Here is a 568,406-nt window from a genome sequence, read left to right on the forward strand (position 1 = left end):
TCACAGCGTCACAAAGGCAGATGCAGGCATATAATAAAAAACATGGGGGGGCTGCATCGCCAGGTGGAGTGTCTCAATGCGAACATGGAACAGCTGCATGAGGGACAGGTCCAAGCATCGCAGGATACGAGGGAGCTGACTACTGCTGTGAGGGAACTGTGTCAGGAGCTGCGCCTTGACAGGCTAAGCCATCGCAGGCAGGAGCGACGCTTCATGGGTATGTTTGGCGGTTTCTGTCGCTCTGTCACTAAGCTGGCAAATTCTACAGCCCTAATATCGCATCGTGCTGTGGCCGCACAGGTTGAGGCAGCGCACAGCAGCAGGGATGTGGCCCAAGGACTGGTACAGATCACGAATGTGATAGACAGTATTATGGGTAACCGGTCAGCCACACCAATTGAACTGGGACTGGGGGACACATCGAGCTTCAGCAGCTTAGCTGTGCCCACAACGGACACCAGACGTCACAGTGCCGGGCACAGCACTGTCACAGAGGCAGACACTCGAGGTGCCAGTGAGGCAACTGCGCACTCAAGTGGTTTGCGTGGCTGGAGGAAGTGAGTGTAGTGGCCACAGGGGACTGTATATATTTCTGGCATGATGACACTGTGAGGAAATAGTGTTTTTCTGTTAACTGCTTTTGTTTATTGTCACAATTACTTTTGTTGGTACTAGTGGAACTTATATTACCTGACATTAAGGTAATACATTTACTTACTACAGGTACATTTGTCAGTGGATTTGTGTTGTTCATACTTACATCTGAAATGGTTGTGTGTGATGTCAGCACGCCTTTGCCTGCCCTCTGCTGCACTGATCCTGTCTGCTGGCTGTAGGGGTGGTATGGGATCATCATCCTCATCTGATTCAGAATCAGATATTTTCACAGGTATGCCCCTGGTGGTAGCTATATTGTGCAAGATTGCACAAGTAGCCACTATTCTACATGTTGTCTCCGGACTGTAATGTAGTGCGCCTCCACTTTTGTGGAGGCACCGGAAGGGACTCTTCAGCAGCCCAAAGGTGCGATCCACCACGTTGGGCACCCTATGTGCTGCATTGTATCTCCGTTCAGCAGGTGTAGTTGGATTTAGGTAGGGCGTCATCATGTAGGTGCACACTGCGTAGGCGCTGTCTCCTGCAATGAACAGAGGGTATAATGAGGAAATGAGCCATCTTACTTCACACTGCCATCAATGCACCAGTGTACAGAGGGACAATACTTAGTAGATATCCTTCACCAAACTCCCCAGCTAGCAGTCTTGTGTGAATGCCGCTGTGGCGAAAGATGTATGAATCAGGTGTGCTCCCTGGGTACCTGGCCACAAGATCAGTTATGATATAGGAGGCATTGCATATCACTTGTATATTCATGGAATGTTGGTATTTACGGTTGCAGTACACATACTCTGTGGCTGATGGTGGACAGATTGCTACATGTGTCCCTTCTATGGCACCTAGGACATGGGGGAACTGTGCTATCTGGTAGAAATCTATTTTTGTCTGCTGTATTTCCTGTGGGGTGTCGGGGAATCTGATGTACTGGTGTATGCTGCTCAGCATGGCGTTGATAAATGCATTGAAAAATCTAGAGAGGGTACTCTGTGAGACCCCTCCAGCTGCTGCTATGACCCCTTGATAGCTCCCTGAGGCGAGTAGGTGGAGGGAGCATAATACCTGCACATGGGTGGGGTTGCTATGAGTCCCATGTGTTGTGCGCTGCAGTATGGGTTGTAGCTCAGCTATCAGGTCGAGTATCATGGCAGAGCTCAACCTGTACCTCTCAAATATTTCCTCCTATGTCTGGTCAAAAAGTGTAATGCGCACTTTGAAAATGCACTCCTGTCTCCTCCTCCCTTTCCTCAAACCTGCCAAGATCCTCATCCTCCTCGCCATGACGTAGAGTGCAGCCATTGTGGAAAAGAGTCTGAGGCATTCTGGGCCTCTTTATATAGGTTGCACCTGGTTACCACCTGCTTTCACTTAGTGGTATTTTGCATGTGCAAAATGCCATTCTGTGAAAAATCGCAATTTGCGATTTTTTGATGCATCGAATTGTGACTTGGTTTTGCGAGTCGCATTTTGCGCCTCGCAATTTCCTACTCGGAATACCGAATCGCAAAATGCGACTCGCAAAGCCAGGTCGCAACGTAAAAAATCGAAATTTTTGAGATTTCTTATTTTTGGTCTGCGAATGCCTTTCTTGCATCGCAGACCACGTTTTTGCATTCGCAAACGGCCAAATTTTGCGATTCGCACCGTTTGCGAATGCAAAAACTTTTGATACATCTGGCCCATTGATCCATACACTGAAACACACGCAAGCACACACTGATGCACACACTGACATATCCAGGCAAACACTGATTCCAACACTGATAAAGCAAGGCACACACACACTGATGCAGCATACATGGACAAACCTAGGCACACACTGAATTACACACTGACACACCCAGGCATGCACTGATGTATAGACTGCCATACCCAGGTACACACTGATGCATACAGTTACATATGCAAGCACACACTGATACATACACAGACCTACCTAGGCACACATTTATGCAGAGATTGACACACCCAAGTACAGTGATGTATACACTGATACACACATGAACACACTCATGCATACACAGACATCCCCAGGGACATGCTGATGCATACACTTACACACCCAGGCACACACTCATGCATATACTGGCACACCCAGGTACACGATGAAGCATACACAGCAACACCTAGAAACATACTGATGCATACACTGACACACCCAGGCACACATTGATACATACACTGAAAAAAAAACACACACTGATGCATTCACAGACACAGCCACACACACCAAAATACATGCTGACACACCCAGTCACATACTGACGTATATCATGACACACCCAGGTACACACTGAATAGACTGACATACCCAGTCACACACTGATGCGTACACTGGTACATTGGGCAACACACCCAGACACACACTCATGGTTACACTGACATACCCAGGCACACACTGACGATTACACTGAAACACCCAGACACACACTGATGAATACAATGACACATGCAGGCACACAATGATGCATACACTGACACCCAGGTACACACTGATACATACAGTAATACACTCAGGCATACACTAACACACCCAGGCACACACTCATGCATAGACTGACACTCCTAAGCATGCACCGATGTATACACTGACACACCCAGGCACACACTCATGCATACACTGGCACACCTAGGGAAACACTGATGCATATACTGACCAACCCAGGCACACACTTATGCACATACTGACACACCAAGGCACAGTGATGCATACGCTGATACACTCATGCATACACCGACATACCCAGGGACTCGCTGATGCATACACTGAAACATCCAGGCACATACTGATGCATACACTGATATAACCAGGCACACACTGATGCATGCGCTAACACACCCACAGACACTGACACACCCAAGCCCACACTGATGTATATGCTGACACACCCAGGCACACACTGATGCATAGACTGACATACCCAGGCCCACACGGATTCATTCACTGATATACCCAAGCACATACTGATACATACAGTGATACACACAGGCACTCACTGATGCATAATGTGATGATCTAGGCACACACCTCTGTGCATGCTGACACACCCAGGCACACACTGATGCATACACTGACATACCCAGCCACACACTGAATCATACGCTGATACCCAGGCACACACAGACATATACATTTACACTCCCAGGCACACACTCATTTACATACAGACACACCCAGGCACCCACTCATGCATAGACTGATGCACCCAGACACACACTCGTGCATAGACTGACATACCCGGGCACACTCTGGTACATTTACTGACACACCTAGGCACACAATGATGCATACACTAACTCCCAGGTACACACTGATCCCTATGCTGAAACACCCAGGCACACACTCATGCATACATTGACACACCCAGGCACATACTGATGCATACACTGACACGCAGATCTGCACACTGATTCATACACTGATATACACAGGCACACACTGATGCATGCACTACCACACACACACACTGACATACCCAGGCACACACTGATGCATACACTGACATACCCAGCCACACATTGAATAATACGCTGATACGCAGGCACATACAGACATATACGCTGACAGTCCCAGGCACACACTGATTCATATACAGACATCCCCAGGCACACACTGAGGCATACACTGAGATACCCAGGCACACACTGAAGCATACACTGGCACGCCCAGTCACACACTTATACAAACACTGATATCCCCGGTACACACTGATGTATACACTGACACACCAACGAACACACATGCAGCATACACGGACACACCCAGGCACACACTGAAGTACACACTGACACACCCAGACATACACTGATTCATAGACTTGCATACCCAGGCACAAACTGATGCATACAGTGACATACTCAAGCACACACTGATACATACACTGACCTACCCAGGCACACACTTATGCACAAGCTGACACACCCAGGCACAGTGATGTATACGCTGATACACTCATGCACACACTCATGCATACATGGACATCCCCAGGGACACGCTGATGCATACACTGACACACCCATGCACATACACATGCATATACTGACACACCGAGGTACAGGCTAATGCATACACGCCAACACCCAGATACACACTGATGCATACACTGACAGACCCAGGCACACACTGATGCAAACACTGACATACACAGACACACACTTATACATACACTGACACACTCAGGAACACACTCATGCACAGACTACACACAGGCAAACACTGATGCATACACGGAAACAACCAGACACACACTGCTGCATACGCTGATACACCCAGGCACACACTGATGCATACACTGACATTCCCATGTTCACACTGATGCATACACTGACCTACCCAAACACACACTTATGCTCAGACTGACACACCCAGGAACAGTGCTGCATACACCGATACACCCAGGCACACGCTCATGTATATACTGACACAACCAGGTAGACGCTGATGCCTACACGCAACACCCAGACACACATTGATGCATACACTGGCACACCCAGTCACACTCTGTTGCACACACTGACACATCCCAGGACACACTGATGCATACACTGACATGCCCAGGCACACATTGATGCATACACTGACACAACCAAGCAGACACTGATGCATAAACTGACACACCCAGGCATACACTGATACATACACTGAAAAACCCAAGCACACACTGACGCATACACTGACACAGCCACACACACCAACATATATGCTGAAACACCCAAGCACATACTGACGTGTATCATGACACACCCAGGTACACACTGATGCACAGACTGACATACCCAGTCATACACTGATGTGTACCCTGATACATACAGCAACACACCCAGGCACATCAATGCTTACAATGAAATACCCAGGCACACACTGCCGATTACACTGAAACACCCAGGCACACACTGATGGATACACTGACACACCCAGGCACACAATGATGCATACACTGACACCAAGGTACACACTGATACATACAGTGATACACCCAGGCACAATTGATACATACATTGACACACCCAGGCACACACTCATGCATACACCTACACACCTAAGCACACTCTCATGCATATACTGACACACCCAGGTACACAATGATGCAAACACTGACACACCCAAGCATACACTGATGCACACACTGACATACCCAAGCACACACTGATGCCCACACTGACACTCCCAGGTAAACACTGATGCAAACACTGACATACCAAGGCACACACTGATACATACACTGACTTACCTAGGCACACACGTATGCACAGACTGACACACCCAGGCACAGTGATGTAAATGCTAATACACTCATGCACACACTCATGCATACACTGACATACCCAGGGAAACGCTGATGCATACACTGAAACACCCAGACACATACTGATGCATACACTGACACACCCATCCGTACACTGATTCATACACTGATATACCCAGCACACACTTATGCATGCACTAACACACCCACACACACTGACATACCCAGGCCGACATTGATGTATATGCTGACACACCCAGGAACACACAGATGCATAGAATGACATACCCAGGCCCACGCAGAGTCATTCACTGAGATACCCAAGCACATACTGATTTTTACAGTGATACACACAGGTGTGCACTGATGCATGCACTGACATACCCAGGTACACACTGATGCATAATGTGAAGATCTAGACAGACACCTGCATATATGCTGACACACCCAGGCACACACTGATGAATAGACTGACGTACCCAGGTACACACTGATGCATACACTGAGACACCCAGGCACACACTGATGCATACACTGACACACCCAGGTACGCACTGATGCAGCATAAACTGACACACCCAGGAAGACACTGAAGTATACACGGACACACCCAGACACACAATGATACATACACTTACACACCTAGGAACACACTGATGCATAAACTGACACACCCAGGCACACATTGATGCATACACTGACAAACCCAAGCACACACTGACGAATACACTGACACACCCAGGCACACACTGATGCATACACTGACACACCCAGGTACGCACTGATGCAGCATAAACTGACACACCCAGGAAGACACTGAAGTATACACGGACACAACCAGACACACAATGATACATACACTTACACACCTAGGAACATACTGATGCATACACTGACACACCCAGGCACACACTGATGCATACACTAAGAAACCCAGGCACACACTGACTACACGCAACACCCAGACACACATTGATGCATACACTGGCACACCCAGTCACACTCTGTTGCACACACTGACACATCCAAGGACACACTAATGCATACACTGATATGCCCAGGCACACATTGATGCATACACTGACACAACCAAGCACACACTGATGCATAAACTGACACACCCAGGCATACACTGATACATACACTGAAAAACCCAAGTACACTCTGACGCATACACTGACACAGCCACACACACCAACATATATGCTGAAACACCCAAGCACATACTGACGTGTATCATGACACACCCAGGTACACACTGATGCACAGACTGACATACCCAGTCATACACTGATGTGTACCCTGATACATACAGCAACACACCCAGGCACATCAATGCTTACAATGAAATACCCAGGCACACACTGCCGATTACACTGAAACACCCAGGCACACACTGATGGATACACTGACACACCCAGGCACACAATGATGCATACACTGACACCAAGGTACACACTGATACATACAGTGATACACCCAGGCACAATTGATACATACATTGACACACCCAGGCACACACTCATGCATACACCTACACACCTAAGCACACACTCATGCATATACTGACACACCCAGGTACACAATGATGCAACACTGACACACCCAAGCATACACTGATGCACACACTGACATACCCAAGCACACACTGATGCCCACACTGACACTCCTAGGTAAACACTGATGCAAACACTGACATACCAAGGCACACACTGATACATACACTGACTTACCTAGGCACACACGTATGCACAGACTGACACACCCAGGCACAGTGATGCATACGCTAATACACTCATGCACACACTCATGCATACACTGACATACCCAGGGAAACGCTGATGCATACACTGAAATTACCAGACACATACTGATGCATACACTGACACACCCATCCGTACACTGATTCATACACTGATATACCCAGCACACACTGATGCACGCACTAACACACACACACACACTGACATACCCAGGCCGACATTGATGTATATGCTGACACACCCAGGAACACACAGATGCATAGAATGACATACCCAGGCCCACGCAGAGTCATTCACTGAGATACCCAAGCACATACTGATTTTTACAGTGATACACACAGGTGTGCACTGATGCATGCACTGACATACCCAGGTACACACTGATGCATAATGTGAAGATCTAGACAGACACCTGCATATATGCTGACACACCCAGGCACACACTGATGAATAGACTGACGTACCCAGGTACACACTGATGCATACACTGAGACACCCAGGCACACACTGATGCATACACTGACACACCCAGGTACGCACTGATGCAGCATAAACTGACACACCCAGGAAGACACTGAAGTATACACGGACACACCCAGACACAATGATACATACACTTACACACCTAGGAACACACTGATGCATAAACTGACACACCCAGGCACACATTGATGCATACACTGACAAACCCAAGCACACACTGACGAATACACTGACACACCCAGGTACGCACTGATGCAGCATAAACTGACACACCCAGGAAGACACTGAAGTATACACGGACACACCCAGACACACAATGATACATACACTTACACACCTAGGAACATACTGATGCATACACTGACACACCCAGGCACACACTGATGCATACACTAAGAAACCCAGGCACACACTGACGTATATGCTGACACACAATGGCACCCACTGACGTATAGGCTGACACACCCAGGCACACATTGATGCATAGCGTAAAACACCCAGGCACACACTGATACATACACTGATACATATACTGACACACCCAGGCACACACTGATGCATACTCTGACAAACTCTTCCACGCACTGATGCATACACTGACATACCAAGAAACCCACCCAAGCACACACTGATGAATACATTGACACACCCAGGCACACTCTGATGCATACACTGAGAAACCCAGGCACACACTGACGTATATGCTGACACACACTGGCACCCACTGACGTATAGGCTGACACACCCAGGCACACATTGATGCATAGAGTAAAACACCCAGGCACACACTGATACATACTCTGACAAACTCTTCCACGCACCGATGCATACACTGGCATATCAAGACACCCACCAATGTAACATTAACACATCTACACATACTGATGTATACTCTGACACACCCAGGCACACACTGATGCAAAGACTGACATACCCATGCACCCACTGATGCATAGCATACACTGACACACCCAGGCACACATTGATACATACGCTGACACACACAGGCACACATTCATGCCTAAACTGACACCCAAGGCACACACCGATGCATATGCTGACACACCCAGGCACACCCTGATGCATACATAGACATACCCAGGCACACACTGAGGCATACACTGAAAGGCACACACTGATGCATACAATGACACACCCAGGCACAAATTGATGCAAACACTGAACTAACTAGGCACACACTAATACATAGACTGATACACCCAGGCACACACTGATGCAGTATACACTGACACACCCAGGGACACACTGATGAATATGCTGACACACCCAGGCACACACTGATGCATACGATAACCTACCCAGCACACACTGATGTGTTCACCATCAGACCTAGGCACACACTGATGCAAACACTGATATGCCCAGGCACACACTAATACATACACTGACACACTGAGGTACACAATGATGCAGCACACACTGACACTCACAGGCACACATTGATACATACACTGACACACCAAGACAAACACTAATGCAGAAACTGACACACCCAATCCAGGCACACACTGATGTATACACTGACACACCCAGGCACATACTGATACACACACTGACACACTCAGGATCACACTCATGCACAGACTACACACAGGCACACACTGATGCATACACTGAAACAACCAGACACACACTGATGCATACGCTGATACACCCAGGCACACACTGATGTATACACTGACACTCCCATGTTCACACTGATGCATACACTGCCACACCCAGACACAAATTGAGTCATATTCTGATACACCTAGGCATACATTGATGCATACACTAAGATACCCAGGCACACACTCATGCATGCATTGACACAACCACAGACACCAATATATATGATGACACACCCAGGCACACATTTGTTTATATGCTGACACATCCAGGCACACACTGATGCACAGATTGACATACCCAGGCACACACTGATGCATACACTGATATACTCAGGCACACACTGATACATTTGCTGACACACCCAAGCACACACTGACGACTCAGATACACAATGATGCATACATGGACTCACTCAGGCACACATTGATGCATACACTGACACACCCAGGCACACAATCATGCATAGACTGACACACCCAGACAGAGACTGATGTATACACTGGCACTCCGAGGCACACAATGATACCTACACTGACACACACTGAACCATACACTGACACACCCAGGCACACATTGATGTATACACTGACAAACCCAGGCACACACTGATGCATAAACTGACACATCCTTCCATACACTGATATGTACACTGACACTCCCAGGCATACACTTAGGTATACGCTAACACACCCAGGCACACACTGATGCATACACTGATATACCCAGGGACACACTGATACGTACACTTACACACGCAGACACACACTGATGTCTAGACAGACATACCCATGCACATACTGAGGCATACATTGACACTCCCAGGCACCCACTGATGCATATACTGATTAGTCCAGGCACACACTGATGCATAGACTGACATACCCAGGCACACACTGATGCATACACAGACACACCCAGACACACACTGATGTAAACACTGACATACCCAGGAACACATTGATGCATACACTGAAACACAAAGGCACACACTGATACATCCAAGCACACATTGATGCATATATTGACACACCCACACACACTGATTTATATGTTGGCACAGCCAGGCACCACTGAACTATAGGCTGACACCCCCAGGCACACACTGTTGCATAGACTGACATTCCCAGGCACACACTGATGCATACATTCATGCACCTAGGAACACACTGATACATACAGTGACACACCCAGGCACACACTCATGCATAGACTGACATACAGAGGCACACACTAATGCATACACTGACACCCCCAGGCACACACTGATCCATACCTGACAGACCCAGGCACACACTGATGCATATGCTGACACACCTAGGAACACACTGATGCATACACTGACATATCCAGGCACACACTGATGCATACACTGACAAACCCAAGTACACACTGATCAATATGCTGACATACCTTGGAACACACTGATGCATACACTGACACACCCAGGCACACACTGATGCATACATTCACAAACCCAAGCACACACTGATGAATACACTGTCACACCCAGGAACACACTGGTGCATACACTGTAAAACTCAGACACACACTGATGCATACACTGGCATAACCACACACACCAAAGTATATGATGACACACCCAGGCACACACTGACACATAGACTGAATCACCCAGGCACACACTGATGCATACACTGACACAGCCAGGGACACTCATATCCGTACACTAACACACCCAGGTACACACTGATACATACAATGATATACACAGGTGCACACTTATACATACACTGACACACCCAGAAACACACTGATGCATAGACTGACACACTCTGAGACACACTGATGCATACACTGACACACCCAGGCACACACTGATCCATACACTGACACACTCAGGCACACACTGATACCTAGGCTGACCCACCCAGCCACACACTGATGCATACTCTGACAAACCCATCCACACACTGATGCATACACTGACATACCAAGACACACACCGATGCATACCTTAACACACCTGAAAACACTTGTGCATACACTGACATACCAAGACTCACACTGATGCATACATTAACACGCCTACACACACTGATGCATACACTGACACACTCGGGCACACACTGATATATACTCTGACATACCCAGGCACACACTGATGCAAAGACTGACATATCCAGGCACAATAATGCATACACTGATACACCCAGGCACACATCAATACATACACTGACACACACAGGCACACATTCTTGCCTAAATTGACACACCAAGGCACACACTGATGCATACACTGACACACCCAGGCACACACTGATGCATACAGTGAAATACCCAGGCATACACTGAGGCACACAATGACAGGCATACACTCATGCATACAGTGACATACCCATGCACAAATTGATGCACATACTGAAATACCTATGCACACACTGATGTACATTCTGACACACCCAGGCACACAGTGATGCATACACTAACCTACTCAGCACACACCGATGTGTACACCGTCAGACCCAGGAACACACTAATGCATACGCTGAGACACCGAGGCATACAATGATGCAGGATACACTGACAGTCACAGACACACACTGATACATACACTGACACACCTAGGCACACAGTAAAGCAGACACTGACACGCCCAATCCAGGCACACACCGATGCACACACTGACACACCCAGGCACACACTCAAACACTAATGCAAACACTGACATACCCAGGCACACCCTCATGCATAGACTTACACACTCAGATACCCACTGATACATACACTGACACACCAAGTCACACACTGATGCATACACTGCCACACCCAGACACAAATTGATGCATACACTGACACACCCAAGCATACACTGATTCACACACTGACATACCCAGGCGCACACTGATTCACACAATGACACTCCCAGGCAAACACTGATGCAAACACTGACATACCAAGGCACACACTGATACATACACTGACCTACCCAGGCACACACTTATGCACAGACTGACACACCCAGGCACAGTGATGCATACGCTAATACACTCATGCATACACCAACATACCCAGGGACACGCTGATGCATTCACTGAAACACCCGGGCACATACTGATGCATACAGTGACACACCAATCCGCACAGTGATTCATACACTGATATACCCAGGCACCACTGAAGCATGCGCTAACACACCCACACACACTGATACACCCAGGCCGACATTGATACATACACTGACACACACAGGCCCACATTCATGCCTAAACTGACACCCCAAGGCACACACTGATGCATGTGCTGACACACCCAGGCACACACTGATGTATACATAGACATACCCAAGTACACACTGATGCATACAATGACACACCCAGGCACACATTGATGCAAACACTGAAATATCTAGGCACACACTAATACATAGACTGATACACCCAGGCACACACTGATGCAGTGTACACTGACACACCCAGGGACACACTGATGTATATGCCGATACACCCAGGCACACACCGATGCATACGCTAACCTACCCAGCACACACTGATGTGTTCACCATCAGACCTAGGCACACACTGATGCAAACACTGATATACCCAGGCACACACTAATACATACTCTGACACACTGAGGTACACAATGATGCAGCACACACTGACACTCACGGGCACACACTGATACATACACTGAAACACCCAGAAACACACTAATGCAGACACTGACAAACCCAACCCTGGTAACACACTGATGCATACACTGACACACCCAGGCACACACTGATGCAAACACTCACATACCCAGGCAAACCCTGATACATACACTGACACTCCCATGTTCACACTGATCCATACACTGCCAAACCTAGACACAAATTGATGCATACTCTGACACACCCAGCCATACACTGATGCATACACTAAGATACCAGGCACACACTGATGCATACATTGACTCAACCACAGACACCAATGTATATGATGACACACCCAGGCACACACTCGTGTATATGCTGACACATTCAGACACACACGGATGCACAGATTGACATACCAGGCACACAATGATGCATACACTGATATACCCAGGCATATGCTGACACACCCGAGCACACACTGACCACCCAGGTACACACTGATGCATACACGGACTCACTCAAGCACACAGTGATGCATACACTGACACACCCAGGCACACACTCATGCATAGACTGACACACCCAGACAGAGACTGATGTTTCCCCTGCACTTCCAGGCACACACTAAACCATACTCTGACACACCCAGGCACACATCAATGCATACGTTGAGACAACCAGGCACACACTGATGCATAAACTGACACATCGATCCACACACTGATGCATACACTGACATACCAAGCCAAACACTGATGCATACATTAACACACCTACACACATAGATGCATACACTGACACTCCCAGGCACACACTTAGGTATACGCTAACACACCCAGGCACCCACTGATGCATATACTGATTCGTCCAGGCACACACTGATGCATAGTCTGACATACCCAGGCACACACTGATGCATATACAGACACACACAGGCACACACTGATACACCTAAGCACACATTGATACATATATTGACCCACCCACACACACAGATTTATATGTTGGCACACCCAGGCACCACTAAACTATAGGCTGACACACCCAGACACACACTGTTGCATACACTGAGAAATCCAGGCACAACTGACGTATATGCTGGCACTCACAGACACACAATGATGCATAGAGTGAAACACCAAGGCACACACTGATCCATACACTGATACATTTACTGACACACCCAGGCACACAATGACGCATCTTCTACGCACTGATGCGTACACTGACATACCAAGACACCCACCAATGCATACATTAACACATCTACACACACCGATGTATACTCCGACACACCCAGGCACACACTGATGCAAAGACTGACATATTCAGGCACCCACTGATGCATACACTGATACACATAGGCACACATTGATACATACACTGACACACACAGGCACACATTCATGCCTAAACTGACACCCCAAGGCACACACTGATGCATATGCTGACACACCTAGGCACACACTGATGCATCCATAGACATACCCAGGCACACACTGAGGCATACACTAACAGGCACACACTGATGCATACAATGACACACCCAGGCACAAATTGATGCAAACACTGAAATACCTAGGCACACACTATTACATAGACTCATACACCCAGGCACACACTGATGCAGTATACACTGACACACCCAGGAACACACTGATGTATATGCTGACACACCCAGGCACACACCGATGCATACGCTAACCTACCCAGCACGTACAGATGTGTTCACCATCAGACCTAGGCACACACTGATGCAAACACTGATATACCCAGGCACACACTAATACATACACTGACACACTGAGGTACACAATGATGCAGCACACACTGACACTCACGGGCACACACTGATACATACACTGACACACCCAGACACACACTAATGCAGACACTGACACACCCAATCCTGGGCACACACTGATGCATTAACTGACACACCCAGGCACACACTGATGCATACAATGACACACCCAGGCACAAATTGATGCAAACACTGAAATACCTAGGCACACACTATTACATAGACTCATACACCCAGGCACACACTGATGCAGTATACACTGACACACCCAGGAACACACTGATGTATATGCTGACACACCCAGGCACACACCGATGCATACGCTAACCTACCCAGCACGTACAGATGTGTTCACCATCAGACCTAGGCACACACTGATGCAAACACTGATATACCCAGGCACACACTAATACATACACTGACACACTGAGGTACACAATGATGCAGCACACACTGACACTCACGGGCACACACTGATACATACACTGACACACCCAGACACACACTAATGCAGACACTGACACACCCAATCCTGGGCACACACTGATGCATTAACTGACACACCCAGGCACACACTGATCCATACACTGATACATTTACTGACACACCCAGGCACACAATGACGCATCTTCTACGCACTGATGCGTACACTGACATACCAAGACACCCACCAATGCATACATTAACACATCTACACACACCGATGTATACTCCGACACACCCAGGCACACACTGATGCAAAGACTGACATATTCAGGCACCCACTGATGCATACACTGATACACATAGGCACACATTGATACATACACTGACACACACAGGCACACATTCATGCCTAAACTGACACCCCAAGGCACACACTGATGCATATGCTGACACACCTAGGCACACACTGATGCATCCATAGACATACCCAGGCACACACTGAGGCATACACTAACAGGCACACACTGATGCATACAATGACACACCCAGGCACAAATTGATGCAAACACTGAAATACCTAGGCACACACTATTACATAGACTCATACACCCAGGCACACACTGATGCAGTATACACTGACACACCCAGGAACACACTGATGTATATGCTGACACACCCAGGCACACACCGATGCATACGCTAACCTACCCAGCACGTACAGATGTGTTCACCATCAGACCTAGGCACACACTGATGCAAACACTGATATACCCAGGCACACACTAATACATACACTGACACACTGAGGTACACAATGATGCAGCACACACTGACACTCACGGGCACACACTGATACATACACTGACACACCCAGACACACACTAATGCAGACACTGACACACCCAATCCTGGGCACACACTGATGCATTAACTGACACACCCAGGCACACACTGATGCAAACACTGACATACCCAGGCACACACTGATGCATACACTGACACACTCAGGCGCACACTCATGCACAGACTACACACAGGTACACACTGAAACAACCAGACACACACTGATGCATACACTGACACTCCCATGCTCACACTGATCCATACACTGCCACACCCAGACACAAACTGATGCATACTCTGACACACCCAGCCATACACTGATGCCTACACTAAGATACCCAGGCACACACTGATGCATACATTCACACAACCACAGACACCAATGTATATGATGACACACCCAGGCACACATTTGTGTATATGCTGACACATCCAGGCACACACTGATGCACAGATTGACATACCCGGCACACAATGATTTATACACTGATATACTCAGGCACACACTGATACATATGCTGACACACCTGAGCACACACTGATCACCCAGTTATACACTGGTGCATACACCGACTCACCCAGGCACATAGTGATGCATACACTGACACACCCAGGCATACACTCATGCATAGACTGACACACCTAGACAGAGCCTGATGTATACACTGATACTCTCAGGAACACAATGATGCCCACACTGACACACCCAGGCACACACTCACACACTAATGCAAACACTGACATACCCAGGCACACCCTCATGCATAGACTTACACACTCAGATACCCACTGATACATACACTGACACACCAAGTCACACACTGATGCAGACAGTGATACACCCAGACACACACTGATGCACATACTGACACACCTTTGTTCACACTGATGCATACACTGCCACACCCAGACACAAATTGATGCATACACTGACACACCCAAGCATACACTGATTCACACACTGACATACCCAGGCGCACACTGATGCACACAATGACACTCCCAGGCAAACACCGATGCAAACACTGACATAGCAAGGCACACACTGATACATACACTGACCTACCCAGGCACACACTTATGCACAGACTGACACACCCAGGCACAGTGATGCATACGCTAATACACTCATGCATACACCAACATACCCAGGGACACGCTGATGCATACACTGAAACACCCGGGCACATACTGATGCATACAGTGACACACCAATCCGCACAGTGATTCATACACTGATATACCCAGGCACCACTGAAGCATGCGCTAACACACCCACACACACTGATACACCCAGGCCGACATTGATACATACACTGACACACACAGGCACACATTCATGCCTAAACTGACACCCCAAGGCACACACTGATGCATGTGCTGACACACCCAGGCACACACTGATGTATAGATAGACATACCCAAGTACACACTGATGCATACAATGACACACCCAGGCACACATTGATGCAAACACTGAAATACCTAGGCACACACTAATACATACACTGATACACCCAGGCACACACTGATGCAGTGTACACTGACACACCCAGGGACACACTGATGTATATGCCGACACACCCAGGCACACACCGATGCATACGCTAACCTACCCAGCACACACTGATGTGTTCACCATCAGACCTAGGCACACACTGATGCAAACACTGATATACCCAGGCACACACTAATACATACTCTGACACACTGAGGTACACAATGATGCAGCACACACTGACACTCACGGGCACACACTGATACATACACTGAAACACCCAGAAACACACTAATGCAGACACTGACAAACCCAACCCTGGTCACACACTGATGCATACACTGACACACCCAGGCACACACTGATGCAAACACTGACATACCCAGGCACACCCTGATACATACACTGACACACTCAGGCACACACTCATGCACAGACTACACACAGGCACACACTGATGCATACACTGAAACATCCAGACACACACTGATGCATACGCTGATACACCCAGGCACACACTGATGCATACACTGACACTCCCATGTTCACACTGATCCATACACTGCCACACCTAGACATAAATTGATGCATACTCTGACACACCCAGCCATACACTGATGCATACACTAAGATACCAGGCACACACTGATGCATACATTGACTCAACCACAGACACCAATGTATATGATGGCACACCCAGGCACACACTCGTGTATATGCTGACACATTCAGACACACACGGATGCACAGATTGACATACCAGGCACACAATGATGCATACACTGATATACCCAGGCATATGCTGACACACCCGAGCACACACTGACCACCCAGGTACACACTGATGAAGACACGGACTCACTCAAGCACACAGTGATGCATACACTGACACACCCAGGCACACACTCATGCATAGACTGACACACCCAGACAGAGACTGATGTTTCCCCTGCACTTCCAGGCACACACTAAACCATACTCTGACACACCCAGACACACATCAATGCATACGCTGAGACAACCAGGCACACACTGATGCATAAACTGACACATCGATCCACACACTGATGCATACACTGACATACCAAGCCAAACACTGATGCATACATTAACACACCTACACACATAGATGCATACACTGACACTCCCAGGCACACACTTAGGTATACGCTAACACACCCAGGCACCCACTGATGCATATACTGATTCGTCCAGGCACACACTGATGCATAGTCTGACATACCCAGGCACACACTGATGCATATACAGACACACACAGGCACACACTGATACACCTAAGCACACATTGATACATATATTGACCCACCCACACACACAGATTTATATGTTGGCACACCCAGGCACCACTGAACTATAGGCTGACACACCCAGGCACACACTGTTGCATACACTGAGAAATCCAGGCACAACTGACGTATATGCTGGCACTCACAGACACACAATGATGCATAGAGTGAAACACCAAGGCACACACTGATCCATACACTGATACATTTACTGACACACCCAGGCACACAATGACGCATCTTCTACGCACTGATGCGTACACTGACATACCAAGACACCCACCAATGCATACATTAACACATCTACACACACCGATGTATACTCCGACACACCCAGGCACACACTGATGCAAAGACTGACATATTCAGGCACCCACTGATGCATACACTGATACACATAGGCACACATTGATACATACACTGACACACAAATGCACACATTCATGCCTAAACTGACACCCCAAGGCACACACTGATGCATATGCTGACACACCTAGGCACACACTGATGCATCCATAGACATACCCAGGCACACACTGAGGCATACACTGACAGGCACACACTGATGCATACAATGACACACCCTGATGCATACAATGACACACCCAGGCACAAATTGATGCAAACACTGAAATACCTAGGCACACACTATTACATAGACTCATACACCCAGGCACAAACTGATGCAGTATACACTGACACACCCAGGAACACACTGATGTATATGCTGACACACCCAGGCACACACCGATGCATACGCTAACCTACCCAGCACGTACAGATGTGTTCACTATCAGACCTAGGCAAACACTGATGCAAACACTGATATACCCAGGCACACACTAATACATACACTGACACACTGAGTTACACAATGATGCAGCACACACTGACACTCACGGGCACACACTGATACATACACTGACACACCCAGACACACACTAATGCAGACACTGACTCACCCAATCCTGGTCACACACTGATGCATACACTGACACACCCAGGCACACACTGATGCAAACACTGACATACCCAGGCACACACTGATGCATACACTGACACACTCAGGCGCACACTCATGCACAGACTACACACAGGTACACACTGAAACAACCAGACACACACTGATGCATACACTGACACTCCCATGCTCACACTGATCCACACTGCCACACCCAGACACAAACTGATGCATACTCTGACACACCCAGCCATACACTGATGCCTACACTAAGATACCCAGGCACACACTGATGCATACATTCACACAACCACAGACACCAATGTATATGATGACACACCCAGGCACACACTTGTGTATATGCTGACACATCCAGGCACACACTGATGCACAGATTGACATACCCGGCACACAATGATTCATACACTGATATACTCAGGCACACACTGATACATATGCTGACACACCTGAGCACACACTGATCACCCAGTTATACACTGGTGCATACACCGACTCACCCAGGCACATAGTGATGCATACACTGACACACCCAGGCATACACTCATGCATAGACTGACACACCTAGACAGAGCCTGATGTATACACTGATACTCCCAGGAACACAATGATGCCTACACTGGCACACCCAGGCACACACTAAACTATACTCTGACACAGCCAGGCACACATTGATGCATACACTGACACACCCAGGCACACACTGATGCATAAACTGACACATCCATCCACACACTGATGCATACACTGACATACCAAGCCAAACACTGATGCATATATTGACACACCTACACACACAGATGCATACTCTAACACTCCCAGGGACACACTTAGGTATACCCTAACACACCCAGGCACCCACTGATGCATATACTGATTCGTCCATGCACACACTGATGCATAGACTGACATACCCAGGCACACACTGATGCATATACAGACACACATAGGCACACACTGATACACCCAAGCACACAATGATACATATATTGACACACCCACACACACCGATTTATATGTTGGCACACCCAGGCACCACTGAGCTATAGACTGACATTCCCAGGCACACACTGATGCATACATTCATGCACCTAGGCACACACTGATACATAGAGTGACACACCCAGGCACACACTAATGCATAGACTGACGTACAGAGACACACACTGATGCATACACTGGCACGCCGAGGAACACACTGATCCATACCTGACAGACCCAGGCACACACTGATGTGTATGCTGACACACCTAGGAACACACTGATGCATACACTGCCAAATCCAGGCATACAGTGATGCATACACTGACAAACCCAAGTACACACTGATCCATATGCTGACACACCTTGGAACACACTGATGCATACACTGACACATCCAGGCACACACTGATGCATACATTGTCAAACCCAAGCACACACTGATGAATACACTGTCACACCCAGGCACACACTGGTGCATACACTGGGAAGCTCAGACATACTGATGCATACACTGACACAACCACACACACCGAAGTATATGCTGACACACCCAGGCACACACTGACGCATAGACTGAATCACCCAGGCACACACTGATGCATACACTGACACAGTCAGGCACACTCATATCAGTGCACTGACACACCCAGGTACACACTGATACATACAATGATATACGCAGGCACACATTTATACAAACACTAACACACCCAGAAACACACTGATGCATAGACTGACACACCCATGCACACAATTGTGCATATACTGACATACCCTGAGACACACTGATGCATACACTGATACACCCAGGCACACATCGATACATACACTGGCAGACCCAGGCACACAGTGATGCATACGCTGAAACACCCAGGCACACACTGATGCATAGACATACCCAGGCACATATTGAGGCACACACTGATGCATACACTGACACACCCAGGCACAAATTGATGCAAACACTGAAATACCTAGGCACACACTAATACATACACTGATACACCCAGGCACACGCTGATGCAGCAAACACAGACACACCCAGGGACACACTGATGTATATGCTGACACACCCAGGCATACACTGATGCATACACAAACCTACCCAGCACACACTGGTGTGTACATCATCAGACCCAGGCACAAACTGATGCATATACGGATACACTGAGGTACACAATGATGCAGCATACACTGACACTCACAGACACATCCCGATACATACACTGACACACCCAGGCACACACTGATGCATACACTGACACATCTAGGTGCACACTGATGCACAGACTGACATACCCAGGCACACACTGATACATACACTGATATACAGAGGCACACTGACACATACACTGACACACCCAAGCACACAGTGATGCTTACACTGACCATCCAGGTACACACTGATGCATACATGGACTCACTCAGAAACACACCAATGCATACACTGACACACCCAGGCACACTCTCATGCATAGACTAACATTCTCAGGAACACACTGATGCATACGCTGACACACCCAGGCACACACTGATGCATAGACATACCCAGGCACATATTGAGGCACACACTGATGCATACACTGACACACCCAGGCACAAATTGATGCATATACTGACACAACCAAGCACACACTGATGTACAGACTGACATACCCAGGCACACATTGATGCATACACTGACGATCTAGGCACACACCAACATATATGCTGACACACCCGAGCACACACTGACCACCCAGGTACACACTGATGAAGACACGGACTCACTCAAGCACACAGTGATGCATACACTGACACACCCAGGCATATGCTGACACACCCGAGCACACACTGACCACCCAGGTACACACTGATGAAGACACGGACTCACTCAAGCACACAGTGATGCATACACTGACACACCCAGGCACACACTCATGCATAGACTGACACACCCAGACAGAGACTGATGTTTCCCCTGCACTTCCAGGCACACACTAAACCATACTCTGACACACCCAGACACACATCAATGCATACGCTGAGACAACCAGGCACACACTGATGCATAAACTGACACATCGATCCACACACTGATGCATACACTGACATACCAAGCCAAACACTGATGCATACATTAACACACCTACACACATAGATGCATACACTGACACTCCCAGGCACACACTTAGGTATACGCTAACACACCCAGGCACCCACTGATGCATATACTGATTCGTCCAGGCACACACTGATGCATAGTCTGACATACCCAGGCACACACTGATGCATATACAGACACACACAGGCACACACTGATACACCTAAGCACACATTGATACATATATTGACCCACCCACACACACAGATTTATATGTTGGCACACCCAGGCACCACTGAACTATAGGCTGACACACCCAGGCACACACTGTTGCATACACTGAGAAATCCAGGCACAACTGACGTATATGCTGGCACTCACAGACACACAATGATGCATAGAGTGAAACACCAAGGCACACACTGATCCATACACTGATACATTTACTGACACACCCAGGCACACAATGACGCATCTTCTACGCACTGATGCGTACACTGACATACCAAGACACCCACCAATGCATACATTAACACATCTACACACACCGATGTATACTCCGACACACCCAGGCACACACTGATGCAAAGACTGACATATTCAGGCACCCACTGATGCATACACTGATACACATAGGCACACATTGATACATACACTGACACACAAAGGCACACATTCATGCCTAAACTGACACCCCAAGGCACACACTGATGCATATGCTGACACACCTAGGCACACACTGATGCATCCATAGACATACCCAGGCACACACTGAGGCATACACTGACAGGCACACACTGATGCATACAATGACACACCCTGATGCATACAATGACACACCCAGGCACAAATTGATGCAAACACTGAAATACCTAGGCACACACTATTACATAGACTCATACACCCAGGCACAAACTGATGCAGTATACACTGACACACCCAGGAACACACTGATGTATATGCTGACACACCCAGGCACACACCGATGCATACGCTAACCTACCCAGCACGTACAGATGTGTTCACTATCAGACCTAGGCACACACTGATGCAAACACTGATATACCCAGGCACACACTAATACATACACTGACACACTGAGTTACACAATGATGCAGCACACACTGACACTCACGGGCACACACTGATACATACACTGACACACCCAGACACACACTAATGCAGACACTGACTCACCCAATCCTGGTCACACACTGATGCATACACTGACACACCCAGGCACACACTGATGCAAACACTGACATACCCAGGCACACACTGATGCATACACTGACACACTCAGGCGCACACTCATGCACAGACTACACACAGGTACACACTGAAACAACCAGACACACACTGATGCATACACTGACACTCCCATGCTCACACTGATCCACACTGCCACACCCAGACACAAACTGATGCATACTCTGACACACCCAGCCATACACTGATGCCTACACTAAGATACCCAGGCACACACTGATGCATACATTCACACAACCACAGACACCAATGTATATGATGACACACCCAGGCACACACTTGTGTATATGCTGACACATCCAGGCACACACTGATGCACAGATTGACATACCCGGCACACAATGATTCATACACTGATATACTCAGGCACACACTGATACATATGCTGACACACCTGAGCACACACTGATCACCCAGTTATACACTGGTGCATACACCGACTCACCCAGGCACATAGTGATGCATACACTGACACACCCAGGCATACACTCATGCATAGACTGACACACCTAGACAGAGCCTGATGTATACACTGATACTCCCAGGAACACAATGATGCCTACACTGGCACACCCAGGCACACACTAAACTATACTCTGACACAGCCAGGCACACATTGATGCATACACTGACACACCCAGGCACACACTGATGCATAAACTGACACATCCATCCACACACTGATGCATACACTGACATACCAAGCCAAACACTGATGCATATATTGACACACCTACACACACAGATGCATACTCTAACACTCCCAGGGACACACTTAGGTATACCCTAACACACCCAGGCACCCACTGATGCATATACTGATTCGTCCATGCACACACTGATGCATAGACTGACATACCCAGGCACACACTGATGCATATACAGACACACATAGGCACACACTGATACACCCAAGCACACAATGATACATATATTGACACACCCACACACACCGATTTATATGTTGGCACACCCAGGCACCACTGAACTATAGACTGACATTCCCAGGCACACACTGATGCATACATTCATGCACCTAGGCACACACTGATACATAGAGTGACACACCCAGGCACACACTAATGCATAGACTGACGTACAGAGACACACACTGATGCATACACTGGCACGCCGAGGAACACACTGATCCATACCTGACAGACCCAGGCACACACTGATGTGTATGCTGACACACCTAGGAACACACTGATGCATACACTGCCAAATCCAGGCATACAGTGATGCATACACTGACAAACCCAAGTACACACTGATCCATATGCTGACACACCTTGGAACACACTGATGCATACACTGACACATCCAGGCACACACTGATGCATACATTGTCAAACCCAAGCACACACTGATGAATACACTGTCACACCCAGGCACACACTGGTGCATACACTGGGAAGCTCAGACATACTGATGCATACACTGACACAACCACACACACCGAAGTATATGCTGACACACCCAGGCACACACTGACGCATAGACTGAATCACCCAGGCACACACTGATGCATACACTGACACAGTCAGGCACACTCATATCAGTGCACTGACACACCCAGGTACACACTGATACATACAATGATATACGCAGGCACACATTTATACAAACACTAACACACCCAGAAACACACTGATGCATAGACTGACACACCCATGCACACAATTGTGCATATACTGACATACCCTGAGACACACTGATGCATACACTGATACACCCCGGCACACATCGATACATACACTGGCAGACCCAGGCACACAGTGATGCATACGCTGAAACACCCAGGCACACACTGATGCATAGACATACCCAGGCACATATTGAGGCACACACTGATGCATACACTGACACACCCAGGCACAAATTGATGCAAACACTGAAATACCTAGGCACACACTAATACATACACTGATACACCCAGGCACACGCTGATGCAGCAAACACAGACACACCCAGGGACACACTGATGTATATGCTGACACACCCAGGCATACACTGATGCATACACAAACCTACCCAGCACACACTGGTGTGTACATCATCAGACCCAGGCACAAACTGATGCATATACTGATACACTGAGGTACACAATGATGCAGCATACACTGACACTCACAGACACATCCCGATACATACACTGACACACCCAGGCACACACTGATGCATACACTGACACATCTAGGTGCACACTGATGCACAGACTGACATACCCAGGCACACACTGATACATACACTGATATACAGAGGCACACTGACACATACACTGACACACCCAAGCACACAGTGATGCTTACACTGACCATCCAGGTACACACTGATGCATACATGGACTCACTCAGAAACACACCAATGCATACACTGACACACCCAGGCACACTCTCATGCATAGACTAACATTCTCAGGAACACACTGATGCATACGCTGACACACCCAGGCACACACTGATGCATAGACATACCCAGGCACATATTGAGGCACACACTGATGCATACACTGACACACCCAGGCACAAATTGATGCATATACTGACACAACCAAGCACACACTGATGTACAGACTGACATACCCAGGCACACATTGATGCATACACTGACGATCTAGGCACACACCAACATATATGCTGACACACCCAGGCACACACTGATGCATACACTGACACACCCTGAAAAACACTGATGCTTAGACTGACATACCCAGGCATACACTGATGCATACACTGACACACCCAGGCAAACACTGATACAAACACTAACATACCAAGGCACATACTGATACATACACTGACACACCCAGGCACACACCCATGCATAAACTGACACACCCAGGCACACACTGATACATACACTGACACACCTATGAACAAACTGATGCATACACTGACACATCCAGGCACACACTGATAAATACACTGACACACCCAGGCACACACTTATGCATACACTGAGAAACCCAGGCACACACTGATGCATACACTGACACAACCACACACACACCAACGTATATGCTGACCCTACCAGGCACACACTGATGCAGAGACTGAAACACCCAGGCACACACTAATGCATACACTGACTCACCCAGGCAGACACTGATGCATAGACTGACACACTCATGCACACAATCATGCATAGATTGACACACCCTGAGACACACTGATGTATACATTGGCACACCCAGGCACACACTCATGCATATGCTGACTCACCCATCCACACACTGATGCTTACACTGATACCAAGACACACACTGATGCATACTTTAACACACCTACACACACTGAAGCATACACTGACACACTCATGCACACACTGACGTATACTCTGACAGATCAAGGCACACACTGATGCATACGCCGACACACCCAGGCACACACTGATGCATGCACAGACATACCCAGGCACAGACTGAGGCTTATACTGACAGGCACATACTTATTAATACAATGACACACCCATGCACAAATTGATGCAAACACTGAAATACCTAGGCACAAACTAATACATAGACTGATACACCCAGGTACACATTGATGCGGCATACACTGGCACTCCCAGGGACACACTGATGTATATGCTGATACACCTAGGCACACACTGATGTGAACACTGACAGACGTACGCACACACTGATGCAAACACTAATATACCCAGGCACACACTAATACATACACTGACACACTGAGGAACACAGTGATGCAGCATACACTGACACTCACAGGCACACACCAATGCATACACTGACACACCAAGACACAAATTGATGCATACACTGACACACCCAGGCATACACTGATGCATACACTGAGATACCCAGGCACACACTGATGCATACATTGACACAACCACAGACACCTATGTATATTATGACAGATCCAGGCACACACTAATGCCAAGACTGACATGCCCAGGCACACACTGATGCATACACTGATATACCCAGGCACAGAATTATACATACACTGACACACCCAAGCAAACCCTGATGCATACACTGACCACCCATGTACACACTGATGCATACACGGGCTCACTAAGGCACACACTGATGCATACATTGACACGCCCAGACACACACTCATGCGTAGATTGACACACCCAGGCACACACTGAACCATACAATGACACACCCCGGCACACATTGATGCATACGCTGACACACCCAGGCACACGCTGATGCATAAAGTGACACACCCATCCACACACTGATGCATACACTGATATACTGAGTCAAACACTGACGCATATATGAACACACCTACACACACAGTTGCATACACTGACACACCCAGGCACACACTTACGAATACGCTAACACACCCAGGCACACACTGATGCAAAGACGGACATACCCAGGCACACAGTGATGCATACACTGATATACCCAGGGACGCACAGATACATACGCTGATATACACAGACACACATTGACTCATAGACTGACGTACCCATGCACACACTGAGGCATACACTGACACTCCAGGCACCCAGTGATGCATATGCTGATGCGTCCAGGCACACACTGATGCATTGCCTGACATACCAAAGCACACACACCGATGCATACAGTGACACACCCAGGCACACACTGATACATACACTGACACACCCAGGCACACAGTCATGCATAGACTGTCACACCCAGGCACACACTGATGCATACACTGACACACCCAAGCACACATTGATGCATACACTGGTACACCCAAGCACACATTGATGCATACATTGACACACTTACACATACTGGCTTATATGCTAGGACACCCAGGCACCACTGACCTATATACTGAGACACCCAGGCACATTCATAGACTGATATACCCAGGCACACACTGATGCATACACTCATGTAACCAGGCACACACTGATACATACAATGACACACCCAGGCACACACTGACGCATACACCAACACACCCAGGCAAACATTGATGCACACATTGACACACTGAGGGACACACTGATGCATTCACTGACACACCCAGACACACACTGATGCAGACACTGACACACACAACCCAGGCACACACTGATACATACACTGAGATATTAAACACACACTTATATAGTTATGTGTGCATATATACATATATATGTGTGTACTCAAGCAAACATTCAGACATTAACATACAAGCATGTAATATATGGTCCCTCACTGCGAGGCTGGCGTTCATGAGAGTGCCAGCCTCGCCGTGGCAGTGGCAGTAAAGACCGCCACATAACAAGTTGTGGGGGTTTGGCAGAAGCCAAACCTCCACAGCGGCGCCTGGCCCCCCAGTGCGGTCGCACCGATGCAGCCGGTGGTGAGCACCTCTAACCCGGCAGCAGGCCTCAGCCTGCTGGCCAGATTACGAGGCTGCAGACCGCCAGCCTTTACCATTCGCACACATACACGCACACACCACACACATTCACCCAACACTCCCCATCACCCTACCCCCTTCGGACGATCACCTTACCTTTTCCTCTGAGCTGGTCGTCCGCGAGGGGATGGGTCCAGGCAGTTTCGCACCGCCAGCACCACCACACCTGCAAGACTCCGCCAAGCCGTATTATGGCTTGTAAGACGGTGGGCGGAGTCTTGCTTTCGTGGCGATGCTGGTAATGCAATCTTCTCTTCAGAGTTGGGCTTCCTGCCATAAATGGGCAGAAGTCCTCCAATGACTCCTAATATGGAGGTCAGCAGACCGCCAGCACTGGCAGTCTGCTGGCCGCAGCAGCTTCAGCGGTCTTTGAAAAAGACCTACAAAGTCATAATGAGGGCCTTAGTCTGTTTTTCTTTAAACCGTAAAAGTTTGTTCTAAGAAGAACTTCTGGGTTTGTTTTGGAGTTCTGAATGTATTCGTTTTTTTGGGGGAGTTTTGAAAAATATATTTTTGGGTGTTTTTTTTTTAATGAAAAACTGGCAACTATAAAAATTATTTTAAAACAGAATGCACCGAATTTAGTGCTACACGTTTTCAAAACAAAAAAAAAATTACATTTGTGCTTTTTTGCTGTATCCAAAATTGCTGGTATGGACTGTCCTTCAACTGTTGGTACTTTACAGCAGTTCGAGCAAATCGTAGGAACTTTTGCCAACTCAGGAGCCACTGGAGGAATCATACCAGGAGTTGGAGACTGAAAAGTGTCTCCTTGTGCTAGTGCAGCTGAAGTAGATGTAGAAGCCTGCACTTCATTTTTGCGTCTGCGCTCTAACCAAATGCCGGGGATGGATTGTCTTTAAACGTTTGAGCACGGAGGAGGCGCTGTGTAAGTACTTTTTGCTACTACCCCTCGATAAGTTTTTCTTGCAGAGTGTGCCATCTACCTTCCTCGCTACTACCTTCTTCTCCCCTGAGGAGAAGGTGAAAAACTCCCAAGCTATAGATTCCTTCCTGGCTAGTAGTTGCTTCTCTTCAGATGACGACTCCAAATGCTGCACCTCTGCTGGATTTTGGGAAGAAGCTGACATTTTCCAAAATGAAAAAAACACCAAACTGGAAAACGCTGCGGCTAGGGTAAATGGGAAAGATGTGAGAGCAAGCATCACTCCCAAAGGGGAAAAATGGGAGGTACTTCCTTCACACAGGGTGGAAGCTTTTTCAACAAATCAAAATCCTTTTTCATGATGTCACACAGGATTTGTGGTGACATCACAACGTCATCGTGAACTCGAAATTTTCTAGAAAACGACTTGAAATGCAAAATTACTCACAGTTATATATGTTTTTAAGACATAACATCAAATCCCTGACCTCAAATATAAAATGTGTACAGTATATATATCATTTTACATATTGCAAAAAATCATGCTGACTCCGCAGATAATCAGCAGAACCGGAAGGTTCTAACGGGATGGTCCACGCGGGATTCGCAAATTCTGAAAACTATAAAAATATATAAATACTATATTACTACAAAATAGTAATTAATTTACACAAAAACATATTTATTGAAAGTATTGTAATACAGGACGTATGTTTCATCTCCACTATTCAAACAAATAAAACGTTACACACACAACAGCCTAAAGGTACAATTTCTAGCATAACTCAATACATAAACACCAGCAAATAATAATACCCTAACCTGCCCGACACAACAGGACAGAAAATTGTATTTGTACTACTGACTAGTTTATTACTAAGAAACAAGTAGTGCATAGGAGTTACAGTACACCATGCATTGCGATACATATTAATTAACATTCAAAGAAGCTAAAAATTCACAGAAAAAAATTAAGGTTACAGGGAGTTTATAGTTAGGAAAATACATTTTTTTAAAACCTTGGACATTCACTGAAAATACCAAAGGTTACATGAACATTACATTAACGAAAACAGAATTTTTTTAAAACCTTACAAATTCCCTGCAAAAACCAAAGGTTACAGGGACATTATAGTTAATAATATAACATTTAAAACGCACAAAACCATAGAAATTCAGAAGTTATAGTTACCTTGCCTAACTATAACGTACTCTCCCCGCAATGCATTGCTTATGACATCACTCATGACATGGTCAGCGACATCACTGATGACATCTCACCACTGACACACCCACTCAAGCAACCACTGACACACCGATTCACACTCCCATATTATGCCCCAGGCCTTTCTGTCTCTATACCAAAGTCTAAGTGCAGCCTTCAAAATTTTTTAAAGGACTTTAAAAAATATATTTTGGGCCCCCAGCCTATATAGAAATGAAGTGGTTCCCAGCTCCTTGGTCATTTCTGTTAGAATCCTGCCTCAGGTTGAGCAGTCCGGGGTCCCTAGCAACATTCTGCAATTCTTAAATTGTTAAGCATTGCAATAAAGCCTCAGATCAGGCAATGAAAAGCCCTCTTTTTCCAATCTTTTTCTAGGAAAGACTAACTGCACCAGAAGCCCAGATAAAGGTTGTTATCGTCCCCTGTGTTTTAGCAATGACAATTTTAGGGAAAGAAAGTGGGATACAGTTAAAAAGAGATCTCAATTTAGAGAGTATCAACATTTTAATTAAGTTAAGCACGTCATCAATTGTAAACGGGAGAGACCTCCACTTGGCAAGCGGCAGATCAATATCAATAGCCACCTTCGATTATGTGGTGCAATTGCCACCAGGGGATGCACTACAGAGATGCCCAGATATTTAGTCTCAGTCTTTACCTCCCTATCCCAAACAATTATAATCCAGCACATGATCTCCGATTTTGGTCTATTGATAGAATATCCTGATAAAGACCCAAACTCCTCGGTTAGCTCTTCTAATCTTGGGATGGTTTTAGCCGGGTCCAATGTGTAGATTATAAAATCGTGGGCATACAGCGATCTCTTATTCCTAAAACCCTGCAAGATAAAGGGGATCACCTGTTGATCCCTCCTAAGTAGCTGTGCGAACGGTTTGATATAAATGACAAACAAAAGAGGAGAAAGAGGGCAGCTTTCTCTTGTACTTCTACAGATACTAAATTGCTTAGATAAGGACCCATTAAATATAATTCAGTCAACCAAAGTTCCGTATAATCTCTAGATGGTCGCGATAAAAGTTGGTGAACACTGTTCGAAATGTTGTTACTTTTGGACTGCTGTGTCTGGTGTGAGTCCTTGATCAATGCAGGGGACTGAGTGGGGTGGTGGGAAGATTTGAGAAAACAAGAAATCACTGTAAGCCGTACGGCAGACGTCGGGAGCTATTCAGGATTTATTTTGTTGTTGGTATTTATTTGTATTTTAAAATGCAATAAAAAGAATTTGAATAAAAAATAGCTGGGCTGAAATCTAATGCTCATAAAACCTAATGTTGAACAGACTTTGTTGAAGGTCTTGACAGCGTCTACTGTTTCAGCCGCCAACGGGTCCAAGTGGGTAGAGGCAAAATCAGTTAAGCCAATTAGTTGTTGAGTAAGCTTGTGAATCTGCCATTTAGGAACAAAGCCCTTTTAATAAGGGTGAATTAATTGAGGAGCTAGATTGGCCAATCTACTGGCAAACATATTAGAGAATACCTTAAAATTGGCATTTAATAATGGAATTGGCCAATAAGAATCCACCTTCTTACGTTCCTTGGCAGGTTTTAAAATTAGCACCAAGGCAGCTTCTCTCCATGAATCTGGAATCTGGGCATTCTCCAAATGGATAGGGTTGAACAATGTTTCCCAAACTGGTATTATTACCTCCTTCCATAGTGTAGGAAAGTACCATCTTGCCTGGCATGTTACCCCCATATTTCACTGCATATATGTTGTTTTAGTGTATGTGTCACTGGGACCCTGCCAGCCAGGGCCCCAGTGCTCATAAGTGTGCCCTGTATGTGTTCCCTGTGTGATGACTAACTGTCTCACTGAGGCTCTGAAAACCAGAACCTCAGTGGTTATGCTCTCTCTGCTTTCCAAATGGTCACTAACAGGCTAGTGACCAATTTCACCAATTCACATTGGCATACTGGAACACCCTTAAAATTCCCTAGTATATGGTACTGAGGTACCCAGGGTATTGGGGTTCCAGGAGATCCCTATGGACTGCAGCATTTCTTTTGCCACCCATAGGGACTTTGTGAGTGTGGGGACACCATTACACATGTGCACTATACATAGGTCACTACCTATGTATAGCGTCACAATGGTAACTCCGAACATGGCCATGTAACATGTCTAAGATCATGGAATTGTCACCCCAATGCCAGAGGCATTGGGGAGACAATTCCATGACCCCCCTAGTCTCTAGCACAGACCCGGGTACTGCCAAACTACCTTTCCCGGGGTTTCACTGCAGCTGCTGCTGCTGCCAACCCCTCAGACAGGTTTCTGCCCTCCTGGGGTCCAGCCAGGCTTGGCCCAGGAAGGCAGAACAAAGGGCTTCCTCAGAGAGAGGGTGTTACACCCTCTCCCTTTGGAAAAAGGTGTCAGGGCTGGGGAGGAGTAGCCTCCCCCAGCCTCTGGAAATGCTTTGATGGGCACAGATGGTGCCCATCTCTGCATAAGCCAGTCTACACCGGTTCAGGGATCCCCCAGCCCTGCTCTGGCGCAAAACTGGACAAAGGAAAGGGGAGTGACCACTCCCCTGACCTGCATCTCCCAGAGGAGGTGCCCAGAGCTCCTCCAGTGTGCTCCAGACCTCTGCCATCTTGGAAACCGAGGTGCTGCTGGCACACTGGACTGCTCTGAGTGGCCAGTGCCAGCAGGTGATGTCAGAGACTCCTTCTGATAGGCTCTTACCTGTGTTGCTAGCCTATCCTCCTTCCTAGGTAGCCAAACCTCCTTTTCTGCCTATTTAGGGTCTCTGCTTTGGGGAATTCTTTGGATAACGAATGCGAGAGCTCATCAGAGTTCCTCTGCATCTCTCTCTTCACCTTCTGCCAAAGGATCGACCGCTGACTGCTCAGGAAGCCTGCAAAACCGCAACAAAGTAGCAAAGACGACTACTGCAACCTTGTATCGCTGATCCTGCCGCTTTCTCGCCTGTTTCCTGGTGGTGCATGCTCTGGGGGTAGCCTGCCTCCTTTCTGCACCAGGAGCTCTGAAGAAATCTCCCGTGGGTCGACGGAATCTTCCCCCTGCAACCGCAGGCAACAAAAGACTGCATCACCGGTCCTCTGGGTCCCCTCTCAGCACGACGAGCGTGGTCCCTGGAACTCAGCAACTCTGTCCAAGTGACTCCCACAGTCCAGTGACTCTTCAGTCCAAGGTTGGAGGTAAGTCCTTGCCTCCCCATGCTAGACTGCATTGCTGGGTACCGCGTGATTTGCAGCTGCTCCGGCTCCTGTGCACTCTTCCAGGATTTCCTTTGTGCACAGCCAAGCCTGGGTCCCCGACACTCTAATCTGCAGTGCACAACCTCCTGAGTTGTCCTGCAGTGTCGTGGAACTCCCTTTTGTGTCTTCGGGTGAGCTCCGGTTCACTCCTCTTCCAAGTGCCTGTTCCGGTACTTCTGTGGGTGTTGCCTGCTTCTGTGAGGGCTCCCTGACTTGCTGGGTGCCCTTTTTGTCTCCTCATCCAAGTGGCGACATCCTGGTCCCTCCTGGGCCACAGCAGCATCCAAAAACCCTAACTGCGACCCTTGCAGGTAGCAAGGCTTGTTTGCGGTCTTTCTGCGTGGGACCACCTCTGCAAGCTTTTTCACGACGTGGGACATCCATCCTTCAAAGGGGAAGTTTCTAGCCCTCTTCGTTCTTGCAGAATCCACAACTTCTACCATCCGGTGGCAGCTTCTTTGCACCCTCAGCTGGCATTTCCTGGGCATCTGCCCAATCTCGACTTTGTCGCGACTCTTGGACTTGGTCCCCTTGTTCCACAGGTACTCTTGTCCGGAAATCCACTTTGGTTGCATTACTGGTGTTGGTCTTCCTTGCAGAATTCCCCTATCACGACTTCTGTGCTCTCTGGGGGATATAGGTGCTCTTTACACCTACTTTTCAGGGTCTGGGGGTGGGCTATTTTTCTAACCCTCACTGTTTTCTTACAGCCCCAGCGACCCTCTACAAGCTCACATAGGTTTGGGGTCCATTCGTGGTTCGCATTCCACTTTTGGAGTATATGGTCTGTGTTGCCCCTATACCCATGTGCTCCTATTACAATCTACTGTAACTTTACATTGCTTGCATTACTTCCTTTTGCTATTACTGCATATTTTTGGTATTGTGTACATATATCTTGTGTATATTTGGCATCCTCATACTGAGGGTACTCACTGAGATACTTTTGGCATGTTGTCATAAAAATAAAGTACCTTTATTTTTACTATATCTGTGTATTGTGTTTTCTTATGATATTGTGCATATGACACCAGTGGTATAGTAGGAGCTTTGCATGTCTCCTAGTTCAGCCTAAGCTGCTCTGCTGTAGCTACCTTCTATCAGCCTAAGCTGCTAGAAACACCTCTTCTACACTAAAAAGGGATAACTGGACCTGGTACAGAGTGTAAGTACCCCTTGGTACCCACTACAAGCCAGGCAGGCCTCCTTCACTGGTTGTGCAGCGGTGGGATAAGTACTTGTAACTACTTACCATTTTGTCATATTGTACTTTTCATAAGAGAAAAATATACAAAACAAGTTCAGTGTATGTACACCTAACCAAAAAGTTTTGCTTTTCTTCTCTTACACTATCTGCTAAGTGCTGAAAAGTACTCTTAAACTTTCAAAAAGTTTCTAAAAAGTTGAAAACGTTTTTTTTCTGTTTTCTTAAAAAGTCCTGAAACTTTTTCTCTCTTTTATCTGTCCCTAAACCTTTTTCTATCATGTCTGATGTAGGAACTTCTCTTGATCTGGTCAGCTCAGCTTATGACCACCTTAACTGGAAGGGTTTAAGGAGTCTCTGCATTGATAGAGGTTTAGGGGTGGGAAAGAATCCCTTTAGAGAATTGTTATCTAACATGCTTATTGAGAATGATAAGGCCTTAGCTGGCACATCCATTGAGAAGTTAGGAGATGGTTCACACTCTGACTCAGGGGCACGCCCAGTAAGAGTGTTAGATGGTGATCTTCCCAACCTGCCCCTTAGCAGACCACCTAGCATAGCTGGTACTAATGTGAGCTCACATCACAGTAGGGATGTTATTCCTGCAGGCCAGGTTGTTAGGGTGCCAACTGTTAGGGACAGGTCTCCCTCTGTTCATTCACATCATTCTTCTGTGTCAATGCATGCCCAACCCACCCACCCTGATGACAGATTGTTAGAAAGGGAACTCAATAGATTGAGAGTGGAAGAGTCCAGGCTGAAGCTTAAACAGCAACAGTTGGCTCTAGACAGGGAATCTTTAGACTTAGAAAAAGAAAGACAGAGCCTGGGTTAGGACCCCATGGTGGCAGCAGCAGTATTCCAGATAGTAATCCTGTGAAAGAGCATGATTCTAGGAATCTCCATAAGATAGTTCCCCATTACAAGGAGGAGGATGACATTAACAAGTGGTTTGCTGCACTTGAGAGGGCCTGTGTTGTACAGGGGGATCCCTCAAAGGCAGTGGGCTGCTATCCTATGGCTATCTTTCAGTAGAAAGGGTACGGGTAGGCTCCTTACTGTGAAGGAAAGTGATGCCAATAATTTTACAGTTTTGAAGAATGCACTCTTGGATGGATTTGGCTTAACCACTGAACAATACAGGATTAATTTCAGAGAAACCAGAAAAGAGTCCTCACAAGACTGGGTAGACTTTGTTGACTATTCAGTGAAGGCCTTGGAGGGGTGGTTACATGGCAGTAACGTTTCTGACTATGAAAACCTGTATAATCTGATCCTGAGAGAGCATATTCTGAATAACTGTGTGTCTGATTTGTTACACCAATATCTAGTGGACTCAGATCTGACCTCTCCCCAAGAATTGGGAAAGAAGGCAGACAAATGGGTCAGAACAAGAGTGAACAGAAAAGTTCATACAGGGGGTAACAAGGATGGCAAGAAGAAGGATGGTAAGTCTTCAGACAAGGATGGGGACAAATCTAAAAATGAGTCTTCATCAGGCCCACAAAAACACTCTGGTGGGGGTGGTGGGTCCAAATCCTCTTCTAATCAAGTAAAGAAACCATGGTGCTATGTATGTAAAGTAAAAGGCCATTGGACAACTGATTCCAGTTGTCCAAAGAAAAGCACCAAGCCTCCCACTACCACAACCCCTACTGCTACACCTAGTGCATAGCAATAGTAATAGCAGTGGTGGTGGGAGCAAACCTACTAATAGCCAATCCAAGGGAGTAGCTGGGCTCACTTTTGGTAATTTAGTTGGGGTTGGTCTTGTTAGGGAGACCACAGAGGCTGTGTTAGTCTCTGAAGGTGCCATTGATTTGTCCACCTTGGTTGCTTGTCCCCTTAATATGGATAAGTACAAGCAACTTCCCCTAATCAATGGTGTTGAGGTTCAGGCCTACAGGGACACAGGTGCCAGTGTTACCATGGTAATAGAGAAACTGGTACACCCTGAACAACACCTACTTGGTCACCAGTACCAAGTGACAGACGCTCATAACAACACTCTTAGCCACCCCATGGCTGTTGTGAATCTCAACTGAGGGGGGTTACTGGTCCAAAGAAAGTTGTGGTTGCCTCAGATTTACCTGTAGACTGTCTACTAGGGAATGATTTAGAGACATCAGCTTGGGCAGAAGTGGAGTTGGAGGCTCATGCAGCAATGCTGGGCATTCCTGGGCATATTTTTGCTTTGACAAGGGCTCAGGCCAAAAAGCAAAAAGGACAGGGTGACTTGGATCCTGGAACAATGGACCAAGTGCTCCTAAAGCTAGGGTTAGTAAGGGTAAATCCCTACCCACTATCCCTCCCTCTACAGATGATTCTACTTTTGAGGAAGAAGAATTTCCCCCCTGTGCAGAACCTTCACCAGAGGAGCTGGAAGCAGACACTGCTGAGCTTTTGGGTGGAGGGGGGCCTGCCAGGGAGGAGCTGAGTGTGGCACAGCAAACCTGTCCCACATTAGAGGGTCTAAGACAGCAAGCTGTCAAACAGCAAAATGGGGATGTCAGTGACTCACATAGAGTTTACTGGGAGGACAACCTCTTGTATACAGAGGCAAGGGACCCAAAACCTGGAGCAGCCAGGAGATTGGTCATTCCCCTGCAATACAGAGAGTTCCTCCTAACTCTATCCCACGACATTCCCTTGCCTGGACATTTGGGTCAAATTAAAACATGGGAAAGGCTTGTCCCCCTGTTTCATTGGCCTAGGATGTCAGAGGACACAAAATACTTTTTGTAAGTCCTGTGTGACCTGCCAAGCCAGTGGCAAGACTGGTGGCACACCAAAGACTCCCCTTATCCCACTGCCTGTGGTTGGGGTTCCCTTTGATAGGGTAGTGGTTGACATAGTTGGCCCCCTTGACCCTCCTACTGCTTCAGGCAATAGGTTTATCTTGGTGGTAGTGGACCATACCACAAGATACCCTGAAGCAATTCCTCTAAGGACCACTACAGCTCCTGCAGTGGCAAAAGCCCTCCTGGGAATCTTTTCCAGGGTGGGTTTCCCAAAAGAGGTGGTATCAGACAGGGGTAGCAACTGTATGTCTGCATACTTAAAGGACATGTGGAAGGAATGTGGTGTAACATACACATTCACCACACCTTATCATCCACAAACAAATAGACTGGTTGAGAGGTTTAATAAAACTCTCAAAGGAATGATAATGGGACTCCCTGAAAAACTCAGGAGGAGATGGGATGTCCTGTTACCTTGCCTCCTTTTTGCTTACAGGGAGGTACCCCAAAAAGGAGTGGGCTTCAGCCCCTTTGAACTCCTATTTGGACACCCTGTGAGAGGTCCTCAAACACTTGTAAAGGAGGGTTGAGAACAACCTTTAAAAGCTCCTAAGCAAGACATAGTGGACTATGCACTCGGCCTAAGTTCCAGAATGGCTGAGTATATGAAAAAGGTCAGTAAAAACCTTCAGGCCAGCCAAGAGCTCCAAAAGCAATGGCATGACCAGAAGGCTGTTCTGATTCAGTACCAACCAGGACAGAAGGTGTGGATCTTGGAGCCTGTGGCCCCAAGAGCACTCTAAGACAAATGGAGTGGACCCCACATCATTGTTGAAAAGAAGGGAAACGTCACCTACTTGGTTGACTTGGGCACTGCCAGGAGTCCCCTTATGGTGCTCCATGTCAATCGCCTAAAACCCTACTATGACAGGGCTGATCTCACTCTGCTCATGGCAACAAATGAAGGACAGGAAGAAGAGAGTGACCCTCCCCCCGATCTCTTCTCTTCCACAGAACAAGATGCTCTAGTGGAAGGTGTAGTTTTGGCAGACTGTCTTACTGCTGAGCAGAAAGACAACTGCATAAATCTCCTGGGTCAGTTTTCTGAACTCTTTTCTACTGTGCCAGGCACCACTTCTTGGTGTGAGCACACTATAGATACTGGAGACAGCATGCCTGTCAAAAGTAAGATCTATAGGCAGCCTGACCATGTCAGAGACTGCATAAAACAAAAGGTTCAGAAAATGCTTGAACTGGGAGTGGTTGAACACTCTGAAAGCCCATGGGCCTCTCCTGTGGTGCTTGTACCAAAACCTCACTCCAAAGATGGAAAAAGGGAAATGAGGTTTTGTGTGGATTACAGAGGTCTCAACCAGGTAACTAAAACTGATGCTCACCCTATACCCAGGGCAGATGAGCCAATAGATACACTGGCATCTGCCAAGTATCTAAGCACCTTTGATTTGACTGCAGGGTATTGGCAGATCAAGTTATCAGAGGATGCTAAAGCAAAAACTGCATTTTCGACTATTGGAGGGCACTACCAATTCACAGTAATGCCCTTTGGTTTGAAAAATGCACCTGCCACTTTTCAGAGGTTGGTGAATACAGTCCTGCAGGGGTTGGAGGCTTTTAGTGCAGCATATCTAGATGATATAGCTGTCTTTAGCTCCACCTGGTATGATCACCTGGTCCACCTATGGAAAGTTTTGGAGGCCCTGCAAAAGGCAGGCCTCACTATCAAGGCTTCAAAGTGCCAGATAGGGCAGGGGAAAGTGGTTTATCTGGGACACCTTGTAGGTGGCGAACAGATTGCACCACTTCAGGGGAAAATCCAAACTATCATGGATTGGGTTCCCCCTACAACTCAGACCCAGTTGAGAGCCTTCTTAGGCCTCACTGGGTATTACAGGAGGTTCATTAAGAACTATGGCTCCATTGCAGCCCCTCTTAATGACCTCACCTCCAAGAAAATGCATAAAAAGGTATTGTGGACAGCTAGCTGTCAGAAAGCTTTTGAGGAGCTGAAACAGACCATGTGCACTGCACCTGTCCTAAAAAGCCCATGTTACTCCAAGAAATTCATTGTTCAAACTGATGCATCTGAATTAGGGGTAGGGGCAGTCCTATCACAACTCAGTTCTGAGAGCCAGGATCAGCCTGTTGCTTTTATCAGCAGGAGGTTGACCCCTAGAGAAAAGCGTTGGTCTGCCATAGAGAGGGATGCCTTTGCTGTGGTCTGGGTACTGAAGAAGTTGAGTCCATACCTGTTTGGTACTCACTTCATAGTTCAGACAGACCACAAACCTCTACTTTGGCTAAAACAAATGAAAGGTGAAAACCCTAAATTGTTGAGGTGGTCCATATCTCTACAGGGGATGGACTATACAGTGGAACAAAGACCTGGGAGTACCCACTCCAATGCAGATGGACTCTCCAGATATTTCCACTTAGACAATGAAGACTCATCAGGTCATGGCTAGTCTTATTGTCCTTCGTTTGGGGGGGCGGGGGGTTGTGTAGGAAAGTACAATCTTGCCTGGCATGTTACCCCCATATTTCACTGTATATATGTTGTTTTAGTGTATGTGTCACTGGGACCCTGCCAGCCAGGGCCCCAGTGCTCATAAGTGTGCCCTGTATGTGTTACCTGTGTGAAGACTAACTGTCTTACTGAGGCTCTGCTAACCAGAACCTCAGTGGTTATGCTCTCTCTGCTTTCCAAATTGTCACTAACAGGCTAGTGACCAATTTCACCAATTCACATTGGCATACTGGAACACCCTTAAAATTCCCTAGTATATGGTACTGAGGTACCCAGGGTATTGGGGTTCCAGGAAATCCCTATGGACTGCAGCATTTCTTTTGCCACCCATAGGGAGCTCTGACAATTCTTACACAGGCCTGCCACTGCAGCCTGAGTGAAATAACATCCACGTTATTTCACAGCCATTTACCACTGCACTTAAGTAACTTATAAGTCACCTATATGTCTAACCTTTACCTGGTAAAGGTTGGGTGCTAAGTTACTTAGTGTGTGGGCACCCTGGCACTAGCCAAGGTGCCCCCACATCGTTCAGGGCAAATTCCTCAGACTTTGTGAGTGCGGGGACACCATTACACGCGTGCACTATACATAGGTCACGACATATGTATAGCGTCACAATGGTAACTCCGAACATGGCCATGTAACATGTCTAAGATCATGGAATTGTCACCCCAATGCCATTCTGGCATTGGGGAGACAATTCCATGATCCCCGAGTCTCTAGCACAGACCCGGGTATTGCCAAACTACCTTTCCCGGGGTTTCACTGCAGCTGCTGCTGCTGCCAACCCCTCAGACAGGTTTCTGCCCTCCTGGGTTCCAGCCAGGCTTGGCCCAGGAAGGCAGAACAAAGGACTTCCTCAGAGAGAGGGTGTTACACCCTCTCCCTTTGGAAAAAGATGTCAGGGCTAGGGAGGAGTAGCCTCCTCCAGCCTCTGGAAATGCATTGATGGGCACAGATGGTGCCCATCTCTGCATAAGCCAGTCTACACCGGTTCAGGGATCCCCCAGCCCTGCTCTGGCGTGAAACTGGACAAAGGAAAGGGGAGTGACCACTCCCCTGACCTGCACCTCCCAGGGGAGGTGCCCAGAGCTCCTCCAGTGTGCTCCAGACCTCTGCCATCTTGGAAACAGAGGTGCTGCTGGCACACTGGACTGCTCTGAGTGGCCAGTGCCAGCAGGTGACGTCAGAGACTCCTTCTGATAGGCTCTTACCTGTGTTGCTAGCCTATCCTCCTTCCTAGGTAGCCAAACCTCCTTTTCTGGCCATTTAGGGTCTCTGCTTTGGGGAATTCTTTAGATAACGAATGCAAGAGCTCATCAGAGTTCCTCTGCATCTCTCTCTTCACCTTCTGCCAAAGGATCGACCGCTGACTGCTCAGGAAGCCTGCAAAGCCGCAACAAAGTAGCAAAGACGACTACTGCAACCTTGTATCGCTGATTCTGCCGCTTTCTCGCCTGTTTCCTGGTGGTGCATGCTCTGTGGGTAGCCTGCCTCCTTTCTGCACCAGGAGCTCTGAAGAAATCTCCCGTGGGTCGACGGAATATTCCCCCAGCAACCGCAGGCAACAAAAGACTGCATCACCGGTCCTCTGGGTCCCCTCTCAGCATGACGAGTGTGGTCCCTGGAACTCAGCAACTCTGTCCAAGTGACTCCCACAGTCCAGTGACTCTTCAGTCCAAGTTTGGTGGAGGTAAGTCCTTGCCTCACCACGCTAGACTGCATTGCTGGGTACCGCGTGATTTGAAGCTGCTCCGGCTCCTGTGCACTCTTCCAGGATTTCCTTTGTGCACAGCCAAGCCTGGGTCCCCGACACTCTAATCTGCAGTGCACAACCTCCTGAATTGTCCTCCGGCGTCGTGGGACTCACTTTTGTGTCTTTGGATGAGCTCTGGTTCACTCCTCTTCCAAGTGCCTGTTCCGGTACTTCTGCGGGTGCTGCCTGCTTCTGTGAGGGCTCCCTGACTTGCTGGGCGCCCCCTCTGTCTCCTCATCCAAGTGGGGACATCCTGGTCCCTCCTGGGCCACAGCAGCATCCAAAAACCCTAACTGCGACCCTTGCAGGTAGCAAGGCTTGTTTGCGGTCTTTCTGCATGGGAATACCTCTGCAAGCTTCTTCACGACGTGGGACATCCATCCTCCAAAGGGGAAGTTTCTAGCCCTCTTCGTTCTTGCAGAATCCACAGCTTCTACCATCCGGTGGCAGCTTCTTTGCACCCTCAGCTGGCATTTCCTGGGCATCTGCCCAATCTCGACTTTGTCGCGACTCTTGGACTTGGTCCCCTTGTTCCACAGATGCTCTCGTACGGAAATCCACTTTGGTTGCATTACTGGTGTTGGTCTTCCTTGCAGAATTCCCCTATCACGACTTCTGTGCTCTCAGGGGGATATAGGTGCTCTTTACACCTACTTTTCAGGGTCTTGGGGTGGGCTATTTTTCTAACCCTCACTGTTTTCTTACAGCCCCAGCGACCCTCTACAAGCTTACATAGGTTTGGGGTGCATTCGTGGTTCGCATTCCACTTTTGGAGTATATGGTTTGTGTTGCCCCTATACCTATGTGCTCCTATTGCAATCTACTGTAACTTTACATTGCTTGCATTACTTCCTTTTGCTATTACTGCATATTTTTGGTATTGTGTACATATATTGTGTGTATATTTGGCATCCTCATACTGAGGGTACTCACTGAGATACTTTTGGCATATTGTCATAAAAATAAAGTACCTTTATTTTTAGTATATCTGTGTATTGTGTTTTCTTATGATATTGTGCATATGACACCAGTGGTATAGTAGGAGCTTTGCATGTCTCCTAGTTCAGCCTAAGCTGCTCTGCTATAGCTACCTTCTATCAGCCTAAGCTGCTAGAAACACCTCTTCTACACTAATAAGGGATAACTGGACCTGGTACAGAGTGTAAGTACCCCTTGGTACCCACTGCAAGCCAGGCCAGCCTCCTACACATAGCTTATCAAGTTAATACAATTTATGCACCGTAATATGTTTGTTTTTGAGAAAACATGGTGACCATGGGGACTAAAGAATGTTTAGGGGGTTTCTTTCCTGATGCTCCTCACCTGGTGCCTTATCCCAATCCCAACCCTGGGAACTTCTCCCACTACTAATTGCCATTTTGAATGCCATATGAACACGAGACAGAAGGAAGAGATGTGAAAAAAAGACTATAGAACTAAAAAGTGTGCCCCCTCTGGTCCGACGACCGCGCACCTACACTATGCCACCCTACACAAAACTCGCCATTGTGGAATATAATAGGAATATCTCAGGAGTTTGTGTCCCTTTTAATACAATCAATCAATGCATCAACGTCCTCCAGAGTGCTGTAGGTATACTTTTGATTGTTCCACGTGATGCGGAGCACTGCAGGGAATTTTAATTGCGCCTTGGCACCAGTTGATGAAGTTCCCCCATTTTCCTGCCCCACTCCCACTGGTGCTGGTCAGTAGCTTTACAAATGTCAGACCTTATATTCAAGGTATTTGATTTTCAGTGCCATAATGTAACTATAACTCGTGCCCTTGCCATGCATTGCTAATTACCCTAGATATTACATCACTCATGACATCTTCTATGACATAATTTATAATATCACTGTAACATTTGCTATTATTGATGAGAAACCTGTACATGGCGAGGGCGCGAGTTACAGTTACTTGAAATAACTAACTGTAACAGCTGAATTTCTATGGTTTTATGTGAGTAAAGTCTGAACCTAACTATAACGCCCCTGTAACCTTTGTTGTTTTAGTGATATATATAGATATATATATATATGATATAAAATTGAGTGAATTACCCTGTTGCCCTGACGGAATCCCTGTCAGCCAAATTTAGGAATAACCATCAAGCTGGTGGTCATTTCTAAAGCATTGTCTGTAACTACTGTCACAGCGGTTTCTGTTAATCATTTTTTAAATTTATTTTCAAAAAGAAAAGAAATGAGATTTTCTTTTTGAAAATAAAAAATATGGCTTTCTCACCATGACGAGGGGGCCATTTTTCATTCTTTACTGCCCTGTACCACCAGCATTTTCCTGGTGGTGATGGGCAGTAAAAAACAACTATCTGTCCGCCCATCTCTTTGTGATTGGGATGGCACAGAAGGTGAATTCAAAGAATGTTTTCAAATACTAAATAACAACAGTGCACTTCTCAAATTCACTTATGACATGAACAGTACCAGGGTGACATTTTTGGATAAAGAAATTTACATCAGTGACAATCAAGTTCACATTACTCTTCATAGAAAAAGCACTGCCACTAACTCAGTATTGCATGTGGAGAGCTTTCATCCAAGATGTACCGAATGGAGCATCCCAGATGGGGAGTTTCTTAGAATTAAAATAATTTGTTTGGATCGATAGAATTGGAAAATAATTTACAGGATTCATCAAGGAGATTTGAAACATGCAAATGCCCTCCTTGTTGTATGAAGAAGGCAATTGCTAAAGTACAAGAGATTAATAGGACAACATTGAGGCATAAGCAAAGGGAGGTTGCTCAAGGGGATTCAAAAATCTGATTCATCACGACATACTCGAGGGAATCCACACATGTCCAGAAAACTATGTCTAAACACTGGTCAGTATTAAAAATGTATCCCACAATTGGGAATTTGATTGGGGACCAGCCACAAGTCACCTTTAGAAGAGCACCCAGTTTGAGGGACAAATTGCTGAGAAGTCACTATGGTAACCAGAAGCACACATGGTTGCAGAAACTAAGCTTTTGGAAGTGAACGAGCTGAAAAGCGTGTAAAGTTGGCACAAATAAAACGTATGTAATTAAGTTTATGCTAATGGCCAGTGCAGTAGGATTAATCAACACATCACATGTAGGAGCCAGTTCACAATCTACATCATAGAATGCCCGTGCAGTCTAAAATATGTTGGAAGCACAGTGTGAGAAGCAAAAAAAGGATATTGGAATACATTTGTGCGACGATCAACTGCAACAGGAGTTATGCAGTGGCAACCATATGGGAGGGACACATAATAGTGACTGGCAGCAAATTAAATATTATGGCATTGATCATGTGACCATATTAGAGCTGGTGGAGACAGGGAAAAAAACTTACGTCATAAAGAGTCCAGATATATTATGGCGATACCTTCCTTGGCCCCCCATGGTTTGAACCTGGACGAAGAACTGCACATACATCTATAATGAGAGGGTAAACACCCTTGAGTGTTTGTTAGACCCCCAGGGGACATAGTAACAAAGTGTAAGGTTCTCATTGGCTGGGGAAAAGAAGTTCATGTAAGTGCAGCACAGTTATAGTCAATCATTGAACTGGATAGATGTGTGGAGCAATGATACAGAACAAGTGGGGGCTGCCGGGGTTATTATTTGGAGGTTGGGTTCAGGATGAAGTGCTAATTTAGAACTGGTATTTGATGTCACTCATCTGTTTGTCATTTGTTGTCTCCTGAATTACACATGGGGATATTCACATATTTGAGTGATATTGCTATTTTTAAATGTTAAAAATTAGTATTTTGAGTGGGCTTGCCTGGTGGTGGGTGGTCCAATCTAGGAATTAGCTGGTGAAATCTGGAGGGTTAGTTTATTTTGGTAGACACTGCATTTGCCTGACATTTCAAGCATATGAATCACAAATAAGGGGAATTAGGATATCCTGTGGGATAGAAGAACCAGCCAAGGGTCATGAGAGACAGGCTCAAGAGATTAGGGCACTAGAGCCCGGCACTGTCTGATGAGTGCGTGAATGCATGATTATTTGAAGTTGTGAATTAAACATAATGGAGGGTTGTGACCAGATGCACAACTGAGGTTCTGAATTATGCGTTTCGGTATGTAACGGATAAGTGTGTCTGGGGGATGGAAGACAGTAGAGGCCCAGGGCCATGAGGAAGATACTTAGGTCGCCTGTTTGTATTGAATCCGAAAGGGCACTGGAGCCCGGAATTGTTTTGAGTTGTGCGTGATCATGAGCTGAAGTTTACTAATTTGCATACTAAGACGCAAGGTATGAGTGAGCCTGTTGAAACAGGGTACGTGAGAAACAATAGTGATAATTTCAAAACGAACCTGAATAAGAGTGAAAAGGGAATGTAAAAGTTAAAGACTCACACATTTATTTTAGTTATCAAGTTAGCATCAGGTTTCTGATCATGCAGGTGCGAATAAGAGTGATTTTGAACCAGTCGGCCCCGGGCAAACTTGCTTGCTAAATAGCGCTTCAGAGCTGGAACACTTTTGACTAAGACAGAGTTAGAGTGAAATCCTTAAGACTCGGGCTAATAGTGGGGCTCACCCAGGATGTTGCCTATACTTAATGGAAAATAATCACTACTGCTTTAGTGAGGAGGGAGTGGGACACAAGGAAATGCCTAAAAAAACACCGGAGCCTTCATCTTAGGTACACTATGTAGTTGTTTGTGAATGTCGTGTTTCCCTTTGTGTTGAAAGCGGACAAATAAAAAACTTCTTTTGTCCTAAAAAAGTGAGTATTTAGCAGGAGATTCACGATTTTTTAAAGCTAAAAATGACATTATTTGGCCGTCTGCTGTCTGACATTACCTCTCCTTCAATAGAAGTCAATGGGAAAAATACATTTTTCAGATTTTTTTTTAACATCTCCTACTTTTCCCTTCTAAAATATTGGCATGGATGCTATATTCACTTCCCCCTCAAGGGAGACTTAGACAGTCTGGACCACGCTAGTTCTGAGAATCAAGTGAGGCGTGGTACTTAGAGCAGTTGCTCAGGATCCATGTTAGGCCGGGGCCCCAAGGCTTCGGGAGGAAAAGGCCCCCACCGCTCCACTAAGGTTGGGCCCAGTCACACCCTTTTGCCGCATGGCCGTTTGAACGGGGTTCTGACTCCCACCTAAACAGAGCTATCAGGGCTGCATAGATGCAGCAGTATTGCCCCTAAGAAACTAGCCTATTTTGGGTGCTACTCAGTTGTCTGCAATCCCAAACATATAAGACAAGCATAAACTGCCACCTACATCAAAAAATAGCTCAGCTACTAAGGATTTCACCATTTGACTTAGTTTGCAGTTAGTAGTACTCGTTCATTGCAGATCTCAAACTGGAAAACATTATTAAAAAGCAGGACTGAAAGCTGCAGTCCTGGAAACATTCCACATGAGATGCTCCGGTTACCGGTAACCTTTGAGAGAGCGCAGTCTTAAATAATATATACTAAAAGGAAATGTTTATATCAATGTGTGATGATGCTGCATAGAATAATAATAATAATGATAACAATTTGCTTAAACGTGCACCTGAATTGTGACCTCGGTAAAGGGCCACCAATGTATGCGCAACCTAATAATGATGAGCAAAATGTTTATGTTACGATTAATTAAGTTTATATTAACATGTAGTTTACTACATTTATATTGAAAATCTTTAAAGGCCTTAAGTTAGCGTGAGCTGTGGGCTTTAGCTGCCCAGCTCTCATATTAAATGCATTTTCTCTGTTTTTCCAGTGTGCTGACTCGCAAAGGGCCATGATCATGCAAATGTTATTTTTCTTCAACTTGGAAGACGAATGTATCTATGTTAATTCCGTTCCCAAGCGCATAATCGGTGCCTTGGTTTAAGAGTTATGTACAAACTGAAACAAATGTAGATTAATGTAATGTACAAGGTCACTTAGACCGACGGGCAATGGATCTGCTGACTTATTAAAACCATCCTCACCCATAGACTGCCCATTTTACACTTCTCCTCCTTACGAGGGAAGTGTCCCCTATGCCCTTTAGATGAGTTTAGACTGATGGAGTTTTGACTGATGTCCTGAAGACTAAGACTGATCCTGTGTGCTGACCAAATCTCTGGAGGGTAATTATGACAATGCATTTGTAATTTGTCTGTTTGCTTTTCCTTTCTAGGTACCAACTGCTCATTTTGACAGAGACCATAGCTAGATGTTTTTTCCAAATTGGTGTTCTAAATCTTTTGCATGAAGCCCAACATGCGGATGCTAATCAGTGGTTAGGACAGGGGTTCATCAAATCTGACGTAAATAGACAAACAACTGACTTTATGCTATGTTTAACTAATGTGTGTTTAGCACTCTGTTATCTTGATCTATGTTTACCCTGTGTTATGTTCTAATATTTCTGATTCTCGTGTTAATGAAATCTTATCACAGTTGCCACATTGTGACTTTGCTATTATGCTTATTGGTATTGAGATTAACTCTTTTGCTCGTAGATTGTAACTAATAGGGAATAAAATTCATAAAATTCCATTAAAGGTGTGGTTATTCATGGCTGAAAGGTCATGGTTGCGTCGTCAATTTTGATTAATGTCTTTGATCAAAGTGAAATGCATTGTTGTGATAAATATTGATGACATTATTGATATATTGCTTGACATATTGATTAGCTATCTCGTCCTACGGTGTCTCTCAACTGGGTCACAAGATTCATTGGCCTAAAACGAGTCCTAATGTGTAATAAATTAACATAAAAGGACGCGTTACCAGTTCTGGTAGCAGAGCGACGGTTTTGGCCCTTTGGGGCCCTAGGACGGAGAATCATTGTTTAGATTGTTTTTCTGTGATAATACAAATTGGAGGTATGATGGGTTTCTAAATTCACCATGACTTTCACGGGATCTCGGAGCCTGCCTAAGTGAGTTGGGGATGTTCTCGGCGTTATAATGTATGTGATATAGGGTTTTTGCGCTTGCTCAGCTTATGCCTTTTTGCAGGTGATTGTGAAATCTGCGTGTATTTAGGTCAGATAAATGTTGTCTTAGTAGGAGTGGATGTACTCCGCAATATGAGAGTAGGGAAGTCGGCGTACTTCATGTGAGTGTGGCGCTTTGTGCTCAAAATTATCCACGTGGTTGGTTGTTTATGTACGGACCCCTCGTGGTCTAAGACTCCGGAGTATATTGACAAGTGTAGGAAACACTTGGGTTTATGTTGTAATCTGTGTGGTTTAGTAGGTCAATCGGGCGTGGTTGACAAGTCAAGTTTAAGTTGAAATGTATGTATGAAACCTTCGATGGAGATTTGGCCAGTTCTTAAGTGCACTAGGACGAACCATTGACAAGTCGAGAGTAGAATTTGCGGGTCAAATTCTGCTTGCGTATGCGGGAGCTGAGAAGGAGAGAGCAGCGGCTGAGGCTTCAAGTGAAACCTCTGTAAAGTTCATAAGCAAAGGTGTAACCCTTCCTGTAGTAAACCGGCAGATTTGTGTTGTCATTAAAGGTGCTCACAATAATTTGCATTAGTCTGTGTGAGTTCAGTGAGGGGCGGACGAGCCGCAAGACTTTGTCAGCTGCAGTGTGTGAGTGTGACGTCAGTGGTGCCGCGCTGAGATAGGTCAGTTGTCGAGAGGGGTCACGCACGGATTGGCTGCCGTCCGTCTAGAGGCAATAGGTTGAGAAAGGTGGGTGAAGAGTGTCCTGGGAACTAAGTCACTTTCTGATTAAAATACAAATAAGAGAAAACCGTAAAAATGAATTTTGTCAAAGCATTCAAAAGCGCTCTGAAAGGAGACGCATATATTATGGCAACTGATGGGGAGCCTACACCGCCTGAGGGTACTCCAGCCTACGTGGTTATGGAGGAGAAAGGTGTTGCGCCTTGTTTATGGATGAAACAGTGGCGCAAATTAACAGAAAGAGGGATGTTTGGCGTTCCCAGAACACGGGACGTTTAATCCGAAGATATTAGAGAATTTAAGGTGGATGTTAAGTACACAAAAACCACCTCCGAGACCAGCTCAATATGAGGCTTTAGCAATTTGGGACTTGATGGCTCTTAAACATAGACAAGAAAGGTTTCAGAGAAGACTGAAAAGGGCAGAAAAATCTTATGCAGAGACTAGGTGGGATAACGAGAACAAAATGTGGAGACGGGGAATTGTTGACGGATTAAAATTGTTCCCAGCGATAGCACAGGGAGAAGAGACACAGGGAAAGAAAGCCTCCTGTAAAACAGATAAAGATTCTAATAAATCCAAAGAGAATAAAAGACCTTGGGAAGAAGAAGATGATTCAGACGATGAAGAATTCATGGACTGACTATTACATGATCGCCTGCCACCTTATGCAGTGAGTGACAGTGCTCCGAGCACTAGTATGGGTCCTGGGAACCAGACACAGGAGAAGGGAGTTGCTGATACGGTACAGACTAGCGATACGACTTCGATACAGAATGGTGTCAGTGTGCCCACTGCACCAGACATGCAGATACAGTTGCAATCTCCACCGCAGATACAGAGAATCTACCCAGACGTTCCAGTACTTGAGACTACTACAAATCTGATAGTGCCGCCAGACCCGATATATACAAAATCAAGGTTAGTGCAGATTGAGTCAACTCCGAAATTGTTGTCCCAGCCGCAACCACAATTGATACCAGGGTATAACCCAGTGGCTAGTCCTCCATTAGTGCCTGTCCCGGGTACTTCGGAACAGACCTATGGAGTTACTGCTCCATGGAGTTTGGGACCAGGTCAGACACCTGCTGCCATATCATTACCAATTACTGTCGGTCCACCAGTGCCATTGTATGCACAAGGCAAATCTGGCATATGTGATCAGGGAGTAATGACCCAAGATGCGATAAGAGGAGGGTCTATAGGAACTCCCCAGATAATGGCCCCAGGAGAACAAGCAGTTGAAAAGCCGAGGTCCTTAATAGACCTTAGCCCAGTAGAAGCACCCTTGGAAGCAATACGTCAGGCAGGGTTAGGGGTTTTAACTCCACAGACGATGAGTACGAACACCTCACAGTCACCAATGATACATGCAGGGAATATTTCACTGCAGGGTTTTACAGTGCAACAGCTGAACGAATGGCTAGAAAAAACTTCACAAAAGACTACAGTGTCTGCAGTGGAACCGGAAAAGGCAGGGCAAGATGACTACCTAAATTTTGTAACACTGGGAGTGGAAGCTGCTGAATTAGTGGAAGGTCTGATGGGGGTAAACAGATTGGAGTCATACACAAGCAGAATTGAGATTCCTATGCCCCAAGATTACTAAAGAAGTGGGCAAGGTGCCCCAGAGATTAGCAAACCTGGCAGACAAATACAATATTGACATTGAGAACACTAAACATTTGAAAAGAAGCTACGATTAGACTTTGATTCAAAAGATTTTGAGCACATGAGATCTGCGGGAATGAAGGCACATTTGAAAGAATTATTGCAAAGTGCGCAAATTTGGGGTGCATTGGAAAAATGGGAAGGCAGATGGGCAAAGAAAAAAGATAAGGAAAAAGGTGACAGTCCAGGGTCAAGTCAAGCCAAAGTCTCACCCGATACAGAATCAGTAAAAATACTACCCATGAGAGAAACAGCTGGTGGTATTTTAGTTCATGTGCCATGGTCCAGAGGAGACATCCTATCCTTTACTAATGATTATCCCAGATTGAGGGAGAAACCGATCGAGTGGTATCAGCAAACAGATAGGTTTGTGGAACTTGCGAAATGTCTCTGGGAAGACTTGAATACCTTGTTTGAGATCATTGTTCCGCCTGATTTGTGGCTCGAGTGTAAGAGAGGGGTAGATTGGCCGACGAAGGAACCGGCAAGGGATAAGGTGACCGGAGCACCCTCTGAAGAGGTGATGAAATATTATCACAAGGTGTAAGGAAATGCCTCCTTGGCATGGTTGCCCCCTGACTTTTTGCCTTTGCTGATGCTATGTTTACAATTGAAAGTGTGCTGAGGCCTGCTAACCAGGCCCCAGCACCAGTGTTCTTTCCCTAACCTGTACTTTTGTATCCACAATTGGCAGACCCTGGCATCCAGATAAGTCCCTTGTAACTGGTACTTCTAGTACCAAGGGCCCTGATGCCAAGGAAGGTCTCTAAGGGCTGCAGCATGTCTTATGCCACCCTGGAGACCTCTCACTCAGCACAGACACACTGCTTGCCAGCTTGTGTGTGCTAGTGAGGACAAAACGAGTAAGTCGACATGGCACTCCCCTCAGGGTGCCATGCCAGCCTCTCACTGCCTATGCAGTATAGGTAAGACACCCCTCTAGCAGGCCTTACAGCCCTAAGGCAGGGTGCACTATACCATAGGTGAGGGTGCCAGTGCATGAGCACTGTACCCCTACAGTGTCTAAGCAAAACCTTAGACATTGTAAGTGCAGGGTAGCCATAAGAGTATATGGTCTGGGAGTCTGTTTTACACGAACTCCAAAGCACCATAATGGCTACACTGAAAACTGGGAAGTTTGGTATCAAACTTCTCAGCACAATAAATGCACACTGATGCCAGTGTACATTTTATAGCAAAATACACCCCAGAGGGCACCTTAGAGGTGCCCCCTGAAACTTAACCGACTGTCTGTGTAGGCTGACTAGTTCCAGCAGCCTGCCACACTAGAGACATGTTGCTGGCCCCATGGGGAGAGTGCCTTTGTCACTCTGAGGCCAGTAACAAAGCCTGCACTGGGTGGAGATGCTAACACCTCCCCCAGGCAGGAGCTGTAACACCTGGCGGTGAGCCTCAAAGGCTCACCCCTTTGTCACAGCACCGCAGGACACTCCAGCTAGTGGAGTTGCCCGCCCCCTCCGGCCCCGGCCCCCACTTTTGGCAGCAAGGCCGGAGAAAATAATGAGAATAACAAGGAGGAGTCACTGGCCAGTCAGGACAGCCCCTAAGGTGTCCTGAGCTGAGGTGACTCTAACTTTTAGAAATCCTCCATCTTGCAGATGGAGGATTCCCCCAATAGGGTTAGGATTGTGACCCCCTCCCCTTGGGAGGAGGCACAAAGAGGGTGTACCCACCCTCAGGGCTAGTAGCCATTGGCTACTAACCCCCCAGACCTAAACACGCCCTTAAATTTAGTATTTAAGGGCTACCCTGAACCCTAGAAAATTAGATTCCTGCAAACTACAAGAAGAAGGACTGCCTAGCTGAAAACCCCTGCAGAGGAAGACCAGAAGACGACAACTGCCTTGGCTCCAGAAACTCACCGGCCTGTCTCCTGCCTTCCAAAGAACTCTGCTCCAGCGACGCCTTCCAAGGGACCAGCGACCTCTGACTCCTCTGAGGACTGCCCTGCTTCGAAAAAGACAAGAAACTCCCGAGGACAGCGGACCTGCTCCAAAAAGACTGCAACTTTGTTTCAAGGAGCAGCTTTAAAGACCCTGCAATCTCCCCGCAAGAAGCGTGAGACTTGCAACACTGCACCCGGCGACCCCGACTCGGCTGGTGGAGAACCAACACCTCAGGGAGGACCCCCGGACTACTCTACGACTGTGAGTACCAAAACCTGTCCCCCCTGACCCCCCACAGCGCCGCCTGCAGAGGGAATCCCGAGGCTTCCCCTGACCGCGACTCTCTGAAACCTAAGTCCCGACGCCTGGAAAAGACCCTGCACCCGCAGCCCCCAGGACCTGAAGGACCGGACTTTCACTGCAGAAGTGACCCCCAGGAGTCCCTCTCCCTTGCCCAAGTGGAGGTTTCCCCGAGAAAGCCCCCCCTTGCCTGCCTGCAGCGCTGAAGAGATCCCTTGATCTCTCATTGACTAACATTGCGAACCCGACGCTTGTTTCTACACTGCACCCGGCCGCCCCCGCGCCGCTGAGGGTGAAATTTCTGTGTGGGCTTGTGTCCCCCCCGGTGCCCTACAAAACCCCCCTGGTCTGCCCTCCGAAGACGCGGGTACTTACCTGCAAGCAGACCGGAACCGGGGCACCCCCTTCTCTCCATTCTAGCCTATGCGTTTTGGGCACCACTTTGAACTCTGCACCTGACCGGCCCTGAGCTGCTGGTGTGGTGACTTTGGGGTTGCTCTGAACCCCCAACGGTGGGCTACCTTGGACCAAGAACTGAACTCTGTAAGTGTCTTACTTACCTGGTAAAACTAACAAAAACTTACCTCCCCCAGGAACTGTGAAAATTGCACTAAGTGTCCACTTTTAAAGTAGCTATTTGTCAATAACTTGAAAAGTATACATGCAATTGAAATGATTCAAAGTTCCTAGTGTACTTACCTGCAATACCTTTCAAACAAGATATTACATGTTAAATTTGAACCTGTGGTTCTTAAAATAAACTAAGAAAAGATATTTTTCTATAACAAAACCTATTGGCTGGATTTGTCTCTGAGTGTGTGTACCTCATTTATTGTCTATGTGTATGTACAACAAATGCTTAACACTACTCCTTGGATAAGCCTACTGCTCGACCACACTACCACAAAATAGAGCATTAGTATTATCTCTTTTTACCACTATTTTACCTCTAAGGGGAACCCTTGGACTCTGTGCATGCTATTCCTTACTTTGAAATAGCACATACAGAGCCAACTTCCTACATTGGTGGATCAGCGGTGGGGTACAAGACTTTGCATTTGCTGGACTACTCAGCCAATACCTGATCACACGACAAATTCCAAAATTCTCATTAGAAATTGATTTTTGCAATTTGAAAAGTTTTCTAAATTCTTAAAAGACCTGCTAGGGCCTTGTGTTAGATCCTGTTTAGCATTTCTTTTAGAGTTTAAAAGTTTGTAAAAGTTTGAAATTAGATTCTAGAACCAGTTTTAGATTCTTAAAAAGTATTCCAACTTTTAGAAGCAAAATGTCTAGCACAGATGTGACTGTGGTGGAACTCGACACCACACCTTACCTCCATCTTAAGATGAGGGAGCTAAGGTCACTCTGTAAACTAAAGAAAATAACCATAGGCCCCAAACCTACCAAAATACAGCTCCAGGAGCTTTTGGCAGAGTTTGAAAAGGCCAACCCCTCTGAGGGTGGCAACTCAGAGGAAGAGGATAGTGACTTGGAGGAAAATTCCCCCCTACCAGTCCTATTTAGGGAGAACAGGGTCTCTCAAACCCTGACTCCAAAAATAATAGTCAGAGATGCTGGTTCCCTCACAGGAGAGACCAACACCTCTGAAATCACTGAGGATAACTCCAGTGAAGAGGACATCCAGTTAGCCAGGATGGCCAAAAGATTGGCTTTGGAAAGACAGATCCTAGCCATAGAGAGGGAAAGACAAGAGATGGGCCTAGGACCCATCAATGGTGGCAGCAACATAAATAGGGTCAGAGATTCTCCTGACATGTTGAAAATCCCTAAAGGGATTGTAACTAAATATGAAGATGGTGATGACATCACCAAATGGTTCACAGCTTTTGAGAGGGCTTGTGTAACCAGAAAAGTGAACAGATCTCACTGGGGTGCTCTCCTTTGGGAAATGTTCACAGGAAAGTGTAGGGATAGACTCCTCACACTCTCTGGACAAGATGCAGAATCTTATGACCTCATGAAGGGTACCCTGATTGAGGGCTTTGGATTCTCCACTGAGGAGTATAGGATTAGATTCAGGGGGGCTCAAAAATCCTCGAGCCAGACCTGGGTTGACTTTGTAGACTACTCAGTAAAAACACTAGATGGTTGGATTCAAGGCAGTGGTGTAAGTAATTATGATGGGCTGTACAATTTATTTGTGAAAGAACACCTGTTAAGTAATTGTTTCAATGATAAACTGCATCAGCATCTGGTAGACCTAGGACCAATTTCTCCCCAAGAATTGGGAAAGAAGGCGGACCATTGGGTCAAGACAAGGGTGTCCAAAACTTCCACAGGGGGTGACCAAAAGAAAGGGGTCACAAAACCTCCCCAGGGGAAAGGTGGTGAGACAACCAAAAATAAAAATAGTCAAGAGTCTTCTAAAGGCCCCCAAAAACCTGCACAGGAGGGTGGGCCCAGAGCCTCTTCACAAAACAATCCTGGGTACAAGGGTAAAAACTTTGATCCCAAAAAGGCCTGGTGTCGAAACTGTAGTCAGTCTGGACACCAAACTGGAGACAAGGCCTGTCCCAAGAAAAGTTCCACTCCAAACTCCAATCCAGGTAACACTGGAATGGCTAGTCTCCAAGTGGGATCAACAGTGTGCCCAGAGCAAATCAGGGTCCACACTGAAGCTACTCTAGTCTCTGAGGGTGGGGTGGATTTAGCCACACTAGCTGCCTGGCCCCCTAACATGCAAAAATACAGGCAGCAGCTCTTTATTAATGGGACAAGTGTAGAGGGCCTGAGGGATACAGGTGCCAGTGTCACCATGGTGACAGAGAAACTGGTTTCCCCTGGCCAATACCTGACTGGAAAAACTTATACAGTCACCAATGCTGACAATCAAACTAAAGCACATCCCATGGCAATGGTAACTTTAGAATGGGGAGGGGTCAATGGCCTGAAACAGGTGGTGGTCTCCTCAAACATCCCAGTAGACTGTCTGCTTGGAAATGACCTGGAGTCCTCAGCATGGGCTGAGGTAGAACTAAAAACCCATGCAGCCATGCTGGGTATCCCTGAACTGGTGTGTGTAAAAACAAGAGCACAATGCAAGGCACAGGGTGAAAAAGTAGAGCTGGAGTCTGGAAAAATGGCCCAGCCTACCAAGAGAAAAGGAAAGTCAGTTGGGAAACCAACTGCAACACAGTCAGAAAAAGGGAACCTCTCTTCTCAGGAAGAAGTTCTGCCCTCTGAGGGAACTGAGCCTTTGGAGCTTGAACCTTATCAGGTTGAGCTCTTAGGCCCAGGGGGACCCTCAAGGGAAGAGCTGTGTAAGGGACAAGAAACCTGTCCCTCTCTTGAAGGCCTTAGGCAGCAAGCTGCTGAAGAGTCCAAGGGCAAGAAAAATGGAACACATAGGGTCTATTGGGAAGATGGACTCCTGTACACTGAGGCCAGAGACCCCAAACCTGGTGCCACTAGGAGAGTGGTAGTGCCTCAGTCGTTCAGAGAGTTTATTCTGACCTTAGCCCATGATATTCCCCTTGCTGGGCATTTGGGACAAACCAAGACGTGGGAGAGGTTAGTCAACCACTTCTACTGGCCCAATATGTCCCAGAAGGTTAAGGAGTTTTGCCTCTCCTGCCCCACCTGTCAATCCAGTGGTAAGACAGGTGGGCACCCAAAGGCCCCCCTCATTCCACTTCCAGTGGTGGGGGTCCCCTTTGAAAGAGTGGGTGTGGACATAGTTGGTCCACTGGAACCTCCCACAGCCTCAGGAAATATGTACATCCTAGTAGTAGTGGATCATGCTACTAGGTATCCTGAAGCTATTCCCCTTAGGTCGACTACTGCCCCTGCAGTAGCCAAAGCCCTCATTGGTATCTTTACCAGAGTGGGTTTCCCTAAGGAGGTGGTGTCTGACAGAGGTACCAACTTCATGTCAGCATACCTAAAACACATGTGGAATGAGTGTGGAGTGACTTACAAATTCACTACACCATACCATCCACAAACTAATGGCTTAGTTGAGAGATTCAACAAGACATTAAAAGGCATGATCATGGGGCTCCCAGAAAAACTCAAAAGGAGATGGGATGTCCTCTTGCCATGTCTGCTTTTTGCTTACAGAGAGGTGCCACAGAAGGGAGTAGGATTCTCACCCTTTGAACTTCTGTTTGGTCACCCTGTAAGGGGACCACTTGCTCTTGTTAAAGAAGGCTGGGAGAGACCTCTTCATGAGCCTAAACAAGACATAGTGGACTATGTACTTGGCCTTCGCTCTAGAATGGCAGAGTACATGGAAAAGGCAACCAAAAACCTTGAGGCCAGCCAACAGCTCCAGAAGTTTTGGTATGACCAAAAGGCTGCACTGGTTGAGTTCCAACCAGGGCAGAAAGTCTGGGTTCTGGAGCCTGTGGCTCCCAGGGCACTCCAGGACAAATGGAGTGGCCCTTACCCAGTACTAGAAAGGAAGAGTCAGGTCACCTACCTGGTGGACCTGGGCACAAGCAGGAGCCCCAAGAGGGTGATCCATGTGAACCGCCTTAAGCTCTTCCATGACAGGGCTGATGTGAATCTGTTGATGGTAACAGATGAGGATCAGGAGGCAGAGAGTGAACCTCTCCCTGATCTTCTGTCATCAGACCCAAAAGATGGCTCAGTAGATGGAGTGATCTACTCAGACACCCTCTCTGGCCAACAGCAAGCTGATTGTAGGAGAGTCCTACAACAGTTTCCTGAACTCTTCTCCTTAACCCCTGGTCAGACACACCTGTGTACCCATGATGTGGACACAGGAGACAGCATGCCTGTCAAAAACAAAATCTTTAGACAGTCTGACCATGTTAAGGAAAGCATTAAGGTGGAAGTCCACAAGATGCTGGAATTGGGAGTAATTGAGCGCTCTGACAGCCCCTGGGCTAGCCCAGTGGTCTTAGTCCCCAAACCTCACACCAAAGATGGAAAGAAAGAGATGAGGTTTTGTGTGGACTACAGAGGGCTCAACTCTGTCACCAAGACAGATGCTCATCCAATTCCTAGAGCTGATGAGCTCATAGATAAATTAGGTGCTGCCAAATTCTTAAGTACCTTTGACTTGACAGCAGGGTACTGGCAAATAAAAATGGCACCTGGAGCAAAAGAGAAAACAGCATTCTCCACACCTGATGGGCATTATCAGTTTACTGTTATGCCCTTTGGTTTAAAGAATGCCCCTGCCACCTTCCAAAGGTTGGTGAATCAAGTCCTTGCTGGCTTGGAGTCCTTTAGCACAGCTTATCTTGATGATATTGCTGTCTTTAGCTCCACCTGGCAGGATCACCTGGTCCACCTGAAGAAGGTTTTGAAGGCTCTGCAATCTGCAGGCCTCTCTATCAAGGCATCCAAATGCCAGATAGGGCAGGGAACTGTGGTTTACTTGGGCCACCTTGTAGGTGGAGGCCAAGTTCAGCCACTCCAACCCAAGATCCAGACTATTCTGGACTGGGTAGCTCCAAAAACCCAGACTCAAGTCAGGGCATTCCTTGGCTTGACTGGGTATTACAGGAGGTTTGTGAAGGGATATGGATCCATTGTGACAGCCCTCACTGAACTCACCTCCAAGAAAATGCCCAAGAAAGTGAACTGGACTGTGGAATGCCAACAGGCCTTTGACACCCTGAAACAAGCAATGTGCTCAGCACCAGTTCTAAAAGCTCCAGATTATTCTAAGCAGTTCATTGTGCAGACAGATGCCTCTGAACATGGGATAGGGGCAGTTTTGTCCCAAACAAATGATGATGGCCTTGACCAGCCTGTTGCTTTCATTAGCAGGAGGTTACTCCCCAGGGAGCAGCGTTGGAGTGCCATTGAGAGGGAGGCCTTTGCTGTGGTTTGGTCCCTGAAGAAGCTGAGACCGTACCTCTTTGGGACTCACTTCCTAGTTCAAACTGACCACAGACCTCTCAAATGGCTGATGCAAATGAAAGGTGAAAATCCTAAACTGTTGAGGTGGTCCATCTCCCTACAGGGAATGGACTTTATAGTGGAACACAGACCTGGGACTGCCCATGCCAATGCAGATGGCCTTTCCAGGTTCTTCCACTTAGAAAATGAAGACTCTCTTGGGAAAGGTTAGTCTCATCCTCTTTCGTTTGGGGGGGGGTTGTGTAAGGAAATGCCTCCTTGGCATGGTTGCCCCCTGACTTTTTGCCTTTGCTGATGCTATGTTTACAATTGAAAGTGTGCTGAGGCCTGCTAACCAGGCCCCAGCACCAGTGTTCTTTCCCTAACCTGTACTTTTGTATCCACAATTGGCAGACCCTGGCATCCAGATAAGTCCCTTGTAACTGGTACTTCTAGTACCAAGGGCCCTGATGCCAAGGAAGGTCTCTAAGGGCTGCAGCATGTCTTATGCCACCCTGGAGACCTCTCACTCAGCACAGACACACTGCTTGCCAGCTTGTGTGTGCTAGTGAGGACAAAACGAGTAAGTCGACATGGCACTCCCCTCAGGGTGCCATGCCAGCCTCTCACTGCCTATGCAGTATAGGTAAGACACCCCTCTAGCAGGCCTTACAGCCCTAAGGCAGGGTGCACTATACCATAGGTGAGGGTGCCAGTGCATGAGCACTGTACCCCTACAGTGTCTAAGCAAAACCTTAGACATTGTAAGTGCAGGGTAGCCATAAGAGTATATGGTCTGGGAGTCTGTTTTACACGAACTCCACAGCACCATAATGGCTACACTGAAAACTGGGAAGTTTGGTATCAAACTTCTCAGCACAATAAATGCACACTGATGCCAGTGTACATTTTATTGCAAAATACACCCCAGAGGGCACCTTAGAGGTGCCCCCTGAAACTTAACCGACTGTCTGTGTAGGCTGACTAGTTCCAGCAGCCTGCCACACTAGAGACATGTTGCTGGCCCCATGGGGAGAGTGCCTTTGTCACTCTGAGGCCAGTAACAAAGCCTGCACTGGGTGGAGATGCTAACACCTCCCCCAGGCAGGAGCTGTAACACCTGGCGGTGAGCCTCAAAGGCTCACCCCTTTGTCACAGCACCGCAGGACACTCCAGCTAGTGGAGTTGCCCGCCCCCTCCGGCCCCGGCCCCCACTTTTGGCGGCAAGGCCGGAGAAAATAATGAGAATAACAAGGAGGAGTCACTGGCCAGTCAGGACAGCCCCTAAGGTGTCCTGAGCTGAGGTGACTCTAACTTTTAGAAATCCTCCATCTTGCAGATGGAGGATTCCCCCAATAGGGTTAGGATTGTGACCCCCTCCCCTTGGGAGGAGGCACAAAGAGGGTGTACCCACCCTCAGGGCTAGTAGCCATTGGCTACTAACTCCCCAGACCTAAACACGCCCTTAAATTTAGTATTTAAGGGCTACCCTGAACCCTAGAAAATTAGATTCCTGCAAACTACAAGAAGAAGGACTGCCTAGCTGAAAACCCCTGCAGAGGAAGACCAGAAGACGACAACTGCCTTGGCTCCAGAAACTCACCGGCCTGTCTCCTGCCTTCCAAAGAACTCTGCTCCAGCGACGCCTTCCAAGGGACCAGCGACCTCTGACTCCTCTGAGGACTGCCCTGCTTCGAAAAAGACAAGAAACTCCCGAGGACAGCGGACCTGCTCCAAAAAGACTGCAACTTTGTTTCAAGGAGCAGCTTTAAAGACCCTGCAATCTCCCCGCAAGAAGCGTGAGACTTGCAACACTGCACCCGGCGACCCCGACTCGGCTGGTGGAGAACCAACACCTCAGGGAGGACCCCCGGACTACTCTACGACTGTGAGTACCAAAACCTGTCCCCCCTGAGCCCCCACAGCGCCGCCTGCAGAGGGAATCCCGAGGCTTCCCCTGACCGCGACTCTCTGAAACCTAAGTCCCGACGCCTGGAAAAGACCCTGCACCCGCAGCCCCCAGGACCTGAAGGACCGGACTTTCACTGCAGAAGTGACCCCCAGGAGTCCCTCTCCCTTGCCCAAGTGGAGGTTTCCCCGAGGAAGCCCCCCCTTGCCTGCCTGCAGCGCTGAAGAGATCCCTTGATCTCTCATTGACTAACATTGCGAACCCGACGCTTGTTTCTACACTGCACCCGGCCGCCCCCGCGCCGCTGAGGGTGAAATTTCTGTGTGGGCTTGTGTCCCCCCCGATGCCCTACAAAACCCCCCTGGTCTGCCCTCCGAAGACACGGGTACTTACCTGCAAGCAGACCGGAACCGGGGCACCCCCTTCTCTCCATTCTAGCCTATGCGTTTTGGGCACCACTTTGAACTCTGCACCTGACCGGCCCTGAGCTGCTGGTGTGGTGACTTTGGGGTTGCTCTGAACCCCCAACGGTGGGCTACCTTGGACCAAGAACTGAACTCTGTAAGTGTCTTACTTACCTGGTAAAACTAACAAAAACTTACCTCCCCCAGGAACTGTGAAAATTGCACTAAGTGTCCACTTTTAAAGTAGCTATTTGTCAATAACTTGAAAAGTATACATGCAATTGAAATGATTCAAGGTTCCTAATGTACTTACCTGCAATACCTTTCAAACAAGATATTACATGTTAAATTTGAACCTGTGGTTCTTAAAATAAACTAAGAAAATATATTTTTCTATAACAAAACCTATTGGCTGGATTTGTCTCTGAGTGTGTGTACCTCATTTATTGTCTATGTGTATGTACAACAAATGCTTAACACTACTCCTTGGATAAGCCTACTGCTCGACCACACTACCACAAAATAGAGCATTAGTATTATCTCTTTTTACCACTATTTTACCTCTAAGGGGAACCCTTGGACTCTGTGCATGCTATTCCTTACTTTGAAATAGCACATACAGAGCCAACTTCCTACACAAGGTGATTGAGTTTTTGAAACAAAAGGTGTCGCCGAAGGTGACTGATTGGCAGAAGATTGACCGGACCTCACAAGAGGTTAAGGAATCAATACATGCTTACTATGAGAGGTTGTTAAAGGCATTCAAACACTACAGTGGTACTGAGACTATTGAGCCGAAGGACATGAACCACCTTGTGTTCAGTTTGTTGAAGGGCTGAGACCAGAAGTTAGCCAGATGATTAAGAATCACTTGATTTGTTGGCAAGCGAAGCCGATTGATGAGGTATTGCAGTATGTGAAATACTGTAGTGATGAGATTGAGCTGAAGCAGAAAAAGCTGAAAGAGAAGGTGATGGTGATGCAGATAAGGGCTGCACAGGCAGGAATACAGGGAAATGGAGTCCAACAGATGATACAGCAGCATCCGCAAATGAATGGTGTGTTTCAGGCGGAGCCGAGAGGTCGAGGCCGAGGGTTTGTGAATCGCGGTCCAGACTTGAATACCATTGTGGTTCAAAATGACGTTCAAGGGATGAAAAAGATGTCACCATGTCACGCGTGCGGGGGTGTGGGGCACTGGAAACGGGAGTGCCCGAATGTGGTGCATGATGGTGTTGTTCAGCAAAGCACTAATGTCGGTACATTGCAAAATGTAAGAGGTCCAAAAACGAGACATCAAAACCCGAATTTTCTAAATAACCTGGTACAGATGCAAGGGGTACAGCCCATGCAGCAGATGCAAATGCCGTGGACTCAGCCAGTACAAATGCAACAAGTACAACAGCAGGTTCCCATGGCACCTAGACAGCAAATGCAATTACCAATGGCTCCGATGGGACAACAGCAGGTGATGCTTCCTCAACAGGTCACAGGTCAGGTAATGAGTCAAAATAACACAGTACAGCAATTCCCATTACGAGGTGAAAATTGCATGAATGGAGAGTGGTCAGATGACAGCTCAAATAGCGAAGAATGTAGACTTGCAGCATCCCTAGAGGTAGATCAGAGGGGTCCCTATGTAGAAGGGAAGGTAATGGGTTACAGAGTTTCATTCCTGGTCGATACCGGAGCTACACACACTACAGTCAGAAGTGCGGAGGTTCTAAAACTACCACTTTCAGGACGTACCATAAGGGTGGTCGGAGTAGCAAACCAGTATCTGACAAACTCATTTACAGATCCAGTACAGGTTGAGATCGGCAACTTCCAGGGGCTACATAGGTTTGTAGTCTGTGATTCAAGTCCAGTATCCTTACTGGGAAGGGACTTACTGTGCAAGACAAAATGTTCGATTACCTGTTCCAATGATGGAATTGAAGTACAGACAAATAGTGACGATGAAGGAGACGAAGGTCAGTTCTCAGAAGAAGAGACAGGGACGGCAAATGAGGATTATCCTTTAATTACCTTGTTTCCGATGCTTACGATGATTGATCTACCTGTTGAGTTACAGGGAACCGTGACAGGGAGAGTGTGGGATCTGACAGGAAAGGAAGTGGGACTAATAAAAGGCGTGGAACCAGTTAAAGTACAAGTGAAGCCAAATGCAGTGTTTCCCCAGTGTGCCACAATATCATATGGCACAAGATGTTCTTATTGAAGTGTCACAAATAATTGCAGATTTTCTGAGACAGGGAGTCCTGAAGGAAGTTTTGAGCAGTCCATGTAATTCTCCAATAATGGGTTTGAAATAGCCCTGTGCGAAAGACCGAATTGTGCAGGATTTGAGAAAAATAAATGAGATTGTGGTAAAATGTTGCCCCATAGTGCCCAATCCAGCAGTGATCATGTTTCAGGTTCCATGTGATGCTGAGTGGTTCACCGTTATAGACCTGTCACAAGCTTTATTTTCGATACCTCTTCACGAGGACAGCCAATTTTTGTTCAGTTTTAAATTCCTGGATAAAGTGTACAGTTGGTGCAGAATTCCTCAAGGGTTTTATGAATCACCGTCCATTTTCAATCAGATATTGAAAAAGGATTTGGAATCCTTAGTACTGCCTTTTAACTCGACTCTAGTGCAGTACATCGATGATTTGCTGATTGCATCCAAAACAAGGGATAACTGTAAATATGATACCATTGCCTTACTGAATCATTTGGGAAAGAACGGACACAAGGTGTCACCCAAGAAGCTGCAATACTGTCAGAAAGAGATGAAATGCCTAGGGCATCTAATTGAAAGAGGGTCCAGGAGAATATCGAAAGAAAGAATAACAGCCATTCTGCAAATGAACCCTCCAACAACAAAAAGGGATGTCAGAATGTTTCTGGGTATGGTGGGCTACTGTCGCCAATGGATACCTAACTTCTCAATCATCTCAAAACCCTTGATAAAATTGACAGACAAAGAGATCAAGGATGAGCCATATACCATAGCTTTGTCCAAAGAAGAGCTTGAGTCGTTTATGGAATTGAGAGAGTGCATGTGCAGGGCACCAGCACTAGGTATGCCTGATTATACAAAGCCTTTTCTACTGTTTTGTCATGAACATGATGCTTGTTCTTTGTCTGTCTTGACACAGGTCCATGGAAGTGCAAATCGTCCTGTTGCATATTTTTCAGCTACCTTGGACCCCGTCGCAGCTGCCTTACCAGGTTGTTCGCGCGCAGTTGCAGCAGTAGGTTAGAGCCTTACGCAGTGTGAAGGCATAGTCATGGGATACCCCCTAACAGTAATGGTTCCGCATTCAGTTGAAATTTTGTTGACTCGAACCAAAACTCAGCACATGACAAATGCTTGTCTTACTAAATATGAGACAATCATACTGGGGTCACCAAATGTTTCGCTAAAACGATGTACTGTATTGAACCCGGAAACTTTACTTCCTGCTGAGAATACTGAAATTAACAATGAGGAAGAATTTGAGCATGATTGTCTTGAGGTAACGGAATTATGTTCCAAGCCACGACCAGATATTCAAGACACACAGCTGAAAGAAAATGATTGTGTCATGTTTGTCAATGGGTCCTGTTTAAGAGATTCCGTCTGAACACTGAGGGCTGGTTACGCTATATGTACCATAGCTGGTATCATTGAAGCTTCCTGGCTCGAGAAAGTGTTTTCCGCACAAGTGGCAGAATTAATTGCCCTTATGTAAAGAAATGGCTCCCTGTTGCAGTTACCCCCCACTTTTTGCCTGATACTGATGCTGACTTGACTGAGAAGAGTGCTGGGACCCTGCTAACCAGGCCCCAGCACCAGTGTTCCTTCACCTAAAATGTACCATTGTATCCACAATTGGCACACCCTGGCATTCAGATAAGTCCCTTGTAACTGGTACTTCTAGTACCAAGGGCCCTGATGCCAAGGAAGGTCTCTAAGGGCTGCAGCATGTCTTATGCCACCCTAGAGACCCCTCACTCAGCACAGACACACTGCTTACAAGCCTGTGTGTGCTAGTGAGAACAAAATGAGTAAGTCGACATGGCACTCCCCTCAGGGTGCCATGCCAGCCTCTCACTGCCTATGCAGTATAGGTAAGACACCCCTCTAGCAGGCCTTACAGCCCTAAGGCAGGGTGCACTATACCATAGGTGAGGGTACCAGTGCATGAGCATGGTACCCCTACAGTGTCTAAACAAAACCTTAGACATTGTAAGTGCAGGGTAGCCATAAGAGTATATGGTCTGGGAGTCTGTCAAACACGAACTCCACAGCACCATAATGGCTACACTGAAAACTGGGAAGTTTGGTATCAAACTTCTCAGCACAATAAATGCACACTGATGCCAGTGTACATTTTATTGTAAAATACACCACAGAGGGCACCTTAGAGGTGCCCCCTGAAACTTAACCGACTATCTGTGTAGGCTGACTAGTTTTAGCAGCCTGCCACAAACCGAGACATGTTGCTGGCCCCATGGGGAGAGTGCCTTTGTCACTCTGAGGCCAGTAACAAAGCCTGCACTGGGTGGAGATGCTAACACCTCCCCCAGGCAGGAATTGTCACACCTGGCGGTGAGCCTCAAAGGCTCACCTCCTTTGTGCCAACCCAGCAGGACACTCCAGCTAGTGGAGTTGCCCGCCCCCTCCGGCCAGGCCCCACTTTTGGCGGCAAGGCCGGAGAAAATAATGAGAAAAACAAGGAGGAGTCACTGGCCAGTCAGGACAGCCCCTAAGGTGTCCTGAGCTGAAGTGACTCTAACTTTTAGAAATCCTCCATCTTGCAGATGGAGGATTCCCCCAATAGGGTTAGGATTGTGACCCCCTCCCCTTGGGAGGAGGCACAAAGAGGGTGTACCCACCCTCAGGGCTAGTAGCCATTGGCTACTAACCCCCCAGACCTAAACCCGCCCTTAAATTTAGTATTTAAGGGCTACCCTGAACCCTAGAAAATTAGATTCCTGCAACTACAAGAAGAAGGACTGCCCAGCTGAAAACCCCTGCAGCGGAAGACCAGAAGACGACAACTGCCTTGGCTCCAGAAACTCACCGGCCTGTCTCCTGCCTTCCAAAGATCCTGCTCCAGCGACGCCTTCCAAAGGGACCAGCGACCTCGACATCCTCTGAGGACTGCCCCTGCTTCGAAAAGACAAGAAACTCCCGAGGACAGCGGACCTGCTCCAAGAAAAGCTGCAACTTTGTTTCCAGCAGCTTTAAAGAACCCTGCAAGCTCCCCGCAAGAAGCGTGAGACTTGCAACACTGCACCCGGCGACCCCGACTCGGCTGGTGGAGATCCGACACCTCAGGAGGGACCCCAGGACTACTCTGATACTGTGAGTACCAAAACCTGTCCCCCCTGAGCCCCCACAGCGCCGCCTGCAGAGGGAATCCCGAGGCTTCCCCTGACCGCGACTCTTTGAATCCAAAGTCCCGACGCCTGGGAGAGACCCTGCACCCGCAGCCCCCAGGACCTGAAGGACCGGACTTTCACTGGAGAAGTGACCCCCAGGAGTCCCTCTCCCTTGCCCAAGTGGAGGTTTCCCCGAGGAATCCCCCCCTTGCCTGCCTGCAGCGCTGAAGAGATCCCGAGATCTCTCATAGACTAACATTGCGAACCCGACGCCTGTTCCTACACTGCACCCGGCCGCCCCCGCGCTGCTGAGGGTGAAATTTCTGTGTGGACTTGTGTCCCCCCCGGTGCCCTACAAAACCCCCCTGGTCTGCCCTCCGAAGACGCGGGTACTTACCTGCAAGCAGACCGGAACCGGGGCACCCCCTTCTCTCCATTCTAGCCTATGAGTTTTGGGCACCACTTTGAACTCTGCACCTGACCGGCCCTGAGCTGCTGGTGTGGTGACTTTGGGGTTGCTCTGAACCCCCAACGGTGGGCTACCTTGGACCAAGAACTGAACCCTGTAAGTGTCTTACTTACCTGGTAAAACTAACAAAAACTTACCTCCCCTAGGAACTGTGAAAATTGCACTAAGTGTCCACTTTTAAAACAGCTATTTGTCAATAACTTGAAAAGTATACATGCAATTTTGATGATTTGAAGTTCCTAAAGTACTTACCTGCAATACCTTTCGAATGAGATATTACATGTAGAATTTGAACCTGTGGTTCTTAAAATAAACTAAGAAAAGATATTTTTCTACATAAAAACCTATTGGCTGGATTTGTCTCTGAGTGTGTGTACCTCATTTATTGTCTATGTGTATGTACAACAAATGCTTAACACTACTCCTTGGATAAGCCTACTGCTCGACCACACTACCACAAAATAGAGCATTAGTATTATCTATTTTTACCACTATTTTACCTCTAAGGGGAACCCTTGGACTCTGTGCATGCTATTCCTTACTTTGAAATAGCACATACAGAGCCAACTTCCTACATTGGTGGATCAGCGGTGGGGTACAAGACTTTGCATTTGCTGGACTACTCAGCCAATACCTGATCACACGACAAATTCCAAAATTGTCATTAGAAATTGATTTTTGCAATTTGAAAAGTTTTCTAAATTCTTTAAAGTCCTGCTAGGGCCTTGTGTTAGTCCCTGTTAGCATTTCTTTTAGAGTTTAAAAGTTTGTTAAAAGTTTGAATTAGAACCTAGAACTAGTTGTAGATTCTTAAAAAGTATTCCAACTTTTAGAAGCAAAATGTCTAGCACAGATGTGACTGTGGTGGAACTCAACACCACACCTTACCTCCATCTTAAGATGAGGGAGCTAAGGTCACTCTGTAAAATAAAGAAAATAACAATGGGCCCCAAACCTACCAAAATACAGCTCCAGGAGCTTTTGGCAGAGTTTGAAAAGGCCAACCCCTCTGAGGGTGGCAACTCAGAGGAAGAGGATAGTGACTTGGAGGAAAATTCCCCCCTACCAGTCCTATCTAGGGAGAACAGGGTCCCTCAAACCCTGACTCCAAAAATAATAGTCAGAGATGCTGGTTCCCTCACAGGAGAGACCAACACCTCTGAAATCACTGAGGATAACTCCAGTGAAGATGACCCCCTGTTAGCCAGGATGGTCAAAAGATTGGCTTTGGAAAAGCAGCTCCTAGCCATAGAAAGGGAAAGAAAAGAGATGGGCCTAGGTCCCATCGATGGTGGCAGCAACTTAAATAGGGTCAGAGATTCTCCTGACATCCTAAAAATCCCCAAAGGGATTGTAACAAAATATGAAGATGGTGATGACATCACCAAATGGTTCACAGCTTTTGAGAGGGCTTGTGTAACCAGAAAAGTAAACAGATCTCACTGGGGTGCTCTCCTTTGGGAAATGTTCACTGGAAAGTGTAGGGATAGACTCCTCACACTCTCTGGAAAAGATGCAGAATCTTATGACCTCATGAAGGGTACCCTGATTGAGGGCTTTGGATTCTCCACTGAGGAGTATAGAATTAGATTCAGGGGGGCTCAAAAATCCTCGAGCCAGACCTGGGTTGATTTTGTAGACTACTCAGTAAAAACACTAGATGGTTGGTTAACTGGAAATGAAGTGTGTGACTATGTTGGGCTTTATAATTTGTTTATGAAAGAACACATTTTAAGTAACTGCTTCAATGAAAAGTTGCATCAGTATCTGGTAGACCTAGGTCCAATTTCTCCCCAAGAATTGGGAAAGAAGGCAGACCACTGGGTCAAGACTAGGGTAACCAAAACTTCCACTGGGGGTGACCAAAAGAAAGGGGTTACAAAAACTCCCCAGGAGAAAGTGGGTGACACTAGAAACAAAGAAAAAGAGTCCTCTGTAGGCCCCCAAAAACCAGAACAGGTGGGTGGGCCCCAAGACACAACCCAAAACAAAGGTGGGTACCAGGGTAAGAACTGGGATGCCACTAAGGCATGGTGCCACAACTGTAAACAGTCTGGGCACCACACCAAGGACACTTCTTGTCCCAAAAACAAACCCCAGAACAAAATTCCAGGGGTAACCAGTGTAGCCATGGGAGATGACTCCTCAGATGAGGAGGTCTTCATAGCCTTCAACTGGAAACAGGGCCCAACAGGTGAGTTGGAGATTCCAGAGGGAAGCAGACACTTCCACCACCTACTGGTGAATGGAATCCCAACCACTGCCCTGAGAGACACTTGTGCCAGTCACACTATTGTGCATGACAGGCTGGTGCTCTCAAACCAGTACATCCCAGGTGAGACTGCCAGGGTAAGAGTTAGCCTAGACAGGGTCACTAAGAGGCCTGTGGCTTTAGTGCCCATAGAAGTGGGTGGCACTCTTAGCTGGAGAAGGGTAGTAGTCAGTACAGACCTCCCCCTTGATTGTCTCCTTGGAAATGACTACCCAGAGGTTAGTCAGAGCCCAAGAGAGAAACTGGTCCAGTGCCAGTCCTCTCCCAAGGATTCTGGAAGTCCTGCCTCTGCAGTAAATACAAGCAGGCCCCAGAAGAAGAAGAAAAGAAAACAGAGTAGGAAGGGTGGACAACCTTTAGCCAAGGTTACAGCAAGCCAAGGAGATTTTGCTCCAGTAGGGGAGAACTCCAAAAATGGCCCTGATAAAGTCCAACCTGACCCACAAGAAGTCCTGGCTAGTCAGGCAACTGTTAAACCTGAGTGGGTGGCTCCTCAGCTAACAGAAGAAAGAGTGGAAGAAGGGTGTTTACTACAAGATGTGGTAACCCCCCACTCTAATACAGCAGACAGGCAACCTGAACCCAAAGAAGCCTGTAACTTAGCCCCTTCCCTTTTAGGTGAAGAGCTAAAGGTGTGGTTCTGGGCACTGACAGCTGTCAGTGGCCTCTGCTGGGTGTTAGCCTTTATGGCTGCACTATCCTTAGCATGGTGGTCTGACCCCATGCCAAATAGCAAGTTAGGCCCCCTGACCCTATTGGTCATGGTGGGGTTACTCCAGCTCTGGGTAACCTCTCTGGGTAAGCTAGGGGTAACCCTGGCCAAGATAAGGTTAGCAGAGGTGGATACCTCTAAGACCAAAATAGAAAGAATGGGTGGAGACATTGAAGAGGCAGACAAGAGGCAATTCAGACTAGGTCCTATCACTGTGGAAGTAGGTCAGTTCCCCAAAGGGAATGACCTGAACAGAAGGATGTAAGGCAGAGTAGGCCCTGCAACTAACCAGCCTATTTCTCCTACTCTTCCTCGCCTGACAGACTAGGAAGACTCTCCCAGCTTGGGCTGAGTCTCCTGGCCTGTGGGCTGGGGGGGGCTTGTGTAAAGAAATGGCTCCCTGTTGCAGTTACCCCCCACTTTTTGCCTGATACTGATGCTGACTTGACTGAGAAGAGTGCTGGGACCCTGCTAACCAGGCCCCAGCACCAGTGTTCCTTCACCTAAAATGTACCATTGTATCCACAATTGGCACACCCTGGCATTCAGATAAGTCCCTTGTAACTGGTACTTCTAGTACCAAGGGCCCTGATGCCAAGGAAGGTCTCTAAGGGCTGCAGCATGTCTTATGCCACCCTAGAGACCCCTCACTCAGCACAGACACACTGCTTACAAGCCTGTGTGTGCTAGTGAGAACAAAATGAGTAAGTCGACATGGCACTCCCCTCAGGGTGCCATGCCAGCCTCTCACTGCCTATGCAGTATAGGTAAGACACCCCTCTAGCAGGCCTTACAGCCCTAAGGCAGGGTGCACTATACCATAGGTGAGGGTACCAGTGCATGAGCATGGTACCCCTACAGTGTCTAAACAAAACCTTAGACATTGTAAGTGCAGGGTAGCCATAAGAGTATATGGTCTGGGAGTCTGTCAAACACGAACTCCACAGCACCATAATGGCTACACTGAAAACTGGGAAGTTTGGTATCAAACTTCTCAGCACAATAAATGCACACTGATGCCAGTGTACATTTTATTGTAAAATACACCACAGAGGGCACCTTAGAGGTGCCCCCTGAAACTTAACCGACTATCTGTGTAGGCTGACTAGTTTTAGCAGCCTGCCACAAACCGAGACATGTTGCTGGCCCCATGGGGAGAGTGCCTTTGTCACTCTGAGGCCAGTAACAAAGCCTGCACTGGGTGGAGATGCTAACACCTCCCCCAGGCAGGAATTGTCACACCTGGCGGTGAGCCTCAAAGGCTCACCTCCTTTGTGCCAACCCAGCAGGACACTCCAGCTAGTGGAGTTGCCCGCCCCCTCCGGCCAGGCCCCACTTTTGGCGGCAAGGCCGGAGAAAATAATGAGAAAAACAAGGAGGAGTCACTGGCCAGTCAGGACAGCCCCTAAGGTGTCCTGAGCTGAAGTGACTCTAACTTTTAGAAATCCTCCATCTTGCAGATGGAGGATTCCCCCAATAGGGTTAGGATTGTGACCCCCTCCCCTTGGGAGGAGGCACAAAGAGGGTGTACCCACCCTCAGGGCTAGTAGCCATTGGCTACTAACCCCCCAGACCTAAACCCGCCCTTAAATTTAGTATTTAAGGGCTACCCTGAACCCTAGAAAATTAGATTCCTGCAACTACAAGAAGAAGGACTGCCCAGCTGAAAACCCCTGCAGCGGAAGACCAGAAGACGACAACTGCCTTGGCTCCAGAAACTCACCGGCCTGTCTCCTGCCTTCCAAAGATCCTGCTCCAGCGACGCCTTCCAAAGGGACCAGCGACCTCGACATCCTCTGAGGACTGCCCCTGCTTCGAAAAGACAAGAAACTCCCGAGGACAGCGGACCTGCTCCAAGAAAAGCTGCAACTTTGTTTCCAGCAGCTTTAAAGAACCCTGCAAGCTCCCCGCAAGAAGCGTGAGACTTGCAACACTGCACCCGGCGACCCCGACTCGGCTGGTGGAGATCCGACACCTCAGGAGGGACCCCAGGACTACTCTGATACTGTGAGTACCAAAACCTGTCCCCCCTGAGCCCCCACAGCGCCGCCTGCAGAGGGAATCCCGAGGCTTCCCCTGACCGCGACTCTTTGAATCCAAAGTCCCGACGCCTGGGAGAGACCCTGCACCCGCAGCCCCCAGGACCTGAAGGACCGGACTTTCACTGGAGAAGTGACCCCCAGGAGTCCCTCTCCCTTGCCCAAGTGGAGGTTTCCCCGAGGAATCCCCCCCTTGCCTGCCTGCAGCGCTGAAGAGATCCCGAGATCTCTCATAGACTAACATTGCGAACCCGACGCCTGTTCCTACACTGCACCCGGCCGCCCCCGCGCTGCTGAGGGTGAAATTTCTGTGTGGACTTGTGTCCCCCCCGGTGCCCTACAAAACCCCCCTGGTCTGCCCTCCGAAGACGCGGGTACTTACCTGCAAGCAGACCGGAACCGGGGCACCCCCTTCTCTCCATTCTAGCCTATGTGTTTTGGGCACCACTTTGAACTCTGCACCTGACCGGCCCTGAGCTGCTGGTGTGGTGACTTTGGGGTTGCTCTGAACCCCCAACGGTGGGCTACCTTGGACCAAGAACTGAACCCTGTAAGTGTCTTACTTACCTGGTAAAACTAACAAAAACTTACCTCCCCTAGGAACTGTGAAAATTGCACTAAGTGTCCACTTTTAAAACAGCTATTTGTCAATAACTTGAAAAGTATACATGCAATTTTGATGATTTGAAGTTCCTAAAGTACTTACCTGCAATACCTTTCGAATGAGATATTACATGTAGAATTTGAACCTGTGGTTCTTAAAATAAACTAAGAAAATATATTTTTCTACATAAAAACCTATTGGCTGGATTTGTCTCTGAGTGTGTGTACCTCATTTATTGTCTATGTGTATGTACAACAAATGCTTAACACTACTCCTTGGATAAGCCTACTGCTCGACCACACTACCACAAAATAGAGCATTAGTATTATCTATTTTTACCACTATTTTACCTCTAAGGGGAACCCTTGGACTCTGTGCATGCTATTCCTTACTTTGAAATAGCACATACAGAGCCAACTTCCTACACCTTACTAAGGCATGCCACGCAGCTGTGAATCTGAGAGTCACTATCTATACTGATAGCAGATATGGATTCGGAATTGTACATGATTTCGGCCAACTATGGTCGCAGAGAGGTTTCATGACCTCTTCTGGTTCTCCTGTGAAAAATGGTGAACAAATAAAGGATTTGTTACATGCAATTCAGTTACCTCTTGAGATTGCCGCGGTGAAATGCAATGCTCACGTTAAGTCACAAGATTTTGTGTCCATGGGAAACGGTTATGCAGATCAAGTCGCAAGGTTTTGCGCACTGAACTGTATATCGTTCAAGGAACAGTGGGAATTGTTACCGCAAACTGAAAATGACACATGCCTGAACCTTGCATTAAGGGTGGTTGATACCCTAGATGAGTTAAAAACATTATAGAGTTGTGCTAGCAAAGAGGAAAAACGTTCCTGGCAAAGAATGCAATGTGTACAGAGGGCTGATGATTTGTGGGTTTTAGAAGAGAGGAAATTAGTCTTGCCAAACAGCCTTTTGTCCCAGTTTGCCAGGCTACATCATGGATAGGCCCACCTTGGGAGAGATGCAATGATCAGGTCATTTAAAATTGATTGGTTCAACTCGAAGTTCAGACATGCCGCAGAGTTTACCTGTCACAGGTGCATCATCTGTCAACAGATGAATGCTGGAAAAGGGACTGTGGTAACTTTGAGCCACATTGGGAGAGCTGGTGATCCTTTCAGCAAAATGCAAATGGACTTCATTGAGATGCCTGTTTGTGGAGGATTGCAATACGTGTTGGTAATTGTGTGTGTTTTCAGTCACTGGATTGAAGCCTACCCCACACGTAGAAATGACAGTCTCACAGTTGCAAAGATGCTGCTTAGGGAACTAATACCAAGGTTTGGGTTTCCGGTCTCTATAGAATCAGATAGGGGCAGACACTTCGACAATGAGGTAATTAAACTCCTGTGTGCGCACTAGACTTCGAAAAAAAGCTGCATTGTAGCTACCGCCCTGAAGCATCAGGACTAGTAGAGCAAAGGAATGGTACTCTGAAATCAAGAATGGCAAAGATGTGCGCAGCTACAAATATGAAATGGCCAGATGCATTACCCTCAGTGCTGATGTCAATGAGGAACACCCCTGGTAAGAAAACAGGACTGTCCCCCCATGAGATTCTCATGGGCAGAGCTATGAGGTTGCCAGCAGTGCCTGCAAATGTTCTAGTGAATATCACAGATGATATGGTGTTGGACTACTGCAAAGGTTTAGCTGATGTGGTTCGCTCTTTCTCTCACCAGGTAGAGGCTAACACATTGCCACCGATTGGGGATCCAGGTCACACCCTAAAAGCCGGTGACTGGGTGGTTGTCAAGAAGCATGTAAGAAAGTCGTGTTTGGAGCCACGGTGGAAAGGGCCGTATCAAGTAATCTTGACAACAACCACTGCCGTGAAATGTGCAGGTGTTCCAAATTGGATACATGCCAGTCACACAAAGAAGGTAACGTGTCCAACTGACGAGGAACTTGAAGTTTCCGGCACAACAGTTCCAGGAACAGAAGTCTCAGGGCCAGAAAACAGCCAAGAAAGAACTGAGACTGCAGGAGAGTCCACTGAGAACAGCCTCGTCCCTCAAACAGTGAATGAGTCCGAGAGAGTTGACAGAGTGCCTATCTCAGTAGAGACGGCAGGAGAACTAAGTCAAGGAGAGGTTCTCCCAGAAGTAGACGGATACAGGTTAGAACTTGAACCCATTACAGATCAAGAAGAAGAAGAAGGAGAAATAATAGAAAGAGATCAGAGTGTACTAGCATCCCCTGAGCCAGTCTCAGGTCCATCAAGTGAAAACACCATATCACAAGAGGAGGGTGCTGTCCAACGTCCTGAAAAGACATATCGGAAGAAGACACATAAAGGTGATAACTGGCTAGAGAAATCACTTTTAAGGATAAGAAGCATACCAGATGAAACAATAATAGAGGAAACGGATACATCCCGAGTGGAAGACCTAAATGAAGGAGAACAGCAATGTGAACGAAGGTTAAAAAGAAAGAGAGTCGCAAACAGAAGATATACAGGTCCTCAATGGGCATATGCTACAACATCTGAATGGCAACAAGAATTCCTAGCATTCTGTTTTGATCGAGAAGTGCCAGGCCAATACTACGGTACCTGAACTAATTCAAAGGAAAGACTTTGTGAAAAAATCGAAATTGAAAACTGAGGAAAGAGACTTATAAATTACAGGATGTGACTTTAGAACCGGATTCGACTTTGAGAAACCCGATTACGACAAGCTGCTAACCTGATTTGACAAAAGGGGTCCTGGAGCGAGTGAAAACGCTGTAAATACATGCAGAGAGCAAGAGAAAAAAAGTTCTAAATCATCCTCAAGTTGATTGTTATTCCGCTATCTGATTTTATACAGACATGACTTATAATAGAAGTAGTAACAAGGGAAGTAAGGTGTGTGGTTGGTTAAGCCTTATAATAGGTATTGTGTGTGCAATAATAATTGTGGGAGTGATTGTGGGAATGCCGTGGTTGGAGAAACAGACTATTAACGCTACTTCAAAACCTGAAACTACAACACTAACACCGTGGGAAAGGTTTGAGCAGGATGCAAGACACTTGCATGAGGGAACTAATTCGAAGGGGGAACTTTCTACTAATGTATTCTATCGCTTACTGAATGAGTATGTAGAGACCATGGATGCGAAAGACTGTTATGTGTGTACCAAGATTCCTTCATCTGTGCAAGAAGGGGTCACCTATCATAGCCTCCCCCTAACGTATGGGATTAGTTGTAGTTTGCTACTAACAAGATTCTATAATCAAGAGCATGTGCAATACTTTTATTCAAATCTGGATGTTGTGTTTTCCTTTGTACCTGTGATTGAATTCCTGAACAAGCTAGCTTAGGAACATGATATAAAAATAGTTAGAGGATTCTTTAAGCCGATACTTACATTTGGAACTGCTTATGCACATCGCAATAATCTGACCTGCTTACTGTCACCTATAGAGAAAAGCTTTTTAGATCACACTGATAATAGACGCAAAGCATTGAAAGAAAGATTAGAAAGAGGGTTAGAGAAACGCACATATGCAAATGATTATGCTTACACTGCAATCAAAACACAAGGCAAACTAGCTATAGATGCATTACATGTAGGTAGGCTTTGTATATATAGGCCAAAATCTGAGCAGGACAATTTGTTTGTGGGAACGAGTGAATGTAGACATGTGTTTTTGTTTCAGAGTAAGTGGACATTTATGTTGAATGGACAGGATCCAGCGATCCCTGGGATCTATTACATCTGTGGACTTAATGCTTATTACCGTCTCCCTAGGGAATGGTATGGGACATGTTATTTGGGAATCGTTTTCCCAAAGATTTACCAGATTGATGACTTAAAGCAAATACCTAAAACGTCTGAATTACAACATGCTAGACAAAAATGAGAATCAGTGGCTGCTGTCATTGGTGATATATTTGGAGCTATAATCCCTTCAGTAGGGGTTATCTTGAATTCTGTGAAGATTCAAAAGTTGTCTACTATTGTGGATAACATGCTGACAAATTTTACAGGGGCTAAGCTCCTGATGGATACTGAACTTGCTGCAGAAAGAGCTAGGACTCTTCAAAATAGGCTTGCTTTAGACATTCTTTTAGCAAAGAGTTGAGGGGTCTGCAAGATGTTGAACGAGCGCCATTGTTGCTTGTTCATTCCAGACAATAGTAAAAAGATTAGAGGTATGCTTACTAACGTAACTAGAGATAGTGCAGATTTGAAGATTTTGAAAGAACCTGGAGTTTGGGAGAAATTTGAAAAAGGAATTGCCAGAGTAGGGAGCTGGTTTACCAACATTTGGAATGGGGTACCTGCAAAAATACTAGTGGGTCTATTAATTGTTCTGGCTTGTCTATTAGGATTATGGGGAGCATGTAAGATTAATGATAAAATTAAGAGAAATTGGACCAAAAAAAACAGAAGAAATGAAGAAAGTGAAAGAGAGAAAATGTTCAATAAAATTTGGGAGAGTTCGCATAAGGGACAAGATGTTGAAATGCGCTTTATGCGTAAAGTGAAAAATTAAAATGAAAGGTTAAAAAGGGAAAGGTTTGTGTGATGACGAGCGTCATCAGAGGAGGGACTGAGAAAGCGCAGTCTAAAATAATATATACTAAAATGAAATGTTTATATCAATGTGTGATGATGCTGCATAGAATAATAATAATAATGATAACAATTTGCTTAAACGTGCACCTGAATTGTGACCACGGTAAATGGCCACCAATGTATACGCAAACTAATAATGATGAGCAAAATGTTTATGTTACGATCAATTAAGTTTATATTAACATGTAGTTTACTACATTTATATTGAAAATCTTTAAAGGCCTTAAGCTAGCGTGAGCTGTGTTTTAGCTGCCCAGCTCTCATATTAAATGCATTTTCTCAGTTTTTCCAGTGTGCTGACTCGCAAAGGGCCATGACCCTGCAAATGTTCTTTTTCTTCAACTTGGAAGACGAATGTATCTATGTTAATTCCGTTCCCAAGCGCATAATCGGTGCCTTGGTTTAAGAGTTATGTACAAACTGAAACAAATGTAGATTAATGCAATGTACAAGGTCACTTAGACCGATGGGCAATGGATCTGCTGACCCAAAAGACGTGCCAAAGAGTGAAGTAACACCGGACGTGCCATCTCCGAAGACGTCAATTATGAAGACCAATCAAAGTGCTATGAATTAATGTGGGGTGACAATTGGGATTACATAATGCTAAATTTGATAGGTTAAAGATAGTGGGGTATAGTAAATGTCCAATAGATTTTTGGGGTAATGTACTACTAAAAAGGGATAAAAACCCATGTCACAGAGGGGTCATTAGAACTAGGTAGGGAATGCTATTGATTTTATCCAGAAACTCTGTCACTCTGTTTGGTGACTTTGAGACTTATTAAAACCATCCTCACCCATAGACTGACCATTTTACACTTCTCCTCCTTACGAGGGAAGTGTCCCCTATGCCCTTTAGATGAGTTTAGACTGATGGCGTTTTGACTGATGTCCTGAAGACGAAGACTGATCCTGTGTGCTGACCAAATCTCCGGAGGGTAATTATGAGAATGCATTTGTAATTTGTCTGCTTTTCCTTTCTAGGTACCAACTGCTCATTTTGACAGAGACCATAGCTAGATGTTTTTTCCAAATGGGTGTTCTAAATCTTTTGCATGAAGCCCAACATGCGGATGCTAATCAGTGCTTAGGACAGGGGTTCATCAAATCTGACGCAAATAGACAAACGACTGACATTATGCTATGTTGAACTAACGTGTGTTTAGCACTCTGTTATCTTGATCTATGTTTACCCCGTGTTATGTTCTAATATTTGTGATTTTCGCGTTAATTAAATCTTATCACAGTTGCCACATTGTGACTTTGCTATTATGCTTCTTGGTATTGAGATTAACTCTTTTGCTCGTATATTGTAACTAATAGGGAATAAAATTCATAAAATTCTATTAAAGGTGTGGTTATTCATGGCTAAAAGGTCATGGTTGGGTCGTCAATTTTGATTAATGTCTTTGACCAAAGTGAAGTGCATTGTTTTGATAAATATTGATGACATTATTGATATATTGCTTGACATATTGATTAGCTATCTGGTCCTACAGTGTCTCAACTGGGGCACAAGATTCATTGGCCTAAAACGAGTCCTAATGTGTAATAAATTAACATAAAAGGACGCGTTACCACCTTCATTACCCTCAGTCCATCTCGTCAAAGTCATTACATGAGGTGACGCCGTATCACGTCGTAAGGACGAGGAACTTAGAGGTAATGAATACTTAAATAGGCGTCAGGTAAAAGTAATGAATATAGCGGACACTATTATTTGACGCTCCAATCACAGCTTCAAGAAAACCAGCAAATATTTCTGCATACACCACAGTTGCAAAGTTCGGCGAACGTCACAACTACAGTTTGTTTCGTACAACCCGTTTCTCTATTTTGTGTTGGTCAACGCTTGGAAACCAGATTTCCTCACAGACAGCGCGGCGCTCTGATCTGACGACAACGCACCAGAACGTAACCACGTTCTCCAGTCTCAACTAGAGAAGATTGGCGTAGCTTTGGCGTCGTCGTGCTTCAATTCTGAGGCCTGGAGCCTGTTGCTCCTGGTGGGCTCGGCAGGGGGCGCTGTAGTTCTTGCTGGAGGCGCTGATGGTGAAGCTACTCTATGGTTCCAGTTTCTGACGGCGGTCTTCCGGTGGGCTCGGACTTGGTGGTTGTACCGGAGCTGCTGCAGTGGTCTAGTTCGTGCGTTGGTCCTGGTTGCTGGCTGCTGGACGTTTTTCGAATCGCCATGTTTCGCAAGGTCCGTCGAGCGAATCTACGCAAGAGGAACGATTCTGAGTCAGAGGAGAAGGAGAGAGAAGAGGAGGATGAACCGATCCCCGAGTCCCCCGTGGTATACCAGTCCTACGGCTTGGCCCAGGAACCTGCGCTCGGCGCCTGGATGGTCATCTCCGGCTCGGAGCCTGGATACACCGCCTTCGAAGCCTCTTCACTTATGCATTCACAGGCCAACAACGGCCTGCCTCAGGCACCGTCCCGGCCCAAGGTGCGCAAGAAAGCCCGCGAGGAGAGCGCGCAGGCCAAGAGTGCCCCTCTCAGCTTCCAGGACGAGGTGGAAGGTAAGGCGGAGGTTATGTCTCTGTGGGAAAGGCTAGATCAGGAAGGCGAGGCAGAGTGATCATTTAGGGGAGGCTGAGGTAAGTTTGGGAAGGAGAGTTGGGGGCCCGAAATTGAGGTTGTTTCGTGGGGAGTCGTTGAGGTTAGTCGGATGGACGCATTTACAATGATAGGGGTACATGTTAGTTGAGTGGCGAGGTCGTAAACGTGGGGTGCGTTGAAAGGACGCCCTTTGTCCCTATTGAAGACGAAACGAGCCGAAGGGGTAGTAGTGTAAAGCGTGTGTTTAAATGTATTCCTCGAGTGTTAGTTGGTCACCTTAGGTGAACTACTGTTAACCCGTCCCTCTATGGCAGTGGTCTTCAAACTTTTTAATGCCGCGCCCCCCCAGTTGAAAAGTAAACATCATTGGGCCCCCCCTCAGAATTTTTTAAAATTATTTTAGAAAGATGGCAATGTAAAAATAGGTTTAAACCTATTTAAACATTGCAGTTAAGTACTGTTACCTTTTTAATACTGCAATAACATGCTTCTGCTTAAAACAAAGGCATGTTTTCTGTATAATATTTCTTTTGGCCAGAGTTTGGCGCCCCCCCCCCTGGGATCACTTGAGGTCCCCAAAGTGGGGCCCGCCCCCCAGTTTGAAGACCTCTGCTCTATGGTAACTTATTAGGGCTCGTTTTAGGCCAATGAATCTTTTGACCCAGTTGAGAGACACCTTAGGACGAGATAGCTAATCAATATGTCAATCAATACGTCAATAATGTAATCAATATTTATTACCACAATGCATTTGACTTTAGTCAGTCATTAATCAACTCAAGACGCTACCATGACCTTGCAGTCATAAATAACCATACCAGTTTAGTAAAATTTTATGTTTATTCCCTATTGATTACAATACTAAAAGCATGTGTTAATCTCAAAACAAAAACACTCAATAACATTGTCATAATTTGGTAACTTGAATAAGACTTCAACCACGCACGGAACGCAATTATTAGAACATAACACAGCGTCAACATAGATCAACTTTAGCAGAGTGTCATCAACGCATCAGTCCAACAAAGCATAGATTTTGTCATTTGTCTATTTGCGTCGGTATAATAAACCCCCTATCCTAACCTCTGATTAGCATGTTGGGCTTCATGCAAAACAATTTAGGACCCAGATTTGGAAAACATCCAACTATGGTCCCTGTCAAAAGTAAGCAGTTGGTATCTAGAAAGGAAAAGAAAACAGACAAATCACAATTTAATTGTCATTGTTACCCTCCAAGATTTAGGTCCGCACTCAGGTTCAGTCTTCGTCTTCAGGACATCAGTCAAAACTCAGCTCTGGGGCAAAAAGGGGCACTTGCCTCATAAGGAGGCAAAGTGTAAAGGGTAGACTAAGGACAAGGATGGTTCTAAGTAAAATCAACAAAGTCACTAAACAGAGTGACAAAGTTTCTGGATAAAATCAATAGCATTCCCTAACTCTTCTCCTGATTCCCTGTGTCAGGGTTTTTTTTATCCCTTTTTTCGTTGTACATTCCCCTAAAACTTAATTAGTCCAATGTTATATCCCACTATCTTTAGCCAATTAGAAAACAGGTTATGTCATTAATCTTTCACCCCACATTAATTCACAGATATTTTATTGGTCCATATGATTGACGTCTTCAGAGGTAGCACGTCCGGTATGATTTCATCCTTCTGTAATTCTTTGCACATCTTTTGGTCAGTAGCTCCATTGTCTTCACCGGTTTGAACGACCTTGTACATTATACTAATCTACACTGTTGCATTTTGGCTAAACATTTCTACAAGCAATATGAATTTCATGAGAACTGATCTACTATGGTTACATTCCGCTTCTAGTTTGAAGAAAACAAGAAGTCATGTCCTTTTGCGAGTCAGCACACTGCAAGTTAGGAAAAATACATTTAATATGAGAGCCAGGCAGCTAAGCTTTGGCTCATACTAACTTAAGGCCTACAAGGTTTAATAACAGACTTTAATAACATAATCATTAATAATTAGAATAAAACTTATTAAACTACAATAATTCATAAACATTAGTAATTTTATTAGTCCACGTATACATTGGTGGCCACTCCCCGTGGTCACATTTCAAGTGCACGTTTAAAAAAAAATACATTACTACAGTTTCTCTGCGGCATTATCACACATTAAGATTCATAAACGTTTCATGTTAATATAGAATATATAAACTACACTCTCTCACTACCATCGGAGAGCTATGTGGGAGTGTAACCTAGAAGGAAAATACTTATAACCAGATTTTTGGTACCTGGTTTTAAAACGAGCAGTTGCTGTAACCTGGTTGTGTATTGCTTGGTGTAGCTGAGGGATTAAGGCAATTTATTGCTCAGCTGTGTTTTACCTGTAGTTTTTCGTTGATGAGTTATTTATGTAGTGCGGCATTAGTCCGAGCGAACTTATTTGGCAGATCTGCATTGACATACGTAATTGTGCAAGTGGCTTAACATAATGTTTGTACAGTAATGTAAGAATACAGGTTGCGTTGTGTGTACTCGTTACCCCTGCATAAAATCGCTGTTGTTCTCACTGGTTAGGCAGATGGTATCAAGACCTGAATCCCCACTCAGAAATAACTCACTACACTCTAGACATTCATGCAGCTTAGAGTAGAATGTTGCTAGCCATTTCCCACATTACAGGATGTGAGGATAGGCATGTGATGGTAACACAGTAACCCACGCCTTCCCAACTACACAATGTGATTTGTAATCCGAATCGCCACAGAGCCAATGACAGCTACCAGCTAAGTAATTGAGTGCTGCATTAGGCAAGTACTGTCCGAAATTGGAGGGTGTGTGTTAGAAATGGGGTCTCTAGTTGGCAGGGGTATGCACCCAGTCCAAGTAGTGACCACCACTCTACTCTGTGCTCACCTTCTGATGGCTTGGCACAGATAAGTCAGACTTATCTATAAAGGCAATGTGTAAAGTATGTGCGCACACACCCAGTACCACAATGAAAACACTACAAAAAGACTATGTGGGTTTAGAAAAATATACAATTATTTAATAACCTAAGAGCAAAATGACAAAAATCTCATAAATAGAAATTGAGTTATGAATTTCAGAAGAATAAAAGAGTTCTAGCAGTTAGAAGCACATGGTGCTTTAGAGTTTACTTTAGGTTGTGCTGAACAGGGGCAAAGTCAAAATTTTGGCCGACCTAGATGAAGCGCAGGCCAGCTACAGGGCCCACATAGGCCCCGGTAAACTAAGTACCTTTCCTGGTCGCAGCAGCGAGATGCATGGTGCGATGCGCCAATACAGGTCCTCACGGGGATGGCGATGTGTCAATCTGTCCCACACAATGATGCACCAGTTCTGAAGACCAGCTCTGTGGCCGCAATGCGTTAGTTCCAAAGTGCGGTGCACTGGGTTTCTACACTGGGTAGAGGGGTGTGTCGGTCTCTGTAGGCTGCTACGGCAAATCATAGTTCCAATGCGTTGAGCTCTCAAGGAAGAGCAATGTGCCAATTCTACTCCTGCAATTGGGTTGATTCGGCAGTTCTGCTTTTCGGTCCGATGCCGCAATTATGCTAAACGGATACAGGAGATGTGTTGGTTTCCGTGATTCAAGTATCTGGGTCTACTTCCAGTGAACCTTGCACATGAGTAGAGGTAGAAATTTAAATATCTTTGAGTCTCTGCCGGCGCATAAACATGAACACTGTAGTCAGGTGTTCTGTAATACGCTGGCCAAATTCTTCCAACCAAAAGTAGAGGAAGTATTTGACACTTTTGATTCTAATTGTCAGCCAGCATCAGAATCGTTGTTGAATAGCAACCTGCAATTTCCAGTGGCTATATTTAACAAGTTCACACCGCTTATACCGGGCAGGTCTGTAGCCTGTTAAAATTGACAAAACCGGGATGGCAGCTAGACCCCTGTCCCCCTCCCAATTGCACACGTACTGCCAGATTACGACCTTGGCGGAGGGGATTACTCCATTACAAATGGACCTTGTAATACGGTGGGCGCGATATCTATCACTTTTGTGACAGAGTAATCCCCTCTGCTGCGGTTGTAATTAGGACCTTAGTCCCAGATATCTTGACAAAACAACTGACTTTGATTTTTAATGATCTAATCAATTTTGGTTACTTTCCTCATGACTAGAAGAAGGCTTCAATTTTGTCTTTATTAAAAAAAAAAATTTGATCCACCATCAGAGTATCCATTGCTTTTATTCCACTGGTTCTTTAGAAAACTGTGATTACCACTCTTACACTATTCATGTTGGATTACTGTAATGCCCTTTATCTCAGCATGCAAAAACACTCCTAAATAGACTCCAGAATGTGGGGGTATGGCTTTTGTTGCGCATACCTAAATATGAATTTGTGTCGCTTGCACTGTCTAAACTGCACTGGCTCTCAGTGGCCAAGAAATTACAGTTTAAGTCTCTTTGTATTGCGTTCAAGTCTCTCCATAACATTGGTACAGGCTATTTCCAGGATAGATTTGTGTGGTATGCTCCATCCCAGACACTCAGATCATTGTCAGCTAAGCACATAATCCTTGCAATCAGTAGCAGTGCCATGAGGCCCCAGGGCATTCAAACATTATATAAAACTGGGAATCAAATCTCTAGCAACAGTTGTAAGTCCAGAACTGTCTGATTTGATGGAATTAGAACCCCAGTACTTCTACCCAAATGTGCCTTTGAAATGGGGGTGGCTTCCATAAGTATCTTTTCTTATTCAGCCCTGGCTCCAGACTATCTGTAGGGAGTAATCCGTCCTTTGTGTGGGGACAGGCACTGCATATTAGGTGTCATCTCCTCCCACCCGCAAGAACCATCAGAATGCAGATGAGCACTCACACACCTAACCATCCTGTGTTTGTGGCTGTCTCGAGAGAATGCACAAAGTGTAGCTGTCATCTACCCCAGATGTGTTTTGTAGACAGGCTGCATGCACATAGAGCTGTAAGAGCAGAGAAATGTCCACTTTCTAAAAGTGGCATTTCTAAAATAGTATTGTTAAATCCAACTTTACCAGTAAAGAGGCTTTATCATTACCATTCCAGATATATGAAACATGATGCTGCTACCCCTTTCTAATCTGGAATTACAGCTTAAAAGTGTATTAAGGAATTCCCAATGCTAGCCTACGAGAGGAGTTGGCCTCACAGTAGTGAAAAACGGATTTGGGAGTTTTTCACTACCAGGACACGCAAAACTTAAAAAATGCATGTCCTACCTTTTTAATTACACAGCGCCATGTCCTATGGCCTTCCTTTAGGGTGACTTATAAGTAATAAAAGGGGACTTTCGAACTCGCAAGGGGTTTTAAATGCCAAGTCAAAGTGGCAGTCACGCTGCGCACACAGGCTATATACAATGGCAGGCCTGAGACATGTTTAAAGGGCTAGTTAAGTGGGTGAAACAATCAGTGCTACAGACCCATTAGTAGCATTTAAGTTACAGGCCCTGGGTATATGGTATACCACTTTGCAGTAAACTTAAAAGTAAATTTAAGTATGGCAGTTGTGTCTGCACCAATGGTACTGTGTTTAGGACAGAAGCACATGCACTTTAGCATGGTCAGATGTAAAGTGCTCAGACCTACGGCCAACAAAAAGAATCAAGACAAATATGAGGCAATCAGGCAAAAAGTGTGACGGAAGACAGCCTTAAGACTGTCAGGTTTAACAGTGTGCTACCCCTCCTGATAGCTTTGGCACAAACAGATAGGCTTAACCTAGGGCAATGTGTGAAATACTTGTGCAGTACCATAACAGTAAAAAAGTAAATATATGAAGCAATAAAAATCCCAACCTGAATTAGAAAAATAAAGTACAGTTTAATAAACAACGTGACAAAAATCCAATAAGGGGAACTGGAGATATGAACTTTAAAAGTATTGTAAGTAGGAATGACGCCAAGAAGCAGAAAGTGCCAGTGATAGTCAGTGGTAATGCAAATGATGAGTCAGGGTAGACTGACGGGGGCAATTTGATGCTCACCGTTACAGAGAGCAGGTTGGTTAAACCAGCCAGGTTCGTCTTGGTCCAAGATTTTATCTTCTGACATTAATCCTTTTAAGTTCCAGTCCACCACAGGAGTACTCTTCTAAAGCCTCCCCAGGGAAGACACTGAAAAGCATGTGGCATGCCATACAGAGGCCAACCGCAGAGTCCAGTAGTGACTGGGCAGTTGCTAGAAAGGCCTTGTAGCTTGTAGTATCCCAGTAGCTTGATCAAGAGGTTAGTTTATGACCCTGGGATTGCCTTGGATTAATCCCAGTTACAAGAGGGAGCAGGTTCAGTGCATGGGGGGGGTCCTCACAGCAGGTCCACTTATCTTACATTCTTCCTCAGTTCCAGAAGTGTTCTGAAGGAGGTTGCTGGAGATGCCACATTTAATTTAAGATTGGGACAAGCTAGTGGGTGGAAATGGCTTCTGTGCACGTCCTAACCAATGAACTAAAAGTTCCGGTGTCCACCCCACCCACTTTGGGCATTTTTAGGATGCTGAATGTCTTTGGTTGCACTCAACTTCGGGGGGGGGGGGTATTGCACTATGATAATTCTATCTCTAAAACTCCAGTTTGAAGCAGCAACCAGACACAAAAGTGTGGTAGAACTTCAGTATTGAATTGCATTTTTGATAACTATTAATGAACTGCCTTAAACACATCATCCATTCTCAATGCAGCAAGATACACCCACACCTGACTGGAGTTTCTTGATTGTTGTGGTAAATGATTTGTGCTTTTATAACAGTACATCTAGAAGTGTTTCTGTAGATCTGTTGAATTGATTGATATTGAGCATGTATCAATTGTTTAGGGCCACTAAGAAGAGTTTTGCTGATGGAATTTTGCTTACATCATTATCCTGTTATTGTTTGATATTGGCTTGTGTTTAGAAGAGGTCAAAGCTTCTGTAACCATCCTAAATCCTTAAACCACACATTTTATTCATGTAGCATAGGGTGTTGAATGTATCCATGTGTACTATCAGTAGGCATTGAAGAGCCAATGAGGAGAGTTATGTGTTCTCTTCATTTTATAGTGCTGCCTGGTTTTGAGATTATAGATTGTTGCAGGGAGGTCATAAAAAAACCTGTACTCTGTAATAACTATTGCTTGGCAAATAGATTGTTTGGCTCCTTCTGATACAGTAGCACAGGCACTTTGGCTGAAATTCCAAATCCAAAATGTGTGAACATAATTGTGAAATTTAACCATGGGAGGCTATAGCTCCCACAGTGCTTTTTGGTTTTGAACTGTGTGTGGAGTTGCAAAAGTTATCTCCGGCGTCCTATGCAGTCCTAAAATATCTCATAGTCTCTGCTGACTTGAAAAACTGAAGCTAGCCAGAGCCACAACAGAAATCAATGCAGATTACAAACGGACAAGGCTGCCATCAGGTTTACTAACTTGTCTAGCAGTTAGTGACACAGCGTTTAGTTAATGCTCAGAATTTTGTTGAGTGGAGTACTACAAAATTTATATAACCTGTTTAAGTGGAGACACACATACAGTGTGGGCATTTTGAATACTGTTATTCTGGTTTTACTAACAGTAACATTTGATAAAATTAACTGAAAATGTTCTTACTGCCCGCCACATGACCCATGCTTTGATAATAATGGAAGACAGAGAGCTTTTACATTATTGGAACTCTGGTTTATCCAGTTTCATAGCCACATCTGTACCATAATTAGAACTCTCTGTATTTGGCGCCCTGCAATGAGTAGAAGACTAGCATAAACAGAGCATGTGCACACATGCCATGGTATAGTCTGTCTGGTATTATCAGAAAGCTAATCAGAGTAGCGCTACAATCGGAGCCCTGGCCTAATGTAGCCTGGCATAATCAGATCCTGATCTTGTTAGTGATCTGGTATGATGGTGGTGACTTAATTGGTGAGCTCACTGCAGTGGGATAGAGGTCTGTGTAATCTTGTCACATGAACAAGTATTTTTTAATTTTTTAAATACAGTTAGTTCGACACCACTAGGTTCGCATTCATCACAACCATAAGTAAAACTGGAAAAGTCAAACAGCACAAGAAACAACATGAAACATTGCAGTAACTTGAAGTATAACTACTAAAAGTATGCATAGTCTCTAGTCTTCATAAGATAATGGAGAAAAAGAAGCATTGGAAAAGCCATTATGTATCACCTTTCAATCACAATAACCAACTAGTTGGTTTTGCCAGTGCTTCTTTGACGACACCGGGTGAGAGACTAACAGGAGGAATTTAGAGAGATGGCCAATGGGAGTTGGCAGGAACTAGGGAGAAAAGGAGGAGCACAAAATCGCCTTTTGCGTTGTGGAGTGGTAAGGCAGCTTCTGGTCCCTCACAAAAACATTTCCTTTCACTGAAAGGGATAAGGGAGCTACTGACTAGTGTGTGGGGCGCCAAAAGGGGAAGCAACAAGGTAGATATTTGGGGGTGGGGAAGCAGCATGTGAAAGGGGAAAAGAAAACACATGCAGTGTCATGGAGTTTTTGTGCTTTTTGTTAAATATTTTTTTGACGATACGTAGTTTCCACAGTGGAAGCCTACAAGTCAGTAAGTCAAAAGGAGGCGAATGGATAAGAGCCTATTCTCCACAGTAGAATCAAACACAAGAAGAAAAATGCAAGCCATTAAGAAGCAAGCGATTTGACAACTAAGCCAACCAGTAATAAGTAATATGCAGAATATAAGTCCTCTTTAGTATGGTACATGAGAGGTCTTTAACAAATAGGCAACAGGGAGCTGGCTGTAGGTAAGAGTTAAAAATGTACTAAAGTGCATCAGAGACAAAGAAGCCACTCTGTGGCAAATTGCAGCTGGCAGGCCCTGTGTAATCACAGGGCAGTAGAGCAAATGAAGGAACAGATGGAGAATAAGTAAAAACCCGAACCACCAGGACAGAGGTGAGTTTGGATGCTTGGGGGCAATTTAGGTCTTAGGCGGATGAGGTTTGAAAATTAACTTTAAAAAGCCAGTGAGATGGCCAAAACAGAAGAATCCTGAGTGGCAGAGGACAGCACTGAAAAGCAGAGGAGACGGGAGCACCACATAAGGGAGTGCGCAAGAAAGCACATGCTTTCTAATGGATTTCTATAAAGGCAGTTCTCTGAAAGTATGCAGATGCAAGTCATCCAGTCAGAAGTACAGTAAAAAAATGTATGCTCCAGTAGAGAAACACACGTGAAGAGAAAGGAAAACTATGAACTAAGAAGTAAGCTAATGAGATTGACGAGAGAGTCTTCCCATGACAAGCAATTGTTTTACCCAGAGACCACTGTAAGTACTGATATAGTGCACAATAGGCCTTAACAGAAAGCTACAAGCTCTCTGTGGGCGAGACCCAAAAAGGAACAAACGAGAGCAAGCGTAAATCTGACCAACAAAGAAGACATTAACAGCACACGTTAAAAAAAAAAATACTTATCAGCTCCTACTGTCCACGATAGGGGTCACCTTGACAGCCTACATCAGTTCCATTGGGGCTCAAACTTCTGGCTTTTCTGCTGCATAGCCTATGTTCAAGTAGGTCCTAGACGCTTCCTTCCGTCTGCGTGAAGATGTAAAACTTACCATTATTAGACACATAAGTTGCACAGGGAATGATAGCGATGCACAACCGTTCATAGTCTGCAACTCCTTTAACATTTTGTAACTCTTTCCTCCCGTTTCGAGTCGTGACTCGCATCAGAGAAACAGTAAAATTCTGCTTCCTTTGAACAGTAAGCTATTTCTTCTTTGCAGCATCTCTCGTGATTGCTTGTCTTTGGGCTTGATTGCCATTTCTCATAAAATTGTGTCTCCGCTTGGTGGGCTGCCTGATAGCGCTGCAGATGTCCAATGTCCAGTCCAACAGCGTTCTCAGACCCCAATAATCAGCCATCGGGAACTCAAGCAGCAAATTCCCAGCATCTTACATAATGGGAACAGAAGGGACCTATAAGAATCTTGGTCTGGCCGCCATCATTGTTTTCTCTAGTTCAACTTGTTGTTGCAGCGACTCTTGCACCATTTTTAACCTTCATCTAGCCTGCCATTGTCGACTTTTGTTCCTATGCTATCAACTCCAGCTCACCCAGGCGTTTATTCAGGCACGAGAATGTTCTCTTAGTTCAATATCCCCTCTCCTTGATCTCACCCAGGCATCTTTCCATGGGGACACCTTACAGTATATGCTCTCCATATTGGTCCTCAGTGTATTCATTTATAAGTCCTGGTAGCAGGATTTCCCCCCCCTCTCCCCCCCCCCCCCCCCCCCACTCGAGCTACTCCCAATTAATGTAACCAAGCTTCATTCCTCTGCGTCATGCGGTTTCTCACCTTGTCACATGCATGCCGATGAACTAGTCTGGGAAAACATTTGTTAATCCCACTTACACCTTATATTTTTCTTAAGATGGCACGTTGCCAGGAAGGCATGTTGCTCTCTGATAATCCCCACAGAGAGCACTCACATAAGTACGGCACAGGTTCTGATCGATCATGTTTGGCAAAGGTCACATAACTATGCTGCTAATATCAGATAAGCGAAACTCGACCTCGTGCAAGCCCCCCACCTTTCTGAAATTCTCCTGTCCTTTCAGGCACCACACTAGTACAGCCGTCCCAGATTTGCTCCTGCAGCCTGGTCCACTACAGTAGTCACAACACTGATAAGGGACCATCACCAGTCCTTGCCCTCTTGGTAAGAAGCGTTCCTCTCACAGAGCACAGTGCTTTGGTGGCGCAGGGTCCTGCTGTAACCCACCCAAACCTCTGCATCTCCAGTCCTTCACACCCCTTTTAATGAAAAGCGGGCCCTAGGTGGATGCACTGGTGCACAGTACTTTTAAAGCCCTCCCCCCTCTTGTATTATAATTGGCACTCCATTCTCACACTTTAAGCCTCGCTGTTTTGACTGATCATTTAAGTAAAGCTAAAAAGCATTAACGATTTTCTGTTAGAATGATATGCAAATTTAATTATCTAATGATCTATGCTGCAGTTTTGCCTTAAAGACCATTTCTTTAAATGCTTAATTTACAGCAGAGGAAGTGGAAGTCTTCCAAGTAAAGAAATCGAACTACAGCAAAAAGATTGTCAAGCTCCTGAAGAAAGAATACAAAGACGATCTTGAAAAATCAAAAGGTAAATCCACCAATTTCACATTTGATAGTAAGCCTGTTTGTTAGCTGCAGCATAATATCATGAAATGGGTAAAGAGAACTTAGAATTGATATATTTTTTTATTTTCATTATAAAGGGAAGTCTTCAGTATAAGAATTACATTTACACTTATGCTGTTAAAATGTTAATGGGGTTTTATGATTGTACAATGATGCAATGATAAAATTGCTAAGCTTTCTTTTTTTTTTTTTTTTGCTTTGAGAATAAAAGTTTTTAGGGTTGAGCCTGCGTTGCATGCGTATCGCAGCGAGACTCTTTAGTGTTCAGAAAAGGGCTCGGAGCCCTGTCAACTTCACGTCAGTGTTTTTAATTGGTTCGTGGGCTTGCCTAATAAAATCTGCTTGCTTTCATTAGTCGAAGGCATGCATAAGTCATTCCTTTTCCGGTGGCTAGCCCTCCTCGAGCGCAGTGACCAAGTACAGAAAACATGTGAGGCTCGCTGTTTTCCATCAGGCTCGTGGACTTCTTTTTCTCTAATTTACGAGCGCGATCTTGCGTGGCAGAAGTAGAGCGCTTTACATAGTTAATTGCACTTTTTCGGATTACTTATATAAATTCACTTTTGCCCGATAGGTGAAAAGTCGGGTTAGGAGTTTACAATGCTATCAGCTCTAACATGAGCAAACGCGAGACCCGTTGCATTGCAAATGCTTGTTGTTTTTGTTTTCAGTAAATAGCCAACCTAACAGAGAAAGTATCAAGCAGAGTTTTCTTTTTCAGGACCTGGAGAAGAGGGAAATTTAACTTGGTTAAGCAAGGGCACATCTTGTAAGGCGGCAGTTGACTGTTTGGTGCTATTCATACAAACTAATTTCTTACGAGATAACTTTGTTCCACAGCTGTCTGACCAATTGAGTTCAGACTCCCTTGTTGTGAATTATTGAGAGCAGAACATAACTATTCGTAATTTTCCAAAACTTGATGCATGCAGTGAAAAGCTGGGGTTGCGAGATCATACTATTGGTATTGATGACCACGGAGGTACGTGCTCAGCTTGAGAGCTGAATCTAAACTGTATGTCATAGGTTTAAAATCCAGCAAGACTAACTCTGTTAGCCATCCTATGTCAACAAATGCATTGCAGTTTAGTTCTTGTTTCTAATGCACAATACTACAGTGTTTTCATTTGAGCTGTTGATTATATTGCGTGAGAGTGGGTGTTAAAAAATGTATGCTTTGTGGTCCTTTTCGTACTGTTACTGGACGCACTTTATAAAACTAAGGTACAAGATCACTAGTTGTGCTGAGGAATTGTTTCTTCAGTAGCGTTCCTTGAAAAGCAGTTTCTGTTGGCCATATTACCGCTGCATGCTGGTTGGTTAATCCTTTAACTCATTCAAAAATGTTTAAAGTTAACTTTTTTTAAAGTTTCATTTAACTGTAATATAACTGTGTCATGATGGGAAGATGATGAAGCCCTCACGTATTAGAAGTAGACACATCATATAAATATTTTGTTATTTGACTGATTTTTAAAGACTGGCAAGGTTAAAACTAGTGTGTTCACTTTGCTGTGGGCTTTTCTTGTGATACATTCCAGTGTGTCCTCTTTTGGAAGCGGCATACAATATGTAATATTTAAAAGCATTGACTGGGCTATGCTTTATGAGGGGTTTTGCATTAAGTATTCTGGCGTATCCTAATTGGGGTACGTGAAAGTGTAGGTAGTAACATGCCATTAAATTTACTGTTCTGGTCTCTGTAGGTCACATGCTGGAGCGAAACTTTGAATCTTGTTTTTTTGTGTACATCAAGCATACTGGATGAAGTTGTTTTCCTATTGGCACGTCATTGGTGTTGTGCGTTTTGGAGCAGTTGTTTTTTTTAAGCTGTATGTTCACTCAAGTTGGATGTATTTGCTAGCAGTCTGTTTTGTTGTGGTTCTGGTTTTACTCGTCTTTTGAAAGTTTTTGTATTAAAATTCTATTCTAACTAACTTATTGTATCAGATATGTTTTGCCATCATGGCCACCCCCTTCACAAGCCACATTTTAAATTCTATGTCTGTTTTTAACTTACCAAAAAGTTTTCAAAGGAACCTTTGGTGTACTCCATTCTCCAATGATTTGAACAAAGAAGCATTGGCAAAGCCATCAGATCTTATCGTTTTCACATATCGCTTAGTCGGTGTGTTGAATAGGAGACCATGAGCTTATCTTCTTTGAGAGTGGAGGAGCTGTCCCTGATAATTGGAGGACCTGCAAAAGGCCCTGCTGACAATATATGTGTAACTGCAATGACTGAAGCAACCAAGTTTGCCCTATAGCAGCAAGTTATTGCAGCTTAGCTGACAGCAAATGTAATAGCTAAGCAAAATACAATGCATGCAGTGTCAGGGGAGTTAGCAGGGGGTGTTCCGCATTGTGATTTGTAGATTGCACACAAGTTGATGGGGAGGATACTTGTCATATGTCTCTCCACTGTCAATCACTCAGGGTAGCATTCCAGCCCATCGTTCTTTTGCTCACCCTACCACTGCAAGTTAGACAACCATATGCAAATCATTCTTGACCTTACTCCAGTATGAGCAGTCCAGACTTAACTTGGGGGCGAAACCAGTCTTGGGTTGCTTGTCTTCTTGCTCAGAGAGGAACTGGTTTGGCAGTTCGGACCTATTGTGCCACCACTGTAGTGACCAGGTGAAAGCATGACTCTATACCTGCCATTGCTGCCTAGTCTGGCAGTCATAAAAGTGCTAACTTAACATAGCCAAGTAAACCCATTAGCCAGGGCAAATGCTTTTTCAAATGTTTTATTATTATTATTATGCCACCCCTCCTAGGGGAAGGCCTTGGTATTTCACCGGGCACTGCATTTTCTTGTTTAACTTTCCCTGTCAGTGAAAACACCAAATTGTTATTTTGAGAGGAGGGCCAGTAGTCCCATTGGCAAACATGGAGTTCTACTAGCCACCGTGCTGAGCACTAACTTCCATTTGAGACCACCAAAGTTATTACTCCAGGATATCAAATTAATAATGACCGTAAACCTGATTCATTACCTAATTGAATTTTAGGTTACTGTTAATAGAAAGGTGACTTTAGAAAGTCACTACTTTGTTGCTCAAACCTCTGGTAGTTTTTCCTGTCTATCTACAGCATTTGTCACCTGAGAGAACATGCTGCCTTTCCCTCGTAGGAAGTGTGAAACGCTCCTAGGAATAGGAAACAAAGATAATTTGTGAAGGGAGGACGTGTGGCATCCTCCAGTAGGATGAATGTCAGCTGGTGGCTAGAGATGGCTCAGCTTCAAAGAGGCTTCCGCCTCAGTGAAGCAAATGGCATCTCCTCCAGAGGGGGAAAACCCGCTGCAGAACCGGTTTTCCGGGAGGAGTGGCTAATTGTGCTAGGTACACACCAGAGGGGTGTCCTACAATGTACAAACCACATAACTGCCTGAATAGATGGAAAAGGGTCTATTTTAAACTAATGAATGTAGTAGCCAGTACTTAGGATTGTTTTATATAGGTATTTGACCTGTTTGTCAGCACACTTTGTTTTTATAAGCACTTTATCTGCTTGAGTAGGCAGTTACATTTCATCTTGAGACCTTGCACATACCCTTTTTGTATATCCTTGCGTTTGGGCATATTTCGGCATACAAATCCACTTAGTTCTTGTAGGGGGCATGTAAGCACTGAAGATCTGTCTTAGTACGCACTTTATTTGTTTTACTGGCACTTTACCTGCTTGTTTAGGCAGCAACATTTTAACTTGAGGCCTTGTACATTTGCCTACCTGATTTTCCTTGAGACATTGTACACTCTGACGACGCATGAACCCAACTATGTCAGGGCTCTGTCTTAGCTTGTACTTCACTTGTACACCTCCGTAGCTGTTCTCTAACCTCTAAGTTGCACACCCCCTACCTAAGTGTTTTTGCGCATCCTGCCCTAAGCAAGGGTCAGGAGCAAATAAAATAGCTCTGAAATATGGATTGTTCCCTGGCTGGGGCCACAATCATAAACTGCGGTTAATTAACTGTTAGGAATCTTCTTCTGGTGCATGTTTTTTACTCTGCTTGTTTATTTGTGCATCTGTTCCGCACACAATGTTTTCTGTTACATCTATTGCTGTAAATTTGTGTGCTAGGGTTACTTGATGCAGAATTTTTGGTCCTGCTGTTAAAATCGTTTAATTGTTTTTAATGGTTTTAAATAACTGAGCAATAATAAACTTGACTACTTACCTGTTGTTTTGGTGGTACTTCTAAATGCTTTACACTCGTTCTTTTGATTAAGCCTGGCTGCTCTGTGCCTAGGCTACCCAGGACTGAGTGAGTTAAGGGCTTTGTAAAAGAAAGCATGACCTGATAAGACTGTAATTCTTATATGGTAAGGTCTCACAACCACACCGCATAACCCACTTTCCTACAGTTATTCAGTGGTGAGATTGGATTTTTAATAACATTTATGGAAAATACATTTTCCTTGCTTGAGCTGTCAGAAGGCTAATTAGCAAGTCTGTGCTCAGCCTTGAATAGGTGTGAAATGCCTCCCAGGAGCAAACAGTAGGCTGACCAGAATTGACAGAGATGACTCCTCTGAACTCCACAGAATATGCAGAGTGAAGATTGTGGGCATTCTTTCTGATACTACAGTGTCCAATCCTATTTGACAGGTCTGTTGAGCCTCATGTAACACTTGGAACACTCTTGAAAGGGCGACAACAGGATGCCAAGAAAATTATTGTATGTATCTCTTTGCTGAAGGACTCAGCTTTTGTCCTGGCAGTCTTCTGTCACTGGCTTTGTTAAGTACAGTGCTTGCCCAAAAGTGGATTTTCAGTGATTGATGTGGATGGACACTAGGATTACCATAGTACAATTCCCGAACACATCCCCATCCTTCAAAGCCCAGGATGAGTGTTGCAGAAGATTTTACCCATCTTGAAAATGCCCTAAAACATTGCTTTTTTTGGCGTTTTTGCAGTATTGCAAATAGCACTACTAAAGAAATGGGTGGGATTACCCCAGGCAGCGTTTAACCCATTGGTTGAGGCATGCCCAGGAGTCATTCCTATCCACTAGCAAGTGTTGGATATAAAAGTGTCATCCCCCAGGCGCCATCTTGGGAACAATTTCAGGACCTGCTGAAGATAGAAGAGTACTGAACACGTCTGTTCTCTGAAACGATCCGAGAAATACTGGACCTGCTCCCTTTTGTTCCCAGGGCAAAGAAATGGACCCCCTAGGGTCCGTTGGCTGACCTCCTATGTAGCTATAGGAAGAGAACAAGCTACAAGAGGCCTTTTCCAAGAAGTAAGCCGCTGGCTAGCAGTAACTGGACCCGACTGATGGCCTCTGCCTTGCACCATGTAAATCTCCAAGTGCCTCACCTTGGGAACTTTTTGGGAATTGTACTCTTGTGGTAGGTTGGTACTTAAGACTAAATTAGAAAGTAAACGCTTTGACCAGGACCAATCTGTTGGTTTATCCCACCCATGCGCCATTGCAGTCGGCCTGAAATTGCATCTCTGGTCCCGTTTACAGCGACTGTTGACTATCATTGTCACTTTGTGTTTTTTCACTCCTGTTTTTCCTCAAATAGTTAACTTGTGTTTCTAGTTACCATACGTGGATTTTTGTTATGTTGGTGTCATTTTATTAAATCTTTCTGTAGTTTTCTAATTCGGGTGGGATTTTATCATTTTGCATCTTAACTTTCACTGTTTTGGTGCTGCATAAATAATTTCAACATTGCCCTAAGTTAAGCCTGCCTGACCCGTGTCATAGCTTCCACAGGGTAGAACTCAAGTTGATTCAGTGACTTTGAGGGTTTACCCTGACAAATGTTGTGGTTATTTCTTCAGGTTGTTTGTCGCCCACCCTAAATAATAATCCCATTTCTTACATATGGTCACTGCTTTAAGAACTGTAGTGCTGGATTAGTGCGAAAATGTTAGAAACTTAGATTGTCCTAGTGCCAACAATGACTGGTGCCGATTGCTGTCCATCTGTTTCCTAGCTGACGCTTTAGGTTACTAATCTTAGTAAGATCTGCCAACGATGACTCAGCCTAGGTTTTGTTTACTTTCTGTGTCCTCTAAAGAATGGAGCAAAGCCTTGTAAGGCCCCATGTTTTTATTTTGTAAATTGATCAAGTTAACTGAACCAAGAGTATGCTAATCTAATTTATTACAATGCCTGTGCCCCATCTCTAACCTAGGGGGTTCACCTGAAATTTCCCCTGGTGATAGATCCCCTCGCCCCTGTATTAAACAACACCGAGAACAGACTGTTGAAAAAGTGGATGATGTACGTAGGTAGGCCTCAATCTCTCATGAATTATTTTCATGCCTTTAAACTTTTTTGCTATGACCTCAGCAACATTCCCTGATCTAACAACAGACGAGGGTCCTGCGGAATCGCCAGGGGGGAGCACATGACATCAACATCGCCAATGGGAACCAAGGTTGAGCTTTCCATCTGGGCGTCACTAAAATTAATTCCGCCTTCTGTCTCCTCACCTGAGAGAGTACTCTCTGAACCATGATGAAAGGGGGGAAACGCATAAAGCATTCCCGACTCCCAAGACTGAAGAAACGCATCCGTCCCGGACGCCAAAGGGTCCGGTCTCCAGCTGAAGAAACGTGTCAGTTGAGTGTTGAGCCTCGAGGCAAACAGATCTACCCCACAAGGACCCCATAGAGTATTCAACTTGCTGAATATCAGAGGACTCAGCTTCCAGTCGCTGCCATCCCTGAGGAATTGTGAGTTCCAGTCTGCAATCAGATTGGCTCGGCCCGGAATATATTCCGCTGTCACCAATATGTGATGGAGAAGACAAAACTGCCAAAACTCCTTTGCAATCTCTACTAACACACGGGACCTGGTCCCCCCCTAGTCGGTTGATATACTGAACTGCTGAAATGTTGTCCATGCGCAGGAGAAAACAAAATTTCGCTTGTCGAGGAGACCAGGATCGAATAGCAAATTCCCCTGCTAATAGTTCTAGGCAATTGATGTGAAGAGACAGTTCGTCATGGGAACACCCTAGTCTGTTGATATACTGAACTGCTGAAATGTTGTCCATGCGAAGGAGAAAAAAACATTTCGCTTGTCGAGGAGACCAGGATCGATTAGCAAATTCCCCTGCTAATAGTTCCAGGCAATTGATGTGAAGAGACAGTTCGTCATGGGAACACCGACCGACCCCCACCCCCTCCCCCCCCCCCTGTCCAAGACAGGTGAAGGAGGACTGACTCTTCTGATTGAGCCATAATCAGGATGCTGTCTAAAAAATGACACAAACGCCCCTTTCTCTGAGAAGTTGGGCTACTGGCCTTAAAAGTTTGGTAAAACACCAAGGAGCGGACGACGGACCAAAAGGAAGGACGGAGAATTCGTACCAAGTCTCCCTCCAACAGAATTGGAGGAACCATTGATGAGGCTCGAAGATGGGCACCGTGAGATAAGCATCCTTTAGGTCTAACCGCACTAAAAAATCTCCTTCTAACAGAAGGTCCCTTAATAGATGGATGCCTTCCAGCTTGAAATGACGGTGAACCACCCAGGAGTGGAATTCCTTCAGATTGAGAACTATCCGATACCCGCCTCCTTTATTCTGCACCAGAAAGATCGAACTTACAAACCCATTTTGGTGCGGTTCGGAACGGCAAATGGCACGTTTCTGAAGTAGGCAAGCTACTTCATCGTCTATGAAAGAACCTTCTGTCTGGAGGAAAAAAGGTGAGGACGAGGAAAGTTTGTTTGACGAGGAGGGGTATAAAACTCTATCCTGTACCCTCGAACTGTCTGGAGGATCCACGGGTCTTGAGACACCCGCTCCCATGCTACTACATGATCTTTCAATCTCCCCCCTAGAACAACTTCTGAAAACTGAATAATTCTCACCTGTGGAGGGCCCTTCGGTGGAGTTGGAGCCGCCTCTTTTACGGTAGCCGCGGCCTCTACCTCTGCGGGCTCAGGAGGTATAGAATCCAGATCTGGAGTAATATCCTTGTCCTTGTTGATTGTAGTTACCAGAGGCCTGATTGAAACCACGGCCCGGCGCTCGGCCTCTAAAGCGTCGGGCCCTGGCAAAAAGGCCTCTATTAAACCTCTTTCTCATAGAGGACTGAGCCTTATCCAAGGCAGAAAAGGTGGCAACATACTTTCCCAAATCCTTAACGAATTTGTCACTAAAAAGTAAACCATTAGCTACAGGACCAGCGTCATTGGGAGCCAGTTCAGCTAACTTAGGGTCAATTCTCATGAGGAAGGAACGTCTACGTTCAGTAGACATGGCGCAGTTTGCATCGCCCAGCAGACATATTGCTTGTTGTGCCCACTCTAGAACTGTCTGAGTATCCAAAGAAGACTCAGACTCTTAAGCTTGGATGGCTAATTCCAGAATCTTCGTGATAGGACCAGAAATATCAAGCAGTCTGTCTTGACAGTTCTTCCAAGCGCGATCCAGTCCTTTTTTTAAGGATCCTTGGAAAACCTTTGCATGAAAGTTGCTATAAGTTGCCTAGCAGGGAGGGACGGGGACATTCTGAATGCAGGGTGTTCCGAACCTCGCGGTCAAACCCTTTGCGAATGTGATCTTGAACATACTGAGCAACCTCCTCACAAGGGAACCACTCTGAGGACCTGGGGTGAATTATACTTTCAGGGTCAAAGGAAAGGTTACGGTAAGAAGAGCTGCGTTCCTGCATATTATGGGATTTGCGTTTACGCTCCCACTGATTTGGGATCCTCGTGATCCTGGTCCGAGCCGGAGGAATGAGAAGAGAATGAAAGACCCTCCGGTCTGGAAGAGGCCTTTCCTTACGTCAGACGTGTCCAACGATGAATAAACATCATAGCCATGATCTTGCATCACCGATGCGGCCATATTTGCTAATACATCAGCGGAGGACAAAGGTCTTTTTAAGGCTCCCTGGGTCATCAGGCAGCTGGTCGGGCTGCGACCCAGCATCAAGTAAGGGGCGACCCCTCAATTCACGCTGCCCAAAACGTCTCAAGGGCTGAGCAAAAGGTTTTAATGCATTAATAAGAGCCCGATTCACGGAATCCTGGACATGGTAGCCCAGAGCTTCCACTAGTCTTTCCTCCATATGGTCATCCGGAGTGTCAGGGTGGTCCTGATAAAAATAATCCTCTCCAGCGTAGTACGCCATAGGAGCAGAGGATCTATGGAGGAGATCACGGGGGAATAAAACTTCCCAGTAGGGAATATCCAAATCGATATATTTATTACACAGTCCAACTATTTAAATGTGGAGGGAGCCCCTGCACAATCCCCCTCAGCAAAGCCTTTAATCGTAAAATCGCCCCAACGGGCGTTCTAGGGCTCAGATTATCAAAGCGGAGGAGAGACGAGCTAAAAATAGCTTTCTCTCTGAGCTCCGCTCGCGCTGTGAACACCTCGTTCTCTAGAGAAAAGAGAAATACGAGGTGGCTGCATGCGCAATGCTAATAATAGAAAGAGGACTTGTCCTCTAACGCGGTCTAGGAGTCGGAACGACTCCCAAGCTGGAATGCGGCAAAACAGGCACCGTGACGCGTGTAGAGCCCGCTCCCGCTCCACGCTGTGTGATTTACATAACCACCATGCATTTGCAATAAAAGACAGTGAATCCAGAAAAAAGGACTTATCTCTGGATGCAGCAGCAAAGAAAGAGGAAGGACTATGCTGAGATGGTCATATATATGGACGGGTTCCCTATGATTGGTGGACATAACCTACTGTGTTTCATGGGAAATGTAGTTCTTTTGTTTTGTCAAAGTTCATTGGCTGCTGAGTTTTTGCAGTAAAGAGAGAGAAAGCATAATCCGAAGCCTCCGTTCCATACATAGATTTGTAATATCATTCTTCTGGAGAGAAGTTTGCCATTGAAAGGCAAATGTAAACAATAGGAATTAGCATTTTCATTCATAAGGCGTTCTTTAAAAGTATTTTACTGGCATGCACCAAGCAAAGCATGGCGTAGACACTGTTTTCCATCACAACATGATATTGGTTTCATTATCTGTTTCTGAAAGTTAAACAAAGGCAGTCGTCCATAAATTTGTGCCAGCTTTTTCAAAAGGAGTCTCACCACAGCGGATTTATGCCTGTTTGAGATATTCTGTGAGTTCATAATGCATGTTTTTTTGCTTCTGATTGAAAATCGAATAAGGGGAATTAGTTTATTCCCATCACAGAGCTTTTCTGCACTTTTTGACTGATGTTGGAACGGCGTCTACCTCTTTTGTATACTTTACACAAAAGGCATGAGGCTGCAAATCTTAGGCAATTATTACATTGTTGGTTCTACCACAAACTTTTTATAATATAATTCAATGGTAAAATATATTTTGAATGATGTATGACCAAGGGCCATGTGTATCATGCATTTTTGTGGTCGCAGGCAGCCCAATCAGGCCTTTGCGACCACAGAAATGCATTTTGGTGTGTCTGAATTCCAGTTTACCATTCAGTAACAGAATCACAATTTGGAATTGCACATACATACCGATTTGGTATTAAGAAGGGACATGTCAACAGCGTCCTTCCTAATACCTAATCAAAGCGGTATGTAGGAATGTTTTGTGACCTAAATGTGGTTGCAAAACATTCACATTTTACAGCCTACTTAAAGTACATACGAGAAGGGGTCCCTAAGGGGAATGCATGCAAAAACGTTTTTAATAGCAGGCAGTGGTCCAGTGGACTACTTACTGCCTACTCTTTAAAAAAAGAAAAAGAAAATTTTATTTTTTAAACGCATCACATTTTACTTTAAGGAAAACAGGCTGCATTTAAAAAAAAAATGCTTTATTTAAAAGCAATCACAGACATGGTGGCCACTATCCCTGTAACTTTAGCATTTCCTAATGGGGCGCATATTGCGCCCTACCTCATGAATATTAATGTGGTAGGTGGATTTGCGACTCATTGGAAAACGCTAAATGAAACTCCTGGAGTTTCATACATATAAATAACGATTATCTAATTACGATTCACAGAAAATCACAATTAGGCAATAGCTATTCAAAATAAAGATACATCTGGCCCCAAGTTCACTATTTTTTAACGTAATTTTGAAAGCATTATTTTTAGAAGACCTATGGAGTTTTACAAAGCCCTACACCAATACTAAGGAAGTTTTGGTATGTGAGCTAGGCACTAGCAATTTTTGATTCAACGGACTGGGGGTGTTTTGTGTGAATAGTGCCAGCCGTTTGGAGAGTCAGCCAGCTGCACTGAAGTTGGCTCCTCACATTGTTACTACAAAATATTCACTAAGGTGTCCTGAGTGTGGGACCAAGATTAAATGGGGGGGGGGAGGAAGAGATGTAGGGTGCAAGGCCCACCACCCTAAAAGTAACAGTTGCAAAAGATGCTAATATATAATTCATCACCCCACTCAGTGCCCAATATTGCCCCACAACACTCCTGTTTCCTAAGTTTATCGCTTCTGTGGTGCCTCCAAAGATGACCGTGGCACCACCAACGCGACAAAAGGCTTTGGGGCTGCAGGAGAGCTGCAGACCCACTTTGTTAACTTTCCCAAAAAAGCAACCCCCTGCAGCACAAACCCGTTGTCTGCCATTTTACAGTACCACATTATAGATCGGAGAATGACATTGTCTGCAGTTAAAGTAATACTTGTGTCCATATGTTAATGCTGTTTGAACTTGTATTTATGTTTCATGTTATTAGGGTGAGCACACTAAGGAAATGTTGTAAGCTCGGACTGCACTACTGATAGAGGTTCGGGCATAAAAATGTGTATGCACTTTTGCAAAGTTTACCACTACGAGGCTCCATATAAAGCTCACAGAGTGCTCTCTGATAAGACGCAGATATTTGCAGAAGCTTGAAAGCAAGATTGATGACTCTTTGGTTTCGAAATAAGATGTTAACTCAGAAAGCAACTAGAAAAAAAAACGTTTTCCTAAACAAACTCCTGTTAAACTTTAGATACCATTTCTAGTAAAATGTGTTGATGCACGTTAGTATTTCCAGAAAATATTCATAATGGAAAATCTGTGTAACCTGTTTCAACAAGATTACGGGAAACATGAAAATAATCGAGCATTGGTATAGCCAATAGGTATAATATTGGTGGTCAAACGTTTTGTCAATGCACGTCTTGTTTTGACATGGTTTTTGTTAAACTTTATTGTTGTAGGAGTTGTTAGCCTTTACCATTATAACAAACATTGGCAAAAATATTTTTTGGCCTCAAAAAGCACACATTCCCACAGTAGTCCCTGGCACTTAACAAAACTACTTTGAGTGTGTGTGTCGTGATCTGCTCCTTGTGAAAGAGCAGAATGCTGCCACTCACAATAAAGCCAGCCGACAGGTGGAGAGAGGCAGAATGTAGTAAAAACAAAAGATCCTGCTAAACGCCAGACCTAATTAGGGGCCCACATCTTTTTTTAAAAAGTCACAAAAGTGCACCTATAGTATATGTCCCTGCATTAGTCAAGTTTTACGGCTTTTATGGATTTACAAGAATTTACAGAAGTAGGCCAAAAAATTGTACTCCTAGAAAATATTTGTGAACTACATTTTAGCAAAAGCAAATATATATATAAGTTCACTTTCCCTCCAACCACTTTTTCCTCTCAATCCTGAAAGAAGTTTTACTTCTGCCCTTTTCAGGAATACATTTTCCATAGTTTCTAAGTTTGGGAAAACATTCGCGTTAGTAGGTTTTCACAGACTCAAAAGGGCATTCCAACCCTGGAATCATTGGTTACCACTACTTCCAGCCCCAGTATGTAGATCTGCAGAAAGGTGGCAAAATAAGGGCTGTATTTATGAAAGAGCTGTGTCGCCGTTGCACCACGCAGTGGAGAGCAAGAGAGACGTAGCTCTTAAGTTAGATTTATCAAGCCACCTTGAGTGGCCTTGCCTTGCTTAATAAATCTGCAGCAATGCAATGCAGCACAAATCGATGCTTGCGTTACTCTGCCCTGGGAAGGCATTCCATGGGTGAAGCATGAATGTCCCCATGCATCCACCCATTGATTTTGGTTCATTCACAGATATACCACCTAACCTGGGAATGCCTCAATCCTACCCCTCTCCAGGTAAGGCGTAACGAGGAGAAATATATTTATTTCTCCTTGTTACTTACTCTTTCTAAGTGTTTCCTATGCAGATGATACCTGTAGGAGGTTGGCTCTGTATGTGCTATTTCAAAGTAAGGAATAGCATGCACAGAGTCCAAGGGTTCCCCTTAGAGGTAAAATAGTGGTAAAAATAGATAATACTAATGCTCTATTTTGTGGTAGTGTGGTCGAGCAGTAGGCTTATCCAAGGAGTAGTGTTAAGCATTTGTTGTACATACACATAGACAATAAATGAGGTACACACACTCAGAGACAAATCCAGCCAATAGGTTTTTGTGTAGAAAAATATCTTTTCTTAGTTTATTTTAAGAACCACAGGTTCAAATTCTACATGTAATATCTCATTTGAAAGGTATTGCAGGTAAGTACTTTAGGAACTTTAAATCATAAAAATTGCATGTATACTTTACAAGTTATTGACAAATAGCTATTTTAAAAGTGGACACAGTGCAATTTTCACAGTTCCTGGGGGAGGTAAGTTTTTTGTTAGTTTTACCAGGTAAGTAAGACACTTACAGGGTTCAGTTCTTGGTCCAAGGTAGCCCACCGTTGGGGGTTCAGAGCAACCCCAAAGTCACCACACCAGCAGCTCCGGGCCGGTCAGGTGCAGAGTTCAAAGTGGTGCCCAAAACGCATAGGCTAGAATGGAGAGAAGGGGGTGCCCTGGTTCCGGTCTGCTTGCAGGTAAGTACCCGCGTCTTCGGAGGGCAGACCAGGGGGGTTTTGTAGGGCACCGGGGGGGACACAAGCCCACACAGGAATTTCACCCTCAGCAGCGCGGGGGCGGCCGGGTGCAGTGTAGAAACAAGCGTCGGGTTTGTAGTGTTAGTCTATGGGAGATCTCGGGATCTCTTCAGCGCTGCAGGCAGGCAAGGGGGGGGGTTCCTCCGGGAAACCTCCACTTGGGCAAGGGAGACGGACTCCTGGGGGTCACTTCTCCAACGAAAGTCCGGTCCTTCAGGTCCTGGGGGCTGCGGGTGCAGGGTCTCTCCCAGGCGTCGGGACTTTGGATTCAAAGAGTCGCGGTCAGGGGAAGCCTCGGGATTCCCTCTGCAGGCGGCGCTGTGGGGGCTCAGGGGGGACAGGTTTTTGTACTCACAGTATCAGAGTAGTCCTGGGGTCCCTCCTGAGGTGTTGGATCTCCACCAGCCGAGTCGGGGTCGCCGGGTGCAGTGTTGCAAGTCTCACGCTTCTTGCGGGGAGCTTGCAGGGTTCTTTCAAGGCTGCTGGAAACAAAGTTGCAGCCTTTCTTGGAGCAGGTCCGCTGTCCTCGGGAGTTTCTTGTCTTTTCGAAGCAGGGACAGTCCTCAGAGGATGTCGAGGTCGCTGGTCCCTTTGGAAGGCGTCGCTGGAGCAGGATCTTTGGAAGGCAGGAGACAGGCCGGTGAGTTTCTGGAGCCAAGGCAGTAGTCGTCTTCTGGTCTTCCTCTGCAGGGGTTTTCAGCTAGGCAGTCCTTCTTCTTGTAGTTGCAGGAATCTAATTTTCTAGGGTTCAGGGTAGCCCTTAAATACTAAATTTAAGGGCGTGTTTAGGTCTGGGGGGTTAGTAGCCAATGGCTACTAGCCCTGAGGGTGGGTACACCCTCTTTGTGTCTCCTCCCAAGGGGAGGGGGTCACAATCCTAACCCTATTGGGGGAATCCTCCATCTGCAAGATGGAGGATTTCTAAAAGTTAGAGTCACCTCAGCTCAGGACACCTTAGGGGCTGTCCTGACTGGCCAGTGACTCCTCCTTGTTATTCTCATTATTTTCTCCGGCCTTGCCGCCAAAAGTGGGGGCCGGGCCGGAGGGGGCGGGCAACTCCACTAGCTGGAGTGTCCTGCGGTGCTGTGACAAAGGGGTGAGCCTTTGAGGCTCACCGCCAGGCGTTACAGCTCCTGCCTGGGGGAGGTGTTAGCATCTCCACCCAGTGCAGGCTTTGTTACTGGCCTCAGAGTGACAAAGGCACTCTCCCCATGGGGCCAGCAACATGTCTCTAGTGTGGCAGGCTGCTGGAACTAGTCAGCCTACACAGATAGTCGGTTAAGTTTCAGGGGGCACCTCTAAGGTGCCCTCTGGGGTGTATTTTGCAATAAAATGTACACTGGCATCAGTGTGCATTTATTGTGCTGAGAAGTTTGATACCAAACTTCCCAGTTTTCAGTGTAGCCATTATGGTGCTGTGGAGTTCGTGTTTGACAGACTCCCAGACCATATACTCTTATGGCTACCCTGCACTTACAATGTCTAAGGTTTTGTGTAGACACTGTAGGGGCACAGTGCTCATGCACTGGTACCCTCACCTATGGTATAGTGCACCCTGCCTTAGGGCTGTAAGGCCTGCTAGAGGGGTGTCTTACCTATACTGCATAGGCAGTGAGAGGCTGGCATGGCACCCTGAGGGGAGTGCCATGTCGACTTACTCGTTTTGTCCTCACTAGCACACACAAGCTGGCAAGCAGTGTGTCTGTGCTGAGTGAGAGGTCCCCAGGGTGGCATAAGACATGCTGCAGCCCTTAGAGACCTTCCTTGGCATCAGGGCCCTTGGTACCAGAAGTACCAGTTACAAGGGACTTATCTGGATGCCAGGGTCTGCCAATTGTGGATACAAAAGTACAGGTTAGGGAAAGAACACTGGTGCTGGGGCCTGGTTAGCAGGCCTCAGCACACTTTCAATTGTAAACATAGCATCAGCAAAGGCAAAAAGTCAGGGGGCAACCATGCCAAGGAGGCATTTCCTTACACAACCCCCCCCCCCCCCCCCCCCCCCAAACGAAAGAGGATGAGACTAACCTTTCCCAAGAGAGTCTTCATTTTCTAAGTGGAAGAACCTGGAAAGGCCATCTGCATTGGCATGGGCAGTCCCAGGTCTGTGTTCCACTATAAAGTCCATTCCCTGTAGGGAGATGGACCACCTCAACAGTTTAGGATTTTCACCTTTCATTTGCATCAGCCATTTGAGAGGTCTGTGGTCAGTTTGAACTAGGAAGTGAGTCCCAAAGAGGTATGGTCTCAGCTTCTTCAGGGACCAAACCACAGCAAAGGCCTCCCTCTCAATGGCACTCCAAAGCTGCTCCCTGGGGAGTAACCTCCTGCTAATGAAAGCAACAGGCTGGTCAAGGCCATCATCATTTGTTTGGGACAAAACTGCCCCTATCCCATGTTCAGAGGCATCAGTCTGCACAATGAACTGCTTAGAATAATCTGGAGCTTTTAGAACTGGTGCTGAGCACATTGCTTGTTTCAGGGTGTCAAAGGCCTGTTGGCATTCCACAGTCCAGTTCACTTTCTTGGGCATTTTCTTGGAGGTGAGTTCAGTGAGGGCTGTCACAATGGATCCATATCCCTTCACAAACCTCCTGTAATACCCAGTCAAGCCAAGGAATGCCCTGACTTGAGTCTGGGTTTTTGGAGCTACCCAGTCCAGAATAGTCTGGATCTTGGGTTGGAGTGGCTGAACTTGGCCTCCACCTACAAGGTGGCCCAAGTAAACCACAGTTCCCTGCCCTATCTGGCATTTGGATGCCTTGATAGAGAGGCCTGCAGATTGCAAAGCCTTCAAAACCTTCTTCAGGTGGACCAGGTGATCCTGCCAGGTGGAGCTAAAGACAGCAATATCATCAAGATAAGCTGTGCTAAAGGACTCCAAGCCAGCAAGGACTTGATTCACCAACCTTTGGAAGGTGGCAGGGGCATTCTTTAAACCAAAGGGCATAACAGTAAACTGATAATGCCCATCAGGTGTGGAGAATGCTGTTTTCTCTTTTGCTCCAGGTGCCATTTTTATATGCCAGTACCCTGCTGTCAAGTCAAAGGTACTTAAGAATTTGGCAGCACCTAATTTATCTATGAGCTCATCAGCTCTTGGAATTGGATGAGCATCTGTCTTGGTGACAGAATTGAGCCCTCTGTAGTCCACACAAAACCTCATCTCTTTCTTTCCATCTTTGGTGTGAGGTTTGGGGACTAAGACCACTGGGCTAGCCCAGGGGCTGTCAGAGCGCTCAATTACTCCCAATTCCAGCATCTTGTGGACTTCCACCTTGATGCTTTCCTTAACATGGTCAGATTGTCTAAAGATTTTGTTCTTGACAGGCATGCTGTCTCCTGTGTCCACATCATGGGTACACAGGTGTGTCTGACCAGGGGTTAAGGAGAAGAGTTCAGGAAACTGTTGTAGGACTCTCCTACAATCAGCTTGCTGTTGGCCAGAGAGGGTGTCTGAGTAGATCACTCCATCTACTGTGCCATCTTTTGGGTCTGATGACAGAAGATCAGGGAGAGGTTCACTCTCTGCCTCCTGATCCTCATCTGTTACCATCAACAGATTCACATCAGCCCTGTCATGGAAGAGCTTAAGGCGGTTCACATGGATCACCCTCTTGGGGCTCCTGCTTGTGCCCAGGTCCACCAGGTAGGTGACCTGACTCTTCCTTTCTAGTACTGGGTAAGGGCCACTCCATTTGTCCTGGAGTGCCCTGGGAGCCACAGGCTCCAGAACCCAGACTTTCTGCCCTGGTTGGAACTCAACCAGTGCAGCCTTTTGGTCATACCAAAACTTCTGGAGCTGTTGGCTGGCCTCAAGGTTTTTGGTTGCCTTTTCCATGTACTCTGCCATTCTAGAGCGAAGGCCAAGTACATAGTCCACTATGTCTTGTTTAGGCTCATGGAGAGGTCTCTCCCAGCCTTCTTTAACAAGAGCAAGTGGTCCTCTTACAGGATGACCAAACAGAAGTTCAATGGGTGAGAATCCTACTCCCTTCTGTGGCACCTCTCTGTAAGCGAAAAGCAGACATGGCAAGAGGACATCCCATCTCCTTTTGAGTTTTTCTGGGAGCCCCATGATCATGCCCTTTAATGTCTTGTTGAATCTCTCAACTAAGCCATTAGTTTGTGGATGGTAAGGTGTAGTGAATTTATAAGTCACTCCACACTCATTCCACATATGTTTCAGGTATGCTGACATGAAGTTGGTACCTCTGTCAGACACCACCTCCTTAGGGAAACCCACTCTGGTAAAGATACCAATGAGGGCCTTGGCTACTGCAGGGGCAGTAGTCGACCTAAGGGGAATAGCTTCAGGATACCTGGTAGCATGATCTACTACTACCAGGATATACATATTTCCTGAGGCTGTGGGAGGTTCCAGTGGACCAACTATGTCCACACCCACTCTTTCAAAGGGGACCCCCACCACTGGAAGTGGAATGAGGGGGGCCTTTGGGTGCCCACCTGTCTTACCACTGGCTTGACAGGTGGGGCAGGAGAGGCAAAACTCCTTAACCATGTTGGACATATTGGGCCAGTAGAAGTGGTTGACTAACCTCTCCCACGTCTTGGTTTGTCCCAAATGTCCAGCAAGGGGAATGTCATGGGCCAATGTTAGGATGAACTCTCTGAACAGCTGAGGCACTACCACTCTCCTAGTGGCACCAGGTTTGGGGTCTCTGGCCTCAGTGTACAGGAGTCCTTCTTCCCAATAGACCCTATGTGTTCCATTTTTCTTGCCTTTGGACTCTTCAGCAGCTTGCTGCCTAAGGCCTTCAAGAGAGGGACAGGTTTCTTGTCCCTTACACAGCTCCTCCCTTGAGGGTCCCCCTGGGCCTAAGAGCTCAACCTGATAAGGTTCAAGCTCCAAAGGCTCAGTTCCCTCAGAGGGCAGAACTTCTTCCTGAGAAGAGAGGTTCCCTTTCTTTTGCTGTGTTGCAGTTGGTTTCCCAACTGACTTTCCTGTTCTCTTGGTAGGCTGGGCCATTTTTCCAGACTCCAGCTCTACTTTTTCACCCTGTGCCTTGCATTGTGCTCTTGTTTTCACACACACCAGTTCAGGGATACCCAGCATTGCTGCATGGGTTTTTAGTTCTACCTCAGCCCATGCTGAGGACTCCAGGTCATTTCCAAGCAGACAGTCCACTGGGATATTTGAGGAGACCACCACCTGTTTCAGGCCATTGACCCCTCCCCATTCTAAAGTAACCATTGCCATGGGATGTACTTTTCTCTGATTGTCAGCGTTGGTGACTGTGTAAGTTTTTCCAGTCAGGTATTGGCCAGGGAAAACCAGTTTCTCTGTCACCATGGTGACACTGGCACCTGTATCCCTCAGGCCCTCTATTCTAGTCCCATTAATTAAGAGTTGCTGTCTGTATTTTTGCATGTTAGGCGGCCAGACAGCTAGTGTGGCTAAATCCACCCCACCCTCAGAAACTAGAGTAGCTTCAGTGTGGACCCTGATTTGCTCTGGGCACACTGTTGATCCCACTTGGAGACTAGCCATACCAGTGTTACCTGGATGGGAGTTTGGAGTGGAACCTTTCTTGGGACAGGCCTTGTCTCCAGTTTGGTGTCCATGCTGTTTACAGCTATGACACCAGGCCTTTTTGGGATCAAAGTTTTTACCCTTGTACCCATTGTTTTGTGAAGAGGCTCTGGGCCCACCCTCCTGTGCAGGTTTTTGGGGGCCTGTAGAAGACTCTTTACTATTTTTAGTTTTGGTTGTCTCATCACTCTTCCCCTGGGGAGTCTTTGTGACCCCTTTCTTTTGGTCACCCCCTGTTGAAGTCTTGGACACCCTTGTCTTGACCCAATGGTCCGCCTTCTTTCCCAATTCTTGGGGAGAAATTGGTCCTAGGTCTACCAGATGCTGATGCAGTTTATCATTGAAACAATTACTTAACAGGTGTTCTTTCACAAATAAATTGTACAGCCCATCATAATTACTTACACCACTGCCTTGAATCCAACCATCTAGTGTTTTCACTGAGTAGTCTACAAAGTCAACCCAGGTCTGGCTCGAGGATTTTTGAGCCCCCCTGAATCTAATCCTATACTCCTCAGTGGAGAATCCAAAGCCCTCAATCAGGGTACCCTTCATGAGGTCATAAGATTCTGCATCTTGTCCAGAGAGTGTGAGGAGTCTATCCCTACACTTTCCTGTGAACATTTCCCAAAGGAGAGCACCCCAGTGAGATCTGTTCACTTTTCTGGTTACACAAGCCCTCTCAAAAGCTGTGAACCATTTGGTGATGTCATCACCATCTTCATATTTAGTTACAATCCCTTTAGGGATTTTCAACATGTCAGGAGAATCTCTGACCCTATTTATGTTGCTGCCACCATTGATGGGTCCTAGGCCCATCTCTTGTCTTTCCCTCTCTATGGCTAGGATCTGTCTTTCCAAAGCCAATCTTTTGGCCATCCTGGCTAACTGGATGTCCTCTTCACTGGAGTTATCCTCAGTGATTTCAGAGGTGTTGGTCTCTCCTGTGAGGGAACCAGCATCTCTGACTATTATTTTTGGAGTCAGGGTTTGAGGGACCCTGTTCTCCCTAGATAGGACTGGTAGGGGGGAATTGTCCTCCAAGTCACTATCCTCTTCCTCTGAGTTGCCACCCTCAGAGGGGTTGGCCTTTTCAAACTCTGCCAAAAGCTCCTGGAGCTGTATTTTGGTAGGTTTGGGGCCCATTGTTATTTTCTTTATTTTACAGAGTGACCTTAGCTCCCTCATCTTAAGATGGAGGTAAGGTGTGGTGTCGAGTTCCACCACAGTCACATCTGTGCTAGACATTTTGCTTCTAAAAGTTGGAATACTTTTTAAGAATCTACAACTGGTTCTAGAATCTAATTCAAACTTTTACAAACTTTTAAACTCTAAAAGAAATGCTAAACAGGATCTAACACAAGGCCCTAGCAGGTCTTTTAAGAATTTAGAAAACTTTTCAAATTGCAAAAATCAATTTCTAATGACAATTTTGGAATTTGTCGTGTGATCAGGTATTGGCTGAGTAGTCCAGCAAATGCAAAGTCTTGTACCCCACCGCTGATCCACCAATGTAGGAAGTTGGCTCTGTATGTGCTATTTCAAAGTAAGGAATAGCATGCACAGAGTCCAAGGGTTCCCCTTAGAGGTAAAATAGTGGTAAAAATAGATAATACTAATGCTCTATTTTGTGGTAGTGTGGTCGCGCAGTAGGCTTATCCAAGGAGTAGTGTTAAGCATTTGTTGTACATACACATAGACAATAAATGAGGTACACACACTCAGAGACAAATCCAGCCAATAGGTTTTTGTGTAGAAAAATATCTTTTCTTAGTTTATTTTAAGAACCACAGGTTCAAATTCTACATGTAATATCTCATTTGAAAGGTATTGCAGGTAAGTACTTTAGGAACTTTAAATCATAAAAATTGCATGTATACTTTACAAGTTATTGACAAATAGCTATTTTAAAAGTGGACACAGTGCAATTTTCACAGTTCCTGGGGGAGGTAAGTTTTTGTTAGTTTTACCAGGTAAGTAAGACACTTACAGGGTTCAGTTCTTGGTCCAAGGTAGCCCACCGTTGGGGGTTCAGAGCAACCCCAAAGTCACCACACCAGCAGCTCAGGGCCGGTCAGGTGCAGAGTTCAAAGTGGTGCCCAAAACGCATAGGCTAGAATGGAGAGAAGGGGGTGCCCCGGTTCCGGTCTGCTTGCAGGTAAGTACCCGCGTCTTCGGAGGGCAGACCAGGGGGGTTTTGTAGGGCACCGGGGGGGACACAAGCCCACACAGGAATTTCACCCTCAGCAGCGCGGGGGCGGCCGGGTGCAGTGTAGAAACAAGCGTCGGGTTTGTAGTGTTAGTCTATGGGAGATCTCGGGATCTCTTCAGCGCTGCAGGCAGGCAAGGGGGGGGTTCCTCGGGGAAACCTCCACTTGGGCAAGGGAGAGGGACTCCTGGGGGTCACTTCTCCAACGAAAGTCCGGTCCTTCAGGTCCTGGGGGCTGCGGGTGCAGGGTCTCTCCCAGGCGTCGGGACTTTGGATTCAAAGAGTCGCGGTCAGGGGAAGCCTCGGGATTCCCTCTGCAGGCGGCGCTGTGGGGGCTCAGGGGGGGACAGGTTTTTGTACTCACAGTATCAGAGTAGTCCTGGGGTCCCTCCTGAGGTGTTGGATCGCCACCAGCCGAGTCGGGGTCGCCGGGTGCAGTGTTGCAAGTCTCACGCTTCTTGCGGGGAGCTTGCAGGGTTCTTTCAAGGCTGCTGGAAACAAAGTTGCAGCCTTTCTTGGAGCAGGTCCGCTGTCCTCGGGAGTTTCTTGTCTTTTCGAAGCAGGGACAGTCCTCAGAGGATGTCGAGGTCGCTGGTCCCTTTGGAAGGCGTCGCTGGAGCAGGATCTTTGGAAGGCAGGAGACAGGCCGGTGAGTTTCTGGAGCCAAGGCAGTAGTCGTCTTCTGGTCTTCCTCTGCAGGGGTTTTCAGCTAGGCAGTCCTTCTTCTTGTAGTTGCAGGAATCTAATTTTCTAGGGTTCAGGGTAGCCCTTAAATACTAAATTTAAGGGCGTGTTTAGGTCTGGGGGGTTAGTAGCCAATGGCTACTAGCCCTGAGGGTGGGTACACCCTCTTTGTGTCTCCTCCCAAGGGGAGGGGGTCACAATCCTAACCCTATTGGGGGAATCCTCCATCTGCAAGATGGAGGATTTCTAAAAGTTAGAGTCACCTCAGCTCAGGACACCTTAGGGGCTGTCCTGACTGGCCTGTGACTCCTCCTTGTTATTCTCATTATTTTCTCCGGCCTTGCCGCCAAAAGTGGGGGCCGGGCCGGAGGGGGCGGGCAACTCCACTAGCTGGAGTGTCCTGCGGTGCTGTGACAAAGGGGTGAGCCTTTGAGGCTCACCGCCAGGCGTTACAGCTCCTGCCTGGGGGAGGTGTTAGCATCTCCACCCAGTGCAGGCTTTGTTACTGGCCTCAGAGTGACAAAGGCACTCTCCCCATGGGGCCAGCAACATGTCTCTAGTGTGGCAGGCTGCTGGAACTAGTCAGCCTACACAGATAGTCGGTTAAGTTTCAGGGGGCACCTCTAAGGTGCCCTCTGGGGTGTATTTTGCAATAAAATGTACACTGGCATCAGTGTGCATTTATTGTGCTGAGAAGTTTGATACCAAACTTCCCAGTTTTCAGTGTAGCCATTATGGTGCTGTGGAGTTCGTGTTTGACAGACTCCCAGACCATATACTCTTATGGCTACCCTGCACTTACAATGTCTAAGGTTTTGTTGAGACACTGTAGGGGTACCATGCTCATGCACTGGTACCCTCACCTATGGTATAGTGCACCCTGCCTTAGGGCTGTAAGGCCTGCTAGAGGGGTGTCTTACCTATACTGCATAGGCAGTGAGAGGCTGGCATGGCACCCTGAGGGGAGTGCCATGTCGACTTACTCGTTTTGTCCTCACTAGCACACACAAGCTGGCAAGCAGTGTGTCTGTGCTGAGTGAGAGGTCCCCAGGGTGGCATAAGACATGCTGCAGCCCTTAGAGACCTTCCTTGGCATCAGGGCCCTTGGTACCAGAAGTACCAGTTACAAGGGACTTATCTGGATGCCAGGGTCTGCCAATTGTGGATACAAAAGTACAGGTTAGGGAAAGAACACTGGTGCTGGGGCCTGGTTAGCAGGCCTCAGCACACTTTCAATTGTAAACATAGCATCAGCAAAGGCAAAAAGTCAGGGGGCAACCATGCCAAGGAGGCATTTCCTTACAATACCCAATTGGTGGTCTCATTTCCCACGAACTCAGCTTCGGAGGGACCTTCACTGTCCTCCTGCCTACAGGCAGTATCAGGATGGATGAAGGATACTATGCTCCAACTAAATAGTGACAAAACAGAGATAATGATTTTGGGCCAACACCCTGGCCCGGGTAAGAATCCTCTACTGCCAAGCTCCTTGGGGGAATTGCCTCCCCCTAAGAAGTAGATTAAAAGCCTAGGAATTAGGCTAGACCCTTTACTCGCGTTGGAACAGCATGCTAAGATAATCTCTGCCATTTGCTTTGGACTAATGAGACTCTTAAGGAAGGTCCTCGCAATACTCCCATCACTTGCGAAAAGGCTTATTATCCAAGCGATCATTTTGTCCCGACTTGACTATGGTAATGGACTGTTTCTCTGCTCCCCCAAATATGTGAAAAGGAAATTTCAGGTGGTACAAAATTCTGCGGCTTGCCTCCTATCAGAAATTCCCAGGCATACTTCTGTAAAACCGACCCTTGCATCTCTTCATTGGCTCCCAGTGGAACAGCGCATAAAATTCAAGACTATGCTGTATTCATAAGTCATTGTATAATGCAGGCCCTCCTCAGTTAAAGACCCTGGCATCCTTCTTTAAGCCTACCAGAGAACTTATGTCGGAGTCTGCAGCATTGGCCACTTTATCTAGAGTCAAAAAAAGCCAGATAGGGCGGTGCCACAATGGCCTTTCTGGGAGCTAAACTGTGCAACTCCCTTCCCCATAGGCTCTGACTAACTAGTCACAAATGTAATTTTCGAAAAGCACTTAAAACCTGGTTATTCTAGACCTAGCCATCTCTCCTTCTTAGTCAGGGGATCGTCCTTTAGCGCTGGGAGGCCTTCGGGTAGCCATGCGCTTTATAAGTCAAGTAACATAACAGGGATGTGGAATTCCTATCGCTCGACGCCCGGGACATATTGTTTGGGGTCAAGGACAACAAGTTCTCATGTTTATTTTGTCCTTGGGACAAGTAGGCCCAACCCCCTGCAGCACAAACCCTTTTGCTGCCAGTTTACAGAGAAGGGAACTGTCTGCAGTTGAGGTGATATGAGTATTGTAAGGAAATGCCTCCTTGGCATGGTTGCCCCCTGACTTTCTGCCTTTGCTGATGCTATGTTTACAATTGAAAGTGTGCTGAGGCCTGCTAACCAGGCCCCAGCACCAGTGTTCTTTCCCTAACCTGTACTTTTGTATCCACAATTGTCAGACCCTGGCATCCAGATAAGTCCCTTGTAACTGGTACTTCTAGTACCAAGGGCCCTGATGCCAAGGAAGGTCTCTAAGGGCTGCAGCATGTCTTATGCCACCCTGGAGACCTCTCACTCAGCACAGACACACTGCTTGCCAGCTTGTGTGTGCTAGTGAAGACAAACCGAGTAAGTCGACATGGCACTCCCCTCAGGGTGCCATGCCAGCCTCTCACTGCCTATGCAGTATAGGTAAGACACCCCTCTAGCAGGCCTTACAGCCCTAAGGCAGGGTGCACTATACCATAGGTGAGGGTACCAGTGCATGAGCATGGTACCCCTACAGTGTCTAAACAAAACCTTAGACATTGTAAGTGCAGGGTAGCCATAAGAGTATATGGTCTGGGAGTCTGTCAAACACGAACTCCACAGCACCATAATGGCTACACTGAAAACTGGGAAGTTTGGTATCAAACTTCTCAGCACAATAAATGCACACTGATGCCAGTGTACATTTTATTGCAAAATACACCCCAGAGGGCACCTTAGAGGTGCCCCCTGAAACTTAACCGACTGTCTGTGTAGGCTGACTAGTTCCAGCAGCCTGCCACACCAGAGACATGTTGCTGGCCCCATGGGGAGAGTGCCTTTGTCACTCTGAGGCCAGTAACAAAGCCTGCACTGGGTGGAGATGCTAACACCTCCCCCAGGCAGGAGCTGTGACACCTGGCGGTGAGCCTCAAAGGCTCACCCCTTTGTCACAGCCCAGCAGGGCACTCCAGCTTAGTGGAGTTGCCCGCCCCCTCCGGCCACGGCCCCCACTTTTGGCGGCAAGGCTGGAGGGAACAAAGAAAGCAACAAGGAGGAGTCACTGGCCAGTCAGGACAGCCCCTAAGGTGTCCTGAGCTGAGGTGACTCTAACTTTTAGAAATCCTCCATCTTGCAGATGGAGGATTCCCCCAATAGGGTTAGGATTGTGACACCCTCCCCTTGGGAGGAGGCACAAAGAGGGTGTACCCACCCTCAGGGCTAGTAGCCATTGGCTACTAACCCCCCAGACCTAAACACGCCCTTAAATTTAGTATTTAAGGGCTACCCTGAACCCTAGAAAATTAGATTCCTGCAACAACAAGAAGAAGGACTGCCTAGCTGAAAACCCCTGCAGAGGAAGACCAGAAGACGACAACTGCCTTGGCTCCAGAAACTCACCGGCCTGTCTCCTGCCTTCCAAAGAACTCTGCTCCAGCGACGCCTTCCAAAGGGACCAGCGACCTCTGAATCCTCTGAGGACTGCCCTGCTTCGACGACGACAAGAAACTCCCGAGGACAGCGGACCTGCTCCAAAAAGACTGCAACTTTATCCAAAGGAGCAGCTTTAAAGAACCCTGCAACTCCCCGCAAGAAGCGTGAGACTTGCAACACTGCACCCGGCGACCCCGACTCGGCTGGTGGAGAACCAACACCTCAGGGAGGACCCCCGGACTACTCTACGACTGTGAGTACCAAAACCTGTCCCCCCTGAGCCCCCACAGCGCCGCCTGCAGAGGGAATCCCGAGGCTTCCCCTGACCGCGACTCTCTGAAACCTAAGTCCCGACGCCTGGAAAAGACCCTGCACCCGCAGCCCCCAGGACCTGAAGGACCGGACTTTCACTGGAGAAGTGACCCCCAGGAGTCCCTCTCCCTTGCCCAAGTGGAAGTTTCCCCGAGGAAGCCCCCCCTTGCCTGCCTGCAGCGCTGAAGAGATCCGTTGATCTCTCATAGACTAACATTGCGAACCCGACGCTTGTTTCTACACTGCACCCGGCCGCCCCCGCTCTGCTGAGGGTGAAATTTCTGTGTGGGCTTGTGTCCCCCCCGGTGCCCTACAAAACCCCCCTGGTCTGCCCTCCGAAGACGCGGGTACTTACCTGCAAGCAGACCGGAACCGGGGCACCCCCTTCTCTCCATTCTAGCCTATGCGTTTTGGGCACCACTTTGAACTCTGCACCTGACCGGCCCTGAGCTGCTGGTGTGGTAACTTTGGGGTTGCTCTGAACCCCCAACGGTGGGCTACCTTGGACCAAGAACTGAACCCTGTAAGTGTCTTACTTACCTGGTAAAACTAACAAAAACTTACCTCCCCCAGGAACTGTGAAAATTGCACTAAGTGTCCACTTTTAAAGTAGCTATTTGTCAATAACTTGAAAAGTATACATGCAATTGAAATGATTCAAAGTTCCTAATGTACTTACCTGCAATACCTTTCAAACAAGATATTACATGTTAAATTTGAACCTGTGGTTCTTAAAATAAACTAAGAAAAGATATTTTTCTATAACAAAACCTATTGGCTGGATTTGTCTCTGAGTGTGTGTACCTCATTTATTGTCTATGTGTATGTACAACAAATGCTTAACACTACTCCTTGGATAAGCCTACTGCTCGACCACACTACCACAAAATAGAGCATTAGTATTATCTATTTTTACCACTATTTTACCTCTAAGGGGAACCCTTGGACTCTGTGCATGCTATTCCTTACTTTGAAATAGCACATACAGAGCCAACTTCCTACATTGGTGGATCAGCGGTGGGGTACAAGACTTTGCATTTGCTGGACTACTCAGCCAATACCTGATCACACGACAAATTCCAAAATTGTCATTAGAAATTGATTTTTGCAATTTGAAAAGTTTTCTAAATTCTTAAAAGACCTGCTAGGGCCTTGTGTTAGATCCTGTTTAGCATTTCTTTTAGAGTTTAAAAGTTTGTAAAAGTTTGAATTAGATTCTAGAACCAGTTGTAGATTCTTAAAAAGTATTCCAACTTTTAGAAGCAAAATGTCTAGCACAGATGTGACTGTGGTGGAACTCGACACCACACCTTACCTCCATCTTAAGATGAGGGAGCTAAGGTCACTCTGTAAAATAAAGAAAATAACAATGGGCCCCAAACCTACCAAAATACAGCTCCAGGAGCTTTTGGCAGAGTTTGAAAAGGCCAACCCCTCTGAGGGTGGCAACTCAGAGGAAGAGGATAGTGACTTGGAGGAAAATTCCCCCCTACCAGTCCTATCTAGGGAGAACAGGGTCCCTCAAACCCTGACTCCAAAAATAATAGTCAGAGATGCTGGTTCCCTCACAGGAGAGACCAACACCTCTGAAATCACTGAGGATAACTCCAGTGAAGAGGACATCCAGTTAGCCAGGATGGCCAAAAGATTGGCTTTGGAAAGACAGAACCTAGCCATAGAGAGGGAAAGACAAGAGATGGGCCTAGGACCCATCAATGGTGGCAGCAACATAAATAGGGTCAGAGATTCTCCTGACATGTTGAAAATCCCTAAAGGGATTGTAACTAAATATGAAGATGGTGATGACATCACCAAATGGTTCACAGCTTTTGAGAGGGCTTGTGTAACCAGAAAAGTGAACAGATCTCACTGGGGTGCTCTCCTTTGGGAAATGTTCACAGGAAAGTGTAGGGATAGACTCCTCACACTCTCTGGACAAGATGCAGAATCTTATGACCTCATGAAGGGTACCCTGATTGAGGGCTTTGGATTCTCCACTGAGGAGTATAGGATTAGATTCAGGGGGGCTCAAAAATCCTCGAGCCAGACCTGGGTTGACTTTGTAGACTACTCAGTAAAAACACTAGATGGTTGGATTCAAGGCAGTGGTGTAAGTAATTATGATGGGCTGTACAATTTATTTGTGAAAGAACACCTGTTAAGTAATTGTTTCAATGATAAACTGCATCAGCATCTGGTAGACCTAGGACCAATTTCTCCCCAAGAATTGGGAAAGAAGGCGGACCATTGGGTCAAGACTAGGGTGTCCAAAACTTCCACAGGGGGTGACCAAAAGAAAGGGGTCACAAAACCTCCCCAGGGGAAAGGTGGTGAGACAGCCAAAAATAAAAATAGTCAAGAGTCTTCTAAAGGCCCCCAAAAACCTGCACAGGAGGGTGGGCCCAGAGCCTCTTCACAAAACAATCCTGGGTACAAGGGTAAAAACTTTGATCCCAAAAAGGCCTGGTGTCGAAACTGTAGTCAGTCTGGACACCAAACTGGAGACAAGGCCTGTCCCAAGAAAAGTTCCACTCAAAACTCCAATCCAGGTAACACTGGAATGGCTAGTCTCCAAGTGGGATCAACAGTGTGCCCAGAGCAAATCAGGGTCCACACTGAAGCTACTCTAGTCTCTGAGGGTGGGGTGGATTTAGCCACACTAGCTGCCTGGCCCCCTAACATGCAAAAATACAGGCAGCAGCTCTTTATTAATGGGACAAGCGTAGAGGGCCTGAGGGATACAGGTGCCAGTGTCACCATGGTGACAGAAAAACTGGTTTCCCCTGGCCAATACCTGACTGGAAAAACGTATACAGTCACCAATGCTGACAATCAAACTAAAGCACATCCCATGGCAATGGTAACTTTAGAATGGGGAGGGGTCAATGGCCTGAAACAGGTGGTGGTCTCCTCAGTACCATCCCAGTAGACTGTCTGCTTGGAAATGACCTGGAGTCCTCAGCATGGGCTGAGGTAGAGCTAAAAACCCATGCAGCCATGCTGGGTATCCCTGAACTGGTGTGTGTAAAAACAAGAGCACAATGCAAGGCACAGGGTGAAAAAGTAGAGCTGGAGTCTGGAAAAATGGCCCAGCCTACCAAGAGAAAAGGAAAGTCAGTTGGGAAACCAACTGCAACACAGTCAGAAAAAGAGAACCTCTCTTCTCAGGAAGAAGTTCTGCCCTCTGAGGGAACTGAGCCTTTGGAGCTTGAACCTTATCAGGTTGAGCTCTTAGGCCCAGGGGGACCCTCAAGGGAGGAGCTGTGTAAGGGACAAGAAACCTGTCCCTCTCTTGAAGGCCTTAGGCAGCAAGCTGCTGAAGAGTCCAAGGGCAAGAAAAATGGAACACGTAGGGTCTATTGGGAAGATGGACTCCTGTACACTGAGGCCAGAGACCCCAAACCTGGTGCCACTAGGAGAGTGGTAGTGCCTCAGTCGTTCAGAGAGTTTATTCTGACCTTAGCCCATGATATTCCCCTTGCTGGGCATTTGGGACAAACCAAGACGTGGGAGAGGTTAGTCAACCACTTCTACTGGCCCAATATGTCCCAGAAGGTTAAGGAGTTTTGCCTCTCCTGCCCCACCTGTCAATCCAGTGGTAAGACAGGTGGGCACCCAAAGGCCCCCCTCATTCCACTTCCAGTGGTGGGGGTCCCCTTTGAAAGAGTGGGTGTGGACATAGTTGGTCCACTGGAACCTCCCACAGCCTCAGGAAATATGTACATCCTAGTAGTAGTGGATCATGCTACTAGGTATCCTGAAGCTATTCCCCTTAGGTCGACTACTGCCCCTGCAGTAGCCAAGGCCCTCATTGGTATCTTTACCAGAGTGGGTTTCCCTAAGGAGGTGGGGTCTGACAGGGGTACCAACTTCATGTCAGCATACCTAAAACACATGTGGAATGAGTGTGGAGTGACTTACAAATTCACTACACCATACCATCCACAAACTAATGCTTAGTTGAGAGATTCAACAAGACATTAAAAGGCATGATCATGGGGCTCCCAGAAAAACTCAAAAGGAGATGGGATGTCCTCTTGCCATGTCTGCTTTTTGCTTACAGAGAGGTGCCACAGAAGGGAGTAGGATTCTCACCCTTTGAACTTCTGTTTGGTCACCCTGTAAGGGGACCACTTGCTCTTGTTAAAGAAGGCTGGGAGAGACCTCTTCATGAGCCTAAACAAGACATAGTGGACTATGTACTTGGCCTTCGCTCTAGAATGGCAGAGTACATGGAAAAGGCAACCAAAAACCTTGAGGCCAGCCAACAGCTCCAGAAGTTTTGGTATGACCAAAAGGCTGCACTGGTTGAGTTCCAACCAGGGCAGAAAGTCTGGGTTCTGGAGCCTGTGGCTCCCAGGGCACTCCAGGACAAATGGAGTGGCCCTTACCCAGTGCTAGAAAGGAAGAGTCAGGTCACCTACCTGGTGGACCTGGGCACAAGCAGGAGCCCCAAGAGGGTGATCCATGTGAACCGCCTTAAGCTCTTCCATGACAGGGCTGATGTGAATCTGTTGATGGTAACAGATGAGGATCAGGAGGCAGAGAGTGAACCTCTCCCTGATCTTCTGTCATCAGACCCAAAAGATGGCTCAGTGGATGGAGTGATCTACTCAGACACCCTCTCTGGCCAACAGCAAGCTGATTGTAGGAGAGTCCTACAACAGTTTCCCGAACTCTTCTCCTTAACCCCTGGTCAGACACACCTGTGTACCCATGATGTGGACACAGGAGACAGCATGCCTGTCAAGAATAAAATCTTTAGACAGTCTGACCATGTTAAGGAAAGCATCAAGGTGGAAGTCCACAAGATGCTGGAATTGGGAGTAATTGAGCGCTCTGACAGCCCCTGGGCTAGCCCAGTGGTCTTAGTCCCCAAACCTCACACCAAAGATGGAAAGAAAGAGATGAGGTTTTGTGTGGACTACAGAGGGCTCAATTCTGTCACCAAGACAGATGCTCATCCAATTCCAAGAGCTGATGAGCTCATAGATAAATTAGGTGCTGCCAAATTCTTAAGTACCTTTGACTTGACAGCAGGGTACTGGCAAATAAAAATGGCACCTGGAGCAAAAGAGAAAACAGCATTCTCCACCCCTGATGGGCATTATCAGTTTACTGTTATGCCCTTTGGTTTAAAGAATGCCCCTGCCACCTTCCAAAGGTTGGTGAATCAAGTCCTTGCTGGCTTGGAGTCCTTTAGCACAGCTTATCTTGATGATATTGCTGTCTTTAGCTCCACCTGGCAGGATCACCTGGTCCACCTGAAGAAGGTTTTGAAGGCTCTGCAATCTGCAGGCCTCTCTATCAAGGCATCCAAATGCCAGATAGGGCAGGGAACTGTGGTTTACTTGGGCCACCTTGTAGGTGGAGGCCAAGTTCAGCCACTCCAACCCAAGATCCAGACTATTCTGGACTGGGTAGCTCCAAAAACCCAGACTCAAGTCAGGGCATTCCTTGGCTTGACTGGGTATTACAGGAGGTTTGTGAAGGGATATGGATCCATTGTGACAGCCCTCACTGAACTCACCTCCAAGAAAATGCCCAAGAAAGTGAACTGGACTGTGGAATGCCAACAGGCCTTTGACACCCTGAAACAAGCAATGTGCTCAGCACCAGTTCTAAAAGCTCCAGATTATTCTAAGCAGTTCATTGTGCAGACTGATGCCTCTGAACATGGGATAGGGGCCGTTTTGTCCCAAACAAATGATGATGGCCTTGACCAGCCTGTTGCTTTCATTAGCAGGAGGTTACTCCCCAGGGAGCAGCGTTGGAGTGCCATTGAGAGGGAGGCCTTTGCTGTGGTTTGGTCCCTGAAGAAGCTGAGACCATACCTCTTTGGGACTCACTTCCTAGTTCAAACTGACCACAGACCTCTCAAATGGCTGATGCAAATGAAAGGTGAAAATCCTAAACTGTTGAGGTGGTCCATCTCCCTACAGGGAATGGACTTTATAGTGGAACACAGACCTGGGACTGCCCATGCCAATGCAGATGGCCTTTCCAGGTTCTTCCACTTAGAAAATGAAGACTCTCTTGGGAAAGGTTAGTCTCATCCTCTTTCGTTTGGGGGGGGGTTGTGTAAGGAAATGCCTCCTTGGCATGGTTGCCCCCTGACTTTTTGCCTTTGCTGATGCTATGTTTACAATTGAAAGTGTGCTGAGGCCTGCTAACCAGGCCCCAGCACCAGTGTTCTTTCCCTAACCTGTACTTTTGTATCCACAATTGGCAGACCCTGGCATCCAGATAAGTCCCTTGTAACTGGTACTTCTAGTACCAAGGGCCCTGATGCCAAGGAAGGTCTCTAAGGGCTGCAGCATGTCTTATGCCACCCTGGAGACCTCTCACTCAGCACAGACACACTGCTTGCCAGCTTGTGTGTGCTAGTGAAGACAAACCGAGTAAGTCGACATGGCACTCCCCTCAGGGTGCCATGCCAGCCTCTCACTGCCTATGCAGTATAGGTAAGACACCCCTCTAGCAGGCCTTACAGCCCTAAGGCAGGGTGCACTATACCATAGGTGAGGGTACCAGTGCATGAGCATGGTACCCCTACAGTGTCTAAACAAAACCTTAGACATTGTAAGTGCAGGGTAGCCATAAGAGTATATGGTCTGGGAGTCTGTCAAACACGAACTCCACAGCACCATAATGGCTACACTGAAAACTGGGAAGTTTGGTATCAAACTTCTCAGCACAATAAATGCACACTGATGCCCGTGTACATTTTATTGCAAAATACACCCCAGAGGGCACCTTAGAGGTGCCCCCTGAAACTTAACCGACTGTCTGTGTAGGCTGACTAGTTCCAGCAGCCTGCCACACCAGAGACATGTTGCTGGCCCCATGGGGAGAGTGCCTTTGTCACTCTGAGGCCAGTAACAAAGCCTGCACTGGGTGGAGATGCTAACACCTCCCCCAGGCAGGAGCTGTGACACCTGGCAGTGAGCCTCAAAGGCTCACCCCTTTGTCACAGCCCAGCAGGGCACTCCAGCTTAGTGGAGTTGCCCGCCCCCTCCGGCCACGGCCCCCACTTTTGGCGGCAAGGCTGGAGGGAACAAAGAAAGCAACAAGGAGGAGTCACTGGCCAGTCAGGACAGCCCCTAAGGTGTCCTGAGCTGAGGTGACTCTAACTTTTAGAAATCCTCCATCTTGCAGATGGAGGATTCCCCCAATAGGGTTAGGATTGTGACCCCCTCCCCTTGGGAGGAGGCACAAAGAGGGTGTACCCACCCTCAGGGCTAGTAGCCATTGGCTACTAACCCCCCAGACCTAAACACGCCCTTAAATTTAGTATTTAAGGGCTACCCTGAACCCTAGAAAATTAGATTCCTGCAACAAGAAGAAGGACTGCCTAGCTGAAAACCCCTGCAGAGGAAGACCAGAAGACGACAACTGCCTTGGCTCCAGAAACTCACCGGCCTGTCTCCTGCCTTCCAAAGAACTCTGCTCCAGCGACGCCTTCCAAAGGGACCAGCGACCTCTGAATCCTCTGAGGACTGCCCTGCTTCGAAAAAGACAAGAAACTCCCGAGGACAGCGGACCTGCTCCAAAAAGACTGCAACTTTGTTTCAAGAAGCAGCTTTAAAGAACCCTGCAACTCCCCGCAAGAAGCGTGAGACTTGCAACACTGCACCCGGCGACCCCGACTCGGCTGGTGGAGAACCAACACCTCAGGGAGGACCCCCGGACTACTCTACGACTGTGAGTACCAAAACCTGTCCCCCCTGAGCCCCCACAGCGCCGCCTGCAGAGGGAATCCCGAGGCTTCCCCTGACCGCGACTCTCTGAAACCTAAGTCCCGACGCCTGGAAAAGACCCTGCACCCGCAGCCCCCAGGACCTGAAGGACCGGACTTTCACTGGAGAAGTGACCCCCAGGAGTCCCTCTCCCTTGCCCAAGTGGAAGTTTCTCCGAGGAAGCCCCCTTGCCTGCCTGCAGCGCTGAAGAGATCCGTTGATCTCTCATAGACTAACATTGCGAACCCGACGCTTGTTTCTACACTGCACCCGGCCGCCCCCGCGCTGCTGAGGGTGAAATTTCTGTGTGGGCTTGTGTCCCCCCCGGTGCCCTACAAAACCCCCCTGGTCTGCCCTCCGAAGACGCGGGTACTTACCTGCAAGCAGACAGGAACCGGGGCACCCCCTTCTCTCCATTCTAGCCTATGCGTTTTGGGCACCACTTTGAACTCTGCACCTGACCGGCCCTGAGCTGCTGGTGTGGTAACTTTGGGGTTGCTCTGAACCCCCAACGGTGGGCTACCTTGGACCAAGAACTGAACCCTGTAAGTGTCTTACTTACCTGGTAAAACTAACAAAAACTTACCTCCCCCAGGAACAGTGAAAATTGCACTAAGTGTCCACTTTTAAAGTAGCTATTTGTCAATAACTTGAAAAGTATACATGCAATTGAAATGATTCAAAGTTCCTAATGTACTTACCTGCAATACCTTTCAAACAAGATATTACATGTTAAATTTGAACCTGTGGTTCTTAAAATAAACTAAGAAAAGATATTTTTCTATAACAAAACCTATTGGCTGGATTTGTCTCTGAGTGTGTGTACCTCATTTATTGTCTATGTGTATGTACAACAAATGCTTAACACTACTCCTTGGATAAGCCTACTGCTCGACCACACTACCACAAAATAGAGCATTAGTAAATCTATTTTTACCACTATTTTACCTCTAAGGGGAACCCTTGGACTCTGTGCATGCTATTCCTTACTTTGAAATAGCACATACAGAGCCAACTTCCTACAAGTATACATATCTTAATGCTGTTCGAACTTGTATTTATAGTTCAGTAATGAAAAGCCTTCATTTTCAGGGTGAGCATTGAAATAAATGTTTTAAGGTACACTGCACTACTGACAGTGGTGCCAGTAAAGAAAAAAGTGTAGACACGTTTTGAAAAGTTTAACAATATGAGGCTAAGTGTAGTGCTCCCAGAATGCTCTCTGATTAGATGCAAATGTTTACAGAAGCTTGTAAGCAAGAGTGATGATTCTTTGCTTCCAAAATAAAATGTTTAAAAAAATGCATGTAGGAAAAAAACATTTCACTACTATGAAAGTTTAGGTGCTATTTCTTTGAAGCGTCATTTAGTAAAATGTATTGATGCATGTTAATATTTCAAAAAAATATTCCTAAAGGAAAATCTGTCTAGCCATTTTCAACAAGATCATGGGATGCATGAAAATAAACAAGCACTGGCACAGCCAACTGATCTGACATTTTTTGCAAGTCTTTTAGTTTTGTCAATGAGTGTCTTGTTTTGACATGGTTTTTGTACCACTTTATTGTTGTGGGAGCGGCCAGACCCACACCATTGTAAAACAATGGCAAAAAGAAAAAACAAATGTGGTCTCAGAAAGCACACACTACCACCACTGGTGTAAGAAAAGGCCCCACAGCCCCCTTCAGCACTGTACCTGCCCTGAGTGAGTCTGGAGGAGAGGCCTCCATGTTCTTTGCAGGGGAGCTTCATCCAGTTCTGCTACGCATTTGATTGCCACAGTAGTTCCTTGCACTGAACAAAACTACTTTGTGTGTCAGTAAGCTCTTTGCGGAAGAGCAGAATGCGATCACTCACACTAAAGCCAGATGATAGATAGAGAAATAGAAGTTTAATAAAAACAAAATCTCTTTTTAACGCCAGACCTAATTAGGGACCCAATTCTTAAAGAAAGTCACAAAAGTGCACCTATGCTATATGTCTTTGAATTAGTAGCTTTCGTGAATTCACAAGAACTTACAGAAGTAGACCAGGAAATTGTACTCCCAGGAAATATTTGTGAACTGTATTTTTGCACGAGCAAATATGCATGTGTAGATTTGCTCATGTGAAAATAAATTTAGCATTTACAAGTTCACTTTCCCTCATACCACTTTTTTTCCAACCGTGGAAGAACTTCTGCTTCTGCCATTGTCAGGAGTACATTTCCAAACTTTCCCGGTGTGGGAAAAGATTAGAGAAGAGCTGGCGCAAATCCTTAAAACATGCATGGAACGTACCCTTCCGCCTGTAGGTTGATCCACCTCTTCCTGATGTCATCCCTTGTTCTGGGGTGCTGTCCCACACCGTTGACCCTGTCCACAATTCTCCGCCATAGCTCCATCTTCCTAGCAATGGATGTCTGCTGCACCTGTGATCCAAATAGTTGTGGCTCTACCCCAATGATTTCCTCCACCATGACCCTTACCTCCTCCTCTGAGAACCTGGGGTGTCTTTGTGGTGCCATGGGTGTAGTGTATGTGGGGTGATGTGGTGAGGTGTGTGGATGGTGTATGGGTGATGGTGTTGTGTGTCTCTCTCTGTCAATTTTTTTGAGTCATAAAGGGTTGTGGGTAATGTGTGGTTTTTTTTTATAGTGGTGTGGGTGTGGTGTGTGTATGTGTGTCAGGTGTGTGTTATTCAAATTTTCCAATGTGGTGGTGTTTTGTATGTGTGTGTGTATTTTGAGCGTTCCAATGGTTTACCACGTTTGAATGTCCGCCGCGGTGATTCGTGGGTCATAATGCTGTGGGCGTAGTTCTGTTGGCGTAACGGTGTAGGTTTTGGTACCACCAGTTTATCACTGACCTTTTTCTGACGGACTTGTGTGTGTGTGTTAGTGACGGATTGCTATGTGTGGGTCATAATATGGGTAGCGGTAAACCGCCATGGTGGTGGTATGTTAGGGGCAGTCGGCATGGAGGTATGCGGTACTTACCGCCAGTGTCCTATTTAGGGCCTAAATGTCTTTGTTAGTACCAGACCTAATTAGGGGGTCTATTGTTAAAGAAAATCACAAAAGTTAACCCTTGGTATGTCTTTGAATTAGCGGCTTTCATGAATTCACAAGAACTTACAGAAGTAGACCAGGAAATCGTACTCCTAGAAACTATTTGTGAACTGTATTGTAGCTCAAGCAAATATGCATGTGTAGATTTGCTCATGTGCAAATCTATTGAGTTTACAAGTTCAAATTTCCTCCAACCACTTTTTTTCCAACTCTGGATAAACTTCTACTTCTGCCATTGTCAGGAGTAAGTCTCCAACCTCTCTCATTATGGCAAAGATTAGAGAAGAGTTGGTGAAAATCCTTAAAACATGCAAGTTAGTAGGTTTGCAGACTCAAAGGCATTCCAGCCCTGGAACTATTGCTTACTACTTCCTCCAGCCCCAGTATGTAGACCTGTGGAAGGTGGCAAAATAAGGAAATTGCTATAGTAGGTATTGAAATTGAAATTGCAATTGCAAGTATTCAAGCCCTATTATATTAGTAGCCCTGGCATAATCAAAGAGTCTATTATCGGAGGTCTTACATAATGAGACTGCTGCCATAATTTGTCGCTGCACTACGTGGCACCGAAGAGACAAGTAGATTTTTTACAGGACAAGTAGATTTCAGAAGCAACCTGTCCCATGGACAAGTAGATATTTTAATAAATTCCACACACCTGCATAAGTGTGCTCTGTTTTGCAGCACACATAGAGGAAAATGCCTCTCAGGATTGTTTTCGTGTAGGAAGGTGCTCTGTCAGGAAAATGCCATTAAATCAAACTTCCACAGGAGCCGATGCCTTTTACCCAACTCCCTCCTGCAGATACGTGCTCAGACTTCACTGATTATATGACCCCTGTAGGAAGTTGGCTCTGTATGTACTATTTCAAAGTAAGAAATAGCATGCACAGGGTTCCCCTTAGAGGTAAGATAGTGGCAAAAAGAGATAATTGTAATGCTCTATTTTGTGGTAGTGTGGTTGAGCAGTAGGCTTATCAGAGGGTAGTGCTAAGCATTTGTTGTACACACACAGGCAATAAATGGGGAACACACACTCAAAGACAATTCCAGGCCAATAGGTTTTTGTATAGAAAAATATCTTTTCTTAGTTTATTTTAAGAACCACAGGTTCAAGATTTACAAACAGTACTTTAAATGAAAGGCATTTCACTTAGTAACTTTAGGAACTTTGAATTAGCAAAATAGCGTATACAGTTTTCACACAAATGGCAATAAGCTATTTTAAAACTGGACACTTAGTGCAATTTTCAACAGTTCCCGGGGGAGGTAAGTGTTTGTTAGTTTTGCAGTTAAGTAAACCACCTACAGGGTTCAAAGTTGGGTTCAAGGTAGCCCACCGTTGGGGGTTCAGGGCAACCCCAAAGTTACCACACCAGCAGCTCAGGGCCAGTCAGGTGCAGAGGTCAAAGTGGTGCCCAAAACGCATAGGCTTCAATGGAGAAGGGGGTGCCCCGGTTCCAGTCAGCCAGCAGGTAAGTAAGCGCGTCTTCGGAGGGCAGACCGGGTTTTTTTTTTTGAAGGGCACCGGGGGGGGGGGGGGGGGACACAAGTCAGCAAAAAAAAGTACACCCTCAGTGGCTTGGGGGCGGCCGGGTGCAGTGTGCTTCTGCACTGGAGTTCGGATCCTTCAGGTCCTGGGGGCTGCGGGTGCAGTGTCTTTACCAGGCGTTGGGTCCTTTTGAAGCAGGCAATCACGGTCATGGGGAGCCTCTGGATTCCCTCTGCAGGCATCGCTGGGGGGGTTCAGGGAGGTGAACTCTGGCTACTCACAGGGTCGCAGTCGCCGGGGAGTCCTCCCTGTAGAGTTGTTTCTCTGCAGGTCGAGCCGGGGGTGTCGGGTGCAGAGTGCAAAGTCTCACGCTTCCGGCGGGAAACGTGGAGTCCTTTTAAAGTTGTTTCTTTGTTGCAAAGTTGTTTCTTCTTTGGAGCATAGCCGCTGTCCTCGGGAGTTCTTGGTCCTTCTAGATGCAGGGTGGTCCTCTGAGGCTTCAGAGGTCACTGGACCCTGGGGGACGCGTCGCTGGTGCAGTTTTTCTTGAAGTGGGGAGACAGGCCGGTAGGGCTGGGGCCAAAGCAGTTGGTATCTCTGTCTTCTCTGCAGGGCTTTCAGGTCAGCAGTCCTTATTCGTCTTCAGGTTGCAGGAATCTAGTTTCCTAGGTTCTGGGGAGCCCCTAAATACTGAATATAGGGGTGTGTTTAGGTCTGGGAGGGCAGTAGCCAATGGCTACTGTCCTTGAGGGTGGATACACCCTCTTTGTGCCTCCTCCCTGAGGGGAGGGGGGCACATCCCTATTCCTATTGGGGGAATCCTCCAAAATCAAGATGGAGGATTTCTAAAGGCAGGGGTCACCTCCGCTCAGGACACCTTAGGGGCTGTCCTGACTGGTGGGTGACTCCTCCTTGTTTTTCTCATTATCTCTCCTGGACTTGCCGCCAAAAGTGGGGGCTGTGTCCCGGGGGCGGGCATCTCCACTAGCTGGAGTGCCCTGGGGCATTGTAACACGAAGCCTGAGCCTTTGAGGCTCACTGCTAGGTGTTACAGTTCCTGCAGGGGGAGAGGTGTGAAGCACCTCCACCCAGAGCAGGCTTTTGTTTCTGTCCTCAGAGAGCAGAAAGGCCCTCACCACATGGGGTCAGAAACTCGTCTCTCAGCAGCAGGCTGGCACAGACCAGTCAGTCCTGCACTGAACAATTGGGTAAAATACAGGGGGTATCTCTAAGATGCCCTCTGTGTGCATTTTGTAATAAATCCAACACTGGCATCAGTGTGGGTTTATTATTCTGAGAAGTTTGATACCAAACTTCCCAGTATTCAGTGTAGCCATTATGGAGCTGTGGAGTTCGTTTTTGACAGACTCCCAGACCATATACTCTTATGGCTACCCTGCACTTACAATGTCTAAGGTTTTGCTTAGACACTGTAGGGGCATAGTGCTCATGCACCTATACCCTCACCTGTGGTATAGTGCACCCTGCCTTAGGGCTGTAAGGCCTGTTAGAGGGGTGACTTACCTATGCCATAGGCAGTGTGAGGTTGGCATGGCACCCTGAGGGGAGTGCCTTGTCGACTTAGTCATTTTCTCCCCACCAGCACACACAAGCTGGCAAGCAGTGTGTCTGTGCTGAGTGAGGGGTCCCTAGGGTGGCATAAGCCATGCTGCAGCCCTTAGAGACCTTCCCTGGCATCAGGGCCCTTGGTACCAGGGGTACTAGTTACGAGCGACTTACCTGGGTGCCAGGGTTGTGCCAATTGTGGAGACAATGGTACATTTTAGGTGAAAGAACACTGGTGCTGGGGCCTGGTTAGCAGGGTCCCAGCACACTTCTCAGTCAAGTCAGCATCAGTATCAGGCAAAAAGTGGGGGGTAATTGCAACAGGGAGCCATTTCCTTACAACCCCTGCATCCGCTAGGGGGAAAGGGGAATGAGAATAGAAAAAGAGATACCGCCTCCAGATCCAGTTTCCAGCCTGTGTTTCCCACTTGAAGATAAGATATTCAGTGTGTGCTTCTGTAACCTGCACCTTTTTTTCTTTTTGGGATTTCTTTAAAGGAAGGACCTACAGTCGGGTGATAAGAGCATAGCTAAGTACATTCCTACTGTGCATTCAACTATTCACATTCACCCAATTCAATCGTTCTCCTAACCTGGATCTTACAAGAGACTAGCCTCTAAGAGAACAATGTTAACTTAATATCTTCTTTTCTCCAGGGATCAGAGGTTTCCAAGGTTCTCTGGAGAACAGTTCAAAGCTTCACAAATATACAATCTATTAATGTCTTTTACAGGAAACGAAAACTCCTTCTCAAGGTTCAGTTTTCTCAATCGCAGGCTCTAGGAATTAGTCTGAGCACTGAGGTTTGTCTCCAAGACTGGCAAGTCTGCAAGGTGAAGAGTTTTTGAATATATATGTACATATATATATATATATATATATTGACAAGTCTGGAAATCATAGAAAAGGATTCCTTACTGCAGTTGCTTGAAGTTCTGTTAAGCCAAAACAAATTCTCCTCAGAAAGCCGGTAGCCAGTTGTTGGAAGAAGGAAGAAATTCAGTTTCTCCAGAAGGGACACCATAACAAGAAAAAATTAATTACTCAAAACTGGAAGAATTCTCTATGAAGCCAAGCGCCTCAGGAACACTGCTCATTCTCCTCAGGATGACAGTTGAAGAGCACAGCTCCCAGAGAGAAACAGCTGGAGGGAAGCTTCAGCACGAGACTAAGGTAGAAACACTAGAGCGCTGACAATACAAAAATTTGCGGCCACCAACTTGAGTGGCAGTTAAACCTGAAGAAGCTCGTTCTAAAAACAGCCTCCGCAAGAGCCACCAGGAGTGAGGATGCCGCTGCAACCAACGTGGGTACAAGGAAAAGGGGTAATTGTTTTTGCTGAGGGACGAACTTAACAGTGGCAATAGTTTTCCTGACATGCTCCTTCTTTCACAAAAGCAATCCTACTTACAACACAGACACCCCTTCACCATGGTGCAAGGGTATCTGCATTGGCGCTAGGCAGCACATTGAACGCCAATGCAGGAAAAAGACAGGAATGCGCCATACATATTTTAAATCTGTCTCTTTCCTGCTCTTTCCCTATCACGCAGCTTAGCAAGGTAAACATTTTTTGTTTTTAACAGGACAAGCAAGTTTGTCCTACAGGCAAGTAGGCATTGTAATAAATTACACATCCCTGGGCTTTTAGCCACGCTCATCACTTTCACTTGTTTCTGGGCTTGTCTTTCAAAAATTATTTGATGTCATTGGTAAATGCTTTGTTTGTCCTGCCTTGGAGTGATATTGTTACCGCCTTGCAGACAGACCCTGTTACATGAATTATTGCACGATTGCCGATCTACTTCAGCATAGGCAAACTATTTTTTTCCTTTTGTCTCTCCCCTTGTGCTCCATGGTGCTCGCAACTCCATATGCCGTATTGAAGCGCTGTTAATATTGTTCACATTATTACCGAACGAGTCATTTCTTTTGGTTCTCCCCTTCTCATTCCATAGCTTTCACAAAAAACATTTGTAATTAATAAATGCTTTACGTAAAAAACACAGAAATCCTCAAAGCAGCAATATCATTGCAGTAGGCCTGTTAGCTCAGAAAATGTGTAAGGCACTACGCCCTCTAGGGGCTAAATATGTGGTTACAGTGCTTTACTTTCTGACATTTTCTTGTCATGTGGTTGTACCCTCTAGGGACTAACTATATGGTTACATGACCATGTTAGTCACAAATGCTATTTCCATTGTGGTGTCCTCTAGGGGCTGTTCTGAGATTTACAGTCTCATGCTAAAGTTTGTTTCTGATAAAGGTTTTTACTTTCTGCCATTTATGGTCATGCCCTGTAGATGCTACCTATATGGTTACATGACCATGTTTCTTACAAATGTTATCTTCATTGTAGTGTCCTCGAGTTGTTAAAAGCATTAGTTGACATCTCAAACTTGCCGCATAATTCTTTGCAGGGCATTACTTTTACAAAACATTTTTGCTCATAACTCAGGCTATGGTGGTCTTAGGACAATGATACCACCTTCAAAACGTTCACCACAATATGCACATCTGGGTCCTCGCACTAGGTTAGTGGGTAATCCAAAATAATAACCCCCTCCCACCATTCAGTGTCTTTAAGCACTCTCATGGTTGTAACATTTGTTTTGCAGCTTGGAGTAGTTTGTGTTTAAAGGCCTTTGTTTGTAATTTCATTGCAGTAGGCTTGCTAGACCTACAAATGTGTAGTGCGCTATACTACTAGGGGCTAAACATATTGTTACAGTGCATTACTTTGACATTTTATTGTCATGGTGTTATTCTGTCTAGGGGCTAACTATGTGGTTACATGACCATGTTTGTTACAAATGCTATTTTCGTTGTGGTGTCCGCTAGGGGCTGTTCTGAGCATTACAGTCTAATGCCAAAAGTTTTTATTTCTGATAATGGTTTTTATTTGGCTTGCATAGTAATTGTTTTAGTAACCTCTCCTCATCGCAGTTACGCCCTTGATTCAGGCCAACATAACATCCTTAATACACTGACTGTTTTAACACTGTTGATGGGTTTGGATGACCCTTCTGGTGTATTTTTCCTGTTACTCCTTTGTGCGTATCCTCCTTCTTTTTTTTGTTTTTTTTTTGGGAGGGGAGGGGGAGAGCGGGGCGATATTGTGTTAGCTAGCCAGCAACTCGTATGGTGGGTTGGTGAAAGTAGTATTCTATTGATTTGAATTGGCATGGCAGATCTAAATTAGGATGCTGCACAGCAAAAATTTCATTTTTGGCTGCAGATAGAGGAAGAAGGTAAGTAGAAGTGCTTTAGTTATATGCGGGGCCGCTGCAGTTATGTGACTGGAAAAATAAAATTATGAGACCGGGTTGACCAATTTATAACAAGAAAAGTCCATTTATGAATTTACGCCAGTAGCTCTAACTCGAGCAAATGCAAGAAAGATTACATTGCAAATGCTTGTTGGGAGGTTGTAACCCACTAGGGATTGTAGGAAAGTGCTGCTTTTTGACATGGTCACCCCCACTTTTTGCCTTGGTAATTGATGCAGTTTTGACTGAAAGTGCACTGGGTTACTGCAGTCCAAGTCCCCAGTGCCAGATCTTTGTCTAAGACTGTACAGTTGTTTCTCAATTGACAATACCTTTGCCACCCCTTTAATTCATTAGTAAATGGTACCTCTGGTACCTAGGGCATGGGTCCCCAAGGGTTGCAGAAATGTATTGTGCCACCCTCGGGGACTCCTCACCGAGCACATGCAGACTGCCATTGCAGACTGTGTGTTTTGGTGCAGCTAAAAGTGAAAACGCAACATCAGCCTGTGTGCCATGTCCCCTAACACTGCCTGCAGTGTGTGTCACACCTGCAGCAAGCCTTACAACCCCAAGGCAGGGTGCATTATGTTACATGTGTGGACATATCTGCAAGACCAGATATCCTCCTGCTATGTCTTAGTCGATTCTCATACATAATGAGTGTTCAGGGAAGACATTCTAAGTGCATGTGCTGGACACTGGTCCGTAGGCCTTCCCCAGCTACATGATGGCTTCACTGAAGATAGGGATGTTTGGTGTCAAACATCTGGTGTAAAGAAATGGCTCCCTGTTGCAGTTACCCCCCACTTTTTGCCTGATACTGATGCTGACTTGACTGAGAAGTGTGCTGGGACCCTGCTAACCAGGCCCCAGCACCAGTGTTCCTTCACCTAAAATGTACCATTGTATCCACAATTGGCACACCCTGGCATTCAGATAAGTCCCTTGTAACTGGTACTTCTAGTACCAAGGGCCCTGATGCCAAGAAAGGTCTCTAAGGGCTGCAGCATGTCTTATGCCACCCTAGAGACCCCTCACTCAGCACAGACACACTGCTTACAAGCCTGTGTGTGCTAGTGAGAACAAAATGAGTAAGTCGACATGGCACTCCCCTCAGGGTGCCATGCCAGCCTCTCACTGCCTATGCAGTATAGGTAAGACACCCCTCTAGCAGGCCTTACAGCCCTAAGGCAGGGTGCACTATACCATAGGTGAGGGTACCAGTGCATGAGCACTGTGCCCATACAGTGTCTACACAAAACCTTAGACATTGTAAGTGCAGGGTAGCCATAAGAGTATATGGTCTGGGAGTCTGTTTTACACGAACTCCACAGCACCATAATGGCTACACTGAAAACTGGGAAGTTTGGTATCAAACTTCTCAGCACAATAAATGCACACTGATGCCAGTGTACATTTTATTGTAAAATACACCACAGAGGGCACCTTAGAGGTGCCCCCTGAAACTTAACCAACTATCTGTGTAGGCTGACTGGTTCCAGCAGCCTGCCACACTAGAGACATGTTGCTGGCCCCATGGGGAGAGTGCCTTTGTCACTCTGAGGCCAGTAACAAAGCCTGCACTGGGTGGAGATGCTAACACCTCCCCCAGGCAGGAGCTGTGACACCTGGCGGTGAGCCTCAAAGGCTCACCCCTTTGTCACAGCCCAGCAGGGCACTCCAGCTTAGTGGAGTTGCCCGCCCCCTCCGGCCACGGCCCCCACTTTTGGCGGCAAGGCTGGAGGGAACAAAGAAAGCAACAAGGAGGAGTCACTGGCCAGTCAGGACAGCCCCTAGGGTGTCCTGAGCTGAAGTGACTCCAACTTTTAGAAATCCTCCATCTTGCAGATGGAGGATTCCCCCAATAGGGTTAGGATTGTGACCCCCTCCCCTTGGGAGGAGGCACAAAGAGGGTGTACCCACCCTCAGGGCTAGTAGCCATTGGCTACTAACCCCCCAGACCTAAACACGCCCTTAAATTTAGTATTTAAGGGCTACCCTGAACCCTAGAAAATTAGATTCCTGCAACTACAAGAAGAAGGACTGCCTAGCTGAAAACCCCTGCAGCGGAAGACCAGAAGACGACAACTGCCTTGGCTCCAGAAACTCACCGGCCTGTCTCCTGCCTTCCAAAGATCCTGCTCCAGCGACGCCTTCCAAAGGGACCAGCGACCTCGACATCCTCTGAGGACTGCCCCTGCTTCGAAAAGACAAGAAACTCCCGAGGACAGCGGACCTGCTCCAAGAAAAGCTGCAACTTTGTTTCCAGCAGCTCCAAAGAACCCTGCAAGCTCCCCGCAAGAAGCGTGAGACTTGCAACACTGCACCCGGCGACCCCGACTCGGCTGGTGGCGATCCAACACCTCAGGAGGGACCCCAGGACTACTCTAAGACTGTGAGTACAAAAACCTGTCCCCCCTGAGCCCCCACAGCGCCGCCTGCAGAGGGAATCCCGAGGCTTCCCCTGACCGCGACTCTTTGAACCTAAAGTCCCGACACCTGGGAGAGACCCTGCACCCGCAGCCCCCAGGACCTGAAGGACCGGACTTTCACTGGAGGAGTGACCCCCAGGAGTCCCTCTCCCTTGACCAAGTGGAGGTTTCCCCGAGGAACCCCCCCCTTGCCTGCCTGCAGCGCTAAAGAGATCCCTAGATCTCCCATTGACTTCCGTTACAAACCCGACGCTTGTTTCTACACTGCACCCGGCCGCCCCCGCGCTGCTGAGGGTGAAATTTCTGTGTGGGCTTGTGTCCCCCCCGGTGCCCTACAAAACCCCCCTGGTCTGCCCTCCGAAGACGCGGGTACTTACCTGCAAGCAGACCGGAACCGGGGCACCCCCTTCTCTCCATTCTAGCCTATGTGTTTTGGGCACCACTTTGAACTCTGCACCTGACCGGCCCTGAGCTGCTGGTGTGGTGACTTTGGGGTTGCTCTGAACCCCCAACGGTGGGCTACCTTGGACCAAGAACTGAACCCTGTAAGTGTCCTACTTACCTGGTAAAACTAACAAATACTTACCTCCCCTAGGAACTGTGAAAATTGCACTAAGTGTCCACTTTTAAAACAGCTATTTGTGAATAACTTGAAAAGTATACATGCAATTTTTATGATTTTAAGTTCCTAAAGTACTTACCTGCAATACCTTTCAAATGAGCTATTACATGTAGAATTTGAACCTGTGGTTCTTAAAATAAACTAAGGAAAGATATTTTTCTATATAAAAACCTATTGGCTGGATTTGTCTCTGAGTGTGTGTACCTCATTTATTGTCTATGTGTATGTACAACAAATGCTTAACACTACTCCTTGGATAAGCCTACTGCTCGACCACACTACCACAAAATAGAGCATTAGTATTATCTATTTTTACCACTATTTTACCTCTAAGGGGAACCCTTGGACTCTGTGCATGCTATTCCTTACTTTGAAATAGCACATACAGAGCCAACTTCCTACATTGGTGGATCAGCGGTGGGGTACAAGACTTTGCATTTGCTGGACTACTCAGCCAATACCTGATCACACGACAAATTCCAAAATTGTCATTAGAAATTGATTTTTGCAATTTGAAAAGTTTTCTAAATTCTTAAAAGACCTGCTAGGGCCTTGTGTTAGATCCTGTTTAGCATTTCTTTTAGAGTTTAAAAGTTTGTAAAAGTTTGAATTAGATTCTAGAACCAGTTGTAGATTCTTAAAAAGTATTCCAACTTTTAGAAGCAAAATGTCTAGCACAGATGTGACTGTGGTGGAACTCGACACCACACCTTACCTCCATCTTAAGATGAGAGAGCTAAGGTCACTCTGTAAAATAAAGAAAATAACAATGGGCCCCAAACCTACCAAAATACAGCTCCAGGAGCTTTTGGCAGAGTTTGAAAAGGCCAACCCCTCTGAGGGTGGCAACTCAGAGGAAGAGGATAGTGACTTGGAGGAAAATTCCCCCCTACCAGTCCTATCTAGGGAGGACAGGGTCCCTCAAACCCTGACTCCTAAAATAATAGTCAGAGATGCTGGTTCCCTCACAGGAGAGACCAACACCTCTGAAATCACTGAGGATAGCCCCAGTGAAGAGGACATCCAGTTAGCCAGGATGGCCAAAAGATTGGCTTTGGAAAAGCAGCTCCTAGCCATAGAAAGGGAAAGAAAAGAGATGGGCCTAGGTCCCATCGATGGTGGCAGCAACTTAAATAGGGTCAGAGATTCTCCTGACATCCTAAAAATCCCCAAAGGGATTGTAACAAAATATGAAGATGGTGATGACATCACCAAATGGTTCACAGCTTTTGAGAGGGCTTGTGTAACCAGAAAAGTGAACAGATCTCACTGGGGTGCTCTCCTTTGGGAAATGTTCACTGGAAAGTGTAGGGATAGACTCCTCACACTCTCTGGAAAAGATGCAGAATCTTATGACCTCATGAAGGGTACCCTGATTGAGGGCTTTGGATTCTCCACTGAGGAGTATAGAATTAGATTCAGGGGGGCTCAAAAATCCTCGAGCCAGACCTGGGTTGATTTTGTAGACTACTCAGTAAAAACACTGGATGGTTGGTTAACTGGAAATGAAGTGTGTGACTATGTTGGGCTTTATAATTTGTTTATGAAAGAACACATTTTAAGTAACTGCTTCAATGAAAAGTTGCATCAGTATCTGGTAGACCTAGGTCCAATTTCTCCCCAAGAATTGGGAAAGAAGGCAGACCACTGGGTCAAGACTAGGGTAACCAAAACTTCCACTGGGGGTGACCAAAAGAAAGGGGTTACAAAAACTCCCCAGGAGAAAGTGGGTGACACTAGAAACAAAGAAAAAGAGTCCTCTGTAGGCCCCCAAAAACCAGAACAGGTGGGTGGGCCCCAAGACACAACCCAAAACAAAGGTGGGTACCAGGGTAAGAACTGGGATGCCACTAAGGCATGGTGCCACAACTGTAAACAGTCTGGGCACCACACCAAGGACACTTCTTGTCCCAAAAACAAACCCCAGAACAAAATTCCAGGGGTAACCAGTGTAGCCATGGGAGATGACTCCTCAGATGAGGAGGTCTTCCTAGCCTTCAACTGGAAACAGGGCCCAACAGGTGAGTTGGAGATTCCAGAGGGAAGTAGACACTTCCACCACCTACTGGTGAATGGAATCCCAACCACTGCCCTGAGAGACACTTGTGCCAGTCACACTATTGTGCATGACAGGCTGGTGCTCTCAAACCAGTACATCCCAGGTGAGACTGCCAGGGTAAGAGTTAGCCTAGACAGGGTCACTAAGAGGCCTGTGGCTTTAGTGCCCATAGAAGTGGGTGGCACTCTTAGCTGGAGAAGGGTAGTAGTCAGTACAGACCTCCCCTTTGATTGTCTCCTTGGAAATGACTACCCAGAGGTTAGTCAGAGCCCAAGAGAGAACCTGGTCCAGTGCCAGTCCTCTCCCAAGGATTCTGGAAGTCCTGCCTCTGCAGTAAATGCAAGCAGGCCCCAGAAGAAGAAGAAAAGAAAACAGAGTAGGAAGGGTGGACAACCTTTAGCCAAGGTTACAGCAAGCCAAGGAGATTCTGCTCCAGTAGGGGAGAACTCCAAAAATGGCCCTGATAAAGTCCAACCTGACCCACAAGAAGTCCTGGCTAGTCAGGCAACTGTTAAACCTGAGTGGGTGGCTCCTCAGCTAACAGAAGAAAGAGTGGAAGAAGGGTGTTTACTACAAGATGTGGTAACCCCCCACTCCAATACAGCAGACAGGCAACCTGAACCCAAAGAAGCCTGTAACTTAGCCCCTTCCCTTTTAGGTGAAGAGCTAAAGGTGTGGTTCTGGGCACTGACAGCTGTCAGTGGCCTCTGCTGGGTGTTAGCCTTTATGGCTGCACTATCCTTAGCATGCTGGTCTGACCCCATGCCAAATGGCAAGTTAGGCCCCCTGACCCTATTGGTCATGGTGGGGTTACTCCAGCTCTGGGTAACCTCTCTGGGTAAGCTAGGGGTGACCCTGGCCAAGATAAGGTTAGCAGAGGTGGACACCTCTAAGACCAAAATAGAAAGAATGGGTGGAGACATTGAAGAGGCAGACAAGAGGCAATTCAGACTAGGTCCTATCACAGTGGAAGTGGGTCAGTTCCCCAAAGGGAATGACCTGAACAGAAGGATGTAAGGCAGAGTAGGCCCTGCAACTAACCAGCCTATTTCTCCTACTCTTCCTCGCCTGACAGACTAGGAAGACTCTCCCAGCTTGGGCTGAGTCTCCTGGCCTGTAGGCTGGGGGGGGCTTGTGTAAAGAAATGGCTCCCTGTTGCAGTTACCCCCCACTTTTTGCCTGATACTGATGCTGACTTGACTGAGAAGTGTGCTGGGACCCTGCTAACCAGGCCCCAGCACCAGTGTTCCTTCACCTAAAATGTACCATTGTATCCACAATTGGCACACCCTGGCATTCAGATAAGTCCCTTGTAACTGGTACTTCTAGTACCAAGGGCCCTGATGCCAAGAAAGGTCTCTAAGGGCTGCAGCATGTCTTATGCCACCCTAGAGACCCCTCACTCAGCACAGACACACTGCTTACAAGCCTGTGTGTGCTAGTGAGAACAAAATGAGTAAGTCGACATGGCACTCCCCTCAGGGTGCCATGCCAGCCTCTCACTGCCTATGCAGTATAGGTAAGACACCCCTCTAGCAGGCCTTACAGCCCTAAGGCAGGGTGCACTATACCATAGGTGAGGGTACCAGTGCATGAGCACTGTGCCCCTACAGTGTCTACACAAAACCTTAGACATTGTAAGTGCAGGGTAGCCATAAGAGTATATGGTCTGGGAGTCTGTTTTACACGAACTCCACAGCACCATAATGGCTACACTGAAAACTGGGAAGTTTGGTATCAAACTTCTCAGCACAATAAATGCACACTGATGCCAGTGTACATTTTATTGTAAAATACACCACAGAGGGCACCTTAGAGGTGCCCCCTGAAACTTAACCAACTATCTGTGTAGGCTGACTGGTTCCAGCAGCCTGCCACACTAGAGACATGTTGCTGGCCCCATGGGGAGAGTGCCTTTGTCACTCTGAGGCCAGTAACAAAGCCTGCACTGGGTGGAGATGCTAACACCTCCCCCAGGCAGGAGCTGTGACACCTGGCGGTGAGCCTCAAAGGCTCACCCCTTTGTCACAGCCCAGCAGGGCACTCCAGCTTAGTGGAGTTGCCCGCCCCCTCCGGCCACGGCCCCCACTTTTGGCGGCAAGGCTGGAGGGAACAAAGAAAGCAACAAGGAGGAGTCACTGGCCAGTCAGGACAGCCCCTAGGGTGTCCTGAGCTGAAGTGACTCCAACTTTTAGAAATCCTCCATCTTGCAGATGGAGGATTCCCCCAATAGGGTTAGGATTGTGACCCCCTCCCCTTGGGAGGAGGCACAAAGAGGGTGTACCCACCCTCAGGGCTAGTAGCCATTGGCTACTAACCCCCCAGACCTAAACACGCCCTTAAATTTAGTATTTAAGGGCTACCCTGAACCCTAGAAAATTAGATTCCTGCAACTACAAGAAGAAGGACTGCCTAGCTGAAAACCCCTGCAGCGGAAGACCAGAAGATGACAACTGCCTTGGCTCCAGAAACTCACCGGCCTGTCTCCTGCCTTCCAAAGATCCTGCTCCAGCGACGCCTTCCAAAGGGACCAGCGACCTCGACATCCTCTGAGGACTGCCCCTGCTTCGAAAAGACAAGAAACTCCCGAGGACAGCGGACCTGCTCCAAGAAAAGCTGCAACTTTGTTTCCAGCAGCTCCAAAGAACCCTGCAAGCTCCCCGCAAGAAGCGTGAGACTTGCAACACTGCACCCGGCGACCCCGACTCGGCTGGTGGCGATCCAACACCTCAGGAGGGACCCCAGGACTACTCTAAGACTGTGAGTACAAAAACCTGTCCCCCCTGAGCCCCCACAGCGCCGCCTGCAGAGGGAATCCCGAGGCTTCCCCTGACCGCGACTCTTTGAACCTAAAGTCCCGACACCTGGGAGAGACCCTGCACCCGCAGCCCCCAGGACCTGAAGGACCGGACTTTCACTGGAGGAGTGACCCCCAGGAGTCCCTCTCCCTTGACCAAGTGGAGGTTTCCCCGAGGAACCCCCCCCTTGCCTGCCTGCAGCGCTAAAGAGATCCCTAGATCTCCCATTGACTTCCGTTACAAACCCGACGCTTGTTTCTACACTGCACCCGGCCGCCCCCGCGCTGCTGAGGGTGAAATTTCTGTGTGGGCTTGTGTCCCCCCCGGTGCCCTACAAAACCCCCCTGGTCTGCCCTCCGAAGACGCGGGTACTTACCTGCAAGCAGACCGGAACCGGGGCACCCCCTTCTCTCCATTCTAGCCTATGTGTTTTGGGCACCACTTTGAACTCTGCACCTGACCGGCCCTGAGCTGCTGGTGTGGTGACTTTGGGGTTGCTCTGAACCCCCAACGGTGGGCTACCTTGGACCAAGAACTGAACCCTGTAAGTGTCCTACTTACCTGGTAAAACTAACAAATACTTACCTCCCCTAGGAACTGTGAAAATTGCACTAAGTGTCCACTTTTAAAACAGCTATTTGTGAATAACTTGAAAAGTATACATGCAATTTTTATGATTTAAAGTTCCTAAAGTACTTACCTGCAATACCTTTCAAATGAGCTATTACATGTAGAATTTGAACCTGTGGTTCTTAAAATAAACTAAGGAAAGATATTTTTCTATATAAAAACCTATTGGCTGGATTTGTCTCTGAGTGTGTGTACCTCATTTATTGTCTATGTGTATGTACAACAAATGCTTAACACTACTCCTTGGATAAGCCTACTGCTCGACCACACTACCACAAAATAGAGCATTAGTATTATCTATTTTTACCACTATTTTACCTCTAAGGGGAACCCTTGGACTCTGTGCATGCTATTCCTTACTTTGAAATAGCACATACAGAGCCAACTTCCTACATCTGGTATTAATAAACCCTCACTGATTCCAGTGATGGCTTTATTAATACATGCTCCCAGAAGGCACCTTAGAGGTGCCACCCCACCCCCAAAACCCTAGCAGCTCCCAGTGTGCTGACTGACTAGTATTAGCCAGCCTGCCTCCAACAGACAGGTTTCTTACCCCCGAGGGCTGAGAGCCTTTGCTCTTGGGCAGTCAGGAGTCAGGAATAAAGCCTGCTTTGGGAGAGGTGTTTACACACCTTACCCAACAGGATGACCTGCAAATCTGAGTTCCAAGGCAGCTGGCTTCAAATTACCCCACAAGCCTTTGTATACAGATCTGGCTTCCTGCACGAGGGAGGTGCTTCCCTCTCTGCCTCAAGGCCCATTTGGCACCTGGACAGGCATGACAATTAGTAGTCAGAGTGGTGTGCCCACTCTCGCCTAAGGTGGGATACAAGATGTGTATACGAATTTTAGAAATCTGCCATTTTGGTGATGACCTTATTAGGAACTCTGGGGCAGGATTATCCCTACTTCCACAGGAAGTGGTCATTTAGGAGGGCATAGTGACCTCGGGGGGAGGGCGGGGTAAGTAGCCTATTGGCTACTACCCCCTTCTCCCCTAAATTAAGCGCTTAGGTGAGCCTCTGATGCCAGAAAATCTAGTCCTGCTGACCTGAAGAAGATGGACACTCCAGAGATGCAAAAGTCAAGAACTGAAGACCAGTGATGGACTTGGTGCCAGCCCTGCCAGCCTGCCTGCTTACTTCGACAATAGAGAGAAAGACGCCTTGTCCTCCAGCTTCCGAAACTTCCAAAAGCCCAGGAAGACTAGAAGCCTTTACCTCCGCACAAGGAGCTCACAGAGTGTAACAGACCTCCTTCCCTTTTGTTTTGCAGGCACCCCTAGAGACACTGTGAGGACTCCAGACTGACAAAACCCGGTGTCGGACAGCACCACTGAACCTGGACACCCTTCTACTGCTACTACCTCTGGTGACGGACACCCGAAGGTCCACTGCAACTGGTCGCCTTGGACCGAGGAGAAGAGAATCATTGGTGTCCCTACTTCCCTGTGCCTCATGAGACCTGAGCCCACCTGTTGGTTCAGACGGATTGGATCTCCAGTCTTTGTCTGCAGTCCCCTTCTGCAGGTCCCCTCTACGGCGACCGCTACCGGTGATGGAAACCCAGCGGTTCCTTATACTTCTGCACCCGGATGATTCGGACAGAGGAGAACAGAACTACTGGTGTCACTATGTCCTTGAGCATCGCATGGACCGATTGCACCCGGTTGGTTCACCCAGACTGGGTCCTCCGGCTTCACCTGCAGCATCTTTTTGCCCAGACTGATCCACGTTGACTTCCACGGTGCACCTGACACTGAACTGCACCCGGCCACCCCAGTGCCACCGAGGTGACCTGTTGGTTGGCCTAGGATGTTTTGCAGGGATTCCTTCATTCTTTGTCATGCTGCTTATTCCACACTTTACTCTTGTAAAGGTTCTGACCCTGATGCAAGCCACATACTCATCTCGCTTATTCAGTGAGAATACTCTGCAGAAATTCCCTTGGGGGCAATCTTCGAGAACATTTTTCCCTTTTTGCCACCTGAAATGACGTAGCCTGCCCCTCCCAGGGCCAAATCATGCTAACAGAGTAGAAATGCTGCAAGCAAGGCCTTCACTTGACACATTGCTTTCCCACCAGTTGTCCAAAACTCCACTGCCTAATAGTAAGCATATGTAAGGCATTGTATTTTGTGCAAAATGTTGCTGGTTTAGATCCTTTTAAGAACTAGACTACAGTAAAATGTTTACTTTTTTGTTTGTTTCAGTTACTGAACTGCCATCTGACAAGTTGGGGCAGACAAGGGAACTGAATCTTGAAGATGGTACTGAAAATATTGAGCTGGGAGAAGAGGAGATGGAGGTGGAGAGTGACAAAGAAGAAGAGAAGCCTAAGTCGGGGGCCTTTTCTACTGCAGTGTCAGAATTAAATGTTCTGCGCCCAGGTAATAAACCCTAGTATACACACTCAGATTATTTCCATTTTTATTATCGGCAGATTTATGCTTCTAATTATTGTCTTAAAATTGAATGGTGTTAAGCTATTGGATTTCAGATTGTTCTGTTGTGTTTTGCTTACAATTTGCCAACACTTCATTAAACCCAATGCCAATCTTCTATTTCATCAAGTTTAAATAGCTTGAAACGAACTATGGTAAATGGTTGCATGTATTTTTCCTGTGTCTCTTTCGAATGGTGTTGCACAGCTTCTGCGGGAAGTGGATACTGAGTATGCATGGAGGGAATCCTTCATGTGTGGCCAGGTGTCATACTCCATATATACTACCCTCAGACACTGAGCAGCACCATTGGGGCTGGCTCTTTCCTGTGTGAGCAGTATAGCTGCCACTTGGCTGGTGCAGTGTGGCCTATCCGTTGACTCCTTTTCGACCGTGCATGCGACGTACCCTTCTCCTTACTACCTTAGCCTCCTGGCCCCTGCATTCAGGGCACTATAGCTGCGGTGGAATTCTTACCTATCTCCTCTCATGCTTACCTTTGCAATACGTAAGAGTGGGTATCCTCAATTATTATATTGCAGAGGTGAGCATGCACACCGGCTGCACGTTTGTGATTACTCTTGTGACCAGGAAGTGGATCTACATAGGAGTCTTGGAGTCTTAGATTGCCTTGTGGCGTGACAAAAGCTCTGTATACATTGATTATTGTATCTTAATTGTTTTGTTTTGTTTTGTTTCTTTTTCACTGGGGGCATATTGCACTTAGTCTTTCATTGGGCTGCTACTGGTGTATGTTTATTGATTATAATAATATATGACAAGCCTTTTTATTTTTTTAACTGATTGTTTGTGGTGGTGTTTTTTCAGACATTCTCATCACTTCTGACAAGTGGTGTTGGTTGTACTTGACATGTCTAATCACTTAAGACTTTTATGTCCATTTTCGATATTAATGTTTGTATGATACCTGTGTGAACCCTTGTTGCATATTTTAATTCACAGAGATTTTGAAGCCAGGTCCTTCACCATTTGCACCGTTGCTCTCCTTCATTGAGGCTCTAGTGAAACTTGGATGGCATCATGGCTGAAGCCTTTCTCAGTGGTGCCAATTAACTGCCTTATTGCTAGGTGCCATAGGCCTGCACAAGGGAACCTGGCCTATCCAACGCAGCTTGCGTTGCCGGAAAGCTTAGTTGTTCAGACTTTAGCAAGTAAAGTAAATCAAGTACTTTCCTCATGATTCCAATATCTAGGGCAATGGTTCCTAACCTTTTGACTCATGAGGACCTCCACTGAATCACTACTGGGATTCCGGGAGCACCAGTCAATTTGTGTGATTTTCAATTTCAATCATTAAAACAGTAATTAAAAAAAAAAAAAAAAAAAATACACAAACAAGTACACACCAAACAAATACTCGAGTTACTAAAGATGGAATTATTGTATATCGAAAAAAATATGCAAATTAAAAAAATTCAATGGGAAGGTCGATGCTGCATCCTGACAACCAACTTTTTAATGTTTGCTTTTACGTACAGAAAACTGAATTCTGAGGTCTGATTCTATCTTTCCCAAGCGAGTTCTGTTGACATTTTTTAGGTATAGAGGATCTTAGAAAGTGTTTTCACATAGATATGTTGCAGGGAAAGGAAGTAAAACCATAAGGTTCTCATCTCTACATAGCCTCTTTGTCACGTGTAAGTCATTTGGTTTATAGCACCTCTCATTTACTGTAGGGTGTCGGAGCACTTTACAAGGGACTACATAATGTAGGATTCGCAAGTCATCCACATTGGTAGGCATTTTCTAAGAGTGCCAGCTCCGAGGAGCACAAACCTAGTATTCAGAACATAACACAGTGGTTAACGTTGACTTTAATATTAAGAATGTATTTCTATGCAAGCAAGCCCCCCCCCCCCCCCCTTTTTTATTTTTTATTTTTTTTAAGCAGCATGATGAAAACAAGACAGAAAAAAACATAACTTTCTTATTTGTGCCATGCAGTTTGCATGCAGCTCTTTGATGGTAGTTCATCGCTGACTGTGCTAGACTATGTTTGTTACTTATGAACTGCACAGTAACAAAAGAATCTCTGTGACAAAAGCATTAACCCACTCACTGGTCTATGCATATAAAATCTTTGCATGATACACATTCCTTGCAGGCATATTAAGCATCTGCGCTGCCTTAGATGAGTCAAAACTCCCATATCTCTGCAGCTAGTGCATTAGTCACCCGAGTTATCATGACACTTTTTTATTTTTGCCCAAAAGTAGCTGGGATGTACAAGGAACTTTGTAATGCTTTTAAAACTGCTTCACAAAGGAAGTAATAAATATGAAAACAGGAGTGTGTTTGGAGAGTACCAAACAGTAGATGTGCCTTCCTGCCAGCCCAGATCTGCTGGCCCCTTGGGAATGTGTCAACGACACCTGGGGGGCCGTGGACCACAGGTTGGGAACTGCTGGTCTAGGGCATCGAAACTTATTGATGCACTGGGTAGAAAAGTCTTCTCTTCAGTCAGTTTGGCTTGGTCCTGTAATGTTTTTTGCCTTTTAGGACGGTACACGCATAGGCTCTGGGGTATGGCAAGTGAGGTCTTGCCTCCTCTGCTTGAGGAACTTTGGAACTTTTTCGCTTGACCTTGGAGCAGTTCATAGATATCCTGGATGTTGCTCGCCCCTAGACTTATTGTCAGTGGCCTGCCTTTTCCACCAGCAGTCCTGGAAATTCTGAAGCTACTCCTGGGCCATTGCTTCTCTCCAGAGGTAACATCCCTTCTTTCTCAACACTAAGCACAGACTTTTTGTGGGCTCTAGGGGACAGTGAGGTGACAGAGTGTAAGGCCAACAGTGAGAGTAGCCTCCCTCCATTTCATCAACTACTGTGACCACCACCAAGCCCCTCACGATTTCCCTTGCATTGGTCATCTGTGACTGGTAAAGGGTAGGATTCAGTTTTGTCCAACTGACTGGCATGCAATTATTTCAGACTGATCCTATAATTAATTACCTCTGCTGAGTATTCATGCGAGCATATCATGTTACTGCCATTGCCAAGAAAGAAAGGTCTCTGCTGTCAAAGGGCAATAGAAAGATTCCGAGTGGTGGAGAAGGGAAAAAGGTGCTGCTTCCGGTGGTACTTGGTGCTGAAGACAAAGGGCAGGCCAAGAACGATCCTATCACTTTTTGCTTTATATCCTTGCTATTTTTTGCTTCCTTGGGCATGATGCATATTTTCACATGCCTGTCCTGCACTTCCGCAGGTGATTTCTTTGCTTCATAGTGGGGTTGGAACACTTTGGGTTCACTGTCCTGCTCTTTGGCCTCTCCATGGATTCCTGGGAGTTCATGAAGATGAGATCAGTGGTTGCAACTTATATCTGGCGGTTGATAGTACATTTATTACTGTAACTCAACACCTGGCTGTTGAACACTGGCTTGCTACAGTCCGTTGCGGGCCATCTACAAGCAACGGTTTAAATCGCCCTTTCTACCATCCTTGTTTAATTCACTAATTGAGATGAGTTATTTGAAAGTGCTTATAGATTTCTTTCTGTGTCTTTTCTCATGGCCTAGCTGGACCTTTACTTTGGTCCTTACATTCTTGATGTATGCACCTTTTGAACCCATGCACAGTTTTGTTGGGGGTGGCTGTAACTTTTTTCTCATAGCGATCCCTTCAGCATCACACATCAGTGTGCTGCTGGCACTGTCAGTAGAGCCACATTTGCCACCCTCTTCCCTGACAAGTTGGTGAATTCCTAAAGTGGTGTTTCCTTTCTATGTAGGGGGAGTCTATTTCCTCCTCGCCACATCCCTCTAATGAGGAAGAGGGGCATCATTGGATAGAACCCAATCCCAAGAAAACCCTTTGTTTTGATATATCGGATTAAAGAGCACAGAGTAGGTAAGCACATATGTTGAATTCCCTGGCTAAAGGAAGAGGAGAACAGTTCAGAAACTGGCTTTATCAAGATAGTCTTCTATCTCGAGATGTGCTGTACCTTGGCCAGTATGGAGCATCCTGATGACTCTGGTGGAATGGTCTTGAAGTCGTAGGCTACCCTTATGGCTTTGGCTAGTGGTGTTTTAGTGCTGGACCTCTACCAAGCTGCAGCATGGGTATCCATCCACACATTCAATGTATCAGTCTTCAGGTAGGGCCCTGTTACCTGTTTGTTCCTAAAGAAGATTCATGTGTAAAGTCCACTTTTCAGACCATGAACTCTCAGGGTTCTTGCTTTACTATCTATTGAAAAAGGGAGGAATCTGTGATTAGAATTATCCATCAGAAGAACATGTTACTACCTTCTGTTAAATCATTTCTGGTGGATTTTCTAAATAACTACAGTTTCTTCGTCGAATAACCCTCCTCTCCATTCTGTGGAGTGGACTTCTGATATGTCATTAGGTCCCTTTTTTGATTTTGAACTGTCATATTAGCTATTTGTCTGAGGCGGTGGGACTTAATAAGCAGGCATTCACACACAAGGCCTGTGATGGCTCCATGTCTTTCTTGCTGGAGGTGTAGCAGAGCCTGTGGGCGCCACTTACTAGTAGACAGGAACTGTTGCAGAAAAGAAAAAAAAAATCTAATCTGGATCAGTCCTGGGGTGGGGGAATTCAAAAGGTGTGAAATCAAAAGTGTGGACGCTACGGTTACGTAAAGTAGCAACCAGATCGTTAATGAAGATTAGTAACTTATACTTTGATTCTCAAATGGAGGTCTCGGAACATCAATACTTGTGCAATTAAATGGGTTTACTCTGTTTAGAAGCTTAAGAGTGGTGAGAAGACCAATTTCAGCATGATTCTCTTTAAATTGTGGTTACGCAGTGAAGCATGTTTGTGCTGGTACATGCATTGTTGGGCCTCCATTGGTGAAGAACTAGTTTCACTGCTTGTATAGGTAGAAAAGTTATAATTGCTTATCTTCTCTGCAGCTTATTTAAACTGTATGTTATATATTTCTCCTGCTCTACTGAGGCTGGTATCTTGTCAGTACTGCAAACTTTCCCACATAGAAAGTAAAGAACACTATTATGTACAAGACTGGTGGGAAGTTTTTAAAATGTTGTAAAATGCCCTATTTCTACTAGAATGACTGAAAACCTGATTCAGAATACACTGTGGAAATGTATAATGTTGGTTTCTGTTTGTTTTTGTTAGGAGAAATTCCAGATGCAGCATTTATACATGCTGCCAGGAAAAAAAGACAACTAGCCCGTGAACTTGGTGATTTTCCAGTCCTTGAGAATGACAGTGGTAAAAATCGCCTTATTCGTGAAGATGAAAATGATGCTAGCGATGATGAAGATGACGATGAGAAGAGAAGAATAGTCTTTTCCGTCAAAGAAAAATCACAGAGACAGAAAATAGCAGAAGAGATAGGTCTGCTTTCTTTTTCACCTTTTCTGGTGGTATTGTTGAATTGTGCTCTCCATTCTGATAAGATTGTAGATGCAACTTGTCTCTTGCTTTTGAGTGGAAAGGGGGTATAGTTGTTGAAGCATTCTTTTGCTGAAATGGCCAGTACCATCCCTGTCTACAGTTGAGGCCATGCGTTCCAAAAAAAAAAATATATATATACTTTTTTTTGTTTTGTTTTTTGAACGCACATTCCACCAAGGATTAGATTGCATCACGGGTTGTTCCTAGGGACAAGGACTCCACAGCATAAGAAAGGCACGTACCTCCAGCATGGGGAGCTTGCTGGCTAGGTGGCCATCCAATTCCCTTCTAATTTCTAAGTAAAGGACGATCCTGTAGTTACCTGAAATACCACTCCCTCATGATCTTTTCAATTGTAAATGCTGTTCCATCACTGTGCCATTAGCTTTACCCTCCTCCTTCAACTGAAAAGCCCATTAATCAGAAGATTATTTTTGGCATTACTGTCATAAAGCGAGATTTTGGTGTTGAGGTTAAGGCCTCTTGTAATCTGCAAAGAATTATAGCTGTTCATAATCTGCTACCCCTGCATTGCTTGGATAATATATTGCTTTTTATTACTTCTAGGCTTCCATTCTCATTTGGATTGCATTCAGGGGGCAAGTTAATGTTGCATTGATGTGGTTTTGTTGGAACTGTATCCTATTAAATATCCTACCCTTTTTTGAATGCATCTGTTTGTTTTCCACGTGGTGCACAGGTATTGAGGGGAGTGATGATGAAGCTTTGGCTTCAGGGGAACCCGATGAAGAGCTCAGCCGATGGGAGCAGGAACAGATAAGAAAAGGAATTAGCATCCCTCAGGCATGTACCAACCTTTTTACAGTGAAGTTTGTCAATGTATCCATTGTATTGCTGCTGCATTCTAAAAGTGTTACGGTTTCAAGAAAAAAACTAAGCTACAACTTACTTAAATTCGTAGTATTTCAAGTTCCACAACAGACTAGTTGGTTAGTCAGAAAATAATTCTCGTAATACACATTCTATTTTTCTTACTACTGTTTCATATATGAACATTGCTCGTTACCACCAGTATTTTTTGCTTTCCACTGGTCAGTATTGCCAATTTCTACAGAGCAGTCTTAACTATAGTCTGCAGTACTTCTACTACAAATGTTTGCTAGAGATTTGTAAGCACCTGACTCTTCTGCTCGCCTTAGTTGAAAACATTTTTTTGTGTAAAATTTACTGTTTTTTTTGCTCTCCCCCTCCCAACACCTTTATTTGATTTTTGTATGACAATAACACATGTCAGCGAAACGGATCACAATTGGGGTGCAATGTGGGCAGGAAAACAGATGCTCCCCACCAGTACAGCGGTGTAAAGCACTTATTTTACTCAACAGAATATTGGAAGTTAGTGGGTAAGGCCATGCGTAAATACATACCTTTCTGTCGCTCTGCCACAATGCAGTCCCTGTTCCTCCAATCTTGCGTTCGTTTGAGGTGTAGCATCAGTGCCGTTGTTGGGTCATGGTCAAGATACAGGAGTTAATTGGACAGATGCTGCCATGTCTTATTGTCCTTTACCGTCATGTCTGGCTAGTTTAATATATGCCTCTTTTGCTGCCGACAACTCCACCACGTCCCTACTCCAGGGGGCCAGCTCGGGAGCGTGCAGTCCATCCACTTGATTGCCACTCTGCATATGGTGACAACCAGTGTCAAATGCAGGAATTTGTAGGCCATCTTTCGTCCTTTTGGCTGTCTGAGATTAGTTAACAAGCAGTTGGTAGGGTTAGTGCCTCTGGAAGCGAGGGGGCCCACATTAACTCGCATACCACCTTGTTCCAAAAGGCCTGTACAGCTTCACATTCCCATGCTAGATGAAATCTGGTCCTGGTCTACTGCAGCGCAGGCAAGCATCAGGATGGAGTTGGCAAATGCGATGAAGGATCAAATGTGTGACATATAAGAAGTTATAATGTATCAGTCTTGAATGGGTATTGGTGGAAACAGTTAGTGTGAGCTCACATACTCTCACCCAGTCCACGTCCCTCAGTGGGTTCGCCACGATGCATGGCCCCGTGGCTGCGGCCTCGCTGCATCCACTCTCAGTGCTTTATACAACAGGGATTGTCTAGGTCCTGCCCGAGCCGCACACCAATAGGGTCTCTAGAGTACTGGAGGAGACCGAGAAAGCCGGATAAGCTGGCCAGATCAACTTCAGTTTACCAAAAATGAACCTATAATATTTTGTTTGGCTTAGTCAGTAATATTTAGACGTTGGTTGTATTTATATAGATACTGCAGCAGTTCATTTCTATCTTACCTTAGCTTGCTGTTTGTAAATTTCTCCAACAGTTAGCAGTGTTAGACATTCAATTTTAAGGCATAATGTATAGGGGACTAGCTACCACTATTTAGTGTAGTGTGACAGTCTTCTTATTCATTGGAGTGGTTTACATTTTCAAAAACGTGGTTGTCCAGTTACTTTGAACAACTAGATCCACTGGCACAGGGTATACACAACCCCCACAAGAAGTCGTCCTATAGGGGGTGTAGTCACCTCAGGGGCAAGTAACCCATTGACTACTACCCTGTAAAGCCCCCTAAATTGAGTATTTAGGGGACCCCCCTGGTACCAGGACTTCAGATCTTCACTCGACACAAAAGGAGTGGACAAGTAGCCTGTTGAACCAGAGAACCGTGGAGCACGACTGACTTGGAGCCAACCCTGCCAGCCTGCCTGCTGCACCCAACCCGCAAGGAGCAACTGACCTGTCCTGCCACTGTAGCCTCCAAGAAACTGGGAGAGCTACCACTGCTCGCAAATCACAAAGAACTCCCTTGTAGTAGAGGAGCTGCTCCCTTGCATCTGCAGGCACCCAAGAAAGAACTGTGAGGACCGAGACTGCCCAAAAAAAAAAAAAGAGGCGCCGGATAGCATCACTGCACGTGAGCCGCCTAGCATGAGCTGAAGTAGGCCAATGGTGTCTGCGTTGCCCCCAGTCCCTCCAGAGATGAAGCTCACCCTGAGCTTGCCCTCTGTGGACTTCCGAACAGCATACGCAGCCTGATTCTGCAGACAAACCCCTCGCCGCCTCCAGTGACTGAGACCCAACGGTCTATCACACACCTGCCTCCGGACCAAGAAGAAGAGGGCCGCTGGTGACCGCACAACCCCCAGGCTCGTGAGACCAATGCCCACCTGTTGGTTTGGCTGGACTGGCCCCCCAGTCCACGCCTGGTGCCTGTTTCTGTGGGGCCCCCTGCACGGCGACTGCTTCCGGTGATGGTAAACCCGATGGTCCAAACCACCTTGCACCCAGACTCCCTGGACTGAGGAGAACAGGACCTCGAGTCCCTACGTCCCTGAGCATCGCAAGAACTGAATCCCCTCGGGGGTTCACCTGAACTGGACTCTCAATCCACCTCTGCAGCGGCTTTCTGACCAGATTAATCCCCATAGACGTACACGGGGCACCCGATTTGGAACTGCACCACTGCACCCGGCCGCCCCTGTGCTGCCTGAGGGGACCTTGCCCCCACATTTACCCTAAGTCCAGGAGATTGGGCCCATAAGTTTCTGTACCTGTACGTATTGCTTGTTCTTCCTCCATAGGATAACATTACTGATACACATCTGAAAAATGCAGTGTTGACTTTTGAAAACTCAAAAAAAAAAAAAAATCATAACTCGAAAAGTACTCACCTGACTCCGGTGATCAAAGTTTATATAAAAGTATGTTACTTTTATAAATTGGTGTTGGATTTCTTTAAGTGTGTGTCTTACTTATTGCACGAGTGTGTGCCTTACATGCTTGGCAGTACCCTCTGATATGCCTAACTGCTCTACAACATTATCCAAAAATAGAGCATTTGGGATGCCATTTGTGTCTCTGTGATACCTCAGGGGATTGAATTGTACTCTTTGCACTGTGCACCTCATTTTGGTCCGCTGTATAAAGAGCCAGCTTCTTACAGTGCCTCACATTTATTGACTTCGTGTGTCCAATAAATTCTCAGCAGTAACCTCCGATATGCCTAAACTGCTTGCCGACGATACCACAAAAGCAAACATTTGGGATCATTACTTTAAACCTTGTAATACAATAGGGTTGCCTGGACTATCTACCAAATGTAAGGGAACGCTATGCGCACTACACAGAGAGAGCCAGTTTCCTACATATGCTTATTGTGCTGGCAAAGAAAAAGCCTGCAGTATAAAAAGTTAATTTAGTTGAGCTGATGCAATTTAAATATTGTTTATTTTTACTTAACAGTACTTCAGCTTTTCTATCTGACAGTTCTGTAAAAATAGACTGTTGTGAAGGTAAAGTAAATCTGGAAGCAAAGTAAAAGCACAGAAAATAATTTCAAATAGTCCTTTAAATTATTGAAACTGGAGAGGGTAGGAGAAGGACTGTTTCAGTATTAGAGCTGAATCAAGTACACAATTTCTTCCACTTTAAGTAGTGAATGGATTTTAATCTTACAAATCTGTACTAGATAATTAACCTGAGTCTTGCAGCTGGGAGATAATTGAACTTAATTGTTGCGTTTACTATATTGTGGAAATGTCTATGTTTGTAAATGATGCTTTCAATTTACATAAAAATCAAGGTGTTCTGTTTCTGTATTTCCAGGTTCAGCCAAGTAACCCTCTCGACATCAACAATTTGTATTACCAGAATGCTTACCAGGCTATGCCTTACGGTTCTACGTACGACATGCCATACACTTACGCTGCATATGGATCTTCTGAGATGAAAGCTCAAACAGATAAACCTGCCCCTTTCAAAACTCCCAGTAATGAGATGACTCCTGTTTCTATTGATTTGGTAAAGAAACAACTGAAAGACAGGTAGGGCAGACCCTCTGTTTACTTCGGCTTACAACACCTGTCCTCTAGCTTTCTGTTCCCTCAGGCTTCATTTAGTCTGGGGGGATGAGAGACAACTGAATTACACCTTTGGAAAACTGTTGACCTGCTCCTTTTGGGATAATGGGAAGAACATGGCGCCATCAAGACGGTGTTGAAGTCAATTCGTGGATTGCTGTGGAAACTGCTTGAAATGTCCAAGCTTTGGGCATATCATCTTGTTCTTCAAGGATGGTTAGAGCACCTTCTGGATTGTCAACAAGTTTAGTCTTTAGGAATTGAGAGGACATTGATATGATTGGCTAGTCTGCCTTGTATTTTTCAAATGTATCTTCAGTCACAAATTTAAACAGGTTAAACGAAAACACTTTTAATAATGGGGTTCTCCTTTCTTCCATAAGGCAATTTGCAATCTTTTTTTTGTTCCCCTAGTGATTTTAATTTGATCATTGGCTAGTTTCAATTGGTTTATTTTGGGGCATTTTCATAGCACTCAGTACTCTTAGACATCCCATCTAATCTATATTTTATGAAGTAGTCAACAAAGTATGTATTGTTTGTGCCAGAACACTTATGCTGTTGGGGTTGCTGGTATGTAGCATATCTTAGCATTATTGTCAAGATTAGTTGCATTGTTGGCATCACATGGTTATTTTGCACCAGTTCACTACATTTTAGTTTGTTCGCTGGAACAGATTGCTCTCTGACCAAGGTAGAGCTGGCAATTTAAGCATGATTCGTAGTTCTGCACACTTTTCTTTTTACATTATTCAAGCACCTCACTCGCTACCAGTAGTATTTGTATTGAAAAATAGTTCAGTTTACTATTTAGCAAATATGCCTTCTCTCTGCTATATTAAGTTGTGGCGGGCAATTTTATCTTGAGGAGTGGAACAAATGTTTTGAGAGAGTATTTCCTTAGGGTATTTCGTAAGGGGTCCTACAGACAAATACAGTATCATAATGAATGCAAAATAATGAAATTTGCAGGAATCCATGACATTTTCCATCTGGCTACATACTTAACAATGAAGAAACACATGTGTCATACACCAAATCCCCTGTTTTGGTGCACCCACCTTTGTCTTCAGTGGCATTATGATCGTCATTGTGAAAGGTGACAAGTTTTGCATTCATCATCTCTCTTGCTGTTTATGTAAGTTTAGTGAAGCAATGGAGAAGTAAATGATGTATGTGTTATAAAGCAGAACCCTGAGAAATATATACATAATTTTAAGTAATGTTTCATTACATCGTTTTTTTCCCTCCAGGTTAAACTCAATGGAAGGCATTCATAAATCAAATCTGCAGCAGCATGAGAAACATGTTCAGAGCCGAGAGAATTCTACCAAAGCCATTGAGAAATTGGATGGTTCTTCCGGGGGTATTGCGGAGCGGTATAAATTTTTGCAAGAAATGCGAGGGTATGTCCAAGACTTGCTTGAGTGTTTCAATGAAAAGGTAAGAACGCTGTAATATAAATATTTTGCATTCCATCAAATTAGCTTTGTGATATGTATATTTGATGACAATTTGGGCATTTTGTCTTTGTCCTAATAGTTACGATTAGTGGAGCAATTACTTTTCTTGAGAAGATGCATCTCTTTCCCCTCTCCAACTTTGTTGTATGTGCTTCTGTAGTTTGTTTTAGAGGGACTGGCAACCCTGTCCCAAGGTCAAGTGACTGTCTGGATTGCTTGTGTGCAATTTCAAGACATTGTCTCATTGAAACTGCACTTTTTTTTTTCTCCACCACTTCAAAAACAGCTCTATGTAGTAATATGTATATGTGGTGACAGTGGACTGAGAAATAATTGGATGTTTTCCTCACTGTGATAGTGAACATCACTTTTGTTCTTTTTCCTTGAGCCTGCAATATTGCATGTTTTGCCTTTCCTTCATGGCCATAGAGGAAATGTGTTAGTGGTTTGTGAGTAGATCAAATATCAGAAGACTGACTGAACAAGTTATCTGCAGTCTCTCCACTAACTCTGTAAATAGGAACAGGTGAAGAAAGTCCACTTGTAATTTGTCCTGGCCTAAATCGTGTGGATTTGACCTGAAAAACAATTATTAAAACCAGGCTAACTAAACATTCCACATTATCTGTACCAGCATACAAGAATGAAATATGTGCAATCATCTTTTCTTTGTGCCAAAAAGAGAGCTTTCCACAGGATGGGGCAAGGGCTAATAGGGCTCTTCTTCTCTTTTCTTTCTTAGTGTTTATCCTTCTCATTTAATTAGAGCCAGTGTATTGTGTGGGAATATCTTTTGAAGAAGAGCTTATACGCTTTTTATTTGAGCTTGTTGAAGTCTAGACCCTATTATTTGATTAATAGGACTTTGAATTCAATTTGAATGCGGTGTAGCTGGAAAGCTGTGAGTCTCAGGGTGATACATTTGCATTAACCTGACACATACCATGTAGGAATTTTGAATGTGAGGGAAAGATGTTTAAAAAAAATAAAATGCTAGTGTTTAGGTGGTGAGGTCTACTTTTCTCCCAAAAGGATTCTGGAAAGAGCTTCGGCAGTAGTTCCGGATTGTTTACTCTGAAGAAAACATAGGGCCAGATGTGCAAAGCCCTTGTTCATTTCTTAACGCTCTGAATCGGTATTTCGGGCCGTTAAGAAATGCAAAGTGGCCTTTTTTATGTACAAAGGCCTTTAAGAAATCGCAAATTCCAATTTCTACCTTGTAGAAAACACATTTTGCGATTCTCAGAAAGGGAAATGTTAAATATCGCAAATAGGGATTTCCTATTTGCGATTCCTTTGCTGATGTACAAAGCATTTCCTAAATGCAGACTTGAAGTCGGTGGTAAGCAGGTGCAATGTTTTTTTTTTTTTTTTTTTAAAGCACCCCAAGGTGCTTTTTTTTAATTTATTGCAAAAGAGCATACACATGCCCCTTAGGCATGTGTGCGCTCTACAGGTGCACCCCTATTTTTGGGGTGCACCAAAGGGGGCCTTTTGTCCTTTGCCATCCCTGGTTTTGCATTTCATAAATAGTGATTCCCAGTAAGCAATTGCTATTTAGGAAATGCAAAAATGGACCATTGCTTAAAATGCAATTGAATTTCTTAATACCGATTTCCTAATAGAGATTCCTATGTTTTCTCTGTACATAGCATTTTGCATTTCTTAAATAGCGATTTCTATGAAGTTGCTATTTAAGAAATGCAAAATTGCATTTTTGTACATCTGGCCCATAGAGCTCTGTGACTATTGCACAGGCTATAGGAGGCTAAGCTTGGCCATGCTAGGTATTTCAGTATCCATGCTCTAGTTTTTCTCTAACAAGGTGGCCCTTCCCAATACTAAGTTAAAGCAATTTTCAAGATAACCTGACTTTTGGACAGTTGCCACATAGGATTGCAAGGGATTTACAGGTTAAAAAAAATTGCAGGGAAATGCAGTTAGAAAACGCGCATTACTTGACAAAGTTTTGGGCTTAGTTTAAAAAAAAAAAAAAACTTGATGCCCAGAAGCTGAGAGATGTGTATTAATTTTTCAACATGATTTTAGGGTTATTCAAAGTTTTTATAGTCCGCAGAAAGTTTTCAGCTTATCCTTAGCGTTTAAACTATATATCTGCCTTCATTTGAACTCCCACTTTATCTGATAGGGATTTTCTTTAATATCTAAATTTCCCAGCATTAAATCTTTCAGGCATGTGCATGCTTTGAAATCGTTTCCAATATGTGATCTGTGATTCCTCAGTACATTGATGCATAGTGGTATTAAAGACTTTAATTTACTACTTTAGCTTGTGGCTTTCAACTTCTTATGTGGTCCACAAGACTGCCATTGGTGTTAAAAAGGCCTGAAGTCTTCCACCATGAGAAAGACCATCTCCTTATTGTGTGGCTAAGTTTGTGTTTTAAGGCAATCTCAACTTAAGCTATGAACTTAAGATTTTTCTGGGGTAAAGGGTTCCCTTCCTGGCTCACTCCTCTTGCAGCCTTTGAGTCTTTCCCAGGTTGTTTTGACAACTTGGCTTCTGACTTTTTTAAATATGTTCGTACTGCTTTATGTTATGGCTAAACAATTCTCTATAAAAGCCATCACATCCATTTTGGGCCTGCAAGACAATCTATACAATGTATTTTCAGAAGACCCGCTTATCCTTTTTTGTCTAAAAAATATCTTTGACAAAATAAGCATGTAGAGCCTTCTGCATCTGTTGATTACTGGGTAAAATGTAGTGACCCAGGATTTCCTTGGGCCTCTACCTCACCTCTTGAAAAGGTCACTGCTCTGCGATGTGAAGAAATGGTAGGCAAGTTTACTTTTCTAGGAATTACTGACCACTACTGCTTCAAACGTGAATCTTTTAGCTCCAGTCTTCTTCTGCACAAACAACCTTACTGTCTACCACTGCCTTGGTAATGTCTGCCAGTAAGCACAAGGTAAGATTTGGGGTATTTATAGTGCCCCAATACGCACCATTTTGTGTGTGTCAGGATTCACTTCTAAAAAAAGGCAGGCCGAGGCAGTACTATTAGAACTTTGGGATGATCTGCCCATTGCCACATTGAAAACCAGTTATGAGGAGCTCCAACTCTTAAGGACTGACACACTGTCAACTTTTGTTTTGTTTTCGTGATTCTAAGTAACTTCCTTCTGAGGGGTCTACAGGTAACTGAATGGTTTTGCAACCATTTGTCTTAACAGCTTGGTCCCACCTGTTCGGTTTCACCATCACCTCTGGCAATTACAATATAACTTCAGTAAATGCACATTCCATTTAGAAATGTACTACATGGACATTGCTTGTTTCAGTACAATTTTTCTACAGTAATAATTCCAACATAAACTAGACAGCTACAGTCTATCCTCTCTCTTCCATTCTCACCTCGCATTATATCCCTTTTGACCTTGGTTTCCATGGGATGATTTGTGAGTCATTGAATTATGAGTAAAGATAGTCTGTTTCAAAGCCAAGTTGTATCCAGAAGTACCAAATGCCAGCAATGTTGTTAGTACATCGAGAACCCCTTAGAAATTCAAGTTCTTCAGACTGATATATAATGTATAGTTAATGGTGTACAAAGACTGGAAAGTGCTTTCCTATTTCTCTTCCCATTTCTACCCCTTTACAACTCACCCTTTTCACCTGTTACCCTTACATATCCAAATAATTTTCCTGACTATTCCCCATTTTTCCTTTTATTCTGTTTTTTTCTTCTTATTTGGCTGCTTGAACCTTTGGGAATATTAAGTGTGTTTCTATTGAACTTCAAACTTGTTTCCACTGCCTGCAGTAGAATCACTGATTTATTTATCACCAGGGACAACACACCCAGTAATGCATCCCCTCCAGTGCAAGCCTGACTGAATACAGCCCTGGTCTAATATATAAATATATATATATATAGACAGTTTTTCTTTTTTGTCTTTTGCTAAAAAGGAAACCCACACATACCAAAGTAAACCCTTAATAGCATTATTGGTTTACAAGGTTATTATGCAGCATTGCTGCGTTTGAGTCTATTCTGTTTGTCCCATCTAATGTCATTTTATTATACAAGGCTTTTCTTTCTGTTGGGTGGATGTTAGATTTTGATCTGTTTCCTCTTATATGTTCTGTACTAGTGAAAGTTGTGGTGTTTATATGTATCTGGCAAGGTGGGGTTTCATGTGTTTCTTTTTTATTTGCCTTGGCCATTTGCTGTGCGTGAAATACATGTTTTTGTTTCCTTAAAATACATGTTTTTGTTTCCTCATTAATATAAAGACAAATATGCTTGACTCCTTGAAACATAAAGTGATCCTTATGATGTTGGGCATACAGTCAATGATAAATACAGATACTTTAGCAGGCCAAGAGAGGCAGTTGTTGCCAAACTCGCCATATCATAAGGCGGTTAATCACAAGCATGGCCCCACAGGAGCTGGTGTGTTTCAAGCTGTGATGTGTATGACACCGCATGGCTAGAACACTTGAGCATACCGCCTCCATGTGGCTTTGCTATTTAAGTTCTTTGCCACTGGAGCATCCCATTACTTCTGGACACCAGCCCAGAGCACTGTGTCTGAAGATGAGCCATCACCAAAAGCTTCTGCCTCCAGGCAGGTTCCAGAATACAACATTGGTTTAATGCCACGCTGTAAGAGAGCAACTCATTTAAAAGACTGAGCTGCCTGATGTTGCACAGCAGTATGCCGCAGAAGACAAAGATGCTATTTGATTTTTCCAAGAACCTGCAAGGTTGTGGTAGACCGTGAACTCAGAATGAAAGCATGAAGCAGAGCCTCAAACAAATCCCAAAAAAGGCCATGATTGCAAGCTTCTTAATAAATAAGCAATGTCAGCGTTTGATGTGACATGCAAATATATAGTAAGTGTCTTCTTGGTATCACCGCAATATTTACAGTACCATTTGTGTATGGACTGCCATACATGACTACAAGATGCATCTCCATGCTGGTTAGCACTTCCAGACGTGCATTAATGTTCAATAAAAACTTGTTGCTCCCTGGAATGAAAGTAGGAAATTGAATACTAACTTGACTTTTTGCATCTTTCCAATGCCACATGTTTCTCAAACCATATTCATGTGATGTTCTGTGAAAGGAGGAGGCAAGGTGTCACACTTTGAGACCATGGTTGTGTAGTTCCACTATTATTTAGCCCTGCAAATTCTAATACCTTTCTTATAGCGTCAGTCATCCTAACCATCGTAAGATTCCTAAATCTTCATTACAAGCATCTCTGTCCATGTTGAACAGACATTGTGGCTGTGCTCTAATTATTCTATATTTTCAATTGGATTGTTGATCTGGTATGGCTTGCTTAGCAGTTGTGGCCACATGGACAACACCTGACTGCTGGGTAAATACTGTAATCGGGAGGCGTTATTTTATTTTTTATTTTTTTCGGGTTTTTTTGGGCCGTCACTGCTAAGTTAGTGCTGCTGACTTCAACTCAAAGGGTTTCCTAATTCATGTCAAGTTGATGTCTTCCCTTAAGAGTAAGATTGAGCGAAACACCTGGGGGACTGGTCGCAATATGTGCGAGATTATCCTGCAGGATGTTTTGAAGATGTTCTCTAAATTAACACACTTCACGGTCAGCAGAGGCAAAACTGTTTTCCTCTGCGTGTTTTTATATTTCATGTGTCTTTAATTATCTCCTAATCCAAGGGGGTTCCAACTGCTCTCCTGCTCCTCCTCCCCCCTTTCCTCCTAAGGGCAATCCCTTAGGAGTAGGCTCTGGTCAAGATAAGTTATGCTGATAACAGCGCTTTGTTTTAAGCTGAAAAAAATGAGCAGCAGTAATGGCCTATCACTAACATGTTTGTCATTTATTGCTAAGTTGGGAGTGTGTGTCAGAAGGGAAGGGACTCCGGATACTCTTCAAAACCCCCACTTCTAATAATTGCCCTGGAGATACTTTCACACATTAGTAAGGCCTGCCTGACCAGAATAGTATGTTTGACATTATGTATTTTATTGCTTTTTTAAAACAGTAACAGAACTTGACTGCAATGTTTAAATAAATCTAGACATATTTGAACAATGCCAATTAAAAGGAATAATTGTAAAAAAAAAATAAAAAAAACATCGGAGGTAGGGGGGCCTATGGAGTTTTTCCTACTACTAGAGGGGGAGTTGCATTAAAAAGTTTGAAGGCAGCTGGCTTAAGCGGTTCGTCATTTACATCTAACTTCTTATGCAGAAGCACTGTTCCTAAAATAAGGGCAAGGTCTACTGCATCAACCGTAACTGAGTAATCCCACTTCTGAAGAGGATGTTCTTAAACTCCTTAATGAATCAATTTTCAGTGTTTTATGGAGTATGTGCCCCATTAGAGTGACCTCCTCTGCAGGAAATATAATTATTGAGAGTCATTATCATATGGCCACAACTTCAGACAAGATCAAACGATCGCTAAACCCTCTCCTTATAATCTTGGCTCTAAATCTAAATTCTGTCTCCGTTTTACCTAAGAATAGGCAACCTCATACAAACAAAGAATATACTTCAATATAAAACATTAATAAAAATGTGCTTCAGTTTAAAGTAATATTGATAATTCATTAGGGGAAAGTGTCATTTGGACTGGAATGGTTAGACACATATTTAAATCCTAAATCAAGAAGTATTTCCCCAGTTAATTAAGGCATAATTACAGACAACAAAAGGGGGCATTCACTTGTTTTGATATCATGGTTTTTGTACACTCCTTTTTATGAGTTGAGCAGTGCTTTGCTAAATTCTAAACAATGACATACAGATATGAGGAGGGCATGGTTCTGATATGAGAAAGAGAAGGTTAGTTAGGACCACGTTTCCATAGGAAATTATTTTTTTGGGGTTTCCTGATAACTTTGGTGCTGTCAGACGAATCTTCACAAACTTTCCAAAAAAAGGCCCATTCACCTCAGCTGTTTCCTAGAAAGTTTCAAGGTGATCCGCCAAGTGGAGCAGAGAAGGGTCGTGGGGGGACTCCAAACACATTTTCACCATGCAAGTTTCCATAGAAAAATTGAAGAGCAATATTGTAAAAACAGCTGAACGGAATTACATTAGGCTTGGCACAAAGCTAGATCTTGATCCAGAAAGTGTGTTTTTTGTTTACTTGGTGTTAATCTGGTCAGATTGTTTTGAAAAATTAAGTTTAAAAGGTTTTCAATTTTACACCATGGAGAATCTGCAGGCCGGACATATCTCAAGATCTGCCAGGCTTTCAAAACATCAACTAAGATGTTGCAGCAGCTATTTAAGGATTCGAGGGATTTGGTCCCGTGTCCTGAAAAAAGGTTAAACAACTATAGGGGGGCAGGGTAATGATACCTTGGCAACGTATGGTGTGAACAGGTGCTTATTCTACTAGTTCTAGAACGTTTTGTTGAGAACCTTGATTTTTCCATTCAAGAATTGTCACTTCATCTAGCTCCACTACCTCAGTGCTGTCACTACAACAAGATTAATAACTTTGTAGATATCTTTTATATATTCCCACTAAGCGCTGCACCCACAGCCCTGTGTCTGTGTGTATGTACGTACATATAAAGCCGAAAAACGAAAATGCCCATGCTTTGCCTCCAGGTACCCACAGACTATGGGCAGTACACTATGGAAGAACTGACCCCTGTTTTTTAGAGTCGAGCCTAAACGCATGCGTTTCACTAGCGAGACACTTTAGGAATTATTAAGGGCTCGGAGCCCCGTCCACGCCACGTCCGTGTCTTTCATTGGTTCGTGGGCTTGCCTGTTAGAATCTGCTTGATTTCATTAGTGGAAGGCACGCATACGTCATGCCTTTTCCAGTGGTTAGCCCTCCTCGAGCACATCTACCAAGTACAGAAAACAAACGAGGCTCGCTGTTTTCCGTCCGGTTCATGGACTACTTTTTTTCTATTTCTGCAGCGCGATCTTGCTTGGCAGAAGTCAAGCGCTTTACATAATATCGACCCTGTTACACAGTTAATTGCACTTTTTCCTGTTACGTACATGGTTTATGTGGCAAGATAAGTCCGGTTAGGAGTTTACAACGCTATTAGCTCTAACACGAGCAAACGCGAGACCTGTTGCATTGCAAATGCTTGTTTTTATTTTTTATCATTATTTATTTATTCATTTTTTTTTTTTGCCCAAGCTTTACCTCCACCTCCTAAGATTCCATAAATAGTGAAGAAAATGTGTCAGACAGCCGTTACCCTCATAGCTCCAACGTGGTCGAGATTGCCATGGTTTTCAGGGTTTCTAGAAAGATCTGTCCATCTCCAGCAAATGTTACCCATCTAACAAGACCTGACTGCTGTCAGGATCAGCTCAGGCATCCAAACATTAAGGAAAGTACACTAGTGATTTGGAATCTTAATTTTCATATCTGCTCGCTTAGATAGGCCTGTGGAGTGTATTCAAATCCTATGAGAGGCACACACACTAACCACATGGGTGTGCTATGCCATTCTGTCTCAGTCTTTACAGTATTCCTAAAAATCTTGCAGGAAAATCCACCTTGACTTAAAATTTCCACCAGCTCATATTTTTCCTTGCAATGGCCCTCCTTCGTTTGCATCCTCTGCATTCCTTCGCTCTTTGAACCCAGCTCACTCTGTCACATGTTTGCTCTGATCACTATTATTGTACATCTGCAAATTGCCCACAACCTATTTCAAAGATCACAACCTCTCCTTTAGAAGTTATACCCATTCACCTTAACAATAACTAATCTCATGTGGCTGGTCTATTAACACCTCCAACCAATGCAGAAAATTCCCATACCCCCCTCTCCCTCTAAATATCACACCTAATTTCTTCTAATGCCATTTGCCACTTAGAAACAGGAGTAACGAAATGGGCTGTCACTTGAAGTGTGCAAGATTAATCCCAATAACCAACAATAGCTACAAAAACACTAACCCTGGGACCTGGAGCAGCGTGCTAGCCAGCATAAAAGCACAGCAATGCCTTGTCAAGGATAGTAAGTGCTATATAATGCAACAGCAAAACAATATATAGAACACTTTAAAACGAATATAACACTCAACAGTCTGTTGATTGTAGTTAATACAGGCTGCCTAATAATTCCCTTTACTGCTTGACTCTTTTACACACTCCTAAGCCAAAACTGATAAAGGCCATATCCATCACCCAGTAGAGTACTAGTCCACAGCAATAAACTACCCATTTCCCTCTGAACAGGCATGGAATAGCTAAATATTCTATTCCTCATCCAGTAATTACAGTTCAAACTATTTAGAATAGATGAGAAACCACTGCATGCATGAACGCCAAATGTGGCATGAACAGGTCACTGCAGAAATTGGTATTCCCATTTAACTGGCCAAACTGAGGTAATATTTTTGATCTGGCAGAATTAGTGGTCAGTGTTGAAAAAAGAAAAACCTCTGTAATGATCATATTGTATGTACAATGGCCACATTCAAGCTTCTACTTACTTGGGCACAAAACAATGAAAAGCAAAATTGTCTTCCGCATCACAAATGTCCGATATTACAGGGCTTGTACACCTTGTGTGGAGCAATTGTGTACTTTTTTGCAATTTGTCCCATACTTGGAAGCCCATTAGGCAAAAGTAACCCCTTTGTGACCCTTGGTGTCAAAGGGCAGTGTTATGGTTCTCTATCAGTATTGCATGCTTTTCCTAAATTAGTTATCAACCTTACAAAGTCCTTACAAGTACTCTACCACGCACTGATCTTGGCAGCACAGCCTATTTTAGTAATGGCATGGATGCTAAAAGCTGTGTCTTAGTCCCATCTTTTGCCGTATATTTTGGGCAGTGTGTACTCTAAACCCTGGTACATAATATGCACAGTTTGTGGATGATGGCAAGTCTCCTGTGTATGCACCGCATACAAGACTTGACTGCTTGTCCTGTGCTGTATGTATGCTTTCTTTGGGGAAAGACACAATAGTTGCATAGCTAGCCATTCCTGGATAAATGTAATCTTTTTTTTGGGTTGAATTGGATTGGGACTGTTTGTTTTGTTCTGGGAATATGTAATGTTTTGTTTAGCAGGATTAGTGTGTAATCTTACTTGCAGACACCTCTTTATTTTTCACGGAAGGCTTATATTTGCGTACATTTGTTGTGTATCTTTTGCAGGTAATACTCAGTTTATTGCACATCCTTTCATCATGGCGCTTGTCATTTTTAAATACATGTTGAGTTGATAAAAATATTTGTCATTCTCCATAACGCTTAGGAACAGCGCTATTCAAGCCGAGCTGGTTATGTTTGTATTCTGGAACGTGAAAGCCTTTAGAGGGGTTGCATATGCAGATTGGAGGAATTACCTGAATAATACTTGTGGCTCCTACCAAATCTAATTCAATCAAGCTTGATACTGTATTTTTTGCTGTTAGATATAATTTTGTTTAGCCTCTGCTAGGAAGCATGTTCAGTTTATCTTGGCTTAGCATGGACCCCAAGCAGTCATTCACATAAAGGCCTTGATGTTACGTAGTTTGTTGTATTTTTGCAGGTTCCTCTGATTAATGAACTTGAATCGGCAATGAACCAGCTGTACAAACAGCGAGCTTCCCGCCTTGTCCAAAGACGACAAGATGATATCAAAGATGAATCTGCGGAGTTTTCAAGCCATTCAAGTCAGTCCATCTTGAAGGTTTTTATTATTCATTAAACACCCTTGTTTAACTAGTGATGTTAAATGAAAACCATGCATGTTCAGTTACATTGATAATTTGCTCTCTGTTGCTCAGGCGACTGATTTAGATCATTTCATTCACCATGTCCTTTTAGTATCACTCAATGTGTTTGTACCAAATACTTGCACACCCTCTAGCTTTATTTATCTGTGAGTGATCACATATCTTGGTTTACAATATTGAATGCCATCAGTTAAAAGCATAGCACTGACATCATATCCTACAGCTGTTTTTCAGTTAAAGTTAACTTTTCTATCTACTGGTGTTGTAAAATTATTTTTTGCTAATCTTTGAAGCAGATTCTTTCTTTTCTGAGAGCCTATAAAACAGAGAACTAGCTGCTTGGTTCAATAACTTGGAAACTGGATTGCATAGACAACAACACTGCTTTGCTAAAAACAACAAATTATTTGTGCTTTAACCAATGCCGTTCCTTCATTTTGCTTGGGAGGTGTGGTCCTTGAAACTATTTTGTGGTCCCTTTGTTCCAAGAAATGTGACCCTGTTGCTACTTTCCAGACTCTTTTGGTGTCTGTCATTGTTTTTTCTTTGGTCAGGTTGTTGGGTTAACATCTTGATCGGTGACTCCTAATGAGTAGGCATTGTACTCGGCAATAGTAAACTGACTGTTCACCTTCAAGAGACACCCAAACGTGTAAATCTTTTGAGAGACACCAGGAGTGTGCAAAAAATGCATTCTGGCAGGACAAACCCATCATTGCTCAAGGATGCTTTACTTGTTGGAATGTGCTGTAGACGTGTTGTAGACTTTCTGCACATATCCCTTGTTCTAAAATTTATCAACAAACTTAGTAATACTTCTCTAGATTGTATTTTGCTGGTGGGCTGTACGTGGCCCAAATGATTATGGGTTTAAAAATCTGTAGATTGCTATTTAAAAAAAATTACTTCACTAGAAGTGATGGTTTTATATACACATTTGGTTAATGCCTGCATTTTATCTGTCTTGTCATGCTGCCAGAGATGTATTTCTAAAGTGCTTATTTCTAACAAGTGTTGCTATTGCCTTTTTAAAAAGTGTTTCAGGAGAAACGCAATTTTGTATTTAAAAAAAAAAAAAAATCTAGTTGACTGAATTAGTGAGAATGCAGAACTTTGCTGCTTACTAACCTGCTATTTCAAATCTTTTTCATTTAGTCTTGCGCAGTAGATAAGTAGATAGGTCTGGTGACTCAGTGGTGTAATGCATCCACTGCAAAAAACTGTGTTCAACCTCATAGTTACAGTTTCGAATCCTGGCTGGTACACTCAGCCTTTCACCCTTCAGAGGTCAATAAAATGACTGTCATTTAGTTGGGTAACAAAACATATTTTAATTCAGCGTCAGGAGGCCTTTTTGGGTGATTGTGTGCTTTAAAAATACATGGTCTAAGGTTCTTTTGTTTACCCTGCAAATTATACTTAGCAACAAATAGTGTATATTCAAATTATAGATGTTTCTCCCTATAAGACAGAATAGTTGGGAGTTTGAGATGGCAGTCTGCATGTACCCCATAGTTGCCCTAACTATTCTATTTAGGATATATAGGAATATTGTCTGTTTTTGCGCCAAAGTCTTTTAAACTCATGATCTACAGCATTATTAACTTATTGAAATGTTGTCAGAAGCTTGCCAAGTCAATTTACTTGTACAGTTAGCACCTGTGTTGGCTCAATATTGAAAGGACGGCATATAAGGTATTTTTAAAGTGTTAGGTGGTGTCGTGTACTGGACTGTATCTCTCTCTCCAAGCTTTGGACATCTAAATGTTTTCAAGATTTTGCACTTATGACTAATACCAGGTCAGTGGATTCTCTAAGACACTTTCTACCCTCCAATCTGATGATTACTACCATCCTTCATATTTTCCCAGATGTAGGGAAAGAGTTTAAGACTGACTTAGTTACTGAAGTACCAGTAATGCGTTTCATTTTAGCCTTTCCTCATATGGCCTGACTGCCATTTCATCAACCCCATATTTCGCAAGAAAAGGAAATTATGTTCCATGAGGATGGGTCTTTCCATTTCAAAGCAAATATTTATGATCTGAGGGCTTTGCCTTCTGTGTGAGGCCTTTGATACATATCTAGGTTATTGACACCTGTTGAGGAAATCCATTGAGATTTTAGGACAAGTGGAAACCAGTAGAAGCAACAGAAAGATGACTAAATCCTTAAGCTCTAGAAGTAGCCCCTGTGGGGGAATCCTTTCTGAACTTTGTACCATTGACCACTGTAGCAGTTCTTCAGTGAGCTAGGCCTGCCCTTCAGGTCTAATTCTGGGAGCCTGTTTTATGAAGTTCTTGCTGCAAGGCTTACCCAGTGTGTCCATGGGGCCTGATTTCAGTGTTGGAGCTGAAATGTTTCTTAAAGTGTGAAACACTGCTGTAGTAACCCTTTAGCCATGCATACTGAAATCACATGTATTGCACGGAAAGCCCCCTATTACTAATTAACAGCCAAACGTTGCTACTTGCCAATGGCTCTTTTGAAGCCACTGCATCGGCCATTAGTGAAGTTGGCATTGACCTTGTCAGCACTGCATCCCCAGATAATTTCTAAAGACTTGATTTCTGATAGATACTTCTACCTGTAGTTTTCTCACCTGTTAAATATCACAGTGTGCCCCACTGCATGTGGAAACGTTTTATAGCTCTCACATGCCATAGGGAGAACTGCCTCCACCCAGGCACTGGAAACAATGCCATTGTCATGCCACTGGAGCCATATAGCTCCCGTTCCGGTACATCAATGTCATCTGGAACTCACCTACTTAGCATTCAATCAGTGTTTCTCTTGAATTTCTCCAAATTCAGTCCAAGTGCACTGTACAGAAATGGCTCCCTGTTGCAGTTACCCCCCACTTTTTGCCTGATACTGATGCTTACTTGACTGAGAAGTGTGCTGGGACCCTGCTAACCAGGCCTCAGCACCAGTGTTCTTTCACCTAAAATGTACCATTGTCTCCACAAGGGCCCTGATGCCAGTGAAGGTCTCTAAGGGCTGCAGCATGTCTTATGCCACCCTAGGGACCCCTCACTCAGCACAGACACACTGCTTGCCAGCTTGTGTGTGCTGGTGGGGAGAAAATGACTAAGTCGACATGGCACTCCCCTCAGGGTGCCATGCCAACCTCACACTGCCTGTGGCATAGGTAAGTCACCCCTCTAGCAGGCCTTACAGCCCTAAGGCAGGGTGCACTATACCACAGGTGAGGGCATAGGTGAATGAGCACTATGCCCCTACAGTGTCTAAGCAAAACCTTAGACATTGTAAGTGCAGGGTAGCCATAAGAGTATATGGTCTGCAAGTCTGTCAAAAACGAACTCCACAGCTCCATAATGGCTACATTGAATACTGGGAAGTTTGGTATCAAACTTCTCAGAGTAATAAACCCACACTGATGCCAGTGTTGGATTTATTAAAAAATGCACACAGAGGTCATCTTAGAGATGCCCCTTGTATTTTACCCGATTGTTCAGTGCGAGTATTTAGGGGCTCCCCAGAACCTAGGAAACTAGATTCCTGCAACCTAAGAAGAGGACTGCTGAACTGAAAAACCTGCAGAGAAGACGGAGACATCAACTGCTTTGGCCCCAGCTCTACCGGCCTGTCTCCCCACTTCTAAAGATACTGCTCCAGCGACGCGTTCCCAGGGTCCAGCAACCTCTGAAGCCTCAGAGGACTACCCTGCATCTAGAAGGACCAAGAACTCCCGAGGACAGCTGCTCTGTTCCCCAAAGACTGCAACTTTGCAACAAAGAAGCAACTTTGAAACAACACATGTTTCCCGCCAGAAGCGTGAGACTTTGCACTCTTCACCCGACGCCCCTGGCTCAACTTGTGGAGAACAAACACCACAGGGAGGACTCCCCGGCGACTGCGAGACCGTGAGTAGCCAGAGTTGACCCCCCTGAGCCCCCACAGTGACGCCTGCAGAGGGAATCCCGAGGCTCCCCCTGACCGCGACTGCCTGCTTCGAAGACCCGACACCTGGTAAAGACACTGCACCCGCAGCCCCCAGGACCTGAAGGATCCGACCTCCAGTGCAGGAGCGACCTCCAGGTGGCCCTCTCCCTTGGCCAGGTGGTGGCTACCCCGAGGAGCCCCCCCTTGCCTGCCTGCATCGCTGAAGAGACCCCTTGGTCTCCCATTGAATCCTATTGCGAACCCGACGCTTGTTTTCACACTGCACCCGGCCGCCCCCATGCTGCTGAGGGTGTACTTTCTGTGCTGACTCCCCCCCCCCCCCCCCCCCCCCCCAGTGCCCTGCAAAAACCCCCGGGTCTGCCCTCTGAAGACGCGGGTACTTACCTGCTGGCAGACTGGAACCGGGGCACCCCCTTCTCCATTGAAGCCTATGCGTTTTGGGCACCACTTTGACCTCAGCACCTGACCGGCCCTGAGCTGCTGGTGTGGTAACTTTGGGGTTGCTCTGCAGCCCCCAACAGTGGGTTACCTTGGACCCAAATTTGAACCCCATAGGTGGTTTACTTACCTGCAAAAACTAACAAACACTTACCTCCCCCAGGAACTGTTGAAAATTGCACTGTCTAGTTTTAAAATAGCTATTTGCCATTTGTGTGAAAACTGTATATGCTATTTTGCTAATTCAAAGTTCCTAAAGTTTCTAAGTGAAGTACCTTTCGTTTAAAGTATTGTTTGTAAATCTTGAACCTGTGGTTCTTAAAATAAACTAAGAAAATATATTTTTCTATATAAAAACCTATTGGCCTGGAATTGTCTCTGCGTTTGTGTTCCTCATTTATTGCCTGTGTGTGTACAACAAATGCTTAACACTACTCTCTGATAAGCCTACTGCTCGACCACACTACAACAAAATGGAGCATTAGAATGATCTCTTTTTGCCACTATCTTACCTCTAAGGGGAACCCTTGGACTCTGTGCATGCTATTTCTTACTTTGAAATAGTACATACAGAGCCAACTTCCTACATTCTTTGTAAAAAAAAAAAAAAAACAAGCTGTGCATGGAAAAATACCTGCGCCACCGATGTGACGGCATCTGAAGCTAAGCTAAGCACAAAATGGGGTCAGTTGTCAAAATGTAGTCGTGGTTAAATATAGATAGCGTTACAGCTGGCCCCTTGAAATCCAGCTGCCTTCCCCAGCGATCCTTCCCAGGAGAGTTCAGTGGTGCAGGCCCCCTCGTGCTCCACACAGAACCTGGGAATATTCCTCAAGGTGGCAGCTGATGGGTAATACAAACTTGAGGCACTAGTATAGAAAGTGGTTTCTGCTGGCCCTTTTGACTTTAATGCAGCTTTACTCCTGCGTAGATATACACGTGCCCTTTGGGACAGGCACAGATGATGTTACCTAGTCTCCCAGAGCATTTTCAAGATAACGTCACAGAAGTAGTGCAAGATGGACAAGATGCATCCAGGAAGGTAACCTGGAACTGAATTGGATACAGCAGACTCTGCAGCCAACCAGTACTATGGGCACCTTGGTGGCTCTCTGATGACATGCATGGCTCATCTCAACAGGTTTCTCAAGTGTTAGTCTAATCCTCACTGAAGGATATGCCATTCAGTGGAGTATAGCTGTTCAGAGACAAGGTTAATCCAGTTCTAACTCTGTTTAAGATGAGAAGGGCTACAGTCCGATTATTGGGTCTGTAGTTCTCAGCAATTGACTGTCGATAGTGAAGAAAATGTAAGGGTTTTTCCATTGCGACCTGCGCAGCCTCCGATAGCAAAAGCAGCTCTTGTGGCAGTATATAGTCCGAAAGCTCAGGGGAAGTCGGGCCCAGCAGTTTTCCTCCTCCTCCCCTGCACCACCAAGAAAGTCTTTTTAGCTCACTCTAGCAAAAGCATGTTAATCTCATGGGAGTGTGGGTATCCACCTCTGTAAAGGCCTGTTAGGACATAAACTCTGATCAATGGATCATCGGAGTGTAAAAAGGAAGAATGCACCACCCTTCCAGCAGTCCTCTTCCCATACCACTCCCCTGTATTTCTTAATTCAGAAGACCATCTCAGGATACTGCAGTAAGAGGAGGCTGCCCTGCTGCAGAAAGGAGCAGTGGGATAGTTGCCAGTGCAGGGGATGAGACAAAGGTGCTACTCACAGCACATCCTTGTTCCGAAGAAGGACAGAAATCTTCGTTCAGTCCTAGACCTCAGGGTTATGAACCTTTTTCTCTGCAAGGAAATGTTCAATATGCTGTCCCTAGCTTGAGGTCTTCCAGCGTTGAAGGCAGAACACTGATAAGTGTTACTCGGTCTGCACGATATTGATTTTCTGGAGGTGATACCATGTCATCTTAGGTTCAGCTCATAACCAGTTTGTGGTCCTTGCAATTGGACTGACATCAATATCCAGAGTCTTCATGAAGGAGATGGTGGCGGAAGCGGCCCATCTCTGAAGAGTAGGCCTCTCAGTACACCCATACCTGGTCGGCTGGCTCTTAAAGACCAATCACCGCAGTTGGTGCGCATCACTTACAGGCAAGTGCCTCACTGCTGTTCCAGCATAAGATTTTTCATCTGTGTACCCCAAGTGTCACCTAGAGCCCTCTTAGCACCCTTTATTTAGAGGGGCATACAGGACGTGACATAGCTTCAAGCTTTCCCTCCACCCCTAAAGGATCCAAGAAATTTGGCATATAATTCTGATGTTTCAGGAGGGAGCTTGGATTTCAGTCTTGATTGTTCTCTGCCTACTAACTCTGCTGCTTCCTGCATTCTCCTGGTCAAATATACACACTGACAAATTAGGGCTGTCCAGCGGTGCATCCACCGCAAGGGTTCCAGGCCAATAGGTTTTCGTATAGAAAAATATATTTTCTTAGTTTATTTTAAGAACCACAGGTTCAAGATTTACATGTAATACTTCAAATGAAAGGTATTGCAGGTAGGTACTTTAGGAACTTTGAATTAGCAAAATAGCATATACACTTTTCACATAAATCACATATAGCTATTTTAAAACTAGACCCTTTGTGTAATTTTCAACAGTTCCTGGGGGAGGTAAGTAATTGTTAGTTCTTGCAGGTAAGTAAACCACCTACGGGGTTCAAGTTTGGGTCCAAGGTAGCCCACCGTTGGGGGTTCAGAGCAACCCCAAAGTTACCACACCAGCAGCTCAGGGCCGGTCAGGTGCAGAGTTCAAAGTGGTGCCCAAAACGCATAGGCTTCAATGGAGAAGGGGGTGCCCCGGTTCCAGTCTGCCAGCAGTTAAGTACCCGCGTCTTCGGAGGGCAGACCAGGGGGGGTTTGTAGGGCCCGGGGGGGGACACAAGTCCACACAGAAAGTACACCCTCAGCGGCACGGGGGCGGCCGGGTGCAGTGTGCAAACAAGCGTCGGGTTTTCAATTGAGATCAATGGGAGACCAAGGGGTCTCTTCAGCGATGCAGGCAAGGGGGGGGGGGGGGCTCCTCGGGGTAGCCACCACCTAGGCAAGGGAGAGGGCCTCCTGGGTGTCACTCCTGCACTGGAGTTTGGATCCTTCAGGTCCTGGGTGCTGCGGGTGCAGAGTCTTTACCAGGCGTCGGATTTTAGAAGCAGGCAGTCGCGGTCAGGGGGAGCCTCGGGATTCCCTCTGCAGGCGTTGCTGTGGGGGCTCAGGGGGGGAACTCTGGCTACTCACGGTCTCGCAGTCGCCGGGGAGTCCTCCCTGAAGTGATTGTTCTCCACAAGTCGAGCCGGGGGTGTCGGGTGCAGAGTTTCAAGTCTCACGCTTCCGGCGGGAAACGCAAGTTGTTTCAAAGTTGCTTCTTTGTTTCAAAGTTGCAGTCTTGGGTGAACAGGGCCGCTGTCCTCAGGAGTTCTTGGTCCTTCTAGATGCAGGGCACTCCTCTGAGGATTCAGAGGTCGCTGGTCTCTGGGGAGAGCGTCGCTGGAGCAGTGTCTTTAGAAGGGGGGAGACAGGCCGTTAGAGCTGGGGCCAAAGCAGTTGGTGTCTCTGTCTTCTCTGCAGGGTTTTTCAGCTTAGCAGTCCTCTTCTTCTTAGGTTGCAGGAATCTGAGTTCCTAGGTTCTGCGGTGCCCTTAAATCCTAAATTTAAGGGCGTGTTTAGGTCTGGGGGGTTAGTAGCCAATGGCTACTAGCCCTGAGGGTGGGTACACCCTCTTTTTTCCTCCTCCCTGAGGGGAGGGGGGCACATCCCTAATCCTATTGGGGGAATCCTCCATCTTCAAGATGGAGGATTTTTAAAAGTTAGTCACCTCAGCTCAGGACACCTTAGGGGCTGTCCTGACTGGCCAGTGACTCCTCCTTGTTTTTCTCATTATTTCCTCTGGCCTTGCCGCCAAAAGTGGGGCCGTGGCCGGAGGGGGCGGGCAACTCCACTAGCTGGAGTGCCCTGGGGTGCTGTAACAAAGGGGGTGAGCCTTTGAGGCTCACCGCCAGGTGTTACAGTTCCTGCAGGGGGAGGTGTGAAGCACCTCCACCCAGTACAGGCTTTGTTCCTAGCCAGAGTGACAAAGGCACTCTCCCCATGTGGCTAGCAACATGTCTGGTGTGTGGCAGGCTGCTAGAACTAGTCAGCCTACACGGATAGTCGGTTAAGGTTTCAGGGGGCACCTCTAAGGTGCCCTCTGGGGTGTATGTTACAATAAAATGTACACTGGCATCAGTGTGCATTTATTGTGCTGAGAAGTTTGATACCAAACTTCACAGTTTTCAGTGTAGCCATTATGGTGCTGTGGAGTTCGTGCATGACAGACTCCCAGACCATATACTCTTATGTCTACCCTGCACTTACAATGTCTAAGGTTTTGCTTAGACACTGTAGGAGCACAGTGCTCATGCACTTGTGCCCTCACCTATGGTATAGTGCACCCTGCCTTAGGGCTGTAAGGCCTGCTAGAGGGGTGACTTATCTATACTACATAGGCAGTGTGAGGTTGGCATGGCACCCTGAGGGGAGTGCCATGTCGACTTAGTCTTTTTATCCCCACTAGCACACACAAGCTGTCAAGCAGTGTGTCTGTGCTGAGTGAGGGGTCCCCAGGGTGGCAGAAGACATGCTGCAGCCCTTAGAGACCTTCCCTGGCATCAGGGCCCTTGGTACCAGGGGTACCAGTTACAAGGGACTTACCTGGATGCCAGGGTGTGCCAATTGTGGAAACAAAAGTACTGGTTAGGGAAAGAACACTGGTGCTGGGGCCTGGTTAGCAGGCCTCAGCACACTTTCAAATTAATACTTAGCATCAGCAAAGGCAAAATGTCAGGGGGTAACCATGCAAGGATGCATTTCCTTAAACAGCCTCTCTAGGGGTAGCTGTGGATGAGCAGCCAAGGCTTATCTAGGAGACCTTCAAAGCTCATGCAGTACCATTGTAGTCACACAGCACTCGCACACATGAAAGAAAACACTCAGTGTTACAAGAAGGGTACTTTACTTTAGTGACATAGTTACTAAAAGGTACTAGAGGCAACCCTCCAATAGGACATAAGTAACACATTAGATATGTACACTAGTAATCAGAAATAGGCATAAATAGCAATAGAAAACAGTGCACTAGCAAATAAGCAATAATGACCTTAGGGGGAGCCCAAACCAATACTTTAAAAAATGGCATACAAATGCAAGACCCCCACCAAGGTAAGTGTGATGTGTAGAGGGGAACTGGGAGTACTGGGAAACCCCAACGGTAAGTACCAGAGTGCCCCACAGCGACCAGGAAGAAAGGAGTAAGATACTGGATTTTCCCCCAAACCACCCAAAAGGAAGGAAAAGACATGCTGGAAGAAGGGGACCAAGTCCAGAAGTCAGAAGAGTCCACTGGGGCAGGAGCCACTACCACCCAACTGGTTGCAGGAGTTGGTCGACGGTAGGATGAAGATGGTTAGGAATGCAGCCCTGAAGCAGGTGAAGAGTTCCTGGAGGATGCAGTCGATGTCCCACTCCGGATGGATGATTGTAGTCGTTCAGTGGTGTCGAATAGCCACCATCAAACCTTGATAAAGGCAGAAGTCTCAGTGAAGCAAATGTGGAGCTGCCGGGGACCAGCAAGGTCTGGGAGGACTCAACCCACATGGGGAGTCCTAGGCAGACCCTCAGCAAGACAGAGTCAACAGAAGAAGAGGCAGCCTCCATAGGAGACGCACTGGAAGAGTAACCAGGAGTCGCAGAGAAGCACACACGGCACAACTGGAGAAGGGTTTCAGACCGCAGGAGAAGCGCACAGGGAGCTGTGCGTTGCAGGAAGTAGGGCTTGGGGCCTGAAGATCCCTTGTAGGAGATGCCAACAAGCCTTGGTAGCTGCAAGACACGTAGTGCACGGCGGTACTGCCCTGCGTGGGAAGGTAATGGCTTACCTCCACCAAAGTTGGACAGCTGGCAGAGAAGACTAAGAGGACTACTCTGGACCACCACCTGTGATGCAGGATCCAGGTAGCTCAGGATGAGAGGTGATCCACGCAGCCAGTCGTCATTGCAGTTGATGCCTGCTGATGCAGGGGAGTGACTCCTTCACTCCAAGGGAGATGCCTTATTCCTTCTCATGCAAACTGAAGACTTGCCGCCGCAGAGGACGCACAGCCGGGGAATGTTGCAGAAGCTGGAAGACGCTGTGGAAACAATGTTGCAAGCAGTCTTCGTCGTGGATGCAGATTGTCGGTTCCTGGAGGGTCCAGTAGCGGTTCCAGTGGCTAGAAGTTGAAGTAGAGGTTGCAGAGGAGTCTTGCTGGGTTCTCCCATTGCCAGGTGACCACCTATAAGGAGGGGGCTCTGACGTCACCTGCCTGACCTGGCCACTAAAATGCTCCCAGATGTGCCTGCCAACCTTGAATTCAAGATGGCAGAACCCAAGGACGCTCTGGAGGAGCTCTGGGCACCACCCCTGGGGTGGGGATGGACAGAGGAGTGGTCACTCCCCTTTCCATTGTCCAGTTTTGTGCCAGAGCAGGGACTGGGGTCCCTGAACCGGTGTAGACTGGTTTATGCACGTAAAGCACCAAGTGTGCCTTTCAAAGCATCCCAGTGGCTTGTGGAGGCTTCCCCTCCCAAGCCATGTAACACATATTTCCAAAGGGAGAGGGGTGGTGGCAGCAGCTTGGGCTGCCCAGAAAACCCCAGAAGGTTGGTAGGAGAATGCGAGGGGGAGGAGGGTTCTCGGAGGAGCCCCTAGAGTGCATGGAATCATACTTTAAATACTGGCAACAGTACTGGGGTATGAGTCCGACATGTTTGACATCTAGGTTCGGAGTTGCCATTATGTAGCTGGACTTGGGTAACAACCTATGTCCAGTACACGCATAAAATGGCGTCCCCGCCAGGAAGTCCAGGAAAATGGAACTGGTGTTCGTGGGGGCACCTCTGCTAATGCAGGGGTGTCCTCACACACAGGTACATGCACCCTGCCCTTTGGGCTAGCAGGGCCTGCCATAGGGGTGACTTACAGTGACCTGTAGCAATGGCAGGCCTACAGATACACTTTGCATGGGCTCCCCATGGGTGGCATAATACATGCCCTGAGTACCATATAGTAGGGGCTTACATGGGGGCACCAGTATGCCAAATGTAGGGTGTAAGTAACCGAGTTACCAAGTGAGAAGGGAGAGAACATTATCAATGGGGTCCTGGCTAGCAGGATCCCAGTGAACAAAGTCAAACACACTGACAACAGGCAGAAAATGGGGGTAACCATGCCAAGAATGAGGGTACTTTCATACAACCTGCAAAAAGGGGGCAAAAACAGGGTAGCTTATCCACTCTGTGATAGCCTTTGTGATGCCGACGTCCCTCATCGGCTGTTCTGGTTGTGGCATTGGAGTCCGGACTGGACTTACACAAGCGTTGGTTGCTGCAAGGGGTCTGGTACCTCAGGTGGCTCCAGTGGAGTCTCTTCACTTGGTTTGGAGACGGGTTGGTCCTGCTGTAGCTTAGTGACCTCCTCTTGGGCGACTGCTGCATCAGTGGACCTGTACATCAGCATAACGGTGAACGGACTTTGCGGTTGGTGCCTGCAGGGAAGTGACTCCTCCTCTTCAAGGGAGATGCTGATGGCTTGTGAAGTGCTGAAGGCTTTATAAAGCTTTTTGAGGATGCATAGCTTCAGGACGAGTCAGATTGTTGTATTTTAGTATATGGTTTGGGCTCCCCGTAGGGTCAATAAGATCACTTTTTATGCATATTAATGATAACTAGTGTTAGGAAATGCCTCCTTGGCATGGTTACCCCCTGACTTTTTGCCTTTGCTGATGCTATGTTTTGAATTGAAAGTGTGCTGAGGCCTGCTAACCAGGTCCCAGCACCAGTGTTCTTTCCCTAACCTGTACTTTTGTTCCCACATTTGGCACACCCTGGCATCCAGGTAAGTCCCTTGTAACTGGTACCCCTGGTACCAAGGGCCCTGATGCCAAGGAAGGTCTATAAGGGCTGCAGCATATCTTATGCCACCCTGGGGACCCCTCACCCAGCACAGACACACTGCTTGACAGCTTTGTGTGCTGGTGAGGACAAAACGAGTAAGTCGACATGGCACTCCCCTCAGGGTGCCATGCCAACCTCACACTGCCTATGCAGTATAGATAAGTCACCCCTCTAGCAGGCCTTACAGCCCTAAGGCAGGGTGCACTATACCATAGGTGAGGGCACCAGTGCATGAGCACTGTGCCCCTACAGTGTCTAAGCCAAACCTTAGACATTGTAAGTGCAGGGTAGCCATAAGAGTATATGGTCTGGGAGTTTGTCAAACACGAACTCCACAGCACCATAATGGCTACACTGAAAACTGGGAAGTTTGGTATCAAACTTCTCAGCACAATAAATGCACACTGATGCCAGTGTACATTTTATTGTAAAATACACCCCAGAGGGCACCTTAGAGGTGCCCCCTGAAACCTTAACCAACTACCTGTGTAGGCTGACTGGTTCTAGCAGCCTGCCACACTCGAGACATGTTGCTGGCCCCATGGGGAGAGTGCCTTTGTCACTCTGAGGCCAGTAACAAAACCTGCACTGGGTGGAGATGCTATCACCTCCCCCAGGCAGGAGCTGTAACACCTGGCGGTGAGCCTCAAAGGCTCACCCCCTTTGTTCCAGCACCACAGGGCACTCCAGCTAGTGGAGTTGCCCGCCCCCTCCGGCCACGGCCCCACTTTTGGCGGCAAGGCCAGAGGAAATAATGAGAATAACAAGGAGGAGTCACTAGCCAGTCAGGACAGCCCATAAGGTGTCCTGAGCTGAAGTGACTCTAACTTTTAGAAATCCTCCATCTTGCAGATGGAGGATTCCCCCAATAGGGATAGGAATGTGACCCCCTCTCCTTGGGAGGAGGCACAAAGAGGGTGTACCCACCCTCAGGGCTAGTAGCCATTGGCTACTAACCCCCCAGACCTAAACACGCCCTTAAATTTAGTATTTAAGGGCTTCCCTGAACCTAAGAATTTAGATTCCTGCAATTTACAGAAGAAGAGGACTGCTGAGCTGAAAAACCCCTGCAGAAGAAGAAAGAAGACACCAACTGCTTTGGCCCCAGCCCTACCGGCCTGTCTCCTGCCTTCAGAAGAAAAACTGCTCCAGCGACGCTTTCACCAGGACCAGCGACCCCTGAATCTTCAGAGGACTGCCCTGCTTCCAAGAGACCAAGAAACTCCCGAGAACAGCGGCCCTGTTCAACAAAGACTGCAACTTTGTTTCCAGAGGAGCAGATTTAAAGACCCCTGCAATCCCCTCAAGAAGCGTGAGACTTGCAACACTGCACCCGGCGACCCTGACTCGACTGGTGAAGAAACAACGCTACAGGGAGGACCCCCAAGCGACTCCAAGACTGTGAATAACCAAAGTTGTCCCCCCTGAGCCCCCACAGCGACGCCTGCAGAGGGAATCCCGAGGCTCCCCCTGACTGCGACTGCCTGACTCTGAAATCCCGACGCCTGGAAAAGACCCTGCACCCGCAGCCCCCAGGACCTGAAGGATCGGAACTCCAGTGCAGGAGTGACCCCCAGGAGGCCCTCTCCCTTGCCCAGGTGGTGGCTACCCCGAGGAGCCCCCCCCTTCCCCCCCCTTGCCTGCCTGCACCGCTGAAGAGACCCCTTGGTCTCTCATTGAAAACAATTGGAAACCTGACGCGTGTTTGCACACTGCACCCGGCCGCCCCGCGCTGCTGAGGGTGTACTTTTTGTGCTGACTTGTGTCCCCCCCGGTGCCCTACAAAACCCCCCTGGTCTGCCCTCCGAAGACGCGGTGTAGGAAGTTGGCTCTGTATGTGCTATTTCAAAGTAAGGAATAGCATGCACAGAGTCCAAGGGTTCCCCTTAGAGGTAAAATAGTGGTAAAAAGAGATAATACTAATGCTCTATTTTGTGGTAGTGTGGTCGAGCAGTAGGCTTATCCAAGGAGTAGTGTTAAGCATTTGTTGTACATACACATAGACAATAAATGAGGTACACACACTCAGAGACAAATCCAGCCAATAGGTTTTGTTATAGAAAAATATCTTTTCTTAGTTTATTTTAAGAACCACAGGTTCAAATTTAACATGTAATATCTTGTTTGAAAGGTATTGCAGGTAAGTACATTAGGAACTTTGAATCATTTCAATTGCATGTATACTTTTCAAGTTATTGACAAATAGTTACTTTAAAAGTGGACACTTAGTGCAATTTTCACAGTCCCTGGGGAGGTAAGTTTTTGTTAGTTTTACCAGGTAAGTAAGACACTTACAGGGTTCAGTTCTTGGTCCAAGGTAGCCCACCGTTGGGGGTTCAGAGCAACCCCAAAGTCACCACACCAGCAGCTCAGGGCCGGTCAGGTGCAGAGTTCAAAGTGGTGCCCAAAACGCATAGGCTAGAATGGAGAGAAGGGGGTGCCCCGGTTCCGGTCTGCTTGCAGGTAAGTACCCGCGTCTTCGGAGGGCAGACCAGGGGGGTTTTGTAGGGCACCGGGGGGGACACAAGCCCACACAGAAATTTCACCCTCAGCAGCGCGGGGGCGGCCGGGTGCAGTGTAGAAACAAGCGTCGGGTTTTCAATGTTAGTCTATGAGAGATCAACGGATCTCTTCAGCGCTGCAGGCAGGCAAGGGGGGGCTTCCTCGGGGAAACCTCCACTTGGGCAAGGGAGAGGGACTCCTGGGGGTCACTTCTGCAGTGAAAGTCCGGTCCTTCAGGTCCTGGGGGCTGCGGGTGCAGGGTCTTTTCCAGGCGTCGGGACTTAGGTTTCAGAGAGTCGCGGTCAGGGGAAGCCTCGGGATTCCCTCTGCAGGCGGCGCTGTGGGGGCTCAGGGGGGACAGGTTTTGGTACTCACAGTCGTAGAGTAGTCCGGGGGTCCTCCCTGAGGTGTTGGTTCTCCACCAGCCGAGTCGGGGTCGCCGGGTGCAGTGTTGCAAGTCTCACGCTTCTTGCGGGGAGTTGCAGGGTTCTTTAAAGCTGCTTCTGGAAACAAAGTTGCAGTCTTTTTGGAGCAGGTCCGCTGTCCTCGGGAGTTTCTGGTCGTCGTCGAAGCAGGGCAGTCCTCAGAGGATTCAGAGGTCGCTGGTCCCTTTGGAAGGCGTCGCTGGAGCAGAGTTCTTTGGAAGGCAGGAGACAGGCCGGTGAGTTTCTGGAGCCAAGGCAGTTGTTGTCTTCTAGTCTTCCTCTGCAGGGGTTTTCAGCTGGGCAGTCCTTCTTCTTCTTGTTGCAGGAATCCAATTTTCTAGGGTTCAGGGTAGCCCTTAAATACTAAATTTAAGGGCGTGTTTAGGTCTGGGGGGTTAGTAGCCAATGGCTACTAGCCCTGAGGGTGGGTACACCCTCTTTGTGCCTCCTCCCAAGGGGAGGGGGTCACAATCCTAACCCTATTGGGGGAATCCTCCATCTGCAAGATGGAGGATTTCTAAAAGTTAGTGTCACCTCAGCTCAGGACACCTTAGGGGCTGTCCTGACTGGCCAGTGACTCCTCCTTGTTGCTTTCTTTGTTCCCTCCAGCCTTGCCGCCAAAAGTGGGGGCCGTGGCCGGAGGGGGCGGGCAACTCCACTAAGCTGGAGTGCCCTGCTGGGCTGTGACAAAGGGGTGAGCCTTTGAGGCTCACCGCCAGGTGTTACAGCTCCTGCCTGGGGGAGGTGTTAGCATCTCCACCCAGTGCAGGCTTTGTTACTGGCCTCAGAGTGACAAAGGCACTCTCCCCATGGGGCCAGCAACATGTCTAGTGTGGCAGGCTGCTGGAACTAGTCAGCCTACACAGACAGTCGGTTAAGTTTCAGGGGGCACCTCTAAGGTGCCCTCTGGGGTGTATTTTGCAATAAAATGTACACTGGCATCAGTGTGCATTTATTGTGCTGAGAAGTTTGATACCAAACTTCCCAGTTTTCAGTGTAGCCATTATGGTGCTGTGGAGTTCGTGTAAAACAGACTCCCAGACCATATACTCTTATGGCTACCCTGCACTTACAATGTCTAAGGTATTGCTTAGACACTGTAGGGGTACCATGCTCATGCACTGGTACCCTCACCTATGGTATAGTGCACCCTGCCTTAGGGCTGTAAGGCCTGCTAGAGGGGTGACTGACCTATACTGCATAGGCAGTGAGAGGCTGGCATGGCACCCTGAGGGGAGTGCCATGTCGACTTACTCGTTTTGTTCTCACTAGCACACACAAGCTGGCAAGCAGTGTGTCTGTGCTGGGTGAGAGGTCTCCAGGGTGGCATAAGACATGCTGCAGCCCTTAGAGACCTTCCTTGGCATCAGGGCCCTTGGTACTAGAAGTACCAGTTACAAGGGACTTATCTGGATGCCAGGGTCTGCCAATTGTGGATACAAAAGTACAGGTTAGGGAAAGAACACTGGTGCTGGGGCCTGGTTAGCAGGCCTCAGCACACTTTCAATTGTAAACATAGCATCAGCAAAGGCAAAAAGTCAGGGGGCAACCATGCCAAGGAGGCATTTCCTTACACGCGGGTACTTAACTGCTGGCAGACTGGAACCGGGGCACCCCCTCCTCCATTGAAGCCTATGTGTTTTGGGCACCTCTTTGACCTCTGCACCTGACCGGCCCTGAGCTGCTGGTGTGGTGACTCTGGGGTTGCTCTGAACCCCCAACGGTGGGCTACCTTGGACCCCAATTTGAACCCCGTAGGTGGTTTACTTTCCTGCAAGAACTAACATTACTTTACCTCCCCCAGGAACAGTGAAAATTGCACTGTGTCCACTTTTAAAACAGCTAAATGTGTTTTATGTAAAAAGTATATATGCTATTGTGATTATTCAAAGTTCCTAGAGTACTTACCTGCAATACCTTTCAAATGAGATATTACATGTAGAATTTGAACCTGTGGTTCTTAAAACAAACTAAGAAAAGATGTTTTGCTATACAAAAACCTATTGGCCTGGAATTGTCTCTGAGTGTGTTCTCCTCATTTATTGCCTGTGTGTATGTACAACAAATGCTTAACACTACTCCTTTGATAAGCCTACTGCTTGACCACACTACCACAAAATAGAGCATTAGTATTATCTCTTTTTGCCACTATCTTACCTCTAAGGGGAACCCTTGGACTCTGCATGTTATTTCTTACTTTGAAATAACACATACAGAGCCAACATCCTACATCTAGTGTACATATTTAGTGTGTTTACTTACCTCCTATTGGAGGGTTGCCTATTTAATGTTTTGGTACTGTGTTAATGTAATAAAGACCCTTTATTTTCGTAACACTGAGTGTTTTCTTTCATGTGTGTAAGTGCTGTGCGACTACAGTGCTATTGCATGAGCTTTGCATGTCTCCTAGATAAGTCTTGGCTGCTCATCCACAGCTACCTCTATAGAGAGCCTGGCATCTAGACACTGCCTACACTAATACGGGATACCTGGTATAAGGTGTAAGTACCTCAGGCACCCACCACACACCAGGCCAGCTTCTCCACAGGCCCACCCAAGAATTGTGGGCGTTTTGACTCAAGAGCACCCTGTGAACAAAACCTGCTGCACCTGAACTCTTAAGTCCCGGGTCCTCAACAACCAGCTGTGTTACCTTGAAACCAGGACCCCTACTGACAGAGTTCACACAACCCCTCCCCTGTTGAGCTCCCAAACTTGTCTCCCTCCCTACCATATTAGCTTGTGGCCCCTCTTAGCCAACCATGCAGTGCGCAAGGGACCTGACCTATCCAATACCTCTACACCAGAACAACTCAGGGAAGATAAAAACTGAACTGCTGGTGTTACTTATGACCTTGTCTCCAACATCCTGCGACCTAAAGGGGACCCCCCCAGAAGTGACTGCAAAGACCCCTATGCAGTAAATTTACTTTATCCAAAGGAAGTCCTTTACTGCCTAAAAGCGCTTTGAGTGAACTGGTTTCTTATACTAATTAATATACTGCAACTGTACTTACCTTCTTTGAAGGTGTTTTGGTGTTGAAACATTTTATAAAATAACTATTTTTTCTAATCTTTGCTCTTGAGTTTCTTGATTAGAGACTGAGTTCAACAAATGCTTAGCACTACCCTACCCTCTAAGTCTAAACTGCTTGCCCACACTACCACAGAAGAGAGCATTTGGAATTACATTAACCCCTCTAAACCAATAAGCGTTGTCTGGACTATTTGCATAGTCACCCCTTACATTCTGTACACTACCTAGATAGCCAGCTTTTTACTACCTTGGTCCACCAAAAAGAAAGATTTACTTAACTCTAACGAACGGCTAAGACCTTTGTAATCAGGAGACCTGTTGACCAGTGGTGACAAGAACTGCACTGTCCTCCTCTGGTGCACCCTGGGTGGTTGAGAGACGACCCACTATGTTTGTAGATACTTGGGTTGCCCTAGAAACACTCACTGCATCGCGTATCCCCAGCATCAGGACCGCGGTGAAGGATAAAAATACAAAGAGGACCCTGAGACTGCCGTCCCCAGAAGTGGTCCTTTTGACTAGCTCCCAGCCCGATGTGGCCTGTCGATGCGAAGAGAAATAGCCATTTCAGCCAATTGGTTTAAAACCTCTAAACCGCTTACGTCTTACTACATTTCTCCTGTACTACAGTGATTTACTTACCTTTTGGGTGTCTATTTAAAAATCAAAATAACGCTATTTTTATAAATTGGTGTCGGATTTTTAGTTCCTTTTTTTCTTATCTACTTTTTTGATACTTCTAAATGCTTTACACTTCATTTGATTAAGTCTGATTGCTGTGTGCAGCTACCTAGGACTAAGCTAAGGGTTCTATTAAAGAACTTAACTGGGCCGGATGAGATTGACATTAATACATGGTGAGGTCTCACAACCATACCACATAATAATCCACTTTCGTGAATACAGACATCAGCCGTCCCTATCCACAGAAGCATCTTTATCATTTGGAAGAAGAATTGCACTTTTGGCCCTGGCAACCGTAAAACCCCCCATAGTTCCCTAGACCAGTGGTTCTTAACCTGCTGACTCCTTTACCCCAACTTTATCATTACTGGAATCCCGGGACCCCACTGAGCCATTTCGGAAAACCATGGACCCCAGCCTAAGCATTTTCAATGATTTAAACCAAAAAACAATACACAAAAATACAGCAACAAGCATTCATCAAATATATATACAAAGGATTAAATATTGTATCTAATTCAGAAACATACATAAAAATCAAAATGTTAATTTGAATGGGAATCTTGGAGTTTTTCTAAATTCAATTGAGCCCACTTAATGTCCTTACTATGTTCTGTTTGCACTTGCACTGCTCCCACGAACCAATCTGAAGAGACTAATTTAATTTTTAGTTGTCAATCTCGAGTTCCTTCATAGTTACAGAACGTTCTAAAAGGTTCAGTTTTACTCTTTACTGGTTTATGTATATACACTTTATTAATCTGTTAATATTATTTATTTTCTAACCAACCATGGACCCCCTGAGTAGGCTTTGCATACCCCACGGGTGTCCTGAGACCACAGGCTAAAAACCACTGCCTAAGACAAATTTGTTCTATCGTCCACTAGTCCATTTTTGTCTAGTGTCAGTTTTCACAAAAGAACCTGTGGCCTATAATAACGGCCACTGAAATAACACAATTCTGCTGCCCTGCTGTTTTCTGCATCATAATAGATTTGCCACATAATCCTACATCTGTGGAATAATCAGCCGATCTTAACAAAAAAGAAACATTGGCCCTAAATCGGGCAGGTCAAAAGAAACTAATGTCCAAAAGATTTCAGGGTTAGTTCGGTCATTGGAACTGGTTTAGGATACATCAAGCTTGACTCTGTTAATCATCTGGATACTGTACATTCAACTTTAGTCCCACCAACGGAATCAGACGGTGGGTGTCCTGCAGTTCTTTAACCCTGGGACTAAGGGTTAGGAAGTTATTTAAGTGGCCTGAGATATGCGTGCTTTCTTATCAAATAGCGGGGCAGATCTGACCCATGTCTCAATATGGACAGAGTTTGAATCTCCGAAAGATACATTGACTTACACCGTTGAATGTGGCATCTTTGTATGATTTATCCTCTCAGAAATTTGGCTGCAGAGAAGTAGTAGCATCCATGTTTTCCCAAGGGGCCTGTTCTGGAAACTAGGAGGGTAAGAGAATGCTCAAGCTATTAAGCATAATACTCACTTTGTCCTTTTCACTGCACCTTCTTAATTACACTGCACTTTCCAATCACTGTGTTGTCGAGAGGTGCTTTGGTCTCACCCCTTCACCAATGATAGTGCATGTAGACCCCATTTGTCAAACGAGGTATGTCCACAGTTTTCTAAAAATGTTTGTTTTATCTTTTTTAGGTCATCACCATCAGGAGTAATTTCTTTTCAATTTGCTAGTTAGGTATAGCCTATTTACTTGAGTATTTTCACCTTCTTAGTGAGGACTAGGTTTCTTAATCACCACCAGATCTGTAGGAACTAATAGGATGAGAAACATGTTGATCGTGATCTCTGTAGTGTATATTGTGGGTTTCGTACAGGTTTGGGTTTTCCTTCGCTGAGTTATTAGATGGGGAGCCCTTAGGTTTCTCCTTTTCTTCCTTTTCCATTTCATCTAGGAAAATTTGGACACTACTCCATACATTTTTCCCTCCCATGGTTTTAATTTTGACATAGGTTCCCATCTGTTTGTCCTTAGTAAAATAGTCTATAGTCAATTTTAATTCCACTTCTTCTAGTCCTCTTCACTTTGCACTCATCTCTGCTATCTTGAACAAAGGATCTCCAGCAAAGAGTCGCACCCTCTGCCCCCAGGGCCCGTCCGGTATTGCAGTGCCTGCTTGATGAGGAGCATTGCCTAATGATGAAGCATGTCACCAATTGGTGAGTGAGGGCTCTTGCTTCTGACTCTGTGATGTTCGATGACCTGTGGACACTCCTCTTTTATTGGGTGTGGTGTGTCTTTTCTCTGAACTGTGTACCTTGAGTAGTTATAGATCAAAAGTTACTCCAGACATGATGGCATCTGTTGCTGCGCAGTTGAAGGCTCTTATCAATGGGTGACTGATCATCTTTTGTTGATTTTTGATGTACTTCCTTGTTAAACTGCCACTAATGAGGTGAAGTCTTTGCTCAGACAGTGTTCAGAACTAAAAGCTGTAGTGGATGGGCCCGGTCAAACAACAAAAGCTTGCTGCGCATGGCTAAAAGCAATGCACTGCCTGCACAGTGACTTTGGGCTGATGTAGGACCCCCACCTTCTGTTGACCACTGAAGTGACTGCATACGCCAAATGACCAAGCACAGCACAACTGATGGTGTGCTTCCTGGTACAGGCTTGCACCTACTGTCTCTTGAGTAAAGCCCATGTATTTCTTCCACTGACATGGTGGTGCGGGTCGAGCCCTGCAGCCAGACCAAGCTCCTAGAATCTGCTGAACATAACTAAATGCTGCATTGTGGGCAAGTTGTTTTTTTGGGGGGGGGGGGTCACTATGGCCTGTCCAGAGGTCAGGCAGGCCATGTGCTCACACCCTGCTGCAAACTGTTGAAGGTTCTGTACGGTATATCAAATCAGTATGGTTGTCGCCTATCATTAAATATCATCAAAAACTTGCTGAAAAAATCTTTGTGAAAAGTAAGTCGTGGTTATTGTGTCAAATGCACATATTTGCAGATACTTACAAATGCATTTACAAAGGAGTTTTTGACACGGAGAGCCGGAGTGAAAAATCAATGACCAAAGGTCTGTTTATTTTTGCTGCAGCAAAGAGGACAGGTTTACCACTGGCATCCCAGGCCCGAAGTAAAGTGTGCTAACATGAAGCGTTTAACAGTGATATTTATACTCCTACATCAAAGGATACATAAAGTGTGTAAATAATGATATACGTCATACAGATATTTTAGGGAGTTAATCAGTTTTCCACACACCGGTTCCATTCCCAGCTTTGTCCTTGCCTCCCCTCTGCAGCTGCCTGACTCCCCACATTCTTGAGACCCTTCAAAGGATTGCGTGGTTCAAAGGTATAGATATCAGCCTTTCCCTCCCCAAAATACAACAGCCGAGGTCAGTTAGTTATTTTGAACACATAATTATAATGAGTACCGTGCCCCAGTTAGGGAAAGAAACCAGCTGCAAGCCTATGGTGTGGAACCATGCTTATTTTACTTAAACAAATATACATAAGATAACATATGTGATAGACAGTGCGTTCAGAGACAAAAAAGCTCAAACTTACACGTGTAAAAGAAACGAATCAATTCAAAATGGATTCTAACAATTGTTGCTCATAATATATTACAATATGTTTTTTTTTTTTTTTGTTTTTTTTTGTTTTTTTTTAATACAGTGAAGGTGCCCTTATGGTCCCATAGCAAATAATAGGATCATTGAAATTGTGCAGTTATTGTATGCTAGTGAAACCGTAAATATCACCTACACTTCTCACATGATCACAAATGACATCAATGCTTTTACTGTTGTGGACACTGTTGTAATAGTACTAACTGGCTTCATAGTGATATCAACACATACAGGTTACCCACTCCTGCCTTCCCCATGGCTGCCATGCAGCATCAACGTTGTGAATTAACGACGTGCAGGACATCTAGGAACTGGACTGGATGGATTATGAGCACACGTTCCGCCTCTGTTGCAGTCATGGTGTTGATTGCTGATGTGATTAGCCTTATTTGCAACATTTGTCCAGGGTTGTCTTCCAACGTGGGGGAACAGGAGATAAGCCATGTGAGCGGCTTTGATGTGATATGGTCATAAACCTTTGGCATCTTGGTTAGGCTCCTTTGCTGTGATCTACTTCACAGCTCATCTGGTACCTGGCAAGCACATTATGTGCCTTTGGCACCCCCAACTAAAAGACTGCTTCAATTCTGCATAGAGCCTCACAATGGTTCCTAGCATCCTCTCCAGGGCTGTTTGTAAGCTGGAGGTTGCAGGCATTGCTAGGTGTTCTTGCCATGTTCATATATTTCATTTCCTTGTGACTTAGTGAAGAGCCTTTGATAAGGAAGAAAACATTACTTACCAATAGCACAAGTTTTCTACCAAGTTTATCTTCGTTAAATTCATAAACTATTCTCACTCTTTATCGTTGCAACCACAGCAGTGGAGGCAGAGGTACTGTGTCTTTCAGGTGGTGGTGTAAATGAACGTAGGCAAGCTTTTATTATGTATGCTGGGATTATGGTGTAACATGGTCAACCTTACAGCAGACAGACCGTTTTTTCTCTGTCAGGCTGCATTCTACTGGGACCCTTTCCATCTATTTTTTTCCCATTAACATGTGAGAGAGGACAATTTTTGGTCAGCATTTTTAATGTTTTGATTGCTTCGCTTACACAGATGTTTTAAACAGTAAAAAAATGGAAAGAAATTGTTGCCTTCAGAGTTGTTTTTTGCTTGTATTTGGAGCATTTGTTCCCTCTCCTCTTATGGGTGTTTATGTTCTCATCCATTTGTGCAGATAGTCAGTGTTTCAGAATTTAATGGATACCTCTGATCATATAGGTCTGTGTTACAGGTAAGTAGCGCTTTAGTTTTAACATCTCACTTCTGATCTTTCTAAGCACTTTAAAAGACCAGTGTTACAGTTACTAATTTATGGTGCTCTGGGTACCTGTCTCAGAAGGATGACTGTCTTGCCAGGGGTTCTAACTAATAACTTCCATAGCACCTCATTTGCCAGAGGCATACGGTTAGCTCACTGGTCCTTTCTCCCAGCTGACGTTTCTTATCTAATTTCACCAGATACAGTTAGCTGATAAATTGTCCAGTAGGATCATGAAACTTGAAAGTAGTCCATTTAAATAATGGGTGAGCCTTCATGAACTACTTGCTGGGCTACCAGCTTTGCTACAGTAAATCATCTTGTTAGTATCCTCAGAACAGTTGTTCAACTGGATGAACTGCTGAGGGAGAGGCTGGGGCCACAAGGTCTGAAATTGGAATGCAGTCTGTTAATCACTGACATCCAAGCCAATTGCTTACACGTCAGAAAACGCCTGAAAGCTTATCTGTTAAAGCCGCGTTTCTAAACAAAATCTCCTGACTTTGCTAGTGAAATCTCAGGCTTTACGCTATTGCTTATCATTTGTACCTAATAGGGTGTGCAGTTCTAATCCCTTTTTTAATCAGCTTGGATATTGGACCTGTCCCTCTTGCTTTTTGTAGGAACCGAAAGGTTACTCTCCTAGAATTACACCACTCCCAAAATAAATTCTATACTATTATAGATGAATGTAATTGTGCATTGATCAGAAAATTAAAAACTAGAGGCTGAGAGGTTGAATAGAATTGCCCTCCTAAAGATGTAAATATACTGCTGGAAAATTATACAAAATAGTCTTTCATGGCACTATGAGTTAACGACCATTTCTTTATTTTTGTTGAAGCTAAGAAAGTGATGGGTAAGATGTCTTCTCTATCCCTTTCTCTCTTAATCACGCTCACACACATGCTCTAATAAGAACAAATTATCTCAGATGCAAGCAGAAATACTAAATTGTTTTAGTTGGGGCTTAATATTCAGCACTATAAAATGTTCAATCCTTCTGGTTCGCATCAGAAATGACCTGGAATATAGGCCTTAAAAATTGTTCTAGTCCTAGTTTGTTGAAGTCTGACTTTCTGTGCTCTGCGTTCTCTATTTGTTAAAATTCCTGCTTGATGATAACATCAAATCGTTGGGAGAGTTCAATCCCAGATAATTATATGTAAACCAACAATTTAATTTAACATGATATGGATTTCAGTGCTATCTATTAACAGTTTGGCAAACAAAAATAATATTGAATATACAACAACACTCTTTTACCCATGGTTTATAAGAGGTGATCCTGTTTGGCTCCAAGTTTTAGAAATCTATAGAATGTCACAGGATTGAGAAAAGATAAACCTTTATACGTAATCTTGATCAGAAGTATCATTTTTATGTTGCTTCTCCAGTGTGTTAATTTCTGTTTTCATTTAATATCCTCTTGCAGATAAAGCTGTGATGGCACCAAATTTAGATTCTTTTGGACGGGATCGTACACTTTTTCAAGAGCACGCCAAACAACGTAGGGTGGCCGAGAGAGAAGCTAGAAGGTACACACTATACTTTTCAACAATAAGTAAAAGTAATAATAAGAGTCTTACTTCTTTTCTCTAAAGGCACTCACTAGCTGTTGTCTTCCGAGTTGCTGCTGTTAAAATAAATTTACATTTGTCACTTATTTAGGACACGTCGCAGACAAGCCAGGGAAATCGCTGGGAAGATTGCAGATCATCTTGAAGGCTTTTCCACTGATGATGAAGAGACATCAACAGATTCTACTCACTTTAATTTGGAACACGGTTGGAAACTGTTTTTAAAATTTGTTTAGTTGTTTTATCAGTTTCTACTGCCTATGTTCGGTGCCCTAAATTTCCACCTAACTGGATTGTATCAGAAACATGTACTGAAGTAACATTAACTCACATCAATGCACATACTTTGCTCCCCTGGTCACTAATATTTACTTCTGTGCGTTTTCCATTTTTCGTATGCCATTTGAAACTGCATCCTTCCTGTCATGTTAATTAAATGGGGATTCAGTGAATTTTTTGTAGGCTCTTTTTTATTTGTTTTAATTAAGGTGCATTCTTTTTTGTCTTAAACCCCTTTGTAAGGAAATGCCTCCTTGGCATGGTTGCCCCCTGACTTTTTGCCTTTGCTGATGCTATGTTTACAATTGAAAGTGTGCTGAGGCCTGCTAACCAGGCCCCAGCACCAGTGTTCTTTCCCTAACCTGTACTTTTGTACCCACAATTGGCAGACCCTGGCATCCAGATAAGTCCCTTGTAACTGGTACTTCTAGTACCAAGGGCCCTGATGCCCAGGAAGGTCTCTAAGGGCTGCAGCATGTCTTATGCCACCCTGGAGACCTCTCACTCAGCACAGACACACTGCTTACCAGCTTGTGTGTGCTAGTGAGGACAAAACGAGTAAGTCGACATGGCACTCCCCTCAGGGTGCCATGCCAGCCTCTCACTGCCTATGCAGTATAGGTAAGACACCCCTCTAGCAGGCCTTACAGCCCTAAGGCAGGGTGCACTATACCATAGGTGAGGGTACCAGTGCATGAGCATGGTACCCCTACAGTGTCTAAACAAAACCTTAGACATTGTAAGTGCAGGGTAGCCATAAGAGTATATGGTCTGGGAGTCTGTCAAACACGAACTCCACAGCACCATAATGGCTACACTGAAAACTGGGAAGTTTGGTATCAAACTTCTCAGCACAATAAATGCACACTGATGCCAGTGTACATTTTATTGTAAAATACACCACAGAGGGCACCTTAGAGGTGCCCCCTGAAACTTAACCGACTATCTGTGTAGGCTGACTAGTTTTAGCAGCCTGCCACAAACCGAGACATGTTGCTGGCCCCATGGGGAGAGTGCCTTTGTCACTCTGAGGCCAGTAACAAAGCCTGCACTGGGTGGAGATGCTAACACCTCTCCCAGGCAGGAATTGTCACACCTGGCGGTGAGCCTCAAAGGCTCACCTCCTTTGTGCCAACCCAGCAGGACACTCCAGCTAGTGGAGTTGCCCGCCCCCTCCGGCCAGGTCCCACTTTTGGCGGCAAGGCCGGAGAAAATAATGAGAATAACAAGGAGGAGTCACTGGCCAGTCAGGACAGCCCCTAAGGTGTCCTGAGCTGAGGTGATTCTAACTTTTAGAAATCCTCCATCTTGCAGATGGAGGATTCCCCCAATAGGGTTAGGATTGTGACCCCCTCCCCTTGGGAGGAGGCACAAAGAGGGTGTACCCACCCTCAGGGCTAGTAGCCATTGGCTACTAACCCCCCAGACCTAAACACGCCCTTAAATTTAGTATTTAAGGGCTACCCTGAACCCTAGAAAATTAGATTCCTGCAACAAGAAGAAGGACTGCCCAGCTGAAAACCCCTGCAGCGGAAGACCAGAAGACGACAACTGCCTTGGCTCCAGAAACTCACCGGCCTGTCTCCTGCCTTCCAAAGATCCTGCTCCAGCGACGCCTTCCGAAGGGACCAGCGACCTCGACACCCTCTGAGGACTGCCCCTGCTTCGAAAAGACAAGAAACTCCCGAGGACAGCGGACCTGCTCCAAGAAAAGCTGCAACTTTGTTTCCAGCAGCTTTAAAGAACCCTGCAAGCTCCCCGCAAGAAGCGTGAGACTTGCAACACTGCACCCGGCGACCCCGACTCGACTGGTGGAGATCCGACGCCTCAGGAGGGACCCCAGGACTACTCTGATACTGTGAGTACCAAAACCTGTCCCCCCTGAGCCCCCACAGCGCCGCCTGCAGAGGGAATCCCGAGGCTTCCCCTGACCGCGACTCTTTGAACCTAAAGTCCCGACGCCTGGGAGAGACCCTGCACCCGCAGCCCCCAGGACCTGAAGGACCGGACTTTCACTGGAGAAGTGACCCCCAGGAGTCCCTCTCCCTTGCCCAAGTGGAGGTTTCCCCGAGGAATCCCCCCCTTGCCTGCCTGCAGCGCTGAAGAGATCCCGAGATCTCTCATAGACTAACATTGCGAACCCGACGCTTGTTCCTACACTGCACCCGGCCGCCCCCGCGCCGCTGAGGGTGAAATTTCTGTGTGGACTTGTGTCCCCCCCGGTGCCCTACAAAACCCCCCTGGTCTGCCCTCCGAAGACGCGGGTACTTACCTGCAAGCAGACCGGAACCGGGGCACCCCCTTCTCTCCATTCTAGCCTATGCGTTTTGGGCACCACTTTGAACTCTGCACCTGACCGGCCCTGCGCTGCTGGTGTGGTGACTTTGGGGTTGCTCTGAACCCCCAACGGTGGGCTACCTTGGACCAAGAACTAAGCCCTGTAAGTGTCTTACTTACCTGGTTAACCTAACCAATACTTACCTCCCCTAGGAACTGTGAAAATTGCACTAAGTGTCCACTTTTAAAACAGCTATTTGTCAATAACTTGAAAAGTATACATGCAATTTTGATGATTTGAAGTTCCTAAAGTACTTACCTGCAATACCTTTCGAATGAGATATTACATGTAGAATTTGAACCTGTGGTTCTTAAAATAAACTAAGAAAAGATATTTTTCTATACAAAAACCTATTGGCTTGATTTGTCTCTGAGTGTGTGTACCTCATTTATTGTCTATGTGTATGTACAACAAATGCTTAACACTACTCCTTGGATAAGCCTACTGCTCGACCACACTACCACAAAATAGAGCATTAGTATTATCTATTTTTACCACTATTTTACCTCTAAGGGGAACCCTTGGACTCTGTGCATGCTATTCCTTACTTTGAAATAGCACATACAGAGCCAACTTCCTACATTGGTGGATCAGCGGTGGGGTACAAGACTTTGCATTTGCTGGACTACTCAGCCAATACCTGATCACACGACAAATTCCAAAATTGTCATTAGAAATTGATTTTTGCAATTTGAAAAGTTTTCTAAATTCTTAAAAGACCTGCTAGGGCCTTGTGTTAGATACTGTTTAGCATTTCTTTTAGAGTTTAAAAGTTTGTAAAAGTTTGAATTAGATTCTAGAACCAGTTTTAGTTTCTTAAAAAGTATTCCAACTTTTAGAAGCATAATGTCTAGCACAGATGTGAATGTGGTGGAACTCGACACCACACCTTACCTCCATCTACAGATGAGAGAGCTAAGGTCACTCTGTAAACTAAAGAAAATAGCAATGGGCCCCAAACCTACCAAAGTACAGCTCCAGGAGCTTTTGGCAGAGTTTGAAAAGGCCAACCCCTCTGAGGATGGCAACTCAGAGGATGAAGATAGTGACTTGGAGGGAAATTCCCCCCCTCCAGTCCTACTTAGGGAGAGCAGGGCTTCTCAAGCCCTGACTCCACAAATAATAGTCAGGGATGCTGGTTCCCTCACAGGAGGGACCAACAACTTTGAAATCACTGAGGATAACTCCAGTGAAGAGGACATCCAGTTAGCCAGGATGGCCAAAAGATTGGCTTTGGAAAGACAGATCCTAGCCATAGAGAGGGAAAGACAAGAGATGGGCCTAGGACCCATCAATGGTGGCAGCAACATAAATAGGGTCAGAGATTCTCCTGACATGTTGAAAATCCCCAAAGGGATTGTAACTAAATATGAAGATGGTGATGACATCACCAAATGGTTCACAGCTTTTGAGAGGGCTTGTGTAACCAGAAAAGTGAACAGATCTCACTGGGGTGCTCTCCTTTGGGAAATGTTCACAGGAAAGTGTAGGGATAGACTCCTCACACTCTCTGGACAAGATGCAGAATCTTATGACCTCATGAAGGGTACCCTGATTGAGGGCTTTGGATTCTCCACTGAGGAGTACAGGATTAGGTTCAGGGGGGCTCAAAAATCCTCGAGCCAGACCTGGGTTGACTTTGTTGACTACTCAGTGAAAACACTAGATGGTTGGATTCAAGGCAGTGGTGTAAGTAATTATGATGGGCTGTACAATTTATTTGTGAAAGAACACCTGTTAAGTAATTGTTTCAATGATAAACTGCATCAGCATCTGGTAGACCTAGGACCAATTTCTCCCCAAGAATTGGGAAAGAAGGCGGACCATTGGGTCAAGACAAGGGTGTCCAAGACTTCAACAGGGGGTGACCAAAAGAAAGGGGTCACAAAGACTCCCCAGCAGAAGGGTGATGAGACAACCAAAACTAAAAATAGTAAAGAGTCTTCTACAGGCCCCCAAAAACCTGCACAGGAGGGTGGGCCCAGAGCCTCTTCACAAAACAATGGGTACAAGGGTAAAAACTTTGATCCCAAAAAGGCCTGGTGTCATAGCTGTAAACAGCATGGACACCAAACTGGAGACAAGGCCTGTCCCAAGAAAGGTTCCACTCCAAACTCCCATCCAGGTAACACTGGTATGGCTAGTCTCCAAGTGGGATCAACAGTGTGCCCAGAGCAAATCAGGGTCCACACTGAAGCTACTCTAGTTTCTGAGGGTGGGGTGGATTTAGCCACACTAGCTGTCTGGCCGCCTAACATGCAAAAATACAGACAGCAACTCTTAGTTAATGGGACTAGAATAGAGGGCCTGAGGGATACAGGTGCCAGTGTCACCATGGTGACAGAAAAACTGGTTTCCCCTGGCCAATACCTGACTGGAAAAACTTACACAGTCACCAACGCTGACAATCAGAGAAAAGTACATCCCATGGCAATGGTTACTTTAGAATGGGGAGGGGTCAATGGCCTGAAACAGGTGGTGGTCTCCTCAAATATCCCGGTGGACTGTCTGCTTGGAAATGACCTGGAGTCCTCAGCATGGGCTGAGGTAGAGCTAAAAACCCATGCAGCAATGCTGGGTATCCCTGAACTGGTGTGTGTGAAAACGAGAGCACAATGCAAGGCACAGGGTGAAAAAGTAGAGCTGGAGTTTGGAAAAATGGCCCAGCCTACCAAGAGAACAGGAAAGTCAGTTGGGAAACCAACTGCAACACAGCAAAAGAAAGGGAACCTCTCTTCTCAGGAAGAAGTTCTGCCCTCTGAGGGAACTGAGCCTTTGGAACTTGAACCTTATCAGGTTGAGCTCTTAGGCCCAGGGGGACCCTCAAGGGAAGAGCTGTGTAAGGGACAAGAAACCTGTCCCTCTCTTGAAGGCCTTAGGCAGCAAGCTGCTGAAGAGTCCAAAGGCAAGAAAAATGGAACACATAGGGTCTATTGGGAAGATGGGCTCCTGTACACTGAGGCCAGAGACCCCAAACCTGGTGCCACTAGGAGAGTGGTAGTGCCTCAGCTGTTCAGAGAGTTCATCCTAACATTGGCCCATGACATTCCCCTTGCTGGACATTTGGGACAAACCAAGACGTGGGAGAGGTTAGTCAACCACTTCTACTGGCCCAATATGTCCAACATGGTTAAGGAGTTTTGCCTCTCCTGCCCCACCTGTCAAGCCAGTGGTAAGACAGGTGGGCACCCAAAGGCCCCCCTCATTCCACTTCCAGTGGTGGGGGTGCCCTTTGAAAGAGTGGGTGTGGACATAGTTGGTCCACTGGAACCTCCCACAGCCTCAGGAAATATGTATATCCTGGTAGTAGTGGATCATGCTACCAGGTATCCTGAAGCTATTCCCCTTAGGTCGACTACTGCCCCTGCAGTAGCCAAGGCCCTCATTGGTATCTTTACCAGAGTGGGTTTCCCTAAGGAGGTGGTGTCTGACAGAGGTACCAACTTCATGTCAGCATACCTAAAGCACATGTGGAATGAGTGTGGAGTGACTTATAAATTCACTACACCTTACCATCCACAAACTAATGGCTTAGTTGAGAGATTCAACAAGACATTAAAAGGCATGATCATGGGGCTCCCAGAAAAACTCAAAAGGAGATGGGATGTCCTCCTGCCATGTCTGCTTTTCGCTTACAGGGAGGTACCACAGAAGGGAGTAGGGTTCTCACCCTTTGAACTTCTGTTTGGTCATCCTGTAAGGGGACCACTTGCCCTTGTTAAAGAAGGCTGGGAGAGACCTCTCCATGAGCCTAAACAGGACATAGTGGACTATGTACTTGGCCTTCGCTCTAGAATGGCAGAGTACATGGAAAAGGCAACCAAAAACCTTGAGGCCAGCCAACAGCTCCAGAAGTTTTGGTATGACCAAAAGGCTGCACTGGTTGAGTTCCAACCAGGGCAGAAAGTCTGGGTTCTGGAGCCTGTGGCTCCCAGGGCACTCCAGGACAAATGGAGTGGCCCTTACCCAGTACTAGAGAGGAAGAGTCAGGTCACCTACTTGGTGGACCTGGGCACAAGCAGGAGCCCCAAAAGGGTGATCCATGTAAACCGCCTTAAGCTCTTCCACGACAGGGCTGATGTCAATCTGTTGATGGTAACAGATGAGGATCAGGAGGCAGAGAGTGAACCTCTCCCTGATCTTCTGTCATCAGACCCAAAAGATGGTACAGTAGATGGAGTGATCTACTCAGACACCCTCTCTGGCCAACAGCAAGCTGATTGTAGGAGAGTCCTACAACAGTTTCCTGAACTCTTCTCCTTAACCCCTGGTCAGACACACCTGTGTACCCATGATGTGGACACAGGAGACAGCATGCCTGTCAAGAACAAAATCTTTAGACAGTCTGACCATGTTAAGGAAAGCATCAAGGTGGAAGTCCACAAGATGCTGGAATTGGGAGTCATTGAGCGCTCTGACAGCCCCTGGGCTAGCCCAGTGGTCTTAGTCCCCAAACCTCACACCACAGATGGAAAGAAAGAGATGAGGTTTTGTGTGGACTACAGAGGGCTCAATTCTGTCACCAAGACAGATGCTCATCCAATTCCAAGAGCTGATGAGCTCATTGATAAATTAGGTGCTGCCAAATTCCTAAGTACCTTTGACTTGACAGCAGGGTACTGGCAAATAAAAATGGCACCTGGAGCAAAAGAAAAGACAGCATTCTCCACACCTGATGGGCATTATCAGTTTACTGTTATGCCCTTTGGTTTAAAGAATGCCCCTGCCACCTTCCAAAGGTTGGTGAATCAAGTCCTTGCTGGCTTGGAGTCCTTTAGCACAGCTTATCTTGATGATATTGCTGTCTTTAGCTCCACCTGGCAGGATCACCTGGTCCACCTGAGGAAGGTTTTGAAGGCTCTGCAATCTGCAGGCCTCTCTATCAAGGCATCCAAATGCCAGATAGGGCAGGGAACTGTGGTTTACTTGGGACACCTTGTAGGTGGAGGCCAAGTTCAGCCACTCCAACCCAAGATCCAGACTATTCTGGACTGGGTAGCTCCAAAAACCCAGACTCAAGTCAGGGCATTCCTTGGCTTGACTGGGTACTACCGGAGGTTTGTGAAGGGATATGGATCCATTGTGACAGCCCTCACTGAGCTCACCTCCAAGAAAATGCCCAAGAAAGTGAACTGGACTGTGGACTGCCAACAGGCCTTTGACACCCTGAAACAGGCAATGTGCTCAGCACCAGTTCTCAAAGCTCCAGATTATTCTAAGCAGTTCATTGTGCAGACTGATGCCTCTGAACATGGGATAGGGGCAGTTTTGTCCCAAACAAATGATGATGGCCTTGACCAGCCTGTTGCTTTCATTAGCAGGAGGTTACTCCCCAGGGAGCAGCGTTGGAGTGCCATTGAGAGGGAGGCCTTTGCTGTGGTCTGGTCCCTGAAGAAGCTGAGACCATACCTCTTTGGGACTCACTTCCTAGTTCAAACTGACCACAGACCTCTCAAATGGCTGATGCAAATGAAAGGTGAAAATCCTAAACTGTTGAGGTGGTCCATCTCCCTACAGGGAATGGACTTTATAGTGGAACACAGACCTGGGACTGCCCATGCCAATGCAGATGGCCTTTCCAGGTTCTTCCACTTAGAAAATGAAGACTCTCTTGGGAAAGGTTAGTCTCATCCTCTTTCGTTTGGGGGGGGGTTGTGTAAGGAAATGCCTCCTTGGCATGGTTGCCCCCTGACTTTTTGCCTTTGCTGATGCTATGTTTACAATTGAAAGTGTGCTGAGGCCTGCTAACCAGGCCCCAGCACCAGTGTTCTTTCCCTAACCTGTACTTTTGTACCCACAATTGGCAGACCCTGGCATCCAGATAAGTCCCTTGTAACTGGTACTTCTAGTACCAAGGGCCCTGATGCCCAGGAAGGTCTCTAAGGGCTGCAGCATGTCTTATGCCACCCTGGAGACCTCTCACTCAGCACAGACACACTGCTTACCAGCTTGTGTGTGCTAGTGAGGACAAAACGAGTAAGTCGACATGGCACTCCCCTCAGGGTGCCATGCCAGCCTCTCACTGCCTATGCAGTATAGGTAAGACACCCCTCTAGCAGGCCTTACAGCCCTAAGGCAGGGTGCACTATACCATAGGTGAGGGTACCAGTGCATGAGCATGGTACCCCTACAGTGTCTAAACAAAACCTTAGACATTGTAAGTGCAGGGTAGCCATAAGAGTATATGGTCTGGGAGTCTGTCAAACACGAACTCCACAGCACCATAATGGCTACACTGAAAACTGGGAAGTTTGGTATCAAACTTCTCAGCACAATAAATGCACACTGATGCCAGTGTACATTTTATTGTAAAATACACCACAGAGGGCACCTTAGAGGTGCCCCCTGAAACTTAACCGACTATCTGTGTAGGCTGACTAGTTTTAGCAGCCTGCCACAAACCGAGACATGTTGCTGGCCCCATGGGGAGAGTGCCTTTGTCACTCTGAGGCCAGTAACAAAGCCTGCACTGGGTGGAGATGCTAACACCTCTCCCAGGCAGGAATTGTCACACCTGGCGGTGAGCCTCAAAGGCTCACCTCCTTTGTGCCAACCCAGCAGGACACTCCAGCTAGTGGAGTTGCCCGCCCCCTCCGGCCAGGCCCCACTTTTGGCGGCAAGGCCGGAGAAAATAATGAGAATAACAAGGAGGAGTCACTGGCCAGTCAGGACAGCCCCTAAGGTGTCCTGAGCTGAGGTGATTCTAACTTTTAGAAATCCTCCATCTTGCAGATGGAGGATTCCCCCAATAGGGTTAGGATTGTGACCCCCTCCCCTTGGGAGGAGGCACAAAGAGGGTGTACCCACCCTCAGGGCTAGTAGCCATTGGCTACTAACCCCCCAGACCTAAACACGCCCTTAAATTTAGTATTTAAGGGCTACCCTGAACCCTAGAAAATTAGATTCCTGCAACAAGAAGAAGGACTGCCCAGCTGAAAACCCCTGCAGCGGAAGACCAGAAGACGACAACTGCCTTGGCTCCAGAAACTCACCGGCCTGTCTCCTGCCTTCCAAAGATCCTGCTCCAGCGACGCCTTCCGAAGGGACCAGCGACCTCGACACCCTCTGAGGACTGCCCCTGCTTCGAAAAGACAAGAAACTCCCGAGGACAGCGGACCTGCTCCAAGAAAAGCTGCAACTTTGTTTCCAGCAGCTTTAAAGAACCCTGCAAGCTCCCCGCAAGAAGCGTGAGACTTGCAACACTGCACCCGGCGACCCCGACTCGACTGGTGGAGATCCGACGCCTCAGGAGGGACCCCAGGACTACTCTGATACTGTGAGTACCAAAACCTGTCCCCCCTGAGCCCCCACAGCGCCGCCTGCAGAGGGAATCCCGAGGCTTCCCCTGACCGCGACTCTTTGAACCTAAAGTCCCGACGCCTGGGAGAGACCCTGCACCCGCAGCCCCCAGGACCTGAAGGACCGGACTTTCACTGGAGAAGTGACCCCCAGGAGTCCCTCTCCCTTGCCCAAGTGGAGGTTTCCCCGAGGAATCCCCCCCTTGCCTGCCTGCAGCGCTGAAGAGATCCCGAGATCTCTCATAGACTAACATTGCGAACCCGACGCTTGTTCCTACACTGCACCCGGCCGCCCCCGCGCCGCTGAGGGTGAAATTTCTGTGTGGACTTGTCCCCCCCCCGGTGCCCTACAAAACCCCCCTGGTCTGCCCTCCGAAGACGCGGGTACTTACCTGCAAGCAGACCGGAACCGGGGCACCCCCTTCTCTCCATTCTAGCCTATGCGTTTTGGGCACCACTTTGAACTCTGCACCTGACCGGCCCTGCGCTGCTGGTGTGGTGACTTTGGGGTTGCTCTGAACCCCCAACGGTGGGCTACCTTGGACCAAGAACTAAGCCCTGTAAGTGTCTTACTTACCTGGTTAACCTAACCAATACTTACCTCCCCTAGGAACTGTGAAAATTGCACTAAGTGTCCACTTTTAAAACAGCTATTTGTCAATAACTTGAAAAGTATACATGCAATTTTGATGATTTGAAGTTCCTAAAGTACTTACCTGCAATACCTTTCGAATGAGATATTACATGTAGAATTTGAACCTGTGGTTCTTAAAATAAACTAAGAAAAGATATTTTTCTATACAAAAACCTATTGGCTGGATTTGTCTCTGAGTGTGTGTACCTCATTTATTGTCTATGTGTATGTACAACAAATGCTTAACACTACTCCTTGGATAAGCCTACTGCTCGACCACACTACCACAAAATAGAGCATTAGTATTATCTATTTTTACCACTATTTTACCTCTAAGGGGAACCCTTGGACTCTGTGCATGCTATTCCTTACTTTGAAATAGCACATACAGAGCCAACTTCCTACACCCTTTGTACTATAAACCTTCAGTGTGTGCGTGCTAAGTAGGTGCTGGTTGAAGCAACAAGCCTCTTATTCTAGGAATTGCACCTGTATTACACTTTCCAGTTGGCAAGTGACTCTTTTCCCCTAGAGCTAGCAACCTTTTTTTCTTTGCGATGGACTTCTTTCAGAAATTGGACTATTACGTGGAGACTCCCTTAGTGTCATAAAAAGCTTAGTGAAAACTGATAAGAACAGCAGTCTCCAAATAAGCAAAGGCCATAGAAGTAAGATGGGCTCAGGCACTTTTCACAAGTGAGTGGAAAAATATCCTTTTTTCTTAAGCACTCAAAAATAGCCTCTCCTTTCCCTGAGTCCAATGATTTAGCTATAGTAAAGCAAACTGCAGCATAAAGAGATCTATACTTCAGTGTTATTGCTAACCTGTAACCTCTGATATTGGTTCATCTCCAAAGCTTGCCAGGCTACTATAATAATATATCTTCTGTTACCAAAATGGGAATCCTTTACAGTTGTTAAAAAATACTTTGTTTGCACTCAGTCTCATAGAGCACCCACATAGGTACCTGCTACTCCCTCAGACTTTGTTTCTTATGTGCACCCAGTTTATTGGAGATCATCCTTTGCAATTTCTGCTGCTTGTGATACATCCACTGCATATGAACAAATGAACTGTACACAGATTAGCAAACTGTGAAACTGTAAGGGCACATCTTATCTCATTCTACCAGGCTGTTTGGCTTCCTTGCTCCAAGCTACCTAGAATGTAAAGTCGCCAAGACACCCGCAAGCTAGAGGTTTTAGAAGCCAGGCTAAAGTGCTGACATTGTCCCATATATTGAACATAGACGCAGGGGAGGAAGAGCCTCATTCTTTAGATTGCCCCCTGCTTTGGCAAGCTCTATTGTGTGACTTTTGATAGCCCTGATTTCTTAAAAAAAAAAAAAAAAATCCTTGTATCACAGTGTTCGATGGCATCTGTCGCTGTAGATACACATGTTGTGCATAGCCCGCCATCTGGTGTTGGGTCGGAGTGTTACAAGTTGTTTTTCTTCGAAGAAGTCTTTCGAGTCACGGGACCGAGGGACTCCTCTTTGTCTCCATTGCGCATGGGCGTCGACTCCATCTTCGATTGTTTTCTTTCCGCCATCGGGTTCGGACGTGTTCCTTTCGCTCCGGGTTTCGGAACGGAAAGTTAGCTAAATATCGGAAAATTACATCGGTATTGTTGCGTTCGGGATCGGCTTAGTTAGAATCAACATCGAATCGAAGAGTGAAGAGCTCCGGTACCCTTCGGGGTAGTTTTCGATCCCCGTCGGGGCCTGGTCGGCCCGACCGCGTGTGAAACAACGCTGATGGAACGGACCCCGTTCCGTTTCTGTCCTAAATGCCACAACAAATACCCGTATACAGACCAACATTTGGTCTGTAACCTGTGCCTGTCGCCTGAGCACAGTGAAGAGACTTGCGAGGCCTGTCGTGCGTTCCGGTCCCGAAAAACACTCCGTGACCGTCGAGCCAGAAGACTGCAGATGGCGTCCACGCCGACAGCTCACCGAGAGTTCGAGGAACAAGAGGAAGAAGGAACCTTCTCGATCCATGACTCTGACTCCGAGGAATTCGACGAACAAAAAACTGTGAGTAAGACGTCGAAGCCAGCACACAAGAAAAGTGACAAGGCCCAGGGGACGCCACTGCCACCAGGCCATGGCTCGACCCATAAATTCGGTGACCGACCATCGGCACCGAAAAAGGCCGAAATGGTGCCGAGATCGTCCGACTCCGGTCGAGACACCGGCACGCAGCCTTCTCGGGACCGAGAAAGTGCTGCTGAAAAACGTCGACGCCGAGATAGCGGAGCCGAAACTGCTTGACGCAGAGACAGCGGCACAGAGGAAGATCGACGCCGAGAGGGTTCGACTCCAAAAAAGAAGGTCACCTCGGAGCCGAAAAAGAGTACAGACAGGGTTTCGGTGCCAAAACGACCCGCAACCGACCCAACTACCGGTTCCTATTCAGAGGAGCAATCACTGTCCTCTCAGCTGCGAAAGCATAGATTTGAGGAAGAGTTGCAATCCACCGAAGTGGACCACACTCAGAAATGTATCTTTATACAGGAAGGAACAGGGAAAATAAGCACCCTTCCCCCTATTAGGAGAAAAAGGAGATTGGAGTTTCAGTCAGACCAAGCACCACAAACGAAAATGGTGAAAAAGGTAACTCCGCCACCCTCTCCTCCACCTGTAACTAACGTTTCACCGGCACAAACTCCATCACATTCCCCGGCTCACACCACCATGAGCCAAGGTGACCAGGACCAAGACGCTTGGGACTTATACGACGCCCCAGTGTCGGACAACAGTCCAGAGGCGTATCCTACAAAGCCCTCACCACCGGAAGATAGCACAGCATACTCACAAGTGGTGGCTAGAGCAGCAGAGTTCCACAACGTGTCCCTACACTCGGAACCAGTCGAGGATGATTTCTTATTCAACACCCTCTCCTCCACCCATAGCTCCTACCAAAGCCTGCCTATGCTCCCAGGAATGCTTCGGCACGCAAAGGAAATCTTCAAGGAGCCGGTCAAGAGTAGAGCAATAACACCAAGAGTGGATAAGAAATATAAAGCACCTCCCACAGACCCTGTTTTCATCACCTCACAGCTGCCACCAGATTCCGTCGTAGTAGGAGCAGCTCGCAAGAGAGCCAACTCCCACACATCTGGGGATGCACCACCCCCAGATAAAGAGAGCCGCAAGTTCGATGCAGCCGGAAAGAGAGTCGCAGTACAAGCTGCAAACCAGTGGCGCATCGCTAACTCTCAAGCACTACTTGCGCGCTATGACAGAGCCCATTGGGACGAGATGCAACACCTCATTGAGCATCTACCCAAAGAGCTACAAAAAAGGGCGTAACAAGTGGTTGAGGAAGGACAGAACATATCTAATAATCAGATACGCTCCTCTGTGGATGCAGCGGACACAGCTGCAAGAACAATTAACACATCTGTGACTATAAGAAGGCACTCATGGCTACGAACGTCTGGTTTTAAACCAGAGATACAGCAGGTAGTGCTCAATATGCCATTCAATGAGAAACAACTGTTCGGACCAGAAGTGGACACGGCAATTGAGAAACTCAAAAAGGACACTGACACTGCTAAAGCCATGGGTGCACTCTACTCCCCGCAGAGCACAGGCACTTACAGCACCTTCCGCAAAACAACCTTTAGAGGAGGGTTTTGGGGTCAGGCCACACCAAGCCAGCACCTCATAGGCAACACCGTCCAGCTACCAGGGACAATACCAAAGGGGAGGCTTTCGGGGCCAATACAGAGGACAATTCCCTAGGAATAGGGGAAAATTTCAAAGCCCCAAAACCCCTACAACCAAACAGTGACTCACATGTCACTCATCCCCTCCACACAACACCAGTGGGGGGAAGAATAGGTCAGTATTACCAAGCATGGGAGGAAATAACTACAGACGCTTGGGTCTTAGCAATAATACAACATGGTTATTGCATAGAATTTCTACAAATCCCTCCAAACATACCACCAAAAGCACAGAATTGATCAAAACAACATTCAGACCTTCTGGAAATAGAAGTTCAAGCATTATTGCAATAGAACGCAATAGAACTAGTACCAAAAACACAAATAAACACAGGAGTTTATTCACTGTACTTCCTAATACCAAAAAAGGACAAAACACTGAGACCAATCCTAGACCTCAGAACACTAAACACCTACATCAAATCAGAACACTTTCACATGCTCACGCTACAAGAAGTGTTACCATTGCTAAAGCAACAGGACTACATGACCACCTTAGATCTCAAAGACGCGTATTTCCACATACCAATACATCCGTCGCACAGGAAATACCTAAGGTTCGTATTCAAAGGAATACATTACCAATTCAAAGTATTGCCTTTCGGTTTAACAACTGCACCAAGAGTCTTCACAAAGTGCCTAGCAGTAGTGGCTGCACACATCAGAAGGCAGCAAATACACGTATTCCCGTATCTAGACGACTGGCTAATCAAGACCGACTCACTGACAAGGTGCTCACACCACACAGATCAGGTCATACAAACCCTCTACAAACTAGGTTTCACCATCAACTATGCAAAATCACACATTCTGCTGTGCAAGGTACAACAATACCTAGGAGCCACAATAGATACAACAAAGGGAATAGCCACTCCAAGTCCACAAAGGGTTCAAAATTTCCAAAAGATTATACAACGCATGTATCCAACACAAAAAATACAGGCGAAGATGATATTACAACTACTAGGCATGATGTCCTCATGCATAGCCATTGTCCCACACGCACGGTTGCACATGCGGCCCTTACAACAGTGCCTAGCATCACAATGGTCTCAAGCACAGGGTCAGCTTCTAGATCTGGTGTTGATAGACCGCCTAACATACCTCTCGCTTCTATGGTGGAACAACATAAATTTAAACAAAGGGCGGCCTTTCCAAGACCCAGTGCCACAATACGTGATAACAACAGATGCTTCCATGACAGGGTGGGGAGCACACCTCAATCAACACAGCATCCAAGGACAATGGGACGTACATCAAACAAAGCTGCATATAAATCACCTCGAATTGTTAGCAGTATTCCTAGCGTTGAAAGCATTTCAACCCATCATAACCCACAAATACATTCTTGTCAAAACAGACAACATGACAACAATGTATTATCTGAACAAACAGGGGGGAACACACTCGACACAGCTGTGCCTCCTGGCACAAAAGATATGGCAATGGGCAATTCACAACCACATTCGCCTAATAGCACAATTTATTCCAGGGATCCAAAATCAACTAGCAGACAATCTCTCTCGAGATCACCAACAGGTCCACGAATGGGAGATTCACCCCCAAATTCTAAACACTTACTTCAAAATTTGGGGGATACCTCAAATAGACCTATTTGCAACAAAGGAGAACGCAAAATGCCAAAACTTCGCATCCAGGTACCCACACAGGCAGTCTCAAGGCAATGCTCTATGGATGAACTGGTCAGGGATATTTGCGTACGCTTTTCCTCCTCTCCCTCTCCCTCCATATCTAGTAAAAAAATTGAGTCAAAACAAACTCAAACTCATACTGATAGCACCAACGTGGGCAAGGCAACCATGGTACACAACACTGCTAGACCTATCAGTAGTACCCCACGTCAAGTTGCCCAACAGGCCAGATCTGTTAACGCAACACAAACAACAGATCAGGCATCCAAACCCAGCATCGCTAAATCTAGCAATCTAGCTCCTGAAATCCTAGAATTCGAACACTTAAACCTCACACAAGAATGTATGGAAGTCATAAAGCAAGCCAGAAGACCATCCACTAGACACTGCTATGCAAGCAAATGGAAAAGATTTGTTTGCTACTGCCATCATAATCAAATTCAACCGTTGCACGCATCTCCAAAAGATGTGGTGGGTTACTTACTACACTTACAAAAATCGAACCTGGCCTTCTCTTCCATTAAAATACACCTAGCAGCGATATCTGCATTACCCATTCAACTTCACTATTTAGGATACCTGTCATTAAAGCGTTTATGGAAGGCCTCAAAAGAATTATACCACCAAGGACACCACCCGTTCCTTCATGGAACCTCAACATCGTCTTAACAAGACTCATGGGTCCACCCTTTGAACCTATGCACTCTTGCGAAATACAATTCCTAACATGGAAAGTTGCATTTCTCATCGCCATCACATCTCTAAGAAGAGTAAGTGAAATTCAGGCGTTTACAATACAAGAACCTTTTATCCAACTACACAAAGATAAAGTAGTCCTAAGGACCAATCCTAAGTTTTTGCCAAAGGTTATTTCACCGTTCCACCTAAATCAAACGGTAGAGCTACCAGTGTTCTTCCCACAGCCAGATTCCATATCTGAAAGGGCACTACATACATTAGACGTCAAAAGAGCACTAATGTACTACATCAACAGAACTAAAAACATCAGGAAAACTAAACAACTGTTTATTGCATTTCAAAAACCTCACGCAGGAAACCCAATATTGAAACAGGGTATAGCCAGATGGATAGTTAAGTGCATCCAAATCTGCTACCTTAAAGCAAAAAGACAACTGCCCATTACACCAAGGGCACACTCAACCAGAAAGAAAGGCGCTACCATGGCCTTCCTAGGGAATATTCCAATGCACGAAATATGTAAGGCAGCCACATGGTCTACGCCTCACACATTTACCAAGCACTACTGTGTAGACGTGCTATCAGCACAACAAGCCACAGTAGGTCAAGCCGTACTAAGAACCTTCCACTCCTACAGGCTGAGCCACCGCTTTTGGGGAGATAACTGCTTACTAGTCTATGCACAACATGTGTATCTACAGCGACAGATGCCATCGAACTGAAAATGTCACTTACCCAGTGTACATCTGTTCGTGGCATCAGTCGCTGAAGATTCACTTGTGCCCACCCACCTCCCCGGGAGCCTGTAGCCGTTTGGAAGTTAGCTTCAACTTTGTACATTTGTAAATATATTAAATCTTAGATAAGTACATACTTATTCACTCCATTGCATGGGCACTATTACTAACAAACAACTCCTACCTCACCCTCTGCGGGGAAAACAATCGAAGATGGAGTCGACGCCCATGCGCAATGGAGACAAAGAGGAGGAGTCCCTCAGTCCCGTGACTCGAAAGACTTCTTCGAAGAAAAACAACTTGTAACACTCCGACCCAACACCAGATGGCGGGCTATGCACAACATGTGAATCTTCAGCGACTGATGCCACGAACAGATGTACACTGGGTAAGTGACATTTTCATACTGTAGGTTACCAACTCCAGGTGATAGTTTGCTATGGGTGCAATAAAAGTATCTTGGTTCATTTCCTAACCAGCTGCCCTTTTCTCTGAATTGTCCCCATTGCTTTCAGTGATGTTGCAGTGGTAAATTATACCAAAGATTCCGCATTTACAAATGTAGTGACATCTTGGCAAAACCAGTAGACCTTTGTTATTGATACTTTACACCCCGTGATATTGTGATACTGGATCTAGTGTAGGTGGAGGATATTGTCATTTTAGGGTTCAGGACCCACTATGGGTTTAAAGTGTGAAGGTATCACCAAAGGTATTTCTATTTACCTGTTTGTACACATTTGTAATTTCACGCACAGTATTTATTTGTTTCTGTAATGAAAGTACTTCTCCTGTTTAAAAAAAAAAAAAAAAAAGCACTGACAGTACAATAATTTTGAGTAGTATTGTTGCTGCATATCTGCGAGCTCGGATTACTGGCTGATGCCATGTGCCCTGAGTAGGAATTTGGCTGCACTGATTCACAACACATTGCTGCAATGGGGTACTTGGTTCCCTGTAAGGAGACAGTTGTGGACTTATTACTACTGAAGGACAAAAAAAACAGTGTCATACAATGCCAACTATGAATATTTTACTAATAAATACTACCTTTTCAATCCTCACAAAAGTTACTTGAAGTGCTTGATCTTATCAATAAACGTGCTATGCCTGCCACATTAACCTGAAGATCAATATCTATATTGTCTTCTGTGGTCCTTTTAGGCACAAGCTCCATAGGCGTTTTGTTCAAGAAGTAAGCAGTTTTATTTCAAGCGAACAAGACATTGTCAGTTCCTATGGGGGCTCTTACAGGAGAATTTGCCTTGTAAGCATGCTTACAAGGCATCTCCTGACCTTTGATTATTTTCTTGCTTTTTCATTTAAGTGAAGCACACTTCGCAATAGATGCATACCCACTCTGTTTCTCCCAAGGCAGCCTTAGTTGCTTTGCATACCTCTGTTCATATAAGCTGCCATCTTTGGACTTCTGATAGCAAATTGAAGAGGCTGGCAGAAAGTAAGACTTTTATGGAAGGCACCTAAGACAAACTGAAGTGCCCCTCATGCTGATTTGACCTCGCTGGTAGTCTTGGTGTTCTTCAGTACCACAAATATTTCTTAATTTACTTTTATTGCTTAGAACACCTTATAACTGTATGTAAATGCAAGCACAAAACAGTACCTAAAAGCCATGAAGAGCAAAGTTACACCCCCTTGCAGTTTGTAGTGCCTTTTATATGACCAGTAAATTCATACAAAATGTAGAGATCACTGTGGTCCCATATTATGATAAAGGTGAAATGTAATTCGGTACACAATACATGGCACCGTTGTGGGCACATCATTTGCTTACATTCATATGTCGGTGTTTGTTCTGTTTTCTAATTTTATTCATGCACATATTTTCTGGTTTGTTTTAGAGCGTATCTTAAAGGAGTCGAGTAAAGTATTTGAAGATGTCTTGGACAATTTCTACTCCATCGACTACATCAAGTCTCAGTTTGAAACATGGCGCTCCCTTTACTATGTGTCCTACAAAGAAGCCTATATAGGTCTTTGTTTACCTAAGCTTTTAAATCCCTTAATAAGACTGCAGCTTCTAACATGGATGCCATTGGAGGTGAGAAACTGATGTTATCCTGTGACAGCCATTTTACCCTTGTCTGATCTAGATTATTCATGTGAGCCTAGCTGAATCCTTTAGCTTGTACTAATAACTGAAACTTAAAAAGAACAAGCTTTTTTTTAACAGAAACCAGTTTAGAATTGAGTACAACCATGCAAAGACACCAGCCCCCACACTCCACTGTTTCGGTTTAGTACCTCACTTATATTTGTTGATGGACCACAGTTAATCCACCACACTAAGACAATGAAGAACACCTTTGAGAACCTGCTTCTTCAGAGACTGCTGCATGGTTTTTTTTTAAATAAAAAATATCACCGCTCATCCTAGTTCATGAATTGTTTGAGCTTGAGGTGGAAGGTAAGCCAGGGAGAATGGGCCGCCCCTGTTTAAAAAAAAAAAAAAAAAAACTCCCACTGCTAAGATATACAATAAAAATATGAGACCCAAGAATGTTGAAAGCAGATCTAAGAATGATATATTACTGTTAAAAACAACCAAGCCAATAATACAGATTTTTTTTTTTTATATTGTGGACCCTGACAAAACTGCTATAATAACTTTAGTCCTCATACTTGGAGCTGGTGCTTAATAGTAGCATTAGGTGTAGGTTGACTGTAAGGAAATGCCTCCTTGGCATGGTTGCCCCCTGACTTTTTGCCTTTGCTGATGCTATGTTTACAATTGAAAGTGTGCTGAGGCCTGCTAACCAGGCCCCAGCACCAGTGTTCTTTCCCTAACCTGTACTTTTGTATCCACAATTGGCAGACCCTGGCATCCAGATAAGTCCCTTGTAACTGGTACTTCTAGTACCAAGGGCCCTGATGCCAAGGAAGGTCTCTAAGGGCTGCAGCATGTCTTATGCCACCCTGGAGACCTCTCACTCAGCACAGACACACTGCTTGCCAGCTTGTGTGTGCTAGTGAGAACAAAACGAGTAAGTCGACATGGCACTCCCCTCAGGGTGCCATGCCAGCCTCTCACTGCCTATGCAAGTATAGGTCAGTCACCCCTCTAGCAGGCCTTACAGCCCTAAGGCAGGGTGCACTATACCATAGGTGAGGGTACCAGTGCATGAGCATGGTACCCCTACAGTGTCTAAACAAAACCTTAGACATTGTAAGTGCAGGGTAGCCATAAGAGTATATGGTCTGGGAGTTTGTCAAACACGAACTCCACAGCACCATAATGGCTACACTGAAAACTGGGAAGTTTGGTATCAAACTTCTCAGCACAATAAATGCACACTGATGCCAGTGTACATTTTATTGCAAAATACACCCCAGAGGGCACCTTAGAGGTGCCCCCTGAAACTTAACCGACTGTCTGTGTAGGCTGACTAGTTCCAGCAGCCTGCCACACTAGAGACATGTTGCTGGCCCCATGGGGAGAGTGCCTTTGTCACTCTGAGGCCAGTAACAAAGCCTGCACTGGGTGGAGATGCTAACACCTCCCCCAGGCAGGAGCTGTAACACCTGGCGGTGAGCCTCAAAGGCTCACCCCTTTGTCACAGCCCAGCAGGGCACTCCAGCTTAGTGGAGTTGCCCGCACCCTCCGGCCACGGCCCCCACTTTTGGCGGCAAGGCTGGAGGGAACAAAGAAAGCAACAAGGAGGAGTCACTGGCCAGTCAGGACAGCCCCTAAGGTGTCCTGAGCTGAGGTGACTCTAACTTTTAGAAATCCTCCATCTTGCAGATGGAGGATTCCCCCAATAGGGTTAGGATTGTGACCCCCTCCCCTTGGGAGGAGGCACAAAGAGGGTGTACCCACCCTCAGGGCTAGTAGCCATTGGCTACTAACCCCCCAGACCTAAACACGCCCTTAAATTTAGTATTTAAGGGCTACCCTGAACCCTAGAAAATTAGATTCCTGCGACAACAAGAAGAAGGACTGCCCAGCTGAAAACCCCTGCAGAGGAAGACCAGAAGACAACAACTGCCTTGGCTCCAGAAACTCACCGGCCTGTCTCCTGCCTTCCAAAGAACTCTGCTCCAGCGACGCCTTCCAAAGGGACCAGCGACCTCTGAATCCTCTGAGGACTGCCCTGCTTCGACGACGACCAGAAACTCCCGAGGACAGCGGACCTGCTCCAAAAAGACTGCAACTTTGTTTCAAGGAGCAGCTTTAAAGACCCCTGCAACTCCCCGCAAGAAGCGTGAGACTTGCAACACTGCACCCGGCGACCCCGACTCGGCTGGTGGAGAACCAACACCTCAGGGAGGACCCCCGGACTACTCTCCGACTGTGAGTACCAAAACCTGTCCCCCCTGAGCCCCCACAGCGCCGCCTGCAGAGGGAATCCCGAGGCTTCCCCTGACCGCGACTCTCTGAAACCTAAGTCCCGACGCCTGGAAAAGACCCTGCACCCGCAGCCCCCAGGACCTGAAGGACCGGACTTTCATTGGAGAAGTGACCCCCAGGAGTCCCTCTCCCTTGCCCAAGTGGTTTCCCCGAGGCAGCCCCCCCTTGCCTGCCTGTAGCGCTGAAGAGATCCGTTGATCTCTCATAGACTAACATTGCAAACCCGACGCTTGTTTCTACACTACACCCGGCCGCCCCCGCGCTGCTGAGGGTGAAATTTCTGTGTGGGCTTGTGTCCCCTCCGGTGCCCTACAAAACCCCCCTGGTCTGCCCTCCGAAGACGCGGGTACTTACCTGCAAGCAGACCGGAACCGGGGCACCCCCTTCCCTCCATTCTAGCCTATGCGTTTTGGGCACCACTTTGAACTCTGCACCTGACCGGCCCTGAGCTGCTGGTGTGGTGACTTTGGGGTTGCTCTGAACCCCCAACGGTGGGCTACCTTGGACCAAGAACTGAACCCTGGAAGTGTCTTACTTACCTGGTAAAACTAACAAAAACTTACCTCCCCCAGGAACTGTGAAAATTGCACTAAGTGTCCACTTTTAAAGTAGCTATTTGTCAATAACTTGAAAAGTATACATGCAATTGAAATGATTCAAAGTTCCTAATGTACTTACCTGCAATACCTTTTCAACAAGATATTACATGTTAAATTTGAACCTGTGGTTCTTAAAATAAACTAAGAAAAGATATTTTTCTATAACAAAACCTATTGGCTGGATTTGTCTCCGAGTGTGTGTACCTCATTTATTGTCTATGTGTATGTACAACAAATGCTTAACACTACTCCTTGGATAAGCCTACTGCTCGACCACACTACCACAAAATAGAGCATTAGTATTATCTCTTTTTACCACTATTTTACCTCTAAGGGGAACCCTTGGACTCTGTGCATGCTATTCCTTACTTTGAAATAGCACATACAGAGCCAACTTCCTACATTGACACATTGGTAGGATAGTGTTTTCTATTGTCTTTATTTTTGCAGTCAACTTCTGTGAGTCTGCAACAGTATAGCTTGTACTCCTCCTAAGATTCTTTATTGGACATCATTTACTTCCTGTCTTGAAAAATCCCAATGGAAAAATGAAAATAAGTTGAAAAAAATCACAGGAAGAAACGTTGCTGCTCAAACCCTCTTTAATTATAGGGAAAGAATGAACCATTATATTCGTAGCCATAGAATCTCAGAATGAAAATTAAGCTTTCACTTTAAGGCCCACAAAGGAGCTCCATCGCCCTACAGAATCCAGAAGAGGATCAGGTGACTTTATTTAGATATTACACAGTATAAGGGAATATCAAACCCTCTAGTTGGGGTGATTGGTCAGGCCCATCATATGTATGTGAAAATTTTGCTGAACCACCTTAAAAACAAGGGTAGTGCCAATTCGGATTTTGTTTTCCTACGATTTTAACTTCAGTTTTTATTTACTGGAAGTTTGCTAAACTTAAAACAATCAACAAATTTCATAGTTTGTGCACAGAAACTTGTTTAATGGGTGAATGTAGTTGTAAAGTTTTTGTACAATTATTTGCTAACTTTGTTTTATGTAGCACTATGCAAGAAAAGATGGGCAACTCGACATGCTGTGGCTTTTGCACACTTCGAGGGTGAAGTTTGGAACTTTGTCCGCTCCTAGTCAAAACTTGACAGAGAAATTGTTTGCTTTAATTTGTTACTCCAGCCTACGTTCTGGGAGTTTGTGGGTACAGTTATGCTAGTTTATCATGTTGTATTGTATACTACATTTTTCTGCTGGTTTTGCTCCGACATAATTTTGTTTGTATTTGTGCAGGCGAGGTGCTGTGACTTTGAGAAGATGCTGTGGTTTGAATCATTGCTGTTCTATGGATGTGAAGAATCTGAGCAAGACAAAGAAGATGTAGATATTGCTCTCTTACCAACTCTGGTGGAAAAGCTGATACTTCCTAAATTGGCAGGTACAGAATGTTTTAATAGTGCTGTCGTGTCAGTACTTGTCTATCATGCAATGGAATAGTCACCCTCTCTACCTTTTAACAATCTGTCCCTAAAATAAGATTGGTTGGTGCACTCTTTCAGTACTTGTACTGATTATTAGTGCTGGCTGTGGCAAGTGAGGTGTTATCTCTAAACAGATTTGTAGGAAATAATCAGCTCAGAAGAATGAGGAAAACAATCAAAATTGCATGCATACACAGCCTGCACATTGCATGAGGGCACAGCCTGGATACATTGCAGAATTAATGACGTACTCAAAATAATGAGGTTGTGATGTCAATTCACAACAAGTCTGTTGTGACGTGTGATACTGAGATTGACATACTGATGTTGTGTTTTGTGCCTTTTGGGTTTGTGGTGTTAGTCTCATTCACTTCCTTCACCCTTTTTATGTGCACTTCCACACATGCCTCTTTTTGTGTTCAGCTGCCTTGTGCTTAAAATGTGAAGGAGCACAAATAGAATGGTGACTAGAATTGCTTAGCTGGGTTACCAGTTGTATACCGCGGTAAACTGGGCAGGAATTAAGTATAATTTGATTTGGTCTTCTTACAGTGTTTACAAGGAAGAAGTGAAGCAGCATCAGCATGCAGTCCTTGTTCTGTTATCCTTTGCAATACAATTCAGGAGAGCCTTCCGAATATACAGACCCAAATGATGTGTTCTAATTAATTGACAATGACTTTATGAATTAATCATTTATAATTTTTTAATAGTGATGTGACCCCAGCATTGGGTCCTTTTAATAGATGCATATGTTTGCACTATTTCCCTTGTCGAAGCAGGAGTCACTTTGTAACTTTTGCCTGGCAGTATAGCAGTACATGGCGCTGTCAAATTAAAAAGGCCAAAACGGTACCCACTTTGTTAGCAAATGCGCCTCATTCTGAAAGAACCAAATTTCGGCCACTGAGGTGAGAACGCTCTCTGCCTCTTCCTTCTGTGGTTGCCACACCTCAGACCTCTACTGTACACCATGTGGAAGGAAGTTTCAGAACTTTGCTCTCGCTTAAAAACGGATAAGCCTGCTTTTTCAAGCCTTTCGTTGTTGTAGATCTCTGGTCCTACTGTCCTTGAGAAAAAGCAACATCATACAGTAACCTGAGAAACCCTTTTAAAGCCTGTGATTCCTGTGGTAAATTAGTTTGTTTTTTCCCATATGATCTTCACCAGAGGTGTATTTTACTACCTTTTTCCAAATCACAAAGCTAAGATTTAAAATCTACAGAGCATTCTCTGCCAAGATTCTCAGTGATTATGAAGGGAGACATTTAAGATTGATCCAGAAAAGCTGCTTTAACCCATCTTCAGGTGATGCATCTGAAGCCAGCATTCATAACTTGAGAGCTGCCTTCAGATCCATCCCCTGAAGGTGGATCTCAGTAGCCTTATTCTTCTGGACCCTTCTTAAAAGCCTCCTTTTTTAACAAGGAGAGCGAAATGCAGAAAAAAGAAAGCTTGATACAGCTGATGACTACAAGGAAAAATCTAGACGAAAGAAATCTTCTTCAGGTGGTTCTGAGGGAAAAAAGAGCATTTAAAGGCTATGAAAAAAATCTGCAGGCTCAGTCTCCTTACAAGGAGCATAAAAAGAGGCATTCTCCAGTTACCTTGCTTCTGCCATCATCCTCTCTGACTAAAGTCAGACATCTCTACTGGTGACAATAAGGCTGTCATCCAATTTTCATTGACACTGCTGAAGGTCCGAAAACAGTTAAGCCCACATAAATTGCAGTCTAACAACGTTTTGCTCTGTCGGCGACAGAATTGTCAGCAAGAGCTGTATAGATGGACCTGCCAGTTTAAAGGGCAGTGGAAAACTGCTGACTTGAACCACTGATGAGTGGTCCAGTCTATACCTAAATTATAGAGGAAACTTAATCTGAACGAGCCTGTATTCCTCAAGATATTATTTTATAACTCTGCAAATGCAGTAGAAAGGTCTTGGCATTTGCTAGGCATCAAAAGATGTCTCAGATACTATCTTGATAGAACTAAACAATTGAAGTCTAATCAGCTTCTAATATTCCTCTGTGACCCATGTAAAGGATTTCTGGTCATAAAGTAGGAAATCTAAAGATGGGTAGCTGCAATTACAGCACTTTGCCACATGAAAGCAGGAAGAGGTCTCAGCTCATTCTAGTATTGGCATGGTGATTTCTCAACACACTATGCAAGAGTTCCATTTATGGACAGCCTCAACGTAGAGGAACAGATACACCTTCACCAAACTGTTCAGCTTGAAAGCAATTGCAGACAGCTACTGCTCTGGGATGGGCAGTTCTGCGTCATCTGATTGAGACATCTAGATGCAAATTCCTTACCTTAAAATTTCCCCTAGGCGTCAGTCTAGATCCGGAGATTTTTCACGAGCAGTACCCCTGTGCACCATTAGGTGGCATCGATCAGCTCTACATCAACTCTACATCAGTCGTTGTGTCATCCGCACTTCACATAAAGTCGCGGGTCCTATATAGCCGCCACCCCGGCCACTAATATTAGTTCTTTTCTTTCTGTGCCAGCCTTGCATTGATCTGAAGAAGTGCTGCCCCTCAGTCTCTTTTTGACTGATCTTTTTTGACTTTTTGTCAAAGATTTTTGAGTGTTGACACTCCTTGTGTGTTAAGCTTGTCCTTGCATAAGACCGTGTTTAAGTCCTGCGGATACTGCTATCAGGCGATGTCCATGATGGATCCGCACCTCATGTGCTTGTAAGGGTCTGGAACGTGACCACAACCCTTGAGTCATGCTCTGAGTGCTGGCCCATGAATCCGAAAGCTTTGAGGGAGAGGTCTCATATGTTCCTTGTGGCCCGGACCTCTGCTTTGCATTGCTGCCTATCTTGGTTGAGCTAATAGTGCCAAGAACGGTTGCAGAGTCCCACTTCATCTTTGTCCCACTCCAAGTCCTCGGGAGGTCAGGTAAGTCATGGCACAAGAAGAAGTCCGAGAACAACAAGCATTCTTCGACTCCACCCAACCTCCACCACGTCCATTGGCCGGCAAGACGAGGGAAATGGAGTGTTGTTGATCTAGATCTCCGTCCTGGGACCCTGGTCAGCTCTGTGCCTCCGGGAACCGGAGCAAGCCCTGCCAATGTCAGTTTTATGAGGCCATGCTCCTCATCTTTGGGCAGTCCAACTCTGTTGGAATGCCCTCTGCGGAGTCGGAAGAGGTCCCCTCTGGTTCCACATCAACGGCCTCACCTTCGGCTCCAGAGGGCACCCATCCATCCGGTTCTGGGTCCAAACAGGCGTCTGTCGTACCACCTCGACCTTCCCTGATGCCGGTCCATCATCGATCAGCATCATGTGATGCAGACTTCGACTCCACCAGCGACCTTGCCCCTTATGTCGGATCCTGACACTTATTCTCTTGGGTTGTGGTACAGTGAGGATTGGAAGGGGTCACTGGACCCTTTAGTATACCAGCTCCAAAATCCTATGGACTGGCAGATTCACCTGGAAGAAGTCAGTGGTCTGGATACTTCCCAGACACTAGCAAGCTTACTCCCCCCCCCCCTACTGTGGCTATGGAGGAGAGAGCGTCCCATTCCATGGTGGTGCGAAGCGCGACCAAGGTCCTGGGCCTCGAGCTGCCTTAGGTGGCACTCTGACTAACCTCCTGACAGAGGTGCTTCAGACAGAGGCTTCATCTGCTGAACCGCCTTTGCCCTTCAATGAAGCCCTTATCAATGTCCTTCTAGGTACCTGGTGCAAACCCAGCACATGGGGTGCCCTTGAACATGACTATTGTACGCCGCCATCGCCCTGTACCGAGTGACCCGGGGTTCCTGACGCAACACCCCACTCTTGAGAGCTTGGTTATCCAAGCCTCTACATCCCAGGGCACGTTCCCTTCCGCTCTCTTCCGCATCCTTGGATAGGGAATCCAAGAGGCTAGACCAGCTTGGAAAGAAGATGTTTTCTTCGTCCAGCCTGTCGTCGTGGTCCGGGAACACTGCATACCTTTTGGGCCGTTACTCTATGGGATACGGTTGCACAAGTGAAAGCTGTTGCTGATGGTAGGGGACACAGCAAAGTTCACGATCCGATGTGGACTGGACACGACCAACTCACTGGGCAGAGCGGTTGCATCGATGTCCTTGAGGCGCCATGCCTGTTTTGAGGATGTCTGACTTTTCGGGAGATGTCCAGTCTACCCTTTGATAGCACCCATCTCTTCGGAGACAAAGCAGACTTTGAGCTAGAGTGCTTCAAGGACTCTTGCCCTATAGCAATTTCTTTGGGCCTCACAGTTGCATCTTCTCTCTCACCCCTCCCTCAAAATGCTCTTTGGCTCAGGTTTTATGTGCTCTAGACCCAGGGGACTGGATGGTAATGGTTTACTTGCAGGATGCTTATTTCAATATCCCCATCCTGCCCGTCCATAGACTCTACTTGCGGTTCACGGTAGGCCACAGGCTCTTTGTTCACCCTACTCCCTTTAGGCCTTACCAGCACCCCTCGGTGTTCACCAAGGTGATGGCGGTGGTCGCAGCTCATCTGTGCAGGTCAGAGGTTTCAGTCTTTCTCTGCCTCGACTGCTGGCTGTTGAAGGTGGTCTCACCCTATGCTGTAATCTCCCACCTTCTGACAATAGCGGATCCCCTGCATTCGCTGGGGTTCACTAAAAACGTGCCAGAGTCACACCTGACTCCCTCTCAGATGCTTCCTTTCATCTGAGCTGTTCTGGACACACTGCACTTTAAGGCTTATCCTCCCGAGTGGCGAGTACAGGATATTAAGGCTATGATATCAATGTTTCAGCCTCTATCCTGGAATTCGGTTAGAATGACTGAGGCTGCTGGGCCTCATGGCCTCCTGCATCCTGCTAGTGATGCATGCCAGAGGCATATGCAGGCTCTGCAGTGGGACCTGAAATACCAGTTGGTTCAGCATCAGGGTAATCTCTCAGACTTGGTCCAGATCTCAGAGGGAACGGCGTGAGATCTGCAGTCATGGTTAATGAACTGCGATTGGGTCAGAGGCAGATCCCTCTCACTCTCAGATCTGACTGTAGTGACTCGTCACTCCTGGGTTGAGGCGGCTATCTGGGAAAGACAGACATCAGAGGAATCTGGTCTCCAGTGGAGTCCGGACTCCACATCAACCTGTTGGAGCTCTGAGCAATCAGACTGGTTCTGAAAACATTTCGTTCGATGGCATCTGTCGCTGTAGATACGCATGTTTTGCATAGCTCGCCATCTGGTGTTGGGCCGGAGTGTTACAAGTTGTTTTTCTTCGAAGAAGTCTTTCGAGTCACGGGACCGAGTGACTCCTCCTTTTGTCTCCATTGCGCATGGGCGTCGACTCCATCTTCGATTGTTGTTTTTTTTCCGTTTTTTTCGGACGTGTTCCTGTCGCTCCGAGTTTCGGAACGGAAAGATAGCTAATTTCGGAAGATTTTCGTCGGTATTGTTGCGTTCGGGATCGGCGTAGTTAGATTCAACACCGCGTCTAAGATCGAAGAGCTCCGGTGCCCTTCGGGGTAAATTTTTCGATCCCCCGTCGGGGCCTGGTCGGCCCGACCGCGTGCAGAAGAACGCCGATGGAACAGACCCCGTTCCGTTTCTGTCCCAAATGCCACAATAAATACCCCTACACAGACCAACACTTGGTCTGCAATCTGTGCCTGTCACCTGAGCACAGTGAAGACACCTGCGAGGCCTGTCGTGCGTTCCGGTCCCGAAAAACTCTCCGAGACCGTCGAGCCAGAAGACTTCAGATGGCATCCGCGCCGACAGCCCACCGGGAGTTCGAGGAACAAGAAGAGGAGGGAACCTTTTCGATCCAAGAATCGGACTCCGAAGGATTCGACGATACACAAACCGTGAGTAAGACGTTGAAAACCACTCAGAAGAAGATTTACAAGGCCCAGGGGACGCCACTGCCACCAGGCCATGGCTCGACCCATAAATTCGGTGACCGACCGTCGGCACCGAAAAAGGCCCAAACAGTGCCGAGATCGTCCGACTCCGGTCGAGACACCGGCACGCAGCCTTCTCGGGACCGAGAAAGTGCTGGAGACAAGCATCGACACCGAGATACCGGTGTAGCACGGCTCGACGCCGAGACAGCGGCACCGAAGAAGATAGACGCCGAGAGGTTTCGGCCCCGAAAAAGAAAAAAAGTCACCTCGGAGCCGAAAAAAGATGCAGACAGGGTTTCGGTGCCAAAACAAACTGCAACCGACCCAGTTTCAGGCTCTTATACAGAAGAGCACTCGCTAACCTCCCAAATGCAAAAGCATAGGTTTGAGGAAGAGCTACACTCAACTGATGTAGACCATACGCAAAAGCGTATTTTCATACAGCAGGGGACAGGAAAAATAAGCACCCTTCCCCCTATTAGAAGAAAGAGAAGATTGGAGTTCCAAACTGAACAAACACCACAAACAAAAGTGGTGAAAAAAGTTACCCCACCACCCTCTCCTCCACCTGTGATTAACGTCTCACCAGCACAAACTCCATCACATTCCCCAGCTCACACCACCATGAGCCAGGGTGACCAAGATCGAGACGCATGGGACTTATACGACGCCCCAGTGTCAGATAACAGTCCGGAGGCATACCCTATGAAGCCATCTCCACCAGAGGACAGCACTGCGTATTCTCAAGTGGTGGCTAGAGCAGCACAATTTCAGAATGTAAGCCTCCACTCAGAACAGGTCGAGGATGACTTTTTATTCAACACACTCTCCTCCACCCACAGCTCCTACCAAAGCCTGCCTATGCTCCCTGGTATGCTCCGGCACGCAAAAGAAATCTTTAAGGAGCCGGTCAAAAGTAGGGCAATCACACCAAGAGTTGAAAAAAAGTATAAGGCGCCTCCTACAGACCCGGCTTTCATCACTACACAGCTGCCACCAGACTCTGTCGTTGTAGGAGCAGCTAGGAAAAGGGCCAACTCCCACACATCTGGAGATGAACCACCCCCAGATAAAGAAAGCCGCAAGTTCGATGCAGCTGGTAAGAGAGTCGCAGCACAAGCTGCAAACCAGTGGCGCATCGCTAACTCCCAGGCACTACTTGCGCGCTATGACAGAGCCCATTGGGATGAGATGCAACATCTCATTGACCATCTGCCCAAGGACCTACAAAATAGGGCAAAACAAGTGGTTGAGGAGGGACAGACCATTTCCAACAACCAAATCCGCTCCTCCATGGACGCTGCAGATACAGCTGCACGGACAATTAATACATCTGTAACTATCAGAAGGCATGCATGGCTCCGAACGTCTGGATTTAAACCAGAGATTCAGCAAGCAGTTCTCAATATGCCTTTTAACGAAAAAGAACTGTTCGGTCCAGAAGTGGACTCGGCGATTGAGAAACTCAAAAAAGACACGGACACTGCTAAAGCCATGGGCGCACACTTCTCCCCGCAGAGCAGAGGGAATTACAGCACATTCCGTAAAACACCCTTTAGAGGGGGGTTTCGGGGTCAAAGCACACAAGCCAGCACCTCACAGGCAACACCGTCCAGTTACCAGGGACAGTACAGAGGAGGTTTTCGGGGACAATATAGAGGAGGGCAATTCCCTAGGAATAGAGGAAAATTTCAAAGCCCCAAAACCCCTACTACTAAGCAGTGACTCACATGTCACTCACCCCCTCCACACAACACCAGTGGGGGGAAGAATAAGTCATTATTACAAAGCATGGGAGGAAATCACTACAGACACTTGGGTTCTAGCAATTATCCAACATGGTTATTGCATAGAATTTCTACAATTCCTTCCAAACATACCACCAAAAGCACAAAATTTGACAAAACATCATTCCAATCTCCTGGAGATAGAAGTGCAGGCACTATTGCAAAAGAATGCAATCGAATTAGTGCCAAACACACAAATAAACACAGGAGTTTACTCACTGTACTTCCTGATACCAAAGAAGGACAAAACGCTGAGACCAATCCTAGACCTCAGAATAGTGAACACATTCATCAAATCAGACCACTTTCACATGGTCACACTACAAGAAGTATTACCATTGCTAAAACTACATGACAACTTTAGACCTCAAGGACGCGTATTTCCATATACCAATACACCCATCGCACAGGAAATACCTAAGGTTTGTATTCAAAGGAATACATTACCAATTCAAGGTACTGCCTTTCGGATTAACAACCGCACCAAGAGTCTTTACCAAATGTCTAGCGGTAGTCGCTGCACACATCAGAAGGCAGCAAATACATGTGTTCCCATATCTAGACGACTGGCTAATCAAGGCCCATTCATTAATAGAGTGCTCAAATCACACAAATCAGATCATACAAACCCTCTTCAAACTGAGGTTCACCGTCAACTTCACGAAATCCAACATTCTGCCGTGCAAGGTACAACAATACCTAGGAGCCATAATAGACACAACAAAAGGAGTAGCCACTCCAAGTCCCCAAAGAATTCAAAATTTCAACACCATCATACAACGCATGTATCCAACACAAAAGATACAAGCAAAGATGATATTACAACTCCTAGGCATGATGTCTTCATGCATAGCCATTGTCCCAAACGCAAGACTGCACATGCGGCCCTTACAACAATGCCTAGCATCACAGTGGTCTCAAGCACAGGGTCATCTTCTAGATCTGGTGTTAATAGACCGCCAAACTTACCTCTCGCTTCTGTGGTGGAACAACATAAATTTAAACAAAGGGCGGCCTTTCCAAGACCCAGTGCCACAATACGTAATAACAGATGCTTCCCTGACAGGGTGGGGAGCACACCTCGATCAACACAGCATACAAGGACAATGGAACGTACATCAAACAAAACTGCATATAAATCACCTAGAACTTCTAGCAGTTTTTCAAGCACTAAAAGCTTTCCAACCAATAATAGTTCACAAATACATTCTCGTCAAGACAGACAACATGACAACAATGTATTATCTAAACAAGCAAGGGGGGACGCACTCCACGCAGTTAAGCCTGCTAGCACAAAAAATTTGGCGTTGGGCAATTCACAACCAAATTCGCCTAATAGCACAATTTATACCAGGGATCCAAAATCAACTCGCAGACAATCTCTCTCGAGATCACCAACAGGTCCACGAATGGGAAATTCACCCCCAAATTCTGAACACCTATTTCAAACTCTGGGGAACACCTCAAATAGACTTGTTTGCGACGAAGGAGAACGCAAAATGCCAAAACTTCGCATCCAGATACCCACACAAACAGTCCCAAGGCAATGCCCTATGGATGAACTGGTCAGGGATATTTGCTTACGCTTTTCCTCCTCTCCCTCTCCTTCCTTACCTGGTAAGCAAACTCAGTCAAAACAAACTCAAACTCATATTAATAGCACCAACTTGGGCAAGGCAACCCTGGTACACAACGCTGCTAGACCTATCAGTAGTACCCTACATCAAATTGCCCAACAGGCCAGATCTGTTGACACAACACAACCAAAAGATCAGACACCCAGATCCAGCATCGCTGAATCTAGCAATCTGGCTCCTAAAATCCTAGAATTCGGGCACTTACAACTTACCCAAGAATGTATGGAAGTCATAAAGCAAGCCAGAAGGCCATCCACCAGGCACTGCTATGCAAGTAAAGGGAAGAGGTTTGTTTGCTACTGCCATATTAATCAAATACAACCATTACACACAACTCCAGAACATGTAGTGGGTTACTTGCTTCACTTACAAAAATCTAACCTGGCTTTCTCTTCCATTAAAATACACCTTGCAGCAATATCTGCATACCTGCAGACTACCTATTCAACTTCCCTATATAAGATACCAGTCATTAAAGCATTCATGGAGGGCCTTAGGAGAATTATACCACCAAGAACACCACCTGTTCCTTCATGGAACCTAAATGTTGTCCTAACTAGACTTATGGGTCTACCTTTTGAACCCATGCACTCCTGCGAAATACAGTTCCTAACCTGGAAGGTTGCATTTCTCATCGCCATTACTTCCCTAAGAAGAGTAAGCGAGATTCAGGCGTTTACAATACAACAACCTTTTATACAACTACACAAGAATAAGGTCGTCCTAAGGACTAATCCTAAATTTTTGCCAAAGGTTATTTCACCGTTCCATCTAAATCAAACAGTGGAACTTCCAGTGTTCTTTCCACAACCAGATACCGTAGCTGAAAGGGCACTACATACATTAGATGTCAAAAGAGCATTAATGTATTACATTGACAGAACAAAGAACATCAGAAAGACTAAACAACTATTTATTGCATTTCAAAAACCTCATGCAGGAAACCCAATATCAAAACAAGGTATAGCCAGATGGATAGTTAAATGCATCCAAATCTGCTACCTTAAAGCTAAACGACAGCTGTCCATTACACCAAGGGCACACTCAACCAGAAAGAAAGGTGCTACCATGGCCTTTCTAGGAAACATCCCAATGCAAGAAATATGTAAGGCAGCCACATGGTCTACGCCTCACACATTCACCAAGCACTACTGTGTAGACGTGTTATCCGCACAACAAGCCACAGTAGGTCAAGCCGTATTAAGAACATTATTTCAAACTACTTCCACTCCTACAGGCTGAGCCACCGCTTTTGGGGAGATACCTGCTTACTAGTCTATGCAAAACATGCGTGTCTACAGCGACAGATGCCATCGAACTGAAAATGTCACTTACCCAGTGTACATCTGTTCGTGGCATCAGTCGCTGAAGATTCGCATGTGCCCACCCGCCTCCCCGGGAGCCTGTAGCAGTTTGGAAGTTGCCTTCAACTATTTGTATATGTATCATCTCAACCTTAAATAGGTACATACTTAGTCACTCCATTGCATGGGCACTATTACTACAATTCAACTCCTACCTCACCCTCTGCGGGGAAAAACAATCGAAGATGGAGTCGACGCCCATGCGCAATGGAGACAAAAGGAGGAGTCACTCGGTCCCGTGACTCGAAAGACTTCTTCGAAGAAAAACAACTTGTAACACTCCGGCCCAACACCAGATGGCGAGCTATGCAAAACATGCGAATCAACAGCGACTGATGCCACGAACAGATGTACACTGGGTAAGTGACATTTTCATTCCCTCACTCCAGGGAAAAGTGTTGTTGGTGTTTACGGACAACACCACTGCCATGTGGTACTGCAACAAGCAGGGCAGGATGGAGTTGTGGACCCTTTGTCAAGAGGCTCTGCGCCTCTGGACATGGCTGAAACATCAGGGCATTTCCCTGGTGGTTCATCATCTGGCAGGCTTTCTGAACACCAGAGCAGACAAACTCAGCCGACAGTATTTAGTCAGTAACGAATGGTGTCTCCATCCGGAGCTGGTGAAAGGTCTCTTTCAGCAGTGCGGAGAGAAGAACACTTCATGTCGGCAGTATTACACATTGGAGTTGTGTGTGGGGGGTGTTAGCCTCCCCATGCCACCGGACTGCTGTGAAGGGCACATTTGGTGCCTTCCTTGCATAATCTGGTTTGCACCAGTCCAGGCATCACTGGTACCTGCTCAGGCACGAAACACACAAAGGCAAGGGGATTGTCCATTCCCCTGTCCAGCTCCACCCCTAGGGTGGTGCCAAGAGCTCCTCCAGGTGGCCACTTGGTTCTGCCATCTTAAAACCAAGATGGGCAGAGGCCGCTGGTAGCATCGAAGTGGACAGGTCAGGCAGGTAACGTCATAGACCCCCTCCTGATGGCGTGGTCACTCCAGAGATTGACCAAACCCCTTTTTGAGTTGTTTTGGGACTCTCTTGAGGGTGGGTACCCAGGTTTGTTGTGCCAGACTCCACCAGGACCTCTCTGCAAAGACATCTTCTGCTCTTGGCCTCCAGAATTGCTGCTGGGCAACACATTAACCAAACAAGACTGCAGCACCTGAAGACTTCTTGCTACATTGTTTCAGTGGCTCCTGCCAGAAATCTGCAACATTTCCACAGTTGTGCATCCTCTGAGGTCAGCAAGTGGTGTAGTCACTCCCCCCGCATCCACAGGCACCTAAATCAACACCGTTCAGCTGGTGGGATCTTCTGTCCTCCGGATCTGTGAAGATTCACCAACACTTGGTGTGGTTCTGAGGGATCCCATGGTCCTCTCTGGCTTCTGTCCAACGTGGGAGAGGTTAAGCCCTTGCCTGTGCCATTGGGACAGAAACCCTGTGCCCAGTGACTGTTGCACCAACCAAGGTTTGTTGACTCCTGCACCAAGTAGCCCCAGCCCCCAGCACTCTACCTCTGCAAGGACAGTCTACTCTCTGCTGCTCCAGCAACGTGGGACTCCTTCAGGTGTGCTGACTGGACCTCACTGCGACTTACTCTAACTCCCAAACAGACAGGACCTATTAACTCAAAACAAGGGTCAAATCAGGCATCCCAATGCCGATCCCAGATCTTTGCTCTGTTTGAGTCTGGGTTGGACTCAAATAAACTTTGTTTGTCGAAAGGGATCTGGTACCCCGGGGATTAGTGCAGGACGGCTCCAGTTGGTCCTAATGTCTTTTCACTTGGTGGGGAGAAGGACCGGTTCTCCTGTAGCACAGTGATCTCCTCCTGGGTGGCTGCAGAGTCTATGAACCAGGTGGTCAGCAGAACAGTAAGCCTAACGTTGCGACTGTTGCCCGCAAGCTGCAGGGAAGTGACTCCACTCCAAGCGAGATGCTGAAGGCTTGTTAAAGTGCTATAGGCCTTCCAAGACTTTTGGAGCATCCACAGGTGCAGGACGAGGCGGGTTGTCACGATAGTATGGAGTTCTTACTACTTCGGCTCTTCTTTGTCCTTTTTCTTCAGTCAGACAAATATGTTCTGATGTTGGCCACCTAAGTGCTGATTTTAGGGGTGTTAATGGGAGTGTATAGTAGTGGCCAATGGGCTACTTATCCATGGAGTCACTACATCCCCTATATGTCCTCTTCCTGTGCGGAGTGGGCATAACCCTGTCCCAGAGTTCCTAATTCCACTAAAATCAGGATGGTGGAATCCTTTTGTCAGTCACATCAGGCAACCCACCTTAGGGTTGTGACGTGCCTCATAGTGCACCACACCTACCTGCATATCTCATTTCCCGCCTGTCCTGGTGCCAAATGGGCCTCAAGCCAGGGGGTGGCATCTCGCAGGTCGAGAGAAGCCAGGGTTGCATATCAAAAACGGCAGCCTTGCCTTGATATGCTGATTTACTAGCCATCCTGCCGGAGAAGGTGATGACACCTCCTGTCAGAGCAGGCATTGTTCCTGACCTCCAAAGAGTGTGGGCTCCCACCTGCAGGGGGTCAGAAATGTGTATTTGGTGGTAGGCTGGATGAGACCAGTCAGCCAGCACAAGGTTCTCAGGGGGCTAATGTGCCCTGTGCATGCATGTCATAAAAAATCTAGTACTGCCATCAGCACATATTTATTAAGACAAGGCATTTGATACCAAACACCTTAGGTTTCAGTGAAGCCATTATTTAGCTGGATAACTAATTATGAACTGTGCCCACGACATACCATAAGATGGCTTCCCTGCTCACCTGTAATATCTAGCAATGGTCCTAGACATTACAGGGGCATATCTGCTCATGCAGATATTTCCTCACATGTGCTACAATGCACCCTGCCTTAGAGCCCCAAGGCCTGCTGTCGGAGTGACTTTACCAATAGCTCATGCAGTGTCTTTGACATGGCACACAGGACTGTGCACCATGTCACGCAGGCTGCAGTGGCAGTCTGTGTTTAATTTGTGTGTGGGTCCCTTCAGGTGGCATAAGATATACTGCAGCCCTTAGGGCAGGGGTCTTCAAACTGAGGGGCGGGCCCCCCTAAAGGGGCCTCAAGTGATCCCGGGAGGGTGCCAGGCTCTGGCCAAAACGGGCATTACACAGATAAGTGTTTTGTTTTAAGCAGAAACATGTTATTGCATTTTTAAAAAGGTAAAAGACTTAACTGGAATGTTTAAATACATCTAGACATATTTAAACACTGCCATCTTTATAAAATATTTGTGAAAATTCTGAGGGGGAGCCCAATGATTTTTATTTTTCAACTGGGGGGGCGCGGCCTTAAAAGGTTTGGAGACCACTGCCTTAGGGACTCTTTAGCACCCACGCGCCAGGTTCCAGGAGTACCGTTTACAGGGTGCTAAAGTTCATGCCAGTGGGTTTCAAATAGACTTTACTTGTTTTAGGGGGAAGAGCACTGTCCCGGAGGTCTGATTAGCAGGACACAGTACCGCACCAGAGTCAAAAACCAACCTGTAGTAGTTCTAAAAGAGGCAACAAGTGGGTGTGGGATGGGGGGCAACTGCAGCAAAAGTCCAGTTTCCTACACAGTTTCTGCTGCCTTCTATTTATTTTATTTTATTTTTTGAATCACACCAGAAACTTACTCTGCAAAAGCCAGACCTTCCCCAGTGGGTAATTTAATCTCCAATGCTTTTGCCTGAGGTGCTGAAAGTCCATGATAAACTCTCAGCTGCCTTGTACACAAGGACCGAGTCTCAATTGAACTAGGTCTTCCATGCATGATAAAGATAAATGGCATATGTGGCACCACATTCTCCTGTAGGTAAGAGACTCATTTTGTTGGTCTCTCCATCATGCGCGGAGTTGTTTTCAGAATCATTTTTCATAGCTGGTGCCACCCATATGACACAGGGGCTGGCTTTGAAGGCTGTGCAGTCAGTGGATCTGGAAATCTGGGATAGAAGGCCACTGACCTCATATTGGAGTCAACTAAAGGTGCCATCATGACCTGGGTTGAAGCTTCAGAACAAGCCTGGAAATGAATGCCATTATTGCATCCTTGAAGGCGTGAATTTCTGCTACAGTAAAGCTTACTGTCAGTAACATGCCTGAAGACAACTGCTCCAAGTGTAAGAGATTCAAAAGAAGTTATGTACCTTGGAGCTTTTTCTCTCCATCCAGTTGCAGGACAGCAATCTCTTGCTTATTTGTTGATATCCATTTCTGACGCCTGGAGACTGAACTACTCTGGTAGCAAGACCCCATACTTCTAGAAGGTGATCAGGATCGTTACTTCATGAATGCCACCAAGAGGTAGGCTTCCTTGTCTCAGATGGTCCTTGACTGATGAGCATGCAGACGATTCATGTCTTTGGTCATTAAAGGACTCCAGGAACCAGAAGCACTGTCGGTGATATAGGAGTCTGGCTGGTGGCACTGGGCTTAAGTCTTGAAGAGACATGCTCTCGAATTCGGAATGGTGGGGGTGGTTGTAACGTTGCTGAGATACTTGTGAGTTTCTGGAGGCATGAAGAAAAAAGAACTATCACAACGGACACTTTTGCACTCTACAGATAGTATTTGTTTTCAAGTGTAGTTGCATAATGTCTGACCTTGTAAAGCAATGCCTAGCACTGGTGAATTTTGTCATCTCTAAAATGTTCACAAAATGTTCTGTATCCATTATCGGGCCTGAAAAGGAGTTTATCTAAGGAATCTATGTGAGCAGTTATCCATTAGAAATGTATTAATTCGTAGCATGTCTTGTGGTTCGAAGCAGCTGCTTCTTACCTTTGTATGGTGGTGGACAAAATGGACAATGCAGAAGAAATTGATGCTGGTGGAAATATGAAGGATTAACAAAATAGCTTGGTAAAGCTTTTTCTGAATCTGAGAATGCTGTTCGTTTGGATGTGCTGCAGTTGCAGAAGAATGAAATTTCTTTACCACCATAACCCATAAATAGTAGTACATGGTCAGATTATGCTTTACTCAATGAGATTTTGGCACTAGTAGCTCCACTAGCACACTGAAGGTCATGTGACATGCATAATCCTACAGCATACCTACAAAACCTATGTTTATGTAAGTTGTCTTTATGACTCAAACTAGTACACTTAACATATAATGTAGTGCTCATTAATATGTGAAAGCTCCCATTGTCACTCCGGTGCCCTGAATCTTCAATAACAAGTTCTGCCCTAAGCAAGGGCTCAATATTTTTACAGAGCTCTTGTCTGAGGTCTGCAGCCCAGACGTAAGCCGCCAGCAGATCTCGAAATTCCAGAGATCCAAAATGTTAAAGGTGGTGGGTGGGTGCCTCAGCCCTGTTTTCTGCAGAACGGTGCAATTTTTGGTTTACAGGTTAAAGTAGTATTACAGGGGTCGCTATTAAGATAGGCTTATCTTCCGCCATAGATAACATAAAAAAACAGAAGCCTTAATCATATATTTGGGTTGAAGCGTTTGTCAGTTTCCTAAAGTGTAGAAATATCCAAAGTTGATGTACATATTGGTAATGTGACAGTTATCCATTCTAGTTTGTGTGTTGTCACAAGAAAGTATTTGCTGTTTTTTGTAAGGTTTTTCCAGAACACGCTTTTAGTAAGGTGAGAGACAGATTCTTACCTTTTTTTCCATCTGCAACAAAAGGTCTTTAAATGTGCGTTTGCAACATTACTAAAAGTATTTTCTTATTATACTTGCAAATGCAAATGTGTTGATACATTGTATTTTGATAGGTTTAGCTGAGAATGTGTGGGACCCTTTTTCATCAAAGCAGACTTCGAGATTAGTAGCCATTATTCAGCGGCTAGTAAATGGATATCCTTCAGTTGTAAACGCCGAAAACAAGAATACACAGGTAACACTTGTTTCTTACAAATTATTCCATTCTAAATTATTTTAGTTTACTTGTCTGTACCAGTCCTTTAGGATAGTTGACTCCAATTTTGTAGGGACACATGAGCTGTTGAGATAGCATGAATTAAGCTGGTGTTCCCTTTCATTCAAGTGATAGTCTGGCTTTGAAACATGCTTTAAGGCTTTGTACGTTTTCCCTTTACAGCAGTGGAACAGAGGTTGGAGTGTTCACTATGACATTTTTTTTATATGAACCTTGTGCAGAATTATTTTTTCTAAAACACATTTAAGTTCCAGCTTTAAAAATAAAAACTAACTTTGAAGGATAACTTACTAATACAATGTTCACTCTTCGGGCTGGGTTTATTTTTTATTTAAGCCCTGCCTTCATGAGGCCTTCCATACAGATTTTCTGTTCCTTTCCTACTTTTTTCAGACTTCAGCAGTACTCTACTTTAAAGATTTCAGGGTTTTGCTAAGATTGGAAGCTATCGACTAACACTGGCAGCACTGATAATTGTTAAAGAAGGATTCCAGTCAGAAACATGAGCCAGGCAGAATCATTTCCCACTACTCTCTCGTCTTTTCTCCAAAGTTAGGTAGGGCCATTTCCACACCATCTGAAGAGATTTGAGCTTCAAACAGTGCAGAAAGGCATGAATTGTAGCCCTATGGTTACACATGCTTTGCTATGGCAGCCTGAAAAACTACAGAAGACACCAGCCACATGCCCACAAAAACAGTATCCTAAGGCCTCCTCCACCTAAGTCCCTAAGTGCTGCCTTGCACATTGTGACCCGCAACATCAGTTTAATGTTCCCCAGCTACACAGGAACCTCTGCCTCATAGCCATCATGGCTCAAAATACAAATACTTGTCTGACACGAAATAAGGAATGTTAAAACTTTCATGAGGCAATCTAGTTTGATGAATACCCTCCATAGATAGCAGTATTACCAAGCAAAGCAATTATATGAACATCAGAAACAGATGCCCACTCCTTCCCCACAACCTCCCTGTACCTCCTCCAGTCACTGACTGAATCCCCAACCAGCTTTAACATGAGCTATTCCCCTTCCCTACAGTTCCCCCATTATGTTCCAATAGTACCACCATGAAATGTATATATATGGCTGTTGTACTCACTCTTTACTAATGTTCCCGCTGCACCCAAGCAAATAAGTATATTGCATTGCAAAGTGGTCTAATACTGCCCTCCGGTTCTGTTCCTATGTATAGAATGTGTTTTGAGAAGGTGTCCATGTATGTGGTGTTGAGATGCTGGTGATTGACAAGGTGGTCAGTAAGGTGTTCTCTGGGATCTTTGCCAGGTAAAGTAGGAGGGAGATACATCGGTGGTTTCTGAGCTTGGATAGGTATGCTGAGGACTTCTTCAGTAGGGTGATGACTTGTGGCATTGTAGGAAGTTGGCTCTGTATGCACTATTTCAAAGTAAGGAATAGTATGCACAGATTCCAAGGGTTCCCCTTAGAGGTAAGATAGTGGCAAAAAGAGATAATACTAATGCTCTCTTTTGTGGTAGTGTGGTCGAGCAGTAGGCTTATCAAAGGAGTAGTGTTAAGCATTTGTTGTACATACACACAGGCAATAAATGAGGAACACACACTCAGAGACAATTCCAGGCCAATAGATTTTTGTATAGAAAAATATATTTTCTTAGTTTATTTTAAGAACCACAGGTTCAAATTCTACATGTAATACTTTGCATGAAAGGTATTGCAGGTAAGTACTTTAGGAACTTTGAATAATCACAATAGCATATATACTTATCAAATAAACCACATATAGCTATTTTAAAACTAGACACTTAGTGCAATTTTCACAGTTCCTAGGGGAGGTAAGTAATTGTTAGTTCTTGCAGGTAAGTATACCACCTACGGGGTTCAAGTTTGGGTCCAAGGTAGCCCACCGTTGGGGGTTCAGAGCAACCCCAAAGTTACCACACCAGCAGCTCCGGGCCGGTCAGGTGCAGAGTTCAAAGTGGTGCCCAAAATTTACCAGGCGTCGGGATCTGGGAATCAGGCAGTCGCGGTCAGGGGGAGCCTCGGGATTCCCTCTGCAGGCGTCGCTGTGGGGGCTCAGGGGGGACAACTTTGGTTACTCACAGTCTCGGAGTCGCCGGGGAGTCCTCCCTGAAGTGTTGTTTCCCCATAAGTCGAGCCGGGGGCGTCGGGTGCAGAGTTGCAAGTCTCACGCTTCTGGCGGGAAATGCAGTTGTCTTTAAGTTGCTTCTTTGGAAACAAAGTTGCAGTCTTGGGTGAACAGGGCCGCTGTTCTCGGGAGTTTCTTGGTCCTTTTAGAGCAGGGCAGTCCTCTGAGGATTCAGAGGTCGCTGGTCCTGGGGAAAGCGTCGCTGGAGCAGTTTTATTCTGAAGGGGAGACAGGCCAGTAGAGCTGGGGCCAAAGCAGTTGGTGTCTCCGTCTTCTCTGCAGGGTTTTTCAGCTCAGCAGTCCTCTTCTTCTTAGGTTGCAGGAATCTGAGTTCCTAGGTTCAGGGGAGCCCCTAAATACAGAATTTAGGGGTGTGTTTAGGTCTGGGAGGGCAGTAGCCAATGGCTACTAGCCCTGAGGGTGGCTACACCCTCTTTGTGCCTCCTCCCAAGGGGGGGGGGTGGGGTCACATTCCTATCCCTATTGGGGGGGATCCTCCATCTGCAAGATGGAGGATTCCTAAAAGTCAGAGTCACTTCAGCTCAGGTTGCCTTAGGGGCTGTCCTGACTGGTCAGTGACTCCTCCTTGTTTTTCTCATTATCTCCTCCGGCCTTGCTGCCAAAAGTGGGGCCGGAGGGGGCGGGCAACTCCACTAGCTGGAATGCCCTGTGGTGCTGGAACAAAGGGGGTGAGCCTTTGAGGCTCACTGCCAGGTGTTACAGCTCCTGCCTGGGGGAGGTGATAGCATCTCCACCCAGTGCAGGCTTTGTTACTAGCCACAGAGTGACAAAGGCACTCTTCCCCATGTGGCCAGCAACATGTCTCCAGTGTGGCAGCCTGCTAAAACCAGTCAGCCTACACGGGTAGTTGGTTAAGGTTTCAGGGGGCACCTCTAAGTTGCCCTCTGGGGTGTATTTTACAATAAAATGTACACTGGCATCAGTGTGCATTTATTGTGCTGAGAAGTTTGATACCAAACTTCCCAGTTTTCAGTGTAGCCATTATGGTGCTGTGGAGTTCGTGTTTGACAGACTCCCAGACCATATACTCTTATGGCTACCCTGCACTTACAATGTCTAAGGTTTTGCTTAGACACTGTAGGGGCACAGTGCTCATGCACTGGTGCCCTCACCTATGGTATAGTGCACCCTGCCTTAGGGCTGTAAGGCCTGCTAGAGGGGTGACTTATCTATACTTCATAGGCAGTGTGAGGCTGGCATGGCACCCTGAGGGGAGTGCCATGTCGACTTACTCGTTTTGTCCTCACCAGCACACACAAGCTGGCAAGCAGTGTGTCTGTGCTGAGTGAGGGGTCCCCAGGGTGGCATAAGATATGCTGCAGCCCTTAGAGACCTTCCCTGGCATCAGGGCCCTTGGTACTAGGGGTACCAGTTACAAGGGACTTACCTGGATGCCAGGGTGTGCCAATTGTATAAACAAAAGTACAGGTTAGGGAAAGAACACTGGTGCTGGGGCCTGGTTAGCAGGCCTCAGCACACTTTCAATTCAAAACATAGCATCAGCAAAGGCAAAAAGTCAGGGGGAACAATGCCAAGGAGGCATTTCCTTACAGGCATGGTGTAGGAAGTTGGCTCTGTATGTGCTATTTCAAAGTAAGGAATAGCATGCACAGAGTCCAAGGGTTCCCCTTAGAGGTAAAATAGTGGTAAAAATAGATAATACTAATGCTCTATTTTGTGGTAGTGTGGTCGAGCAGTAGGCTTATCCAAGGAGTAGTGTTAAGCATTTGTTGTACATACACATAGACAATAAATGAGGTACACACACTCAGAGACAAATCCAGCCAATAGGTTTTGTTATAGAAAAATATCTTTTCTTAGTTTATTTTAAGAACCACAGGTTCAAATTCTACATGTAATATCTCATTCGAAAGGTATTGCAGGTAAGTACTTTAGGAACTTCAAATCATCAAAATTGCATGTATACTTTTCAAGTTATTCACAAATAGCTGTTTTAAAAGTAGACACTTAGTGCAATTTTCACAGTTCCTAGGGGAGGTAAGTATTTGTTAGGTTAACCAGGTAAGTAAGACACTTACAGGGCTTAGTTCTTGGTCCAAGGTAGCCCACCGTTGGGGGTTCAGAGCAACCCCAAAGTCACCACACCAGCAGCTCAGGGCCGGTCAGGTGCAGAGTTCAAAGTGGTGCCCAAAACACATAGGCTAGAATGGAGAGAAGGGGGTGCCCCGGTTCCGGTCTGCTTGCAGGTAAGTACCCGCGTCTTCGGAGGGCAGACCAGGGGGGTTTTGTAGGGCACCGGGGGGGACACAAGTCCACACAGAAATTTCACCCTCAGCAGCGCGGGGGCGGCCGGGTGCAGTGTCGAAACAGGCGTCGGGTTCGCAATGTTAGTCTATGAGAGATCTCGGGATCTCTTCAGCGCTGCAGGCAGGCAAGGGGGGGGTTCCTCGGGGAAACCTCCACTTGGGCAAGGGAGAGGGACTCCTGGGGGTCACTTCTCCAGTGAAAGTCCGGTCCTTCAGGTCCTGGGGGCTGCGGGTGCAGGATCTCTCCCAGGCGTCGGGACTTTAGGTTCAAAGAGTCGCGGTCAGGGGAAGCCTCGGGATTCCCTCTGCAGGCGGCGCTGTGGGGGCTCAGGGGGGACAGGTTTTGGTACTCACAGTATCAGAGTAGTCCTGGGGTCCCTCCTGAGGTGTCGGATCTCCACCAGCCGAGTCGGGGTCGCCGGGTGCAGTGTTGCAAGTCTCACGCTTCTTGCGGGGAGCTTGCAGGGTTCTTTAAAGCTGCTGGAAACAAAGTTGCAGCTTTTCTTGGAGCAGGTCCGCTGTCCTCGGGAGTTTCTTGTCTTTTCGAAGCAGGGGCAGTCCTCAGAGGATGTCGAGGTCGCTGGTCCCTTTGGAAGGCGTCGCTGGAGCAGGATCTTTGGAAGGCAGGAGACAGGCCGGTGAGTTTCTGGAGCCAAGGCAGTTGTCGTCTTCTGGTCTTCCGCTGCAGGGGTTTTCAGCTAGGCAATCCTTCTTCTTGTAGTTGCAGGAATCTAATTTTCTAGGGTTCAGGGTAGCCCTTAAATACTAAATTTAAGGGCGTGTTTAGGTCTGGGGGGTTAGTAGCCAATGGCCACTAGCCCTGAGGGTGGGTACACCCTCTTTGTGCCTCCTCCCAAGGGGAGGGGGTCACATCCCTAATCCTATTGGGGGAATCCTCCATCTGCAAGATGGAGGATTTCTAAAAGTTAGAGTTACCTCAGCTCAGGACACCTTAGGGGCTGTCCTGACTGGCCAGTGACTCCTCCTTGTTATTCTCATTATTTTCTCCGGCCTTGCCGCCAAAAGTGGGGCCTGGCCGGAGGGGGCGGGCAACTCCACTAGCTGGAGTGTCCTGCTGGGTTGGCACAAAGGAGGTGAGCCTTTGAGGCTCACCGCCAGGTGTGACAATTCCTGCCTGGGAGAGGTGTTAGCATCTCCACCCAGTGCAGGCTTTGTTACTGGCCTCAGAGTGACAAAGGCACTCTCCCCATGGGGCCAGCAACATGTCTCGGTTTGTGGCAGGCTGCTAAAACTAGTCAGCCTACACAGATAGTCGGTTAAGTTTCAGGGGGCACCTCTAAGGTGCCCTCTGTGGTGTATTTTACAATAAAATGTACACTGGCATCAGTGTGCATTTATTGTGCTGAGAAGTTTGATACCAAACTTCCCAGTTTTCAGTGTAGCCATTATGGTGCTGTGGAGTTCGTGTTTGACAGACTCCCAGACCATATACTCTTATGGCTACCCTGCACTTACAATGTCTAAGGTTTTGTTTAGACACTGTAGGGGTACCATGCTCATGCACTGGTACCCTCACCTATGGTATAGTGCACCCTGCCTTAGGGCTGTAAGGCCTGCTAGAGGGGTGTCTTACCTATACTGCATAGGCAGTGAGAGGCTGGCATGGCACCCTGAGGGGAGTGCCATGTCGACTTACTCGTTTTGTCCTCACTAGCACACACAAGCTGGCAAGCAGTGTGTCTGTGCTGAGTGAGGGGTCTCCAGGGTGGCATAAGACATGCTGCAGCCCTTAGAGACCTTCCTTGGCATCAGGGCCCTTGGTACTAGAAGTACCAGTTACAAGGGACTTATCTGGATGCCAGGGTCTGCCAATTGTGGATACAAAAGTACAGGTTAGGGAAAGAACACTGGTGCTGGGGCCTGGTTAGCAGGCCTCAGCACACTTTCAATTGTAAACATAGCATCAGCCAAGGCAAAAAGTCAGGGGGCAACCATGCCAAGGAGGCATTTCCTTACACATGGATCCAGGCTTCTGGAAATATAGTTGCATTGATGGAGGTGTTGAGGATGTGAGTGAGGACTTTGTTGATGGGGTGAGACCTTTGATGAAGGCATGGTGGGGGGCATGGTTTTGAAGGGGTCCCAGAATGTATGAACTTTCTGGAGGCAGCAGTTTTGTCTATGGTGATGGCGGACCACTTGATAAGTTTGTTTTTGTTGTTCTTTGGATACTAGAGGGTGTTCTGTGATGTTGATGGAGTTTGTGGAGCAAAGAACATAGATGGATGTGAGTTTGTTATAGAGTACCTGCTAAGGGGTGGTTTTACTGGCTGTGGCTGCTGTGAAATCTGATGATGGATAAGATTTTTTTGCTGCTATTTATAGTATGCTTCTATGATGTCTGCTAGAGTCCGTTCACTCTGTGTTGCTGGTGGTAGCGCCTCATGAATGATTATCAAATGTACTTTGTCCGTGGTGGTTTGGCTCTTTTTGCTTTCCTGTTGCTTGCAGTGTCTCTTCATCATCCTGAGCCCCTCTGTGTACCATGTAACTTGTGTTCGAGTTCCTGTTGTTTTGCCACACTTCAGGGTTACCAGGGTGTTGGCACAGGTGGTGATCCAGGTAATTAGGTTTTTAATGTCTTGGGTTAGGTTACCAGTTTGCTGAGAGATGGCGGGAGCCCAGTTTTCTTCAGGCAAGTTCAGAAGTGGTTGGCTGGCTTTCTGTGGTATGGGATGGTAATGCTGAAGCTGATCAGGACCTGGTCTGTCTAAGTGACCGGTGATGGTTTGTTAACCTTTGCATGGCTGAGAGGAGAAATTTAGATCCAAAAGGTGTCCTGCGGCATGGGTGGGTTCTGTGACCTGCTGGGTGAGCCAGAGGTTCATGAGGCTTTAGGGTAGGGCTTCTTGCAGTCTCCTTCAAAGTTCCAGGTTTTTTTCTTTTTTTTAATACAAAACATTTACCCTAGGATCTTTTCATGGTCCTTTTCTTGGGTTGCTCCAAGTGTTCACTATTTACTGGTTTGCTTTGAGTTCCTGACATTATTTCTGAGTGCTTGTTGGTAAATATATTGGATGTAGTGTGGCCTAAATGAGGTGTTAGGTTTAAACACCTGCTTTAAACATGTGACATGCTGTGTTATGTACAAGCATGAGGTATTGCAGAGTCTTAGAATAGATGAAGATGACAATATCTACAGGAATTGCCAGTTTCCTAAGATTTATGCCTTCATAAATTGCAGAGCATGCAGTAGAGATCACCAGGAATTGTATTATATGAAGCACTGTTTGAGCTTACACTGAAAGTAAGGTAATCAAAGAAAGCCACATGTGCAAGGCAGCAATGCTTCCAAATGAGTCAAATAACAGGAGCAGCAAACAAAGTGTCATGGGCAGGAGCAATGCCACTTTCGAAATGCAGAGATAATACCAGTTCATATAACCATCATGAGTGAGGTGAGAAGTGGAAGAGCAAGCAAAATTACCAAATCTGAGTTTAGAAGCCTAGTTTTCACCTACTCCTGGAAGGCTGCAAGAGGTTGAACAGGTTGGTGTCCTTAGCCTCTTTCGTAGTTTTAGATGACCAGGATCCTTGATATTTGTTTTAGATAGTGTCTTTATGGATCTGTCTTCATAATTCATGGGAACTGACATATCCGGTGTAGGAAGTTGGCTCTGTATGTGCTATTTCAAAGTAAGGAATAGCATGCACAGAGTCCAAGGGTTCCCCTTAGAGGTAAAATAGTGGTAAAAATAGATAATACTAATGCTCTATTTTGTGGTAGTGTGGTCGAGCAGTAGGCTTATCCAAGGAGTAGTGTTAAGCATTTGTTGTACATACACATAGACAATAAATGAGGTACACACACTCAGAGACAAATCCAGCCAATAGGTTTTTGTATAGAAAAATATCTTTTCTTAGTTTATTTTAAGAACCACAGGTTCAAATTCTACATGTAATATCTCATTCGAAAGGTATTGCAGGTAAGTACTTTAGGAACTTCAAATCATCAAAATTGCATGTATACTTTTCAGGTTATTGACAAATAGCTGTTTTAAAAGTGGACACAGTGCAATTTTCACAGTTCCTGGGGGAGGTAAGTTTTTGTTAGTTTTACCAGGTAAGTAAGTCACTTACAGGGTTCAGTTCTTGGTCCAAGGTAGCCCACCGTTGGGGGTTCAGAGCAACCCCAAAGTCACCACACCAGCAGCTCAGGGCCGGTCAGGTGCAGAGTTCAAAGTGGTGCCCAAAACGCATAGGCTTCAATGGAGAGAAGGGGGTGCCCCGGTTCCAGTCTGCCAGCAGGTAAGTACCCGCGTCTTCGGAGGGCAGACCAGGGGGGTTTTGTAGGGCACCGGGGGGGACACCAGCCCACACAGAAATTTCACCCTCAGCGGCGCGGGGGCGGCCGGGTGCAGTGTTAGAACAAGCGTCGGGTTCGCAATGGAAGTCAATGAGAGATCAAGGGATCTCTTCAGCGCTGCAGGCAGGCAAGGGGGGGCTTCCTCGGGGAAACCTCCACTTGGGCAAGGGAGAGGGACTCCTGGGGGTCACTTCTGCAGTGAAAGTCCGGTCCTTCAGGTCCTGGGGGCTGCGGGTGCAGGGTCTTTTCCAGGCGTCGGGACTTAAGTTTCAGAGAGTCGCGGTCAGGGGAAGCCTCGGGATTCCCTCTGCAGGCGGCGCTGTGGGGGCTCAGGGGGGACAGGTTTTGGTACTCACAGTATCAGAGTAGTCCTGGGGTCCCTCCTGAGGTGTTGGATCGCCACCAGCCGAGTCGGGGTCGCCGGGTGCAGTGTTGCAAGTCTCACGCTTCTTGCGGGGAGCTTGCAGGGTTCTTTAAAGTTGCTGGAAACAAAGTTGCAGCTTTTCTTGGAGCAGGTCCGCTGTCCTCGGGAGTTTCTTGTCTTTTCGAAGCAGGGGCAGTCCTCAGAGGATGTCGAGGTCGCTGGTCCCTTTGGAAGGCGTCGCTGAAGCAGGATCTTTGGAAGGCAGGAGACAGGCCGGTGAGTTTCTGGAGCCAAGGCAGTTGTCGTCTTCTGGTCTTCCGCTGCAGGGGTTTTCAGCTGGGCAGTCCTTCTTCTTGTAGTTGCAGGAATCTAATTTTCTAGGGTTCAGGGTAGCCCTTAAATACTAAATTTAAGGGCGTGTTTAGGTCTGGGGGGTTAGTAGCCAATGGCTACTAGCCCTGAGGGTGGGTACACCCTCTTTGTGCCTCCTCCCAAGGGGAGGGGGTCACAATCCTAACCCTATTGGGGGAATCCTCCATCTGCAAGATGGAGGATTTCTAAAAGTTAGAGTCACTTCAGCTCAGGACACCTTAGGGGCTGTCCTGACTGGCCAGTGACTCCTCCTTGTTTTTCTCATTATTTTCTCCGGCCTTGCCGCCAAAAGTGGGGCCTGGCCGGAGGGGGCGGGCAACTCCACTAGCTGGAGTGTCCTGCTGGGTTGGCACAAAGGAGGTGAGCCTTTGAGGCTCACCGCCAGGTGTGACAATTCCTGCCTGGGGGAGGTGTTAGCATCTCCACCCAGTGCAGGCTTTGTTACTGGCCTCAGAGTGACAAAGGCACTCTCCCCATGGGGCCAGCAACATGTCTCGGTTTGTGGCAGGCTGCTAAAACTAGTCAGCCTACACAGATAGTCGGTTAAGTTTCAGGGGGCACCTCTAAGGTGCCCTCTGTGGTGTATTTTACAATAAAATGTACACTGGCATCAGTGTGCATTTATTGTGCTGAGAAGTTTGATACCAAACTTCCCAGTTTTCAGTGTAGCCATTATGGTGCTGTGGAGTTCGTGGTTGACAGACTCCCAGACCATATACTCTTATGGCTACCCTGCACTTACAATGTCTAAGGTTTTGTTTAGACACTGTAGGGGTACCATGCTCATGCACTGGTACCCTCACCTATGGTATAGTGCACCCTGCCTTAGGGCTGTAAGGCCTGCTAGAGGGGTGTCTTACCTATACTGCATAGGCAGTGAGAGGCTGGCATGGCACCCTGAGGGGAGTGCCATGTCGACTTACTCGTTTTGTCCTCACTAGCACACACAAGCTGGCAAGCAGTGTGTCTGTGCTGAGTGAGAGGTCTCCAGGGTGGCATAAGACATGCTGCAGCCCTTAGAGACCTTCCTTGGCATCAGGGCCCTTGGTACTAGAAGTACCAGTTACAAGGGACTTATCTGGATGCCAGGGTCTGCCAATTGTGGATACAAAAGTACAGGTTAGGGAAAGAACACTGGTGCTGGGGCCTGGTTAGCAGGCCTCAGCACACTTTCAATTGTAAACATAGCATCAGCAAAGGCAAAAAGTCAGGGGGCAACCATGCCAAGGAGGCATTTCCTTACACAACCCCCCCCCCAAACGAAAGAGGATGAGACTAACCTTTCCCAAGAGAGTCTTCATTTTCTAAGTGGAAGAACCTGGAAAGGCCATCTGCATTGGCATGGGCAGTCCCAGGTCTGTGTTCCACTATAAAGTCCATTCCCTGTAGGGAGATGGACCACCTCAACAGTTTAGGATTTTCACCTTTCATTTGCATCAGCCATTTGAGAGGTCTGTGGTCAGTTTGAACTAGGAAGTGAGTCCCAAAGAGGTATGGTCTCAGCTTCTTCAGGGACCAAACCACAGCAAAGGCCTCCCTCTCAATGGCACTCCAACGCTGCTCCCTGGGGAGTAACCTCCTGCTAATGAAAGCAACAGGCTGGTCAAGGCCATCATCATTTGTTTGGGACAAAACTGCCCCTATCCCATGTTCAGAGGCATCAGTCTGCACAATGAACTGCTTAGAATAATCTGGAGCTTTTAGAACTGGTGCTGAGCACATTGCTTGTTTCAGGGTGTCAAAGGCCTGTTGGCATTCCACAGTCCAGTTCACTTTCTTGGGCATTTTCTTGGAGGTGAGTTCAGTGAGGGCTGTCACAATGGATCCATATCCCTTCACAAACCTCCTGTAATACCCAGTCAAGCCAAGGAATGCCCTGACTTGAGTCTGGGTTTTTGGAGCTACCCAGTCCAGAATAGTCTGGATCTTGGGTTGGAGTGGCTGAACTTGGCCTCCACCTACAAGGTGGCCCAAGTAAACAACAGTTCCCTGCCCTATCTGGCATTTGGATGCCTTGATAGAGAGGCCTGCAGATTGCAGAGCCTTCAAAACCTTCCTCAGGTGGACCAGGTGATCCTGCCAGGTGGAGCTAAAGACAGCAATATCATCAAGATAAGCTGTGCTAAAGGACTCCAAGCCAGCAAGGACTTGATTCACCAACCTTTGGAAGGTGGCAGGGGCATTCTTTAAACCAAAGGGCATAACAGTAAACTGATAATGCCCATCAGGTGTGGAGAATGCTGTCTTTTCTTTTGCTCCAGGTGCCATTTTTATTTGCCAGTACCCTGCTGTCAAGTCAAAGGTACTTAGAAATTTGGCAGCACCTAATTTATCAATGAGCTCATCAGCTCTTGGAATTGGATGGGTGGGCATCTGTCTTGGTGACAGAATTGAGCCCTCTGTAGTCCACACAAAACTCATCTCTTTCTTTCCATCTTGGTGTGAGGTTTGGGACTAAGACCACTGGGCTAGCCGGGGGCTGTCAGAGCGCTCAATTACTCCCAATTCCAGCATCTTGTGGACTTCCACCTTGATGCTTTCCTTAACATGGTCAGACTGTCTAAAGATTTTGTTCTTGACAGGCATGCTGTCTCCTGTGTCCACATCATGGGTACACAGGTGTGTCTGACCAGGGGTTAAGGAGAAGAGTTCAGGAAACTGTTGTAGGACTCTCCTACAATCAGCTTGCTGTTGGCCAGAGAGGGTGTCTGAGTAGATCACTCCATCTACTGTGCCATCTTTGGGTCTGATGACAGAAGATCAGGGAGAGGTTCACTCTCTGCCTCCTGATCCTCATCTGTTACCATCAACAGATTGACATCAGCCCTGTCATGGAAGAGCTTAAGGCGGTTCACATGGATCACCCTCTGGGCTCCTGCTTGTGCCCAGGTCCACCAGGTAGGTGACCTGACTCTTCCTTCTAGTACCGGGTAAGGGCCACTCCATTTGTCCTGGAGTGCCCTGGGAGCCACAGGCTCCAGAACCCAGACTTTCTGCCCTGGTTGGAACTCAACCAGTGCAGCCTTTTGGTCATACCAAAACTCTGGAGCTGTTGGCTGGCCTCAAGGTTTTTGGTTGCCTTTTCCATGTACTCTGCCATTCTAGAGCGAAGGCCAAGTACATAGTCCACTATGTCCTGTTTAGCGTCATGGAGAGGTCTCTCCCAGCCTTCTTTAACAAGGGCAAGTGGTCCCCTTACAGGATGACCAAACAGAAGTTCAAAGGGTGAGAATCCTACTCCCTTCTGTGGCACCTCTCTGTAAGCGAAAAGCAGACATGGCAAGAGGGACATCCCATCTCCTTTTGAGCTTTTCTGGGAGCCCCATGATCATGCCTTTTAATGTCTTGTTGAATCTCTCAACCAAGCCATTAGTTTGTGGATGGTATGGTGTAGTGAATTTATAAGTCACTCCACACTCATTCCACATGTGCTTTAGGTGTGCTGACATGAAGTTGGTACCTCTGTCAGACACCACCTCCTTAGGGAAACCCACTCTGGTAAAGATACCAATGAGGGCCTTGGCTACAGCAGGGGCAGTAGTCGACCCTAGGGGAATAGCTTCAGGATACCTGGTAGCATGATCCACTACTACCAGGATATTACATATTTCCTGAGGCTGTGGGAGGTTCCAGTGGACCAACTATGTCCACACCCACTCTTTCAAAGGGAACCCCCACCACTGGAAGTGGAATGAGGGGGGCCTTTGGGTTGCCCACCTGTCTTACCACTGGCTTGACAGGTGGGGGCAGGAGAGGCAAAACTCCTTAACCATGTTGGACATATTGGGCCAGTAGAAGTGGTTGACTAACCTCTCCCACGTCTTGGTTTGTCCCAAATGTCCAGCAAGGGGAATGTCATGGGCCAAATGGTTAGGATGAACTTCCTGAACAGCTGAGGCACTACCACTCTCCAAGTGCACCAGGTTTGGGGTCTCTGGCCTCAGTGTACAGGAGTCCATCTTCACAATAGACCCTATGTGTTCCATTTTTCTTGCCTTTGGACTCTTCAGCAGCTTGCTGCCTAAGGCCTTCAAGAGAGGGACAGGTTTCTTGTCCCTTACACAGCTCCTCCCTTGAGGGTCCCCCTGGGCCTAAGAGCTCAACCTGATAAGGTTCAAGCTCCAAAGGCTCAGTTCCCTCAGAGGGCAGAACTTCTTCCTGAGAAGAGAGGTTCCCTTTCTTTTGCTGTGTTGCAGTTGGTTTCCCAACTGACTTTCCTGTTCTCTTGGTAGGCTGGGCCATTCTTCCAGACTCCAGCTCTACTTGTTCACCCTGTGCCTTGCACTGTGCTCTTGTTTTCACACACACCAGTTCAGGGATACCCAGCATTGCTGCATGGGTTTTTAGTTCTACCTCAGCCCATGCTGAGGACTCCAGGTCAGTTCCAAGCAGACAGTCCACTGGGATATTTGAGGAGACCACCACCTGTTTCAGGCCATTGACCCCTCCCCATTCTAAAGTAACCATTGCATGGGATGTACTTTTTCTCTGATTGTCAGCGTTGGTGACTGTGTAAGTTTTTCCAGTCAGGTATTGGCCAGGGGAAACCAGTTTCTCTGTCACCATGGTGACACTGGCACCTGTATCCCTCAGGCCCTCTATTCTAGTCCATTAATTAAGAGTTGCTGTCTGTATTTTTGCATGTTAGGCGGCCAGACAGCTAGTGTGGCTAAATCCACCCCACCCTCAGAAACTAGAGTAGCTTCAGTGTGGACCCTGATTTGCTCTGGGCACACTGTTGATCCCACTTGGAGACTAGCCATACCAGTGTTACCTGGATGGGAGTTTGGAGTGGAACCTTTCTTGGGACAGGCCTTGTCTCCAGTTTGGTGTCCATGCTGTTTACAGCTATGACACCAGGCCTTTTTGGGATCAAAGTTTTTACCCTTGTACCCATTGTTTTGTGAAGAGGCTCTGGGGCCCCCCCTCCTGTGCAGGTTTTTGGGGGCCTGTCGAAGACTCTTTACTATTTTTAGTTTTGGTTGTCTCATCACCCTTCCCCGGGGGAGTCTTTGTGACCCCTTTCTTTTGGTCACCCCCTGTTGAAGTCTTGGACACCCTTGTCTTGACCCAATGGTCCCGCCTTCTTTCCCAAGTCATTGGGGAGAAATTGGTCCTAGGTCTACCAGATGCTGATGCAGTTTACATTGAAACAATTACTTAACAGGTGTTCTTTCACAAATAAATTGTACAGCCCATCATAATTACTTACACCACTGCCTTGAATCCAACCATCTAGTGTTTTCACTGAGTAGGTCTACAAAGTCAACCCAGGTCTGGCTCCGAGGATTTTTGAGCCCCCCTGAATCTAATCCTATACTCCTCAGTGGAGAATCCAAAGCCCTCAATCAGGGTACCCTTCATGAGGTCATAAGATTCTGCATCTTGTCCAGAGAGTGTGAGGAGTCTATCCCTACACTTTCCTGTGAACATTCCCAAAGGAGAGCACCCCAGTGAGATCTGTTCACTTTTCTGGTTACACAAGCCCTCCTCAAAAGCTGTGAACCATTTGGTGATGTCATCACCATCTTCAATTTAGTTACAATCCCTTTAGGGATTTTCAACATGTCAGGAGAATCTCTGACCCTATTTATGTTGCTGCCACCATTGATGGGTCCTAGGCCCATCTCTCGTCTTTCCCTCTCTATGGCTAGGATCTGTCTTTCCAAAGCCAATCTTTTGGCCATCCTGGCTAACTGGATGTCCTCTTCACTGGGGCTATCCTCAGTGATTTTCAGAGGTGTTGGTCTCTCCTGTGAGGGGAACCAGCATCTCTGACTATTATTTTAGGAGTCAGGGTTTGAGGGACCCTGTCCTCCCTAGATAGGACTGGTAGGGGGGAATTTTCCTCCAAGTCACTATCCTCTTCTCTGAGTTGCCACCCTCAGAGGGGTTGGCCTTTTCAAACTCTGCCAAAAGCTCCTGAGCTGTATTTTGGGTAGGTTTGGGGCCCATTGTTATTTTCTTTATTTTACAGAGTGACCTTAGCTCCCTCATCTTAAGATGGAGGTAAGGTGTGGTGTCGAGTTCCACCACAGTCACATCTGTGCTAGACATTTTGCTTCTAAAGTTGGAATACTTTTTAAGAATCTACAACTGTTCTAGAATCTAATTCAAACTTTTACAAACTTTTAAACTCTAAAAGAATGCTAAACAGGATCTAACACAAGGCCCTAGCAGGTCTTTTAAGAATTTAGAAAACTTTTCAAATTGCAAAAATCAATTTCTAATGACAATTTTGGAATTTGTCGTGTGATCAGGTATTGGCTGAGTAGTCCAGCAAATGCAAAGTCTTGTATCCCACCGCTGCCACCAATGTAGGAAGTTGGCTCTGTATGTGCTATTTCAAAGTAAGGAATAGCATGCACAGAGTCCAAGGGTTCCCCTTAGAGGTAAAATAGTGGTAAAAAATAGATAATACTAATGCTCTATTTTGTGGTAGTGTGGTCGAGCAGTAGGCTTATCCAAGGAGTAGTGTTAAGCATTTGTTGTACATACACATAGACAATAAATGAGGTACACACACTCAGAGACAAATCCAGCCAATAGGTTTTTGTATAGAAAAAGTATCTTTTCTTAGTTTATTTTAAGACCACAGGTTCAAATTCTACATGTAATATCTCATTCGAAAGGTATTGCAGGTAAGTACTTTAGGAACTTCAAATCATCAAAATTGCATGTATACTTTTCAGGTTATTGACAAATAGCTGTTTTAAAAGTGGACACAGTGCAATTTTCACAGTTCCTGGGGAGGTAAGTTTTTGTAGTTTTACCAGGTAAGTAAGTCACTACAGGGTTCAGTTCTTGGTCCAAGGTAGCCCACCGTTGGGGGTTCAGAGCAACCCCAAAGTCACCACACCAGCAGCTCAGGGCCGGTCAGGTGCAGAGTTCAAAGTGGTGCCCAAAACGCATAGGCTCAATGGAGAGAAGGGGGTGCCCCGGTTCCAGTCTGCCAGCAGGTAAGTACCCGCGTCTTCGGAGGGCAGACCAGGGGGGTTTTGTAGGGCACCGGGGGGGGACACCAGCCCACACAGAAATTTCACCCTCAGCGGCGCGGGGGCGGCCGGGTGCAGTGTTAGAACAAGCGTCGGGTTCGCAATGGAAGTCAATGAGAGATCAAGGATCTCTTCAGCGCTGCAGGCAGGCAAGGGGGGGCTTCTCGGGGAAACCTCCACTTGGGCAAGGGAGAGGGACTCCTGGGGGTCACTTCTGCAGTGAAAGTCCGGTCCTTCAGGTCCTGGGGGCTGCGGGTGCAGGGTCTTTTCCAGGCGTCGGGACTTAGGTTTCAGAGGTCGCGGTCAGGGGAAGCCTCGGGATTCCCTCTGCAGGCGGCGCTGTGGGGGCTCAGGGGGGACAGGTTTTGGTACTCACAGTATCAGAGTAGTCCTGGGGTCCCTCCTGAGGTGTTGGATCGCCACCAGCCGAGTCGGGGTCGCCGGGTGCAGTGTTGCAAGTCTCACGCTTCTTGCGGGGAGCTTGCAGGGTTCTTAAAGTTGCTGGAAACAAAGTTGCAGCTTTTCTTGGAGCAGGTCCGCTGTCCTCGGGAGTTTCTTGTCTTTTCGAAGCAGGGGCAGTCCTCAGAGGATGTCGAGGTCGCTGGTCCCTTTGGAAGGCGTCGCTGAAGCAGGATCTTTGGAAGGGCAGGAGACAGGCGGTGAGTTTCTGGAGCCAAGGCAGTTGTCGTCTTCTGGTCTTCCGCTGCAGGGGTTTTCAGCTGGGCAGTCCTTCTTGTAGTTGCAGGAATCGAATTTTCTAGGGTTCAGGCGTAGCCCCTTAAATACTAAATTAAGGGCGTGTTTAGGTCTGGGGGGTTAGTAGCCAATGGCTACTAGCCCTGAGGGTGGGTACACCCTCTTTGTGCCTCCTCCAAGGGGAGGGGGGTCACAATCCTAACCCTATTGGGGGAATCCTCCATCTGCAAGATGGAGGATTTCTAAAAGTTAGAGTCACTTCAGCTCAGGACACCTTAGGGGGCTGTCCTGACTGGCCAGTGACTCCTCCTTGTTTTTCTCATTATTTTCTCCGGCCTTGCCGCCAAAAGTGGGGCCTGGCCGGAGGGGGCGGGCAACTCCACTAGCTGGAGTGTCCTGCTGTGGGTTGGCACAAAGGAGGTGAGCCTTTGAGGCTCACCGCCAGGTGTGACAATTCCTGCCTGGGGGAGGTGTTAGCATCTCCACCCAGTGCAGGCTTTGTTACTGGCCTCAGAGTGACAAAGGCACTCTCCCCATGGGGCCAGCAACATGTCTCGGTTTGTGGCAGGCTGCTAAAACTAGTCAGCCTACACAGATAGTCGGTTAAGTTTCAGGGGGCACCTCTAAGGTGCCCTCTGTGGTGTATTTTACAATAAAATGTACACTGGCATCAGTGTGCATTTATTGTGCTGAGAAGTTTGATACTAAACTTCCCAGTTTTCAGTGTAGCCATTATGGTGCTGTGGAGTTCGTGGTTGACAGACTCCCAGACCATATACTCTTATGGCTACCCTGCACTTACAATGTCTAAGGTTTTGTTTAGACACTGTAGGGGTACCATGCTCATGCACTGGTACCCTCACCTATGGTATAGTGCACCCTGCCTTAGGGCTGTAAGGCCTGCTAGAGGGGTGTCTTACCTATACTGCATAGGCAGTGAGAGGCTGGCATGGCACCCTGAGGGGAGTGCCATGTCGACTTACTCGTTTTGTCCTCACTAGCACACACAAGCTGGCAAGCAGTGTGTCTGTGCTGAGTGAGAGGTCTCCAGGGTGGCATAAGACATGCTGCAGCCCTTAGAGACCTTCCTTGGCATCAGGGCCCTTGGTACTAGAAGTACCAGTTACAAGGGACTTATCTGGATGCCAGGGTCTGCCAATTGTGGATACAAAAGTACAGGTTAGGGAAAGAACACTGGTGCTGGGGCCTGGTTAGCAGGCCTCAGCACACTTTCAATTGTAAACATAGCATCAGCAAAGGCAAAAAGTCAGGGGGCAACCATGCCAAGGAGGCATTTCCTTACATCCGGGTACAAAAAGAAATTAAATGGTGAAAAAAACTCTAACCATGCTTCCATTATTTGTCATCGGATGCCAGCATGCCATAGATTTGGTGAGTTCCATTTTCTTTTCATCTCTACCTCGCACTTCTCTGATCTGCAAGTGCAAAAACATATTTTATGTATGCATCCACTAGTTGAATTCCTATATCCTCTCATATAGACACTTTGATCCAGGCGAGAGTTCTGCTGCTGCCTTCTGGCTGCACTTCCTGTCGTAGAAAACACATGAATACTGTTAAGGGTATACCTTATTGTATAATAATAAAGCCTTGATGAAGTTATTTTGAGAAGTTATTTTGAGATTAACTTTTTAATATATTTTCTTACTTGAGCTAAACTGTCAATTTACTTGCAGGCATTGCTAAAGGGCCTTTTGATGAGAATGCGAAGAACGTTGGATGACGATGTGTTTATGCCGCTGTATCCCAAAAAGTAAGTCTTGCAGGAATCTCTATAATGTAATTTAGAGTCATAACATTAGCACAATATAATCAACAAGCCCCTTTTGTTTTGACCGTCTATCACATTGGGATATTGAATTTTGGAAAGTGCTTTCTTGATGGCTCTCCTTGCATAGCATTTTACTGTTTTTTAGCCTGCCTAAATATGAAGAGAAATCCACAGATTTTCAATCTTTGGGATAGTAAAATTCTGGGAGATAAAGTCTTTGATGTTGTCTGAGGAGAGATCATTTGTCTGTTATACCAGTGAATCAGTATGCTTTAAAACCCTGCTTAAAAATGCAGTGAAGCCTAGCTTTCTGTTACAGCTTGGAAATTGCAAAAGGCAGAAAGTTATTGACTGGCTTTAAGAGAATGGTTGTCACTATATCTGTACCATGTTTTCTATGGATTTCTATCATGCATCACCTGTTAATAATTCAGCTATATAATCCAGTTAAGTGATTACTCATAGCAAAGTATTTAGTGTAGCTGTAGTAATTTTCTCGCAATGTCGCTGTCCTTTGTGAATATACTTGCATTGAACTGCTTTATTACAAGTTATTTCCAGTTACATAGTAAACCTGTATCTTCTATTTGGATTTTTGGAAACTTTTTTCTTCTAACATGTTTCTTTAAGCTCCATTCCTTAAAGGAATATATTCTAATGACATTTTTGACACATGAGAGGGTGCGTGGGTGTGTAGCGCTAGGTTTAAAATCCAAAATTGAATTGACCAAACATTTGGTTATTTCTAGCTCTAAAATGTGTTATCTGCAGTTAAGAACCAAGTCATACTCTCAGATCAAGGATTGAAAACAGGAAATCTGAACAAATGAGGACCTTATTTTGAAATACTGCTAATATGAATGTTTACATGTGTAATAAACCAAATAACTGGTTTCTGATTTTTACCTATTTTGTGTTACATTATAGTGTGCTTGAAAATAAGAATTCTGCACCATGTTTGTTTTTCCAACGCCAGTTTTGGTCTTCTGTTAAGGTAAAATAAAGCTACATTTTAAAGTGAAGTACAGTTGATTTTGAAATGTGTTGCGGAAAAGCAACATATAATGTATCCAAACATTTATAAACAAATATCCAGTATGCATACATTAATCTGAATTCACTTGAAGGAGGACAGCCACGTTTTCATTTGGCTTGTGTGGTACTTTCTTTTTAAGGCGTGCCTATATGTGACCTTTTCATACCTTATCTGTGACACTTTGAGTAACACAATCACTGTACACTTCTCTCATTGTTCTTAAACATATCCCGTTGGTGTCACAGTACAGTAATCCACCACATACTCTTCGTTCCTCTTCAGTATCTCTCCTAGAAACCTCTCCAGTAGTCCTATACCTTGCAACTGAATTCTTTAAAGTCCTCAGGACTTCATTGAAAACAGAGTATGGAATTTACGTCACCTCTCTAAAGGCTCACCTAGATCTAGTAAATGGTATATTCTGTTACCACAGTGCAGTTTGTGGGAGTTTAGCTTTTTAGCTAGTGTCACTTTTTTCCTATGACTTCTGATTGCATTTCTATATACCTGTAATTGAAAGTCTGAAATTGCGAGTCCCACGCTGCAAAGTGTTTGTGGCAAGTAGGGAGTTGCTTAATGTGGTGTTCGGTGGCATGTGTAGCTGCAGATACACATGCTGTGCATAGTCCGCCGTCTGGTGTTGGGTCGGAGTGTTACAAGTTGTTTTTCTTCGAAGAAGTCTTTTCGAGTCACGAGACCGAGGGACTCCTCCCACTTTGGTTCCATTGCGCATGGGCGTCGACTCCATCTTAGATTGTTTTTTTTCCGCCATCGGGTTCGGACGTGTTCCTTTTCGCTCCCTGTTTCGGGTCGAAAAGTTAGTCAGAATCAACGGAAAATTCGTCGGTATTGTTTCGTTCGGTATCGGGATAGTTAGGGCAAATTGACACCGAGCCTTAAAGAGCTCCGGTAACCCTTCGGGGTATTTTCGATCCCCCGTCGGGGCCTGGTCGGCCCGACCGCGTGCAGCATCGAGGCTGATGGAACGGACCCCGTTCCGATTCTGTCCTAAATGTGACAGTAAATATCCTTATACAGACCAACATTTGGTCTGTAACTTGTGCCTGTCCCCCGAGCACAAGGAAGAGTCGTGTGAGGCCTGTCGCGCGTTTCGGTCGAGAAAAACGCTCAGGGACCGAAGAGCCAGGAGGTTACAGATGGCTTCCACGCCGACAGGACAACAAGGGTTCGAGGAGGAAGGAGAAGAAGAAACTTTCTCCATCCGTGATTCGGATTCCGAAGAATTCGACGTCGACGAGCAACCAACCGTGAGTAAGACGTCGAAAGAAAGAACACACGAAAGACCAGACAAAGCCCAAGGGACGCCACTGCCAACAGGCCATGGCTCAACCCATAAAGTAGGTGACCGTCTGTAAAGAAATGGCTCCCTGTTGCAGTTACCCCCCACTTTTTGCCTGATACTGATGCTGACTTGACTGAGAAGTGTGCTGGGACCCTGCTAACCAGGCCCCAGCACCAGTGTTCCTTCACCTAAAATGTACCATTGTATCCACAATTGGCACACCCTGGCATTCAGATAAGTCCCTTGTAACTGGTACTTCTAGTACCAAGGGCCCTGATGCCAAGGAAGGTCTCTAAGGGCTGCAGCATGTCTTATGCCACCCTGGAGACCTCTCACTCAGCACAGACACACTGCTTGCCAGCCTGTGTGTGCTAGTGAGAACAAAATGAGTAAGTCGACATGGCACTCCCCTCAGGGTGCCATGCCAGCCTCTCACTGCCTATGCAGTATAGGTAAGACACCCCTCTAGCAGGCCTTACAGCCCTAAGGCAGGGTGCACTATACCATAGGTGAGAGTACCAGTGCATGAGCACTGTGCCCCTACTGTGTCTAAACAAAACCTTAGACATTGTAAGTGCAGGGTAGCCATAAGAGTATATGGTCTGGGAGTCTGTTTTACACGAACTCCACAGCACCATAATGGCTACACTGAAAACTGGGAAGTTTGGTATCAAACTTCTCAGCACAATAAATGCACACTGATGCCAGTGTACATTTTATTGTAAAATACACCACAGAGGGCACCTTAGAGGTGCCCCCTGAAACTTAACCGACTATCTGTGTAGGCTGACTAGTTTTAGCAGCCTGCCACAAACCGAGACATGTTGCTGGCCCCATGGGGAGAGTGCCTTTGTCACTCTGAGGCCAGTAACAAAGCCTGCACTGGGTGGAGATGCTAACACCTCCCCCAGGCAGGAATTGTCACACCTGGCGGTGAGCCTCAAAGGCTCACCTCCTTTGTGCCAACCCAGCAGGACACTCCAGCTAGTGGAGTTGCCCGCCCCCTCCGGCCAGGCCCCACTTTTGGCGGCAAGGCCGGAGAAAATAATGAGAATAACAAGGAGGAGTCACTGGCCAGTCAGGACAGCCCCTAAGGTGTCCTGAGCTGAGGTGACTCTAACTTTTAGAAATCCTCCATCTTGCAGATGGAGGATTCCCCCAATAGGGTTAGGATTGTGACCCCCTCCCCTTGGGAGGAGGCACAAAGAGGGTGTACCCACCCTCAGGGCTAGTAGCCATTGGCTACTAACCCCCCAGACCTAAACACGCCCTTAAATTTAGTATTTAAGGGCTACCCTGAACCCTAGAAAATTAGATTCCTGCAACTACAAGAAGAAGGACTGCCCAGCTGAAAACCCCTGCAGCGGAAGACCAGAAGACGACAACTGCCTTGGCTCCAGAAACTCACCGGCCTGTCTCCTGCCTTCCAAAGATCCTGCTCCAGCGACGCCTTCCAAAGGGACCAGCGACCTCGACATCCTCTGAGGACTGCCCCTGCTTCGAAAAGACAAGAAACTCCCGAGGACAGCGGACCTGCTCCAAGAAAAGCTGCAACTTTGTTTCCAGCAGCTTTAAAGAACCCTGCAAGCTCCCCGCAAGAAGCGTGAGACTTGCAACACTGCACCCGGCGACCCCGACTCGGCTGGTGTCGATCCAACACCTCAGGAGGGACCCCAGGACTACTCTGATACTGTGAGTACCAAAACCTGTCCCCCCTGAGCCCCCACAGCGCCGCCTGTAGAGGGAATCCCGAGGCTTCCACTGACCGCGACTCTTTGAACCTAAAGTCCCGACGCCTGGGAGAGACCCTGCACCCGCAGCCCCCAGGACCTGAAGGACCGGACTTTCACTGGAGAAGTGACCCCCAGGAGTCCCTCTCCCTTGCCCAAGTGGAGGTTTCCCCGAGGAATCCCCCCCTTGCCTGCCTGCAGCGCTGAAGAGATCCCGAGATCTCTCATAGACTAACATTGCGAACCCGACGCTTGTTTCTACACTGCACCCGGCCGCCCCCGCGCCGCTGAGGGTGAAATTTCTGTGTGGACTTGTGTCCCCCCCGGTGCCCTACAAAACCCCCCTGGTCTGCCCTCCGAAGACGCGGGTACTTACCTGCAAGCAGACCGGAACCGGGGCACCCCCTTCTCTCCATTCTAGCCTATGCGTTTTGGGCACCACTTTGAACTCTGCACCTGACCGGCCCTGAGCTGCTGGTGTGGTGACTTTGGGGTTGCTCTGAACCCCCAACGGTGGGCTACCTTGGACCAAGAACTAAGCCCTGTAAGTGTCTTACTTACCTGGTTAACCTAACAAATACTTACCTCCCCTAGGAACTGTGAAAATTGCACTGTGTCCACTTTTAAAACAGCTATTTGTGAATAACTTGAAAAGTATACATGCAATTTTGATGATTTGAAGTTCCTAAAGTACTTACCTGCAATACCTTTCGAATGAGATATTACATGTAAAATTTGAACCTGTGGTTCTTAAAATAAACTAAGAAAAGATATTTTTCTATACAAAAACCTATTGGCTGGATTTGTCTCTGAGTGTGTGTACCTCATTTATTGTCTGTGTATGTACAACAAATGCTTAACACTACTCCTTGGATAAGCCTACTGCTCGACCACACTACCACAAAATAGAGCATTAGTATTATCTCTTTTTGCCACTATCTTACCTCTAAGGGGAACCCTTGGACTCTGTGCATGCTATTCCTTACTTTGAAATAGCACATACAGAGCCAACTTCCTACATTGGTGGCAGCGGTGGGATACAAGACTTTGCATTTGCTGGACTACTCAGCCAATACCTGATCACACGACAAATTCCAAAATTGTCATTAGAAATTGATTTTTGCAATTTGAAAAGTTTTCTAAATTCTTAAAAGACCTGCTAGGGCCTTGTGTTAGATCCTGTTTAGCATTTCTTTTAGAGTTTAAAAGTTTGTAAAAGTTTGAATTAGATTCTAGAACCAGTTGTAGATTCTTAAAAAGTATTCCAACTTTTAGAAGCAAAATGTCTAGCACAGATGTGACTGTGGTGGAACTCGACACCACACCTTACCTCCATCTTAAGATGAGGGAGCTAAGGTCACTCTGTAAAATAAAGAAAATAACAATGGGCCCCAAACCTACCAAAATACAGCTCCAGGAGCTTTTGGCAGAGTTTGAAAAGGCCAACCCCTCTGAGGGTAGCAACTCAGAGGAAGAGGATAGTGACTTGGAGGAAAATTCCCCCCTACCAGTCCTATCTAGGGAGAACAGGGTCCCTCAAACCCTGACTCCAAAAATAATAGTCAGAGATGCTGGTTCCCTCACAGGAGAGACCAACACCTCTGAAATCACTGAGGATAACTCCAGTGAAGATGACCCCCTGTTAGCCAGGATGGTCAAAAGATTGGCTTTGGAAAAGCAGCTCCTAGCCATAGAAAGGGAAAGAAAAGAGATGGGCCTAGGTCCCATCGATGGTGGCAGCAACTTAAATAGGGTCAGAGATTCTCCTGACATCCTAAAAATCCCCAAAGGGATTGTAACAAAATATGAAGATGGTGATGACATCACCAAATGGTTCACAGCTTTTGAGAGGGCTTGTGTAACCAGAAAAGTAAACAGATCTCACTGGGGTGCTCTCCTTTGGGAAATGTTCACTGGAAAGTGTAGGGATAGACTCCTCACACTCTCTGGAAAAGATGCAGAATCTTATGACCTCATGAAGGGTACCCTGATTGAGGGCTTTAGCACATACAGAGCCAACTTCCTACACCGTCCATCGGCACCGAAAAAGGGCGAGCTGGTGCCGAGATCGTCCGACTCAGGTCGAGACACAGGCACGCAGCAATCTCGGGACCGAGAAAGTGCCGCACAAAAGGGTCGACACCGAGACAGCGGCACCGAAGCTGCTCGCCACAGAGACAGCGGCACCGAAGCTGCTCGGGACAGAGATAGCGGCACCGAAGATGGTCGACACCGAGAGGGTACGACACCGAAAAAGAGAAAGATCTCGTTGGAGCCGAAAACAACAAAAGACACGGTTTCGGTGCCAAAACGCCCAGCAACCGAACCTAAAGCCAGTTCCTACTCAGAGGAACAATCACTGTCCTCCCAACTACAAAGACACAGATTTGAGGAGGAATTTCAAACAACGGATGTAGATCACACACAAAAGCGGATCTTTATACAAAGTGGTACAGGGAAGGTCAGCTCTATTCCCCCAATCAGAAGAAAAAGGAAACTAGATTTCCAACAACAAGAAAAGACACCACAAGCAAGAGTGGTAAAGAAGGTAACTCCACCACCCTCTCCACCACCGGCAACTCATATATCGCCGGCACAGACTCCGCCACAATCACCAGCACATACCACCATGAGCCAAGATGATCAGGACGTGTAAGGAAATGCCTCCTTGGCATGGTTACCCCCTGACTTTTTGCCTTTGCTGATGCTATGTTTTGAATTGAAAGTGTGCTGAGGCCTGCTGTAAGGAAATGCCTCCTTGGCATGGTTGCCCCCTGACTTTTTGCCTTTGCTGATGCTATGTTTACAATTGAAAGTGTGCTGAGGCCTGCTAACCAGGCCCCAGCACCAGTGTTCTTTCCCTAACCTGTACTTTTGTATCCACAATTGGCAGACCCTGGCATCCAGATAAGTCCCTTGTAACTGGTACTTCTAGTACCAAGGGCCCTGATGCCAAGGAAGGTCTCTAAGGGCTGCAGCATGTCTTATGCCACCCTGGAGACCTCTCACTCAGCACAGACACACTGCTTGCCAGCTTGTGTGTGCTAGTGAGGACAAAACGAGTAAGTCGACATGGCACTCCCCTCAGGGTGCCATGCCAGCCTCTCACTGCCTATGCAGTATAGGTAAGACACCCCTCTAGCAGGCCTTACAGCCCTAAGGCAGGGTGCACTATACCATAGGTGAGGGTACCAGTGCATGAGCATGGTACCCCTACAGTGTCTAAACAAAACCTTAGACATTGTAAGTACAGGGTAGCCATAAGAGTATATGGTCTGGGAGTTTGTCAAACACGAACTCCACAGCACCATAATGGCTACACTGAAAACTGGGAAGTTTGGTATCAAACTTCTCAGCACAATAAATGCACACTGATGCCAGTGTACATTTTATTGTAAAATACACCACAGAGGGCACCTTAGAGGTGCCCCCTGAAACTTAACCGACTATCTGTGTAGGCTGACTAGTTTTAGCAGCCTGCCACAAACCGAGACATGTTGCTGGCCCCATGGGGAGAGTGCCTTTGTCACTCTGAGGCCAGTAACAAAGCCTGCACTGGGTGGAGATGCTAACACCTCTCCCAGGCAGGAATTGTCACACCTGGCGGTGAGCCTCAAAGGCTCACCTCCTTTGTGCCAACCCAGCAGGACACTCCAGCTAGTGGAGTTGCCCGCCCCCTCCGGCCAGGCCCCACTTTTGGCGGCAAGGCCGGAGAAAATAATGAGAAAAACAAGGAGGAGTCACTGGCCAGTCAGGACAGCCCCTAAGGTGTCCTGAGCTGAGGTGACTCTAACTTTTAGAAATCCTCCATCTTGCAGATGGAGGATTCCCCCAATAGGATTAGGGATGTGACCCCCTCCCCTTGGGAGGAGGCACAAAGAGGGTGTACCCACCCTCAGGGCTAGTAGCCATTGGCTACTAACCCCCCAGACCTAAACACGCCCTTAAATTTAGTATTTAAGGGCTACCCTGAACCCTAGAAAATTAGATTCCTGCAACTACAAGAAGAAGGACTGCCTAGCTGAAAAACCCCTGCAGAGGAAGACCAGAAGACGACAACTGCCTTGGCTCCAGAAACTCACCGGCCTGTCTCCTGCCTTCCAAAGATCCTGCTCCAGCGACGCCTTCCAAAGGGACCAGCGACCTCGACATCCTCTGAGGACTGCCCCTGCTTCGAAAAGACAAGAAACTCCCGAGGACAGCGGACCTGCTCCAAGAAAAGCTGCAACTTTGTTTCCAGCAGCTTTAAAGATCCCTGCAAGCTCCCCGCAAGAAGCGTGAGACTTGCAACACTGCACCCGGCGACCCCGACTCGGCTGGTGGCGATCCAACACCTCAGGAGGGACCCCAGGACTACTCTAAGACTGTGAGTACAAAAACCTGTCCCCCCTGAGCCCCCACAGCGCCGCCTGCAGAGGGAATCCCGAGGCTTCCCCTGACCGCGACTCTTTGAATCCAAAGTCCCGACACCTGGGAGAGACCCTGCACCCGCAGCCCCCAGGACCTGAAGGACCGGACTTTCACTGGAGAAGTGACCCCCAGGAGTCCCTCTCCCTTACCCAAGTGGAGGTTTCCCCGAGGAATCCCCCCCTTGCCTGCCTGCAGCGCTGAAGAGATCCCGAGATCTCTCATAGACTAACATTGCGAACCCGACGCCTGTTTCTACACTGCACCCGGCCGCCCCCGCGCTGCTGAGGGTGAAATTTCTGTGTGGACTTGTGTCCCCCCCGGTGCCCTACAAAACCCCCCTGGTCTGCCCTCCGAAGACGCGGGTACTTACCTGCAAGCAGACCGGAAACGGGGCACCCCCTTCTCTCCATTCTAGCCTATGTGTTTTGGGCACCACTTTGAACTCTGCACCTGACCGGCCCTGAGCTGCTGGTGTGGTGACTTTGGGGTCGCTCTGAACCCCCAACGGTGGGCTACCTTGGACCAAGAACTAAGCCCTGTAAGTGTCTTACTTACCTGGTTAACCTAACAAATACTTACCTCCCCTAGGAACTGTGACAATTGCACTAAGTGTCCACTTTTAAAACAGCTATTTGTGAATAACTTGAAAAGTATACATGCAATTTTGATGATTTGAAGTTCCTAAAGTACTTACCTGCAATACCTTTCGAATGAGATATTACATGTAGAATTTGAACCTGTGGTTCTTAAAATAAACTAAGAAAATATATTTTTCTATACAAAAACCTATTGGCTGGATTTGTCTCTGAGTGTGTGTACCTCATTTATTGTCTATGTGTATGTACAACAAATGCTTAACACTACTCCTTGGATAAGCCTACTGCTCGACCACACTACCACAAAATAGAGCATTAGTATTATCTCTTTTTGCCACTATCTTACCTCTAAGGGGAACCCTTGGACTCTGTGCATACTATTCCTTACTTTGAAATAGTGCATACAGAGCCAACTTCCTACATTGGTGGATCAGCGGTGGGGTACAAGACTTTGCATTTGCTGGACTACTCAGCCAATACCTGATCACACGACAAATTCCAAAATTGTCATTAGAAATTCATTTTTGCAATTTGAAAATTTTCTAAATTCTTAAAAGTCCTGCTAGGGCCTTGTGTGTTAAGTCCCTGTTTAGCATTGTCTTTTTAGAGTTTAAAAGTTTGTTAAAAGTTTGAAATTAGATTCTAGAAACAGTTTTAGATTCTTTAAAAAGTATTCCAACTCTTAGCAGAATAATGTCTGATACAGAGATGCAGGTGGTGGAACTCGACACCACCCCTTACCTCCATCTTAAGATGAGGGAGCTAAGGTCTCTCTGTAATATCAAAAAAATAACCATTGGCTCCAGACCTACCAAAATTCAGCTCCAGGAGCTGTTGGCAGAGTTTGAAAAAGCCAACCCCTCTGATGATGACCTCACAGAGGAAGAAATTAGTGACTTGGAGGCCAATGTCCCTCCTCCAGTCCTAAATAGGGAGAACAGGACCCCTCAAGTCCTGTCTCCAACTGTGTTAGTCAGAAATAGTGAGTCCCTCACAGGAGGGTCCCACATTTCTGAAATCACTGAGGATGCTCTCAGTGAAGATGACCTCCTGTTAGCCAGGATGGCCAAAAGATTGGCTTTAGAGAGACAGCTCCTAGCCATAGAAAGGGAAAGACAAGAGATGGGCCTAGGACCCATCAATGGTGGCAGCAATATAAATAGGGTCAGAGATTCTCCTGACATGTTAAAAATCCCCAAAGGGATTGTGACAAAATTTGAAGATGGTGATGACATCACCAAGTGGTTCACAGCTTTTGAGAGGGCTTGTGTAACCAGAAAAGTGAACAGATCTCACTGGGGTGCTCTCCTTTGGGAAATGTTCACTGGAAAGTGTAGGGATAGACTCCTCACACTCTCTGGAAAAGATGCAGAATCTTATGACCTCATGAAGGGTACCCTGATTGAGGGCTTTGGATTCTCCACTGAGGAGTACAGGATTAGGTTCAGGGGGGCTCAAAAATCCTCGAGCCAGACCTGGGTTGACTTTGTTGACTACTCAGTGAAAACACTAGATGGTTGGATTCAAGGCAGTGGTGTAAGTAATTATGATGGGCTGTACAATTTATTTGTGAAAGAACACCTGTTAAGTAATTGTTTCAATGATAAACTGCATCAGCATCTAGTAGACCTAGGACCAATTTCTCCCCAAGAATTGGGAAAGAAGGCGGACCATTGGGTCAAGACAAGGGTGTCCAAGACTTCAACAGGGGGTGACCAAAAGAAAGGGGTCACAAAGACTCCCCAGGGGAAGGGTGATGAGACAACCAAAACTAAAAATAGTAAAGAGTCTTCTACAGGCCCCCAAAAACCTGCACAGGAGGGTGGGCCCAGAGCCTCTTCACAAAACAATGGGTACAAGGGTAAAAACTTTGATCCCAAAAAGGCCTGGTGTCATAGCTGTAAACAGCATGGACACCAAACTGGAGACAAGGCCTGTCCCAAGAAAGATTCCACTCCAAACTCCCATCCAGGTAACACTGGTATGGCTAGTCTCCAAGTGGGATCAACAGTGTGCCCAGAGCAAATCAGGGTCCACACTGAAGCTACCCTAGTTTCTGAGGGTGGGGTGGATTTAGCCACACTAGCTGTCTGGCCGCCTAACATGCAAAAATACAGACAGCAACTCTTAATTAATGGGACTAGAATAGAGGGCCTGAGGGATACAGGTGCCAGTGTCACCATGGTGACAGAGAAACTGGTTTCCCCTGGCCAATACCTGACTGGAAAAACTTACACAGTCACCAACGCTGACAATCAGAGAAAAGTACATCCCATGGCAATGGTTACTTTAGAATGGGGAGGGGTCAATGGCCTGAAACAGGTGGTGGTCTCCTCAAATATCCCAGTGGACTGTCTGCTTGGAAATGACCTGGAGTCCTCAGCATGGGCTGAGGTAGAACTAAAAACCCATGCAGCAATGCTGGGTATCCCTGAACTGGTGTGTGTGAAAACAAGAGCACAATGCAAGGCACAGGGTGAACAAGTAGAGCTGGAGTCTGGAAGAATGGCCCAGCCTACCAAGAGAACAGGAAAGTCAGTTGGGAAACCAACTACAACACAGCAAAAGAAAGGGAACCTCTCTTCTCAGGAAGAAGTTCTGCCCTCTGAGGGAACAGAGCCTTTGGAGCTTGAACCTTATCAGGTTGAGCTCTTAGGCCCAGGGGGACCCTCAAGGGAAGAGCTGTGTAAGGGACAAGAAACCTGTCCCTCTCTTGAAGGCCTTAGGCAGCAAGCTGCTGAAGAGTCCAAGGGCAAGAAAACTGGAACCCATAGGGTCTATTGGGAAGATGGACTCCTGTACACTGAGGCCAGAGACCCCAAACCTGGTGCCACTAGGAGAGTGGTAGTGCCTCAGCTGTTCAGAGAGTTCATCCTAACATTGGCCCATGACATTCCCCTTGCTGGACATTTGGGACAAACCAAGACGTGGGAGAGGTTAGTCAACCACTTCTACTGGCCCAATATGTCCAACATGGTTAAGGAGTTTTGCCTCTCCTGCCCCACCTGCCAAGCCAGTGGTAAGACAGGTGGGCACCCAAAGGCCCCCCTCATTCCACTTCCAGTGGTGGGGGTCCCCTTTGAAAGAGTGGGTGTGGACATAGTTGGTCCACTGGAACCTCCCACAGCCTCAGGAAATATGTATATCCTGGTAGTAGTGGATCATGCTACCAGGTATCCTGAAGCTATTCCCCTTAGGTCAACTACTGCCCCTGCAGTAGCCAAGGCCCTCATTGGTATCTTTACCAGAGTGGGTTTCCCTAAGGAGGTGGTGTCTGACAGAGGTACCAACTTCATGTCAGCACACCTAAAGCACATGTGGAATGAGTGTGGAGTGACTTATAAATTCACTACACCATACCATCCACAAACTAATGGCTTAGTTGAGAGATTCAACAAGACATTAAAAGGCATGATCATGGGGCTCCCAGAAAAACTCAAAAGGAGATGGGATGTCCTCTTGCCATGTCTGCTTTTCGCTTACAGAGAGGTGCCACAGAAGGGAGTAGGATTCTCACCCTTTGAACTTCTGTTTGGTCATCCTGTAAGGGGACCACTTGCCCTTGTTAAAGAAGGCTGGGAGAGACCTCTCCATGAGCCTAAACAGGACATAGTGGACTATGTACTTGGCCTTCGCTCTAGAATGGCAGAGTACATGGAAAAGGCAACCAAAAACCTTGAGGCCAGCCAACAGCTCCAGAAGTTTTGGTATGACCAAAAGGCTGCACTGGTGGAGTTCCAACCAGGGCAGAAAGTCTGGGTTCTGGAGCCTGTGGCTCCCAGGGCACTCCAGGACAAATGGAGTGGCCCTTACCCAGTACTAGAAAGGAAGAGTCAGGTCACCTACCTGGTGGACCTGGGCACAAGCAGGAGCCCCAAGAGGGTGATCCATGTGAACCGCCTTAAGCTCTTCCATGACAGGGCTGATGTGAATCTGTTGATGGTAACAGATGAGGATCAGGAGGCAGAGAGTGAACCTCTCCCTGATCTTCTGTCATCAGACCCAAAAGATGGCACAGTAGATGGAGTGATCTACTCAGACACCCTCTCTGGCCAACAGCAAGCTGATTGTAGGAGAGTCCTACAACAGTTTCCTGAACTCTTCTCCTTAACCCCTGGTCAGACACACCTGTGTACCCATGATGTGGACACAGGAGACAGCATGCCTGTCAAGAACAAAATCTTTAGACAATCTGACCATGTTAAAGAAAGCATCAAGGTGGAAGTCCACAAGATGCTGGAATTGGGAGTAATTGAGCGCTCTGACAGCCCCTGGGCTAGCCCAGTGGTCTTAGTCCCCAAACCTCACACCAAAGATGGAAAGAAAGAGATGAGGTTTTGTGTGGACTACAGAGGGCTCAATTCTGTCACCAAGACAGATGCTCATCCAATTCCAAGAGCTGATGAGCTCATAGACAAATTAGGTGCTGCCAAATTCTTAAGTACCTTTGACTTGACAGCAGGGTACTGGCAAATAAAAATGGCACCTGGAGCAAAAGAAAAGACAGCATTCTCCACACCTGATGGGCATTATCAGTTTACTGTTATGCCCTTTGGTTTAAAGAATGCCCCTGCCACCTTCCAAAGGTTGGTGAATCAAGTCCTTGCTGGCTTGGAGTCCTTTAGCACAGCTTATCTTGATGATATTGCTGTCTTTAGCTCCACCTGGCAGGATCACCTGGTCCACCTGAGGAAGGTTTTGAAGGCTCTGCAATCTGCAGGCCTCTCTATCAAGGCATCCAAATGCCAGATAGGGCAGGGAACTGTGGTTTACTTGGGACACCTTGTAGGTGGAGGCCAAGTTCAGCCACTCCAACCCAAGATCCAGACTATTCTGGACTGGGTAGCTCCAAAAACCCAGACTCAAGTCAGGGCATTCCTTGGCTTGACTGGGTATTACAGGAGGTTTGTGAAGGGATATGGATCCATTGTGACAGCCCTCACTGAACTCACCTCCAAGAAAATGCCCAAGAAAGTAAACTGGACTGTGGACTGCCAACAGGCCTTTGACACCCTGAAACAGGCAATGTGCTCAGCACCAGTTCTCAAAGCTCCAGATTATTCTAAGCAGTTCATTGTGCAGACTGATGCCTCTGAACATGGGATAGGGGCAGTTTTGTCCCAAACAAATGATGATGGCCTTGACCAGCCTGTTGCTTTCATTAGCAGGAGGTTACTCCCCAGGGAGCAGCGTTGGAGTGCCATTGAGAGGGAGGCCTTTGCTGTGGTTTGGTCCCTGAAGAAGCTGAGACCATACCTCTTTGGGACTCACTTCCTAGTTCAAACTGACCACAGACCTCTCAAATGGCTGATGCAAATGAAAGGTGAAAATCCTAAACTGTTGAGGTGGTCCATCTCCCTACAGGGAATGGACTTTATAGTGGAACACAGACCTGGGACTGCCCATGCCAATGCAGATGGCCTTTCCAGGTTCTTCCACTTAGAAAATGAAGACTCTCTTGGGAAAGGTTAGTCTCATCCTCTTTCGTTTGGGGGGGGGTTGTGTAAGGAAATGCCTCCTTGGCATGGTTGCCCCCTGACTTTTTGCCTTTGCTGATGCTATGTTTACAATTGAAAGTGTGCTGAGGCCTGCTAACCAGGCCCCAGCACCAGTGTTCTTTCCCTAAACCTGTACTTTTGATTCCCCAATTGGCAGACCCTGGCATCCAGATAAGTCCCTTGTAACTGGTACTTCTAGTACCAAGGGCCCTGATGCCAGGGAAGGTCTCTAAGGGCTGCAGCATGTCTTATGCCACCCTGGAGACCTCTCACTCAGCACAGACACACTGCTTGCCAGCTTGTGTGTGCTAGTGAGGACAAAACGAGTAAGTCGACATGGCACTCCCCTCAGGGTGCCATGCCAGCCTCTCACTGCCTATGCAGTATAGGTAAGACACCCCTCTAGCAGGCCTTACAGCCCTAAGGCAGGGTGCACTATACCATAGGTGAGGGTACCAGTGCATGAGCATGGTACCCCTACAGTGTCTAAACAAAACCTTAGACATTGTAAGTACAGGGTAGCCATAAGAGTATATGGTCTGGGAGTTTGTCAAACACGAACTCCACAGCACCATAATGGCTACACTGAAAACTGGGAAGTTTGGTATCAAACTTCTCAGCACAATAAATGCACACTGATGCCAGTGTACATTTTATTGTAAAATACACCACAGAGGGCACCTTAGAGGTGCCCCCTGAAACTTAACCGACTATCTGTGTAGGCTGACTAGTTTTAGCAGCCTGCCACAAACCGAGACATGTTGCTGGCCCCATGGGGAGAGTGCCTTTGTCACTCTGAGGCCAGTAACAAAGCCTGCACTGGGTGGAGATGCTAACACCTCTCCCAGGCAGGAATTGTCACACCTGGCGGTGAGCCTCAAACCCTCGAACCTGTCCCTCTCTTGAAGGCCTTAGGCAGCAAGCTGCTGAAGAGTCCAAAGGCAAGAAAAATGGAACACATAGGGTCTATTGGGAAGATGGACTCCTGTACACTGAGGCAAGAGATCCCAAACCTGGTGCCACTAGGAGAGTGGTAGTGCCTCAGGGTTTCAGAGAGTTTATTCTGACCTTAGCCCATGATATTCCCCTTGCTGGGCATTTGGGACAAACCAAGACGTGGGAGAGGTTAGTCAACCACTTCTACTGGCCCAATATGTCCCAGAAGGTTAAGGAGTTTTGCCTCTCCTGCCCCACCTGTCAAGCCAGTGGTAAGACAGGTGGGCATCCAAAGGCCCCCCTCATTCCACTTCCAGTGGTGGGGGTCCCCTTTGAAAGAGTGGGTGTGGACATAGTTGGTCCACTAGAACCTCCCACAGCCTCAGGAAATATGTACATCCTAGTAGTAGTGGATCATGCTACTAGGTATCCTGAAGCTATTCCCCTTAGGTCGACTACTGCCCCTGCAGTAGCCAAGGCCCTCATTGGTATCTTTACCAGAGTGGGTTTCCCTAAGGAGGTGGTTTCTGACAGAGGTACCAACTTCATGTCAGCTTACCTAAAACACATGTGGAATGAGTGTGGAGTGACTTATAAATTCACTACACCATATCATCCACAAACTAATGGCCTTGTTGAGAGATTCAACAAGACATTAAAGGGCATGATCATGGGGATCCCAGAAAAACTCAAAAGGAGATGGGATGTCCTCCTGCCATGTCTGCTTTTCGCTTAGAGAGGTGCCTCAGAAGGGAGTAGGATTCTCACCCTTTGAACTTCTGTTTGGCCACCCTGTAAGGGGACCACTTGCTCTTGTTAAAGAAGGCTGGGAGAGACCTCTTCATGAGCCTAAACAAGACATAGTGGACTATGTACTTGGCCTTCGCTCAAGGATGCAGAGTACATGGAAAAGGCAAGTAAAAACCTTGAGGCCAGCCAACAACTCCAGAAGTTGTGGTATGACCAAAAGGCTGCACTGGTTGAATTTCAACCAGGGCAGAAAGTCTGGGTTCTGGAGCCTGTGGCTCCCAGGGCACTCCAGGACAAATGGAGTGGCCCTTACCCAGTACTAGAAAGGAAGAGTCAGGTCACCTACCTGGTGGACCTGGGCACAAGCAGGAGCCCCAAGAGGGTGATCCATGTGAACCGCCTTAAGCTCTTCCATGACAGGGCTGATGTAAATCTGTTGATGGTAACAGATGAGGACCAGGAAGCTGAGAGTGAACCTCTCCCTGATCTCCTCTCATCAGACCCTAAAGATGGCTCAGTAGATGGAGTGATCTACTCAGACACCCTCTCTAGCCAACAGCAGTCTGACTGCAGGAAGGTCCTGCAGCAGTTTGCTGAACTCTTTTCCCTAACCCCTGGTCAGACACACCTGTGTACCCATGATGTGGACACAGGAGACAGCATGCCTGTCAAAAACAAAATATTTAGACAGTCTGACCAAGTTAAGGAAAGCATCAAGGTGGAAGTCCACAAGATGCTGGAATTGGGAGTAATTGAGTACTCTGACAGCCCCTGGGCTAGCCCAGTGGTCTTAGTCCCCAAACCTCACACCAAAGAAGGAAAGAGAGAGATGAGGTTTTGTGTGGACTACAGAGGTCTCAACTCTGTCACCAAGACAGGTGCTCATCCCATTCCTAGAGCTGATGAGCTAATAGACAAATTAGGGGCTGCCAAATTCTTAAGTACCTTTGACTTAACAGCAGGGTACTGGCAAATCAAAATGGCCCCTGGAGCAAAAGAAAAGACAGCATTCTCCACACCTGATGGGCATTATCAGTTCACTGTTATGCCCTTTGGTTTAAAGAATGCCCCTGCCACCTTCCAAAGGTTGGTGAATCAAGTCCTTGCTGGGCTGGAATCCTTTAGTGCAGCTTATCTTGATGATAATGCTGTCTTCCGCTCCACCTGGCAGGATCACCTGGTCCACCTGAAGAAGGTTTTGAAGGCTCTGCAATCTGCAGGCCTCTCTATCAAGGCATCCAAATGCCAGATAGGGCAGGGAACTGTGGTTTACTTGGGACACCTTGTAGGTGGAGGCCAAGTTCAGCCACTCCAGCCTAAGATCCAGACTATTCTGGACTGGGCAGCTCCAAAAACCCAGACTCAAGTCAGGGCATTCCTTGGCTTGACTGGGTACTACAGGAGGTTTGTGAAGGGATATGGATCCATAGTGACAGCCCTCACAGAACTTACCTCCAAGAAAATGCCCAAGAAAGTAAACTGGACTGTAGAATGCAAACAGGCCTTTGACACCCTGAAACAAGCAATGTGCACAGCACCACTTCTAAAAGCTCCAGATTACTCCAAGCAGTTCATTGTGCAGACAGATGCCTCTGAACATGGGATAGGGGCAGTTTTGTCCCAAACAAATGATGATGGCCTTGACCAGCCTGTTGCTTTCATTAGCAGGAGGTTACTCCCCAGGGAGCAGCGTTGGAGTGCCATTGAGAGGGAGGCCTTTGCTGTGGTTTGGTCCCTGAAGAAGCTGAGACCATACCTCTTTGGTACCCACTTCCTAGTTCAGACTGACCACAGACCTCTCAGATGGCTGATGCAAATGAAAGGTGAAAATCCAAAACTGTTGAGGTGGTCCATCTCCCTACAGGGAATGGACTTTATAGTGGAACACAGACCTGGGACTGCCCATGCCAATGCAGATGGCCTTTCCAGGTTCTTCCACTTAGAAAATGAAGACTCTCTTGGGAAAGGTTAGTCTCATCCTCTTTCGTTTGGGGGGGGGGGGGGTTGTGTAAGGAAATGCCTCCTTGGCATGGTTACCCCCTGACTTTTTGCCTTTGCTGATGCTATGTTTTGAATTGAAAGTGTGCTGAGGCCTGCTAACCAGGCCCCAGCACCAGTGTTCTTTCCCTAAACCTGTACTTTTGATTCCCCAATTGGCACACCCTGGCATCCAGATAAGTCCCTTGTAACTGGTACCTCTGGTACCAAGGGCCCTGATGCCAGGGAAGGTCTCTAAGGGCTGCAGCATGTATTATGCCACCCTAGAGACCCCTCACCCAGCACAGACACACTGCTTACCAGCTTGTGTGTGCTAGTGAGAACAAAATGAGTAAGTCGACATGGCACTCCCCTCAGGGTGCCATGCCAGCCTCTCACTGCCTATGCAGTATAGGTAAGACACCCCTCTAGCAGGCCTTACAGCCCTAAGGCAGGGTGCACTATACCATAGGTGAGGGTACCAGTGCATGAGCACTGTGCCCCTACAGTGTCTAAGCAAAACCTTAGACATTGTAAGTGCAGGGTAGCCATAAGAGTATATGGTCTGGGAGTCTGTTTTACACAAACTCCACAGCACCAGAATGGCTACACTGAAAACTGGGAAGTTTGGTATCAAACTTCTCAGCACAGTAAATGCACACTGATGCCAGTGTACATTTTATTGTAAAATACACCACAGAGGGCACCTTGGAGGTGCCCCCTGAAACTTAACCGACTATCTGTGTAGGCTGACTGGTTCCAGCAGCCTGCCACACTAGAGACATGTTGCTGGCCCCATGGGGAGAGTGCCTTTGTCACTCTGAGGCCAGTAACAAAGCCTGCACTGGGTGGAGATGCTAACACCTCCCCCAGGCAGGAGCTGTAACACCTGGCGGTGAGCCTCAAAGGCTCACCCCTTTGTCACAGCACCGCAGGACACTCCAGCTAGTGGAGTTGCCCGCCCCCTCCGGCCCCGGCCCCCACTTTTGGCGGCAAGGCCGGAGAAAATAATGAGAATAACAAGGAGGAGTCATTGGCCAGTCAGGACAGCCCCTAAGGTGTCCTGAGCTGAGGTGACTCTAACTTTTAGAAATCCTCCATCTTGCAGATGGAGGATTCCCCCAATAGGATTAGGGATGTGACCCTCTCCCCTTGGGAGGAGGCACAAAGAGGGTGTACTCACCCTCAGGGCTAGTAGCCATTGGCTACTAACCCCCCAGACCTAAACACGCCCTTAAATTTAGTATTTAAGGGCTCTCCCTGAACCTAGAAACTAGATTCCTGCAACAACAAGAAGGACTGCCTAGCTGAAAACCCCTGCAGAGGAAGACCAGAAGACAACAATTGCCTTGGCTCCAGAAACTCACCGGCCTGTCTCCTGCCTTCCAAAGAACTCTGCTCCAGCGACGCCTTCCAAAGGGACCAGCGACCTCTGAATCCTCTGAGGACGGCCCTGCTTCGACGACGACAAGAAACTCCCGAGGACAGCGGACCTGCTCCAAAAAGACTGCAACTTTATCCAAAGGAGCAGCTTTAAAGAACCCTGCAATCTCCCCGCAAGAAGCGTGAGACTTGCAACACTGCACCCGGCGACCCCGGCTCGGCTGGTGGAGAACCAACACCTCAGGGAGGACCCCCGGACTACTCTACGACTGTGAGTACCAAAACCTGTCCCCCCTGAGCCCCCACAGCGCCGCCTGCAGAGGGAATCCCGAGGCTTCCCCTGACCGCGACTCTCTGAAACCTAAGTCCCGACGCCTGGAAAAGACCCTGCACCCGCATCCCCCAGGACCTGAAGGACCGGACTTTCACTGCAGAAGTGACCCCCAGGAGTCCCTCTCCCTTGCCCAAGTGGAGGTTTCCCCGAGGAAGCCCCCCCCTTGCCTGCCTGCAGCGCTGAAGAGATTCCTTGATCTCATTGACTTCCATTGCGAACCCGACGCTTGTTCTAACACTGCACCCGGCCGCCCCCGCGCCGCTGAGGGTGAAATTTCTGTGTGGGCTTGTGTCCCCCCCCGGTGCCCTACAAAACCCCCCTGGTCTGCCCTCCGAAGACGCGGGTACTTACCTGCTGGCAGACTGGAACCGGGGCACCCCCTTCTCTCCATTGAAGCCTATGCGTTTTGGGCACCACTTTGAACTCTGCACCTGACCGGCCCTGAGCTGCTGGTGTGGTAACTTTGGGGTTGCTCTGAACCCCCAACGGTGGGCTACCTTGGACCAAGAACTGAACCCTGTAAGTGTCTTACTTACCTGGTAAAACTAACAAAAACTTACCTCCCCCAGGAACTGTGAAAATTGCACTAAGTGTCCACTTTTAAAATAGCTATTTGTGAATAACTTGAAAAGTATACATGCAATTGAAATGATTCAAAATTCCTAATGTACTTACCTGCAATACCTTTCAAACAAGATATTACATGTTAAATTTGAACCTGTGGTTCTTAAAATAAACTAAGAAAAGATATTTTTCTATACAAAACCTATTGGCTGGATTTGTCTCTGAGTGTGTGTATCTCATTTATTGTCTATGTGTATGTACAACAAATGCTTAACACTACTCCTTGGGTAAGCCTACTGCTCGACCACACTACCACAAAATAGAGCATTAGTATTATCTCTTTTTACCATTATTTTACCTCTAAGGGGAACCCTTGGACTCTGTGCATGCTATTCCTTACTTTGAAATAGCACATACAGAGCCAACTTCCTACAGGACGCATGGGATCTCTATGACGCTCCAGTGTCGGACAATAGCCCTGAGTCGTACCCCACTAAGCCCTCACCACCTGAGGACAGTACAGCATATGCACAGGTGATAGCTAGGGCAGCAGAGTTTCATAATGTATCGCTACATTCAGAGCCTATCGAGGATGACTTCCTTTTTAACACCCTGTCCTCCACCCATAGCAATTATCAAAGCCTTCCTATGCTCCCAGGAATGCTAAGGCACGCTAAACAAATTTTTAAGGAGCCAGTTAAAAGCAGAGCAATAACTCCAAAGGTGGAGAAGAAATACAAGGCACCGCCCACAGACCCTGCTTTTATTACATCACAACTGACACCAGATTCAGTTGTCGTAGGAGCAGCTCGTAAAAGAGCCAACTCGCACACATCAGGCGACGCACCACCTCCTGACAAGGAGAGCCGCTAGTTTGATGCAGCGGGGAAAAGGGTTGCAGCACAAGCTGCAAATCAATGGCGCATCGCCAACTCGCAGGCACTCCTAGCGCGATATGACAGAGCCCATTGGGAAGAGATGCAGCATCTCATCGAGCACCTCCCCAAAGAATTCCAGCAACGGGCAAAACAAGTGGTTGAAGAAGGACAGAATATATCTAACAACCAAATCCGTTCTTCTATGGATGCAGCAGATACAGCTGCAAGAACAATAAATACTGCTGTAACAATAAGGAGGCACGCATGGTTGCGCACATCCGGCTTCAAACCTGAGATACAACAGGCAGTGCTCAATATGCCGTTCAATGAACAGCAATTGTTTGGCCCAGAAGTGGACACTGCAATTGAAAAATAAAAAAAGGACACTGACACAGCAAAAGCCATGGGCGCACTCTATTCCCCGCAGGGCAGAGGCACATTTGGCACATTTCGCAAAACTACTTTCAGAGGAGGGTTTCGAGGTCAAGCCACAGAAGCCAGCACCTCACAATCAAGACCACCTCCCTACCAGGGACAATATCAAAGGGGTGGCTTTCGGGGCCAATACAGAGGGGGCCAATTCCCAAGAAACCGGGGAAAGTTTCAAGGTCCAAAAAACCCTCCAAATAAACAGTGACTCACAGGTCACACAACCCCTTCACACAACACCAGTGGGGGGAAGACTAAGCAAGTTCCACAAATCAAGGGAAGGAATAACAGACACTTGGGTCTTAGCAATTATCCAACATGGTTATTGCATAGAATTTCTCCAACTCCCTCCAAATGTCCCACCGAAATCACACAATATGTCAAAACAGCATATAGACCTTCTAGGACTAGAAGTTCAAGCATTACTGCAAAAAGACGCAATAGAATTAGTCCCCAAAAACACAAAAGGACACAGGAGTTTACTCACTGTACTTTCTAATACCAAAAAAGGACAAAACTCTGAGACCAATATTAGATCTCAGAACACTAAACACCTACATCAAATCAGACCACTTTCACATGGTCACGTTACAAGACGTAATACCACTACTGAAACAGCAAGACTACATGACAACGTTAGATCTAAAAGACGCGTATTTCCATATATCGATACATCCCTCGCACAGGAAATACCTGAGGTTCGTATTCAAAGGAATACATTACCAATTCAAAGTGTTGCCATTCGGAATAACAACAGCACCAAGAGTCTTTACAAAATGTCTAGCAGTAGTAGCTGCACATATCAGGAGGCAGCAAATACACGTGTTTCTATACCTAGACGATTGGTTAATCAAAACCAACTCGCTAACAAAGTGTTCACACCACACAGATTATGTTATCCAAACCCTTTACAAACTAGGTTTCTCCATCAACTATGCAAAGTCACACCTTTTGCCTCGTCAAACACAGCAATACTTAGGAGCGACAATCAACACAATAAAAGGGATAGCCACTCCAAGTCCACAAAGGGTTCAAAATTTTCACAAGGTGATACAAGCTATGTATCCAACACAAAAGATACACGCAAAGATGGTATTAAAACTCCTAGGCATGATGTCCTCATGCATAGCCATTGTCCCAAACGCAAGATTGCACATGCGGCCCTTACAACCGTGCCTAGCATCACAATGGTCACATGCACAGGGTCAACTTCTAGATCTGGTGTTGATAGACCGCCAAACATACATCTCGCTTCTATGGTGGAACAGTACAAATTTAAACAAAGGGCGGCCTTTCCAAGACCCAGTGTCACAACACGTAATAACAGATGCTTCCATGACAGGGTGGGGAGCACACCTCAATCAACACAGCATCCAAGGACAATGGGACGTACATCAAAGAAAGTTTCATATAAATCACCTAGAATTGTTAGCAGTATTTCTAGCGTTGAAAGCATTCCAACCAATGATAACCCACAAATACATTCTTGTCAAAACAGACAACATGACGACAATGTTTAAATAATACAAACGGGGGAACACACTCGACACAGTTGTGTCTCCTAACACAAAAAATATGGCATTGGGCAATTCACAACCACATTCGCCTAATAGCACAGTTTATTCCAGGGATCCAGAACCAGCTAGCAGACAATCTCTCTCGGGATCACCAACAGGTCCACGAATGGGAAATTCACCCCCAAATCCTGAACGCTCACTTCCAAATTTGGGGAACACCTCAAATAGATCTATTTGCAACAAAAGAAAAGCAAAATGCCAAAACTTCGCATCCAGGTACCCACACCGCGAATCTCAAAGCAATGCTCTATGGATGAATTGGTCAGGGATATTTGCGTACGCTTTTCCCCCTCTCCCTCTCCTTCCATATCTAGTAAACAGATTGAGTCAAAACAAACTCAAACTCATACTAATAGCACCAACATGGGCAAGACAACCTTGGTATACCACACTACTAGACCTGTCAGTAGTACCTCATGTCAAACTACCCAACAGGCCAGATCTGTTAACACAACACAAACAACAGATCAGGCATCCAAACCCAGCATCGCTGAATCTAGCAATTTGGCTCCTGAAATCCTAGAATTTGGACACTTAAACCTCACACAGGAGTGTATGGAGGTCATAAAACAAGCTAGAAGACCATCCACTAGACATTGCTATGCAAGTAAATGGAAAAGATTTGTTTGTTACTGCCATAATAATCAAGTCCAACCATTGCATGCATCTCCAAAAGATGTAGTAGGATATTTACTACATTTACAAAAATCAAATCTAACTTTCTCTTCCATAAAAATACATCTTGCAGCAATATCTGCTTACCTGCAGATTACTCATTCAACTTCCCTATTTAGAATACCTGTCATTAAAGCGTTTATGGAGGGCCTAAAGAGAATTATACCACCAAGGACACCACCTGTTCCTTCATGGAACCTCAACATTGTCTTGACAAGGCTCATGGGTCCACCTTTCGAACCCATGCATTCTTGTGAAATGCAATACTTAACGTGGAAAGTTGCATTTCTCATTGCCATCACATCTCTAAGAAGAGTAAGTGAAATACAGGCGTTTACCATACAAGAACCATTTATTCAAATACACAAACATAAGGTCGTTCTAAGAACGAATCCAAAATTCTTACCAAAGGTTATCTCACCATTCCACTTAAACCAAACAGTGGAATTACCAGTGTTCTTCCCACAGCCAGATTCAATAGCTGAAAGAGCACTACATACATTAGACATCAAAAGAGCACTAATGTACTACATTGACAGGACAAAGGAAATTAGGAAGACAAAACAACTGTTATTGCCTTTCAAAAACCTCATACAGGAAATCCAATTTCAAAACAAGGTATCGCCAGATGGATAGTAAAGTGCATCCAAACCTGCTATCTTAAAGCAAAAAGAGAACTGCCTATTACACCAAAGGCACACTCAACCAGAAAGAAAGGTGCTATTATGGCCTTTCTCGGAAATATTCCAATGACCGAAATATGTAAGGCAGCAACATGGTCTACGCCTCATACATTTACTAAACACTACTGTGTAGATGTGTTATCTGCACAACAAGCCACAGTAGGTCAAGCCGTACTAAGAACTTTATTTCAAACTACTTCCACTCCTACAGGCTGAACCACCGCTTTTGGGGAGATAACTGCTTACTAGTCTATGCACAGCATGTGTATCTGCAGCTACACATGCCACCGAACGGAAAATGTCACTTACCCAGTGTACATCTGTTCGTGGCATTAGTCGCTGCAGATTCACATGCGCCCACCCTCCTCCCCGGGAGCCTGTAGCCGTTTAGAAGTAGATCTTGAACATTTGTACATTTGTAAATATATTACATTAAACCTTCATTTTGTACATACGTATTTATTCCATTGCATGGGCACTATTATTAGCATACACAACTCGTACCTCACCCTCTGCGGGGAAAACAATCTAAGATGGAGTCGACGCCCATGCGCAATGGAACCAAAGTGGGAGGAGTCCCTCGGTCTCGTGACTCAAAGACTTCTTCGAAGAAAAACAACTTGTAACACTCCGACCCAACACCAGACGGCGGACTATGCACAGCATGTGAATCTGCAGCGACTAATGCCACAAACAGATGTACACTGGGTAAGTGACATTTTCCTTACTTGGCAAGTGGCTATTTAGATTCTGAGCAAGCACTGTGACCCACATTTCAGACCCCGCCCAATCCCCACTACTTTGACCCGGTACAGACAAGCTTCCTGATAACCTGCAGAGTTGTTGAATGCTACCAGATCTATAAACATAGGCAATGAATTCCAGAAAAAAACAGCAAACGAGAAGCAGTAATCATATGGCAGTATAAAGTTTTTTAAGCTGGTTAAAGCTGAAATGTCAATTTTATCAGTTTCAATCTTAATCCTGTTCCATACATAACAAAACCCAGAACAGGCAGTTGCACAACGATGCCATGTGGACCCTTGCCATGTTTAACTCTTGGGTCAGCACAACATGAGGCAACTTTGCAGCATTTATTCTCTTTACAGCATGGATGTCCACTCTCAAAAATGGCCTTAGTAATTAATTTTTTCATGGTCTGTAAGCTTAGCTTAAGTCTCTATGCTATAGATTTGTGAACAGACCCATGGCACGCAATACAAAATCAATACATAATATCAAATTTGAATGAATTCACCAAGAGTTGCCTATGTGTTAACAAGCAGACCGGCAAAAATCCTACATCCGATTTACTTTTCTCTGTTTCAAAATGTGTTATGTACTTCTAATTAAAAGGTTTCTTATGAAACATCTTGAAAGAATTCAAATTTCTAGTTTTCTGGTTGTATTTGATTTATTGTGTTTTGCACGTTTACATTTATTCACTAAGAAAAGCCAGTTCAAGCTTGCACTTTGACTCCAGGCATATCATGAAATATTTTGTCCCTACTCGGATGTACTATCACTGGTGGACTGTGAAGCTAGAATGGTTGTCAGCATTGAAGTTTGTATTTGTCCCTGCCCCAGCATTAAACGTATCTGAGCCCCTTCAGGGCCCTCAGTAGTCTGAACTCTTGCCATGTATTCAACCTATTCCTGGCCCCTACTGTAGATATAATGTGCCTAATGAAGATGTCATGAGTGCCTACTGAAATCTCGGCGACTTTCTAGGGACCCTGATGCAGTCAGTGACTGTGCCTTGAATGCGTACAGTCATTTACAACTGGTACATGAAGATAATCCTTTAGTACTCATGTTACTACACTAGTATATTGTTTCGGAGCTTGGGTCAGAACTTAGTCTATGATGGCAGTTAATTAGTTATTCACAGATTAGTTGCAAAGAATAAACAGTAATATACAAAGAAAATGAAGTGCTAGAGCTTTCTGGGGATGAGATCTAAGGAACACGAGTTCTCTGTAGGGATGGAGTTTCGACGATAGTATAGTTTATCATTGGAATACACTCTTTAAAAAAATTCTTTTTACCATGTTTATTATGTGTGGCTGTAAATACTCATGCTCTGCATACTCCTGCCATCTAGTGTTGGGCTCTGACATTACAAGTTGTTTTTTTTTGTAATCCTCCCTTAGAAAATAGTGCACATGTACTCCATTGTTTGTTTTTTCAGTTTTTTTTCAACACAGGGGTCTGGCAGGTACCAACAGAGCTCCTGGACTTGACGTGTTCTGTGTTCGCTGTTTCAAGCTCACGCTATAGGCTCGCCACTCCTGTCGTTGAGAAACGTCTTTACCACATGCATTATTTTTTTCACTCTCTTTTTGACACTTTGGAAACTGTCACAGAAGACCGTGCTCCTCGCTCTCTGTGGCACCCACGCCCCTTCAGGGCTCTGAGCTCCTTCTCACCATTGACTCCGGAAAATGAAGAGGTGTAGAGGGTGATGAGGATGATGGAACAGATACCCTTCTAAAAGCGCCCTCAATGTCACGTCAGCTAACACAGGACCCACTGCCACTTAGTGTATAATACCTGCCTTTCGCCAGACCACAAGGACAGAGTGCAGCATCTGCCTTACCTTTCGGTGCAAGAAGACTCTTCGACAGGGCAGAGACAGATGCTGGGCATATATGAGCATGCGGCAGCAGCCAGGCGCTGCACCCAAACATTTCCAGAGCCGAGAAAAAAGGACGTCTAATTTCAAGGCCTCCCAACATTCCATATCTGCCTGCAGGTTATCGGCACCTCTGAGACGGAAGAACAAGAGCAGGACATTCTTTTGACCTCTACCACCACTGGGCCTCAAAATAAGTCCCCACCAAGGGCTGAGAGTATGGCTAAACCACAAGAGCCTCACAAACCTCACAAAAGTCTATCCACTGAGGAGAAGCACCACTTTTTGTCTTGCTTACAGCTTGGGCCTTTTCTTGCTGTACAATAGGGCCCAGTGGTAGGAAAAGAAGGGTTTGTTACAACTCCTTCCAGAGCAATTTGGGGGAAAAAAGGGGAGGAAATTGTATCAGAAAGAAAGATAATTTCTACTGCTACTGTACAGTGTGCATTGACCTTTGCTGAAACAACAACTAGATGAACATCTCTGTTATCTTATGCCATCATTATGGCTTTGCATCTCTTGCTTTAAGCCAGAGGCTCAGCAGTGCCTCAGTAATCTACCCTATGATGGTGAGCATCTCCTCGGCCCACAAGTAGACGTGAGAAAATAAAAAAAAGAAACAGAGATAGCCAATAGTAAGGGTGGGCTTTAAACGCAATTCATTAGGGTTATTTTTCATGGGCAGTGTTAGAAATGGGGTTTCTGGTTGGCTTGGGTATGCACCTAAGCCAGGCAGAACCTACCCACTCTAGTCAGGGCAAGGGAGTAACATGTCCAAGATAACCCCTGCTCATCCCCTTGGTAGCTTGGCACGAGCAGTCAGGCCTAACCCGGAGGCAATGTATAAAGCGTTTGCACAACACACGTGATGCAAAATGTACACCACAAAGTAAACACAACACTGAGCTATGTAAAAATAAACTGTATTGCACAAAACATAATTAGACCAACATTACAGATTAGTAATACCCTGCTACCTTAGCAGTTGTCAGAACGTTACACAAGCTACTAATACTCTGCAAGAATACGCAGTTGTCACATTAGAACACGTAAGTACTCAGGATTCTGCAACATAAGCAGTAGTCAGGAATTACAGTAAGAATTCTATGCACTTGTCATGAATACCTCATAAATACCCATAAAAGGAACATTAGAGAACGTATCACAAGTTATAAAAATACATATCAGCATATCATGCCCATAAAGGGAACATCAGCACATATATGTAATGGCAGGAAAGCAGGTAGGAAACCTATAAACCTTCCAAGGTCTATACTAGGCTCCTGGAGCCAATATCTCCTAGAAAGTACCTGGTGTCCTGAAGAACAGGCACTCCCTGTACCTAAGAGAGGAACATGGGGGTCCCCCGGTGCTCCTGTGCGCACAGCGGGGGCCACGTGGTGCTCCTGGGGGAGAGGGGCGGTTGGCACCCTCTCCTCGTGATAAACAGGCCCGTCTGGGGGGGGGCACGATCTTGGTGGGGGCCTGCCTCGGCCTCCTCACACCCTGTCCACGGGGTGGGGGCCGGGCAGGGCCCAACAAACAGTTATTGGGGCAAGAGGAAGGGGGCCTCAGTCGAGGTCTCCCTTCCTTGTTTTTAATGAGAAATGCCCGGTTTCACAAAAGAGAGGAGCATCCTGCTCCTAGGGCAGAAACTGGGGGTAGGAGGCGCTCCCTGCACCTTCCCCTGAGTCCTGCGGTTCCGATTCGGAAGCTCTGACCCCTCCCGGGGCCCAAGAGGACACTCACTCGCACACCGCATCAGGTGTGGGCATTTTCAGAAGGTTCCCCGGCCACCGCAGTGATCCCTGGAGGATAGAAGGCAGTTGGTGCCCCGGGGGTGCTCCAAAGAGCGAACCGTGCCCTGGGGGAGCCGACAGGAGCACGCATGCTCCGCATTCCTTCTTCTTATGCCCCGAGTGCACTGGAAAGAGCACGATCCTCGCGCTAAATGATAATCCGATGCCCGGGCTGCGGCGGTGATTCTGGGGGCAATTAAGAGGCGCTTTTCAAAGCGCCATGGCCTTGTTTGCAGCCCGTGTGGCAGCCGTGATTTTTCGGGCAAACGAGGAGCGCTTTAAAAATCGTGAAGGCACTGTGCTTCGGGCCTGGCTGCGGCGGTGATTTCGGCCAGCCAGGGAGCGCTCCAAAACGGCGCTAACTCAATACAGCAGCACTCCTGGTGTCAGATAAGTTCTACAGAGGTCAGGGTCCACAACACCCTGCCTCTAGAGACAACCAATGGAGAAGGGAGCACAGGGCTGGGGGGAGTCCAGCAGCAGGTCAGCACAAGGGGGTGCAAGAAGTGGCAGTTCCTCCTTGTGTCTAGGCAGGTCACAGGTCAGCACAGCAGCAGCAGGTGGTCCTGGTGAGTCCTCTCTACAGCCTCCTGTCCAACTCCAGGAGATCCCAGAACTATTGCGCGAGGCCAGGGCACAGCCTTTACAAATGCAGATGTGCTCTGCCTCTCCCTTCTCTCAGCCCAGGAAGCCTAGACAATAGCACCTCTGTGACACCTCCACCCTCCCTGTGTACAGGCTGTCTGAAAAGTATGCACAAAGCCCCAACTGTCAGTCTGCCCAGACGTGGATTGGAGCTAAGCTGCAAAACACCGAAGTCATAAGCACAGATAAATGCACACTTTCTAGAAGTGGCATTTCTGTGATAGTAATAAAAAATACACCTATACCAGTAAGCAGCATTTCTCATCACTATCACAACCATACCAAACATGCCTACGCTACCCCTCATAAATCAGAAAATACCCCTCACACATGGCAGGGCATCTCCAATGCAATCATATGAGAAGGCAGCACTCACAGCAGTGAGCCACCAAGTTAGGCTGTTTGTCACTACCAGGACAGGCCACACTACCTGGCACATGTCCTGCCTTCAACATACATGGCACCCTGCCCATAGGGCTAGCTAGGGCGACCTTAGGGGTGCCTTTCATGTAGTAAAAGGGGAGTTGTGGGCTTGGCAAGTAAATTTAGATGCCAGATCCCTGTGGCAGAAAACTGTGCACCAGGCCCTGCGCTAGCAGGCCTGAGATAGGTTTGATAAGCTACTTCAGTAGGTGGCGCAAGCAGCGCTGCAGGCCCACTAGTAGCATTTAATTTACAGGCCCTGGGTATAGGGATACCACTGTACAAGGGACTTGTAGGTAAATTAAATATGCCAATTAGGTATAAGCCAATCATACCAATTTTGTAAGGGAGAGCACATGCACTTTAGCACTGGTTAGCAGTGAAAAAGTGCTCAGTCAAAACGTCAGCCAACAAAGATCTGAAAAATAAGGAGACAAAAGGCAAAAAGTCTGGGGAATGACCATGTAAAAGGGCCAGGTCCAACAGGCAGCATTACTGGGGGAGAAAAGAGCACCTCATTTAAACAGCCTCAGTCATACCAACGACAGCAGCAGTTGCACCAAAAGCAAGGAGGCAGGGGTTACACACGGAGGTCTTACTGGGGTAATGAGTCCCAGAAGGGCAGAGGCAGAGCCACTCCCACCAAGGGATCTTCTACCTTGAAGCATTGACTTACCATGTATCCTCACTGATCACACATCACCTGATGGGTAGATTGCAAGTGTATCTCACACGGTGGGAAGAAACACTTCAGATCATTGCGTTACGGTGTCATCCAAATCAGGTATTGCCTAGTGCTTCTTTCAGCCGCACCAAACATTCCTTCCTGAGCACAAAACATGTCCACCTTCTCATGACGAGGAACATTTGCTTCAGGTCAAAGGGACCACCTTGGCACAGGGGTTTACCCCCTGTACAACTTAATTGCCAAAAATTATGGCTCACTCAGCCCTGTTTCTGACCCAAGGCCCCCCAACAAATTTGAGCATTTTCATGACAACCCTTCAGGATGTTATCCCTCTTCTGCAGTAAGACTATTTCATGACCTCTGTCAATCTAAAGAATATCTGCTTCCACATACCCATCCATCTAGCTCATCTGCGCCATCCTTGCTTAATGGTAAGTGCACAACAGTTTCAGTTCAAGGTATTGCGCTTTGATGTTACCACAGCCTTTAGTGGCGTTAAAAATAAATATATACCTAGCCTTCATAGCCACAAACCTCAGAAGGGGAGGCACACTTGGTTTCCCTTATCTAGATGATTAGCTGATCAAGAGCGTGGGCAGGCAGCTGTCATCTACTTCAGTCAATAAACACTACAATGTCTCATCTTCTACAAATTCAGCCCTTTCTAGGGTCACTCATCAATGTCATCACTGGCAAGGCTTACCCAACCCTGAAAGCGTGATGGCTTTCCAGCAGCATCTCCTCTTTTCCTGCCAGATCGTTGTTGTCTCAGTCAGAACATTGATGCGCCTAATAGGGATGATGGCTTTTTGCATCACCATAGATCTCCATGCCAGATTGCACATGCACCCGTTGCGGGAGTGCCACAGCACACATTGGTCACAAGTGGAGGGTCATCTATAGGCTCAAGTGTTTGTAAAGGCCGTTACTTATCGCTCTCTTCAGTGATAGAACTATAACAATCTGTTGCAGGGCTGACCCTTTACAAATCTAGTTTCACACCATGGATGCATATCTTTGGCTGCGGGGTGCACCTCGTAGCATGACAGGTTAGGGTCTCGGGTCACAGGAATTTCACATCAGCTACCTTGTACTTCTCACCATTTATCTAGCCCTCAGAATATTCAGAGCATGGTAGTGCTGATAAAATAAAAAGACAGATCACCATGTTCTACCTACAGAAACAGGGCAGCACTCACTCGCCACAACTTACGGCACTGGTGCAGAGGATTTGGCTTTGGGCTATTGTAAGGAAATGCCTCCTTGGCATGGTTGCCCCCTGACGTTTTGCCTTTGCTGATGCTATGTTTACAATTGAAAGTGTGCTGAGGCCTGCTAACCAGGCCCCAGCACCAGTGTTCTTTCCCTAACCTGTACTTTTGTATCCACAATTGGCAGACCCTGGCATCCAGATAAGTCCCTTGTAACTGGTACTTCTAGTACCAAGGGCCCTGATGCCAAGGAAGGTCTCTAAGGGCTGCAGCATGTCTTATGCCACCCTGGAGACCTCTCACTCAGCACAGACACACTGCTTGCCAGCTTGTGTGTGCTAGTGAGGACAAAACGAGTAAGTCGACATGGCACTCCCCTCAGGGTGCCATGCCAGCCTCTCACTGCCTATGCAGTATAGGTAAGACACCCCTCTAGCAGGCCTTACAGCCCTAAGGCAGGGTGCACTATACCATAGGTGAGGGTACCAGTGCATGAGCATGGTACCCCTACAGTGTCTAAACAAAACCTTAGACATTGTAAGTGCAGGGTAGCCATAAGAGTATATGGTCTGGGAGTTTGTCAAACACGAACTCCACAGCACCATAATGGCTACACTGAAAACTGGGAAGTTTGGTATCAAACTTCTCAGCACAATAAATGCACACTGATGCCAGTGTACATTTTATTGTAAAATACACCCCAGAGGGCACCTTAGAGGTGCCCCCTGAAACTTAACCGACTGTCTGTGTAGGCTGACTAGTTTTAGCAGCCTGCCACAAACCGAGACATGTTGCTGGCCCCATGGGGAGAGTGCCTTTGTCACTCTGAGGCCAGTAACAAAGCCTGCACTGGGTGGAGATGCTAACACCTCCCCCAGGCAGGAATTGTCACACCTGGCGGTGAGCCTCAAAGGCTCACCTCCTTTGTGCCAACCCAGCAGGACACTCCAGCTAGTGGAGTTGCCCGCCCCCTCCGGCCAGGCCCCACTTTTGGCGGCAAGGCCGGAGAAAATAATGAGAAAAACAAGGAGGAGTCACTGGCCAGTCAGGACAGCCCCTAAGGTGTCCTGAGCTGAGGTGACTCTGACTTTTAGAAATCCTCCATCTTGCAGATGGAGGATTCCCCCAATAGGGTTAGGATTGTGACCCCCTCCCCTTGGGAGGAGGCACAAAGAGGGTGTACCCACCCTCAGGGCTAGTAGCCATTGGCTACTAACCCCCCAGACCTAAACACGCCCTTAAATTTAGTATTTAAGGGCTACCCTGAACCCTAGAAAATTAGATTCCTGCAACTACAAGAAGAAGGACTGCCTAGCTGAAAACCCCTGCAGAGGAAGACCAGAAGACGACAACTGCCTTGGCTCCAGAAACTCACCGGCCTGTCTCCTGCCTTCCAAAGATCCTGCTCCAGCGACGCCTTCCAAAGGGAACAGCGACCTCGACATCCTCTGAGGACTGCCCCTGCTTCAAAAAGACAAGAAACTCCCGAGGACAGCGGACCTGCTCCAAGAAAAGCTGCAACTTTGTTTCCAGCAGCTTTAAAGAACCCTGCAAGCTCCCCGCAAGAAGCGTGAGACTTGCAACACTGCACCCGGCGACCCCGACTCGGCTGGTGGCGATCCAACACCTCAGGAGGGACCCCAGGACTACTCTAAGACTGTGAGTACAAAAACCTGTCCCCCCTGAGCCCCCACAGCGCCGCCTGCAGAGGGAATCCCGAGGCTTCCCCTGACCGCGACTCTTTGAACCTAAAGTCCCGAAGCCTGGAAGAGACCCTGCACCCGCAGCCCCCAGGACCTGAAGGACCGGACTTTCACTGGAGGAGTGACCCCCAGGAGTCCCTCTCCCTTGACCAAGTGGAGGTTTCCCCGAGGAACCCCCCCCTTGCCTGCCTGCAGCGCTGAAGAGATCCCTAGATCTCCCATTGACTTCCATTACAAACCCGACGCTTGTTTCTACACTGCACCCGGCCGCCCCCGCGCCGCTGAGGGTGAAATTTCTGTGTGGGCTTGTGTCCCCCCCGGTGCCCTACAAAACCCCCCTGGTCTGCCCTCCGAAGACGCGGGTACTTACCTGCAAGCAGACCGGAACCGGGGCACCCCCTTCTCTCCATTCTAGCCGATGTGTTTTGGGCACCACTTTGAACTCTGCACCTGACCGGCCCTGAGCTGCTGGTGTGGTGACTTTGGGGTTGCTCTGAACCCCCAACGGTGGGCTACCTTGGACCAAGAACTAAGCCCTGTAAGTGTCTTACTTACCTGGTTAACCTAACAAATACTTACCTCCCCTAGGAACTGTGAAAATTGCACTAAGTGTCCACTTTTAAAACAGCTATTTGTGAATAACTTGAAAAGTATACATGCAATTTTGATGATTTGAAGTTCCTAAAGTACTTACCTGCAATACCTTTCGAATGAGATATTACATGTAGAATTTGAACCTGTGGTTCTTAAAATAAACTAAGAAAAGATATTTTTCTATACAAAAACCTATTGGCTGGATTTGTCCCTGAGTGTGTGTACCTCATTTATTGTCTATGTGTATGTACCACAAATGCTTAACACTACTCCTTGGATAAGCCTACTGCTCGACCACACTACCACAAAATAGAGCATTAGTATTATCTCGTTTTGCCACTATCTTACCTCTAAGGGGAACCCTTGGACTCTGTGCATGCTATTCCTTACTTTGAAATAGCACATACAGAGCCAACTTCCTACATTGGTGGATCAGCGGTGGGGTACAAGACTTTGCATTTGCTGGACTACTCAGCCAATACCTGATCACACGACAAATTCCAAAATTGTCATTAGAAATTCATTTTTGCAATTTGAAATTTTTCTAAATTCTTAAAAGTCCTGCTAGGGCCTTGTGTGTTAAGTCCCTGTTTAGCATTGTCTTTTTAGAGTTTAAAAGTTTGTTAAAAGTTTGAATTAGATTCTAGAAACAGTTTTAGATTCTTAAAAAAGTATTCCAACTCTTAGCAGAATACAGGGAGTGCAGAATTATTAGGCAAGTTGTATTTTTGAGGATTAATTTTATTATTGAACAACAACCATGTTCTCAATGAACCCAAAAAACTCATTAATATCAAAGCTGAATATTTTTGGAAGTAGTTTTTAGTTTGTTTTTAGTTTTAGCTATGTTAGGGGGATATCTGTGTGTGCAGGTGACTATTACTGTGCATAATTATTAGGCAACTTAACAAAAAACAAATATATACCCATTTCAATTATTTATTATTACCAGTGAAACCAATATAACATCTCAACATTCACAAATATACATTTCTGACATTCAAAAACAAAACAAAAACAAATCAGTGACCAATATAGCCACCTTTCTTTGCAAGGACACTCAAAAGCCTGCCATCCATGGATTCTGTCAGTGTTTTGATCTGTTCACCATCAACATTGCGTGCAGCAGCAACCACAGCCTCCCAGACACTGTTCAGAGAGGTGTACTGTTTTCCCTCCTTGTAAATCTCACATTTGATGATGGACCACAGGTTCTCAATGGGGTTCAGATCAGGTGAACAAGGAGGCCATGTCATTAGATTTCCTTCTTTTATACCCTTTCTTGCCAGCCACGCTGTGGAGTACTTGGACGCGTGTGATGGAGCATTGTCCTGCATGAAAATCATGTTTTTCTTGAAGGATGCAGACTTCTTCCTGTACCACTGCTTGAAGAAGGTGTCTACCAGGAACTGGCAGTAGGACTGGGAGTTGAGCTTGACTCCATCCTCAACCCGAAAAGGCCCCACAAGCTCATCTTTGATGATACCAGCCCAAACCAGTACTCCACCTCCACCTTGCTGGCGTCTGAGTCGGACTGGAGCTCTCTGCCCTTTACCAATCCAGCCACGGGCCCATCCATCTGGCCCATCAAGACTCACTCTCATTTCATCAGTCCATAAACCTTAGAAAATCAGTCTTGAGATATTTCTTGGCCCAGTCTTGACGTTTCAGCTTGTGTGTCTTGTTCAGTGGTGGTCGTCTTTCAGCCTTTCTTACCTTGGCCATGTCTCTGAGTATTGCACACCTTGTGCTTTTGGGCACTCCAGTGATGTTGCAGCTCTGAAATATGGCCAAACTGGTGGCAAGTGGCATCGTGGCAGCTGCACGCTTGACTTTTCTCAGTTCATGGGCAGTTATTTTGCGCCTTGGTTTTTCCACACGCTTCTTGCGACCCTGTTGACTATTTTGAATGAAACGCTTGATTGTTCGATGATCACGCTTCAGAAGCTTTGCAATTTTAAGAGTGCTGCATCCCTCTGCAAGATATCTCACTATTTTTGACTTTTCTGAGCCTGTCAAGTCCTTCTTTTGACCCATTTTGCCAAAGGAAAGGAAGTTGCCTAATAATTATGCACACCTGATATAGGGTGTTGATGTCATTAGACCACACCCCTTCTCATTACAGAGATGCAGATCACCTAATATGCTTAATTGGTAGTCGGCTTTCGAGCCTATACAGCTTGGAGTAAGACAACATGCATAAAGAGGATGATGTGGTCAAAATACTAATTTGCCTAATAATTCTGCACTCCCTGTAATGTCTGATACAGAGATGCAGGTGGTGGAACTCGACACCACACCTTACCTCCATCTTAAGATGAGGGAGCTAAGGTCTCTCTGTAATATCAAAAAAATAACCATTGGCTCCAGACCTACCAAAATTCAGCTCCAGGAGCTGTTGGCAGAGTTTGAAAAAGCCAACCCCTCTGATGATGACCTCACAGAGGAAGAAATTAGTGACTTGGAGGCCAATGTCCCTCCTCCAGTCCTAAATAGGGAGAACAGGACCCCTCAAGTCCTGTCTCCAACTGTGTTAGTCAGAAATAGTGAGTCCCTCACAGGAGGGTCCCACATTTCTGAAATCACTGAGGATGCTCTCAGTGAAGATGACCTCCTGTTAGCCAGGATGGCCAGAAGATTGGCTTTAGAGAGACAGCTCCTAGCCATAGAAAGGGAAAGACAAGAGATGGGCCTAGGACCCATCAATGGTGGCAGCAATATAAATAGGGTCAGAGATTCTCCTGACATGTTAAAAATCCCCAAGGGGATTGTGACAAAATATGAAGATGGTGATGACATCACCAAGTGGTTCACAGCTTTTGAGAGGGCTTGTGTAACCAGAAAAGTGAACAGATCTCACTGGGGTGCTCTCCTTTGGGAAATGTTCACAGGAAAGTGTAGGGATAGACTCCTCACACTCTCTGGAAAAGATGCAGAATCTTATGACCTCATGAAGGGTACCCTGATTGAGGGCTTTGGATTCTCCACTGAGGAGTACAGGATTAGGTTCAGGGGGGCTCAAAAATCCTCGAGCCAGACCTGGGTTGACTTTGTTGACTACTCAGTGAAAACACTAGATGGTTGGATTCAAGGCAGTGGTGTAAGTAATTATGATGGGCTGTACAATTTATTTGTGAAAGAACACCTATTGAGTAATTGTTTCAATGATAAACTGCATCAGCATCTGGTAGACCTAGGACCAATTTCTCCCCAAGAATTGGGAAAGAAGGCGGACCATTGGGTCAAGACAAGGGTGTCCAAGACTTCAACAGGGGGTGACCAAAAGAAAGGGGTCACAAAGACTCCCCAGGGGAAGGGTGATGAGACAACCAAAACTAAAAATAGTAAAGAGTCTTCTACAGGCCCCCAAAAAGCTGCACAGGAGGGTGGGCCCAGAGCCTCTTCACAAAACAATGGGTACAAGGGTAAAAACTTTGATCCCAAAAAGGCCTGGTGTCATAGCTGTAAACAGCATGGACACCAAACTGGAGACAAGGCCTGTCCCAAGAAAGGTTCCACTCCAAACTCCCATCCAGGTAACACTGGTATGGCTAGTCTCCAAGTGGGATCAACAGTGTGCCCAGAGCAAATCAGGGTCCACACTGAAGCTACTCTAGTTTCTGAGGGTGGGGTGGATTTAGCCACACTAGCTGTCTGGCCGCCTAACATGCAAAAATACAGACAGCACCTCTTAATTAATGGGACTAGAATAGAGGGCCTGAGGGATACAGGTGCCACTGTCACCATGGTGACAGAGAAACTGTTTTCCCCTGGCCAATACCTGACTGGAAAAACTTACACAGTCACCAACGCTGACAATCAGAAAAAAGTACATCCCATGGCAATGGTTACTTTATAATGGGGAGGGGTCAATGGCCTGAAACAGGTGGTGGTCTCCTCAAATATCCCAGTGGACTGTCTGCTTGGAAATGACCTGGAGTCCTCAGCATGGGCTGAGGTAGAACTAAAAACCCATGCAGCAATGCTGGGTATCCCTGAACTGGTGTGTGTGAAAACAAGAGCACAATGCAAGGCACAGGGTGAACAAGTAGAGCTGGAGTCTGGAAGAATGGCCCAGCCTACCAAGAGAACAGGAAAGTCAGTTGGGAAACCAACTACAACACAGCAAAAGAAAGGGAACCTCTCTTCTCAGGAAGAAGTTCTGCCCACTGAGGGAACTGAGCCTTTGGAGCTGGAACCTTATCAGGTTGAGCTCTTAGGCCCAGGGGGACCCTCAAGGGAGGAGCTGTGTAAGGGACAGGAAACCTGTCCCTCTCTTGAAGGCCTTAGGCAGCAAGCTGCTGAAGAGTCCAAAGGCAAGAAAAATGGAACGCATAGGGTCTATTGGGAAGATGGACTCCTGTACACTGAGGCCAGAGACCCCAAACCTGGTGCCACTAGGAGAGTGGTAGTGCCTCAGCTGTTCAGGAAGTTCATCCTAACATTGGCCCATGACATTCCCCTTGCTGGACATTTGGGACAAACCAAGACGTGGGAGAGGTTAGTCAACCACTTCTACTGGCCCAATATGTCCAACATGGTTAAGGAGTTTTGCCTCTCCTGCCCCACCTGTCAAGCCAGTGGTAAGACAGGTGGGCATCCAAAGGCCCCCCTCATTCCACTTCCAGTGGTGGGGGTTCCCTTTGAAAGAGTGGGTGTGGACATAGTTGGTCCACTAGAACCTCCCACAGCCTCAGGAAATATGTATATCCTGGTAGTAGTGGATCATGCTACCAGGTATCCTGAAGCTATTCCCCTTAGGTCGACTACTGCCCCTGCAGTAGCCAAGGCCCTCATTGGTATCTTTACCAGAGTGGGTTTCCCTAAGGAGGTGGTGTCTGACAGAGGTACCAACTTCATGTCAGCATACCTAAAACACATGTGGAATGAGTGTGGAGTGACTTACAAATTCACTACACCATACCATCCACAAACTAATGGCTTGTGTAGGAAGTTGGCTCTGTATGTGCTATTTCAAAGTAAGGAATAGCATGCACAGAGTCCAAGGGTTCCCCTTAGAGGTAAAATAGTGGTAAAAATAGATAATACTAATGCTCTATTTTGTGGTAGTGTGGTCGAGCAGTAGGCTTATCCAAGGAGTAGTGTTAAGCATTTGTTGTACATACACATAGACAATAAATGAGGTACACACACTCAGAGACAAATCCAGCCAATAGGTTTTTGTATAGAAAAATATCTTTTCTTAGTTTATTTTAAGAACCACAGGTTCAAATTCTACATGTAATAGCTCATTCGAAAGGTATTGCAGGTAAGTACTTTAGGAACTTCAAATCATCAAAATTGCATGTATACTTTTCAAGTTATTCACAAATAGCTGTTTTAAAAGTGGACACTTAGTGCAATTTTCACAGTTCCTAGGGGAGGTAAGTATTTGTTAGTTTTACCAGGTAAGTAAGACACTTACAGGGTTCAGTTCTTGGTCCAAGGTAGCCCACCGTTGGGGGTTCAGAGCAACCCCAAAGTCACCACACCAGCAGCTCAGGGCCGGTCAGGTGCAGAGTTCAAAGTGGTGCCCAAAACACATAGGCTAGAATGGAGAGAAGGGGGTGCCCCGGTTCCGGTCTGCTTGCAGGTAAGTACCCGCGTCTTCGGAGGGCAGACCAGGGGGGTTTTGTAGGGCACCGGGGGGGACACAAGCCCACAGAGGAATTTCACCCTCAGCAGCGCGGGGGCGGCCGGGTGCAGTGTAGAAACAAGCGTCGGGTTTGTAATGGAAGTCAATGGGAGATCTAGGGATCTCTTCAGCGCTGCAGGCAGGCAAGGGGGGGGTTCCTCGGGGAAACCTCCACTTGGTCAAGGGAGAGGGACTCCTGGGGGTCACTCCTCCAGTGAAAGTCCGGTCCTTCGGGTCCTGGGGGCTGCGGGTGCAGGGTCTCTCCCAGGTGTCGGGACTTAGGATTCAAAGAGTCGCGGTCAGGGGAAGCCTCGGGATTCCCTCTGCAGGCGGCGCTGTGGGGGCTCAGGGGGGACAGGTTTTTGTACTCACAGTCTTAGAGTAGTCCTGGGGTCCCTCCTGAGGTGTTGGATCGCCACCAGCTGAGTCGGGGTCGCCGGGTGCAGTGTTGCAAGTCTCACGCCTTTTGCGGGGAGCTTGCAGGGTTCTTTAAAGCTGCTGGAAACAAAGTTGCAGCCTTTCTTGGAGCAGGTCCGCTGTCCTCGGGAGTTTCTTGTCTTTTCGAAGCAGGGGCAGTCCTCAGAGGATGTCGAGGTCGCTGGTCCCTTTGGAAGGCGTCGCTGGAGCAGGATCTTTGGAAGGCAGGAGACAGGCCGGTGAGTTTCTGGAGCCAAGGCAGTAGTCGTCTTCTGGTCTTCCTCTGCAGGGGTTTTCAGCTAGGCAGTCCTTCTTCTTGTAGTTGCAGGAATCTAATTTTCTAGGGTTCAGGGTAGCCCTTAAATACTAAATTTAAGGGCGTGTTTAGGTCTGGGGGGTTAGTAGCCAATGGCTACTAGCCCTGAGGGTGGGTACACCCTCTTTGTGCCTCCTCCCAGGGGGAGGGGGTCACAATCCTAACCCTATTGGGGGAATCCTCCATCTGCAAGATGGAGGATTTCTAAAAGTTAGAGTCACTTCAGCTCAGGACACCTTAGGGGCTGTCCTGACTGGCCAGTGACTCCTCCTTGTTTTTCTCATTATTTTCTCCGGCCTTGCCGCCAAAAGTGGGGCCTGGCCGGAGGGGGCGGGCAACTCCACTAGCTGGAGTGTCCTGCTGGGTTGGCACAAAGGAGGTGAGCCTTTGAGGCTCACCGCCAGGTGTGACAATTCCTGCCTGGGAGAGGTGTTAGCATCTCCACCCAGTGCAGGCTTTGTTACTGGCCTCAGAGTGACAAAGGCACTCTCCCCATGGGGCCAGCAACATGTCTCGGTTTGTGGCAGGCTGCTAAAACTAGTCAGCCTACACAGATAGTCGGTTAAGTTTCAGGGGGCACCTCTAAGGTGCCCTCTGTGGTGTATTTTTCAATAACATGTACACTGGCATCAGTGTGCATTTATTGTGCTGAGAAGTTTGATACCAAACTTCCCAGTTTTCAGTGTAGCCATTATGGTGCTGTGGAGTTCGTGTTTGACAGACTCCCAGACCATATACTCTTATGGCTACCCTGCACTTACAATGTCTAAGGTTTTGTTTAGACACTGTAGGGGTACCATGCTCATGCACTGGTACCCTCACCCATGGTATAGTGCACCCTGCCTTAGGGCTGTAAGGCCTGCTAGAGGCGTGTCTTACCTATACTGCATAGGCAGTGAGAGGCTGGCATGGCACCCTGAGGGGAGTGCCATGTCGACTTACTCGTTTTGTCCTCACTAGCACACACAAGCTGGCAAGCAGGGTGTCTGTGCTGAGTGAGAGGTCTCCAGGGTGGCATAAGACATGCTGCAGCCCTTAGAGACCTTCCTTGGCATCAGGGCCCTTGGTACTAGAAGTACCAGTTACAAGGGACTTATCTGGATGCCAGGGTCTGCCAATTGTGGATACAAAAGTACAGGTTAGGGAAAGAACACTGGTGCTGGGGCCTGGTTAGCAGGCCTCAGCACACTTTCAATCGTAAACATAGCATCAGCAAAGGCAAAAAGTCAGGGGGCAACCATGCCAAGGAGGCATTTCCTTACACAACCCCGCCCCAAACGAAAGAGGATGAGACTAACCTTTCCCAAGAGAGTCTTCATTTTCTAAGTGGAAGAACCTGGAAAGGCCATCTGCATTGGCATGGGCAGTCCCAGGTCTGTGTTCCACTATAAAGTCCATTCCCTGTAGGGAGATGGACCACCTCAACAGTTTAGGATTTTCACCTTTCATTTGCATCAGCCATTTGAGAGGTCTGTGGTCAGTTTGAACTAGGAAGTGAGTCCCAAAGAGGTATGGTCTCAGCTTCTTCAGGGACCAAACCACAGCAAAGGCCTCCCTCTCAATGGCACTCCAACGCTGCTCCCTGGGGAGTAACCTCCTGCTAATGAAAGCAACAGGCTGGTCAAGGCCATCATCATTTGTTTGGGACAAAACTGCCCCTATCCCATGTTCAGAAGCATCAGTCTGCACAATGAACTGCTTAGAATAATCTGGAGCTTTGAGAACTGGTGCTGAGCACATTGCCTGTTTCAGGGTGTCAAAGGCCTGTTGGCATTCCACAGTCCAGTTCACTTTCTTGGGCATTTTCTTGGAGGTGAGTTCAGTGAGGGCTGTCACAATGGATCCATATCCCTTCACAAACCTCCTGTAATACCCAGTCAAGCCAAGGAATGCCCTGACTTGAGTCTGGGTTTTTGGAGCTACCCAGTCCAGAATAGTCTGGATCTTGGGTTGAAGTGGCTGAACTTGGCCTCCACCTACAAGGTGGCCCAAGTAAACCACAGTTCCCTGCCCTATCTGGCATTTGGATGCCTTGATAGAGAGGCCTGCAGATTGCAGAGCCTTCAAAACCTTCCTCAGGTGGACCAGGTGATCCTGCCAGGTGGAGCTAAAGACAGCAATATCATCAAGATAAGCTGTGCTAAAGGACTCCAAGCCAGCAAGGACTTGATTCACCAACCTTTGGAAGGTGGCAGGGGCATTCTTTAAACCAAAGGGCATAACAGTAAACTGATAATGCCCATCAGGTGTGGAGAATGCTGTCTTTTCTTTTGCTCCAGGTGCCATTTTTATTTGCCAGTACCCTGCTGTCAAGTCAAAGGTACTTAGAAATTTGGCAGCACCTAACTTATCAATGAGCTCATCAGCTCTTGGAATTGGATGGGCATCTGTCTTGGTGACAGAGTTGAGCCCTCTGTAGTCCACACAAAACCTCATCTCTTTCTTTCCATCTTTGGTGTGGGGTTTGGGGACTAAGACCACTGGGCTAGCCCAGGGGCTGTCAGAGCGCTCAATCACTCCCAATTCCAGCATCTTGTGGACTTCCACCTTGATGCTTTCCTTAACATGGTCAGACTGTCTGAAGATTTTGTTCTTGACAGGCATGTTGTCTCCTGTGTCCACATCATGGGTACACAGGTGTGTCTGACCAGGGGTTAGGGAGAACAGCTCAGGAAACTGTTGTAGGACTCTCCTACAATCAGCTTGCTGTTGGCCAGAGAGGGTGTCTGAGTAGATCACTCCATCTACTGTGCCATCTTTTGGGTCTGATGACAGAAGATCAGGGAGAGGTTCACTCTCTGCCTCCTGATCCTCATCTGTTACCATTAACAGATTCACATCAGCCCTGTCATGGGAGAGCTTAAGGCTGTTCACATGGATCACCCTCTTGGGGCTCCTGCTTGTGCCTAGGTCCACCAGGTAGGTGACCTGACTCTTCCTCTCTAGCACTGGGTAAGGGCCACTCCATTTGTCCTGGAGTGCCCTGGGAGCCACAGGCTCCAGAACCCAGACTTTCTGCCCTGGTTGGAACTCAACCAGTGCAGCCTTTTGGTCATACCAAAACTTCTGGAGCTGTTGGCTGGCCTCAAGGTTTTTGGTTGCCTTTTCCATGTACTCTGCCATTCTAGAGCGAAGGCCAAGTACATAGTCCACTATGTCTTGTTTTGGCTCATGGAGAGGTCTCTCCCAGCCTTCTTTAACAAGAGCAAGTGGTCCCCTTACAGGATGACCAAACAGAAGTTCAAAGGGTGAGAACCCTACTCCCTTCTGTGGTACCTCCCTGTAAGCGAAAAGCAGACATGGCAGGAGGACATCCCATCTCCTTTTGAGTTTTTCTGGGAGCCCCATGATCATGCCCTTTAATGTCTTGTTGAATCTCTCAACTAAGCCATTAGTTTGTGGATGGTAAGGTGTAGTGAATTTATAAGTCACTCCACACTCATTCCACATGTGCTTTAGGTATGCTGACATGAAGTTGGTACCTCTGTCAGACACCACCTCCTTAGGGAAACCCACTCTGGTAAAGATACCAATGAGGGCCTTGGCTACTGCAGGGGCAGTAGTCGACCTAAGGGGAATAGCTTCAGGATACCTGGTAGCATGATCCACTACTACCAGGATATACATATTCCCTGAGGCTGTGGGAGGTTCCAGTGGACCAACTATGTCCACACCCACTCTTTCAAAGGGCACCCCCACCACTGGAAGTGGAATGAGGGGGGCCTTTGGATGCCCACCTGTCTTACCACTGGCTTGACAGGTGGGGCAGGAGAGGCAAAACTCCTTAACCATGTTGGACATATTGGGCCAGTAGAAGTGGTTGACTAACCTCTCCCACGTCTTGGTTTGTCCCAAATGTCCAGCAAGGGGAATGTCATGGGCCAATGTTAGGATGAACTCTCTGAACAGCTGAGGCACTACCACTCTCCTAGTGGCACCAGGTTTGGGGTCTCTGGCCTCAGTGTACAGGAGCCCATCTTCCCAATAGACCCTATGTGTTCCATTTTTCTTGCCTTTGGACTCTTCAGCAGCTTGCTGCCTAAGGCCTTCAAGAGAGGGACAGGTTTCTTGTCCCTTACACAGCTCTTCCCTGGAGGGTCCCCCTGGGCCTAAGAGCTCAACCTGATAAGGTTGAAGCTCCAAAGGCTCAGTTCCCTCAGAGGGCAGAACTTCTTCCTGAGAAGAGAGGTTCCCTTTCTTTTGCTGTGTTGCAGTTGGCTTCCCAACTGACTTTCCTGTTCTCTTGGTAGGCTGGGCCATTTTTCCAGACTCCAGCTCTACTTTTTCACCCTGTGCCTTGCATTGTGCTCTTGTTTTCACACACACCAGTTCAGGGATACCCAGCATTGCTGCATGGGTTTTTAGCTCTACCTCAGCCCATGCTGAGGACTCCAGGTCATTTCCAAGCAGACAGTCCACTGGGATATTTGAGGAGACCACCACCTGTTTCAGGCCATTGACCCCTCCCCATTCTAAAGTAACCATTGCCATGGGATGTACTTTTCTCTGATTGTCAGCGTTGGTGACTGTGTACGTTTTTCCAGTCAGGTATTGGCCAGGGGAAACCAGTTTCTCTGTCACCATGGTGACACTGGCACCTGTATCCCTCAGGCCCTCTATTCTAGTCCCATTAATTAAGAGTTGCTGTCTGTATTTTTGCATGTTAGGCGGCCAGACAGCTAGTGTGGCTAAATCCACCCCACCCTCAGAAACTAGAGTAGCTTCAGTGTGAACCCTGATTTGCTCTGGGCACACTGTTGATCCCACTTGGAGACTAGCCATACCAGTGTTACCTGGATGGGAGTTTGGAGTGGAACCCTTCTTGGGACAGGCCTTGTCTCCAGTTTGGTGTCCATGCTGTTTACAGCTATGACACCAGGCCTTTTTGGGATCAAAGTTTTTACCCTTGTACCCATTGTTTTGTGAAGAGGCTCTGGGCCCACCCTCCTGTGCAGGTTTTTGGGGGCCTGTAGAAGACTCTTTACTATTTTTAGTTTTGGTTGTCTCATCACCCTTCTGCTGGGGAGTCTTTGTGACCCCTTTCTTTTGGTCACCCCCTGTTGAAGTCTTGGACACCCTTGTCTTGACCCAATGGTCCGCCTTCTTTCCCAATTCTTGGGGAGAAATTGGTCCTAGGTCTACCAGATGCTGATGCAGTTTATCATTGAAACAATTACTTAACAGGTGTTCTTTCACAAATAAATTGTACAGCCCATCATAATTACTTACACCACTGCCTTGAATCCAACCATCTAGTGTTTTCACTGAGTAGTCAACAAAGTCAACCCAGGTCTGGCTCGAGGATTTTTGAGCCCCCCTGAACCTAATCCTGTACTCCTCAGTGGAGAATCCAAAGCCCTCAATCAGGGTACCCTTCATGAGGTCATAAGATTCTGCATCTTGTCCAGAGAGTGTAAGGAGTCTATCCCTACACTTTCCTGTGAACATTTCCCAAAGGAGAGCACCCCAGTGAGATCTGTTCACTTTTCTGGTTACACAAGCCCTCTCAAAAGCTGTGAACCATTTGGTGATGTCATCATCATCTTCATATTTAGTTACAATCCCTTTGGGGATTTTCAACATGTCAGGAGAATCTCTGACCCTATTTATGTTGCTGCCACCATTGATGGGTCCTAGGCCCATCTCTTGTCTTTCCCTCTCTATGGCTAGGATCTGTCTTTCCAAAGCCAATCTTTTGGCCATCCTGGCTAACTGGATGTCCTCTTCACTGGAGTTATCCTCAGTGATTTCAGAGTTGTTGGTCCCTCCTGTGAGGGAACCAGCATCTCTGACTATTATTTGTGGAGTCAGGGCTTGAGAAGCCCTGCTCTCCCTAAGTAGGACTGGAGGGGGGGAATTTCCCTCCAAGTCACTATCTTCATCCTCTGAGTTGCCATCCTCAGAGGGGTTGGCCTTTTCAAACTCTGCCAAAAGCTCCTGGAGCTGTACTTTGGTAGGTTTGGGGCCCATTGCTATTTTCTTTAGTTTACAGAGTGACCTTAGCTCTCTCATCTGTAGATGGAGGTAAGGTGTGGTGTCGAGTTCCACCACATTCACATCTGTGCTAGACATTATGCTTCTAAAAGTCGGAATACTTTTTAAGAAACTAAAACTGGTTCTAGAATCTAATTCAAACTTTTAACAAACTTTTAAACTCTAAAAGAAATGCTAAACAGGATCTAACACAAGGCCCTAGCAGGTCTTTTAAGAATTTAGAAAACTTTTCAAATTGCAAAAATCAATTTCTAATGACAATTTTGGAATTTGTCGTGTGATCAGGTATTGGCTGAGTAGTCCAGCAAATGCAAAGTCTTGTATCCCACCGCTGCCACCAATGTAGGAAGTTGGCTCTGTATGTGCTATTTCAAAGTAAGGAATAGCATGCACAGAGTCCAAGGGTTCCCCTTAGAGGTAAAATAGTGGTAAAAATAGATAATACTAATGCTCTATTTTGTGGTAGTGTGGTCGAGCAGTAGGCTTATCCAAGGAGTAGTGTTAAGCATTTGTTGTACATACACATAGACAATAAATGAGGTACACACACTCAGAGACAAATCCAGCCAATAGGTTTTTATATAGAAAAATATCTTTTCTTAGTTTATTTTAAGAACCACAGGTTCAAATTCTACATGTAATAGCTCATTCGAAAGGTATTGCAGGTAAGTACTTTAGGAACTTCAAATCATAAAAATTGCATGTATACTTTTCAAGTTATTCACAAATAGCTGTTTTAAAAGTGGACACTTAGTGCAATTTTCACAGTTCCTAGGGGAGATAAGTATTTGTTAGTTTTACCAGGTAAGTAAGACACTTACAGGGTTCAGTTCTTGGTCCAAGGTAGCCCACCGTTGGGGGTTCAGAGCAACCCCAAAGTCACCACACCAGCAGCTCAGGGCCGGTCAGGTGCAGAGTTCAAAGTGGTGCCCAAAACACATAGGCTAGAATGGAGAGAAGGGGGTGCCCCGGTTCCGGTCTGCTTGCAGGTAAGTACCCGCGTCTTCGGAGGGCAGACCAGGGGGGTTTTGTAGGGCACCGGGGGGGACACAAGCCCACAGAGGAATTTCACCCTCAGCAGCGCGGGGGCGGCCGGGTGCAGTGTAGAAACAAGCGTCGGGTTTGTAATGGAAGTCAATGGGAGATCTAGGGATCTCTTCAGCGCTGCAGGCAGGCAAGGGGGGGGTTCCTCGGGGAAACCTCCACTTGGTCAAGGGAGAGGGACTCCTGGGGGTCACTCCTCCAGTGAAAGTCCGGTCCTTCGGGTCCTGGGGGCTGCGGGTGCAGGGTCTCTCCCAGGTGTCGGGACTTAGGATTCAAAGAGTCGCGGTCAGGGGAAGCCTCGGGATTCCCTCTGCAGGCGGCGCTGTGGGGGCTCAGGGGGGACAGGTTTTTGTACTCACAGTCTTAGAGTAGTCCTGGGGTCCCTCCTGAGGTGTTGGATCGCCACCAGCCGAGTCGGGGTCGCCGGGTGCAGTGTTGCAAGTCTCACGCCTTTTGCGGGGAGCTTGCAGGGTTCTTTAAAGCTGCTGGAAACAAAGTTGCAGCCTTTCTTGGAGCAGGTCCGCTGTCCTCGGGAGTTTCTTGTCTTTTCGAAGCAGGGGCAGTCCTCAGAGGATGTCGAGGTCGCTGTTCCCTTTGGAAGGCGTCGCTGGAGCAGGATCTTTGGAAGGCAGGAGACAGGCCGGTGAGTTTCTGGAGCCAAGGCAGTAGTCGTCTTCTGGTCTTCCTCTGCAGGGGTTTTCAGCTAGGCAGTCCTTCTTCTTGTAGTTGCAGGAATCTAATTTTCTAGGGTTCAGGGTAGCCCTTAAATACTAAATTTAAGGGCGTGTTTAGGTCTGGGGGGTTAGTAGCCAATGGCTACTAGCCCTGAGGGTGGGTACACCCTCTTTGTGCCTCCTCCCAGGGGGAGGGGGTCACAATCCTAACCCTATTGGGGGAATCCTCCATCTGCAAGATGGAGGATTTCTAAAAGTTAGAGTCACTTCAGCTCAGGACACCTTAGGGGCTGTCCTGACTGGCCAGTGACTCCTCCTTGTTTTTCTCATTATTTTCTCCGGCCTTGCCGCCAAAAGTGGGGCCTGGCCGGAGGGGGCGGGCAACTCCACTAGCTGGAGTGTCCTGCTGGGTTGGCACAAAGGAGGTGAGCCTTTGAGGCTCACCGCCAGGTGTGACAATTCCTGCCTGGGAGAGGTGTTAGCATCTCCACCCAGTGCAGGCTTTGTTACTGGCCTCAGAGTGACAAAGGCACTCTCCCCATGGGGCCAGCAACATGTCTCGGTTTGTGGCAGGCTGCTAAAACTAGTCAGCCTACACAGATAGTCGGTTAAGTTTCAGGGGGCACCTCTAAGGTGCCCTCTGTGGTGTATTTTTCAATAACATGTACACTGGCATCAGTGTGCATTTATTGTGCTGAGAAGTTTGATACCAAACTTCCCAGTTTTCAGTGTAGCCATTATGGTGCTGTGGAGTTCGTGTTTGACAGACTCCCAGACCATATACTCTTATGGCTACCCTGCACTTACAATGTCTAAGGTTTTGTTTAGACACTGTAGGGGTACCATGCTCATGCACTGGTACCCTCACCCATGGTATAGTGCACCCTGCCTTAGGGCTGTAAGGCCTGCTAGAGGGGTGTCTTACCTATACTGCATAGGCAGTGAGAGGCTGGCATGGCACCCTGAGGGGAGTGCCATGTCGACTTACTCGTTTTGTCCTCACTAGCACACACAAGCTGGCAAGCAGGGTGTCTGTGCTGAGCGAGAGGTCTCCAGGGTGGCATAAGACATGCTGCAGCCCTTAGAGACCTTCCTTGGCATCAGGGCCCTTGGTACTAGAAGTACCAGTTACAAGGGACTTATCTGGATGCCAGGGTCTGCCAATTGTGGATACAAAAGTACAGGTTAGGGAAAGAACACTGGTGCTGGGGCCTGGTTAGCAGGCCTCAGCACACTTTCAATCGTAAACATAGCATCAGCAAAGGCAAAAAGTCAGGGGGCAACCATGCCAAGGAGGCATTTCCTTACAGAGTGGCCCTTACCCAGTGCTAGAAAGGAAGAGTCAGGTCACCTACCTGGTGGACCTGGGCACAAGCAGGAGCCCCAAGAGGGTGATCCATGTGAACCGCCTTAAGCTCTTCCATGACAGGGCTGATGTGAATCTGTTGATGGTAACAGATGAGGATCAGGAGGCAGAGAGTGAACCTCTCCCTGATCTTCTGTCATCAGACCCAAAAGATGGCACAGTAGATGGAGTGATCTACTCAGACACCCTCTCTGGCCAACAGCAAGCTGATTGTAGGAGAGTCCTACAACAGTTTCCTGAACTCTTCTCCTTAACCCCTGGTCAGACACACCTGTGTACCCATGATGTGGACAAAGGAGACAGCATGCCTGTCAAAAACAAAATCTTTAGACAGTCTGACCATGTTAAGGAAAGCATCAAGGTGGAAGTCCACAAGATGCTGGAATTGGGAGTAATTGAGCGCTCTGACAGCCCCTGGGCTAGCCCAGTGGTCTTAGTCCCCAAACCTCACACCAAAGATGGAAAGAAAGAGATGAGGTTTTGTGTGGACTACAGAGGGCTCAATTCTGTCACCAAGACAGATGCCCATCCAATTCCAAGAGCTGATGAGCTCATTGATAAATTAGGTGCTGCCAAATTTCTAAGTACCTTTGACTTGACAGCAGGGTACTGGCAAATAAAAATGGCACCTGGAGCAAAAGAAAAGACAGCATTCTCCACACCTGATGGACATTATCAGTTTACTGTTATGCCCTTTGGTTTAAAGAATGCCCCTGCCACCTTCCAAAGGTTGGTGAATCAAGTCCTTGCTGGCTTGGAGTCCTTTAGCACAGCTTATCTTGATGATATTGCTGTCTTTAGCTCCACCTGAAGAAGGTTTTGAAGGCTCTGCAATCTGCAGGCCTCTCTATCAAGGCATCCAAATGCCAGATAGGGCAGGGAACTGTGGTTTACTTGGGCCACCTTGTAGGTGGAGGCCAAGTTCAGCCACTCCAACCCAAGATCCAGACTATTCTGGACTGGGTAGCTCCAAAAACCCAGACTCAAGTCAGGGCATTCCTTGGCTTGACTGGGTATTACAGGAGGTTTGTGAAGGGATATGGATCCATTGTGACAGCCCTCACTGAACTCACCTCCAAGAAAATGCCCAAGAAAGTGAACTGGACTGTGGAATGCCAACAGGCCTTTGACACCCTGAAACAAGCAATGTGCTCAGCACCAGTTCTCAAAGCTCCAGATTATTCTAAGCAGTTCATTGTGCAGACTGATGCCTCTGAACATGGGATAGGGGCAGTTTTGTCCCAAACAAATGATGATGGCCTTGACCAGCCTGTTGCTTTCATTAGCAGGAGGTTACTCCCCAGGGAGCAGCGTTGGAGTGCCATTGAGAGGGAGGCCTTTGCTGTGGTTTGGTCCCTGAAGAAGCTGAGACCATACCTCTTTGGGACTCACTTCCTAGTTCAAACTGACCACAGACCTCTCAAATGGCTGATGCAAATGAAAGGTGAAAATCCTAAACTGTTGAGGTGGTCCATCTCCCTACAGGGAATGGACTTTATAGTGGAACACAGACCTGGGACTGCCCATGCCAATGCAGATGGCCTTTCCAGGTTCTTCCACTTAGAAAATGAAGACTCTCTTGGGAAAGGTTAGTCTCATCCTCTTTCGTTTGGGGGGGGGGTTGTGTAAGGAAATGCCTCCTTGGCATGGTTGCCCCCTGACTTTTTGCCTTTGCTGATGCTATGTTTACAATTGAAAGTGTGCTGAGGCCTGCTAACCAGGCCCCAGCACCAGTGTTCTTTCCCTAACCTGTACTTTTGTATCCACAATTGGCAGACCCTGGCATCCAGATAAGTCCCTTGTAACTGGTACTTCTAGTACCAAGGGCCCTGATGCCAAGGAAGGTCTCTAAGGGCTGCAGCATGTCTTATGCCACCCTGGAGACCTCTCACTCAGCACAGACACACTGCTTGCCAGCTTGTGTGTGCTAGTGAGGACAAAACGAGTAAGTCGACATGGCACTCCCCTCAGGGTGCCATGCCAGCCTCTCACTGCCTATGCAGTATAGGTAAGACACCCCTCTAGCAGGCCTTACAGCCCTAAGGCAGGGTGCACTATACCATAGGTGAGGGTACCAGTGCATGAGCATGGTACCCCTACAGTGTCTAAACAAAACCTTAGACATTGTAAGTGCAGGGTAGCCATAAGAGTATATGGTCTGGGAGTTTGTCAAACACGAACTCCACAGCACCATAATGGCTACACTGAAAACTGGGAAGTTTGGTATCAAACTTCTCAGCACAATAAATGCACACTGATGCCAGTGTACATTTTATTGTAAAATACACCCCAGAGGGCACCTTAGAGGTGCCCCCTGAAACTTAACCGACTGTCTGTGTAGGCTGACTAGTTTTAGCAGCCTGCCACAAACCGAGACATGTTGCTGGCCCCATGGGGAGAGTGCCTTTGTCACTCTGAGGCCAGTAACAAAGCCTGCACTGGGTGGAGATGCTAACACCTCCCCCAGGCAGGAATTGTCACACCTGGCGGTGAGCCTCAAAGGCTCACCTCCTTTGTGCCAACCCAGCAGGACACTCCAGCTAGTGGAGTTGCCCGCCCCCTCCGGCCAGGCCCCACTTTTGGCGGCAAGGCCGGAGAAAATAATGAGAAAAACAAGGAGGAGTCACTGGCCAGTCAGGACAGCCCCTAAGGTGTCCTGAGCTGAGGTGACTCTGACTTTTAGAAATCCTCCATCTTGCAGATGGAGGATTCCCCCAATAGGGTTAGGATTGTGACCCCCTCCCCTTGGGAGGAGGCACAAAGAGGGTGTACCCACCCTCAGGGCTAGTAGCCATTGGCTACTAACCCCCCAGACCTAAACACGCCCTTAAATTTAGTATTTAAGGGCTACCCTGAACCCTAGAAAATTAGATTCCTGCAACTACAAGAAGAAGGACTGCCTAGCTGAAAACCCCTGCAGAGGAAGACCAGAAGACGACAACTGCCTTGGCTCCAGAAACTCACCGGCCTCTCTCCTGCCTTCCAAAGATCCTGCTCCAGCGACGCCTTCCAAAGGGAACAGCGACCTCGACATCCTCTGAGGACTGCCCCTGCTTCAAAAAGACAAGAAACTCCCGAGGACAGCGGACCTGCTCCAAGAAAAGCTGCAACTTTGTTTCCAGCAGCTTTAAAGAACCCTGCAAGCTCCCCGCAAGAAGCGTGAGACTTGCAACACTGCACCCGGCGACCCCGACTCGGCTGGTGGCGATCCAACACCTCAGGAGGGACCCCAGGACTACTCTAAGACTGTGAGTACAAAAACCTGTCCCCCCTGAGCCCCCACAGCGCCGCCTGCAGAGGGAATCCCGAGGCTTCCCCTGACCGCGACTCTTTGAACCTAAAGTCCCGACGCCTGGAAGAGACCCTGCACCCGCAGCCCCCAGGACCTGAAGGACCGGACTTTCACTGGAGGAGTGACCCCCAGGAGTCCCTCTCCCTTGACCAAGTGGAGGTTTCCCCGAGGAACCCCCCCCTTGCCTGCCTGCAGCGCTGAAGAGATCCCTAGATCTCCCATTGACTTCCATTACAAACCCGATGCTTGTTTCTACACTGCACCCGGCCGCCCCCGCGCCGCTGAGGGTGAAATTTCTGTGTGGGCTTGTGTCCCCCCCGGTGCCCTACAAAACCCCCCTGGTCTGCCCTCCGAAGACGCGGGTACTTACCTGCAAGCAGACCGGAACCGGGGCACCCCCTTCTCTCCATTCTAGCCGATGTGTTTTGGGCACCACTTTGAACTCTGCACCTGACCGGCCCTGAGCTGCTGGTGTGGTGACTTTGGGGTTGCTCTGAACCCCCAACGGTGGGCTACCTTGGACCAAGAACTAAGCCCTGTAAGTGTCTTACTTACCTGGTTAACCTAACAAATACTTACCTCCCCTAGGAACTGTGAAAATTGCACTAAGTGTCCACTTTTAAAACAGCTATTTGTGAATAACTTGAAAAGTATACATGCAATTTTGATGATTTGAAGTTCCTAAAGTACTTACCTGCAATACCTTTCGAATGAGATATTACATGTAGAATTTGAACCTGTGGTTCTTAAAATAAACTAAGAAAAGATATTTTTCTATACAAAAACCTATTGGCTGGATTTGTCCCTGAGTGTGTGTACCTCATTTATTGTCTATGTGTATGTACCACAAATGCTTAACACTACTCCTTGGATAAGCCTACTGCTCGACCACACTACCACAAAATAGAGCATTAGTATTATCTCGTTTTGCCACTATCTTACCTCTAAGGGGAACCCTTGGACTCTGTGCATGCTATTCCTTACTTTGAAATAGCACATACAGAGCCAACTTCCTACAGCTATTCACTAGCATATGCACCTCCAAGTGGAGAACCTACTTGGCGTGAATAATGACTTTGTGGACCTGCTCAGTTTAGGAAGCTGGCTATTTATTTAGTGTACCAATGGGGGAAACATCACGTTCGATGGCATCTGTCGCTGTAGATACGCATGTTCTGCAATAGCTCGCCATCTGGTGTTGGGCCGGAGTGTTACAAGTTGTTTTTCTTCGAAGAAGTCTTTTGAGTCACGGGACCGAGTGACTCCTCCTTTTGTCTCCATTGCGCATGGGCGTCGACTCCATCTTCGATTGTTTTTTTTCCGCCATCGGGTTCGGACGTGTTCCTGTCGCTCCGAGTTTCGGAACGGAAAAAATAGTTAATTTCAGAAGATTTTCGTCGGTATTGTTGCGTTCGGGATCGGCGTACTTAGATTCCACACTGCATCGAAGATCGAAGAGCTCCGGTGCCCTTCGGGGTAGTTTTTCGATCCTCCGTCGGGGCCTGGTCGGCCCGTCCGCGTGCTGAAGAACGCCGATGGAACGGACCCCGTTCCGTTTCTGCCCCAAATGCCACAATAAATACCCCTACACAGACCAACACTTGGTCTGCAACCTGTGCCTGTCACCTGAGCACAGCGAAGACACCTGCGAGGCCTGTCGTGCGTTCCGGTCCCGAAAAACACTCCGAGACCGTCGAGCCAGAAGACTTCAAATGGCGTCCGCACCGACAGCCCAACGGGAGTTCGAGGAACAAGAAGAGGAAGGTACCTTCTCGATCCAAGACTCAGACTCCGAAGGATTCGACGATACACAAACCGTGAGTAAGACGTCGAAAACCACACAAAGAAACATTTACAAGGCCCAGGGGACGCCACTGCCACCAGGCCATGGCTCGACCCATAAATTCGGTGACCGACCGTCGGCACCGAAAAAGGCCCAAACAGTGCCGAGATCGTCCGACTCCGGTCGAGACACCGGCACGCAGCCTTCTCGGGACCGAGAAAGTGCTGGAGACAAGCCTCGACACCGAGATGCCGGTGTGGACACGGCTCGACGCCGAGACAGCGGCACCGAAACAGATCGACGCCGAGAGGTTTCGGCCCCGAAAAGGAAAAAAGTCACCTCGGAGCCGAAAAAACACGCAGACAAAGTTTCGATGCCGAAACAAACTGCAAGCGACCCAGCTTCAGGCTCTTATACAGAAGAGCACTCGCTAACCTCCCAAATGCAAAAGCATAGGTTTGAGGAAGAGCTACAAGCAACTGATGTGGACCATACGCAAAAGCGTATCTTCATTCAGCAGGGGACAGGAAAAATAAGCACCCTTCCCCCCATTAGGAGAAAGAGAAGGTTGGAGTTCCAGACGGAACAAGCACCACAACCAAAAGTGGTGAAAAGAGTTACACCACCACCCTCTCCTCCGCCCGTGATTAACGTTTCACCAGCACAAACGCCATCACACTCCCCAGCTCACACCACCATGAGCCAGGGTGACCAAGATCAGGACGCATGGGACCTATACGACGCCCCAGTGTCAGATAACAGCCCGGAGGCATACCCTACAAAACCATCTCCACCAGAAGACAGCACAGCGTACTCTCAGGTGGTGGCTAGAGCAGCACAATTTCACAACGTAAGCCTCCACTCAGAACAGGTCGAGGATGATTTCTTGTTCAACACACTCTCCTCCACCCACAGCTCCTACCAAAGCCTGCCTATGCTCCCTGGTATGCTCCGGCACGCAAAAGACATATTTAAGGACCCGGTCAAAAGTAGGGCAATCACACCAAGGGTGGAAAAAAAGTATAAGCCGCCTCCTACGGACCCGGTTTTCATCACAACACAGCTGCCACCAGACTCTGTTGTTGTAGGAGCAGCTAGGAAAAGGGCCAACTCTCACACATCTGGAGATGCACCACCCCCAGATAAAGAAAGCCGCAAGTTCGATGCAGCTGGTAAAAGAGTCGCAGCACAAGCTGCAAACCAGTGGCGCATCGCGAACTCCCAGGCACTACTTGCGCGCTATGACAGAGCCCACTGGGACGAGATGCAACATCTCATTGAACATCTGCCCAAAGACTTCCAAAATAGGGCAAAACAAGTGGTTGAGGAGGGACAGACCATCTCCAACAACCAGATACGTTCCTCCATGGACGCTGCAGATACAGCTGCACGGACAATTAATACATCTGTAACTATCAGAAGGCATGCATGGCTCCGAACGTCTGGCTTTAAACCAGAGATTCAACAAGCAGTTCTCAATATGCCTTTTAATGAAAAAGAACTGTTCGGTCCAGAAGTGGACACAGCGATTGAGAAACTCAAAAAAGATACGGACACTGCCAAAGCCATGGGCGCACTCTACTCCCCGCAGAGCAGAGGGAATTACAGCACATTCCGTAAAACGCCCTTTCGAGGGGGGTTTCGGGGTCAAAGCACACAAGCCAGCACCTCACAAGCAACACCGTCCACTTACCAGGGACAGTATAGAGGAGGTTTTCGGGGACAATATAGAGGAGGGCAATTCCCTAGAAATAGAGGGAGATTTCAAAGCCCCAAAACCCCTACTACTAAACAATGACTCACATGTCACTCACCCCCTCCACACAACACCAGTGGGGGGAAGAATAGGTCATTATTACAAAGCATGGGAGGAAATCACTACAGACACTTGGGTTCTAGCAATTATCCAACATGGTTATTGCATAGAATTTCTACAATTCCCTCCAAACATACCACCAAAAGCACAAAATTTAACAACACACCATTCCAATCTCCTGGAGATAGAAGTGCAGGCACTATTGCAAAAGAATGCAATCGAATTAGTGCCAAACACACAAATAAACACAGGAGTTTACTCACTGTACTTTCTGATACCAAAGAAGGACAAAACGCTGAGACCAATCCTAGACCTCAGAGTAGTGAACACTTTCATCAAATCAGACCACTTCCACATGGTCACACTACAAGAAGTATTGCCATTGCTAAAACTGCACGACTACATGGCAACTTTAGACCTCAAGGAAGCTTATTTCCATATACCAATACACCCATCGCACAGGAAATACCTAAGGTTTGTATTCAAAGGAATACATTACCAATTCAAGGTACTGCCTTTCGGATTAACAACCGCACCAAGAGTCTTTACCAAATGTCTAGCAGTAGTCGCAGCACACATAAGAAGGCAGCAAATACATGTGTTCCCATATCTAGACGACTGGCTAATCAAGGCCCATTCGTTAATAGAGTGCTCAAATCACACAAATCATATCATACAAACCCTCTTCAAACTAGGGTTCACCGTCAATTTCACAAAATCCAAAATTCTGCCACGCAAGGTACAACAATACCTGGGAGCCATAATAGACACATCAAAAGGAGTAGCCACTCCAAGTCCACAAAGAATTCAAAATTTCAACACCATCATACAACGCATGTATCCAACACAAAAGATACAGGCAAAGATGGTATTGCAACTCCTAGGCATGATGTCATCATGCATAGCCATTGTCCCAAACGCAAGACTACACATGAGGCCCTTACAACAATGCCTAGCATCACAGTGGTCTCAAGCACAGGGTCACCTTCTAGATCTGGTGTTAATAGACCGCCAAACTTACCTCTCGCTTCTGTGGTGGAACAACATAAATTTAAACAAGGGGCGGCCTTTCCAAGACCCAGTGCCACAATACGTAATAACAACAGATGCTTCCATGACAGGGTGGGGAGCACACCTCAATCAACACAGCATACAAGGACAATGGAACGTACATCAAACAAAACTGCATATCAATCACCTAGAACTTCTAGCAGTTTTTCAAGCACTAAAAGCTTTCCAACCAATAATAGTTCACAAATACATTCTCGTCAAAACAGACAACATGACAACAATGTATTATCTAAACAAGCAGGGAGGGACGCACTCCACGCAGTTAAGCCTGCTAGCACAAAAAATTTGGCATTGGGCAATTCACAACCAAATTCGCCTAATTGCACAGTTTATACCAGGGATACAAAATCAACTCGCAGACAATCTCTCTCGAGATCACCAACAGGTCCACGAATGGGAAATTCACCCCCAAATACTGAACACTTATTTCAAACTCTGGGGAACACCTCAGATAGACTTGTTTGCGACAAGGGAGAACGCAAAATGCCAAAACTTCGCATCCAGATACCCACACAAACAATCCCAAGGCAATGCCCTATGGATGAACTGGTCAGGGATATTTGCTTACGCTTTTCCTCCTCTCCCTCTCCTTCCTTACCTGGTAAACAAACTCAGTCAAAGCAAACTCAAACTCATATTGATAGCACCAACTTGGGCAAGGCAACCCTGGTACACAACGCTGCTAGACCTATCAGTGGTACCCTGCATCAAATTGCCCAACAGGCCAGATCTGTTGACACAGCACAACCAAAAGATCAGACACCCAGATCCAGCATCGCTGAATCTAGCAATCTGGCTCCTGAAATCCTAGAATTCGGGCACTTACAACTTACCCAAGAATGTATGGAAGTCATAAAACAAGCAAGAAGGCCATCCACCAGGCACTGCTATGCAAGTAAATGGAAGAGGTTTGTTTGCTACTGCCATATTAATCAAATACAACCATTACACACAACTCCAGAACATGTAGTGGGTTACTTGCTTCACTTACAAAAATCTAACCTAGCTTTCTCTTCCATTAAGATTCACCTTGCAGCAATATCTGCATACCTGCAGACTACCTATTCAACTTCCCTATATAAAATACCAGTCATTAAAGAATTCATGGAGGGCCTTAGGAGAATTATACCACCAAGAACACTACCTGTTCCTTCATGGAACCTAAATGTTGTCCTAACTAGACTTATGGGTCCACCTTTTGAACCCATGCACTCCTGCGACATACAGTTCCTAACCTGGAAGGTGGCATTTCTCATCGCCATTACTTCCCTGAGAAGAGTAAGCGAGATTCAGGCGTTTACTATACAGGAACCTTTTATACAACTACACAAAAATAAAGTCGTCCTAAGGACCAATCCTAAATTTTTGCCAAAGGTTATTTCACCGTTCCATCTAAATCAAACAGTGGAACTTCCAGTGTTCTTTCCACAGCCAGATACCGTAGCTGAAAGGGCACTACATACATTAGATGTCAAAAGAGCATTAATGTATTACATTGACAGAACAAAGAACATCAGAAAGACTAAACAACTCTTTATTGCATTTCAAAAACCTCATGCAGGAAACCCAATTTCAAAACAAGGTATAGCCAGATGGATAGTTAAATGCATCCAAATCTGCTACCTTAAAGCTAAACGACAGCTGCCCATTACACCAAGGGCACACTCTACCAGAAAGAAAGGTGCTACCATGGCCTTTCTAGGAAACATCCCAATGCAAGAAATATGTAAGGCAGCCACATGGTCTACGCCTCACACATTCACCAAGCACTACTGTGTAGACGTGTTATCCGCACAACAAGCCACAGTAGGTCAAGCTGTATTAAGGACATTATTTCAGACTACTTCCACTCCTACAGGCTGATCCACCGCTTTTGGGGAAATAACTGCTTACTAGTCTATGCAGAACATGCGTATCTACAGCGACAGATGCCATCGAACTGAAAATGTCACTTACCCAGTGTACATCTGTTCGTGGCATCAGTCGCAGTAGATTCGCATGTGCCCACCCGCCTCCCCGGGAGCCTGTAGCAGTTTGGAAGTTACCTTCAATTATTTATATATGTATCATCTCAACCTTAAATAGGTGCATACTTAGTCACTCCATTGCATGGGCACTATTACTACAATTCAACTCCTACCTCACCCTCTGCGGGGAAAAACAATCGAAGATGGAGTCGACGCCCATGCGCAATGGAGACAAAAGGAGGAGTCACTCGGTCCCGTGACTCAAAAGACTTCTTCGAAGAAAAACAACTTGTAACACTCCGGCCCAACACCAGATGGCGAGCTATTGCAGAACATGCGAATCTACTGCGACTGATGCCACGAACAGATGTACACTGGGTAAGTGACATTTTCATTACAATGCGGTGAATGCAACAAAATGTATTTACCACAATGCATTTTCAACGCATGTATGTTTAACACGCATGCCTTTACCACCAATATGCCTTTAGCATGCATGCATTTACAGCAAATTTCGTTGTAAAGGCATGAATAGTAAAGGTGTATGCGTGGTAAAGGTTTTAAAGGTAATTATTAAGTGGGTGTGTGTGTGTGTGTGTGTGTATATATATATAGACAGCCAACCTTTCACAGTGGCTCAACATGAGTACACCTGCCCCTACGCCCACTTCCAAGAAATCTGTTGAGGCCTTGGGTGCACCACTGCCGGAAAGCCATGGTCCTACCCGAAAGAAACTGATCGGCGACTGACCTTCTGGTTCAGCGCCAAGTCACCATATCAACAGGTCACGCCTGTTTCGCTCTATGGATCACCTGGTCAGGGATATTTGTTTACGCTTTTCCCCCTCTCCCATTAATTCCATTTCTGGTCAATAAAATGCATCACACCTCATAGCTCCCACATGGGCATGCCAACACTGGTTCACAACACTTCTGGAACGGTCAGTAGTGCCCCATCACAAACTTCCAAACAGACCAGATCTGTTAACACAGAACAAAGGTCAAATCAGGCATCCTAATCCCAGTGTACTCAACTTAGTGATTTGGCTCCTGAAGTAATAGAGTTTGGATATTTACACCTTCCATTGGAATGTATAGAAGTTCTAAAACAAGCACACAAACCAACAACCAGACAGTGCTATGCAAACAAGTGGAAACAGTTTGTTTACTGCTGCCAACCTACAAATATAGATCCACTTAAAGCATCAATACAAGATATTGTCTTACTTGCTTTATTTACAAAAAGCAAAATTAGCTTTTTCCTCTATTAAAATTCACCTCACTGCTATATCACAATACCTACAAACCATACCACATACTTCTCTCTTTAGAGTTCCTGTCATAAAAGCCTTTAAGGAAGGACTTAAACTTATTATTCCACCCAGAACTCCACATGTTCCTGCATGGAGTCTCAATATTGTACTCACAAGACTAATGGGACCACCATTCGAGCCCATACATTCATGTGATATTCCATTTCTCACATGGAAAGTTGCTTTCTTAGTAGCAATTACTTCATTAAGAAGAGTGAGTGAAATACAAGCATTTTTCCAAGTACACATACATAAAGTTGTACGTAGAGCAAATCCAAATTTTTTACCAAAAGTAGTTTCACCTTTTCACATTAATCAGTCAGTGGAATTGCCAGTCTTCTTTCCACAGCCAGACTGAACTGCTAAAAGAGCTCTACACACTCTTGACCTCAAAAGAGCTCTAATTACTACGTCGACAGAATGAAAGATTTTAGGAAAACTAAACAGCATTTTGTTGCTTTCCAACAACCACATAAAGGTAATCCCATTTCAAAACAATGATTAGCTATATGGATTGTGAGATGTATCCAAAAATGTTATATTAAAGCCAAAAGCACATTCCACTAGAAAAAAATGTGTTTCTATGGCATTTTTAGGGAACATACTAATGGCAGACATATGCAAATCTGCCACTTGGTCCACACCACATACATTCACAAAGCATTACTTTGTGGATGTATTATCAAAACAACAAGCCAATGTTGGACAAGCAGTGCTAAAAACACTATTTCAATCCACTTCAACCCCTACAGGCTAGCCACCGCTTTATTGGGAGAAGGAGTGCTTTTTAGTCTGCAACTACACATGCCACCGAACAAATAATTTCACCTACCCAGTGTACAGCTGTTCGTGGCATCTGGTGCTGTAGATTCACATGGTGAGGGAAATACAAGCCCCCGCAATCCAAGATCCATATATGCAAATTCATTTGGACAGATTTCTCATGAGGACAGATCCTCAACTTCTATGAAAAAGTTTTTCGTGAACCAAACTACCCAAATACCAAGTTTGTTCCAAAACCCAATGAATCAGACCAAGAGAGCGTTGATAACATTGGATGCTAGAAGAGCGATAATCTACTTAGAAAGAACAAAACCATGCAGGAAAATAAAACAGCACTTTGTCTCTTTGTCTCCCTTGTGGAGAAAAACATGGGCAAAACCAGTAACCAATGGTACAGTGGCCAGATGGATTTCGGAAACCATAAAACTATGCCACACAAACTTCGGAGAAAATTGAGCACAAACCCAAGGGTACACTCAACAAGAAATGTAAAGAAATGGCTCCCTGTTGCAGTTACCCCCCACTTTTTGCCTGATACTGATGCTGACTTGACTGAGAAGTGTGCTGGGACCCTGCTAACCAAGCCCCAGCACCAGTGTTCCTTCACCTAAAATGTACCATTGTATCCACAATTGGCACACCCTGGCATTCAGATAAGTCCCTTGTAACTGGTACTTCTAGTACCAAGGGCCCTGATGCCAAGAAAGGTCTCTAAGGGCTGCAGCATGTCTTATGCCACCCTAGAGACCCCTCACTCAGCACAGACACACTGCTTACAAGCCTGTGTGTGCTAGTGAGAACAAAATGAGTAAGTCGACATGGCACTCCCCTCAGGGTGCCATGCCAGCCTCTCACTGCCTATGCAGTATAGGTAAGACACCCCTCTAGCAGGCCTTACAGCCCTAAGGCAGGGTGCACTATACCATAGGTGAGGGTACCAGTGCATGAGCACTGTGCCCCTACAGTGTCTACACAAAACCTTAGACATTGTAAGTGCAGGGTAGCCATAAGAGTATATGGTCTGGGAGTCTGTTTTACACGAACTCCACAGCACCATAATGGCTACACTGAAAACTGGGAAGTTTGGTATCAAACTTCTCAGCACAATAAATGCACACTGATGCCAGTGTACATTTTATTGTAAAATACACCACAGAGGGCACCTTAGAGGTGCCCCCTGAAACTTAACCAACTATCTGTGTAGGCTGACTGGTTCCAGCAGCCTGCCACACTAGAGACATGTTGCTGGCCCCATGGGGAGAGTGCCTTTGTCACTCTGAGGCCAGTAACAAAGCCTGCACTGGGTGGAGATGCTAACACCTCCCCCAGGCAGGAGCTGTGACACCTGGCGGTGAGCCTCAAAGGCTCACCCCTTTGTCACAGCCCAGCAGGGCACTCCAGCTTAGTGGAGTTGCCCGCCCCCTCCGGCCACGGCCCCCACTTTTGGCAGCAAGGCTGGAGGGAACAAAGAAAGCAACAAGGAGGAGTCACTGGCCAGTCAGGACAGCCCCTAAGGTGTCCTGAGCTGAAGTGACTCTGACTTTTAGAAATCCTCCATCTTGCAGATGGAGGATTCCCCCAATAGGGTTAGGATTGTGACCCCCTCCCCTTGGGAGGAGGCACAAAGAGGGTGTACCCACCCTCAGGGCTAGTAGCCATTGGCTACTAACCCCCCAGACCTAAACACGCCCTTAAATTTAGTATTTAAGGGCTACCCTGAACCCTAGAAAATCAGATTCCTGCAACTACAAGAAGGACTGCCTAGCTGAAAACCCCTGCAGAGGAAGACCAGAAGACGACAACTGCCTTGGCTCCAGAAACTCACCGGCCTGTCTCCTGCCTTCCAAAGATCCTGCTCCAGCGACGCCTTCCAAAGGGACCAGCGACCTCGACATCCTCTGAGGACTGCCCCTGCTTCGAAAAGTCAAGAAACTCCCGAGGACAGCGGACCTGCTCCAAGAAAAGCTGCAACTTTGTTTCCAGCAGCTTTAAAGAACCCTGCAAGCTCCCCGCAAAAAGCGTGAGACTTGCCACACTGCACCCGGCGACCCCGACTCGGCTGGTGGCGATCCAACACCTCAGGAGGGACCCCAGGACTACTCTGATACTGTGAGTACCAAAACCTGTCCCCCCTGAGCCCCCACAGCGCCGCCTGCAGAGGGAATCCCGAGGCTTCCCCTGACCGCGACTCTTTGAACCTAAAGTCCCGACGCCTGGGAGAGACCCTGCACCCGCAGCCCCCAGGACCTGAAGGACCGGACTTTCACTGGAGGAGTGACCCCCAGGAGTCCCTCTCCCTCGCCCAAGTGGAGGTTTCCCCGAGGAATCCCCCCCTTGCCTGCCTGCAGCGCTGAAGAGATCCCGAGATCTCTCATAGACTAACATTGCGAACCCGACGCTTGTTTCTACACTGCACCCGGCCGCCCCTGCGCCGCTGAGGGTGAAATTTCTGTGTGGGCTTGTGTCCCCCCCGGTGCCCTACAAAACCCCCCTGGTCTGCCCTCCGAAGACGCGGGTATTTACCTGCAAGCAAACCGGAACCGGGGCACCCCCTTCTCTCCATTCTAGCCTATGTGTTTTGGGCACCACTTTGAACTCTGCACCTGACCGGCCCTGAGCTGCTGGTGTGGTGACTTTGGGGTTGCTCTGAACCCCCAACGGTGGGCTACCTTGGACCAAGAACTAAGCCCTGTAAGTGTCTTACTTACCTGGTTAACGTAACAAATACTTACCTCCCCTAGGAACTGTGAAAATTGCACTAAGTGTCCACTTTTAAAACAGCTATTTGTGAATAACTTGAAAAGTATACATGCAATTTTGATGATTTGAAGTTCCTAAAGTACTTACCTGCAATACCTTTCGAATGAGATATTACATGTTAAATTTGAACCTGTGGTTCTTAAAATAAACTAAGAAAAGATATTTTTCTATAACAAAACCTATTGGCTGGATTTGTCTCTGAGTGTGTGTACCTCATTTATTGTCTATGTGTATGTACAACAAATGCTTAACACTACTCCTTGGATAAGCCTACTGCTCGACCACACTACCACAAAATAGAGCATTAGTATTATCTATTTTTACCACTATTTTACCTCTAAGGGGAACCCTTGGACTCTGTGCATGCTATTCCTTACTTTGAAATAGCACATACAGAGCCAACTTCCTACATTGGTGGATCAGCGGTGGGGTACAAGACTTTGCATTTGCTGGACTACTCAGCCAATACCTGATCACACGACAAATTCCAAAATTGTCATTAGAAATTGATTTTTGCAATTTGAAAAGTTTTCTAAATTCTTAAAAGACCTGCTAGGGCCTTGTGTTAGATCCTGTTTAGCATTTCTTTTAGAGTTTAAAAGTTTGTAAAAGTTTGAATTAGATTCTAGAACCAGTTGTAGATTCTTAAAAAGTATTCCAACTTTTAGAAGCAAAATGTCTAGCACAGATGTGACTGTGGTGGAACTCGACACCACACCTTACCTCCATCTTAAGATGAGGGAGCTAAGGTCACTCTGTAAAATAAAGAAAATAACAATGGGCCCCAAACCTACCAAAATACAGCTCCAGGAGCTTTTGGCAGAGTTTGAAAAGGCCAACCCCTCTGAGGGTGGCAACTCAGAGGAAGAGGATAGTGACTTGGAGGACAATTCCCCCCTACCAGTCCTATCTAGGGAGAACAGGGTCCCTCAAACCCTGACTCCAAAAATAATAGTCAGAGATGCTGGTTCCCTCACAGGAGAGACCAACACCTCTGAAATCACTGAGGATAACCCCAGTGAAGAGGACATCCAGTTAGCCAGGATGGCCAAAAGATTGGCTTTGGAAAAGCAGCTCCTAGCCATAGAAAGGGAAAGAAAAGAGATGGGCCTAGGTCCCATCAATGGTGGCAGCAACTTAAATAGGGTCAGAGATTCTCCTGACATCCTAAAAATCCCCAAAGGGATTGTAACAAAATATGAAGATGGTGATGACATCACCAAATGGTTCACAGCTTTTGAGAGGGCTTGTGTAACCAGAAAAGTGAACAGATCTCACTGGGGTGCTCTCCTTTGGGAAATGTTCACTGGAAAGTGTAGGGATAGACTCCTCACACTCTCTGGAAAAGATGCAGAATCTTATGACCTCATGAAGGGTACCCTGATTGAGGGCTTTGGATTCTCCACTGAGGAGTATAGAATTAGGTTCAGGGGGGCTCAAAAATCCTCGAGCCAGACCTGGGTTGATTTTGTAGACTACTCAGTAAAAACACTAGATGGTTGGTTAACTGGAAATGAAGTGTGTGACTATGTTGGGCTTTATAATTTGTTTATGAAAGAACACATTTTAAGTAACTGCTTCAATGAAAAGTTGCATCAGTATCTGGTAGACCTAGGTCCAATTTCTCCCCAAGAATTGGGAAAGAAGGCAGACCACTGGGTCAAGACTAGGGTAACCAAAACTTCCACTGGGGGTGACCAAAAGAAAGGGGTTACAAAAACTCCCCAGGAGAAAGTGGGTGACACTAGAAACAAAGAAAAAGAGTCCTCTGTAGGCCCCCAAAAACCAGAACAGGTGGGTGGGCCCCAAGACACAACCCAAAACAAAGGTGGGTACCAGGGTAAGAACTGGGATGCCACTAAGGCATGGTGCCACAACTGTAAACAGTCTGGGCACCACACCAAGGACACTTCTTGTCCCAAAAACAAACCCCAGAACAAAATTCCTGGGGTAACCAGTGTAGCCATGGGAGATGACTCCTCAGATGAGGAGGTCTTCCTAGCCTTCAACTGGAAACAGGGCCCAACAGGTGAGTTGGAGATTCCAGAGGGAAGTAGACACTTCCACCACCTACTGGTGAATGGAATCCCAACCACTGCCCTGAGAGACACTTGTGCCAGTCACACTATTGTGCATGACAGGCTGGTGCTCTCAAACCAGTACATCCCAGGTGAGACTGCCAGGGTAAGAGTTAGCCTAGACAGGGTCACTAAGAGGCCTGTGGCTTTAGTGCCCATAGAAGTGGGTGGCACTCTTAGCTGGAGAAGGGTAGTAGTCAGTACAGACCTCCCCCTTGATTGTCTCCTTGGAAATGACTACCCAGAGGTTAGTCAGAGCCCAAGAGAGAACCTGGTCCAGTGCCAGTCCTCTCCCAAGGATTCTGGAAGTCCTGCCTCTGCAGTAAATGCAAGCAGGCCCCAGAAGAAGAAGAAAAGAAAACAGAGTAGGAAGGGTGGACAACCTTTAGCCAAGGTTACAGCAAGCCAAGGAGATTCTGCTCCAGTAGGGGAGAACTCCAAAAATGGCCCTGATAAAGTCCAACCTGACCCACAAGAAGTCCTGGCTAGTCAGGCAACTGTTAAACCTGAGTGGGTGGCTCCTCAGCTAACAGAAGAAAGAGTGGAAGAAGGGTGTTTACTACAAGATGTGGTAACCCCCCACTCCAATACAGCAGACAGGCAACCTGAACCCAAAGAAGCCTGTAACTTAGCCCCTTCCCTTTTAGGTGAAGAGCTAAAGGTGTGGTTCTGGGCACTGACAGCTGTCAGTGGCCTCTGCTGGGTGTTAGCCTTTATGGCTGCACTATCCTTAGCATGGTGGTCTGACCCCATGCCAAATGGCAAGTTAGGCCCCCTGACCCTATTGGTCATGGTGGGGTTACTCCAGCTCTGGGTAACCTCTCTGGGTAAGCTAGGGGTGACCCTGGCCAAGATAAGGTTAGCAGAGGTGGACACCTCTAAGACCAAAATAGAAAGAATGGGTGGAGACATTGAAGAGGCAGACAAGAGGCAATTCAGACTAGGTCCTATCACTGTGGAAGTGGGTCAGTTCCCCAAAGGGAATGACCTGAACAGAAGGATGTAAGGCAGAGTAGGCCCTGCAACTAACCAGCCTATTTCTCCTACTCTTCCTCGCCTGACAGACTAGGAAGACTCTCCCAGCTTGGGCTGAGTCTCCTGGCCTGTAGGCTGGGGGGGGCTTGTGTAAAGAAATGGCTCCCTGTTGCAGTTACCCCCCACTTTTTGCCTGATACTGATGCTGACTTGACTGAGAAGTGTGCTGGGACCCTGCTAACCAAGCCCCAGCACCAGTGTTCCTTCACCTAAAATGTACCATTGTATCCACAATTGGCACACCCTGGCATTCAGATAAGTCCCTTGTAACTGGTACTTCTAGTACCAAGGGCCCTGATGCCAAGAAAGGTCTCTAAGGGCTGCAGCATGTCTTATGCCACCCTAGAGACCCCTCACTCAGCACAGACACACTGCTTACAAGCCTGTGTGTGCTAGTGAGAACAAAATGAGTAAGTCGACATGGCACTCCCCTCAGGGTGCCATGCCAGCCTCTCACTGCCTATGCAGTATAGGTAAGACACCCCTCTAGCAGGCCTTACAGCCCTAAGGCAGGATGCACTATACCATAGGTGAGGGTACCAGTGCATGAGCACTGTGCCCCTACAGTGTCTACACAAAACCTTAGACATTGTAAGTGCAGGGTAGCCATAAGAGTATATGGTCTGGGAGTCTGTTTTACACGAACTCCACAGCACCATAATGGCTACACTGAAAACTGGGAAGTTTGGTATCAAACTTCTCAGCACAATAAATGCACACTGATGCCAGTGTACATTTTATTGTAAAATACACCACAGAGGGCACCTTAGAGGTGCCCCCTGAAACTTAACCAACTATCTGTGTAGGCTGACTGGTTCCAGCAGCCTGCCACACTAGAGACATGTTGCTGGCCCCATGGGGAGAGTGCCTTTGTCACTCTGAGGCCAGTAACAAAGCCTGCACTGGGTGGAGATGCTAACACCTCCCCCAGGCAGGAGCTGTGACACCTGGCGGTGAGCCTCAAAGGCTCACCCCTTTGTCACAGCCCAGCAGGGCACTCCAGCTTAGTGGAGTTGCCCGCCCCCTCCGGCCACGGCCCCCACTTTTGGCAGCAAGGCTGGAGGGAACAAAGAAAGCAACAAGGAGGAGTCACTGGCCAGTCAGGACAGCCCCTAAGGTGTCCTGAGCTGAAGTGACTCTGACTTTTAGAAATCCTCCATCTTGCAGATGGAGGATTCCCCCAATAGGGTTAGGATTGTGACCCCCTCCCCTTGGGAGGAGGCACAAAGAGGGTGTACCCACCCTCAGGGCTAGTAGCCATTGGCTACTAACCCCCCAGACCTAAACACGCCCTTAAATTTAGTATTTAAGGGCTACCCTGAACCCTAGAAAATCAGATTCCTGCAACTACAAGAAGAAGGACTGCCTAGCTGAAAACCCCTGCAGAGGAAGACCAGAAGACGACAACTGCCTTGGCTCCAGAAACTCACCGGCCTGTCTCCTGCCTTCCAAAGATCCTGCTCCAGCGACGCCTTCCAAAGGGACCAGCGACCTCGACATCCTCTGAGGACTGCCCCTGCTTCGAAAAGTCAAGAAACTCCCGAGGACAGCGGACCTGCTCCAAGAAAAGCTGCAACTTTGTTTCCAGCAGCTTTAAAGAACCCTGCAAGCTCCCCGCAAGAAGCGTGAGACTTGCCACACTGCACCCGGCGACCCCGACTCGGCTGGTGGCGATCCAACACCTCAGGAGGGACCCCAGGACTACTCTGATACTGTGAGTACCAAAACCTGTCCCCCCTGAGCCCCCACAGCGCCGCCTGCAGAGGGAATCCCGAGGCTTCCCCTGACCGCGACTCTTTGAACCTAAAGTCCCGACGCCTGGGAGAGACCCTGCACCCGCAGCCCCCAGGACCTGAAGGACCGGACTTTCACTGGAGGAGTGACCCCCAGGAGTCCCTCTCCCTCGCCCAAGTGGAGGTTTCCCCGAGGAATCCCCCCCTTGCCTGCCTGCAGCGCTGAAGAGATCCCGAGATCTCTCATAGACTAACATTGCGAACCCGACGCTTGTTTCTACACTGCACCCGGCCGCCCCTGCGCCGCTGAGGGTGAAATTTCTGTGTGGGCTTGTGTCCCCCCCGGTGCCCTACAAAACCCCCCTGGTCTGCCCTCCGAAGACGCGGGTATTTACCTGCAAGCAAACCGGAACCGGGGCACCCCCTTCTCTCCATTCTAGCCTATGTGTTTTGGGCACCACTTTGAACTCTGCACCTGACCGGCCCTGAGCTGCTGGTGTGGTGACTTTGGGGTTGCTCTGAACCCCCAACGGTGGGCTACCTTGGACCAAGAACTAAGCCCTGTAAGTGTCTTACTTACCTGGTTAACGTAACAAATACTTACCTCCCCTAGGAACTGTGAAAATTGCACTAAGTGTCCACTTTTAAAACAGCTATTTGTGAATAACTTGAAAAGTATACATGCAATTTTGATGATTTGAAGTTCCTAAAGTACTTACCTGCAATACCTTTCGAATGAGATATTACATGTTAAATTTGAACCTGTGGTTCTTAAAATAAACTAAGAAAAGATATTTTTCTATAACAAAACCTATTGGCTGGATTTGTCTCTGAGTGTGTGTACCTCATTTATTGTCTATGTGTATGTACAACAAATGCTTAACACTACTCCTTGGATAAGCCTACTGCTCGACCACACTACCACAAAATAGAGCATTAGTATTATCTATTTTTACCACTATTTTACCTCTAAGGGGAACCCTTGGACTCTGTGCATGCTATTCCTTACTTTGAAATAGCACATACAGAGCCAACTTCCTACAAGAAAGAAAAGGGCAACAGTCGCATTTCTAGAAAACACACCGGTACAGGACATTTGCATGGTAGCTATGTGGGCATCCACACACACCTTTACAAAACGGTGAAATGAGCAGAGACAAGAGGCACAAAAGATACTAAGACATTTATTTTCAAATTCAAGTCCATCTTCATCCAATCCACCACAAACCATCCATACCGCTACATAATCTATGCACAGCACCTGAATCCAGAAAAGATTCACGCTGCTTAACGTATAGTTTCTTACCTGTAGGTGTAGTTTTGCAGCCTGAAGATTTTTCTGGATTCACAAGCGACCCACCCATCTCTGCCAAGAAGATGGAGGAAAGAAGCAACATCAAGAAGATGGAAAAAAAAGCTGAAGATGGCGACCAAAAGTGGGAGCTTCCAGAGGAAGCACAACATCATCACAGGGGACACCAAATGGAGGTACAGTTGACGGCCCACCAACATCAAACAAGAATCAAAAAGAGGACTACAGAATAGTAGAGAATTCCGGACCCAACCACTAGATAGCGGAATAATGCACTGCGTGTGAATCCAGAAAAATCTTCAAGCTGCAAAACTACACCAACAGGTAAACTATATGTTGCTTTCAATGGCAAAGCCAAACTAGCAGTGCATAACTGCTCTACCAGTCTGCAGTGGCAGACCAGGGGACTTGTTTTACTGGAGGAACCTTCAGGGTGGCACAATCAGTGCTGCAGGTCCTGTGGAACTGTTCTAAGTTATACCAGGGCACCACTTACTAGGGACTTACAGGTAAGTAAGCCATCTCCAATTAGCCAGTTCAACATACACGTTAGGGTCAGGGCACTGGCACCGCTTAGCAAGCCTCAGTGCACTCAGAGTTGAAAAACTAGCAGCATCAGTCAAAAAAACTAGGGGGCAGCTATACAAAAAGACTAATTTGTCTACAATAGGTAACAAACTTTTCCTTAGTCTGAACTTTCCTGAATTCCAAAAATGCAGAGAGGGACTGAATAGGACTTCACCGAGGGGGGGCAAGCAGTGATGAGCAAACAGGCAAAAATAACTGTACTTAACAAAGTGGAATTTAAAATAATTTGTGTTCATAATGTACAAGCTCACATACAATTTGCAGATAAAAACATAGCCATGTTAAAATCTATAAGAAAGATAGCTTAATTGGGTTATTTTGTGTGCGGTCCCTTAGTTATAGTTTGAGACATCTAACAGCAGATTCCACACCCTCTAAATATTCTAACGTTGTCTGGCACGATCAGGAATCTTTTCAGCACTACCTCTGCATGCCAGTAGGTGGTGCCATGCAGCTCTGCGCTGAAGCTGTTCCACTCCTGAATATGTGCCCAGATATGTCTTTCCAGCGCGCTGTTGTCAGTTCCTTTCTCACTGTGCCACCAGAGATGGATAAAGAGCTGCTACTTGTCTGTTTGAGAGGGTGTTTTGACTAAATTTTTTCAGTATGCTATAGAAATGTCACCTCCCAAGACTACAGGTTTCAAGCCCTGTAAGGACTGTCACAAACATGTATCTGTGACAGACTGGTTTGTCAGTGGTGCCTGGGGTCAAGCCATGATTCCAAGGCCTACAGTGACTTCTTGCAGATAAACCAGCTGAGGCGCCACATCATTGAGCATCGGAAGACCCCCACATTGTGTCCAGTTCGAGTCCAAATGTTGGTCTAGGTTACTTTACTCATCTAGGAGCCACAGGAGTCAATCCACAGGTTGATTTCTGTTTGCGCTCTTTGTGGTTGGGTAGATAGGAGAAGCACAAAAAAAATCCAAACAGGAGACTACCCCTTTCTGGCACTCTCGGGCAGTCACATGTCTCCTGAACTTTCCCCCAAAATCCATCAGTCAGTTGTATGAGCCCATCCCACACCTGGTCCTGGCTGGTTTATGTTGTTACTGTTTCTTTAATGTGATCTTATTCCTCAGAATTTACATCTTTAAAGTGTTGTCATTATGCAGAGAATTTACATCTGTTCTGAGATCGCCATGGTTCTGACGGACAAGAATGTTTGCCTGTTGTGTGTTTCTTTACTTGATAATTAAACCTTATATCGCAATTTCACTCCAAATTCGTGATTATCATCCTTCCATTAGTTTTATTTTTGTCAGCCATCTCTCTAAACAGGCACAACCAGAGTTTCTGGGGTCGTCTACATTACAGAGGCAGATCCAAGAGTTTCGTAAGGCCATGCTTTGCCTCTTCGGCTCAGTTTCCGACTTCCACTGGCATGCCGTGGGACCTCGTTGAGCTAGAGTGCCCTCCTCCTGGGTTACTGCTGAAGGGTTTACTTTCGGTGCCAGTTGAATCCTCCAAACCAGTCACTGGGCTGTTTCCAACATCCATACCGACTTCGGCTCCACAACAAGCATTGATCCCTGGAACATCGACACCAAAAGAGGAGCTGCCCATTATGCTTTCCAAGTGCACCACGCCTTCCATGAGACCTCTAACGTCTTCAGGACAGAAGACTGTTTGGGGCTAAGGTGGAAGAATCTGAATTATCGGGGGGAATGTACAGAGGTGGTGTTCTGTGAGGTCCTTGACTTTGAGCAGGTACTGCCGACTGCCTGACTCGAAAGCAGTCAAGACTGAACACCAGTTCCAGTCCTACTGCAGGGGCAGGGGGGCTTGAGCATCCTTTCTCTGAAGAGGCTGCCCTTCTAGTAGGACCTGGTATCACAGCAACGTGGCAGGGTTCTGCAAGTGGACCTTTGCAGGCTCCTTCTTCATGCTTGGAGATTGAGCTGTGACTGCTGAGCGCCCCCATTCTTTCTCTGGAGGTAGTGGCTGTCATCTGTGCAACCGGGTGTCCCTCGACAAAAATTGTACACGCCTGTTGGGACAAATTTGTGTTTTGATGCAGCACATGTTAGATTCACCCACATAGAAAAAGGCCAAGTTATCTGACATTCTGTGCTAAATTGTCTCTGGCATGGCAACAATTTGCTTTCGGCACATTTAAGGGATCCTTTTCAGCCTTTTTACGGTTGCCAGACCAGCCCTCATTATTTAAATCACCTGTTGTAATGCGTTTGTTTCCTCCCTTTCATTTTGTTGTGGAACAGTGGGACCTTAATTTTACCCTCACATATTCGATGTGCAATCCCTCTCTGCTGCTTCAGTTGCCATTTCATCGGCACAAGCAAGTGGTGAGTGAACTGCAGGTGCTCTGCATCAAGCTGCCATACACCATCTTCTTTCCAGACAAATTGGTTCTCTGGATTTGAGCATCCTTCTTGTCAAACAAAGTGACGCTGTTCCAAGTTGGTCTGCATTCTCTGCTCTGCCTCACCCTCACCCCCTAAGGAGAGACTCCATTGCCAGAACCCCACAAAGGTGCTAAGCTTTACATCCATCAGACCAGAGAACACTGGATGGACAATCAGCCCTTTTTTGGATTTGTTGGAGGGATAAAAGGCAAGGTCATACAGAAAAGTGTAGAAACTCTTCTCATCAATAGAGTTGTAAATCAAATTTATTGTATGTATTTACAATATAACCTGGCACAATACTCGTAAGCCGCTCACCACAGCCTCACAATATCTCTAATAACCGTTTTAGCAAACCTTTATTTCCCAATATTCTACCTACACATGACAAGGGCAAGACGTTATGTTTCTACATAGCTAACTAATAATAACCATACTTTATCTAAACCCAACAAAAAGGACCATCTCCTGCTGGCTCGTGATCTGCATTAAGATCTCCTTGGCCCAGAAACAGCCCTCCAGAAAAACGGCAAGCTAATTCCACCAGTATCGGAACTGCTACCATTGGCACGCTGAGTTCCTTAGGACATCTGCCAGGCAGATCACTACTGTCTGGACAGCCAGGTCTGCTGAGACTGACTTTTTACTTGCTCAGTCCTACAGGACTTTGTTTTGAGTCTATCCACAGACCCACCTCCAAATAGGTACTGCTTTACTATCTATTCTATAGGTGAGCAATCTGCATTTGGAAGTATGTCAGAAGAAGTTACTTTCTGTCAGTAACTGTTTCTGGTAGAGGCTCTGTCTAACTGCAGATTCCTCACCAATCCTCCCTTTTCTGTGAATTTGACTCTATCCATTAATAATATCAAATCTAGGAATATACACGCTGGTCAAAGCCATCTGTTGGGACTCTGTGTCTGAGGGTGCCTCAAAAGCAACCATCTGGCACCTCTGGACCCGCATATCATTTCCAGAGCAATAGGGTATTGGTGCGTAACTGCACACTTTTGGCATGTGGAGGTTCTGCTCAAAAGTTTCCCGATCCCTTTTGACGCTTGGGAAATATTTAGACCGTTAGTATTCTGGGTTTAGAGTATCTATCAGAAGGAGCGTTACAAAGGTAAGTAACTTGCTCTTCTTTACTATGTCAAGTGCTAGTCTGTGAATCAGTAGGAGTGGTCACTTGCAACCTTCAAAGAAAAAGGCTTTGAGAACGTTTAGTCTGAAAGTGTATTTTTGGCAAATGTTACCTTAAGTTGAATATATAATTATATAAACATTTTCATTGTGTGCTAATCCGGGGCTCAAATTAAATTTAGAACAAGTATTATACAGTTATCTGACAATTGTATTTTAAAAACCCTGTTTTTAAAAGATCATATTTATTTTCTTCAGTTACTACGAAATTTTCTCCAGTGGTATGGAATTCTTTCAAGCAGAGCTTTGCAGGAGCTGGCGGTTGATGGTTTGTTGAATAGATACATCCTGTTGGCTTTTCAAAACTTGGAGAATGGAGAAGAAAGCATAAAAAAAGCCCAGTGTGTAAGTGAAATGCAGTTGAATTGGAAAGATTATTCATTGTTGTAATATTATTTAGGTACAGTAGTAATGTGCTCATCCGGTTCCCTCTTTAACTCGTCAAATTTTCAGATGAGTTAACCTGCAGTATATGTTCCAGCCTCTCCCCCTCAGCAGTTTTCTTTGGCCAAGGGAATGCTTATATTATCCATGTTTATTTACACCATATTCTAATAGTGTTAGGGCTACCATGTCACTATTTCTACCCTGCTCATGTGCATATGTGTGTGTGTGTGTGTGTGTGTGTGTGTGTGGCTAAACTATAGAATGTTTGTACCATGTCTGGCTGTAGACATACTTTGCATACACTTGCCCTCTAGTGTTGGGTCCAGATGTTTGCAGTTCCTTTGAAGACAAAAATGTTTTGAGTCATAGCTCCTATTGACTCCACCTCTGATAGTTTTCTTCCGCCATTGGGTTCAGACGTTTGCGTGTTGGCTCTAGGACCCACATGTTCTTCGGCAGGTTCTTTTGTACCAGTATTCGAGGCCTTGAAAACAGGAGCTACCAATCCTGAACCTGCTCGGAGGACTCTTCACCAACTCTGAGCCCTGGATATCTTTGCAAATTTGCTCTAGGTGGAATGCCAAGTAACTTGATCATATCAACACGACATGTGCAACCTGTAGAAAGTTGGCTCTGTATGCACTATTTCAAAGTAAGGAATAGTATGCACAGAGTCCAAGGGTTCCCCTTAGAGGTAAGATAGTGGCAAAAAGAGATAATACTAATGCTCTATTTTGTGGTAATGTGGTCGAGCAGTAGGCTTATCAAAGGAGTAGTGTTAAGCATTTGTTGTACATACACACAGGCAATAAATGAGGAACACACACTCGGAGACAATTCCAGGCCAATAGGTTTTTGTATAGAAAAATATATTTTCTTAGTTTATTTTAAGAACCACAGGTTCAAATTTTACATGTAATACTTTGAATGAAAGGTATTGCAGGTAAGTACTTTAGGAACTTTGAATAATCACAATAGCATATATACTTTTCAAATAAAACACACATAGCTATTTTAAAACTAGACACTTTTCACAGTTCCTAGGGGAGGTAAGTAATTGTTAGTTCTTGCAGGTAAGTAAACCACCTACGGGGTTCAAATTTGGGTCCAAGGTAGCCCACCGTTGGGGGTTCAGAGCAACCCCAAAGTTACCACACCAGCAGCTCAGGGCCGGTCAGGTGCAGAGTTCAAAGTGGTGCCCAAAACACATAGGCTTCAATGGAGCAGGGGGTGCCCCGGTTCCAGTCTGCCAGCAGGTAAGTGCCCGCGTCTTAGAAGGGCAGACCAGGGGGGTTTTGTAGGGCACCGGGGGGGACACAAGTTAGCACAGGAAGTACACCCTCAGCAGCACGGGGGCGGCCGGGTGCAGTGTGCAAACACACGTTGGGTTTGTAATAGGAATCAATGGGAGACCAAGGGGTCTCTTCAGCGATGCAGGCAAGTGGGGGGGGGGGGCTGCTCCTCCGGGTAGCCACCACCTGGGCAAGGGAGTGGGCCTCCTGGGGGTCACTCCTGCACTGGAGTTCCGTTCCTTCAGGTCCTGGGGGCTGCGGGTGCAGGGTCTTTTCCAGGCGTCGGGATCTTAGGTTCAGGCAGTCGCGGTCAGGGGGAGCCTCGGGATTCCCTCTGCAGGCGTCGCTGTGGGGGCTCAGGGGGGACAACTTTGGTTACTCAGTCTCTGAGTCGCCGGGGGGTCCTCCCTGAAGCGTTGTTTCTCCACCAGTCGAGTCGGGGTCGTCGGGTGCAGTGTTGCAAGTCTCACGCTTCTGGCGGGAAACGCTGTTGTCTTTAAGTTGCTTCTTTGGAAACAAAGTTGCAGTCTTGGGTGAACAGGTCCGCTGTTCTCAGGAGTTTCTTGGTCCTTTTAGAGCAGGGCAGTCCTCTGAGGATTCAGAGGTCGCTGGTCCTGGGGAAAGCGTCGCTGGAGCAGTTTTCTTCCGAAGGGGGGAGACAGGCTGATAGGGCTGGGGCCAAAGCAGTTGTTGTCTCCGTCTTCTCTGCAGGGTTTTTCAGCTCAGCAGTCCTCTTCTTCTTAGGTTGCAGGAATCTGAGTTCCTAGGTTCAGGGGAGCCCCTAAATACAGAATTTAGGGGTGTGTTTAGGTCCGGGAGGGCAGTAGCCAATGGCTACTGTCCTTGAGGGTGGCTACACTCTCTTTGTGCCTCCTCCCAAGGGGAGGGGGTCACATTCCTATCCCTATTGGGGGGATCCTCCATCTGCAAGATGGAGGATTCCTAAAAGTCAGAGTCACTTCAGCTCAGGTTGCCTTAGGGGCTGTCCTGACTGGCCAGTGGCTCCTCCTTGTTTTTCTCATTATCTCCTCTGGCCTTGCCGCGAAAAGTGGGTCCGTGGCCGGAGGGGGCGGGCAACTCCACTAGCTGGAATGCCCTGTGGTGCTGGAACAAAGGGGGTGTAGGAAGTTGGCTCTGTATGTGCTATTTCAAAGTAAGGAATAGCATGCACAGAGTCCAAGGGTTCCCCTTAGAGGTAAGATAGTGGCAAAAAGAGATAATACTAATGCTCTATTTTGTGGTAGTGTGGTCGAGCAGTAGGCTTATCAAAGGAGTAGTGTTAAGCATTTGTTGTACATACACACAGGCAATAAATGAGGAACACGCACTCTGAGACAATTCCAGCCAATAGGTTTTTGTATAGAAAAATATATTTTCTTAGTTTATTTTAGGAACCACAGGTTCAAATTCTACATGTAATATCTCATTTGAAAGGTATTGCAGGTAAGTACTTTAGGAACTTTGAATTATCACAATAGCATATATACTTTTTACATAAAACACATATAGCTATTTTAAAAGTGGACACAGTGCAATTTTCAACAGTTCCTGGGGGAGGTAAGTTATTGTTAGTTCTTGCAGGTAAGTAAATCACCGACTGGGTTCAAATTGGGGTCCAAGGTAGCCCACCGTTGGGGGTTCAGAGCAACCCCAAAGTCACCACACCAGCAGCTCAGGGCCGGTCAGGTGCAGAGGTCACAGAGGTGCCCAAAACACATAGGCTTCAATGGAGAAGGGGGTGCCCCGGTTCCAGTCTGCCAGCAGGTAAGTGCCCGCGTCTTCGGAGGGCCGACCAGGGGGGTTTTGTAGGGCACCGGGGGGGGACACAAGTCAGCACAGAAAGTACACCCTCAGCAGCACGGGGGCGGCCGGGTGCAGTGTGCAAACACGTGTCGGTTTTTCAATAGGTTTCAATGGGAGACCAAGGGGTCTCTTCAGCGATGCAGGCAAGGGGGGGGGGGGCTCCTCGGGGTAGCCACCACCTGGGCAAGGGAGAGGGCCTCCTGGGGATCACTCCTGCACTGGAGTTCCGATCCTTCAGGTCCTGGGGGCTGCGGGTGGAGGGTCTTTTCCAGGTGTCAGGATTTTAGAGTCAGGCAGTCGCGTTCAGGGGGAGCCTCGGGATTCCCTCTGCAGGCGTCGCTGTGGGGGCTCAGGGGGGACAACTTCGGTTACTCACAGTCTTGGAGTCGCCGGGGGGTCCTCCCTGTAGCGTTGTTTCTCCACCAGTCGAGTCAGGGTCGCCGGGTGCAGTGTTGCAAGTCCCACACTTCTTGCGGGGATTGCAGGGGTCTTTAAATCTGCTCCTCTGGAAACAAAGTTGCAGTCTTTGTTCAACAGGGCTGCTGTTCTCAGGAGTTTCTTGGTCTTTTGGAAGCAGGGCAGTCCTCTGAGGATTCAGAGGTCACTGGTCCTGGGGAAAGCGTCGCTGAAGCAGTTTTCTTCTGAAGGAGGGAGACAGGCCGGTAGGGCTGGGGCCAAAGCAGTTGATGTCTCCGTCTTCTCTGCAGGGGTTTTTCAGCTCAGCAGTCCTCTTCCTCGTAAGTTGCAGGAATCTAAATTCTTAGGTTCAGGGGAGCCCTTAAATACTAAATTTGAGGGCGTGTTTAGGTCTGGGGGGTTAGTAGCCAATGGCTACTACCCCCGAGGGTGGGTACACCCTCTTTGTGCCTCCTCCCAAGGGGAGGGGGTCACATTCCTATCCCTATTGGGGGAATCCTCCATCTGCAAGATGGAGGATTTCTAAAATTTAGAGTCACCTCAGCTCAGGACACCTTAGGGGCTGTCCTGACTGGCCAGTGACTCCTCCTTGTTATTCTCATTATTTCCTCCGGCGTTGCCGCCAAAAGTGGGGCCGTGGCCGGAGGGGGCGGGCAACTCCACTAGCTGGTGTGCCCTGTGGTGCTGGAACAAAGGGGGTGAGCCTTTGAGGCTCACCGCCAGGTGTTACAGCTCCTGCCTGGGGGAGGTGATAGCATCTCCACCCAGTGCAGGCTTTGTTACTAGCCACAGAGTGACAAAGGCACTCTCCCCATGTGGCCAGCAACATGTCTCGAGTGTGGCAGGCTGCTAAAACCAGACAGCCTACACAGATAGTATACAGATGGTCTGGGAGTCTGTCAAACACGAACTCCACAGCACCATAATGGCTACACTGAAAACTGGGAAGTTTGGTATCAAACTTCTCAGCACAATAAATGCACACTGATGGCAGTGTACATTTTATTGCAAAATACACCCCAGAGGGCACCTTAGAGGTGCCCCCTGAAACTTAACCGACTGTCTGTGTAGGCTGACTAGTTCCAGCAGCCTGCCACACTAGAGACATGTTGCTGGCCCCATGGGGAGAGTGCCTTTGTCACTCTGAGGCCAGTAACAAAGCCTGCACTGGGTGGAGATGCTAACACCTCCCCCAGGCAGGAGCTGTAACACCTGGCGGTGATCCTCAAAGGCTCACCCCTTTGTCACAGCCCAGCAGGGCACTCCAGCTTAGTGGAGTTGCCCGCCCCCTCCGGCCACGGCCCCCACTTTTGGCGGCAAGGCTGGAGGGAACAAAGAAAGCAACAAGGAGGAGTCACTGGCCAGTCAGGACAGCCCCTAAGGTGTCCTGAGCTGAAGTGACTCTAACTTTTAGAAATCCTCCATCTTGCAGATGGAGGATTCCCCCAATAGGGTTAGGATTGTGACCCCCTCCCCTTGGGAGGAGGCACAAAGAGGGTGTACCCACCCTCAGGGCTAGTAGCCATTGGCTACTAACCCCCCAGACCTAAACACGCCCTTAAATTTAGTATTTAAGGGCTACCCTGAACCCTAGAAAATGAGATTCCTGCAAACTACAAGAAGAAGGACTGCCTAGCTGAAAACCCCTGCAGAGGAAGACCAGAAGACAACTGCCTTGGCTCCAGAAACTCACCGGCCTGTCTCCTGCCTTCCAAAGAACTCTGCTCCAGCGACGCCTTCCAAGGGACCAGCGACCTCTGAATCCTCTGAGGACTGCCCTGCTTCGAAAAAGACAAGAAACTCCAGAGGACAGCGGACCTGCTCCAAAAAGACTGCAACTTTGTTTCAAGAAGCAGCTTTAAAGAACCCTGCAACTCCCCGCAAGAAGCGTGAGACTTGCAACACTGCACCCGGCGACCCCGACTCGGCTGGTGGAGAACCAACACCTCAGGGAGGACCCCCGGACTACTCTACGACTGTGAGTACCAAAACCTGTCCCCCCTGAGCCCCCACAGCGCCGCCTGCAGAGGGAATCCCGAGGCTTCCCCTGACCGCGACTCTCTGAAACCTAAGTCCCGACGCCTGGAAAAGACCCTGCACCCGCAGCCCCCAGGACCTGAAGGACCGGACTTTCACTGGAGAAGTGACCCCCAGGAGTCCCTCTCCCTTGCCCAAGTGGAGGTTTCCCCGAGGAAGCCCCCCCTTGCCTGCCTGCAGCGTTGAAGAGATCCCTTGATCTCTCATAGACTAACATTGCAAACCCGACGCTTGTTTCTACACTGCACCCGGCCGCCCCCGCGCTGCTGAGGGTGAAATTTCTGTGTGGGCTTGTGTCCCCCCCGGTGCCCTACAAAACCCCCCTGGTCTGCCCTCCGAAGACGCGGGTACTTACCTGCAAGCAGACCGGAACCGGGGCACCCCCCTACTCTCCATTCTAGCCTATGCGTTTTGGGCACCACTTTGAACTCTGCACCTGACCGGCCCTGAGCTGCTGGTGTGGTGACTTTGGGGTTGCTCTGAACCCCCAACGGTGGGCTACCTTGGACCAAGAACTGAACCCTGTAAGTGTCTTACTTACCTGGTAAAACTAACAAAAACTTACCTCCCCCAGGAACTGTGAAAATTGCACTAAGTGTCCACTTTTAAAGTAGCTATTTGTCAATAACTTGAAAAGTATACATGCAATTGAAATGATTCAAAGTTCCTAATGTACTTACCTGCAATACCTTTCAAACAAGATATTACATGTTAAATTTGAACCTGTGGTTCTTAAAATAAACTAAGAAAAGATATTTTTCTATAACAAAACCTATTGGCTGGATTTGTCTCTGAGTGTGTGTACCTCATTTATTGTCTATGTGTATGTACAACAAATGCTTAACACTACTCCTTGGATAAGCCTACTGCTCGACCACACTACCACAAAATAGAGCATTAGTATTATCTATTTTTACCACTATTTTACCGCTAAGGGGAACCCTTGGACTCTGTGCATGCTATTCCTTACTTTGAAATAGCACATACAGAGCCAACTTCCTACATTGGTGGATCAGCGGTGGGGTACAAGACTTTGCATTTGCTGGACTACTCAGCCAATACCTGATCACACGACAAATTCCAAAATTGTCATTAGAAATTGATTTTTGCAATTTGAAAAGTTTTCTAAATTCTTAAAAGACCTGCTACGGCCTTGTGTTAGATCCTGTTTAGCATTTCTTTTAGAGTTTAAAAGTTTGTAAAAGTTTGAATTAGATTCTAGAACCAGTTGTTTAGAAGCAAAATGTCTAGCACAGATGTGGCTGTGGTGGAACTCGACACCACACCTTACCTCCATCTACAGATGAGAGAGCTAAGGTCACTCTGTAAACTAAAGAAAATAGCAATGGGCCCCAAACCTACCAAAGTACAGCTCCAGGAGCTTTTGGCAGAGTTTGAAAAGGCCAACCCCTCTGAGGGTGGCAACTCAGAGGAAGATGATAGTGAATTGGAGGAAGATTCCCCCCTACCAGTCCTATCTAGGGAGGACAGGGCCTCTCAAGCCCTGACTCCAAAAATACTAGTCAGAGATGCTGGCTCCCTCACAGGAGGGACCAGCACCTCTGAAATCACTGAGGATAACTCCAGTGAAGAGGACATCCAGTTAGCCAGGATGGCCAAAAGATTGGCTTTGGAAAGACAGATCCTAGCCATAGAGAGGGAAAGACAAGAGATGGGCCTAGGACCCATCAATGGTGGCAGCAACATAAATAGGGTCAGAGATTCTCCTGACATGTTGAAAATCCCTAAAGGGATTGTAACTAAATATGAAGATGGTGATGACATCACCAAATGGTTCACAGCTTTTGAGAGGGCTTGTGTAACCAGAAAAGTGAACAGATCTCACTGGGGTGCTCTCCTTTGGGAAATGTTCACAGGAAAGTGTAGGGATAGACTCCTCACACTCTCTGGAAAAGATGCAGAATCTTATGACCTCATGAAGGGTACCCTGATTGAGGGCTTTGGATTCTCCACTGAGGAGTATAGGATTAGATTCAGGGGGGCTCAAAAATCCTCGAGCCAGACCTGGGTTGACTTTGTAGACTACTCAGTAAAAACACTAGATGGTTGGATTCAAGGCAGTGGTGTAAGTAATTATGATGGGCTGTACAATTTATTTGTGAAAGAACACCTGTTAAGTAATTGTTTCAATGATAAACTGCATCAGCATCTGGTAGACCTAGGACCAATTTCTCCCCAAGAATTGGGAAAGAAGGCGGACCATTGGGTCAAGACAAGGGTGTCCAAAACTTCCACAGGGGGTGACCAAAAGAAAGGGGTCACAAAACCTCCCCAGGGGAAAGGTGGTGAGACAGCCAAAAATAAAAATAGTAAAGAGTCTTCTACAGGCCCCCAAAAACCTGCACAGGAGGGTGGGCCCAGAGCCTCTTCACAAACCAATCCTGGGTACAAGGGTAAAAACTTTGATCCCAAAAAGGCCTGGTGTCGAAACTGTAGTCAGTCTGGACACCAAACTGGAGACAAGGCCTGTCCCAAGAAAAGTTCCACTCCAAACTCCAATCCAGGTAACACTGGAATGGCTAGTCTCCAAGTGGGATCAACAGTGTGCCCAGAGCAAATCAGGGTCCACACTGAAGCTACTCTAGTCTCTGAGGGTGGGGTGGATTTAGCCACACTAGCTGCCTGGCCCCCTAACATGCAAAAATACAGGCAGCAGCTCTTTATTAATGGGACAAGTGTAGAGGGCCTGAGGGATACAGGTGCCAGTGTCACCATGGTGACAGAGAAACTGGTTTCCCCTGGCCAATATCTGACTGGAAAAACTTATACAGTCACCAATGCTGACAATCAAACTAAAGCACATCCCATGGCAATGGTAACTTTAGAATGGGGAGGGGTCAATGGCCTGAAACAGGTGGTGGTCTCCTCAAACATCCCAGTAGACTGTCTGCTTGGAAATGACCTGGAGTCCTCAGCATGGGCTGAGGTAGAACTGAAAACCCATGCAGCCATGCTCTGTATCCCTGAACTGGTGTGTGTAAAAACAAGAGCACAATGCAAGGCACAGGGTGAAAAAGTAGAGCTGGAGTCTGGAAAAATGGCCCAGCCTACCAAGAGAAAAGGAAAGTCAGTTGGGAAACCAACTGCAACACAGTCAGAAAAAGAGAACCTCTCTTCTCAGGAAGAAGTTCTGCCCTCTGAGGGAACTGAGCCTTTGGAGCTTGAACCTTATCAGGTTGAGCTCTTAGGCCCAGGGGGACCCTCAAGGGAGGAGCTGTGTAAGGGACAAGAAACCTGTCCCTCTCTTGAAGGCCTTAGGCAGCAAGCTGCTGAAGAGTCCAAGGGCAAGAAAAATGGAACACATAGGGTCTATTGGGAAGATGGACTCCTGTACACTGAGGCCAGAGACCCCAAACCTGGTGCCACTAGGAGAGTGGTAGTGCCTCAGTCGTTCAGAGAGTTTATTCTGACCTTAGCCCATGATATTCCCCTTGCTGGGCATTTGGGACAAACCAAGACGTGGGAGAGGTTAGTCAACCACTTCTACTGGCCCAATATGTCCCAGAAGGTTAAGGAGTTTTGCCTCTCCTGCCCCACCTGTCAATCCAGTGGTAAGACAGGTGGGCACCCAAAGGCCCCCCTCATTCCACTTCCAGTGGTGGGGGTCCCCTTTGAAAGAGTGGGTGTGGACATAGTTGGTCCACTGGAACCTCCCACAGCCTCAGGAAATATGTATATCCTAGTAGTAGTGGATCATGCTACTAGGTATCCTGAAGCTATTCCCCTTAGGTCGACTACTGCCCCTGCAGTAGCCAAGGCCCTCATTGGTATCTTTACCAGAGTGGGTTTCCCTAAGGAGGTGGTGTCTGACAGAGGTACCAACTTCATGTCAGCATACCTAAAACACATGTGGAATGAGTGTGGAGTGACTTACAAATTCACTACACCATACCATCCACAAACTAATGGCTTAGTTGAGAGATTCAACAAGACATTAAAAGGCATGATCATGGGGCTCCCAGAAAAACTCAAAAGGAGATGGGATGTCCTCTTGCCATGTCTGCTTTTTGCTTACAGAGAGGTGCCACAGAAGGGAGTAGGATTCTCACCCTTTGAACTTCTGTTTGGCCACCCTGTAAGGGGACCACTTGCTCTTGTTAAAGAAGGCTGGGAGAGACCTCTTCATGAGCCTAAACAAGACATAGTGGACTATGTACTTGGCCTTCGCTCTAGAATGGCAGAGTACATGGAAAAGGCAACCAAAAACCTTGAGGCCAGCCAACAGCTCCAGAAGTTTTGGTATGACCAAAAGGCTGCACTGGTTGAGTTCCAACCAGGGCAGAAAGTCTGGGTTCTGGAGCCTGTGGCTCCCAGGGCACTCCAGGACAAATGGAGTGGCCCTTACCCAGTGCTAGAAAGGAAGAGTCAGGTCACCTACCTGGTGGACCTGGGCACAAGCAGGAGCCCCAACAGGGTGATCCATGTGAACCGCCTTAAGCTCTTCCATGACAGGGCTGATGTGAATCTGTTGATGGTAACAGATGAGGATCAGGAGGCAGAGAGTGAACCTCTCCCTGATCTTCTGTCATCAGACCCAAAAGATGGCTCAGTAGATGGAGTGATCTACTCAGACACCCTCTCTGGCCAACAGCAAGCTGATTGTAGGAGAGTCCTACAACAGTTTCCTGAACTCTTCTCCTTAACCCCTGGTCAGACACACCTGTGTACCCATGATGTGGACACAGGAGACAGCATGCCTGTCAAAAACAAAATCTTTAGACAGTCTGACCATGTTAAGGAAAGCATTAAGGTGGAAGTCCACAAGATGCTGGAATTGGGAGTAATTGAGCGCTCTGACAGCCCCTGGGCTAGCCCAGTGGTCTTAGTCCCAAAACCTCACACCAAAGATGGAAAGAAAGAGATGAGGTTTTGTGTGGACTACAGAGGGCTCAATTCTGTCACCAAGACAGATGCTCATCCAATTCCTAGAGCTGATGAGCTCATAGACAAATTAGGTGCTGCCAAATTCTTAAGTACCTTTGACTTGACAGCAGGGTACTGGCAAATAAAAATGGCACCTGGAGCAAAAGAGAAAACAGCATTCTCCACACCTGATGGGAATTATCAGTTTACTGTTATGCCCTTTGGTTTAAAGAATGCCCCTGCCACCTTCCAAAGGTTGGTGAATCAAGTCCTTGCTGGCTTGGAGTCCTTTAGCACAGCTTATCTTGATGATATTGCTGTCTTTAGCTCCACCTGGCAGGATCACCTGGTCCACCTGAAGAAGGTTTTGAAGGCTCTGCAATCTGCAGGCCTCTCTATCAAGGCATCCAAATGCCAGATAGGGCAGGGAACTGTGGTTTACTTGGGCCACCTTGTAGGTGGAGGCCAAGTTCAGCCACTCCAAACCCAAGATCCAGACTATTCTGGACTGGGTAGCTCCAAAAACCCAGACTCAAGTCAGGGCATTCCTTGGCTTGACTGGGTATTACAGGAGGTTTGTGAAGGGATATGGATCCATTGTGACAGCCCTCACTGAACTCACCTCCAAGAAAATGCCCAAGAAAGTGAACTGGACTGTGGAATGCCAACAGGCCTTTGACACCCTGAAACAAGCAATGTGCTCAGCACCAGTTCTAAAAGCTCCAGATTATTCTAAGCAGTTCATTGTGCAGACAGATGCCTCTGAACATGGGATAGGGGCAGTTTTGTCCCAAACAAATGATGATGGCCTTGACCAGCCTGTTGCTTTCATTAGCAGGAGGTTACTCCCCAGGGAGCAGCGTTGGAGTGCCATTGAGAGGGAGGCCTTTGCTGTGGTTTGGTCCCTGAAGAAGCTGAGACCATACCTCTTTGGGACTCACTTCCTAGTTCAAACTGACCACAGACCTCTCAAATGGCTGATGCAAATGAAAGGTGAAAATCCTAAACTGTTGAGGTGGTCCATCTCCCTACAGGGAATGGACTTTATAGTGGAACACAGACCTGGGACTGCCCATGCCAATGCAGATGGCCTTTCCAGGTTCTTCCACTTAGAAAATGAAGACTCTCTTGGGAAAGGTTAGTCTCATCCTCTTTCGTTTGGGGGGGGGGGGGGGGTTGTGTAAGGAAATGCCTCCTTGGCATGGTTGCCCCCTGACTTTTTGCCTTTGCTGATGCTATGTTTACAATTGAAAGTGTGCTGAGGCCTGCTAACCAGGCCCCAGCACCAGTGTTCTTTCCCTAACCTGTACTTTTGTATCCACAATTGGCAGACCCTGGCATCCAGATAAGTCCCTTGTAACTGGTACTTCTAGTACCAAGGGCCCTGATGCCAAGGATGGTCTCTAAGGGCTGCAGCATGTCTTATGCCACCCTAGAGACCTCTCACTCAGCACAGACACACTGCTTGCCAGCTTGTGTGTGCTAGTGAGGACAAAACGAGTAAGTCGACATGGCACTCCCCTCAGGGTGCCATGCCAGCCTCTCACTGCCTATGCAGTATAGGTAAGACACCCCTCTAGCAGGCCTTACAGCCCTAAGGCAGGGTGCACTATACCATAGGTGAGGGTACCAGTGCATGAGCATAGTACCCCTACAGTGTCTAAACAAAACCTTAGACATTGTAAGTGCAGGGTAGCCATAAGAGTATATGGTCTGGGAGTCTGTCAAACACGAACTCCACAGCACCATAATGGCTACACTGAAAACTGGGAAGTTTGGTATCAAACTTCTCAGCACAATAAATGCACACTGATGGCAGTGTACATTTTATTGCAAAATACACCCCAGAGGGCACCTTAGAGGTGCCCCCTGAAACTTAACCGACTGTCTGTGTAGGCTGACTAGTTCCAGCAGCCTGCCACACTAGAGACATGTTGCTGGCCCCATGGGGAGAGTGCCTTTGTCACTCTGAGGCCAGTAACAAAGCCTGCACTGGGTGGAGATGCTAACACCTCCCCCAGGCAGGAGCTGTAACACCTGGCGGTGAGCCTCAAAGGCTCACCCCTTTGTCACAGCCCAGCAGGGCACTCCAGCTTAGTGGAGTTGCCCGCCCCCTCCGGCCACGGCCCCCACTTTTGGCGGCAAGGCTGGAGGGAACAAAGAAAGCAACAAGGAGGAGTCACTGGCCAGTCAGGACAGCCCCTAAGGTGTCCTGAGCTGAAGTGACTCTAACTTTTAGAAATCCTCCATCTTGCAGATGGAGGATTCCCCCAATAGGGTTAGGATTGTGACCCCCTCCCCTTGGGAGGAGGCACAAAGAGGGTGTACCCACCCTCAGGGCTAGTAGCCATTGGCTACTAACCCCCCAGACCTAAACACGCCCTTAAATTTAGTATTTAAGGGCTACCCTGAACCCTAGAAAATGAGATTCCTGCAAACTACAAGAAGAAGGACTGCCTAGCTGAAAACCCCTGCAGAGGAAGACCAGAAGACGACAACTGCCTTGGCTCCAGAAACTCACCGGCCTGTCTCCTGCCTTCCAAAGAACTCTGCTCCAGCGATGCCTTCCAAGGGACCAGCGACCTCTGAATCCTCTGAGGACTGCCCTGCTTCGAAAAAGACAAGAAACTCCCGAGGACAGCGGACCTGCTCCAAAAAGACTGCAACTTTGTTTCAAGAAGCAGCTTTAAAGAACCCTGCAACTCCCCGCAAGAAGCGTGAGACTTGCAACACTGCACCCGGCGACCCCGACTCGGCTGGTGGAGAACCAACACCTCAGGGAGGACCCCCGGACTACTCTACGACTGTGAGTACCAAAACCTGTCCCCCCTGAGCCCCCACAGCGCTGCCTGCAGAGGGAATCCCGAGGCTTCCCCTGACCGCGACTCTCTGAAACCTAAGTCCCGACGCCTGGAAAAGACCCTGCACCCGCAGCCCCCAGGACCTGAAGGACCGGACTTTCACTGGAGAAGTGACCCCCAGGAGTCCCTCTCCCTTGCCCAAGTGGAGGTTTCCCCGAGGAAGCCCCCCCTTGCCTGCCTGCAGCGTTGAAGAGATCCCTTGATCTCTCATAGACTAACATTGCAAACCCGACGCTTGTTTCTACACTGCACCCGGCCGCCCCCGCGCTGCTGAGGGTGAAATTTCTGTGTGGGCTTGTGTCCCCCCCGGTGCCCTACAAAACCCCCCTGGTCTGCCCTCCGAAGACGCGGGTACTTACCTGCAAGCAGACCGGAACCGGGGCACCCCCCTACTCTCCATTCTAGCCTATGCGTTTTGGGCACCACTTTGAACTCTGCACCTGACCGGCCCTGAGCTGCTGGTGTGGTGACTTTGGGGTTGCTCTGAACCCCCAACGGTGGGCTACCTTGGACCAAGAACTGAACCCTGTAAGTGTCTTACTTACCTGGTAAAACTAACAAAAACTTACCTCCCCCAGGAACTGTGAAAATTGCACTAAGTGTCCACTTTTAAAGTAGCTATTTGTCAATAACTTGAAAAGTATACATGCAATTGAAATGATTCAAAGTTCGTAATGTACTTACCTGCAATACCTTTCAAACAAGATATTACATGTTAAATTTGAACCTGTGGTTCTTAAAATAAACTAAGAAAATATATTTTTCTATAACAAAACCTATTGGCTGGATTTGTCTCTGAGTGTGTGTACCTCATTTATTGTCTATGTGTATGTACAACAAATGCTTAACACTACTCCTTGGATAAGCCTACTGCTCGACCACACTACCACAAAATAGAGCATTAGTATTATCTATTTTTACCACTATTTTACCTCTAAGGGGAACCCTTGGACTCTGTGCATGCTATTCCTTACTTTGAAATAGCACATACAGAGCCTACTTCCTACAGGGAGGAAGACTACGATTTTACCAGAAACATTGGTCAGACATAACCACGGACACATGGGTCTTATCAATTATCCAACATGGTTACTGTATAGAATTCACACAGTATCCTCCAGATATTCCCCCATGAGCGCACTAACTGTCGGCGCAACATTTAGAAATGTTACAAACAGAGCTGCAGGCACTATTAACAAAACAAGCCATAGAACTAGTACCTCACCAACAAAAAGGAACATGGGTTTATTCCCTATATTTCCTTATTCCCAAAAAGGACAAAACACTAAGACCAATTTTAGATCTCCGGACTCTCAACCTATTCATCAAATCAGAACACTTTCACATGGTAACACTACAAGATGTAGTCCCCTTACTAAAACAGGGAGAATACATGTCAGCACTGGATCTAAAAGATGCGTTTTTTCATATACCCATCCATTCATCTCATAGAAAATACCTCAGGTTTGTCATACAGGGAAAACATTACCAATTCAAAGTGTTACCCTTCGGGATAACAATAGCCCTCAGAGTATTTACAAAATGCCTCGCAGTAGTAGCGGCCCACATAAGGAGACAACACATGCACATATTCCCATATCTTGACGATTGGCTAATAAAAGGCAACACTCAACAGCAGTGTCAAAATCACATACAGTACTTAATAGATACCCTACACACACTAGGGATCTCTATAAATTACCACAAATCACACTTGCAACCATCCCAACTACAACAATACTTGGGAGCAACACTCAACATTCAAAGAGAAACTGCCACTCCAAGCCCACAAAGGGTACAGTCATTCCAAACCATGGTACCAAAGATACAACCAAATCAGCACTCCACAGTCAGATTTGTCGTGAAACTCCTAGAGGCATGATGGCATCATGCATCGCAATTGTCCCAAATGCGCGGCTACACATGCGACCCTTACAGCAGTGCCTTGCAGAACAATGGACGCAAGCACAGGGTCATCTCTAAGATCTAGTGCTGATAGACCGCCAAACACACTATTCGCTTCAATGGTGGACCCCTGTAAATTTAAACAAAGGGTGGCCTTTTCAAGACCCTCTGCCTCACGCCATTCTCACAACAGATGCATCAATGATTGGGTGGGGAGCACACCTCAACAATCACAATATACAAGGACAATGGGACAGTCAACAGAAACAACTACACATAAATCAATTAGAGCTGCTAGCAGTCTTCCTAGCACTAAAAGCATTTCAACCTCTTCTAGCTCACAAACACATTCTCGTCAAAACAGACAATATGACAACAAAGTACTACCTAAACAAACAGGGGGGAACACACTCATCACAACTATGCCTCCTAGCACAAAAGATTTGGCATTGGGCAATTCACAACAACATTTACCTAATAGCGCAATATATTCCAGGCATTCACAATCAATTAGCGGACAATCTCAGTTGAGATCACCAGCAAACTCATGAGTGGGAAATACATCCCCAGATACTACAAGAATACTTTCACCAGTGGGGGACACCAGACATAGATCTGTTCGCCACAAAACAAAATGCCAATACTTCGCATCCACGTTCCCACACCCTCAGTCCAAGGGCAATGCTCTATGGATCAATTGGTCAGGGATATTTGCTTACGCTTTTCCCCCTCTCCCACTCATTCCTTTTCTAGTCAACAAACTGAGTCAAAACAAACTCAAACTAATACTCATAGCTCCAACGTGGGCTCGCCAACCGTGGTACACCACACTGTTGGACCTCTCGGTAGTACCTCACATCAAACTCCCTAACAGACCAGATCTGTTAACACAACACAAACAACAGATCAGGCACCCCAATCCAGCAACGCTCAACCTAGCAATCTGGCTCCTGAAGTCTTAGAGTTTGGCTATCTAAATCTTCCAAATAAGTGTATGGAAGTCAATAAACAGGCAAGAAAACCTACCACCAGGCATTGCTATGCTAATAAATGGAAAGGGTTTGTTTTCTACTGCCAAGCAAACAAAATCACGCCGTTACATGCCTCCATACAAGACATTGTGGGTTATTTACTACACCTACAAAAAGCAAATCTCACTTTTTCTTCCATCAGAATTCATCTCACTGCAATCTCTGCTTACTTGCAGATTAAACACACAAAATCACTATTTAGAATACCAGTTATTAAAGCCTTCATGGAAGGACTAAAGCGGATCCTACCGCCAAGAACACCACCAGTACCCTGGTGGAATTTTAATATTTTACTTACACGACTCATGGGCCCACCTTTTGAACCCAGGCATTCTTGTCAAATCCAATTCTTAACTTGGAAAGTGGCATTTCTAGTGGCTATCACTTCACTACGAAGAGTTAGCGAAATACAGGCTTTCACTATTGAGGAACCCTTTATCCAAGTACACAAGCATAAAGTGGTTCTCTGCACAAATCCAAAATTTCTACCAAAGGTCCCTTCACCGTGGGACTTCCAGTCTTCTTCCCACAGCCAGACTCAGTAGCAGAAAGAGCACTGCATACATTAGACATAAAAAAAGCTCTAATGTACTATATAGACAGAACAAAACCATTTTGTAAAACTAAACAATTGTTAGTCGCATTCCAGAAACCCTATGCTGGTAACCCTGTACCCAAACAAGGTACAGCCAGATGGATAGTTAAATGTATACCGGCTTGTTACCTAAAAGCTAAAAGAACTACTCATTACACCAAAGGCACACTCCACTAGAAAGAAAGGAGCAACAATGGCCTTTCTAGGTAACATACCAATGACAAAGATTTGTAAGGCAGCCACTTGGTCCACACCTCATACGTTTACCAAACACTACTGTGTAGATGTGTTAGCAACACAACAAGCCACAGTAGGACAGGCTGTAGTAAGAACATTATTTCAAACAACTTCAACTCCTACAGGCTGACCACCGCTTTTGGGAGGATTACTGCTTTGTAGTCTATGCACAGCATGTGTATCTGCAGCTACACATGACATCGAACGGAAAATGTCACGTTCGATGGCATCTGTCGCTGTAGATACACATGGTATGCATGAGCTCGCCATCTGGTGTTGGGTCGGAGTGTTACAAGTTGTTTTTCTTCGAAGAAGTGTTTTCGAGTCACGGGACCGAGTGACTCCACCTTCTGTGCTCATTGCGCATGGGCGTCGACTCCATCTTCGATTGTTTTCTTTCCGCCATCGGGTTCGGACGTGTTCATGTCGCTCCGAGTTTCGGAACGGAAAGATAGCTGAAGACGGAAGATTTTCGACGGTATCGTTGCGATCCGGTTAGAGATAGACACATACGACGACGCGTTGAACATCGAAGCGCTTCGGTGCCCTTCGGGGTAGATTTCGGCACCCCGTCGGGGCCTAGTCGGCCCGACCGCGTGGAGGACAACGCCGATGGATCGGACCCCGTTTCGATTCTGCCCCGAATGCCACAACAAATATCCTTATACGGACCTGCACTCGGTCTGTAATCTGTGCCTGTCACCCGAGCACAGTGAAGAATCCTGCGAGGCCTGTCGGGCGTTCCGGTCCCGAAAAACTCTGCGCGACCGTCGAGCGAGAAGACTGCAGATGGCGTCCACGCCAAAAGAGCGTCGACAGTTCGAGACAGAAGAAGAACAGGAGGAATCCTTTTCCATCCAGGATTCAGACTCCGACGAGCTACACTCTACAAGAACTGTGAGTAAGACGTCGAGATCAAACCTTAAAAAAGGAAAGAAGGCCCAGGGGACGCCACTGCCAACCGGCCATGGCTCCACCCAAATTCTCGGTGACCAACAATCGGCACCGAAAAAGGCCCATTCAGTGTCGAGATCGTCCGACTTCGGTCGAGACACCGGCACGCAGCCTCCTCGGGACCGAGAGAGTGCTAAACAGAAGCATCGACACCGAGAGTTCGGTGTCGACACCGATCGACGCCGAGACAGTGGCGCCGAAGACCATAGAGGCCAAGAATTTTCGGCACAGAAAAAGAGGAAGGTTACCTCGGAGCCGAAAAAACAATCGACAGGGCTTTCGGAGCCGAAAAAAGCAACATCAGACCCTGTTTCTGGCTCCTATACCGAAGAGCATTCTATGTCTTCTCAAATGAAGAAACATAGATTTGAACAAGAACTGCAATCCACTGACGTGGATCACACGCAAAAGCGTATCTTTATTCAGCAGGGGACTGGGAAGATCAGTACCCTTCCACCTGTCAAACGAAAGAGAACGCTTCAGTTTACTCCTCAGCAAGAAACAACACAAAAGGTAACACCTCCTCCCTCGCCTCCACCTGTAACTCCGGCTTCGCCAACTTACACCCCGTCACATTCGCCAGCTCACACCGCCATGAGCCACGACGACCAAGATCAGGATGCGTGGGACTTGTACGACGCACCAGTGTCTGATAACAGCCCAGACACATACCCAACTAGGCCATCACCACCGGAAGACAGCACAGCCTACTCACAAGTGGTGGCTAGAGCAGCTCTATTCCATAATGTGGAACTACACTCGGAACAAGTAGAGGATGATTTTTTATTTAACACCCTCTCCTCAACCCACAGCTCCTACCAAAGCCTGCCGATGGTCCCAGGCATGCTACGCCATGCAAAGGACATTTTCAAGGAGCCAGTTAAAAGTAGGGCAGTGACGCCTAGGGTGGACAAAAAGTATAAGGCGCCTCCTACGGACCCTGTCTTCATCACCTCTCAGCTGCCACCAGACTCTGTGGTGGTAGGGGCTGCCAGAAAACGGGCAAACTCACACACTTCTGGGGATGCACCTCCCCCAGATAAAGAAAGTAGGAAGTTCGATGCAGCCGGGAAGAGGGTTGCTGTCCAAGCAGCAAACCAGTGGCGCATCGCAAATTCACAAGCGCTGCTAGCGCGATACGACAGAGCCCACTGGGATGAGATGCAGCATCTCATTGAACATCTCCCAAAAGATCTGCAAAAAAGAGCAAAACAGGTTGTTGAGGAGGGTCAAAACATTTCCAACAATCAAATACGCTCCTCCATGGATGCAGCAGACACGGCCGCAAGAACCATTAATACGTCGGTTACCATCCGTAGGCACGCATGGCTCAGAACGTCTGGATTCAAGCCAGAAATTCAGCAGGCAGTGCTTAACATGCCAGTAAACGAGAAACTTCTGTTCGGTCCGGAGGTCGACACAGCTATAGAAAAGCTCAAGAAGGACACTGACACTGCCAAGGCCATGGGCGCACTCTACTCCCCGCAGAGCAGAGGATCTTATAACACCTTCCGCAAAACACCTTTTAGAGGAGGGTTTCGGGGTCAGGCCACACAAGCTAGCACCTCACAGTCCGCACCGCCCACCTACCAGGGACAGTACAGGGGAGGTTTTCGGGGCCAGTATAGAGGGGGGCAATTTCCTAGGAATAGAGGAAGATTTCAAAGCCCCAAAACCACTACCAACAAGCAGTGACTCACACGTCACTCACCCCTCCCACACAACACCAGTGGGGGGGAGGATACATCAATATTACGAAGCATGGGACAAGATAACTACAGATACATGGGTCCTAGCAATTATCCAACATGGTTATTGCATAGAATTCATGCAATTCCCTCCAGACATACCACCAAAATCACAAAATTTATCAAAATACCATTCACAACTTCTAGAGATAGAAGTTCAAGCACTACTGCAAAAAAATGCAATAGAATTAGTACCAAGCACACAAATAAACACAGGAGTTTATTCACTGTACTTCTTGATACCAAAAAAGGACGAAACACTGAGACCAATTCTAGACCTCAGGGTAGTAAACACATTCATCAAATCAGACCACTTTCACATGGTCACACTACAAGAAGTGTTACCATTGCTCAGAAAACACGACTACATGACAACCCTAGACCTCAAGGACGCATATTTCCATATACCAATCCATCAATCACACAGGAAATATCTAAGGTTTGTATTCAAAGGAATACATTACCAATTCAAAGTATTGCCTTTTGGTTTAACAACCGCTCCAAGAGTATTCACAAAGTGCCTAGCAGTAGTCGCTGCACACATCAGAAGGCAGCAAATACATGTGTTCCCGTATCTAGACGACTGGCTAATCAAAACCAGTTCGCTCACACAATGCTCAAACCACACAAATCAAGTCATACAAACCCTCTACAATTTAGGGTTCACCGTCAACTTTGCAAAATCAAACATTCTGCCAAGCAAAGTACAGCAATATCTAGGAGCCATAATAGACACGACAAAAGGAGTAGCAACGCCAACTCCACAAAGGATCCACAATTTCAACAGGGTCATTCAACACATGTCTCCAAACAAAACAATACAAGCAAGAACAATACTACAGCTCCTAGGCATGATGTCCTCATGCATAGCCATTGTCCCAAACGCAAGACTGCACATGAGGCCCTTACAACAGTGCCTAGCCTCACAGTGGTCTCAAGCACAGGGTCACCTTCTAGATCTGGTGTTGCTAGACCGCCAAACTTACCTATCGCTTCTATGGTGGAACAGTATAAATTTAAACATAGGGCGGCCTTTCCAAGACCCAGTGCCACAGTACGTAATAACAACAGATGCTTCCATGACAGGGTGGGGAGCACATCTCAATCAACACAACATAAGAGGACAATGGAACATACATCAAACAAAACTGCATATAAATCATCTAGAATTATTAGCAGTTTTTCAAGCACTAAAAGCTTTCCAACCAATCATAACCCACAAATACATCCTTGTCAAAACAGACAACATGACAACGATGTATTATCTAAACAAACAAGGAGGAACACATTCAACGCAGTTAAGCTTGTTAGCTCAAAAAATATGGAAGTGGGCAATCCACCATCAAATTGGTCTAATAGCACAGTTTATTCCGGGGATCCAGAATCAGCTGGCAGACAATCTCTCTCGAGATCACCAGCAAGTCCACGAATGGGAAATCCACCCACAAATTCTGAACACCTACTTCACACTCTGGGGAACACCACAAATAGACTTATTTGCAACAAAAGAGAACGCAAAATGCCAAAACTTCGCGTCCAGATACCCACACAAGCAATCCCAAGGCAATGCCCTATGGATGAACTGGTCAGGAATATTTGCTTACGCTTTTCCTCCTCTCCCTCTCCTTCCTTACCTAGTAAACAAATTGAGTCAAAACAAACTCAAACTCATTTTAATAGCACCAACGTGGGCAAGACAACCCTGGTACACAACACTGCTAGATCTGTCTGTAGTACCACACATCAAACTGCCCAACAAACCAGATCTGTTAACGCAACACAACCAACAGATCAGACACCCGGACCCAGCATCGCTGAATCTAGCAATCTGGCTCCTGAAATCCTAGAATTCGGACACTTACAACTTAGCCAAGAGTGTATGGAAGTCATAAAGCAGGCCAGAAGGCCATCCACTAGACACTGCTACGCAAGTAAGTGGAAAAGATTTGTTTGGTACTGCCATCATAATCAGATACAACCACTAGAGGCAACTCCAAAACATATAGTAAATTACTTGCTCAATTTACAAAAAGCAAAGCTAGCCTTCTCTTCTATTAAAATACACCTTGCAGCAATATCTGCATACCTGCAAACTACATATTCAACTTCCTTGTATAGGATACCAGTTATCAAAGCATTCATAGAAGGGCTTAAAAGAATTATACCACCAAGAACACCACCTGTTCCTTCATGGAACCTAAACGTGGTTCTAACAAGACTCATGGGCCCACCCTTCGAACCCATGCACTCTTGCGGAATACAATTCCTCACCTGGAAAGTTGCCTTTCTCATCGCCATTACATCTCTAAGAAGAGTAAGTGAAATTCAAGCGTTCACAACACAAGAGCCTTTTATACAAATACATAAAAATAAGGTCGTCCTACGACCTAATCCAAAATTTTTACCAAAAGTTATTTCTCCATTCCATCTAAATCAAACGGTAGAATTACCAGTATTCTTCCCACAGCCAGATTCTGTGGCTGAAAGAGCACTACATACATTAGATGTCAAAAGAGCATTAATGTACTACATTGACAGAACGAAGAACATCAGAAAAACTAAACAGCTATTTATTGCATTCCAAAAACCTCATGCAGGTAACCCAATATCAAAACAAGGTATAGCCAGATGGATAGTTAAATGCATCCAAATCTGCTACCTTAAAGCAAAAAGACAACTGCCCATTACTCCCAGGGCACATTCAACAAGGAAAAAAGGTGCTTCAATGGCCTTTTTAGGAAACATCCCAATGCAAGAAATATGTAAGGCAGCCACTTGGTCTACGCCTCACACATTCACCAAACACTACTGTATAGATGTGCTATCCGCACAACAAGCTACAGTAGGTCAAGCTGTATTAAGAACTCTATTTCAGACAACTTCTACTCCTACAGGCTAAACCACCGCTTATGGGGAACTAACTGCTTACTAGTCTATGCATACCATGTGTATCTACAGCGACAGATGCCATCGAACTGAAAATGTCACTTACCCAGTGTACATCTGTTCGTGGCATCAGTCGCTGAGATTCACATGGACCCACCCACCTCCCCGGAAGCCTGTAGCAGTTCAGAAGTTACCTTCAATTTTGTACATTTGTATATATATTACTTAATCCTTTAATAGGTACATACTTACATTTTTCATTGCGCGGGCACTATTACTATAGTACAACTCCTACCTCACCCTCTGCGGGGAAAACAATCGAAGATGGAGTCGACGCCCATGCGCAATGAGCACAGAAGGTGGAGTCACTCGGTCCCGTGACTCGAAAACACTTCTTCGAAGAAAAACAACTTGTAACACTCCGACCCAACACCAGATGGCGAGCTCATGCATACCATGTGAATCTCAGCGACTGATGCCACGAACAGATGTACACTGGGTAAGTGACATTTTCATTACCCAGTGTACATCTGTTTGTGGCATGTTCCGCTGCAGATTCATATGCGCCCTCCCACCTCCCCAGGAGCCTGTAGCAGTTTAAGTTGCAATTAGAAATTGTATATTTGTAAATAAACATTCCTTTAGAATAAACTATATACATACATATCTATTCCATTGCATGGACATCTTTACTATTCTCATTCTACCACTCCTACCTCACCCTATGCGGGAAAACAATTCAAGATGGAGTCGATGCCCATGAGCAATGGAGCCGAAAGGGAGGAGTCACTCGTTCCTGTGACTCGAAAATACTTCTTCGAAGAAAAACAACTTGTAACACTCCGAGCCCAACACTAGATGGCAGGAACAGTGCACAGCATGTGAATCTGCAGCTGAACATGCCACGAACAGATGTACACTGGATAAGTGACATTTTCCATATGTGTGTGTGTATAGGTTTGTATATAGATGCATTCGTGTAAGGAAATGCCTCCTTGGCATGGTTGCCCCCTGACTTTTTGCCTTTGCTGATGCTATGTTTACAATTGAAAGTGTGCTGAGGCCTGCTAACCAGGCCCCAGCACCAGTGTTCTTTCCCTAACCTGTACTTTTGTATCCACAATTGGCAGACCCTGGCATCCAGATAAGTCCCTTGTAACTGGTACTTCTAGTACCAAGGGCCCTGATGCCAAGGAAGGTCTCTAAGGGCTGCAGCATGTCTTATGCCACCCTGGAGACCTCTCACTCAGCACAGACACACTGCTTGCCAGCTTGTGTGTGCTAGTGAGGACAAAACGAGTAAGTCGACATGGCACTCCCCTCAGGGTGCCATGCCAGCCTCTCACTGCCTATGCAGTATAGGTAAGACACCCCTCTAGCAGGCCTTACAGCCCTAAGGCAGGGTGCACTATACCATAGGTGAGGGTACCAGTGCATGAGCATGGTACCCCTACAGTGTCTAAATAAAACCTTAGACATTGTAAGTGCAGGGTAGCCATAAGAGTATATGGTCTGGGAGTCTGTCAAACACGAACTCCACAGCACCATAATGGCTACACTGAAAACTGGGAAGTTTGGTATCAAACTTCTCAGCACAATAAATGCACACTGATGCCAGTGTACATTTTATTGTAAAATACACCACAGAGGGCACCTTAGAGGTGCCCCCTGAAACTTAACCGACTATCTGTGTAGGCTGACTAGTTTTAGCAGCCTGCCACAAACCGAGACATGTTGCTGGCCCCATGGGGAGGGTGCCTTTGTCACTCTGAGGCCAGTAACAAAGCCTGCACTGGGTGGAGATGCTAACACCTCTCCCAGGCAGGAATTGTCACACCTGGCGGTGAGCCTCAAAGGCTCACCTCCTTTGTGCCAACCCAGCAGGACACTCCAGCTAGTGGAGTTGCCCGCCCCCTCCGGCCAGGCCCCACTTTTGGCGGCAAGGCCGGAGAAAATAATGAGAATAACAAGGAGGAGTCACTGGCCAGTCAGGACAGCCCCTAAGGTGTCCTGAGCTGAGGTGACTCTAACTTTTAGAAATCCTCCATCTTGCAGATGGAGGATTCCCCCAATAGGGTTAGGATTGTGACCCCCTCCCCTTGGGAGGAGGCACAAAGAGGGTGTACCCACCCTCAGGGCTAGTAGCCATTGGCTACTAACCCCCCAGACCTAAACACGCCCTTAAATTTAGTATTTAAGGGCTACCCTGAACCCTAGAAAATTAGATTCCTGCAACAAGAAGAAGGACTGCCCAGCTGAAAACCCCTGCAGCGGAAGACCAGAAGACGACAACTGCCTTGGCTCCAGAAACTCACCGGCCTGTCTCCTGCCTTCCAAAGATCCTGCTCCAGCGACGCCTTCCGAAGGGACCAGCGACCTCGACATCCTCTGAGGGCTGCCCCTGCTTCGAAAAGACAAGAAACTCCCGAGGACAGCGGACCTGCTCCAAGAAAAGCTGCAACTTTGTTTCCAGCAGCTTTAAAGAACCCTGCAAGCTCCCCGCAAGAAGCGTGAGACTTGCAACACTGCACCCGGCGACCCCGACTCGGCTGGTGGCGATCCAACACCTCAGGAGGGACCCCAGGACTACTCTGATACTGTGAGTACCAAAACCTGTCCCCCCTGAGCCCCCACAGCGCCGCCTGCAGAGGGAATCCCGAGGCTTCCCCTGACCGCGACTCTTTGAACCTAAAGTCCCGACGCCTGGGAGAGACCCTGCACCCGCAGCCCCCAGGACCTGAAGGACCGGACTTTCACTGGAGAAGTGACCCCCAGGAGTCCCTCTCCCTTGCCCAAGTGGAGGTTTCCCCGAGGAATCCCCCCCTTGCCTGCCTGCAGCGCTGAAGAGATCCCGAGATCTCTCATAGACTAACATTGCAAACCCGACGCCTGTTTCTACACTGCACCCGGCCGCCCCCGCGCTGCTGAGGGTGAAATTTCTGTGTGGACTTGTGTCCCCCCCGGTGCCCTACAAAACCCCCCTGGTCTGCCCTCCGAAGACGCGGGTACTTACCTGCAAGCAGACCGGAACCGGGGCACCCCCTTCTCTCCATTCTAGCCTATGTGTTTTGGGCACCACTTTGAACTCTGCACCTGACCGGCCCTGAGCTGCTGGTGTGGTGACTTTGGGGTTGCTCTGAACCCCCAACGGTGGGCTACCTTGGACCAAGAACTGAACCCTGTAAGCGTCTTACTTACCTGGTAAAACTAATCAAAACTTACCTCCCCTAGGAACTGTGAAAATTGCACTAAGTGTCCACTTTTAAAACAGTTATTTGTCAATAACTTGAAAAGTATACATGCAATTTTGATGATTTGAAGTTCCTAAAGTACTTACCTGCAATACCTTTCGAATGAGCTATTACATGTAGAATTTGAACCTGTGGTTCTTAAAATAAACTAAGAAAAGATATTTTTCTATATAAAAACCTATTGGCTGGATTTGTCTCTGAGTGTGTGTACCTCATTTATTGTCTATGTGTATGTACAACAAATGCTTAACACTACTCCTTGGATAAGCCTACTGCTCGACCACACTACCACAAAATAGAGCATTAGTATTATCTATTTTTACCACTATTTTACCTCTAAGGGGAACCCTTGGACTCTGTGCATGCTATTCCTTACTTTGAAATAGCACATACAGAGCCTACTTCCTACAGGGAGGAAGACTACGATTTTACCAGAAACATTGGTCAGACATAACCACGGACACATGGGTCTTATCAATTATCCAACATGGTTACTGTATAGAATTCACACAGTATCCTCCAGATATTCCCCCATGAGCGCACTAACTGTCGGCGCAACATTTAGAAATGTTACAAACAGAGCTGCAGGCACTATTAACAAAACAAGCCATAGAACTAGTACCTCACCAACAAAAAGGAACATGGGTTTATTCCCTATATTTCCTTATTCCCAAAAAGGACAAAACACTAAGACCAATTTTAGATCTCCGGACTCTCAACCTATTCATCAAATCAGAACACTTTCACATGGTAACACTACAAGATGTAGTCCCCTTACTAAAACAGGGAGAATACATGTCAGCACTGGATCTAAAAGATGCGTTTTTTCATATACCCATCCATTCATCTCATAGAAAATACCTCAGGTTTGTCATACAGGGAAAACATTACCAATTCAAAGTGTTACCCTTCGGGATAACAATAGCCCTCAGAGTATTTACAAAATGCCTCGCAGTAGTAGCGGCCCACATAAGGAGACAACACATGCACATATTCCCATATCTTGACGATTGGCTAATAAAAGGCAACACTCAACAGCAGTGTCAAAATCACATACAGTACTTAATAGATACCCTACACACACTAGGGATCTCTATAAATTACCACAAATCACACTTGCAACCATCCCAACTACAACAATACTTGGGAGCAACACTCAACATTCAAAGAGAAACTGCCACTCCAAGCCCACAAAGGGTACAGTCATTCCAAACCATGGTACCAAAGATACAACCAAATCAGCACTCCACAGTCAGATTTGTCGTGAAACTCCTAGAGGCATGATGGCATCATGCATCGCAATTGTCCCAAATGCGCGGCTACACATGCGACCCTTACAGCAGTGCCTTGCAGAACAATGGACGCAAGCACAGGGTCATCTCTAAGATCTAGTGCTGATAGACCGCCAAACACACTATTCGCTTCAATGGTGGACCCCTGTAAATTTAAACAAAGGGTGGCCTTTTCAAGACCCTCTGCCTCACGCCATTCTCACAACAGATGCATCAATGATTGGGTGGGGAGCACACCTCAACAATCACAATATACAAGGACAATGGGACAGTCAACAGAAACAACTACACATAAATCAATTAGAGCTGCTAGCAGTCTTCCTAGCACTAAAAGCATTTCAACCTCTTCTAGCTCACAAACACATTCTCGTCAAAACAGACAATATGACAACAAAGTACTACCTAAACAAACAGGGGGGAACACACTCATCACAACTATGCCTCCTAGCACAAAAGATTTGGCATTGGGCAATTCACAACAACATTTACCTAATAGCGCAATATATTCCAGGCATTCACAATCAATTAGCGGACAATCTCAGTTGAGATCACCAGCAAACTCATGAGTGGGAAATACATCCCCAGATACTACAAGAATACTTTCACCAGTGGGGGACACCAGACATAGATCTGTTCGCCACAAAACAAAATGCCAATACTTCGCATCCACGTTCCCACACCCTCAGTCCAAGGGCAATGCTCTATGGATCAATTGGTCAGGGATATTTGCTTACGCTTTTCCCCCTCTCCCACTCATTCCTTTTCTAGTCAACAAACTGAGTCAAAACAAACTCAAACTAATACTCATAGCTCCAACGTGGGCTCGCCAACCGTGGTACACCACACTGTTGGACCTCTCGGTAGTACCTCACATCAAACTCCCTAACAGACCAGATCTGTTAACACAACACAAACAACAGATCAGGCACCCCAATCCAGCAACGCTCAACCTAGCAATCTGGCTCCTGAAGTCTTAGAGTTTGGCTATCTAAATCTTCCAAATAAGTGTATGGAAGTCAATAAACAGGCAAGAAAACCTACCACCAGGCATTGCTATGCTAATAAATGGAAAGGGTTTGTTTTCTACTGCCAAGCAAACAAAATCACGCCGTTACATGCCTCCATACAAGACATTGTGGGTTATTTACTACACCTACAAAAAGCAAATCTCACTTTTTCTTCCATCAGAATTCATCTCACTGCAATCTCTGCTTACTTGCAGATTAAACACACAAAATCACTATTTAGAATACCAGTTATTAAAGCCTTCATGGAAGGACTAAAGCGGATCCTACCGCCAAGAACACCACCAGTACCCTGGTGGAATTTTAATATTTTACTTACACGACTCATGGGCCCACCTTTTGAACCCAGGCATTCTTGTCAAATCCAATTCTTAACTTGGAAAGTGGCATTTCTAGTGGCTATCACTTCACTACGAAGAGTTAGCGAAATACAGGCTTTCACTATTGAGGAACCCTTTATCCAAGTACACAAGCATAAAGTGGTTCTCTGCACAAATCCAAAATTTCTACCAAAGGTCCCTTCACCGTGGGACTTCCAGTCTTCTTCCCACAGCCAGACTCAGTAGCAGAAAGAGCACTGCATACATTAGACATAAAAAAAGCTCTAATGTACTATATAGACAGAACAAAACCATTTTGTAAAACTAAACAATTGTTAGTCGCATTCCAGAAACCCTATGCTGGTAACCCTGTACCCAAACAAGGTACAGCCAGATGGATAGTTAAATGTATACCGGCTTGTTACCTAAAAGCTAAAAGAACTACTCATTACACCAAAGGCACACTCCACTAGAAAGAAAGGAGCAACAATGGCCTTTCTAGGTAACATACCAATGACAAAGATTTGTAAGGCAGCCACTTGGTCCACACCTCATACGTTTACCAAACACTACTGTGTAGATGTGTTAGCAACACAACAAGCCACAGTAGGACAGGCTGTAGTAAGAACATTATTTCAAACAACTTCAACTCCTACAGGCTGACCACCGCTTTTGGGAGGATTACTGCTTTGTAGTCTATGCACAGCATGTGTATCTGCAGCTACACATGACATCGAACGGAAAATGTCACGTTCGATGGCATCTGTCGCTGTAGATACACATGGTATGCATGAGCTCGCCATCTGGTGTTGGGTCGGAGTGTTACAAGTTGTTTTTCTTCGAAGAAGTGTTTTCGAGTCACGGGACCGAGTGACTCCACCTTCTGTGCTCATTGCGCATGGGCGTCGACTCCATCTTCGATTGTTTTCTTTCCGCCATCGGGTTCGGACGTGTTCATGTCGCTCCGAGTTTCGGAACGGAAAGATAGCTGAAGACGGAAGATTTTCGACGGTATCGTTGCGATCCGGTTAGAGATAGACACATACGACGACGCGTTGAACATCGAAGCGCTTCGGTGCCCTTCGGGGTAGATTTCGGCACCCCGTCGGGGCCTAGTCGGCCCGACCGCGTGGAGGACAACGCCGATGGATCGGACCCCGTTTCGATTCTGCCCCGAATGCCACAACAAATATCCTTATACGGACCTGCACTCGGTCTGTAATCTGTGCCTGTCACCCGAGCACAGTGAAGAATCCTGCGAGGCCTGTCGGGCGTTCCGGTCCCGAAAAACTCTGCGCGACCGTCGAGCGAGAAGACTGCAGATGGCGTCCACGCCAAAAGAGCGTCGACAGTTCGAGACAGAAGAAGAACAGGAGGAATCCTTTTCCATCCAGGATTCAGACTCCGACGAGCTACACTCTACAAGAACTGTGAGTAAGACGTCGAGATCAAACCTTAAAAAAGGAAAGAAGGCCCAGGGGACGCCACTGCCAACCGGCCATGGCTCCACCCAAATTCTCGGTGACCAACAATCGGCACCGAAAAAGGCCCATTCAGTGTCGAGATCGTCCGACTTCGGTCGAGACACCGGCACGCAGCCTCCTCGGGACCGAGAGAGTGCTAAACAGAAGCATCGACACCGAGAGTTCGGTGTCGACACCGATCGACGCCGAGACAGTGGCGCCGAAGACCATAGAGGCCAAGAATTTTCGGCACAGAAAAAGAGGAAGGTTACCTCGGAGCCGAAAAAACAATCGACAGGGCTTTCGGAGCCGAAAAAAGCAACATCAGACCCTGTTTCTGGCTCCTATACCGAAGAGCATTCTATGTCTTCTCAAATGAAGAAACATAGATTTGAACAAGAACTGCAATCCACTGACGTGGATCACACGCAAAAGCGTATCTTTATTCAGCAGGGGACTGGGAAGATCAGTACCCTTCCACCTGTCAAACGAAAGAGAACGCTTCAGTTTACTCCTCAGCAAGAAACAACACAAAAGGTAACACCTCCTCCCTCGCCTCCACCTGTAACTCCGGCTTCGCCAACTTACACCCCGTCACATTCGCCAGCTCACACCGCCATGAGCCACGACGACCAAGATCAGGATGCGTGGGACTTGTACGACGCACCAGTGTCTGATAACAGCCCAGACACATACCCAACTAGGCCATCACCACCGGAAGACAGCACAGCCTACTCACAAGTGGTGGCTAGAGCAGCTCTATTCCATAATGTGGAACTACACTCGGAACAAGTAGAGGATGATTTTTTATTTAACACCCTCTCCTCAACCCACAGCTCCTACCAAAGCCTGCCGATGCTCCCAGGCATGCTACGCCATGCAAAGGACATTTTCAAGGAGCCAGTTAAAAGTAGGGCAGTGACGCCTAGGGTGGACAAAAAGTATAAGGCGCCTCCTACGGACCCTGTCTTCATCACCTCTCAGCTGCCACCAGACTCTGTGGTGGTAGGGGCTGCCAGAAAACGGGCAAACTCACACACTTCTGGGGATGCACCTCCCCCAGATAAAGAAAGTAGGAAGTTCGATGCAGCCGGGAAGAGGGTTGCTGTCCAAGCAGCAAACCAGTGGCGCATCGCAAATTCACAAGCGCTGCTAGCGCGATACGACAGAGCCCACTGGGATGAGATGCAGCATCTCATTGAACATCTCCCAAAAGATCTGCAAAAAAGAGCAAAACAGGTTGTTGAGGAGGGTCAAAACATTTCCAACAATCAAATACGCTCCTCCATGGATGCAGCAGACACGGCCGCAAGAACCATTAATACGTCGGTTACCATCCGTAGGCACGCATGGCTCAGAACGTCTGGATTCAAGCCAGAAATTCAGCAGGCAGTGCTTAACATGCCAGTAAACGAGAAACTTCTGTTCGGTCCGGAGGTCGACACAGCTATAGAAAAGCTCAAGAAGGACACTGACACTGCCAAGGCCATGGGCGCACTCTACTCCCCGCAGAGCAGAGGATCTTATAACACCTTCCGCAAAACACCTTTTAGAGGAGGGTTTCGGGGTCAGGCCACACAAGCTAGCACCTCACAGTCCGCACCGCCCACCTACCAGGGACAGTACAGGGGAGGTTTTCGGGGCCAGTATAGAGGGGGGCAATTTCCTAGGAATAGAGGAAGATTTCAAAGCCCCAAAACCACTACCAACAAGCAGTGACTCACACGTCACTCACCCCTCCCACACAACACCAGTGGGGGGGAGGATACATCAATATTACGAAGCATGGGACAAGATAACTACAGATACATGGGTCCTAGCAATTATCCAACATGGTTATTGCATAGAATTCATGCAATTCCCTCCAGACATACCACCAAAATCACAAAATTTATCAAAATACCATTCACAACTTCTAGAGATAGAAGTTCAAGCACTACTGCAAAAAAATGCAATAGAATTAGTACCAAGCACACAAATAAACACAGGAGTTTATTCACTGTACTTCTTGATACCAAAAAAGGACGAAACACTGAGACCAATTCTAGACCTCAGGGTAGTAAACACATTCATCAAATCAGACCACTTTCACATGGTCACACTACAAGAAGTGTTACCATTGCTCAGAAAACACGACTACATGACAACCCTAGACCTCAAGGACGCATATTTCCATATACCAATCCATCAATCACACAGGAAATATCTAAGGTTTGTATTCAAAGGAATACATTACCAATTCAAAGTATTGCCTTTTGGTTTAACAACCGCTCCAAGAGTATTCACAAAGTGCCTAGCAGTAGTCGCTGCACACATCAGAAGGCAGCAAATACATGTGTTCCCGTATCTAGACGACTGGCTAATCAAAACCAGTTCGCTCACACAATGCTCAAACCACACAAATCAAGTCATACAAACCCTCTACAATTTAGGGTTCACCGTCAACTTTGCAAAATCAAACATTCTGCCAAGCAAAGTACAGCAATATCTAGGAGCCATAATAGACACGACAAAAGGAGTAGCAACGCCAACTCCACAAAGGATCCACAATTTCAACAGGGTCATTCAACACATGTCTCCAAACAAAACAATACAAGCAAGAACAATACTACAGCTCCTAGGCATGATGTCCTCATGCATAGCCATTGTCCCAAACGCAAGACTGCACATGAGGCCCTTACAACAGTGCCTAGCCTCACAGTGGTCTCAAGCACAGGGTCACCTTCTAGATCTGGTGTTGCTAGACCGCCAAACTTACCTATCGCTTCTATGGTGGAACAGTATAAATTTAAACATAGGGCGGCCTTTCCAAGACCCAGTGCCACAGTACGTAATAACAACAGATGCTTCCATGACAGGGTGGGGAGCACATCTCAATCAACACAACATAAGAGGACAATGGAACATACATCAAACAAAACTGCATATAAATCATCTAGAATTATTAGCAGTTTTTCAAGCACTAAAAGCTTTCCAACCAATCATAACCCACAAATACATCCTTGTCAAAACAGACAACATGACAACGATGTATTATCTAAACAAACAAGGAGGAACACATTCAACGCAGTTAAGCTTGTTAGCTCAAAAAATATGGAAGTGGGCAATCCACCATCAAATTGGTCTAATAGCACAGTTTATTCCGGGGATCCAGAATCAGCTGGCAGACAATCTCTCTCGAGATCACCAGCAAGTCCACGAATGGGAAATCCACCCACAAATTCTGAACACCTACTTCACACTCTGGGGAACACCACAAATAGACTTATTTGCAACAAAAGAGAACGCAAAATGCCAAAACTTCGCGTCCAGATACCCACACAAGCAATCCCAAGGCAATGCCCTATGGATGAACTGGTCAGGAATATTTGCTTACGCTTTTCCTCCTCTCCCTCTCCTTCCTTACCTAGTAAACAAATTGAGTCAAAACAAACTCAAACTCATTTTAATAGCACCAACGTGGGCAAGACAACCCTGGTACACAACACTGCTAGATCTGTCTGTAGTACCACACATCAAACTGCCCAACAAACCAGATCTGTTAACGCAACACAACCAACAGATCAGACACCCGGACCCAGCATCGCTGAATCTAGCAATCTGGCTCCTGAAATCCTAGAATTCGGACACTTACAACTTAGCCAAGAGTGTATGGAAGTCATAAAGCAGGCCAGAAGGCCATCCACTAGACACTGCTACGCAAGTAAGTGGAAAAGATTTGTTTGGTACTGCCATCATAATCAGATACAACCACTAGAGGCAACTCCAAAACATATAGTAAATTACTTGCTCAATTTACAAAAAGCAAAGCTAGCCTTCTCTTCTATTAAAATACACCTTGCAGCAATATCTGCATACCTGCAAACTACATATTCAACTTCCTTGTATAGGATACCAGTTATCAAAGCATTCATAGAAGGGCTTAAAAGAATTATACCACCAAGAACACCACCTGTTCCTTCATGGAACCTAAACGTGGTTCTAACAAGACTCATGGGCCCACCCTTCGAACCCATGCACTCTTGCGGAATACAATTCCTCACCTGGAAAGTTGCCTTTCTCATCGCCATTACATCTCTAAGAAGAGTAAGTGAAATTCAAGCGTTCACAACACAAGAGCCTTTTATACAAATACATAAAAATAAGGTCGTCCTACGACCTAATCCAAAATTTTTACCAAAAGTTATTTCTCCATTCCATCTAAATCAAACGGTAGAATTACCAGTATTCTTCCCACAGCCAGATTCTGTGGCTGAAAGAGCACTACATACATTAGATGTCAAAAGAGCATTAATGTACTACATTGACAGAACGAAGAACATCAGAAAAACTAAACAGCTATTTATTGCATTCCAAAAACCTCATGCAGGTAACCCAATATCAAAACAAGGTATAGCCAGATGGATAGTTAAATGCATCCAAATCTGCTACCTTAAAGCAAAAAGACAACTGCCCATTACTCCCAGGGCACATTCAACAAGGAAAAAAGGTGCTTCAATGGCCTTTTTAGGAAACATCCCAATGCAAGAAATATGTAAGGCAGCCACTTGGTCTACGCCTCACACATTCACCAAACACTACTGTATAGATGTGCTATCCGCACAACAAGCTACAGTAGGTCAAGCTGTATTAAGAACTCTATTTCAGACAACTTCTACTCCTACAGGCTAAACCACCGCTTATGGGGAACTAACTGCTTACTAGTCTATGCATACCATGTGTATCTACAGCGACAGATGCCATCGAACTGAAAATGTCACTTACCCAGTGTACATCTGTTCGTGGCATCAGTCGCTGAGATTCACATGGACCCACCCACCTCCCCGGAAGCCTGTAGCAGTTCAGAAGTTACCTTCAATTTTGTACATTTGTATATATATTACTTAATCCTTTAATAGGTACATACTTACATTTTTCATTGCGCGGGCACTATTACTATAGTACAACTCCTACCTCACCCTCTGCGGGGAAAACAATCGAAGATGGAGTCGACGCCCATGCGCAATGAGCACAGAAGGTGGAGTCACTCGGTCCCGTGACTCGAAAACACTTCTTCGAAGAAAAACAACTTGTAACACTCCGACCCAACACCAGATGGCGAGCTCATGCATACCATGTGAATCTCAGCGACTGATGCCACGAACAGATGTACACTGGGTAAGTGACATTTTCATTACCCAGTGTACATCTGTTTGTGGCATGTTCCGCTGCAGATTCATATGCGCCCTCCCACCTCCCCAGGAGCCTGTAGCAGTTTAAGTTGCAATTAGAAATTGTATATTTGTAAATAAACATTCCTTTAGAATAAACTATATACATACATATCTATTCCATTGCATGGACATCTTTACTATTCTCATTCTACCACTCCTACCTCACCCTATGCGGGAAAACAATTCAAGATGGAGTCGATGCCCATGAGCAATGGAGCCGAAAGGGAGGAGTCACTCGTTCCTGTGACTCGAAAATACTTCTTCGAAGAAAAACAACTTGTAACACTCCGAGCCCAACACTAGATGGCAGGAACAGTGCACAGCATGTGAATCTGCAGCTGAACATGCCACGAACAGATGTACACTGGATAAGTGACATTTTCCATATGTGTGTGTGTATAGGTTTGTATATAGATGCATTCGTGTAAGGAAATGCCTCCTTGGCATGGTTGCCCCCTGACTTTTTGCCTTTGCTGATGCTATGTTTACAATTGAAAGTGTGCTGAGGCCTGCTAACCAGGCCCCAGCACCAGTGTTCTTTCCCTAACCTGTACTTTTGTATCCACAATTGGCAGACCCTGGCATCCAGATAAGTCCCTTGTAACTGGTACTTCTAGTACCAAGGGCCCTGATGCCAAGGAAGGTCTCTAAGGGCTGCAGCATGTCTTATGCCACCCTGGAGACCTCTCACTCAGCACAGACACACTGCTTGCCAGCTTGTGTGTGCTAGTGAGGACAAAACGAGTAAGTCGACATGGCACTCCCCTCAGGGTGCCATGCCAGCCTCTCACTGCCTATGCAGTATAGGTAAGACACCCCTCTAGCAGGCCTTACAGCCCTAAGGCAGGGTGCACTATACCATAGGTGAGGGTACCAGTGCATGAGCATGGTACCCCTACAGTGTCTAAATAAAACCTTAGACATTGTAAGTGCAGGGTAGCCATAAGAGTATATGGTCTGGGAGTCTGTCAAACACGAACTCCACAGCACCATAATGGCTACACTGAAAACTGGGAAGTTTGGTATCAAACTTCTCAGCACAATAAATGCACACTGATGCCAGTGTACATTTTATTGTAAAATACACCACAGAGGGCACCTTAGAGGTGCCCCCTGAAACTTAACCGACTATCTGTGTAGGCTGACTAGTTTTAGCAGCCTGCCACAAACCGAGACATGTTGCTGGCCCCATGGGGAGGGTGCCTTTGTCACTCTGAGGCCAGTAACAAAGCCTGCACTGGGTGGAGATGCTAACACCTCTCCCAGGCAGGAATTGTCACACCTGGCGGTGAGCCTCAAAGGCTCACCTCCTTTGTGCCAACCCAGCAGGACACTCCAGCTAGTGGAGTTGCCCGCCCCCTCCGGCCAGGCCCCACTTTTGGCGGCAAGGCCGGAGAAAATAATGAGAATAACAAGGAGGAGTCACTGGCCAGTCAGGACAGCCCCTAAGGTGTCCTGAGCTGAGGTGACTCTAACTTTTAGAAATCCTCCATCTTGCAGATGGAGGATTCCCCCAATAGGGTTAGGATTGTGACCCCCTCCCCTTGGGAGGAGGCACAAAGAGGGTGTACCCACCCTCAGGGCTAGTAGCCATTGGCTACTAACCCCCCAGACCTAAACACGCCCTTAAATTTAGTATTTAAGGGCTACCCTGAACCCTAGAAAATTAGATTCCTGCAACAAGAAGAAGGACTGCCCAGCTGAAAACCCCTGCAGCGGAAGACCAGAAGACGACAACTGCCTTGGCTCCAGAAACTCACCGGCCTGTCTCCTGCCTTCCAAAGATCCTGCTCCAGCGACGCCTTCCGAAGGGACCAGCGACCTCGACATCCTCTGAGGGCTGCCCCTGCTTCGAAAAGACAAGAAACTCCCGAGGACAGCGGACCTGCTCCAAGAAAAGCTGCAACTTTGTTTCCAGCAGCTTTAAAGAACCCTGCAAGCTCCCCGCAAGAAGCGTGAGACTTGCAACACTGCACCCGGCGACCCCGACTCGGCTGGTGGCGATCCAACACCTCAGGAGGGACCCCAGGACTACTCTGATACTGTGAGTACCAAAACCTGTCCCCCCTGAGCCCCCACAGCGCCGCCTGCAGAGGGAATCCCGAGGCTTCCCCTGACCGCGACTCTTTGAACCTAAAGTCCCGACGCCTGGGAGAGACCCTGCACCCGCAGCCCCCAGGACCTGAAGGACCGGACTTTCACTGGAGAAGTGACCCCCAGGAGTCCCTCTCCCTTGCCCAAGTGGAGGTTTCCCCGAGGAATCCCCCCCTTGCCTGCCTGCAGCGCTGAAGAGATCCCGAGATCTCTCATAGACTAACATTGCAAACCCGACGCCTGTTTCTACACTGCACCCGGCCGCCCCCGCGCTGCTGAGGGTGAAATTTCTGTGTGGACTTGTGTCCCCCCCGGTGCCCTACAAAACCCCCCTGGTCTGCCCTCCGAAGACGCGGGTACTTACCTGCAAGCAGACCGGAACCGGGGCACCCCCTTCTCTCCATTCTAGCCTATGTGTTTTGGGCACCACTTTGAACTCTGCACCTGACCGGCCCTGAGCTGCTGGTGTGGTGACTTTGGGGTTGCTCTGAACCCCCAACGGTGGGCTACCTTGGACCAAGAACTGAACCCTGTAAGCGTCTTACTTACCTGGTAAAACTAATCAAAACTTACCTCCCCTAGGAACTGTGAAAATTGCACTAAGTGTCCACTTTTAAAACAGTTATTTGTCAATAACTTGAAAAGTATACATGCAATTTTGATGATTTGAAGTTCCTAAAGTACTTACCTGCAATACCTTTCGAATGAGCTATTACATGTAGAATTTGAACCTGTGGTTCTTAAAATAAACTAAGAAAAGATATTTTTCTATATAAAAACCTATTGGCTGGATTTGTCTCTGAGTGTGTGTACCTCATTTATTGTCTATGTGTATGTACAACAAATGCTTAACACTACTCCTTGGATAAGCCTACTGCTCGACCACACTACCACAAAATAGAGCATTAGTATTATCTATTTTTACCACTATTTTACCTCTAAGGGGAACCCTTGGACTCTGTGCATGCTATTCCTTACTTTGAAATAGCACATACAGAGCCAACTTCCTACATTGGTGGATCAGCGGTGGGGTACAAGACTTTGCATTTGCTGGACTACTCAGCCAATACCTGATCACACGACAAATTCCAAAATTGTCATTAGAAATTGATTTTTGCAATTTGAAAAGTTTTCTAAATTCTTAAAAGACCTGCTAGGGCCTTGTGTTAGATCCTGTTTAGCATTTCTTTTAGAGTTTAAAAGTTTGTAAAAGTTTGAATTAGATTCTAGAACCAGTTTTAGTTTCTTAAAAAGTATTCCAACTTTTAGAAGCATAATGTCTAGCACAGATGTGAATGTGGTGGAACTCGACACCACACCTTACCTCCATCTACAGATGAGAGAGCTAAGGTCACTCTGTAAACTAAAGAAAATAGCAATGGGCCCCAAACCTACCAAAGTACAGCTCCAGGAGCTTTTGGCAGAGTTTGAAAAGGCCAACCCCTCTGAGGATGGCAACTCAGAGGATGAAGATAGTGACTTGGAGGGAAATTCCCCCCCTCCAGTCCTACTTAGGGAGAGCAGGGCTTCTCAAGCCCTGACTCCACAAATAATAGTCAGAGATGCTGGTTCCCTCACAGGAGGGACCAACAACTCTGAAATCACTGAGGATAACTCCAGTGAAGAGGACATCCAGTTAGCCAGGATGGCCAAAAGATTGGCTTTGGAAAGACAGATCCTAGCCATAGAGAGGGAAAGACAAGAGATGGGCCTAGGACCCATCAATGGTGGCAGCAACATAAATAGGGTCAGAGATTCTCCTGACATGTTGAAAATCCCCAAAGGGATTGTAACTAAATATGAAGATGGTGATGACATCACCAAATGGTTCACAGCTTTTGAGAGGGCTTGTGTAACCAGAAAAGTGAACAGATCTCACTGGGGTGCTCTCCTTTGGGAAATGTTCACAGGAAAGTGTAGGGATAGACTCCTCACACTCTCTGGACAAGATGCAGAATCTTATGACCTCATGAAGGGTACCCTGATTGAGGGCTTTGGATTCTCCACTGAGGAGTACAGGATTAGGTTCAGGGGGGCTCAAAAATCCTCGAGCCAGACCTGGGTTGACTTTGTTGACTACTCAGTGAAAACACTAGATGGTTGGATTCAAGGCAGTGGTGTAAGTAATTATGATGGGCTGTACAATTTATTTGTGAAAGAACACCTGTTAAGTAATTGTTTCAATGATAAACTGCATCAGCATCTGGTAGACCTAGGACCAATTTCTCCCCAAGAATTGGGAAAGAAGGCGGACCATTGGGTCAAGACAAGGGTGTCCAAGACTTCAACAGGGGGTGACCAAAAGAAAGGGGTCACAAAGACTCCCCAGCAGAAGGGTGATGAGACAACCAAAACTAAAAATAGTAAAGAGTCTTCTACAGGCCCCCAAAAACCTGCACAGGAGGGTGGGCCCAGAGCCTCTTCACAAAACAATGGGTACAAGGGTAAAAACTTTGATCCCAAAAAGGCCTGGTGTCATAGCTGTAAACAGCATGGACACCAAACTGGAGACAAGGCCTGTCCCAAGAAGGGTTCCACTCCAAACTCCCATCCAGGTAACACTGGTATGGCTAGTCTCCAAGTGGGATCAACAGTGTGCCCAGAGCAAATCAGGGTCCACACTGAAGCTACTCTAGTTTCTGAGGGTGGGGTGGATTTAGCCACACTAGCTGTCTGGCCGCCTAACATGCAAAAATACAGACAGCAACTCTTAATTAATGGGACTAGAATAGAGGGCCTGAGGGATACAGGTGCCAGTGTCACCATGGTGACAGAGAAACTGGTTTCCCCTGGCCAATACCTGACTGGAAAAACTTACACAGTCACCAACGCTGACAATCAGAGAAAAGTACATCCCATGGCAATGGTTACTTTAGAATGGGGAGGGGTCAATGGCCTGAAACAGGTGGTGGTCTCCTCAAACATCCCAGTGGACTGTCTGCTTGGAAATGACCTGGAGTCCTCAGCATGGGCTGAGGTAGAGCTAAAAACCCATGCAGCCATGCTGGGTATCCCTGAACTGGTGTGTGTGAAAACAAGAGCACAATGCAAGGCACAGGGTGAAAAAGTAGAGCTGGAGTCTGGAAAAATGGCCCAGCCTACCAAGAGAACAGGAAAGTCAGTTGGGAAACCAACTGCAACACAGCAAAAGAAAGGGAACCTCTCTTCTCAGGAAGAAGTTCTGCCCTCTGAGGGAACTGAGCCTGTGGAACTTGAACCTTATCAGGTTGAGCTCTTAGGCCCAGGGGGACCCTCAAGGGAAGAGCTGTGTAAGGGACAAGAAACCTGTCCCTCTCTTGAAGGCCTTAGGCAGCAAGCTGCTGAAGAGTCCAAAGGCAAGAAAAATGGAACACATAGGGTCTATTGGGAAGATGGGCTCCTGTACACTGAGGCCAGAGACCCCAAACCTGGTGCCACTAGGAGAGTGGTAGTGCCTCAGCTGTTCAGAGAGTTCATCCTAACATTGGCCCATGACATTCCCCTTGCTGGACATTTGGGACAAACCAAGACGTGGGAGAGGTTAGTCAACCACTTCTACTGGCCCAATATGTCCAACATGGTTAAGGAGTTTTGCCTCTCCTGCCCCACCTGTCAAGCCAGTGGTAAGACAGGTGGGCACCCAAAGGCCCCCCTCATTCCACTTCCAGTGGTGGGGGTGCCCTTTGAAAGAGTGGGTGTGGACATAGTTGGTCCACTGGAACCTCCCACAGCCTCAGGAAATATGTATATCCTGGTAGTAGTGGATCATGCTACCAGGTATCCTGAAGCTATTCCCCTTAGGTCGACTACTGCCCCTGCAGTAGCCAAGGCCCTCATTGGTATCTTTACCAGAGTGGGTTTCCCTAAGGAGGTGGTGTCTGACAGAGGTACCAACTTCATGTCAGCATACCTAAAGCACATGTGGAATGAGTGTGGAGTGACTTATAAATTCACTACACCTTACCATCCACAAACTAATGGCTTAGTTGAGAGATTCAACAAGACATTAAAAGGCATGATCATGGGGCTCCCAGAAAAACTCAAAAGGAGATGGGATGTCCTCCTGCCATGTCTGCTTTTCGCTTACAGGGAGGTACCACAGAAGGGAGTAGGGTTCTCACCCTTTGAACTTCTGTTTGGTCATCCTGTAAGGGGACCACTTGCCCTTGTTAAAGAAGGCTGGGAGAGACCTCTCCATGAGCCTAAACAGGACATAGTGGACTATGTACTTGGCCTTCGCTCTAGAATGGCAGAGTACATGGAAAAGGCAACCAAAAACCTTGAGGCCAGCCAACAGCTCCAGAAGTTTTGGTATGACCAAAAGGCTGCACTGGTTGAGTTCCAACCAGGGCAGAAAGTCTGGGTTCTGGAGCCTGTGGCTCCCAGGGCACTCCAGGACAAATGGAGTGGCCCTTACCCAGTACTAGAGAGGAAGAGTCAGGTCACCTACTTGGTGGACCTGGGCACAAGCAGGAGCCCCAAAAGGGTGATCCATGTAAACCGCCTTAAGCTCTTCCACGACAGGGCTGATGTCAATCTGTTGATGGTAACAGATGAGGATCAGGAGGCAGAGAGTGAACCTCTCCCTGATCTTCTGTCATCAGACCCTAAAGATGGTACAGTAGATGGAGTGATCTACTCAGACACCCTCTCTGGCCAACAGCAAGCTGATTGTAGGAGAGTCCTACAACAGTTTCCTGAACTCTTCTCCTTAACCCCTGGTCAGACACACCTGTGTACCCATGATGTGGACACAGGAGACAGCATGCCTGTCAAGAACAAAATCTTTAGACAGTCTGACCATGTTAAGGAAAGCATCAAGGTGGAAGTCCACAAGATGCTGGAATTGGGAGTCATTGAGCGCTCTGACAGCCCCTGGGCTAGCCCAGTGGTCTTAGTCCCCAAACCTCACACCACAGATGGAAAGAAAGAGATGAGGTTTTGTGTGGACTACAGAGGGCTCAATTCTGTCACCAAGACAGATGCTCATCCAATTCCAAGAGCTGATGAGCTCATTGATAAATTAGGTGCTGCCAAATTCCTAAGTACCTTTGACTTGACAGCAGGGTACTGGCAAATAAAAATGGCACCTGGGGCAAAAGAAAAGACAGCATTCTCCACACCTGATGGGCATTATCAGTTTACTGTTATGCCCTTTGGTTTAAAGAATGCCCCTGCCACCTTCCAAAGGTTGGTGAATCAAGTCCTTGCTGGCTTGGAGTCCTTTAGCACAGCTTATCTTGATGATATTGCTGTCTTTAGCTCCACCTGGCAGGATCACCTGGTCCACCTGAGGAAGGTTTTGAAGGCTCTGCAATCTGCAGGCCTCTCTATCAAGGCATCCAAATGCCAGATAGGGCAGGGAACTGTGGTTTACTTGGGACACCTTGTAGGTGGAGGCCAAGTTCAGCCACTCCAACCCAAGATCCAGACCATTCTGGACTGGGTAGCTCCAAAAACCCAGACTCAAGTCAGGGCATTCCTTGGCTTGACTGGGTACTACAGGAGGTTTGTGAAGGGATATGGATCCATTGTGACAGCCCTCACTGAGCTCACCTCCAAGAAAATGCCCAAGAAAGTGAACTGGACTGTGGACTGCCAACAGGCCTTTGACACCCTGAAACAAGCAATGTGCTCAGCACCAGTTCTCAAAGCTCCAGATTATTCTAAGCAGTTCATTGTGCAGACTGATGCCTCTGAACATGGGATAGGGGCAGTTCTGTCCCAAACAAATGATGATGGCCTTGACCAGCCTGTTGCTTTCATTAGCAGGAGGTTACTCCCCAGGGAGCAGCGTTGGAGTGCCATTGAGAGGGAGGCCTTTGCTGTGGTTTGGTCCCTGAAGAAGCTGAGACCATACCTCTTTGGGACTCACTTCCTAGTTCAAACTGACCACAGACCTCTCAAATGGCTGATGCAAATGAAAGGTGAAAATCCTAAACTGTTGAGGTGGTCCATCTCCCTACAGGGAATGGACTTTATAGTGGAACACAGACCTGGGACTGCCCATGCCAATGCAGATGGCCTTTCCAGGTTCTTCCACTTAGAAAATGAAGACTCTCTTGGGAAAGGTTAGTCTCATCCTCTTTCGTTTGGGGGGGGGTTGTGTAAGGAAATGCCTCCTTGGCATGGTTGCCCCCTGACTTTTTGCCTTTGCTGATGCTATGTTTACAATTGAAAGTGTGCTGAGGCCTGCTAACCAGGCCCCAGCACCAGTGTTCTTTCCCTAACCTGTACTTTTGTATCCACAATTGGCAGACCCTGGCATCCAGATAAGTCCCTTGTAACTGGTACTTCTAGTACCAAGGGCCCTGATGCCAAGGAAGGTCTCTAAGGGCTGCAGCATGTCTTATGCCACCCTGGAGACCTCTCACTCAGCACAGACACACTGCTTGCCAGCTTGTGTGTGCTAGTGAGGACAAAACGAGTAAGTCGACATGGCACTCCCCTCAGGGTGCCATGCCAGCCTCTCACTGCCTATGCAGTATAGGTAAGACACCCCTCTAGCAGGCCTTACAGCCCTAAGGCAGGGTGCACTATACCATAGGTGAGGGTACCAGTGCATGAGCATGGTACCCCTACAGTGTCTAAACAAAACCTTAGACATTGTAAGTGCAGGGTAGCCATAAGAGTATATGGTCTGGGAGTCTGTCAAACACGAACTCCACAGCACCATAATGGCTACACTGAAAACTGGGAAGTTTGGTATCAAACTTCTCAGCACAATAAATGCACACTGATGCCAGTGTACATTTTATTGTAAAATACACCACAGAGGGCACCTTAGAGGTGCCCCCTGAAACTTAACCGACTATCTGTGTAGGCTGACTAGTTTTAGCAGCCTGCCACAAACCGAGACATGTTGCTGGCCCCATGGGGAGGGTGCCTTTGTCACTCTGAGGCCAGTAACAAAGCCTGCACTGGGTGGAGATGCTAACACCTCTCCCAGGCAGGAATTGTCACACCTGGCGGTGAGCCTCAAAGGCTCACCTCCTTTGTGCCAACCCAGCAGGACACTCCAGCTAGTGGAGTTGCCCGCCCCCTCCGGCCAGGCCCCACTTTTGGCGGCAAGGCCGGAGAAAATAATGAGAATAACAAGGAGGAGTCACTGGCCAGTCAGGACAGCCCCTAAGGTGTCCTGAGCTGAGGTGACTCTAACTTTTAGAAATCCTCCATCTTGCAGATGGAGGATTCCCCCAATAGGGTTAGGATTGTGACCCCCTCCCCTTGGGAGGAGGCACAAAGAGGGTGTACCCACCCTCAGGGCTAGTAGCCATTGGCTACTAACCCCCCAGACCTAAACACGCCCTTAAATTTAGTATTTAAGGGCTACCCTGAACCCTAGAAAATTAGATTCCTGCAACAAGAAGAAGGACTGCCCAGCTGAAAACCCCTGCAGCGGAAGACCAGAAGACGACAACTGCCTTGGCTCCAGAAACTCACCGGCCTGTCTCCTGCCTTCCAAAGATCCTGCTCCAGCGACGCCTTCCGAAGGGACCAGCGACCTCGACATCCTCTGAGGGCTGCCCCTGCTTCGAAAAGACAAGAAACTCCCGAGGACAGCGGACCTGCTCCAAGAAAAGCTGCAACTTTGTTTCCAGCAGCTTTAAAGAACCCTGCAAGCTCCCCGCAAGAAGCGTGAGACTTGCAACACTGCACCCGGCGACCCCGACTCGGCTGGTGGCGATCCAACACCTCAGGAGGGACCCCAGGACTACTCTGATACTGTGAGTACCAAAACCTGTCCCCCCTGAGCCCCCACAGCGCCGCCTGCAGAGGGAATCCCGAGGCTTCCCCTGACCGCGACTCTTTGAACCTAAAGTCCCGACGCCTGGGAGAGACCCTGCACCCGCAGCCCCCAGGACCTGAAGGACCGGACTTTCACTGGAGAAGTGACCCCCAGGAGTCCCTCTCCCTTGCCCAAGTGGAGGTTTCCCCGAGGAATCCCCCCCTTGCCTGCCTGCAGCGCTGAAGAGATCCCGAGATCTCTCATAGACTAACATTGCAAACCCGACGCCTGTTTCTACACTGCACCCGGCCGCCCCCGCGCTGCTGAGGGTGAAATTTCTGTGTGGACTTGTGTCCCCCCCGGTGCCCTACAAAACCCCCCTGGTCTGCCCTCCGAAGACGCGGGTACTTACCTGCAAGCAGACCGGAACCGGGGCACCCCCTTCTCTCCATTCTAGCCTATGTGTTTTGGGCACCACTTTGAACTCTGCACCTGACCGGCCCTGAGCTGCTGGTGTGGTGACTTTGGGGTTGCTCTGAACCCCCAACGGTGGGCTACCTTGGACCAAGAACTGAACCCTGTAAGCGTCTTACTTACCTGGTAAAACTAATCAAAACTTACCTCCCCTAGGAACTGTGAAAATTGCACTAAGTGTCCACTTTTAAAACAGTTATTTGTCAATAACTTGAAAAGTATACATGCAATTTTGATGATTTGAAGTTCCTAAAGTACTTACCTGCAATACCTTTCGAATGAGCTATTACATGTAGAATTTGAACCTGTGGTTCTTAAAATAAACTAAGAAAAGATATTTTTCTATATAAAAACCTATTGGCTGGATTTGTCTCTGAGTGTGTGTACCTCATTTATTGTCTATGTGTATGTACAACAAATGCTTAACACTACTCCTTGGATAAGCCTACTGCTCGACCACACTACCACAAAATAGAGCATTAGTATTATCTATTTTTACCACTATTTTACCTCTAAGGGGAACCCTTGGACTCTGTGCATGCTATTCCTTACTTTGAAATAGCACATACAGAGCCAACTTCCTACAATTCGTGTGTGCATGTATTAATAATAACTATACGTATGCTTCAATGTTATACAATACAATGTGCTTCATTACTGCTTGCTATTCTGATTCAAGCATGTGAATCTATGAAAGTTCCAATACTGGAGTAAGAAAATAAGTTACTTGCCTGTAACTGTAGTTCTCCAGTATTGGAATCTTTCATAGATTGTAAGCTCACCTTCTCCTGTCTTCTTCAGATACTCTTATACTCTTGCTTGAGAAAATCTGAGGGAAGGGAGCTCCTCTCAGGAGGGTTCTAGAGGGAGGGGAGGCCTGATTGGCTGGGTCTTGTTTCGGTCCTTTTGCTCATAATGATGAGGATAGGCTACTAAAGTGAAGGCTTAGGCCTTTTTTCTTTGTAGTCGCCTGTACATATAGCTGTTGTGATGTACCAGGGGCTCCCATCTCGACGACGGGGAAGGATTCAAGCATGTGAATCTATGAAAGATTCCAATACTGGAGAACTACAGTTACAAGTAAGTAACTTATTTTCTTCTTGCCCTCCTGTTAATAGGCAGCTAGCCAGACATCATAGACTAGTGCCTGGTCACTACCCCAGAGAGCCTTATTGTGCAGGCCTGGCCTGCACAATAAGGTAAGGTGAATCCTAAATTATTTAAAACGTCTCCTCTGAACAGGGAATCCAATAGAATTAAGGCTTTTGACAAGCGCATGTTTTCTTCCACAAGTCTAGAATTGTGATCCCTAAATGTTTGTTTGCTGAATCATTTTAAACATGTCTTGTCCTGCATTGCCAGCAAGATCTTGCCGGCAGTCCCAGAAGCCCATAGAGCCTCTCTGGACCAGAATATTCATAATGGACAGGGCACATATAAGTATGTCATCCACACTGGTTTGGATATTACAGATTGCCTGAAGTGCTGTGTACTAGTTTTATACATCATTAACACACCTGGATGCGTTCCACAGGATCCCCTATGTGCGGTACTCCCGCATGGATAAACCTTTTGATGTGCCCAGCTTTTTCGATAAAAAAGCAGGCTGCATTGAAGTGGTTTAAGAACAGTAGAGCTAAGGAGAGCTTTTTGCAACTATTGACCCCTTCCAAAGAGTTTCCACATTAGTTCAGAAAGTTAGAGGCTGTTCTGTAGGGCTGGAATATGGTCAGACAGTCTTCCATCAACCAGTGCACCAGGCACCCCAGTCCTTTAGAGGCTATGGGCATGGGTTTGGTAGACATTGTGTGGTCCTTCAGTGACACCAGTCTTCCAATTCCTCTTTCACTGATGCAGCGTTCATCAGACCACTTTAGTTTGCCCTTAGGGCTGCACACTCACCATGTGAGGGTGTAGGGTTCAGCATTTCCGCCTAGGATGGCGATCTATCACTTTTGACAGGTGGATTTGACAGAACGTTGAAAATGGTTATGCCCTACCTTTCTTTCTGCCCCACCCATAATTCCTCTCAAGCCAAAACAGATTTGAGGCTAGCATCTCTCCATTTTGTTACAGGATGTGCCATTGTGACTCCTCAAAGATACAATGAAGAGGGTTCTGGACTTGGAAATAGGGAAGCGTTGTTGAACTCTCTATCTTCTCTCTCTGGAGGGTGATGGAGATTCTTGGACCTTTGACCTCTGAATGCCTTTCTGCAGAAGGACAATTTCAAAAAGCTCAAGGTGACCCACATGCTGACTGCTCTGAACCCTGGCGACTGGATGTTGTCCTTGAAGCCTGCAGCACATGCATTTTCATATGCCCATCCTGCAATCCATTACACGTTCTATGTGGTTCAAAGTGGGACAGAGCATTTTCAGTTTGCTGTGCTTCAGCCACACCAGTGCGCTTTGGTTGATCACTGCCCATCTTCAGAGGCTGGGAGCTATTCCCGTACCTGAACCACTGGCTCTTGAAGGCAGGTTCGCCACTGTCCATCATGGTCCACTGCTGGACTACAAATGTCTTGCCATCTTTGGTGTTCGTTATTAATGAACCAGTCTCATCTGTCATTTATTGGATCAGTTGTTGACACAGTGGAGTTTAAGGCTTTCCCGCTAGGGCAACAAGTCCAGGATGTTCAGGCTATGACCCGGTTGCCATCCATGAAAGGGAGGCTGCTGCAGGTTTTCTCATACACATCACAGCCATGTGATACTGCAACAAGCAGGGTAGAGTAGAATCCTGTGTCAGGGGGCACTTATTTTTGTACATTAGAATTTCCCATTCCTTAGTAAAAGACATCAGTTGATTTCCTTGGTGTGTGGCTAAGCCATGAAAAAGTCACTGCCGTATCTGAAAATTCTGGCACCGTTGGCCTACTTCTAACTCTGGCTAGTGGGCACGGATGCAGATGATACTGTCCAGTGTCGATTTTGGCGGTCCAGAGTCCTTGTGAGTCTTTTTTGGTGGGTGCAGGGAAGAAGCTCAGCTACTCCATGGGAGATCCTGATTCCCAAGTGCTGGCAGTCCTCTCAGGCTTTTGGAAGCAGAACAGCTGCAGGGCGAGTTGTCTTTGGCACCATTGTCGGGGGCAGCAGGCAGGCGGAGTTGGGGCCAGGTCCATTGTTGCCCCTCAGTTCTTGCTTTTCACGGCTCTATTGGTCTTTCTTCTTTAGTCCAGCCAATATCAACTACAGGTATCAGGGGGCCCCTAAATACTCAATTTAGGGGTGGTTAAGGGGAGTGTAAAGTAGTACCTAATGGGCTACTTACCCCGGGGGTGATTGTGCCCCTTATATTACAATTTCTTGTGGGGAATGAGCATTTTCCTGACCCAGAGTTTTAATTTCCACCAAACCAAGATGGTAGAAACTTTTGTGACGCACATCAGGTAGCCCAACATAGGGATGTGACTAGCCTGGAGGTGCTACACGCCTACTTGCATAACTAATTTCCCACTTGTTCTGGTGTCAAATGGCTCTCAGTGCAGGGGGTGACATTCTCCAGGTCTTGAGGAAGTCAGGTCGCATATTAAAGGTGGCACGGACTTCGAAGGCTCTGACCTTAGTACACAGATTCACTAGCCATCCTGCTGGAGGAGGCAATAACACCTTTTTCAGGGCAGGCATTGTTTCCTGACCTCAGAGAGTGCTGGCTCTCACCTACAGGAGGTTAGAAACTGATTTCTGGTGGTAGGCTGGTCGAGACCAGTCAGCCAGCACACTAAAACACAAGTAGGTTTCAGGGGAAACCTCAAAGGTGCCCTCTGGGTGCATGTCCTAATAAATCCAGTACTGACATCAGTATGGATTTACTTAGGTGAGGTGGTTGATACCAAACACCATAGGTTTCAGTAAAACCATCATGTAGCTGGAAAACTCGTGATGACCATTGCCCAGTACATATACTTATGATGGCTTTCCTGATCACTTGTACCATCTAGTAATTGAACTAGACAACACAGTGGCATATCTGCTCCTGCTGATATGCCCTCACTTGTAACATAATGCACCCTGCCTTAGGGCTATGAGGCCTTTTGTAGGAGTGATTTGCATATATTATATGCAGTGACTTGGGGATGGCACAACTGTGCCATGTCATGTTTTCACACATGGTTTGCACCATGTCACACAGCCTGCATTGGCACTCTGTATGCAGTTTATATTGGTGTCAATTAGGGTGGATAATGCATGCTGCAGCCCTTAGGGGACCCTCTTTGGTACCCGTTCCCTAGGTACCATGTGTAACATTTACTAGGGACTTATCAGGAGTGCTAAACTGTGTGCCAATTGTAGCAGTTATACCATTTTACCTTGTTTCTAGGAAAAGAGCGCTGGAACTGGGGCTTGGTTAGCAGGGACCCAGTACACATCAATCGAAAAACATCAGTACCAGTGCCAAAAAGTGGGGGTGACCATGACAAAACCAGACACTTTCCTACACTTACTTGGGAAGTAACATTCTTAGTGGATACTTCATCAGCCTTTCTCCATTCTCTGTATGTCAGGACAGTTTTAATTTTTTTTATCTGGACAAGACCAAAATCTGACGTCAAATTGGCGAACATTTTGTCAATTTTGCACCTCTCTGTATTGCCATCTTATGTATTTCCTTTTGTTAATATTTAGCCAACAAACCCCTTTCTATTCAACCAATAGCCCATTCTGCACAAAGAAAGGCTACAGCAGTTAAGTTAAGGGATTTCCCAGTAACAGATGTGTAAGCTGGCTACATAGTACTCAACCCCTGCTTTCACCAAACAGTACTGTTTAGATGAGTATTCAAGAGCAAACACTTAAGTTAGCTAAGCTGCTCTGAAAAAGCTCTTCAGATGAGGTTCGGCTTCTCAGTGATACATACAAAATTGTCTGTTATGCTATGGATTGACAACTACAGGTTTTGGGATAACTTGCTATTTAAGTCTGTGTTTGACAGAAAGTGAAGGTCCTAGAAAGTGTCAATTTTAGTTGTAATCCTAGTTCTGCAATGTTCGTTATCTTCACTGATGTATTTACCAACCCACCCTCCTCCCCAGTTGTCATTTGTTGTAGCAGAGAATGGTAATTCTGTTAGTTCAGATTTCTTCATTTGTCCATCAAAAAGAATTGCAGCTGTGAGGCAAACTGCCTATAGAGTGAACAGTTGGAGTAGAGATGGAACCTGCTGACCCTTAAAGGAGGAGCATGTTTTTCAGCTTTGTACACTTTTAAGCTTTCAGGCCTGTAGGAAGTTGGCTCTGTATGTGCTATTTCAAAGTAAGGAATAGCATGCACAGAGTCCAAGGGTTCCCCTTAGAGGTAAGATAGTGGCAAAAAGAGATAATACTAATGCTCTATTTTGTGGTAGTGTGGTCGAGCAGTAGGCTTATCCAAGGAGTAGTGTTAAGCATTTGTTGTACATACACATAGACAATAAATGAGGTACACACACTCCGAGACAAATCCAGCCAATAGGTTTTTGTATAGAAAAATATCTTTTCTTAGTTTATTTTAAGAACCACAGGTTCAAATTCTACATGTAATATCTCATTCGAAAGGTATTGCAGGTAAGTACTTTAGGAACTTCAAATCATCAAAATTGCATGTATACTTTTCAAGTTATTCACAAATAGCTGTTTTAAAAGTGGACACTTAGTGCAATTTTCACAGTTCCTAGGGGAGGTAAGTTTTGGTTAGTTTTACCAGGTAAGTACGACACTTACAGGGTTCAGTTCTTGGTCCAAGGTAGCCCACCGTTGGGGGTTCAGAGCAACCCCAAAGTCACCACACCAGCAGCTCAGGGCCTGTCAGGTGCAGAGTTCAAAGTGGTGCCCAAAACACATAGGCTAGAATGGAGAGAAGGGGGTGCCCCGGTTCCGGTCTGCTTGCAGGTAAGTACCCGCGTCTTCGGAGGGCAGACCAGAGGGGTTTTGTAGGGCACCGGGGGGGACACAAGCCCACACAGAAATTTCACCCTCAGCGGCGCGGGGGCGGCCGGGTGCAGTGTAGAAACAGGCGTCGGGTTCGCAATGTTAGTCTATGAGAGATCTCGGGATCTCTTCAGTGCTGCAGGCAGGCAAGGGGGGGGTTCCTCGGGGAAACCTCCACTTGATCAAGGGAGAGGGACTCCTGGGGGTCACTCCTCCAGTGAAAGTCCGGTCCTTCAGGTCCTGGGGGCTGCGGGTGCAGGGTCTCTCCCAGGTGTCGGGACTTAGGATTCAAAGAGTCGCGGTCAGGGGAAGCCTCGGGATTCCCTCTGCAGGCGGCGCTGTGGGGGCTCAGGGGGGACAGGTTTTTGTACTCACAGTCTTAGAGTAGTCCTGGGGTCCCTCCTGAGGTGTTGGATCGCCACCAGCCGAGTCGGGGTCGCCGGGTGCAGTGTTGCAAGTCTCACGCTTCTTGCGGGGAGCTTGCAGGGTTCTTTAAAGCTGCTGGGAACAAAGTTGCAGCTTTTCTTGGAGCAGGTCCGCTGTCCTCGGGAGTTTCTTGTCTTTTCGAAGCAGGGGCAGTCCTCAGAGGATGTCGAGGTCGCTGGTCCCTTTGGAAGGCGTCGCTGGAGCAGGATCTTTGGAAGGCAGGAGACAGGCCGGTGAGTTTCTGGAGCCAAGGCAGTTGTCGTCTTCTGGTCTTCCGCTGCAGGGGTTTTCAGCTGGGCAGTCCTTCTTCTTGTAGTTGCAGGAATCTAATTTTCTAGGGTTCAGGGTAGCCCTTAAATACTAAATTTAAGGGCGTGTTTAGGTCTGGGGGGTTAGTAGCCAATGGCTACTAGCCCTGAGGGTGGGTACACCCTCTTTGTGCCTCCTCCCAAGGGGAGGGGGTCACAATCCTAACCCTATTGGGGGAATCCTCCATCTGCAAGATGGAGGATTTCTAAAAGTTAGAGTCACTTCAGCTCAGGACACCTTAGGGGCTGTCCTGACTGGCCAGTGACTCCTCCTTGTTTTTCTCATTATTTTCTCCGGCCTTGCCGCCAAAAGTGGGGCCTGGCCGGAGGGGGCGGGCAACTCCACTAGCTGGAGTGTCCTGCTGGGTTGGCACAAAGGAGGTGAGCCTTTGAGGCTCACCGCCAGGTGTGACAATTCCTGCCTGGGGGAGGTGTTAGCATCTCCACCCAGTGCAGGCTTTGTTACTGGCCTCAGAGTGACAAAGGCACTCTCCCCATGGGGCCAGCAACATGTCTCGGTCTGTGGCAGGCTGCTAAAACTAGTCAGCCTACACAGATAGTCGGTTAAGTTTCAGGGGGCACCTCTAAGGTGCCCTCTGGGGTGTATTTTACAATAAAATGTACACTGGCATCAGTGTGCATTTATTGTGCTGAGAAGTTTGATACCAAACTTCCCAGTTTTCAGTGTAGCCATTATGGTGCTGTGGAGTTCGTGTTTGACAAACTCCCAGACCATATACTCTTATGGCTACCCTGCACTTACAATGTCTAAGGTTTTGTTTAGACACTGTAGGGGTACCATGCTCATGCACTGGTACCCTCACCTATGGTATAGTGCACCCTGCCTTAGGGCTGTAAGGCCTGCTAGAGGGGTGTCTTACCTATACTGCATAGGCCGTGAGAGGCTGGCATGGCACCCTGAGGGGAGTGCCATGTCGACTTACTCGTTTTGTCCTCACTAGCACACACAAGCTGGCAAGCAGGGTGTCTGTGCTGAGTGAGAGGTCTCCAGGGTGGCATAAGGCATGCTGCAGCCCTTAGAGACCTTCCTTGGCATCAGGGCCCTTGGTACTAGAAGTTCCAGTTACAAGGGACTTATCTGGATGCCAGGGTCTGCCAATTGTGGATACAAAAGTACAGGTTAGGGAAAGAACACTGGTGCTGGGGCCTGGTTAGCAGGCCTCAGCACACTTTCAATTGTAAACATAGCATCAGCAAAGGCAAAAAGTCAGGGGGCAACCATGCCAAGGAGGCATTTCCTTACAAGGCCTTTTTCCCTTTGTTCATCGCGTGCCATATAGAGGTTTTTAATGTCACTTGCAATGTTTCAGTCAGTTTCATATAGATGTTGCGATGTTGCCTTTTGTATTGTCTGAATATGGTTATTTCCTGAGGCCAATTCTAAAGAACTGGCCTCTTCAGGCTCTGGAAGTTGGGCCTGCATTTTGGAAAATGACAGCTGTTATGTTAGTTTCAAGACATCTATGCTTTTCCCAAGGGGGGGGATTATCCTGTTTATGAATTCAATGAAGATACCTACAACACAGTCTTTCAAAAGTTAAAATTATATGCAACCTGAAGTCATTATGTACTAGTGATATTGTATCACTATTTGTTTTTTCAGGTTATAGATTGTTTTCCAAAACAATGGTTTACTCATCTGAAAGGAGAGAAGACTATTCCTCAATTAGAAAATTTCTGCCGGTACTTAGTTCATTTGGCTGGTGTAGTTTACAGAGGTTGCATTGGCTGTTCAGATATAGAGAAAAGAAGTGCAAGGTAAGACATCTTCAAAATCCTAGTCTGAATGTGCTTTGTAAAACTTGTATTTTAATAATGGGTTCTATGATGATATACTAAGTATATGTAAAAATAACCAGCTTGATCACTACTATACTGTTTACAGTTGTCCATATTTCATCAACCGAAGTAACTTTGCAATCTACTGACAGCCCATTTTTATGTTTAGTGTGAATTTGAAAAGCTTTTTCTGAATCTGTTAAACCAGTGCGTCATCCCGATGTGTTATTTAGTGTTGTATTTTATTATTTTTTAAAAGCATATCATCACTTCATTCACCATCCTCAAGATTACTTGAAACTGAAGGGACCTATACACAGGGCCACTGAAATTATGCAGTTCTGCAGCCGTGGCTTTTTTTGCATAATTTTGGATTTGCCACATGATCCGTCATCTGCTGCATGATCTCCAGATTATAACTAAAAAGTTTGTATCTCATATGGATAAAAAAATGACAAAAGTGCCCCACAGTTTTTTTTTGCTGCATAATTTGGTACTCCTGTACTGCATAATTTCAGTGAACTTGTCTATACATACTTACCACAGAACTGCTGAATGTTTGCATTTAGTTGTATTTATTATTTTGAACATTTTCCTTCTTTGCCAACATCTTTTTTTAAACCGCACCATTGTAATTTTTTATTATTTAAGAGCGTTAACTCATAAAATGTATTAAGACTGGATATGTCAGCCGACATGATCAGTTTTTTTTTTTCATTCCGGTGCTCATCTTCCCAAATAACTGGTACCTTGCTATCTATTTGAGGGCCTCACTGTTGCTCCCTGCTGTGATTCACAGTCCCCATACGTCTTCAACCATCACCTGTTTTTTGTTGTTGTTTTTTTCTCCTTTTCTACCCATCATTGTTGCATGGAACCTATTTCTGTTGCTTATGTGGTTGTGCAAGGCAAGCTATCGGGTCAGCATCTTTTGACCCCTTTACTGTTTTCTTTTAACTTTATCCTTGTTATTTTTAACTTTTGGTGTCTGTACTACAGTTTGCTAAAACCAGCTTAAAGCTGCTGAATCATCCACGTGATAAGATTTTTGGGGAACAGCCTTTCGGTCCTTGCTTGCAGAGCAAGATTGGCTCTGTTCATAAAATACATTAGATTTACCAGTTTGAACTTTTTCTAGATTCACATATTACACTTAATGTTACAGTCTGCTGATTCGGTCTGAGAAAACGTTGAGAATGTTGGACAGTGCCTGTTTTGGACCTGGTCACCCACTCTTTTTGTTCACTGGTACTGAGGGTGTTTGACTGAGGTGCACTGTGTTCCTGTCTAACAGGTCCCCAGTGCTGTTTCCAAAAACAAAGTAAAAGGTCTAAATTGTACCCAATTGGCACACACACTAGTACCTCTGTGAGTTCCTAGTAAATGGTACTCAGGGCCTGGGTACCAGAGAGGGTCCCTAGGGCTTGCAGCATGTATTCTGCCACCCTAAGTCCCCACTACAAATTTCACACAGCTTGCCATTGCAGACTGAGTTTCATGGTGCAAGCAATGAGTGAAAATACATGTGCCATGCCCTACTCACTGCATCTAAATATAAGTAAGTCACCCCACAGGAGGCCTTAGAGCCCTAAGGCATGTTGCATTATATTAGATTTAAGCACATATCTGCATGAGCAGATATGCCCCTGTGATGTCTTGTTCAATTGCTTAGACATTGCAAGTGAACAGGGAAGGCCTTCAGGTATGTACTGGGCACTGGTCAACACGAGTTTCCCAGCTACATATTGACTTCACTGAAACCTACGGTGTTTGGTATCAAACACCTCGTCCTATTAAATCCAGACTGATGCCAGTCTCGGATTTATCATGACGTACACCCACAGGGCACCTTAGAGGTGCCTCCTAAAATGTACTAGTCCTCTAGTGTGCTGGCTGACTGGTATCAACCAGCCTGCCACCACAGATATGTTTCTGACCCATTGTAGGTGAGAGCCCACCCTTTGAGGCTTTGAGGCCAAGAACAATGCCTTCTCCGGAGGAAGGTGTTATCACCTCCTCCAGCAGGATGGCTAATGAATCTGCATATCACAGCCAAGGACTTCAAAGGCCCTGCAGCCTTTCGTATGTGACCTCAATCCCTATCCACCCCACACTCCACCCCAAAGACCCTGGAGTTACCACCCCCTGCCCTGAGATCCATTTGGCACCATAACAAGTGGGAAAATAACTATGCAGGTAGGCGTGGTGCACTACCAGGCTAGTCACACCCCTAAGCTGGGCAGCCTGATGTGCACCACGAAAGACTGGTTCCACATCTTGTTTTTGGTGGAACTAGGAACTCTGGGACAGGGTTATGCCCGCTACGCACAGGAAGTGGTCCTATAGTTTATGTAGTCATCCTAAGGGTAAGTAACCCATTGGCTACTTACCCCTAAGCACCTCTAAATTCAGTATTTAAGTGGCCCCCTGACACCAGAAGAAAAGATTCGACTGGCTGAAGAAAGCAGAGGACAAAGAAGAGCCAAAGAAGCGAGAGCTGTGTTGGACTTTTGCACAAAACCCTGCCTGCTTACCTACTCCTGTCCTGACATTCACAACAACCCGTTTCGTCTTGCAGCTGCGCATCATCCAAAAGCCTCAGAGAGCATCCAGCACTTCGCCAAGCTATCAGCATCTCCCTTGAAGTGGAGAATCTGCTTCCCTGCAAGCACCAACCGCAACATCTGCTTCACCGTTCTGCTGATCACCAGGTCCGACGACGTAGCAGCTGACCAGGAGGAGTCCACCAAGCACTATCAGGACCAACATGGCACCCTATCATTGAGATGACCCAAGGACCTACTGGAGCCAAATTGCACCAATACCCGGGGTACTAGACCCCTTCCATCGACCAACGCATGTTGAGTCCACACCAGCTTTCAATGCTGTGACCAGAGACCAGCCATCTGGGCCATCAGCATCGCAGAGGCCATCATCAAGAGTAGGCTGCTGCCCTGCTTTTGTCACCTCTTTTCAGGTAAACCCCAGCAATGTGGGTGCTTTGATGCACAAGCACCTGACTACCAAAACATGCTACACCTGATCGCCACTGCCCGGGTCCACAACATCGGACAGTGTTCCTTTGTTTGCAGGAGCCCCACTGATCAAGCCTCACCCCCATTGAGAGCTCCTGGACTTGTCGCCAAGCCCCTCTGTAGGAAGTTGGCTCTGTATGTGCTATTTCAAAGTAAGGAATAGCATGCACAGAGTCCAAGGGTTCCCCTTAGAGGTAAAATAGTGGTAAAAATAGATAATACTAATGCTCTATTTTGTGGTAGTGTGGTCGAGCAGTAGGCTTATCCAAGGAGTAGTGTTAAGCATTTGTTGTACATACACATAGACAATAAATGAGGTACACACACTCAGAGACAAATCCAGCCAATAGGTTTTTGTATAGAAAAATATCTTTTCTTAGTTTATTTTAAGAACCACAGGTTCAAATTCTACATGTAATATCTCATTCGAAAGGTATTGCAGGTAAGTACTTTAGGAACTTCAAATCATCAAAATTGCATGTATACTTTTCAAGTTATTGACAAATAGCTGTTTTAAAAGTGGACACTTAGTGCAATTTTCACAGTTCCTAGGGGAGGTAAGTATTGGTTAGGTTAACCAGGTAAGTAAGACACTTACAGGGCTTAGTTCTTAGTCCAAGGTAGCCCACCGTTGGGGGTTCAGAGCAACCCCAAAGTCACCACACCAGCAGCGCAGGGCCGGTCAGGTGCAGAGTTCAAAGTGGTGCCCAAAACGCATAGGCTAGAATGGAGAGAAGGGGGTGCCCCGGTTCCGGTCTGCTTGCAGGTAAGTACCCGCGTCTTCGGAGGGCAGACCAGGGGGGTTTTGTAGGGCACCGGGGGGGACACAAGTCCACACAGAAATTTCACCCTCAGCAGCGCGGGGGCGGCCGGGTGCAGTGTAGAAACAAGCGTCGGGTTTGTAATGTTAGTCTATGAGAGATCTCGGGATCTCTTCAGCGCTGCAGGCAGGCAAGGGGGGGATTCCTCGGGGAAACCTCCACTTGGGCAAGGGAGAGGGACTCCTGGGGGTCACTTCTCCAGTGAAAGTCCGGTCCTTCAGGTCCTGGGGGCTGCGGGTGCAGGGTCTCTCCCAGGCGTCGGGACTTTAGGTTCAAAGAGTCGCGGTCAGGGGAAGCCTCGGGATTCCCTCTGCAGGCGGCGCTGTGGGGGCTCAGGGGGGACAGGTTTTGGTACTCACAGTATCAGAGTAGTCCTGGGGTCCCTCCTGAGGTGTTGGATCGCCACCAGCCGAGTCGGGGTCGCCGGGTGCAGTGTTGCAAGTCTCACGCTTCTTGCGGGGAGCTTGCAGGGTTCTTTAAAGCTGCTGGAAACAAAGTTGCAGCTTTTCTTGGAGCAGGTCCGCTGTCCTCAGGAGTTTCTTGTCTTTTCGAAGCAGGGGCAGTCCTCAGAGGATGTCGAGGTCGCTGGTCCCTTCGGAAGGCGTCGCTGGAGCAGGATCTTTGGAAGGCAGGAGACAGGCCGGTGAGTTTCTGGAGCCAAGGCAGTTGTCGTCTTCTGGTCTTCCGCTGCAGGGGTTTTCAGCTGGGCAGTCCTTCTTCTTGTTGCAGGAATCTAATTTTCTAGGGTTCAGGGTAGCCCTTAAATACTAAATTTAAGGGCGTGTTTAGGTCTGGGGGGTTAGTAGCCAATGGCTACTAGCCCTGAGGGTGGGTACACCCTCTTTGTGCCTCCTCCCAAGGGGAGGGGGTCACAATCCTAACCCTATTGGGGGAATCCTCCATCTGCAAGATGGAGGATTTCTAAAAGTCAGAGTCACCTCAGCTCAGGACACCTTAGGGGCTGTCCTGACTGGCCAGTGACTCCTCCTTGTTTTTCTCATTATTTTCTCCGGCCTTGCCGCCAAAAGTGGGGCCTGGCCGGAGGGGGCGGGCAACTCCACTAGCTGGAGTGTCCTGCTGGGTTGGCACAAAGGAGGTGAGCCTTTGAGGCTCACCGCCAGGTGTGACAATTCCTGCCTGGGAGAGGTGTTAGCATCTCCACCCAGTGCAGGCTTTGTTACTGGCCTCAGAGTGACAAAGGCACTCTCCCCATGGGGCCAGCAACATGTCTCGGTTTGTGGCAGGCTGCTAAAACTAGTCAGCCTACACAGATAGTCGGTCAAGTTTCAGGGGGCACCTCTAAGGTGCCCTCTGTGGTGTATTTTACAATAAAATGTACACTGGCATCAGTGTGCATTTATTGTGCTGAGAAGTTTGATACCAAACTTCCCAGTTTTCAGTGTAGCCATTATGGTGCTGTGGAGTTCGTGTTTGACAGACTCCCAGACCATATACTCTTATGGCTACCCTGCACTTACAATGTCTAAGGTTTTGTTTAGACACTGTAGGGGTACCATGCTCATGCACTGGTACCCTCACCTATGGTATAGTGCACCCTGCCTTAGGGCTGTAAGGCCTGCTAGAGGGGTGTCTTACCTATACTGCATAGGCAGTGAGAGGCTGGCATGGCACCCTGAGGGGAGTGCCATGTCGACTTACTCGTTTTGTCCTCACTAGCACACACAAGCTGGCAAGCAGTGTGTCTGTGCTGAGTGAGAGGTCTCCAGGGTGGCATAAGACATGCTGCAGCCCTTAGAGACCTTCTCTGGCATCAGGGCCCTTGGTACTAGAAGTACCAGTTACAAGGGACTTATCTGGATGCCAGGGTCTGCCAATTGTGGATACAAAAGTACAGGTTAGGGAAAGAACACTGGTGCTGGGGCCTGGTTAGCAGGCCTCAGCACACTTTCAATTGTAAACATAGCATCAGCAAAGGCAAAAAGTCAGGGGGCAACCATGCCAAGGAGGCATTTCCTTACACAACCCCCCCCCAAACGAAAGAGGATGAGACTAACCTTTCCCAAGAGAGTCTTCATTTTCTAAGTGGAAGAACCTGGAAAGGCCATCTGCATTGGCATGGGCAGTCCCAGGTCTGTGTTCCACTATAAAGTCCATTCCCTGTAGGGAGATGGACCACCTCAACAGTTTAGGATTTTCACCTTTCATTTGCATCAGCCATTTGAGAGGTCTGTGGTCAGTTTGAACTAGGAAGTGAGTCCCAAAGAGGTATGGTCTCAGCTTCTTCAGGGACCAAACCACAGCAAAGGCCTCCCTCTCAATGGCACTCCAACGCTGCTCCCTGGGGAGTAACCTCCTGCTAATGAAAGCAACAGGCTGGTCAAGGCCATCATCATTTGTTTGGGACAAAACTGCCCCTATCCCATGTTCAGAGGCATCAGTCTGCACAATGAACTGCTTAGAATAATCTGGAGCTTTGAGAACTGGTGCTGAGCACATTGCCTGTTTCAGGGTGTCAAAGGCCTGTTGGCAGTCCACAGTCCAGTTTACTTTCTTGGGCATTTTCTTGGAGGTGAGTTCAGTGAGGGCTGTCACAATGGATCCATATCCCTTCACAAACCTCCTGTAATACCCAGTCAAGCCAAGGAATGCCCTGACTTGAGTCTGGGTTTTTGGAGCTACCCAGTCCAGAATAGTCTGGATCTTGGGTTGGAGTGGCTGAACTTGGCCTCCACCTACAAGGTGTCCCAAGTAAACCACAGTTCCCTGCCCTATCTGGCATTTGGATGCCTTGATAGAGAGGCCTGCAGATTGCAGAGCCTTCAAAACCTTCCTCAGGTGGACCAGGTGATCCTGCCAGGTGGAGCTAAAGACAGCAATATCATCAAGATAAGCTGTGCTAAAGGACTCCAAGCCAGCAAGGACTTGATTCACCAACCTTTGGAAGGTGGCAGGGGCATTCTTTAAACCAAAGGGCATAACAGTAAACTGATAATGCCCATCAGGTGTGGAGAATGCTGTCTTTTCTTTTGCTCCAGGTGCCATTTTTATTTGCCAGTACCCTGCTGTCAAGTCAAAGGTACTTAGAAATTTGGCAGCACCTAATTTATCAATGAGCTCATCAGCTCTTGGAATTGGATGAGCATCTGTCTTGGTGACAGAATTGAGCCCTCTGTAGTCCACACAAAACCTCATCTCTTTCTTTCCATCTTTGGTGTGAGGTTTGGGGACTAAGACCACTGGGCTAGCCCAGGGGCTGTCAGAGCGCTCAATTACTCCCAATTCCAGCATCTTGTGGACTTCCACCTTGATGCTTTCTTTAACATGGTCAGATTGTCTAAAGATTTTGTTCTTGACAGGCATGCTGTCTCCTGTGTCCACATCATGGGTACACAGGTGTGTCTGACCAGGGGTTAAGGAGAAGAGTTCAGGAAACTGTTGTAGGACTCTCCTACAATCAGCTTGCTGTTGGCCAGAGAGGGTGTCTGAGTAGATCACTCCATCTACTGTACCATCTTTTGGGTCTGATGACAGAAGATCAGGGAGAGGTTCACTCTCTGCCTCCTGATCCTCATCTGTTACCATCAACAGATTGACATCAGCCCTGTCGTGGAAGAGCTTAAGGCGGTTTACATGGATCACCCTCTTGGGGCTCCTGCTTGTGCCCAGGTCCACCAAGTAGGTGACCTGACTCTTCCTCTCTAGTACTGGGTAAGGGCCACTCCATTTGTCCTGGAGTGCCCTGGGAGCCACAGGCTCCAGAACCCAGACTTTCTGCCCTGGTTGGAACTCAACCAGTGCAGCCTTTTGGTCATACCAAAACTTCTGGAGCTGTTGGCTGGCCTCAAGGTTTTTGGTTGCCTTTTCCATGTACTCTGCCATTCTAGAGCGAAGGCCAAGTACATAGTCCACTATGTCTTGTTTTGGCTCATGGAGAGGTCTCTCCCAGCCCTCTTTAACAAGAGCAAGTGGTCCCCTCACAGGATGACCAAACAGAAGTTCAAAGGGTGAGAATCCTACTCCCTTCTGTGGCACCTCTCTGTAAGCGAAAAGCAGACATGGCAAGAGGACATCCCATCTCCTTTTGAGCTTTTCTGGGAGCCCCATGATCATGCCTTTTAATGTCTTGTTGAATCTCTCAACCAAGCCATTAGTTTGTGGGTGGTATGGTGTAGTGAATTTATAAGTCACTCCACACTCATTCCACATGTGCTTTAGGTATGCTGACATGAAGTTGGTACCCCTGTCAGACACCACCTCCTTAGGGAAACCCACTCTGGTAAAGATACCAATGAGGGCCTTGGCTACTGCAGGGGCAGTAGTCGACCTAAGGGGAATAGCTTCAGGATACCTGGTAGCATGATCCACTACTACCAGGATATACATATTTCCTGAGGCTGTGGGAGGTTCCAGTGGACCAACTATGTCCACACCCACTCTTTCAAAGGGAACCCCCACCACTGGAAGTGGAATGAGGGGGGCCTTTGGATGCCCACCTGTCTTACCACTGGCTTGACAGGTGGGGCAGGAGAGGCAAAACTCCTTAACCATGTTGGACATATTGGGCCAGTAGAAGTGGTTGACTAACCTCTCCCACGTCTTGGTTTGTCCCAAATGTCCAGCAAGGGGAATGTCATGGGCCAATGTTAGGATGAACTCTCTGAACAGCTGAGGCACTACCACTCTCCTAGTGGCACCAGGTTTGGGGTCTCTGGCCTCAGTGTACAGGAGTCCATCTTCCCAATAGACCCTATGCGTTCCATTTTTCTTGCCTTTGGACTCTTCAGCAGCTTGCTGCCTAAGGCCTTCAAGAGAGGGACAGGTTTCTTGTCCCTTACACAGCTCCTCCCTTGAGGGTCCCCCTGGGCCTAAGAGCTCAACCTGGTAAGGTTCAAGCTCCAAAGGCTCAGGTCCCTCAGAGGGCAGAACTTCTTCCTGAGAAGAGAGGTTCCCTTTCTTTTGCTGTGTTGCAGTTGGTTTCCCAACTGACTTTCCCGTTCTCTTGGTAGGCTGGGCCATTCTTCCAGACTCCAGCTCTACTTGTTCACCCTGTGCCTTGCACTGTGCTCTTGTTTTCACACACACCAGTTCAGGGATACCCAGCATTGCTGCATGGGTTTTTAGTTCTACCTCAGCCCATGCTGAGGACTCCAGGTCATTTCCAAGCAGACAGTCCACTGGGATATTTGAGGAGACCACCACCTGTTTCAGGCCATTGACCCCTCCCCATTCTAAAGTAACCATTGCCATGGGATGTACTTTTCTCTGATTGTCAGCGTTGGTGACTGTGTAAGTTTTTCCAGTCAGGTATTGGCCAGGGGAAACCAGTTTCTCTGTCACCATGGTGACACTGGCACCTGTATCCCTCAGGCCCTCTATTCTAGTCCCATTAATTAAGAGTTGCTGTCTGTATTTTTGCATGTTAGGCGGCCAGACAGCTAGTGTGGCTAAATCCACCCCACCCTCAGAAACTAGAGTAGCTTCAGTGTGGACCCTGATTTGCTCTGGGCACACTGTTGATCCCACTTGGAGACTAGCCATACCAGTGTTACCTGGATGGGAGTTTGGAGTGGAATCTTTCTTGGGACAGGCCTTGTCTCCAGTTTGGTGTCCATGCTGTTTACAGCTATGACACCAGGCCTTTTTGGGATCAAAGTTTTTACCCTTGTACCCATTGTTTTGTGAAGAGGCTCTGGGCCCACCCTCCTGTGCAGGTTTTTGGGGGCCTGTAGAAGACTCTTTACTATTTTTAGTTTTGGTTGTCTCATCACCCTTCCCCTGGGGAGTCTTTGTGACCCCTTTCTTTTGGTCACCCCCTGTTGAAGACTTGGACACCCTTGTCTTGACCCAATGGTCCGCCTTCTTTCCCAATTCTTGGGGAGAAATTGGTCCTAGGTCTACCAGATGCTGATGCAGTTTATCATTGAAACAATTACTTAACAGGTGTTCTTTCACAAATAAATTGTACAGCCCATCATAATTACTTACACCACTGCCTTGAATCCAACCATCTAGTGTTTTCACTGAGTAGTCAACAAAGTCAACCCAGGTCTGGCTCGAGGATTTTTGAGCCCCCCTGAACCTAATCCTGTACTCCTCAGTGGAGAATCCAAAGCCCTCAATCAGGGTACCCTTCATGAGGTCATAAGATTCTGCATCTTGTCCAGAGAGTGTGAGGAGTCTATCCCTACACTTTCCTGTGAACATTTCCCAAAGGAGAGCACCCCAGTGAGATCTGTTCACTTTTCTGGTTACACAAGCCCTCTCAAAAGCTGTGAACCATTTGGTGATGTCATCACCATCTTCATATTTAGTTACAATCCCTTTAGGGATTTTCAACATGTCAGGAGAATCTCTGACCCTATTTATATTGCTGCCACCATTGATGGGTCCTAGGCCCATCTCTTGTCTTTCCCTCTCTATGGCTAGGATCTGTCTTTCCAAAGCCAATCTTTTGGCCATCCTGGCTAACTGGATGTCCTCTTCACTGGGGCTATCCTCAGTGATTTCAGAGGTGTTGGTCTCTCCTGTGAGGGAACCAGCATCTCTGACTATTATTTTTGGAGTCAGGGTTTGAGGGACCCTGTTCTCCCTAGATAGGACTGGTAGGGGGGAATTGTCCTCCAAGTCACTATCCTCTTCCTCTGAGTTGCCACCCTCAGAGGGGTTGGCCTTTTCAAACTCTGCCAAAAGCTCCTGGAGCTGTATTTTGGTAGGTTTGGGGCCCATTGTTATTTTCTTTATTTTACAGAGTGACCTTAGCTCCCTCATCTTAAGATGGAGGTAAGGTGTGGTGTCGAGTTCCACCACAGTCACATCTGTGCTAGACATTTTGCTTCTAAAAGTTGGAATACTTTTTAAGAATCTACAACTGGTTCTAGAATCTAATTCAAACTTTTACAAACTTTTAAACTCTAAAAGAAATGCTAAACAGGGACTTAACACACAAGGCCCTAGCAGGACTTTTAAGAATTTAGAAAACTTTTCAAATTGCAAAAATCCATTTCTAATGACAATTTTGGAATTTGTCGTGTGATCAGGTATTGGCTGAGTAGTCCAGCAAATGCAAAGTCTTGTACCCCACCGCTGATCCACCAATGTAGGAAGTTGGCTCTGTATGTGCTATTTCAAAGTAAGGAATAGCATGCACAGAGTCCAAGGGTTCCCCTTAGAGGTAAAATAGTGGTAAAAATAGATAATACTAATGCTCTATTTTGTGGTAGTGTGGTCGAGCAGTAGGCTTATCCAAGGAGTAGTGTTAAGCATTTGTTGTACATACACATAGACAATAAATGAGGTACACACACTCAGAGACAAATCCAGCCAATAGGTTTTTGTATAGAAAAATATATTTTCTTAGTTTATTTTAAGAACCACAGGTTCAAATTCTACATGTAATATCTCATTCGAAAGGTATTGCAGGTAAGTACTTTAGGAACTTCAAATCATCAAAATTGCATGTATACTTTTCAAGTTATTGACAAATAGCTGTTTTAAAAGTGGACACTTAGTGCAATTTTCACAGTTCCTAGGGGAGGTAAGTATTGGTTAGGTTAACCAGGTAAGTAAGACACTTACAGGGCTTAGTTCTTAGTCCAAGGTAGCCCACCGTTGGGGGTTCAGAGCAACCCCAAAGTCACCACACCAGCAGCGCAGGGCCGGTCAGGTGCAGAGTTCAAAGTGGTGCCCAAAACGCATAGGCTAGAATGGAGAGAAGGGGGTGCCCCGGTTCCGGTCTGCTTGCAGGTAAGTACCCGCGTCTTCGGAGGGCAGACCAGGGGGGTTTTGTAGGGCACCGGGGGGGACACAAGCCCACACAGAAATTTCACCCTCAGCAGCGCGGGGGCGGCCGGGTGCAGTGTAGAAACAAGCGTCGGGTTTGTAATGTTAGTCTATGAGAGATCTCGGGATCTCTTCAGCGCTGCAGGCAGGCAAGGGGGGGATTCCTCGGGGAAACCTCCACTTGGGCAAGGGAGAGGGACTCCTGGGGGTCACTTCTCCAGTGAAAGTCCGGTCCTTCAGGTCCTGGGGGCTGCGGGTGCAGGGTCTCTCCCAGGCGTCGGGACTTTAGGTTCAAAGAGTCGCGGTCAGGGGAAGCCTCGGGATTCCCTCTGCAGGCGGCGCTGTGGGGGCTCAGGGGGGACAGGTTTTGGTACTCACAGTATCAGAGTAGTCCTGGGGTCCCTCCTGAGGTGTTGGATCGCCACCAGCCGAGTCGGGGTCGCCGGGTGCAGTGTTGCAAGTCTCACGCTTCTTGCGGGGAGCTTGCAGGGTTCTTTAAAGCTGCTGGAAACAAAGTTGCAGCTTTTCTTGGAGCAGGTCCGCTGTCCTCAGGAGTTTCTTGTCTTTTCGAAGCAGGGGCAGTCCTCAGAGGATGTCGAGGTCGCTGGTCCCTTCGGAAGGCGTCGCTGGAGCAGGATCTTTGGAAGGCAGGAGACAGGCCGGTGAGTTTCTGGAGCCAAGGCAGTTGTCGTCTTCTGGTCTTCCGCTGCAGGGGTTTTCAGCTGGGCAGTCCTTCTTCTTGTTGCAGGAATCTAATTTTCTAGGGTTCAGGGTAGCCCTTAAATACTAAATTTAAGGGCGTGTTTAGGTCTGGGGGGTTAGTAGCCAATGGCTACTAGCCCTGAGGGTGGGTACACCCTCTTTGTGCCTCCTCCCAAGGGGAGGGGGTCACAATCCTAACCCTATTGGGGGAATCCTCCATCTGCAAGATGGAGGATTTCTAAAAGTCAGAGTCACCTCAGCTCAGGACACCTTAGGGGCTGTCCTGACTGGCCAGTGACTCCTCCTTGTTTTTCTCATTATTTTCTCCGGCCTTGCCGCCAAAAGTGGGGCCTGGCCGGAGGGGGCGGGCAACTCCACTAGCTGGAGTGTCCTGCTGGGTTGGCACAAAGGAGGTGAGCCTTTGAGGCTCACCGCCAGGTGTGACAATTCCTGCCTGGGAGAGGTGTTAGCATCTCCACCCAGTGCAGGCTTTGTTACTGGCCTCAGAGTGACAAAGGCACTCTCCCCATGGGGCCAGCAACATGTCTCGGTTTGTGGCAGGCTGCTAAAACTAGTCAGCCTACACAGATAGTCGGTCAAGTTTCAGGGGGCACCTCTAAGGTGCCCTCTGTGGTGTATTTTACAATAAAATGTACACTGGCATCAGTGTGCATTTATTGTGCTGAGAAGTTTGATACCAAACTTCCCAGTTTTCAGTGTAGCCATTATGGTGCTGTGGAGTTCGTGTTTGACAGACTCCCAGACCATATACTCTTATGGCTACCCTGCACTTACAATGTCTAAGGTTTTGTTTAGACACTGTAGGGGTACCATGCTCATGCACTGGTACCCTCACCTATGGTATAGTGCACCCTGCCTTAGGGCTGTAAGGCCTGCTAGAGGGGTGTCTTACCTATACTGCATAGGCAGTGAGAGGCTGGCATGGCACCCTGAGGGGAGTGCCATGTCGACTTACTCGTTTTGTCCTCACTAGCACACACAAGCTGGCAAGCAGTGTGTCTGTGCTGAGTGAGAGGTCTCCAGGGTGGCATAAGACATGCTGCAGCCCTTAGAGACCTTCTCTGGCATCAGGGCCCTTGGTACTAGAAGTACCAGTTACAAGGGACTTATCTGGATGCCAGGGTCTGCCAATTGTGGATACAAAAGTACAGGTTAGGGAAAGAACACTGGTGCTGGGGCCTGGTTAGCAGGCCTCAGCACACTTTCAATTGTAAACATAGCATCAGCAAAGGCAAAAAGTCAGGGGGCAACCATGCCAAGGAGGCATTTCCTTACACCCTCTCTGCAGCCTGTCTTTACATGACCTCCCCTCTAAACATACTGTGCAGTGCACAAGTCACCCAACCCATCCAGCACCAGGGCGACACAGGCAGGTAAAATTGAACTGGTAGTGTTTCTTGTGACCTTGTTCCCCTAGCTCCCTAAGACCCAAAGGAGGACTCCTGAGAAACGACTGCAAGTACCCCTATGTAGTAAAAGTACTTAATCCAAGGGAAGCCCCTTTAGTGCGTATGGCTACACTGCAAAAATACACTGCAACAGTACTTGCCTTCTTGTGAAGTTTTTCTGGTGTTGAAACAATCTATCAAATATTTGTCAGAATTGGTCTTCTGGTTCTTCTTGAGCGTATCTCATATTTATTGACTGTGTTTAAACAAATGCTTAGCACTATCCTCTCATAAGCCTAAACTGCTTGCCCACTGTAAGGAAATGCCTCCTTGGCATGGTTGCCCCCTGACTTTTTGCCTTTGCTGATGCTATGTTTACAATTGAAAGTGTGCTGAGGCCTGCTAACCAGGCCCCAGCACCAGTGTTCTTTCCCTAACCTGTACTTTTGTATCCACAATTGGCAGACCCTGGCATCCAGATAAGTCCCTTGTAACTGGTACTTCTAGTACCAAGGGCCCTGATGCCAAGGAAGGTCTCTAAGGGCTGCAGCATGTCTTATGCCACCCTGGAGACCTCTCACTCAGCACAGACACCCTGCTTGCCAGCTTGTGTGTACTAGTGAGGACAAAACGAGTAAGTCGACATGGCACTCCCCTCAGGGTGCCATGCCAGCCTCTCACTGCCTATGCAGTATAGGTAAGACACCCCTCTAGCAGGCCTTACAGCCCTAAGGCAGGGTGCACTATACCATGGGTGAGGGTACCAGTGCATGAGCATGGTACCCCTACAGTGTCTAAACAAAACCTTAGACATTGTAAGTGCAGGGTAGCCATAAGAGTATATGGTCTGGGAGTCTGTCAAACACGAACTCCACAGCACCATAATGGCTACACTGAAAACTGGGAAGTTTGGTATCAAACTTCTCAGCACAATAAATGCACACTGATGCCAGTGTACATTTTATTGAAAAATACACCACAGAGGGCACCTTAGAGGTGCCCCCTGAAACTTAACCGACTGTCTGTGTAGGCTGACTAGTTTTAGCAGCCTGCCACAAACCGAGACATGTTGCTGGCCCCATGGGGAGAGTGCCTTTGTCACTCTGAGGCCAGTAACAAAGCCTGCACTGGGTGGAGATGCTAACACCTCTCCCAGGCAGGAATTGTCACACCTGGCGGTGAGCCTCAAAGGCTCACCTCCTTTGTGCCAACCCAGCAGGACACTCCAGCTAGTGGAGTTGCCCGCCCCCTCCGGCCAGGCCCCACTTTTGGCGGCAAGGCCGGAGAAAATAATGAGAAAAACAAGGAGGAGTCACTGGCCAGTCAGGACAGCCCCTAAGGTGTCCTGAGCTGAAGTGACTCTAACTTTTAGAAATCCTCCATCTTGCAGATGGAGGATTCCCCCAATAGGGTTAGGATTGTGACCCCCTCCCCTTGGGAGGAGGCACAAAGAGGGTGTACCCACCCTCAGGGCTAGTAGCCATTGGCTACTAACCCCCCAGACCTAAACACGCCCTTAAATTTAGTATTTAAGGGCTACCCTGAACCCTAGAAAATTAGATTCCTGTAACTACAAGAAGAAGGACTGCCTAGCTGAAAACCCCTGCAGCGGAAGACCAGAAGACGACAACTGCCTTGGCTCCAGAAACTCACCGGCCTGTCTCCTGCCTTCCAAAGATCCTGCTCCAGCGACGCCTTCCAAAGGGACCAGCGACCTCGACATCCTCTGAGGACTGCCCCTGCTTCGAAAAGACAAGAAACTCCCGAGGACAGCGGACCTGCTCCAAGAAAAGCTGCAACTTTGTTTCCAGCAGCTCCAAAGAACCCTGCAAGCTCCCCGCAAGAAGCGTGAGACTTGCAACACTGCACCCGGCGACCCCGACTCGGCTGGTGGCGATCCAACACCTCAGGAGGGACCCCAGGACTACTCTAAGACTGTGAGTACAAAAACCTGTCCCCCCTGAGCCCCCACAGCGCCGCCTGCAGAGGGAATCCCGAGGCTTCCCCTGACCGCGACTCGTTGAACCTAAAGTCCCGACACCTGGGAGAGACCCTGCACCCGCAGCCCCCAGGACCTGAAGGACCGGACTTTCACTGGAGGAGTGACCCCCAGGAGTCCCTCTCCCTTGACCAAGTGGAGGTTTCCCCGAGGAACCCCCCCCTTGCCTGCCTGCAGCTCTAAAGAGATCCCTAGATCTCCCATTGACTTCCGTTACAAACCCGACGCTTGTTTCTACACTGCACCCGGCCGCCCCCGCGCTGCTGAGGGTGAAATTTCTGTGTGGGCTTGTGTCCCCCCCCCGGTGCCCTACAAAACCCCTCTGGTCTGCCCTCCGAAGACGCGGGTACTTACCTGCAAGCAGACCGGAACCGGGGCACCCCCGTCTCTCCATTCTAGCCTATGTGTTTTGGGCACCACTTTGAACTCTGCACCTGACCGGCCCTGAGCTGCTGGTGTGGTGACTTTGGGGTTGCTCTGAACCCCCAACGGTGGGCTACCTTGGACCAAGAACTGAACCCTGTAAGTGTCTTACTTACCTGGTAAAACTAACAAAAACTTACCTCCCCCAGGAACTGTGAAAATTGCACTAAGTGTCCACTTTTAAAACAGCTATTTGTCAATAACTTGTAAAGTATACATGCAATTTTTATGATTTGAAGTTCCTAAAGTACTTACCTGCAATACCTTTCGAATGAGATATTACATGTAGAATTTGAACCTGTGGTTCTTAAAATAAACTAAGAAAAGATATTTTTCTATATAAAAACCTATTGGCTGGATTTGTCTCTGAGTGTGTGTACCTCATTTATTGTCTTGTGTATGTACAACAAATGCTTAACACTACTCCTTGGATAAGCCTACTGCTCGACCACACTACCACAAAATAGAGCATTAGTATTATCTATTTTTACCACTATTTTACCTCTAAGGGGAACCCTTGGACTCTGTGCATGCTATTCCTTACTTTGAAATAGCACATACAGAGCCAACTTCCTACACCCACACTACCACAAAAGAGAGAATTTGGGATTATTATTTTAACCCCTGTAAACCAATAAGGGTTGCATGGACTGTCTGCATAGTGTTCTCTAACCCTATGTCCATTTACGTTCAAAACACTGTGTAGATAGCCAACTTCCTACAGAAAAAAACTAACTTTATGTAGGAAATTGCCACTACTGCATGGTTACCCCTCCACTTTTTGCCTAGTGTTGATACCAACTTTGATTGAAAATGTGCTGGGACCTTGCTAACCAGGCCCCAGCACCAGTGTTCCTTCCCTAAAACTGTACCTTTGTTTCCACAATTGGCACAGCCCTGGCACACAGTTAAATCCCTTGTAAAAGGTACCCATGGTACCAAGGGCTCTGTGGCCAGGGAAGGTCTCTAAGGTCTGCAGCATGTGTTATGCTACCCTAGGGGACCCCTCACTCAGCACAGACACACTGCTTGCCACTCCCCTCAGGGTGCCATGCCAACCTCCCACTGCCTATGCAGTATAGATAAGTCACCCCTCTAGCAGGCCTTACAGCCCTAAGGCAGGGTGCACTATACCATAGGTGAGGGCACCAGTGCATGAGCACTGTGTCCCTACAGTGTCTAAGCAAAACCTTAGACATTGTAAGCGCAGGGTAGCCATAAGAGTATATGGTCTGGGAGTCTGTCAAACACGAACTCCACAGCACCATAATGGCTACACTGAAAACTGGGAAGTTTGGTATCAAACTTCTGAGCACAATAAATGCACACTGATGCCAGTGTACATTTTATTGTAACATACACCCCAGAGGGCACCATAGAGGTGACCCCTGAAACCTTAACCAACTACCCGTGTAGGCTGACTGGTTTTAGCAGCCTGCCACACTCGAAACCTGTTGCTGGCCACATGGGGAGAGTGCCTTTGTCACTCTGTGCTGAGTGAGGGGTCCCCAGGGTGGCATAAGACATGCTGCAGCCCTTAGAGACCTTCCCTGGCATCAGGGCCCTTGGTACCAGGGGTACCAGTTACAAGGGACTTACCTGGATGCCAGGGTGTGCCAATTGTGAAAACAAAAGTACAGGTTAGGGAAAGAACACTGGTGCTGGGGCCTGGTTAGCAGGCCTCAGCACACTTTCAAATCAAAACTTAGCATCAGCAAAGGCGCAAAGGCAAAAAGTCAGGGGGTAACCATGCCAAGGAGGCATTTCCTTACACCCATACTTAGACGACTGGCTAATAAAAACCAACACTCAACAACCGTGTCTTCTAAACACGCAATACATTATAGAAACTCTACTATAAACTAGGGTTTTCTATAAATTACCAGAAATCACATCTGCAGCTGTAGGAAAGTACCATCTTGCCTGGCATGTTACCCCCATTTTTCACTGTATATATGTTGTTTTGGTTGTATGTGTCACTGGGACCCTGCCAGCCAGGGCCCCAGTGCTCATAAGTGTGCCTGAATGTGTTACCTGTGTTATGACTAACTGTTTCACTGAGGCTCTGCTATACAGAACCTCAGAGGTTATGCGCTCTCATTTCTTTCCAAATTGTCACTAACAGGCTAGTGACCAATTCTACCAATTCACATTGGCATACTGGAACACCCTTATAATTCCCTAGTATATGGTACTGAGGTACCCAGGGTATTGGGGTTCCAGGAGATCCCTATGGGCTGCATCATTTCTTTTGCCACCCATAGGGAGCTCTGACAATTCTCACGCAAGCCTGCCACTGCAGCCTGAGTGAAATAACGTCCACGTTATTTCACAGCCATTTACCACTGCACTTAAGTAACTTATACGTCACCTATATGTCTAACCTTTACCTGGTAAAGGTTAGGTGCAAAGTTACTTAGTGTGTGGGCACCCTGGCATTAGCCAAGGTGCCCCCACATTGTTCAGGGCAAATTCCCCGGACTTGTTGAGTGCGGGGACACCATTACACACGTGCACTACACATAGGTCACTACCTATGTGTAGCTTCACAATGGTAACTCCGAATATGGCCATGTAACATGTCTATGATCATGGAATTGCCCCCTCTATGCCATCCTGGCATAGTTGGCACAATCCCATTATCCCACGGGTCTGTAGCACAGACCCTGGTACTGCCAAACTGCCTTTTCAGGGGTTTCACTGCAGCTGCTGCCAACCCCTCAGACAGGTTTCTGCCCTCCTGGGGTCCAGCCAGGCTTGGCCCAGGAAGGCAGAACAAAGGACTTCCTCAGAGAGAGGGTGTTACACCCTCTCCCTTTGGAAAAAGGTGTTAAGGCAGGGTAGGAGTAGCCTCCCCCAGCCTCTGGAAATGCTTTCATGGGCACAGATGGTGCCCATTTCTGCATAAGCCAGTCTACACCGGTTCAGGGATCCCCCAGCCCTGCTCTGGCGCAAAACTGGACAAAGGAAAGAGGAGTGACCACTCCCCTGACCTGCACCTCCCCTGGGAGGTGCCCAGAGCTCCTCCAGTGTGTTGCTGGCACACTGGACTGCTGAGTGGCCAGGGCCAGCAGGTGACGTCAGAGACTCCTTCTGATAGGCTCCTTCAGGTGTTGCTAGCCTATCCTCTCTCCTAAGTAGCCAAACCCTCTTTTCTGGCTATTTAGGGTCTCTGCTTTGAGGAATTCCTTAGATAACGAATGCAAGAGCTCATCAGAGTTCCTTTGCATCTCTCTCTTCACCTTCTGCCAAGGAATCGACTGCTGACCGCGCTGGAAGCCTGCAAAACTGCAACAAAGTAGCGAAGAAGACTACTGCAACTCTGTAACGCTGATCCTGCCGCCTTCTCGACTGTTTTCCTGGTGGTGCATGCTGTGGGGGGTAATCTGCCTCCTCTCTGCACTAGAAGCTCCGAAGAAATCTCCAGTGGGTCGAAGGAATCTTCCCCCTGCTACCGCAGGCACCAAAGAACTGCATCACTGGTCCCCTGGGTCTCCTCTCAGCACGACGAGCGAGGTCCCTTGAATCCAGCAACTCTGTCCAAGTGACTCCCACAGTCCAGTGACTCTTCAGTCCAAGTTTGGTGGAGGTAAGTCCTTGCCTCCCCACGCCAGACTGCATTGCTGGGAACCGCGTCTTTTGCAGCTACTCCGGCCTCTGTGCACTTCCGGCTGAAATCCTTTGTGCACAGCCAAGCCTGGGTCCACGGCACTCTAACCTGCATTGCACGACTTTCTAAGTTGCCCTCCGGCGGCGTGGGACTCCTTTGTGCAACTTCGGGTGAGCACTGTTTCACTCCTCTTCGTAGTGCCTGGTCCGGCACTTCTGCCGGTGCTGCCTGCTTCTGAGAGGGCTCCTTGTCTTGCTGGGCGCCCCCTCTGTCCCCTGACGCAATTGGCGACATCCTGGTCCCTCCTGGGCCACAGCAGCATCCAAAAACTCGAACCGCACGATTTGCAGCTAGCAAGGCTTGTTGGCGGTCTTTCGGCAGGAAAACACCTCTGCACGACTCTTCACGACGTGGGACATCCATCCTCCAAAGGGGAAGTTTCTAGCCCGTGTCGTTCCTGCAGAATCCTCAGCTTCTACTGCCTAGTAGCAGCTTCTTTGCACCCACAGCTGGCATTTCCTGGGCATCTGCCCATCTCCGACTTGCTTGTGACTTTTGGACTTGATACCCTTGTTCCACAGGTACCCTCGTTTGGAAATCCATTGTTGTTGCATTGCTGGTTTGTGTCTTTCCTGCAGAATTCCCCTATCACGACTTCTGTGCTCTTTGGGGAACTTTAGTGCACTTTGCACTCACTTTTCAGGGTCTTGGGGTGGGCTATTTTTCTAACCCTCACTGTTTTCTTACAGTCCCAGCGACCCTCTACAAGGTCACATAGGTTTGGGGTCCATTCGTGGTTCGCATTCCACTTTTGGGAGTATATGGTTTGTGTTGCCCCTATCCCTATGTGTCCCCATTGCATCCTATTGTAACTATACATTGTTTGCACTGTTTTCTAAGACTATACTGCATATTTTTGGTATTGTGTACATATATCTTGTGTATATTTGCTATCCTCATACTGAGGGTACTCACTGAGATACTTTGGCATATTGTCATAAAAATAAAGTACCTTTATTTTTAGTATACTGTATCTGTGTATTGTGTTTTCTTATGATATTGTGCAAGTGACACTAGTGGTACTGTAGGAGCTTCACTCGTCTCCTAGTTCAGCCTAAGCTGCTCTGCTAAGCTACCATTATCTATCAGCCTAAGCTGCTAGACACCCTATACACTAATAAGGGATACCTGGGCCTGGTGCAAGGTGTAAGTACCCCTTGGTACTCACTACAAGCCAGTCCAGCCTCCTACAGCAGCCATCCCAAATACAACAATACTTGGGAGCAACACTCAACACACAAAAAGCGATTGCCACTCCCAAGTCCACAAAGGGTCCAAGCGTTCCAAAATATAACATAACATCAAGCATACAGCCAAACCAACACTACCCAGTAAGGTTTGTAATGAAACTTCTAGGCATGATGTCTTCATGCATAGCCATTGTCCCAAACGCAAGATTACACATGCGGCCCTTACAACAGTGCCTAGCAAAACAATGGACACAAGCACAGGGTCAACTCCAAGATCTAGTGTTAATAGACCGCCAGACACACTTCTCGCTTCAGTGGTGGAACCCTATAAAATTAAACCAAGGGCGGCCATTCCAGGACCCAGTGCCTCAAGATGTGATCACAACAGATGCTTCCATGATGGGGTGGGGAGCACACCTCAACAAGCACAGTATACAGGGGCAATGGGACAATCAACAAAAACAACTCCACATAAATCATTTAGAACTGTTGGCAGTGTTTCTAGCATTAAAAGCATTTCAACCACTAATAGCCCACAAACACGTTCTTGTCAAAACCGACAACATGACAACAATGTATTATCTCAACAAACAAGGAGGGACACACTCGTCACAACTGTGTCTCTCAGCACAAAAAATTTGGCATTGGGCAATTCACAATCACATTCTCCTAATAGCACAATACATCCCAGGCATTCAGAACCAGTTAGCAGACAAGCACAGTCGAGATCACCAGCAAACACATGAATGGGAAATTCATCCCCAGATCCTACATTGTCACTTCCTACGCTGGGGAACACCAAAAATAGACCTATTCGCAACAAAAGAAAACGCAAAATGCCAAAACTTCGCGTCCAGGTACCCACACCCTCAATTCAAGGGCAATGCGTTATGGATCAGTTGGTCAGGGATATTTGCTTACGCTTTTCCCCTCTCTCCCACTCATTCCTTATCTGGTAAACAAACTGTAAAGAAATGGCTCCCTGTTGCAGTTACCCCCCACTTTTTGCCTGATACTGATGCTGACTTGACTGAGAAGTGTGCTGGGACCCTGCTAACCAGGCCCCAGCACCAGTGTTCTTTCACCTAAAATGTACCATTGATTCCACAATTGGCACACCCTGGCATCCAGATAAGTCCCTTGTAACTGGTACCTCTGGTAACAAGGGCCCTGATGCCAGGGAAGGTCTCTAAGGGCTGCAGCATGTATTATGCCACCCTAGAGACCCCTCACTCAGCACAGACACACTGCTTACAAGCCTGTGTGTGCTAGTGAGAACAAAATGAGTAAGTCGACATGGCACTCCCCTCAGGGTGCCATGCCAGCCTCTCACTGCCTATGCAGTATAGGTAAGACACCCCTCTAGCAGGCCTTACAGCCCTAAGGCAGGGTGCACTATACCATAGGTGAGGGTACCAGTGCATGAGCACTGTACCCCTACAGTGTCTAAGCAAAACCTTAGACATTGTAAGTGCAGGGTAGCCATAAGAGTATATGGTCTGGGAGTCTGTTTTGCACGAACTCCACAGCACCATAATGGCTACACTGAAAACTGGGAAGTTTGGTATCAAACTTCTCAGCACAATAAATGCACACTGATGCCAGTGTACATTTTATTGCAAAATACACCCCAGAGGGCACCTTAGGGGTGCCCCCTGAAACTTAACCGACTGTCTGTGTAGGCTGACTAGTTCCAGCAGCCTGCCACACTAGAGACATGTTGCTGGCCCCATGGGGAGAGTGCCTTTGTCACTCTGAGGCCAGTAACAAAGCCTGCACTGGGTGGAGATGCTAACACCTCCCCCAGGCAGGAGCTGTAACACCTGGCGGTGAGCCTCAAAGGCTCACCCCTTTGTCACAGCCCAGCAGGGCACTCCAGCTTAGTGGAGTTGCCCGCCCCCTCCGGCCACGGCCCCCACTTTTGGCGGCAAGGCTGGAGGGAACAAAGAAAGCAACAAGGAGGAGTCACTGGCCAGTCAGGACAAGCCCCTAAGGTGTCCTGAGCTGAGGTGACTCTAACTTTTAGAAATCCTCCATCTTGCAGATGGAGGATTCACCCAATAGGATTAGGGATGTGACCCCCTCCCCTTGGGAGGAGGCACAAAGAGGGTGTACCCACCCTCAGGGCTAGTAGCCATTGGCTACTAACCCCCCAGACCTAAACACGCCCTTAAATTTAGTATTTAAGGGCTACCCTGAACCCTAGAAAATTAGATTCCTGCAACAACAAGAAGGACTGCCTAGCTGAAAACCCCTGCAGAGGAAGACCAGAAGACAACAACTGCCTTGGCTCCAGAAACTCACCGGCCTGTCTCCTGCCTTCCAAAGAACTCTGCTCCAGCGACGCCTTCCAAAGGGACCAGCGACCTCTGACTCCTCTGAGGACTGCCCTGCTTCGACGACGACAAGAAACTCCCGAGGACAGCGGACCTGCTCCAAAAAGACTGCAACTTTGTTTCAAGAAGCAGCTTTAAAGAACTCTGCAACTCCCCGCAAGAAGCGTGAGACTTGCAACACTGCACCCGGCGACCCCGACTCGGCTGGTGGAGAACCAACACCTCAGGGAGGACCCCCGGACTACTCTACGACTGTGAGTACCAAAACCTGTCCCCCCTGAGCCCCCACAGCGCCGCCTGCAGAGGGAATCCCGAGGCTTCCCCTGACCGCGACTCTCTGAAACCTAAGTCCCGACGCCTGGAAAAGACCCTGCACCCGCAGCCCCCCGGACCTGAAGGACCGGACTTTCACTGCAGAAGTGACCCCCAGGAGTCCCTCTCCCTTGCCCAAGTGGAGGTTTCCCCGAGGAAGCCCCCCCTTGCCTGCCTGCAGCGCTGAAGAGATCCCTTGATCTCTCATTGACTTACATTGCGAACCCGACGCTTGTTCTAACACTGCCCCCGCGCCGCTGAGGGTGAAATTTCTGTGTGGGCTTGTGTCCCCCCCCGGTGCCCTACAAAACCCCCCTGGTCTGCCCTCCGAAGACGCGGGTACTTACCTGCAAGCAGACCGGAACCGGGGCACCCCCTTCTCTCCATTATAGCCTATGCGTTTTGGGCACCACTTTGAACTCTGCACCTGACCGGCCCTGAGCTGCTGGTGTGGTGACTTTGGGGTTGCTCTGAACCCCCAACGGTGGGCTACCTTGGACCAAGAACTGAACCCTGTAAGTGTCTTACTTACCTGGTAAAACTAACAAAAACTTACCTCCCCCAGGAACTGTGAAAATTGCACTAAGTGTCCACTTTTAAAGTAGCTATTTGTCAATAACTTGAAAAGTATACATGCAATTGAAATGATTCAAAGTTCCTAATGTACTTACCTGCAATACCTTCCAAACAAGATATTACATGTTAAATTTGAACCTGTGGTTCTTAAAATAAACTAAGAAAAGATATTTTTCTATAACAAAACCTATTGACTGGATTTGTCTCTGAGTGTGTGTACCTCATTTATTGTCTATGTGTATGTACAACAAATGCTTAACACTACTCCTTGGATAAGCCTACTGCTCGACCACACTACCACAAAATAGAGCATTAGTATTATCTCTTTTTACCACTATTTTACCTCTAAGGGGAACCCTTGGACTCTGTGCATGCTATTCCTTACTTTGAAATAGCACATACAGAGCCAACTTCCTACACAAACTAACTCAAAACAGACTCAAACTGATACTCATAGCACCAACCTGGGCTCGCCAACCATGGTACACAACCCTGCTAGACTTATCAGTAGTACCTCACATCAAATTACCAAACAGACTAGATCTGTTAACACAACACAACACAAACAACAGATCAGACACCCGAATCCAGCATCGCTCAATCTAGCAATCTGGCTCCTGAAGTCTTAGAATTTTGACATTTAGACCTTACACAAGAATGTATGGAGGTCATTAAACAAGCTAGAAAACCTACTACAAGACATTGTTATGCAAACAAATGGAAAAGATTTGTTTACTACTGCCACACTAATCAGATTCAACCATTGCATGCTTCCACAAAGAACATTGTGAGCTACTTATTACACTTGCAAAGGTCTAAGGTAGCATTCTCTTCCATTAAAATACATCTCACTGCAATATCTGCCTATCTGCAGATTACACACACAACATTGCTTTTTAGAATCCCAGTCATCAAAGAATTTATGGAGGGTCTAAAAAGAATCATACCCCCAAGGACACCACCAGTACCTTTGTGGAACCTTAATGTTGTATTAACACGACTCATGGGACCACCATTCGAACCCATGCACTCCTGTGAGATGCAATACTTAACTTGGAAAGTAGCCTTTCTAATAGCTATCACATCACTTAGAAGAGTAAGTGAGATACAAGCATTCACTATACAAGAACCCTTTATACTAATACATAAACATAAAGTGGTTCTCCGTACAAATCCCAAATCCCTACCAAAGGTTATATCGCCATTCCACCTAAACCAAACAGTGGAACTCCCAGTCTTCTTCCCACAACCAGACTCAGTAGCCAAAAGAGCTTTACATACATTAGACATAAAGAGAGCACTAATGTATTACATTGACAGAACAAAACAATTTCGTAAAACAAAACAATTGGTTCGATGGCATCTGTCGCTGTAGATACACATGTTCTGCATAGCTCGCCATCTGGTGTTGGGTCGGAGTGTTACAAGTTGTTTTTCTTCGAAGAAGTCTTTCGAGTCACGGGACCGAGTGACTCCTCCTTCTGTCTCCATTGCGCATGGGCGTCGACTCCATCTTCGATTGTTTTCTTTCCGCCATCGGGTTCGGACGTGTTCCTGTCGCTCCGAGTTTTGGAACGGAAAGTTAGTAGATTTTGGTAGATTTTCGTCGGTATTGTTGCGTTCGGGATCGGCGTAGTTAGATTCAACACCGCATCGAAGATCGACGCGCTCCGATGCCCTTCGGGGTACTTTTCGATCCCCCGTCGGGGCCTGGTCGGCCCGACCGCGTGTCCAACACCGCCGATGGAACGGACCCCGTTCCGTTTTTGTCCCAAATGCCACAACAAATACCCGTATACAGACCAACATTTGGTCTGTAACCTGTGCCTGTCACCTGAGCACAGTGAGGAGACTTGCGAAGCCTGTAGCGCGTTCCGGTCCCGAAAGACACTCCGTGACCGCCGAGCCAGGAGACTTCAGATGGCGTCCACGCCGACAGCGCACCGAGAGTTCGAGGAACAAGAGGAAGAAGAAACCTTTTCGATCCACGAATCGGACTCCGAGGAATTCGACTATCAAAGAACCGTGAGTAAGACGTCGAAAACAACACATAAGAAAAGTGACAAGGCCCAGGGGACGCCACTGCCACCAGGCCATGGCTCCACCCATAAGTTCGGTGACCGACCATCGGCACCGAAAAAGGCCCAAACAGTGCCGAGATCGTCCGACTCCGGTCGAGACACCGGCACGCAGCCTTCTCGGGATCGAGAAAGTGCTGGAGAGAAGCAACGACACTGAGATAGCGGTGTAGAAACGGCTCGACGCCGAGACAGCGGCACAGACGAAGATCGACGCCGAGAGGTTTCGACTCTAAAAAAGAAAAAAGCCACCTCGGAGCCGAAAAAATATACAGGCAGGGTTTCGGTGCCGAAACAACCCGTAACCAACCCAGGTCCAGGCTCTTATACAGAGGAGCAATCACTGTCCTCTCAGATGCGAAAGCATAGGTTTGAGGAAGAGCTGCAATCCACCGAAGTGGACCATACGCAAAAACGTATTTTCATACAGCAGGGAACAGGAAAAATAAGTACCCTTACCCCTATTAGGAGAAAAAGGAGACTGGAGTTTCAAACAGACCAGGCGCCACAAACAAAGATGGTGAAAAAGGTGACTCCGCCACCCTCTCCTCCACCTGTAATTAACGTCTCACCGGCGCAAACTCCGTCACATTCCCCGGCTCACACCACCATGAGCCAAGGTGACCAAGATCAAGACGCTTGGGACTTATATGACGCCCCAGTGTCGGACAACAGTCCGGAGGCATATCCAACAAAGCCCTCACCACCTGAAGACAGCACAGCATATTCTCAAGTGGTGGCTAGAGCAGCACAATTCCACAACGTAAACCTCCACTCAGAACAAGTCGAGGATGACTTTTTATTCAACACCCTCTCCTCCACCCACAGCTCCTACCAAAGCCTGCCTATGCTGCCAGGTATGCTTCGGCACTCAAAGGAAATCTTCAAGGAGCCGGTCAAAAGTAGGGCAATAACGCCAAGGGTGGACAAGAAATATAAAGCACCTCCTACAGACCCTGTTTTCATCACCACACAGCTGCCACCAGATTCCGTCGTAGTGGGAGCAGCTCGGAAGAGAGCCAACTCCCACACATCTGGGGACGCACCACCCCCAGATAAAGAGAGCCGCAAGTTCGATGCAGCTGGGAAAAGAGTTGCAGTACAAGCTGCAAACCAGTGGCGCATCGCTAACTCTCAAGCACTACTTGCGCGCTATGACAGAGCCCATTGGGATGAGATGCAACACCTCATCGAGCATCTACCCAAGGAACTTCAAAAAAGGGCAAAGCAGGTGGTTGAGGAAGGACAGAACATATCAAATAACCAGATACGATCTTCTATGGACGCAGCAGACACAGCTGCAAGAACAATTAATACATCTGTGACCATTAGAAGGCACGCATGGCTAAGAACGTCTGGGTTCAAACCAGAGATACAGCAGGCAGTGCTCAATATGCCATTCAACGAAAAACAACTGTTCGGACCAGAAGTGGACACGGCAATCGAAAAACTTAAAAAAGACACTGACACTGCTAAAGCCATGGGCGCACTCTACTCCCCGCAGAGCAGAGGAACCTACAGCACCTTCCGCAAGACACCCTTTAGAGGGGGGTTTCGGGGTCAGGCCACACAAGCCAGCCCCTCGCATGCAACACCGTCCAGCTACCAGGGACAGTACAGGGGAGGCTTTCGGGGCCAATACAGAGGAGGGCAATTCCCTAGGAATAGAGGAAAATTTCAAAGCCCCAAAACCCCTACAACCAAGCAGTGACTCAGATGTCACTCACCCCCTCCACACAACACCAGTGGGGGGAAGAATAGGTCATTATTACAAAGCATGGGAGGAAATAACTACAGACACTTGGGTCTTAGCAATTATCCAACATGGTTATTGCATGGCCTTTCTAGGAAACATCCCAATGCAAGAAATATGTAAGGCAGCCACATGGTCTACGCCACACACGTTCACCAAGCACTACTGTGTAGACGTGCTATCCGCACAGCAAGCCACAGTAGGTCAAGCCGTGTTAAGAACGTTATTTCAAACCACTTCCATTCCTACAGGCTGAACCACCGCTTTTGGGGAGATAACTGCTTACTAGTCTATGCAGAACATGTGTATCTACAGCGACAGATGCCATCGAACTGAAAATGTCACTTACCCAGTGTACATCTGTTCGTGGCATCAGTCGCTGGAGATTCACATGTGCCCACCCACCTCCCCGGGAGCCTGTAGCAATTCGGAAGTTAGCTTCAACTTTGTATATATATTATTTTAGCCTTAAATAGGTACATACTTAGTCACTCCATTGCATGGGCACTATTACTACAACACAACTCCTACCTCACCCTCTGCGGGGAAAACAATCGAAGATGGAGTCGACGCCCATGCGCAATGGAGACAGAAGGAGGAGTCACTCGGTCCCGTGACTCGAAAGACTTCTTCGAAGAAAAACAACTTGTAACACTCCGACCCAACACCAGATGTCGAGCTATGCAGAACATGTGAATCTCCAGCGACTGATGCCACGAACAGATGTACACTGGGTAAGTGACATTTTCATTCGTAGCATTCCAAAAACCTCATGCAGGTAATCCTATATCCAAACATGCATTGCCAGATGGATAGTTAAATGTATTCAAACTTGCTATATTAAAGCAAGGAGAGATTTACCTATTACACCAAGAGCACATTCCACTAGGAAAAAAGGCGCCACAATGGCTTTTCTGGGTAATATACCTATGACAGAAATTTGTAAGGCAGCCACATGGTCTACGCCTCATATATTCACTAAACATTACTGTGTAGATGTGTTAGCAACACAACAAGCCACAGTAGGGCAGGCTGTACTTAGAACATTATTTCAGACAACTTCAACTCCTACAGGCTAAGCCACCGCATTTTGGGGAGATTACTGCTTATTAGTCTATGCACAGCATGTGTATCTACAGCTACACATGCCTCAGAAAGGAAAATGTCACTTACCCAGTGTACATCTGTTCATGGCATGAGTTGCTGCAGATTCACATGCGCCCTCCCACCTCCCCGGGAGCCTGTAGCCGTTAGTTGAATGAAAATTTTAAATTTGTAAATACATTTTATTTTAATACACATTATGTACATATATACCTACTCCATTGCATGGGCGCATCTAGTATATTCACAACTCCTACCTCACCCTCTGCGGGGAAAACAATCTAAGATGGAGTCGACGCCCATGCGCAATGGAGCTGAAAGGGAGGAGCCAGATGTACACTGGGTAAGTGACATTTTATATATATATATATATATATATATATATATATATATATATATACACACACACACACATACATACAAAGTACCCTTTATTTTATGTACTTAATTTATTTCTAGAACTACAAGGTTCAGTTTGCAGTTAACAAAATAATGTTTTCTATAAAAAATCATATTGGTCTGGAGTGAAGTCATTGAGTGTGGTTTTTTTTTTTCTGTTGCTTGTGTGTGTGTACAACAATTGCTTAACACTACCCTCTGATGAGCCTAACTGCTTGACCACACTACCACAAAATAGAGCATTAATATTATCTACTTTGGCCTCTGTTAAGCCTCTGCGGAACCCCTGGTCTCTGCACACTATATCTCACTTTGATATAGTATATACATAGCCAGCTTCCTACACTTTATTTTTTAAGTGAACTGAAGGCAGTCAGTTTATCTTGTTCTTATGTCATCCGAGAGGCTACAATGCCCAAATATGTGACCACTATTTTCAAATTCTATTTTCCGCCACTAGATTTGAGTATTGAAGGTAATTTTCGATGGGCCAAATAGACAATGATCCAGAGGCTTTGTTCTCAGAGGCCTCTAATTTTGAGGAAGAGGTTGAATGCCTTGAGTAGGTGTGGTGTGCAGTGCATGCCAGCTTCGGGTGCGAAGACTAAGGGCCAGATGCGCAAAGCATTTTTCAAGCCACAAACGGCCCATCGGGCTATTGGCTACCAGAAAAATGCTTTTTCCAGTATACAAAAGCCAAAATGCATTAACTTGTTACCGAATAGCATTTTGCTTTAACGATTCAGTATTTGAAAGGGCATGTTTAGGGCATTCCATCCAAATACCGAATCAGTATGTTAATGTATCACTGTTTTGCAACTGAATTCCGGTCACAAAACAGTAATACTTCACCACCAGTTTCAAACTGGTGGCAACCCAATCCTTTTTGAGGATGTAAATTGTAGGAAGATGGCCTGCTGTGTGGTGGACACTTGTTTTGTTTACACCCTATACCAGGTCCAGTCAACCCCTTATTAGTTAGTAACAGGGTCTAGAAAACTAGGGCTCTCTAGAGATGGTTGTGGATGAGCAGCCAACAATTAACTAGGAGGAGTGTAAAGCACTTGTGTAGGAAGTTGGCTCTGTATGCCCTATTTCAAAGTAAGGAATAGTATGCACAGAGTCCAAGGGTTCCCCTTAGAGGTAAGATAGTGGCAAAAAGAGATAATACTAATGCTCTATTTTGTGGTAGTGTGGTCGAGCAGTAGGCTTATCAGAGGAGTAGTGTTAAGCATTTGTTGTACATACACACAGGCAATAAATGAGGAACACACACTCAGAGACAATTCCAAGCCAATAGGTTTTTGTATAGAAAAATATCTTTTCTTAGTTTATTTTAAGAACCACAGGTTCAAATTCTACATGTAATATCTCATTTGAAAGGTATTGCAGGTAAGTACTTTAGGAACTTTGAATAATCCCAATAGCATATATACTTTTTACATAAAACACATTTAGCTGTTTTGAAAGTGGACACAGTGCAATTTTCACAGTTCCTGGGGGAGGTAAAGTAATGTTAGTTCTTGCAGGTAAGTAAACCACCTACGGGGTTCAAATTGGGGTCCAAGGTAGCCCACCGTTGGGGGTTCAGAGCAACCCCAAAGTTACCACACCAGCAGCTCAGGGCTGGTCAGGTGCAGGGGTCAAAGAGGTGCCCAAAACACATAGGCTTCAATGGAGAAGGGGGTGCCCCGGTTCCAGTCTGCCAGCAGGTAAGTACCCGCGTCTTCGGAGGGCAGACCAGGGGGGTTTTGTAGGGCACCGGGGGGGACACAAGTCAGCACAAAAAGTACACCCTCAGCAGCGTGGGGGCGGCCGGGTGCAGTGTGTAAACAAGCGTCGGGTTTGTAATAGGTTTCAATGGGAGACCAAGGGGTCTCTTCAGCGGTACAGGCAGGCAAGGGGGGGGGGCTCCTCGGGGTAGCCACCACCTGGGCAAGGGAGAGGGCCTCCTGGGGGTCACTCCTGCACTGGAGTTCCGATCCTTCAGGTCCTGGGGGCTGCGGGTGCAGGGTCTTTTCCAGGCGTCGGGATTTCAGAGTCAGGCAGTTGCGGTCAGGGGGAGCCTCGGGATTCCCTCTGCAGGCGTCGCTGTGGGGGCTTAGGGGGGACAACTTTGGTTACTCACAGTCTTGGAGTCGCCTGGTGGTCCTCCTGTAGCATTGTTTCTTCACCAGTCGAGTCGGGGTCGCCGGGTGCAGTGTTGCAAGTCTCACGCTTCTTGCGGGGATTGCAGGGGTCTTTAAATCTGCTCTTCTGGAAACAAAGTTGCAGTCTTTGTTGAACAGGGCCGCTGTTCTCGGGAGTTTCTTGGTCTCTTGGAAGCAGGGCAGTCCTCTGAGGATTCAGAGGTCGCTGGTCCTGGGGAAAGCGTCGCTGGAACAGTTTTCTTCTGAAGGAGGGAGACAGGCCGGTAGGGCTGGGGCCAAAGCAGTTGGTGTCTTCTTCTCTGCAGGGTTTTTCAGCTCAGCAGTCCTCTTCTTCTTTAAGTTGCAGGAATCTAAATTCTTAGGTTCAGGGGAGCCCTTAAATACTAAATTTAAGGGCGAGTTTAGGTCTGGGAGGGCAGTAGCCAATGGCTACTGTCCTTGAGGGTGGCTACACCCTCTTTGTGCCTCCTCCCTGAGGGGAGGGGGGCACATCCCTATTCCTATTGGGGGAATCCTCTTTCTACAAGATGGAGGATTTCTAAAAGTCAGAGTCACCTCAGCTCAGGACACCTTAGGGGCTGTCCTGACTGGCCAGTGACTCCTCCTTGTTTTTCTCATTATCTCTCCTGGACTTGCCGCCAAAAGTGGGGGCTGGGTCCAGGGGGCGGGCATCTCCACTAGCTGGAGTGCCCTGGGGCATTGTAACACGAAGCTTGAGCCTTTGAAGCTCACTGCTAGGTGTTACAGTTCCTGCAGGGGGGAGGTGTGAAGCACCTCCACCCGGAGCAGGCTTTGTTTCTGTCCTCAGAGAGCACAAAGGCCCTCACCACATGGGGTCAGAAACTCGTCTCTCAGCAGCAGGCTGGCACAGACCAGTCAGTCCTGCACTGAACAATTGGCTAAAATACAGGGGGCATCTCTAAGATGCACTCTGTGTGCATTTTTTAATAAATCCAACACTGGCATCAGTGTGGGTTTATTATTCTGAGAAGTTTGATACTAAACTTCCCAGTATTCAGTGTAGCCATTATGGAGCTGTGGAGTTCGTTTTTGACAGACTCCCAGACCATATACTCTATGGCTACCCTGCACTTACAATGTCTAAGGTTTTGCTTAGACACTGTAGGGGCATAGTGCTCATGCACCTATGCCCTCACCTGTGGTATAGTGCACCCTGCCTTAGGGCTGTAAGGCCTGTTAGAGGGGTGACTTACCTATCCATAGGCAGTGTGAGGTTGGCATGGCACCCTGAGGGGAGTGCCATGTCGACTTAGTCATTTTCTCCCCACCAGCACACACAAGCTGGCAAGCAGTGTGTCTGTGCTGAGTGAGGGGTCCCTAGGGTGGCATAAGACATGCTGCAGCCCTTAGAGACCTTCCCTGGCATCAGGGCCCTTGGTACCAGGGGTACCAGTTACAAGGGACTTACCTGGGTGCCAGGGTTGTGCCAATTGTGGAGACAATGGTACATTTTAGGTGAAAGAACACTGGTGCTGGGGCCTGGTTAGCAGGGTCCCAGCACACTTCTCAGTCAAGTCAGCATCAGTATCAGGCAAAAAGTGGGGGGTAACTGCAACATGGAGCCATTTCTTTACAGACACACACTGCAATCTTGGATACTTGTTCACTTTAGTTAAGGGCCTTTGGAATAGATCAAACAACAACGTATCATGGATGGTCACTCATTCACTTTAATATCAAATGAAAAAAAGATGTAACATTGAATAGGACTTAATTTAAAACGTTAAATGGGGGTTTGAGTATGTAAGACTGGGCGGCACTGGTGTTAAGGGAGAAACATAACAGTAGTGGGGTTATCAAAAACAATGAGATGCTTTATCCAGAAAAACCCTAAAACCAAGGTGGTTGCTATATTGACAAAACTATTAGTACCTGATGATATAGTCATAATAATTAACATTTTAAATAAATCTTGTATCTGACACGTTTAAAATTTGAAACCTCAACCCTGTCTTCATACTTGCTTTCTTTTATGAGTATTCTAATCTCTTGCCTTTTTTTTATTTTTATTTAGGGATCAAATAAAACAAATCGTAAAACTTCTGGCAACAGTCCATGCTTTGAACCACGCAGTAGCTCTTGCAGCTGATTACAATATAAAGGAGTTAAAAGCGTTGATTGAATCAAAATAACACTTTCATTCTGAGTGGCATCACTTAAGAGTTTGGCCATTTCCAAAATTCAGTGCATTTTTTGTACATATGTAAAGTTTTGTTACTCTGTAAAATATTGTCTGTTGTTTTTAAATGGTGAGTGCTCTTGTCCTTAATTAAATGCAGTTTAGTTGCTTATTTTATCAGAAAATGTATGTGGTTTGACTTCTAAAAATTAAGGATTCCTTCTAAACTGCCTCCTTACTTTGTTTACAAATTTGTATATATTTTCAAAACATATTTGTACTTAATGTATATAAACACGTATGGATGTATATAGTTTTTGCCTGATAACTGTATTTATGTATGTGTGTATTCATTTACACGCATCCCTGTTTGGCTGCTCAATGAAAAATGTTCCTCCTAGTTTATAAGGGGGTTGGAAGTGGGAATCAGCTAGGAAGTGGTATGCCACCGCCAGCCTTTGGAAATATTTTATTACTGATAATATAATTTAATGTTTCAAAAACAAATGAAAATAAACCATGGAACTGTTTCCATATATACCTCTTTCAGTCCTTCAATTTGTAAAGTGTTCTAAATATAGTTCAGTGTTTCAGCAGTGCTCAAACAAAATGAACCCAAAAGGTGAAATCGTTAAAACGCCCAATTCATTGAGAAAAATGTCCAAATTTTATTAATAGTTTGTACCAGAGTATTGGTAAACGTAGACATTGTGGGCATAAATATTAGCAGCACTGGGGAATGTCAAAAGCTTCAAATGTCAAACTCTTGACATGATTTACTGTTGTAATGACGTGTGTGTATAACCATAAAACGGTGTTGTTAGAACACCCTTATGACCTATATATAGATCTTTTTTTTATCTCCCCTGGGTCAGCCCATTTTTTTGTGCCTCATAATGGGGGGGACAAACTCCTGATGGGGTCTAAGGTGTTGGAAGGGAGTTTGCCAGTGCCCAATCCTTTTTGGGTGTTGGCAAACTGTTGAATGACGTGAACCAGTACTCATTTCTAGCCTGCCTCAATATTATGCATGTGACGCCACTAGTGTTGTCTACTCAGGATTCCCCTAGCTATGCCCTCCAACTTGATCCAGTTTTTTCTGTTGTTGGGGGTAGGCAGATTGTAGAGGGGACACGAGCAGCTCCCCAATTTATATCACCTTCCCACCTACCAAAAGACGTTACTCTGGATGCACTGTTTGGAGGGGAAGAGACTAGCATTGTTCCTAGTCCCTTCCCTGCTTCCTGTTTTATTTCACACAGTTCCTTCAGCTCAAGGTACTATCCTGAGAGGAAGGAGCTGTGTGTGCTCCTTCCTCAGGAAATACACTTATGAGAGGAGGAGCTGTGTGCCTGTGCTCCAGCAAGGAGCCAGATGCTGCTTGGATTTTGGCATTTTGGAAATGCTAAGCTGAGTGTGGCTCCTTTCTGCATCACAGACACACAATACTGTGTTCCCAGCAAGGAGACTGATGAGTCGGCTTTTGCTTAGACCAAATAAAAATCCAAACGATTGAGTTTCTTGTTGCTGCACAAACACATTTGCATGTACGTCAGTAAAGAGCAAGACATGGTTTGGATTTTTTCTTAAGCTAAGAAAAACATCCAAAAACTGTCTGGGTCCTTTCTGGGTAACAGCCATGTGCCCAAGCATGGAGACTCTTACTCTTTGTTTTTGTTAGTTTAAGAAAATATCCAGGCAACTTCTAGTTCCTTGCCTGGGCACAGATTCTGTTTTGTGCCCCGCAGGAAGCAAGATGTTTTTTGGATTTTTCCCAAGCGCTACGATAAAATCCAAAGTCTGCCTAGCTCCTTCTTGGAGCACAGAATTGCCTGTGCCCCAAGACAGTCAGTTGTGGCTTGAGTTTTTTTGCAGGCTGGGAAGAAGCAAAACAATGCCTTGTTCCTTGCCAGGGCATAGAATTGTGGCAGTAACCAGAGCAATGTGTCACATTGTTTTCAGCTGTAGAGTTTTGCACTGAAAGCAGATCATTAAAATTATACACCATCTTCTCTGATAGACTACTCCTAATGCAGGAAATGCATAGTTTGTAGTTTGCTTATATGACCATGATACCCAAAACTAGCACTCAAGCATTGGTTTATAATGTTTTTTCCATGATGTACCCAAGTTTGGCTTAGACCAGGATCGGTGGGAACTGCTCTACACCAGGTCACATCAGCAGGACTGTGGTAAGGGAGGGTGATAGAAATAAAAATAAAAAAAAACGTCTTTCCAGTTTTGCTGAATAGTAATGAAGATTTGCTGTGGGAACCTCAGCATGCCTAATGATAAAAAGGATTCCTCTTGTTCTGCCTGCAAGACATGAAGAATAAAAAGACAATTTGTTACATGAGAAATTGTCAGTGGGTGCTTTACAAGCTGCAGTGACCCAGAGGTACTTGAGAAACAGGGCTTGAAAGGACAAAAACTGCAGCTTTTACACTTCAGTTTAAACTGCATGTGGTAGAAGAGAAAGGGGGTCTTACTTGTAGAGATTCTTCCCAAGACAGGGCTCCTTACAGCTCCTGCCCATTCCTTGAATCTTGACTAGGTGCGCAGAATAAAACTTTAAAGAACTAGTTAAGACCATGTTAATCATGATAGATTAAAAGTACAAGGCATCTCCAGAGAACCCTACAAATGTCAGGGTTCATGTGCCTCCTGATTCTCCAGTGATGTGTACGCCTTGGAAAAAAGCCTTTGTACACTGTACTGCATCTTTCCACTTCCAGACAAGGAGAGACAGAAGATTGATGCTGCCGAGAAACATGGGACTGTACACAATGGCATATCGCCAACTCCATGGGTTTTATCTTAAGGTATGATAGGTACCATTGTAAGGAAATTGAACAACTGGGCAAGCATCTTCATCTTCCAGCAACATGGTACATACTTGGTGCAGGATAGCAAGATCATCTCCAATGCCAGCATCAGATGTACTCCAGATGCAGCAGACCCTGCTTCCAGAGAGCGCAAATCTAGTATAATGCTATGCAGGGATGTACAGCTTACGGAATTTGGGTGCAACATCATCTCCTAAATGTTGTTCAGTGCATTTGGAAGCAAGAACTGAGAACTTAATCCATGAACTTTCTGGAAAGTTGACAGCAATACAATTGGTACTCTGAGCATTATACATGCATATTTGAAACAAAACAGCCCTGATAGTATGACCAGCACATAGACTATTCAGAAACGGGAGGGATATTATATGATCTTAGCTTTCTACCTTAGCGCAAAAAATCTGGAACTGGACTAATCATCATCACTTACAGCTCCTTGCAGAGCACATTCTGGGGCTGGACAATGACTTTGCGAACATCTTAAGCATGAGCGATGAATCCCCAGGTATTTCACCATTACTTCCAACAATGGCACACACTAGCCATCATTGGGGGAAGAAAGGGAGACCGAATCTGAGGCACATTCTTCATGTAGGTGCATTGTGGAATCGGAAAGGGGTCACAATTAAGCATTTCTACGAACAAAAGCAAATTAGAAACATCTTCAACCAACACTTAGAAGGCAGAGTGTGCGGAACATGTGAATCTACAGCTCTACAAACAGTTACACAGTAAATAACAGTTCGATGGCATCTGTCGCTGTAGATACGCATGTTTTGCAATAGCTCGCCATCTGGTGTTGGGCCGGAGTGTTACAAGTTGTTTTTCTTCGAAGAAGTCTTTCGAGTCACGGGACCGAGTGACTCCTCCTTTTGTCTCCATTGCGCATGGGTGTCGACTCCATCTTCGATTGTTTTTTTTCCCGCCATCGGGTTCGGACGTGTTCCTGTCGCTCCGAGTTTCGGAACGGAAAATTAGCTAATTTCGGAAGATTTTCGTCGGTATTGTTGCGTTCGGGATCGGCGTACTTAGATTCAACACCGCATCGAAGATCGAAGAGCTCCGGTGCCCTTCGGGGTAGTTTTTCGATCCCCCGTCGGGGCCTGGTCGGCCCGACCGCGTGCTGAAGAACGCCGATGGAACGGACCCCGTTCCGTTTCTGCCCCAAATGCCACAATAAATACCCCTATACAGACCAACACTTGGTCTGTAACCTGTGCCTGTCACCTGAGCACAGTGAAGACACCTGTGAGGCCTGTCGTGCGTTCCGGTCCCGAAAGACACTCCGAGACCGTCGAGCCAGAAGACTTCAGATGGCGTCCGCGCCGACAGCCCGCCGAGAGTTCGAGGAGCAGGAAGAGGAAGGTACCTTCTCGATCCAAGAATCGGACTCCGAAGGATTCGACGATACACAAACCGTGAGTGAGACGTCAAAAACCACACAGAGGAAGATTTACAAGGCCCAGGGGACGCCACTGCCATCAGGCCATGGCTCCACCCATAAATTCGGTGACCGACCGTCGGCACCGAAAAAGGCCCAAACAGTGCCGAGATCGTCCGACTCCGGTCGAGACACCGGCACGCAGCCTTCTCGGGACCGAGAAAGTGCTGGAGACAAGCCTCGACACCGAGATGCCGGTGTGGACACGGCTCGACGCCGAGACAGCGGCACCGAAGAAGATCGACGCCGAGAGGTTTCGGCCCCGAAAAAGAAAAAAGTCACCTCGGAGCCGAAAAAACACGCAGACAGGGTTTCGGTGCCGAAACAAACTGCAAGCGACCCAGCTTCAGGCTCTTATACAGAAGAGCACTCGCTAACCTCCCAAATGCAAAAGCATAGGTTTGAGGAAGAGCTACAATCAACTGATGTGGACCATACGCAAAAGCGTATCTTCATACAGCAGGGGACAGGAAAAATAAGCACCCTTCCCCCCATTAGAAGAAAGAGAAGGTTGGAGTTTCAAACTGAACAAACACCACAACCAAAAGTGGTGAAAAGTTACCCCACCACCCTCTCCTCCGCCCGTGATTAACGTCTCACCAGCACGAACTCCATCACACTCCCCAGCTCACACCACCATAAGCCAGGGTGACCAAGATCAAGACGCATGGGACCTATACGACGCCCCAGTGTCAGATAACAGTCCGGAGGCATACCCTACGAAGCCATCTCCACCAGAAGACAGCACCGCGTATTCTCAAGTGGTGGCTAGAGCAGCACAATTTCACAACGTAAGCCTCCACTCAGAACAGGTCGAGGATGATTTTTTATTCAACACACTCTCCTCCACCCACAGCTCATACCAAAGCCTGCCTATGCTCCCTGGTATGCTCCGGCACGCGAAAGAAATCTTTAAGGAGCCGGTCAAAAGTAGGGCAATCACACCAAGGGTGGAAAAAAAGTATAAGGCGCCTCCTACAGACCCGGTTTTCATCACTACACAGCTGCCACCAGACTCTGTCGTTGTAGGAGCAGCTAGGAAAAGGGCCAACTCTCACACATCTGGAGATGCACCACCCCCAGATAAAGAAAGCCGCAAGTTCGTTGCAGCTGGTAAAAGAGTCGCAGCACAAGCTGCAAACCAGTGGCGCATCGCGAACTCCCAGGCACTACTTGCGCGCTATGACAGAGCCCACTGGGACGAGATGCAACATCTCATTGAACATCTGCCCAAGGACTTAACCACTTGTTTTGCCCTATTTTGTGAGGAGGGACAGACCATTTCCAACAACCAGATCCGCTCCTCCATGGATGCTGCAGATACAGCTGCACGGACAACTAATACATCTGTAACTATCAGAAGGCATGCATGGCTCCGAACGTCTGGATTTAAACCAGAGATTCAACAAGCAGTTCTCAATATGCCTTTTAATGAAAAAGAACTGTTCGGTCCAGAAGTGGACACAGCGATTGAGAAACTCAAAAAAGATACGGACACTGCCAAAGCCATGGGCGCACTCTACTCCCCGCAGACCAGAGGGAATTACAGCACATTCCGTAAAACACCCTTTCGAGGGGGGTTTCGGGGTCAGAGCACACAAGCCAGCACCTCACAAGCAACACCGTCCAGTTACCAGGGACAGTATAGAGGAGGTTTTCGGGGACAATATAGAGGAGGGCAATTCCCTAGAAATAGAGGAAGATTTCAGAGCCCCAAAACCCCTACTACTAAACAGTGACTCACATGTCACTCACCCCCTCCACACAACACCAGTGGGGGGAAGAATAAGTCATTATTACAAAGCATGGGAGGAAATCACTACAGACACTTGGGTTCTAGCAATTATCCAACATGGTTATTGCATAGAATTTCTACAATTCCCTCCAAACATACCACCAAAAGCACAAAATTTGACAACACACCATTCCAATCTCCTGGAGATAGAAGTGCAGGCACTATTGCAAAAGAATGCAATCGAATTAGTGCCAAACACACAAATAAACACAGGAGTTTACTCACTGTACTTTCTGATACCAAAGAAGGACAAAACGCTGAGACCAATTGTAGGAAGTTGGCTCTGTATGTGCTATTTCAAAGTAAGGAATAGCATGCACAGAGTCCAAGGGTTCCCCTTAGAGGTAAGATAGTGGCAAAAAGAGATAATACTAATGCTCTATTTTTGTGGTAGTGTGGTCGAGCAGTAGGCTTATCCAAGGAGTAGTGTTAAGCATTTGTTGTACATACACAGACAATAAATGAGGTACACACACTCAGAGACAAATCCAGCCAATAGGTTTTTATATAGAAAAATATATTTTCTTAGTTTATTTTAAGAACCACAGGTTCGAATTCTACATGTAATATCTCATTCGAAAGGTATTGCAGGTAAGTACTTTAGGAACTTCAAATCATCAAAATTGCATGTATACTTTTCAAGTTATTCACAAATAGCTGTTTTAAAAGTGGACACTTAGTGCAATTTTCACAGTTCCTAGGGGAGGTAAGTATTTGTTAGTTTTACCAGGTAAGTAAGACACTTACAGGGTTCAGTTCTTGGTCCAAGGTAGCCCACCGTTGGGGGTTCAGAGCAACCCCAAAGTCACCACACCAGCAGCTCAGGGCCGGTCAGGTGCAGAGTTCAAAGTGGTGCCCAAAACGCATAGGCTAGAATGGAGAGAAGGGGGTGCCCCGGTTCCGGTCTGCTTGCAGGTAAGTACCCGCGTCTTCGGAGGGCAGACCAGGGGGGTTTTGTAGGGCACCGGGGGGGACACAAGCCCACACAGAAATTTCACCCTCAGCAGCGCGGGGGCGGCCGGGTGCAGTGTAGAAACAAGCGTCGGGTTTGCAATGTTAGTCTATGAGAGATCTCGGGATCTCTTCAGCGCTGCAGGCAGGAAAGGGGGGGATTCCTCGGGGAAACCTCCACTTGGGTAAGGGAGAGGGACTCCTGGGGGTCACTTCTCCAGTGAAAGTCCGGTCCTTCGGGTCCTGGGGGCTGCGGATGCAGGGTCTCTCCCAGGCGTCGGGACTTTAGGTTCAAGGAGTCGCGGTCAGGGGAAGCCTCGGGATTCCCTCTGCAGGCGGCGCTGTGGGGGCTCCGGGGGGACAGGTTTTGGTACTCACAGTATCAGAGTAGTCATGGGGTCCCTCCTGAGGCGTCGGATCTCCACCAGCCGAGTCGGGGTCGCCGGGTGCAGTGTTGCAAGTCTCACGCTTCTTGCGGGGAGCTTGCAGGGTTCTTTAAAGCTGCTGGAAACAAAGTTGCAGCTTTTCTTGGAGCAGGTCCGCTGTCCTCGGGAGTTTCTTGTCTTTTCGAAGCAGGGGCAGTCCTCAGAGGATGTCGAGGTCGCTGGTCCCTTTGGAAGGCGTCGCTGGAGCAGGATCTTTGGAAGGCAGGAGACAGGCCGGTGAGTTTCTGGAGCCAAGGCAGTTGTCGTCTTCTGGTCTTCCGCTGCAGGGGTTTTCAGCTGGGCAGTCCTTCTTCTTGTAGTTGCAGGAATCTAATTTTCTAGGGTTCAGGGTAGCCCTTAAATACTAAATTTAAGGGCGTGTTTAGGTCTGGGGGGTTAGTAGCCAATGGCTACTAGCCCTGAGGGTGGGTACACCCTCTTTGTGCCTCCTCCCAAGGGGAGGGGGTCACAATCCTAACCCTATTGGGGGAATCCTCCATCTGCAAGATGGAGGATTTCTAAAAGTTAGAGTCACTTCAGCTCAGGACACCCTAGGGGCTGTCCTGACTGGCCAGTGACTCCTCCTTGTTTTTCTCATTATTTTCTCCGGCCTTGCCGCCAAAAGTGGGGCCTGGCCGGAGGGGGCGGGCAACTCCACTAGCTGGAGTGTCCTGCTGGGTTGGCACAAAGGAGGTGAGCCTTTGAGGCTCACCGCCAGGTGTGACAATTCCTGCCTGGGGGAGGTGTTAGCATCTCCACCCAGTGCAGGCTTTGTTACTGGCCTCAGAGTGACAAAGGCACTTTCCCCATGGGGCCAGCAACATGTCTCGGTTTGTGGCAGGCTGCTAAAACTAGTCAGCCTACACAGATAGTCGGTTAAGTTTCAGGGGGCACCTCTAAGGTGCCCTCTGTGGTGTATTTTACAATAAAATGTACACTGGCATCAGTGTGCATTTATTGTGCTGAGAAGTTTGATACCAAACTTCCCAGTTTTCAGTGTAGCCATTATGGTGCTGTGGAGTTCGTGTTTGACAAACTCCCAGACCATATACTCTTATGGCTACCCTGCACTTACAATGTCTAAGGTTTTGCTTAGACACTGTAGGGGCACAGTGCTCATGCACTGGTACCCTCACCTATGGTATAGTGCACCCTGCCTTAGGGCTGTAAGGCCTGCTAGAGGGGTGTCTTACCTATACTGCATAGGCAGTGAGAGGCTGGCATGGCACCCTGAGGGGAGTGCCATGTCGACTTACTCATTTTGTTCTCACCAGCACACACAGGCTTGTAAGCAGTGTGTCTGTGCTGAGTGAGGGGTCTCTAGGGTGGCATAATACATGCTACAGCCCTTAGAGACCTTCCCTGGCATCAGGGCCCTTGGTACCAGAGGTACCAGTTACAAGGGACTTATCTGGATGCCAGGGTGTGCCAATTGTGGAAACAATGGTACATTTTAGGTGAAAGAACACTGGTGCTGGGGCCTGGTTAGCAGGGTCCCAGCACACTTCTCAGTCAAGTCAGCATCAGTATCAGGCAAATAGTGGGGGGTAACTGCAACAGGGAGCCATTTCTTTACACAAGCCCCCCCCAGCCCACAGGCCAGGAGACTCAGCCAACGCTGGAAGAGTCTTCCTAGTCTGTCAGGCGAGGAAGAGTAGAGGAAATGGCTGGTTTGTTGCAGGGCCTACTCTGCCTTACATCCTCCTGTTCAGGTCATTCCCTCTGGGGAACTGACCCACTTCCACAGTGATAGGACCTAGTCTGAACTGCCTCTTGTCTGTGCTTTTTATGTCTTCACCCATTCTCTCTATTTTGGGGTCAGAGGTATCCACCTCTGCTAATCTTATCTTAGCCAGGGTCACCCCTAGCTTACCCAAAGAGGTTACCCAGAGCTGGAGTAACCCCACCATGACCAACAGGGTCAGGGGGCCTAACTTGTTATTTGGCATGGGGTCAGACCACCAGGCCAAGGATAGTGCAGCCATAAAGGCTAACACCCAGCAGAGGCCACTGACAGCTGTCAGTGCCCAGAACCACACCTTTAGCTCTTCACCTACAAGGGAAGGGGCTAAGTTACAGGCTTCTTTGGGTTCAGGGTGCCTGTCTGCTGTATTAGAGTGGGGGGTCACCACATCTTGTAGTAAACACCCTTCTTCCACTCTTTCTTCTGTTAGCTGAGGAGCCACCCACTCAGGCTTAACAGTTGCCTGACTAGCCAGGACTTCTTGTGGGTCAGGTTGGACTTTATCAGAGCCATTTTTGGAGTTCTCCCCTACTGGAGCAGAATCTCCTTGGCTTGCTGGAACCTTGGCTAAAGGTTGTCCACCTTTCCTACTCTGTTTCCTTTTCTTTTTCTTCTGGGGCCTACTTGCATTTACTGCAGATGCAGGACTTCCAGAATCCTTGGGAGAGGACTGGCACTGGACCAGTTCCTCTCTTGGGCTCTGACTAACCTCTGGGTAGTCATTTCCAAGGAGACAATCAAGGGGGAGGTCTGTACTGACTACTACCCTTCTCCAGCTAAGAGTGCCACCCACTTCTATGGGTACTAAAGCCACAGGCCTCTTAGTGACCCTGTCTAGGCTAACTCTTACCCTGGCAGTCTCACCTGGGATGTACTGGTTTGAGAGCACCAGCCTGTCATGCACAATAGTGTGACTGGCACAAGTGTCTCTCAGGGCAGTGGTTGGGATTCCATTCACCAGTAGGTGGTGGAAGTGTCTACTTCCCTCTGGAATCTCCAACTCACCTGTTGGGCCCTGTTTCCAGTTGAAGGCTATGAAGACCTCCTCATCTGAGGAGTCATCTCCCATGGCTACACTGGTTACCCCTGGAATCTTGTTCTGGGGTTTGTTTTTGGGACAAGAAGTGTCCTTGGTGTGGTGCCCAGACTGTTTACAGTTGTGGCACCATGCCTTAGTGGCATCCCAGTTCTTACCCTGGTACCCACCTTTGTTTTGGGTTGTGTCTTGGGGCCCACCCACCTGTTCTGGTTTTTGGGGGCCTACAGAGGACTCTTTTTCTTTGTTTCTAGTGTCACCCACTTTCTCCTGGGGAGTTTTTGTAACCCCTTTCTTTTGGTCACCCCCAGTGGAAGTTTTGGTTACCCTAGTCTTGACCCAGTGGTCTGCCTTCTTTCCCAATTCTTGGGGAGAAATTGGACCTAGGTCTACCAGATACTGATGCAACTTTTCATTGAAGCAGTTACTTAAAATGTGTTCTTTCATAAACAAATTATAAAGCCCAACATAGTCACACACTTCATTTCCAGTTAACCAACCATCTAGTGTTTTTACTGAGTAGTCTACAAAGTCAACCCAGGTCTGGCTCGAGGATTTTTGAGCCCCCCTGAATCTAATTCTATACTCCTCAGTGGAGAATCCAAAGCCCTCAATCAGGGTACCCTTCATGAGGTCATAAGATTCTGCATCTTTTCCAGAGAGTGTGAGGAGTCTATCCCTACACTTTCCAGTGAACATTTCCCAAAGGAGAGCACCCCAGTGAGATCTGTTTACTTTTCTGGTTACACAAGCCCTCTCAAAAGCTGTGAACCATTTGGTGATGTCATCACCATCTTCATATTTTGTTACAATCCCTTTGGGGATTTTTAGGATGTCAGGAGAATCTCTGACCCTATTTAAGTTGCTGCCACCATCGATGGGACCTAGGCCCATCTCTTTTCTTTCCCTTTCTATGGCTAGGAGCTGCTTTTCCAAAGCCAATCTTTTGACCATCCTGGCTAACAGGGGGTCATCTTCACTGGAGTTATCCTCAGTGATTTCAGAGGTGTTGGTCTCTCCTGTGAGGGAACCAGCATCTCTGACTATTATTTTTGGAGTCAGGGTTTGAGGGACCCTGTTCTCCCTAGATAGGACTGGTAGGGGGGAATTTTCCTCCAAGTCACTATCCTCTTCCTCTGAGTTGCCACCCTCAGAGGGGTTGGCCTTTTCAAACTCTGCCAAAAGCTCCTGGAGCTGTATTTTGGTAGGTTTGGGGCCCATTGTTATTTTCTTTATTTTACAGAGTGACCTTAGCTCCCTCATCTTAAGATGGAGGTAAGGTGTGGTGTCGAGTTCCACCACAGTCACATCTGTGCTAGACATTTTGCTTCTAAAAGTTGGAATACTTTTTAAGAATCTACAACTGGTTCTAGAATCTAATTTCAAACTTTTAACAAACTTTTAAACTCTAAAAGAAATGCTAAACAGGATCTAACACAAGGCCCTAGCAGGTCTTTTAAGAATTTAGAAAACTTTTCAAATTGCAAAAATCAATTTCTAATGACAATTTTGGAATTTGTCGTGTGATCAGGTATTGGCTGAGTAGTCCAGCAAATGCAAAGTCTTGTACCCCACCGCTGATCCACCAATGTAGGAAGTTGGCTCTGTATGTGCTATTTCAAAGTAAGGAATAGCATGCACAGAGTCCAAGGGTTCCCCTTAGAGGTAAGATAGTGGCAAAAAGAGATAATACTAATGCTCTATTTTTGTGGTAGTGTGGTCGAGCAGTAGGCTTATCCAAGGAGTAGTGTTAAGCATTTGTTGTACATACACAGACAATAAATGAGGTACACACACTCAGAGACAAATCCAGCCAATAGGTTTTTATATAGAAAAATATCTTTTCTTAGTTTATTTTAAGAACCACAGGTTCGAATTCTACATGTAATATCTCATTCGAAAGGTATTGCAGGTAAGTACTTTAGGAACTTCAAATCATCAAAATTGCATGTATACTTTTCAAATTATTCACAAATAGCTGTTTTAAAAGTGGACACTTAGTGCAATTTTCACAGTTCCTAGGGGAGGTAAGTATTTGTTAGTTTTACCAGGTAAGTAAGACACTTACAGGGTTCAGTTCTTGGTCCAAGGTAGCCCACCGTTGGGGGTTCAGAGCAACCCCAAAGTCACCACACCAGCAGCTCAGGGCCGGTCAGGTGCAGAGTTCAAAGTGGTGCCCAAAACGCATAGGCTAGAATGGAGAGAAGGGGGTGCCCCGGTTCCGGTCTGCTTGCAGGTAAGTACCCGCGTCTTCGGAGGGCAGACCAGGGGGGTTTTGTAGGGCACCGGGGGGGACACAAGCCCACACAGAAATTTCACCCTCAGCAGCGCGGGGGCGGCCGGGTGCAGTGTAGAAACAAGCGTCGGGTTTGCAATGTTAGTCTATGAGAGATCTCGGGATCTCTTCAGCGCTGCAGGCAGGAAAGGGGGGGATTCCTCGGGGAAACCTCCACTTGGGTAAGGGAGAGGGACTCCTGGGGGTCACTTCTCCAGTGAAAGTCCGGTCCTTCGGGTCCTGGGGGCTGCGGATGCAGGGTCTCTCCCAGGCGTCGGGACTTTAGGTTCAAGGAGTCGCGGTCAGGGGAAGCCTCGGGATTCCCTCTGCAGGCGGCGCTGTGGGGGCTCCGGGGGGACAGGTTTTGGTACTCACAGTATCAGAGTAGTCCTGGGGTCCCTCCTGAGGCGTCGGATCTCCACCAGCCGAGTCGGGGTCGCCGGGTGCAGTGTTGCAAGTCTCACGCTTCTTGCGGGGAGCTTGCAGGGTTCTTTAAAGCTGCTGGAAACAAAGTTGCAGCTTTTCTTGGAGCAGGTCCGCTGTCCTCTGGAGTTTCTTGTCTTTTCGAAGCAGGGGCAGTCCTCAGAGGATGTCGAGGTCGCTGGTCCCTTTGGAAGGCGTCGCTGGAGCAGGATCTTTGGAAGGCAGGAGACAGGCCGGTGAGTTTCTGGAGCCAAGGCAGTTGTCGTCTTCTGGTCTTCCGCTGCAGGGGTTTTCAGCTGGGCAGTCCTTCTTCTTGTAGTTGCAGGAATCTAATTTTCTAGGGTTCAGGGTAGCCCTTAAATACTAAATTTAAGGGCGTGTTTAGGTCTGGGGGGTTAGTAGCCAATGGCTACTAGCCCTGAGGGTGGGTACACCCTCTTTGTGCCTCCTCCCAAGGGGAGGGGGTCACAATCCTAACCCTATTGGGGGAATCCTCCATCTGCAAGATGGAGGATTTCTAAAAGTTAGAGTCACTTCAGCTCAGGACACCTTAGGGGCTGTCCTGACTGGCCAGTGACTCCTCCTTGTTTTTCTCATTATTTTCTCCGGCCTTGCCGCCAAAAGTGGGGCCTGGCCGGAGGGGGCGGGCAACTCCACTAGCTGGAGTGTCCTGCTGGGTTGGCACAAAGGAGGTGAGCCTTTGAGGCTCACCGCCAGGTGTGACAATTCCTGCCTGGGGGAGGTGTTAGCATCTCCACCCAGTGCAGGCTTTGTTACTGGCCTCAGAGTGACAAAGGCACTCTCCCCATGGGGCCAGCAACATGTCTCGGTTTGTGGCAGGCTGCTAAAACTAGTCAGCCTACACAGATAGTCGGTTAAGTTTCAGGGGGCACCTCTAAGGTGCCCTCTGTGGTGTATTTTACAATAAAATGTACACTGGCATCAGTGTGCATTTATTGTGCTGAGAAGTTTGATACCAAACTTCCCAGTTTTCAGTGTAGCCATTATGGTGCTGTGGAGTTCGTGTTTGACAAACTCCCAGACCATATACTCTTATGGCTACCCTGCACTTACAATGTCTAAGGTTTTGCTTAGACACTGTAGGGGCACAGTGCTCATGCACTGGTACCCTCACCTATGGTATAGTGCACCCTGCCTTAGGGCTGTAAGGCCTGCTAGAGGGGTGTCTTACCTATACTGCATAGGCAGTGAGAGGCTGGCATGGCACCCTGAGGGGAGTGCCATGTCGACTTACTCATTTTGTTCTCACCAGCACACACAGGCTTGTAAGCAGTGTGTCTGTGCTGAGTGAGGGGTCTCTAGGGTGGCATAATACATGCTACAGCCCTTAGAGACCTTCCCTGGCATCAGGGCCCTTGGTACCAGAGGTACCAGTTACAAGGGACTTATCTGGATGCCAGGGTGTGCCAATTGTGGAAACAATGGTACATTTTAGGTGAAAGAACACTGGTGCTGGGGCCTGGTTAGCAGGGTCCCAGCACACTTCTCAGTCAAGTCAGCATCAGTATCAGGCAAAAAGTGGGGGGTAACTGCAACAGGGAGTCATTTCTTTACACCAATCCTAGACCTCAGAGTAGTGAACACTTTCATCAAATCAGACCACTTTCACACGGTCACACTACAAGAAGTATTGCCATTGCTAAAACTACACGACTACATGGCAACTTTAGACCTCAAGGATGCTTATTTCCATATACCAATACACCCATCGCACAGGAAATACCTAAGGTTTGTATTCAAGGGAATACATTACCAATTCAAGGTACTGCCTTTCGGATTAACAACCGCACCAAGAGTCTTTACCAAATGTCTAGCGGTAGTCGCTGCACACATAAGAAGGCAGCAAATACATGTGTTCCCATATCTAGACGACTGGCTAATCAAGGCCCATTCGTTAATACAGTGCTCAAATCACACAAATCATATCATACAAACCCTCTTCAAACTAGGGTTCACCGTCAATTTCACAAAATCCAAAATTCTGCCGCGCAAGGTACAACAATACCTGGGAGCCATAATAGACACATCAAAAGGAGTAGCCACTCCAAGTCCACAAAGAATTCGAAATTTCAACACCATCATACAACGCATGTATCCAACACAAAGGATACACGCAAAGATGGTACTACAACTCCTAGGCATGATGTCTTCATGCATAGCCATTGTCCCAAACGCAAGACTGCACATGAGGCCCTTACAACAGTGCCTAGCATCACAATGGTCACAAGCACAGGGTCACCTTCTAGATCTGGTGTTAATAGACCGCCAAACTTACCTCTCGCTTCTGTGGTGGAACAACATAAATTTAAACAAAGGGCGGCCTTTCCAAGACCCAGTGCCACAATACGTAATAACAACAGATGCTTCCATGACAGGGTGGGGAGCACACCTCGATCAACACAGCATACAAGGACAATGGAACGTACATCAAACAAAACTGCATATAAATCACCTAGAACTTCTAGCAGTTTTTCAAGCACTAAAAGCTTTCCAACCAATAATAGTTCACAAATACATTCTCGTCAAAACAGACAACATGACAACAATGTATTATCTAAACAAGCAAGGGGGGACGCACTCCACGCAGTTAAGCCTGCTAGCACAAAAGATTTCGCGTTGGGCAATTCACAACCAAATTCGCCTAATAGCACAATTTATACCAGGGATCCAAAATCAACTCGCAGACAATCTCTCTCGAGATCACCAACAGGTCCACGAATGGGAAATTCACCCCCAAATTCTGAACACTTATTTCAAACTCTGGGGAACACCTCAGATAGACTTGTTTGCGATAAGGGAGAACGCCAAATGCCAAAACTTCGCATCCAGATACCCACACAAACAGTCCCAAGGCAATGCCCTATGGATGAACTGGTCAGGGATATTTGCTTACGCTTTTCCTCCTCTCCCTCTCCTTCCTTACCTGGTAAACAAACTCAGTCAAAACAAACTCAAACTCATATTGATAGCACCAACTTGGGCAAGGCAACCCTGGTACACAACGCTGCTAGACCTATCAGTAGTACCCTGCATCAAATTGCCCAACAGGCCAGATCTGTTGACACAGCACAACCAAAAGATCAGACACCCAGATCCAGCATCGCTGAATCTAGCAATCTGGCTCCTGAAATCCTAGAATTCGGGCACTTACAACTTACCCAAGAATGTATGGAAGTCATAAAACAAGCCAGAAGGCCATCCACCAGGCACTGCTATGCAAGTAAATGGAAGAGATTTGTTTGCTACTGCCATATTAATCAAATACAACCATTACACACAACTCCAGAACATGTAGTGGGTTACTTGCTTCACTTACAAAAATCTAACCTGGCTTTCTCTTCCATTAAAATACACCTTGCAGCAATATCTGCATACCTGCAGACTACCTATTCAACTTCCCTATATAAGATACCAGTCATTAAAGCATTCATGGAGGGCCTTAGGAGAATTATACCACCAAGAACACCACCTGTTCCTTCATGGAACCTAAATGTTGTCCTAACTAGACTTATGGGTCCACCTTTTGAACCCATGCACTCCTGCGACATACAGTTCCTAACCTGGAAGGTGGCATTTCTCATCGCCATTACTTCCCTAAGAAGAGTAAGCGAGATTCAGGCGTTTACAATACAGGAACCTTCTATACAACTACACAAGAATAAGGTCGTCCTAAGGACCAATCCTAAATTTTTGCTAAAGGTTATTTCACCGTTCCATCTAAATCAAACAGTGGAACTTCCAGTGTTCTTTCCACAGCCAGATACCGTAGCTGAAAGGGCACTACATACATTAGATGTCAAAAGAGCATTGATGTATTACATTGACAGAACAAAAAACATCAGAAAGACTAAACAACTATTTATTGCATTTCAAAAACCTCATGCAGGAAACCCAATATCAAAACAAGGTATAGCCAGATGGATAGTTAAATGCATCCAAATCTGCTACCTTAAAGCTAAACGGCAGCTGCCCATTACACCAAGGGCACACTCAACCAGAAAGAAAGGTGCTACCATGGCCTTTCTAGGAAACATCCCAATGCAAGAAATATGTAAGGCAGCCACATGGTCTACGCCTCACACATTCACCAAGCACTACTGTGTAGACGTGTTATCCGCACAACAAGCCACAGTAGGTCAAGCCGTATTAAGAACATTATTTCAGACTACTTCCACTCCTACAGGCTGATCCACCGCTTTTGGGGAGATAACTGCTTACTAGTCTATGCAAAACATGCGTATCTACAGCGACAGATGCCATCGAACTGAAAATGTCACTTACCCAGTGTACATCTGTTCGTGGCATCAGTCGCAGTAGATTCGCATGTGCCCACCCGCCTCCCCGGGAGCCTGTAGCAGTTTGGAAGTTACCTTCAATTACTTATATATGTATCATCTCAACCTTAAATAGGTGCATACTTAGTCACTCCATTGCATGGGCACTATTACTACAATTCAACTCCTACCTCACCCTCTGCGGGGAAAAACAATCGAAGATGGAGTCGACGCCCATGCGCAATGGAGACAAAAGGAGGAGTCACTCGGTCCAGTGACTCGAAAGACTTCTTCGAAGAAAAACAACTTGTAACACTCCGGCCCAACACCAGATGGCGAGCTATTGCAAAACATGCGAATCTACTGCGACTGATGCCACGAACAGATGTACACTGGGTAAGTGACATTTTCATTTTCCTTTTTGGGGACATTGATTAAGGGAAGTCACAAATAAACAGAAATCCAATAGATAGTATCAAATATTCTCCCACCTTGCATTCCCTTCCTTCTCCCCATTAAAATTTTAGCCCACAAGTGTAATCACCTGGACACAAAAGGCCCAAGAAGATAACGGTGGGAAGTGCAAGACAAGCTTTGGGTTAAGTTAATTTGGGGGATGTGGGTAGCTGTGGTATTTGAGCCTGTAGCTGGTTGGCCCCCAGAGTAATCTACCAATCCTAGACATTTCTTAACACTAGGTACCTGGAGGAGTCCTACTCTGCCCATCTCAAACATTGTTTTAAAAATAATGCTGACATTTCTGTGCTCTTTTGAGGTAAAGTTCCAGACAAGGAAAGCTATCACCATCCAATGGTCCCACGTTTCTATTAATGAAAACAGTACCTCCCATGTGTGGGTTGGCCTTTTGTAACTGAATGGAACAGACCAACTCTGTAACCGTGTAAAGTCAATATTCTGTTCACATGGTCAAACCTTTGGCCTGTTCCATGCAAAACACCTGTGTGCTGAGGCTGCAGGCTGTAGGCTGTCGGGCAGTTCAGGAGGGGGAACCCAAGGTGGAATCGAGCTCAGAGGAGCTGGGAGACATCGTTGGCACCAGTGACCCACCTCAGATTGTGCCTCCCACCACTGGTGCTTTGTTTGCAGTAGGGGTCAGATTTTCTCTCACCACAAGGCTGCAGGAGAGGGGGCCTGCATGCAGAGGCGCAGGTGGCTTAGAGTCCGAGAGAGTGACACCTGAGTGAACTTGAACTCTGGGCAGCTGGGGAACTTGGCTGGCACTGTTGGTTGGCTTCAACCCTAGTCTTGAATGTTGGGTGCAAAGGTCACTTTGGGTGTCTGGTCTTTGCTGTTCCAGGGGCAGCAGAGTCTTTTCTTGAAATTTAGTCTCCGTGGAGCAACGGAACTGCTCTGAAACAGTCTTTGTAGATAGCAGGCAGTCCTCTAGGGTTCCTTGGAGGATCAGCTGCAGGACAAGTCGTTTTTTTGGGCAGAGTTCATGAAGATCAGCAGGCGGGCTGGTACTGAGTCAGCTTCTTTGTTTCCTCTTCCGCAGGTGCATCTCCGCTGTGTCCTTGTCTTCCTAGGTAGTCAGGATCTGAGATCTAGGGTTCAGGGGTGCCACCTAAATACTTAAGGACGTTACAGGGAATGCCAGGTGGTAGCCATTGGGCTGACCACCTTTAGGGTGACTACACCCATTTTATGAACACTTCTGCTGGGAAGTGGGCATAACCCTAACCCTAGTGGCTAATTCATTCCAAACAAGAAGGAGAAATTTATCGAGTAGGGGTGGGACTGGCATGAAGTGGGTACACCTCCAAATCTGACTAACTTTTCCGACTGCTGCTGCCAAATGTGGCGTCAGACCAAGTTGGGTGGGGGAGAGGAATCGGTCATTTCTGCCATCTGGAGAGACGTGGGTCACATTACAAAGGCATCTTGGCCTTGGAAGCTTCCTCCCTTGGACTGTGCATCCCTGCCAGGGAGAGGTATTAATACCCCCACCCAGTGTAGGCTTTTGTGTCTGGCCTCAAGATTGTTGGCTCTCCCCTTGGGTGGGGGTTGTCTAAGGTGGCTGAACTGGTCAGGACCAGTCAGTCAACACACTAGAAGATGGTGGGTTTTTCAGAGGGCACCTCTAAGGTTCTATCTGGGTGCAGATATTGGTGAATCCAACACTGGCATCAGTATGGACTCACAAATACGAGATGTTTGATACCAAAAATCCCTGTAGTCAGAAAAGCCATCATACCCCTGGGAAACTCGTAGTGACGAGTGTCCAGCACATGTATTTAAAATGGCCTCCCTGGTCACTCACTATATCTGAGAATTGACAGACATAGCAGGGGCTCAGACAGATATGCCCTCACATTTGATATTGTACCCTGCATAAGGGCTTTTAGGCCTGCTTGGGGGTGGGGGTGACTTACATATATTGCATGCAGTGGTAGGGGAACATGGCACACAGGCTGTGTGCCATGTTATGTTTTCACTTTTGCCTGCACCAAGATTCGCAACCTGCAATGGCAGCCCGTCATGTGCTTGGTGAAGGGTCCCCTAGGGTGGCACAATTAGTGCTGCAGCCCTTGGGTACCCTCTTTAGTACCCCAGGCCCTAAGTTCCAGGGGTACCCATTTACTAGGGACTTACAGTGGGTGCTACAGGTTTTGCCAATTTGGGGAAAATGTGCAGTTTTGGGGAAAGATCTGGCACTGGGGACCTTGTTACCAGGGGTCCAGGCACCTTCATTGGAAATTACCCCAGAAACCAGGCAAAAATGCAGGGTTGCCATGTCAAAAGAGGCACTTTCTAACAATCATGCTACGGGTGCACTCCGAGTGCTGTCCAACTGTTGACTGGAGGACATTCAGTATCAGAAAGTGAATTGACTATTTTGTTTACTTTGGCCCCCTAGAGGCCGCAGCTGTCGCATAATTCAGATGCTTCCCTTCAAGGCAAAATGGCTCTCGCCATACTTAATCTGCTGCACAAACGGAGTTGTTTCTTTGCAGTCACAATTGCTTGTCAACTGTTTGACTAGGAGATAAAATGCACAATGTACCCACGTATTGTATTGCAACATTTATATAGCGTTTGGGTGAACACTACACCATGTAGGTAAGGGATGTGTTGTCTTTGTTTTGATCCTTTGTCAGAAGTGTTTCTAAGTGTGGTTATCATGTTATAGGATACAGGGTTTAGCAGAATGATAAATGAGGAAGGGTGAGAGAGGCACGTAGTTTTTTGGTTTTCAGTAAGCTAAGCAGATCTGCAGGTCAATTTCACAGTATTTCCTATGATCGTAGTCAACTTAGCTGGTTACTTCACAATGTTGTCCATTCAGAGACATTTTGTTTATTAAAGTTTATGATCCAGAGGAGGCACAGGTTGGAGTGAGAAATGGTGGAGATCAGGTGGGATTAATACGTTTTGCAGCATGAATCCATTTTTGGATTCACATTCTGTGATTATTTCACCGTCTAGTGGTCGGGTCTAGAATTCTTTCTTTCCTATCTTTCATTTTTTTTTTTTAGGTCGAGCCTTCAAGATCCCTTGTATATACTTTAGTATATGCTTTTTAATGGGTGCTCTGCTTTTTCATTGATTTGTTTGTGTCCTTAAAAAAAAAAAAAAATCCTTGCTTGCTAGTGGTCAATCCTTCCTCTGTCCCACCTTTTCTTCAGTTGTACACTCCCCTGGAGCATGGCTCCGGTGCTTGTACCCTTCCACTTGTGCCACTGTAGCATGCCCTTGGGGACAATGTTTTTTCTTAGGCTAAGAGCATTTGACCAGAGCGCTGGATGTTTTCAGTGGCACCAGTCCGTTTCTGTAAACAGGTCTGTAAATCATGTTCTGTGGTTACATGTTGTAAGGAAATTCCTCCTTGGCTTGGTTACCCCCTGACTTTTTGCCTTTGCTGATGCTAAGTTATGATTTGAAAGTGTGCTGAGGCCTGCTAACCAGGCCCCAGCACCAGTGTTCTTTCCCTAACCTGTACCTTTGTTTCCACAATTGGCACACCCTGGCATCCAGATAAGTCCCTTGTAACTGGTACCCCTGGTACCAAGGGCCCTGATGCCAGGGAAGGTCTCTAAGGGCTGCAGCATGTCTTATGCCACCCTGGGGACCCCTCACTCAGCACAGACACACTGCTTGCCAGCTTGTGTGTGCTAGTGGGAATAAAAAGGCTAAGTCGACATGGCACTCCCCTCAGGGTGCCATGCCAACCTCACACTGCCTATGAAGTATAGATAAGTCATCCCTCTAGCAGGCCTTACAGCCCTAAGGCAGGGTGCACTATACCATAGGTGAGGGCATAAGTGCATGAGCACTATGCCCCTACAGTGTCTAAGCAAACCCTTAGACATTGTAAGTGCAGGGTAGCCATAAGAGTATATGGTCTGGGAGTCTGTCACGCACGAACTCCACAGCACCATAATGGCTACACTGAAAACTGGGAAGTTTGGTATCAAACTTCTCAGCACAATAAATGCACACTGATGCCAGTGTACATTTTATTGTAACATACACCCCAGAGGGCACCTTAGAGGTGCCCCCTGAAACCATACCGACTATCCGTGTAGGCTGACTAGTTTTAGCAGCCTGCCACACACCAGACATGTTGCTGGCCACATGGGGAGAGTGCCGTTGTCACTCTGTGGCTAGTAACAAAGCCTGTACTGGGTGGAGATGCTTATCACCTCCCCCTGCAGGAACTGTAACACCTGGCGGTGAGCCTCAAAGCCTCACCCCTTTGTTACAGCACCCCAGGGCACTCCAGCTAGTGGAGTTGCCCGCCCCCTCCGGCCACGGCCCCACTTTTGGTGGCAAGGCCGGAGGAGATAATGAGAAAAACAAGGAGGAGTCACTGGCCAGTCAGGACAGCCCCTAAGGTGTCCTGAGCTGAGGTGACTCTGACTTTTAGAAATCCTCCATCTTACAGATGGAGGATTCCCCCATTAGGGATAGGAATGTGCCCCCCTCCCCTCAGGGAGGAGGCACAAAGAGGGTGTAGCCACTCTCAGGGCTAGTAGCCATTGGCTACTAACCCCCCAGACCTAAACACACCCCTAAATTCAGTATTTAGGGGCTCCCCAGAACCTAGGAACTCAGATTCCTGCAACCTAAGAAGAAGAGGACTGCTGAACTGAAAAACCTGCAGAGAAGATGGAGACACCAATTGCTTTGGCCCCAGCTCTACCGGCCTGTCTCCCCACTTCTAAAAACACTGCTCCAGCGACGCATTCCCAGGGTCCAGCAACCTCTGAAGCCTCAGAGGACTACCCTGCATCTAGAAGGTCCAAGAACTCCCGAGGACAGTGGCTCTGTTCACCAAAGACTGCAACTTTGCAACAAAGAAGCACTTTTGAAACGCACACTTTTCCTGCCCCAAGCGTGAGACTTTCCACTCTGCACCCGACGCCCCCGGCTCGACTTGTGGAGAACAAACACCACAGGGAGGACTCCCCAGCGACTACGAGACCGTGAGTAGCCAGAGTTGACCCCCCCCCCCCTGAGCCCCCACAGTGACGCCTGTAGAGGGAATCCCGAAGCTCCCCCTGACCGCGACTGCCTGCTCCAAAGACCCGACGCCTGGTAAAGAGACTGCACCCGCAGCCCCCAGGACCTGAAGGATCCGACCTCCAGTGCAGGAGCGACCCCCAGGTGGCCCTCTCCCTTGCCCAGGTGGTGGCTACCCCGAGGAGCTCCCCCCCCCCCCTTGCCTGCCTGCATCGCTGAAGAGACACCTTGGTCTCCCATTGAATCCTATTGCGAACCCGACGCTTGTTTGCACACTGCACCCAGCCGCCCCCGTGCCGCTGTGGGTGTACTTTCTGTGCTGACTTGTGTCCCCCCCCCTGGTCTGCCCTCCGAAGACGCAGGTACTTACCTGCTGGCAGTCTGGAACCGGGGCACCCCCTTCTCCATTGAAACCTATGCGTTTTGGGCACCACTTTGACCTCTGCACCTGACCGGCCCAGAGCTGCTGGTGTGGTAACTTTGGGGTTGCTCTGAACCCCCAACGGTGGGCACCTTGGACCCAAGTTTGAACCCCGTAGGTGGTTTACTTACCTGCAAAAACTAACAAACACTTACCTCCCCCAGGAACTGTTGAAAATTGCACTGTCTAGTTAAATAGCTATATGTCATTTATGTGAAACTGTATATGCTATTTTGCTAGTTCAAAGTTCCTAAAGTACCTACCTGAAATACCTTTCATTTGAAGTATTACTTGTAAATCTTGAACCTGTGGTTCTTAAAATAAACTAAGAAAATATATTTTTCTATACAAAAACCTATTGGCCTGGAATTGTCTCTGAGTGTGTGTTCCTCATTTATTGCCTGTGTGTGTACAACAAATGCTTAACACTACTCCTCTGATAAGCCTACTGCTCGACCACACTACCACAAAATAGAGCATTAGAATTATCTCTTTTTTGCCACTACCTTACCTGTAAGGGGAACCCTTGGACTCTGTGCATACTATTCCTTAATTTGAAATGGTGCATACAGAGCCAACTTCCTACATTGGTGGCAGCGGTGGGATACAAGACTTTGCATTTGCTGGACTACTCAGCCAATACCTGATCACACGACTAAATTCCGAAACTGATTTGTGAAATTTGAGCTATTTTTCTAAATTTTTAAAAGTCCTGCTAGGGCCTTGTGTTAGTCCCTGTTAGCATTTCTTTTAGAGTTTAAAAGTTTGAAATAAGTTCTAGAGATAGTTTTAGATTCATAAAAAGTATTCCAACTTTTAGAAACATAATGTCCAATGCAGAAGAGAATGTGGTGGAACTCGACATCACCCCTTACCTCCATCTTAGGATGAGAGAGTTAAGGTCTCTCTGCAAAATAAAAAATATTAAAGCTGGTTCAAACCCTACCAAATTACAGCTCCAGGAGCTTTTGGCAGAGTTTGCTAAAAACAACCCCTCTGAGGATGACCTCCCAGAGGAGGAAACTAGTGATGTGAAGGAAGTCCCACCTCCAGTCCTAATTAGGGAAATCAGGGCTTCTCAAACCCTGATTCCAAATGTGATAGTCCGAGATACTGGTTCTCTCACAGGAGGGTCCAGCAACTCTGGAATCACTGAGGACAGCCTCAGTGAAGATGACCTACTGTTAGCCAGGATGGTCAAAAGATTGGCTTTAGAGAGACAGCTCCTAGCCATAGAAAAGGAAAGACAAGAGATGGGTTTTGGTCCCATCCATGGTGGCAGCAACATAAATAGGGTCAGAGATTCTCCTGACATGTTGAAAATCCCTAAAGGGATTGTAACTAAATATGAAGAGGGTGATCACATCACCAAATGGTTCACAGCTTTTGAGAGGGCTTGTGTGTAAGGAAATGCCTCCTTGGCATGGTTGCCCCCTGACTTTTTGCCTTTGCTGATGCTATGTTTACAATTGAAAGTGTGCTGAGGCCTGCTAACCAGGCCCCAGCACCAGTGTTCTTTCCCTAACCTGTACTTTTGTATCCACAATTGGCAGACCCTGGCATCCAGATAAGTCCCTTGTAACTGGTACTTCTAGTACCAAGGGCCCTGATGCCAAGGAAGGTCTCTAAGGGCTGCAGCATGTCTTATGCCACCCTGGAGACCTCTCACTCAGCACAGACACACTGCTTGCCAGCTTGTGTGTGCTAGTGAGGACAAAACGAGTAAGTCGACATGGCACTCCCCTCAGGGTGCCATGCCAGCCTCTCACTGCCTATGCAGTATAGGTAAGACACCCCTCTAGCAGGCCTTACAGCCCTAAGGCAGGGTGCACTATACCATAGGTGAGGGTACCAGTGCCTGAGCATGGTACCCCTACAGTGTCTAAACAAAACCTTAGACATTGTAAGTGCAGGGTAGCCATAAGAGTATATGGTCTGGGAGTCTGTCAAACACGAACTCCACAGCACCATAATGGCTACACTGAAAACTGGGAAGTTTGGTATCAAACTTCTCAGCACAATAAATGCACACTGATGCCAGTGTACATTTTATTGTAAAATACACCACAGAGGGCACCTTAGAGGTGCCCCCTGAAACTTAACCGACTATCTGTGTAGGCTGACTAGTTTTAGCAGCCTGCCACAAACCGAGACATGTTGCTGGCCCCATGGGGAGAGTGCCTTTGTCACTCTGAGGCCAGTAACAAAGCCTGCACTGGGTGGAGATGCTAACACCTCCCCCAGGCAGGAATTGTCACACCTGGCGGTGAGCCTCAAAGGCTCACCTCCTTTGTGCCAACCCAGCAGGACACTCCAGCTAGTGGAGTTGCCCGCCCCCTCCGGCCAGGCCCCACTTTTGGCGGCAAGGCCGGAGAAAATAATGAGAAAAACAAGGAGGAGTCACTGGCCAGTCAGGACAGCCCCTAAGGTGTCCTGAGCTGAAGTGACTCTAACTTTTAGAAATCCTCCATCTTGCAGATGGAGGATTCCCCCAATAGGGTTAGGATTGAGACCCCCTCCCCTTGGGAGGAGGCACAAAGAGGGTGTACCCACCCTCAGGGCTAGTAGCCATTGGCTACTAACCCCCCAGACCTAAACACGCCCTTAAATTTAGTATTTAAGGGCTACCCTGAACCCTAGAAAATTAGATTCCTGCAACTACAAGAAGAAGGACTGCCTAGCTGAAAACCCCTGCAGCGGAAGACCAGAAGACGACAACTGCCTTGGCTCCAGAAACTCACCGGCCTGTCTCCTGCCTTCCAAAGATCCTGCTCCAGCGACGCCTTCCAAAGGGACCAGCGACCTCGACATCCTCTGAGGACTGCCCCTGCTTCGAAAAGACAAGAAACTCCCGAGGACAGCGGACCTGCTCCAAGAAAAGCTGCAACTTTGTTTCCAGCAGCTTTAAAGAACCCTGCAAGCTCCCCGCAAGAAGCGTGAGACTTGCAACACTGCACCCGGCGACCCCGACTCGGCTGGTGGCGATCCAACACCTCAGGAGGGACCCCAGGACTACTCTGATACTGTGAGTACCAAAACCTGTCCCCCCTGAGCCCCCACAGCGCCGCCTGCAGAGGGAATCCCGAGGCTTCCCCTGACCGCGACTCTTTGAACCTAAAGTCCCGACGCCTGGGAGAGACCCTGCACCCGCAGCCCCCAGGACCTGAAGGACCGGACTTTCACTGGAGAAGTGACCCCCAGGAGTCCCTCTCCCTTGCCCAAGTGGAGGTTTCCCCGAGGAATCCCCCCCTTGCCTGCCTGCAGCGCTGAAGAGATCCCGAGATCTCTCATAGACTAACATTGAAAACCCGACGCTTGTTTCTACACTGCACCCGGCCGCCCCCGCGCTGCTGAGGGTGAAATTTCTGTGTGGACTTGTGTCCCCCCCGGTGCCCTACAAAACCCCCCTGGTCTGCCCTCCGAAGACGCGGGTACTTACCTGCAAGCAGACCGGAACCGGGGCACCCCCTTCTCTCCATTCTAGCCTATGTGTTTTGGGCACCACTTTGAACTCTGCACCTGACCGGCCCTGAGCTGCTGGTGTGGTGACTTTGGGGTGGCTCTGAACCCCCAACGGTGGGCTACCTTGGACCAAGAACTAAGCCCTGTAAGTGTCTTACTTACCTGGTTAACCTAACAAAAACTTACCTCCCCTAGGAACTGTGAAAATTGCACTAAGTGTCCACTTTTAAAACAGCTATTTGTGAATAACTTGAAAAGTATACATGCAATTTTGATGATTTGAAGTTCCTAAAGTACTTACCTGCAATACCTTTCGAATGAGATATTACATGTAGAATTTGAACCTGTGGTTCTTAAAATAAACTAAGAAAAGATATTTTTCTATACAAAAACCTATTGGCTGGATTTGTCTCTGAGTGTGTGTACCTCATTTATTGTCTGTGTATGTACAACAAATGCTTAACACTACTCCTTGGATAAGCCTACTGCTCGACCACACTACCACAAAATAGAACATTAGTATTATCTCTTTTTACCACTATTTTACCTCTAAGGGGAACCCTTGGACTCTGTGCATGCTATTCCTTACTTTGAAATAGCACATACAGAGCCAACTTCCTACATTGGTGGATCAGCGGTGGGGTACAAGACTTTGCATTTGCTGGACTACTCAGCCAATACCTGATCACACGACAAATTCCAAAATTGTCATTAGAAATTGATTTTTGCAATTTGAAAAGTTTTCTAAATTCTTAAAAGACCTGCTAGGGCCTTGTGTTAGATCCTGTTTAGCATTTCTTTTAGAGTTTAAAAGTTTGTAAAAGTTTGAATTAGATTCTAGAACCAGTTGTAGATTCTTAAAAAGTATTCCAACTTTTAGAAGCAAAATGTCTAGCACAGATGTGACTGTGGTGGAACTCGACACCACACCTTACCTCCATCTTAAGATGAGGGAGCTAAGGTCACTCTGTAAACTAAAGAAAATAACAATGGGCCCCAAACCTACCAAAATACAGCTCCAGGAGCTTTTGGCAGAGTTTGAAAAGGCCAACCCCTCTGAGGGTGGCAACTCAGAGGAAGAGGATAGTGATTTGGAGGACAATTCCCCCCTACCAATCCTATCTAGGGAGAACGGGGTCCCTCAAACCCTGACTCCTAAAATAATAGTCAGAGATGCTGGTTCCCTCACAGGAGAGACCAACCCCTCTGAAATCACTGAGGATAGCCCCAGTGAAGAGGACATCCAGTTAGCCAGGATGGCCAAAAGATTGGCTTTGGAAAGACAGATCCTAGCCATAGAGAGGGAAAGACAAGAGATGGGCCTAGGACCCATCAATGGTGGCAGCAACATAAATAGGGTCAGAGATTCTCCTGACATGTTGAAAATCCCCAAAGGGATTGTAACTAAATATGAAGATGGTGATGACATCACCAAATGGTTCACAGCTTTTGAGAGGGCTTGTGTAACCAGAAAAGTGAACAGATCTCACTGGGGTGCTCTCCTTTGGGAAATGTTCACAGGAAAGTGTAGGGATAGACTCCTCACACTCTCTGGACAAGATGCAGAATCTTATGACCTCATGAAGGGTACCCTGATTGAGGGCTTTGGATTCTCCACTGAGGAGTATAGGATTAGATTCAGGGGGGCTCAAAAATCCTCGAGCCAGACCTGGGTTGACTTTGTAGACTACTCAGTGAAAACACTAGATGGTTGGATTCAAGGCAGTGGTGTAAGTAATTATGATGGGCTGTACAATTTATTTGTGAAAGAACACCTGTCAAGTAATTGTTTCAATGATAAACTGCATCAGCATCTGGTAGACCTAGGACCAATTTCTCCCCAAGAATTGGGAAAGAAGGCGGACCATTGGGTCAAGACAAGGGTGTCCAAGACTTCAACAGGGGGTGACCAAAAGAAAGGGGTCACAAAGACTCCCCAGGGGAAGGGTGATGAGACAACCAAAACTAAAAATAGTAAAGAGTCTTCTACAGGCCCCCAAAAACCTGCACAGGAGGGTGGGCCCAGAGCCTCTTCACAAAACAATGGGTACAAGGGTAAAAACTTTGATCCCAAAAAGGCCTGGTGTCATAGCTGTAAACAGCATGGACACCAAACTGGAGACAAGGCCTGTCCCAAGAAAGGTTCCACTCCAAACTCCCATCCAGGTAACACTGGTATGGCTAGTCTCCAAGTGGGATCAACAGTGTGCCCAGAGCAAATCAGGGTCCACACTGAAGCTACTCTAGTTTCTGAGGGTGGGGTGGATTTAGCCACACTAGCTGTCTGGCCGCCTAACATGCAAAAATACAGACAGCAACTCTTAATTAATGGGACTAGAATAGAGGGCCTGAGGGATACAGGTGCCAGTGTCACCATGGTGACAGAGAAACTGGTTTCCCCTGGCCAATACCTGACTGGAAAAACTTACACAGTCACCAACGCTGACAATCAGAGAAAAGTACATCCCATGGCAATGGTTACTTTAGAATGGGGAGGGGTCAATGGCCTGAAACAGGTGGTGGTCTCCTCAAATATCCCAGTGGACTGTCTGCTTGGAAATGACCTGGAGTCCTCAGCATGGGCTGAGGTAGAACTAAAAACCCATGCAGCAATGCTGGGTATCCCTGAACTGGTGTGTGTGAAAACAAGAGCACAATGCAAGGCACAGGGTGAACAAGTAGAGCTGGAGTCTGGAAGAATGGCCCAGCCTACCAAGAGGAAAGGAAAGTCAGTTGGGAAACCAACTGCAACACAGCAAAAAAAAGGGAACCTCTCTTCTCAGGAAGAAGTTCTGCCCTCTGAGGGAACTGAGCCTTTGGAGCTTGAACCTTATCAGGTTGAGCTCTTAGGCCCAGGGGGACCCTCAAGGGAGGAGCTGTGTAAGGGACAAGAAACCTGTCCCTCTCTTGAAGGCCTTAGGCAGCAAGCTGCTGAAGAGTCCAAAGGCAAGAAAAATGGAACGCATAGGGTCTATTGGGAAGATGGACTCCTGTACACTGAGGCCAGAGACCCCAAACCTGGTGCCACTAGGAGAGTGGTAGTGCCTCAGCTGTTCAGGAAGTTCATCCTAACATTGGCCCATGACATTCCCCTTGCTGGACATTTGGGACAAACCAAGACGTGGGAGAGGTTAGTCAACCACTTCTACTGGCCCAATATGTCCAACATGGTTAAGGAGTTTTGCCTCTCCTGCCCCACCTGTCAAGCCAGTGGTAAGACAGGTGGGCATCCAAAGGCCCCCCTCATTCCACTTCCAGTGGTGGGGGTTCCCTTTGAAAGAGTGGGTGTGGACATAGTTGGTCCACTGGAACCTCCCACAGCCTCAGGAAATATGTATATCCTGGTAGTAGTGGATCATGCTACCAGGTATCCTGAAGCTATTCCCCTTAGGTCGACTACTGCCCCTGCAGTAGCCAAGGCCCTCATTGGTATCTTTACCAGAGTGGGTTTCCCTAAGGAGGTGGTGTCTGACAGAGGTACCAACTTCATGTCAGCATACCTAAAGCACATGTGGAATGAGTGTGGAGTGACTTATAAATTCACTACACCATACCATCCACAAACTAATGGCTTGGTTGAGAGATTCAACAAGACATTAAAAGGCATGATCATGGGGCTCCCAGAAAAGCTCAAAAGGAGATGGGATGTCCTCTTGCCATGTCTGCTTTTCGCTTACAGAGAGGTGCCACAGAAGGGAGTAGGATTCTCACCCTTTGAACTTCTGTTTGGTCATCCTGTAAGGGGACCACTTGCCCTTGTTAAAGAAGGCTGAGAGAGACCTCTCCATGAGCCTAAACAGGACATAGTGGACTATGTACTTGGCCTTCGCTCTAGAATGGCAGAGTACATGGAGAAGGCAACCAAAAACCTTGAGGCCAGCCAACAGCTCCAGAAGTTTTGGTATGACCAAAAGGCTGCACTGGTTGAGTTCCAACCAGGGCAGAAAGTCTGGGTTCTGGAGCCTGTGGCTCCCAGGGCACTCCAGGACAAATGGAGTGGCCCTTACCCGGTACTAGAAAGGAAGAGTCAGGTCACCTACCTGGTGGACCTGGGCACAAGCAGGAGCCCCAAGAGGGTGATCCATGTGAACCGCCTTAAGCTCTTCCATGACAGGGCTGATGTCAATCTGTTGATGGTAACAGATGAGGATCAGGAGGCAGAGAGTGAACCTCTCCCTGATCTTCTGTCATCAGACCCAAAAGATGGCACAGTAGATGGAGTGATCTACTCAGACACCCTCTCTGGCCAACAGCAAGCTGATTGTAGGAGAGTCCTACAACAGTTTCCTGAACTCTTCTCCTTAACCCCTGGTCAGACACACCTGTGTACCCATGATGTGGACACAGGAGACAGCATGCCTGTCAAGAACAAAATCTTTAGACAATCTGACCATGTTAAGGAAAGCATCAAGGTGGAAGTCCACAAGATGCTGGAATTGGGAGTAATTGAGCGCTCTGACAGCCCCTAGGCTAGCCCAGTGGTCTTAGTCCCCAAACCTCACACCAAAGATGGAAAAAAAGAGATGAGGTTTTGTGTGGACTACAGAGGGCTCAATTCTGTCACCAAGACAGATGCTCATCCAATTCCAAGAGCTGATGAGCTCATAGACAAATTAGGTGCTGCCAAATTCCTAAGTACCTTTGACTTGACAGCAGGGTACTGGCAAATAAAAATGGCACCTGGAGCAAAAGAAAAGACAGCATTCTCCACACCTGATGGGCATTATCAGTTTACTGTTATGCCCTTTGGTTTAAAGAATGCCCCTGCCACCTTCCAAAGGTTGGTGAATCAAGTCCTTGCTGGCTTGGAGTCCTTTAGCACAGCTTATCTTGATGATATTGCTGTCTTTAGCTCCACCTGGCAGGATCACCTGGTCCACCTGAGGAAGGTTTTGAAGGCTCTGCAATCTGCAGGCCTCTCTATCAAGGCATCCAAATGCCAGATAGGGCAGGGAACTGTGGTTTACTTGGGCCACCTTGTAGGTGGAGGCCAAGTTCAGCCACTCCAACCCAAGATCCAGACTATTCTGGACTGGGTAGCTCCAAAAACCCAGACTCAAGTCAGGGCATTCCTTGGCTTGACTGGGTATTACAGGAGGTTTGTGAAGGGATATGGATCCATTGTGACAGCCCTCACTGAACTCACCTCCAAGAAAATGCCCAAGAAAGTGAACTGGACTGTGGAATGCCAACAGGCCTTTGACACCCTGAAACAGGCAATGTGCTCAGCACCAGTTCTAAAAGCTCCAGATTATTCTAAGCAGTTCATTGTGCAGACTGATGCCTCTGAACATGGGATAGGGGCAGTTTTGTCCCAAACAAATGATGATGGCCTTGACCAGCCTGTTGCTTTCATTAGCAGGAGGTTACTCCCCAGGGAGCAGCGTTGGAGTGCCATTGAGAGGGAGGCCTTTGCTGTGGTTTGGTCCCTGAAGAAGCTGAGACCATACCTCTTTGGGACTCACTTCCTAGTTCAAACTGACCACAGACCTCTCAAATGGCTGATGCAAATGAAAGGTGAAAATCCTAAACTGTTGAGGTGGTCCATCTCCCTACAGGGAATGGACTTTATAGTGGAACACAGACCTGGGACTGCCCATGCCAATGCAGATGGCCTTTCCAGGTTCTTCCACTTAGAAAATGAAGACTCTCTTGGGAAAGGGTAGTCTCATCCTCTTTCGTTTGGGGGGGGGGGTTGTGTAAGGAAATGCCTCCTTGGCATGGTTGCCCCCTGACTTTTTGCCTTTGCTGATGCTATGTTTACAATTGAAAGTGTGCTGAGGCCTGCTAACCAGGCCCCAGCACCAGTGTTCTTTCCCTAACCTGTACTTTTGTATCCACAATTGGCAGACCCTGGCATCCAGATAAGTCCCTTGTAACTGGTACTTCTAGTACCAAGGGCCCTGATGCCAAGGAAGGTCTCTAAGGGCTGCAGCATGTCTTATGCCACCCTGGAGACCTCTCACTCAGCACAGACACACTGCTTGCCAGCTTGTGTGTGCTAGTGAGGACAAAACGAGTAAGTCGACATGGCACTCCCCTCAGGGTGCCATGCCAGCCTCTCACTGCCTATGCAGTATAGGTAAGACACCCCTCTAGCAGGCCTTACAGCCCTAAGGCAGGGTGCACTATACCATAGGTGAGGGTACCAGTGCCTGAGCATGGTACCCCTACAGTGTCTAAACAAAACCTTAGACATTGTAAGTGCAGGGTAGCCATAAGAGTATATGGTCTGGGAGTCTGTCAAACACGAACTCCACAGCACCATAATGGCTACACTGAAAACTGGGAAGTTTGGTATCAAACTTCTCAGCACAATAAATGCACACTGATGCCAGTGTACATTTTATTGTAAAATACACCACAGAGGGCACCTTAGAGGTACCCCCTGAAACTTAACCGACTATCTGTGTAGGCTGACTAGTTTTAGCAGCCTGCCACAAACCGAGACATGTTGCTGGCCCCATGGGGAGAGTGCCTTTGTCACTCTGAGGCCAGTAACAAAGCCTGCACTGGGTGGAGATGCTAACACCTCCCCCAGGCAGGAATTGTCACACCTGGCGGTGAGCCTCAAAGGCTCACCTCCTTTGTGCCAACCCAGCAGGACACTCCAGCTAGTGGAGTTGCCCGCCCCCTCCGGCCAGGCCCCACTTTTGGCGGCAAGGCCGGAGAAAATAATGAGAAAAACAAGGAGGAGTCACTGGCCAGTCAGGACAGCCCCTAAGGTGTCCTGAGCTGAAGTGACTCTAACTTTTAGAAATCCTCCATCTTGCAGATGGAGGATTCCCCCAATAGGGTTAGGATTGAGACCCCCTCCCCTTGGGAGGAGGCACAAAGAGGGTGTACCCACCCTCAGGGCTAGTAGCCATTGGCTACTAACCCCCCAGACCTAAACACGCCCTTAAATTTAGTATTTAAGGGCTACCCTGAACCCTAGAAAATTAGATTCCTGCAACTACAAGAAGAAGGACTGCCTAGCTGAAAACCCCTGCAGCGGAAGACCAGAAGACGACAACTGCCTTGGCTCCAGAAACTCACCGGCCTGTCTCCTGCCTTCCAAAGATCCTGCTCCAGCGACGCCTTCCAAAGGGACCAGCGACCTCGACATCCTCTGAGGACTGCCCCTGCTTCGAAAAGACAAGAAACTCCCGAGGACAGCGGACCTGCTCCAAGAAAAGCTGCAACTTTGTTTCCAGCAGCTTTAAAGAACCCTGCAAGCTCCCCGCAAGAAGCGTGAGACTTGCAACACTGCACCCGGCGACCCCGACTCGGCTGGTGGCGATCCAACACCTCAGGAGGGACCCCAGGACTACTCTGATACTGTGAGTACCAAAACCTGTCCCCCCTGAGCCCCCACAGCGCTGCCTGCAGAGGGAATCCCGAGGCTTCCCCTGACCGCGACTCTTTGAACCTAAAGTCCCGACGCCTGGGAGAGACCCTGCACCCGCAGCCCCCAGGACCTGAAGGACCGGACTTTCACTGGAGAAGTGACCCCCAGGAGTCCCTCTCCCTTGCCCAAGTGGAGGTTTCCCAGAGGAATCCCCCCCTTGCCTGCCTGCAGCGCTGAAGAGATCCCGAGATCTCTCATAGACTAACATTAAAAACCCGACGCTTGTTTCTACACTGCACCCGGCCGCCCCCGCGCTGCTGAGGGTGAAATTTCTGTGTGGACTTGTGTCCCCCCCGGTGCCCTACAAAACCCCCCTGGTCTGCCCTCCGAAGACGCGGGTACTTACCTGCAAGCAGACCGGAACCGGGGCACCCCCTTCTCTCCATTCTAGCCTATGTGTTTTGGGCACCACTTTGAACTCTGCACCTGACCGGCCCTGAGCTGCTGGTGTGGTGACTTTGGGGTGGCTCTGAACCCCCAACGGTGGGCTACCTTGGACCAAGAACTAAGCCCTGTAAGTGTCTTACTTACCTGGTTAACCTAACAAAAACTTACCTCCCCTAGGAACTGTGAAAATTGCACTAAGTGTCCACTTTTAAAACAGCTATTTGTGAATAACTTGAAAAGTATACATGCAATTTTGATGATTTGAAGTTCCTAAAGTACTTACCTGCAATACCTTTCGAATGAGATATTACATGTAGAATTTGAACCTGTGGTTCTTAAAATAAACTAAGAAAAGATATTTTTCTATACAAAAACCTATTGGCTGGATTTGTCTCTGAGTGTGTGTACCTCATTTATTGTCTATGTGTATGTACAACAAATGCTTAACACTACTCCTTGGATAAGCCTACTGCTCGACCACACTACCACAAAATAGAGCATTAGTATTATCTCTTTTTACCACTATTTTACCTCTAAGGGGAACCCTTGGACTCTGTGCATGCTATTCCTTACTTTGAAATAGCACATACAGAGCCAACTTCCTACATTGTGCAACCAGAAAAGTAAACAGATCTCACTGGGGTGTTCTCCTTTGGAAAATGTTCACTGGAAAGTGTAGGGATAGACTCCTCACACTCTCTGGAAAAGATGCAGAATCCTATGACCTCATGAAGGCTACCCTGATTGAGGGCTTTGGATTCTCCACTGCGGAGTATAGAATTAGGTTCAGGCGGGCTCAAAAATCCTCGAGCCAGACCTGGGTTGATTTTGTTGACTACTCAGTGAAAACACTGGATGGTTTGATTCAAGGCAGTGGTGTAAATGATTGTGATGGGCTGTACAATTGATTTGTGAAAGAACATCTGTTAAGTAATTGTTTCAATGATAAACTGCATCAGCATCTGGTAGACCTAGGGCCAATTTCTCCCCAAGAATTGGGAAAGAAGGTGGACCATTGGGTCAAGACTAGGGTGACCAAGACTTCCACAGGGGGTGACCAAAAGAAAGGGGGCACAAAGACTCCTCAGGGGAAGAGTGTTGAGACATCCAAAGGGAAAATTAGTAAAGAGTCTTCTACAGGGCCCCAAAAACCTGCACAGGAGGGTGGGCCCAGAGCCTCTTCACAATCTAATTTTGGGTACAAGGCTAAAAACCTTGATCCCAAAAAGGCCTGGTGTCGTAGCTGTAATCAGTCTGGACACCAAACTGGATACAAGGCCTGTCCCAAGAAAGGTTCCACTTCCAACTCTACTCCAGCTAGCACTGGAATGGCCAGTCTCCAAGTGGGATCAACAGTGTGCCCAGAGCAAATCAGGGTTCACACTGAAGCTACATTAGTCTCTGAGGGTGGGGTGGATTTAGCCACACTGGCAGCCTGGCCCCCTAACATGCAAAAATACAGGCAGCAGCTCTTAATTAATGGGACAAGTGTAGAAGGCCTGAGGGATACAGGTGCCAGTGTTACCATGGTGACAGAGAAACTGGTTTCCCCTGGTCAATACCTGGCTGGACAAACTTATCCAGTCACCAACGCTGACAATCAGACTAAAGTACATCCCATGGCTATGGTAACTTTAGAGTGGGGAGGGGTCAATGGCCTGAAACACGTGGTGGTCTCCTCAAATATCCCTGTAGACTGTTTGCTTGGAAATGACCTGGAGACCTCAGCATGGGCTGAGGTAGAACTAAAAACCCATGCAGCCATGCTGGGTATCCCTGAACTGGTGTGTGTCAAGACAAGGGCACAGTGCAAGGCTCAGGCTGAAACAGTGGTGTTGGAGCCTGGAAAAAGGGCCCAACCCTCCAAGAGAAAAGGAAAGAAGACTGGGGAACCAGCTTCAACACAACAAGAAAAAGAGAACCTCTCTTCTCAGGAAGAAGTTCTGCCCTCTGAGGGTACTGAGCCCCTGGAGTTAGAACCTTATTAGGTTGAACTTCTAGGCCCAGGGGGACCTTCAAGGGAACAGTTGTGTAAGGGGCAAGAAACCTGTCCTTCTCTTGAAGGCCTTAGGCAGCAAGCTGCTGAAGAGTCCAAAGGAAAAATAACAGGAACACATAGTCTATTGGGAAGATGGACTCCTTTCCACTGAGGCAAGAGATCCCAAACCTGGTGCCACTAGGAGAGTGGTAGTGCCTCAGGAGTTTAGGGAGTTCATTCTAACCTTAGCTCATGACATTCCTCTTGCTGGGCATTTGGGACAGACCAAGACGTGGGAGAGACTAGTCAACCACTTCTATTGGCCCAACATGTCCCAGAAGGTCAAGGAGTTTTCTGTCTCCTGTGCCACCTGTCAAGCCAGTGGTAAGACAGGTGGACACCCAAAGGCCCCCCTCATTCCACTTCCAGTGGTGGGGGTCCCCTTTGAAAGAGTGGGTGTGGACATAGTTGGTCCACTTGAACCTCCCACAGCCTCAGGGAACCAATACATACCTAGTAGTAGTGGATCATGCTACTAGATACCCTGAAGCAATTCCCCTTAGGTCGACTACTGCCCCTGCAGTAGCCAAAGCACTCATTGGTATTTTTCCAGAGTGGGATTTCCTAAGGAGGTGGTGTCTGACAGAGGTACCAACTTTGTCAGCATACCTGAAACATATGTGGAATGAGTGTGGGGTGACTTACAAATTCACCACACCATACCATCCGCAAACCAATGGTCTTGTTGAAAGATTTAACAAGACATTTGTAAAGAAATGGCTCCCTGTTGCAGTTACCCCCCACTTTTTGCCTGATACTGATGCTGACTTGACTGAGAAGAGTGCTGGGACCCTGCTAACCAGGCCCCAGCACCAGTGTTCCTTCACCTAAAATGTACCATTGTATCCACAATTGGCACACCCTGGCATTCAGATAAGTCCCTTGTAACTGGTACTTCTAGTACCAAGGGCCCTGATGCCAAGGAAGGTCTCTAAGGGCTGCAGCATGTCTTATGCCACCCTAGAGACCCCTCACTCAGCACAGACACACTGCTTACAAGCCTGTGTGTGCTGGTGAGAACAAAATGAGTAAGTCGACATGGCACTCCCCTCAGGGTGCCATGCCAGCCTCTCACTGCCTATGCAGTATAGGTAAGACACCCCTCTAGCAGGCCTTACAGCCCTAAGGCAGGGTGCACTATACCATAGGTGAGGGTACCAGTGCATGAGCATGGTACCCCTACAGTGTCTAAACAAAACCTTAGACATTGTAAGTGCAGGGTAGCCATAAGAGTATATGGTCTGGGAGTCTGTCAAACACGAACTCCACAGCACCATAATGGCTACACTGAAAACTGGGAAGTTTGGTATCAAACTTCTCAGCACAATAAATGCACACTGATGCCAGTGTACATTTTATTGTAAAATACACCACAGAGGGCACCTTAGAGGTGCCCCCTGAAACTTAACCGACTATCTGTGTAGGCTGACTAGTTTTAGCAGCCTGCCACAAACCGAGACATGTTGCTGGCCCCATGGGGAGAGTGCCTTTGTCACTCTGAGGCCAGTAACAAAGCCTGCACTGGGTGGAGATGCTAACACCTCTCCCAGGCAGGAATTGTCACACCTGGCGGTAAGCCTCAAAGGCTCACCTCCTTTGTGCCAACCCAGCAGGACACTCCAGCTAGTGGAGTTGCCCGCCCCCTCCGGCCAGGCCCCACTTTTGGCGGCAAGGCCGGAGAAGATAATGAGAAAAACAAGGAGGAGTCACTGGCCAGTCAGGACAGCCCCTAAGGTGTCCTGAGCTGAGGTGACTCTGACTTTTAGAAATCCTCCATCTTGCAGATGGAGGATTCCCCCAATAGGGTTAGGATTGTGACCCCCTCCCCTTGGGAGGAGGCACAAAGAGGGTGTACCCACCCTCAGGGCTAGTAGCCATTGGCTACTAACCCCCCAGACCTAAACACGCCCTTAAATTTAGTATTTAAGGGCTACCCTGAACCCTAGAAAATTAGATTCCTGCAACTACAAGAAGAAGGATTGCCCAGCTGAAAACCCCTGCAGCGGAAGACCAGAAGACGACAACTGCCTTGGCTCCAGAAACTCACCGGCCTGTCTCCTGCCTTCCAAAGATCCTGCTCCAGCGACGCCTTCCAAAGGGACCAGCGACCTCGACATCCTCTGAGGACTGCCCCTGCTTCGAAAAGACAAGAAACTCCCGAGGACAGCGGACCTGCTCCAAGAAAAGCTGCAACTTTGTTTCCAGCAGCTTTAAAGAACCCTGCAAGCTCCCCGCAAGAAGCGTGAGACTTGCAACACTGCACCCGGCGACCCCGACTCGGCTGGTGGAGATCCGACACCTCAGGAGGGACCCCAGGACTACTCTGATACTGTGAGTACCAAAACCTGTCCCCCCTGAGCCCCCACAGCGCCGCCTGCAGAGGGAATCCCGAGGCTTCCCCTGACCGCGACTCTTTGAATCCTAAGTCCCGACACCTGGGAGAGACCCTGCACCCGCAGCCCCCAGGACCCGAAGGACCGGACTTTCACTGGAGAAGTGACCCCCAGGAGTCCCTCTCCCTTGTCCAAGTGGAGGTTTCCCCGAGGAATCCCCCCCTTGCCTGCCTGCAGCGCTGAAGAGATCCCGAGATCTCTCATAGACTAACATTGCGAACCCGACGCTTGTTTCTACACTGCACCCGGCCGCCCCCGCGCCGCTGAGGGTGAAATTTCTGTGTGGACTTGTGTCCCCCCCGGTGCCCTACAAAACCCCCCGGGTCTGCCCTCCGAAGACGCGGGTACTTACCTGCAAGCAGACCGGAACCGGGGCACCCCCTTCTCTCCATTCTAGCCTATGTGTTTTGGGCACCACTTTGAACTCTGCACCTGACCGGCCCTGAGCTGCTGGTGTGGTGACTTTGGGGTTGCTCTGAACCCCCAACGGTGGGCTACCTTGGACCAAGAACTAAGCCCTGTAAGTGTCTTACTTACCTGGTAAAACTAACAAAAACTTACCTCCCCCAGGAACTGTGAAAATTGCACTAAGTGTCCACTTTTAAAACAGCTATTTGTCAATAACTTGTAAAGTATACATGCAATTCTTATGATTTGAAGTTCCTAAAGTACTTACCTGCAATACCTTTCGAATGAGATATTACATGTAGAATTTGAACCTGTGGTTCTTAAAATAAACTAAGAAAATATATTTTTCTATATAAAAACCTATTGGCTGGATTTGTCTCTGAGTGTGTGTACCTCATTTATTGTCTGTGTGTATGTACAACAGATGCTTAACACTACTCCTTGGATAAGCCTACTGCTCGACCACACTACCACAAAATAGAGCATTAGTATTATCTCTTTTTGCCACTATCTTACCTCTAAGGGGAACCCTTGGACTCTGCGCATACTATTCCTTACTTTGAAATAGTGCATACAGAGCCAACTTCCTACATTGGTGGATCAGCGGTGGGGTACAAGACTTTGCAATTGCTGGACTACTCAGCCAATACCTGATCACACGACAAATTCCAAAATTGTCATTAGAAATTCATTTTTGCAATTTGAAATTTTTCTAAATTCTTAAAAGTCCTGCTAGGGCCTTGTGTGTTAAGTCCCTGTTTAGCATTGTCTTTTTAGAGTTTAAAAGTTTGTTAAAAGTTTGAATTAGATTCTAGAAACAGTTTTAGATTCTTAAAAAAGTATTCCAACTCTTAGCAGAATAATGTCTGATACAGAGATGAATGTGGTGGAACTCGACACCACACCTTACCTCCATCTTAAGATGAGGGAGCTAAGGTCTCTCTGTAATATAAAGAAAATAACCATTGGCTCCAGACCTACCAAAATTCAGCTCCAGGAGCTGTTGGCAGAGTTTGAAAAAGCCAACCCCTCTGAGGATGACTTCACAGAGGAAGAAATTAGTGACTTGGAGGGCAATTCCCCCCTTCCAGTCCTAAATAGGGAGACCAGGGCCTCTCAAGCCCTGTCTCCAAAAATGATAGTCAGAAATGTTGCTTCCCTCACAGGAGGGTCCAGCATTTCTGAAATCACTGAGGATGCTCTCAGTGAAGATGACCCCCTGTTAGCCAGGATGGTCAAAAGATTGGCTTTGGAAAAGCAGCTCCTAGCCATAGAAAGGGAAAGAAAAGAGATGGGCCTAGGTCCCATCAATGGTGGCAGCAACTTAAATAGGGTCAGAGATTCTCCTGACATCCTAAAAATCCCCAAAGGGATTGTAACAAAATATGAAGATGGTGATGACATCACCAAATGGTTCACAGCTTTTGAGAGGGCTTGTGTAACCAGAAAAGTGAACAGATCTCACTGGGGAGCCCTCCTTTGGGAAATGTTCACTGGAAAGTGTAGGGATAGACTCCTCACACTCTCTGGAAAAGATGCAGAATCTTATGACCTCATGAAGGGTACCCTGATTGAGGGCTTTGGATTCTCCACTGAGGAGTATAGAATTAGATTCAGGGGGGCTCAAAACTCCTCGAGCCAGACCTGGGTTGATTTTGTAGACTACTCAGTAAAAACACTAGATGGTTGGTTAACTGGAAATGAAGTGTGTGACTATGTTGGGCTTTATAATTTGTTTATGAAAGAACACATTTTAAGTAACTGCTTCAATGAAAAGTTGCATCAGTATCTGGTAGACCTAGGTCCAATTTCTCCCCAAGAATTGGGAAAGAAGGCAGACCACTGGGTCAAGACTAGAGTAACCAAAACTTCCACTGGGGGTGACCAAAAGAAAGGGGTTACAAAAACTCCCCAGGAGAAAGTGGGTAACACTAGAAACAAAGAAAAAGAGTCCTCTGTAGGCCCCCAAAAACCAGAACAGGTGGGTGGGCCCCAAGACACAACCCAAAACAAAGGTGGGTACCAGGGTAAGAACTGGGATGCCACTAAGGCCTGGTGCCACAACTGTAAACAGTCTGGGCACCACACCAAGGACACTTCTTGTCCCAAAAACAAACCCCAGAACAAAATTCCTGGGGTAACCAGTGTAGCCATGGGAGATGACTCCTCAGATGAGGAGGTCTTCCTAGCCTTCAACTGGAAACAGGGCCCAACAGGTGAGTTGGAGATTCCAGAGGGAAGTAGACACTTCCACCACCTACTGGTGAATGGAATCCCAACCACTGCCCTGAGAGACACTTGTGCCAGTCACACTATTGTGCATGACAGGCTGGTGCTCTCAAACCAGTACATCCCAGGTGAGACTGCCAGGGTAAGAGTTAGCCTAGATAGGGTCACTAAGAGGCCTGTGGCTTTAGTGCCCATAGAAGTGGGTGGCACTCTTAGCTGGAGAAGGGTAGTAGTCCGTACAGACCTCCCCCTTGATTGTCTCCTTGGAAATGACTACCCAGAGGTTAGTCAGAGCCCAAGAGAGAAACTGGTACAGTGCCAGTCCTCTCCCAAGGATTCTGGAAGTCCTGCCTCTGCAGTAAATGCAAGCAGGCCCCAGAAGAAGAAGAAAAGAAAACAGAGTAGGAAGGGTGGACAACCTTTAGCCAAGGTTACAGCCAGCCAAGGAGATTCTGCTCCAGTAGGGGAGAACTCCAAAAATGGCCCTGATAAAGTCCAACCTGACCCACAAGAAGTCCTGGCTAGTCAGGCAACTGTTAAACCTGAGTGGGTGGCTCCTCAGCTAACAGAAGAAAGAGTGGAAGAAGGGTGTTTACTACAAGATGTGGTAACCCCCCACTCCAATACAGCAGACAGGCAACCTGAACCCAAAGAAGCCTGTAACTTAGCCCCCTCCCTTTTAGGTGAGGAGCTAAAGGTGTGGTTCTGGGCACTGACAGCTGTCAGTGGCCTCTGCTGGGTGTTAGCCTTTATGGCTGCACTATCCTTAGCATGGTGGTCTGACCCCATGCCAAATAGCAAGTTAGGCCCCCTGACCCTATTGGTCATGGTGGGGTTACTCCAGCTCTGGGTAACCTCTCTGGGTAAGCTAGGGGTAACCCTGGCCAAGATAAAGTTAGCAGAGGTGGATACCTCTAAGACCAAAATAGAAAGAATGGGTGGAGACATTGAAGAGGCAGACAAGAGGCAATTCAGACTAGGTCCTATCACTGTGGAAGTAGGTCAGTTCCCCAAAGGGAATGACCTGAACAGAAGGATGTAAGGCAGAGTAGGCCCTGCAACTAACCAGCCTATTTCTCCTACTCTTCCTCGCCTGACAGACTAGGAAGACTCTCCCAGCTTGGGCTGAGTCTCCTGGCCTGTGGGCTGGGGGGGGCTTGTGTAAAGAAATGGCTCCCTGTTGCAGTTACCCCCCACTTTTTGCCTGATACTGATGCTGACTTGACTGAGAAGAGTGCTGGGACCCTGCTAACCAGGCCCCAGCACCAGTGTTCCTTCACCTAAAATGTACCATTGTATCCACAATTGGCACACCCTGGCATTCAGATAAGTCCCTTGTAACTGGTACTTCTAGTACCAAGGGCCCTGATGCCAAGGAAGGTCTCTAAGGGCTGCAGCATGTCTTATGCCACCCTAGAGACCCCTCACTCAGCACAGACACACTGCTTACAAGCCTGTGTGTGCTGGTGAGAACAAAATGAGTAAGTCGACATGGCACTCCCCTCAGGGTGCCATGCCAGCCTCCCACTGCCTATGCAGTATAGGTAAGACACCCCTCTAGCAGGCCTTACTGCCCTAAGGCAGGGTGCACTATACCATAGGTGAGGGTACCAGTGCATGAGCATGGTACCCCTACAGTGTCTAAACAAAACCTTAGACATTGTAAGTGCAGGGTAGCCATAAGAGTATATGGTCTGGGAGTCTGTCAAACACGAACTCCACAGCACCATAATGGCTACACTGAAAACTGGGAAGTTTGGTATCAAACTTCTCAGCACAATAAATGCACACTGATGCCAGTGTACATTTTATTGTAAAATACACCACAGAGGGCACCTTAGAGGTGCCCCCTGAAACTTAACCGACTATCTGTGTAGGCTGACTAGTTTTAGCAGCCTGCCACAAACCGAGACATGTTGCTGGCCCCATGGGGAGAGTGCCTTTGTCACTCTGAGGCCAGTAACAAAGCCTGCACTGGGTGGAGATGCTAACACCTCTCCCAGGCAGGAATTGTCACACCTGGCGGTGAGCCTCAAAGGCTCACCTCCTTTGTGCCAACCCAGCAGGACACTCCAGCTAGTGGAGTTGCCCGCCCCCTCCGGCCAGGCCCCACTTTTGGCGGCAAGGCCGGAGAAGATAATGAGAAAAACAAGGAGGAGTCACTGGCCAGTCAGGACAGCCCCTAAGGTGTCCTGAGCTGAGGTGACTCTGACTTTTAGAAATCCTCCATCTTGCAGATGGAGGATTCCCCCAATAGGGTTAGGATTGTGACCCCCTCCCCTTGGGAGGAGGCACAAAGAGGGTGTACCCACCCTCAGGGCTAGTAGCCATTGGCTACTAACCCCCCAGACCTAAACACGCCCTTAAATTTAGTATTTAAGGGCTACCCTGAACCCTAGAAAATTAGATTCCTGCAACTACAAGAAGGATTGCCCAGCTGAAAACCCCTGCAGCGGAAGACCAGAAGACGACAACTGCCTTGGCTCCAGAAACTCACCGGCCTGTCTCCTGCCTTCCAAAGATCCTGCTCCAGCGACGCCTTCCAAAGGGACCAGCGACCTCGACATCCTCTGAGGACTGCCCCTGCTTCGAAAAGACAAGAAACTCCCGAGGACAGCGGACCTGCTCCAAGAAAAGCTGCAACTTTGTTTCCAGCAGCTTTAAAGAACCCTGCAAGCTCCCCGCAAGAAGCGTGAGACTTGCAACACTGCACCCGGCGACCCCGACTCGGCTGGTGGAGATCCGACACCTCAGGAGGGACCCCAGGACTACTCTGATACTGTGAGTACCAAAACCTGTCCCCCCTGAGCCCCCACAGCGCCGCCTGCAGAGGGAATCCCGAGGCTTCCCCTGACCGCGACTCTTTGAATCCTAAGTCCCGACACCTGGGAGAGACCCTGCACCCGCAGCCCCCAGGACCCGAAGGACCGGACTTTCACTGGAGAAGTGACCCCCAGGAGTCCCTCTCCCTTGCCCAAGTGGAGGTTTCCCCGAGGAATCCCCCCCTTGCCTGCCTGCAGCGCTGAAGAGATCCCGAGATCTCTCATAGACTAACATTGCGAACCCGACGCTTGTTTCTACACTGCACCCGGCCGCCCCCGCGCCGCTGAGGGTGAAATTTCTGTGTGGACTTGTGTCCCCCCCGGTGCCCTACAAAACCCCCCGGGTCTGCCCTCCGAAGACGCGGGTACTTACCTGCAAGCAGACCGGAACCGGGGCACCCCCTTCTCTCCATTCTAGCCTATGTGTTTTGGGCACCACTTTGAACTCTGCACCTGACCGGCCCTGAGCTGCTGGTGTGGTGACTTTGGGGTTGCTCTGAACCCCCAACGGTGGGCTACCTTGGACCAAGAACTAAGCCCTGTAAGTGTCTTACTTACCTGGTAAAACTAACAAAAACTTACCTCCCCCAGGAACTGTGAAAATTGCACTAAGTGTCCACTTTTAAAACAGCTATTTGTCAATAACTTGTAAAGTATACATGCAATTCTTATGATTTGAAGTTCCTAAAGTACTTACCTGCAATACCTTTCGAATGAGATATTACATGTAGAATTTGAACCTGTGGTTCTTAAAATAAACTAAGAAAATATATTTTTCTATATAAAAACCTATTGGCTGGATTTGTCTCTGAGTGTGTGTACCTCATTTATTGTCTGTGTGTATGTACAACAGATGCTTAACACTACTCCTTGGATAAGCCTACTGCTCGACCACACTACCACAAAATAGAGCATTAGTATTATCTCTTTTTGCCACTATCTTACCTCTAAGGGGAACCCTTGGACTCTGCGCATACTATTCCTTACTTTGAAATAGTGCATACAGAGCCAACTTCCTACATTGGTGGATCAGCGGTGGGGTACAAGACTTTGCAATTGCTGGACTACTCAGCCAATACCTGATCACACGACAAATTCCAAAATTGTCATTAGAAATTCATTTTTGCAATTTGAAATTTTTCTAAATTCTTAAAAGTCCTGCTAGGGCCTTGTGTGTTAAGTCCCTGTTTAGCATTGTCTTTTTAGAGTTTAAAAGTTTGTTAAAAGTTTGAATTAGATTCTAGAAACAGTTTTAGATTCTTAAAAAAGTATTCCAACTCTTAGCAGAATAATGTCTGATACAGAGATGAATGTGGTGGAACTCGACACCACACCTTACCTCCATCTTAAGATGAGGGAGCTAAGGTCTCTCTGTAATATAAAGAAAATAACCATTGGCTCCAGACCTACCAAAATTCAGCTCCAGGAGCTGTTGGCAGAGTTTGAAAAAGCCAACCCCTCTGAGGATGACTTCACAGAGGAAGAAATTAGTGACTTGGAGGGCAATTCCCCCCTTCCAGTCCTAAATAGGGAGACCAGGGCCTCTCAAGCCCTGTCTCCAAAAATGATAGTCAGAAATGTTGCTTCCCTCACAGGAGGGTCCAGCATTTCTGAAATCACTGAGGATGCTCTCAGTGAAGATGACCCCCTGTTAGCCAGGATGGTCAAAAGATTGGCTTTGGAAAAGCAGCTCCTAGCCATAGAAAGGGAAAGAAAAGAGATGGGCCTAGGTCCCATCAATGGTGGCAGCAACTTAAATAGGGTCAGAGATTCTCCTGACATCCTAAAAATCCCCAAAGGGATTGTAACAAAATATGAAGATGGTGATGACATCACCAAATGGTTCACAGCTTTTGAGAGGGCTTGTGTAACCAGAAAAGTGAACAGATCTCACTGGGGAGCCCTCCTTTGGGAAATGTTCACTGGAAAGTGTAGGGATAGACTCCTCACACTCTCTGGAAAAGATGCAGAATCTTATGACCTCATGAAGGGTACCCTGATTGAGGGCTTTGGATTCTCCACTGAGGAGTATCGAATTAGATTCAGGGGGGCTCAAAACTCCTCGAGCCAGACCTGGGTTGATTTTGTAGACTACTCAGTAAAAACACTAGATGGTTGGTTAACTGGAAATGAAGTGTGTGACTATGTTGGGCTTTATAATTTGTTTATGAAAGAACACATTTTAAGTAACTGCTTCAATGAAAAGTTGCATCAGTATCTGGTAGACCTAGGTCCAATTTCTCCCCAAGAATTGGGAAAGAAGGCAGACCACTGGGTCAAGACTAGAGTAACCAAAACTTCCACTGGGGGTGACCAAAAGAAAGGGGTTACAAAAACTCCCCAGGAGAAAGTGGGTAACACTAGAAACAAAGAAAAAGAGTCCTCTGTAGGCCCCCAAAAACCAGAACAGGTGGGTGGGCCCCAAGACACAACCCAAAACAAAGGTGGGTACCAGGGTAAGAACTGGGATGCCACTAAGGCCTGGTGCCACAACTGTAAACAGTCTGGGCACCACACCAAGGACACTTCTTGTCCCAAAAACAAACCCCAGAACAAAATTCCTGGGGTAACCAGTGTAGCCATGGGAGATGACTCCTCAGATGAGGAGGTCTTCCTAGCCTTCAACTGGAAACAGGGCCCAACAGGTGAGTTGGAGATTCCAGAGGGAAGTAGACACTTCCACCACCTACTGGTGAATGGAATCCCAACCACTGCCCTGAGAGACACTTGTGCCAGTCACACTATTGTGCATGACAGGCTGGTGCTCTCAAACCAGTACATCCCAGGTGAGACTGCCAGGGTAAGAGTTAGCCTAGATAGGGTCACTAAGAGGCCTGTGGCTTTAGTGCCCATAGAAGTGGGTGGCACTCTTAGCTGGAGAAGGGTAGTAGTCCGTACAGACCTCCCCCTTGATTGTCTCCTTGGAAATGACTACCCAGAGGTTAGTCAGAGCCCAAGAGAGAAACTGGTACAGTGCCAGTCCTCTCCCAAGGATTCTGGAAGTCCTGCCTCTGCAGTAAATGCAAGCAGGCCCCAGAAGAAGAAGAAAAGAAAACAGAGTAGGAAGGGTGGACAACCTTTAGCCAAGGTTACAGCCAGCCAAGGAGATTCTGCTCCAGTAGGGGAGAACTCCAAAAATGGCCCTGATAAAGTCCAACCTGACCCACAAGAAGTCCTGGCTAGTCAGGCAACTGTTAAACCTGAGTGGGTGGCTCCTCAGCTAACAGAAGAAAGAGTGGAAGAAGGGTGTTTACTACAAGATGTGGTAACCCCCCACTCCAATACAGCAGACAGGCAACCTGAACCCAAAGAAGCCTGTAACTTAGCCCCCTCCCTTTTAGGTGAGGAGCTAAAGGTGTGGTTCTGGGCACTGACAGCTGTCAGTGGCCTCTGCTGGGTGTTAGCCTTTATGGCTGCACTATCCTTAGCATGGTGGTCTGACCCCATGCCAAATAGCAAGTTAGGCCCCCTGACCCTATTGGTCATGGTGGGGTTACTCCAGCTCTGGGTAACCTCTCTGGGTAAGCTAGGGGTAACCCTGGCCAAGATAAAGTTAGCAGAGGTGGATACCTCTAAGACCAAAATAGAAAGAATGGGTGGAGACATTGAAGAGGCAGACAAGAGGCAATTCAGACTAGGTCCTATCACTGTGGAAGTAGGTCAGTTCCCCAAAGGGAATGACCTGAACAGAAGGATGTAAGGCAGAGTAGGCCCTGCAACTAACCAGCCTATTTCTCCTACTCTTCCTCGCCTGACAGACTAGGAAGACTCTCCCAGCTTGGGCTGAGTCTCCTGGCCTGTGGGCTGGGGGGGGCTTGTGTAAAGAAATGGCTCCCTGTTGCAGTTACCCCCCACTTTTTGCCTGATACTGATGCTGACTTGACTGAGAAGAGTGCTGGGACCCTGCTAACCAGGCCCCAGCACCAGTGTTCCTTCACCTAAAATGTACCATTGTATCCACAATTGGCACACCCTGGCATTCAGATAAGTCCCTTGTAACTGGTACTTCTAGTACCAAGGGCCCTGATGCCAAGGAAGGTCTCTAAGGGCTGCAGCATGTCTTATGCCACCCTAGAGACCCCTCACTCAGCACAGACACACTGCTTACAAGCCTGTGTGTGCTGGTGAGAACAAAATGAGTAAGTCGACATGGCACTCCCCTCAGGGTGCCATGCCAGCCTCTCACTGCCTATGCAGTATAGGTAAGACACCCCTCTAGCAGGCCTTACTGCCCTAAGGCAGGGTGCACTATACCATAGGTGAGGGTACCAGTGCATGAGCATGGTACCCCTACAGTGTCTAAACAAAACCTTAGACATTGTAAGTGCAGGGTAGCCATAAGAGTATATGGTCTGGGAGTCTGTCAAACACGAACTCCACAGCACCATAATGGCTACACTGAAAACTGGGAAGTTTGGTATCAAACTTCTCAGCACAATAAATGCACACTGATGCCAGTGTACATTTTATTGTAAAATACACCACAGAGGGCACCTTAGAGGTGCCCCCTGAAACTTAACCGACTATCTGTGTAGGCTGACTAGTTTTAGCAGCCTGCCACAAACCGAGACATGTTGCTGGCCCCATGGGGAGAGTGCCTTTGTCACTCTGAGGCCAGTAACAAAGCCTGCACTGGGTGGAGATGCTAACACCTCTCCCAGGCAGGAATTGTCACACCTGGCGGTGAGCCTCAAAGGCTCACCTCCTTTGTGCCAACCCAGCAGGACACTCCAGCTAGTGGAGTTGCCCGCCCCCTCCGGCCAGGCCCCACTTTTGGCGGCAAGGCCGGAGAAGATAATGAGAAAAACAAGGAGGAGTCACTGGCCAGTCAGGACAGCCCCTAAGGTGTCCTGAGCTGAGGTGACTCTGACTTTTAGAAATCCTCCATCTTGCAGATGGAGGATTCCCCCAATAGGGTTAGGATTGTGACCCCCTCCCCTTGGGAGGAGGCACAAAGAGGGTGTACCCACCCTCAGGGCTAGTAGCCATTGGCTACTAACCCCCCAGACCTAAACACGCCCTTAAATTTAGTATTTAAGGGCTACCCTGAACCCTAGAAAATTAGATTCCTGCAACTACAAGAAGAAGGATTGCCCAGCTGAAAACCCCTGCAGCGGAAGACCAGAAGACGACAACTGCCTTGGCTCCAGAAACTCACCGGCCTGTCTCCTGCCTTCCAAAGATCCTGCTCCAGCGACGCCTTCCAAAGGGACCAGCGACCTCGACATCCTCTGAGGACTGCCCCTGCTTCGAAAAGACAAGAAACTCCCGAGGACAGCGGACCTGCTCCAAGAAAAGCTGCAACTTTGTTTCCAGCAGCTTTAAAGAACCCTGCAAGCTCCCCGCAAGAAGCGTGAGACTTGCAACACTGCACCCGGCGACCCCGACTCGGCTGGTGGAGATCCGACACCTCAGGAGGGACCCCAGGACTACTCTGATACTGTGAGTACCAAAACCTGTCCCCCCTGAGCCCCCACAGCGCCGCCTGCAGAGGGAATCCCGAGGCTTCCCCTGACCGCGACTCCTTGAATCCTAAGTCCCGACACCTGGGAGAGACCCTGCACCCGCAGCCCCCAGGACCCGAAGGACCGGACTTTCACTGGAGAAGTGACCCCCAGGAGTCCCTCTCCCTTGTCCAAGTGGAGGTTTCCCCGAGGAATCCCCCCCTTGCCTGCCTGCAGCGCTGAAGAGATCCCGAGATCTCTCATAGACTAACATTGCGAACCCGACGCTTGTTTCTACACTGCACCCGGCCGCCCCCGCGCCGCTGAGGGTGAAATTTCTGTGTGGACTTGTGTCCCCCCCGGTGCCCTACAAAACCCCCCGGGTCTGCCCTCCGAAGACGCGGGTACTTACCTGCAAGCAGACCGGAACCGGGGCACCCCCTTCTCTCCATTCTAGCCTATGTGTTTTGGGCACCACTTTGAACTCTGCACCTGACCGGCCCTGAGCTGCTGGTGTGGTGACTTTGGGGTTGCTCTGAACCCCCAACGGTGGGCTACCTTGGACCAAGAACTAAGCCCTGTAAGTGTCTTACTTACCTGGTAAAACTAACAAAAACTTACCTCCCCCAGGAACTGTGAAAATTGCACTAAGTGTCCACTTTTAAAACAGCTATTTGTCAATAACTTGTAAAGTATACATGCAATTCTTATGATTTGAAGTTCCTAAAGTACTTACCTGCAATACCTTTCGAATGAGATATTACATGTAGAATTTGAACCTGTGGTTCTTAAAATAAACTAAGAAAAGATATTTTTCTATATAAAAACCTATTGGCTGGATTTGTCTCTGAGTGTGTGTACCTCATTTATTGTCTGTGTGTATGTACAACAGATGCTTAACACTACTCCTTGGATAAGCCTACTGCTCGACCACACTACCACAAAATAGAGCATTAGTATTATCTCTTTTTGCTACTATCTTACCTCTAAGGGGAACCCTTGGACTCTGCGCATACTATTCCTTACTTTGAAATAGTGCATACAGAGCCAACTTCCTACAACATTGAAAGGCATGATCATTGGGCTCCCTGAAAAACTCAAAAGGAGATGGGATGTCCTCTTGCCATGTCTGCTTTTCGCCTACAGAGAGGTGCCTCAGAAGGGAGTAGGGTTTTCCCGCTTTGAACTTCTGTTTGGCCATCCTGTAAGGGGACCACTAGCTCTTGTGAAAGAAGGCTGGGAGAGACCTCTTCATGAGCCTAAGCAAGATATAGTGGACTATGTACTAGGCCTACTTTCAAGGATGGCGGAGTATATGGAAAAGGCAAGTAAAAACCTTGAGGCCAGCCAACAGCTCCAGAAGTTTTGGTATGACCAAAAGGCTGCTATGGTTGAATTTCAGCCAGGGCAGAAAGTCTGGGTTCTGGAGCCTGTGGCTCCCAGGGCACTTCAGGACAGATGGAGTGGCCCTAACCCAGTATTAGAAAAGAAGAGTCAGGTCACCTGCCTGGTAGACCTACGCACTTGCAGGACCCCCCAAAAGGCTGATCCATGTAAACCGCCTGAAACTCTTCCATGACAGGGCAGATGTGAATCTGTTGACGGTAACAGATGAGGACCAGGAATCTGAGAGTGAACCTCTCCCTGATCTCCTCTCCACAGACCCTAAAGATGGCTCAGTTGATGGAGTGATCTACTCAGACACCCTCTCTGGCCAACAGCAATCTGACTGTAGGAAGGTCCTGCAGCAGTTTGCTGAGCTCTTTTCACTAACCCCTGGTCAGACACACCTGTGTACCCATGATGTGGACACAGGAGACAACATGCCTGTCAAAAACAAAATTTTCAGACAGTCTGACAAAGTTAAGGAAAGCATCAAAGTGGAAGTCCACAAGATGCTGGAATTGGGAGTCATTGAGCGCACTGACAGCCCCTGGGCTAGCCCAGTGGTCTTAGTCCCCAAACCTCACACCAAAGATGGAAAGAGAGAGATGAGGTTCTGTGTGGACTACAGAGGACTTAATTCTGTCACCAAGACAGATGCCCATCCCATTCCAAGGGCAGATGAATTAATTGACAAACTAGGTGCTGCCAAATACTTAAGTACCTTTTACTTGACAGCAGGGTACTGGCAAATCAAAATGGCACCAGGAGCAAAAGAAAAGAGAGCATTCTCCACACCTGATGGGCATTATCAGTTTACTGTTATACCCTTTGGTTTAAAGAATGCCCCTGCCACCTTCCAAAGATTGGTGAATCAAGTCCTTGCTGGCTTGGAGTCCTTTAGTGCAGCTTATCTTAACGATATTGCTGTCTTTAGCTCCAGCTGGCAGGATCACCTGATCCACCTGAAGAAGGTTTTGAAGGCTCTGCAATCAGCAGGTGTAGGAAGTTGGCTTTGTATGCACTATTTCAAAGTAAGGAATAGTATGCACAGAGTCCAAGGGTTCCCCTTAGAGGTAAGATAGTGGCAAAAAGAGATAATTCTAATGCTCTATTTTGTGGTAGTGTGGTCGAGCAGTAGGCTTATCAAAGGAATAGTGTTAAGCATTTGTTGTACACACACAGGCAATAAATGAGGAACACACACGCAAAGACAATTCCAGGCCAATAGGTGTTTGTATAGAAAAATATATTTTCTTAGTTTATTTTAAGAACCACAGGTTCAAGATTTACATGTAATACTTCAAATGAAAGGTATTGCAGGTAGGTACTTTAGGAACTTTGAATTAGCAAAATAGCATATACAGTTTTCACATAAATCACATATAGCTATTTTAAAACTAGACAGTGCAATTTTCAACAGATCTGGGGGGAGTAAGAGTTTGTTAGTTTTTGCAGGTAAGTAAACCACCTACGAGGTTCAAGTTTGGGTCCAAGGTAGCCCACCGTTGGGGGTTCAGAGCAACCCCAAAGTTACCACACCAGCAGCTCAGGGCCAGTCAGGTGCAGAGGTCAAAGTGGTGCCCAAAACGCATAGGCTTCAATAGAGAAGGGGGTGCCCTGGTTCCAGTCTGCCAGCAGGTAAGTACCCGTGTCTTCGGAGGGCAGACCAGGGGGGTTTTGTAGGGCACCGGGGGGGACACAAGTCAGCACAGAAAGTACACCCTCAGCAGCACGGGGGCGGCCGGGTGCAGTGTACAAACACGCGTCGGGTTTTCAATAGGTTTCAATGGGAGACCAAGGGGTCTTTTCAGCGATGCAGGCAAGGGGGGGGCTCCTCGGGGTAGCCACCACCTGGGCAAGGGAGAGGGCCTCCTGGGGTCACTCCTGCACTGGAGTTCAGATCCTTCAGGTCCTGGGGGCTGCGGGTGCAGTGTCCCTACCAGGTGTCTGGTTCTTAGAAGCAGGCAGTCGCGGTCAGGGGAGCCTCGTGATTCCCTCTGCAGGCGTTGCTGTGGGGGCTCGGGGGGGGGGGGGGACAACTATGGCTACTCACGGTCTCGCAGTCGCCGGGGAGTCCTCCCTGAAGTGTTTGTTCTCCACAAGTCGAGCCGGGGGCGTCGGGTGCAGTGTCTCAAGTCTCACACTTCCGGCGGGAAACACAAGTTGTTTCAAAGGTGCTGCTTTGTTTCAAAGTTGCAGTCTTTGGTGAACAGGGCCGCTGTCCTCTGGAGTTCTTGGTCCTTCTAGAGCAGGGCAGTCCTCTGAGGATTCAGAGGTCGCTGGTCCCTGGGGAGAGCGTCGCTGGAGCAGTGTCTTTAGAAGGGGGGAGACAGGCCGGTAGAGCTGGGGCCAAAGCAGTTGGTGTCTCATTCTTCTCTGTAGGGTTTTTCAGCTTAGCAGTCCTTTTCTTCTTAGGTTGCAGAAATCTGAGTTCCTAGGTTCTGGGGAGCCCTTAAATACTAAATTTAAGGGTGTGTTTAGGTCTGGGGGGTTAGTAGCCAATGGCTACTAGCCCTGAGGGTGGGTACACCCTTTTTGTGCCTCCTCCCAAGGGGAGGGGAGGCACATTCCTATCCCTATTGGGGGAATCCTCTATCTGCAAGATGGAGGATTTCTAAAAGTCAGAGTCACCTCAGCTCAGGACACCTTAGGGGCTGTCCTGACTGGCCAGTGACTCCTCCTTGTTTTTCTCATTATCTCCTCCGGCCTTGCTGCCAAAAGTGGGGCCGTGGCCGGAGAGGGCGGGCAACTCCACTAGCTGGAGTGCCCTGTGGTGCTGTAACAAAGGGGGTGAGCCTTTGAGGCTCACCACCAAGTGTTACAGTTCCTGCAGGGGGAGGCGTGAAGCACCTCCACCCAGTACAGGCTTTGTTACTAGCCACAGAGTGACAAAGGCACTCTCCCCATGTGGCCGGCAACATGTTTCTAGTGTGGCAGGCTGCTAAAACCAGTCAGCCTACACGGATAGTCGGTTAAGGTTTCAGGGGGCACCTCTGAGGTGCCCCCTGGGGTGTATGTTACAATAAAATGTACACTGGCATCAGTGTGCATTTATTGTGCTGAGAAGTTTGATACCAAACTTCCCAGTTTTCAGTGTAGCCATTATGGTGCTGTGGAGTTCGTGCATGACAGACTCCCAGACCATTTACTCTTATGGCTACCCTGCACTTACAATGTCTAAGGTTTTGCTTAGACACTGTAGGGGCACAGTGCTCATGCACTGGTGCCCTCACCTATGGTATAGTGCACCCTGCCTTAGGGCTGCAAGGCCTGCTAGAGGGGTGACTTATCTATACTTCATAGGCAGTGTGAGGTTGACATGGCACCCTGAGGGGAGTGCCATGTCGACTTAGTCTTTTTATCCCCACTAGCACACACAAGCTGGCAAGCAGTGTGTCTGTGCTGAGTGAGGGGTCCCCAGGGTGGCAGAAGACATGCTGCAGCCCTTAGAGACCTTCCCTGGCATCAGGGCCCTTGGTACCAGTTACAAGGGACTTACCTGGATGCCAGGGTGTGCCAATTGTGGAAACAAAAGTACAGGTTAGGGAAAGAACACTGGTGCTGGGGCCTGGTTAGCAGGCCTCAGCACACTTTCAAATTAAAAATTAGCATCAGCAAAGGCAAAAAGTCAGGGGGTAACCATGCCAAGGAGGCATTTCCTTACACAACCCCTCCACCCCCCCCCCCCCCCCACAAACGAAAGAGGATGAGACTAACCTTTCCCAAGAGAGTCTTCATTTTCTAAGTGGAAGAACCTGGAAAGGCCATCTGCATTGGCATGGGCAGTCCCAGGTCTGTGTTCCACTATAAAGTTCATTCCCTGTAGGGAGATGGACCACCTCAACAGTTTTGGATTTTCACCTTTCATTTGCATCAGCCATATGAGAGGTCTGTGGTCAGTTTGAACTACAAAGTGAGTACCAAAGAGGTATGGTCTCTGCTTCTTCAGGGACCAAACCACAGCAAAGGCCTCCCTCTCAATGGCACTCCAACGCTGCTCCCTGGGGAGTAACCTCTTGCTAATGAAAGCAACAGGCTGGTCAAGGCCATCATCATTTGTTTGGGACAAAACTGCCCCTATCCCATGTTCAGAGGCATCTGTCTGCACAATGAACTGCTTGGAGTAATCTGGAGCTTTTAGAAGTGGTGCTGTGCACATTGCTTGTTTCAGGGTGTCAAAGGCCTGTTTGCATTCTACAGTCCAGTTTACTTTCTTGGGCATTTTCTTGGAGGTAAGTTCTGTGAGGGCTGTCACTATGGATCCATATCCCTTCACAAACCTCCTGTAGTACCCAGTCAAGCCAAGGAATGCCCTGACTTGAGTCTGGGTTTTTGGAGCTGCCCAGTCCAGAATAGTCTGGATCTTAGGCTGGAGTGGCTGAACTTGGCCTCCACCTACAAGGTGTCCCAAGTAAACCACAGTTCCCTGCCCTATCTGGCATTTGGATGCCTTGATAGAGAGGCCTGCTGATTGCAGAGCCTTCAAAACCTTCTTCAGGTGGACCAGGTGATCCTGCCAGTTGGAGCTAAAGACAGCAATATTGTCAAGATAAGCTGCACTAAAGGACTCCAAACCAGCAAGGACTTAATTCACCAACCTTTGGAAGGTGGCAGGGGCATTCTTTAAACCAAAGAGCATAACAGTAAACTGATAATGCCCATCAGGTGTGGAGAAGGCTGTCTTTTCTTTTGCTCCTGGTGCCATTTTGATTTGCCAGTACCCTGCAGTTAAGTCAAAGGTACTTAAGAATTTGGCAGCACCTAAGTTATTAATCAGTTCATCAGCCCTTGGAATGGGATGGGCATCTGTCTTGGTGACAGAATTAAGTCCTCTGTAGTCCACACAAAACCTCATCTGTCTTTCCATCTTTGGTGTGAGGTTTGTGCACTAAGACCACTGGGCTAGCCCAGGGGCTGTCAGAGTGCTCAATGACTCCCAATTCCAGCATCTTGTGGACTTCCACTTTGATGCTTTCCTTAACTTGGTCAGACTGTCTGAAAATTTTGTTTTTGCCAGGCATGCTGTCCCCTGTGTCCACATCATGGGTACACAGGTGTGTCTGACCAGGGGTTAGGGAAAAGAGCTCAGCAAACTGTTGCTGGACCTTCCTACAGTCAGATTGCTGTTGGCTAGAGAGGGTGTCTGAATAGATCACTCCATCAACTGAGCCATCTTTATGGTTTGTGGAGAGGAGATCAGGGAGAGGTTCACTCTCAGCTTCCTGGTCCTCATCTGTTACCATCAACAGATTGACATCAGCACTATCATGGAAGAGCTTAAGGCGGTTCACATGGATCACCCTCTTGGGGCTCCTGCTAGTGCCTAGGTCCACCAGGTAGGTGACATGACTCTTCTTTTCTAGCACTGGGTAAGGGCCACTCCATTTGTCCTGAAGTGCCCTGGGAGCCACAGGCTCCAGAACCCAGACTTTCTGCCCTGGTTGAAACTCAACCATTGCAGCCTTTTGGTCATACCAAAACTTCTGGAGCTGTTGGCTGGCCTCAAGGTTTTTACTTGCCTTTTCCATGTACTCTGCCATCCTTGAACGTAGGCCAAGTACATAGTCCACTATATCTTGCTTAGGCTCATGAAGAGGTCTCTCCCAGCCTTCTTTCACAAGAGCTAGTGGTCCCCTTACAGGGTGGCCAAACAGAAGTTCAAAGGGTGAGAACCCTACTCCCTTCTGAGGCACCTCTCTGTAAGGGAAAAGCAGACATGGCAAGAGGACATCCCATCTCCTTTTGAGTTTTTCAGAGAGCCCCATGATCATGCCTTTTAATGTCTTGTCGAATCTCTCAACAAGGCCATTAGTTTGTGGATGGTATGGTGTAGTGAATTTGTAAGTCACTCCACACTCATTCCACATGTGTTTCAGGTATGCTGACATGAAGTTGGTAGCTCTGTCAGACACCACCTCCTTAGGAAAAAACCCTCTGGTAAAAATACCAATCAGGGCCTTGGCTACTGCAGGGGCAGTAGTCGACCTAAGGGGAATTGCTTCAGGGTATCTAGTAGCATGATCCACTACTACTAGTATGTACATGTTCCCTGAGGCTGTGGGAGGTTCAAGTGGACCCACTATGTGCACACCCACTCTTTCAAAGGGGACCCCCACCACTGGAAGTGGAATGAGGGGGGCCTTTGTGTATCCACCTGTCTTACCACTGGCTTGACAGGTGGTACAGGAGACACAAAACTCCTTGACTTTCTGGGACATGTTGGGCCAGTAGAAGTGGTTGACTAGTCTCTCCCACGTCTTGGTTTGTCCCAAATGCCCAGCAAGAGGAATATCATGGGCTAAGGTCAGTATGAACTCCCTAAACTCCTGATTCACTACCACTCTCCTAGTGGCACCAGGTTTGGGATCTCTTGCCTCAGTGTAAAGGAGTCCATCTTCCCAATAGACCAGAGGTCTTCAAACTTTTTGATGCCAGGACCCCCTCTCAAAAGTTCTTTAGGCGTAAGGACCCCCTCCTGACAAAAAATTCTAGAACCTGATAATCCTCATCATTGACAATCATAAGCATCCCCAATTCCCACTACAAATCATTTTTAAGATGAGGAAATAATATGAAACAGTGTTTAGAAATCTAAAGATCAGTGAGTGTGGGGGCGTGGTCAAGGGTCTGGCTAAAAACAAAGGTCCTCATTTATGAGGAATTGACGTGGAGCAGCACCGCAAGTCTTCTTGCTACACTGCCCTACCTCAATATTAAAGGGCAGGAATGCACCATATTTATGAAATACAGTGCATTCCTGTCCTTTTCCCCTGCGCTGGCGCACAAATTGCTGCCTAGCGCCAACGTAGGCCGGATTGCTTTTGTGCAGGAAGGGGCACCTTCCAGAACAAATACAATCCTGAGAGGTATTTTCCTCTTTCCATGTGTGCAGCAGAATGCAACACACATGGAAATAGGAAAAAATGACGAGAAATTTAAATATTTCTCCTCATTATGCATGCGTAAGGTTTTGGCCCTGCTCCAGTTTACGTGATTTTGTAAATCTGGGGCAGCGTCAAAATCCAAAGGTTGTTGTGTGGGAACACCCACCACAACGGCCATGGAATGCCTCCTTGACGCAAAATAAGGCAACACAGCGGCTTGCGCTGCTTTGCCTTACTGCATATCTATGAGGCCATGCAAAGCCGCGTAGGGTGGCTGTGCATCTCCTTATAGGCATGACTGAGAGGCTTGTGCGGCCAGAGCATCAATAAAAGTGATGCTTTGGTGTCGCAAGCCTTTCATAAATATGCCCCAAAATATTCTGTATGTTTTTTTTAGGTCTTTCATCGTCAGACAGCTACATATAAAATAACAGGCAGCTTAAAAGAAAAATAGATTTAAAAAGTGGTTACTCATTGGGAAATGCACTGTAGTGTATTATGAAACCTCTATTAGTTAATGCACTGCAGAGGTCTGTGGGTATCCAGACAGCCACAGAATTAAATCTTGGTTGGTGCTGTGGAGAATAGTGACTTGTGTATTTTTAGTGCCACGAGGTAACAGCCTGTGACAGTAAGCACTGTGAAAATGTAAGTCATTATTTTATATTTGCATTCCACACGGTATAAGATAGGCAACTGCAAAATGCAGAGAAAGGTTTAAGATAAAATGGTGTTTCCAAAATGCATATCTAAGTACTACCAGACCATATATAATACATTTATAATAGCTGTCCCTTCAACACCTCCTCAGGGGTAGTAAGCGCTATGTATATACAATTACAATTAAAAGCACACACTTCACAGCCCAGTTGTTAACTCTTTGCACTGCCATTCAAAAAGAACAAATCTTTGTCATCACAAAGCTGTGAGTGATTCCATCAATTGAAGCCAGAACCGTCTCCAAAGCATCCTTTATGTTTGTATATTTTACCATTTGCATTTGCAGATCAACTCGTAGCTCACATTTTCATTTCATTCAGGAAGCAGGACTCTGGCACAATGGCTTCTTTAGCTGTATGTGCAGCTTCCTTTCACAGCACAGGAGACTCATCAATTAAAGTTCAACTGAAGCATTTTAATGATCAGCTGGGGAAATGCGCGACCCCCTTTCTAGGACTCCACGGCCCCCCTGGGGGTCGCGACCCACAGATTGAAGACCTCTGCAATAGACCCTATGTGTTCCAGTTTTCTTGCCATTGGACTCTTCAGCAGCTTGCTGCCTAAGGCCTTCAAGAGAGGGACAGGTTTCTTGCCCCTTACACAACTGCTCCCTTGAGGGTCCCCCTGGGCCTAAGAGCTCAACCTGATCAGGTTCTAACTCCATAGGCTCAGTTCCCTCAGAGGGCAGAACTTCTTCCTGGGAAGAGAGGTTCTCTTTTTGTTGTTGTGTTGCAGCTGGTTTCCCAGTTGTCTTTCCTTTTCTCTTGGTAGGCTGGGCCCTTTTTCCAGGCTCCAACGCTACTTTTTCACCCTGAGCCTTGCACTGTGCCCTTGTCTTGACACACACCAGTTGAGGGATACCCAGCATGGCTGCATGGGTTTTCAATTCTACCTCAGCCCATGCTGAGGACTCCAGGTCATTTCCAAGCAAACAGTCTACTGGGATATTTGAGGGGACCACCACCTGTTTCAGGCCATTGACCCCTCCCCACTCTAAAGTTACCATAGCCATGGGATAAACTTTAGTCTGATTGTCAGAGTTGGTGAAAGGATAAGTTTGTTCAGCCAGGTATTGACCAGGGGAAACCAGTTTTTGTCACCATGGTGACACTGGCACCTGTATCCCTCAGGCCTTCTACACTTGTCCCATTAATTAAGAGCTGCTGCCTGTATTTTTGCATGTTAGGAGGCCAGGCAGCCAGTGTGGCTAAATCCACCCCACCCTCAGAGACTAATGTAGCTTCAGTGTGACACCTGATTTGCTCTGGGCACACTGTTGATCCCACTTGGAGACTAGCCATTCCAGTGTTAGCTGGAGTGGAGTTAGAAGTGGTACTTTTCTTGGGACAGGCCTTAGCTCCAGTTTGGTGTCCAGGCTGATTACAGCTATGACACCAGGCCTTTTATCCCAAAAAGTTTTTACCCTTGTACCCAAAATTGGTTTGTGAAGAGGCTCTGGGCCCACCCTCCTGTGCAGGTTTTTGGGGGCCTGTAGAAGACTCTTTGTAGGAAGCTGGCTCTGTATGCACTATTTCAAAGCAAGGAATAGTATGCACAGAGTCCAAGGGTTCCCCTTAGAGGTAAGATGGTGGCAAAAAGAGATAATACTAATGCTCTATTTTGTGGTAGTGTGGTCGAGCAGTAGGCTTATGAAAGGAGTAGTGTTAAGCATTTGTTGTACACACACAAGCATTAAATGAGGAACACACACTCAGAGACAATTCCAGGCCAATAGGTTTTTGTATAGAAAAATATATTTTCTTAGTTTATTTTAAGAACCACAGGTTCAAATTTTACATGTAATACTTTAAATGAAAAGTATTGCAGGTAGGTACTTTGGGAACTTTGAATATTCACAATAGCATATATACTTTTCAAATAATTCACATATAGCTATTTTAAAACTAGACACAGTGCAATTTTCACAGTTCCTAGGGGGAGTAAGAGTTTGTTAGTTCTTTGCAGGTAAGTAAACCACCTACGGGGTTCAAGTTTGGGTCCAAGGTAGTCCACCGATGGGGGTTCAGAGCAACCCCAAAGTTACCACACCAGCAGCTCAGGGCCGGTCAGGTGCAGAGGTCAAAGTGGTGGCCAAAACGCATAGGCTTCAATGGAGAAGGGGGTTCCCCGGTTCCAGTCTGCCAGCAGGTAAGTACCCGCGTCTTTGGAGGGCAGACCAGGGGGGTTTTGTAGGGCACTGGGGGGGACACAAGTTAGCACAGAAAGTACACCCTCAGCAGCACGGGGCGGCCGGGTGCAGTGTACAAACACGCGTCGGGTTTTCAATAGGTTTCAATGGGAGACCAAGGGGTCTCTTCAGCGATGCAGGCAAGGGGGGGTGGGGCTCCTCGGGGTAGCCACCACCTAGGCAAGGGAGAGCGCCTCCTGGAGGTCACTCCTGCACTGGAGTTCGGATCCTTCAGGTCCTGGGGGCTGCGGGTGCGCAGTGTCCCTACCAGGCGTCGGGTTCTTAGAAGCAGGCAGTCGCGGTCAGGGGAGCCTCGGGATTCGCTCTGCAGGCGTTGCTGTGGGGGCTCAGGGGGGCAACTCTGGCTACTCACGGTCTCGCAGTCGCCGGGGAGTCCTCCCTGAAGTGTTTGTTCTCCACAAGTCGAGCCGGGGGCGTCGGGTGTAGTGTCAAGTCTCACGCTTCCGACAGGAAACGCAATTTGTTTCAAAGTTGCTGCTTTGTTTCAAAGTTGCAGTCTTTGGTGAACAGGGCCGCTGTCCTCGGTAGTTCTTGGTCCTTCTAGAGCAGGGCAGTCCTCTGAGGATTCAGGGGTCGCTGGTCCCTGGGGAGAGCGTCACTGGAGCAGTGTCTTTAGAAGGGGGGAGACAGGCCGGTAGAGCTGGGGCCAAAGCAGTTGGTGTCTCCATCTTCTCTGCACGGTTTTTCAGCTTAGCAGTCCTTTTCTTCTTAGGTTGCAGGAATCTGAGTTCCTAGGTTCTGGGGAGCCCTTAAATACTAAATTTAAGGGCGTGTTTAGGTCTGGGGGGTTAGTAGCCAATGGCTACTAGCCCTGAGGGTGGGTACACCCTCTTTGTGCCTCCTCACAAGGGGAGGGGGGCACATTCCTATCCCTATTGGGGGAATCCTCCATCTGCAAGATGGAGGATTTCTAAAGGTCAGAGTCACCTCAGCTCAGGACACCTTAAGGGCTGTCCTGACTGGCCAGTGACTCCTCCTTGTTTTTCTCATTATCTCCTCCGGCCTTGCTGCCAAAAGTGGGGCCGTGGCCGGAGGGGGCGGGCAACTCCACTTGCTGGAGTGCCCTGTGGTGCTGTAACAAAGGGGGTGAGCCTTTGAGGCTCACCACCAAGTGTTACAGTTCCTGCAGGGGGAGGTGTGAAGCACCTCCACCCAGTACAGGCTTTGTTACTAGCCACAGAGTGACAAAGGCACTCTCCCCATGTGGCCAGCAACATGTCTCTAGTGTGGCAGGCTGCTACAACCAGTCAGCCTACACGGATAGTCGGTTAAGGTTTCAGGGGGCACCTCTAAGGTGCCCTCTGGGGTGTATGTTACAATAAAATGTACACTGGCATCAGTGTGCATTTATTGTGCTGAGAAGTTTGATACCAAACTTCCCAGTTTTCAGTGTAGCCATTATGGTGCTGTGGAGTTCGTGCATGAAAGACTCCCAGACCATATACTCTTATGGCTACCCTGCACTTACAATGTCTAAGGTTTTGCTTAGACACTGTAGGGGCACAGTGTTCATGCACTGGTGCCCTCACCTATGGTATAGTGCACCCTGCTTAGGGCTTTAAGGCCTGCTAGAGGGGTGACTTATCTATACTTCATAGGCAGTGTGAGGTTGACATGGCACCCTGAGGGGATTGCAATGTCGACTTAGTCTTTTTATCCCCACTAGCACACACAAGCTGGCAAGCAGTGTGTCTGTGCTGAGTGAGGGGTCCCCAGGGTGGCAGAAGACATGCTGCAGCCCTTAGAGACCTTCCCTGGCATCAGGGCCCTTGGTACCAGGGGTACCAGTTACAAGGGACTTACCTGGATGCCAGGGTGTGCCAATTGTGGAAACAAAAGTACAGGTTAGGGAAAGAACACTGGTGCTGGGGTCTGGTTAGCAGGCCTCAGCACACTTTCAAATCAAAACTTAGCATCAGCAAAGGCAAAAAGTCAGGGGGTAACCATGCCAAGGAGGCATTTCCTTACACAACCCCCCCCCCCCCCACACCACCAGTTCTCAAAGCTCCAGATTACTCCAAGCAGTTCATTGTGCAGACAGATGCCTCTGAACATGGGATAGGGGCAGTTTTGTCCCAAACAAATGATGATGGCCTTGACCAGCCTGTTGCTTTCATTAGCAGGAGGTTACTCCCCAGGGAGCAGCGTTGGAGTGCCATTGAGAGGGAGGTCTTTGCTGTTGTTTGGTCCCTGAAGAAGCTGTGACCATACCTCTTTGGTACTCACTTTGTAGTTCAATACTGACCACAGACCTCTCAGATGGCTGATGCAAATGAAAGGTGAAAATCCAAAACTGTTGAGGTGGTCCATCTCCCTACAGGGAATGGACTTTATAGTGGAACACAGACCTGGGACTGCCCATGCCAATGCAGATGGCCTTTCCAGGTTCTTCCACTTAGAAAATGAAGACTCTCTTTGGAAGGGTTAGTCTCATCCTCTTTCGTTTTGGGGGGGGGGGGGTTGGGGGGTTGTGTAAGGAAATGCCTCCTTGGCATGGTTACCACCTGACTTTTTCCCTTTGCTGATGCTAAGTTATGATTTGAAAGTGTGCTGAGGCCTGCTAACCAGGCCCCAGCACCAGTGTTATTTCCCTAACCTGTACGTTTGTTTCCACAATTGGCACACCCTGGCATCCAGGTAAGTCCCTTGTAACTGGTACCCCTGGTACCAAGGACCCTGATGCCAGGGAAGGTCTCTAAGGGTTGCAGCATGTCTTATGCCACCCTGGGGACCCCTCACTCAGCACAGACACACTGCTTGACAGCTTGTGTGTGCTAGTGGGAATAAAAAGGCTAAGTCGACATGGCACTCCCCTCAGGGTGCCATGCCAACCTCACACTGCCTATGAAGTATAGATAAGTCACCCCTCTAGCAGGCCTTACAGCCCTAAGGCAGTGTGCACTATACCATAGGTGAGGGCATAAGTGCATGAGCACTATGCCCCTACAGTGTCTAAGCAAACCCTTAGACATTGTAAGTGCAGGGTAGCCATAAGAGTATATGGTCTGGGAGTCTGTCATGCACGAACTCCACAGCACCATAATGGCTACACTGAAAACTGTGAAGTTTGGTATCAAGCTTCTCAGCACAATAAATGCACACTGATGCCAGTGTACATTTTATTGTAACATACACCCCAGAGGGCACCTTAGAGGTGCCCCCTGAAACCTTAACCGACTATCAGTGTAGGCTGACTAGTTTTAGCAGCCTGCCACACACCAGACATGTTGCTGGCCACATGGGGAGAGTGCCTTTGTCACTCTGTGGCCAGTAACAAAGCCTGTACTGGGTGGAGATGCTTATCACCTCCCCCTGCAGGAACTGTAACACCTGACGGTGAGCCTCAAAGGCTCACCCCCTTTGTTACAGCACCCCAGGGCACTCCAGCTAGTGGAGTTCCCCGCCCCCTCCGGCCACGGCCCCACTTTTGGCGGCAAGGCCGGAGGAGATAATGAGAAAAAAAAGGAGTCGTCACTGGCCAGTCAGGACAGCCCCTAAGGTGTCCTGAGCTGAGGTGACTCTGACTTTTAGAAATCCTTCATCTTACAGATGGAGGATTCCCCCAATAGGGCTAGGAATGTGCCCCCCTCCCCTCAGGGAGGAGGCACAAAGAGGGTTTAGCCACCCTCAGGGCTAGTAGCCATTGGCTAATAACCCCCCAGACCTAAACACACCCCTAAATTCAGTATTTAGGGGCTCCCCAGAACCTAGGAACTCAGATTCCTGCAACCTAAGAAGAAGAGGACTGCTGAACTGAAAAACCTGCATAGAAGACGGAGACACCAACTGCTTTGGCCCCAGCTCTACCGGCCGGCCTGTCTCCCCACTTCTAAAGACACTGCTCCAGTGACACGGTCCCAGGGTCCAGCAACCTCTGAAGCCTCAGAGGACTACCCTGCATCTAGAAGGACCAAGAACTCCCGAGGACAGCGGCTCTGTTCACCAAAGACTGCAACTTTGCAACAAAGAAGCAACTTTTAAACACACACGTTTCCCGCCGGAAGCGTGAGACTTTGCACACCACAGGGAGGACTCCCCGGCGACGACAAGACCGTGAGTAGCCAGAGTTGACCCCCCCCTGAGCCCCCACAGCGACGCCTGCAGAGGGAATCCCGAGGCTCCCCCTGACTGCGACTGCCTGCTCCAAAGACCCGACGCCTGGTAAAGACTCTGCACCTGCAGCCCCCAGGACCTGAAGGATCTGACCTCCAGTGCAGGAGCGACCCCCAGGTGGCCCTCTCCCTTGCCCAGGTGGTGGCTTCCCTGAGGAGCCCCCCCTTGCCTGCCTGCATCGTTGAAGTGACCCCTTGGTCTCCCATTGAATTCTATTGCGAACCCGACGCTTGTTTGCACACTGCACCCGGCCGCCCCCGTGCCGCTGAGGGTGTACTTTCTGTGCTGACTTGTGTCCCCCTGCGGTGCCCTACAAAACGCCCCTGGTCTGCCCTCCGAAGACGCGGGTACTTACCTGCTGACAGACTGGAACCGGGGCAACCCCTTCTCCATTGAAGCCTATGCGTTTTGGGCACCACTTTGACCTCTGCACCTGACCGGCCCTGAGCTGCTGGTGTGATAACTTTGGGGTTGCTCTGAACCCCCAACGGTGGGCTACCTTGGACCCAAGCTTGAACCCCGTAGGTGGTTTACTTACCTGCAAAAACTAACAAACACTTACCTCCCCCAGGAACTGTTGAAAATTGCACTGTCTAGTTTTAAAATTGCTATATGTCATTTATGTGAAATCTGTATATGCTATATTGCTAGTTCAAAGTTCCTAACGTACCTACCTGAAATACCTTTCATTTGAAGTATTACTTGTAAATCTTGAACCTGTGGTTCTTAAAATAAACTAAGAAAATATATTTTTCTATTCAAAAACCTATTGGCCTGGAGTTGTCTCCGAGTGTGTGTTCCTCATTTATTGCCTGTGTGTGTACAGCAAATGCTTAACACTACCCTCTGATAAGCCTACTGCTCGACCACACTACCACAAAATAGAGCATTAGAATGATCTCTTTTTGCCACTATCTTACCTCTAAGGGGAACCCTTGGACTCTGTGCATACTATTCCTTACTTTGAAATAGTGCATACAGAGCCAACTTCCTACACATGTGCTGTGTATTCAAAGACTGAGGTCAAATGTTAGAGGCTGTTTTATGTGGGCGCCTGTTTCCCCCCTGCTGCCACCACGCCAAGACAATCGTGACCACGACCACAACTATGTTTACTTGGATTTCCTTAAGTGCTGCAGGTTCGTAGAGAAAATCACTACTGTTACAATATTTAATATAGATTCCCCCAATTTAAGATGGCGGCTGCACGTCATACTTGATGACATCATTTATGTCATGACAAAGTCGTCTCTTTTCCTTCACTGTTGCTTCTTGTTTCTGTGACCTTTTCCAGTAGTTCTTGGTCTGGCTACAGTATCAAATGCAGACTAGCTGCTGTTCATGCTGTGATCTGACACTCAACTTTTTCTGATAGGCTCTAATTCACTCTTGTTATTCTGAGGGCTGAAGTTTGCTGTTTTGCTCAAAATTCCTCTCCGCCTTGTGTGGGTTTCTTTTCAGTAGAGTTGAAAGTGGGTGCTCAACGAATCAGGGGATATCTACATGTGATGATGCAGAAATATTATTTACCCCAATGCCAATTTCTCTTCAGGGAAGAACAGTTCCGTAATGGATGCGCTGCTTTCCTAACCACATAAATGTTCCCACCCACGTCTCCTCCAGGCACATTCTTTCACCACAGCCACGACAATGTGAAAAGATTTTTTTCCCCCCTGCACTTTGTGGTGCAGAACAGGCATGTTATCACATCCCCCACCCCCACACCCCACATGTCACCAGCTCGGGCATGCCCTTCCAACGTGTTCGTCCTTGTGCCAGATCCTTTACTGTCCCCCCTGCGCTCTTTGCAGGAGTCACCACCTGGCACAACTCGCATTGCACTTGCTTTTTTAGGTGCCGTACACCTGCACACACAAGCCCACGCCACTCTGTGAATTGACAGCTGCCACTGTGCCCTACGTGCCCCTTACCATGCCCACCAGCAACTGTGGACAAGCCGTGAAAACTGGGCAAGAGTCCTAGGCATTCCACCAAAATCTACTCCTGCACACCATTTGCACGCTCAAAACAGTTTCTTATAATCAAAAATACACCCAGTGCGACACACCCCCCATGCACCGTCACCCGTGCACATCCCCTACCCCACTCGTCAACCTTCCAGACTGTCAGAATTCGGCGTAATCACATATCCAAGCGCAGTATCGATTTGGCCTCTACTAACAAATGTCCTCACTTAGGACGTCCATGCCACGCACATTGTTATACTAAACCACACTCTTCTCATTACTCATGTGGAAAAATGCATCTATTCAACAGGAGTGCTCGGTGGTGGCTTAATTGTTCAAATCTACGATGTTTTTCTATGATAAAACTACAACTCCCAGCATCCTTCAGGAGAAGCCATGATTGAGGGTGTGGCTCCTCCAACCAACCACACCCAGGTTTCCAGTGCTTACTATTTTGGAACCTTGCCCGGGTTGGATCTTGTATTCAGTTTCCTGCCTTTCCAGCTTGCCGTCGAGTGACAGACTCGCTGTGGTGAGAGTGTTCTCTCAGGTTTCCTTAGCGATACTGTTTATTTAGAGCGAAGGAAGAAATCTTGTGATATTTTGTTGCCGCTCCAGTTTTCCCTGGAGATTAGGTAATTACTTGGTTGCGATAGTTGCAGGTTCGTTTTGGGGCTGAAAGGATTCTCTTGGTAAAAGCAAAGCGTCAGTTTCACAAGAAGTTAAAGACTTTGAAGAATCAAACTGTCGTTTTAAAATGCTTAGAAGTGAACTGTCGTTTTTATATGCTCATAAAGAGTTTATGTACACAAAAGAAACATTTATACGCGCGCACACAGTTTAAAAAAAAGGTTTATTGTTGAATTCACGGTGTGTTCATGGAAAAGCATTTTGTACGTGCGCGCATAGATTAGAAAGGTTTATTGTTGAATTCACGGCGTGTTCCTGGAAAAGCACTTTGTACGCGCGCACATAGATTGAAAAGATTTATTGTTGAGTTTGCTGTTTATTCTTGGAAAAGCACGTTGCACGCGCGAGCACAGTTAAAAGAGTTTATTATTGAATTTGTTGTGTGCTTCTTGGAAAAAATGTTTCTATACGCGCACACAGTTTTAAAAAGGTTTATCATTGTATTCACTGTGTACATGAAGGATACTTAAGTGTTTATTTTATTGAAAGTAAGAGTCAGCAAAAAAGAAAAGTTATTTCTTTTATTATTGAATATTAGTCAATGTCAAAACTACATGATGGAATATCTTTGAAAGTTTATTACTAAATATTAAGGAGCTTTTGATATATATATATAATGAAGATTTATCCTATATTCTTTCATACTTACCTTATAATAAATAACGGATAACTATTAATGTCTTTATAGTTGTTCTTTTGCATTTTAAACATTTTTTTGTTTCAGAGCGCCTTTCACGCTGATCTCCTCTTTCCCCTCTTGAATATGATATTGGCATCAGGATTATTTAACAGTAGGTCATAAACGAACAAACACACAAATCCCGAGGAATCGGACTTTGACAGAATAGTAAGCCCACAAAATTTATTTTCCTCTCGGTTTGTGCTGTTATTATAAAAAAAAAAAAAAAATGGCCACTTTGGATACAGTAATGCAAGCTTTGAACCAATTACAAAAAGAATTGCAAGAATCAAAAAACACCACAGCAGCTCTCGTTACAAAGGTGACACGATTACACGCCAAGGTAGATGGTACAACAACAATGCAACAAGGAGCCACTTCCCAACCACATGTTACTCCTTCTCCCAGTAACATTTCAGTACATGTTCCCACTCAAATTCCTCTTGCTGCTCCCAAAAGATTCTCAGGAGTTTCCTCTAAAGTTCAAATTTTTCTTACACATGTGGAATTACATTTTACATGTCGTCCAGCTGCTTTCCCGGATCCACAGTCGAGAATAGCCTTCCTTATTTCATATTTAACTGGTGATTCTGCCACATGGGCAGTACCATTAGTACGCCAGGACAGTAGGCTATTGTATAACTGGCGTATGTTTATACACGAGTTTGAAAAAGTTTTTGACCGACGATCTATTACCTTATCAGCTGGTAAAGAGCTTTTAGAGTTACGACAAGGCAATAAAGATCTCATCACATATCTCTCTCATTTTAATCGCTTGGTTATGTAAACATCTTGGCCTGAAGAGCCGCACTTTTCTATCAGGGGCTTAAAGAAGAATTAAGATATTCTAGGACAAATTGATCCTCAACCAAAGACTTACAATGACTTGATAGATCTCACGTTAAGATTGGATCATAGACTTACTGAAAGAAGAGGAAATAAAAAAAAAACCTGAACGAAGTTTCTGGCGTTCTGAACTATATCGAAATACATTATCCTCCACCTCTTCATCAGACAATACTGGCGAACCCATGGAACTAGGAACACTTCGTCAACCCCTAACTAAGGAAGAAAAAGAACTTTGTCGCCGTAAGGTACAATGTCTCTATTGTGGTACAAAAGGACACTTTGTGAGAGACTGTTTATCTAAACCAAAAAATTAATCAGATTTAAATACCAATCCTAAGAAACAAGTAGCCATGCTTGAAAATTCCGAGGAAAACTAGTAGGCCCAAGAATCAAGGAAGGGGACCTCTTGGGTATGAAAATGATCCCTTCCATACATTCCAAAACTAGTCATCATATGAGACATTTACGACTTTCTATACAAATCATGGTTCAAGGAAAATGGCAGAAAGTTCAAGCTCTGATAGATTCAGGTGCCACTGGAAATTTTGTGGACTCTCAAACTGTTAAATCACTAAGACTCACGTGTGCAAAAAAACAAATACCTGAAATTGTACAAGCCGTGGACGGAAGTGAATTATCTGGAGGCCCTGTTACCATGCGCACTGTACCTATTCTAACAATTTGTAAAAATGTCAATGGTCAAGAACACCAAGAAAGTATCTCCTTCGATATTATTCAAGCACCCCAATATGGTTTCATATTTGGAATGCCATGGCTAATATTACATAATCCACATATCGACTTGAAAAAACAAACGGTTAACTTTCTTTCAGAATTTTGTCTAAAGAATTGTTTGCATAATGATCAGGAAAACTTTTCACAATGTGTAGCTACTGCAGCAGAAAAGGATATCATCTTACCTCAGATATATAATGAAGATGTCTTCAGCGAACAAGCTGCAAGTACTTTACCCCCACATAGAACGTATGATTGTCAAATAGACCTCTTACCAGGTTCTGTAATACCTAATTGTAGAATTTATGCCTTATCTGAAAAGGAGAATCTTGTTTTACGCAATTACCTTGATCAGTGTTTAGAAAATAATTTGATTCGTCCTTTATGCTCTCCAGCTGCCTCTCCATTATTCTTTGTACCTAAGTCAAATGGTGAGTTACGACTGTGCATAGACTATAGAGCCATGAATAAGATCACTGTAAAAAATAAATATCCATTACCATTAATCCCAGTACTGTTAGATCAAGTTAAGAATGCAATAATTTATACTAAGCTTGATCTACGAGGTGCTTATCATTTGGTTTGCATTCGTGAAGGTGATGAATGGAAAACAGCTTTTAAAACCCGTTACGGCCTGTTTGAATACCAGGTAATGCCTTTTGGTCTGTGCAATGCTCCTGCTGCTTTTCAATTTTTTCTTAATGATGTATTAAGAGAATATCTTGATATTTTTGTAATCGTATATATCGATGATGTCCAGATCTATTCCACTTCAGAAAAATTACATAAAGAACATGTAAAGAAAGTTTTACATACACTAAGAATTCATCATTTATTTTGTAAGCTTAGTAAATGTGAATTTCATGTAACCACAGTGGAGTTTTTTGGGAGTTCTTTTTACTCCTAAAGGAATGCAGATGACTGAACGAAAGATCCAAGAAGTAATGGAATGGCCTATGCCTAAATCTGTACGAGATGTGCAATGTTTCCTAGGCTTTGCAAATTTTTTATCGACTATTTATAGATCACTTCTCCCATAAGGTGGCGCCTATCACTAGGCTGTTACGCAAAAACATTCCCTTTTGTTGGTCTGAAGAAGCTAATGCAGCATTCATCATGTTAAAACAAGCATTTACTACTGCACCTGTTTTAGCCCACCCGAGAGTTACAGACCCTTTTATCGTAGAAGCCGATGCCTCAGATGTGGCAATAGAAGCCATTTTATCACAACGTCATCCTTACACCGGACAACTTCATCCAGTTTCTTTCATGTCCAGAAAATTGAATGTCGCTGAACAAAACTATACTATTGCCGAGAAAGAACTTTTAGCAATTAAAGACGCTTTCAAAGAATGGAGACACTATCTATCAGGATCAAATCATAAAATCACAGTATACTCTGATCATTGAAATCTCAAGTTCATGAGCTCAGCTCGGATATTGACTCCTAGACAATTAAGATGGATGTTATTTTTTGCAGAATTCGATTTTATTGTAACCTTCCGGCCAGGCACAGAAAATAGAAAAGCAGATGCTCTCACAAGACAAGACTCTTCTCTCTCCCACGAAAAACAACAACCACAATCTATTATAGATCCTACCAAAGTGCTCTGTTTAATAGCCGCTGACGATTTTTTTTTTTAGATCTTATTCGCTCTCACTTCCATATCACAGACTGGCAGAATTGGTTACAACAAAGTACTAAACATACAATTCAACAAGGTTTACCAATATATGACTCTCTGGTCTACTTACCAACTAAAGATTTAAGGCAAACAGCCTTCCAATGGCTTCACACTCATCCTGTAGCAGGTCATCCAGGACGTCAAAAAACTATGGAACTTTTGAAAAGATACTTCTGGTGGCCCACGTTCTCTGAAGATGTTAAAAATTTTTATACAATCCTGTGAAGTTTGTGCTCGCTGTAAGAGTACACATAGTAAACCAAAAGGACTACTAATTCCTTTGCTGACTCCAAACTATCCTTGGGAACATATCACAATGGATTTCATCACTGGGCTCCCAGAAGTAAATCATACAAACACAATTTTGGTAGTCATTGACAGTCTTACAAAATACGCTCATTTCATAGCATGCAAGGGGCTCCCAACATCTAGCACTTTAGCCAATCTTATACTTCAAAATATTGTACGTCTTCATGGACTCCCAAATGCAATCCTTTCAGATAGAGGCACACAATTTTCAGCTCGCTTTTGGCAGGCTTGATGTCGAGCCTTACAAATAGATTCTGCTCTACCAGCTACCATCCACAAACTGATGGTCAAACCGAAAGATTAAATCAGACACTGAAAAAGTATTTACGTTGTTATGCCTCTGACACTCCTACGGTATGGCCAGATCTTCTATGGCTTGCTGAGCTAGCATCTAACAATTCTTATCATTTATCTATAAAGGAAACCCCTTTTTATGGTCTATATGGTCGACATCCACAAGTACTGCCTGTCACTTTACCAGTAGCATCCCAAACGATGCCTGCAGTTCAAGACTTTTTATCTTGTATGCAAAAAGTGCATACACGATTACGAGATAATCTACACCAAGCCAAATACAATTATAAATTACAATATGACTGTAAAGAAATGGCTCCCTGTTGCAGTTACCCCCCACTTTTTGCCTGATCCTGATACTGACTTGACTGAGAAGTGTGCTGGGACTCTGCTAACCAGGCCCCAGCACCAGTGTTCTTTCACCTAAAATGTACCATTGTTTCCACAATTGGCACAACCCTGGCACCTAGGTAAGTCCCTTGTAACTGGTACCCCTGGTACCAAGGGCCCTGATGCCAGGGAAGGTCTCTAAGGGCTGCAGCATGTCTTATGCCACCCTAGGGACCCCTCACTCAGCACAGACACACTGCTTGCCAGCTTGTGTGTGCTGGTGGGGAGAAAATGACTAATTCGACATGGCACTCCCCTCAGGGTGCCATGCCAACCTCACACTGCCTGTGGCATAGCTAAGTCACCCCTCTAGCAGGCCTTAAAGCCCTAAGGCAGGGTGCACTATACCACAGGTGAGGGCATATGTGCATGAGCATTATGCCCCTACTGTGTCTAAGCAAAACCTTAGACATTGTAAGTGCAGGGTAGCCATAAGAGTATATGGCCTGGGAGTCTGTCAAAAACGAACTCCACAGCTCCATAATGGCTACACTGAATACTGGGAAGTTTGGTACCAAACTTCTCAGAATAATAAACCCACACTGATTCCAGTGTTGGATTTATTAAAAAATGCACACAGAGGGCATCTTAGAGATACCCCCTGTATTTTACCCAATTGTTCAGTGCAGGACTGACTGGTCTGTGCCAGCCTGCTGCTGAGAGACGAGTTTCTGACCTCATGCGGTGAGAGCCTTTGTGCTCTCTGAGAACAGAAACAAAGCCTGCTCTGGGTGGAGGTGCTTCACACCTCCCCCCTGCAGGAACTGTAACACCTAGCAGTGAGCTTCAAAGGCTCAAGCTTCGTGTTACAATGCCCCAGGGCACTCCAGCTAGTGGAGATGCCCGCCCCCTGGACCCAGCCCCCACTTTTGGCGGCAAGTCCAGGAGCGATAATGAGAAAAACAAGGAGGAGTCACTGGCCAGTCAGGACAGCCCCTAAGGTGTCCTGAGCTGAAGTGACTCTAACTTTTAGAAATCCTCCATCTTGCAGATGGAGGTTTCCCCCAATAGGGATAGGAATGTGACCCCCTCCCCTTGGGAGGAGGCACAAAGAGGGTGTACCCACCCTCAGGGCTAGTAGCCATTGGCTACTAACCCCCCAGACCTAAACACGCCCTTAAATTTAGTATTTAAGGGCTTCCGTGAACCTAAGAATTTAGATTCCTGCAACTAACAAGAAGAGGACTGCTGAGCTGAAAACCCCTGCAGAAAAAGAAAGAAGACACCAACTGCTTTGGCCCCAGTCCTACCGGCCTGTCTCCTGCCTTCCAAAGAACCCTGCTCCAGCGACGCTTTCCCAAGGACCAGCGACCTCTGAATCCTCAGAGGACTGCCCTGCTTCAAGAAAGACAAGAAACTCCCGAGGACAGCGGCACTGCTCCAAAAGAACTGCAACTTTGTTACAGAGGAGCAGATTTAAAGACCCCTGCAAATCCCCGCAAGAAGCGTGAGACTTGCAACACTGCACCAGGCGACCCCGACTCGACTGGTGGAGAACCAACACCTCAGGGAGGACCCTCCGGCGACTCCAAGACCGTGAGTAACCAAAGTTGTCCCCCCTGAGCCCCCACAGCGACGCCTGCAGAGGGAATCCCGAGGCTCCCCCTGACCGCGACTGCCTGACCCTAAGATCCCGACGGCTGGAAAAGACCCTGCACCCGCAGCCCCCAGCACCTGAAGGAACGGAACTTCTGTGCAGGAGTGACCCCCAGGAGGCCCTCTCCCTTGCCCAGGTGGTGGCTACCCCAAGGAGCCCCCCCTTGCCTGCCTGCACCGCTGAAGAGACCCCTTGGTCTCCCATTGAAACCTACAGAGAACCCGACGCTTGTTTGCACACTGCACCCGTCCGCCCCCGCGCTGCTGAGGGTGTACTTTTTGTGTGGACTTGTGTCCCCCCCGGTGCCCTACAAAACCCCCCGGTCTGCCCTCCGAAGACGCGGGTACTTACCTGCTGGCGGACTGGAACCGGGGCACCCCCTTCTCCATTAAAGCCTATGTGTTTTGGGCACCTCTTTGACCTCTGCACCTGACCGGCCCTGAGCTGCTGGTGTGGTAACTTTGGGGTTGCTCTGAACCCCCAACGGTGGGCTACTCTGGACCCAAAACTGAGACCTGTAAGTGATTTACTTACCTGCTAAAAATAACAATACTTTACCTCCCCCAGGAACTGTGAAAATTGCACTGTGTCCACTTTTAAAACAGCTATTTGTGTTTTATGTGAAAAGTATATATGCTACTGTAATTATTCAAAGTCCCTAAAGTACTTACCTGCAATACCTTTCAAATTAGATATTACATGTAGAATTTGAACCTGTGGTTCTTAAAATAAACTAAGAAAATATATTTTTCTATAACAAAACCTATTGGCTGGATTTGTCTCTGAGTGTGTGTTCCTCATTTATTACCTGTGTGTATGAACAACAAATGCTTAACACTACTCCTTGGATAAGACTACTGCTCGACCACACTACCACAAAATAGAGCATTAGTATTATCTCTTTTTGCCACTATCTTACCTCTAAGGGGAACCCTTGGACTCTGTGCATACTATTCCTTACTTTGAAATAGCACATACAGAGCCAACTTCCTACAATGACAAAAAACATCAACTTGGTCCCACTTACAAAACACATGACAAAGTTTGGTTATCCACCAAAAATTTTACATTCAAAGATCATAATGCATTCAATCCTAAATTCATTGGCCCTTATGAGATCCTTCGTCAAGTTAATCCAGTGACTTACAAATTGAAATTACCTCCATTTCTAAAGATACATCCAGGATTTCATACGTCTTTATTAAAGCCTGCCATTTTATCAAGCACACCTCGACCAGCACCGTTACTGGTACAAGGACACTGGGAGTATGAAGTACGTGCCATTTTAGATTCTCAACTCCGTGGTTCCTCTTTATGGTACTTAATAGCATGGAAAGGTTATGGACGAGAAGAAAATTCCTGGGAACCCGCTACACAGGTTCATGTTCCTCGTTTGGTGAACAAGTTTCATCGTCTTCATCCTAATAAACCTGGCCCTCAACCACGCCCGGGAGGGGGGTGTACTGTCAGAATTCGGCGTACTCACATATCCAAGCGCAGTATCAATTTGGCCTCTACTAACAAATGTCCTCACTTAGAACGTCCATGCCACGCACTTTGTTATACTAAACCACACTCTTCTCATTACTCATGTGGAAAAATACATCTATTCAACAGGAGTGCTTGGTGGTGGCTCAATTGTTCAAATCTACGATGTTTTTCAATGCTAAAACTACAACTCCCAGCATCCTTCAGGAGAAGCCATGATTGAGGGTGTGGCTCTTCTATAAAAACCAACCACACCCAGGTTTCCAGTGCTTACTATTTTGGAACCTTGCCCGGGTTAGATCTTGTATTCAGTTTCCTGCCTTTCCAGCTTGCCGTCGAGTGACAGAGGGCCTCCGGAGTTCTTTTTGAAGGGAGTGGACGGACTCGCAGTGGTGAGAGTGTTCTCTCACGTTTCCTTAGCGATACTGTTTATTTAGAGCTAAGGAAGAAAACTTGTGATATTTTGTTGCCGATCCAGTTTTCCCTGGAGATTAGGTAATTACTTGGTTGCTATAGTTGCAGGTTCGTTTTGGGGCTGAAAGGATTCTCTTGGTAAAAGCAACGCATCAGTTTCACAAGAAGTTAGACTTTGAAGAATCAAACTGTGTCGTTTTAAAATGCTTAGAAGTGAACTGTGTCGTTTTTATATGCTCATAAAGACTTTATGTCCACAAAACAAAAGAAACATTTATACGCGCGCACACAGTTTAAAAAAAAGGTTTATTGTTGAATTCACGGTGTGTTCATGGAAAAGCATTTTGTACGTGCGCGCATAGATTAGAAAGGTTTATTGTTGAATTCACGGCGTGTTCCTGGAAAAGCATTTTGTACGCACGCGCATAGATTTAAAAGATTTATTGTTGAGTTTGCTGTTTATTCTTGGAAAAGCACGTTGCACGCATGTGCACAGTTAAGAGTTTATTATTGAATTTGTTGTGTGCTTCTTGGAAAAAACGTTTCTATACGCGCACACAGTTTAAAAAAGGTTTATCATTGTATTCACTGTGTACATGAAGGATACTTAAGTGTTTATTTTATTGAAAGTAAGAGTCAGCAAAAAAGAAAAGTTATTTCTTTTATTATTGAATATTAGTCAATGTCAAAACTACATGATGGAATATCTTTGTTGAAAGTGTATTACTAAATATTAAGGAGCTTTAGATATATATATATATATATTTAGTGAAAATTTAGCCTATATTCTTTCATACTTACCTTATAATAAATAACGGATAACTATTAATGTCTTTATAGTTGTTCTTTTGCATTTTAGATTTTTTTTTGTTTCAGAGCGCCTTTCATGCTGATTTCCTCTTTCCCCTCTTGAATACGATATTGGCATCAGGATTGTTTAACAGTAGGTCATTAACAGTAGGTCATAAACGAACAAACACACAAATCCCGAGGAATCGGACTTTGACACAAACACTTACGCCATATGCCATGGTAAGGACAAAGCCCATTAGTGCTTGTGTCTGTCTTTCGTCACATCTCTCACCCTGCTGTACCCCTTTTGTGTCCTTCATAGTCCTGCAGCCTTTCAAGAAGCACCACAGCCAGAAAGAGCCAGGCCTGATCCCCTATAACAAAGCAAAAACAACAAGTGATGTACGGAATGCTGAACATTGTCAAACACTCACCCCCAGTCACAGATCTGGGTTTAATCCATCGTTCTTTTGCTCACCATGCCACCCCAGTTTGGACCCAGCCAATCAGTCTTGACCCTGTTCCTCATGGGAACAGTCCAGCCCGAACTGCCAAGCCAGGTCCTCACTGGACCGGAAACAAGCATCCTGGGACCGGTTTCGGGGTTTCACCCCTCATCAGCCAGGCTAGCTTGAATCCAGTGGCATGGGAAGCACGGGACCCACGTCTGGGCATACCCTTCCCAATTAGGGCAACAAAGCAAAAACAACAAGTGATGGACGGAATGCTGAACATTGTCAAACACTCACCCCCAGTCACAGATCTGGGTTTAATCCATCGTTCTTTTGCTCACCATGCCACCCCAGTTTGGACCCAGCCATATGCAAATCAGTCTTGACCCTGTTCCTCATGGGAACAGTCCAGCCCGAACTGCCAAGCCAGGTCCTCACTGGACCGGAAACAAGCATCCTGGGACCGGTTTCGGGGTTTCACCCCTCATCAGCCAGGCTAGCGAGAATCCAGTGGCATGGGAAGCACGGGACCCACGTCTGGGCATACCCTTCCCAATTAGGGCGACAAAGTGATAAAGCATCAGCAAGCAGCCTCCTACACTGACTCAGACATCAGTCTGGGGAGGGGGATCAGACAGGATGTGGGGCAGGGGAGTAGGGGGGGGGTCACGATTCCCCTGTTTGCCATAGTCCTACAGCCTTTCAAGAAAAACCACAGCCAGAAAGGGCTAGCCTGACCCCCTTCAACAACCATCAGCAGGCAGCCTCCTACACAGATTCAGACAGGGTTCTGGGGAGGGGATCAGACAGGATGTTGGGGGGGAGGTGGGGGTTTACGATTCACCTACACAGTCTGAGTCAAAAGTCAAACTCTTTGATGTTATGAGACATTTTAACTTCAGCTTCTCTAGCTCAACCTAAAGCACAAATTGAACGAGGAGTTGACTTTAGGAGTTAGTGTGGGTTGACTTTAGGAGATAGTGCGTGGATGGGAAATGCTGCGCCAGGCTGAAGAGTCTACAATCTGTCTTTCTGAGCTATCCAAAGGTAATCAAGACGTCTCTTCCACCTCCTGTCTACAGTCTGTGCAGCTGTTCATGTGATCAGCAACTCGTACTGAACAGAGCACGCTTTGAGTCTTAATTAACAAACTAAAGCCTGGTCTTACAATATTCAAGAAACACCTTTTTAATCTGGGGTTAGCCAAGACCTTTCTATTTTACTAAACTTGTACATATCACATACTTTTAGGGGCTTTCAGCCCACCCTCTTTATCCATTGGACTGTTACATTTTCATGTTTGCAGCAGCTAGAGAAAGAAGGCAAATGGAAGTGCTTTAGTTATATGTAGGGCCACTGGAATTATGTGGCAGGAAAAGACAAGATTATGAGGCAGAGTTGACCAATTTATCTGGTAAGGAAAGTCCAGTTATGAATTTACAACGCCAATAGCTCTAACTCAAGCTAATGCAAGACCTATTGCATTGTAAATGCGTGTTTTGTTTTCTGTGGGCGTAGTCGACCACGATTTGATGGTACGTCCGTCCCCTGTGTGATGTCAGATGGCACCTCAGATGCTCCTGTGCATGGTGGCCATCTTCAGATTCTTTTTTCTGCCATCTGGAACCAACGAAGGTGCTCAAACCTTTTGGGAAAAATTTGAAAATTAAACAAAAAAGAGAAGATGAGAGAGAAGGGTACCCTTCACTCTTCCATCCAACAGGGGACCCCACCAGAGTACACATGTGGTCGAAGAATAAGGCAAGGAATGGGTCATGGGGAAAAAACTCTTTAAATGTTGCCCAAACTGCCACCTCAAGTTTGCACAGCAAGACCCCCACAAAATCTGCAAACTTTGCCTGTCAAAAGACCATAGGACCAAGAATTGTGAACCTGAAGCTGTGCTGAAAACAGACTGGAACACTACAACACCAAGTCCAGCAGGCAGAAGTCACAGATATCGCCTAAAGACCTTGGTCTGTCCAGTGATGACAACGAGAACGTCAAAGAAGTGGACAGCCCACGTCAAAATCCTCGAAGCAGATGTCGAGAAGCGACAAGCTGAGAAAATTACAGCAAAGGATGCCAAAAGAAAATCTCTGAAGGTAAACAAACTGTCAAAAGGCTCGGAGGCGAAAACCTTGGAGAAACAAAAACACACAAGGCAGCCTCAGTGTCAAAGGAAACTACGATCGAAGGTTGGCTGTGAGCAAAAGAAGCCCACAGTTCTTAGTCACAGGACACTGATGAAGGCAAAGTGCTAAAAATGCTGAAAGACCTTGAAGGAATATACAAACCTCCAGAGGCCAAACCGTCAATGCTGAAGAAAAGGCCATCCCCCAACACACAACGTTAAAAAGGCGCAAGAGGTGGAAAGGAAGAAGCAGATGTTACAGGCAGAAATGGCAGCATTTCTCCAACTAAAGGAGGAGTTTAACATTTCAGATCCCAAGTAAGCCTTCAATGCCGAAGTGGAGGATCGGCCACAGAAGCCCTGGCAACACCTGAACCTTCATGAAGAGAAAGCTGAAGAGGAGTTCTATGAATCCAAAGGGGAAGAAGGAATAGGAGGGTTCAACAAGGAGTTGATGAATGACCTTGACACAAAATTTCCAGAGGAAGAGGTAGACACCTACACCTCGAGGCCATCACTACCTGTTGACCTCACAATGTGCAACAGTTTGGTAAGAAGGGCTGCAGACTCATTTGGGGTTCAATTGAAGGAGGAGAAAGGAGATTCCTGTTTTCACCAGGAAACATTAATGCCTGCAAATAAGGAGAACCTAAACCTTCCAGTGCTACCTTACATATTGGATCAGGGCAAAGAGCCTTTAAGGAACCTGCCACAGCCAACACCCCTCCACAGAGTGCAAAAGAAGTATAAGCCCTCAACTAAAGACCCCAAATATAGCCAGAGGAACACAATAGAAGACTCAATTACTGTTTGCTACCACCAGACGAAAAAGCAACGCACACCTCAATGGGCCTTCTCCCAGAAAGGGAAAGCAAATGGCAAGAGGCGGCAACACAATTCCAATGTGCTGTCAAACCGATATGGTCACCAACAACGGGATGAAATTAAGCCACTCATGCAGTAACTTCCTGAAGAGGACAAAAAGAGAGCCAAGGTGTAGGAGAGTGTCACTTTTTGACATTGTCATCCCCCACTTTTTGCCTGGTACATGTGATTTTGACTGAAAATGCACTCGCTTCCTGCTGATCAGGACCCCAGTGCCAGACCTCTTTCCCTAAACTGCACAGTTGTTACCCCAGTTGGAAAATCCTTTAGCTCCTCTAAGTCCCTAGTAAATGGTATCCCTGGTACCTCGAGCCTGGGGTACTAAAGAAGGTCCCTAAGGGCTGCAGCACAAATTGTGCCACCCTAAGGGACCCCTCACCAAGCACATGACATGCCACCATTGCAGGCTGTGTGTGTTGCTGCAGACAAACGTGAAAACATGACATGGCACACAGCCTGTCCCGTGCCACTACATGCAATATATGTAAGTCACCCCTCTAGCAGGCCTTATAGCCCTAAGCCAGGGTGCATTATATTACATGTGAGGGCATATCTGCACACGCAGATATGCCACTGCTATGTCTTTGTCAATTCACAGACATTGTAAGTGACCAGGGAAGCCATTTTAAATGCATGTGCTGTACACTGGTCAATATGAGTTACCCAGCTATCTCGTATTGATGAACCCACACTGATGCCAATGTTGGATTTACCGATACATGCACCCATAGGGCACCTTAGAAGTGCTCCCTGAAATCCTACCCTCCTCTGGTGGCTCACGGACTAGTTTCTACCAGCCTGCCACCTGAGACACTGTTCTGGACCCCCTAAGGTGAGAGCCTTCTGCTCTCAGGAGGCCCACAAAAAAAGCCTGTCCTGGAAGAGGGAGTAGCACCTCCTCCCCACAGGATGACCTGCTGATTATCCTTCCTAAGGCAGCAAGCCTCAAAGGGCTTCCGCCTTTGAAATGCAAATCTGGCTCCCATCACAGTAACGTGTGCTCTCCCCCCAGTCCAGAGTCCATTTGAGACCTGGACAGGCGGGAAAATAAGTTTGTTGGGTAGTTGTGCCATTTCTGGGCTAGTACCACCCCTAAGGTACTGTGAGGTGGACACGATTTTTGAGATGGCATACCTAGAAATTCTTTGACAGGGTTATGGGGGCGTAGTGACCCCAAGGGTCAGTAGTCTATTGGCTACTACCTTACACACCCCTAACACCCCTAAATTTAGTATTTAGGGAAGCCTCTGGCACTAGAGAATCAGATGCCTTTGACCTAAGAAGACCAAGAACACTGAAGAGCTACGAAAGCAGAAGAGGAGAAAAGCAGCAGCTGAACTGGTACTAACCTCATCGGCTACCCTGCATCCCTCGTTGGAATCTGCACCAAAGGTGACTAGTCCTGCACCTGTAACTCCAGAACCCTGGGAGGATTGCCTGGTTTCGAAAAATACTCAAGACCTCCCATTAACAGCAGACCTGTTATCCAACAAACTCCAAATAAGGGACTCTGAAGGCTCTCAAACCTTCAAAACCCAACACCTGAAGTCACCACTGTGCATGCCTTCTCTGACCCAAGTTGTTTTCTCTGATGCCTAAACCTATATAAAGATATTTGCGATTTTTTTTATAAATTTGTATGGATCTCGTTTTTGGGTTGTGTGTTTATTAACTATTGTGTGTATTCGTAGATAGTCTTGCACTTCTCTGTGTTAAGCCTCCGGATGCTCGACCACACCACCCCTAAATAGAGCACTTTGGGATAGCATAGCAAGCCCTGTCCAGTCACTGGGGAACCCCTAGACCCTTTACACAGTATTCATATACCACATAATGGGCCAGCTTCTTACACAAAGCAGTACAGGAAGGCATGACCATTGCCAACACATGCCTGAAATCAGCCCTGGATGCAGTAGACACTGCCAACAGGCAGATGTGCACAAGCACAACATTAAGGAGGCATTTTCCTGGCTTAGAATATTGCCTTTCAAGCGGGAAGTACAAGCCTCCATCATCAACACACCCTTTACAAGGGAGGCACTATTTGGCCAGACAGTTGATGAGTAGTTGCAGCAAATAAATGGGAGCCTTTAACAATACAGAGGTGCATCCAGGAGGGGTAGAAGCACACTCAGAAGACCCACCGGCATGGGATCCTTCCAATCAGGTCAACAAAAACAAGCCCAAACCAGCTCACAGCAAGCTGCACAACTGACCACATAACAACTAAAACATCCTGCACGACAGTTCTTTCGGGCAAGAGGAAGGGGAAGAGGACTAACTCCCCAAGGTAGAGGAGGCACCACTAAGTGACTTAACCGAAACAAGCACCCATAAAACACCACTGAAGGCAGAATAGGAAATTACCCACGGCGGTGGGCATAAATCACCACAGACAATTGGATTTTAAACGTGATATTTCACAAATACTGCATTGAATTGATCAAGAAACCACCACCTATTTCCCCAAAATCAAAAAGATATCAAAAGGTGGTGCTCATACAGCTCAGGAAAGAAGTCAAAGAACTTCTACAAAAGCAAGCAATAGAAAAGGCACCAGTAAAGGAACAAAACAAAGGAAACTCGCCATACTTCCTGGTTCCAAAACAAGATTTCATACTAAAACCACTTCAGGAGTAATCCCACTTCTACAAAAAGGGTGTACTATATGGCAACATTATCTCTGCGAGATGCCTATCAGCACATATCAAGAACACCAAAGATACTTGCGATTCGTACTAGAGAAAGTACATTACCAATTCAGAGTCTTACAGTTCGGCATAAAGCCAGCACCAAGGGTTTTTACAAAATGCCTCGCAGCAGTCCCAGCCTTCCTGAGAAGGTAAGTGATACACATTTCCCCATATCTAGATAACTAGTTGGCAAAGGCAAAACAAAAATGCCAAAAGGTCATTCAAACAGTGACCACAACCTTAGAATATCTAGGGTTTTCCATAAACCACAAGAAGTAGTCTCAACAACCAAACAAGAAAAGGTTTTACTAGGAGTGACACTGAACTCCAAAACAGCATGGGCATACCCGACTCAAAGGAGGGTAAAAGCGATGGTATAGAAAGCTCACCTATACCAAAGGGGCACTCTCTAACAGGACAGCCCGGAAGCTTATGGGCATGATGGCATCATGCATTCTGCTCACAACACATGCAAGACTACATATGCACCCATTCCATGAATGATTATGCAACAATTGTTCACAGGCCACTAGGAGTTGGAAGGATCTACTGGTTGTAACAGCAAAGATACAAAAGGAGATGCAATGGTGGACATCAAAGAACATACCCTTAGGGAGACCATTCAAGACAACAACTCCAACTGTGACCATCACAACAGATGAGCATCCTACAAAGGGTGGGGAGCATACACCGGCAACCTGAAGGTATGAGGACAATGGAACGACAGATGCGATAAAACACATCAACTTTTTGGAGATGAAGGCAGTGTTCCTAGATCTGAAGGCCTTTCAGGTGCACATAACAGGGAGATTCCACTGATTAAAAACAGACAAAACAACTAGTTTTTTGCCTAAACAAACAGGGAGGCACAAAGTTGTTTACCCTGAGCAAACTAGCGCAGGAAAAATGGCACTAGGCAATACCAAGGAGGATCACCACAGACAGTCCACCTACCAAGAAAGGAAAACACAGGCAGACAGACTATGTAAACAAGAAAGCACCTCATATGAGTGAGAACTAAAACAGTATCCTCAGGTCCTGGGGCAAGCCAACAATCTATTTATTTGCAGCATCGGAAAACAAAAAATGACACTTCGTAAGTAACCATTACGTTACTTGCTTTCGGTAATGATCTTTCTAATAGATAATCTATCTAGCCACGTAACCCCTAGGCATCAAACTGGATCTAGAAACATTTCCATAGTACTTCCATGTGGCTCCGAATAGATGCCGTTATGCTCTGGAAACCACATGCGTGGTCTATATAGGCACCACTCTGATGTGCCATCGTCATGTGCTTTTGAAACTCTCTGCACCCCCAACTGCAGAGCTCCAAATGCAAATCTGTAGATAGTGTGCAGATTACTGGGCTTTGTGTCTTATTAACCCCTTCGCTGCCAGGCCTTTTCCCCCTCCTGTGCCAGGCCTTTTTTTGCCTATTTGGGGCACTTCGCGCTTAGGCCCTCATAACTTTTTGTCCACATAAGCTAACCAAGCCAAATTTGCGTCCTTTTTTTCCAACATCCTAGGGATTCTAGAGGAACCCAGACTTTGAGGGTTCCCCTGAAGGAGGCCAAGAAATTGGCCAAAATGCAGAGAAAATTTCGTTTTTTTCAAATAAATTGGAAAAAGTGGCTGCAGAAGAAGGCTTGTGGTTTTTCCCCTGAAAATGGCATCAACAAAGGGTTTGCAGTGCTAAACTCAGCAGTGTCCCATCTTTCAGGAACAGGCAGACTTGAATCAGAAAACCCAATTTTTCAACACAATTTTGGCATTTTACTGGGGCATATCCCATTTTTGCAATTTTTTGTGCTTTCAGCCTCCTTCCAGTCAGTGACAGAAATGGGCATGAAACCAATGCTGGATCCCAGAAACCTAAACATTTCTGAAAAGTAGACAAAATTCTGAAATCAGCAAGGGGTCATTTGTGTAGATCCTACAAGGGTTTCCTACAGAAAATAACAGCTGAAAAAGGAAAATATTGAAATTGAGGTGAAAAAAACATCAATTTTTCTCTACGTTTTACTCTGTAACTTTTCCCTGCAATGTCAGATTATCGAAAGCAATATACTGTTACGTCTGCTGGACTCCTCTGGTTGCGGGGATATATAGGGCTTGTAGGTTCATCAAGAACCCGAAGAACCCAGAGCCAATAAATGAGCTGCACCCTGCAGTGCGTTTTCATTCTATACCGAGTATACAGCAATTCATTTGCTGAAATATAAAGAGTAAAAAATTGCTATCAAGAAAACCTTTGTATTTCCACAAAGGGCACAAGATAAGGTGTTGAGGAGCAGTGGTTATTTGCACATCTCTGAATTCCGGGGTGACCATACTAGCATGTGAATTACAGGGCATTTCTCAAATAGATGTCTTTTTTACACACTCTCCTATATTTGGAAGGAAAAAATGTAGAGAAAGACAAGGGGCAATAACACTTGTTTTGCTAATCTATGTTCCCCCCAAGTCTCCCGATAAAAATGATACCTCACTTGTGTGGGTAGGCCTAGCGCCCGCGACAGTAAACGCCCCAAAACGCAACGTGGACACATCCCATTTTTTTAAAAAGAAAACAGAGGTGTTTTTTGCAAAGTGCCTACCTGCAGATTTTGGCCTCTAGCTCAGCCGGCACCTAGGGAAACCTACCAAACCTGTGCATTTCTGAAAACTAGAGACCTAGGGGAATCCAAGATTTGGTGACTTGCGGGGCTCGGACCAGGTTCTGTTACCCAGAATCCTTTGCAAACCTCAAAATTTGGCTAAAAAAACACATGTTCCTCACATTTCTGTGGCAGAAAGTTCTGGAATCTGAGAGGAGCCACAAATTTCCTTCCACCCAGCGTTCCCCCAAGTCTCCCGATAAAATGATACCTCACTTGTGTGGGTAGGCCTAGCACCCGCGACAGGAAACGCGCCAAAGCGCAACGTGGACACATCTAAATTTGTGAAAGAAAACAGAGGTGTTTTTTGCGAAGTGCCTACCTGTAGATTTTGGCCTCTAGCTCAGCCGGCACCTAGGGAAACCTACCAAACCTGTGCATTTCTGAAAACTAGAGACCTAGGGGAATCCAAGATGGGGTGACTTGCGGGGCTCGGACCAGGTTCTGTTACCCAGAATCCTTTGCAAACCTCAAAATTATTCTAAAAAAACACATGTTCCTCACATTTCTGTGGCAGAAAGTTCTGGAATCTGAGAGGAGCCACAAATTTCCTTCCACCCAGCGTTCCCCCAAGTCTCCCGATAAAAATGATACCTCACTTGTGTGGGTAGGCCTAGCGCCCGCGACAGGAAACGCCCCAAAGCACAACGTGGACACATCCAAAATTTTGGAAGAAAACAGAGGTGTTTTTTGCGAAGTGCCTACCTGTAGATTTTGGCCTCTAGCTCAGCCGGCACCTAGGGAAACCTACCAAACCTGTGCATTTCTGAAAACTAGAGACCTAGGGGAATCCAAGGAGGGGTGACTTGCGGGGCTCGGACCAGGTTCTGTTACCCAGAATCCTTTGCAAACCTCAAAATTTGGCTAAAAAAACACATGTTCCTCGCATTTCTGTGGCAGAAAGTTCTGGAATCTGAGAGGAGCCACAAATTTCCTTCCACCCAGCGTTCCCCCAAGTCTCCCGATAAAAATGATACCTCACTTGTGTGGGTAGGCCTAGCGCCCGCGACAGATAATGCCCCAAAGCGCAACGTGGACACATCCAAAATTTTGGAAGAAAACAGGTGTTTTTTGCGAAGTGCCTACCTGTAGATTTTGGCCTCTAGCTCAGCCGGCACCTAGGGAAACCTACCAAACCTGTGCATTTCTAAAAACTAGAGACCTAGGGGAATCCAAGGAGGGGTGACTTGCGGGGCTCGGACCAGGTTCTGTTACCCAGAATCCTTTGCAAACCTCAAAATTTGGCTAAAAAAACACATGTTCCTCACATTTCTGTGGCAGAAAGTTCTGGAATCTGAGAGGAGCCACAAATTTCCTTCCACTCAGCGTTCCCCCAAGTCTCTCGATAAAAATGATACCTCACTTGTGTGGGTAGGCCTAGCGCCCGCGACAGGAAACGCCCCAAAGCGCAACGTGGACACATCCTATTTTTTTAAAGAAAACAGTGCCTACCTGTGGATTTTGGGCCTGTAGCTCAGCCGGCACCTAGGGAAACCTACCAACCCTATGCATTTTTGAAAACTAAAGACCTTGGGGAATCCAAGATGGGGTGACTTGTGGGGCTCGGACCAGGTTCTGTTACCCAGAATCCTTTGCAAACCTCAAAATTTGGCTAAAAAAAACACCCTTTCCTCTCATTTCGGTGACAGAAAGTTCTGGAATCTGAGAGGAGCTACAAATTTCCTTCCACCCAGCATTCCCCCAAGTCTCCCGATAAAAATGATACCTCACTTGTGTGGGTGGGCCAGGTGCCTGCAACAGAATAAGGCCCAAAACTTGAAGAGATAGCACAGCGAGTTTATAAGAGCATATTCTTTTATACATCTTTAGACGGACTCTGCTTTGGGGACCCACATAAGTGAGGTGTCATTTTACTTGGGAGACTGAGGGGAAAACTGGGGAGTAGGAATTTTGTGCTGGAGTGGTGATCCTACTAAGAAAAGTAAGGAAAATATGCTTTTTTTCTGGAAATTTTGAGGTTTACAGAGCAGTCTGGGTAAGAAAATGTTGGGGGAGCCACGCAAGCCACACCTCCCTGGACTCCTTGGGGTGTCTAGTTTTAAAAAGTTTCTGGGTTTTGTAGGTTTCCCTAGATGAAGGCCGCACCCAGGACCAAAAACATAGGTGGGCCCTCCCCCCCAAACACAGGTATTTTTGCAATATATCATTTTGATGTGTGCACATACGTCAGTGATGTGCCAAACACTAAAATTGTGAAAAGAAACACACTTAGGTTATGTGAAGAAGACCCCTCACCCACCAACCAAGTTGGTGGCATGCTTCATCATCGGGGTCCCACCCGAGGCACCTAGCGTGTCACAGGTGTGCTGCGACGCCTGATTACAGCGGTGCAGGTTTTGTCATTTTTTAGCACACATACTGGTTGGATTTGGCACGAGGGTGAGTGATGGTTCAGTGGATCAAATTTTATTAACAAGAGATTTCACAAAAATGAAATGCACTGCTAATAACTGAAAGGCAAAAAAGTGAACCAATGACTCACAGCTCGTGAGCTGTAAAGCCGCGACAAGGCACCAACCGCTTTACAGTCCATTCACACACCTTTCATACATGACATGCACAAAACCATTCACACCGCCAGCCACGGGCCCAGCACATTACAACACTCACATCGACAGACCGCGCCACTCAAGGGCCCATCACTTACATACGCCCACATGCCTGATACAAGAATCACACCAGCTGATGGGAGTGTGGACTGCCGTTTGGCTGGCACCGCCAGCCAAGTGCCACCCCAAGCACACCACCAGCCAAGCGCCACCCCAAGCACACCGCCAGCCAAGCGCCACCCCACGCACACCGCCAGCCAAGCGCCACCCCACGCACACCGCCAGCCAAGCGCCACCCCACGCACACCGCAATCACTTTTTTTTTATTTATAAACAACTAAGAAACTACTAATTATAAAATAAGCACAAAACTACAAACACAAAAGCTCTAACTAAATACACGACAGAGATGCCAACCGTGAAACATATGAAAATATAAAACAGACAGCTTTCGCCCACGGTATTTCCCAAAAGTTTTTCCTTGTGTGGTAACTTCTAAAACAGCTGGGCACACACAGCCCAGGCTTTGAAGGGCATTCGGGGCAGTACATCTGGCTCTCCCTCCGGATTGATCTCCGGGCACATACTCTACATTTCTTTGTGGGCATGTCTTTTTTGGGAGTGGGAGGAATGTGATCTGGAAAGTGCCGATCGTTCAATCTAGCCACATCCTCCACCACTTCTACTCTAGGAACTCTTGCCGGTTCCACCACAATAAGGCTTTCTATCACCGACTCCTGAAATTTAACAAATGTCATCCTTGACTCAGGTGAACAATCCTTGTATACAATAAAGGCATTAAAAGTTGCCAAATGAAATAAATGTAGGGCCAACTTTTTATACCACACATAAGACTTACGAAGAGCAGTGTAAGGTTCCAACCTCTGATCTACTCTATCAACACCACCCATGTGCCTATTGTAGTCCAAAATGCACGCAGGTTTGCGCACTTCCGCAACCTGACCCCAAACAGCCACAGGGGAAGTACTCTCATCATGGATGGTCGATAGCATGTACACATCCCTCCTGTCTGAAAATTTCAGAGCTAGCAGCTCATTATTCCGCAAGGCACTGCACTGTCCCCGCTCAAGTTTTTTACAGACAAGCTCCCTTAGATAGCCTTTCCGGTTAGAACGGATTGTGCCACAAGCAACATTGTCCACCCTAAACAACTCCTTGAACAACTGCACTCCAGTGTAGAAATTATCTACGTACAAATGGTGACCTTTGTTAAACAGCCGTCTAGCAAGTTCCCACACAATTTTTTCGCTAACTCCAAAAGTGGCCGGACAACCAGGAGGGTCAATACTCGAATCCCTACCAGTGTAGACCTGGAAATTATACACATATCCTGTACTGCTTTCTGACAGCAGATACAATTTAATCCCATACCGTGCCCTCTTACTAGGAATGTACTGCTTAAAAACTAAACGCCCCTTGAAAAGGACCAAAGACTCGTCCACACTTATCTCTTTGCCTGGAACATAGACCTCTGAAAACCGATCCACAAAATGATCAAGGACAATCTTAAAAAGGCGGTCACAATCAGGGTGATCTCGTGGCAAGGCTAAAGCATTGTCTACAAAATGCAGCATACGAAAAAGAAGCAAATACCGATTACGTGTCATAGTTGCAGGAAATATAGCAGTTGCCATCAAGGGACTAGTAGACCAATAAGAAGCCAGTGACGGCTTCCTGATCAACCCCATCAAAAAAGACAAACCTAAAAACCTTTTCATCTCTTCCAGATATGTGGGAACCCAATGAGTAGCTCTAGACTGAGGCTTAAGTCTGGCAGCGTTGTCCCGCAAATATTGCTCTGCATACACATTTGTCGGCTCCACAATCTCTTCCACAAATACATCGTCCATAAACAAGTGAAAGAAATGGACAGGCAGAAAGTTTTCTGTATTAACTCTACACCCTGGGAGACCAGTAAATGCAGGTAACTGTGGCTGCTCCATGTTTGGGGCAATCCAGGTGTCAGGTCTTCCAATGGGAAACCCTTCAGCCCCAGGCTGCTGCACTCTTGGCACATCAATGTCCTCCTCTAACACAGGCCCTTCATCTGCACTGAGAGTAGCTTCCTCATCAGAAGAATACTCTCGGACAGAAAACTCACTTCCAGAATCTCCTGCTTCCTCCTCTGCCTCAGATGCAGAGTCAGTGTCGTAATCATGGTCTGAAGACGACTCAAAGAGCATGCGAACAACCTGCTGAGCGGTCACTTTGCGGCTAGCCATGATCCTAACAACAAATGGATTGCCAACAACAACTAGCACTAAAATAAGTAATAAACAAAGTGTAGCTTTATCACAAAGAGTTATGTACTACAAAAAACTATACCACTCAGTTGCCTGAAATAGCTACTCACCAAGCAACTACTCTGCACAGACACAGCAATCACCAATGATATCCCACTAAAAAGAAAAAAGAAAAAGGCAAATTAGACATATGACAACACAAACATCACTGTGCTCAAATCTAAGGACAATGTCAAACACACAATACTGCATTTAGTACACCACCTACAAACATGTCATTCATGCATGTCAACAATACTCCTTTGGAGTAAATTGCTTTCACTTACCTAAAACATGCAACTATGCAAACCACACTGCCAAAACCGCAAAGATCCACAGCAAAGGAAGCAAAAGCGTTGAACTAGAAGAAAAAGAAGAAATAAATTGTTATAATCACAAATACAAATACTTTGCCAGTTGACAAACACCCCACCACCAAGACACCACCAAGAACTTAGAAGTTGTCCCTGGTACCTAAGTGGATCCTGCCCCCCTCGGGGGTAGATGGGCGTAAAACAATTGGCCAATCTGCCCCCAAGGGGGGCAGAAATGGGCAACACCTCTGTGCCCCCTTTTAGGGGGCGACCCTTCCCAAAGGGGGCACCCCCAGCACAACACAAAACAAAAAATCCCTGCCGTATTGGTGGTTTCTGCCCTCCTTGGGGGCAGATGGGCCTACAAAATTAGGGGCAGAGATGGCCAATACTAATTTTCCCCACCTTAGGGGGGCGACCGTTGCCCAAGGGGTGCCCCCAAACACACACCACACACACACACACACACACACCACACAATCCCTGGCGCCTAGTGTGCTTCCACCCCCCCGGGGGCCAGATCGTCCAAAAAATGGCTGGTCTGCCATCGGGGGGGCCGAAACAGAAAAAAATAAATAGCTCCCCAGGGGGGCGACCCTGCACAAGGGGTCGCCCCCAAAATACACACAAATAATAAAATCCCTGGTGTCTAGTGGTTTTTGCCCCCCCTGGGGGCAGATCCGCCAAAAAATCGGGAGAAAAAAATTGCCCACGGGGGGGCCACCCTTCCCCAAGGGGTCGCCCCCAAAATACACATAAAAAATAACATCCCTGGTGTCTAGTGGTTTTCGCCCCCCCCCCCCCCCCTCCCGGGAGCGAAATACAAAAAAAATTGCCCCGGGGGGGGGGGGGCGACCCTTGCCCAAGGGGTCGCCCCCAAAATACACATAAAAAACAACATCCCTGGTGTCTAGTGGTTTTCGCCCCCCCTGGGGGCAGATCCGCCGAAAAATCGCCAGAGGCTGTCACTGCCTTAACCAATACCCTTGCTGCTTCTTGATCTGATCTCAACAATTCCAAATCTAGTGTGCCATCGCATTTGACTACCACTCGAGAGGTGGATCCGGAAGACCCGCCACCCCATTTTCTCCATCTCCCTGATCACTGTGAGTGCTGGGGATTCTCTGTATTGTTGTCAGATCTGCAGGAAGGTGGATCTGAAATTCTACAGTCTCCAGCCAGTCCCACACCGCCTCAGGTCTGGTGAAGAAATGCGAACTGTCATTGTGTAATACCTTTAATTTTGCTGGATAAATGAGCATATAGCGGAGTTCCATAGCTCTCAGCTTTTGTTTAACTCCCTCAAATGTCTGGCGTAATGTTTGCACCTGTCTGGTATAGTCAGGAAAGACATGGACCACATTATTCTCAAATTTGGGGCCTCCGTCCTGACGGATAGCTCATAAGACAGCTTCTCTGACTCTATAACTAAGCACTTTCACTATATGCGTGGAGGGGGCACTGACAGGGGGCTTAGACACCAAAGCGCGGTGAGCTGTCTCGACCACGAAGCAGGTGGACAATTGGGCCAAGGGAATCATGTTCATTATCCAGCATTCAAGAAAAAGTTCTAGGCCCTGACTTTCCTCACCTCCTGGGAAACCAGTAAAGTTGAGGTGCATCCTCAGTTCTGGCCTCCAGTGTGCTTGTTCTGGTTGATAAAGACGCCAGTTCAGCCCACAGGGAGGCAATCTCCTCCTGAAATATGTAGACCTCCTGCTCAGTAGACAAGGCACATTCCGCCACTCCGTGAAGATCCGCACGCTATAGGCCCACATCCTGGGAAACAGCCTCTATATTTGCCTGAACCACTGCACTTGAGGCCTCTATTGCGGCTAATAATTGGGCACTGGTTGGACCCTGTGGCTCCAGCATATGCTCCTAGCTCTCCTGTGGCAGAGGGTGTGACCCTGTTCTTGATTCTAGAGCTGGAATCTAGCCCATCTTGGTCTGCTGTCCCCCCGTGGTCTGTCCTCTACCATGGTGTGTGTTAGCTGGCAGTGGCCGGGGGGGGTGGGGGGGCAAGGTCTCAGTGGCCCAGAGGAGCTCGGTACTGGAAGTCTGGCTCCTTCAATCACACCCCGCCTTCACCAGCCGGAGCTGAAAAGCAATTTAATCCACATGGTACAGGGGACAAGAGGGGAGCAGATTATGGTGGGGAGGTCCCAAGGCAAGTGCTGGTCAGTCTATAGATCCGAGTCCAGATGGGCCTACAGAAACAGCACGGAAGCTCTACCTGCCCGTAGCCAGGCCCATCCTCACCAGGCCGACGCACTAATACATGGCGTCCAGGCCCCCAGGAGGGTCGCCTGCCACCTCGAAGGCCAAAGGGGGGAGGGGGGTAGCCCTTGCACATACCCTTCTGGCAGGCCAACCGTGGTCTGTGTACAGGTGCAGGCTGCACACCTGGGCTACACAGCTCCAGGTCGGTGACGCGTTGGACAGGCTTGGTGAAGATACCGGCTCGCCCAAATCCACTTCGTGCCAACCACACACTCTCCTAGTTATCTTCAGTGGATGGGCCCAAGAGGGCAGAAGAGATACAGGGTACTGGGACAGGCAGCACAGAGCCTACAAAAGTGAAGCCGCCATCTTGCTGCGTAGGCCACTCCATCATTAGTGCTACAATTAACATAAGGCATAAACTGTCACATTTTGATGATTTTTGTGACACTACTAAAATTTAAACTACATCAGTCCCCCCCTCTGATGGTGAATTAAGCCATCACAAAGTACTCACACTCTAATTTTCAATGAGACAGCTCAACATTTCTGAGGTTTAATACAGATAGGGTCTTCCGAAATCCTGTGACTGCTTCATGTTACTATTATACAAACTTTTCCTAGTCACCATTTCGATCTCCCTTCTCTGTCTTCTCTTGGCTCTTTTTTCCCTCAGCTTCCTGTATAATCTATAAACTCTAAGTGCAAATAGGGCACACAGAACCATGTTCAATAGGGGTTTTAAAATGGTTCCCAAAATACCCCTTCTTAGATGTCCAAATCACTTTCCAATGGCTGAAAAACCATTACCGATTGTTTCCCATGCACCTGTTGCTGTTAATCCTTTTAGTTTTTTTTTCAAGTCAGTCATGTTTGCAATTTACTTTCTTACCTCCTCACCATCATCCGGTATGTAAATGCAACATCCTTGAGCATGTAACATTTTGTAACTCTGTCTTCCTTTGAGAGGAGAATGTCTAATGCAAGGTGATTTTGCAAAACCATGGATCTCACAGCAACCATTTCTGTGTCAATTAACAATATGACACCTGCAGTGTCTGTAGATAACTTATCTACTATCGTTGTCTGTCTTGCTTTCCTTCAAGATAACACCTACTGATGGAATATTGGCACCAAAATATCTCCTACAATCTCTGAAGCACTAGCTCCTCTTTTGACTCTGGAGTTTGATTTCTCACGCCACACTGGATCATTAAAATGGTACACATGATAAATCTTTGGAAAAACTACTCCCAGGTTGCATGTACCATACCAGTCTTTCGGCAGCTTGTAATAAGCATTCTTTCCACAAATGAAATAAACACATGGTATTGCAGGGTATTGGCCATTTAACATGAAAGTCCAAACACTCTTAAACAAAAATACAGGTCTACACTCACTATTACCTACAAAATGTATGATCAAAATCTAAATATACATAATTTCCCTACATGTTGCAAATCTATAGCCAGGAATCCTTGACTTGCAGCTACTGAATGTGTTGCATGTTTTTCTCAATTCTGTAAAACTGCTCCTTTTCTATCTTTGCTCTTCTTCGCTCCTCAACTTGTCCAATCAATTCCTTCTCTACTGGGCTTAAAATGCATGTTCTTGTGCGCATATACTGTTCCAAATGTCAATGTAGGCTGAAATAATCTACCCACAGTGTCAATGTTCTTTTCTTTTGCAAAATTACTTAAGTGTTTCATAATGGGGACAATGAAAACATCAAATCATATTTAGACAAATATGAATAATACTCTTGCTGATAAGAGTGTTAATAGCAAACCAAAGGAAATTCCATAGGTTAGGGGCAAACTACAATATGTGATTCCCTCACTTAAACTGTGCACACACATAGCAATCTCTAGCTTCCATGGTATTGACATATTCATACAACAGTTTGTAGTACCCATTTGCTGATAAATCACCTCTGGAACCATCAGTATGTAAATAATTCTCAGCAGTTCAAAGTGGATTCTGATCTGCAGTGGTATTTACTAAATTGGGCACAAGTGTGGGTGCAATCTTTTCTAAATCATTTGCTATGGACAAACTCAAACCAATGGGCATTAATATAGTCATGATAACAGGCACTACTGCTAAACCTATGTCTAAGTATTTACATTTACTACCTCTATTTCGATTCGACTCCATGAGTTCTCTAATTCCAGACCAAAATGTCAGAATTCAAAAATCAAACTTAAAAATCCAAAATGCAATGCGGTTTTAATATATCATTGTCTCTTTTCAGTCTTTTTGTTTGTGAGCAAAGCAAAAATAGTCTCCTTTAAAGAGCAATTTTTCACAAAGTTCCTTGCTCTTCTAGAAAGTTCATCTAGAGTTTTCACTACCTGTAAATGTTCAAAGGCTTCTACTAAAAGTTCAAATGTCTCAAAGGCACAGATGGTATTCACTAATAAACACTCCCAAAAATCTTTGTTCATCAATTGAGAATTGAAAGTTCAGCTCCACCGCAATTTCAACCTCAAGAATGTTGAACTGGATTCAAATTGTTAAAGCAAAAGGTTGCAAATTCCCTCTCACAGTCATTGGTAGCCAAATACGTCCATTTAAGTGCAGAGTATCTCCAACCTGGAACTCTTTTTTGCTTTGATCTTCTGTTTACTCGACTCTCAGCTTCACTGTCACTTTGGCTTGACTGTTCAGTTTCTTCAGCAGTAGTTGACAGTTTTCTCTTTAGGCCAATTGTCTCTTGATATAGCTCTATTATCTACAGCAATTTGTCCATTGTCAGCATCCAAACTAGCATGAGTCAACTGATTCCGTCTCGTCACTTCTGCGCCATTCACTGTTGTTGACTCGCTCAGAACGCCATCAGACCTTTCTGGGGCAGCCACTTGTCCAGCCCCATCAGCTGGAACAGGTGCAGTTTCATCTAGGGGACCTGGAACTTTGAGTGTGGCTTGCATGCACGCAGTTTGGGAGACCAGCACACTTCGCAGCTGTAGTGGTTACTACGAACTCCTGGTTAGGGCTTTCCAATGTGGTTCCAAACACGTTTTCCTTATGTGCTTCTTGATCATGACCCAGTCATGACAGTTCCTGCTGCGGTTGTATGGTAACCTCTCCAACCTGATGAGACAAAGAACGCATCACTTCAGCCATTCCTTTGCAGTAATCCAGCACTAAGCCAACCGTAATGTTCACGAGTGCCTTTACAGGCCCTGCAGGGAATCTCATGGCCCTTCCCATGTGAAGGAAGTTGGCTCTGTATGCACTATTTCAAAGTAAGGAATAGTATGCACAGAGTCCAAGGGTTCCCCTTAGAGGTAAGATAGTGGCAAAAAGAGATAATTCTAATGCTCTATTTTGTGGTAGTGTGGTCGAGCAGTAGGCTTATCAAAGGAGTAGTGTTAAGCATTTGTTGTACATACACAAGCAATAAATGAGGAACACACACTCAAAGACAATTCCGGGCCAATAGGTTTTTGTATAGAAAAATATATTTTCTTAGTTTATTTTAAGAACCACAGGTTCAAGGTTTACATGTAATACTTCAAATGAAAGTACACCCTCCGCAGCACGGGGGCGGCCGGGTGCAGTGTGCAAACATACGTTGGGTTTGTAATCGAAATCAATGGGAGACCAAGGGGTCTCTTCAGCGATGCAGGCGGGCAAGGTGGGGCTCCTCGGGGTAGCCACCACCTGGGCAAGGGAGAAGGCCTCCTGGGGGTCACTCCTGCACTGGAGTTCGGATCCTTCAGGTCCTGGGGGCTGCGGGTGCAGAGTCTTTACCAGGCGTCGGGATCTGAGGAGCAGGCAGTCGCGGTCAGGGGGAGCCTCGGGATTCCCTCTGCAGGCGTCGCTGTGGAGGCACAGGGGGGGCAACTCTGGCTACTCACGGTCTCGCAGTCGCCTGGGAGTCCTCCCTGAAGTGATTGTTCTCCACAAGTCGAGCCGGGGGCGTCAGGTGCAGAGTGACAAGTCTAACGCTTCAGGCGGGAAACGCAAGTTGTTTCAAAGTTGCTGCTTTGTTTCAAAGTTGCAGTCTTTGGTGAACAGAGCCGCTGTCCTCTGGAGTTTCTTGGTCCTTCCAGAGCAGGGCAGTCCATTGAGGATTGAGAGGTCGCTGGTCCCTGGGGAGAGCGTCGCTGGAGCAGTGTCTTTAGAAGTGGGGAGACAGGCCGGTAGAGCTGGGGCCAAAGCAGTTGGTGTCTCCATTTTCTCTGCAGGGTTTTTCAGCTTAGCAGTCCTCTTCTTCTTAGGTTGCAGGAATCTGAGTTCCTTGGTTCTGGGGAGCCCCTAAATACTGAATTTAGGGGTGTGTTTAGGTCTGGGTTGTTAGTAGCCAATGGCTACTAGCCCTGAGGGTGGCTATACCCTCTTTGTGCCTCCTCCCTGAGGGGAGGGGGGCACATCTCTAATCCTATTGGGGGAATCCTCCATCTACAAGATGGAGGATTTCTAAAAGTCAGAGTCACCTCAGCTCAGGACACCTTAGGCGCTGTCCTGACTTGCCAGTGACTCCTCCTTGTTTTTCTCATTATCTCCCCTGGACTTGCCGCCAAAAGTGGGGGCTGTCTCCTTGGGGGCAGGCATCTCCACTAGCTGGAGTGCCCTGGGGCATTGTAACACGAAGCCTGAGCCTTTGAGGCTCACTGCTAGGTGTTACAGTTCCTGCAGGGGGGAGGTGTGAAGCACCTCCACCCAGAGCAGGCTTTTGTTTCTGTCCTCAGAGAGCACAATGGCCCTCACCACATGGGGTCAGAAACTCGTCTCTCAGCAGCAGGCTGGCACAGACCAGTCAGTCCTGCACTGAACAATTGGGTAAAATACAGGGGGCATCTCTAAGATGCCCTCTGTGTGCATTTGTTAATAAATCCAACACTGGCATCAGTGTGGGTTTATTATTCTGAGAAGTTTGATACTAAACTTCCCAGTATTCAGTGTAGCCATTATGGAGCTGTGGAGTTCGTTTTTGACAGACTCCCAGACCATATACTCTTATGGCTACCCTGCACTTACAATGTCTAAGGTTTTTCTTAGACACTGTAGGGGCATAGTGCTCATGCACCTATGCCCTCACCTGTGGTATAGTGCACCCTGCCTTATGGCTGTAAGGCCTGCTAGAGGGGTGACTTACCTATGCCATAAGCAGTGTGAGGTTGGCATGGCACCCTGAGGGGAGTGCCATGTCGACTTAGTCATTTTATCCCCACCAGCACACACAAGCTAGCAAGCAGTGTGTCTGTGCTGAGTGAGGGGTCCCTAGGGTGGCATAAGACATGCTGCAGCCCTAAGAGACCTTCCCTGGCATCAGGGCCCTTTGTACCAGGGGTACCAGTTACAAGGGACTTACCTGGGTCTCCAGGGTTGTGCCAATTGTGGAGACAATGGTACATTTTAGGTGAATGAACACTGGTGCTGGGGCCTGGTTAGCAGGGTCCCAGGACACTTCTCAGTCAAGTCAGCATCAGTATCAGGCAAAAAGTGGGGGGTAACTGCAACAGGGAGCCATTTCTTTACACCATGATAATCTCATAAGGGGACAACCCAATCTTTGTGTCAGGTGTACTGCTCATACTCTTCAAAACAAGAGGCAATGCATCTGGTCATTTCAATCAATCAATAAATCAATCAATCAATCAAATTTCTTAAGCACACTACTCACCCAGTAGGGTCTCAAGGCGCTGGGGGAGGGAGGAGAGGGGTGTTACTGCTCGAAGAGCCATGTTTTGAGGCGCTTTCTGAAAGTTAGGAGGTCCTGGGTCTTGCATAGGTTGGTGGGGAGGGAGTTCCAGGTTTTGTCGGCTAGGTGGGAGAAGGATCTGCCGATGGAGGTGGTGCGTTGGATGCGGGGGACTGTTGCGAGGGCAAGGTCAGCGGAGCGGAGCTGGCGGGTCGGGATGTGGAAGTTGATTCGTTCGTTGAGGTAGGCGGGTCTGGTGTCGTGGAGGGCTTTGTGAGCGTGGATTAGGATTTTGAAGACGATCATTTTGTTGATGGGCAGCCAGTGTAGGGATCTGAGGTGGGCGGAGATGTGCTCGTGGCGAGGGAGGTTGAGGATCAGACGTGCGGCTGCGTTCTGGATGTGCTGGAGTTTTCTCTGAAGCTTGGCTGTGTTACCTGTGTAGGGGGCGTTGCCGTAGTCCAGTCTGCTTCTGATGAGGGCATGGTGACCGTTCTTCTGGTTTCTATTGGAATCCACTTGAAGGTCTTGTGTAGCATGCAGAGGGTGTTGAAGCAGGAGGATGATATGGCATTGATTTGCTGAGTCATGGAGAGAGACGAGTCTAGTATGATGCTGAGATTGCGTGCGTGGGTGGTGGGTGTCGGGGGTGGTCCTAGGGTGGCAGCCCACCATGAGTCGTTCCATGCTGTCTTGTTGGGTCCGAAGATGATGATCTCGGTTTTTCCTGAGTTCAGTTTGAGGTGGCTTGCTGTCATCCAGCTAGCGATGGCTAGGAGTCCGGCCTGTAGGATGTTCTTGGTGGTAGATGGGTTCCTCGTGAGGGAGAGGATGAGCTGGGTGTCGTCGGCATATGAAATAATGTTGAGGCCGTGTGGGTGGACGATGCTGGTGAGCGGAGCCATGTAGATATTGAAGAGGGTGGGGCTGAGCGAGGATCCTTGGGGGACCCCACATATGGTCTTGGTGGCTTTAGACCAGAATGGAGGCGAACTCTTTGGGTTGGAGCTGGGGAGCGATGATTTGGCTGGCCTTGTTGAAGACGTGGTGGGGACAGGGGTCTGTTGGGGAGCCTGAGTGGATGGAGCTCATGGTTTTGCTGGTATCTTCATCGTTGGTGGGGGGTCCAGGTGTTCAGCACGTTGGTGTGGCAGGGTGCTGTGGGGTTGGCTGCGTCGGTGGTGGTGATGGTGGGTGACGACGATATGAAGCTTTTGTGTATGTCTGCGATCTTGCGGTGGAAGTAGCTGGAGGGGGAGTTGCATAGGTCTTGCGAGTGCGGAGGGTCACTGGCGCAGGATTTGGGTTTGGTGAGTTCTTTAATGATGGTGAAAAGTTCCTTGCTATTGTGTGCGTTGTTGTCTATGCGTTCTTTGTAGAAGGATCGTTTGGTGGTCCGGATGAGCTGGTGGTGTTTGCGCATGGCCGATTTGAGGGCGTAGAAGTTGCTCACTGATGGTTCTTGGCGCCAGGCTTTCTCAATTTTCAGTGAATGCACATACTTTTGCCAATCTGGACTTCGAAGTTCCATTAATCTGTTCTACAAGTCCTGAAGCCTCAGGTTTGTAGCTGCATTGCAGTCTTTGCTCACACAACATTTTTAGGACCTCACTGTTAAAATTAGTTTCTCGGTCTGATTCCACAGAAGTCGGAAAGCAGAAACCTACTAGGGCATGCTTCAACCCAGTGTGATAAAATACATACAGTGAATAAGAAATATCTCAGTCCGTTGCACACTGGCAGCTCAATAAAATCCATCTGCATTCTGTTGGCTGTCCACCTGATCTACCTATATGACTCAGTGTAACTGCATTTTCCTATGTTCATCTGTTGACAAGTGACACATCTGTGGCTTGTGGCTTCTGCAATTACTCTGAATCTAGGGTTAAACCATGTTTGTCTGAAGGTTCTGCTCATTGCATCTCTATCTATGTGTGCTTGTCCATGATGATGTCTTGCCATGGGGGACAGTAAGCTACTTGGCAACACTGCTCTTACATAACTTAAAATCTAAAAATCATCTTCATTCCTCTAAACACATCCTGCTCTAACCCAACTTTGCTGCTTTTCTTCTGTCACTTCTTCTTGCAATCTCTTCACTTCCTCCTATGTAGCAACAGCAATCAATAAGGAATTTTGACTTGTCTCAACTTGTGTATCACTGACCCACTCTCCATTGAAGGTTGTACAACTAAGGGCATAATATCTAGCATCTTCGTCTGCATAAGTATTTCCTATTGTTACATAATCAGTAGATTTTCGGTGAGCCATGTATTTTACAACAGTACTTTTTGCAGGCAATTGTAATGCATTGAACAGATTGTAAACTTTGCCACCATTTCAGATAGGGGATCCGAAAGAGGCCATGAAGCCTCTCTGGGACCATAACTGTCCAAAATCATGAACACCAAAACCATACTATCAGTGAAAATTGTCACTTTTAACATGCTCTGGTAAGAGCGACTAATTTGGCTACTTGAGCTAAAAAGACTCCTTAAAGCCAGGAAGCTTCTATCACACCTGCAACTCTACAAAATGCTCTCAGGGTACCATCTTTATGTCTTAAACAGGAGCAATCAACAAACATGACATAGTTATTTTCAACTAAAGGCACATCTTGAATGGCAGGCCTTGGTTTGGTGCATAATTCAGTCGAATCGAGACAGTCATGCTCAACCTCATCGTCGCCTTCACTTGCATTTTCAACCGGACTAGGCATCAGGGTAGCAGGGTTCAGGACAGTGCATCTTCAGATATTTACATCGGAGGAAGCAAGAATAACCTGCTCATAATGGGTTAGACGTGTACTTGTGAGGTACTGTATCTTCGTACGGGTCAACACAATTTCCACTCCGTGGAGAATAAAAACATTTAGGGGAGGGCCCATAACATTGCCTTTGTACTGTTCGATGCTGACTCTGAGTGCAGCTCAGGATCAAGTGTAGCAGAAAAATAAGCAACAGGTTTGTTTGCATTTCCATTCAGCTGTGTCAAAACTGAGAGAGCACATCCATCTCTTTCACAGCAAAATAAAGATAAACATTAGTTATAATCATGCATTACCAGAGCTGGGGCTCAGCATAAGCTTTCTCTCAGCTAAGTGTATGCATGTATGCAGCTGTCATCCAATGGTACCATATCAGACATCTTCTTGTGGTGTTAGACTCTGTTAAGGCTTGGCCAAAAGGGAGAATTTTTGGATCCACTGACAACAGTAGCCAACCATTCCCAGAAACATTCTGACTTCTTTCTGTGTGAGAGGGGATTCATTTTCATGATTGTTGAGATTCTGTTCTGACGCTTTCCTCACACCTTTCCCAATATGGTGACCTAAATACAGGACTTAATTCTTGTAATACTGTAGTTTTGCAAGGGAAACGTTATGATAATTTTCTCCTAATTGATTCAAGAGAGCAATTGTATATCTTCTGCATTCTTCTCTGGTGTTTGATGCAGCTAACAGGTCATCTGTGTACTGCAGTGAGACTGAATGATCTTTTTCAAGATCTGATTGAAAATGGATGGTGACTCAGTATACCCTTATGGGTCTCTGCACCATGGTAAAACTCAACTGATGAGTTTGAATAGGAAAAGGAATTGGCTTTCCTCGTGCAAAAGTATGGAAAAGAAGGCTTGGCAAAGGTCAATTACAGTAAACCATTCTGCTTCACAGGGAATCTGGAATAAAATCACTGCTGTATTCTGTACCATGGGACAACATGGAACGATATTATAATTCACTTTTCTCAGGTCTTAAACTATGCAGTACTTTCCATTAGGCTTCTGCAGCCCTAAAATTAGTGAGTTACATGGACTTCCCAAAATCTCTTTTAAGATACCTTGCTCAATCAAACAATTAATTAAAGGGGTTATTTCAGCTATTGTCTCAGGTGACATATTATACGAGGGTGTTATTCTGTACACTGCGTTTGGCTTCACTGTTATTTTAATAGGCTCAACTCCTGTTGATGAGTCACATTTCTTTTCCTGTAATAATCCCAAACCTCAGGTGTCACTGTCTCTATTAAATCTTCGGGCAATTCATTACATGTCAGCAGTTGGTAAAATGTGATGCTCTGGTACTCCTCTACAATTTTACAGGGTACATTGTCCTCATTTGTCTGAATCGCTATCCCTCTGGGTGTGCAGCTAATAGAACAGTTTAACTTACAGCAGATCACGTCCTAGCAAGCTTGCAGGACTTGAATCACAGACCACAAATCGATGACCATCTTCAAATGAACCTATTTTTACAGGGACATACTCTGTTATAGGGTTGGTCAATTGCATATTCGCAACTCTTACAACTTGGATTCCCTTTCCTGAAAGGGGCAAATTTGGCAATTCAGCTGTTCGGACAGTGGAACGTGTAGCTCCTGTGCCAACCAAGAATGACACATCATGGCCCATAATGTAGGCATTTATATAGGGACTACACTGATCTACATCTAAGGATGCACCTAGCATGCATTCCTCATCATCAGAGCTATCAGTTTGAAGAATGTCTCAAAATTCCTTATAACTCGGGTCCATTAGGGGAAACTGTGATGCTTTCTGATTCACATTTGCCATTTGATTCACGTTTTGCTGGGGGAACAATCACTTGCTGCTGTGTCATCGGGCTTGTGGTACTTCATCTGCTCTCCTGGGGACACATTTACATTATGTACTCAGGGTTTTTGACCTCTTTAAACTGAAACGTGCTTATTGCCTTGCATCTGAGCAACTCCAGCATTTTGCACTTGATTATTCACATTATTATATGGACACTCCCTTCGCCAATGACCAACATTTCTGCATGAATGAGACAGTTTTGTTCTCTGTAAAGCCTGGACATCAAGAAAACCTACATTCTGATCTACCTCAACACCACATCCTATATTCCTAGGCTGAACAACATTTGTCACCTGCTGTGGTACTCCTTGCATACTGCTAGTGTCCATTATCATCTGCGGATTCTGATTAGCTTTCTGTGATGCTTTCAATTGAAAGACCATTACATTTTCTTTCAGTTACTTCTGCTTCAATTCTAATTTGTTACTACAGTACTTTGCATAACACAGGATTTCATCAATTGATTTATTCTGCCAACAAATCTGGTGCTGCTGAATCATTTCACTTATCTCTGGCTTCAATCCTTAGTCAAATGTGAACACAAAATGACCCATATCTTTAGCTTCTATAGTATCAGTACCACTATGATGTTTGAAAGCCAGCAACAATCTCTGATAATCAACATGAATCAACTCTCTCGACTCCAGGGTTGTTCTGTCAATTTTCTGCCAATCAATATCTTGAGGGTACACTTTATTTTTCAAGAATTCAATCACTTTGTAATACTTTCTCATCACCTTTTCAGATGGTGAACCTGTTACCAGATCTCCTTGAGGTTCACTATCTGTCTAATCAACAAGCACTTTACATGCAGGCAACAAATCTGTCGGAACCACAATATCAAACAACGTATTCAAATCTTCCTACAGACATTTTGAAAGTTTCACAAATCCCTCTGTTTGTTTGTACCATTCCACAGGCTTTTCTATCAATCTCGGGTAATCATTTGTGAATGACAATATATCACCCCTACTCCAGGGGTACATGGACATAACCTCCTCCTGGTATTTCTCTCATGGGCATCATTTTCACATTGCCCTCGGCTTGATTTGCTCCTGCTGGAGACACATTTGGCTTTGCTTTCTTTTGATCTTGTTTCTTCGCCCATCTACCTTCCCACTAATCAAAGGCTCCCCATGTCTAAATGTATGTAATCAATTCCTTAATGTGCAATTTCATTCTGGGTGATCTCATGAAAATTATGATCTTTGAGCTAAAGTCTAATCTGTAACTTCTTTTTAGGGGCTTTGATTTCTGTAAATCCACATCATATTTCCGGCTACTTCAGATAATCTCTCATAAGCCTGCCCAAAATAATTTCCTTTAATTCCAGTTTCAATCGGGACACATTTACTAATCTAGCTCTCTTGGGTGTTTCTTCTGTTCTAGCATTGTAGTTTGTCACACCTATTGCACCTTGAGGACTCAAATATTTAACCAATCTGTCAGCTGTTGTGCAGTAAAACCTTGCATACTGATATTATTTCTCTGTGTTACTTCTGCATGCAGAGTGCTGCAATGTACATTAGGGATCTGATTAGGTCTGAGCATGAAATGCGATGGGGTACCCTGAGGAAACGTTGCATGAGGAATAAATCCTGTTTGATTTAACATTGGATTTAGTTCTGAAACCTGAGTGGGGGCGGAGTCAACAGTTGGACAAGAGAAGCTGTACTCTCCATTTCCGAATTGTTGGAATACACTCATCTCTGTATATAAATTGGCGCTATCCCAGCAGATGTATCTGGTGTATCAGGAACAGTCGGGACACTTATTGAATAGGCAATACTTCCAGACGTACCTGAAGCATACAATGGAACTACTGGACCTTTAGTCACAGGAACTGTTAATGCATTGAGATCCATAACATTTGTCTGATTCTAAGGAATTGTCATTCCTGCGCTCTGTCCTGTTAAGACAATACTGAAACTTGGTCTTGTTTGACTCAGGGTAACATTTAAAACTGACTGAACTGGACTAAAAATTGGCACAGGTTTATTCAGGGTACAAATTTGCAGGGGTGGATTTACATAAGGTGAGAATATTGTCTGACTCCCATTAGGATCTGGAACAACTTGATTTACAACTGGGCTTGGTACAGGCTGAACTGTGTTAACAGTCAGAACTGGTGGATAGACTATGGGGACTTATCTCACTGAATTTTCCAGAGTACCTGACGCTATCTGATTCGATGTCTGTACAACTAGAGTAATTGGCACATTTGGGGTTACATTTTGTGCTGCTTCACTTTTCGCTCCTACCTCAACTGAGTGATACGGAGGCGGACGATTTATCAGGATTTGTTTTATCATCATCTGAATCACTAATTAATTTCTGTCTTTTTATTCTCAGCTTCTGATGTCCTGCCTTTTCTGTCTTCTTTCTTGTCTTAGGTTTAGTGTTTTATCTTCTTCATTTGAAATAGCTTAAAACATTTAAACTCCCTCCGTTATATCTGCTGTCCACATTTTCTGCTCTGCACCCAATCTAGCTTCTGAAAGTGTCTTAATTACATTCTGCTCCCATATTTGGTGTCATTTTTTCTCATGCTATGAGTTCCCAAAGACTAAGGGCTTCAAATTGTGCAGGTCTTGGAGGCAGTTTTATCTCATACATTATTGCCTCAAATGATCTATAATTCTTTAATTAAAGGTTCCATAACTGGGAAATGCTAAGGCACCTTCTTTCTCAGTAATCTTGGACCGTTGTTCAAACCATACAAATGCATGAAATCCTTCGATAAATAACACATAATGACCTTGAGTTTCCTCGTTTGGGACTTTTATACCTTCCCTAACTGGAATGAATGCATCTCCTCTTAATGCATACTTTAATGACTTGATAACCTTCATTTTCAGTCAAATTCAATTAATCACAAATACGTTTGATCAAATCAGGAAATAACTTAAACACCAAAATCCTCTATATAGGAAAGTGCCATTTTTGTCATGGTTACCCCCCACCTCCCACCCCCTCCCTGCACTTTCTGCCTGGTATTGATGCTAGCTTGACTGTGTGTGCTGGGATCCTGCTAACCAGGCCCCAGTGTCCTTTCCCTAAACTGTACCATTGTTTCCATAATTGGCACACCCTTGGCACACAGCTAAGTCCCTTCTAAAAGGTACCAGTGGTACCAAGGGCTCTGTGACCAGGGAGGAGTGCAGCATGTATTGTGCCACCCTAAGGGACCCCTCACCAAACACATGCACACTGCCATTGCAGATTGTGTGTGTTGGTGGGGAGAAAAAGGTAAAGTCAACATGGCATTCCTCTCAGGGTGCAATGCCCACAAACCACTGCCCGTGGCATAGGTAAGTCACTTCTCTAACAGGCCTTACAGCTGTAAGGCAGGGTGCACTAAACCACAAGTGAGGGCATAGCTCCATGAGCAATATGCCCCTACAGTGTCTAAGTTAATTCTTAGACGTTGAAAGTGCAGTGGGGCTATATTAAGTACATGGGCTGGGAGTTTGTCATCACAAACTCCACAGCTCCATGATGGCTTCACAGAAGACTGGGAAGTTTGGTATCAAACCGCTCAGCACAAAAAACTCACACTGATGCCTGTGTTGGATTTATTGTAAAATGCACACAGAGGGCATCTTAGAGATGCCCCCTGTATTTTACTGAACTCTTTAGTGCAGGGCTGACCAGCCTGTGCCAGCCTGCCGCTAACAGACACGTTTCTGACCCCATGGGGTGACAGCCTTTGTGCACTCTGGGGTCACAAATAAAGCCTGCTCTGGGTGGAGGTGTTTCACCCCCCCCCACCCCCGCTTGAACTGTAACACTTGGCGGTGAGCCTCAAAGGCCCAGGCCTCCTGTTACAGTGCTCCAGTTCACTCCAAGTAGTGGAGATGCCCACCACCCCGGACTAGGCCCCACTTTTGACAGCAGGTCTGGTGGGAAAATTAGGTAAACAAGGAGGATTGTCCACTGCAGCTAGGACTACTCCTAAGGTGTCCAAAGCTGAAGTGAACCCCTCCTTGCAAAATCCTCCATCTTGGTTTGGAGGAAAGGGACCATTAGGGATAGGAATGTACCCCCTTCCCAAAGGGAGTGGGCACAGGAAGGATTTAGCCACCCGCAATTTGCTGTCTACCGCCAGTCCTAATAGAATTCCACCAACTTTGACCTCTGCACCCAGCCGGTCCTGTGTTGCTGGTGATGGTGCACCTTTGGGGTCAGCCTAAATTTTTACCTGTGGACATCCTAACCCCAAAGACTGGAATCGTAAGTCTTGTACTTATCTGTTAACTGTGCTAACACTTCTCCCCCAGGACTCTACTGACTCCTATGAAAAATTGCACCGTCAACTTTTGAAATAGAAGAGTGTTACTTACTCGTAAACTGCTTTATCTGCAAAAAACAAGGTACATTTGATACATATGCTTGATGCCTATTTACAACTGTACTTACCTGCAACAAAGATCTTCTGGTTCTAGTAATAAAGTAACAAAATATATTTTTGCTGTATAAAAACAATTGGCCTAAAGTTAGTCATTGAGTGTGTGCCTAATTTCTTGACTGTGTGTGTACAACAAAATGCTTTGCACTACCCTCTGATAAGCCTAACTGCTCGACCACATAAAAGAGAGAATTAGTATTATCTATTTTAGCCTGTGTTAAACCTTTAGGGAACCCCTGGACTCTGTTCACACTATACCTCATTTTGGTATAGCATATACTGAGCCTGTTTCCTACACTTTGCTCTTGATGTTCTCAACTAATAGCAACATGGCACTGTCCCCTAATACCAGCGCGGCTTCACACCAACCGTCATATACTAGTGCGGCACTGAGTGACATCATCCTCACTTATTTCAGGAGCTGCAATTGTCTCTCACACAATCGCCTACACACCTACTGCAAAATATTACCAGCAAAAACCAACAACCTGTCTGCACAGCACGGGTAGGAACTCAAACACTTCAAAGTTGTACGCAATGCACCTTTCGGCTGTAGCTTTCAGAATTTCATAAGGAGGGAAACTTGACCAGCAATTCTCACTCTGGTTGATACAGATCCTCCATGTGCACTCAGGATTCACTTAATACCAACCACTAACTCACAAACGCTCAAGGAAATCTATCGGCAGAGTCAATGACATCTCATTGCAAGTACCTCACTGCAGACAATAAATTAACTAAGCGTCATCCACACCTGTGCATTATCCCGGGATCTTAGGTCACAACAGACCCATCAGCAATAACAACAACCGTGGAAATTTTTGAGCAAAAAGCCCCACAGTCACTTCGAGGATGACAACTCAGCATTCCACTTCACAACATCACAATTCACCGCAATATTCAGGCCAAAAGCAATGCAAGTGCAAAACTCTATTAATACTCACACATCCGTCACTTGTAGGCACAATGCTGGAACTTTCAGCAATTTTCAGAAGGAACCATGGGACAGAATTCGAGATAGACAATTTCTGGGCTAGGCAATCGCATAGGGTTAATCCTTAATTCTACAGTTGAATTGTTCTCCCCTCTTGTAGAACAACCTATTACTCCGGTACTAGATCTGCTGGAGCATTTTCATCCTTCACAGGAATCAATGCCATTCGAGGTTGATGAATCTTTTGACCCTGTGACAGGGTGTGGTAGAACCATTTACACAATTTCAATACAAACCAATTAAATTACACACCATGACCAATTTGACCACGGAAGGAAAACTCCAGTCGGGAATTGAATTAAGGGATTTATTACAAACTCAAGAGTAAACAATTTTACAAAACCAAGTTATAAAGACACATAATCACCAAGGGCTGCCCAAGGGGACAAAATAGTTTCAAGCGAACCAACATTAGCAAAACTAAGCATTCCAGAAGGACACTACATATTATCAAAAGAAATGCCTGTGATACAGAAATTAGGCAATGCTCCGGATTAGCAATCAACAGTCAATTCAGTTTATCAGAGTCATAATTTAGCTGGGAACTGGTTAACCCTACTGTTGGAAAAAAAAAGGCAAATACATGTGTGGGGTGGAACACATGCAGGTAAAAGACAAAAAGAACAGGGCAACAATAATCTGGAAAAAGATAATCTCGGAATGTAAGCTTTTAGCTAAGGTGGGCAAAAATTAAATTAAGAAAAGGAAAACGTGAGCATGTCAGAAGCTTGATAAAGAATCTTCTGAAGGGGATTGATGGAAAAATTTCTAAGTCTCAAAGGGGCAAAGCAGAGAGGATGATACCTCTCTAAGGGACAAGAATCAGAAAAAGGGGTTCAGCAACTCATCTTCGTGCATCTGGATCTGTCAGGAATCTTACAGCATCTGACCAAAGTCCAACTGGTCATAGATTTATTCAAATTCATAAAGAGTTCTGATGCACCAAAGGTATCAGTCCAATTTACTTTGAAGGAGCATCATCCAATAGAAATCAATCACAAGAATCTGAAACATTCATGAATCTTCACAAGTCCGTCATGGCAACCTCTTCCATCCATGTAGCTCCACATGAGGTTGAAACATTTGTATACTTTGTTAGTCCATCTATTGAGGATGTTCCAAACTCAAAGACACAATTACACTTTCTCTCGGTCTAAACAATAGGGCCTATTACCAACAGCTAGTCTTCTCATGGGAATAAAGCCTGAAAAAAGGAAAAATTAACGTTAAGGACTGAATCAGCATTTCTAGCAAGTCACGAAATACAAAGTTTATGGGCCTCACTTAGGCTAACTCAAAGGAATTACAGCCAATGCATTCAATTAATATGTTTTAATAAAGCTTATATAATATGCAAACTTATGAACTCAGCATTAGTAAACGTCATTCATATACTGTCATAGAGACTCCCGTTATAGTATCAAGACTGCTGGATTTGGGTGGCAGCATCACCGAGAACTGGGGACTGAGTCTGATCCTGTGCCGTGTGACAGCTGTCAGCCTAACCCTTCCGGCCAACTAGCAGCACCGCACCAGTACCCAAGAGTAAAGGTGATTTGTGGCAGCCCTTCGCATGACATCTAGATTTCACAGGGAAGTGGTGGTGGAACAGGTCTTACCCCTTTTTCTAAATCTTACATGTCTCATACATACAAACAGTATCAGGGTAGGTTCAATAAGTTTTATTGAATCAACGGCATTCTATAAATTAAATTAAAAAAAAGGATTATTAGGATGATAAACCATAATAAAAGCAAAGCAGTGACAAAGAAAGTGAAACATAGAAAGAGTCACACCTTAATGTCACAATAACGGTTCTAGAATCCCTACCTGCACTACTGATATTCTATACAAGAGCATGGCAGTGCAAGCCCTAATCTGCACAGCTGGCCCCCCAGGAAAAAACTTGTCCGCCATACCTGTGTTTGTAGGTAAAGAAGAGGTCTGCTGGTCTACTGAGAGTCCTCCCACATGGAGGCAAAGAAAGCATCAGGTGTCAGCAGGAACTGCAAGGACAACGTGCGGCATGTGATGGGAACTGGCTGGAATTCTCCTCCATCATATAGGGGGCAGTAAGGTGTTTTATAATAAAACATCTGGTGTTCTGAGAAAACCACCCTGATGTGACGTATATTTCTTTGTATAGGAGTTGGGGGCATGATGAACGCATTGTGCCGGCAATAACTCGTAAACTTATCACGTTCAGCCTTGAGTGAAGCACAGAGTGAAAATGTCATGCAGAGAAATTAATACCATAATTCTGCGTGAAAGGACAACTGATAAAATAATGAAAACAGCTCCACTAAAATAATGCATTTGCTAAAATAATAGGAAGCCATGTATTGGAGTGAAAGGGCACAAGTTACAGGCCTCAGCTAAAATAATGTATCTGTGTAATTGCCAAAGTAACCTCATGACAATACGTTATATACTTCACTTTAAACAGGAAAACTTTGTTAGTGCATTTTCATGAGATATAGTTAAGAAGTATATTTCTTGAATTTTTTGCACACATTTTAAAATCATTAATAATTAGAAATTCAATATCATTTCTATTAGTCTAGAGTCTAAGGCCCATATTTATACTTTTTTGCGCCGCATTTGCGTCAGTTTTTGACGCAAGCGTACAAAATATAATTGTATTTTGCACGTTTGCGCCGCTTTTGCATAAAAAAATAACGCAAATGCGGCACAAAAAAAAGTATAAATATCGGCCTAAATCACATCATAATATCTGTTTATGCCTCTCAGGCACCATGGGCGTAACCATTACATCCGTGTACCGGCCCTCAGGGAAAGCGCTAGCGCTCCCCCTCAGGGCCACCCACGCACACCCCCAGGTCAGGGTTGGAAGGGGAATCGCTTCCACGCCCTACCCCTCCTGGCCCCCCCCCCCCCGGTGATGTCTGATGATGTCATCAGAGGTCGCCTCCAACCGGCTGGACGCATGCTTCCAGCGCAATGCGGAAGAGAAATGCAAAATTATTTCTCTTCCGCTCTGGAGGAGGGGCTGACAGAGGCATGAAAGAAAAGTAAAGGCCTTTCCTTTCATGTTTCTGCAAGCATTTCTGCTGCCTGATCGCGATGCGGTCGGGCAGCAGAAATGCCCACTAGACACCAGGGAATTTTTTTTTTTTGTTGAATGAGGGGAGCGGCCCGGGTAAGGGCCGCTCCCCTCGGGCCAAATAAAAATGTAAGCCATTTCTGCCCCTCCTGGGGGCAGATCGGCCTAATATAATTAGGTCGATCTGCCCCCAGGAGGGTGTGGGGGGGCAGAAAACCCCTAGAAACCAGGGATACATTTTTTTCTTTCTTTTATGTGTGGAGAACGACCTCTTAGGCAAGGGTCGGTCGCTGGGGGGCTAAATTGTTTTAATCACTAGACACCAGGGATTTTTTTTTTTTTATTATTCTTACGCATAAGTGGAAAGGCCCCTTGGGCAAGGGCCATTCCCTGGGGGGGAGAGGGGGCAAATTATTTTTAGGCCATTTCTGCCCCCGGGGGCAGAAAACCCCTTGACACCAGAGATAATGTATAAAAAATATATATATAATATATATATATATATATATATATATATATATTATATATATATTTTTTATATGTGGGGAGCGACCCCTTAGGCAAGGGTCGCTCCCCGGGGGGCAAATTATTTTTAGGCCATTTCTGACCCCCCGGGGGAAGAAACCACTAGACACCAGGGATTTTTTTATACTTACCCATAAGGGGAGAGCTCCCGGGGGGGGGGGGGGGAATATTTTTAGGCCAATTCTGCCCCCCCGGGGCAAATGGGCCTAATTATATTAGGCTGATATGACCCTGGGGGGCAGAATCCACTAGACACCAGGAATTTTTTTGGGGGGGAATATTTGTAGGCCTTTAGAAACCTCTAGACACCAGGGATATATATATATATTTTTTTATTTAATTCATGTTTTTATGTATAGGGAGCTACCCCTTAGGCAAGGGTCACTCACCTGGGGGGGGGCAAATTGTATTTAGGCCATTTCTGCCCCCTTGGGAGCTGATTGGCCTATTTTTGTGAGGCCATTCTGCCCCCAAGGGGGAAAGAAACCACTAGACACTAGGGATTGGTGTGTGTGTGTATGTGTGTGTTTTGGTTGGGAGGGCAGCCCCTTGGGCAAGGGTCGCTCCCCATGGGGGCACATTACTGTTGGTCATATCTGCCCGCCTTGGGGGCAGATGGGCCTATTTTATGAAGGCCCATCTGCCCCCAAGAGGAGCAGAAAGCCCACCAGAGACCAGGGAAGAAATTGTTTTTTCAAAATAAGAGGGTGGGGGTATACCCCCACCCCAAATAAATGGCACCAAAGTATTTCTGCCCACCAGTGGGCAGTTGGGGCAACTACCCCCTATCCACACCCTGTGGTCAGAAAGTCTACTAGATGCCATGGAATTAAAAAAAAAAAAATCGCGGGTGGTGGCTACCAACCAGTATGGGCCTGGTTATGCCCCCACCCCAACTGAAGGGGGTAACAGTCTTTCAGCTCTCCCACGCACACTAAAACATCTTAGCCCATGGCAAGCAAGAGGACATTTGAATATTTTGGGTTTAGGTTTTACATTTGGGCCAGAATCTGCAGGAATCCACAAAATTCCTACCACCCAACTTTGTCTCATCTATACCGATAACAATACTGCTGCACTTCTCAGCCTAAAAATGTTCTTTTTTCAAACTGCCCTTTTGGACCCGTTTTGGTTCCTACTCAATTTCAACGTGTTTTTGGCTCTTCCCTGTCACAAACACTTGGCCCACCTACACAAATGAGGTATCATTTTTACCGGGAGACTAAGGGGAACGTTGGGTGGTAGGAAATTTGTCCCGGTGCAGTGATCCCAATTTCGACATGTTTTTGGCTCTTCCCTGTCACAGGCACTTGGCCCACCTACACAAGTGAGCTGTGTATTTACCATAAATATGACGCCCGGAAAGCGTCATGGTATGGCGTTAGCCGGCGGTATACTTTTTCACACAAAATTGCGTTAGCGTAGTTTTGCGTGAAAAAGTATAAATCAGGGCCTAAATTTCAAAATACGTATCCATGGCCCTACACAGGACAGGAATCTGTGGCTTAAATAACGTCACCAAGCTCGAGAATGCGTTTTTTAGGAATCTTGGCTGTTCCAAGCTGATGTTCCACCTTTGTGTGCCAAACTTCCACCTGGGGCCCTGTTTTTATCTGATTTGATTAACATTCAGCCAATGTTACTATGGCATAAAGTCAACTATTTTAAATTGTTTGATTCTAAATGGTTCTAAATAATCTAAAGTTGACTAGTTCCGGAGCATTTTCCTGGTTTAAATCTGTGAAACTTTTCTGTACGAATATGGGTCATCCCAAGTATTTTTACTCACCTGATGCCTTACATAATGTGAGCAGAAGAGACTTAAAAAATAATTTTATCATTTCTCAAAGACCAAAGATTTTCGAGAGAAATAGCTGAATCCAGTGTCAGTAAAAAACAGCTGACATTGTTCACAGATGGCTTTCAGCTGTACCTTACTGCTATTCAGAATCATCAGCACTGGTTTGCTCGAACACGTTTTAAATTAGACATATTTATACTTTTTTTGTGCCGCATTTGCATCGTTTTTTGACGCAAAAGCGGTGCAAACTTACAAAATACAATTATATTTTGTAAGTTTGTGCCGCTTTTGCATCACAAAATGACACAAATGCAGTGCAAAAAAAAGATAAATATGGGCCTTTATATCCTTTAGTTACTTTTCCTGTTGTTAATGACTGGTCAGAGATTCTGACTAGGGGCGTAGTGAACCCCATTTAAGCAGCTAAAGAGGGGATGGGGTTCTTTATGGGCCTCTTCTATCTGCAGCTCAACAGACAAAAGCTCATACAGAACACAGTAAAGAAATATTGCAACAAAAGAAGAGCAAGCAGGGAAAAACAATAGAAGTGTACACAGGAAAGGGAAAAAGGGAATGAATATTGAATAGAAAGAATGGTAAAATGAAGGAAGAAAGAATGGATGCCTGAGTTGATGCATGAGAGTCTGGATGAGAGTAAGTAGATGGATGAGTGGGTGAAAAGATGAGTGAAGGTATAGTGGTTATAGATACGTGAAAGGATGTTAACAAATGGGTGAATGGATGAGTGACTAGACAGGTGGGTAGGCAGGTGAAAAGATGGCAAAGTAAAAGGATGGATAGGTGAATAGCTGAAAGTTAAAGGATGGGAGGAGGGAAACAATGACAGTAAAGTGATGGATGGATAGCCAGGTGAAAGGATGGCAGAGTAAAGGAAGAGATGGATGAGTGGGTGAAAGGATGTGTGACTGGATGGCTTAGTGGATAGATGAGTGAATGTATGACAGAGGGGGTGGGTGGATAGATAGAGAGATGGATGGGTGGATGGTTGGATGGATGGACAAGAGTGGATGGATGGGTGGGTGAATGGCAGAGTGGATGGATGGACGGCAGAGAGGATGGATGAATGACAGGATGGATGCAGGATGGAAGGATAGCAGAGTGGATAGATGGATGGGAGAGTAGATGGGTGGATGAGTTGAAGAAACATTTAGGTGCATATTTATACTCCGTTTGCACCGATTGTGCGTCAAAAATTTTGACGCACAATCAGCGCAAACGTTGCCCCGTATTTAAACTTTGACACCGGAGCCCGCGGACGTCAAAATTCCGCTGTGTGCGTCATTTTTTGGATGTGGCAACCCGCCCTGCGTTAATGCTATGCAAGGTACGCGTTCCCGTCCAAAAAATGGCTTAAACGGCGTGCGTCGTATTTATGCTTTCGGGCAAAAATGACGCACGGCCGGGAGGCGGAGCCAGAAAATGACGCACAGCCCGATTTGCGTCAAAAAACGCCTGGGTCAGGGCAGGCATTAAAATGGGGCAAACACACCTGTATTTAATCAGAACGCACAGAACAAACAGCAGAGCAGCAGAGCAGCAACAGGGAGCCATGGAGGTGATTCTAATCCAGCGTGCACGCAGAGCCCAGCAGCTACAACAACACCAGCAGGGACCCCAAAGGCTGCGCAGAAGGCAGGAGAGGATATTCCGCCAAAGAACAACCCTTCAGGGCCTCAGGGAACACGACATCATACAGAGGTACCGGTTGAACTGGCAGGCCATTCAGCAGCTGCTGCGCAACATTGAACAGCAGTTGGCCCCCACTTTGGTGACACCCCACACCATCCCAACAGAAACAAAGCTGCTTGCCGTACTCCACATGCTGGCAAGTGGCTCATTTCAAACAACTGGTGCCCTGGTAGGTGGAATATCATAACCATCATTCTCCGCATTTCTGCCCAAAGTACTGGATGCCATCATTCGTCTGACACCCCGCCACATCTGCTTCCCTAACACTCTGCAGAAGCAGCAGGAAACTAAACAGGGGTTCTACGCAATCAGTGGCTTCCCACACGTCCTTGGTGCAATCGACTGCACACATGTACGCCTTGTGCCACCTGCTTCAACTGAACACCTTTACCGCAACAGGAAGCACACACATTCAATCAACGTGCAGGCCATAGTCGATCACCAAGGAATGTTCACCAACATCGTGGCTAAATATCCTGGGAGTGTCCATGACTCATACATCTTCCGCCACTGCACCATCAACCAACACTTCCAGGATGGACGGTATGGCAATGGACTACTTGTTGGTAAGTACAAAAACCTACTTATAGAGACACTGCACAGCAACCCTCTAGGACACACAACACATACACCACAACAGCGACATCTAGACAGGAACACACTGAGGTCCTTACATCACTAGCAATGTTTCTTAAGTCACCATTGAACCTGTCACACATCGGAATTTACTGTACAGCCTACTGTGAAGACATTAATGAGTGTGGTTGCCGAAATGTCACCTTGCAAATTGTAAGTGTCCCAATGACCTTGACATTAATACATTGCATAAGTCTAAAGGTATGGGATGTCCAGGGTACGTTGATATGAACGTGTTAACAACACTTTTAATTTAAACTCTACATTGAACTATCATCTCACCCAAAGTGAAGACACAAGGACACCTGTATCACAAGTCACAATGCTAGGGAGGGCACACTGTACTGAAAATCCCAAAACATACTGATGACAAACGGTTAGCAGACAAACACTTGCTCAGCCAAGGAAACAACACAATGCAGATGGTATAGCCTACAAGTATAGGATGTCACATCAGTACACAAAAGAGTCACAGACAACACAAGACAACTACTGCCATGAAAGGTCTTTTCAATAGTGCCAGCTACATCAACATGATCCCATTCTTTTTCTCTTTCAGCTGATCAGGGGTATGGCATCCAGCCATGGATAATAACACCATTTGGCAACCCAAGTACTGCTGCAGAGCGTGCATACAACGAGGCCCATAAGAGGACACGCAGCATTGTCGAGCGGACCTTCGGCATCCTCAAGTCAAGGTTCCGCTGCCTCGACATCACTGGTGGTAGCCTACTATATTCCCCCGAGATGTTCTGTAAGATCATACTAACATGTTCCATCCTGCACAACATTTGCATCAAAAGGAACATTCCCTTCCTGGAACCAGACCCATACATGCCTGAAGACGAGGAAGAGGAGGATGCTGCCCTGCAACATGAGGGGGAACAACCAAACACGGCTGCTGGAGTGCGTAGGTGCCAACACATTGTGAACAATTTTTTTTAAATATTATCACCATCACCACATAAAGAACTATTGTAAATAAACACTGATAAGAAACACCACATCATGGTCTGGCTATTCATTTCTGCACACCTTTAGCTCTAAATGTCAGAAGAAGAGTGTCGCCTCATGGAGCATTGATGATATAACAATCAGGACACAGAAAATACCACTACAAATGTGATGCCTATCATACAACGGTCACATACACACACAATGTAAATGACTGACATCCTGTACAGTTCACCTTTGAAGGGCAATAGCTGAGGACAACACCTATTACATACATACATGTTGGAAACATGGTTCATCGCAGCATATGGCACACAACTAAAACACCATCACCCAACTAGGGGAAAACAGCCCTCATACATCAGGCAGTTGACATGCTTTTGCATCAGGAACAGGAATGTATGACCAGACTCTTGGCAGCAGTAATTCCAACTACATACAATCTTTGCAAAGACTATCTGTCACTAGAGTTACACATAAGCAGAACATACACAGGACAAGTGCCACACATATGACAAGCATCCAGCAAATCACACCCCATCTACATGTCAGCCCTTTTCTAAAAACCTGACACACCCATGCGCCTGGTCACACCCCACCTGTCTGAAGAGGTCCCTGGAATACTAATATGTGTACCCTGATATTCCCTCATCTACACACACACACTCGCAAGAGTCATCCAGTCTGCCACACCCTTTCCTATAGTGTACCATTGTCATAGTACTATCTCACTGCATGGAAGTCAGCTCAAATAATACACTGGCTTGGAGTTTTTAAGGCCTGGTATCACCTGTAGATTGCTTCCCGTGTGAAAGGTACTGTAGGCCATTTGAAAGCAAATCTCATCCGACAGGACTTGTGAGACACTGATGGAGGCCACACCAGTGATCACCTCCATGCACACCACCCATATTTACATGCACCGTCCCTGCTGATGCCTCCTACAGCATAGATGTTGTCATTTTGGCAATTACACCGTTAAGCATTGCTACTAATGTTGCCGTGTAACACTGTATCAGGGTTCATGTGTCACCTTCAAAACAACACAGGACATACACAGTGTGACATGTCAACTGTCTACTGCTCCCTCTGACCAGTCTTAGTCAGACCACTGATCATGTCAATTGTTCAAGAGCTGGACCCTGATTGACCCAGCATCCTGTCAGCCTGACTGGCACCTGTCCGTGGGTCACCCTAAAGATACCCGGTGGCCACATATGGACCACACTTGCTGTTCAAAACCTCTCTTTCCTCAGAGGCTAATTTGTCAGTTGCCTCATCAATGTATACTCAAATACATTGTATTGCATCATCTGACTTTTATTTGTATCATATTTGTGACAGTGCCCTTGAATAGCTAAATCATGGCCCATCCGTTGTCTGGGCCTCACTAATGCCTAAACTACAAAGTGTGACAGTGTACCTGGGCCATAGCCTTTGATGGTGTACGTGGCCTCCAGCAGAACCAGCAACCTCAGATAATGTCCATGAAAAGTCAACACATATGAGGACCCTGACAGTTCACACGCTGAGTAACATTGTTCAAATAATAGAGATGGCTCGTGTGTGGTGAATACCAGCCATATTATTCAGCACAGAGGCTATGATGTTCCCAGATGCATTTCCATCCACAGAGGCCAACTTGAGTACAAATGTTGCAATGACACCTGAGACATTCTCTCACTCAGCACACCAAGGTTGCCCAGTTGAAAGTCTCATTACACGTCTTCAGTGACAGGGTGGGACCATCCACGTGTAGGTTACCATGTCCTCAATGACTTTACTCACATTTAGCTCCAAAGGACACTCATTAGATACACGATTAGCTGCCACTAACTCATGATGAGACCTGGACGTAACAGTGACAACATACACCTTAACAGTTGATACAGGATCAACATTGGACCACACACATGTACATGTACCATCCAATCAACAAAGTGGTTGCAAGCAGCCTATCACAGTAGTGTCCCAATTGTAACCTAGCATGAAGATTGAAACATGCCACTAAACCAGGTAATGCATAAAGGGCCACATACATCAAAAACCTATTTGCTATTATGACATAAGGAACTTTGAGAATTTGCTATTAAATCAATGCTAAATGGTATGTCAGAATTCTCTAAAGAAGTAATAGGGCAAACTTCAAATGGGCAAATGGTATTACAGATTTGCAAAAAGAGAATCATACTCAATTTGCATCTATGGGCCTGCTGCCAATGGTTTAGCATTACTGAAATTGGGAAAACCTTTGATTAATTTGCAAGTCAGGAACAGCAAATCCCAGGGTGCTGGGGGCCTAAGTCCCCCTCTGCTGCACCCCAATTAAACACTTGTTACGGCCACATGAAGCACACACATGCTAAAGGGGCATGTGTGCCCTACATGTCTATAGTGAAACATATTTTAGCTACATTAACTCGCAATTAGCACATGGTTACCCCCAAAAAATGTTTAAGCGACAATTGCATTACATAATTGGCCATTTTGCTATTTGGAATAGCTTGATACATGTGCTCACAAATTAGCTAACAAAGACATCCTGTTAGCTCTTTCATATTTGGAAAGTCGCAATCAGCAATTACCTACATGCCTGCGCAATTATGAGTAATATCCATTTTTGCCACTTATTACTATTGCATACATCCTGTAAGGCACATGTGCTTTCGCTAACCCCAGTATTTATCATTTAGCACCGTTTGGTAATGGAAAATTCCATGACTGATTTGGACATATGAAATACATATTTGTCATTATGCGTCATATTTTCACGCATACAGCTTGTGCGTCATATTTTTTGACGCACAGGAGTGCAAATAATGCCGAGTCAAATTATTTTTTAATAATTGGTAAATAATATTTGGATGTGGCTTAATTTTCACCTCTGGAAGTGTAAATTATGCTGCAAACAAATATTATTTACCAATTATTAAAAATATTTTGATTAAGCATTATTTGCACTCCTGTGCGTCAAAAAAATATGACACACAAGTTGTATGCGTGAAAATATGACGCATAATGGAAAAAAACGGCGGCCATGTTATGCAGGATGTGATGTAATAGGATATCCTGTTTACAGAATCTGTACAGTGGGTGTACTTTCACTTTGCAGTCTCTGATTATTCTAGACTGTGTGGCTGTGTGCAAAGTGTTGTCCTGTGAATTTGTGCTTTTGTGTCCAGAGTGCCATCTTACTTGTTGTTTTGTCATTAATATATTGTTGTAGGATAGTGTGTGTTGTTTAAATTTGTCCAGTGCAATGTTGTATTTATTGTCTGTGGGAGTCTGTTGTGGGTACTGTTATATAGGGGATAGCTGGGCTATTCTATTTGTTAACTTTAGTTTGTATTTCCTCACTCAAACTTTCCCCATTTTCCCCTTTCTTCTTTTTTTACCACTACATTTTCCCCTTTTCTGTGCATAAATGTCTGGTAGGCAGCGTCTTTCCAGGATGGGTGAGGAGGAATTGGGGGGGGGGGGGTTCATATGGCTGGTGTACCATTTCCTCCCACTGATGCTGGAGGCTGGGGGTAGGGTGATACAGGGGTATCACACTGAGGCCCGAAAAGTCCGGTGGGGGAAGGTGCGCCATCACTTGGTGCGTCTGTATGGGAGCCTACGCAATGAGCATCAACTGAAGCACCGCTGGGCTGACCTGATCTCCAGGGAGCAAGATCTGCTGGGCCACCTGGGAATCATGATTGGTGGCCCTGTTGGTGAGTACAGATCATGTAAATGTGCACAATTAAAAGCTGGGTAGTGATATGAGATGATTGGTACACAATCTGCCAGATAAGTAGCTGACTGTGTGTAATGCTGAGGAAAAATACAGGGTAATTGATGCACTATGTGAAGGATGACAAATGCTCGCAGCCAGGCAGCTCATGTTTTGAACACTTACAGGTTGCTTGTTGCTGAATGTAATGTAGTGCCGCCTTTGTGTCAGACAAGAGAAACATTAATGAGGCAATCGTGACTCTACAGGTCACAATTGCCAGTGAAGTATGGATGTACTAACATCATACCTACATATGTTGACGCTATAGCTAGACTGACATTGGAAACCCTACATGATGCAGAAAATGAGTGCTGCCTTCACGTCAATTGATGATATCAATGTGGCCCAGACATATGTCTCATGTGTGTCTGGTTAGTGTGTAAGGAAAGTGTTCACGGAAGTGCTATGCCTGTTCGGGATTAATGTGCTCCTTCATATTTTATTGATACATGCCAGATCTGAACATGAACCATATTTGGAAAGGAGTCAGGTGCCCTCAGCTAACATCTTAGACAGGTATTTTTTGTTTCTTGTGCCAAAATCCGATTAGGGATGGCAGTCCAAAGGTATGGACTAGGGTACAAACATCCTTGTTTGGTGCCAATCACCATTGTTTGGACACATCAATTTATGAAACTTTTACAAGATGAGGTATTGCCAAAGTCCCTGCCCCTCTGTACCATGTACCTATCTGTCACAAATGTGTCATGACCACATAGGCTGTTTGGCAGGTCATGCAATCCTCAAGTAACCAGCCTTTGGATGTCTCTCTTGGATGCACATGATGAGATGAATACACACCTATATTGTTGCTGCACACTAATGGAGGTGCATGTTTGCCACCACATGACAGTCAGGGCCACTGCATGTGTGTAGAAGTGTGTGTAACTGTAGCAGGAGACCCATCCCATGTAAATGTTGCCCAGGAATTATTCCACGCAGTATGAGCATGTCTGAAAGTGTTTCATTATCCATGTCTGCTTACACATTGTATTTGTATTTGAAATTGTTTGTCACAGCACTGATTCTGAGCATATTCTTCCTTCCATGCTTTAGAGGTGGACCTGCACCGTACACAGTGGGAGAGGTGGCTCGTTTTGAGGACCCCGACACCTACAGTGAGTGTTGACATGTGTGTTATGTTTTGTGTTTGCTGGTGATGTGTGATGGACTCCTGTGTGTTGAACACATTGCAAGGTGCGATGCGCTGCCCAATCATTAGTCTTGTTCCATTAGTGGGATTTCAGTTATTAGAATATTTTGAGTTGACCAATGCTTATCCATTTGTCTGATCTTGGGTTTGTAGGCCATTCCTGTAGGGCCCGCTATGAGAACTGGGGTGAGTCATGTGGAATACACTAGTTACAATAAGAGTTGCCCTGGGACTCGTCTCGGACTGAGTCTGCATGTCAGACTGACATTCTCCCAGATAGCTTCTGCAAATGGCTTTTCTGAAGACTGCTGCTTCCCTATTAACCGATGTACTGTGTACACTGTAGGTTGGACCTTCTGGGAGCATGTACTTCCACAAGTTGTACTAGATGTGTGGGAAACTAGAGTGCAACGGCCTAGGTGTGCATGCTATTCATGATCATGGGTGTTCTTGCTCCTCTGTGTCTGTTGAAAATTATGCCTCACTGGAAGTATGTGATGTTGACCCAGGTCAGTACATTTTGACATGTGTGGGCCTTAGATAGGACAAGGTTTAGCTGGCTCCAATTTGTTGATAGCCCTTACTGGTGGTGTGTGTGTGGAACCAAAAACATGTTGAGCTTTCTATACACTCCTAGGTGTGCATATATTTTGGAATTGTTTATTGTTCTTCCCCCCCCAAACACAGGCATGGGTTTGTGAATAGGGTACCTAGGACTGAAGCAACCAGTATGTTACACATACTTGTGATTATTTGAAAAATTGTTTTGAACCTAGTGTACACACTCAGGTATGGCACATGAGTACTATACTAGCAAATCCCATAACAAATCGCAGACCTTGAAGATTGTTATCACATACACTGACATATGTAGTCCAGGCAATAGGCGGAGGAGGTGCAGCATGATTGTTAGCTGCAACTGTCAGTACTTTGATGACAAGTTATTGCCAGTTGTTACCCATCATGTAGATTTTGAATGTGCTATGTGTGAGATGACCTTTGTAGGCAGGCTTTCCATGTACTTCCTCTGAGACTTTCAACGATCTGTATGGTGATATGAGCTGTTACAAGTACAGTAGATGTATTGTGAGATTGACCACTTGTGCTATTCCACACAATGCAGTTCCTATGGTAAATAGTTGCCCTTTGTCTTCACAGCTGCAAACATGACACCCGCCCAGAAACATGAATTTGAGAGGCGGGCCATGAGGTACAGACACATCCTGCAGGTGCAGTCGGGGTTCCGAAGGATGGCCCGTAAATACCAGTCTGATCGGGCCTCCGGAGCATGGTGGGCTTCACCACAGGGTGGACCAAGGTTGCCCTCTACAGCCACCACCACCACCACCACAACCACCGGTTCTCCCCAGGTGGCCCCAGCCACAGCAGGGACAGTTGTCCCTACATCTGCAGCACACCCAGGCCCCAGCAGTGTGACAGCTGCAGGACAGTCCAGTGGGCTAGGCTCCACACGCCCACAGAGCACCTCTGCCGGGACACAAACGGCACCAGCACCACCAATCGACCCTGCGGCATTCCTGGCTTTGGAACGTAAGATGGACAAAGTTCTAAGGAAGGTGAACAATCTTAGCCAGGATGTCAGCTACATCAAGAAGCGGGTCAAGTCTATCAGGCGGACCCTCCGGAGGGCCAGCCTCTAGGAATATTTTTTTCTATGGACATAATTCCCTCCCCTCCCTCCTCTTTCCCTGTTATCATGATTAGTGGGCTTGGGGGATTAGTGTTAGGTTAGTATAGGTTGTTAGTTTAGTTAGTGTTAGGGAGGTGGGTGGGGGGTCCTGATTCTTTCTACTTTTCCTTATTAAGTGTGTGGGTGGGGGTCAATGTTGGGGTTCCTGTGGGTTTGAAAAAATATATATATATATATATATATATAAAAAATATAAAAAAAATTACAAAAAAATATATGATTGTTTAAGATAGTATAGTATGTGTGTAGGTTAGTATGTGTTGTCCTCCATGTGTCCTGTCTCATAATGGTGGGTGGGGGGTTGATGTTTAGATCGATTTGTTATATGTGAAGAGTACGTTTAGCTTAGGTTAGTTAGGGACAGTTGTGGGTAATGAGTAGTCAGGTTAGATTAGGGTAGGTGTTAATGTTCCCTTAGTTGCCTCTGGTGTGATTAGTTTTGAATAAATATATAGATAACCCTTTACATTATGTGTTAACTGCTACTTGATCATGGACTTGGCATCAGTGTAGATGATTGTTGTTCTATGAAACTTGTGTCCTATGCTACAAACAAATACAAACTGAGGTGTAAAATGGCAGCTACCCCAGTGCTACCTTGGTAAGAATTCACCATTTGTTAGAACCACCAATCTGAGTTGACATGGATCACAAATGATTTTTGTCGATTAGTATGTTTTCTACGTCACAAAGTGTGCTTCCAGACTTGGTATTGTGGGGACATTTTTAGGTCGGACTGCAGTGTGATGTTCAGGGACATCTTCGAAGATGAGGTCTTGTTAACACTCTTGTCTTCTTGTCTTCATAACTGACATAGATCATTTGTGTAAAAATTCAACATGATTACCTATTTGGATGTTAACTCAGAAAGGTTGATTGATGCTGTGTTTTGTAGTGTTTGCTTAGATTAGACTGCACAGTTCAATGTGTTAGTATTGCATGGTGACAACATTTATCAGCCACTATTAGTTGACTTTGATATCTCTTGAGGAAGCATTATTCTGTCCAACACAGCATGATAGTGTGTGGTTTCTCACTTCATCAGTTATTCTCCTCAGGATGGGCAGGCTATGATGCAATCCTGGCCACTGTACAGATGGATCTTACTACATGATGTCAGGACAGTTGTATTGACAAGCTACATGATTGTCACAGAGGCACATTTGTGTTATCTACTGCACAGTTGATGTGTCAAATTACACAGAGACATATTTGGTGTGCAAGTGCTATTTATTGATAGGTGCTGTAGTGAAATATGTACATTGTCCATGTTTGCTGAGTCCGTTCTAGTGAAATCTTACATGGTGATCGTACAGAAGGGGTGTAGATAATGCTACTGACATGCTGGGGTGATGTTACAGACAGTGCAGAGGGACAGGATTTGCCGATTAGTGGGAGAGAGACATTAACTGGGCATGCTGACAAGTTATACAGTGGTTAGCAGAACAGTCATTGAGTATAGTTGTTGTAAGACTGGCATTTGACAAAACGTAGGACCTTGGTCAAAGTAGGCCATGGTGCAGGAACTAGTGCTTCCGGGTACTCTTCCGTGTGAATGTGATCTGTTCCATATCTTCTTCTTCTGATGTGTGTGTTGCCTGCTTTGTCCTTCTTGTTGTTGGTTGTGAAGGGGCAACACACACCTCAGTGTTAGAATATGTGGAGTCATACATCCCGGTCACTGCTCCCTGTGAAGGTCTTAAGGGCAGTACTGCAGCAAGGATGGTCTGCTGGTTTTTGAGAATAGCAGCCACATCACGATGGTAGGCAGCCAGGTCGGCCCTGAGGGAGTCATGATTGCATTCGTGCATGCAGTGGAATGTTTGGGGTGCGAGGTGTTGTGGCAACTCCCTTACTGCAATGGTGAATTCCTTGACAGTTTCTTGTAGTCCTTGCAGTATGGATGTTAGGGCTTGCATAGCTCCTGCCTGATCTGCAGATGACATCATGCACGAACGCACCCCCTCAAGGCTGGCTGCCATAGTTTGCATCCCCACCCGCACCTCCTTGGCCAGCTCCCGCTGTACTCCAACTACAGTTCTCTCAAAGCTGGTGCCAGTATCGTCTGAATCCTCAGCTGTATTGGAGCTGGCAGGTCTTGCAATTGGGGTGGTGGGTGGTTCCTCTGCGCTGGCTGTTTGTTCTGTGCTCCTCCTTGTGACTGAAGGTGGGGTCTGGAGGGTTTCAAGGACCTTTTGGATGGTCTCCTGGGAATGTTTATCGGCTCGTCATCCATGTCATCAGGGAAATCTGAGACAGGCATATCGGCAGGAGATCCATCTTCCTCTGCAATGAAACAGGGTACAACTAGTGTGTCTGTGTTGTGACAATTTTGACGTGACGTGCCTGCCTTTTGATGAATTCACTTTGTGATCTTGTTTTGGATTAATATCTGCAGTCCTTCAGATGGGCATTGTTTCAGGCCTATGGCCCACCTGTGTGTCACATGTATGTTATTGAGTTATCCGACTTGTCAGCCTCATCGCCTCTAGGTGTTGCTTTATGCCAAATAGAGAATAGCCACCTTTTTGTCCTACTCGACCCTCCGTGTATATCCATTATCATGGTGAGACCTTTCACTGGCTGTGGGTGTTTTGATGGCCCTGGCAGCACGCTTGACTCTCAGGACCTGCCCCAATCCCTGATCGTTCACATCGACTTAATTGTAATTGACATGTAGCATATCCTATGCATGGCAATGTTATGATGTGATATGGATGATGATATTGTTAATGTGTCCTGCTGATGTTGGATAATGTGTGTTACATTGGATTGCCCTGATAGTCGTATCAGTGTCCTATTTCGTCCTCTGACTGTGCAGGTGTATTTCAGTGACCAGTTCCATGTGTCCCCTCCTCAATGCTGTTGTCTGAGCAGTATGCCATTTGTGATGTTGCCTTGTGTGCCAGGCACGGGATGGACCCTGACATATGCAGCATGGGTGTGTCCTTAGTGCTGTGTCACTCCTATTGTTGTTCACATTGGCTGATGTTTGTGACACCTATGGGCATTGACATTTGAGTGTACTGGGGCCTTTGTCTTGTTTCAGGAGATTGTTGCAGATGTCATCCTCACCCCCTAATTTAGGTATGTATGTTCCATGGGGAGGTTACTGCCATTGGCTGCCTAAGCTGCACACAGATCAGAGGTGGTAGTAGAGACTGTTGTTGCAGTTACATTGCAGTTGTCGGTTTGGCTAGAGGATTGCTAATAGGGCCCTAGTTACTGTAGGAGATATGTTGGCTGACAAGTGCCAGGATGTAAGTTTGATGTAGTGGCCTTCCCTCCTGTCGAGGCTTTCCCTTTGCTCCATCGTTGGCATGACAGCATGCCCCCATGGGACTGTTGTTGGTGTAGTGTAATGTTGTGCCCCAGCTTATGTTTGTGCAGGCCATGCCCCCCTGCGGTGCCCCTTTACCCATGCCACTCAATGTATATGATGACTTACATGCAATGTGTAGTAGGTATTTACCCTCCTGCTTACAGTCAACATTATTGTATTTTAATTCCCCATGCGACTTACCCTGCATGTGCGTTGTCTCGTGGTAGTCTCCGCTGTCCTGTCCTTGAATCCCTGTGACGATCTCCTCAGGGATGACGGCTGCGACCATCTCCTCCATGTGGTCCAGGGCCTCCGGGTGTGCTGGACTCCCACCTCCAGTCTGCAGTGCTGCCTTCCTGTTCCTGGCAATCTTTTCCTTGGTTCTGCGTTTGCAGTCATGCCAGCGTTTCTTACACTCGGTGACTGTTCTGCGTACTTCAGCCACACTGTTAATCTTGTCAACAATTTGTTGCCATATGGCCTCTCTCCTACTGATTGGCAACTTTGAGGTGATAAACAGTTGGTGCTGGTGTTCCGTCACCTCTTTAACCAGGATTTCCTGCTCCTCTGCACTGAAGCAACACTTTCTTTTCTTTCTATAAGTATCCTGGTTCTTGTATGGATCGTCCTGGCTGGTTCCTGGTCTGCTGTCATCTTCCCGGGGTCTGTAGTGGCATCTGGGATCCATTTTGGCTCTCCTCTGGTGCACTTGCAGTGTTCGCTGTTTTTTTTTTTTACGCTATTGCGTAAAAAAACAGCGCATATCCGGGTTGCGGGTTCGTAAATCGACCCACAGTCATTTCTGCTGCATTAACGTCGTTTTCCTTCACGACTTGACGCCGCGGTGTGCGTCAAAAATAATGACTCCCACCTGTTGATTGCGCCGCCGTGCGTCAAAGTATAAGTATGACGCCAGCACGGCGCTATGAAATGGCGTAAGCCGGCGGTACATTTTTGGGCGCAAAACTGCGCCAGCGCAGTTTTGCGTTAAAAAGTATAAATACGGCCCTTAATGACATGAAGAAAAAAAAAATCAATGGACGACAGAACGCAAAGGTTAAATAGTAGATACCAGTGGGTGAAAAACTGATCAGAGCTTTTATTTTAAAGTGGGGGGTATTTTACTTTTCTGGCTATTCCCTTGGGTCTGACCAACTCTCCTTGTGATGGCCTTTCAGTCAGTGCGCCTTATTTTTCTGTCCTTTTTATGCTGCGCCACGTAATCGCTTTATGTTGTTTAATTTACGCAACCTTAACTTCAAACCATGTCAACCAGCAATATCGTTTTTACAACAACTGAATTCTTTGGTGATTCGGTGTAATATTTTTATGGTCCGTGATACGGATATGTAAAAATGACTGTACAGTATTGATGTTTATTAGTTTATGTTTTCTGTCAGTTTTAGGATTATGAAATATGTTTTTTTTTGTGTATGTTTCATTTATGGTACATTATAAGATAATCGAATAAAGCTGTCTACGAATGGAAATACCTCTCCAAACTTCCTTCCCATGCTTGGTGAGAATGGGTCCTACTCACCAGAGGTGCCGACAACTTATTACACACCTTCCTAAAATCTCCCTCAAAATAAAAGCAAAACATCTAGCTAAAACTAGACATCTACATATCCAAGTCCACATCGTAGATGCCACACCCCATTATCCTTCCCCCTTCTTCCTCCCTGTTCCCTCCTCCCCAAACCCTTCCCAATCCGCCTTCGTCTAGCCCCCACCCTTTAAACCCCTCCCTCTCTGCTTTCTGCTCCCTATCTTCCCCTCCAGCTCTATATATTTCTACTTCTTTCCACTATTCCCTTTCTCTTTTCTCCCTTCCCTCCTACGTCACAAAACTACCTTGGGGTATACCACAACACAAAATACTAACTACCAACCTTATAGCTCCTCAAGTATCTCTAACACACATGCCAACACAACTCCACACTCCAGAGATACCAGGTTTCGATACAACACTATGCCTTTGACATGACTCCTAATGTGATAACTCACTATATATTAATTATCATTCACCATATCCCAATATGCGAGGTCTTCATTTCGTCCCTCTGTATTGTACTTATGTTTTATAAAATCTAAAAACTTAAAAAAAAAATTTTTTAAAAATGGGTTGCAGGTGTATGACTTTTTAAAGGATAGCTTACTATGTTTGAAATGAGATGTGGGCAATTTGCAATAATACAGATTAAGGCAAACTGGCATGTGACGTGTATGAAGCTGGGTTCAGGTTGCAGTACCGCCCCCCCACCATCCCATTACCACACTCCCCAAAAACACACACACACACACACACACACACACACACACACACACACACACACACACACACACACACACACACACACACACACACACACACACACACACACACACACACACACACACACTTTTGTGATGCAAATGTAACTGAAGTGCACTGGGTTCCTGCTAACCAGGTCCCCAGTGCCAGTGTTCCTTTCCCAAAACAAGACACCTGGTCACTTGATCCCCAAGTGACCAGGCCCTTTAGCACCTCTGTAAGTCCTTAGTAAATGGTACCCCTGATATCTATGTCATGGGTACTGAGGAGGGCCCCTGAGAGCTGCAGCACAAGGTGTGCCACTCTAAGGGACCCAGCACCAACCTCATGCAGACTGCCATTGCAGGCTGCGTGACAAGGTGCTCCCTAAAAGTGAAAACACGATAAGGCACACAGCCTGTGTACCATGTCCCCCTAAATACTGCATGTATTATTTGTAAGTCACCCCTACAGCAGGCCTTACAGCCCTAAGGCAGGGTGTATTGCTTTTTGTTTGAAAACATACTTTATTGAGCTATAACAGCTATATTAAAGGCACATTGGGAGCTCCAGTTGTGGAGTATTGTTTCTTTTTTACAGGGATATGTCTCAGAAATGGTAGTATTTCATGTCGATGGTACAGGGGTACTCTTAGTGCAATCATTGAAATATTTCATCACATGTAGCCAATGTCTGTATAATTACAGTGACAATGTCCCCCCCTATCTTCATGCCGCACCACAGCGTAGGTGCTCCATGTGACTATCCCTACGCCCCTCGCGCATCATGCCAGCCCAATATGCTAAAATGTAACTATTATCAGTCGCTGTGTCAGGTGTCTCCAGGTGAATCCTGTCCTCCCTCCCCAACCCCCCTCCCGAAGTGTGGGTGTCATAGTGGGGAAAGTGGAGTTTCCTGTCAGGTAAATAATAAGCTAGTCATCTCCTGGGCTTCATGGAGATGGTTCACTGTCTAGAAGTGGTTTGCCCAGATTCTCCAGGGTGCACAGCAGGGGTGCTCCAGGCCTGGGCCATGTCGATCAAGCCCTGGCCGCATCTGGCTGACCGATATCTCACCATCTCCTCCGCCTTCACCCACCTCAACAACTCCAGTTTCCAGGCTGTACTCTCTGGACCCCTCGCTGCTTTCCAATTCCTTATTATCTCTCTTTTAGCCAGCAGAAGTGCTACGTCCTCAAATTGATTGAACACTTTAAGCCAAGCCGTATGGGAATAACCACTGAGCAAACTGTATGGGATCTTAGGAAACTTCATGGATGATGACCTGTTAGCGTGTCGACAACAAATTCACAGAATTCACTCAGAGCTGGACAGACCCAGAACATGTGAAAGAATTCTGCTGCTTCTTCTCCGCAGTGTGGGCATCTGGCTTCCATCAGACCAAAATGCCTCTGAAACCTGCCTGCTGTCAAGTATGCTCTATGTAAGACATTCAGGTTTAGAAGCTTCAACCTTGGATTTCTAGAGACTTTAGGTATCCAGGTCAGTATGTTCCCCCCAATTTTCAGCCCTAATTAATGTACCCAAGCCCTCTTTCCATTTTCGTTAAAGGGCTGTAAGGGGTTGACAAAGGTCTACTCGTATCCTCCAATAAAGGCATGTCACTGCTTTATATGTGCCAGCAGCACTTGTCAGATATTGGGTTGCCGGTTCCAGTCGCACAGAGGGGTGGGGTAGTGGAGCCCCCTCCAGGGGTACTCTTCTTTGCTACTCTGGGGCCACGTCAACTGCATGAATCACCCACAATTCAGGGTGCCACAATGCATCCAGCCAAGCCCGAAGTCGCAGCCAGAGTCCTCCGGGGCCAGAAGCCTGGCTCCCTGCAATCCGTGTGCCCAGCCCAGGTACTGCAGCGACAGCCCGATCTTGCATGCAAGCGCCAGGGAGCAGCCTCACCCTGCATGGTGTACCGCCTCCCCAACGCTCCAGCGTCCTCCAAGAATAGCAGATCATCTGCGTACAGTGCAATGTGATGATCACACCCTGCTGCCCACAGGCCTCTGTTGGCATTTCTCAGTCGAGCCATACATGCAAGCAGTTTGATGGCAAGGGCAAAAAGAAGGGGGGATAGCGAGCAGCCCTGTCTGGTTCCTCTCTGTACGCCATAACTTTCGAAGACGGATTGCCCCTTGCGGACCCTCGCTCGCGGCATGGTATAGAGCAATTGGGTCCAGGCTGCTCCCCAAGGCCAACCTTACGTAGCACTTCATATAGGTACAGCCATTCCAAGCTATCAAAAGCTTTCTCGAATTCTACAGCGAAAATCCCTGCGCTATTCTTATTGTAAGTGTCATCATCAAGTAGTGAGAATAGTCGACGGATGTTAAGGGATGTATGTTGCCATGGGATAAATCCTGCCTGATTTTAATGGATCAGGTAGGGCATCCGAGGTCGTAGGCGCGTGGCCAGGATTTTACTAAATAAATTGTAATCCACAGACAGCATCGACAACGGTTGTTAAGGTGTTACATTGGTGGCCGGTTTTCACAGTTTCAGGGGAGGAACGATAAGGGCCTCCAGAGCGGACAATGGTAGGGTCCCATTTTTTCTAGCCTCCTGGTACACGCTAACCAGCCTTGGGCCTAATGTTACCATATAGGCTGAGTAAAATTCAACTAGAAGACCATCTAGTCCTGGGGTCCTATTCCGAGCCATGCTTGTGATGGGCGCTCTCATCTGGGGAAGCGATTGCCTGTCCTAAGGCCTCCCACGTTTAACATGATGTTGGGAGGGTGATATGTGACAAGAACACTTGGATGTCTGCCATGGATGGCTGGACTTTACTTGTGTGTTGGACTGCATAGTAGCTATAAAGGCTGACGTTAATTTCAGCCTGGTGATTGACTGCGTGGCCCGAGGACTTGCGCAGTTCTACTATGGCCGACCCTCTTTTTGCTGGGTCCGCAAACCACGCCAATAGGCTCAATCACCCTCAGCATTTGTATGAGCTACATAAGCCTTATGGTCATAGCAGCGCAGCCTCTCGACCTCTACTGCCACTTTTGCTCGGGCCTCGATGACCAATTTCTGGAGGTTCGGGTCACCTGGGCGCCTCTGCTCTAGTGTTCGTAGCTTCTGCTCTGCTTTCTCTATATCATGTAGTAGTGTATGGCAGACTCCCTTGGCTGCTGAGATGCATTGCTCTCTAATCACTGCCTTAAACGCATCCTATTCTAAGAGTCGCAAGCTAGTGGACCCCTCATTTACCTCAAAGTAAGCTGTTATGGCAGAACCAATGTTGTCCTTAGAGACCTGGTCTTCTAATAGGTCTGGCCTGAATTGTTATGTGGGCACCGGGGGTCGGGTGTGGCCATCTAAGTCCTAACAGTAATGGATTATGGTCTGAAATTGTTCTGGTCAGGTATTCAGTCTGGTGTGTCAGCTCTTGCATGTCTGGAGAGACAAGAACGTGTCCAACTGCACGTGCAAGTCATGTAATGGAAAGAAAAAGGAGTAATCTCTTCCTTCTGGGTGGTGTGCTCACCAAGAATCGATTAGTCACCATTCCCGCCGCCAGGCCAGAAATGCCCCAGGAGTTAGGGAAGTCAGCAAGTCCTGCAGTAATGGTGTGATCTATCTAAAGTGGTATCAGATATACAGGTAAAGTCTCCACCTAGTAGGACAGATCCAGTGAGGTGAGGGGCTAGTTGCCTCGAAAGAGTCGTCCGGAACCCTGGTTGGTCAGTGTTGGGACCACAGACAATCCCTATCACTATCTCCCACCCATCTAGCCTCCCTTTGATTATGATGCATCTCCCCAGGGGATCGAAGATGGACGTGGTAGTCTATAAAGGCACCCATATAAGGCCCCCACGCATATGCTGAGTAAGTAGTGCAAAAGACCTGACCTCTCCATCTGTGGTGTAGGACGCACCACTCTTAGGCATCCAGGTGGGTCTCCTGGAGAAGAGCTATATGTATCCCTCTTCCAGTGAGATGCCAGAATACCTTGCGACGCTTGGTCATCCCCCTAATGTTCCATGTTAGTACCTTAAATTCTACCATGGTAGCCATCGGGAGTGTGGTGTGTAGTGTACGGGTAGTTGCAGGGACTCTGGGACCATCCCACACACCCCCATCGCAGCCAGTCTAGTGTACGACAGGCATATGCAGCATAAAACAATCTCCTTTTTAACTTAAAAAAAAAAACAAAAAAAAACTCCCAAACCCCAGGACAAGTGGTGTGACCATTTCGCCCAGACAAACAACCACCAATCAAACATGTTTGTGCCTTCTAACGCTCAGACTAATGTCGTAGGAAGGGGTGGGGGGGGGGGGGTGATGGTCCAGAAAGTCTGCAGCGCTTGGCTCTGGGCACCTCAGGTACCAACCCGACCCACAGTGGTACATATTATAAGAAAATAATTGGTAACCTATCCACAGGGAATATCAACTGCATTAGATACAATGGGCAATATGAAAACAAAGTTCTCTTTCAGCTCCAGCATCTCAGATCAGTTGTCAATTGTGGCACCAGGATAGTTTGTTAGAGGAGCTCATCAGCAGTTCCTGGGGTGACCACCAGTAGGATTATGCTGGAAGGCGTCAAGACAAGTGACTTGCTGTCGGAATCAGAGCTCTCCTCACTCGCTCCTTGGGGCGGAGACACAGGACCAGGCAACGACACCCCCAGGGTGGCGGCCACATTAACTACCCTCTGGCGCTCTCTTTGTATTTCCTACTCAGTGTGAAGTCCAGTCAGTGCAGGTGGTCTCCTCTGCTGAGAGCGGTGTCACCGCTTTCTCTTCTGCACTCGGGGAAACTCGCTTGGGCCCAGGCAACGCTGCTGCTCCGTATTGGACCATGCATCTTGGGGAGTGGAGAAGAACTGTACCCCCGTCGGTGTCACCACTCGGAGTCGTGCAGGGAACTGCATGGAGTACACTATCCCTAGATCCCAGAGCTTCTTCTTCACTTCGGTAAATGTAACCCTTTGGTGCTGCACCTCTATGGAGAAGTCGGGAAATATTGAAACCCTATGATTCTCCACCACAAGATTTCCTCTTAGTCGAGTTTGCTGTAAGATGTAGTCATAATCTTTGAAATGGAGCAACCACGCCACCACCAGCCTCAAGGGAGCACCTAGGGGGAATGATGGCTGAGCCGGGACCCTGTGGGCACGTTCTAAGGCAAAGAAGGGGCATAAGCCCTCTGGGGCCACTTCACGCCTGTGTCAGTCTTCCAAGTAGCACACCATGTCAGAGCCTTTCATTTTTTCTGGTAGTCCAACTATCCTAATGTTATTGCGGCGTGCCCTGTTCTTGGCATCTTCCGCCCTGCTCTCTAGTGCTTTTAGGCAAGAATCGACTAAGTCCATGCGACCACCAACCGCTGCCACCACAGGCCACAGTTACCCTCTCTGTCAAGCGCTGGTAGTCGTTGCACCAGAGACCCAAATCGAAGCTTAACGTATCAATCTTGACTTCGAGGGCCTCTGTCGACACTGCTATGGCCAGTAGCACGTCCTCAAGTGTGGGGGTGAGAAGTACTGTTGGCGGCGCTTGCTCCGGGCAACCACAGGTGGTCCCTGGGATCCCATTTTTTTGTGTACTTGCCCATGGTGCACCAAAGTTGATCTCAGCTAAATTCCGGCCACCATAGATCCTTCTGGTTTGAGGCAAGTCAAGCAGGCAGCCCTAAGATTCAAATTCGAGTGGTGGATCGTTCATGTAGCAAGAGAAGGTGATCCAGATCTCCTCCCAGTAGTTGGCACCAGTGAGGAGCTACTTTTAGGGTCGCATGTCTAGACCACTCTGATGCAGTCCACCATGAGCTGGGCTCACCTCCCCAAGTGGTTATAAAACATAGGAGCAAACTGTGGGCCAAGATTCCTGCGCCACTTGGTAGAGACCCCCCAGGCCTCTCCACTTCCACTTTCTGCCACCTCTTTTCTGCAAAGGCGCACACACCAAGCTCTTTTATCTGTTGCCTTGGGGTGCCAGGTGGGGGGCGGGGGATTGGGGGGAAGAGGGCTGGGGGGAGGTGGGGGATGATGGATGAACTAGAGGTTTGAGACCTGCGGGGCTGTCCTGGTGGCTGGTGCACCATTTGAAGGTCACAATACACCAGACCCTGCTTTGGTGTAAACTGGCAGCCCCCTTCCTCACCTCAGACACTGCTATGCCATCCTCTTTGCCAATTAATTTGGGTATCTGTGTCGATAATGAGAGGGTCAGTGCAGCCCTCCCCCCCCGGTCACCATTCACCCCTCACAGGCACATAGGGGCGGGATAGTGGAGCCCCCGCCAGGGGTACTCTTCTTCGCTACTCTGGGGCCTCGTCAACTGCATCAATAACCCACAATTCAGGGTGCCACAATGCATCCAGCCAAGCTGCTGAAGTCACAGCCCGATTCATTCGGGGCCAGAAGCCTGGCTCCCTACAATCTGTGTGCCCAGCCCTGCACCAACTCAGGTACTCCAGCGCCAGCCCAATCTTGCATGCAAGCGCCAGGGAGCAGCCTCACACTGCAGGGTGTACTGCCTCCCCAGCGCAGTATCCATTCTACCACGGCACTGGGAATTGCTCGGGGCCGGATGCCATTCTAGGTTGCCATGCGGCCACGGTCTGGGTCCCCAGATGGGCTCATCTTCAGCGTGCCCCAGTCACTTACAAGTCAGGGAGCCAAGACGCATCTGGCCCGGCTGCCAAGGTCGCGGCCTGATTCCTCCAGGACCAGAAGCAGAGCTCCCCATGGTCAATGCGCCTGGCTCTGCACCAGCTCAATCTTGCAAGCAAGTGCCTGGGAGCAGCCTCACCTACCAGGGTGTGCCGCCTCCCTAGCAGGGTGCACATTCTCCCAAAGTGCTGGGAATCGCTCAGCCGCCAGCCCCCAGCCCCCAGCCCCCATTTTAGGTTGCCATGCGGCCGCGGCCCAGTTCCCAGGATGGGCTCATCTTCACCTTGCCCCAGTCACCCGCTGCAATTGAAGGGTCCTGCCCCCCCCCCTCTCCCCCACCCCCTTGCTGGCAGGGGGCAGAGGAGCGACCGCTCCTTTACTTATGTGGCAGTACAGGCAGGATAGGGTCAGATGAGGCTGAGCACGCTGGAGCTCCAGAACCCACAGTCTCACGCCATTTGCTGTTTGGCCACACCTCCACAGGGTGCATTACATTACATGTGTGGACATATCTGCAAGAGCAGATATGCCTCTGCTATGTCTTTATCGATTCTTAGACATAGTAAGTGAACAGGGAAGCCATTTTAAGTACATGTGCTGGACAATGGTCAATGCAAGATCACCAGTTACATGATGGCTTGACTGAAAATAGGGATGTTTGTTATCAAACATCTTGTATTAATAAACCCTCACTGGTTCCAGGGCTGGATTTCTGAATACATGCACCCAGAAGACACCTTAGAGGTGCCCCCTGAAAACCAACCAACTGCTAGAGAGCTCACTGACTAGTTCTAGCCATTCTGCCACCAACACACGAGAATCTCATCCAGAGGGCGAGAGCCTGATGCTCCCTGGAGCTCAGAAACAAAACCTGCTCAGGCAGAGGTGTTTACAATAGGATGACCTGCAAATCTGCATTTCAAGGCCGGAAGCTTCAAAGAAGCCCACTGCCTTTGGGATGCAGAACCGGTCTTCGCCAGAGGAAGATGCCGACCACCCTGCCCCAGGGCCGACCTGGTGGGATCAATTTTACAAAGAAAGCATCACAAGTAAACACCATAGGTGAGTGCTGTGCATTGCTTTATGCTATGTTGCCTTAAAGCTCCACTCGCCATGTCCACAGAGCAGATTTCAACGGCTGTGTCTGAAAGGGCACTTTGTCCTCAGATCAGGAAAAATAAAAAAAATGTGCAGAAATGTTTATATAGATTGGGTAGTTCAGTCTTATGAATGGGTGTGTACCGAAACGCTAGGAAGAACAGATCGAAATGTTACATCCTGCTCAACTAACTTTTAAACAGAAGCACAGGGTTCAATTGATCATTCAGGCCAAAGCCTAGAAGTTGGACAACAAAAAGAGGCCCTTACAGCAAGCCAAGTCTTAGAGGATATCAGATTTGCAGATGCTCTGTCATGCACACAATATAAAAACATTTTAATCAAAGGATAATTAGATGTCCCATATGCGAGAAACAATGGAGGAATTTAAAATTGATTTGCATTTAAAGAGGAGTTCAGATGGTATAGAATGGATTATCCAATGGTGCTCAAATGCAACAGAAGATGTAATATCCCACAGAACACATTACCTTCATATCCAACTGTTCCAACATCCCTTGAGAAACCCCCACCTTATAACCCCGAAACCCAACCACATCCACAGATGCCTTATACCACAAAGACCAGAGACCGCAAAGATCATACATTCATAGATTGACAGGATATTCATTAGGCCCTACATAAAGTAGCAAAGGCATCCTTATCTGGTAATATCCTTGAATTACAAAAGGCATTAGCACACACAGATTTTTTTTTTTTTTGCATTGGCAAGCAACACCATGGATAATCAATCACAAATGCCTAAAATACACTTAGAAAACCCTTTAAATCAGTACCATTTCACATTAGACCACAACTACGCTAGTAGATGTAAGGCTTATAGGATCAGCTGTTGACCTTCCACATCCTCTGGCCTAAGACACACTCACTCCACGTACATAAGCACAGCATATTAAAGCGTATGCAAAGGCATAATGGATAATGAGATGTCCCACTTCTGCCAAAGCGAACAAAAAACATAATGGACTCGCCATCATGCTACACAACATATTCAACATATTAGATGAACATAACTTAAACAGAGGAGGCAGCAGCATTATTAATTTACGACCATAAAACCACAAAAACAGTACATGCCAGGATTAGCCACAGTCCAGGTTATTGATATTAGACCTCCAGGGACAGCAAATAACCCAAAATCACCACATCTTATGTGGCGAATACACAACAGTCTCAGGTTTCTAGGAAAAATAAAATAGAAGATCCTCACCACAGCAGACATGATGCATATAACATTTCAAGAAAAACATGAGTTGCCAAGCCAATACTACTAATGTGTTTTTAATGTTACTGCGGGAGGCCTGCCCAATCGAGAGCATGTGGGAGAGGTGTAGGAGGCTGGCCTGGTTTGTAGTGGTACCAAGGAGTACTTACACTCTGCACCAGGTCCAGTTATCCCTTATTAGTGTAGAAGAGATGTCTAGCAGCTTAGGCAGATAGAAAAGGGTAGCTTAGCAGAGCAGCTTAAGCTGAACTAGTAGGCATGCAAAGCTCCCACTATACCACTGGTGTAATAAGCACAATATCATAAGAAAACACAATACACATATGTACTAAAAATAAAGGTACTTTATTTTTATGACAATATGCCAAAAGTATCTCAGTGAGTACCCTCAGTATCAGGATAGCAAATATACACAAGATATATGTACACAATACCAAAAATATGCAGTAATAGCAATAGAAAGCAATGCAAGCAATGTACAGTCACAATAGATTGCAATGAGAGCACATAGGCATAGGGGCAACACAAACCATATACTCCAAAAGTGGAATGCGAACTACGAATGGACCCCAAACCTATGTGAGCTTGTAGAGGGTCGCTGGGACTGTAAGAAAACAGTGAGGGTTAGAAAAATAGCCCACCCCAAGACCCTGAAAAGTAAGTGTAAAGTGCACCTAAGTTCCCCAAAGAGAACAGAAGTTGTGATAGGGGAATTCTGCAAGGAAGACCAACACCAGCAATGCAACAACGATGGATTTCCGGATGAGAGTACCTGTGAAACAAGGGGACCAAGTCCAAGAGTCGCGACAAAGTCGAGATTGGGCAGCTGCCCAGGAAATGCCAGCTGAGGGTGCAAAGAAGCTGCCACCGGATGGTAGAAGCTGTGGATTCTGCAAGAACGAAGAGGACTAGGAACTTCCCCTTTGGAGGATGGATGTCCCACGTCGTGAAGAAGCTTGCAGAGGTGTTCCCATGCAGAAAGACCGCAAATAAGCCTTGCTAGCTGCAAGGGTCGCTGTTAGGGTTTTTGGATGCTGCTGTGGCCCAGGAGGGACCAGGATGTCACCAATTGTGTGAGGAGACAGAGGGGGCGCCCAGCAAGACAAGAAGCCCTCACAGAAGCAGGCAGCACCTGCAGAAGTGCCGGAACAGGCACTACGAAGAGGAGTGAACCGGAGCTCACCCGAAGTCACAAAAGAAGATCCCACGACGCCGGAGGACAACTCAGGAGGTTGTGCACTGCAGGTTAGAGTGTCGGGGACCCAGGCTTGGCTGTGCACAACGGAAATCCTGGAAGAGTGCACAGGAGCCGGAGCAGCTGCAAATCACGCGGTACCCAGCAATGCAGTCTAGCGTGGGGAGGCAAGGACTTACCTCCACCAAACTTGGACTGAAGAGTCACTGGACTGTGGGAGTCACTTGGACAGAGTTGCTGAGATCCAGGGACCACGCTCGTCGTGCTGAGGAGGTGACCCAGAGGACCGGTGATGCAGTCTTTTGTTGCCTGCGGTTGCAGGGGGAGGATTCCGTCGTTCCACGGGAGATTTCTTCGGAGATTCTAGTGCAGAGAGGAGGCAGACTACCACCACAGCATGCACCACCAGGAAAAGTCGAGAAGGCGGCAGGATCAGCGATACAAGGTTGCAGTAGTCGTCTTTGCTACTTTGTTGCGGTTTTGCAGGCTTCCTGAGCAGTCAGCAGTCGATTCCTTGGCAGAAGGTGAAGAGAGAGATGCAGAGGAACTCTGATGAGCTCTTGCATTCGTTATCTAAAGAATTCCCCAAAGCAGAGACCCTAAATAGCCAGAAAAGGAGGTTTGGCTACCTAGGAAGGAGGATAGGCTAGCAACACAGGTAAGAGCCTATCAGAAGGAGTCTCTGACGTCACCTGCTGGCCCTGGCCACTCAGAGCAGTCCAGTGTGCCAGCAGCACCTCTGTTTCCAAGATGGCAGAGGTCTGGAGCACACTGGAGGAGCTCTGGGCACCTCCCAGGGGAGGTGCAGGTCAGGGGAGTGGTCACTCCCCTTTCCTTTGTCAAGTTTCGCGCCAGAGCAGGGCTGGGGGATCCCTGAACCGGTGTAGACTGGTTTATGCAAAGCTGGGCACCATCTGTGCCCATCAAAGCATTTCCAGATGCTGGGGGAGGCTACTCCTCCCCAGCCCTGACACCTTTTTCCAAAGGGAGAGGGTGTAACACCCTCTCTCTGAGGAAGTCCTTTGTTCTGCCTTCCTGGGCCAAGCCTGGCTGGACCCCAGGAGGGCAGAAACCTGTCTGAGGGGTTGGCAGCAGCAGCAGCTGCAGTGAAACCGCGGGAAAGGTAGTTTGGCAGTACCTGGGTCTGTGCTAGAGACTCTGGGGATCATGGAATTGTCTCCCCAATGCTAGAATGGCATTGGGGTGACAATACCATGATCTTAGACATGTTACATGGCAATGTTCGGAGCTACCATTGTGACGCTATACATAGGTAGTGACCTATGTATAGTGCACGCGTGTAATGGTGTCCCGCACTCACAAAGTCCGGGGAATTTGCCCTGAACAATGTGGGGGCACCTTGGCTAGTGCCAGGGTGCCCACACACTAAGTAACTTAGCACCCAGCCTTTACCAGGTAAAGGTTAGACATATAGGTGACTTATAAGTTACTTAAGTGCAGTGGTAAATGGGTGTGAAGTAACGTGGACGTTATTTCACTCAGGCTGCAGTGGCAGGCCTGTGTAAGAATTGTCAGAGCTCCCTATGGGTGGCAAAAGAATTGCTGCAGCCCATAGGGATCTCCTGGAACCCCAATACCCTGGGTACCTCAGTACCATATACTAGGGAATTATAAGGGTGTTCCAGTATGCCAATGTGAATTGGTGAAATTGGTTACTAGCCTGTTAGTGACAATTTGGAAAGCAAAGAGAGAGCATAACCACTGAGGTTCTCGTAAGCAGAGCCTCAGTGAGACAGTCATCACACAGTGAACACATACAGGGCACACTTATGAGCACTGGGGCCCTGGCTGACAGGGTCCCAGTGACACATACAACTAAAACAACATATATACAGTGAAATATGGGGGTAACATGCCAGGCAAGGTGGTACTTTCCTACAAGAGGATAAAGAAGAAATGCAAAGTATGGGAAGAACTACAGAAGGAACCTAAAATTACTGCAGGCAGTTGGATCCAATCTCCATGGTGAAAAAGCTAAATTAAAAACAAATCTGCAGATGTAATTTGAAGAAAACAGCAATCTCATAAGTCATTACATGTAGTGCATAACATAGATCCCTTAGGGGGAAAATGAAAATTATTATGCCCCATCATCTTCCAACAATATAATAGTAGGGGAGAGAAAGAGCAAGGTACAAAGGCAGGGGAGACTGACATAGGCATAAAGAAAAAGTGATATGATAATCCCAGGGAGATTTGGGGATTCAGAAAAGAATACTTTTATGGTCAGAACTGCAGCGGATATCATAAGACAGTGGTAAAATAACCAGTACCATACATCAAAGGCTGTAGAGAAAGCCCTTGGCAGGAATTACAACAGCAGGTTCACTGACTAGTAGTACCACCAGTGGGTTTCCCTTAACCCTGAAGATGGAGAACAAGTGCCCCTTGCCTGAAGTGTTAATCAAAATAGCTCCCTTTACAAGCTGATCAGTGGGGTTGGGCACAAATAAAGGCCACCATACAGGGGGGTGGAGTCACATTGTTGCTAGATACTGATGCTGCAAAGAAACTAGTAAAACATGATCAAACACAACAACTGTAGGAAGTTGGCTCTGTATGTGCTATTTCAAAGTAAGGAATAGCATGCACAGAGTCCAAGGGTTCCCCTTAGAGGTAAGGTAGTGGCAAAAAGAGATAATTCTAATGCTCTATTTTGTGGTAGTGTGGTCGAGCAGTAGGCTTATCAGAGGGTAGTGTTAAGCATTTGTTGTACATACACACAGGCAATAAATGAGGAACACACACTCAGAGACAATTCCAGGCCAATAGGTTTTTGTATAGAAAAATATATTTTCTTAGTTTATTTTAAGAACCACAGGTTCAAGATTTACATGTAATACTTCAAATGAAAGGTATTTCAGGTAGGTACGTTAGGAACTTTGAACTAGCAATATAGCATATACAGATTTCACATAAATGACATATATCAATTTTAAAACTAGACAGTGCAATTTTCAACAGTTCCTGGGGGAGGTAAGTGTTTGTTAGTTTTTGCAGGTAAGTAAACCACCTACGGGGTTCAAACTTGGGTCCAAGGTAGCCCACTGTTGGGGGTTCAGAGCAACCCCAAAGTTACCACACCAGCAGCTCAGGGCCGGTCAGGTGCAGAGGTCAAAGTGGTGCCCAAAAAGTATAGGCTTCAATGGAGAAGGGGGTGCCCCGGTTCCAGCCTGCCAGCAGGTAAGTACCCGCGTCTTCGGAGGGCAGACCAGGGGGGTTTTGTAGGGCACCGGGGGGGACAAAAGTCCACACAGAAAGTACACCCTCAGCGGCACAGGGGCCGCTGGGTGCAGTGTGCAAACAAGCATTGGGTTTGTAATAGAAAGCAATGGGAGACCAAGGGGTCTCTACAGCGATGCAGGCAAGGGGGGGGGGCTCCTCGGGGTAGCCACCACCTGGGGGTCGCTCCTGCACTGGAGGTCGGATCCTTCAGGTCCTGGGGGCTGCGGGTGCAGTGCCTTTACCAGGTGTCGGGTCTTTGAAGCAGGCAGTCGCGGTCAGGGGGAGCCTCGGGATTCCCTCTGCAGGCGTCACTGTGGGGGGTCAACTCTGGCTACTCACGGTCTCGTAGTCACCGGGGAGTCCTCCCTGAAGTGATTGTTCTTCACAGGTCGAGCCGGGGGCATTGGGTGCAGAGTGCCAAGTCTCACGCTTCCGGCGGGAAACGCGTGTTGTTTCAAAGTTGCTTCTTTGTTGCAAAGTTGCAGTCTTTGGTGAACAGAGCCGCTGTCCTCTGGAGTTCTTGGTCCTTCTAGATGCAGGGCAGTCCTCTGAGGCTTCAGAGGTCGCTGGTCCCTGTGGAAAGCATCGCTGGAGCAGTGTCTTTAGAAGTGGGGAGACAGGCCGGTAGAGCTGGGGCCAAAGCAGTTGGTGTCTCCGTCTTCTCTGCAGGGTTTTTCAGCTTAGCAGTCCTCTTCTTAGGTTGCAGGAATCTAGTTTCCTAGGTTCTGGGGAGCCCCTAAATACTCGATTTAGGGGGGTGTTTAGGTCTGGGAAGGCAGTTGCCAATGGCTACTGTCCTTGAGGGTGGCTAACACCCTCTTTGTGCCTCCTCCCTGAGGGGAGGGGGGCACATCCCTATTCCTATTGGGGGAATCCTCCAAAATCAAGATGGAGGATTTCTAAAAGTCAGTCACCTCAGCTCAGGACACCTTAGGGGCTGTCCTGACTGGCCAGTGACGACTCCTTGTTTTTCTCATTATCTCTCCTGGACTTGCCGCCAAAAGTGGGGGCTATGTCCAGGGGGCGGGCATCTCCACTAGCTGGCGTGCCCTGGGGCATTGTAACACGAAGCCTGAGCCTTTGAGGCTCACTGCTAGGTGTTACAGTTCCTGCAGGGGGGAGGTGTGAAGCACCTCCACCCAGAGCAGGCTTTTGTTTCTGTCCTCAGAGAGCACAAAGGCCCTCACCTCATGGGGTCAGAAACTCGTCTCTCAGCAGCAGGCTGGCAGAGACCAGTCTGTCCTGCACTGAACAATTGGGTACAATACAGGGGGCATCTCTAAGATGCCCTCTGTGTGCATTTTTTTTTTTTATAAATCCAACACTGTCATCAGTGTGGGTTTAGTATTCTGAGGAATTTGATACTAAACTTCCCAGTATTCAGTGTAGCCATTATGGAGCTGTGGAGTTCGTTTTTGACAGACTCCCAGACCATATACTCTTATGGCTACCCTGCACTTACAATGTCTAAGGTTTTGTCTAGACACTGTTGCGGCATTGTGCTCATGCACCTATGCCCTCACCTGTGGTATAGTGCACCCTGCCTTAGGGCTGTAAGGCCTGTTAGAGGGGTGACTTACCTATGCCATAGGCAGTGTGAGGTTGGCATGGCACCCTGAGGGGAGTGCCACGTCGACGTAGTCATTTTCTCCCCACCAGCACACACAAGCTGGCAAGCAGTGTGTCTGTGCTGAGTGAGGGGTCCCTAGGGTGGCATAAGACATGCTGCAGCCCTTAGAGACCTTCCCTGGCATCAGGGCCCTTGGTACCAGGGGTACCAGTTACAAGGGACTTAACCTGGGTGCCAGTGTTGTGCCAATTGTAGAGACAATGGTACATTTTAGGTGAAACAACACTGGTGCTGGGGCCTGGTTAGCAGGGTCCCAGCACACTTCTCAGTCAAGTCAGCATCAGTATCAGGCAAAAAGTGGGGGGTTAACTGCAACAGGGAGCCATTTCTTTACAACAACCAATAATATAAACCATGATGTCGCAAAGCATTTATGGTCGCTCACATGAATCGTCCATCAAAGCCATGAAGTTTTACAAGGAACTAAGGACCAGATGTATCAAAGAGTTTTACCCATTCTGTGTCTATGGGAAAATGCTTCAGTACATATGGCCTTAATGACAATTTCATGCAAAAGTAGCAACACAGGGGTGGGGGGAATGGCACACAATATGCTAAGACAAAAGATATGAGGTAGCACAAGTTTGTTGTGGATATGTCCAAAGTGATCCTAGGGCAGTGGCCACAGAGACAAGAGCCCACTGGGCCGCCGCCTTTGGGCCCCATTGATGAACGGGACTACAAACCGTCCCTCTAGGACCTACTGAAGGTAGTCAGAGATACAGATCCATTCTAGAATGGAAAATTGATACAGTGGCCCTGAATGCTACCTTGTTATGTGCCAACTTAAAACAAATCTCTGCTAGGGTGACCACAGAGCAAACCCTGAAAGAACACTCTGACCCATTACAAACCCAGCACAAAGAGGTCCATCACCTCGAAGAGGCTGACTGCATGCTAGAGCTGAGGCTTTGGAGGTAAGATTATGCGTGATAACTTTCAGCTGGTGGGTCTTCCTGATCATTGTAAGCGGTAAGACAGGGACACTTTCTGGAAGACTTTGTTAAAAATATGACATATCCTGATGTTCTTTCTGCCCATTTTGTAGTTGAGACAGCACACAAGGTCCCTGGGTCACTGCTCAAACTGGGAACCAGATCCATGCCTCTCATAGCCAAAATTTGTAACTACTGCAACTGTGATGCAGTTCTCATGGCACACACAGAAAAAGGGTCCCCACCTTTACGAAAACCAGACAGTGATAGTGTTCCTGGACTATATACAGAAGGTGCAAGGGAAGCAGCGCACCTTTGATAAATTTAAGATGGAACTGAGAAAATGACATGCAGTATATGATGTTCTTCACTGTGAAATTATGGATTCTTTCAAAGGGACAATCGTGGTTTTACACAACACCAGAGGAGGTGTGGGAATGGCTGGGGAGTTTGCCACAGTGGTACATAACAAACACACCAAGGTGATCAACACATGGATCAAACCTGTGATCAGGCTCCAAGTTCGGATAACAGGGAAGTGAACAAGCAGCATCAGAAGAGAGGGCAGGAGCAACCACTGCTGCTGCCGGGAGAGGACTTATGATGCCAAACCAGAGCTGCTGCATCATTTTCAGGACTGATTGAAACCTGAGTGTGCACTGAGGGACAAATTGCTCTCCAACACACTCACTCAGCCCCACTCTCACCACCAGGCACAGAAGTGTTGATGATATGATCAAGGTTTAATGAGGCTCATAGGTGGGTGATGTAGGAAAGTGCCCCTTTTTGACATGGGCACCTCCCACTTGTTGCCTGGTATCTGATGCAATTTTGACTGAAAATGGACTGGGTTCCTGCTACCCAGGATCTCTTTCCCTAAACTGTACAATTGTTCCCCAATTGACAATACCTTTGGCACCCCTGTACGTACCTAGTAAATGGTACCCCCAGGTACATAGGGCGTGGGTACCAAAGAAGGTCCCTAAGGGCTGAATCATCTATTGTGCACCCTTAGGGACCCCTCACCAAGCTCATGCAGACTGCCAGTGCAGGCTGCGTGTCTTGGTGCAGTTAAAAGTGAAAACCTGCCATGGCATGCGTGCCATGCCCACCAACACTGCATGCAATATATGTACGTCACCCCTACAGCAGGCCTTGCATCCCTAAGGCAGGGTGCATTATATTACATGTGGGGACATATCTGCAAAAGCAGATATGCCCATACTATGTCTTTGTTTATTTTTAGACATAGTAAGTGATCAGGAATATATTTGTTAGAGATATCCCCAATGAGTCTGTCCAAAGATGAACAATGCATATCGACAGGAAGCATGAGGTTGGGAAATTAACAGAGGCCATCAGGCAAATGTACAATGGGAAGACATCAGGCTCCAACGCTCTCTCTCCAGAATTTTCAAATGCCTGGCAGGGCATATAGGATGCCCATATATGCATGTTTCTTGAGGAGATGATGAAAGGAATGCCGTCCTGAGACTTAAGAACCACCAATTTTGTACTTATCCATAAACAGGGCAAGCCATCAGATGCTTGTTCTTCGTATGGGCCAATATCCATGCTTAATGTTGAGGCAACAATATTGGCCAACCGCTTATACCTTGTGACAGACTAGCTAATTCACCCAGATCAAATCAAGTTTGTGCCGCACATATCCACCCATCACAACATCTGCTGACTTCAGGAAGTTATGTCACGGTTGGAGACTATTTGGGAACAGGCAGTCCTGATAGCACTTCGTGGCAAAAAACGGGGTTAGAAACCCTGGAATTACGTTATTTAACAGCACTCCTCTATAAAATGGGATTTGGTCTGGAATTTAGAGATTGGGTCCGCCTCCCTTATACTGCACCAGTGGCACATGCAAGGGTGAATGGCGTCCTCTCCGGGAAATTCCCCCTGGGTTAGGGAACAAGAAAGAGGTTGTCCTTTGTCCTCCCAGTTTTTGCTGAAAGTAGATAGTGCTACACAACTGTTACTTTGGGACAGATGATCCCCTAGAATAGCTTTGCATACACTAACAAGGGGTCTATACAAGAAGGGGTATTGGTCTTTCTGTTCTCAGACCAAAAGGAGCCATCCCTGAAGACAGATGGGCAATGACAAATAAGGGGTATTCCTAAGGGTTTATATGTGCGGAAGAGACTGGAGGGTAGGCTTTCCTCAACAGCAACAGTCAAAATATGGAAAAAGTCCACAAAGGTAGTGGGCAGGTAGGATAGGCTCAACCTTGAGACACCCTTCTGGGACTCTGCTATCCTGTGGCTTTTGACATGGCCGGGGGGATTTCAAAAGTGGCATCTGGTAGACCTCTCCAAGATTGAAGATGTAAGGGGCCAACAAGGTCTGATGTTCTTTGCACACCTTCAGATAAACTGCAAACTGTCCACCACACAAGAATTCCGCTACACCCAATTTAAACATCCCATGACCAAATGCAAGAATTATCTTGCCTAGAAGGAGGACAAGTTCCTGCTGGAATACAAAATCCTGGTGGCCCCATTACACAAACATGGGATTTCTTAAATATGGAAGAAACTAATTAACAGCAGAAGAGAACGGTTTGCTGTCCTCTGGGAATGATGGGAAAAAGGTATTAGGGTCATGGATGATGACCACTGGACAACGGCATGAAAATACCCGAGGGGGGGGGGGGGCTGTTATTAGAATAGGCATCCGGTTAGTACAACTTAAAATATTGCAGAGAACCTATTTTACCAGAACAAGATTATACAAGATTGGATGGATTGCAAATGATATACGTCTGAGGAACTGTGCCCAGGATGGTTCTCTGAGGCACACTTTGTGGGACTGAACATGTGTCAGGTTGTTGTGGGAGGGGATAGCAAGATGCTACTCAAGAGTACTGGAAACTGAAATAGAGATTACACCCTAGGTGCGTTCCTGGTGATATAGAAGTAACAGGCCTTGTGCAGGTACGATCTCCCATTCTGTAACACCGCCATGATGGTTGCAAAAAGGGATATTGTTCGCCTCTGGCATAGTGAGCTCCCATTAAGGTTGGACAGATGGACCCAGAACTTAAACTGGTGCAAGGAGGCCAAGGAATCAATTTACAAAGCAAGAGCACGTCCTTGGAAATTCAATAAGATCTTGGACTGGTGGCGAGACATTCGAGTGAGGGACTAATATTATCTAGGAACTGGGAGATACAGAGTGGGGAGAGATGAACCGATGGGAAGGGCAGATGATGGAGATGCGTATGAAAAACAATAGAAGAGTCACCTGTTTGGGACAAATTAGAGGTTACTTGTCGTCAAATTTGACATAGCCCCATCCTGCCAAGTTCTCACAACTCGTGAGGTCATGTACTTAATGTGTGCCATGATGTTTGGTTGCTTTCTCAATTTCTATATTGAACACAAACTCAATAAAAAACAAACTCCAATTTCCTACAGAAACCATATTCGCTGTCTTAGACTTCCTCGTGGAAATTTTAAGCAGGGAAGGTTTCCCACATTTTTTATTCCCTAGCAAGAGTGCAGTTCTCGGTAATGGAAAGGTTAGTGGTTCCTCCGTTCAATCAACATTGGACACATTAAGACTGCAATACATGACAGACAATGCAATGGACAGATGTAACTCTTTAACGAGTACCAAAAAATAGAAAGTGCTAACCTGGCCATTTTAGAAAAGATGCAGCTAATTCTAGTCATCAGAGAAAGATTGTGGGTATACAGAACTTCTTCCAAGTCCATAACATGTGTTTTGCCTGTTGAACTATTAAAAGCTAGGCAGCACAAGTCCTAGGTGTGTCCATGTTGGCACAAGTCCAAGAATCCTAGAGACAGTCGCAGAGTACACTTATGGACCTAGAGAAGGTACTCACTAAGATGACATCACATCAAGTAAAGTCCAAAGCCTTTTGTAGAGACACTTCTAATATTTCTGTAGGTGATTTGATTGGGAACCTGATTACCAAACATGTTGGAAAGCTAGAAGCCAGCATGTCAGCCCCATAAAAGTGGTCAGTCAATAAGGGGAGTATCATTACACAGGACGCTAAGATTTGGAATGTGGGAAGTGTCCAAGTGTGACAGATTAGGGTGCCCTTACACTCGATGCTGTACATGAAAGCTAGCACTAATGACATGGTCTGTTCCTGTGACATATCTGCCACACATACCTTGCCAGGAGGGAGGGGGGGGGGTCTATTTCCAGTCCGCTTCCAGGGGTGGTCCTACACCTCATGATCCTGTAGGTCCACATGAATCCGTCATTTGCAGAGTGTGTAAAGAACTATCCCATGTACAGTACTTTATCTTTAAAAAAACATATAAGATGCCTTTTCCGGAACTATGCTGTTAAGAAGGTAGATGTTTTGTTATCTTGTCCTGTCTTTCCCATTGTTCCTCCCTTCATTTTTTTTTTTTTGGCGGGCCGAGGACTGGGTGGTGGGCGCGCAACATTCCACTGTCAAAGTTAGCAATCAGTGTGATGCCAATCTCCTTTTCGCTGTTCAATAAATTAATGACATTTTATCGCCTGGTATACTCACTCTACCATAGCTAGTAAGTAAGTAATGAATCCCTACAATAAAGACCTAAACCAAGAGTTTGGGGAGAAGCGGAAGGATATCAACTAAAAACAGACTATTTAAATAATCAAAAAGAGAATTTTGATCCCAATGAGATATTCTCACAGGGCTGCAGACAATTGACAATGAATAATGTAAATATGTCGAACACTTTTTAGTTATATTCACAGCTCTACCAACACGCACAAGGATGGTTTCTAAAAGAAGTAGATTTGTGATCAATTTTAATAACTGAGCTTTCATTCAAACATATACAGGTTCAAAAACACACCTTGTTAAAAACGTGGAAACAGGTTTGAAACCATAAAGTGGCAAAGCTCCTATACAGCGAACGTGGCTTTAAAAATACATGTGAAAATAAAG

At 46.9% G+C, this 568,406-nt stretch overlaps 1 protein-coding gene across 1 annotated transcript; it reads left to right on the plus strand.

Moving 5' to 3' along the window:
• The first annotated feature begins 81,278 nt into the window (after positions 1 to 81,278).
• Positions 81,279 to 418,259, plus strand: PAXBP1 (PAX3 and PAX7 binding protein 1). The gene is made up of 18 exons (XM_069204024.1): positions 81,279 to 81,755; positions 92,800 to 92,901; positions 147,158 to 147,334; positions 152,521 to 152,742; positions 153,503 to 153,606; positions 157,392 to 157,609; positions 158,899 to 159,088; positions 169,596 to 169,719; positions 195,096 to 195,198; positions 195,332 to 195,447; positions 214,476 to 214,675; positions 218,843 to 218,987; positions 235,434 to 235,555; positions 254,466 to 254,542; positions 255,488 to 255,554; positions 329,761 to 329,907; positions 383,709 to 383,863; positions 417,617 to 418,259. The coding sequence occupies exons 1-18, from the start codon at positions 81,299 to 81,301 to the stop codon at positions 417,732 to 417,734; spliced, it is 2,844 nt and encodes a 947-aa protein (XP_069060125.1). The 5' UTR covers positions 81,279 to 81,298; the 3' UTR covers positions 417,735 to 418,259.
• The last annotated feature ends 150,147 nt before the right edge of the window (positions 418,260 to 568,406 follow it).

The sequence above is a fragment of the Pleurodeles waltl genome, chromosome 8 (genome assembly GCF_031143425.1).
Source record: "Pleurodeles waltl isolate 20211129_DDA chromosome 8, aPleWal1.hap1.20221129, whole genome shotgun sequence".
In the NCBI taxonomy this organism is placed as follows: domain Eukaryota; kingdom Metazoa; phylum Chordata; class Amphibia; order Caudata; family Salamandridae; genus Pleurodeles; species Pleurodeles waltl.

Bases quoted from the DNA above. Each gene is read 5' to 3' on its own strand.
- PAXBP1 (XM_069204024.1), top strand. From the start codon at position 81,299: ATGGTTCCAGTTTCTGACGGCGGTCTTCCGGTGGGCTCGGACTTGGTG. The intron at 152,743-153,502 runs GTCTGCTTTCTT...CGTGGTGCACAG, and splicing joins GAAAATAGCAGAAGAGATAG to GTATTGAGGGGAGTGATGAT. The intron at 157,610-158,898 runs GTAGGGCAGACC...TTTTCCCTCCAG, and splicing joins AAGAAACAACTGAAAGACAG to GTTAAACTCAATGGAAGGCA.